Raw genomic sequence first — 576,716 nt, 5'->3', positions numbered from 1 at the left:
AAAAATCTGATCTGGTCCCTGACTCAGGGTCAACTGAACCAAGCACAAAGATTATTACACAAACCGGACAGCGCAAAGAAACATAACAATTTTAGTACATAGACAGCAAATGATCATAGAAACCAGAGGACAAAGTCTTTGCTGGAAATTCTCTACTGTATGGATGTTACTTGATGGGTAAACAGTGTTAATTATTTTTATACTTGATATATAGAGGTAACATACAAAACAAAGATCGACACAATAGCTCTACCTACAACTGCAATCTCTGCATACAAGAAACAAGATAATGTCTGTCGGAGATATCAGGACAAAACTAAACGTCATGTCAGATCAAACAGAAACGTATGAAGAAAAAGAACAAAGAAAAATTGGAAGACAGTTCAGTGTAGGACAAAGAGTGCGAGCAAGGAACTATGCATCCAAGGAAAAGTGGAGATTAGAAGTAATCAGTACAGTGGGCAACGTTATGTACAAAATTAAAATGGACAATGGACCAATATTGACCAGATCCTGCCTAAAAAGGAGGGGAGAGTTGATATACATTTAGTTCAACTTAGTGACAATTAATATAATTATTCTATTTCACTATTTTTAGTATCAGCTGATTGGTTTATGTTATGCTGATGTTTCCTGTTGTTAGTCAAATGTAGAATTTAATGTATACAAAGAAAAATAAATAACATACAACCGGTAAATATATAAAATGCCATTTGGAGTATGCACGAGTTCTCTAACAGAATATGACGAAAGACGCACTCTGCCCGCCTCCGGGAATACAGGTGCGTGCAGTTACAAGATGAAAACGGCGGGAAGAATGATTGCAGAGCATTATGGGATTGATTCCACTTTTCTCCCGCCAGAAGAGTAACATATGATTACCCCGAGACACCTGGGACTTGGACCTGGTTGTGATTATATGGCCCTCAGATTTGGACTGGGTTTGAAAAATCTGATACAAAGTGTGATCCAAAATGTTTTTAATGGTGAGTAATTTTGTGCTACTAAAATATACATTATTAATGGTTTTAGATCGGTTTTAATTTGAAAAAAAAACAACTATATACTTGTATGGATGCATAAACGAACATCAAACAACTATATACTTGTATGGATGCATAAACGAACATCTATCACGGTATGCAAAGTATGAAAAAGTATGCAAGGAATCATAAAACCGTACTAACGCTTGGCCTTTACCCTACTTCAACCAGAGTCCAAATACATGGTGACTGTATCCAGAATCTAAATACAGTATATATAGTTTTAATACAGGTCGTCTGTGATAGCTGGTTTCTGTTTTTACGTCTGTTATTTCTACTACACTATCGTTAAGTAAATAGTTTTACAAATTGTTTGCAATCAAGATTTTGATTTTTCGGCGTCAACCACGTTTCTAGCATACAAATTCATAGCTAGTGTAAAACAAATAGCAATGGATTTGACCTAACAACTTAGCTGTTATGAAAACCCATATTGTGACACGGACCACTATGTGTAAAAATAAAACATTTATTTCGAAGAAGCCCCAAAAAATTGTTGACTGGAAATTTGCTCAAACCCCTTAGAATCTTTGCAGAACCAACAGGAATCCTACGCACTCCAAATATCTGTACAAGTGTTCTAAACGGAGTCCAAATTTACACCTGGAGAGCATTATCGGACAAGAGGGCGTTTCTGAGGGAGTAAAACTGGCATTTTGGGCGTGAGAGCCGCGGGCAGAACTCATCTGTAACCCGCTAAAGAGGCTGAGGGGGCGCCCTGCTGTCTGGGCCTGACGTTTATACTGCAGAGCAGACCACATAGCGAACTGGTCGGCTTGTTTATATACCTACATATGTACAAGGGAAGGGAGTAATACAGTAGATCCTGGATGGCAATGTAGATAAGGAGATGTAGAGTAAAAGTAGGAGAGTCTCTTCTATTTTAAATGCTCCTTCAAGCTGAGATAGTGCTAGCATAGTAGTCATACAGTTGGTGATCTTGAGAAAATTCAGAAGCTGTAAAATGATTTTTAATGATTCAGCTTAATCATTAATCTTGGCAATATAGCCAGCTGATCTTAGTCAGTAAGAAAGCGAAACTAGTTGATTTTAGTTGATTTTGCACTCATCCTCCACTCTTCTTTTCATTGAAATACAGACTCTGACCATGGTAGAATTTGTTCCACCATGAACTCTGACGTGTCGGTGTCAAGGAAATAGAAGCTAATCAAGTAACTGGATGATGAAAAAAGTACGTTTTATCAAATATATCTAATTTATACATTCCAATTTAGAAATTACTTCTTCTAACTGAGCACCTCCATGCAGCCTACGGATGTTGTTGACCTATTTATGCCAATAAACGTTTTCCAACAATTTGCGCAAGTCTTAGGTGTAACTACCTGGTTTCAATTTTTTGGCGATCAGTCTTCTAAGGTGGAAGCAGATAGTTTTAAAAATGGAAGGTCCTGCAAGATGAGTAAGACTAGGTATAATATTTTACGTCTGCAGAAGTGTAAAATTGTACTCAGCACACAGTTGTGTCCATACAAACAATGTATCTGGCTTTTGATAAAATATTAAAACTATTCCAAAATACCTAGCCAATTTTTACAACTGAAGTATTTTTTCCGAAGTGACTACCAAGATCAACCGACTAAGAGAATTTCAATTGGTGGAATAAAGACCCCGAATCAACATTTGCTATATGATATTCGAAATCATCGTCATAAAAGGACAATTCTCGGGGCAGCGTTTGTGGGGTTCTCAGACAATAAACCAAGCTTGCTTCAATGTTATAAAAGCTAATGCAGCTGTAAAAGGTTTACGAGCCATAAACAATAATATAAAAGGTAAGAAGTCAACTCCCGCCGGTGGCATTTGTGGCTAAAGCTCGTATTTCTTTTATCCTCGGAGCTTCGCAAACATCATTAGAGTTGGTTACATAAAAGTGAATTAAAGTTATTGTCAAAGATTGTCTCAGTTTTGAAGTTAAAGTAATATAAATTCTCACTTGATTCAAAACGTGAACATGTTAAGAGGTAATTATAGCACAGTATTTGAAAATACATAGCCTGTTTATACAATAGTATTGGTTAGCCAAGGAAACGATGTTGTACTTGATTGTGGGGTATTTAAAATTTACTCAATTTACTTATGTTAACTTTTATGGCTGCTGGCTGGAAAATAGACGAAAAAGGAATATTATTATGTTTTAGACATGAGAGATTCTTGAGCAAAGTTAATGCACTACTGGAAATGAAAATTTTTCAATCGATGAATTTTAAAGTAAAATTACTAGTATAAGATACAAGTTGTGAATATAACCACACTCAATATAATATCAGCCACCTTCCCTGCAGATAGTTTTCATGACAAATTTACCTGCATGATTTTAAAAAAACCATACTAATGTTTCAATTTGAGTCAATCATTTTAATTCCTAACATCATTAGAAACAAAACAAACTCAAAATTCTGACAAACCTTATTCTTCGGACTAACGGACATTAGTTTAATAAGTAGGGTGGTCCTTATTTATTTTAATTCAGAATTTTCAATTTCCCTTGTTATTTCTATGGAGAAAACAAATCACAAACTATTGTGATTTTGTTGGCCGATTTTAGTCAATTAATTTTTAAAAGGAAGGAATAATGAAATGAAATTAATTTGTTTGTTTACATCTTTAAGCGTTGTGAAAAGTTTGATTTAAAACGTATATTTCGTCTATGATACCAGTTGACATTCGAGCCTTTTTGTCCTCAACTATAAAGTGGAAACTTTAAAGTTCATAAATCAACAATATACCTAATTGAATTTTTTATGGATTTTTATTACTAAGTAAAACTTCAAAAGAAAAGAAGCTGGGTTTCAAATTTCATTTTGTGCTTCATTTTTTTGGGCTTGATTGAACTTTTCATGAATTTTCTATTACTAAGTAAAACTTCAAAAGGAAAGAAGCTGGGTTTCAAATTTCATTTTGTTGTACAATCCACCGGTTATAAGGGATTTTTTTTTACAAAATGCCATTTCGCTTGTGTAGGGCTTATAGTTTAGTTTGGTTATTGATATTGAGTTTCGTATGTAATATTATTGCCGTTATGTTAACTGTGCCTTCATAGAAAATTGTAATCATTATCTAAACACAAGTATTAATTGATTTCGAATGTGAAAGATTTGTTTCAGTTAAATCTCCCCGATCAGTTGCGTTGCTAAGTGTATGAAAGGGAGGTCCCTCGAAGGTGACTAATGTACCAGAAGAATCTGCCTGAGGGCATCGAAACGAACTTCTACTTCCAACAAAGTCACCTGCAAAAATAGCCCGAGGAAGACTTGCTAGCTACAATGCTGTTGAGATTTAGGTCGCTCGCTCAACTCTAAAAAGGTAAAATTGGAAATACAAACCGATACGACTAGGTGCTCACTTGATCATTTACTTGACTTTATCAATTGTATGCCTCTAAAATAAATGTAAAACTATCACAAGTATGACGAAGTTAGAATAAATAATGTAAATACTAAATTTGAAGAAATTGCTACCTCAAACTTCTCACGCTTACCCCTATCGATAGGACACTCCAATCGAAATTTTTCACCAATCACCATAATTTATGTATTTGTCGTTTTGCGAGTCAACAATATAAGTGTAAATACAGGTTTCATGTGTAATTTATTTACGTATTTTATTTACTTTCTTTAGAACCTGAGCAAGATTTCCATCTCGTCTTGTGTTCATTGTGTGCCTAATAGTTTTTAGCGGACTCCAGGAGGGTTCGAAGAATTCCCAAACTAACTTTGACCTGAACGTAAGGGTGGCTTGCTTTTTACAAAATTCACATTTAACTATCGAGACATGTGCATTATACTGTCCCAATCTCACGATTGTCGGTTTATCCGACTCGTTCCAAAATGGTAATCAAGTGGCCATTGTCAAGGTGTATCATTGTTCCTTTGAGCTAGAAAATTCGTGTTTTCTTTGATTTGTTGCTTCGCATGTACATGCATATTAATGTGTAGTTCTGCATGGTGAGCTGCTTGGACTTGAAATGTGATTTGTACTCAATTCATTGACTTGTGTTTGAAAATCAAAGGAGAATTGCATGCTTTTTATAGCTTTAAGTCATTTAAAAAACTGTGAAAACTGAAAGCTACATACAATCTTTAATAACAGTTTATGTTATAACGTGCCAATTTTGCACCATGCGTTGTAAAATATTTGTCAATGTAACATCAAATTTATACACATGTCGATTCATAAATCCGTATTATTGACTTGCATATTATAATCCACTACTCTCTAAAACGGATCACTCCCTTTTCCCGATCCTAGGCCACAGGGTAAATCTCACTATAGCATTGTTGTACAACATGGCAGCACATCAGCAGTGCGTCGATAACGCTTGGCCGGGACGTGCGTACAATTACAGCTACGGCGCAGGCGTAGTGCTTGGTAGGTGGAGGGGGGAGATAATCAGTTTTGAATCACAGAGCAGCGCGGCGCGGCCACGATTATCGAAATTGATTCCGATGTCACTCGCTGCCCTCACGCTTCCCGCCACTTCCCCACGACCACGTTCACACCTGGTCGTAATCATGTGCTGAGAAACAACCAGCTTGTCAACTGTCGTAATGTTGTCGGTGTTTGGTTGATTTAACCGATAGCATTGGATACTTAAGTAGGCATCCCATGTCCCATCTATATGGATCAGCCATATTTGAATTAGGACAGAACATAGTTGCATGAGTCTATCAAATTTGATTTTCCCTTTTAGTTTAGATTTTTATGCCATTTATTGTATCATAAAATACACTAGGGTTTACATGAAGTTGTCCTTAAACTTACCTACATTTAATCAGGAATCAACAATGATTGAATTGACATTACAATCATCGCGCCATGTATGGTAGGTAACTAAATTCAACTACATTCACATTCGTTCAAAAACTGGTTTTAACTTGCGAATGGGATGAACACTTCCAATAGTCAAAGATCATAGCGAAGTAAATTTGAAGGAGGAGCAAAGTTTTCAATCTCTTCGCAATTTGTCGAATCTTGGTCTTCCATTGTGTCTTACATTTCTACCCAATTAAAGTTTTCCGCAAAGCTCGATTATTGCATGAATCCGTAACGTTGGTAATCTCTTTAAGGTCTCTTTTCAACAAATATATATTTCATAAAATATTTGTTTCGTGGTGATTTACTATCACCACGAAACAAATATTTTCTCTTAACTAGAGAAACTACACCAATTTTTAATGTTGTGTTAAAACATGAAAAGATTTTGCAAACACGCGTTCCTCGATCTGCGTGTAAATTTATTATGAAAGGTAAATTTTCCCCAACAATGAAATTTTGAGCAAACAAAGAACAGGGACGGACAATTTCCATACCTCACTTTTTCATAATTTTTATTAGTATAAGAAAAAAAAGAAAGAAATGCTACTCCTGAATACGCATGCACTATACAATTAAGTGATTGAGGTGGCCTGTTTGGCTTTGTTATTGACTAGGATAAGTGGGGTATGAAGAATGTTAGGGTATGAAGAATGTTAATAATGTATGGTATATGTATAATACGTGTTTATATTTAAGTCATAAAATGTCTCAAGCCTCATTTGATTACCGTATCACCATCTTTTGCTGATTGTTTTGTATAATTTGTTTAAACTTTTTTGTTTGTGATAGGTTTACTCATAGATTTTGTTACACTAATTCTATGATTGGTCGTGGTCGAAAGTACACCCACGCTAAAGTGTGTTTCGCCCCTGATTTGTATAATTATAATTGGTATAAATATAAAACACCGCATAATGGTTTCTCGTAGCTACAGAAACTCTTTCTTCGAGTAGTCTATAAACACATTATGATAAACATGAAAAAAGTTCCTCGAGGAAGCTTTCCGGCTTGGACATGAAATCCTCCAGTATATTCAAGTTCATAAACAAGATGTGTTCAATACTTATAATCTTCATTTGCAAATCTGCGAAACAAATCGCTCTCGTTAACCAACTTGTAAACGAAGATGTTCCCTGGTGCTAGGGTGCAGGCTGTCGGTGCATTCCCGGCTACTTTATAGTGCCAGGACACGAGAGTCTTATAAAGCGATCAGCGCTGGTGTATCTGTGGAACCCCCTGTAGAGTGCGGAGGGTCGGACCTTGTAACTGAGGCTTTATGTGACAACCAGCAAACTGGCGAACTGGCGAACTGGTGAACTGGACAGCGGATGGTGAACTGCGCTCTCACGACCTTCACAACGGTCAGGACTGCGGTAACGACGAAGGTGTTGGACGATGGGTGTGAACATTAGACTTGCGAGAACATAGTCCTGAAACAGCCTGAGTCCAGTAGGGTTTTAACTCTGGACTCAAATGTCACGAAGAAGGAGGTGAACATTATGGGTGGGACAGAAAGAGATGGATTTTCTGTGTGAACCGTGACGTCATGAATTTCACCCTTTCTGCGGCTGAGCATCATGAGTGGCTAGGTTTAGACCAAGGATGCCAAATCAAGATTGTCCACACTGTAGAAGAGAAAAAGTCGACGATTCTATAAAACGCGAAAGTCTACGGAAGCGCAATCGAGGATAATTGTTTATAGCAAAAATATATCTAAGAAATTTCATATGGCCTTTACTCCTTCGGTGCTTTAAAACAAAAGGAGATATACCACACAATAAAATTAAACACAATATAACACAATAACATGAAATTTTAACATTGTTGTGGGGTCTGATAAAAGTATAAAAGTTTTAAGTTGTTTTAGAAGCAATTAATTACTTGAAAGTGTGTTAACTTCCCACAGTAAACAATACAAAATGGTAAAAGAGCTGCAGTAGTAAAAACTCTTCTTTCCAAAATCTTGTTAAAATTACTATGACTACCTTAGGATTACGAGGAGTGAGCTGGTCTAGTGGTAGAGCGCGGGTCTTCGGTGTCCAAAGTTCGAGGTTCAAATACCGCTGATCGCCAATGGATTTTAGTTGGTCCATTTTCACATTCAATTATGCGCTATGATATAACATACAGTCGTGTGATAATGCCGCAACCCTCTAGGACTAGCCTTAAGTAATGGGTGAAACAGTTACGGGGTAGAAATAGCGTCCTAGGATGTGGAGGTGGGACATACAAAAACGTATAATAACATATTACCTATGATGATGATTTATTTTGAAATATACTGTATGAATGCTGATTGGTTACCGGTACATGTTTTTCATGTCACCAGTCCCGTTTAAAGAGTTTGATAAGGAAAATGATCACCTGATCTGTATTATACTAGTTATGTCATTTGCTATCGCGGTATAGGTATAAGAATAATCTTTAGGAGTCGATGATTGTTGCACTTTTGACAGATTAAGTGGACATGAAACATATTATATAGATAACAGAAGTGTGAAATACAATGTAATTGGGGAACATTTTTTGACAAACGAGTAAAAAAAAAGAAAACCCCCTAGTGCTCGAGGCCATGTTTTGTTGCTTCTTCAGAAGTGCTCTCAGGGCCGCCGATGTTCCCTGGTGGCGAAAGGGTAATTTAAATTCCTTATCGGGATGATGCCGACATTAGCAGGGCTTATTAAGATCAGATCAGCCGAGACGGTATCGCACGCTGAGTAGAGGTAATTACCTTGTATAGTAATTATCCGCCGCTGCAGCCAGAAATGTCGGCTTTTTAGATTTCTCAATTTCTTGATCAAAATGATCTTGATAGGATTTGGCTGAAACGGCCCCAGTAAAGAGTAGTTCTTTTTTAAATGCCGGTAATTTTGATTTACGTTACGGTGAGTTGTCATGTCATAAACTTAATCGGTAGGTTACTAACTTAATAGTCAGGCAGGCAGGTAAGGGAAAAGGTTATAGAGGTAATTCACACTTAGACACACATGATTGAATAATTGTTCTTAGTTTCATAAAAAGTATAGCTTCATGAGACTTTATGGCTAGTAGTTTTACTTTTTTCTAAACGAAGCAAATAGCCACTGTCAATTAAAACGATGACAAGCATATTGTAAGGTTGAATTATTTTCCAGACACGCTTACATGCAGATTTGTTTCCACGTTTAGTTTTTGACTGAGTGCTTCTAAAATCCACCAGAAAAAATATTCTCACTCAAATTTTTATTAGGCCTACTGAAACTAATTCATCTACAGCCAAATAAACCTGTCCTGTGATGATATCAGATTTCCCTGACGCTATCACCTATCTCCCATCCAAACTTCCGCCCGGGCCGACGGTCGCCATCCATGGGTCAAGGGCCCGACAGGATGACGATTGCTATGCGGCAGAGCCCCTGTCACCGCGCGCTGCATGTCCAAGAAGCTCAGGAAGTCGTGGACGTGAGGTGCCCGTGAGAAATACATCTAGATGCCTGCTGCACCCTCCAAATAACCATATTCATGGTTGATAATGGTCAATGAAACTGTCGTACCATTGTCTCCACACAGCTTCCTGCCAGAGGACATTGTGGAATACGGTAGCCTCGGCCACCAACAGGGTAGAAATACAACCACAGGGAGAAACTACGGTATATTGGTTGTTGGACCTACAAAAAATATGACAGAGTTCGCAACAATAGTTGATACCACAATCTCAACCAGAAGTGGAGTGTAGGATTGTGTCAACATAAGACTTAAATCAAGAGAATACAACATACTTGATAAACCATGAGGCGGAAATACAACTATGGAAGTGACGTATGTGAACGTAGAATGCCAATCAGAAAAAAATAAACTGATTGGAGATTGGTTGCTAGAAGAACAGTCAACTACCTTATGTGACAGCTTGGGGTCGGTACTGCAACCAGAAGTGGAGTGTATGATTGTGTCAACATTGGAGCCATCAATAATCGGGAGACAGCCTTCCTCGATGACCTGGAATTCGACAGTTTTTGTCACCAGCGACAACTGCAACCACGATAAATTAAGCATACACCAGGACTTTGTCACTATGCGAGAAAAAAAATAGGATCCAACTTAATTTCTTAAGCATCTGATGGAATAAGGAGACCTTGAACAGCAACCCCAAAACCACAAGTAAGTGTTTTAAAGGAAGATCAAAACAACAATGTCATGAGAGAAATAAAAACAACTATCACAGTAAGTCTTCTGAGTATTCAGTTGCTTATTATAATTTTATCCGAATATGATGAACAGTAACTGATAGTTTAACTCATTTACTTCAATAAACGGTTCAATGTGTAGGCCTACATTCGCTGGCAATGGTTGAAAGACCCAAACCATTTGTTTTTCATACCATTAGCATTCGATGGATTACGATGTTAGCCAAATTTGACTACGAACTAACAATATACACTCTGTGGAGACAACGTGCTAGATGAGTCTTCAATATCGGATATCTTGTAGACTAAACAATAATTAAATCAACTAGCATTAAAATGTTGGTCTATAATAGCTTTTCCTGACTGTGGTTAAAATTATATAGTAGGAATACGAACTCAGATCATTCAACTATTTTTGAGTACAAAATTGGTTACAGCTAGTTTATGTGGATATGATGTCTGTTTCAGTATTCAAAGTCAATATTATTGTTCATTCGTATTAACGGGGATTGAAATGAATGCAGATAATTTAAGTCATAGTTATCAAAATTATCTGCATTCATTTCGTTTGTTGTTTTCGTTTTGTTACTTATCAAAAATATTTAAGCCAGCCATTCCAGAAACTATTAATTTCTCAAAATTCATGTTTCTGGTCCCTGGACTATATTGTTAAGACAATAATAGGTTTTACATACCTCCGTTAAATAGTCCTGTGCGAGAAGACATTTTCAAATCTTTTAAATCGTCAAAAACACAATTAAAACACCGACGACACGAACACAAAAAAACATTAAAATGGCATGAATGCACAAATATTTAAATAGCGCTATCATAATACTGATTTCAGGGATTATCAAATCGGACGACATAAATTTTCTACGTAAATTTAAACGTTTTATGGGTCATCATGACGGCTTTGCATAATAAGGATGAAAACGTAAATAAACGTAATAACATATGATTGTTAACAAGTAATTTATACAAGTACATTACAAATACAGAACAACAGAAAGAACAATCGGATTAATATCGTTGAGCATAGCATACAACAAAATGTACACCCAATTAGTCTATGCACAATTGACTAAGGATACTTTAAATAGACATCTCATTTATGTGAACCAGATGTTCCATTGACTTTGAATACTGCAAACATTTTATCCTACTAATATTATAAATGTGAAAGTTTGGATGTATGGATGTATGGATGTATGTTTGTGACAAGTGAACGCGAAAAATACTGGTCGGATTGGGCTGAAATTTGGCATGATGATAGCTCACATTCCCGATTAACATATAGGCATATTCTTATTTCAAAAATCCTTTCGGGCTCCGCCCCAGTGGCTCTGGAGTTTCCCATGTTAACCTTATGAGAAATGGAATTATTGAATCTTAACAGCTGTTTCAACTAAACAAGTTGGTTCTGTTCTATGATGTTCAATAGCATATAAGTTACAAGGATTACCAACAGGGTGCAGCACTCTATTATTTCTTTTACATTTATGACAACAGCTAATTTGCAACCAAAAGGTGAGTGAGCGTAGCGAACGAACTTCATCCTGGAGGCGAGTTAGCGTAGCGAACGAGCTAACCTGAAGGCAAGTGAGCGCAGCGAACGAGCTCCAACCTAAAGGTGAGTGAGCGTAGCGAACGAGCTCCAACCTAAGGGTGAGTGAGCGTAGCGAACGAGCTCCAACCTAAAGGTGAGTGAGCGTAGTGAACAAACTTCAACCAGGACGTGATTGAGCCATGCGAACGAGATTATCTTGAAAATTAAGAAGTTAAACGGGGCAAAGCCCGCGGGTTACAGCTAGTTTATAATAATTTGAGCCCATTGGTAACAATCAATTCGTGTTTACATTATTTCTCAAGGTATTGGATTATTATGCTTTCTCCGCTCAGTATTGCAAGCAGAGCGCTGCATTGTACATCTAGTATTGACCTACTAAGCGAATTAAACATCACCAAGTAAAGCTCGATTGATACTGTGTTACTTAAATAGGGAATACAGCTGATATTTTAAAGGAGACATTTTAGTGAAATATACAGTATAATCAGAAGGAAGGGCTTAGTCTGCAGGTTTCTCTGCGGCGGATTTTTTTTGCATTCCGACATACGCTGCAACGGTTTCCACTTTTCACTTTATTTTCTCCACTTTTTTGTACATAATATTTTTTAAAGTTTATTTAAAAATGTACTACAAATTTGTCCTTAAGCTCAAATCTATTGCTCTGTACACCAAAACACTTCACCTTTCTCTTTGTCACTATTCCATAACGTCAATTTTCCAGTATGTCTACTCAGTTCGCTTTCGAAGAACTTAAGTTGCGTCCATGCATGTCTCCATTGCACAAACTGTAATATCCTGGTCTAAATAAACACAATTAACATTCTTTGCGATGTTGCCAGGGATGTGCAGAATAAGAATGAAGAGAAACTCAGTTGCCATGGCACCCTATACCGGACAGTGGTCAGTTAGTGCTATGCATTATTCATTGATTTGTCAAGCTTGAATAAATTACCTATACATTTTATTCAATAATTCCAGTAACAATAGTTTTATTTGCAGCGGCAGTTTGTGCATTGATAAATTGTCTATCGAATGAACTTAACCTCAAATGGTTGCATAAGGTGTTTAAATATATTTCGTCCTATAGATACTTCTCCGATCCGTCTATTCACTTTTGGTACTAAGATATTCTATATTTGGACCAGACTCATTATTTTACTCAGTGAAAACTTAGTTCATTGAGCCCGTCATAGACTGTTCTATGGATGACGTCAGTGTTATCTTTTAGGTTTACGCACTATGATGTTTATTTTAACCATCCTACAATGGTTAATGGGAATGGGAACCTAGAGACACTATGGTTACCAATAAGATAACTTTTTAGCTGGACTTAAGAAGATCATGTAAGCAATTTTAAGCAGCATCCGGTATCTATATATCTAATTCCGTAAGCCCAAAATTTTACAATGAAATTGTGAGTGAACGGCAGGCCGTAGAAAGCTGGGAGAGGTCTCATTTTAAAGGTCTGGGCATGAAATTTTGGGGAAAATTATTCATTTTTCTTAATTATGCACCAAAAGGTTATTACGGAATAAAACAATTCACATTTAAATAGCATGGGAATCTAATTTTATGTCTTTTTATTTAGTGCAAACACAGCTGTGATTATATAAATTGAAAAATATAACCACACCTGAATGTGCATTATTTTGTTATTGTAAAGTTGTTAGTGAAGTAGTAAACAACACAAAGTGAAAATTAGATCAAATCTTTTGAACAAACAATTTGATACTTTTACACTTAATACTTTACAATGGCTTGCACAGTAATAATGTATAATGTCGGAAGACTACCACTCAGAGGTATTGTTCCTCGAAATGAGAACTACAGGCGCCAGATTTGGCACGATATTAATAGAAGAAGAATAAATGAGCATCGGATGAACATGAAGTTATTCCTGTGTATAGATTACCAATTTTAAATGAGATTGCATTACACAGCATAGGGCCAATGAACGATGGATGCATTCATTGTGGTGCATTGCACAATTTGATTTGGTGAAATTGTGGCGCAAGGCCGAACCTTCACAAAAGATGGCATTTATTTGAAAATCCCAGTGTTTACCCATGGTCAACTTTATATTGCTTTTAGATGGGTAAAGAGGGTAGATGATGTTAATAGCATTAGGACCAAATAAAGGCCAAGGAATAGACCAAAATGGATACTAAACAACAAATGTTGTTTCAGAGAGATTTTGTTATAGAATTAATTAGCATTTTACAATTTGGATGATGACATTATCTCTATATGTGTTTTTCTAAGTGAATTTGTCTATATTTAAAGAAATCTATATATATTTAATTAATAGTCATGAAGATTGTTATTGGAAAATGTTCCTTAGTTGTATTATGATTTGAAAGTTTATATTATAAACACACCGCATATCCTTTGGAATTTGTATTTTAAATAGAGCAGACATCAAAACACATTATGCAGGTATGTAATAACTATTATACATATCATAATAAAAAAGTTAAATGATAATTCAAGGTAGGGTAACCCATGAGACCAATAATTTGTACAAAATAATTACTCTGAGCTATAATATAGGGGCTATTGCCCCTACAAGCCACTAGTTTTTATTCAATAGGTTGAAAGGTGTGACAATATCCAAAGTCAATGTGAAATGCACACCCCATCTGAACAATTTTTTGGTGACCAAATTATCTTCATCATAACACGATATTACACCCTTATTCTTACGTTCATCCAACAATGGGGTTATTTCCTGTTCTAGGCTGAATCCATTCCACCTGGGTATAATCAACGATACGTCCTTTACGTCGTTGGGTATGAAGTACTGATAGGATTGAGATTATCTCCACGACATCGTCAGCCAGTCTACCTAGACACCACTAGACACACGGTAGCCACACATAAACCCTGCAGCGGCGTTGTTGGACGTATCATGTTTCGCAGCACGTTCCTCCTGCATATCAATTTGTTGGATGACTTTATTATGCGATGCGAACGTGTCAACGGCGTCGCCATTGTGGAAGAGTCTCCTTCTGTCTCTCACATCTCACACCACTTGTAGAGCTCACTTCTGCTTCCAGACAGTGTTTCAGTGAATGAAGTGGAATATAATTAATTTCGAATAAAGGTTGAATTAAGTTCATAACATTAAACTTAGTCAGTCGTGGATGAAAAGACTAACGATGGACTAGTTTCCTTCTTCTGTGAAGTAGCTACTTGTAGAATGGCATTTCCTTCCCATATGTTTGTCTCACATGTGAATTGTATGTGAGTTTTTAATGTCTAGATCTCCGAGTTTATACAGCACCAACAAATCTTAAGGTTGCTGGTTTGGCATGTGCAGATTAGATCTGTATCCAGAATCCAGATGCCTTTTGTCAAAATTAGAGAACAGTAGAGATTGAGGTTGGATGGTAACCGTTCTCTTCGAAAGTAAACTTAAATACTAAAGGACAGAATAAAATTGTTTGCAGCTCAAGATTTCAACTCATTAATTAAAACCAAACAACTAAAACTTCTTATTTGCTAATAGTATGCAAAAAACTTCGTATCTACAAAATATGAAAGATAGCAAATTTGTATTTGAAACAATCAGGAATAATAGGCCTTATCAGATACTATGCCTATTGTATAGTCTATGCAACTATCCTGGTTAGTTTTAAGTTTGGCCAAACTCTATCCTCATATTTCATTCATCATCGTCTTGAACTAGACATTTGCCTAAGTTATTATTGACGAAGTGCAATAATTAATTAATTTGAAAAACACTCAAGCTGGCATTGCATAATCTCTGTTCTATGACAAGACAGTTTCTCTTTTCGTCTTCTCTCAGTGTTATTGTATTTCAGTTTAAATACATGCAAACATATGTTTCGAAAAACATTGCAAAATGTCAACAAAACCAAAGTAAGTGCGGTTATGTAAGATACTACTTGTAACGCTAGGGTTGACTTATTGAGTGATGCAGGTAAAACTCAATTGACCTAAATAATTGGCTACTAAAATTCAAAATCGCTCAAATGAATCTTTCAATTCCAGAGTCAGAGTTGATGCTCAAACTAGCAGCAGACTCTGAAAATCTAACTTTCAGTGAAAGCTGTGTGAGGAGTGATATTGCCAATATAATCACTAAAATTTACTCACCAAGGACACTAAAAAGCAACAAGCCAATTGATAGTGCTGTTGAACACAGAGACGTCATCGGGGATAACATAACCGTTTCGAGGAAGCAGGAGAGAAGGTTTGGGACCTACTTTGCGCCAATCACTGGAAGCTATGCCAAAACGTTTGTGGATTCCAGCACCACCTCCGGGTCTGTGTCCATGCCAATCGTGAGGTACAAGCCGAAACGTCTGAGGAATGTATGTGAGTGTTGCAAACGGAAAATACCAATCCGTGGACACGACACACGAGCCAAGCAAGCGTGCAGAGACTGTAGAACCTGCAATAGGAACTACTGTTCTGATGTCGAGAACTCATCATCCCTTGTAGGACACGGGAGGGATGGAGTTCACAAAAAAGATAGTTGTAAAATGATTTCTCGTAGTAACATCGTTCAGATACACCCTAGTTGCAGTTTTAAAACTGAAGAAACTTGCCAAAGAAGTTTAGTCACCAAACCTTCATCGATGAAGATATCAGAGAAACATTTTGGAGACATAAAACAAAGTAGCATCCTTCCCAAATTTGACCAAACTTCCGTAAGTGTAATGAATGCTGAACATTTTCATGAGATGAAATTGAATAATCAAGTGGCCTATGAAACAATGGAGTGTTCTAATAAAAATCCCAAAAAGGTAAAATCGTCTTCGCTTCTGCAGCGTGTGCTTACAAAAATATTTAGTAAAAGTGGATTTAATACAGTGGAAGAAGACGAAGAACGACGACTTCAAGTTCCACAAAAAAAGTTTTCCCAAGGGAACATGAATTTAGATGACGATATTAAACTGCAGAGAAATTATGAACAACCAAGGGGCCTGGGTCCAGTAAAATCGACTGCCATTTCTTGCAATTCGAAAAAGAATGTAAGTAGAGATGGTCAATCTGTACAAACTGTAGATAAAGGCATACATCTGGGAAAAACTACCTCAACAAAAACATGTGATGCAGGTGAAGCTAAAATTCACAGAGGAAAGTCAGAAATAGGAAGAGTCTATTCTTGTCCAGAACTAGCGTCATGTAAATATGAATTCGCCGATAGTGAGAGCGTAGCGAGTGAAAGACACATGGACAACGACAATGATGTTGAACGAGGGTTGAAGAGAGATTTAAAATATAAAAATGAATCAATTTCAAGTAGGCCTCGCAAAAAGTTTAAAGTCGCCTACAACAGTTTTAAAATAGAAAATGATACGAATTGGGCTTACGGATTTTGGGCGAAGGTTTTCGGCACGTGTCATGCAGTTGTATCATTCTTCACCGCTTTTCTTTTGCATCTGTTGACATTTATTTTGCAGAGTGTGATTGAACCGCTTCTCTTCGACACTGTGAGAATCAGCTCCGACCATTTCTTCAAACCTTGCCTCGCCACAGCCTACGACAGCGTGGTAGAGCCTGTAGCCATTCTAGTTGAAGGTTTAGCCTCATCCTTGAGAAGAATATGCTTGCCTCTGGCTCAGTGTTTCGGAGAATATTGCAAGGAGATTTCTCATTTGTGCAGGGCTTGTAGGATTGTTGAAATCAACAAACATTATTATTTTAGCGAAAAACCTCTAAATCCATAGCAAAGTAGGTGTAGTAAAGTTAGGTTAAAGCAATTAAACGTCAATATTAACATGAATTGGTGTATCTATTTATTATGCAGCATTTTTTCAGATATCTGACTAAAAAAATAAAAATCACCAACTAAGCATTCCTGTTTTGTGTTACTTTTGGTCCAAGGCTTATCCTACGTCGATTTAAATTACATTTTTTTATATCATACGATTTTTCAAGTTTTAGGCTGTAATAAAAGCAGAATTATTTGCAAAGTATTCTCAGATCGTTTGTGTCTGTAGGTGTACAAAAGTTTACAATACAATCATTGAAAGCTTAAATTTCGACACTGATGTTCTATGATTGTTAATATTATTTTCTTACAGTGTAACCATTAGTATTGTTTAAAGTGCGTTTAAGTAAACATTTTTACTAGCGAATATTATTCACAACTATTCTTCACTTATCGATTCACCGCTGCACCGAGGCATTATTAATTTCATATTTGTCGTGACTTAACAAGAAGACAGTTGACAGTTGGGCCGCGGTCGCAATTTATTGGTTGATATTTAATTTGTCGGCGCGTGAGTCCCGTGACCTCTGACCCCATGCGTCTCTGACGACGTCCGCGAGATGCGCTCTTAAATGCATTAAGTAAATTAAGTTACTTTAAAGTTAGATGAAATATTGCGTGCTATATTTTAAATTGAACAGAGGATTTATGTTACCGTTATTTATGTAAGCGCAAAATAAACGACAAAGTGGCCGCTGATTTCTTAGACCAACTAAATATTTTTGGGGATAGGAATAACAACTAGTGACCGAATATGACCAAAAATATGTAATGTATCAACCAGTATTCGTGTAAAATACAGACTTCTCCATTTACACCCCACGCTATAAATAAAACATGTGATAGGTATTTCTTTTATTCGTTTTGATTTTCTGTTTCTATTTCGTTGTTATTTCGTCACCAGCATGGCAACCCAAATGGTCCATGTTAATTTTTTTATTATTTTAAATTCATTATTTGTGCTTATTTTTGAAACGAAAGTCTCAAATTAGTCCCATTATTAGTCTTTCAAACACCATACAACACGTTTTTAGGTTAAGCTGGCAACACAAATGGTGCCCTAGAGAAAGTAGTACCCGCGGTCCGTATCACTCCACTATTTTTCCTCGGCATATTCTCTGTATACACTAACTTGGCGTCTGGACCCATGCCTACCTGCGACCGGACCGGGACCGTCCCTTGCTCGCTCACTTCTTGAGCAGCTGTTTCCATAATTAGTCACCTAGTCACACCCCCAATGCACTTATAAACTTTTTTGTGCGTGGTGGAATTTTAAATTTTCATCTGTACGAGCAAACAGTCCATGAATAAATACGTAAAATGATACCAAACTTGACCACATTCTTATTACGTTTGTACAACCTACAGGCATATGTACAGTACTCATGATAATCATGATACTCATGATGATACTCATTATACTCATGATGATACTCATGATACTCATGATGATACTCACGATACTCATGATACTCATGATACTCATAATACTCATGATACTAATAATACTTATAATGATACTCATGATACTCATGATACTAATGATACTAATGATACTTATGATGATACTCATGATACTTATGATGATAATCATGATACTCATTATACTCATGATGATACTCATGATACTCATGATGATACTCATGATACTCATGATACTAATGATACTTATGATGATACTCATGATGATACTCATGATACTCAAGATGATACTCATGATACTCAAGATGATACTCATGATACTCAAGATGATACTCATGATACTCAAGATGATACTTATGAAATTAATGATTATCATGATGATACTAATGATAATCATTATGATTCTTATGATACTCATGATGCTACTCATGATACTAATAATACTTATGATACTCATGATGATACTCATGATACTAATGATACTTACGCTGATACGCATGATACTTATGATAATCATGATGATACTCATGATACTCATGATGATACTCATGATACTCATTATACTCATGATACTCATGATGATACTCATGATACTCATGATACTTATGATACTCATGATACTCAAGATGATACTCATGATACTAATAATACTCATCATGATTCTAATGATAATACTCATGATGATACTTATGATAGTTGTGATACTCATCATGATAATCATGATACTAATGATACTCATGATGATACTTATGATACTAATGATACTTATCATGATACTCATGATTATACTCACGATACTAATGATACCCATGATGATACTCATGATACTAATGATACTCATCATGATACTCATGATACTCATTAGTATCATAAGTATCATCATGAGTATCATTAGTATTATGAGTATAATCATGAGTTATCATGAGTATAATCATGATACTAATAATTTCATGATGATACTAATGATACTAATTATGATACTCATGATACTAATGATTCTCATAATGATACTCATTATACTTATGATGATACTAATGATACTCATCATAATACTCATGAAGATACTTATAAAAAAATGATACTAATGATACCCATGATGATACTCATGAAACTCAAGATGATACTCATGATACTAATGATACTCATCGTGATACTCATGATACTCATGATACTAATGATACTCATGATGATACTCATGATACTCATAATACTCATGATACTAATAATACTTATAATGATACTCATGATACTCATGATACTATTGATGATACTCATGATACTTATGATGATACTCATGATATTCATTATACTCATGATGATATTCATTATACTCATGATGATACTCATGATACTCATACTCATGATGATACTCATGATGATACTCATGATACTCATGATGATACTCATGATACTCATGATACTAATGATACTTATGATGATACTCATGATGATACTCATGATACTCAAGATAATACTCATGATACTCAAGATGATACTCATAATACTCAAGATGATACTCATGATACTCAAGATGATACTCATGATACTCAAGATGATACTCATGATACTCAAGATGATACTCATGAAATTAATGATTATCATGATGATACTAATGATACTCATGATGATTCTCATGATACTCATTATGATTCTCATGATACTCATGATACTCATGATAATACTCATGATACTCATGATACTAATGATACTTATGATGATACTCATGATGATACTCATGATACTCAAGATGATACTCATGATACTCAAGATGATACTCATGATACTCAAGATGATACTTATGAAATTAATGATTATCATGATGATACTAATGATACTCATTATGATTCTTATGATACTCATGATGCTACTCATGATACTAATAATACTTATGATACTCATGATACTCATGATGATACTCATGATGATACTCATGATACTAATGATACTTACGCTGATACGCATTATACTTATGATAATCATGATGATACTCATGATACTCATGATGATATTCATGATACTCATGATGATACTCATTATACTCATGATACTTATGATACTTATGATACTCATGATACTCAAGATGATACTCATGATACTAATAATACTCTTCATGATTCTAATGATACTCATAATACTCATGATGATACTTATGATAGTTGTGATACTCATCTTGATACTCATGATACTAATGATACTCATGATGATACTTATGATACTAATGATACTTATCATGATACTCATGATTATACTCACGATACTAATGATACCCATGATGATACTCATGATACTAATGATACTCATGATACTCATTAGTATCATAAGTATCATCATGAGTATCATTAGTATCATAAGTATCATCATGAGTATTATTAGTATTATGAGTATAATCATGAGTTATCATGAGTATAATCATGATACTAATAATTTCATGATGATACTAATGATACTAATTATGATACTCATGATACTAATGATTCTCATAATGATACTCATTATACTTATGATGATACTAATGATACTCATCATAATACTCATGAAGATACTTATAAAAAAATGATACTAATGATACCCATGATGATACTCATGAAACTCAAGATGATACTCATGATACTAATGATACTCATCGTGATACTCATGATACTCATGATACTAATGATACTCATGATGATACTCATGATACTCATAATACTCATGATACTAATAATACTTATAATGATACTCATGATACTCATGATACTATTGATGATACTCATGATACTTATGATGATACTCATGATATTCATTATACTCATGATGATATTCATTATACTCATGATGATACTCATGATACTCATGATGATACTCATGATACTCATGATGATACTCATGATGATACTCATGATGATACTCATGATACTCATGATACTCATGATGATACTCATGATACTCATGATACTAATGATACTTATGATGATACTCATGATGATACTCATGATACTCAAGATAATACTCATGATACTCAAGATGATACTCATAATACTCATGATACTCAAGATGATACTCATAATACTCAAGATGATACTCATGATACTCAAGATGATACTCATGATACTCAAGATGATACTCATGATACTCAAGATGATACTCATGAAATTAATGATTATCATGATGATACTAATGATACTCATGATGATTCTCATGATACTCATTATGATTCTCATGATACTCATGATACTCATGATAATACTCATGATACTCATGATACTAATGATACTTATGATGATACTCATGATGATACTCATGATACTCAAGATGATACTCATGATACTCAAGATGATACTCATGATACTCAAGATGATACTTATGAAATTAATGATTATCATGATGATACTAATGATACTCATTATGATTCTTATGATACTCATGATGCTACTCATGATACTAATAATACTTATGATACTCATGATACTCATGATGATACTCATGATGATACTCATGATACTAATGATACTTACGCTGATACGCATTATACTTATGATAATCATGATGATACTCATGATACTCATGATGATATTCATGATACTCATGATGATACTCATTATACTCATGATACTTATGATACTTATGATACTCATGATACTCAAGATGATACTCATGATACTAATAATACTCTTCATGATTCTAATGATACTCATAATACTCATGATGATACTTATGATAGTTGTGATACTCATCATGATACTCATGATACTAATGATACTCATGATGATACTTATGATACTAATGATACTTATCATGATACTCATGATTATACTCACGATACTAATGATACCCATGATGATACTCATGATACTAATGATACTCATAATACTCATTAGTATCATAAGTATCATCATGAGTATCATTAGTATCATAAGTATCATCATGAGTATTATTAGTATTATGAGTATAATCATGAGTTATCATGAGTATAATCATGATACTAATAATTTCATGATGATACTAATGATACTAATGATGATACTCATGATACTAATGATTCTCATAATGATACTCATGATAATTATGATGATACTAATGATACTCATCATAATACTCATGAAGATACTTATGAAAAAATGATACTAATGATACCCATGATGATACTCATGAAACTCAAGATGATACTCATGATACTAATGATACTCATCGTGATACTCATGATACTCATGATGATACTCATGATACTAATGATACTCATGATGATACTCATGATACTCATTATACTCATGATGATACTCATGATACTCATGATAATACTCATGATACTCATGATACTAATGATACTTATGATGATACTCATGATACTCAAGATAATACTCATGATACTCAAGATGATACTCATGATCTTCAAGATGATACTCATGGTACTCAAGATGATACTTATGAAATTAATGATTATCATGATGATACTTATGATACTCATGATGATTCTCATCATTATGATTCTCATGATACTCATGATACTCATGATGATACTCATGATACTCATGATACTAATGATACTTATGATGATACTCATGATGATTCTCATGATACTCATGATGCTACTCATGATACTAATAATACTTATGATACTCATGATACTCATGATGATACTCATGATACTAATGATACTTATGCTGATACTCATGATACTTATGATAATCATGATGATACTCATGATACTCATGATGATATTCATGATACTCAAAATGATACTCATTATACTCATGATACTCATGATACTCATGATACTAATGATACTTATGATGATACTCATGATACTTATGATACTCATTATACTCAAGATGATACTCATGATACTAATAATATTCATCATGATTCTAATGATACTCATAATACTCATGATGATACTTATGATAGTTGTGATACTCATCATGATACTCATGATACTAATTATACTCATGATGATACTTATGATACTAATGATACTTATCATGATACTCATGATGATACTTATGATACTAATGATACTTATCATGATACTCATGATTATACTCACGATACTAATGATACCCATGATGATACTCATGATACTAATGATACTCATCATGATACTCATGATACTCATTAGTATCATAAGTATCATCATGAGTATCATTAGTATCATAAGTATCATCATGAGTATCATTAGTATCATAAGTATCATCATGAGTATCATTAGTATCATAAGTATCATCATGAGTATCATTAGTATAATCATGATACTAATAATTTCATGATGATACTAATGATACTAATGATGATACTCATGATTCTCATAATGATACTCATGATACTTATGATGATACTAATGATACTCATGATGATACTCATGATACTCATGATACTAATGATACTTATGATGATACTCATGATACTCATGATGATACTCATGATACTCATGATACTAATGATACTTATGATGATACTCATGATGATACTCATGATACTCAAGAGGATACTCATGATACTCAAGATGATACTCATGATACTCAAGATGATACTTATGAAATTAATGATTATCATGATGATACTAATGATACTCATGATGATACTCACGATACTAATGATACCCATGATGATACTCATGATACTCAAGATGATACTCATGATACTCAAGATGATACTTATGAAATTAATGATTATCATGATGATACTAATGATAATCATTATGATTCTTATGATACTCATGATGCTACTCATGATACTAATAATACTTATGATACTCATGATGATACTCATGATACTAATGATACTTACGCTGATACGCATGATACTTATGATAATCATGATGATACTCATGATACTCATGATGATACTCATGATACTCATTATACTCATGATACTCATGATGATACTCATGATACTCATGATACTTATGATACTCATGATACTCAAGATGATACTCATGATACTAATAATACTCATCATGATTCTAATGATAATACTCATGATGATACTTATGATAGTTGTGATACTCATCATGATAATCATGATACTAATGATACTCATGATGATACTTATGATACTAATGATACTTATCATGATACTCATGATTATACTCACGATACTAATGATACCCATGATGATACTCATGATTCTAATGATACTCATCATGATACTCATGATACTCATTAGTATCATAAGTATCATCATGAGTATCATTAGTATTATGAGTATAATCATGAGTTATCATGAGTATAATCATGATACTAATAATTTCATGATGATACTAATGATACTAATTATGATACTCATGATACTAATGATTCTCATAATGATACTCATTATACTTATGATGATACTAATGATACTCATCATAATACTCATGAAGATACTTATAAAAAAATGATACTAATGATACCCATGATGATACTCATGAAACTCAAGATGATACTCACGATACTAATGATACTCATCGTGATACTCATGATACTCATGATACTAATGATACTCATGATGATACTCATGATACTCATAATACTCATGATACTAATAATACTTATAATGATACTCATGATACTCATGATACTATTGATGATACTCATGATACTTATGATGATACTCATGATATTCATTATACTCATGATGATATTCATTATACTCATGATGATACTCATGATGATACTCATGATACTCATGATGATACTCATGATACTCATGATGATACTCATGATACTCATGATGATACTCATGATACTCATGATGATACTCATGATACTCATGATGATACTCATGATACTCATGATACTAATGATACTTATGATGATACTCATGATACTCAAGATAATACTCATGATACTCAAGATGATACTCATAATACTCAAGATGATACTCATGATACTCAAGATGATACTCATGATACTCAAGATGATACTCATGATACTCAAGATGATACTCATGAAATTAATGATTATCATGATGATACTAATGATACTCATGATGATTCTCATGATACTCATTATGATTCTCATGATACTCATGATACTCATGATACTCATGATGATACTCATGATACTCATGATACTAATGATACTTATGATGATACTCATGATGATACTCATGATACTCAAGATGATACTCATGATACTCAAGATGATACTCATGATACTCAAGATGATACTTATGAAATTAATGATTATCATGATGATACTAATGATACTCATTATGATTCTTATGATACTCATGATGCTACTCATGATACTAATAATACTTATGATACTCATGATACTCATGATGATACTCATGATGATACTCATGATGATACTCATGATACTAATGATACTTACGCTGATACGCATTATACTTATGATAATCATGATGATACTCATGATACTCATGATGATATTCATGATACTCATGATGATACTCATTATACTCATGATACTTATGATACTTATGATACTCATGATACTTAAGATGATACTCATGATACTAATAATACTCATCATGATTCTAATGATACTCATAATACTCATGATGATACTTATGATAGTTGTGATACTCATCATGATACTCATGATACTAATGATACTCATGATGATACTTATGATACTAATGATATTTATCATGATACTCATGATTATACTCACGATACTAATGATACCCATGATGATACTCATGATACTAATGATACCCATGATGATACTCATGATACTAATGATACTCATCATGATACTCATGATACTCATTAGTATCATAAGGTTCATCATGAGTATCATTAGTATCATAAGTATCATCATGAGTATTATTAGTATTATGAGTATAATCATGAGTTATCATGAGTATAATCATGATACTAATAATTTCATGATGATACTAATGATACTAATGATGATACTCATGATACTAATGATTCTCATAATGATACTCATGATAATTATGATGATACTAATGATACTCATCATAATACTCATGAAGATACTTATGAAAAAATGATACTAATGATACCCATGATGATACTCATGAAACTCAAGATGATACTCATGAAACTCAAGATGATACTCATGATACTAATGATACTCATCGTGATACTCATGATACTCATGATGATACTCATGATACTAATGATACTCATGATGATACTCATGATACTCATTATACTCATGATGATACTCATGATACTCATGATAATACTCATGATACTCATGATACTAATGATACTTATGATGATACTCATGATACTCAAGATAATACTCATGATACTCAAGATGATACTCATGATACTCAAGATGATACTCATGATACTCAAGATGATACTTATGAAATTAATGATTATCATGATGATACTTATGATACTCATGATGATTCTCATCATTATGATTCTCATGATACTCATGATACTCATGATGATACTCATGATACTCATGATACTAATGATACTTATGATGATACTCATGATGATTCTCATGATACTCATGATGCTACTCATGATACTAATAATACTTATGATACTCATGATACTCATGATGATACTCATGATACTAATGATACTTATGCTGATACTCATGATACTTATGATAATCATGATGATACTCATGATACTCATGATGATATTCATGATACTCAAAATGATACTCATTATACTCATGATACTCATGATACTCATGATACTCATGATACTTATGATACTCATTATACTCAAGATGATACTCATGATACTAATAATATTCATCATGATTCTAATGATACTCATAATACTCATGATGATACTTATGATAGTTGTGATACTCATCATGATACTCATGATACTAATTATACTCATGATGATACTTATGATACTAATGATACTTATCATGATACTCATGATTATACTCACGATACTAATGATACCCATGATGATACTCATGATACTAATGATACTCATCATGATACTCATGATACTCATTAGTATCATAAGTATCATCATGAGTATCATTAGTATCATAAGTATCATCATGAGTATCATTAGTATAATCATGATACTAATAATTTCATGATGATACTAATGATACTAATGATGATACTCATGATTCTCATAATGATACTCATGATACTTATGATGATACTAATGATACTCATCATAATACTCATGAAGATACTTATGAAAAAATGATACTAATGATACCCATGATGATACTCATGAAACTCAAGATGATACTCATGATACTAATGATACTCATCGTGATACTCATGATACTCATAATACTCATGATACTAATAATACTTATAATGATACTCATGATACTAATGATACTTATGATGATACTCATGATACTCATGATACTCATGATGATACTCATGATACTCATGATACTAATGATACTTATGATGATACTCATGATGATACTCATGATACTCAAGATGATACTCATGATACTCAAGATGATACTCATGATACTCAAGATGATACTTATGAAATTAATGATTATCATGATGATACTAATGATACTCATGATGATTCTCATGATACTCATGATACTAATGATACTTACGCTGATACTCATGATACTTATGATAATCATGATGATACTCATGATACTCATGATGATACTCATTATACTCATGATACTCATGATGATACTCATGATACTCATGATACTAATGATACATATGATGATACTCATGATACTTATGATACTCATGATGCTCAAGATGATACTCATGATACTAATAATACTCATCATGATTCTAATGATACTCATAATACTCATGATGATACTTATGATAGTTGTGATACTCATCATGATACTCATGATGATACTTATGATACTAATGATACTTATCATGATAATCATGATGATACTCACGATACTAATGATACCCATGATGATACTCATGATACTCAAGATGATACTCATGATACTCAAGATGATACTTATGAAATTAATGATTATCATGATGATACTAATGATAATCATTATGATTCTTATGATACTCATGATGCTACTCATGATACTAATAATACTTATGATACTCATGATACTAATGATACTTACGCTGATACGCATGATACTTATGATAATCATGATGATACTCATGATACTCATGATACTCATGATACTTATGATACTCATGATACTCAAGATGATACTCATGATACTAATAATACTCATCATGATTCTAATGATAATACTCATGATGATACTTATGATAGTTGTGATACTCATCATGATAATCATGATACTAATGATACTCATGATGATACTTATGATACTAATGATACTTATCATGATACTCATGATTATACTCACGATACTAATGATACCCATGATGATACTCATGATACTAATGATACTCATCATGATACTCATGATACTCATTAGTATCATAAGTATCATCATGAGTATCATTAGTATTATGAGTATAATCATGAGTTATCATGAGTATAATCATGATACTAATAATTTCATGATGATACTAATGATACTAATTATGATACTCATGATACTAATGATTCTCATAATGATACTCATTATACTTATGATGATACTAATGATACTAATAATACTCATGAAGATACTTATAAAAAAATGATACTAATGATACCCATGATGATACTCATGAAACTCAAGATGATACTCATGATACTAATGATACTCATCGTGATACTCATGATACTAATAATACTTATAATGATACTCATGATACTCATGATACTATTGATGATACTCATGATACTTATGATGATACTCATGATATTCATTATACTCATGATGATATTCATTATACTCATGATGATACTCATGATACTCATGATGATACTCATAATGATACTCATGATACTCATGATGATACTCATGATACTGATGATACTAATGATACTTATGATGATACTCATGATGATACTCATGATACTCAAGATAATACTCATGATACTCAAGATGATACTCATAATACTCAAGATGATACTCATGATACTCAAGATGATACTCATGATACTCAAGATGATACTCATGATACTCAAGATGATACTCATGAAATTAATGATTATCATGATGATACTAATGATACTCATGATGATTCTCATGATACTCATTATGATTCTCATGATACTCATGATACTCATGATACTCATGATACTAATGATACTTATGATGATACTCATGATGATACTCATGATACTCAAGATGATACTCATGATACTCAAGATGATACTCATGATACTCAAGATGATACTTATGAAATTAATGATTATCATGATGATACTTATGATACTCATGATGATTCTCATCATTATGATTCTCATGATACTCATGATACTCATGATGATACTCATGATACTCATGATACTAATGATACTTATGATGATACTCATGATGATTCTCATGATACTCATGATGCTACTCATGATACTAATAATACTTATGATACTCATGATACTCATGATGATACTCATGATACTAATGATACTTATGCTGATACTCATGATACTTATGATAATCATGATGATACTCATGATACTAATGATACTTATGCTGATACTCATGATACTTATGATAATCATGATGATACTCATGATACTCATGATGATATTCATGATACTCAAAATGATACTCATTATACTCAAGATGATACTCATGATACTAATAATATTCATCATGATTCTAATGATACTCATAATACTCATGATGATACTTATGATAGTTGTGATACTCATCATGATACTCATGATACTAATGATACTCATGATGATACTTATGATACTAATGATACTTATCATGATACTCATGATTATACTCACGATACTAATGATACCCATGATGATACTCATGATACTAATGATACTCATCATGATACTCATGATACTCATTAGTATCATAAGTATCATCATGAGTATCATTAGTATCATAAGTATCATCATGAGTATCATTAGTATCATAAGTATCATCATGAGTATCATTAGTATAATCATGATACTAATAATTTCATGATGATACTAATGATACTAATGATGATACTCATGATTCTCATAATGATACTCATGATACTTATGATGATACTAATGATACTCATCATAATACTCATGAAGATACTTATGAAAAAATGATACTAATGATACCCATGATGATACTCATGAAACTCAAGATGATACTCATGATACTAATGATACTCATCGTGATACTCATGATACTCATAATACTCATGATACTAATAATACTTATAATGATACTCATGATACTAATGATACTTATGATGATACTCATGATACTCATGATGATAGTCATGATACTCATGATACTAATGATACTTATGATGATACTCATGATGATACTCATGATACTCAAGATGATACTCATGATACTCAAGATGATACTCATGATACTCAAGATGATACTTATGAAATTAATGATTATCATGATGATACTAATGATACTCATGATGATTCTCATGATACTCATGATACTAATGATACTTACGCTGATACTCATGATACTTATGATAATCATGATGATACTCATGATACTCATGATGATACTCATTATACTCATGATACTCATGATGATACTCATGATACTCATGATACTAATGATACATATGATGATACTCATGATACTTATGATACTCATGATGCTCAAGATGATACTCATGATACTAATAATACTCATCATGATTCTAATGATACTCATAATACTCATGATGATACTTATGATAGTTGTGATACTCATCATGATACTCATGATGATACTTATGATACTAATGATACTTATCATGATACTCATGATGATACTCACGATACTAATGATACCCATGATGATACTCATGATACTCAAGATGATACTCATGATACTCAAGATGATACTTATGAAATTAATGATTATCATGATGATACTAATGATAATCATTATGATTCTTATGATACTCATGATGCTACTCATGATACTAATAATACTTATGATACTCATGATACTAATGATACTTACGCTGATACGCATGATACTTATGATAATCATGATGATACTCATGATACTCATGATGATACTCATGATACTCATTATACTCATGATACTCATGATGATACTCATGATACTCATGATACTTATGAAACTCATGATACTCAAGATGATACTCATGATACTAATAATACTCATCATGATTCTAATGATAATACTCATGATGATACTTATGATAGTTGTGATACTCATCATGATAATCATGATACTAATGATACTCATGATGATACTTATGATACTAATGATACTTATCATGATACTCATGATTATACTCACGATACTAATGATACCCATGATGATACTCATGATACTAATGATACTCATCATGATACTCATGATACTCATTAGTATCATAAGTATCATCATGAGTATCATTAGTATTATGAGTATAATCATGAGTTATCATGAGTATAATCATGATACTAATAATTTCATGATGATACTAATGATACTAATTATGATACTCATGATACTAATGATTCTCATAATGATACTCATTATACTTATGATGATACTAATGATACTCATCATAATACTCATGAAGATACTTATAAAAAAATGATACTAATGATACCCATGATGATACTCATGAAACTCAAGATGATACTCATGATACTAATGATACTCATCGTGATACTCATGATACTCATGATACTAATGATACTCATGATGATACTCATGATACTCATAATACCCATGATACTAATAATACTTATAATGATACTCATGATACTCATGATACTATTGATGATACTCATGATACTTATGATGATACTCATGATATTCATTATACTCATGATGATATTCATTATACTCATGATGATACTCATGATACTCATGATGATACTCATAATGATACTCATGATACTCATGATGATACTCATGATACTCATGATACTAATGATACTTATGATGATACTCATGATGATACTCATGATACTCAAGATAATACTCATGATACTCAAGATGATACTCATAATACTCAAGATGATACTCATGATACTCAAGATGATACTCATGATACTCAAGATGATACTCATGATACTCAAGATGATACTCGTGAAATTAATGATTATCATGATGATACTAATGATACTCATGATGATTCTCATGATACTCATTATGATTCTCATGATACTCATGATACTCATGATACTCATGATACTAATGATACTTATGATGATACTCATGATGATACTCATGATACTCAAGATGATACTCATGATACTCAAGATGATACTCATGATACTCAAGATGATACTTATGAAATTAATGATTATCATGATGATACTAATGATACTCATTATGATTCTTATGATACTCATGATGCTACTCATGATACTAATAATACTTATGATACTCATGATACTCATGATGATACTCATGATGATACTCATGATACTAATAATACTTACGCTGATACGCATTATACTTATGATAATCATGATGATACTCATGATACTCATGATGATATTCATGATTCTCATGATGATTCTCATTATACTCATGATACTTATGATACTTATGATACTCATGATACTCAAGATGATACTCATGATACTAATAATACTCATCATGATTCTAATGATACTCATAATACTCATGATGATACTTATGATAGTTGTGATACTCATCATGATACTCATGATACTAATGATACTCATGATGATACTTATGATACTAATGATACTTATCATGATACTCATGATTATACTCACGATACTAATGATACCCATGATGATACTCATGATACTAATGATACTCATCATGATACTCATGATACTCATTAGTATCATAAGTATCATCATGAGTATCATTAGTATCATAAGTATCATCATGAGTATTATTAGTATTATGAGTATAATCATGAGTTATCATGAGTATAATCATGATACTAATAATTTCATGATGATACTAATGATACTAATGATGATACTCATGATACTAATGATTCTCATAATGATACTCATGATAATTATGATGATACTAATGATACTCATCATAATACTCATGAAGATACTTATGAAAAAATGATACTAATGATACCCATGATGATACTCATGAAACTCAAGATGATACGTATGATACTAATGATACTCATCGTGATACTCATGATACTCATGATGATACTCATGATACTAATGATACTCATGATGATACTCATGATACTCATTATACTCATGATGATACTCATGATACTCATGATAATACTCATGATACTCATGATACTAATGATACTTATGATGATACTCATGATACTCAAGATAATACTCATGATACTCAAGATGATACTTATGAAATTAATGATTATCATGATGATACTTATGATACTCATGATGATTCTCATCATTATGATTCTCATGATACTCATGATACTCATGATGATACTCATGATACTCATGATACTAATGATACTTATGATGATACTCATGATGATTCTCATGATACTCATGATGCTACTCATGATACTAATAATACTTATGATACTCATGATACTCATGATGATACTCATGATACTAATGATACTTATGCTGATACTCATGATACTTATGATAATCATGATGATACTCATGATACTCATGATGATATTCATGATACTCAAAATGATACTCATTATACTCAAGATGATACTCATGATACTAATAATATTCATCATGATTCTAATGATACTCATAATACTCATGATGATACTTATGATAGTTGTGATACTCATCATGATACTCATGATACTAATGATACTCATGATGATACTTATGATACTAATGATACTTATCATGATACTCATGATTATACTCACGATACTAATGATACCCATGATGATACTCATGATACTAATGATACTCATCATGATACTCATGATACTCATTAGTATCATAAGTATCATCATGAGTATCATTAGTATCATAAGTATCATCATGAGTATCATTAGTATCATAAGTATCATCATGAGTATCATTAGTATAATCATGATACTAATAATTTCATGATGATACTAATGATACTAATGATGATACTCATGATTCTCATAATGATACTCATGATACTTATGATGATACTAATGATACTCATCATAATACTCATGAAGATACTTATGAAAAAATGATACTAATGATACCCATGATGATACTCATGAAACTCAAGATGATACTCATGATACTAATGATACTCATCGTGATACTCATGATACTCATAATACTCATGATACTAATAATACTTATAATGATACTCATGATACTAATGATACTTATGATGATACTCATGATACTCATGATACTCATGATGATACTCATGATACTCATGATACTAATGATACTTATGATGATACTCATGATGATACTCATGATACTCAAGATGATACTCATGATACTCAAGATGATACTCATGATACTCAAGATGATACTTATGAAATTAATGATTATCATGATGATACTAATGATACTCATGATGATTCTCATGATACGCATGATACTAATGATACTTACGCTGATACTCATGATACTTATGATAATCATGATGATACTCATGATACTCATGATGATACTCATTATACTCATGATACTCATGATGATACTCATTATACTCATGATACTAATGATACATATGATGATACTCATGATACTTATGATACTCATGATGCTCAAGATGATACTCATGATACTAATAATACTCATCATGATTCTAATGATACTCATAATACTCATGATGATACTCACGATACTAATGATACCCATGATGATACTCATGATACTCAAGATGATACTCATGATACTCAAGATGATACTTATGAAATTAATGATTATCATGATGATACTAATGATAATCATTATGATTCTTATGATACTCATGATGCTACTCATGATACTAATAATACTTATGATACTCATGATGATACTCATGATACTAATGATACTTACGCTGATACGCATGATACTTATGATAATCATGATGATACTCATGATACTCATGATGATACTCATGATACTCATTATACTCATGATACTCATGATGATACTCATGATACTCATGATACTTATGATACTCATGATACTCAAGATGATACTCATGATACTAATAATACTCATCATGATTCTAATGATAATACTCATGATGATACTTATGATAGTTGTGATACTCATCATGATAATCATGATACTAATGATACTCATGATGATACTTATGATACTAATGATACTTATCATGATACTCATGATTATACTCACGATACTAATGATACCCATGATGATACTCATGATACTAATGATACTCATCATGATACTCATGATACTCATTAGTATCATAAGTATCATCATGAGTATCATTAGTATTATGAGTATAATCATGAGTTATCATGAGTATAATCATGATACTAATAATTTCATGATGATACTAATTATGATACTCATGATACTAATGATTCTCATAATGATACTCATTATACTTATGATGATACTAATGATACTCATCATAATACTCATGAAGATACTTATAAAAAAATGATACTAATGATACCCATGATGATACTCATGAAACTCAAGATGATACTCACGATACTAATGATACTCATCGTGATACTCATGATACTCATGATACTAATGATACTCATGATGATACTCATGATACTCATAATACTCATGATACTAATAATACTTATAATGATACTCATGATACTCATGATACTATTGATGATACTCATGATACTTATGATGATACTCATGATATTCATTATACTCATGATGATATTCATTATACTCATGATGATACTCATGATACTCATGATGATACTCATGATGATACTCATGATACTCATGATACTCATGATGATACTCATGATACTCATGATGATACTCATGATACTCATGATACTAATGATACTTATGATGATACTCATGATGATACTCATGATACTCAAGATAATACTCATGATACTCAAGATGATACTCATAATACTCAAGATGATACTCATGATACTCAAGATGATACTCATGATACTCAAGATGATACTCATGATACTCAAGATGATACTCATGAAATTAATGATTATCATGATGATACTAATGATACTCATGATGATTCTCATGATACTCATTATGATTCTCATGATACTCATGATACTCATGATGATACTCATGATACTCATGATACTAATGATACTTATGATGATACTCATGATGATACTCATGATACTCAAGATGATACTCATGATACTCAAGATGATACTCATGATACTCAAGATGATACTTATGAAATTAATGATTATCATGATGATACTAATGATACTCATTATGATTCTTATGATACTCATGATGCTACTCATGATACTAATAATACTTATGATACTCATGATACTCATGATGATACTCATGATGATACTCATGATACTAATGATACTTACGCTGATACGCATTATACTTATGATAATCATGATGATACTCATGATACTCATGATGATATTCATGATACTCATGATGATACTCATTATACTCATGATACTTATGATACTTATGATACTCATGATACTCAAGATGATACTCATGATACTAATAATACTCATCATGATTCTAATGATACTCATAATACTCATGATGATACTTATGATAGTTGTGATACTCATCATGATACTCATGATACTAATGATACTCATGATGATACTTATGATACTAATGATACTTATCATGATACTCATGATTATACTCACGATACTAATGATACCCATGATGATACTCATGATACTAATGATACTCATCATGATACTCATGATACTCATTAGTATCATAAGTATCATCATGAGTATCATTAGTATCATAAGTATCATCATGAGTATTATTAGTATTATGAGTATAATCATGAGTTATCATGAGTATAATCATGATACTAATAATTTCATGATGATACTAATGATACTAATGATGATACTCATGATACTAATGATTCTCATAATGATACTCATGATAATTATGATGATACTAATGATACTCATCATAATACTCATGAAGATACTTATGAAAAAATGATACTAATGATACCCATGATGATACTCATGAAACTCAAGATGATACTCATGATACTAATGATACTCATCGTGATACTCATGATACTCATGATGATACTCATGATACTAATGATACTCATGATGATACTCATGATACTCATTATACTCATGATGATACTCATGATACTCATGATAATACTCATGATACTCATGATACTAATGATACTTATGATGATACTCATGATACTCAAGATAATACTCATGATACTCAAGATGATACTCATGATACTCAAGATGATACTCATGATACTCAAGATGATACTTATGAAATTAATGATTATCATGATGATACTTATGATACTCATGATGATTCTCATCATTATGATTCTCATGATACTCATGATACTCATGATGATACTCATGATACTCATGATACTAATGATACTTATGATGATACTCATGATGATTCTCATGATACTCATGATGCTACTCATGATACTAATAATACTTATGATACTCATGATACTAATAATACTTATGATACTCATGATACTCATGATGATACTCATGATACTAATGATACTTATGCTGATACTCATGATACTTATGATAATCATGATGATACTCATGATACTCATGATGATATTCATGATACTCAAAATGATACTCATTATACTCATGATACTCATGATACTCATGATACTAATGATACTTATGATGATACTCATGATACTTATGATACTCATAATACTCATGATGATACTTATGATAGTTGTGATACTCATCATGATACTCATGATACTAATTATACTCATGATGATACTTATGATACTAATGATACTTATCATGATACTCATGATTATACTCACGATACTAATGATACCCATGATGATACTCATGATACTAATGATACTCATCATGATACTCATGATACTCATTAGTATCATAAGTATCATCATGAGTATCATTAGTATCATAAGTATCATCATGAGTATCATTAGTATCATAAGTATCATCATGAGTATCATTAGTATAATCATGATACTAATAATTTCATGATGATACTAATGATACTAATGATGATACTCATGATTCTCATAATGATACTCATGATACTTATGATGATACTAATGATACTCATCATAATACTCATGAAGATACTTATGAAAAAATGATACTAATGATACCCATGATGATACTCATGAAACTCAAGATGATACTCATGATACTAATGATACTCATCGTGATACTCATGATACTCATAATACTCATGATACTAATAATACTTATAATGATACTCATGATACTAATGATACTTATGATGATACTCATGATACTCATGATACTCATGATACTAATGATACTTATGATGATACTCATGATGATACTCATGATACTCAAGATGATACTCATGATACTCAAGATGATACTCATGATACTCAAGATGATACTTATGAAATTAATGATTATCATGATGATACTAATGATACTCATGATGATTCTCATGATACTCATGATACTAATGATACTTACGCTGATACTCATGATACTTATGATAATCATGATGATACTCATGATACTCATGATGATACTCATTATACTCATGATACTCATGATGATACTCATGATACTCATGATACTAATGATACATATGATGATACTCATGATACTTATGATACTCATGATGCTCAAGATGATACTCATGATACTAATAATACTCATCATGATTCTAATGATACTCATAATACTCATGATGATACTTATGATAGTTGTGATACTCATCATGATACTCATGATGATACTCACGATACTAATGATACCCATGATGATACTCATGATACTCAAGATGATACTCATGATACTCAAGATGATACTTATGAAATTAATGATTATCATGATGATACTAATGATAATCATTATGATTCTTATGATACTCATGATGCTACTCATGATACTAATAATACTTATGATACTCATGATACTAATGATACTTACGCTGATACGCATGATACTTATGATAATCATGATGATACTCATCATACTCATGATGATACTCATGATACTCATTATACTCATGATACTCATGATGATAATCATGATACTCATGATACTTATGATACTCATGATACTCAAGATGATACTCATGATACTAATAATACTCATCATGATTTTAATGATAATACTCATGATGATACTTATGATAGTTGTGATACTCATCATGATAATCATGATACTAATGATACTCATGATGATACTTATGATACTAATGATACTTATCATGATACTCATGATTATACTCACGATACTAATGATACCCATGATGATACTCATGATACTAATGATACTCATCATGATACTCATGATACTCATTAGTATCATAAGTATCATCATGAGTATCATTAGTATTATGAGTATAATCATGAGTTATCATGAGTATAATCATGATACTAATAATTTCATGATGATACTAATGATACTAATTATGATACTCATGATACTAATGATTCTCATAATGATACTCATTATACTTATGATGATACTAATGATACTCATCATAATACTCATGAAGATACTTATAAAAAAATGATACTAATGATACCCATGATGATACTCATGAAACTCAAGATGATACTCATGATACTAATGATACCCATCGTGATACTCTTGATACTCATGATACTAATGATACTCATGATGATACTCATGATACTCATAATACTCATGATACTAATAATACTTATAATGATACTCATGATACTCATGATATTATTGATGATACTCATGATACTTATGATGATACTCATGATATTCATTATACTCATGATGATATTCATTATACTCATGATGATACTCATGATACTCATGATGATACTCATAATGATACTCATGATACTCATGATGATACTCATGATACTCATGATACTAATGATACTTATGATGATACTCATGATGATACTCATGATACTCAAGATAATACTCATGATACTCAAGATGATACTCATAATACTCAAGATGATACTCATGATACTCAAGATGATACTCATGATACTCAAGATGATACTCATGATACTCAAGATGATACTCATGAAATTAATGATTATCATGATGATACTAATGATACTCATGATGATTCTCATGATACTCATTATGATTCTCATGATACTCATGATACTCATGATGATACTCATGATACTCATGATACTAATGATACTTATGATGATACTCATGATGATACTCATGATACTCAAGATGATACTCATGATACTCAAGATGATACTCATGATACTCAAGATGATACTTATGAAATTAATGATTATCATGATGATACTAATGATACTCATTATGATTCTTATGATACTCATGATGCTACTCATGATACTAATAATACTTATGATACTCATGATACTCATGATGATACTCATGATGATACTCATGATACTAATGATACTTACGCTGATACGCATTATACTTATGATAATCATGATGATACTCATGATACTCATGATGATATTCATGATACTCATGATGATACTCATTATACTCATGATACTTATGATACTTATGATACTCATGATACTCATGATGATACTCATGATACTCATAATACTCATGATACTAATAATACTTATAATGATACTCATGATACTCATGATACTATTGATGGTACTCATGATACTTATGATGATACTCATGATATTCATTATACTCATGATGATATTCATTATACTCATGATGATACTCATGATACTCATGATGATACTCATGATGATACTCATGATACTCATGATGATACTCATGATACTCATGATGATACTCATGATACTCATGATGATACTCATGATACTCATGATGATACTCATGATACTCATGATACTAATGATACTTATGATGATACTCATGATGATACTCATGATACTCAAGATAATACTCATGATACTCAAGATGATACTCATAATACTCAAGATGATACTCATGATACTCAAGATGATACTCATGATACTCAAGATGATACTCATGATACTCAAGATGATACTCATGAAATTAATGATTATCATGATGATACTAATGATACTCATGATGATTCTCATGATACTCATTTTGATTCTCATGATACTCATGATACTCATGATGATACTCATGATACTCATGATACTAATGATACTTATGATGATACTCATGATGATACTCATGATACTCAAGATGATACTCATGATACTCAAGATGATACTCATGATACTCAAGATGATACTTATGAAATTAACGATTATCATGATGATACTAATGATACTCATTATGATTCTTATGATACTCATGATGCTACTCATGATACTAATAATACTTATGATACTCATGATACTCATGATGATACTCATGATGATACTCATGATGATACTCATGATACTAATGATACTTACGCTGATACGCATTATACTTATGATAATCATGATGATACTCATGATACTCATGATGATATTCATGATACTCATGATGATACTCATTATACTCATGATACTTATGATACTTATGATACTCATGATACTCAAGATGATACTCATGATACTAATAATACTCATCATGATTCTAATGATACTCATAATACTCATGATGATACTTATGATAGTTGTGATACTCATCATGATACTCATGATACTAATGATACTCATGATGATACTTATGATACTAATGATACTTATCATGATACTCATGATTATACTCACGATACTAATGATACCCATGATGATACTCATGATACTAATGATACTTATCATGATACTCATGATACTCATTAGTATCATAAGTATCATCATGAGTATCATTAGTATCATAAGTATCATCATGAGTATTATTAGTATTATGAGTATAATCATGAGTTATCATGAGTATAATCATGATACTAATAATTTCATGATGATACTAATGATACTAATGATGATACTCATGATACTAATGATTCTCATAATGATACTCATGATAATTATGATGATACTAATGATACTCATCATAATACTCATGAAGATACTTATGAAAAAATGATACTAATGATACCCATGATGATACTCATGAAACTCAAGATGATACTCATGATACTAATGATACTCATCGTGATACTCATGATACTCATGATGATACTCATGATACTAATGATACTCATGATGATACTCATGATACTCATTATACTCATGATGATACTCATGATACTCATGATAATACTCATGATACTCATGATACTAATGATACTTATGATGATACTCATGATACTCAAGATAATACTCATGATACTCAAGATGATACTCATGATACTCAAGATGATACTTATGAAATTAATGATTATCATGATGATACTTATGATACTCATGATGATTCTCATCATTATGATTCTCATGATACTCATGATACTCATGATGATACTCATGATACTCATGATACTAATGATACTTATGATGATACTCATGATGATTCTCATGATACTCATGATGCTACTCATGATACTAATAATACTTATGATACTCATGATACTAATAATACTTATGATACTCATGATACTCATGATGATACTCATGGTACTAATGATACTTATGCTGATACTCATGATACTTATGATAATCATGATGATACTCATGATACTCATGATGATATTCATGATACTCAAAATGATACTCATTATACTCATGATACTCATGATACTCATGATACTAATGATACTTATGATGATACTCATGATACTTATGATACTCATTATACTCAAGATGATACTCATGATACTAATAATATTCATCATGATTCTAATGATACTCATAATACTCATGATGATACTTATGATAGTTGTGATACTCATCATGATACTCATGATACTAATTATACTCATGATGATACTTATGATACTAATGATACTTATCATGATACTCATGATTATACTCACGATACTAATGATACCCATGATGATACTCATGATACTAATGATACTCATCATGATACTCATGATACTCATTAGTATCATAAGTATCATCATGAGTATCATTAGTATCATAAGTATCATCATGAGTATCATTAGTATCATAAGTATCATCATGAGTATCATTAGTATAATCATGATACTAATAATTTCATGATGATACTAATGATACTAATGATGATACTCATGATTCTCATAATGATACTCATGATACTTATGATGATACTAATGATACTCATCATAATACTCATGAAGATACTTATGAAAAAATGATACTAATGATACCCATGATGATACTCATGAAACTCAAGATGATACTCATGATACTAATGATACTCATCGTGATACTCATGATACTCATAATACTCATGATACTAATAATACTTATAATGATACTCATGATACTAATGATACTTATGATGATACTCATGATACTCATGATGATACTCATGATACTCATGATACTAATGATACTTATGATGATACTCATGATGATACTCATGATACTCAAGATGATACTTATGAAATTAATGATTATCATGATGATACTAATGATACTCATGATGATTCTCATGATACTCATGATACTAATGATACTTACGCTGATACTCATGATACTTATGATAATCATGATGATACTCATGATACTCATGATGATACTCATTATACTCATGATACTCATGATGATACTCATGATACTCATGATACTAATGATACATATGATGATACTCATGATACTTATGATACTCATGATGCTCAAGATGATACTCATGATACTAATAATACTCATCATGATTCTAATGATACTCATAATACTCATGATGATACTTATGATAGTTGTGATACTCATCATGATACTCATGATAATACTCACGATACTAATGATACCCATGATGATACTCATGATACTCAAGATGATACTCATGATACTCAAGATGATACTTATGAAATTAATGATTATCATGATGATACTAATGATAATCATTATGATTCTTATGATACTCATGATGCTACTCATGATACTAATAATACTTATGATACTCATGATACTAATGATACTTACGCTGATACGCATGATACTTATGATAATCATGATGATACTCATCATACTCATGATGATACTCATGATACTCATTATACTCATGATACTCATGATGATACTCATGATACTCATGATACTTATGATACTCATGATACTCAAGATGATACTCATGATACTAATAATACTCATCATGATTCTAATGATAATACTCATGATGATACTTATGATAGTTGTGATACTCATCATGATAATCATGATACTAATGATACTCATGATGATACTTATGATACTAATGATACTTATCATGATACTCATGATTATACTCACGATACTAATGATACCCATGATGATACTCATGATACTAATGATACTCATCATGATACTCATGATACTCATTAGTATCATAAGTATCATCATGAGTATCATTAGTATTATGAGTATAATCATGAGTTATCATGAGTATAATCATGATACTAATAATTTCATGATGATACTAATGATACTAATTATGATACTCATGATACTAATGATTCTCATAATGATACTCATTATACTTATGATGATACTAATGATACTCATCATAATACTCATGAAGATACTTATAAAAAAATGATACTAATGATACCCATGATGATTCTCATGATACTCATTATGATTCTCATGATACTCATGATACTCATGATGATACTCATGATACTCATGATACTAATGATACTTATGATGATACTCATGATGATACTCATGATACTCAAGATGATACTCATGATACTCAAGATGATACTCATGATACTCAAGATGATACTTATGAAATTAATGAATATCATGATGATACTAATGATACTCATTATGATTCTTATGATACTCATGATGCTACTCATGATACTAATAATACTTATGATACTCATGATACTCATGATGATACTCATGATGATACTCATGATACTAATGATACTTACGCTGATACGCATTATACTTATGATAATCATGATGATACTCATGATACTCATGATGATATTCATGATACTCATGATGATACTCATTATACTCATGATACTTATGATACTTATGATACTCATGATACTCAAGATGATACTCATGATACTAATAATACTCATCATGATTCTAATGATACTCATAATACTCATGATGATACTTATGATAGTTGTGATACTCATCATGATACTCATGATACTAATGATACTCATGATGATACTTATGATACTAATGATACTTATCATGATACTCATGATTATACTCACGATACTAATGATACCCATGATGATACTCATGATACTAATGATACTCATCATGATACTCATGATACTCATTAGTATCATAAGTATCATCATGAGTATCATTAGTATCATAAGTATCATCATGAGTATTATTAGTATTATGAGTATAATCATGAGTTATCATGAGTATAATCATGATACTAATAATTTCATGATGATACTAATGATACTAATGATGATACTCATGATACTAATGATTCTCATAATGATACTCATGATAATTATGATGATACTAATGATACTCATCATAATACTCATGAAGATACTTATGAAAAAATGATACTAATGATACCCATGATGATACTCATGAAACTCAAGATGATACTCATGATACTAATGATACTCATCGTGATACTCATGATACTCATGATGATACTCATGATACTAATGATACTCATGATGATACTCATGATACTCATTATACTCATGATGATACTCATGATACTCATGATAATACTCATGATACTCATGATACTAATGATACTTATGATGATACTCATGATACTCAAGATAATACTCATGATACTCAAGATGATACTCATGATACTCAAGATGATACTCATGATACTCAAGATGATACTTATGAAATTAATGATTATCATGATGATACTTATGATACTCATGATGATTCTCATCATTATGATTCTCATGATACTCATGATACTCATGATGATACTCATGATACTCATGATACTAATGATACTTATGATGATACTCATGATGATTCTCATGATACTCATGATGCTACTCATGATACTAATAATACTTATGATACTCATGATACTAATAATACTTATGATACTCATGATACTCATGATGATACTCATGATACTAATGATACTTATGCTGATACTCATGATACTTATGATAATCATGATGATACTCATGATACTCATGATGATATTCATGATACTCAAAATGATACTCATTATACTCATGATACTCATGATACTCATGATACTAATGATACTTATGATGATACTCATGATACTTATGATACTCATAATACTCATGATGATACTTATGATAGTTGTGATACTCATCATGATACTCATGATACTAATTATACTCATGATGATACTTATGATACTAATGATACTTATCATGATACTCATGATTATACTCACGATACTAATGATACCCATGATGATACTCATGATACTAATGATACTCATCATGATACTCATGATACTCATTAGTATCATAAGTATCATCATGAGTATCATTAGTATCATAAGTATCATCATGAGTATCATTAGTATCATAAGTATCATCATGAGTATCATTAGTATAATCATGATACTAATAATTTCATGATGATACTAATGATACTAATGATGATACTCATGATTCTCATAATGATACTCATGATACTTATGATGATACTAATGATACTCATCATAATACTCATGAAGATACTTATGAAAAAATGATACTAATGATACCCATGATGATACTCATGAAACTCAAGATGATACTCATGATACTAATGATACTCATCGTGATACTCATGATACTCATAATACTCATGATACTAATAATACTTATAATGATACTCATGATACTAATGATACTTATGATGATACTCATGATACTCATGATACTCATGATACTAATGATACTTATGATGATACTCATGATGATACTCATGATACTCAAGATGATACTCATGATACTCAAGATGATACTCATGATACTCAAGATGATACTTATGAAATTAATGATTATCATGATGATACTAATGATACTCATGATGATTCTCATGATACTCATGATACTAATGATACTTACGCTGATACTCATGATACTTATGATAATCATGATGATACTCATGATACTCATGATGATACTCATTATACTCATGATACTCATGATGATACTCATGATACTCATGATACTAATGATACATATGATGATACTCATGATACTTATGATACTCATGATGCTCAAGATGATACTCATGATACTAATAATACTCATCATGATTCTAATGATACTCATAATACTCATGATGATACTTATGATAGTTGTGATACTCATCATGATACTCATGATGATACTCACGATACTAATGATACCCATGATGATACTCATGATACTCAAGATGATACTCATGATACTCAAGATGATACTTATGAAATTAATGATTATCATGATGATACTAATGATAATCATTATGATTCTTATGATACTCATGATGCTACTCATGATACCAATAATACTTATGATACTCATGATACTAATGATACTTACGCTGATACGCATGATACTTATGATAATCATGATGATACTCATCATACTCATGATGATACTCATGATACTCATTATACTCATGATACTCATGATGATACTCATGATACTCATGATACTTATGATACTCATGATACTCAAGATGATACTCATGATACTAATAATACTCATCATGATTTTAATGATAATACTCATGATGATACTTATGATAGTTGTGATACTCATCATGATAATCATGATACTAATGATACTCATGATGATACTTATGATACTAATGATACTTATCATGATACTCATGATTATACTCACGATACTAATGATACCCATGATGATACTCATGATACTAATGATACTCATCATGATACTCATGATACTCATTAGTATCATAAGTATCATCATGAGTATCATTAGTATTATGAGTATAATCATGAGTTATCATGAGTATAATCATGATACTAATAATTTCATGATGATACTAATGATACTAATTATGATACTCATGATACTAATGATTCTCATAATGATACTCATTATACTTATGATGATACTAATGATACTCATCATAATACTCATGAAGATACTTATAAAAAAATGATACTAATGATACCCATGATGATACTCATGAAACTCAAGATGATACTCATGATACTAATGATACCCATCGTGATACTCTTGATACTCATGATACTAATGATACTCATGATGATACTCATGATACTCATAATACTCATGATACTAATAATACTTATAATGATACTCATGATACTCATGATATTATTGATGATACTCATGATACTTATGATGATACTCATGATATTCATTATACTCATGATGATATTCATTATACTCATGATGATACTCATGATACTCATGATGATACTCATAATGATACTCATGATACTCATGATGATACTCATGATACTCATGATACTAATGATACTTATGATGATACTCATGATGATACTCATGATACTCAAGATAATACTCATGATACTCAAGATGATACTCATAATACTCAAGATGATACTCATGATACTCAAGATGATACTCATGATACTCAAGATGATACTCATGATACTCAAGATGATACTCATGAAATTAATGATTATCATGATGATACTAATGATACTCATGATGATTCTCATGATACTCATTATGATTCTCATGATACTCATGATACTCATGATGATACTCATGATACTCATGATACTAATGATACTTATGATGATACTCATGATGATACTCATGATACTCAAGATGATACTCATGATACTCAAGATGATACTCATGATACTCAAGATGATACTTATGAAATTAATGATTATCATGATGATACTAATGATACTCATTATGATTCTTATGATACTCATGATGCTACTCATGATACTAATAATACTTATGATACTCATGATACTCATGATGATACTCATGATGATACTCATGATGATACTCATGATACTAATGATACTTACGCTGATACGCATTATACTTATGATAATCATGATGATACTCATGATACTCATGATGATATTCATGATACTCATGATGATACTCATTATACTCATGATACTTATGATACTTATGATACTCATGATACTCATGATGATACTCATGATACTCATAATACTCATGATACTAATAATACTTATAATGATACTCATGATACTCATGATACTATTGATGGTACTCATGATACTTATGATGATACTCATGATATTCATTATACTCATGATGATATTCATTAAACTCATGATGATACTCATGATACTCATGATGATACTCATGATGATACTCATGATACTCATGATGATACTCATGATACTCATGATGATACTCATGATACTCATGATGATACTCATGATACTCATGATGATACTCATGATACTCATGATACTAATGATACTTATGATGATACTCATGATGATACTCATGATACTCAAGATAATACTCATGATACTCAAGATGATACTCATAATACTCAAGATGATACTCATGATACTCAAGATGATACTCATGATACTCAAGATGATACTCATGATACTCAAGATGATACTCATGAAATTAATGATTATCATGATGATACTAATGATACTCATGATGATTCTCATGATACTCATTTTGATTCTCATGATACTCATGATACTCATGATGATACTCATGATACTCATGATACTAATGATACTTATGATGATACTCATGATGATACTCATGATACTCAAGATGATACTCATGATACTCAAGATGATACTCATGATACTCAAGATGATACTTATGAAATTAACGATTATCATGATGATACTAATGATACTCATTATGATTCTTATGATACTCATGATGCTACTCATGATACTAATAATACTTATGATACTCATGATACTCATGATGATACTCATGATGATACTCATGATGATACTCATGATACTAATGATACTTACGCTGATACGCATTATACTTATGATAATCATGATGATACTCATGATACTCATGATGATATTCATGATACTCATGATGATACTCATTATACTCATGATACTTATGATACTTATGATACTCATGATACTCAAGATGATACTCATGATACTAATAATACTCATCATGATTCTAATGATACTCATAATACTCATGATGATACTTATGATAGTTGTGATACTCATCATGATACTCATGATACTAATGATACTCATGATGATACTTATGATACTAATGATACTTATCATGATACTCATGATTATACTCACGATACTAATGATACCCATGATGATACTCATGATACTAATGATACTCATCATGATACTCATGATACTCATTAGTATCATAAGTATCATCATGAGTATCATTAGTATCATAAGTATCATCATGAGTATTATTAGTATTATGAGTATAATCATGAGTTATCATGAGTATAATCATGATACTAATAATTTCATGATGATACTAATGATACTAATGATGATACTCATGATACTAATGATTCTCATAATGATACTCATGATAATTATGATGATACTAATGATACTCATCATAATACTCATGAAGATACTTATGAAAAAATGATACTAATGATACCCATGATGATACTCATGAAACTCAAGATGATACTCATGATACTAATGATACTCATCGTGATACTCATGATACTCATGATGATACTCATGATACTAATGATACTCATGATGATACTCATGATACTCATTATACTCATGATGATACTCATGATACTCATGATAATACTCATGATACTCATGATACTAATGATACTTATGATGATACTCATGATACTCAAGATAATACTCATGATACTCAAGATGATACTCATGATACTCAAGATGATACTCATGATACTCAAGATGATACTTATGAAATTAATGATTATCATGATGATACTTATGATACTCATGATGATTCTCATCATTATGATTCTCATGATACTCATGATACTCATGATGATACTCATGATACTCATGATACTAATGATACTTATGATGATACTCATGATGATTCTCATGATACTCATGATGCTACTCATGATACTAATAATACTTATGATACTCATGATACTAATAATACTTATGATACTCATGATACTCATGATGATACTCATGGTACTAATGATACTTATGCTGATACTCATGATACTTATGATAATCATGATGATACTCATGATACTCATGATGATATTCATGATACTCAAAATGATACTCATTATACTCATGATACTCATGATACTCATGATACTAATGATACTTATGATGATACTCATGATACTTATGATACTCATTATACTCAAGATGATACTCATGATACTAATAATATTCATCATGATTCTAATGATACTCATAATACTCATGATGATACTTATGATAGTTGTGATACTCATCATGATACTCATGATACTAATTATACTCATGATGATACTTATGATACTAATGATACTTATCATGATACTCATGATTATACTCACGATACTAATGATACCCATGATGATACTCATGATACTAATGATACTCATCATGATACTCATGATACTCATTAGTATCATAAGTATCATCATGAGTATCATTAGTATCATAAGTATCATCATGAGTATCATTAGTATCATAAGTATCATCATGAGTATCATTAGTATAATCATGATACTAATAATTTCATGATGATACTAATGATACTAATGATGATACTCATGATTCTCATAATGATACTCATGATACTTATGATGATACTAATGATACTCATCATAATACTCATGAAGATACTTATGAAAAAATGATACTAATGATACCCATGATGATACTCATGAAACTCAAGATGATACTCATGATACTAATGATACTCATCGTGATACTCATGATACTCATAATACTCATGATACTAATAATACTTATAATGATACTCATGATACTAATGATACTTATGATGATACTCATGATACTCATGATGATACTCATGATACTCATGATACTAATGATACTTATGATGATACTCATGATGATACTCATGATACTCAAGATGATACTTATGAAATTAATGATTATCATGATGATACTAATGATACTCATGATGATTCTCATGATACTCATGATACTAATGATACTTACGCTGATACTCATGATACTTATGATAATCATGATGATACTCATGATACTCATGATGATACTCATTATACTCATGATACTCATGATGATACTCATGATACTCATGATACTAATGATACATATGATGATACTCATGATACTTATGATACTCATGATGCTCAAGATGATACTCATGATACTAATAATACTCATCATGATTCTAATGATACTCATAATACTCATGATGATACTTATGATAGTTGTGATACTCATCATGATACTCATGATAATACTCACGATACTAATGATACCCATGATGATACTCATGATACTCAAGATGATACTCATGATACTCAAGATGATACTTATGAAATTAATGATTATCATGATGATACTAATGATAATCATTATGATTCTTATGATACTCATGATGCTACTCATGATACTAATAATACTTATGATACTCATGATACTAATGATACTTACGCTGATACGCATGATACTTATGATAATCATGATGATACTCATCATACTCATGATGATACTCATGATACTCATTATACTCATGATACTCATGATGATACTCATGATACTCATGATACTTATGATACTCATGATACTCAAGATGATACTCATGATACTAATAATACTCATCATGATTCTAATGATAATACTCATGATGATACTTATGATAGTTGTGATACTCATCATGATAATCATGATACTAATGATACTCATGATGATACTTATGATACTAATGATACTTATCATGATACTCATGATTATACTCACGATACTAATGATACCCATGATGATACTCATGATACTAATGATACTCATCATGATACTCATGATACTCATTAGTATCATAAGTATCATCATGAGTATCATTAGTATTATGAGTATAATCATGAGTTATCATGAGTATAATCATGATACTAATAATTTCATGATGATACTAATGATACTAATTATGATACTCATGATACTAATGATTCTCATAATGATACTCATTATACTTATGATGATACTAATGATACTCATCATAATACTCATGAAGATACTTATAAAAAAATGATACTAATGATACCCATGATGATACTCATGAAACTCAAGATGATACTCATGATACTAATGATACCCATCGTGATACTCATGATACTCATGATACTAATGATACTCATGATGATACTCATGATACTCATAATACTCATGATACTAATAATACTTATAATGATACTCATGATACTCATGATACTATTGATGATACTCATGATACTTATGATGATACTCATGATATTCATTATACTCATGATGATATTCATTATACTCATGATGATACTCATGATACTCATGATGATACTCATAATGATACTCATGATACTCATGATGATACTCATGATACTCATGATACTAATGATACTTATGATGATACTCATGATGATACTCATGATACTCAAGATAATACTCATGATACTCAAGATGATACTCATAATACTCAAGATGATACTCATGATACTCAAGATGATACTCATGATACTCAAGATGATACTCATGATACTCAAGATGATACTCATGAAATTAATGATTATCATGATGATACTAATGATACTCATGATGATTCTCATGATACTCATTATGATTCTCATGATACTCATGATACTCATGATGATACTCATGATACTCATGATACTAATGATACTTATGATGATACTCATGATGATACTCATGATACTCAAGATGATACTCATGATAATCAAGATGATACTCATGATACTCAAGATGATACTTATGAAATTAATGATTATCATGATGATACTAATGATACTCATTATGATTCTTATGATACTCATGATGCTACTCATGATACTAATAATACTTATGATACTCATGATACTCATGATGATACTCATGATGATACTCATGATACTAATAATACTTACGCTGATACGCATTATACTTATGATAATCATGATGATACTCATGATACTCATGATGATATTCATGATACTCATGATAATACTCATTATACTCATGATACTTATGATACTTATGATACTCATGATACTCATGATGATACTCATGATACTAATGATACTCATGATGATACTCATGATACTCATTATACTCATGATGATACTCATGATACTCATGATAATACTCATGATACTCATGATACTAATGATACTTATGATGATACTCATGATACTCAAGATAATACTCATGATACTCAAGATGATACTTATGAAATTAATGATTATCATGATGATACTTATGATACTCATGATGATTCTCATCATTATGATTCTCATGATACTCATTATACTCATGATGATACTCATGATACTCATGATACTAATGATACTTATGATGATACTCATGATGATTCTCATGATACTCATGATGATACTCATGATACTAATGATACTTACGCTGATACGCATGATACTTATGATAATCATGATGATACTCATGATACTCATGATGATACTCATGATACTCATTATACTCATGATACTCATGATGATACTCATGATACTCATGATACTTATGATACTCATGATACTCAAGATGATACTCATGATACTAATAATACTCATCATGATTCTAATGATAATACTCATGATGATACTTATGATAGTTGTGATACTCATCATGATAATCATGATACTAATGATACTCATGATGATACCTATGATACTAATGATACTTATCATGATACTCATGATTATACTCACGATACTAATGATACCCATGATGATACTCATGATACTAATGATACTCATCATGATACTCATGATACTCATTAGTATCATAAGTATCATCATGAGTATCATTAGTATTATGAGTATAATCATGAGTTATCATGAGTATAATCATGATACTAATAATTTCATGATGATACTAATGATACTAATTATGATACTCATGATACTAATGATTCTCATAATGATACTCATTATACTTATGATGATACTAATGATACTCATCATAATACTCATGAAGATACTTATAAAAAAATGATACTAATGATACCCATGATGATACTCATGAAACTCAAGATGATACTCACGATACTAATGATACTCATCGTGATACTCATGATACTCATGATACTAATGATACTCATGATGATACTCATGATACTCATATTACTCATGATACTAATAATACTTATAATGATACTCATGATACTCATGATACTATTGATGATACTCATGATACTTATGATGATACTCATGATATTCATTATACTCATGATGATATTCATTATACTCATGATGATACTCATGATACTCATGATGATACTCATGATGATACTCATGATACTCATGATACTAATGATACTAATGATACTTATGATGATACTCATGATGATACTCATGATACTCAAGATAATACTCATGATACTCAAGATGATACTCATAATACTCAAGATGATACTCATGATACTCAAGATGATACTCATGATACTCAAGATGATACTCATGATACTCAAGATGATACTCATGAAATTAATGATTATCATGATGATACTAATGATACTCATGATGATTCTCATGATACTCATTATGATTCTCATGATACTCATGATACTCATGATGATACTCATGATACTCATGATACTAATGATACTTATGATGATCCTCATGATGATACTCATGATACTCAAGATGATACTCATGATACTCAAGATGATACTCATGATACTCAAGATGATACTTATGAAATTAATGATTATCATGATGATACTAATGATACTCATTATGATTCTTATGATACTCATGATGCTACTCATGATACTAATAATACTTATGATACTCATGATACTCATGATGATACTCATGATGATACTCATGATGATACTCATGATACTAATGATACTTACGCTGATACGCATTATACTTATGATAATCATGATGATACTCATGATACTCATGATGATATTCATGATACTCATGATGATACTCATTATACTCATGATACTTATGATACTTATGATACTCATGATACTCAAGATGATACTCATGATACTAATAATACTCATCATGATTCTAATGATACTCATAATACTCATGATGATACTTATGATAGTTGTGATACTCATCATGATACTCATGATACTAATGATACTCATGATGATACTTATGATACTAATGATACTTATCATGATACTCATGATTATACTCACGATACTAATGATACCCATGATGATACTCATGATACTAATGATACTCATCATGATACTCATGATACTCATTAGTATCATAAGTATCATCATGAGTATCATTAGTATCATAAGTATCATCATGAGTATTATTAGTATTATGAGTATAATCATGAGTTATCATGAGTATAATCATGATACTAATAATTTCATGATGATACTAATGATACTAATGATGATACTCATGATACTAATGATTCTCATAATGATTCTCATAATGATACTCATGATAATTATGATGATACTAATGATACTCATCATAATACTCATGAAGATACTTATGAAAAAATGATACTAATGATACCCATGATGATACTCATGAAACTCAAGATGATACTCATGATACTAATGATACTCATCGTGATACTCATGATACTCATGATGATACTCATGATACTAATGATACTCATGATACTCATTATACTCATGATGATACTCATGATACTCATGATAATACTCATGATACTCATGATACTAATGATACTTATGATGATACTCATGATACTCAAGATAATACTCATGATACTCAAGATGATACTCATGATACTCAAGATGATACTCATGATACTCAAGATGATACTTATGAAATTAATGATTATCATGATGATACTTATGATACTCATGATGATTCTCATCATTATGATTCTCATGATACTCATGATACTCATGATGATACTCATGATACTCATGATACTAATGATACTTATGATGATACTCATGATGATTCTCATGATACTCATGATGCTACTCATGATACTAATAATACTTATGATACTCATGATACTAATAATACTTATGATACTCATGATACTCATGATGATACTCATGATACTAATGATACTTATGCTGATACTCATGATACTTATAATAATCATGATGATACTCATGATACTCATGATGATATTCATGATACTCAAAATGATACTCATTATACTCATGATACTCATGATACTCATGATACTAATGATACTTATGATGATACTCATGATACTTATGATACTCATTATACTCAAGATGATACTCATGATACTAATAATATTCATCATGATTCTAATGATACTCATAATACTCATGATGATACTTATGATAGTTGTGATACTCATCATGATACTCATGATACTAATTATACTCATGATGATACTTATGATACTAATGATACTTATCATGATACTCATGATTATACTCACGATACTAATGATACCCATGATGATACTCATGATACTAATGATACTCATCATGATACTCATGATACTCATTAGTATCATAAGTATCATCATGAGTGAGTATCATTAGTATCATAAGTATCATCATGAGTATCATTAGTATCATAAGTATCATCATGAGTATCATTAGTATAATCATGATACTAATAATTTCATGATGATACTAATGATACTAATGATGATACTCATGATTCTCATAATGATACTCATGATACTTATGATGATACTAATGATACTCATCATAATACTCATGAAGATACTTATGAAAAAATGATACTAATGATACCCATGATGATACTCATGAAACTCAAGATGATACTCATGATACTAATGATACTCATCGTGATACTCATGATACTCATAATACTCATGATACTAATAATACTTATAATGATACTCATGATACTAATGATACTTATGATGATACTCATGATACTCATGATACTCATGATGATACTCATGATACTCATGATGATACTCATGATACTCATGATACTAATGATACTTATGATGATACTCATGATGATACTCATGATACTCAAGATGATACTTATGAAATTAATGATTATCATGATGATACTAATGATAATCATTATGATTCTTATGATACTCATGATGCTACTCATGATACTAATAATACTTATGATACTCATGATACTAATGATACTTACGCTGATACGCATGATACTTATGATAATCATGATGATACTCATGATACTCATGATGATACTCATGATACTCATTATACTCATGATACTCATGATGATACTCATGATACTCATGATACTTATGATACTCATGATACTCAAGATGATACTCATGATACTAATAATACTCATCATGATTCTAATGATAATACTCATGATGATACTTATGATAGTTGTGATACTCATCATGATAATCATGATACTAATGATACTCATGATGATACTTATGATACTAATGATACTTATCATGATACTCATGATTATACTCACGATACTAATGATACCCATGATGATACTCATGATACTAATGATACTCATCATGATACTCATGATACTCATTAGTATCATAAGTATCATCATGAGTATCATTAGTATTATGAGTATAATCATGAGTTATCATGAGTATAATCATGATACTAATAATTTCATGATGATACTAATGATACTAATTATGATACTCATGATACTAATGATTCTCATAATGATACTCATTATACTTATGATGATACTAATGATACTCATCATAATACTCATGAAGATACTTATAAAAAATGATACTAATGATACCCATGATGATACTCATGAAACTCAAGATGATACTCATGATACTAATGATACTCATCGTGATACTCATGATACTCATGATACTAATGATACTCATGATGATACTCATGATGATACTCATGATACTCATAATACTCATGATACTAATAATACTTATAATGATACTCATGATACTCATGATACTATTGATGATACTCATGATACTTATGATGATACTCATGATATTCATTATACTCATGATGATATTCATTATACTCATGATGATACTCATGATACTCATGATGATACTCATAATGATACTCATGATACTCATGATGATACTCATGATACTCATGATACTAATGATACTTATGATGATACTCATGATGATACTCATGATACTCAAGATAATACTCATGATACTCAAGATGATACTCATAATACTCAAGATGATACTCATGATACTCAAGATGATACTCATGATACTCAAGATGATACTCATGATACTCAAGATGATACTCATGAAATTAATGATTATCATGATGATACTAATGATACTCATGATGATTCTTATGATACTCATTATGATTCTCATGATACTCATGATACTCATGATGATACTCATGATACTCATGATACTAATGATACTTATGATGATACTCATGATGATACTCATGATACTCAAGATGATACTCATGATACTCAAGATGATACTCATGATACTCAAGATGATACTCATGATACTCAAGATGATACTTATGAAATTAATGATTATCATGATGATACTAATGATACTCATTATGATTCTTATGATACTCATGATGCTACTCATGATACTAATAATACTTATGATACTCATGATACTCATGATGATACTCATGATGATACTCATGATACTAATAATACTTACGCTGATACGCATTATACTTATGATAATCATGATGATACTCATGATACTCATGATGATATTCATGATACTCATGATGATACTCATTATACTCATGATACTTATGATACTTATGATACTCATGATACTCAAGATGATACTCATGATACTAATAATACTCATCATGATTCTAATGATACTCATAATACTCATGATGATACTTATGATAGTTGTGATACTCATCATGATACTCATGATACTAATGATACTCATGATGATACTTATGATACTAATGATACTTATCATGATACTCATGATTATACTCACGATACTAATGATACCCATGATGATACTCATGATACTAATGATACTCATCATGATACTCATGATACTCATTAGTATCAAAAGTATCATCATGAGTATCATTAGTATCATAAGTATCATCATGAGTATTATTAGTATTATGAGTATAATCATGAGTTATCATGAGTATAATCATGATACTAATAATTTCATGATGATACTAATGATACTAATGATGATACTCATGATACTAATGATTCTCATAATGATACTCATGATAATTATTATGATACTAATGATACTCATCATAATACTCATGAAGATACTTATGAAAAAATGATACTAATGATACCCATGATGATACTCATGAAACTCAAGATGATACTCATGATACTAATGATACTCATCGTGATACTCATGATACTCATGATGATACTCATGATACTAATGATACTCATGATGATACTCATGATACTCATTATACTCATGATGATACTCATGATACTCATGATAATACTCATAATACTCATGATACTAATGATACTTATGATGATACTCATGATACTCAAGATAATACTCATGATACTCAAGATGATACTTATGAAATTAATGATTATCATGATGATACTTATGATACTCATGATGATTCTCATCATTATGATTCTCATGATACTCATGATACTCATGATGATACTCATGATACTCATGATACTAATGATACTTATGATGATACTCATGATGATTCTCATGATACTCATGATGCTACTCATGATACTAATAATACTTATGATACTCATGATACTCATGATGATACTCATGATACTAATGATACTTATGCTGATACTCATGATACTTATGATAATAATGATGATACTCATGATACTCATGATGATATTCATGATACTCAAAATGATACTCATTATACTCATGATACTCATGATACTCATGATACTCATGATACTAATGATACTTATGATGATACTCATGATACTTATGATACTCATTATACTCAAGATGATACTCATGATACTAATAATATTCATCATGATTCTAATGATACTCATAATACTCATGATGATACTTATGATAGTTGTGATACTCATCATGATACTCATGATACTAATGATACTCATGATGATACTTATGATACTAATGATACTTATCATGATACTCATGATTATACTCACGATACTAATGATACCCATGATGATACTCATGATACTAATGATACTCATCATGATACTCATGATACTCATTAGTATCATAAGTATCATCATGAGTATCATTAGTATCATAAGTATCATCATGAGTATCATTAGTATCATAAGTATCATCATGAGTATCATTAGTATAATCATGATACTAATAATTTCATGATGATACTAATGATACTAATGATGATACTCATGATTCTCATAATGATACTCATGATACTTATGATGATACTAATGATACTCATCATAATACTCATGAAGATACTTATGAAAAAATGATACTAATGATACCCATGATGATACTCATGAAACTCAAGATGATACTCATGATACTAATGATACTCATCGTGATACTCATGATACTCATAATACTCATGATACTAATAATACTTATAATGATACTCATGATACTAATGATACTTATGATGATACTCATGATACTCATGATACTCATGATGATACTCATGATACTCATGATACTAATGATACTTATGATGATACTCATGATGATACTCATGATACTCAAGATGATACTCATGATACTCAAGATGATACTCATGATACTCAAGATGATACTTATGAAATTAATGATTATCATGATGATACTAATGATACTCATGATGATTCTCATGATACTCATGATACTAATGATACTTACGCTGATACTCATGATACTTATGATAATCATGATGATACTCATGATACTCATTATACTCATGATACTCATGATGATACTCATGATACTCATGATACTAATGATACATATGATGATACTCATGATACTTATGATACTCATGATGCTCAAGATGATACTCATGATACTAATAATACTCATCATGATTCTAATGATACTCATAATACTCATGATGATACTTATGATAGTTGTGATACTCATCATGATAATCATGATACTAATGATACTCATGATGATACTTATGATACTAATGATACTTATCATGATACTCATGATTATACTCACGATACTAATGATACCCATGATGATACTCATGATACTAATGATACTCATCATGATACTCATGATACTCATTAGTATCATAAGTATCATCATGAGTATCATTAGTATTATGAGTATAATCATGAGTTATCATGAGTATAATCATGATACTAATAATTTCATGATGATACTAATGATACTAATTATGATACTCATGATACTAATGATTCTCATAATGATACTCATTATACTTATGATGATACTAATGATACTCATCATAATACTCATGAAGATACTTATAAAAAAATGATACTAATGATACCCATGATGATACTCATGAAACTCAAGATGATACTCATGATACTAATGATACTCATCGTGATACTCATGATACTCATGATACTAATGATACTCATGATGATACTCATGATACTCATAATACCCATGATACTAATAATACTTATAATAATACTCATGATATTCATTATACTCATGATGATATTCATTATACTCATGATGATACTCATGATACTCATGATGATACTCATAATGATACTCATGATACTCATGATGATACTCATGATACTCATGATACTAATGATACTTATGATTACTCATGATGATACTCATGATACTCAAGATAATACTCATGATACTCAAGATGATACTCATAATACTCAAGATGATACTCATGATACTCAAGATGATACTCATGATACTCAAGATGATACTCATGATACTCAAGATGATACTCGTGAAATTAATGATTATCATGATGATACTAATGATACTCATGATGATTCTCATGATACTCATTATGATTCTCATGATACTCATGATACTAATGATACTTATGATGATACTCATGATGATACTCAAGATACTCAAGATGATACTCATGATACTCAAGATGATACTTATGAAATTAATGATTATCATGATGATACTAATGATACTCATTATGATTCTTATGATACTCATGATGCTACTCATGATACTAATAATACTTATGATACTCATGATACTCATGATGATACTCATGATGATACTCATGATACTAATAATACTTACGCTGATACGCATTATACTTATGATATTCATGATGATACTCATGATACTCATGATGATATTCATGATACTCATGATGATACTCATTATACTCATGATACTTATGATACTTATGATACTCATGATACTCAAGATGATACTCATGATACTAATAATACTCATCATGATTCTAATGATACTCATAATACTCATGATGATACTTATGATAGTTGTGATACTCATCATGATACTCATGATACTAATGATACTCATGATGATACTTATGATACTAATGATACTTATCATGATACTCATGATTATACTCACGATACTAATGATACCCATGATGATACTCATGATACTAATGATACTCATCATGATACTCATGATACTCATTAGTATCATAAGTATCATCATGAGTATCATTAGTATCATAAGTATCATCATGAGTATTATTAGTATTATGAGTATAATCATGAGTTATCATGAGTATAATCATGATACTAATAATTTCATGATGATACTAATGATACTAATGATGATACTCATGATACTAATGATTCTCATAATGATACTCATGATAATTATGATGATACTAATGATACTCATCATAATACTCATGAAGATACTTATGAAAAAATGATACTAATGATACCCATGATGATACTCATGAAACTCAAGATGATACGTATGACACTAATGATACTCATCGTGATACTCATGATACTCATGATGATACTCATGATACTAATGATACTCATGATGATACTCATGATACTCATTATACTCATGATGATACTCATGATACTCATGATAATACTCATGATACTCATGATACTAATGATACTTATGATGATACTCATGATACTCAAGATAATACTCATGATACTCAAGATGATACTTATGAAATTAATGATTATCATGATGATACTTATGATACTCATGATGATTCTCATCATTATGATTCTCATGATACTCATGATACTCATGATGATACTCATGATACTCATGATACTAATGATACTTATGATGATACTCATGATGATTCTCATGATACTCATGATGCTACTCATGATACTAATAATACTTATGATACTCATGATACTCATGATGATACTCATGATACTAATGATACTTATGCTGATACTCATGATACTTATGATAATCATGATGATACTCATGATACTCATGATGATATTCATGATACTCAAAATGATACTCATTATACTCAAGATGATACTCATGATACTAATAATATTCATCATGATTCTAATGATACTCATAATACTCATGATGATACTTATGATAGTTGTGATACTCATCATGATACTCATGATACTAATGATACTCATGATGATACTTATGATACTAATGATACTTATCATGATACTCATGATTATACTCACGATACTAATGATACCCATGATGATACTCATGATACTAATGATACTCATCATGATACTCATGATACTCATTAGTATCATAAGTATCATCATGAGTATCATTAGTATCATAAGTATCATCATGAGTATCATTAGTATCATAAGTATCATCATGAGTATCATTAGTATAATCATGATACTAATAATTTCATGATGATACTAATGATACTAATGATGATACTCATGATTCTCATAATGATACTCATGATACTTATGATGATACTAATGATACTCATCGTGATACTCATGATACTCATAATACTCATGATACTAATAATACTTATAATGATACTCATGATACTAATGATACTTATGATGATACTCATGATACTCATGATGATACTCATGATACTCGTGATACTAATGATACTTATGATGATACTCATGATGATACTCATGATACTCAAGATGATACTCATGATACTCAAGATGATACTCAAGATGATACTTATGAAATTAATGATTATCATGATGATACTAATGATACTCATGATGATTCTCATGATACGCATGATACTAATGATACTTACGCTGATACTCATGATACTTATGATAATCATGATGATACTCATGATACTCATGATGATACTCATTATACTCATGATACTCATGATGATACTCATGATACTCATGATACTAATGATACATATGATGATACTCATGATACTTATGATACTCATGATGCTCAAGATGATACTCATGATACTAATAATACTCATCATGATTCTAATGATACTCATAATACTCATGATGATACTCACGATACTAATGATACCCATGATGATACTCATGATACTCAAGATGATACTCATGATACTCAAGATGATACTTATGAAATTAATGATTATCATGATGATACTAATGATAATCATTATGATTCTTATGATACTCATGATGCTACTCATGATACTAATAATACTTATGATACTCATGATGATACTCATGATACTAATGATACTTACGCTGATACGCATGATACTTATGATAATCATGATGATACTCATGATACTCATGATGATACTCATGATACTCATTATACTCATGATACTCATGATGATACTCATGATACTCATGATACTTATGATACTCATGATACTCAAGATGATACTCATGATACTAATAATACTCATCATGATTCTAATGATAATACTCATGATGATACTTATGATAGTAGTGATACTCATCATGATAATCATGATACTAATGATACTCATGATGATACTTATGATACTAATGATACTTATCATGATACTCATGATTATACTCACGATACTAATGATACCCATGATGATACTCATGATACTAATGATACTCATCATGATACTCATGATACTCATTAGTATCATAAGTATCATCATGAGTATCATTAGTATTATGAGTATAATCATGAGTTATCATGAGTATAATCATGATACTAATAATTTCATGATGATACTAATGATACTAATTATGATACTCATGATACTAATGATTCTCATAATGATACTCATTATACTTATGATGATACTAATGATACTCATCATAATACTCATGAAGATACTTATAAAAAAATGATACTAATGATACCCATGATGATACTCATGAAACTCAAGATGATATACACGATACTAATGATACTCATCGTGATACTCATGATACTCATGATACTAATGATACTCATGATGATACTCATGATACTCATAATACTCATGATACTAATAATACTTATAATGATACTCATGATACTCATGATACTATTGATGATACTCATGATACTTATGATGATACTCATGATATTCATTATACTCATGATGATATTCATTATACTCATGATGATACTCATGATACTCATGATGATACTCATGATGATACTCATGATACTCATTATGATACTCATGATACTCATGATGATACTCATGATACTCATGATACTAATGATACTTATGATGATACTCATGATGATACTCATGATACTCAAGATAATACTCATGATACTCAAGATGATACTCATAATACTCAAGATGATACTCATGATACTCAAGATGATACTCATGATACTCAAGATGATACTCATGATACTCAAGATGATACTCATGAAATTAATGATTATCATGATGATACTAATGATACTCATGATGATTCTCATGATACTCATTATAATTCTCATGATACTCATGATACTCATGATGATACTCATGATACTCATGATACTAATGATACTTATGATCATACTCATGAAGATACTCATGATACTCAAGATGATACTCATGATACTCAAGATGATACTCATGATACTCAAGATGATACTTATGAAATTAATGATTATCATGATGATACTAATGATACTCATTATGATTCTTATGATACTCATGATGCTACTCATGATACTAATAATACTTATGATACTCATGATACTCATGATGATACTCATGATGATACTCATGATACTAATGATACTTACGCTGATACGCATTATACTTATGATAATCATGATGATACTCATGATACTCATGATGATATTCATGATACTCATGATGATACTCATTATACTCATGATACTTATGATACTTATGATACTCATGATACTCAAGATGATACTCATGATACTAATAATACTCATCATGATTCTAATGATACTCATAATACTCATGATGATACTTATGATAGTTGTGATACTCATCATGATACTCATGATACTAATGATACTCATGATGATACTTATGATACTAATGATACTTATCATGATACTCATGATTATACTCACGATACTAATGATACCCATGATGATACTCATGATACTAATGATACTCATCATGATACTCATGATACTCATTAGTATCATAAGTATCATCATGAGTATCATTAGTATCATAAGTATCATCATGAGTATTATTAGTATTATGAGTATAATCATGAGTTATCATGAGTATAATCATGATACTAATAATTTCATGATGATAATAATGATACTAATGATGATACTCATGATACTAATGATTCTCATAATGATACTCATGATAATTATGATGATACTAATGATACTCATCATAATACTCATGAAGATACTTATGAAAAAATGATACTAATGATACCCATGATGATACTCATGAAACTCAAGATGATACTCATGATACTAATGATACTCATCGTGATACTCATGATACTCATGATGATACTCATGATACTAATGATACTCATGATGATACTCATGATACTCATTATACTCATGATGATACTCATGATACTCATGATAATACTCATGATACTCATGATAATACTCATGATACTCATGATACTAATGATACTTATGCTGATACTCATGATACTTATGATAATCATGATGATACTCATGATACTCATGATGATATTCATGATACTCAAAATGATACTCATTATACTCATGATACTCATGATACTCATGATACTAATGATACTTATGATGATACTCATGATACTTATGATACTCATTATACTCAAGATGATACTCATGATACTAATAATATTCATCATGATTCTAATGATACTCATAATACTCATGATGATACTTATGATAGTTGTGATACTCATCATGATACTCATGATACTAATTATACTCATGATGATACTTATGATACTAATGATACTTATCATGATACTCATGATTATACTCACGATACTAATGATACCCATGATGATACTCATGATACTAATGATACTCATCATGATACTCATGATACTCATTAGTATCATAAGTATCATCATGAGTATCATTAGTATCATAAGTATCATCATGAGTATCATTAGTATCATAAGTATCATCATGAGTATCATTAGTATAATCATGATACTAATAATTTCATGATGATACTAATGATACTAATGATGATACTCATGATTCTCATAATGATACTCATGATACTTATGATGATACTAATGATACTCATCATAATACTCATGAAGATACTTATGAAAAAATGATACTAATGATACCCATGATGATACTCATGAAACTCAAGATGATACTCATGATACTAATGATACTCATCGTGATACTCATGATACTCATAATACTCATGATACTAATAATACTTATAATGATACTCATGATACTAATGATACTTATGATGATACTCATGATACTCATGATGATACTCATGATACTCATGATACTAATGATACTTATGATGATACTCATGATGATACTCATGATACTCAAGATGATACTCATGATACTCAAGATGATACTCATGATACTCAAGATGATACTTATGAAATTAATGATTATCATGATGATACTAATGATACTCATGATGATTCTCATGATACTCATGATACTAATGATACTTACGCTGATACTCATGATACTTATGATAATCATGATGATACTCATGATACTCATGATGATACTCATTATACTCATGATACTCATGATGATACTCATGATACTCATGATACTAATGATACATATGATGATACTCATGATACTTATGATACTCATGATGCTCAAGATGATACTCATGATACTAATAATACTCATCATGATTCTAATGATACTCATAATACTCATGATGATACTTATGATAGTTGTGATACTCATCATGATACTCATGATGATACTCACGATACTAATGATACCCATGATGATACTCATGATACTCAAGATGATACTCATGATACTCAAGATGATACTTATGAAATTAATGATTATCATGATGATACTAATGATAATCATTATGATTCTTATGATACTCATGATGCTACTCATGATACTAATAATACTTATGATACTCATGATACTAATGATACTTACGCTGATACGCATGATACTTATGATAATCATGATGATACTCATCATACTCATGATGATACTCATGATACTCATTATACTCATGATACTCATGATGATACTCATGATACTCATGATACTTATGATACTCATGATACTCAAGATGATACTCATGATACTAATAATACTCATCATGATTCTAATGATAATACTCATGATGATACTTATGATAGTTGTGATACTCATCATGATAATCATGATACTAATGATACTCATGATGATACTTATGATACTAATGATACTTATCATGATACTCATGATTATACTCACGATACTAATGATACCCATGATGATACTCATGATACTAATGATACTCATCATGATACTCATGATACTCATTAGTATCATAAGTATCATCATGAGTATCATTAGTATTATGAGTATAATCATGAGTTATCATGAGTATAATCATGATACTAATAATTTCATGATGATACTAATGATACTAATTATGATACTCATGATACTAATGATTCTCATAATGATACTCATTATACTTATGATGATACTAATGATACTCATCATAATACTCATGAAGATACTTATAAAAAAATGATACTAATGATACCCATGATGATACTCATGAAACTCAAGATGATACTCACGATACTAATGATACTCATCGTGATACTCATGATACTCATGATACTAATGATACTCATGATGATACTCATGATACTCATAATACTCATGATACTAATAATACTTATAATGATACTCATGATACTCATGATACTATTGATGATACTCATGATACTTATGATGATACTCATGATATTCATTATACTCATGATGATATTCATTATACTCATGATGATACTCATGATACTCATGATGATACTCATGATGATACTCATGATACTCATGATGATACTCATGATACTCATGATGATACTCATGATACTCATGATACTAATGATACTTATGATGATACTCATGATGATACTCATGATACTCAAGATAATACTCATGATACTCAAGATGATACTCATAATACTCAAGATGATACTCATGATACTCAAGATGATACTCATGATACTCAAGATGATACTCATGATACTCAAGATGATACTCATGAAATTAATGATTATCATGATGATACTAATGATACTCATGATGATTCTCATGATACTCATTATGATTCTCATGATACTCATGATACTCATGATGATACTCATGATACTCATGATACTAATGATACTTATGATGATACTCATGATGATACTCATGATACTCAAGATGATACTCATGATACTCAAGATGATACTCATGATACTCAAGATGATACTTATGAAATTAATGATTATCATGATGATACTAATGATACTCATTATGATTCTTATGATACTCATGATGCTACTCATGATACTAATAATACTTATGATACTCATGATACTCATGATGATACTCATGATGATACTCATGATACTAATAATACTTACGCTGATACGCATTATACTTATGATAATCATGATGATACTCATGATACTCATAATGATATTCATGATACTCATGATAATACTCATTATACTCATGATACTTATGATACTTATGATACTCATGATACTCAAGATGATACTCATGATACTAATAATACTCATCATGATTCTAATGATACTCATAATACTCATGATGATACTTATGATAGTTGTGATACTCATCATGATACTCATGATACTAATGATACTCATGATGATACTTATGATACTAATGATACTTATCATGATACTCATGATTATACTCACGATACTAATGATACCCATGATGATACTCATGATACTAATGATACTCATCATGATACTCATGATACTCATTAGTATCATAAGTATCATCATGAGTATCATTAGTATCATAAGTATCATCATGAGTATTATTAGTATTATGAGTATAATCATGAGTTATCATGAGTATAATCATGATACTAATAATTTCATGATGATACTAATGATACTAATGATGATACTCATGATACTAATGATTCTCATAATGATACTCATGATAATTATGATGATACTAATGATACTCATCCTAATACTCATGAAGATACTTATGAAAAAATTATACTAATGATACCCATGATGATACTCATGAAACTCAAGATGATACTCATGATACTAATGATACTCATCGTGATACTCATGATACTCATGATGATACTCATGATACTAATGATACTCATGATGATACTCATGATACTCATTATACTCATGATGATACTCATGATACTCATGATAATACTCATGATACTCATGATACTAATGATACTTATGATGATACTCATGATACTCAAGATAATACTCATGATACTCAAGATGATACTTATGAAATTAATGATTATCATGATGATACTTATGATACTCATGATGATTCTCATCATTATGATTCTCATGATACTCATGATACTCATGATGATACTCATGATACTCATGATACTAATGATACTTATGATGATACTCATGATGATTCTCATGATACTCATGATGATACTCATGATACTAATGATACTTACGCTGATACGCATGATACTTATGATAATCATGATGATACTCATGATACTCATGATGATACTCATGATACTCATTATACTCATGATACTCATGATGATACTCATGATACTCATGATACTTATGATACTCATGATACTCAAGATGATACTCATGATACTAATAATACTCATCATGATTCTAATGATAATACTCATGATGATACTTATGATAGTTGTGATACTCATCATGATAATCATGATACTAATGATACTCATGATGATACTTATGATACTAATGATACTTATCATGATACTCATGATTATACTCACGATACTAATGATACCCATGATGATACTCATGATACTAATGATACTCATCATGATACTCATGATACTCATTAGTATCATAAGTATCATCATGAGTATCATTAGTATTATGAGTATAATCATGAGTTATCATGAGTATAATCATGATACTAATAATTTCATGATGATACTAATGATACTAATTATGATACTCATGATACTAATGATTCTCATAATGATACTCATTATACTTATGATGATACTAATGATACTCATCATAATACTCATGAAGATACTTATAAAAAAATGATACTAATGATACCCATGATGATACTCATGAAACTCAAGATGATACTCACGATACTAATGATACTCATCGTGATACTCATGATACTCATGATACTAATGATACTCATGATGATACTCATGATACTCATAATACTCATGATACTAATAATACTTATAATGATACTCATGATACTCATGATACTATTGATGATACTCATGATACTTATGATGATACTCATGATATTCATTATACTCATGATGATATTCATTATACTCATGATGATACTCATGATACTCATGATGATACTCATGATGATACTCATGATACTCATGATGATACTCATGATACTCATGATGATACTCATGATACTCATGATACTAATGATACTTATGATGATACTCATGATGATACTCATGATACTCAAGATAATACTCATGATACTCAAGATGATACTCATAATACTCAAGATGATACTCATGATACTCAAGATGATACTCATGATACTCAAGATGATACTCATGATACTCAAGATGATACTCATGAAATTAATGATTATCATGATGATACTAATGATACTCATGATGATTCTCATGATACTCATTATAATTCTCATGATACTCATGATACTCATGATGATACTCATGATACTCATGATACTAATGATACTTATGATGATACTCATGATGATACTCATGATACTCAAGATGATACTCATGATACTCAAGATGATACTCATGATACTCAAGATGATACTTATGAAATTAATGATTATCATGATGATACTAATGATACTCATTATGATTCTTATGATACTCATGATGCTACTCATGATACTAATAATACTTATGATACTCATGATACTCATGATGATACTCATGATGATACTCATGATACTAATGATACTTACGCTGATACGCATTATACTTATGATAATCATGATGATACTCATGATACTCATGATGATATTCATGATACTCATTATACACATGATACTTATGATACTTATGATACTCATGATACTCAAGATGATACTCATGATACTAATAATACTCATCATGATTCTAATGATACTCATAATACTCATGATGATACTTATGATAGTTGTGATACTCATCATGATACTCATGATACTAATGATACTCATGATGATACTTATGATACTAATGATACTTATCATGATACTCATGATTATACTCACGATACTAATGATACCCATGATGATACTCATGATACTAATGATACTCATCATGATACTCATGATACTCATTAGTATCATAAGTATCATCATGAGTATCATTAGTATCATAAGTATCATCATGAGTATTATTAGTATTATGAGTATAATCATGAGTTATCATGAGTATAATCATGATACTAATAATTTCATGATGATACTAATGATACTAATGATGATACTCATGATACTAATGATTCTCATAATGATACTCATGATAATTATGATGATACTAATGATACTCATCATAATACTCATGAAGATACTTATGAAAAAATGATACTAATGATACCCATGATGATACTCATGAAACTCAAGATGATACTCATGATACTAATGATACTCATCGTGATACTCATGATACTCATGATGATACTCATGATACTAATGATACTCATGATGATACTCATGATACTCATGATACTCATGATGATACTCATGATACTCATGATAATACTCATGATACTCATGATAATACTCATGATACTCATGATACTAATGATACTTATGATGATACTCATGATACTCAAGATAATACTCATGATACTCAAGATGATACTCATGATACTCAAGATGATACTCATGATACTCAAGATGATACTTATGAAATTAATTATTATCATGATGATACTTATGATACTCATGATGATTCTCATCATTATGATTCTCATGATACTCATGATACTCATGATGATACTCATGATACTCATGATACTAATGATACTTATGATGATACTCATGATGATTCTCATGATACTCATGATGCTACTCATGATACTAATAATACTTATGATACTCATGATACTAATAATACTTATGATACTCATGATACTCATGATGATACTCATGATACTAATGATACTTATGCTGATACTCATGATACTTATGATAATCATGATGATACTCATGATACTCATGATGATATTCATGATACTCAAAATGATACTCATTATACTCATGATACTCATGATACTCATGATACTCAAGATGATACTTATGAAATTAATGATTATCATGATGATACTAATGATAATCATTATGATTCTTATGATACTCATGATGCTACTCATGATACTAATAATACTTATGATACTCATGATACTAATGATACTTACGCTGATACGCATGATACTTATGATAATCATGATGATACTCATCATACTCATGATGATACTCATGATACTCATTATACTCATGATACTCATGATGATACTCATGATACTCATGATACTTATGATACTCATGATACTCAAGATGATACTCATGATACTAATAATACTCATCATGATTCTAATGATAATACTCATGATGATACTTATGATAGTTGTGATACTCATCATGATAATCATGATACTAATGATACTCATGATGATACTTATGATACTAATGATACTTATGATACTCATGATTATACTCACGATACTAATGATACCCATGATGATACTCATGATACTAATGATACTCATCATGATACTCATGATACTCATTAGTATCATAAGTATCATCATGAGTATCATTAGTATTATGAGTATAATCATGAGTTATCATGAGTATAATCATGATACTAATAATTTCATGATGATACTAATGATACTAATTATGATACTCATGATACTAATGATTCTCATAATGATACTCATTATACTTATGATGATACTAATGATACTCATCATAATACTCACGAAGATACTTATAAAAAAATGATACTAATGATACCCATGATGATACTCATGAAACTCAAGATGATACTCATGATACTAATGATACCCATCGTGATACTCATGATACTCATGATACTAATGATACTCATGATGATACTCATGATACTCATAATACTCATGATACTAATAATACTTATAATGATACTCATGATACTCATGATACTATTGATGATACTCATGATACTTATGATGATACTCATGATATTCATTATACTCATGATGATATTCATTATACTCATGATGATACTCATGGTACTCATGATGATACTCATAATGATACTCATGATACTCATGATGATACTCATGATACTCATGATACTAATGATACTTATGATGATACTCATGATGATACTCATGATACTCAAGATAATACTCATGATACTCAAGATGATACTCATAATACTCAAGATGATACTCATGATACTCAAGATGATACTCATGATACTCAAGATGATACTCATGATACTCAAGATGATACTCATGAAATTAATGATTATCATGATGATACTAATGATACTCATGATGATTCTCATGATACTCATTATGATTCTCATGATACTCATGATACTCATGATGATACTCATGATACTCATGATACTAATGATACTTATGATGATACTCATGATGATACTCATGATACTCAAGATGATACTCATGATACTCAAGATGATACTCATGATACTCAAGATGATACTCATGATACTCAAGATGATACTTATGAAATTAATGATTATCATGATGATACTAATGATACTCATTATGATTCTTATGATACTCATGATGCTACTCATGATACTAATAATACTTATGATACTCATGATACTCATGATGATACTCATGATGATACTCATGATACTAATAATACTTACGCTGATACGCATTATACTTATGATAATCATGATGATACTCATGATACTCATAATGATATTCATGATACTCATGATAATACTCATTATACTCATGATACTTATGATACTTATGATACTCATGATACTCAAGATGATACTCATGATACTAATAATACTCATCATGATTCTAATGATACTCATAATACTCATGATGATACTTATGATAGTTGTGATACTCATCATGATACTCATGATACTAATGATACTCATGATGATACTTATGATACTAATGATACTTATCATGATACTCATGATTATACTCACGATACTAATGATACCCATGATGATACTCATGATACTAATGATACTCATCATGATACTCATGATACTCATTAGTATCATAAGTATCATCATGAGTATCATTAGTATCATAAGTATCATCATGAGTATTATTAGTATTATGAGTATAATCATGAGTTATCATGAGTATAATCATGATACTAATAATTTCATGATGATACTAATGATACTAATGATGATACTCATGATACTAATGATTCTCATAATGATACTCATGATAATTATGATGATACTAATGATACTCATCCTAATACTCATGAAGATACTTATGAAAAAATTATACTAATGATACCCATGATGATACTCATGAAACTCAAGATGATACTCATGATACTAATGATACTCATCGTGATACTCATGATACTCATGATGATACTCATGATACTAATGATACTCATGATGATACTCATGATACTCATTATACTCATGATGATACTCATGATACTCATGATAATACTCATGATACTCATGATACTAATGATACTTATGATGATACTCATGATACTCAAGATAATACTCATGATACTCAAGATGATACTTATGAAATTAATGATTATCATGATGATACTTATGATACTCATGATGATTCTCATCATTATGATTCTCATGATACTCATGATACTCATGATGATACTCATGATACTCATGATACTAATGATACTTATGATGATACTCATGATGATTCTCATGATACTCATGATGATACTCATGATACTAATGATACTTACGCTGATACGCATGATACTTATGATAATCATGATGATACTCATGATACTCATGATGATACTCATGATACTCATTATACTCATGATACTCATGATGATACTCATGATACTCATGATACTTATGATACTCATGATACTCAAGATGATACTCATGATACTAATAATACTCATCATGATTCTAATGATAATACTCATGATGATACTTATGATAGTTGTGATACTCATCATGATAATCATGATACTAATGATACTCATGATGATACTTATGATACTAATGATACTTATCATGATACTCATGATTATACTCACGATACTAATGATACCCATAATGATACTCATGATACTAATGATACTCATCATGATACTCATGATACTCATTAGTATCATAAGTATCATCATGAGTATCATTAGTATTATGAGTATAATCATGAGTTATCATGAGTATAATCATGATACTAATAATTTCATGATGATACTAATGATACTAATTATGATACTCATGATACTAATGATTCTCATAATGATACTCATTATACTTATGATGATACTAATGATACTCATCATAATACTCATGAAGATACTTATAAAAAAATGATACTAATGATACCCATGATGATACTCATGAAACTCAAGATGATACTCACGATACTAATGATACTCATCGTGATACTCATGATACTCATGATACTAATGATACTCATGATGATACTCATGATACTCATAATACTCATGATACTAATAATACTTATAATGATACTCATGATACTCATGATACTATTGATGATACTCATGATACTTATGATGATACTCATGATATTCATTATACTCATGATGATATTCATTATACTCATGATGATACTCATGATACTCATGATGATACTCATGATGATACTCATGATACTCATGATGATACTCATGATACTCATGATGATACTCATGATACTCATGATACTAATGATACTTATGATACTAATGATACTTATGATGATACTCATGATGATACTCATGATACTCAAGATAATACTCATGATACTCAAGATGATACTCATAATACTCAAGATGATACTCATGATACTCAAGATGATACTCATGATACTCAAGATGATACTCATGATACTCAAGATGATACTCATGAAATTAATGATTATCATGATGATACTAATGATACTCATGATGATTCTCATGATACTCATTATGATTCTCATGATACTCATGATACTCATGATGATACTCATGATACTCATGATACTAATGATACTTATGATGATCCTCATGATGATACTCATGATACTCAAGATGATACTCATGATACTCAAGATGATACTCATGATACTCAAGATGATACTTATGAAATTAATGATTATCATGATGATACTAATGATACTCATTATGATTCTTATGATACTCATGATGCTACTCATGATACTAATAATACTTATGATACTCATGATACTCATGATGATACTCATGATGATACTCATGATACTAATAATACTTACGCTGATACGCATTATACTTATGATAATCATGATGATACTCATGATACTCATAATGATATTTATTATACTCATGATACTTATGATACTTATGATACTCATGATACTCAAGATGATACTCATGATACTAATAATACTCATCATGATTCTAATGATACTCATAATACTCATGATGATACTTATGATAGTTGTGATACTCATCATGATACTCATGATACTAATGATACTCATGATGATACTTATGATACTTATGATACTAATGATACTTATCATGATACTCATGATTATACTCACGATACTAATGATACCCATGATGATACTCATGATACTAATGATACTCATTATGATACTCATGATACCCATTAGTATCATAAGTATCATCATGAGTATCATTAGTATCATAAGTATCATCATGAGTATTATTAGTATTATGAGTATAATCATGAGTTATCATGAGTATAATCATGATACTAATAATTTCATGATGATACTAATGATACTAATGATGATACTCATGATACTAATGATTCTCATAATGATACTCATGATAATTATGATGATACTAATGATACTCATCATAATACTCATGAAGATACTTATGAAAAAATGATACTAATGATACCCATGATGATACTCATGAAACTCAAGATGATACTCATGATACTAATGATACTCATCGTGATACTCATGATACTCATGATGATACTCATGATACTAATGATACTCATGATGATACTCATGATACTCATTATACTCATGATGATACTCATGATACTCATGATAATACTCATGATACTCATGATACTAATGATACTTATGATGATACTCATGATACTCAAGATAATACTCATGATACTCAAGATGATACTTATGAAATTAATGATTATCATGATGATACTTATGATACTCATGATGATTCTCATCATTATGATTCTCATGATACTCATGATACTCATGATGATACTCATGATACTCATGATACTAATGATACTTATGATGATACTCATGATGATTCTCATGATACTCATGATGATACTCATGATACTAATGATACTTACGCTGATACGCATGATACTTATGATAATCATGATGATACTCATGATACTCATGATGATACTCATGATACTCATTATACTCATGATACTCATGATGATACTCATGATACTCATGATACTTATGATACTCATGATACTCAAGATGATACTCATGATACTAATAATACTCATCATGATTCTAATGATAATACTCATGATGATACTTATGATAGTTGTGATACTCATCATGATAATCATGATACTAATGATACTCATGATGATACTTATGATACTAATGATACTTATCATGATACTCATGATTATACTCACGATACTAATGATACCCATGATGATACTCATGATACTAATGATACTCATCATGATACTCATGATACTCATTAGTATCATAAGTATCATCATGAGTATCATTAGTATTATGAGTATAATCATGAGTTATCATGAGTATAATCATGATACTAATAATTTCATGATGATACTAATGATACTAATTATGATACTCATGATACTAATGATTCTCATAATGATACTCATTATACTTATGATGATACTAATGATACTCATCATAATACTCATGAAGATACTTATAAAAAAATGATACTAATGATACCCATGATGATACTCATGAAACTCAAGATGATACTCACGATACTAATGATACTCATCGTGATACTCATGATACTCATGATACTAATGATACTCATGATGATACTCATGATACTCATAATACTCATGATACTAATAATACTTATAATGATACTCATGATACTCATGATACTATTGATGATACTCATGATACTTATGATGATACTCATGATATTCATTATACTCATGATGATATTCATTATACTCATGATGATACTCATGATACTCATGATGATACTCATGATGATACTCATGATACTCATGATGATACTCATGATACTCATGATGATACTCATGATACTCATGATACTAATGATACTTATGATACTAATGATACTTATGATGATACTCATGATGATACTCATGATACTCAAGATAATACTCATGATACTCAAGATGATACTCATAATACTCAAGATGATACTCATGATACTCAAGATGATACTCATGATACTCAAGATGATACTCATGATACTCAAGATGATACTCATGAAATTAATGATTATCATGATGATACTAATGATACTCATGATGATTCTCATGATACTCATTATGATTCTCATGATACTCATGATACTCATGATGATACTCATGATACTCATGATACTAATGATACTTATGATGATCCTCATGATGATACTCATGATACTCAAGATGATACTCATGATACTCAAGATGATACTTATGAAATTAATGATTATCATGATGATACTAATGATACTCATTATGATTCTTATGATACTCATGATGCTACTCATGATACTTATGATACTCATGATACTCATGATGATACTCATGATGATACTCATGATGATACTCATGATACTAATGATACTTACGCTGATACGCATTATACTTATGATAATCATGATGATACTCATGATACTCATGATGATATTCATGATACTCATGATGATACTCATTATACTCATGATACTTATGATACTTATGATACTCATGATACTCAAGATGATACTCATGATACTAATAATACTCATCATGATTCTAATGATACTCATAATACTCATGATGATACTTATGATAGTTGTGATACTCATCATGATACTCATGATACTAATGATACTCATGATGATACTTATGATACTAATGATACTTATCATGATACTCATGATTATACTCACGATACTAATGATACCCATGATGATACTCATGATACTAATGATACTCATCATGATACTCATGATACTCATTAGTATCATAAGTATCATCATGAGTATCATTAGTATCATAAGTATCATCATGAGTATTATTAGTATTATGAGTATAATCATGAGTTATCATGAGTATAATCATGATACTAATAATTTCATGATGATACTAATGATACTAATGATGATACTCATGATACTAATGATTCTCATAATGATTCTCATAATGATACTCATGATAATTATGATGATACTAATGATACTCATTATAATACTCATGAAGATACTTATGAAAAAATGATACTAATGATACCCATGATGATACTCATGAAACTCAAGATGATACTCATGATACTAATGATACTCATCGTGATACTCATGATACTCATGATGATACTCATGATACTAATGATACTCATGATGATACTCATGATACTCATTATACTCATGATGATACTCATGATACTCATGATAATACTCATGATACTAATGATACTTATGATGATACTCATGATACTCAAGATAATACTCATGATACTCAAGATGATACTCATGATACTCAAGATGATACTCATGATACTCAAGATGATACTTATGAAATTAATGATTATCATGATGATACTTATGATACTCATGATGATTCTCATCATTATGATTCTCATGATACTCATGATACTCATGATGATACTCATGATACTCATGATACTAATGATACTTATGATGATACTCATGATGATTCTCATGATACTCATGATGCTACTCATGATACTAATAATACTTATGATACTCATGATACTAATAATACTTATGATACTCATGATACTCATGATGATACTCATGATACTAATGATACTTATGCTGATACTCATGATACTTATGATAATCATGATGATACTCATGATACTCATGATGATATTCATGATACTCAAAATGATACTCATTATACTCATGATACTCATGATACTCATGATACTAATGATACTTATGATGATACTCATGATACTTATGATACTCATTATACTCAAGATGATACTCATGATACTAATAATATTCATCATGATTCTAATGATACTCATAATACTCATGATGATACTTATGATAGTTGTGATACTCATCATGATACTCATGATACTAATTATACTCATGATGATACTTATGATACTAATGATACTTATCATGATACTCATGATTATACTCACGATACTAATAATACCCATGATGATACTCATGATACTAATGATACTCATCATGATACTCATGATACTCATTAGTATCATAAGTATCATCATGAGTGAGTATCATTAGTATCATAAGTATCATCATGAGTATCATTAGTATCATAAGTATCATCATGAGTATCATTAGTATAATCATGATACTAATAATTTCATGATGATACTAATGATACTAATGATGATACTCATGATTCTCATAATGATACTCATGATACTTATGATGATACTAATGATACTCATCATAATACTCATGAAGATACTTATGAAAAAATGATACTAATGATACCCATGATGATACTCATGAAACTCAAGATGATACTCATGATACTAATGATACTCATCGTGATACTCATGATACTCATAATACTCATGATACTTATAATACTTATAATGATACTCATGATACTAATGATACTTATGATGATACTCATGATACTCATGATACTCATGATGATACTCATGATACTCATGATACTAATGATACTTATGATGATACTCATGATGATACTCATGATACTCAAGATGATACTCATGATACTCAAGATGATACTCATGATACTCAAGATGATACTTATGAAATTAATGATTATCATGATGATACTAATGATACTCATGATGATTCTCATGATACTCATGATACTAATGATACTTACGCTGATACTCATGATACTTATGATAATCATGATGATACTCATGATACTCATGATGATACTCATTATACTCATGATACTCATGATGATACTCATGATACTAATGATACATATTATGATACTCATGATACTTATGATACTCATGATGCTCAAGATGATACTCATGATACTAATAATACTCATCATGATTCTAATGATACTCATAATACTCATGATGATACTTATGATAGTTGTGATACTCATCATGATACTCATGATGATACTCACGATACTAATGATACCCATGATGATACTTATGATACTCAAGATGATACTCATGATACTCAAGATGATACTTATGAAATTAATGATTATCATGATGATACTAATGATAATCATTATGATTCTTATGATACTCATGATGCTACTCATGATACTAATAATACTTATGATACTCATGATGCTAATGATACTTACGCTGATACGCATGATACTTATGATAATCATGATGATACTCATGATACTCATGATGATACTCATGATACTCATTATACTCATGATACTCATGATGATACTCATGATACTCATGATACTTATGATACTCATGATACTCAAGATGATACTCATGATACTAATAATACTCATCATGATTCTAATGATAATACTCATGATGATACTTATGATACTAATGATACTTATCATGATACTCATGATTATACTCACGATACTAATGATACCCATGATGATACTCATGATACTAATGATACTCATCATGATACTCATGATACTCATTAGTATCATAAGTATCATCATGAGTATCATTAGTATTATGAGTATAATCATGAGTTATCATGAGTATAATCATGATACTAATAATTTCATGATGATACTAATGATACTAATTATGATACTCATGATACTAATGATTCTCATAATGATACTCATTATACTTATGATGATACTAATGATACTCATCATAATACTCATGAAGATACTTATAAAAAAATGATACTAATGATACCCATGATGATACTCATGAAACTCAAGATGATACTCATGATACTAATGATACTCATCGTGATACTCATGATACTAATGATACTCATGATGATACTCATGATACTCATAATACTCATGATACTAATAATACTTATAATGATACTCATGATACTCATTATACTATTGATGATACTCATGATACTTATGATGATACTCATGATATTCATTATACTCATGATGATATTCATTATACTCATGATGATACTCATGATACTCATGATGATACTCATAATGATACTCATGATACTCATGATGATACTCATGATACTCATGATACTAATGATACTTATGATGATACTCATGATGATACTCATGATACTCAAGATAATACTCATGATACTCAAGATGATACTCATAATACTCAAGATGATACTCATGATACTCAAGATGATACTCAAGATGATACTCATGATACTCAAGATGATACTCATGAAATTAATGATTATCATGATGATACTAATGATACTCATGATGATTCTCATGATACTCATTATGATTCTCATGATACTCATGATACTCATGATGATACTCATGATACTCATGATACTAATGATACTTATGATGATACTCATGATGATACTCATGATACTCAAGATGATACTCATGATACTCAAGATGATACTCATGATACTCAAGATGATACTTATGAAATTAATGATTATCATGATGATACTAATGATACTCATTATGATTCTTATGATACTCATGATGCTACTCATGATACTAATAATACTTATGATACTCATGATACTCATGATGATACTCATGATGATACTCATGATACTAATAATACTTACGCTGATACGCATTATACTTATGATAATCATGATGATACTCATGATACTCATGATGATATTCATGATACTCATGATGATACTCATTATACTCATGATACTTATGATACTTATGATACTCATGATACTCAAGATGATACTCATGATACTAATAATACTCATCATGATTCTAATGATACTCATAATACTCATGATGATACTTATGATAGTTGTGATACTCATCATGATACTCATGATACTAATGATACTCATGATGATACTTATGATACTAATGATACTTATCATGATACTCATGATTATACTCACGATACTAATGATACCCATGATGATACTCATGATACTAATGATACTCATCATGATACTCATGATACTCATTAGTATCATAAGTATCATCATGAGTATCATTAGTATCATAAGTATCATCATGAGTATTATTAGTATTATGAGTATAATCATGAGTTATCATGAGTATAATCATGATACTAATAATTTCATGATGATACTAATGATACTAATGATGATACTCATGATACTAATGATTCTCATAATGATACTCATGATAATTATGATGATACTAATGATACCCATGATGATACTCATGAAACTCAAGATGATACTCATGATACTAATGATACTCATCGTGATACTCATGATACTCATGATGATACTCATGATACTAATGATACTCATGATGATACTCATGATACTCATTATACTCATGATGATACTCATGATACTCATGATAATACTCATAATACTCATGATACTAATGATACTTATGATGATACTCATGATACTCAAGATAATACTCATGATACTCAAGATGATACTTATGAAATTAATGATTATCATGATGATACTTATGATACTCATGATGATTCTCATCATTATGATTCTCATGATACTCATGATACTCATGATGATACTCATGATACTCATGATACTAATGATACTTATGATGATACTCATGATGATTCTCATGATACTCATGATGCTACTCATGATACTAATAATACTTATGATACTCATGATACTCATGATGATACTCATGATACTAATGATACTTATGCTGATACTCATGATACTTATGATAATCATGATGATACTCATGATACTCATGATGATATTCATGATACTCAAAATGATACTCATTATACTCATGATACTCATGATACTCATGATACTAATGATACTTATGATGATACTCATGATACTTATGATACTCATTATACTCAAGATGATACTCATGATACTAATAATATTCATCATGATTCTAATGATACTCATAATACTCATGATGATACTTATGATAGTTGTGATACTCATCATGATACTCATGATACTAATGATACTCATGATGATACTTATGATACTAATGATACTTATCATGATACTCATGATTATACTCACGATACTAATGATACCCATGATGATACTCATGATACTAATGATACTCATCATGATACTCATGATACTCATTAGTATCATAAGTATCATCATGAGTATCATTAGTATCATAAGTATCATCATGAGTATCATTAGTATCATAAGTATCATCATGAGTATCATTAGTATAATCATGATACTAATAATTTCATGATGATACTAATGATACTAATGATGATACTCATGATTCTCATAATGATACTCATGATACTTATGATGAAACTAATGATACTTATCATAATACTCATGAAGATACTTATGAAAAAATGATACTAATGATACCCATGATGATACTCATGAAACTCAAGATGATACTCATGATACTAATGATACTCATCGTGATACTCATGATACTCATGATGATACTCATGATACTAATGATACTCATGATGATACTCATGATACTCATTATACTCATGATGATACTCATGATACTCATGATAATACTCATGATACTCATGATACTAATGATACTTATGATGATACTCATGATACTCAAGATAATACTCATGATACTCAAGATGATACTTATGAAATTAATGATTATCATGATGATACTTATGATACTCATGATGATTCTCATCATTATGATTCTCATGATACTCATGATACTCATGATGATACTCATGATACTCATGATACTAATGATACTTATGATGATACTCATGATGATTCTCATGATACTCATGATGCTACTCATGATACTAATAATACTTATGATACTCATGATACTCATGATGATACTCATGATACTAATGATACTTATGCTGATACTCATGATACTTATGATAATCATGATGATACTCATGATACTCATGATGATATTCATGATACTCAAAATGATACTCATTATACTCATGATACTCATGATACTCATGATACTAATGATACTTATGATGATACTCATGATACTTATGATACTCATTATACTCAAGATGATACTCATGATACTAATAATATTCATCATGATTCTAATGATACTCATAATACTCATGATGATACTTATGATAGTTGTGATACTCATCATGATACTCATGATACTAATGATACTCATGATGATACTTATGATACTAATGATACTTATCATGATACTCATGATTAAACTCACGATACTAATGATACCCATGATGATACTCATGATACTAATGATACTCATCATGATACTCATGATACTCATTAGTATCATAAGTATCATCATGAGTATCATTAGTATCATAAGTATCATCATGAGTATCATTAGTATCATAAGTATCATCATGAGTATCATTAGTATAATCATGATACTAATAATTTCATGATGATACTAATGATACTAATGATGATACTCATGATTCTCATAATGATACTCATGATACTTATGATGATACTAATGATACTCATCATAATACTCATGAAGATACTTATGAAAAAATGATACTAATGATACCCATGATGATACTCATGAAACTCAAGATGATAGTCATGATACTAATGATACTCATCGTGATACTCATGATACTCATAATACTCATGATACTAATAATACTTATAATGATACTCATGATACTAATGATACTTATGATGATACTCATGATACTCATGATACTCATGATACTCATGATGATACTCATGATACTCATGATACTAATGATACTTATGATGATACTCATGATGATACTCATGATACTCAAGATGATACTCATGATACTCAAGATGATACTCATGATACTCAAGATGATACTTATGAAATTAATGATTATCATGATGATACTAATGATACTCATGATGATTCTCATGATACTCATGATACTAATGATACTTACGCTGATACTCATGATACTTATGATAATCATGATGATACTCATGATACTCATGATGATACTCATTATACTCATGATACTCATGATGATACTCATGATACTCGTGATACTAATGATACATATGATGATACTCATGATACTTATGATACTCATGATGCTCATGATACTAATAATACTCATCATGATTCTAATGATACTCATAATACTCATGATGATACTTATGATAGTTGTGATACTCATCATGATACTCATGATGATACTTATGATACTAATGATACTTATCATGATACTCATGATGATACTCACGATACTAATGATACCCATGATGATACTCATGATACTAATGATACTCACAATGATACTCATGATACTCATTAGTATCATAAGTATAATCATGAGTATCATTAGTATCATAAGTATCATCATGAGTATCATTAGTATTATGAGTATCATCATGAGTTATCATGAGTATAATCATGATACTAATAATTTCATGATGATACTAATGATGATACTCATGATACTAATGATTCTCATAATGATACTCATGATACTTATGATGATACTAATGATACTCATCATAATACTCATGAAGATACTTATGAAAAAATGATACTAATGATACCCATGATGATACTCATGAAACTCAAGATGATACTCATGATACTAATGATACTCATCGTGATACTCATGATACTCATGATGATACTCATGATACTAATGATACTCATGATAATACTCATGATGATACTTATGATACTCATGATACTAATGATGATACTTATGATTTTAATGATACTCATCATGATACTCATGATACTAATGATACTCATGATGATACTAATGATACTAATGATATTCATGATGATAGTAATGATACTAATGATACTCATGATGATACTCATGATGATACTCATGATACTAATGATACCCATGATGATACTCATGATACTAATGATACTTATGATGATACTAATGATACTGATGATGACACTCGTGATACTAATGATACTCATTATGATACTCATGATGATACTTATGATACTAATGATACTCATCATGATACTCATAAGACTAATGATACCCATAATGATACTCATGATACTCAAGATGATACTCATGATACTCAAGATGATACTCATGATACTCAAGATGATACTCATGATACTCAAGATGATACTCATGATACTCAAGATGATACTCATGATACTCATGATGATACTTATGATACAGTAGAAACTTTATTATGGATAGAAATTAAAACTGTAAAAGCGTTATGAAAGAATTATTTTTAATTGAATTAGTCGTGCACCGCGAATCTGCAAACACAAAAAGGAATAGTGATCAATAATTTTAAATTTCCTAAAATTGTTAGGGGAATAAAGTTTAAGAAGTAAAAACATGTAAAAACATGTTAAAAGGTAAAAAAACTAATCGTAAATGCGAGCAAAAGTAGCATTTGGCATGAAAAGTCAAAATTGCGTCATTTTGTACGGGCCAAATGAAACTTAAAATAATCATTCAATCATCATGTTTCTAAGGATATGACAATTGTCGTTAAAAAAATTGAAGAATTATGTGTATGTGTTGAGTAAATGTTTTTAAGCTAATTAAATTTATGTATAAAGGCCGACGACGGGCCTACCGTAGTTTTTCGGCAGATTATACATATTTCATCAATAGCGGTTCAATACGCGATTAATCTAATGACGATGCCCCCACGTCAGAAGTCTTAGGATGTGAATCACTTATTTCCCGGAAGACTTTGGGGTTGGTTTAAAGATATAAATAACAATATCAACGGTATGCATAATACCGTTGCTATTGTTGCTATTGTAAGTAAACCTGTTGCTGCTAGCATAAAGATTACAAATCAACAATTATATCCAGATTTTGATCAATTGTGTTTTTGAAATTCCATTCAGATTTTTATTTGCTAATTTGTGAAACAATTTCATTTAGTCTTTGATTTGTTTGTTAGCAAATTTCATTTAGGTTTGAATTTGTTAATTGGTGAAACTGCATAGTAAAAGATAACCTGTTTAAACATGCAACTATCCATTATTTCTTATTATTTATTATTTTTTATCATCATATAATATTTTTTTATGTTTCCCTTATATTAGAGTATAATTTACATTGAGTTCCATGCACTGCACATGTACTGAAACAAGAGCTTGAGACATATCCCACTGTTACTTTCTCATTCGGCTACAAATGTTAGACTAGTTCCATTCATACACAGTTTGGTTGGGCTCAAATGCCAATATATTTTTTAATGGACAACTACATTAAACTAGATCCCCTAGGTAGGAAGCAATGGTTTGAAAAATTTGTATTAGTTGGTGTCTGTTGGTATTATGATATTTCCCTTTTTTTTATTTATTTGTTATTTACTGCTTATTTACTCCTATTTATTCATTCCTATATTTTTTATCTATGTGCAACACTTAATAATATCATAAATGGTTCACTGCCAAATATATGCATTCCTTGATTTCAATAGTACTACTTCAACTTTTTGTACTAGTTCTCAAACATTACGGTGTAAGGTGAAGACCCCTTACAAGAATAATTCTTTTGAAAGAAAACTAGTTGTTTTGCCCGGGTGGTGGGGGCATGAGAATGACTGGCTGGGTAGCCGGAGGAATTGAAATGCTCCATAGCAATGATTAAGTCACTGTTGCCAGTCCGATTCTGAGAAAAGTCAATAGCTTTTTGAGGGCTCAAAACCGGACCCAGCTGTTCCTGATCATTGGGCTTAAAATAAATGATCCTGACTGATGATGAACCAGGTTGATCTTAGTCAGTAACAAAGCTACATAGATAATCTCACTCCATTCTACAATCTCCTTCGCTCATATTTGGGTTTAAGGCGTGCCCATCTCAAAAAATTGATAATTGATAGTTGATAACATTTATGATACAGAAGAGAATACTGTAATGTGGGACTACTGTAAAAACGCAGTTTAGTACACTAAACCATGGATTATACAGGCAAAGCTCGATCGTACTTATTGCTTATTTTGACAAAGTTTCTTATTAAGACTTTCCATTCAAGTATCTGGTTGATAGGTGTGCTGCTTACAGTTTTCTCAATATTTTGTGTTTCTTATGAGCTTTATATATAGTTGAAGTACATCCAATAAATCAAATTTTTGTGTTAGGCAAGATAAAATTTGTTCACAATTATGTATTTGAGACATTTAGTTTCTATACAAAATTAACTATACAATGCTTTAATGCTCTCCTGTTTTTCTTTTGTTCACTTCCCTCCAGCAATATTGGGCTATCAACAGCACACTTTACTGTACTCACTTACAAATATCGAATCACAATAATCCAATTGCAAACACAGCTCAGACACGTGCTGCTACCTGCCGGAGTGAAGCGCAATGACTGACATATATAATAACAATAAATACCACAGTAATTGCAGTATATGTGCAATGACCTTTTCACGAGCTCTTTGGAAGCGCTTGTGTGCTTGAGTTCCATGTTTGTCCCCTGATTCTTTGCCACTTGCCAATGATTCAGTATTGCAGTTCTATTAATTGCAACTGATTAACCTTCACACAATGGGTATTGGTATTATGTCATGATTATGACATTTTCATAAAGTACAGTACAATACTGTATAAATTTCTAACATAAAGCTTTGACTTTTAGACTTTTGATACCAATGAAAAGACCAGACATCCCATTCCCATGTTAAAGTTGTTGCCAGTTTTTGATTAAAATCCTTAACAAAGTTGATGTGAGCCATTGACAGATTGTGCTGATCTAAATTACTGATTTCTGTCAAATACACAAACCTTTTTACCAATAATTCAAACTGATGGAAAACTTATTGTGACCTTAGCAACTGTTATGACCCATAAACTATGTTAGCAACAATAATAAGGTATACAATTTATTTTTAGACACTAGCACATTCTGTGAATGGCTTACTCAACTTTTATTTTATAATAAAAAAAATGCAATAGCTGATTCATACAAACGGGATGTCTACTTCGGTATCCAATAATAAAATAAACTTAATTGTGTACACACTATTGGTTTTAGGTTTAGGTTTTAGGCTATGATTTTTTAGGGATGGGGTAGAGTCATATTATTGGAAAGCCCAGATTATCAAGAACCAAGAGGTTCAATTGTATTGAATATTGATTATATTGTCAAAACCAACTGCATAGTTCGATTTACCACCTATAGTCGGGAAAGTTGAATTGAAAGTTTGCAATTGAGGGAGGAGCCTATTTACCACGTGCCTTCGAAGGAGCCAACGAGGACAGTGCGGTCTTGCCAAATCTAATAATACCAGCTGATTTGAAAATATTGTTTATTATTTTAATTAGTGTTGTCAACGGGCGGTATGGCAACGTCGCACTAGCCTTGTCTTGTGATTGGCTGCCGCCAACTGCAAACTTTCGTGGTCCCGACTTTAGATGACGTAGGTGTATTTTTTTGTGATATCAGCTGATTATTATGTATCTATCATTTGTCAAAATACATATTTTGCTTACCTGCCCATCAGTGAAATTAATTGCGCATGCACACTATGATTAATTAACTGTGTGATAAATCCCCCATTAAATTGTTTGGGGTAAATGTTCCCAAGTTGATTGAGATGCAAATATATTGAAACTTGTATCTATAAGGTATAAAGAAGCGTGTGTTTTATGAGAATATATCTGAAAGTTATAATATTTTAAAGCTTCAAATAAGAGCATGCCATTTCAATGGGGTACTTAACAAAAACACATTTGTTATTTACACATTTTTTTATTTTCTTTTTTTATTATGTGGCTACCACAACAATTATTGAGTACAGAAACATTAGCCTCAGATGAAGTAGTTATGCTCATGTACTATTGGTAATTTTGCTGTTGCAGCAGTTGGTTGGCTTAGAAGTAATACCAAAACTTATTATTACGCAAAACGTCATGTAAAAAACTAGAACGTTTTCAATTGTGCTCTTCAAATCCCAATTTCATACAAATGTCTAAAACAGTCTCCTTTAAATTTTGGGAAGACCGAGTGTTGACAATCCTATGACTAAATAATTAAAGGTAAATTTTATAAATATTTTAGGTAAATAACAAAACAACAACGTAAAATAAAATAGGAACAAAAACAATATTACTCATGGAGTTGAATAAAATTAAATCAATATCGTATAAAATACAGTTATCAACAAAACAATAGCGTATTGAATTATTCTATCTAAAGTAAAATTATTTAATGATTTTCATAGAACTTTTAAAGTATTCTTGCTTATTAAAATTATTCTCTAAAAATTTGTATTCTGGTAACTACAGTCATTACATTGCGAAGAACAATATTTTAGTTATCTCTCAAAACTGTAAAAATTATTCTTCGTTTTATATCTTACCGGAAGTTGGCCCCTGCTAACCCCTATTTATTGTGAGGACTTCTCTGTATTGTTTCTAACAAAACAACAAATATTCTTTTCCCAAATACAACTGAGAATGTTATCATGGTTTGGCTTAAAACACGAGGCAATGGAAACACAAACACAGAGTAAAAAAATACAAAGACTCAGATATACAATGTTTGATTGTTATAACCATCCTTCAAGCCGCTAGCCTACATACAGATAAATCTAACCTAATACACAACTACGCCAAGAGTGAAGATAGATTATTTTACAACCAAAAGATTAAATTTCAAAATGGCACAGTTTAATCATTTACAATACGAATCTCACTAATTGATACTGATGTTCCATCAGGCATTCGTTTAAAATAATTTATCTTCCCCTGAGATACTCAGTTCTAGCCCTAACACATCCGACACGATACAAGGCACAAACTTTCCAACAAGGCCTAGACTTGCCAACCCATACACATAAACCATCTCGTTCAAACACATGTTAAAAGAACATTTCATTAATGAAAGTAAGACAAAACAAGTTAGAATGTTACACAACTCTCAAGTTGTTTACATACAAATGAATGCAACTCTCATAAACATGTATATTGACATTATATCGCTGACTGTTACCAGCGATTTATTTCATAACCCCAACTACTTAGGAAAAATTATGACAGTAGCTTTAAAAGAAATACCACAGAGCGAAGTTATAATACTTATAAAGTAATTTCAACAAACATTCAGGATCATAAATCGCAGGGGAGAAGCAAATATAAAAATGTTTTTTAATATAAAATGAAACAAAATATTCATAGAATATCTGTACTTATTTACAACATCAGGACCTCGCGATCAGTTTAAAGTCTATTTTCCTACCTTACTCGTTAACATGTAAAAGACATAATTTATAAAAATGTATAGTTCAAATGCTTATGGTTAGGAGAAAATCACATAGGAACGAAATCAATAACAGAAGTCGAACAATTGCATTCATTTAAATCATTAATTTATCCTTATAGATTAAGATAATTATAAAATCTCTTTTCGGTCTGTTTAAAATACCGAGAGTAAATTTGTGTAACGTTTATTTAAATTGTACCCATCATAACAAATATATTTAAAAAAAGGATTCAATAGTCATTGCCTAGTAAGTTGTTACAAATGTTACACATTATACATTGTTACAAGATAAAAATATTTTTCCCTCCTCTCTACTCTCAGATATTGGCACAAGTAATCATCTCCAATAAGGACAATACAATTCTATAGCGTGATTTTTTGCCAATAGAACTAAATTCTGTATCATCCCTTTTAAAAACTTTAGCACAAATCCCAGGTATTTTAAACAGAATCACACAAGTTCACACATAAATATTAATAAACAATTAAGTAGTAGAGTTCTTCCAGTATTTACATTGCGACTCCGTTTGGATACTTGATGCTGAAGAAAGGTTTGCTGAGCATTCGGTCACAGCACTGGGGCTCTAAAAGGTACCCGACGCAGAGGATCACGAGCAAGGCAATGTGGAAGGGAACACTGGCCCGGAACACCCGCCACAGCCACCCACGGGTGGACGAGCCTCGGTCCGGGTCGCTGTCCGGGTCTGACGGCATGAAGCTCATGGGTCCAGAGTCTACGTCGTCACTTCTACAACACAAGTGAATCCTGTTTACCATGTTATATCAGTTTAAAGGGATGAGAATTGAGCTAATTTGTTTATATACTATATGATAAAATAAACACGGAGAGTGTTAAATCATAAAAACTACCTTAAACCAAATTGTACCAACAGAAAAGCCAAAATGTTGTCTGCAAATAACAATGGTTGAAAACGTACCACACTATTTTTTATAAATAAATTACATTGTCATTTATCTCAATAACTTTTTGTAATAGGGACTCATGATGTAGAACCAAACTAGTTCTCACTACAAACTGTTTTTGCTCCAAACAAAACACTTAAGTTTATCGAAAATACTTTCCCATCTCAATTGATAATGATAATAGTGATGAATTCCAGTTGATTCTATTGCTTTATTTCTAGCCATAGGCTTAAAAAAGTGAGAAAGGCTTAGCCTCTACACTCTGAGGCAAACATTTTTTTGCTATAAATCGCACAATTATTAGTTGTAATGTAATTTGATAATTTAGTCAATAATTTAGTTAATATCGGTAAATCCTTAATAATCAATGCATAAATTGTATCTTCTGGAAGGATTAGGCCAGGAGAAAATCTGACTAAGGCTGATAATGTTTAAAGCTACCAAAATACGACTACCAAGCAGGTTAAAGCTAATTTCATGGCCAACCAAACTTGACTCGTACGAGGAACCACAGCTGATTGCAAGAACCAACCTAACACGACTCATACTAGGAACCACAGCTGATTGCATGGCCAACCAAACACGACTCGCACTACAAACTACAGCTGATTGCAAGGCCCTGTGTGTGGCCAATCATAGCAGAGCCATTCATTACTTGGCCACTCCCCCAACTACAATACCCGGCCACTTCCATCGCTATTTATTTATTAAGTGAACACAATTAAAATTACGCTGTACAGTTACTCAGGCGCCACCCACCCTGTCCTGACCAGCCTCTATATCATTACCGTGCAATTAGAGGGTCTCCTCATTAATACTTGAGATTGTAATTGATTCTTACATTGTATAGATATTTGCTTTATGCTTTTCGATTTAATTTAAATTAGATTTCTATTGGACTTAGGAGTTATGGGCAATTGATAGTAGTAAATCAACATGCCAAATTAAAGTACTTCCAGTAATTAAATTAGTTTTCATCGTTAAGTTTTGATATAAATTAAATGTTCCCAAAAAAAAAGAGTTTTTTGCAGTTCAAAACTGGACCTAGCTGTCCTCGATCAGTCAGTAACAAAACTACACAAGGCATCTCAATCATTTACACTCATTCTTGATTTATATCTGGAATAAAATACACAGAGTGTGTCTCTAATAATATGTTGTTTGGTTGTAGGTATTGGAAAATAGACCATTATTTTTACAAAGTTAATTTAAAATATCCTTAACAATACAAAGTCATAAAATTCAAGAGTTCCACAAAATATAAACAACGGGCATATCTACAGTCAAAAGCCAAGAAGATATTGTGGGTGTTTCTGATCCGTTGATCCGTTAATGCAAAGTGGAAGCTAATCCGGGTAAGTCGTTTCACTCGGGACCGCTTAAGGTTAAGAAACCATTAGAATTAGTGAGTTAGCAGACGCTGGCAAACACAGCTTAGTTAGTCTTTTATTTGGCAAATATTGCCACATAATGTGAGGGTGGTGTACAAATCAGGCCATTCCCATGCGTAGAGCGCGACGAGACACCACTGGCGTCTTCACCCTTGCGACAATTAGTGACAATAATGTCTTACGACATTTGCGCTTATTTGTTTTTAGTTTTATTAGGTAATTAAATTTAAGCTTGGTTTTTCACTTGATCAGTACAGTTTTAGGTCAACTTAGTTTATAATCAACACTCGTAAAAATGTATGTTGTCAGTTTATGTTATAATTCATAGGTAAAGATTCTTTTTCACGTTCTAAGTGATTTTATTAATAGTTCTTATTTTACTCTACATTGGTTCTTGCATTTTTTTCTACTAATAAAATCTACACACAAACAAAGAATTTATGGATGGGAATTTAATTATTTTTTGTGTGTTAAATCAGTTTTTCACTCAATCAAACAGCAAAATATTTAGGTTTTATATTGACTTTTTAGGTATGTTTTCAAGACATGTAACTAGATTTTACAATTTTTTAAATTAGAAAAAGTTTAAAATAGCACATTAACAAAGTAAAGATTTTGTAACAAATATGTTGCATAGATACAAGAACAATTTTTTATAGTTAACTTGACTTTTTGTAAAGGTTTTTAATATTTAATAATCTTGATCAATGTTTCCCAACCTTTTTCCTGATGTACCATCAACAAGATACAAATATATTGCGTAACACCTAGAGGTCCGGTTTATTAAAATTGTTTTTGCCTTCCTAACTAATCCATTTTCCTACAATATTTTACTAAATTGACAAAAATTCATATCGCTACTAATCCACCACATTAAAAAAAATATTAATGCCATTATAATACAAGGTAAAGACAATAAAAATATAATACAACATTTCAATGAGAAGGCTTGATGTATAGAAGCCAACTAGTGAACCTCTGGTCTGTGATATATTGCGGGCTGAAGTTCCCATCATTTCGAAAGAAAGGGCGAGCTTTCCCAAGAAGTTTATATTTTTACAATTGATATATCCAAGTAAAGTTAGCCAACTGTGTACTGGGAACCAGATTTTTAACTTAACTCATATTTTGTAAAGACTACTATTATTTTAAGTCAGAGACACTTAGGGATGGACCTGATAATACTAATAGTTGAAAACGAGATTTTTCTTTTCAAGCAGAAAGGCCAACTTAAGTTTTTTTTTTATCTCTAGTAAAAATTACTTAAAATGGCAATAATGATAAACATAAATCTTCAGTCCTTATTGAACTGTTCTATGTTATCATGGCTGTAATCTGTGATTGTGAAGACTCCTCATCCTTTCCTGCATTCGTGGCAAAGTTGACAACTTATCCCGTGATCGCGTAGATAACATCACCGTCTACCACCACAGCAACATAAACATCTCACAATTGCATCACCTCTTGGGATGGCGGAAAAGCCATGAACATCTCTTGCAAACACAGAGGCACCATCATCGTTCCTCATGATTGTTGCAAAGTCGTGATCATCGCTGAGAGTTAAAACAAACCCTATCTTGAGAAAATCCCAATCAAACGTAATCCAGCTCAAGATCAAGAATATATTAGACCTAATCCAAATATTTCTTGAGTATTAGTAAGATTATATTGAAGAGAAAACATATCGCAACTTGTCAGGTTACAAACTACTGCTATTACAGACTCTCAAAATCCCTCTACATAACCCTATGAAACACAACTTGAGTTTACTGTGTATATAGGGGAGCGTGGATTCTATCAATCTGATAATGCCGCAACCCTCTTGGACTAGCCGGAAGTTATGTTTTAAACAGTTCCGGGCAAGAATCTTCTACCTTCTAGGTTGTAGAGGTGGGGGAAAAGAGTTGTATCTTACTTGTGAGCCAGTGATGACGTAGAGGTGCGCAGAGAGGATGTCTGATGGTCCTCACTCAGAGCTACTTTCACTATCAGCTTCCTACAAGTGTTTTGCAGCAGCCTCAGCTCCGTCTCTGCCTCGTCTATCCTCTGCAGCACAAAGAAACATGTCAAACATGAAGCAAACCCCTGTATTGTGGTGTTTTTCAGTTAAAATCAATAGGATAGAGTATCTTCAGTTAGGTAATTTATAGTGACAAGGAATCTTAAATCCTTAGTTTGGACATGGATGGTGGATATTCACTTTTTTCTCCTAGGAGTTGGCACATTGATCTTTAATCAATGATTAAATTTAACATAAGTGACTAAATTGATTACTGATACCTAACTACTGATGCCACAAGGATCTTGTTTTACTTCAATAACAATAGGATTAGTGATCTCTCATAGTAGATCCAGGTACAACATTACAAGTGTCTGAACTTCAGAACAAAGCATGAAGAATCATACCATTATGAGTAAAATATATCGTATAGATTTTTAAAGATTTTCTTAAGAAATAGAAGTTCAGCTACGAAAAAAAAAGTTTAAGTGATTCCGAGGGGAAAAAGTAACACTTTCTCTGTGTTAGTTCCATTATAATAATCTTGCACCTAACAAATCAATATTTGGTTTCAAAATTGATTCCACAATATCAAAAAGTTGGCATTACAACAGATGAAGGATGAGTCAATAAATTAAACTAAATCTAGTCAAAGTGTAAGTTGATTGCACGTTATCCAATCCACTCACTCTGGTTATGTCCTTGATGGCTTGACTGTTGGGACTCAATACAGTGTCTAGTTGGTGAGCGAGCCGTCGCAGCGCGCTGAGTCTTCTCTCTCTCTCACTCTCCAGCTCCGAACCTGAGTCAGAGATGCCAGAGTCTGACTCTGGACAGCCTTCTGACACTAGGATCACAGGAGTGGTGGCGTTCAGGGCGCAGAGACTCTGCTGAAACAAACAATTGTTGAACATCAGTCAATCACATATTTTGTTGAAACAGACAATCTAGAAACACATCAACAGTGGACATGCTCAACAGAAATCAGTAGGCACACTCCCTCTATGACTCTATGTCGATTTTGAATCTAAAACTGGCGACAACTTTGATATATGAACCGAATGTCTATAGTTCTATTCATAATCAAAGGTATCACTGAGAGACACTCCTAGAGCTGATTTATATTACTTTTTAATTTTCTGCTGAAATATTAGGCTATAATCTCCACTGAAGAAGGAACTAAATATAGCATTTGTCTGAAGATTCCCAGATGATTGCTATTGGTGCTGTCAACACTGATACAATATACAAGTTGATCAAGAGGTGAGTTTTAACCAAATTAAACTCTCAAAATAATTGGGGATTTTAAATAAATTCTTATCCACCCTGTGGTGTGGCTTTTATCAGATCCCTCATTACAAGGAGTGGCTAGGGGGAGGAGCTTTCGCAGGCACTCTGGTGCCCAGAGTTACACGATTTTAAAATCTCAGGTAAATGTAAACATTTACAACTGCTATAGCTGTTCTTGAACTAATTTAATTATTATTATTGTATTCCTTTCTATGATACTTTTTCCAACAATTCCAAATCCTAACAGTAAGCTCAGGAGCAAAATTTGCTTGGAAACCCAGCCAAATTAAACCACCACTGTGCCTTGATAAATAAATACATTTATATTTCATAAATTATTAGCTATTCACAATTAAACTCTTTATTACCAAACTGAATCTCACCTGTGAGCGGAGGTCTTGTTTCTCACTGAGCACCTTGGCAACGTCGATGACTGAGGAGGCCACGTTCTGCACACCGACACCGTCACGCAACGCAGAGTCCAGCATGCGCAGAGTCTGTTGGTCCGAGCGCAGAGCTACTGTCAACTCCGTCAGTTGAGACTCTAGTGTCTGCCACGTAGCTGACAGCTGTGATAGACTGTCTAGCTGCTCTGACACTCTGCAACGATAAACATATGTCAAGAAACTGACGTGAAAATACACTCCCTCAGAAAATTTAAAAATTATCCTTTCAAAATCTAGATTTTGACGTCTGAAGTACTTACAAGAACCATTCTTCACAGTTAATAAAATTGTAATATGCTTCAAGAACAAATAAAAATCTAGATTGTTTTCTGCGATTTAAATAGACAATTCAATGCAATGATGATTAACGATGATATTTAAATACAAGGTGTGTCCAGAAAATAATGGGTAGCCTTATATTTAATGGGTTTGAGAGTCCTGTTGTTAAAAAGTGTTGTAGGTTGGTATAAATAACCCAGAAATATGATATGATATAACGCTCAACTGTGTTCTTTGATCACTTTGACTTTTAAAGTTGCTAAGGTTGGATAGGGTTTTTTTATGGAACAAAGTAAAGTGTGACAATGAGTGTGAAATGTTAGCAATGACCTACTATATTGAATCTACTATAAGAAAATTAGGAACTTCCAAAGATAAGCTTGAAGATTTAATAATGATGACCGCCTCAGCACATCTGCAATCGATTATAACAAAGAAAAAATTAAATAATATTTTTTTATTTAAAAATAGCAATGAGAAAAGTGGTTGATAATGTTAGCACATCTAGTCGTCGTAATAAATAAATATTTTGATAAAAATAAAATTTCCTTGAATTACAAACCCCTTACAGTTTAATTGTTGATAGTGACCAAACAATATGCTTGCTAAGTTCAATCTGTTAAAATAAAATCATTATTTTTAAACAAACCCGTAGAAATAGTCAAGACTTTTTAAATACTGTAGTTGACTGAATGTTTGAGAACAATTGCATATAGCATAATATATTTCGAATTAACAAAGTACTAAAACCTAAAACTAATCAGTATCAGCATATTCAAACATTATCTTAAGCCATGATATAGAGCTCCCAATACTCTAAGTTCTAAAATTATTATTTTCCATTTTGGTTTCAAGTTGTATCTGTTTCTGTCCAGTGTCAATCTTGAAAAGCACATTCTGGCAATAAGGCAGCATCGTATGACCCCAGAGTCCAGCCCCAATAATCTGCTCCCTCAGTAAAAAGAGGGTTCTGGCCATCAAGTTGACGTTAAAAAACAATCTTCCACCCTAAGTAAAGTGTTATTGCTGTGGCCGCAGTCCACTTACTGACCACAACGCCATGTGTCATTGCACACAATGTATTCTACATCATTTGTCAAGCTTGTTGCTTTAATACAACTTTTTCATAAGGATTAAAAGAATATAAATCTCAATAACAGATTATATAATATAATTTAGGTTTTTGTGTGTTTTTAAACAAATCATTTTAAGCAAAAATATCCAGCAAACTAGTTTAATAGCTCAATGGGGTTGACTTATGTGACAATCGTAACTAAATTTTGAATTACTGAATTTAATGATTTTCTAGATCAATTATGTATATTTTAGACATTTTCCTGGGAGTTGAATGAGTAGCAAGAATTAATCAGATATTAAGACATCTTTTTATTTAGATTGGCTAATATACGATATCACAGTAGAAGAGAGTCAAGGCATTCATTTGAAGTCTAGAATAAAATAGATAAATCAAAACAAATAAATCTAATATTTGGAAAAAAGTTACACAATAATTTAGGCTCTTCGTCAAAAAGTATTTATTTTGGTATTAAACATCAAAGCTTTATGCTAAACATTTTATAACCTTTTTACCCATCCAATATGGGCAACTGTTCACCCTGTGAGATATACCACAAAGTCCCAACAATTTAAGATAGTTTATTTTTTTAGTATTCTGGTATTTTCATGTACCAATGAAATGTTTCAAGTTTTTTGTAGGAGGACAGTCCAAACGTCCCAGGTATTTTGACCAAATGTTAATCTTTTGTTCGAAAGCATCATTAAATGGGACCCCAACAACAACCACCATCTGTATCTAGAATCAACCTAATTTGGGTTTGAACCAGCAGCCCTCAGATTTGAAGGTGAGCGCTGTGACCACAATGCTGACTCGCTGACTCACCTCTTGTTGGTCTCGTCCCAGACGTAGTAGAGTTCGTTGATATCCTCCTTGAGCCGCTGAGCAGCTTGAAGTCCGGCCTCACTCTGCGCAGAGTCTGTGAAGAACTTGTGAACAGCTGAGTTGACCTCCACCAGCTGAGCTTTGCGCTCTCTCAGGTTGGCTTGCTCAGTCTGTAACAGGAGGATGGGGACATGAACATCTACTACAGTATCAACTATCAAACTGTCACTGTTACCAGCTTTACATCCTAGGACTCTACGTTCTAGCCGGGAATTGTTTTATACATTACTTCAGGCTTGTCCTAGAGGGTTGTGCTGGTTGCGGCACTATCGTATAGATAAAATCGATTGGTGATTGGCGGGATTTGGACCCGGGACCTCGAGCTCCGAAGCACTTTACCAGTAGACAAAATCGTTCCCTAAACTATCACTAGTAATATACTTGCATTTTGGATTCGGGAGTAGACATTTCATCTGTATGGACCAGCTGTACCATATTTGTTATAGAAAAAGAATGTAGTTGATTTGGTTAAAATGTTACCTTATTTGTCAGACATCTTTAATTTAAATCTGCATGTTCTGTTGGTGGCGCACTTTAACTACCTCAATTTTGATTTTGATTAAAAAGCTTTTGACAACTTTTACATGCTGGTGAAATACTTCTGACTGAGGCCATAGGTATTGGACAAAGCAACTGTCTTTATGTTAAATATACTTCCAAAGGAGTTGTTAATGGTTATGAGCGTGAGATATTTCAGTGATTCTAACGTAACACACATAACTTGTACATAATTAGCTTCTGTGTCAAATGTTGTCTTGTACTAATTGTTTAGGAAGATTTAAAAATCTTTAATTTTTAACATGCATCAACATAGGTCATAGATTAAAATGTCACAACAAAAATTAAAAACCATAGATTTAATAAATAATAATTTGTTTATCATTGAGAGTCTCATAAGAGTTAACGCTGTTACAATTAGAACATTCTGGTAAGATCCAAGACTCAGGGTGGGGGGATAAGTGAGGCTGTAGGGGAGGGTGGACAACGTGACCCGAATACAACCCTCTTGCTGCCTTTAGAAAAATACGTCCCCATCCCACCTCCCTGAAGAATTTGTAATTTACATATTTTAGCCATTGATCACAAAGCCTACAGCCAGTTTTCTTATTTTCCAACAATATTGTAATTCTGAGAAAAATTACACAGTCCATTTTAAGCAATAATTTGTAAATTAAATCAATTTGCCTTATTTGGTAAAGTAAATTTCTGCTTAAATTTAACAGTAATTTCTTGTGAACTTCAATATTGACTTATGTGGATTTTAAGTTATCTGTGAGCACTCCAGTCTTAACAACCCAAGTTGTTTCATGTTTGGGCTCTTGTCAAACTGGACTGAGGTGTTTGACAATGACATTCACCAAAACATGTAACACCTTTTGATTGTTACAATTGGAACTGCTGACAGGTATTGTAAGATCTAGTTCAGCTTGAAGTAAAAAGTTCCATAAGTAAACAAGTAATTTTGTAAATTCTTACAACACTTGCAGAATAGCCATCTTCACAATATGGCCATCTACTTGTCGTGAACTAATTACAAATCAGACCGATTAAACTGGTTCTGTTCTGTTGCTGTACGGTTAGTTGATTGACCTCTAGAATGCAGTTTACAGCCTATTTGACACAGTATTGGTTCAATAGTTTCATAAGTGGAAACCGGCAGTTCTTTAAAATGACTTACTCATAAGATCATAGACCAATAATGGTTGTAGCACAAATCCAGAACCTTGATCTAAGTCTAAACTAGTAAACTGGGGCAAGACTAGTTCTAAGAGTGTCTCATAGCAAAGCTACCATAGTCCATAGTAGTAGAAAGGTTACACAAAGAAGTCTTAATGCAGCCTTGACATCAAACACCTCATATGGGAAGTTGCAACTTAGTGAAAGTGATGCCATATTGAACAGCTGTGCAGCTAGATTTTATATCTTTTGCAACAGTAATTTCAAAAGGATATTTCCCACAAAATGTTTTTGTCGGGCAAGATAAGTTTATGAACTCAATAAATTTATCCTTGTATATTTAGCCGATAAAAATTGTAAGCGTTCAATAAATACATTTTATACTTCTAAATGTAACAGTAAATCTAACAGGGTGTTTTATAGAAGCTACCTCTGGTCACTTACAAAAACTAATCCAATCCAATAATCTAAACCAAATCAAATAGAACCATCTGTGATGCAATTCCTCAAAAGTAGCATAAGGCAACTTCAAGGCCAAACTGCCAAACACAAACCTTATAATTGTATCTTATGGAAACTTTTACAGTGAGGATAAATAGATCATGTAAATTGTAAACAAATAGATCTTGCAGGGCACACATAAACACAAGAACTCTTCCCCCACCACTGACGATTTGTATTTTGAACAGTCATCTCAACAATTACGTGTGGATTAATAATATAACCACACGAGTCTAAGGGCATGACTATCAGTATTTGTGATAATTTTCCCTCATCTCTTCCTACACATAATCCTAATTGGCACAATCATAAACCTCTGCTATGTATTCATTAGGTTTTTGTTTGTACCTTGACTTGTACAATCTTGAGCTCCAGCTGGTCTCGGTCCTCCAGCGTGTCGCTCCTAGTGTCTGCCACTCTAGAGGTAAGGTCTGCCAGTTCTACTCTCAGAGCCACCATCTCTCTCTGCAGCGACCTCATCCTCTCCAGCTCATCCGTCCTCATCCTCAGGTTGTGCCACTGCTCCATCATGCCTGCAACACAACAACACGTTTGAAGAATTCCACAAGCTTCACAGTTGATATAATAGTACAGTTGAATAATTAAACAATATATATTTCAATTAGCATTGATCAATTCAATTAGCAAGACAATCAAAATACTTGTGAGGTATATACAGTAGACTCCCTCTTATCCGGACAATTTTTAACCGGACACTCTGTGGAAATGACATCTCTTTAACCGGACTAGATCGGCAGGAAGTGGGCAGTACTGAAACAACTGTTCTTGTGGGAAAGATTTGAGACCAGTGATCACATGTCTAAATACAATGCTCTCCTGAATTTAAGTTGAATATCACAGTAAAGATCCTTTTTTTGTGAGTTTTTGGGGACGTCGGTTTAACCGGAAAACCCATTATCGGGACTGGCCTCGGTCCCGAGGAGTCTGGATAAGAGGGAGTCTACTGTACTGTACAAAAAACAATCTCATTTCATAATGAGTAAGATCTCATCGATAGTACAAAAACAAGACAATTGTTATCTCTAATATCTTGTGGTTTGCACATTTTGAAGCTGTTAAATCTCCTGCCAAAAAATACTACTACAACCTGTATTAAATAAGGTGTCACCAAAATTTTTAATTATTTAGTTTTTAACACCTGATTATTGTGAAAAGAATATCAATTGAAATAGCAACTCAGGGAAAATTTGAAAGACATAAAGTTTTCATAAAAAAGTGTATGCATTTGTTTTTAAATTTGCTGTTTACTCATTTCGAAGTCACTTGAACAGACCACAATAAAATGGTTCATCAAGTAAAATTTAAAATGTTGCATCATTTCAATGGAATTAAATAGCAGGTACAAAAAAGTGTTAATGTTTCTATATTGGACAATTTTTCGTCTACAATTTCAGTCAGTCCATTTTTGTTAAAGAGTTTTATCTAAAAAAATAATTGAGACTATCCCCTATCAAAGTACTTACAGTTCAAATTATTATATTAGAAGAGAAATTGAATGCCAAATAGGCTGCATCCAATGCATAGTCAAATGTTATTCATGTTAAATTCTTGAAGAAGTTAATTTAAAAATGGGTTGTTTACATTTTCAAGTTTTTATCACAATGCTCCCTCTATTTCACATTATTATTGAACCACAGGATTTTATATCGAAAAGTTTAAGATGTCTTTAAAATTCAAAAGTACATTCTTGATAGGGAGAGAAATCATTTTCGTGTCTTATAAAGAACAAAAAGTGGCATATCCTGTTTGTTGACAATAGAGAAATGTAAATTGTGTTTAATCACACCTGAATATTAAAAGCCCTGATTTACACACAATACACTAAAACATCAGATATTTTAACAGGTTCAATCTAACAAAGTCAACAAGCTGCATTCAAGTTTGACATGATCCAAATTGGTACTTTGGTATTGTAGCGACCACACCAATAAAACAACTTCCAAATAAGATTAAATTAATTTAAATAACAAAATCATCATAACCTAACCACCCTTAGGTTAGGTTATAATTGTTATGAGTGGTCCGTTAGGTGTATAATACCAAAGTACCTAAAAATTAGTTTTGTTTGAGTAACTCATATTTTGAAGTTCAAAAGAAAACTGTGGCTTAAATTAGTTTGTGCTAAATCTCAAATCTAACATGTGTGCAAGCCTAAAACTTTCTCAGCATGATCTATAAACTACAGGGATGTAAATTATCGTGCTAGTAAAATTAGAAAGCGGATTGCAAAACTGGTGATGGTAATTAAAGAGGCATCATCATTATAAAGAAATTAAACCAGTTTTTCTACCATGACGTCTTCCCATGCTAATCATTTTTAGAGTTACTGACGTTCAAGAGGAAAACAACAGAACTGGAAGTAGGCTTACTGTTTTAGCTTTCAGTAAATATTTCATCACATCTTCACTATCATTTGTTTAAATTTTTAGTGGTACCATAAAACAAGAACTTTTCAGTGATAACATACCTAACATGTATTGCAATATTTAGCAGCCTAAAATCAGCATGACTATAAAACCGTAATTGAATAACAATTAGTAGGCTTGTAGCTCATAACGATCGATGAAATATACAACGATGCTCATTACATTTACGGTTCCACGTTAAACGTTTATACTGTAGTTAGAGCTATTAAACTGTTTACCAAAAAAGGGTAAATTTACTACCATAAATAATTATAATAACCTTATCTACATTTTTAAGTTAATCAAACTATTAAATAGTTCTTAATTTTGCTTATCAAATAAAAAACTAATACTGTCACAATACATGTCCAAACACTTGTACCTATTCCTTTACAGCTTATTGAACCACAGATTCTGATTCTCATGGAGTTTTAAGTATTAAAAAATATAATTTTTACAGTACAGTATAGTAAAACACGCTGTTAATATTTTCAACCTTTTTGAATCTTGGAGTATAAAAACTGAGAACTGAAGCATCTCGTTCTAATTTCATATTTCAAATATTTATATATTTTAAAAACCATTTACATGCATGAAAATTATACATAAAATGATATCTATCACAAAAAAAATATCCTTATCAAATGGAGCAGGCCCAATAGGCCTATGTAATTTTCCATTTGGACAAAAACCATTTACCGACAAATTATTCAAGTTTATTACACAATGGTAAGGGAGGAAGTTATGCAGCCAGGTGTTAGCGTCTGTTCAACAATGGGACGAGAGTGACGTAACAGTTACGCAAGAGCGTAACATTGTCGCTACGCTGATCTCACAGTAGCGTAACGCATCGCTTAGCCACACATCATGTTGTAGCCTATTGTTAGGAAAACATACTAGCATGAGGATAATATTGTTTTAGTTGTAAAATGTTTATGTTATGCACCTTTCACGTGGCTTTCACATTTAATTACTATATCCAAGCAAAATACAGTTCAAGCTTTTAAGTGGGTTGCACATTTAAAGTAAAAAAATGGGTATTGTTGATTCAGTAGTAGTGTCTTATAAAGTGCATTTTATGTAGGCCAACCTTGCACGTGAAATGTGTATATTATTGACGAAATCCAAGCAAAGTAGTGTAAGAAGGTTTACAATTTGCAAAACATCAGTCATTAGACGATTCCAAAGTGGAAAAAATGTTTAAAACATTCCTGTTGTGAAAAACGTCTAGAGCCTAATGACTTAATGAGGATGTAAACTTTGCAGCGTGTAATACGAACAGTTTAGAAATTGTCATAAAGATTAATACAGTTTGTGATAGTGACAGCGAATGTGATGGAACCTCAATACTACTTTAACAATTAAAGATCAGTGCAAAATATGGTCGGGACTTTGAGGAAGGGCTCGTCTAACTGAACACGGAACTCACTCAACAAGGGAGAAGTTGTTCAATGAGTTTCCTATCCTACAGAGCTCGACATAAACAGCAATAAATAAGTCAACAGAGCCCTAGAGTACCGGAAACTTACCGGGGACTACCTACATCTGTTTATAGAATACAGTAAACATAAACCTTTCTCAGGACTAGACATAATCCTCACCTAACAACTATGTCACAGTCCCAAAATAGGCTACGTTAACAACAACATTAGATAAGGCTTTTCTATATCATTGTAATAGCTTTTCTGAGTAAGTATTATTTATGATTTAAAGTAATTTTGTAATAAGTTTGATCGTCAAATTATCGAAAGCATAAACGCAATAAATATGTGTGTTAAATAATGTCGTTAAAAATGGCAGGATTATTTGAGTAAAGTAGGCTCTTCAGCTATAAGACAATTATATTGCACATTTCAAAAGGTAAACATACGTAAGGAAAATAGCAAAAACACAAAATGGACTTGGTGCTAAACTGAACAATTGTCTGGCGGAAGCTGTTTTCGAGCATGACTTGATAGGAGAGTAAATTATAAATTCAAATATGATATGTTTTGGCAATTACTTAGCTTAAAATCTGTTAAATCGCTAGAAAGCAAAGATTAAATCAATATTAATTAACTTGGTGGATTCTTAAACTTACCCGGATAAGATTGCTCACGTATGCGTGCTAATCATATCGCTGTGTCTGTTGTTGTCTAATTAGCAAAAATGCTGTATCTGCAAGAGTAAAAACTTTCGGCCGGGTAACGTTTCAAATTACCATGTTTGACTAATTGAAATGTTATTTCCACCTACTAGGAATCCACTAAATTAGAAAAAGGTAGAACCTAAAACATATCTAACATGAACCTATCAAATCTAACATCCTAAGCATTTAAGTACCTACATTAATCGCAAAAAACTATTTAGGCACATTATGTATACACCGAGTGACGAGAATTCAAAAGACTAATATTATGAATTAAATTACAAACTCAAAGGTTTGAGAATGAAATACAATTGTAATTTATGAATAGACGAAAATTGTGAACGAAACAAATATTACATTCTTTTCCCAGACAAGATCGTTGTAGTTGCGGTTTTATCAACAGACATCACGTTTTTATCAACGCAAGCAAATTGTAGGCCTAGAATTCCACAACACCTTGTGCTAATAGCGCAAAACATTGCAATTAGTCAGTTACTTGGGAATTCATTTAGATAAAACCAGTAATTTTAAATAAAAAAAATAAACATCATTATGTGTGGTCAAAAGACCCACAGCCTTCGAGAAGTTATGTTCATATAAAAGTGAGATCTTTACTAAACCAAGTTTCCTTATTAATAACTTGTACAATCAACATCGACTAACCGGAGCCGACGGAGAAAGTTTCCATCCTACATCATAACATGCAAGTTGTAAGTTTCACATCAGTTGCGTGGGAGAGAACAAGTTGCTCTCAAATTCTTCCAACTCAACAAACGGTCCACACTACTCGGGGAAAATATTACTAATTCTTAATCATTCATAGCATTTATATTCAAAATATAATTGATTTTCTGGAATATTTACGTTTTAAAATTGATCTAAATAGGTTATTCGGTTACTGTTTGGAATATAGTTTTGCGAAATCGTGTAACTACTTTAAAAAAGACAAGTCTTGGTACATAGTTTTCCTTGACAAAGAATATTAATTAAGAGCAAACAAGTACCTATACAAGATGTCTCCAAACCATCAGGTGCACACTAAATTTAAATTATACAAAAAAAATAATTCTAAATTTCGTTATCATTGTTGCAAGATATCTCACCAATCAAAACTTGATCTTCCAACAACGACCCCTGGTTACTTGACAACGCAAGTAATTTCGAAGTGATCTAAAGCGGATTTAGTTGGATAAGTTTCAAACAGTTCGACTAATCCTACTGGTCTTGTTTCAACAAAATAAAGCAAAAACTCAATAGCACAACACCAGTAACCCTGCCAAAAATGCATTCTCAACTGTAATAATTATAACTTAACTAATTAGTCTCCCGCGGTGTTCGCCGAAAGCATGACGGCAACCACGCATGAGCGGGAAACGGACAACCTTTCCCAGGGTTAAAATTGACCTACGAATTTCTGGCCTGTTTTGCAGGGATGGACAACCTTTCCCATCATTTATGAGGGGTCTGGGTGGGACAGGTTGGCCGCCCCTGCTGCCAAGATTATCATGGAGTTTGACGATAGGTGACAGGGGATGCAATGGATTATATTTCTATCATTTGCACTGCAAAGCAAGAGAAGATAATATTACTTCCCTCAAGGAATTGTTAGCGTTTGCGGATTTTATTTGTGTTTTATTTATGTGATTTGAAAAAGCAAAAAAAAAAACTAACAAAAAGTCAATTCGATTATTATCTGAATATACTAGTAGAAACGTGAACTATTAATGACTTTAAACAGTGTTTAAAGATATTTCGTTCCACAATAAAATATGATGTATATTTTGTAATTTTGAAAAAGTTTGACTGCACTAATGACGTTTAAAACTTTAAATTAACATAAAAATAATGCAAAGCTTGTATAAAAGGGAAATGAGACAATTTATTTTTCTTTGAATAAATTTTATACTATACGTATTATTCATATCATCCTCTTTTATACGGTAGACCTAATACAAGCTTTTTACGTCTTAAAAGTTTTGAAAGGGTATCATGGAAAGTTAAGTATTCTAACTGTACTTCAACTTTTAAACCTACAAAAATGTAACACCATCTGAACATACAACTAGACATTCCACCCAAAATTTTTCGCCAGACGAAAAATTCCCAAAAACGCCAATCGTTTAACTAAATCAAACTGAGAGGAAGACTGAAGACATATTGTAAGTTATAGCATCTTTTTTTATCACATGAAATATATCACTTCCAATCATAGCACAGTCTGTGAGTGGCTTATTCAATTATGTTCCATATTAAAAAAAGCTACATTTGGTGCATCTATAAGTATACTTATAGAACTCTTTATAAACTCTTTTATAAAAGAGGATGTTTGTATATTTGGCAGTGATAAACTCAGACACCGCTGAACCGATTGCCACGAAACTTGGTACATAAGGTAAACGCACCAGTAGCTGACAGTATAAGAAACTATACGCACTTAATAATCCGTGGTTTTGAATAAATAGGAACTAAAGAGATATTGCGGATTTTATGTGATTCTAAATTTAGTGTAGTTTTCAAATTTGTCATACAAAAAGGGTTTTTTAAATATATTTTATAACATTTTTAAACTTAATTCAACCTTTGTACGTGTTCCAGTGGCTGACAGTGAAAAAAGTGCTTGTACCAGTAGCTGACAGTCAGTTGTCCCAGTAGCTGACACTGGAACTATACATGTACTAGCTGCTAAACCTAAGGGTTTTATAATTTATAAGACGAATAAAATCTAACTTAATAATTAAATTATAAAATCATGTAAAACGTTGTTAAGAAAATTTATTTTACATATTTTAAAATAAAAAATGTTTACATTAAAAAAAAATTTTATTTTTTATTTATATTAAAAACATATATACATTTTTTTAGATAATTTGGCTTATTAATTAAAAAATTAAAATCATTTTATAAAATTGTGAGATCACATAAATTATAAATAGCATGCAAATTTCGATGGGTAAAACCAATTTAATATATTGTGCAAGTAGCAAATATCCCCTGTCAGCTATTGGAACTTGTATGGCTTTTGTGTACCAAAGCCTGACATTGATATAATTTTTAATCCAAAACCCCTAACACCCCAATTTTATCATGAAATTGTCAACAAAGGTATAATTGATAAAAATAATGAGCCTAATCATTAATACTATTTAAGAAATTTAGCGAAATGACTAAAAACCAAACTTACCTTCTTAACAATTTCATTAAGGGAATCGACTAAATGTGATGTGTACAGACAGGGTCGCTTTCAAACCACCACCATTCAGCGAGTATGGGCTAAATTTCACTGATTTTTTTGTAAACAAATCAAGAATAAACATATGTTCTTCTAACAATGCAATCATGTGTAAATATTTTTAAGAGACCACATTATAATGTAAAGAAACTCAAACTGTCAGCTTCTGGAGCACTGTCAGCTACTGGTGCATTTACCTTACGTGTAGAATTTCATGGATACACCATCAATTTCGTGACCCGTCCAATCGGCTCCACCCCAGTGGCTCTGGAGTTTCCAATGTTAACCTTATGAGAAATGGAATTAATGAATCTTAACAGCTGTTTTAATTAAACAAGTTGGTTCTGTTCTATGATGTTCAATAGCATTAAAGTTACAAGGATTACCAACAGGGTGCAGCACTATTATTTCTTTTACATTTATGACAACAGCTAATTTGCAACCAAAAGGTGAGTGAGCATAGCGAACGAACTTCAACCTGGAGGCGAGTTAGCGTAGTGAACGAGCTAACCTGAAGGCAAGTGAGCGTAGCGAACGAGCTAACCTGAAGGCAAGTGAGCGCAGCGAACGAGCTTTAACCTAAAGGTGAGTGAGCGTAGCGAACGAACTTCAACCAGGACGTGATTGAGCCATGCGAACGAAATCATCTTGAAAATACTGTCATTAATAACCATGAATGAAAATAACCATTAATAATTAAGCTAGCATAACCTAGCATTAATATAAGAGCAATAATAAAGAATCGGTTATACTTTGTACTATATGTGTTTCATTAGTTGTCGTACGTATTTTAATTTAGTTATAAGCACTTCATATACAATAAGACAATTAAACGTTACGGTACTTAAATTATAAATAGTCAAAGGCAAGACAACGTCTGCCGGGTTCAGCTAGTATTTGTAATAATTCTATTTCATTACCAACATACTTGTTATTCTGTAAAATATATATTCACGTATCCTCTATACTCTAATTTTTTTCATTTTGGAAACCCTAGTATGAATAGTAAGTTAACATAACATCCTAATCTGTTAAAACACCCATGAAATCGTCATACTTATCAATTTTATCAATGCTAATAGAAATGCTAATGGAATCAACGTCTGTTAGTTGTGTCCGAAGACATTAAAGTGGGAAAGAAATATTAACTATTAGTCAAAATTACTCAAGTTATCGTGTTTACGGGCAGATATAAATAGTTTTGAACGGACGGTGTTTTTGGCCTCTGGGGACATCAAATTAAAAAAAAGTAAATCGGTCCCGGGTAGGTCTTACCATGAGACCTACGGTAATAGCTATAGAGAAATTCGCTAATACTGCGGGTCACTAAAGTTTAACCTACTATTATAATGGCAAAGATGAGTGCGGAGAATTTGTTTCTTTAGGATTTTTTAGAAAATAAACCCTTAAATAATAAACATTAAAATAAAAAAAAAAATATTTTAACACTTTCTCGTATTGACGAGTATTTTCTTTACTTTCACATCATGTGTGTTTGAAAATGCAACCAAAGAGAAAATTAAAAAACCTATATTCACTAATTTAATATACTTTATTAAGTTTTTCACAATGACTTGATTGTTAAGAAGAGCAAAGAGCAGGCTGAAAATTTTCTAGTCCCTGCAACATATTGCGTTCTCCGTGTTTGATCTCGGAAACGTAAAGGTATTCCTTAAAAGTGTTGTTACTTGCATTCGAAGCTTATAATGCAGCTTAGAAATATCAATTTTATGTATGCTTCAGTTAAGTACTGGTATATTATGATTACCTATTTTTCAACCCCCGTCCCAGGTTCTACTAGTCCAGGGTCGGCCATTAAATATTTTGGCTAGGGCGGCCAACCTGTCCCAGCACTAATCCTCATGCACCCTGGGACAGGTTGGCCGCCCCCGCAGAAATATTTTACGACCGAACCTTGGCGAGGAGACCCTGGGAAAGGTTGTCCTACAATCACGCATGAGCATGCCCCACAGACCAAGTAGAATGTTTATTTCACTTAGCACTCCACTACTTTCTTTCTCATCATCATCGGAGCCGTCTCGCTTTTTACGGCGCGAACCTCATACTTTCTCTGGCTGATCATCGTTGTGTGGCGCTCTCGCTAACTAATGGACTTTTATAAATGTTGCACCGTCCGTCCGTTTTTGGTAGTCGCCACCGGTGTTGGGGAATTGAGTCCGTTTTCCGATGAAAGACTCGTTCTTTCCTTTGCAAACAATTTATCCCGATAGTGATAGTTTTGTTGAAATTTGAAAAATGTCATAAAAAACAAATTTGTTTACACGAAATGTGATTTCAAATTGTCCCTAAACGTTTTTGTGAAGTTTTTCTTTTGCAAAACTGAAATATCATTTAAAAGGAAACAATTGTACCAAATTTGAATAAGATAAAGCCGATCACGGCTTAATTCACGTTGAAACTTGTCTATATTAATAACTGTAAGTTTTAAATAAACACACCCGTTAAAAATATTCGTCATCAATAAAACGTCAAATGCTTACAGCAAACGAGAAAACGACATTGTGTGAGATGAGAAAACAACCGGTTTTCAAAAACACTTTCCATTTTGGTATCCCCGAATTCCATAAGCGCCTTAAATCTTAAGTAGGGGTCTAGTAATGTAATTGACCCAGAACTCAACTAACACTCGTCGCACAGCCTTACACGACATGTAACCTTACCCGTCTTTTGTCTGTGCGTGTCTCACGTAACAAAATGACGTATCGATGTCGTCGTAGTTACCCTACTCACTTTGGTGTCTCAGGTCTCACCCATCGATGTATAATATACATCGATGGTCTCACCACACAAACTCATCGTTATGTTTTGGGACTCACTATCTACTTAAACATACACTCATTCACTCACTCACATTTACAGTAGCAAGTTGTTAGTCGCTGGTCTATTCTCCGCTACGCTACAGTTAGTTAAGGCGATAGTCGGGTCAGTTTATTGGATTATCACCCCACACGCGATATAACGTGAGTATAGTGCTAATTGTAAGTCAACGGCCGTCATAAATCGGACAGTACTAACTCGATGGTAATCAAAAGTTTACATTATTGTACATTGTACACAAACCGAGTATATATTGCAATTTCCTCCACCTTTTTTTATCTCAACGGCAGAAACTCACCCCCAGACCCCATATTATCAGATCGACGAGTGAATAAAATTTGAGTTCCAGTTGGCTGAGGCAGAGTGCACTCAACACCGCGTCGCCCAAAGAGTCCCGTCAGGGGTATTCACGCTTGCACAACGAGTTCTCTCGATCACAATCGCGATTTCCGACATCTGCACAAAGGGAATTTGCATTTCACTCGCAATAATTGTGCCAACGAATCAGCGTCACACGTCTAATCGGAAGGTCTTGACAAGTAATACTAATACCATTGCCGACGGATACTTAAGTAGACATGCCATCCATCTAATTGTTTGGGTAGCTGAGTGGTAAAGTTACATATGCTCAACTTTAAAATCTGAAGGTCGCTGGTACGATTCCAAGCGAGATTGTTACTGGTCCCAGATGCCATTCATCATTGGACTATCAATGATGTTATCTGACAAAATGTCGACGTCGCGTCGGGGTTTAAACCGTTCCCCTTAACAATTCCTATGGCGTAGATTGGCATAAAACTTATGGACCAGCTGCTGCCAGTATTTCAAGCAAAGATAACATACTGTAGTTACATGCACTTTTCAAAGAGTGTGTTGCCATTGGATACTTATCTTTCTTTCAGTTCAACATCGTGTGTTATAGTTGTTGGGGGCAAGAGATAAAAGGCATTTATTTTAAGTAGACAGAGAAAACGATGTTTTATCGCATTACACTCTAATGACTCGAAATGATAATGGAAGTTTATACGAAATTATCAAACACAGTCACTATGATATACGGGTGCGACAGTTACGGTTGAGAGACGCCGCTACTCGAGACCCGAAACACGACAGGAAATTGTGAGTACCGTAGTGGGAATCTCCCAACTGAACGTGATTGTCGCCGTTGTACCACACGTTCTGTTAGATAAGACTGGTAACTGCAATATAGATAGCCTACCAGAGCCTCGGCCAGTGCCAAGTACCGAGATGCCGACCATAGCAGTGGGCGACCGTGAGTCAGGCAGCACCCACTACCACTGGCCAACCTTGGCAAACAACAACGGACACTGACATGGTCCTGCCAAACTACAATCCACGACAATCCACCCATTCAATCTGCAGTTCTAAACTTAATTACAAAATGCATATTTTTGAAATGATGAATGATTTTTTAGGTTTAAAAGTTGATAAACATCTATCCTGGCAGGACCACGTCGATCATGTTTGCTCAAAGATAAATTCAGGGATATTTGCTTTGAAAAAGATGTCATATCTATGTAATATCAATACTATGAAAACAATATATCATTCTCTTGTCCATAGCCACATTTCATACGGTATATCTTTATATGGAGCTACAACTAAGAAAAATCTTAATCGAATCTTAAAATTACAGCAAAGGGCATTAAGAACAATGATGGGACTAAAAAATGATGAATGTGTTAAAATTCATTTCAAAAATTTTAAAATATTAACTGTGTTTGCCCAATACATTTTTGAAACTGCTCTCTTAGCGAAAGAAAGTATATCAGATAACGCACAATTATGCTACAATACAAGAGGAAAAGCCCTAAGAGAAAATAGTCGCAACCATCTTTTATTTTCAAATAAAAAGCCCACCTGTGCCGGAAGAAGATTTTTACGGTTTCTTCCAAATCATTTAAAACCCATTGGCAACACAATCAAATTTAAAAACAAATTAAAAAATTATCTCATAGAAATCGCTCCCTACTCCATTAAAGAGGTGTTTCCCCAATTAACCTGATTTTATTTTTAGTTTCTTAGTATTATATAAATTGTAATTTTAGCTTATAACTTTATTTACTAGTTTAGGAATCTGACACTATTCGATGTACAATGTACAATTGTTGAATAAAGATAAAAAAAAAAAAAAAAAAATATTTGTTTTTTTTTCAAGTAAAATCGATGCGTCCAAATCGCAGTCTTATATACGTTTTCCTTTTACGAAAAATTCGTGAACGTTTAAAAATTATACATTCCGAATATGTACAATTAAGTACTATACGGTGTTATTCAACGCCCAATGGTTACCGAAAAATCGGTATTCTTGCTACTAAGAGGGGATTTTAAAAAGTTGCAAGATCTTGGAGTGAAGAAATAGAAAACCATATAAGATGGATAGTCGGTTTTCTAAAATAGAATAGAAAGTAAGTATAAACCAGAATCACTTCAATGTGCATTTTTTACTCTTAAGTTAGCCATAGTTCATTTTTATTTTAAAAAACAAATTTTCAAGGTCAGAACAAAATTTATCCTTTTTGACAGATCTTTCCGTAGCATTTGTGTTGCAATGTCGAGAGATTACTTGCACGAAATCGTTAAATCTCCAACAGAAAGTGAATGTTTTGTAAACACCATCAAGGTTATACAGTATTTCAATCTTGTCTCAACTGTGCTGCTGTACAGCTGTCATTCGGATTAAGAAACTTCCCAAAAAGACTTTTATCGAGTGATGAAAGTTATGATTTAGCATTTGTCTTGACAGATACGAGATAAAATAAAAGACTACCGTTTTCCAGGACCATTTTTTTACATAACGTGTAAATGATTTATTAATAAATGCCATTTATCAAATGATGGGAAATGTCGTGCGATGATCGCGTGGGAGGAAGTCCTAGACCAATCATCCGATGATGCGCTCAACTGAAGTTCCGGCTTCGACCGTCCCTACCTACACAACTACACAGCAACACTACACAATACACAAATACACAACCAACACGACACAGACATTGTGTGTTAATCGATGATGGGTGCATTTCTGAATCGTAATAATGAAGTACTGTGATACGGTCAGTGTCAGAGAGATCCATTGACGATTGATTCTTACTCCAACGGATGTACTAAATTTAACATATCTTCAGGTAGGAGGTTAAAGTAAGCAGCTTTTCGTTATAACCTGAAAAAGCGTCAAATTTTATGCACCACGAAACATCTGCATTAACAATTGAACAATCACTGATCGCTATTGCTGTAGCTTGAACCTTCATTTTACAAGAGAAAGGCTAAAACAACAAAGAATTTTAGTATTTAAGCTAACAACAGCGGTTTAATAGTGTAATGATCTGATGAACTGGTGATAAAATAGGTGATTATGGATACGACTTAATTTGAGAGAAATACCCCCATTACGAAAAGTCCACAATAAATATTTATAAAGAATATGTAAAACCACAAACTATTTCATAATTAAAACTTGTCGATCTTAACAAAATAATAAAATAACGAACAGATTTTATAAATATTATAAGGACAATTGTAACAAATTAAGTTTTTCTAAGAATGAGAAAGAAACGTGCAATACATTTTTTCGACAGTCACAACATTATTACACTACGCAAATATATACCTGTCTGAGTCTGAACGTCCATGGTAGCCGGCACTAACTGCACTACACTACACGATAATACAACAATCGCACTAACAGCTGTTGTCGTGCTCACGGTAGAACAGCTGACTGAAGACTGCCGACACACCAGCTGTGAAGGTGCAGTGGCGTGACGTCACTCAACCTTGGCCTTACGTGACGTTGTGGTCTTTACGTAACGCAACAGTCGTACTAGATATGGCGGTGAATGACATTGTTTTACTGTGTTAACGTCGCGGCTGTTGTAGTTGTATGTCATATAACATTTACCATCGGTGTCTTATCCGCCTTCCTCATAGACAATCGTCAAATTATTGTGTGCATGAGTGTAGAGTTGTGCATTGCTTAACTATTTCATGTTTAAGCTTTTATGTTTGGCAGAAGATTGGACATTATAATCCCTATGTTGTTTGGGGGTTTACTGGTTTTATTTAGCCAATGGTAGCCTAAGTCGAGGTTTTTTATTCCTGATATTGTAGTCGTGAGATTGAATTCTAAGTTGAGGGAGAGTATTGGCACAGAAAAAAATAAAAGTAGCATATTAAAAAATCTTAGTCACAAATGTTTTATCAAGTATTTTATTGTTATAATTGTTTAAAGAGTAAATGAAATGCTGGTCCTCGGATACCAAGACAATCAAGATATCGTGTTCAGGGTTTATTGACACGAAGGGGAAAATAACTCACCACGTGGACGGCAAACAAACGTTGTGACAAGAATCAAAATGTTGTTATACTGTGTTTCAAACTGGATTCATGTTTCGTGCAATTTGAACAAATTTAAACAATGATATTGGTTTGTATTGTTTCAATTATTGAAAACAGTGCATTATTGTTGCGCATTTTAAAGCGGTTAGCAGTCATTTTCACCACTATCAGTAATGCGGATTTTTAAACACAGATACCCAAAATTTTCTAGAAGACGGATGAACAAAGAAGTATACAGTTCTCATTGTTGTTGTGTAACTTATAAATTGGGCTTAGAAAACTAATAGATTTCCTAAATCATCCAGTGATTTTATTTCCTTCCTTAACCCACTTTATTTTTTGTACGCTCTAAATCTGAAAAGCGGGTTTCTATCAAAACAATTTTGTTTATTACAATAGTTTGAATGCAGTGTGTTATCTGTCGTCTGCTTTAATTGTGTAGTTTTTTGTTAGAAATAATATATTTATTGCTGACTGGTAGGCCGCAAAAAGCGCTCTTTATGACAACAAAAAATATCTCTGTTAACGCCTGCAATACCCACAACACACACGCTACACACAGCTGTGCACGGGGACAAGTGACTCAGTGGCAGCGGGCAGCGCAGTCCATAACACAAGTTTGTTGAACATTTATTTGATTTCTACTGAAGCTTACAATGCGAGTGTGTATTTTTATGTGAAATGAGTGAATAATAGATGGTACATTTTTACTGACTATGTAAAAAAGCCGTTTATGTCTAAAAGCCAACTTATCTCTGAATAATACCGATTATTTTATTTCCTTAAACAGAACTCAAACATTTTCAGCCCGGACATATTGAATGGCACATCTTGAGGTAGTGAAGATAACGTACTGTGATACCAGTACCAAATTAATTAACGTTCAAATTATTACAAATAGTACACATATTGCTTACAGAACAAATATATCCATTATTCTACATATTTTAAGAGATAAGCTGTAGAAAGATAGCTGTAAAACATGAAGATAGAATTAACTGAAGAGAAGTAATATCATGGATTTTATGATAAAAATTTTACTAGTTTATTGATATTGATCACATTAAAAACATAATTAAACATAGAACTCTGTAAAGCTTTTTAATGTTACAGACTATAATAATATTAATCAATACTATTGCATACAACCAACTAATTAGAATTATTTAATGTGAATATCTCAGGTCAAATTCTTCTCAAAGGTCAAATAATTATGTGGTGTATAGATATACAGAGTGTTTCAAAACTCTCTACCGAAACTCCATGGTCATGCTCCTTAGGTCAAAATAAACAAAAATATCATATAAAACATATGTTCTGCCTCGCTTCGTTTACCGTCTTTCTTCGTTTACCGTCTTTCGGTGTGAATGTATTTTTTATCTTCTTATAACTTTGGAACCACTTGAGGTACCAACTTCAAACTTGGTACGTGTATGATGATTAATAAGAACTATACTTTGTAAAGCATAAAGTTTCTACTTTGTATAATTTCAAAATGACGGCCATTTTTATTTTTCAAAGCTAAATAACTAAAAAACCATAGGATTTATAAAAATGTTAAAACAGATAAAAAAGATGGAAATTTAATTTACTTTACAAACATGTACAATTGTTACAGGGGCATAACACAAATAACGGAGAAAAATAGAATTTTATGAAGTTAAAACAAAAAGATTGGGCAAATTTAATAAGTTAGCATGTATTACCTTTATAAAAATGAAATTTTCTTTGTTATTTGTGTTATGACCCTATAAAAATTGAATATTTCTGTAAAGTGAATTAAATTTCAATCCTTTTTGCTATTTGTAACTTTTTATAAATCCTATGCCGCCATTTTTTAATTATGCAAAATAGAAACTTGATGCTTTGCAAAAGGATAGGTCCTATTAGTTATCATACACACACCTAGAAGTTGGCACCTCTAGTGGTTCCAAAGTTTTGGGAAGTTATGTAAAAAAAAACATACACACTGACACATGGAAAACAAATCGAGATAGGGCATAGTGTTTATTTGATATTTTTTGTTTGTTTTGACCTAAGGGACATGCCGACAGAGTTTTCAGAGAGTTTCGAAGCCTGTATATTAATAGGCAAGCATGTTTCTTTAAAACCTTTTTTCTCAGCTCGTGTGCATTGCAGAGGAAATCTACGCATACTGTTAGAAATATGTTTTCCTTTAAATGAGCAGAATCCATTTATGTATAAATTAAATAAAATAGGCTAAATAATCATACAAAATAAATTGGAAATTTTTAAAAACATTGGCCTTAGGGGTTGCCATGATGGTGATGAAATAACAACGAAATATAAACAGAAAATCAAAACAAATTGAAGGAATTCCAATCACATATTTAATTTACAGCGTGGGGTGAAATTAGAGAAGTTTGCACAATACAATTTTTGCTTGAGTTTTCGACCACAAGCGACCTCTACAGCAATTTCTATGGTGACTGGACAATACATTTAAGAAACTCTATTCATTGAATGTACTAGAGGGTTTTTTTCTTGACTGAAACTAAAGATTATTTGTGTAGTTTGTAGAATGAAACTTCAAATAAAAATTTTTATGCCAAAACAAAAAAATGTCAGCCTCAAAAGAGAGTGGAGGGTGGAGGATGCAATCTTCATACTTTAATTTACAATAGGTTAAGTAAATTCAGATAGTGATTTATTTAAGCTGTGATATTAAATGCCTGACATCAGTTAACATAGTTTATTACTGAAATGATAACATAATTATTACTTGGGATCATGAGAGTTATATCTTTCTTTTTTATAAATAGTAAAACTATGGTAGCCTATTATAGTGATGTGTCAAAACCGAATCTCAAATCTCAAAACCATCAAAACTTAGGAAAAGTTTCAGTTTCGAGATTCGATCACCAAGTTTCGAGATTCAAAAGTTTCAAAGATTTTGGCAGTTTTATTTTTTAAACTGCTGACATTTTTTTGTGCCATTGTTATTGTTTTCAATGCTGTTTCCAAACAAGCTGGTAGAAACAGAGCAAACATCAACATTAACAGTAATGAAACAAGTAAATTTTATTCTGAACTTCAAAAGGTATCTTAAATACTATAACTGGTACAATTCAGTTTCACGTCAATATTTACTAAACACAAAGAAATATTGACCACTAATTGTTCTAATTAATCTAATATTCATGTTTATGTTGGTGTTAGAAGTTAAATTTTTTTTGTTAGTTGTTTATAAAAAATTATGTTGTATTGGGTTTTATGATTATCAGTCACATTCAAATATTTATGTTATGTCACGTCAGGTGTCTATCTCTTTCAGTTTTGATTGCATGCTTAACATTTTATGATTATTTGTATTTTTTTGTAACCTTAACCTTTGTAACCAGCTAAGTAAAAAAGTTTCGCATTTAGGTTTTGAGATTCGAGATTTGGGATTCGATTTTTTAAAGTTTCGGTTTCGGTTTTGAGATTCGAAATTTCTGGTTTTGACCATCACTAGTAGCCTATTATATATATAATATATATGAAACAGAGCAAGTTTTTCTCTTCCATAAAAAAAAATAAATAACACTTTTGATGTCAAAATAATAACGCCATTGGACAAGTCATAAGAAAATCTATGATTGTATGTTAATTGTATTGTAATTGTTGTAGCAATTTGCGTATCTTGTATTTTGTGGGAAAATAAGCAATTACTGTGAGCATAAAACTAGGGATTTCATAACCTCTTGGGCCCTGATTGCATTTAATCAATACTGTGTGGTTTTTAATATTTATATAGCGTACAGTGAATAGTGTACAGTTATCCAAGTTGGTGGGTGTTATGTAGTCATTGGTAGAAATAGTAAAACTATATGGTTCGAAACTAGACTTCTCTGGCATTCAACATGCTTTCAGTAAAAAAATAAAAGAAGCTTAGTCAATAGTCAAAGCTACACTAGGCAACTCCGCTCCATTCTACACTCATCTTCCAACAATATTTAGTGTGAAATACACCTTTTTTCCCATTTTGAACAGTTATGAATTGACTATATAAAAACTACACCTTTTCTAATTCTATTTCAGAACGTGTCAAGTCTATTTCAGAAAGCATCAATTGTATTTCGGAATTATCATTTTCATTTCAGAAAGTATCATTTGCATTCCAGACTAGTAACTTTTATATCAGAAAACATCAATTGAATTTCAGAAGTAGTCATATGTATTTCAGAAATTGTCACATATACTTCAGGATTAGTCAAATGTATTTCAGACAAAGTCAATTGTATTTAAGAAATGATCGATTAGACAATTTTACACAGTCGTAGCGGATCTGATTCAAATTTAATTTATAAGAAGCCCAGGGTTAAGTTTAGGTTAATTAGGTTAGCCTAGAAAAGTTTATCACATTTTTTTCCCGATTTGACCAGGGCCTAATGATATATTTTTCCGAGTTGAATCTCATCCTATGATATAAAAATTATACTAACTAAAGGTTTTTTTTCTCATAACGAATTCATAGCTAATTCCTAATGCTGATGACAAAGTTGTTAACACAAATTATTTCTGAAATACAATTGATATCTTCTGAAATGCAAATAATCATTTATGGAATATAAATGACCATTTCTGAAATAAAAGTGATGATTTCTTAAATTAAAATTACTATTCTGAAATACAATTGACACTTTCTAAAATTAAAATCTTACATCTGAAATACAAATTGCCATTTCTGAAATACAAATGACTATTCTGAAAAACAATTGACCCTTTCTGGAATAAAAGTGGAAAAGGTAGTCAATGATTAGGCCTGTATAAATTTAAATAGTATTGGCTCTTATGTTAATTCCAGTTGTTTCTTTAGTGTAAAACTTTCTTTTTTGCAATTCTTTAGTTGAGTTTAACGGCTACAAACTATATATGTTTATGTTTTTAATTTTTGGATTAATATATAATAGATACCCAAAACAACATAAATGATAGGGGTGTGTGAGTACTTGAGTGGAAAATTATTTTTAAGAATAAATAGTGAGCTTGACTCTTTACAGATAATAATGTAAATATTTGCTCGGTAATTTTCGATATTCGAAAATATTATAAAAAAATTGATTCAAACCCAAAAACCCCTATTTGCACACCCCTAGTTGCAAGGTCAAGAGACCATCAGTGGCAATAATGGAATCTCAGAATTTTCTCAAACTCCGCCCGTTAATGCGAGGTGATGACAAATTTGTTTTGCATTTGTTTAGGGAAGAGGACAAGAACTAGCCTATCTGTTGACATCCTGTTGAGGCCTTAGACTTTCTGTTGGGTGGGGATTTCAAAATTTAGTTCTTCTACCTTTAAAATATTGCTAGGGTCCAGATATGTTCATTATCAGCCATGACATCTGGTTTAGATATAAGATTGTACTAATCTGCATTTCTTTATTAAAGCTTGTACTAAAGTTTCTTCACAAAATGTAGGTGTTTAGAGGGGAAAGGTTTCCTGGATTCCCCCACCACTTTTTCAGCTTAATTAATATATCAGCTGATTAGCTGTCAGCTGTTATTTCAATGTTAAGAGTGAGGTAGAGGGGATGGAATTGCTTCCCCTCAAACCACCTAAATTTTGTGAACTGAGTATAGTCACAGAAAACATACTACTATAACCCAGAATGCCAACCGCATGGTAAAAAGCATTAAGTGTTTTTAGAGAGCTTTGCCTGTCAATCGTAGGCAGCGCCACCAGCGTTGCTATGCTGAGTGCATGGCAACGCTGGTGGCGCTGCCTACGGTTGACAGGCAAAGCTCTCTCAAAACACTTAATGCTTTTTACCACGCGGTTGGCATTCTGGGTTATAGTAATATGTTTTCTGTGGTATAGTCCTTATTCCCTCAGGTGTCACTATAAACACGTTCAAACGGCAAACAGTGCTCTTCAGCAATGAACTTTGTACCAATACTTTGCTGTAAAGAAACATTGTGCATTTATGTACCGTACAGTTTTCCTGTTAGGTGTAAAGGCATTTCTTAAATGTTCAATGGCTAAATGAAATACAAGAAAGTTTTCTTTTGATGAAGCTGTCTACAGATTCAAGTAATAAACTGGTGTCCTCTAAGATTAGTGGTAGGATGGGCATGGCCGTTTAGTCAAAAAGCTTCGGAAAACCAATACTTTTGCACTTGTAGGGATGGGCATGAGATTCAATTTTCTTAAAAATTTAGTACACTAATTTTCTTTGGAATGGGGTTGAATTTAATTTCAAATTTTCCCAAAATAAAATTTGTTCCAATTGTCATAGATTTTGCTGCATTGCAAGTGAAGATGATGATGTCTTCACAATTGCGGTAAATTTTGCCAGTGTGTTAGGAAATGATGATATATTGCCATCGCAGGAGATTTTTACAATGGTTCTGCAAACCCAGAACAATGATGATGACTCCATGACTGTAGATGGTGTTAACGTTTTTACCATTATCGGGAAAGCTAGATATGTTCAAAATGGCGCTGTGAATGTGGGACAGGTTAATTAATTATGACACCTTGATTAAAAAAAATGTTTATGACAGCGCTGAAAACATGAAAGATGTTCATGTTAGCTTCACAACTGCTGGAAATGTTCACAATGACGCCCCAACAGTGGGACATGTTAATGATGGTGCCATGATCAAAGGAGATCAAAGGTGAAGCTGCAAATGTGGGACAGGTTGACATGGCGCCGTGATTGCAGGACATTCAAAATGACGTCACAATGATAGGACCTGTTAATAATACGCTCCATGATTGTAGGAGTTGTTTAGATTATGTCGCTGCGGAGGGTGATGTACTCGATTGAGATCATGGATTATAGTCATGATGGCATTGTTAGGTACAAAAATTAAAATTTGTTTGTTTGTTAAAATTTGTGGTTGTTAAAGCTAAACCTGCTTTCTACTGGTAACCAAATGCACCAAATATGTCAACGGCTTTTGTTACCTAAGTATTTCTACTGAGTAATGGTTTTTATAGGACAGAGCCATAAAGACTTAAAATTGTTTTTTTTTTGTCATAATTACCATCTGCAAGAATTTTTACTAAAGATTTTTAAAACAAACTCTTTTTGCCCAGGCATAAGAAATAACAATCACAAGCTCATTAAGCTAGGTGATATTGTTGGGAACTCGAGTCCCGTTCTCATCCTGAATATCAGGAAGGAATTAAAAATCCGCTCTCTAACTAAACGTTTAATCTGGTATATATCCCTAGTAGTTAGCTCATGCAGATTATGGCAACATACCATAGAAGTTGTACCTGAGATAGAACAAAATTAGGGTTTACTCTAAAATTTTCATACAGCTCCACTAGAACATCCCCAAACCTTTTCTCACTCCTGTGTTCATGACTAAAATTTAAAGATTTTTCCTGGATTACACCCACTTCCGGATGGTGCTAGACCATAACTACAAAGCTGGGACAGAACACAAGTTAATGCAAGATTTCACATTTGTCAATCCCGATGCAAGCTTAATCCGAATTTCCTCCAGATGAGAACAGAACAGAACAGTTGTTTGTGAATATAAGTACACAAATGTACAGGGTGATCAGTTCAAGGAGGCCACCATTGGGATATCGGATACGGTAAGTATTAGAGAAAATTTTAAATGGAGGACATTCCTTTATTTTTTATGGCAATTAAAAATATAAATTTAGTTTTATGAAAATCAGCAGCAATTTTCAATATTACGTTTTTACGTTTTCAGATAGAACATGCAATTTTAAAACTTTTTAATTCTTGACATTTTTTTCATAACCCAACTCGTTTAGGAGTTACAGCCTATGAAAAAATTACTTCCGGTGAACATTTTGCATCATGTAGCTCCCAAACGAGTAGGTTTATTTATAGCAAAAATGTGAAGAGTAAATAAGTCTTAAAATGGCATCCACATTCCAAAAAGACCATAAAATACACAGTTTTCCACTTTTCAAGTTTGCTGCCATTTTGGAAAATGGCCGCCATTTTTTAAATAATAGAATCAATATTTTTTACATATTTTATGGTCTTTTTGGAATGTGGACGCAATTTTAAGACTTATTTACTCTTCGAAATTTTTTGACACTCTTCGCATTTTCGCTATAAAACCTACTCGTTTAGGAGCTACATGATGCAAATTGCACTGAACGTGTGTGTTGAATCCCACAGTCCAAGACAGTGCTGCTTCACTCCTCCCACCACATTTTCAGCAGTATCGATTGCGCATCTGACTTTTTTGCTTCATTGCAAGTTAACTCTTCTTCAGTCTGGTTAACATAGACCAGAGCTGTGTTGTTGTTAGTCTAGTTGGCGCCTTTTGGCGTTTTAGTGTTGTGTAGTGATATTGTTATAAGTACAACACATTAAACATGTCTACCTGGTCAAGAGACTTTACACTCGAATTCATAGAAAAATACTGAGGTCACGAATGCGTTTGGAAAATAAAAAGCAAAGAACACCGCATCAGGGACATGAGGGAAGCAGCTTATAAATAAAGAGTTATTAGATTTTGTGAACGAAACTGACCCAAAAGCAACAAAGGACACTGTGGTGAAAAAAATAAACAACTAACGGATTGCATTTAGAAAAGAGTATACAAAATTTAAATCTTCACAAAAATCAGTGATGGGAACGGATGATGGTTATGCTCTGAAATTGTGGTACTTCAATGAGCTTAACTCATATTAGACCAAGAGGAGGCAAGACTGGGACGGGTGGCGTCGTCCTGTAATCCAGCTACTAGGAGGTCACGAATTGTAGATATTTATAGGCATGCACTGTGGATGCGATACTCCCTGGTGTGGATTAATGTCCGCACGAGTGAGTACTACGACTAAGTAAGTGAAGTAACCTGATAATTAGACCAATTCGTATATACCAAGGAAAAATGTGGTTCGGATGCCACAATAAACTGTAGGTCCCTTAGTTGCCATTAGCTGTATGGGCTAATAATTAGCAGCTGTGTCTAAGGAATGTCGGCCTTAGTCACTAACAAAACTACAAGATTGCGCCACTCATCCTACGCTCATCTCCATTCATACTTGGCTTAAAATACCTACTATGTATGGTCGCCACTTCATTGAACAGTATTAACAGAACAGTATTAAGACGATCCGGCTAAACTGTGTAGTTCCGGACTGAGCGTGTGTGGGGAGGTCACAACTACGTTATGCACCGTGTTGTGTTAAAATTATCTTGTCATATTGTTGCTCCAAACATGTTTATTCCTAAAAATTCTTAAAATTTTAAAATCAATTTATCATGGCTATGCTATGACTCAAAATAGGCAAAGCCTTTATATTAACTGTGTTTCTTTCTTGACACAAGTTTCTTTTACACTTGTTAGGAATAAAAGGTTTTAATAATGTGCGTGTGGTGTTGTAATTTTTAGAAAACCATAAATGTAGGATAGGCCTACAATTTTTTTTAAAGTAATAATGTCAATGAATTCAAATTTAAAATGATGGTTTAATACAATCCTGAGAAGAAAACGACAAAAATACTGGTAGCACCGTACCAGAGTATACTGATTTTGTATCGAGAATCGAGGTACAAAATATTGTACCGTACCGAACCGTATTGACCTTAACATATAACATTTGATAAAACTGTTGCTAAAGATTAATAAAAATAGTGTGGTTTCCTTTGTATGAAATTCTTACTCCCAGAAGATGGTTGAAATAAAAAATCAGATCTAACATACCATTTACAGAGTGAAGGCGTCTATTACTAATAAGAATACAAAACACCTTTACATAGAATAACATCATCTTTAAATAAATAAATTATAGCTATTTATCAAAACACATCAAAATGTAACAAACAAAAACAAATCTAGATTTTCCTACCTTTCATCTCTCGGCACTCTTCAATATATCCATTTCCTTGTTCACTTTTGTCCAAGAAACACTTCAGCGCAGAAATATTGTCCTTGCATATTGATATGATCTCCGCCTGGAACAAAAGAAATTTTGAGGTATTGCTGTTGGAAAATGTCGGCCACTAAAGAAACTACAACACTGCTAATTTCTAAATTTGGTAGAATTGAACCTTTTTCCCATGGAAATCTACCATTTACTGCGTTAGGTCTCATTGCATATATTTTTTACTCCCATTTTGAGTGTTTTGCTCAAGTGTATTACCCTTTTGACAAATCTGTTTTTTCTCACTTACCAGACCGTAAACAGAACATCGTGGGAAAATACAGTAGGCCTACATTCTGTAGATTTATACATTATAACTTAAAACATTTAATCAATTAAGGGCTTCGTCCCTTAATAATAGTTTCACAAATTTGCCGCTGACTATGTTCATATTTTCAAGATCAGAATCATAAACAACACTGACTTTTTTGGAGATTGCAAAAAAAAAAAAACCGGTGAAAAAGAACAGGAGCATTGTTAGCTTTAGTTATGAATATAATACTTAAGAATTAACTTTAATTCCAAATAAAAGAGTTTTACTTACAAAGTCCTTAGCCATGACCAGGAGAGGGTTGGCTTTTGACAGCTTGCTCCAGGCCATCTCCGAGTGTTTGAGTTGAGACAGAGACGTTGCAATAAGATTTTGTAACTCTGGGCCTCCACTGTCACTATCTACAGCCTGCAACATTACACATTAAGTTAGGAAGAAATAAGGGAAAATTTCACATGCAGATTGTGAGGTGACTGACTGAGGCTACGGCCACACGGGCGTTTTTTCACGCAAGAACGCAGCGTGAAAAAACGCAATAAATATGAGCAGCATTAAATGTAATGAGGTATGCCACACGGAGAGTGTTTTCACGCGATTTCAGATTAGGCGCGTCTTCAAAATCGACCGCCGCAGGCCCGCAGAAGAATGGACTGGGGTGCATTTTTGAAGCTTGTTTTCACGCTCTGTCATTGGCCACACGGGCAGGAGCAACACGCAGCTTTGATCGAGTCGTCCTAGCCAGTTCAAATAAATATAAATGTATCTAATTTTGTCCAGGATAGCGTAAAATATTTTTTGGGTCTAGCCAATTACACAGTAGACCTACGCGTTTTATCTTAAACTTAGGTCTACCTTACTGGACCACTTAATATTTTGTTACTAAAAGGAAAGGCATTTAGTTGGACTAAAAAATGTAAAGAGGCATTTATGTAGTAGAATATACAAAGATCTGATGAAAATCTTGTCATAAAAATATTTATATTATATTTATTTTTTTTACTAAATGTCAAAATAAAATAATTTTAGTGTTGTTTTCGTATCGAAATTAATAGGCTATATTATATTTATTTTTATACTAAATGTAAATAATTAAATGAAAGGTTAACAAAATAAACTAGGGCGGTCTGCCGTTATACTTTAGACGCATAAATGAGCGAAGCATTATTTAAAGATTGTCAATGGCTAAAGCAGCTAACACCCTACAATAAATGTTCCCTTTCATCAGATTCACCGTTTGTTTGCCCGATATTATTTAAGTTCTAAGGAATGACAAATTTATCTGATAGTTCATACTGTACCTTTGTAGTGAAACTGGCCATCCTGACCATTTGCTTGTACTTTGTAAATGGGCATAGCAGGATGTACTCGTGCAATCAACATTTGTTCTACAATCGTCAGGTCAGTTAATTCGTTCGGGACACTTGACACATCCATATTATTTAACGCCGTGAATTTAGTTGCATTTGAACGACAACGCGAACAAATCGGTGATTGGTTTGAAGCTGTTAGTTGTTGGCGATGACAGTTAGTGCAAGTGTAAAATTTTAGTGCATCTAATTCATGTTGGAATTGATTAGCTAACTGCCTATCATTATCAGCTTCTTCCGCCACTGCTTCATCTGGTTGTTCTTGTTAACGACGCCACTCTCTTACAATAATATTTGCATTATTCGTGCGACGACCAATATTACGACGTGGCCTTTGAGGCATGCTCAAAATAAATATAGCAAAACTGTTACTTCCATTGATAAACTGTAATCCAACTTTAACCTAGGATGAAACAAAACAGTTACAAACAATTAACATATGTTTATCTTATTTAAATGAAACAAGATAAACCCATATGTCACAAACCCAATATAATTTTTATTTCAACTTACATTAAAATAACAAGTGAAATTGCGTGTACCGTAAAATAAAATCCAGAAGGAAATTTGCAAATATTTTTTACCAAAACATTGAGCTCAGTATTCTTTAGCTGTTGGCCAAATTTCATATCAATTGGTCAAAAATTACATTCTGATGCTCTTACAAAGAAGTTACAAAGTGAGGGAAAGTGAGCTTCGCTCAAAAAAATGTATTGTTGTTTTCGTATCGAAATTAACATATTATATTAATTTTTTTATACTAAATGTAAATAATGAAATGAATGGTTAACAAAATAAAATAATTTTAGTATTGTTTTCGTATTGAAATCAATATACCATTCATATTTCTTGTTCACTAGTCAGAAACAAGGTTACTATTCCGGTCATGAGGAAGATATACAACATAATTAAGTGAATTCATCAATCAACTGCGGGTTCCCACTGCATTTTGCCGCTCCTGGACTTTAACGAGTGTGAGAATAAGCTACATTTTACTGCGTGAAAAAAACGCACGTGTGGCATACAACAGCGGGAATTTAAGCAGCATGAAAATAAGCTACATTTTACCGCGTGAAAAAACGCCCGTGTGGCCGTAGCCTGAGGGATTAACAAACCAACAGCAGACACCCCTAAAACTACCAAACTACTCCGCAACTCCCCAACTTAAACCGTCTCGATGGAAACTAATGGATGCCTGCTTGTTGGCCTTGTGGAGAAAATTTTTAGAGTATTCTGCAAACTCTCCAAGCAACTTATCCACATTTTATGTGAAAATATATTTTACTATGCACATTGGTCAACTAGTGTCAAATTACATTAGGTCTTGGTCCCCTTTCCACAGAACCACCTCATTGCAAAATGTGATTCAAACTTGGCAGCAGAATTTTGCATAGGTGTGGGATCCAGCTAGAATGGTAGTGTGGGAAGGAAAGAGCATGTTTCAGATTTGAGCTAAATAGCTTGGCCATGACTTGATTTTATTGAGTTTTTATTTTACAGACAACCATCAAAGCAAACTCCCAATGCAAACTCTCAATGTAAAATGGGTAGGTTGGCTGATTGAGGAACACAAACCTTTTTGAACCATGAGTACTCTTTATCGTTAGTCAACATATTCCAAAAAATTCTCAAGAACAATAGAGCTTACAGTTTAGTTTGCATGGTGTTTACATACAAGGTACTTTCTCCGTCTCAGGTAGCCACCACGGCCAAGCCCCAGGCTGGAGGCGCCGCCGTCTGATTGGCTGTCCAGAAAGTTACGATAGTCCTCACCAAACTCCAGCAGTCTGCGAGCAGTCTCCTGGTCTGGGGCATCCTCACTGTACGCTTCACTCATGTACTTCTCCTGTAAACCACAACATACATACACTTGTAGGAGCCAACAGGTTGTCTTTCAAATTCAACTATAGATAACATTCTTTTCTTTACCTTGTCTGTGGTCTATCTTTTGTGGTCCAGGATCTTAAGAAGAGGTACAGTAAAACATAATTGCTTGGTTTCACTATCTCATGATTCACAACTCTCATTATGGTTTATTAGTCATAGGTATTGTATGATAAAAGACAGTTACGAATCGATTAAAAAACTCATGTGTTAAAGCAGGAATCGTCATTAAGCTAAAATAAATAAATAATTAACACTTTTGTATTAGCAAATTTATTTTCTCTTATACAATGTTACCTATACATTGTACAGTAGTAGCTTCATGATGAACAGAATTTGAGATTATCCAAAATATATATTTACCTGGTAGTTGTCCCAAGCCTGCTCGGAGAAAGAGCTATCAGCAGAGAGGGCTTTTTCTGCCGTTGAAAACACAGTGACCAGACCCTCAGGACCTAGCTTGAAGTTGGGAGTTGTGCTGCACTTGCGTCGTGCAATGCGGTTACGCAGCTCTACCTCCGCGTCCTCCTCTGTCTCTGTGCCACTAGACGCAACACGTCGAGCAACTGCGTGCGGGGACTTGAGTGGGGACGGTGGGTCGTGATTGTCTGACCCTGACTCACTCTTCTTGCCCTGCGAGAAATATCAGGTGTGAGTTCACAGGAATTGAATGAAACAGAATATACATAGTAAATAGCAGAAAATACTTCAACAATAAAGAAAAGTCTCTGTTTTAAGAACTTCAAAGAATGTTTAATATTCAAGGTTTCTTAGAAATATATGTTATTAAGAGTAGGTAAGAATTTATTGCCAAGAGAAAAAAAACAGGCCACCAAAGATAGTTTGATCAAAGACCAGCAAAGGGAATGATGATGTTCTCCCAAAGACATAATGGCATGATTAGGCTTGAGGAACAGGTATGAATCTAGCAGGAACTGGGTGACCTGAAGTATCGTGGCGAGTCACCTCTTCTGTCATTTTCCACCAAAACCAAATGAAATTCTGGTAAATAACCTTAAATCTGATGGCGGTAGTACTATGGATAGCAAAGAGATTGTCACTACTTTAGACAGTGCTGTGACTCTATTGGAAATTTGGCACTTAAAAAGCAAATTATAATGATTACAATCATTTCCCACATGTTTGTTTGCAAATTCTACGAAATGCTTAAAAATAATATACTGATATAATATTTGCAAATGTTTAAATTACACAACTTAAACGTACCATTTATTATAATGGCCTAGTTTACTTGTTACGATCAAAATGCACCCTCATCACAGCAAACCAGCAGACTAAGCAAATTTCTTATTGCTTTGTTGGGTTATTCAAACACTTTTTTAATATGGTAATAGCAGAATTTTGTTAATAACACAAGTCCTTAACCCCCCGCAGGGCGCAGACACTTACCAAGTTCCGCTTGCGCATCTTGATCTTCCTGCGCCGCAGAGAGTTGGAACTGTAACCACCGCAACTGCCCTCTTGTGTCTGACCTCCAACAGTCTCCTCCACTGTGGACGATGACAAGGTCGTGTGTACTGACGTATCCATCTTGACACTGAACACACATACAACATTAGAAAATTGAAATTTACATTTCTACTTGCATCATGAAGTGAATACACAGTGTAACTTCGAAAACAAGACCCTTGTTAACTGATAACAAGCAGGATTTTCAAATCACTTTGAATTTATTTTACCATCACGTATTACTACGAACCTTGATGACAATTCTAATTCAATCATACCCTTGAGAGTCTTGTCGTCAAGTTTCTACTGCATTTCATAACTTCCAACTAATGTTCAAATTTTCTGAAGAAACAATACTTTTAGAAAATGTACGATTCATTTCATTCTCCTGATTCATTGAAATTTAGGTTTTGAGGAACTAGGAAACATTGTGGTTTGAAGAATTCTGACTCAGTCTTAGTTTTTTCATTTTACCTCCAGATTCAATTAGGGATGGACGAGATTGGATTTTTAGTTCGAGACGAGACGAGACGAGATTTTTTATTTCTCATAAAATTTCGAGACGGGATTTCCCTTCTCATACACAACGGGAAATGCACGTTCAAAATTTTTACCTGATTTTGTAACATTGTTAGATGACTGTTTAAATACAAAAATAATGATAATAGGCAAGAATATTTACAATCTTTTATTAAAAAACATCAGCATACAATTTTTTATTAATCACGCCTAACTTATTAAAAATGCCTACGATAAGGAAACATAGTGATATCAGTTAGGATAGAGTTCAACTTATCCTAAAATAAAATAAATCATAAAATAAAAGCAATATTAATTTTTATAAAATAGTTACTTGTTTTGACTTTTTGTAGTAATAAAGCATTCCTCACACTGCTTACACTTAACAAAACTTCTCAAATGTTATTAAAGTAATAGGCATATTATTAAAATAATTAAAGTAATATATACATTTAAAGAATTAATTAAATAAGAACGCCTTCGCAAAGGAAACGCAACTACAACACACTCCTGTATTGCGGGTATTGCATTGACTTTCTGCAGGCGTTTTTATTTTTTTTTTTATTTTTTTTTTTTATTCTTGTCTCGATAAAAATCTCGGCCAAAAAGAAATCTCGTCTCGTGTAACGAGATTTAAAATTTCCCGAAATTTCGAGACTTGACCATCCCTAGATTCAATACAATTTGACAATTTGAAATTATGTACCCATCCACATCAACAATTAAGATTTATTTCTATAAAAAGAGGTTGGTGGCCTTTTTTGAACATGGATTTGCTTGTTCATAGGGGCCTTAAAGCCCTGTGTGTGGAATAACAAGCTTAGCAAGTGATGAGCCGGTACAGATAAATGAATAAACTGTACTGATAAATTTAATTGTCAACACTGGGAAGCAAAGCCACAACATAACTGCCTTGGTTTCACAGTCCATCGTGCTATTGACTAAGTCACTGGATCAAGAATAAAATCCTCATGATAAACTTTAAAGTGAAAATGACATTTTAAAATCATTAACGTTTACCAGTGAATCTTAAAAAAGAAAATACTTTAGGGACTACGCCAAAACGGTTAGGTGTTAATTTTGAAGCACCCTAAGCACATTGGTCACAGACTATTATTAAGCAGACAAGTTAATGACTCACCTCTGCGTGGGTGTGTGGTCTATCTGATGAAGCGCAGACTCACTACGACACTGAAGCAGTTTCTCATCTCCGTTCACAATCTGAGGAAGTCCCGACTCACTGAGCGGCCTCTTGGGTGTTCCCTCCTTCCTCTTGGCTCTTAGGACTACTGGGGAGATCTGAAAAAATCATGCCGAGGTCAGTCACATTCTTGAAACTTAAGCATCTCAATTATCCAACCTAAATCTGCCCTGTCTGGACTAACAAAATAAAACACCTAAACAACCAGATGCTTTATGGTAATCATGACATGTGTTAACCATCTCAGACCAGATTTGAACAGATTTTTAGAACTATCATTTTCAACTTTTTCATACCTAAACACTCTTCTTCATCCAAATCTGTCAATCTGCAACAGATTTCCTTAAGGACTGACTCCCTTCCCACAGTAACTTATTCAAAAAAGGAAATCATACTTGGCAGGAGTGTTGCTTTTCCATTATCACCTACTATGCTGAAACTTATCATCACATAGTGCTACATTAGTAGAGACCCACTCTGGTCTACACCCACCTTGAAGTGTTCCGGGACATTGACAGGACTGACTGGGAGATGTTTCTCAGTCAGAGTAGTGTCCAGAGTAGACAGAACCTCCGTGCTGTTGTGTGAAGGCAGGAAGGCAGAGTGGTTGAAGTCTCCCGAGGATTGTCTCTCCTCTTCCTCAGTGGTGTACTCTCCACTGGCATCACAGCTCTCTCCCTAAACAGGCAGCAAGATTGAGGTGAAAACTTGTCATTTGGAATGAAAAATAACAAAACTGAAGATACAATTTTTTTAGCCATTGGCTTAGCTACTGCAGTAGATTCTAAAGTAACATTTTTGTTACTTTAGAATCTACTGCAGTAGCTAAACCAATGGGCTTAAGAACACACAATGGTCTGGGAGATTAGCAACAACATTTAAAGGAAAACCACTATCAAGTGAAAAAATCAGAGTGAGCGTAGCCTGTTCCCAAAAACCTACTTTTTTACCATTTAATGAAATTAATGGTTATTTTGGTTCAAAGATATCTTCAACAGTCGTTTTTACGTTATTTTAATTAATGTCACCCCACTGAAGCCAGCACAGACAATTTCTGTTCTCTAACTTAGTATGTAGTTTTAGAATTAATTTAAATTTTTTACTTAGGATTTCGCTAACTCAAGTTTTAATTGAGCAAAATTTGTAAACACTGTAAAAATTCAGCTTTAAATCTTTTATTAATACTCTTTAGGTATTTATTATAGTTAAAGAGACCCTTTTACAACATTTAGAAACCTATGTTTAAGATATTAAAGTTTACAAGTGTCTATAACATTAGAACTTGAATCACAACAAGAGTTATTTTGAGCAAAATTAAAATCAATAACATGACTTATTTCACAGAGTAGTTCTAGTTTGTTTCTTTTTACTCATTATTGGCAGGATTTCAACCTGGACACAGCTTGCGCTCTTTACACTAACCAGATTACCATCTCAGTACCAATCTCTATGTGAAGATCTCTTATGCTCTATTAATTTTAAATTTGTATGCCCATTTTATCTTTCTCCTAATTGAACACTGTATAGCCTAGAAAAAAACGTCAACATGCATCTAATCTGTACCTTGCAGTCTTCGGGGTCCCAAGCCCTCATCATCCAGTCGCTGACTTTGGACCTGGCCCGAGCAGTCTCAAAGATAAGAGGAGGGAAGGTGCGGGGACGGGAGGGGGAGGAGTGGACAATCTCTACAGCCCCTTCTATGAGCTTCTGCAGCTGAGGCTTGGGCAGTGGCTGAGACTCTGGCTTAGTAGACCTGCGGACAGAAGTGGTTTGTAAAAGGGACAAAAAAATCACATAGAGAAGTTGTCAGAATTTTGGTCTAGGATAGAAACTGTTAATAAGCTTAGTGGAAGTATAGTCTGTTTAGGTATGATGAGACATTGATTGTCAAGGTACAACAAGTAAATGGCTGTACCAGCCTTGCAAGTAAATCCCATGATCACACCTCACTAAATACACCACATAAAATGGGAAAAATAATGAATTATTTAAAAATTGCATTATTTTTAATCTGAGGAATGTACGATACTCCGTATTCCAAATCAAATCAAATCATCTTTATTCACTTTATACATTTGACATACATGAATAGTGTCAAAGCATACACAATTGGTTATACAATTTAATCTAAAAGACTTAACCATACAATTTGACAATTATTTTAGAATGGATAGCTAATTCATTTTTGATTTAGAAACTCATCTTTACTATAGCGAGCCAGATTAAGAATGATTTGAGTTTCTTCAAAAAATTAGGTTTGTTTTGATATTTTTTTAGTAAGGCAGCCACACACACTTCTTATGAATAAATTGCCGATATACGAAGGCTTCATTTATGAAAGTTCCAGCCAATGATGACTTTTTACAGTAAGATTTTTTAACATTTATCATTTATCATCTTTTTTCATTTTTTCCAATTTATCCTTTATCAAACAACCTGAGAAATTAGCTATGACAATTTCGACTCCTTTATGTGTTTGTCCAAAGTAAGTTGGCTAACTTAAAGTGTTGAAACAAACTGCATTTTCCCAAATACAACATCACCATGAAATGAGTTACTATACCCAGTAGCAGATGTTTAGAAACAACCCTGATTGTCCTAAGAAAATGCATGTCAAGACCTGCACTTAACTGTAATTTCTATCTTACAACACTAGAGTACTACCCCTCACGTCAAGTTATGGTTGGAGCCAAGTCCAGTGGCAGAGTGGAGATGTAATGCTTTATCTTTCATATTTTACAGTTACAGTAGGAGTGTGTTGACTTTGTGCTTCGGCAGTACATATACTAAAATTGGAACATTACTAAAATTGTTATTATTAATTTTTTTTTATTTATTTGTGATAATGGATTATAATTGGTAAAATGTAGTACTGTAGCCTAGTTATAATGAAATAGGAACTTAAACTGGGTTAAACTTGTTAAGCTTGATTAAACAAGAATCTACAGGACTACAAATATTTCATTGTCTATGGTGACATACAAAGTGATTACTAGTTAGCAACCAGTGGTATACCTGGGTGCGGAGGCCAGTGTCTCTGTAGAGTGTGTGAAGGCAGAGTCTTCGCCACACTTGTACGTCCACTCCTCCTCCGACGAGTCTTCCTTGTTGTTGTCCGTGTCCATCGCTACTGGCTCCGTCTCCTCTGTCTCCCTCTCTCTGCCCCTGTCCTCCTGCTCCGACTCTGTGTCGCAATGTTTGAAGTAGAAGGTCGCGCAGTTCTGTGCAGGCCGGTCTGACCTGGAGCAGAAATAGGATAGTTATAGGACAGAAACCATGCATTAAATGTTAACAAGCCGTAACACAATGAGAGCAGGTACACTCATTGTACAATAAAACTTGAAGTTTTGAAATGTGTTTCAGTTGATTATGTTTGAGTACGCTCCCAACTAAATTGTGGCTTTCAAGACAAAGGAGCTTAAGTACATAGGTTTATCATATGTACTTACGCTACCTGGTCTTGCAAGCCGTGAAATGTTCCAATCCTATTTCTGTGGCTCTTACATCTTGTGCTTTGCTCTTAGGTCATCCTAGCAGGTAAGCTAAAAGCTAAAACTAGAAGTTAAATTTGTAAATAAAAATTGCCTCTACATGAACCCAGAAAAAAACTGGTTTTAATGCCTTTAGATGATCCAAAAGGATGGCAAATCTATCAGGGAGTATGTTTATACTATGAATTGACGATTTGTCTAAAAAAGTAAATTAAGACGCTTGTATTATACTACGAAGACATAGTAGTACGCTGAGTACACTTTCAAAATTTGTTCACCTAATTTTTCGATTGCTATGTTTGAAAACGCACAGTTTGAAAATTGTTCGGCCTTATACGATTATGAGGAAATAGTTTGGTTCTTCAGCCATGAAGGTAATCTTACAAATAGGTAAACAGCTGTACCCATCTCACTTTCCGGCTTTGCTTTTCACTTGCCGCGCTTACAGAATGTAAATTAAAAAACAAATACTGATTCACTTTACAACTCATCCATATACTACCCCATTAAATCACCCTTAAAGAGTGTGATGCTGCTCATTATAACCACAACCTTAGGAGGTTGACACATCTTTATAACAGTGTTAATTTATTGTTAATATTCTTGTCTCAGTTAAAATAGTGAAATGTGAATTAGCTGGATGTAGAAACAATAGGTTCCTCCCACCACCCACCTCCATATAAATTATGTTATCAGTCTAGATTCTGATCACGTTGCAGAGTGTTAAATCCACAAACAGGATACACAGAAAAAGATTATGTACTACCATACCCAACAGGTTAAAAATTTGAAAAATTCAATTTCATTGCAAGAAAAAAATACTTTGTATACAGTGTGTAAATTAAGTATGGAAACAAATCTGTATTTTTAAAACCGAAATAGATAGAAATATTCTATTTGTGGCAATAATAGTTAACAAAGATTCCGCAATTTTTCACATGAAAAATATTTTTTTACCCCCCTAACAGGGTAGGTGGTAGGGGGTGACTTATTTTTTTCAAATAGCAACCCCTATTGAGTGACCCCTCATTTTGAAGAGTTTGTCAAAAGAAACACAATGACGCAAATCCGAGGTGAATATCTCACTCCTAGCCCAAATGGCGGATATTCCAAAATTTGATTTATTGTACGTGAAAAGCACCAATTTCACAAATAATGGAAAGAAATCTGTATTTTTAAAACCGAAATAGATAGAAATATTCTGTTTGTGGAATTGATTGTTAACATAGGTTCCGCAATTTTTTTAATCAACAATATTTTTTCAACCCCTTTAACAGGGTAGGGGGGTGGGAGTGACTTATTTTTTTCAACAACAACCCCTATTGAGTGACCCCTCATTTTGAAGGGTTTGTTAAAAGAAAAAGAATGACGCAAACCCGAGGTAGATATTTCACCCCTAGCCTAAATGGTGGGTAATGAAAAATTTAATTTTTGTAAAAAAAAGCCCATTTTGGAATATCCGCCATGTTAGCTAGGAGTGAGATATTCACCTCGGATTTGCGTCATTGTGTTTCTTTTGACAAACCCTTCAAAATGAGGGGTCACTCAATAGGGGTTGCTATTTGAAAAAAATAAGTCACCCCCTACCACCTACCCTGTTAGGGTGGTAAAAAAATATTTTTCATGTGAAAAATTGCGGAATCTTTGTTAACTATTATTGCCACAAATAGAATATTTCTATCTATTTCGGTTTTAAAAATACAGATTTGTTTCCATACTTAATTTACACACTGTATACAAAATTAAAAACAGCAAAATAATGAAATTGTTTCAAAAACTGAGATTGGGAGAACCAATCAAAGTTATAACAGTAGAACTAGTTTATCTGTACTCAATATTTCACAATATAGAACCTTTTTTAATACATGCTCTTAATATTTTATAAGCTTTACTAAAAAATATAATGTTACTTTCTTACGTTACAACAAACAAAACAAAGTATTAGTCTTTGTCAAATATCAAAATTTTAGATTAATTGTTTTTATCTAAAACTATTAAGTTACTATTACATTCAATAACTAATACAGAAAATGAGATAATGAAAATAAAAATTCAAATAATAAAACAAAATAAAAGATACATTATTTTGTTATAAAACAAAGCATTTAATGGATTGTATTAGGTGTGCTAGTATCTTTATGCATACAAGATGATGACATACAGTATTGAAACAGGTTAGTTCGATAATTAGTTTGGTCAATGAGTTTGAGGCTTAACTTAAATTAGATAACTAATTAACGACATGATTTAGCTTTAAAATGAAGTTTAAAATGTAGTATCAAAGAATTAGAAACTGTCTATTAAAACCTAAATGTAGGACTTTTGAACAAAATTGAATTATTTACAAAACAAACATCATGCTGGTTAAAACAAAATAAATGCATATGCCTCTAAAACTAAAATGTTTTAAAATTAAGAAGCAGGTTTTGGTTATAAAGGTTAAAAGGTAAAGTTATAATAGCACAAGAAAACTGAGACAATAAAAATAAGTGAACATAATTTAAGACAAATTGTTAAATGAACATCACAGGTAATACGAAACAACATTCAAAACAGATTTTTGAAAACCATTCAATGGGGAAATTAGCTATTGAAACTTACGAATTTTTCCCCAAAGAGGTAGGTTCACTGGAATAAAAGAGTTAAGTCAGTTTCTGGGCAAACTACTCATAAGTGCAACATTACCAACAACATACTAACTTCATATTAATAATATTTTTTTAAAATTATAAAACCTATAGCGACTCAAACAATAAGCTATTTTTAACAAACGAGTTTTAAATTCTATCACCAAATTCAAATGGGCTGTTATGCATAGATGTTTTAATAAGAACCATTAATATGCACTTTTGATCACACTTTTACTATTTGGGATGGGTAATTATCATGAAACATAAAGTAAAAGAACACTTTGGGGATCTCTTATTGACCTGAAAGGGTAAATAATCATATGAGTATAATAAACGATTATTAATCTGGGCCCTGCTTAGTATAGACTTTGCTTAAGGGTGCGCTCTGCCTCAGCTCGGAAATCTCAACTCGGGCTTCAGTAGCTATGTTGCTCCATTGAACAGCGCCGCGAGAAGCGCTTGTAGACGTTCAGGGCAACTGCCTTTTTAAACTACCCGTACATGTAGTAAAAAACAATGAGTGGGGTTTTACAGAACAAAGAATAATCTATGCAACCCTGGTTTTAGGATTTTAAAGTAATAATTCAATAATTAGAATTACAACTAATTATATTATATATTATAATAATTAATATAATATTATTATATTATAGCAGTTTAAAATTGCAGTTTTTCATATATATTCAAAGAAGATTTGTAGGCTTTATGGTACGATATTAAACATATTGAAACCACAACAATCTAGATAATTTAATCCTCTTCAAAATGCCACCCTAACTTTGATTCTACATTAAGTGTAGCCTTCGGTAACACGGTTGCCCCGGACCCTTGCGTTTACAAAAAACGGAAGGGGTAGAGCGCACCCTTAACAAACAGCATTCATAGAATATATATGGATCTCATTCAACTGAATTAAAAAAAAAAAACGATTTGCTCTAAACTACGCAGTTCTAAAGTGTAATTTCTCAATTTGCAATCGTCACTGTATGAGAAGTTATAAGACATTAATGTCGTTAGGATGGTTGCTGTGAACCAAAAATACCAAGAAGTGTTTAGAATTATTACACTAAACAATTATTTTACAGTACAAGAGGTTTCATTATATACAAAAGGTGGCCAAACAGTACTGAAATAGTGCTGCTTTCCCATATACAAAAATTATTTTATTTAATTTTGATTTTCAACCATCCAGAGAACTTGAAATTCAAATCATCCAAGTTATGGGGGAATACTATACTCTAATTACTCCTTTATTCAAGTTACCTTGTGAATATTGAACTTTCATCGGAGAAGAGTTTCCTGGCGGCGTCAAGTGGTACGCTGACGCCTTGCCGTCGATCGTACAAAGTGTAGTTGTCGTTGAGCAAGTCTTCTTCCGTGGTCCCAGAGCGGACGAGGAGTGTAGGGGAGGTTGCGGTAGGGAAGGTGGGGGGTAAGGAGGCGAGTTCGCTCTGGGGGCCAACCATGTCGTTCGTTGAGCACGAGCTCTGTTCCATTAAATAGTCACCATCATCATCCTGCAAAAATATGTAAATTTAAACGGTTTAGACATAAACAAATTATGAGTAAAGGATGCAAAGATTATCTTAATACACATTCTCCGATGGTTATACATCTCCTAACAAATAGCTAGGTTATTTTCTTCTTTTAACACGTTCGCGGCGGCATATGCGGAACCCTAATGCCATCCTGATGGGTGCGATCGCTCCCAAGCTGCAATGCAGTACGAAATAATTTATTTTTAAGCCAGGATTAGAGCTAGAAACTTGAAACCTCGCACAGCACTGCTCAATAGTATACTGTATTGTTGTGGTGTAGGTTGGTAGTAAATTTCCCCGTAAAATCCCCGTCTGGCAATCTCAAAAATCTACTTTTTGTCCCGTCTTTTTCCCTACATTTGGCAATACAATTCCAATGGGACCGGCTACGTTCCAAGCAGTGCTACTATCTGTGGGTGTTTAGCAAACTACGTCGACTCTCGTACAGCAGGACATCCTCGCACGTTATTTGCTATTCGTCAGACCGAAATTGGAAACGCGGCAATCGGGTTTGTTCGACACTGAGGGCACTGGGGATACGCCCGCCATTTGACGTGCCGCCGCGAACGTGTTAATATTGAATAGGCCTGTCCACATGGGCATTAAGACTGTGTGTGTAATTTCACAGTTCTTCATGCCAAGGACAAAGCGGAAGACTGAACTATGTTTTTGATATGTTATCTTACTGATATTTTACTATAGCATCCACAGTCAATAGATAGTAAAGGAAATATTCTAAGAGAGCAAAACACTGTATGCTCTGTTTTTATAAATAAAAACCTTTAGGTGAAATTATGCCATGAGGTTGTGCATCTTTCAACTAGCTTTGCTAAGAAGAAAATTCATTCTTCTATGTTTTTTTAACTACCGTAAGTATTTTGTGCCTACCTGATCGTAGGACGAATGCCAAGGGCTGCTGCCAAGTCTAGGGTGTTTGTGAACAGGCTCTCCTTCGTCACTGTCTAAGGGAGAGGCGACTTCAGGCTCCTGGAACAAGAAAAATACTTGAGTGATAATGTTTCGACTGACAATAGGTACAAAAAGTAAAATTCTGTAAAAAACCAAACAGTGATTTTAACAGTGATTGTAAGAAGGAGGAGTTTAAAATTCATTCATTTTGAGTGGCTCAATATACTTCAAGCACTATAATATCAGACTACCTCCGATTCATAGTCACCATATAATCAAGAAATTTTCAAGAACAATGTTCGGAAATTTTCTACTACTTCAGACCAAGATTTTTGAGCTGCTGTGACATTCATCCCATAGGTGTTCTTGGTCGATCAGGATTTATTATGTCTAGCTCAAAAAAGAAGGCCCACACCAACACATAGGCTAAATCTATTTTTTTCATCCTGGAAAATAAAGACAGCCTAGTTCTAGGTAATTTTTAGAATAACTTATCAACTTATCTTGGAAAGAAATTCCAGTGTAAAGAAAATAATTTGATTGCTATAATCCACCTATACAATTTGCTTTTAGATCAATTTGATTACTGCAGTCCAAGGATTGGATTTTAGGCAATAAAACCTGTTCTCTGCCACCATTGCTCGTTTATAATGACTAAACAATAAAAAAAATTGTTTACCAATGATATTTCGCATACAATATGAATCATCATTTACTTGTTGATTTCTAACCAGCTATGATAGCAAATCAGTGTCCACGCCCAGACCACCAGTAGCTCTCTATCGCGAGGGAGGGGAGGGTGACCTTTGTCCCATAATTCATAGATAACATCTGACAGAGAGCGACAGCAGACGGCGCGGCGGCGCGGTTACAACGCATGCGCACAACACTACAGACGCTGTCGCTTTCACAGATAACCCCGCATAACCTCACATTGACGGTGCCTCAAATGACTGAGCGACTGTCAGCTGAGTCGTTCGCTGATCAACAGCTGTTCACTACTTTCCTCTATGATTAACACGTCGACACGTACGCTACCGATATCCACTTCCGCCAGTTTGCGCGCCAATTTGTTTAGCGTCAATTTTCCCGCGTCCGCCATCTTAGATAACCGTCACTATCGGTCGCGAAAGCGTAACGAGTTTATAGTTTGCGGTAATGAGTCAGTAAACTAGATTTGCAGTTTTTCTCGTTTTATGTCTTCATTAAGTAAGAATGGGCTGACGATAAAGATTGGAGATAGCTGACAGTAATAAGACGAGAAGACGTGTTACAATAAACCTAGTTTTTTTTCGGAAGTATTGGGTTGTTGTGTATTGATTGTGAGGCTCTTCTTATAACCAGTTGACCAATTGAGCTTTCTGATACGAAAAAACTGTAGGCCTAAGGGTATTCTGCGGAAAAAAAGATTTTAGGATTATTACGTTGCTGTCGTATGCAGTATACCAACCACCAACATACGAATTCAACACTAACGTGCATATTCTGAGCCGAGCTTACAAACATATGCTACCAATACTTAACCTAATTTAAGTTTAATGCAAAAAATGCGTTAAAACAGAGTCACATGGCAGTAGTGGTGAACTAGCAAAGATACCCCACTTTAGGCACATTTTTCCCATGTTATTCTTATGGGGATCATTTTTTGGCCACCAATTCCAAAAATCCTGATTTTTGCCTAAATATCCCTATATAATTGTTAAACCTTATTTCTTACTTATTCCCTATATATATTTGATATTAAGCAAAAAAAAAATTATTGACCCATGCATGTGTATATGTATAGTAGTATAGTTTGTCGGTGCCGTTTTTTGGGGCGCGAGGTTTTTGAGCCAACTCCCCGCCCATGCCTAATTGCTAGTACATCTAACATTCCCCTTTCTAGTTGATATGTTGATATGTTGTAGTCTATATTTCTGTCTTATCTATATATATTAGTTGTATGAGTTGTTTAATATTTTCATTTCTTTGTCTTTTGGGATATACCTCTTAAACTTACTCTTGGGCCTATACAAGCCTATATAAATGTACAACTCCATATCTATATTGTATAATTTCAAATCCATCTCCAACACCCATTCACATGTATATTCTCAAAATCATCAACTTGACAGTGCGAGGTTTGTACGCGAACTCGTGCGTGCTCCCAGCTCATGGCGCGCTCCCTTGGACATCCTTAGTGGAAATCCATGAATTCTGGCTACTTGGGAACCCAAGCCATTTGACATATAATAAATCACCTTTTCTCCTAATAACCTTTTCTATCAAATACATGTCTTTATATTTGGTCTTTAACAATTCCTCTGTATAGAAGCCTCCCCTGATTATATTACCATTTTCATCTTTCAAGATATAAGTCACAGGCTTTGTATTCTTTACTTCTGCTATTGTAAATAGCTCCCCTGTCCAATTCGGGGTATATCCTTTACTAAAAACATGTTTATACTTAGAAATTCTCACACTATCACCTACCTTATATCTTGGCTTTTTAACTTGCACTACTTTAGAAGTCAACCTCTCATGCACATATTTACTGTTCTTAATATTCACTTGGTTAGGCTTCATTCCTATAGATCTATGCACCTTATTATTATATTTTCGAATTAACTTTGGAAGTAAATCCAACCATTTATAACTCCCCTGAGCACTAAATTCCCTATATAACCAATTCTTTAAAGTTCTCTGAAACCTCTCCACAATTGCAGCCTTAGTTGTAGAAAATGTGTGATAGTGATTAATATTTAATTTTTTCATTAGTTTGCTAAAATATTGATTAAAAAATTCTTTTCCATTGTCAGATTGAATGTTTTTAACCCCCTTTGGTAGAATGGTTTTAATGGCTTCTGTAACCACCAGCCCTGTCTTATTCTTTAGTGGAGCAGCATAAGCTTTTTTAGAAAATGTATCTATTAAAGTTAAAATATATTTATTGCCAGAATTCTCTCTAGCATAGTTTTGCATATCAATTAAATCTATTTGTACAGTTTCGTTTATACCTAATACTTTAAAAGACCTTCTAATGAAATTCTTTCTTGCAGGCTTATGAAGTTCGTATGCAATTTCATTCATTTTTTATAACATCACTCTTTCCTTGTACTGTAAATATATTACCATTAGCCCCAATCAATAGATTATCTTCCATTCTTTTAAATACATAGTTTTCTGGTATATATGGTCTATTATCTATATACTTAAATCCACTCAAAGATGTAGGGTCGGCAACTAATAAATCAGGATTGTATTCCATCAAATTAAATTTTCTTCCTCCATATACAAATTTTGATCCATCATAATACATAGCTTGTGACATTAAACAAATATCATCTAAATATTCCCCCATTGGCAGATTTCTTATATATTGTTTTTTGGCATCCCAACATTTTTCTTTTTTATCAAAAGTTATAGTCTGTTCTTTTGTAACACAATCAGTGTCATCAACGGCAGGTTTAACACGTACTAACCTTTTATTATTAAAATCCCAATAGCCTGCTTCCATTTTTGGAACTTGTGAAACATTCACAGCATCCTTACTATCTGTACCTTCTATCAAATTGCTAAGTTTCTGTTTCTTAGCATTCCAAACACCATTCTCTGATTCTAAAAATTCATAATTATTATCGTCTTGTACAAATTTACCATTTTCTTTTCGTATTAAAGTCTGTTGTAAAGTGGGCACATCATCTAAACTTTCACCCTTTTCCACATTAGTAATTTTCCGTTTCTTAGCATTCCAAACACCATTTTCTGATTCTAAAAATTCAAAATTATTATTGTCTTGTACAAATTTGCCATCTTTGCGTATTAAAGTCTGTTGTAAAGTGGGCACATCATCTAAACTTTCACCCTTTTCCACATTAGTAATTTTCTGTTTTTTAGCATTCCAATTTTTATTCTTAGATTCTAAAAACTCATATTTAGTTTTACCTTGTAAAAATACATCACCTTTTCTAGTTAATGTCTGACCCAAAGTTGATACATCATCTACAAACTCCCCATCTTTAACATTACCAATTTTACGGTTTAAACAATTCCAACTATCGTCTTGTAAATTTAAAGTAGGTTCATTACTAGCCCTGGGTTCTGCAGGCTTATTATATGGATTATATAAACGATAAAATTTATCTATAAACATATTTTTATTTAATAAATAATTCCACTTTCTCTCAATTCCTCAATAATGGAATCTATTTCATTATCCACTCCTGAGTTACCGGCTTGGCGACTTAGCCAAAGAAGTCTTAACCTATCTATAAGCTCATTAGGATCATCCCAATAAATATAGTCTATTTTATTACCAGTCACTTGTCTCAAACCTTCACCAACAGATTTAAAAAGAGGTTTAATTATATTAAGATATTTAGTATGTCTATTACTTGAAATTGGTGCACCATCTTTGTAACTCTTTAAATGTCCATTTGTAGCTTCCAAAATCTCTTTATAATTTTGCAAATCAGCCTGAGTATAATCCTCAGGTTCTTTTAAAGTTAACAACTGCCACAAACCTTTTGTCCCCTTGTAGGTTTTATTTGCAACTGTAACATCATCATTGGCAATATCAACTTCCTTATTTCCAATAAAAAATTTATTTGCTTCTCGTCTAATACCATATGTAGTGTCTGTCATACTACTTTTACTGAGGTAATTTCCTAAATAGTCTGATGCTAAAAGACCAAAATCTAATTTCTGTGGAGTGGATTGCTGTAATGGTTGTAATCTTGGTATCATTGATATTCTAGATGGAGTCATTGGGAGTATCTCCATTCGAGGACTCTCTGTTTTGCCAATAGATGTGATTTTCTTTAATTCTTGTAATGGCTCTATTAAAGGTTGGAATGTTTGGAACCTCTCTTCAGCCTCTAGAAACTTGCCACGTTTTAAAGCTCTATATTTCTCTCGTATTTGATTTGCAGAGTCAACCAATTCTTGTTGAATGTTTTTCATCTTTTATTTACATTTTATTTATCTCATTTGACAAAGGATTGTACTCAAACACTTTATCATGTATTATCAAACAATATGCAGATGTATTTGCTGGCACATTTTCTGCAGTTTCAATCTCTAATTTAATATCAACAATTCCTTCCTTCACGGTTTCGTTCTGTCTAGAACAGTCTATTACAATTAGTGGATATTTCTTCATAAACTCAGTCCTACTAATCATAGGATCTGGGATAGTATTATAGTAAGTCTCTCTAAACCTCATAAACATCTCATAAGCTTTAGAGACATCTCCATTTTCAAAGTCGAGATTTAAATCACTATAAGGATAATATTCAGAGTTTAAAAATACTTTGAGATTTTTTAATTTACAGTGATCAAATTCATCAGTTCTTTTTCGTGCACTATTATCCCTAGCTGTTTGGAAACCAAATATAATATATCTAGGCTTCTCCAAACTTGAAGATGTCTTTACTGACCATGTATGTCTTGTGGTATTGGGATATGATGGAAGTTCATGCAGCTCTAAGCTTCTAAATGCAATTTGCAAATTTTTATTTTGCAATAACATCTTTTGTAATTGTAACTTCTCTCCATCTGATGGTATCACATGTGGCATCATCCATTGAATTGAGTTAAGTGTAATTTTAGGAATCAAATCAGCAGTGCCACTGGCTGGAGCACTAGCGGTTGTTAATATACAATTCAAATCATTTTTGGATCTTTTCAACACCAATTCTTGTTTGACATTTACTAATACCTTATTAAAATCCTCGAATACACCCATTAACAGCTCTAATGGCAAACATGTACTAAACTTGCCACCTTTATGGAACTCTTTTAAATTCGTGTCAGAATCAAATGCTACATTTGTCAATTTAGTTGTTTTATTGTAAGAGCTCAATATTTTCATAAGACTAGAAATTCCTGGGTTTCTTACAATGTCTATTTCTTTACCTGCAACTTCGTATCTAATTTCATCAAATAAGAATGCAAATGCATTATTTATAAAATGACCTTTATCATGATTTTCAATTTCTCCCTTAATATACAGATAACTCCTACATGGGAGAGTTAGCAAATCTTGATTATTAATACATATTCGAATTTCATCAGAATTATTTATTGCTAAAGTGTTGTGGGGAACATAGGAGTGATTTGTAATTTTAACCACACTATCGTCGAATTGGGATTTCCCTGTAACGTCTAGAAAATCTTCCATTTTTATTAATAGAAAATTTTAACTTTAGTCCTATTGATTTTAGGAACCTAGCATTTTGTACACTTATAGATAAATTTTTATAAATTCTCATATCTTTTTTATATGACAAGTAATTGTAGTTTCTTCTCCGTTAAAGTCAATTGCCTTGTCATGTTGATCGGCAAATGTAATACTGACAACATCTAAACTTCTCTTATTTACAGGAAAATATATAATATTTCTTGGAACTTCAATAATTTTGTAGCCAGGAGGAGCTTCTGGATAAAAGCTATGTATGGTGTGTGATTTGTTTCCATTTAAATAGGACCCGTTTGCAATATTACATTTTACTCTAATCACATTTACATTATTAATGTTTATTTTATTTGTAGATTCAAACTGAACACCAGGAGTAGAAACACCTTTAAATCCTAATAAAATAGACCCTAAACATGGTTTTGTAAAATCAAACACGTGGCTAGAAAGTAGTGTCGCTTTCATAGTTTTATTATTAGCTGTAAGGAAAAAGTCTGGGATTTGCTTTTGAATTTCCTTTGCAAGCTCAACCACCTCATATGTTCCTTCAGAAATTTCTATTGTAACTGGAGCATTGTGGTCATAATAGAAAACATCATCACCTTCTCTAATGGTTAATTTGTTGCCTTTAAGTTGATTTAATTTTGGAATAAGCCCTTTGAATAAAAGTTTGGATTTAGTATTAATTAATGCTTCTCCATTTTTATCTACTATAACTTTAAGTTTTCCATTTAATAACTGGTTTAAATCATCAACTGAGATCTCTCCTTTTGGTAATGTAATTTTCTCTACTTTGTAATATGTTAAAGTATTTAGGGGTTTTTTAACATTAAATATGGAATTATAACTTTGAAAATCTACCAATCCAATTACATAATCATCATTTAATTCTATGGGAGGAAAGAATACTGACTTTAGCTCTGGCTCTGTACCCGAAAATGTTATAGTAAATGAATCCATTTTTATAAAGAAATATTTTTTATGAATGATAAACATAAAATTCCACAAATAGAACTATTTAAATCTTGTATTTGATCGGTTGTATAGTAGATTTTATATCCCTCAAAATATTTAATTACTTCTTTTGGAGGTTGGATTCCAAATGGGTCAAAATAAATTACAATATCTTTATTTTTACGATAAGCTGTCCAATGTGTGCCAGATGAACTGTCTAAATTAACTATTCCGCACTCTTTTACTCTTGGTGTTAGATTTTTTAGCTCGTTTTTTAGGTACACCCCCCTGAAGTAAGGCACGTCTTTTGCGGCCTCTAACAGCTTGTAGTTGTCCGTCTTTTTTATTAAATTTTAATCCCATTCCCATCTTTGCTTTTGCCTTCATCAAATTTGTCACGGCATAAGCAGCAGCTCTTTCGGCAAGACTTGCGTCCTTGGCCGTTACTCTAGTCCAAGCTAAGTCTGCTAATCTCATGTCTGCTTTGTTCCGAGCAGCGGTATCTGGATTATTCATGTAGAATATGTCATGCTCTTTACAATAAGAGTCTAGTTTATTTTTTGGAGGTACATTTTTAGCTATATTCTCACGTATATTCGTTCCAGGTCCACAGTACCGATATGATGGTATGTGAAGTGGGAATGGAAGGTTATTTATAAGAGTATTCAATAACCCTCGACCCCTGTAAGGCTTTAGGAATAAACCTTTGCCCTTTTTACATGTTTTCTTATTAACATTTTTTACCATTTTTATTATATAAAAAATGTCTTTTATTCAACAAAAACACAAATTTAAAATAGTACATACTAAGGAAAATATACCAAAGAAAATGGGTCTATTTCCCACTAATATTCGATGTGTTATTTGCGGTCCAAGTGGAAGTGGGAAGACGGTTGTAATTTATAACTTAATTGTAAGAAAGGAAGGATTAAAATTTACAAACTTATATTTAATATCTAAATCTTTAGAACAAGAAAAATATAAAAAAATAATTGAAATATTTAGTTTGTGTGATGAAGTGAAATTACACACGTTTACTGACTGTGAAATCACACCAAATGATGTAAAATCACAGTCAGTTGTTGTATTTGATGACATAAATAGTCCAAATATTACACAATTTTTCTCAATGGGTCGACATAAAAATATTAACTGTTTTTACTTGTGTCAATCTTACAGCAAAGTACACAAACATTTACGTGATAATGTAAATTTTCTAATATTATTCAAACAAGATGATTTAAATTTAAAACATGTATATCACAATCATGTTGGTAATGACTTTTCATTTGACCAATTTAAAAATCTCTGTCATCAATGTTGGGATAAAACTAAATATGGCTTTTTCGTGATAGACAAGGAAAGGTCAAAGAATAATGGCAAATATAGATTTATGTTTGACCAATTCTATCAAGAGGATGGTAAGGGTAAATAAATGAAAGACTGGAGTTTTTAACATTTGTATTTATTATATATCTACACATACAATTTATGTTTGATCAATTTTATAATGACCAAGCGCAAGGGTATTGATGCCATCTTCCAGAATGAACCTCTTGTCATCGTCAAAGGATAGTACTTTCTTATTCATGGTCAAAGTTTGAAGATGATGATTTGTAGATTTAATTCTTGTCACATTCTCATAGTAATCTTGCCCAGTTGCAAGACAGTTCAAATAATGTTGATGTCTGAGGAGATGTTTAACTGTAGCACCATCAGCTCCTTTAGCTTTCTTCACCTCTAAAACTTGCTTGTCTTCTTCATATAACCATTTTAGAGGAATATAAGAATATAACTTTGGTCTTAAACCACAATATTCATACATAATATGACCATCTAATTCGTCTTTAAACTTGCCTGTGACTTTTTTATTTTTATCAGAGTATAATAAATGGTCTTTACTATATCCAGAGGTATCAAAATAGTGCAAGTCACATTCTATTTCCTTATAAAAGTCCTCTGTAACTATAGAATACATTAAAGAATCTGTATCTGTCATAAGAAATCTTTTGTTCTTAAATTTTGACATATAATTATAATGGAAATCATACATTATTACTTTACTAATATCCAAAATGGTCATTCCCAAATATATTGGTTTATTAAACTTTACAACTAATTTATTTAAATGTATAGCATGTAAATTGTTATCAAACTTTTTGCTACAGTCAAACCTTGGATTAGTGACATATTTTGTTAATAGTGACTCATCCTTGAGATATATATCACGAAACTTTCGTTGATTCATAATTGTTCGACCAAAGAGACTATTATTTAACAATTTGTAAAAGTCTTTTTCGAAATCAGTTTTAGCACATTTGCGTTTTTCAATATTAAAATTAATATAGGGCGCAAGCCATTTAGACTGTCTAAATTTTAAAATTCTATGGTATTTTGTAACAATCAAACCCAATTCCTCATATTTTTGTAATGCTTTATAATGTAAAATATATTTAGTTTTGTCATTTAAATTTGGTATTAATTTGCCATTCATTTTCTCAGGTGCTAATGGATAGTCATTATGTAAATCATGTAAGCTTTTATCATATTTTAAATCAACTTCTAAAATGTATCCAAACTCATCATTTTGATTGTATTTGTAGTCTATCTCATTAGTCCAACGGAATCCATCCACAGGCAGTGGCTCGCACATTGCTGTAGAGTATAGTGAGTTACAGTCTAAATATATTAAATAGACACTCTCTTGATTGGGATCATAGTGTTCACCCATATATCTATTATTTGCTTTAGCGTAACGTGTAGAAATCATACTGACTCCTCCTCTAATCGCACTTTCTATGAACAAATGCATGTCAATATCTTGAAATAATTGTAATTTTATACCAGTCATTCTAAGACAGGCCTCCCATGTAAGTCCAGGAAGTGAATACATATGTACGGGGTCAAGTTTGTAATCTTTTAAGCACAGGTCTCTAAAAGTCTCAAAGACATCAGCCAGTAGCAATACATCTGTTTTAAGATATAAATCATGATATTCTTGTAAATTATTTATATTAAAATGTGTCCATACATTTTTAGCATGTTCATATTCATTGGGAGAGATATGTTCTTTAGTTAGAGTACTATAAAATGTCTCAATTGGGGGTAGAGACTCTGCAAACTTATCTGGTCCCGTCATATATTCATAGGGAAATACACCTTTACGTTGTAGTAGTGGATTTTGTATGAATCTAAATGTGTTTAAATTGGAAGCCAATTTATATAATGGAAGGGACAGAAAGTTGTATGAATCTAAAAATACTAAATCATCTACAGAGAATGATATATATTTTTCCATATCTTTAGCTATGCAATTTAATTTACGATTAAACTTTCCCAAGTGTTGCATTATTAAATGCCCATCGTAATTTTTCAAGTTATGGAAGAATACTGGGATTTTCTTTGTTACTTTATAGTTTAAATTACAATCATTGTGGGCAGCTCCACGGTATTGCCCAGATGAATGACAATGATCTCTCACCCTATCAAAATATAGGGGCTTTTCACAAATATGACAATGTGTTGAGTTTTGGAAAGATACCTCTTGCTCAGGAGTCATTTGAAGAGGAATATATATTGCCATTTGATTTTTAATATAATCATAAGTCTCAAACAACCTTTCGAAAAACACATCCATAACATTTACACCACTATATAACTCTTCAGAAATAATTTTCGAATCTTTTACTATGACAAATGCAAATCCCGATGGAATATGGTTGTTTGAGTTTATAAAACATTCAAAATCTGCATAAATTACATATGGGGCTTTAAGTTGATATTTATAATTTTTAAATTGTAATGTATCTTGTTTAGACATTTCCACTCGTTGGGCATCAAAGTTTTTACAATATATTGTGTGGCGTTCTAATATATCGTTAGTGTAAAAATGTTGCAAACACAACTTGCAAAAATGTTTCTTATGGTCATATTTTGTAGACCGCAGCATTAACTTATCAAAATCACGAATTAAACAGTAATGTGATTTACGACCTTCTTGTAATAACAATAAATCGATGTGGGTATTACTATTCAGTTTGGTTGTTCTTAATGGATATACACATTTCTGGCCTTCAACTCCAAATACATTAACACTTATATTATTTTGTATTTCAAATTTATCTATATCAGATATTTTCACAGGATACTTTATGTTTGTCATATTCAACTGATTTTCATAGGGTGTATAGTTTGAGACCCTTTCAGCATGTTCATTAAAGTTCCTTGGGTATAAAGCTGCTAAAATTGACCAAAGAAAGCATTTATTGTCAGAATTCTTTATATTTAAAACAGCATGTTTTGATTGAATACTTTTTGGTGTGGGGATATATGACTTTGGAGTTAGGGGCTTATACTTGTAAACATGCAACTGCCAATATTTAGTATGGTCATATATCCATCCACTGCCTTGGGCTTGATATTTGTGTATGGAAGCATCAATCTTTAAAAGTGCATTTTCAATTTGAGGCTTTAAATCTCTCTTCTCAATAGTTAAGGTAGTAAGACTTCTAAAATCTGCTATACATTCTTTCTCATTAACTAATTTTCCATTTTGATCCATTGAATATTTTATAAATTTAATTCTCCTTACTAAAGTCCATTTTATTGGCAGAGGACAAGACTTGAGAGTATTTTCAAGTTCAGCTCTAATTAATTCACCAACAAATTTAATCATTGTGTATGGACATTTGTTACAAGAATTGACATGTCTTCTAAAATGTCCAACAACATTTTTCTTACAAAAATTACAACTCTTGTGACTTTGTAATATATGCGATTTTAGAGCCAAGTTATTATCACAGATTAAATCACAAACCTTGCACAGTTTCACATTCATTTGATGCATTACCTTATAGTGACGAATCAGGTTGCTTTTGGTGGAGAGCGACACGGAGCAGTGTTGACATGACGGCTTCATGTTTAGGAATGAGGTCTCGGGCTGATGCCACCTCTATATATAGACTTTTGGGAAATTTCCAAATTTTTATAAAATTATAAATTTTAAAAATTTTAATTTATAAAATTATAAATTTAGAAAATTTTCATTTATAAAATTATAAATTTAGAAAATTTTAATTTATAAAATTTAACTTTAGACATTTTAATTTATAAAATTTAACTTTAGACATTTTAATTTATAAAATTTAACTTTAACATTTTTAATTTACAAAATTTAACTTTAAACATTTTGAAATTTATAATTTTTTTTTTTTAATTAAGAAATTACTTCAACAGGAGGTTTCCCACCCAGGACTCAATCAAGAGCTACCACTAGGGACAAGGAGCAAGAAGCAGGAGCTTGCCCGTGAGCCAGGGACGCGCCATGAGCCGGGAGCACGGCCGAGTTCGCGTACAAACCTCGCACTGTCAAGTTGATGATTTTGAGAATATACATGTGAATGGGTGTTGGAGATGGATTTGAAATTATACAATATAGATATGGAGTTGTACATTTATATAGGCTTGTATAGGCCCAAGAGTAAGTTTAAGAGGTATATCCCAAAAGACAAAGAAATGAAAATATTAAACAACTCATACAACTAATATATATAGATAAGACAGAAATATAGACTACAACATATCAACATATCAACTAGAAAGGGGAATGTTAGATGTACTAGCAATTAGGCATGGGCGGGGAGTTGGCTCAAAAACCTCGCGCCCCAAAAAACGGCACCGACAAACTATACTACTATACTACTATACATATACACATGCATGGGTCAATATTTTTTTTTTTGCTTAATATCAAATATATATAGGGAATAAGTAAGAAATAAGGTTTAACAATTATATAGGGATATTTAGGCAAAGATCAGGATTTTTGGAATTGGTGGCCAAAAAATGATCCCCATAAGAATAACATGGGAAAAATGTGCCTAAAGTGGGGTATCTTTGCTAGTTCACCACTACTCATGGCAGCTTGATTTCGTTACTTCCAACAAAAACACACATCTGGCATTTCCTGTGCATCTGATTTGGGATGGGACTGACGTAACTCTAAACTACGCTGTTTTTTATCACCATGACGAAAACGAGTATAACTACAAATGAATTTATCTACCAATAACATTGCAACTATTATTGTATCCATTTCGATTTGTTAACAACATTGTTATTGACACCAACTTGAGCAATAATAGGAACAATACTTAATGTCTTCTAGAACTTTTCTTGTCAAACTTTCGAGTTTATCTCGCTCTGACTAAGATTTAGTAGTTAAGTTATTTTATTTAATGAAGATGTATGCTTGGACTTATGAAAACGCAACTTTATAATGTGACTAAGTCAAGATGGGAAGATGACCTTATTTATAAAACAATCTCCACAGAATAAACTACACACTTGCATAGCGCAAACAGTATTTTTCTTTCGTTATACTGAAAACCAAATACTGAAAATTATTAACTTAGAGTCTTGTAGAATCGCGTCGACCTTTCAACCAGATGAAGCAATTCAGTCTTATTTTACGATAAATCATCACAGACTGCACAAAGTAATTGTGGATGTTACAGACAAACGGAACGTGCGGGGTTTGACGGGGAAATGATCAATGATCAATAAATTCTCCAGGGCGAGTCGCGAGTCACGAAGATCAGAGACGATCAGAGAATTGATCAAACAATCCACCCTCACGGCCGAGATACGATCAACAATTGTTTTTATTGTTTGGAGTCGCTTGTCCGCCTTGTACAATGAGATTGATTTTGTAGATCCAAGTTGTAACTTCTTTGCTGCGATTGCTTCGTGAACAACAACTAACTGTAGATTGTAGCAAAAGAATTGTTGCTTTATATTTTTTTAGGTCGGAGGCAATAGTGGTTGATACAAGCGTCATAAACTTATTTTTCTGATTTTATGCATACAGAGAAGAGATATATGCTCAATAACGGGGCACACAGATTGTAGCTTCAGCGCCGAACAGGAATTTGACAAGCCAAGCACTATTGTACAATTCCGAAGAATGACAAAAAGAACTAGGGGTAAAGCAATTTTTGGCTACACATGAGTATACAGCTCTCAGTGCTAAATTGAGCGCTTTTTGTTGTTCTCTCTACCTAAATAAAAGGAAAGGCGCGACGATGGTGATTTAAATCGTAATCGGAATGATAACCAAAACGTAAAACCTCAAGGCACAAAAATTTTGAAAAAAATTTAAACATAATTCGTAATCACTGCTACCGATCCCAAATTTCCCAACCTAAAATATGCTCCAACAGCTTTTCCAACTCTACCTATTACCCCCTACAATCAATAACAGACAAACATACTCTCACCAGTAAACAAGTCGATAGCTCGAAACGTAACACATCAAAATTCCTAACCTATCCAAAGCTGAAGAGGACCAAGTGCTAAACTGAGGGACATCGCCACGATCACATCACTACGTGATAAATAATTTGTAATCAGTACTTTGCACCACTTGGTTCGACTACATAGACTATTCACTCCACATCTCACGAAATAAACATTTGACTCGTATCTTGCACATTAATCCTCCAAACAGAGGCGCAAACTCGCGAAACTCGCCCGTTAACAAACCAATTATCGCCCGGGCGGCTCGGAAGATGGGCGATTCATAACAGGTGATCAGCGCATCGCACCTGGTAGTTGAACACCATACAACCAACAGCTGACCATAACTGAGCTTTCCACCCGTAAAGCTAGGCGCCCACCGGGCAACTCAGCGGGTGACGCGGCGCGGCGCGGCACGGCGCGACGCGGAGAAAAACTTCCGTCCGCTTCTCCAGGGTTCGCGCCCACCAAGCAACTCTAGCGGAAGCGCGGGGCCCCGCGGGGCAGCGCTGAGAATTATTCTTTTGGAGGGGATGCACAGTGCACTTCGATTCGGACCCGAACACTCCCGAAGGGCTCACGATACTTTCCGAAAACACCCGAATGAGCGGCAGACGAGGGGCAGACGCCGTTTCCGTGCCTCTACCCCGCGCCCACCAGGCAACTCAACGGAGGCGCCGCAACACGAGAGGAAGAAATTCTCCACCGAATTCTCACTGCCGGATTCGAGAAGAAGTTTTTTTCCGCGCCGCGTTGCGCCACCCGCTGGGTTGCTAGGTGGGCGTCAGTCCATAAGATAACATGGCACGGATACGTGGCAACTTTTTTCCACGGCGTCGCGCCGCGCCGCGTCACCCGCTGAGTTGTCCGGTGGGCGCCTAGCTTAACAGTTTCCTGTTTTCGGATAAGTATATGGGATGGAGAGTCTACAGTCTATGGATCCTGCCAGGGAGGAAATGAGATTTCTATTTGAGAGCGGTTCGAAGTTGCGATTCACAGCTGATCGGAAGTAATAAAGTTTCTATAGTGATTCGATTAGATAAAGAGATATGATTTAGTTTAAACGGGTATAGACTTGCATGCGACAGTCTATGCTCCAGGAAGATTTTACCGGATGTCAGAAAAAGCAATAGTATTTCTACGATGAAATATTATTACGGAAAAGCAACCCAACATTGGTTATAATGGTCACCTGACAATCAAAATCTACCCGGTTCAACACGAAATCAGTAGCTTTAAGTTGGTTCGCAAATTGAGTTATCTGTTAAACATTGGACTTAATTTACAGTTCTCACGAGACAATAAGAGAACTGATTTTAATCAGTAACACAGAGGTCAATAACAACAATATGGTCAAGAAAATCTCTCCTTTCAATCTATAGATTTTGCATTCATTATAAACTTAGAATACGTACGGATCTACGTGGCTGTTACTGTATCGTGCAACATATCAATTCTGAAGGTCAACTAATTTAAGACCCCAAAAATGGTAGAGGATGTGCAGTTGAGTACTTTTTAGGGAAATGGAAAAAATCGTTCACTTTGCAACCGGTAAACCATTTTCCATCCGCAAAACTAAATGTCACGCGACAGGCCGGAAGCTATCGCATGCTCAGTCGAGTGTGACCGGTGGAAATGTTAACGTTAACAGCGCCGTCATGTCACAGCGCAGCTACATGCAGCACGGTAGCGCCTGCGCATGCCTAGTGTTAATGTCGTGTAGGTGCAACTGCACTGCGCAGGTGTAGGCGTAGGTGTTGATCACACTTCAAGTTACTTTCACTACCAATGTCGTGACATGAGGTAACGTTACGTTAATGACGATCTAAACTGTCACGTTGTGTTTGGTAACTGTGCAACAGTGGCACACTAGGGTGACAAGATCTAATATATAAGCAATAATGATAGTTTGTGTCTATCCCAACTAAAAGTCTACAACCCCTCAGTTGTTTCTATATCGTTCCATTGTGGTAAACATTTAGTTTATTTATGCGCACTTTATAGATTATTACGTCAAACTGTATACAGTAGACTCTTGATAATCCGAAATTGGTGGGCCAAGAAATAATCATTTTGAATTATCAAGAGTTCGATGTATATACTATATAGTCGAGTTTTTCTGCCCGTGCCTCGCCACCGGGAGAGAACGCGGGGGACATGGTGAGATTCTTCACCGCATTGTTTAATGCCAACTACTTTATGATTAAGGGCTTGTTCATCATGTAAATTAATTTGATCAATGTCCATGTCACAGAGAAAAATACTCTACATATACGTTTTTTATCCCAGTTGGAACAGTCACATAAGGCTCCGTCCAAACTATCTTCTTGTGTCACTTTAAACGCAACATTTGTCTGTAACATCCATTGTTGTGTTTTTGAAATATATAATAGTAAGCTAATAAATAAACAACTGAATCAGAATTCAAATGTTAGAACACTATTCCGCATTGAAAGAATATCTCAATTTGAGATATTATTGTTGGGCTGATTTTCGTCTGATAAAGTATTTTTAGCTTCAAAGTTACTACACTTCTTCCAATAAAAGCCCCACAAAACCATTTTTCCAAAACATCGTCTAACAATGCTTCTCCAGGACCACGCGGTAGGCCTATATCTGTGCTGTAGCTGTAGCCTACATCTGAGCAGAGCAGGTGAAGGGCACACACACACTCTACAGTCAACGTTATGCATTATTACCGCAGAGAACGGTTTTAGTGGGATATGGTCCAATGGTCCAGCTCGACCTGGATATTCGGTCACCTCTCCGCCTCTACCCACTCATACTGTAGAGCAGCACAAGTTTAACACGTTTAACCAACTGCATAGCAACAGCAGCAGCGAGTATACAACTCCGTACGATCAGCTCACATGAGTGTCAGAGATTAAAATGATCCAAACGTGATACAATGATACGAATAGTAAATCTTGCAGTTCCTTATTTACTATGTTTGTATTACCAAAACCTCCTTTGTTAGAGATTCTACATTATTTACAGACGTGAATTTTTCACATTGAGGGTATCTCTCTTGTTTTCCTGTTATTAACTCCGTTAATTATTTTGACAAATTATAGACAACCTCTTTTACACTTGCATTTGCCAATTCTCAATGTCTCATATGTGCCATGGAAGCATTTACTGTACTATTAATATACGCATGGAAACCTCAAACAAAGGACGAGCTGGTCAAATACAAGAATGACCAGTACTGCTAAATGTATAGTCTGTATAATGGGGACTGTCTACTGATCTTCTGTCCAAAAAACCACATTCTCGTAACAATAGTGGAGACACTCTTATCTATTGTTATCTACCGTCAACATTAAGGACGAGATATGATCAAGTGTCGATCAAGATCATGCCTTACCCTATTTTCCACATGACCTGTTTCAGTTCGCCATCACCTGGCCGTCAATTCACCGTCAACTGTCCGTCAGATCGCAACCCCGCCAACTCCGCACTTGTAGGTTTGCCACGCCGCAGCCAGTCTTGAGTTACCCAAGGGTTCAAGGATCATCAAAGCATAACACTTCGCGAAAACTGATTACATAACTTACGAGCTGAAGGTGGATTCGATATTGGTTGAAGGCAGTTCACATTGTTTCGACAAATGTATGAAGCTATATGGATTGAACCGAAGGTTAGCAAAATCATTTTGTTATTCGTGCTCGTTGATAAATTACTACAATTAAAATCCTAAATTTCTCGTATTCCGCGGCCAAATTCAACCCAAAACCATATCATTATCCAATTTAGAATCTTTCTAATCATACATAGAACCGGTTTCCACATCAATGACAGCGCGAGACGGCAGATGGCGTAACACAGCCCAAATGAAACAATCAGCTGATAATATGACAGCTATCATCACAGCTGTGAACTGCGAATCAGCTGGTGATTACAGGCTATACGTGGTGATTAGTGTCACCGATCACCGGGGGAGTGACTACACTCACACAGACACACGCACACATATGGACGTCAACATGCGATATTGTGATAATTGTTAGGGTTGCAAGGTTTTTAAGTCAAGATGACGGGGGAAGGTCGAAAATATAGGTCACTTGTCTGGTAATGCAATCGCAAATATGACTTGAAGCATCATGAAGGAAAATGTGATAAAGAAGGGAGCTGTGTGATAATATACCAAGTAAGTAATCAACACTACAATAGTACTGAATCTCTTACTGAACCTCTCAAGTTAAGCCCGTAGAATCACGAATCTACGAAATTAGGCATTAAACAACTATTTAGGTAAAACACTTAGGAGTACTTTAGTTCGAAATAAGTAATTATTAATTCACTATTTATTATTAGTAGCCATCAGTATGGTGGTTGAACCCATCAAACAGTTTTAAATATCTGGAAGAAAATCTTTTGTAAATTTACCACCAAGGGTTCAAGGGGCGTTTTTGGAGACTTGAGATAGTAAATTCAGTTACTGACGACTTCGATTGAATACTTTTTAATAACGACAAGAGATAATAATATTACACATCATTGATAATTCTTAAATTGGAGCAAGTTTATTGAAATACTCGTACATGCATATAGTGTTAGCAAAACGGGAGTGCCGATGGAGACCTGTGGGGTTGCGTGCGTTTGAAGGGACTTGACCTGGTCTCAATCGGCACTCCCGTTTTGCTAACACTACACTGTAATAACTAGAAACATTGTATGTGGAATCCTATTAGGATCCTACTTTACATCTCTTCACTTGACGCATTACAATTACGTACTTCAATATTACCATAAGTCGATGGTACTTTTACGTTTAATTATTAAAAACTCAATATATCTACCGTAGTAAAATATAACACTTTTCTACCTCAATGATTCACAAATGCGACTGTATATCAAGGTCAATTATATTTCTCAAAGTGTGATCCAGACAGTCATAACATAAAGATCTCTTTGTCCCTTTGTTTCATCCTGTGATGCAGTCGGACACTCAAGGATATAAATACGCCAGTCACACCAACGAGGTCTCGCCATTAATAAATAAGCTGCTGCATGTGTGTGCGCGTGCGAGAACACTGACTCATAAGTTATATGTGGTCGACTCCCGCCGTGCAACCGCCGACTGCAGGTGGCAAGGATTTGAATTCGAAACGTTTTGGAAATTCAAGAAAGTAAATCAGTCCTTACTATTTTTCCAATTCCAAGCGATTGGAGTTAATCTAAAGGTATCGAACTATGACTATTCATACTGGCAATGGAGTGGAGGTGGAGTGAGTACAGCAGAGAGTATGTTTTTAAATTGGATAAATAAATACTAAGCACTCGTTGACTGCGCTCCCTTCCGTATGAGACGCTGCATCACACCTGATCGTCTGCCTGTCACATGTCAAACTGTCACGAATTGAAATATGAGGTGGTAAGGATCAAACAACTCAATATTAAGAGCATTAACTCCCAAATCATAATTCACATGCTCCCACGATGCACCTGAATAACCATTTCATACTCACATCCAAGGGCCGTCTTTGAACGAAAGGTGTTTTCTTCTAGGGACAGTTGCCACAATTTCCACTTGGCTTTCAAATAAGGCGAAATTTTCATTAAGAATCTCTGCCAGGACAGAAAAGCGAAATGTATGAAATCCAGATCTAGAGTATCATCTTCTAGAGCCACCATTCGACAAAGAGATAAGTTATCAACACATTCAACACCTTGGGACATCTGTTTCGTAACACGAGAACCTCAGCCACAATTCACACAATGGCCTACAGCTACACTGTTTGATGAAAGTCAATCCGTTCATCATGACTTGCAATGACGGATCATCACGTTCCATATCCGGCAAGTTGATGTTGATTTATTGACCTAATCAAGGTTTAATCATGAACCAACCGACAATGAACGGGAGCTAATCCAGCTCTGATTTCATCTTGATGAGCTTCCGGCCTTGGCCTTAATCAAGGCTTTGTTTCGGACTAGGATGTGACTGAAGAACAGGAGTAACTGTATTACTAGGAATGTAGATTAAGGAATTGGGATTGAGTGTTTCCAAGGATTAAATAGAGTTTTTGGTCATTTTAGCTTGAAGCTGATTCATTTGGTTTACAGTAGAGTACCGTAGAGTGTACGTAACATTATAAAGAACTCCAATAGAGTCGGAGTAGATATAATATTGTGTATAGCAAGCCAGCACAGACTTTTAAAATGTATGCGGTATGCTAATTACTTATTTGAGCCTACCGGTACATCAATTTAAAGGGTTGTTTCAATTTCATTCAAGCTTTTCGTGGCTTTCATGAAAGCAGAGATGATTTTGTACAGTATTATACAGATAGAACAGAGTAATTAAATTATTTTATCATGTAGGTAATTAATGAAAAGGGCATTTCCATAGGAGCATTTGAGTCAGCGGATGCAAAGGTATCAACGGTATTTTGGTCCTCAATATTCATTTTGTTTTCGCACGAATGTTTAGTTACGAAAGTTGATATTGTTAGTTCCATTCTGGGATAGGGTGGCCAGAAAACACAACTTCTAAACGCACTAAAACTAGTCTATATGTGGTCTATATGTGAATAATACTGTAAGTTTGTTCCAAATCAAATTCAAATATGAAACTTACTTCTCACTCGCTAGCTAGAGTAAGTGAGTCACAACAGTTGACGTCACCGCGTCTGTTCCAGTTTAATCCAAGGCCAGTTTACTTAACTTGACCAGTTTTATGCACCACTCTGTCATTTCAGTGGCCAAAATATCCACAAACCACGCCTTCCGGCATCATGGCCTTTAAACGTGACTCTGCAGGGCCCTGTTTCATAAAAATACTAGTCTAGTATTTACTAGTCCATGGACTAGTAATACTAGTGTATTTTACAAGTCTACGTTTCAAAAACCTACTAGTGTAAAATACTAGTTACTAGTGTAGGGACTAGTATTACTAGTGGTTTTTACTACTGTAGACAGCAATGTGTTTCATAAAGTTTTACTCTTGTAAATTACACTAGTAAATACTTGCTATTTTCTACCAACCTCTCTTCACCCGTATTATTTGAAGTAGACTAGTATTTTTGGAAAGAGAGCTATTTCATTACTCACATCATTAAAAAAAATGAATTATTAAGTTCTTTTTGCAAGTGCGAATTGGCTCACGAATAGATCTGTGAGTGCTAAAATGATAATTATTAGATATAAATTACAATCAATAAATGTGGCGTGGTACAAAATGAGTGAAATTCAATTTTATAATGTATGTAATATCGCCCTATTAGAATAATTATGATTAAGTTATAAATTTCTGTGAATTTTTAGTCTAATTTTACTTGAGTTAAATTTCATGGTTATATCAACTTTTTAGCTATCACAGAGAAAAAATGTTTAAGCTTTGATAGGAACCAAATTAAAACCGCATATCGTTTTGAATACAAAGATGTACAAAAATGTATTAATCAGATTATTTTACACCCAATTAAGGCTCTCGGTTTTATTTAAAGACATTTTAATAGGAAATAATAGTAAGGCAATTTTAAAAAGGAGTTGCATTGTATTTTTTGAGGTGCTTATTATTTGCTTCCGTAAATAGCTAAAACCCTGTGATGTACTAACAATTTTGTAGACCTATATTTGATTTTTGGGCGTTGAACTTAACTGCTTATCATAAAAACATTACTTTCAATCCATTTTGGTATTCTGAATTTGTTATTCAAAGTAATAAAAAAATAGATGTTGATTAGAGCTGTTATTTTAATGTAAAAACATGTAAAAGTTTAATTAATGCAATAAAAAGTAGAGTGGCGCAGATTTGGACCAGGGACCGACCACATGACAAGCGAGAACTCTGCCTCTGAGCTAAGCCCTGCCGTAGCGCCTATGCCATGTTTTACTATACTTGAAAACCTACTTCTCTATTGCTTGTAACGGCGTTGCAATTATTTGTTACATCAATAAACGTTTAGGCTTATTATTCATGGTTTGTAGACTCAAAATTAGAATATCACCAAATGGTTTTCAACCCAGATTTTCTTATGCATTCGAATATTTGAAAACATAGGTTAGGGTACTTGAAAACGTTCCAAACAAAATGTCCTTAGACGATTTAATTACATTCAAAATTTGAGCCTTCTTTTCTTTAATCATAGCAAGCTAAATTTTATATGTCAGAATAAAACAAAAACCATACAAATTGTGTGAATGCGGCAGCAACAGATCAACTTTTTTACCCAACTCTGTTGAGCGCCGCAACTAGGCCTACAACCGGCTACTACAATCACCGTGTTGATTGCAGCGACGCGACGCCGCGCCGCGCCGTCGGCGGGCTCATTGATGAACATAAATAATAGCGTTTTGATAAATAATATGTGATTGTTTTACTTATGTGTCTATATAGTTATTAATTTAAAGAAAACACTGCGTTTCTACAACTATTTACTTTTTGTATCAAATGAAAACAAAATTAAATCCCTTTATGAATGGTTTGAAAACCCGTGATTGAGGTTAGAAATTTGTTTTGAGAATTTACCTTGTAAAGTTGGTCACGTGACTAGTAGTTTTGGTCACGTGACTAGTAAAATACACTAGTATTTACCAGCGGTATAAAAACGTTTATGAAACACAAATTAGTAGGACAGGTAAATACGGGACTAGTATTTACTAGACTAGTAATTACTAGACTAGTATTTTTATGAAACAGGGCCCAGGTCATTTAGGCGGGTTCAACGAGCTCAAACTGAAAACACACTAGTAGCATTTCAATGGGACAAAGGCTCGTTGTTTCTACAGATCGCGATTTAATATAATGAGACATAAAACTAATTTAGACTTTCGCAAGATGTAATTTACCGTTAGCGTACGTTCTTATCTGTCTGGGACGTTGTGACTTCTTCTTCCTCAAAATTTAGAGTATTTCAGGTTTAGAAAATCGTGAGGGCAAGGAGCAAACTTGGACGGATCTTAGTAGACCTGGCTGATTTTGGGATTCGTTACATTTCCACTGTACTTTAACTTTTTTTCAAAATTGTAAATTAATGGTTGGCGGTAAACCACTGGAAACCCTGGACATTTTCTTATACTTAGGAATACCTTATATTATGATCTCAAAAATCAAGTGCAGCCCTACACTCAAAAGCTTCGAAAGCCAGAAAAAATATGTACTTGTGAAATCGTGGCACCCAGAGACACTTTTTTATGTCCCAATTTCACATCCTGGGACGCTAGTTTCTAGCCTGGAACTGTTTAGCACATTACTTAGAGCTAGTCCTAGAAGGTCACGGCATTATCACATAGATAACATCCATTGGTAATTGACAGGAGTTGAACCCGGGAACTCGGGCTCAATCCCCATGCTATACCACTAAATCAGCTCGCTCCCAAAAACACTATCTCTGTATTAAATAGAGACTTCTCGTACATCAGGCACACGAGATGAATCCACCCAAGAGAACTTATCACATCTTCGCCCACTGGTTTTGAAGTCTTAAGTCAGGGATTTAAAGATCTCGTACGGATAAGATTAAAGATTCATTCATCCATTCACCCTATTTGTGTAAACAAACACTAAGGTGCAAACAGCCTGAGTTGTGACGCTTTATATTTGCATTTCGTCTTCGTTGGACGATGAGGTATTACACCAACCATTATGTTTAAAAAATATATACTGTAATTAAAATACTTAGAGCCTTTGAGGAAGTGCCTATTTATCTTGCGCAATAAACTCATTCACAGTAACTGTGTCTGCGTAGTGTGAAGATGAAAGCGATTGCACATTATGCAACTGCAATGTGCAATGTGCGCGTGCAGTAGCGGCCGATTAGCACGGGGTATTTAATGAGCTCGGACCGTACTGCACTAACTAGACGAGACAACAATGGGGCATAACATAACCTTATCACGAGATAGCCACACTTTCACCCTGTATACACGTGTTATGTAGAATGTAGCGTGTCTGCTACCGGATAATGCCTCACGGTGTATGTGAATGTAGCGATAAACACGACCACGACCAGAAACTGACCTCAACTCACCAGAGTGGACACGTGGTCAAATGTTTGCTAAAGATTACATTAAGTGATATACCAAAGATCGGTAACAACAATTTACTTTCGTTAATTTGTATTCAAACACAATCTTGATGATTAAAATTACAGTTTGGTCTGTTGCTTGTTTAGACACATTTTGGTTTACGTTTCATAGCGAAAGGAAGTCGAAACGAGTCATCTCAATTTCTAACTGTCCGTCTATATTTCTCTCTGTCTGTGTCATCGTGTCATTGTGTATGTCTCGCCAAAAAACCAATTTACGCCACCTAATCCTGGCGATATTAAGAAACCAGGAGATGTTCGATTGGAAATTGAATTTTGGTTTGAATTCTGGAATAGGTTTGAATTATAGAAGAAAAAAATACAATGTTTAGGATATCGATTGTGTTTATAGCTTACTTGCGATTATTCTTTCACTCCGAAAATAATGATAATATTGTTCATATAATCTTAGTAAAATGCTTTTATGCTATAGCTTTTTACGAAATCAAATTACAAATAGAAGGGAGAGTTCCTTAAAAAAAATTATATCAACAAAATAGTTCCCTGTTAAATATTGATCCCAATCAAGTCTGAAAATTCACACCACAGCTACATAAAGAATCGGCGGTTTTATCTCATTTCAAACTCCAATATATCATTCACCCACCTCAGAGCGAAAGCGATACCTACTCTACTCCACCTAATGTAGAGTCAGGTGTCGGGAAGCTGTTTAAAGTAATGGATACTGGGTGATACTGGAAACTGGGAATGCAGTGTACCTAGAGTATCCTTTTTGACCTTGACTGTAACCTTGAGTTAACATTGCTACTCTTATGGGTAGCAAGGATGATGACAGGAGATAGGTAGAATTTCTATAAAGATCATACACCTCTCTATTATGGTCTTAAAACAGACTATTCTAATAGTCCTAAATAAAAGTGAAACCCTTTAATGAATATCTAAAGTATAAATTGGTTCTCCTGTGGATTTTGCATATTATTCTTAAATCTTTAGACGGTGACATTTTTTTAATTAAAGGAACGACCACGATAAACTTGTTGGCACTTTTAACCTCAATAACGATTCATATTTCTGGGATGATCTGCAGATTGATACTCACGCTGTAAACGTTATCCACACAGATGCCAAAGCATATCACAGAAATGTGTATTCTCACTGACTTTTCAGCTTCGCTATTACGTAAAGAGCAAGACCACTGAATTCCAATTTATATCTTATTGCAAGCTATTTTAATTACAAGTCCAGACTCCCCCAAAGTGTTACGCGCACTGCATGTCCAGGAACAGTACGGTACGTTGTGCCGCTGTGCCATCGTCTGTGCCACCATATGGTGTACACGGGCCACTGGCTCTCATTTGATTGGTCTTTTTCCCTACACCTACAAGAATGTCGCCTTACCCATATCTGGACACTCATAACTCCGCCGACCCTGACCGCTCTGTCGCCGCCAAACCTCCACGACTTGCATACTGCATGGCTGGCTGCAGAGATTTGGAAAAACATTCAAAATACCATTAGGTATTTTGGTTCCTTATTGTTTTCAATTGTTTATGGGCAACTTTAGCAAACTAAATTTGTATTCCTTCGTAGTCAATCAGTCAGGCGTGTTTATTGATATTAATTCGACACATAAAGTATAAACCACCTATGACAAATCCAAAGAATCATTCGCAGTTGGAAAACAACTTGTTTTTCTTCCCCATCACCATATCATTTCAACTGTTCTGTCTTGATACCGATGATATACTATTCAGTTACCATTGAAGGTATATGTATTTATTTTTGAAACATGAAAAATGATTTTGTGGTTTACAGCAAAATTAATCATTGGAACTTACCAGACGTCAATACACCACGTCTAATGTTGCTTTTCAAAGAAAAAAAAAGAGAACTGAATTTGAGCTATCAAATTTGTAAAATGTCAACAAAGTACGCAAAATTGCATATTCAGAACGTAAGACAATTTTTATAAATTCTCTAGATATATCACATTTAGCTACACGGGGACTACAACACAAAGGACTGCTAACAGATTCAAGAAATACGGAGTTTCAATATCCTACAGGACTCAGAACACCATGAGTAAAATACTGCATCCAAAAATAGAAGATTGTAACAAATTCGACACTTCAGGCATATATAAAATCAATTGTAACGATTGTGATAGCTTCTACATTGGACAGACTGTGAACTTCGTTAACCGCTTCAAAAACCACATATCTGCATGGAGGAACAACAAACCGGAAAGATCAAATGTCGCACAACACCTGTTACAAAATGGGCACTCACAAGGAAAAATGGAGGATAGTCTAGATATTTTAAAGAATTGTAAGAAAGGATATGTAATGAATGCTTGGGAAGAATTGTATATTTATAAGGAAAAATGTAAAGATAGAAATAAGTTGATTAATGAACAAATACATTTTGATTCCAGTTGTACTTATAAAAATGTATTGGCCGGTGCTTCCGGTAGCCAATAGGGTATAAGTAGGGACGCCATTCAAGATTCTTGTCATTCGCCTATTGGGTCTGATGATGATTGGAGTGTCCAATCGAAATCGATCACCACTTACCACCTTCTTTGTATATTTACCGTCTTGTGAGTAACAGTATAAGCGTAAATATATGTTTTAAGTGTTATAAGACGTTTCTTTTATTTACTTTCCGTAAATTTAATAACACGTACAATGCTGATCAAGAAGTTATAAATTCTAAACACGTAAAAACACATAGATACAAACAAGAGGAAGAGAAAAAATATGAAGGCTGGACGTGGGCAGAAGTGCGAAGCCAAAACATTGTTGTGGAACTGTTTTATTCCGGTGAAGTAGGCCGGAGCAAAAATGCGGGAAAGGTGTTGGCTGGCAGCGCGAAGGTTGCTGGACAGAAGCTATTTTCGACGTCCGGCGTCGGTGTGTACTATTTGTGACGGACCAATGGACCAATAGCGCGGCTCCGAGACATTGAACATTGGACAGACTTCCAGTTAATTAGGTTGTGAAGTGGCTTGACGTCCAGTAATTGCGTACTTGTAATGCCTTCTCGGCCATCCAGACGCTTACTGTCCCTACAGTAACTGACACCATTAGAGGTTGTGAACTATAGGTAAAATCGAGGATAGTGGTTAGAATATTTATTTCAAAGTGGCTTTCTGTTCAAATATACGCGACTATTGTTTCTTCAGCGCAGCATCAATCAAATTTACTCGGAAACTTAAGTAACTAAACGAGTAACGAGTAAGATAAACTGTTCATGCATTTTTCTCCGGAGAGTTTTCAAGGGCGCATACCTTGGAAATGGAGTGATGTACTAAGAACGAAAACAAGATAAACATGGTGAGATGATGGAAATAGGAAACTGCTGAAATAGAAGCGTTTAAGGTAATAATCAAAATGACCGCAGTGTGTTAATTTAAATCTAACCGGAGAAATATTTACTTCCAGCAGTTTCTCTTCTAATTGAAGGGACATACATCTTTCTTTATTTAAATTCATTCTTTGTCTAAAGACTGCGGTACATTTGCCTGTTCAACCGCAATCGTTGGCGGTTTTGATCATTGAACCAGAGAGCGTGCGACCGCGAAAGACCTACTTCTCCGTCCTTAGCGGTTTCTACTTCAATTTGTTGAAATGTTCTTCTGCACTCCTCTTGAATGTCGACGAGTATACTAGGCTTGAAATACTACACTCACGTCCGGTCAAAACACGAAACATGAATGTAACAAACCTTCTTATTCAATCACAATTCATAAACAACAATCAAAAATGTAATCCCCACACAGCTACATGTTAATTTTCCTGTAATATACAAGGCTCTTGAGAATCTTGGAAGTTCAGTCAATTCACGCTGAATTGGAATAACTGCTCCAAAGGATAACCAAATTTAAAAGAAATAATTGCACCGATCTTGGAATATTGGTTTTGTGATTACTGCTAAATGAAGATCCAAACAAGAGTAGCCTACAATTCATTAGCAAAGTAGACAGAAGCTTCTCGTACAAACTACCACAGGCTTCTAAAGCACACCTACGGATTCTACAGACAAAAACTATTGCACAGTTTCGCTCAGCGACTTTTCCACCACAGATCATCTTCACATTCCTCGCCATCTACGTCGGTTCCCAGGCCGTGTAGCCGTGCAGGTCGCCGCTGTTCCCAGAAGCATTACCAGAGTCTCATGCGGATCACGCGTCACGTGTCCCATTGACGCGGAGTTGACGGACTTCGCACTCACCACATCAATGGGACAGCGTCACACTGACGAGTGATCTCTTCATCTCTGGTCTAGTTCCCTGCGTCGCGAAAGGGAATCTATGGCGGCCGTGACAATGAACGTTCAATCAGTGGCACTCCACTTCTCCTTTTAGAGCATTGTTCATTTCTTGTCGGACGATTTATAGCTGCCGGTTAACAATCAGAATTTATCATCGAGTCGATCGGGTAGAAAGTAAGCCAGTTTTTAGTTCAAGCTTGGAATTAGTGCACAACTATGGATATGAGAGAAAACCCTATCATTTCTTTTTAGACGAGTAGGTGGTGTGAAACTGTGTTTAATGTGTACAAGCCTACATGAACTATACTCATGAAAATGGTAAAACCCCGAAAGTGAGAAACTTAAGGGAATAAGTAACTCCATCTGGTACTTTTTTCCCAGGACGCTAGGCACGAGCCTGGGTTTGTTTTTCACATTACTTCAGGCTAGACCTAGAGGTTGCGGCATTATCACTTAAAACCCATTGGTGACTTGGCGGAGATGGAACTCGAGACCTCAGGGACTGAAGTCCCGCGCTCTAACTACTACGCCAGCTCGCTCCCCTACTACTAACTCTATCTCTAAGTTCACTCTATCTGGTTTATGTTGGATACAAGCTTTAGAAAACTGTTGAAGAAACTCTGCTATAATTTACTGGATAGAGTCACGGTACTGAAATTTACTTTAAGGTATGGCTCATGCCGCGTTACTTTAGTAATCACAAAAGTAAATTAAATTATCGCTGTCGAGATTACAAGCACAAATCACATACTAAAATATTCTGTTTTACAACTACCCAGATACATTTAATATTTTTCTAGCACGCTTGTGTTTTGCAAAAGGCAATCAGAAGAACATTTACCACGTCAACCTTGTTCGCACATACTTGAGCAACTAAATGACTTTCAAGATACCCTATCTGCCAAGCCCAAACCGAAGGTGAATACCGATACACAACTACAAAACCAGAGCAGATCACCGATTGCCAGAAGCCCTCCGGAGCAGACAGCAAGTACGACACCCAGGGTGGGTCCACCTCCAGAGCGGTCCGGTGGTCTACCGGTCGTGGAGATACTCCAGATAGTCCTCTGATACTCCCGCATTGTCTGGCTAATTGGCTTTCTCCTGTAGAAGATACAGTTTACCAGGAGGGCGTGGACTAGTCTAGGTCTACCGGGGAAAGCTGGGTATTCCTATGTTTACAATCCGCCGCAGCGATTCCGTGCTAAAGGTCAACGAGATGCAGATACTGTTGCATTTTAATTATAGACTCTGCTCGAGACGTACGTACCCGCCGCACTCGCAGGTGCTTGAAGATGGCGCAGATTACATGGGTGAGGTAACATGTGATATGGGAGAGAGCACAGAAAACATACTAATATGTTTTCTGTGGTGTGAGGTAGATTGGTTTTCGCTGATGGAATTGAATATCGACTTCATATTACGTCACAACATAAAATTAAATGTTTTGACCTCTTTCTGTAATCTATGAAACAACTTATTTGTCCGTTCATCGAGTACACAACGATGTTATTTGTAATTCGATTAAGGGGTTGCCATCTTCAATTAAAATAGTGATTGTGTTACGAATTACAATTAGTCACGTTTACCACAGATTCATGCTCATAAACTTGAGTTTATGAGATAGTCTAGTTAACGATAAACACTCCAAAATTTTTGAAAGACAATCCTTGTAGTTGCGGATCTTCAGGCAAAGACACGAGAAACAAGAAAACAAAAGAATGTTGTGGTACATTACTGTTATTTACGTTACTCTAACGGGCGGCGCAAAACAAAAACCAAATTCTCAACCCGGAACAGCATGAAATGGCGAACATTTTACGACAGACAAAAACAGTTTCGCAGTCGTTCTAGATCGCAGAGGGCCGATGTTAGCGAACGAAACCGGTAGCAATTTGGATTTATTGAGCAGTTAACCCGTGCTCGAACCGTCGATAGATACTGCGGTGAGCACTGAGCAGGTCAGATACGTTATCTGGGTGACGTTTATATCCATTAGAGTTATCGTTATCCATTGTTATGAGCATGCGTAATACATTTGTCACACCCACATTGTTGCGTCATTGATTTCTGACTACTAACGACTCAACGTGCTCCGTTTTAACCTCGTTGACTTGACCTCCTCGTGTATAATATCCAATGATACTTGCCAATTAGGAAAACCGATTTAAACAAATACTAAATATACAGTACTTTTATAACAAGAACATAAACCAATTATGTATGAAGATATTATAAGTAGGCCCAATATGTCATGTCCTTATAAAAAGGACATGACATTTTAGTATTTTAGTAGCCTACTGCGTTGGAAAATTGTGATACAACTATAAGTATTGGTGGAGTTTTAAGAGTTTTTTTCCCGAAATTTTCTAATTTTATTTGTGTTTTGTAATATGTTGAGGTTACTACTAATGTTTTATACCCTTGCGAGGGAGAGGTAATCAGGTGTTTTAAACTCTGATAATAAGTAAAAATGTATTTTACTTAAGTCACTGAGTCCCAGGCAAATGCCTTTTTTGAGTGATTTTTGAAAACATCTAGCAGAATAAAACATACAAAACAACACTGTCAACGTTACAAGATTTAAGCACGAGTTTATGGAGAACTTTCAAATCAAATAAAAGGCGTTACTCCAAGTTACAACCCCTATCAACTGTTTACATTAAATTACTTTCACACCTTGTATTTTACGAGATCCAAATCCTTGTTAGCAACACACCGCAAATGCCCTGTTCGCGAAACCACCTTTGTTCAAATAATATATTTCGCCATTTGTAGATCGCCTGATACTTACAATTGGGTTTCCTACTTTCTACTTTTCGGCAACAGTTTATCTTTATTGCTCGGCAGCTTTCGGCAGCGGTTTCTGCGATCGCAATATCTTACGTTGAACGTTGCGAACCTGAGATACAGTAAATATTGGAGCACCGCCATAGGGATATATTTCACTTTCTGATTTTATCGTCTGTGTATTATATTATTTAGATTATGCTGAAGTCTAATCTGGTTAGCCTACTACGTAACCTCAAACTCATAACCGTAATAATTGACCATTGCTTTCAAAAAATAGATATGGATTTGCCGATGGTTTTATAGGTGAAGTTAGTTTTCGACAAGATAAAATTGGAACTTTGACTCAAATCATAGTCTCAAATCAAATACTTCAGGATTTAGGTTAAAAAATAAACAGTGGTGGCATGATTTGACAACACGTTAACATCTACCACGAGCATCAATCGAAAATCGTACAAATGACTTTGAAGTCATCCAATTAGACAGGTAGTTGGGAAAAGTCCACATCCAACCCCTTTCCAAACAAATACTTTGTCATCCGATTAAGAATTCATATCAATATACCTACGGCCGCTTCACTTTCGATCAACGAACTCTACAATTCCATTTCAATTCAAATCCACTTGAAAACTGGAGAAGCTGATTACCATAACGTCTGGAGGAAAGTAGCTGTTCTGGAAGCACGTACATCTGCAATGCATTACAATATCGTATATTTATAGCAGCCAGAACCAGTTACCAGTTACTAGCAGACTCTACATCTTACATCATACATCATACACCAGATGGTTGGCAAAGTAATCTGCCGACAGATCTTTCCGCATCCTTGTCTCTCTGGTTGAATACTGGAGATGATACCCAGCGTCAAGGTCAATGGTTATTAACTTGAGGACATACAGATTTGTGGTTGTTGAAGCCTATTTTGGTACTACAATACCTGCGATCTAACCACAGTAAGGATTAGTTAATAACAACAAAAATGTATTGTCTGTTGACTTGCCCTAAGCGATACAGTATATTGACAGATTTCTTTTCAATATGTTGACCACGGCCACATACAGATTGGCCAATGGTTTAAGGGTCGTTTCTAATGTACAGATTGACCAAAGGTCCTAATGAGCAGGGGCAAAAAATGGGGGAGGAGCTTACAGCCGTGATGTCCCGTGTGTGGGAGGGGCTAGTCTATTCAAGTAAACTGTTTGTTAACTTTTTCTAAAGTTACCAGTCACAGAGGTGGCCACACTCAAGAGACGAATTTTACTTTTTAAAACACTAAGTTTTATGTAAACTGTCAAGTAAACAAATAAGGTTTTTACATTCAACTGTAAACAAAACAGTGCGGTATTCTAATACAAATAATAGGCTATAAAATCTAACTAATTGCTTATAAACTCACTATTAATTTCTTTTCAAGTACACAAAGTACATTTTTTGGGAGGTCGAGTTGGTTACGAAATTGTTAGTTCGTTTGACCCTGTTATAGCAATAAGGTAATGTTACCATTTAAAAGTCCTGAAGTGTTCTTTCAAGATTCAAAGCATAAGCATTCTCGTTTTTATGTGTATACACATTGTTTGAAAATTACCTTGAATATCTGTCTTAGTATTTGCACACGATGTTCATTTTTAAGTTTACAAAACCAATTTAGCAATAATTCATTATAGGAGTAGTATTTTAACAAAAGTTAAAAAAAGGAAAAAGATATTCCATTGAAAGCGAGATCACCCGAATAAAATGTTCTACCACAAAATACAAAAATCTACTCACTTATTCAACATTTACGTAAACAAAAAATTAAAATTCTAAACTTCAAATAATTCTTAACATTTTGCCTTAAAATCCTGAAATAAATAATAATTTGTTATTAATATTTAGTCAGCTACATTTCCAGTTGCCGCTAAAAGAAAATAATAACTCCAAATTGGAGGTATCATTCCGTTTATCCCGTGAAAGCATATAACCTCGTCATATTAGCTTATTGCATAGTTTGTGCTGAATTCTGTTGTCAATCATCTGAACTTTTTTCAAGTTTACAATGAAATTTTGTTTACATCAAAACATATGTCCATGGTACAATTTTGTTTACATCCATACGAAAATTGGGTTATCTGTAAGTCGGTGATGTTTAAGTTAAATCATAGATAAAACAGTGTTGGTTAGTCTATGGTTAAATCAAGAAAATGTTGTATTATTTTGTATACAATGTAAAGAAGAAAATGGTTTACGTTAGATTTTGTGTTTTCATAGTATGTGTCATTAGTAAAATGTTATTTAATCTTTCTAAGTTGCCTTGAAGAGATCGCACACGCAATGAAAATAATAGAGATATGATGAGACATCATGTTTTCACCCTTAAAAACTACAATATATCGTAGTACTAATATTGTGAAATTTTGTGAGTTTGTTCGTTTGTTTGATATCCAATCACGCATTAACTACTGTTCGGATCGGGTTGAAATTTGGTATGAAGATAGCTCACATTTCCGATTAACATATCTAGACACATTCTTATCCCAAAAATCATTTCGGGCTCTGTCCCAATGGCTCCTTAGTTTCCCATGTTAACCTTATGAGTATTCATATTTAAAATGAATAAAAAAATGTTGTCAACTTTTTCAACTACACAAGTTGGTTCTACGATATTCAATAGCATTAAAGAGACCACCTCTGTATCTGGTAAGATTAGAAAACGTTAACAAACAGTTTACTTGAATAGACTAGCCCCTCCCACACATGGGACATCGCTGCTGTAAGCTCCTCCCCCATTTTTTGCCCCTGCTCATTAGGACCTTTGGTCAATCTGTATGTTAGAAACGACCCTCGAACCATTGGCCAATCTGTACGCACGCGTTGACCACAGGGTTTTCTTGTTGCTGAGCCATAATTACTACTTTGGACAAATTCTTCAATCGAGAGTAGACGAATTTTCATTGACAGTTTCGCAGCTGAAAAGATGCATTGTAATGCTATTAGTAATTTCATACCTATTAAGAGAGCCAACTACTAGACACCTGAATAGACAGCTAAAAAACAAGAATAAGTGAGATGGCAATTTTACCCAGAGTGTTTTATTTTATTCAGGGAGGTACGCCTACAGCTACCATTCACGCTCTACCTTACCCGTGTATTGGACGAAACAAATTCTCAGAGCCTGCATATGCTCCAAAGACATCCTTGCCAACCATACACGCTGCATCATAATTACACTCTTGTTCTAATGCTTGTTATGTAATGTTTACCTTAGGTAGATCGACCGTATACACGATTTGCATTACATAGGCAACTCCCCGACTCGCCAATTTCCCCAAAGCATTCTGAGGAGTTTTTCACGTTTTGTTACATCCTAATCCCTTTCAAATTCGATTATTCTTGTCAAGCCAGATACGTTCACCAAGGCTGCCCCTGAGGTTTTGAGCATATTCCTATAAGTATGTGTAGGCAGCCCCAATACACACGACCGCTGTACTCTGTGCCCTAGCATCGCGTGCCGTGATCGCCCAGGTGGCAAGCTACAGTTTGTACCATGTAGCCGCGCGGTGCGGGATTTATGCATTGCGGGAATCCATTCTGTTCGCCGTCATTACCGTGTTTACAGCCACAGCCGACCATTACAATGGCGAGCCAGGAACAAATCAACTAGTGACAGTCACGGCCGGCCATTAGACCATTAGACCAGCTGTGAACGTACCCGGCGTGGCGCGAGCCGGACACGGACAGTACACACGTGGCGCGTTTGGGTTTTAATTTATGAGATATTACGGAACAAACGATACCACACGTAGCATATTACGATATGATGATGAAATGTTTTAGAAAATGGAAAAAGAAAACAATTCAACACTGATATATGAGGAATATTGTCTGCATAATCAGTGTCATAATGGTAGGGTTTTTAGGACGTGAGGGTCTTTTACAGACGGAGTGTCAGACACACCGAAGCCCTAGCCTATCCACTAAGCCCACTCCCTCATTTCCTAATGCACTAGCCTGGGACTGTTTTGCTACTGTGGAATAGGTGTTATAAATTATGTCATCGGGGCTTTAGCTGTATAAACCGGATCAAGATCGACATTTATCCCCCAAAGGACTGAAAGAAATCCTTGACACAGTTTCAGATGCCCTTTCTCTGCAAGTTCACATATAGGCCAAATAAAGTATAAGTATTCCAGAATTATAAAAAATCAGACAGTCAGTAATAGGGTTATAGTTTTAGAGCATTTAGCGCACTCAAGCGTAGCCAGAAATGACACAACTTCGGATTTTACAGGATGAATACTATACTCGGAGAACATTTTATACCAAGTATAGAAATATAATTTCATAGTGAACAGTAAAACGCGACACTTCCAATCTGGCTATTGAAAGCGCAAGAAACTCCGCGACTAATGACTACTAAACCTCTTATATCCTCGACCACACCCGCTTAATTGCCTGATCCCAGTGAAATGGCGGGAAAGTGAAGTCACATTCCGGGGGACAATCGTGCGAACCTCATCACCTACACACTTGCACCACACAATCACAGCGCAAGGTGGAGGTACAGTAGTTGCCGAACCGGTCGTCGTCGATGCTGATGCTGATGGGTTCTTTCTTTTCTACTTTACTAATTGCTACTTCACCGGTAATCACACAGCCTGTTCATCAGCCTCTGTTCTCTTGATTTCTACAACGCAGTGACGTAACATGTACAGTAGTCGTGATATCGTATCGTAGCTAATTTAGTTTCACTGTTATATCTGCTGACAAAATTGTGTATGAATTTGAACGGACGGCGTTTTTGGCCTCTGGGGGCATCAAAACGAAAAAAAATAAATCGGTCTTGGGTCTGGTTTTTACCAAGAAACTTACGGTAATAGCTTATTTGCACATATAATTTAATTGGTAACTTAACACCGCCGATCACTATACAATTTAAATGATTTTATCGAATTGTCATACTCATAATCCTGTGTTTAGTGAGGTCGCAAATTTAGGAACCCTTTCAAAATTGACTAACTAAACGAGATTCAAATACGAAAAATGTTAAAATTTACTTTAGTTCGTACTAACATTTCTGTTGAATGATTTGAATCTAAATTTGTCATAGACCTTTATTGATAACCAACCAGCTTTACAATTGCTAGTTTAATCAACGCCCAAACTCCGGTGATATGATAGGGCAGTTTGTAGAAGGGTTATAAAGCAACAGGTGCGTAGTTTACTGACATCCTTATCAACATCAACAGCTGGTTGCTTTGTTGTGACAGCTGCGACTCACCTTACTCATAACACGAGCTTCATTAGTTTTATCAGCAACCAAGATAAAAACCAAATATAATACCAACCCATCATAGATACTTCCCTTCGTATTTTGTCATCCAGATAGTAAAGAGGTATAGTTGGGAAGACACTGATGTGTTCTGTGTTATGACCAAATACAACGCTCTACGAATGATCTACTGTTCTTATTTTGATATAGTTATATACGTAAAGTTTAAAGCATAAACAGTAGAAATTGCCTCAAATCGAAATAAAAACGTCTAGTTTACATTAGCGTACTCCCAGACAGGAATAACACAAAGAAACAAGTTTCACAGAACGAGAAGAGATACAAAGTTAAAGTAGGCCACTAATTAATATGATATGTTGATCAAGTAAACATGAGTTATTTATGATGATTCTTAAGTTCGAGTACATAAGCCATGGATTTTAAAAAGCGCCATGACTCAAAACTCCCGAATTATTACAATTTGTACATATAAAGACTATACACCTATTACATCCACGAATTAATTCAATTCATGCGAACACAAGCCGAAAGTAAACGAGACTTTACCATTTCACACATTGTCGTCCTCAACCTGACCCACAGCTCTCACAGGCGGAATGCAAATGAAAGAGGTGCGTGCTTGCGTGGATCCAGCGAGATAAAGGGGTAATCAGGCTAAGTAGTTCTGGAAACCTGACCGCACTACAAGGCACGATACGCGGTACAGCGCTCCTGGGCTAGAAACTGGTCACTGGACACCAAACACCTACTAGGGACCTGCGGCGATGCCATATGGTATGGTAATGGCTGGCAGTGTTCCAAACTGTATCAGGGACATGGGCTTGATGTAGACCAGTCAACCATTACATCTCATTGTGGTGCATACTGTTGATGTGTTGATGTGTTCTATGGGACTTGATGAAGTGATCAATGTAACTGTTCATTCAGTAAGAAATGTATGGTGTATACGCAACTGGGCATAATTTAAACACTATGAATGAAGGATGAGTGTTGAATGGAATTATATCCTAAAGCTTTATTACCGACGAAGACCAACTGTCTCTAACAAGAGGAATTTATTCACAATTGCCAAAGTATGAGTTGAGTTTCGAACTAAGAAATGCTACTGACACCTCTTATGATCAAACCAGCATCTTAAGGATAGCAAGGCAGCATGGTGGAAGTGAAGGCAGTACGATAAGCAAACCATTTTTAAATTATTGGTCTCCCAAAACAGCCTCCAGAGCCAATATTGCTCTCACGAATGGTGGCTTTGGAAAACAAGATGTAAATATAATATCAGTGGAAATAGACGTATTGAGCTTTGTTGCAAAAAACTGATTTGAACACCAATATTTATGAATTTCTTCTTTATCGATTCCACAACCTCGGGGGCATTACAAAATTACGTTGCCAATCCGTAGAGATTCATTTTATAGAGCTACAGAATATTCTGTAGGATGTTTTCTATTCCTTACCTTGTCCTCGGCACGCTTGGTCTGGTTGTCAATGTGACACTGCCACTCTAGACTCCTGATGGTCAGGTGCTGCCAGCGTCTCTGCAGATCCTTGGCTGTCCTCACTGCCTGAGCGGCGTCCAAGCGACCTCGTCGTCGCCCCTGGGTGTCTGGGGGCTCCGCCTCTCTCGACTTCTCGGCCTCCGCCTGCACCAGCAGATCGCACTGCTTCAACACCGAGCTGACAGACCTGCCCAGAAACTCCACCTGACGTTGGATACCCTGCAACAGAAAGAGAAAAATCATAAGAACGTGGATAGAACATTTTTTGAAATTAGGAATTGAATACCGATACCACGATGTGGGCACAGGATCCTTATAAATAACCAAAAACTATGTTAAAAACTGCATAAGGAAAATGTTCAAATAGTCTCTCAAATACAGAAGCAAATTCTGCACCCAAAAATCAAAATTAATCCTAATTAATTAAGATTAAAATAGACTAAAGAGGCGTTAAATATCCACAGCGATTTTGTTTAAGTACGGAGATGCAAATTGCTTATTCTGTCTGACACCGGCAGAAACTAAATTTGCAAAAATCACTCGACTTAGGTAATATATAAGTTTGTTTCGGGGTGAAAGTAGGTAATTAAGTGGTGTCAGCTTATTTTGACGTACACCGCTAGAAATCTACCATCTACAATACAATTTAACACCGCCCTAAACACAATTTCGCGTTGTGTGTCATGGTGTGGCGTATACATCGTGACAATGCACGGTAAACAGCTTTCTCCCAAAGTTAGTAAGCCACTGTCACTGCATGGCTGCATGACAGCATGACTGTATGACAGCATGACAGGCCAAGGCACGTGTCAGTTGACCCCGGGGTCAGATCGCCCCCTACGGTTCTCTACTCATTACCATCATCTGTTAGCTGTTGATTCCCTCCATATCCGTCAGTCAGCCGCACTCCGCGCTCAAGCTCTTCACTCAACATATGGCTAGCTGCACAAACATTGGCCACTAGCCGCGGTCAAATATCAGCTGGGCGTTGATTGATTAATTATAAGGCAAGCGAAGACAGTGCTCGTCATCAAAAGGGTTTGGATAATCTAACTCTTCCCAGTCTCGTTTTGCGGCAACATAACAGTGCTTCCGATCTGCTAAAAGTGTGTAAACTTGTACATGACTACCAACACAGATCGAAAATAAATTTCACAATCAAACTGAGGATCTCAAGAGCTTCTGTACAATCAGCTGATCAACAATGCAGGCTTTCACGAGGTTGTAGCTGAGATCAGCTGACCAGTAACACCTGGACAGTGGGCACGTGACACAGAGGACCTCTGGCACCTCTCCAGCTACAGAGTAGCATTCTGAGTCACCGACACTCAACCACATGTCTGGGAGTTGCCAAATGTTTGACCTTTCACGGTGATCGGGCATTGATCTTACTGAGCGCAGGACATTTTAGGTGATCGCGTTGTAAGAACGAAATCATCGCAATTCGTCACTGGAGTGATTCCAGTTGAGGAAGCCAATAATTCCTAATGTAGTTGTGGAGGACTGGAGGAGTGATATTATAGATTGTATCCCAAAAGGTTGGTATCCCCTTACAACTAAATTTGTGGCCCAAAATAGAGAACAAACATTTTTACAAAAATGCATATGACAATTATATATATAGGGCTGAATCACCACAAGATCAAGAGAAAATCCCACCTGTATTATCTCAATAAACTTGGGCAAAATGGAACAACAAAAGCTGCTACGGTAATAAAAGCCAGTGAACGCAGCAACGTCCTTGAATGATGCAAGGATTGAACCATCGCTGACTTCATACCAACCTTTGCTGGCGTGGTCGAAACTGTATGACTAATACACAATAAAACTCACTCCCCCAACAGACAAATCGTACAGTGTAGCATACTATACAGAGTACAATGCCTATTGTTCTCATATAATTAAGTTTAGTAAATACAGAATCAATTGTTTGATGAATTCGATATTGATAACAGTTTGATATGAATACAGTGATGTCACAGATGTTAATGAAGAATTAAAGCAAATGCACGTTTATTGTTTACTGCAATTGCTAAACCTTGTCAACACTGATCTATGAGCAACGTTGAATAAATCCTACCAGCAATAATTCCCATGACCGTTCTATGTGAAATAAAACTAGTAATTTACTTCTAATGAACTGTTTAGCCACTTCTCATGTCTAAAATCTATGGCAATACAATTTTACAATCTTGACGTATGAACGACTCATACAGGCAAGTTATCCTAGTTCGATTACCAGTTCTATCAGCTCTATACTCCCCGCGGATTGGCAGAATTACAGTGAAATTCACCGTCCAAACCACTATAATCCGTCATAACAGCACCGTATGAAATGTTGTAACTGAGCGTTGCGGAAATCGCGCAATTCCGCAACCTTTCTCTCGGTCAGTTCGGCCACTGGGACACAAAGTGGGTTTGTGCGGTTTCCAGTGCGAAATTACATCTACAAAACACTTTGTCCTGAGTAGGTTAGGGAATGTACCAGTCGATTCCAAATATCCATAGATCTCGAAGACATTCTTCTATTTTAACATAAGGAAACAATTGTAAAGTTGATGAAAAAACACACCTTTTAGTATCATCCGTGAATGTTAAAATTAGTAACCATCCTATCAAGATTTGTTAGTCGAAAAGTCAAAAATTTTCCACTTTTCATTCTATAATTAGCTCCATATAGGCTAGTAATTCTTGGTAGCTGTAGTGGCAAACCTAAGAGAATATTGTTAATTCCCCTACTGGCTATTTCGATGGGCTGGTATCGTAAACCATTTTATATATAGTCAGTTATTCGAAAGCTAAACACCTCTTTGAAAATGTAAATTTGGAATTTGCTGTAAAAAGGAATTTTCATACAAATGATTTGCCAGTCTAGTTTGTAACCTCCGTTTGTAAAACATAATGAAATATTTTTCAATTGATCATACAAATGGTTCTCCTTTAGGCATGTGGAAATGTTGATCTGCAGTTTCCACCAGAGTTGTCCAAGAGGTATTTCACCAGTTACTGAAGACAGTATGCCTAGAACATCAGACTACACCGATCCCTCCATTGTTCGCACAAGATCGCATCTGACTAATAGTCGTGATTGTATGTAATTCCACGTCCGACTTCCAGCCTAGCACAATTCCCGGGTAATCCACCGTGTAACGGTCAACGCCGAAATTGATGGCGTTTTAATCATCAGGGTTATTGACTTGTACGCAGATCGTGAAATTTAAATTGCAGCCTCATCCTCCATTATAGACGGTCGAACAGCAATTTCGGTAACCACCGTTTGGAGAATGAGGTCAAAAGGCGCTTCTGAAGCTTAATTTCCTCGTTGAAAATGGGGTTTCGTTTGTCGATTTTTGAAAGTATAATTTAGTGCCAATAAATCATCAAGTAAGTAGCAAACTAATTTAACGTAAGGTCGGAAGGCGTTGGAGGTGATTATAAAACAAAAGAAGCCAGTTGAAGCCGAGGTCAAGCTTTGGGTTCAAACAGCCCCGGCAAAGCGGATTATGCCTCAACCAAGAGCCAAAGTATTATCGACAATCCCTCTATACCATCTCACTCTATGGCCAACCGTTGATGACAATTGTGTACCGTTGCCCACCTAGTAGTAAAATATCGAAATGTTTTCCACAATCACTGCATCTGAATACAACGCACCTTATCACCGACATCATTAGAGTGGATATGCGCATGAAGGGCCGAGGAAGTAACAGTCACGACCCAGTATAACGTGCATATCCGTCAGATCTACATGTCAGATTGCAGACATCAATCATTACACTGGACATATTACCACTAAGGCTCTTCTTTCTCATGATTTGATGTCAATTTCTACGTGAGATGTCCGTCAACTGGTGTTACTTAACATTGTTCCCATAAAGAAAATGACACATCAAAGCTAAATGTTTATATATGAAACTGGGCAGACAAATGGGTGAATTTACACGACTCATCTCAAATCTGAACAATTAAAAATATCCGCTTCATCTGCGTCCAAGCAAATTTGTGAGTATGAATTGTACAAATAATAGTGACACGTTTTAACTGTGGCATGTGTATTTTTTTCAACGTTGTGGACGAATTCAATTTGTCCAAAAACCATACACGTGTTTTACACGGTTTTATAGTGTCATGGAATCATTCTTAAGTTTTAAGAAGGCAAATGCAAATCATCCAATTTAACTACCATACACATTTTCTACAGTTTCCATTCTACCATTTTATGGAGACAACAAAATGCAAAGTGTTTTCAAATAACGGCCCCACCTCCTAACGATCGCCCTAAAACAATTCCACTCAACACACACAAGTTCCCAAACAGTGTTAACGATCAAGTAGCAGCTGGAACCATAATGACTAGTGGTTTTAATTGTACCAATTACAACAGCTCTCAACATATGTCGGAGGGGGTCGCATAACATAGAGGTTATTCGAGAGTTTGCGTTGGTCGGAGGCGTACAATACGTTGTCAATGAATGGAGCCTTTGTAACGCACACAGAGGTGTCAATCAATTTGGTTTGTAGACAAAAATTGTCACTTGATAAGAGGACCAGCTGTTCAAGCAGAGGTTTTGATTTCCTCGAGACGTCTTTACCGTTACGTGGTCACTTGGAGGAGGAAATTACGTTTCATTCATGCTAGTCAGCTATTATTCAAGTGGGCTTTCAAGTAGCAATAGTACTGAACAACGTGTTTCATTTAAACGTTTTTCTTTCTTCTACTTTGAAGATTTCTATATTAAAAAAATTCAAGTGCGCTGAGAAAATTCAAGTTCATAACAACCATAGAACATTATGTTCTCATCATTCTGTGATAAAAAGGGAGGATAAGATTATTTATTGTTTAACATACATTTTTGTATTATGACTGAGTGTACACTACTGTAGGAATACATTTCTGCAAATTTGATGATCTACTGAAAAAATAAAATAATATGATTCATCTCCACGGTTTTAAAATACCAAACCTGATCAAATAACTCATTTTAGTAAAAAATACATAGTAAATTTGTTTGTAAACCTGTTTGCAACATCCTTGACATAAAATATATTCAATAATGTTACCAATGTTCACTGAGGTGGAGACAACCAGTAGTTTTGCATTAAAAGGCTAAGCTATACTTAAATTATATAAATTTTCTCTCATATTCGAGTGCCTACCATTAAAACGTACACACACACACATTTAAACACAAATTTCTCCATAGACAGATATAACCATTTAACAAATTCCCTTAACCTTAATTCCATCATGACCGCAATATAAATTAATAAAACCACTCACCAGCACCATAACAAGCATTAATCGGTTGGACGACCCAATTAATCAGTCCAATTAGCCGGGATCCTGAGGTAAACTTGATGTCATCGTTCTGTAAATCAGTTGGGAAAGTAGTCCTGGAGGAGTGGATTAATTATGCAGTGAAATCATCGGGAAATGAGACAGAGACAGGGATGATCTCATGGCGAGTGGAGAGTGGGAGGATGAGATAGTGAGAGTGGTCCTGGTCCTGCATCATGAGATTAACAAGACAGACTCCTTCCGACAGCGATACCACTGATAGAGCAGAAGGAGTTATCAATCAGAATGAGAGGATGTTGGGAAGGCGAAATTGGCGGATGTTCTACTAAACCTTGATTATGACAGATGCTGTCATATGATTCCATAGCCATTGGATTCAGGAAATCTTGAAAGAAATACAGCACACATTTACTGAAGCTACGAGTAAAAGAAATGTAGACTTATTGATTATATTTGCACTATTCATTGGTAGTGCACCAGATGTATAACATATAAATCTCTAATAGATCCTTTTCGTCTAAAACAACAGTTAACTGTTACAAAATACCTCTTCAATATAACAATTTACCATGACGCAATCGGTACAGATAGTCGCGGCCAAAACCCGTGACGACCCGCGACCATTATGAAGACAATAGCCACAAATCAATTTTCGGAGATCGTGAACATAAATACTACCCAAGTAGTCGGATCGCAACGCTCCGTTTAACAAACTGTTCTGTGTAATCAATGTCGGAGCAGGAAACAATCATAGAGGAGTCAATAAGCAGGTAACGCTTATGTAAGGATTCGGGATGGATTTACACAGATTGATACACGACATAATGACCACCTACTTAAAAAAATATGTTTTAAAGATAATACTAAAAAAGATGGACAAGGACAGCCTGAAGATAGCGCCGATCCGGTGCGTAAAATTCTCGCAAAACGCAATTTCAATTTCAAAAGCTATTACAGTAAATGAAGGTATTGAGTAAATGTTCTGAAAGAATCTCTAAAGGCAGGCAGTCATACCATCATGCAAATTATCACACCGAATAAACACAACTACAACTGCAGTCGATTTGTTTGTTCCACCTAAAAATAACCGCGATGTAACACTGGAATCACATTTGTGATGAACTATTGTTTACAGTACATCATGAGAATGATTTACCAACCAAACAACCACAAGAATAATATAGCTGTGTCCATCAATGGTTAGAATTTGTACTAAATTATTTTGACATAATACATGGCTCACTCTTACATATTTAGAACGAATAAACAATAAAAATCTTATTTTCTCGAATAAATACTAAATGTGAAACAAATCCTTCTATTACTAATTATAGCCATGATACGGTAGTAACCAAATGTTTCTTGTCAATCAATGTTTTGAGTAAATACTCTTATTGTTTCACACGCATATTGTAAAACTAAATAATATCAATCGACCAAAAATTCAAATATAACATAAATAGCATTCAAGCATTCCCTATGGAGCTTTAAAATTATTTGGTGTGTGTATTTTTAAAAAGATCCTTTGCCCGACTGTTTTGCCTAACGTAGTTAGAGTAGCATTGAATGACAGATTACCTGGGAGTGCAAAGCAGACCACACAACACCCGGTGTTTATGATCAGTTCATTACCAGGTGTTCAATGACATGCAAGCCTCGCATTAGTGTGCGTGTGAACGTGTGAACGTGCACTGCTGCAGTTGAATGATACAGACACGGCTCACCGCGTACATCTGCTCCAACGGTTCACACTGATGAGGTATTTGTTCCGTGCTATTAATTGTCATAATTGTAACACCATTACGAGGCTGAATTGTCTTGTGTGTTTAAATAGTATATAGTTTTGATAACAACAGTATTTCTAGTGTTGTAAACCGATAAGTATACAAAAATGCAGTGCCGAGGAAGGACTTTGAGAACGTTTTCTAAACGAAATTCATATGCCTAGAGTTTTGGAATTGAGAGTTTAAAAATCAAACGTCGTTAATCAAATTCGCCGATGATTTCAATAAGGAAAAATTAACGCAAAATGCCACAATAAAGGCCATGGAAAGTAGATTCGTCACATTATTGTATATATTTTCTTATCAATTTTAGGTATTTCTCAGGAAAAGACCATGTTTGAGAGATCTTACCAAAGGGAAAATATTCACTTTGGATTGTAAAATGGCATCGTACATGACCCATATCTTACATACACACAATTTAATATTTTGAAAAATTTGCTACAACGTTAACTATGATGATTAGATTTTGAAAAATCTTACGACTATAATAATAACCAGAGAGCACAGTGCTCTCTGATAATAACTCAGCCATACATAAAAGAGTTTAACCAAAAAAGTGTCAACGTGATGATATTCTGACGTTATTATTATTTCGTGGGTTTTGTAATTTATTTGATACAGTTAATCAATGCTTGTGGAACAATAATTATCTATTGCCTAATTTTATTTTTTACGTTTTCAGTAAACTTGACCTTAAATTTCAACCTCAAAGTTAATTCACTTAGTTCCAAACAATAAATATAATCTCCACTTGCACGTAATCCTCTTTTACGTAACTAGTTTGATTACAGTAATCCAAACACTACACACAAACTACCAAAACTGAAACAGACTGTAATTAGTGTAATTTGTAATTCTTCCTGTCACAGAACGGCACGCAATTACGACAATTGCAGCGTTGTTAGTTGCGTGCGGGAGTGGGTAAATGCACACACACAATCGTTAGTAGATCCCGTGCGTAGATACGGCAAATGACTTGTGTCAACACAAAGGACAGCGCAATATGACGAATTGTCGATTTACGTGGTTGGAAAATAATTGTTGGAAACATACATTACTTTCAATAATTACTTCAACATTACAGTCGATACATAATTAATGGTTGACAAATTTCACTACCATGTGTCAGTAGACTACACACACATAGGAGTGTGACGCCCAATGCACCTGGTAAGTTAATTTCCCACCACTGAAAGAAACGCCATTTTATTAAAGCGTAAAACACTTAAATTAAATGTGGTCCCGAAAGTTTCAAGAGGTCTCTGGTTGTGTACTAATCTTGTCTTTTTCTTTGTTCCTTCTTACCTGTAGAAACAATATTAAAATCCAAATCAGAACGCGTCATGACCTACTCCCCATTTAACTACAATAACAAATTGTATAAAACTATTTTACAGTTAATTCAATCATTAGTAGTTGTCCATCCACAAAGAAGTAAATGTGGGAACGAATGATATTTTAATGGTTAGAAGTATCACGGCAATTATATCAATTACAAGTCAGCGTTAGTAAATTTCACATGCAATTACTCGAATTTACAGACTCTCACTTTAACAATGGGGGCCTCAAAACTCTATCCCGACCTGGTATTAACCAATTGTCAACAATTACGTTTCAATTGCAGCTCGAATTGTGTATAATTACTTTATTTTACGATCATTGCTTTCAAGATAAATAAGACTCATCAGTGTATAGACGGTGGTCAGCAGAGGTATACCCTGTGAACATTCATGATATGTTAATGATCAAGTGATAGTTATCGTAATTTTAGAAATACTCTTCAGTGCCTTGTAAGTTGTTAAAGTACCTTGTAGGTAAATAAATCGGACATGTAGTAATATGTAGGGCAGTAACTCCATTACCTCTATATTTTTCAATGGCTGAATGCAGTAATGTTGAATCGTGAGATTTTAGCATCCCTTGTCCCAGAAACACCGTGCTACTTAACTTACTACTCAACTTCTAAAAATTAAACCCTCAAAGACGGCAATGTCTACGCTACACTACCAGTTAAAGCAGTAGGAACGAGCGGAAAAAATATAAGGAGGTTAGAGCGAGAAATTTACCTAAGGACACAAACAACCCCCTCCAAAAATATTTCAATGCACAACCGAATGCACCGTTTGTAAGCTGCGCCGCGTCTTCAGCAGATCACCTGATCGCCCACGTGGCCAGACACAAGAGTGTGTGAGGAGACCTTGCCGTCAGACCGTCACCGCCCTTTTTTCGTCTGTCTAGAAACGGGACAGCGGAATTTGAAATCGGAACGACGCTTCCCCCTCTACTGCGCTGTGCCGAACGCTTCCGAATCTTACCGAGCAGTGCCGAACTTAAACGTCAAATTCAATGCTGTCTGTCGCGTGGTCGCGTGGTGTGTACTTCATCGTTTATTGGCTTGTCTTGTCAACAATGAATGTATGCCAGTTTTGTGATAAGAGTTTTGTTAATCGGTGGGTTTTGTCTCGACTCCTTCGTGAAATACACGAATTCATTGAGGGGGGGGAAGTATAAGTATAAGTAAAAAATAAGTACTCATACTGTGAGTACTTATTTAGGCTACCTACTATACAAAACCAATGATAGATTTTAAGGTACAATAAAAGAACGTGTTAAATGGTTTGCACTGTAAACAAAAATACTATCACAACAGTTACAAACCGAAAAATAGAAACAAATAGGAAAATATAAATAAATATGAAGAATAGGGTAATTTTTTAAACATATTTTAGTGAAATTATAATCAGGTAAATGGAAATTCACTAAGTCTATAAATTTGCTGCGGCAGGGGGATTATATTGCTGTTTACACAAAAAAAAATAAAAAAATAAACCTCATAAAACTCAGGATAATGGCTTGGCAATGATTATAGAATCTTAATTATTTCCTATATCCATGAATAATATCTTTTACAACGAATTATTCCCTGTAAAATATTATTACAGCATTTCACAAATATTAGAACAGACTCAGTATAATAGATCATAAACATAAACAAATGGAGTAACTGATGAAATTACATTAACATATGGTTTGACAGCTCCATTTAAGTAATGTTAAATAATGTTTACATTCGGGCTAGTGACATCATTATTTTAAATTTATAATCCTTACCCTCTCTGTTCTAATATTCGTGCAGTATATAATATGTTTGAACCAGCTGTGTGGAATTGTTTTTTTTTTTTTTTTTATCAGAATTTATTTTACAATCTGTTCAAACTTCAAATGTGAGAACAATAAGTAAAACATATATCAAACAATGTCAGGAAGCAAGCACCTGTTCAACAACAAGTCTTGCCAAAAATTTGATCAATCATTTAAACATTTACAGAAATCTGTAGCTTAGGTCCAGCACATGCACAACACTTTTTAACCTGTTAATGCACTGACTATTGTCCAGCAGATTAACAGCAAGACTGTTCGGATGATATTCTAATTTTTCTTGATAATTTTTGCTAAGGTCTGTAATTTCTTCTTTCACTGATTTAATTTTGAAGTCATTCCTAATTGTAGTGTTGGATACGAACCAGGGTGCGCCAATAATTCTTCTCAGTGCCTTAGCCTGAAATCGTTCAAGAATTTCGATGTTGGATTTGCTCGAGGTCCCCCAAAGTTGAATTCCGTATGTCCAAATTGGTTTGATCATAACTTTATACAGTAAAATTTTGTTAGCCAATGATAATTTTGAATTCGTACCTAGTAGCCAATTGAGTTTACGAAGTTTTAATTCCATTTGCTGTCTCTTGCACCAGATATGAGATTTCCAATTTAATTTTTTGTCAAGAGTTAGACCTAAATATTTTACACTGTCTGCCTCCGTTAAGGCTACATTATTAATGATTACAGGAGGATTGTACCCTGTTCTCAGAGTAAAAACAATATGTTTGGACTTGTTTTCGTTGACTTTTATCCTCCACTTTTTAAGCCAATACTGGAGTTCAGTCAAGGCAGCTTGTAGATTTATGTAAGCGACTTGAGGGTCCACATGACTCGACAACAGTGCGGTGTCATCAGCAAACGTAGCAACTGTGACGTTGGGGACCATAGGGATGTCTGCTGTATATATCAAATATAGCAAGGGACCAAGAACACTCCCCTGAGGTACTCCAGACTTTATCGGCTTCAGATCAGATAACGAATTTTCGAATTTTATTTGAAAAGATCGATTAGTCAGATATGATTTTAGAAGGTTGTACAAAGAGTGAGGGAGAGACGTTTTGAGTTTAAACAGAAGTCCGACATGCCACACCTTGTCAAACGCGTGGTGTGGAATTGTGAAATCAAAACTCATTTGACAGTTAGTTCTGCTTGTTTATATTTTTAAACTTTGTAGGTTTGTTCTTTGTTACCATGGATACCATCAATCAATATTTAGGCCTACTTTTAAATCTCTCACCTCAAATTTTTGAAAGCCCACTGGGCAGAGCCCTAGGACAATATCGAAGTGGGAATAGTTCTATATATGTATCCTCGGAACTGTAGCTTCATGTGTGTGCAATTTGAGCCCAGTCGGTTCAGTAGTTTTTGCGTTATTGAGTAGCAGACAGACACACACAAACACACACCATCTCATTTTTATATATTAGTATAGATAGATAATACATTTTAATAATTTTCCCCCCAATTTTTATTTAATTTATATAAATGTCATCATATTTACTTATCGTTTAATTTAAAACAGATTGTAAATAAAACTTTGCAAAAAAAAGTATATTTAATAATTTGTAATCATTAGGTAATAATCAACCATCAATTAATTAAATGAAATAGTAACAGCTGACACATTCTTATTTTCTAAGTTAAAGTTCTTGTACTTCACATTTTTTTACTTGCCTTGAATTTTCATAATTTGAGTATTTACTTGAACAGAAGTGAATAAGCATGAGTATTTACTTGTACTTCTAAAAAGCCTTTCCAAGGAAGTATATACCCTCAGAAACCTATAAATTTGGTGTGAATAACCACCAGCAAATACTTGCCTAAAGAGTAAATACTTGTTTTTCAACTAGTTATCAGTAACCCATGCTTGTTTAAATTTACTTGTTGATAAATGCATGTAACACATTCAGTATAGTGTAATACACTTATTTAAATTACGTATGACTCTACTGATTTCCGCAAAATAATGCTTGGGTTGAAGATGGAACCTTTGTGGTATTCCTTCGTTATGTTCAAGCTATTTGTTAATGAAAATCCATCCACAAGTCTCAATAATGCAAAATCTTCACATTTTACATGTTTAAATGAAGGCCTTAGACCTTCAATAATATATATATTTATCATATATAGCCTATAATATATATACAGTATATACTTGTACTGTATAATGTTTACTTTAAAATGGAGTACAATGGAGTACATACTTGCAAGTATACCCTCATATCCGATAGATCAGTGAGTATACCATCTCATTTAGGAAGTATTTACTTGCAAGTAAAGAGTCGCTTTTATTCACAAGAGATTACTTGAACGATGAATACTTGCAAGTATTTACTCGCAAGTAAATACTTGCTGTACTTGTATTCACTCGGCCCAGTGGTATGCTAGTGAAATCTTTTACTGAAATAAAAGTTTTTGAACTTGAACACACACACTGACATCCCAGATATTTTCACAGAGATACTGGTACCTACAAACATAAACGTAGACCCATGCTGAGTAACTTGTGACACTGACAAACAAACAAAATAAACAAAAGTAGGCCTATAGAAAATTCACAATAAGATATTTCTCATTTAAAATAGCCAAATTTTTATGTTCATTTTGTTGTTACAGTTTCCAAGATGAAGAAAATATGTTGTAAATAAATGTAAATATTATTTGTGTGTGTGAGTGTGTATCAATATATGTGTTAAATTGTTACATTTTAAGAAAAATTTATTTTGAAGACCAGGAATTTTAACACGAGGTATGTTACTAGTTTTAAAATGTTCACAGCTGAAAATAGGCCTACCTGTAAGCTATAATTTAGAACGACATGGAATTAAACTTTTTCTTTCTATACTTTTGTTATTTAAACAGTGTAAACAACAATTAATAATAGTTAGGATTTTTATGTAATTCATCCTTATTTGGACTTATATAGCTATTTGTAATTTTTAATAATTAATTATTCTAGGAATAATTTTTAATTAACATATTTAGACTTATATTTAACATTAAACGGCTACTGTACTTTGTTCCCGCGTAATTTAAAACAGGCTCGGTGATGACAGAAGCCCGCGATCAGATGTTCAGTTCGGATTTCAATTCCGCTGTCCCGTTTCTAGACAGACGAAGGTGGGCGGTGACGGTCTGACGGCAAGGTCTCGTGACAGTGTGAGTGTGGGCCCGTCGTCTGCAGCGCACAGCGGTGTAGGACGACGAAGCATCCGGCAACTCTGAGGCGCTAGCTCGCTCTAATTGGACATCTGGCGGCTGTTTACGGATAAATTAAATGTCGGGCTGTCGTATGACGTCACCATGGGAACACTCGCCCCCACATTTGTCTGGTTTACGTCACTCGGTTTTTAAATGTGACGGTTGAAATTCAAACAACTTTTTTTTATTTGATGATAAGAAACGAGTACAGTGTAATCCATGTAAAATAGTAAATTCAACGCTATCAGCCGTTGCAATATCATTGTAGTTCGTACAGAATGAACTGAAAACATCAGATTAATTATGAGAGCTTCAACTGTGTAAAGCTAACATTCATAGTAAACAGATTTTTACAAGTCTTCACATCTAAACCAGTGAAAAAATACAAAAAAAATATCTGCAACTGTTAAAACAACGATAAATTCTCTATATACCACATTAACACGTGAAATGTTTTAAAAACTGCTATACTAGCTAAGGTGGTGATATTATGGCCAATCAGTGGCTAGATTGACCCCAGCCTGAAAACCTCACTAAAAACTAGCAATCCCACTTCAATTAGACCAAATGAACTTTATCGATACAAGTCAATCAGCAATCACGGCCAGAAGTAATTACACATTACAATTCGCCTCAGATAGCTGGAGACAAGGCCTGTACTTGTTCAGACCAAACTGAGCCCGAGTATGACCGAGTATGTACCGAGTATGGCCAACGAGACGAGCTTTCACTGACGGGACGAGTGCTCATATATTAAACGGTTGTGCAAAAAGCCTCTCTACTCTTCAGTGTCTAGTCACCAGGCAAAAACGCCGAACACGCTCCTCTAGGCTTGAGTGAATGACGAATGCAAAGTTGAAGCGGTTCGATGGTGGAAGGTTCCGTTTTCTCAAAGAAACAGTAGCCATTGTTTGAGTTGAATTTGCTTTTAAAGGTATTTTTGTTTTAAAGGTATCTATAAAAGGTTACTTGATAAAACAGTTGTTTACCTTATTCTATTTCAATGAATATTGTATGTTTTAAAAGGGTTAGACAACTAGAATTACTTTTTTTGTTATCGTTTGATAAATTAGATTTTGTTTTAAAGTCCGTACGGTTTCTTAGAAACAAAATATTTACATTAGATTTTGACATAGTAATGATTAATTACCGAGAGGGTTAAAAAATTGCACGACGAAAATTATAAATCGAATCGACATTCCTCCATTATCCATTAGTATGTAGGATGGAACATGTGTCTTGTTTCTCCGTCTACCAGAGACTTGACTGGGAAACTATTGGCTGTCCCCAGGTAGACGATGGTTCAAGGCAGGTTCCATCTTACAGGCTATGGCAAGGCTTCCACGGTGAAAGGCTGTCAAATCTTACGGGAGATGACTGCATCGTTGGGTTGGCAATCATTGTGGCCGAAGTTTTGGATGCGTTGCAACAATCCATCTTCAGGGCATACTACAATTCAACTCTTCCTCCAATAACATGTTACCGTCCCGACGGGTCAGTTTCTTTACAACTTCTTCAGCCTTTGAACAATTTGGCAAAACTCCGTTAACACTTTCGGAATGTAACATCGCTGACCATTCAGCCCCGACTAGCCTCACTCTCTCCTCAGTGTTGGCGACCGGCGCACATCAATCCATTACTGCGGAACGCGCGGTTTAGCTAATCACACGCGCGTGTAACGTCAGTTAATGGCCTGGAGCTGTTGTTAACATACCTGAGAAAACATTTAGAAATCGGGGACCTCCTCGAGAAACTGCAGATTTTGAATAGTTAGCCAATGAAGAGATATTATCGGCTATTTTCTTCAAATGACACCAAATCCATTCACAGACAATGTCTACATTCCATCTATCTGGATTAGAACCTCAACAGCGGCTGAGCTAATTGCCTTAAAAAGTTTAAAGGCTTCTTAACGCCTGCATTTACAGTACCTTCCAAATGGGCAGGAGAACCTGCCATACCATGTGGTTCCACAGGGTAGAACCTCTGGGATCACAGTCGATCGCTCTGCCTACAAAGCTGGGCACCGACAGGGTGACCCAAACCATCACCATCGCTAGTCACAGACCACTAAACTGAAGTTGCGTGCGGATCTGGTCAGTCGGTTGAGCCACAGTTTTTGTCGGTCTTTGTTTAGTCTTCGTGATGTTGAATGCTGTCCGTGCGTGACCATTTGTCGTTACGCGTTATGAATGAGCGACGCCGTCCAGTAAATGTGTTCTATTTAGAGTTACGATACTTTTCTGGAGCGTAACTCCGGATAGATACGTTTGTAAATTTCAATCATTAAACATAATGTTTATATTAATAAGTACAGGAGTTGATTTTAAGGCATGATCTCAAACAGTACGAAAAGGGAATATTTAATGTGTAAATCATTCAAGAATGAAGTTCTGAAAAAGGATTTTCAAAAATTAAATGTTCCAAAAGGGTGTCGGTTGTCTTAATATCATACATCAAAGTTAAAACTCTCGTTTCGTTTATATTTTGAACGTAAAAAGTGGAACTTTTTACCGCACTATAACATGCGTAAAAGATAAAAATGCCTGAGGAGGAAGTCTTCAGCAAATAACTACAAAAAAAGCTATCATAATCACGAACAACAATTAAAAAGAAACTATTGAATCCCCACAACTAAAGTCACAATCACTGGATACCATCTCCACAGCTGACTCTAGAATCTCCGTAGATTCATCAAAATCTCCACAGGCAGTCTCGGCTACCGGATACTTCTATCAGATGTGCCAATACCTCTAGCTGTCTATCCCAGTATCGATCCTGCTTTCCTTTCCTTTTCCATCAATCCATTAGCCACATCGGAAGTCCAGTGGAGGAACTCTCGTTTGCTCATAGCTCATTTCCACGTTACGATCCGGCGTAACCACACAGCCTGCTTTGTTAGTGTGTAATTTGTGAGAACTTCCAATCGAACCAGAACTTCCTGCGCTCTGGGTCGCCCGACACGCGAGGTTCCTGCTCAGAACTTCCGGAGGGAGCTAAATCGTCCGAGGGAATCATAGACTTTAACAAGATACAGATTATTCGTAATACTCTCAATGGATATTGAAGTTCGTTGAAACGGTAAATAAAAAAGTTTGTTCAGCTTGACACATGACACGTTGCATACCAGCCGCCACATGAGGGGCTTTGTGAGACCATTCCCAAATCGAGGTACCAGTTCAAAAACGTTTGGAAGGCGGATTGAGAGCGAATGTGACTTGAGATCGAAGTCATCCTAGGGAATGAAAATACTTTCAAAGTTTTAAAAGAATCATTAATGAGCTCGGAAGCCAATATTGAAAAAAGAAACGTTCTTCAGCTAGATACTGTAACACCCTAATCCTCATGGTGGATCAATCCTTTTCAAATACAGAAAACATTTATGTTTCTAAACCATAAATACTGTATCAAATCGATCAAATGGCATCCTAAACTGACTTCCTTTATCTAACAGCTGGACACCCGTTGTACAACAGAACCATAAACTCATTAGGTGCCTAAAAGAACGAATCTAATCTAAACGTTACAACCTGTTTAGGAGAAAGAAGAACCGATTTATTACAGACCGTCTTTTCCCGAGAGTTGTCCCAATGGTTGTAGATGTTGAAGATGCAGCCGATTGTGTAAGTAGTGATCAACATGTAAATGAGAGATACTCCCACTTCTACTCGACCTACGCAGACGCACACAGTGGGCGAGTAGCTACTGGTCAGTGGTCAGTGTTACATTTGATGTAATTTTACCATATATCGACCACAACTTAGTCTCTGCCTGCAGAAGAATTATTTTACAACTTTGACTATTTAAAATGTGTATAATGTTTACATTCAAATCTGAAGGTCGGTTTGATTCCAAGACAGACCGGTGTCAGACCCAGATGACTTTGTCATTGACATTGAGCTATTTACTAATGTTGTTGGCTAACAAAAAAGTGGAGAGGGTGACGAGAGACGAGTTGGTCTAGTGGTAGAGCGCGGGAATTCGGTCGCTGAGGCCACGGGTTCAAATCCCGCTAATTCACCAGTGAATTAAATCTAAGTTCCAAGTTCCGCAAACCCTAGGTGGCCCGAAGTAACGTGATAAATTCTCGAGCTATAGCCTAGCTTCCTAGGACAAAAAAGAGATAGCTTTGTTACTTTTATATATTAAAAAAGAGAATCAGATATCTCTGAAGGACAATCGCCAAAGCACCCTTGACACCACAGACAATTATTAAGTAGAGATTACATAACTCTACATGAGGTAGACTACTAAGGTTTTATCGTGGGCGCCTCACCTGGGGGTCTTGTCGTTTGTCAAACGTCAACAAAGGGAAATGAGAAGTTATTGTAACAACACTAAAACACACAAACAGGTAAATCTTAATCAAACGAAAAAATTATGAGGTTTTATACTTTGAATGAATACACAGGCGTTCATAAACTTTACAAATTACAATCACGACAAAACTCTGTAAAATTATTACAGGGTTGCACTCAGAAATGACAGGTTAAGGGGTTGGCATTGTTTTCGTGAGCGAGACCGGGACAAACACATGTCACGGTGAATGGGGAGTAACGAATAGGGGTGTTCATGGGGAACTAGTTCGAAAGAAAAACCCATCTAAAATCACGGCAGGGTTTTATCACTGAAGCAGTATTGCATTTTATTCTTGTAGTCCATCTTTCATGGTTAAACACAACGTGAAAAGGGTAGCCTACAGGTATTGTAGGCTAGTTTTATATAGTCGTTTCGTTTTTGTAGAAACTGAATCATCTAGCCGTACATACAAGAGCCATTTCGAGAAACGGTAACGGTAAAATAGGTGACCGTTATGGAAAACCGAAACTTACAATAACAGTTAACTAAGAAAACTAACTACAAAAATTTTCAAAAATACCACACAAATGTCGTATAACAGTTAACAGTGCACGAAAATGTCCGAGGCTAGTTTTTTCCCACAGTTGGGATGCAGTCTATGCCCGTATATGTAGACATGATTGGCAGACAGCCAGACCTAACCGTGTATTAAACCCTCATTATGACTGTTGATATGGTACAAAGTTCTCACACGGAACCGGCGTCCACCCACAAATACACCCACGGGGGAGAGTCCTCATAGGCATCTCTACTTTACTCTCACCTGGTCATATGTGTATTGTCCACGTGTTTACTGTTGTCTTCAGCGGAAGTATTTTGAAAATCTGTTCCATATGCAAAACTATATGGAACAGCTGTCGCCATTTTGTACTAAAATGGATCATACTTATGTTAGCCAGTCACAGAATGTGCTTTACTTATTTTACATTGCTGACCAAGTTGAGGGGTCATAACAGTTGCTATAGCTCACAATAAGTCAACCATTCGTTAGAATTTGTCTAAAAAGTGTGTGTTCAGCAAAAATTAGTGATTTAGATCAGCGCAATCTGTTGGTGGATAACGTCAACTACGACGATTTTGATTTAAAAACTGGTGATAACTATAACATGGGGATGGGAAGTCTCGTACATTCGTTTGAACTTGGTAAATTTATCCGACCATGAATTAAAAAATTATAATTACATACATTTATGGGAATTGGTGTCCATTTTACAAAAATGGTCAATTTGTTAGCAGAGTAATGTATTCAAAAGTAGTACTGAGTGTGGCAACAAAACATCCCCGTACTTAAACCCCAAAATAATACAGGTCCGAAAATCATGATTTTATTCACATCTATAATTTTGTATTTCCAAAATGCAACAATCGCAATTCAAACCCCCAACATGGTAAATACTGTATTGAAAATATTTCGAATTTGTCTTCACAAGAAGTGTATGTCGCAGTTAGTTATGCGTTTTCGATGGCGTGCTCCGGAGATACACCCAGTGACCGAGAGATCACACTCACACCACGGAAATGACAGATGAACTAACGGTACCAACAATGAAGAGGTGGAGGTGTGAACTAAATGTTGCATTCTCTGATATACAGTTAGATACACCACAACAATCCGCACACTAACACACTAACACCACACACGATCTTAGATAATGGAACATCTGCGACTCGTCTTGGCACACTGAAGTGGGTCAGGATTTGAAATAGCTTCCGTGGGATCCAACCTTATTCGTAATCTTGGATAGGATTAGGCATATTTATAGCAGAGCAAAAGTGATTTTTGAAGTGATATGGTGAATTGATAACAATCTGATTTGGAGACTGCCATATCACGATATTTTCCTTGTCAACGCCAAAAATAGGGCACTGCATGAGCTGAGTTGACGATGCAAATAGTAGCAAGTAGAAGTAGTTACAGCAAAGTTAATTTAACCAAGCGTTTTACTCTAGAAATTTAATTTCTCGTGACACAATAGAACAGAAGGATAAAGTTTCGAATTGAAAAGCCAATTTTTTCGTAATTTAATTGTCTAAAAGTGCCTCGTAAAAATGTTAAACCTAAGATCCTTTAACATAAAGAAGTCTGACAAACACCCTTAAACAGGCCAAATGAAGCCTAAAATCATAGTAGTTGGTCATGTTGTTAGCAATTTTGAAGAACACAATCATTATATTATTTGTTGGCATAAATAAACCACTTCGTTTAGCAACAACGGCCATTGCTTCATAAAAGCCAATAGCGATAATTTTACCTCCATATATTGCAGCCTTATCAATATAGTGTCAAGTTCAACGGCTGATCAGAGGTTACCGAGATAGCGCTGATTTGCCCTACAATCACCTCGCATTGTCTATGATGCCATTACGTAGAATCAGCAACTAGTAGATAGTCACAGTTCGTCGCTATCTCTTCCTGCGGAAACACTGTGCGATTGCGTAAAGAGCTGGAGTCATTTAAAGATTAGAATGCTAATCGAGCAGTTCAGTGGAGTAGGCTAACACCTGGCAGTGCTGGGTTAAAGATGCACTTTCCACTTTAACAATTAGAAATATCCATACAAATAAACGTCTTGGTGTTACAACCGTCATTTGTAAATTTTGTAAGGAATAGTATTGAACTTTGATGTTAGAAACCAACTGACCCAGTAGCCTACGTTAGTTGTGGGCACAGAAGTAATACAAATATCTACGATATGCACTACACTAAACATGATTGAAATCGACGTATCATTTTCAGTGGAAGGTGGAAGAAGTACTCGTATACGAATGTTTTCCTCACCTAATTTGTCTATACTTTTCATTTTCTTTTTGTGAGTAGCTTAACGTCCAAACCGCCAGGTCGTGTTATTGCCAGCTATTCAAAATCCATTGGTGACTGTCTGGATTAGAACCTGAGGTCTCGCGGTTTAATCACACCGATTCGAGAGCAAAGGAAACTTCAACGGAATTAATTTCTTCTTCCAACGTTGGAAAGCAACCGTGACGATCTACCTAACCACCGACCATCAGCCGTCGAGGTAGATTAAGTTTTCGAAGATGAGAACGCGTACGAGCAATCCGGGTAAATGGCGCGAACCGGCGAACCGATGAGCCGGGGAATAGAGTAAGATATTATCAATACTGGCGACGTGTACATAGAGTAACAATTAGCAGTAATGTTGGTGTAGTGTTCACGGTCTGCTGACACCGTCACAGAGCCACTGGGTGATTGGAACGTGGATGATGGATAGTAAAGCTACCGTTGACTGCAGGGTATTCCGTAATTTCACTATAGTGCTTATAATGTACCGAGACTGTGTAGCATAGACTACTGGGTAGTGGAGGATGAAGATTTAAATTGATAACAAGTACACGGTCTCGAATAACAGTGATGCTAGGGCAACATGAACAACAGATAGTGCTGAAATATGAAATCATTCTTGTGCGATGGCTAAATGGAGCGGTCCATTGGAATTGTGGATGTTTGATGTTTTGACGTACAGAATGATTGAAACGAGCTCTGACATTTTCTAAAGATTTTACCAAATTCACACATTAACACATTCACTACTCCTAATTAATCACTCTCAGCAAGTGCTTTTCAAATTTGGCGATGAAAAAACGGCGTATCATTTCATCAGAAATAAATAGATCCATTGAAGATGTCCAACAAAACCACGTCATCACCGAAGCTGGGTGCAGCTTTAGCATGGCAATGGTAGGTAAAAATAATTGACAGGATCATCAGAAGAACTTTATATACAATGTGTTAATATCTTCAGTGAGATAACATTTAACTCTGAAGGTTGTTCAAAGAACCTTCATCTTGTTTACTATATGAGTAACGTTTTTATCATTGACACCGTTATCGTATATGATATCTTAGTCATGTTAAATAACATATTTATAGATCTCAGTGTTTACTAAGTTGTGTTATTGGAAATCATTCATTAATGGTAAAGCTGAACATATTTTTTTAAAGACTTACACCTGCACCGAGTATAACATTTATACATATTGAAATTACTGTTGATAAGTCGATGTTTACTTACAACACCGGCAGAATAAACATGCTAGTTGAGTAACGGTACACACCTGTAAACAAAAGAAACAGTTAGCTAGAGAAACCAATCCAAGCAATCAGCGTAAACACTCAAAACCTATAACATTAACCAGTAAAATTATAAAATTGTAATCATCTGTTATAATTCACCCACATTCACTTACTGAACCAATTTCCTTGGGGAATCTGGAGCGGACTTTCATCTGATTGCGAAATCACTCTAAGTTAGCAATGTAAGTTAAATTGCGAAGGATTAAACAGCCTCACCACGCCCCCGGACAGTGATAATAGCTGGAATTGCGCGGGAGAAACGAGCAAACAGGAGGGAAACAAGCGCGTTGTTTACAACAGTCGTAGAAACACAAACAAACAAGTGTTACAAGATAATCGCTGGGGAAAGCAGCAGCAGCATCAGCAGTAGCAGATGCTACCTGGGGGTGTGATCAGCTGACTGTGATAAGATGATAAGAGGTTCGCAGGTCGTGGTGACGATCAGGCAATCAACAGATCAAACCACACACGAACTGTCGATGAGTGTTTAACTAACTGATGACTCAAGTGTGCAATTAAAGGGACAACAGGGATGGACGATGAGTCATAACGAAGGGACTTCGAGCGAAGTTTCTACAAGAGAGTGTATAGAAAGACACCACACACGTTGTGCTAAACTGGAAAGAAACGAACGAGTAACATGTATTCAGTAAAAAAGCTTACATAAATATACTATGAATTCTATAAGAATGCAACAAGGTTTCAACTTAGACTTTTAATGAAATTGAGGATCAGATTATATAAGCCACGTTGACAAAGCTATGATTAAATGAAAATTTTCAAGGAAACTCGGAATGGAAGGAAATCCACAGGAACTAAGAAAGTCCAACCATGAGAAAGTTGGGAGCCGATGAAAAAGTCGCAGAGGGTCGAAGGAAACAGAACAGGCTGTTATTATGTTGAGACAAAATGCTTTCTCGAGTAAATTAACATGGGAGTAAGTATATTTTCTAAATTATATTTCAGCAATAGAAGCGAGGTCAGATAATTAATACCAAAACTGTGACACCGATGTCAATAAAACTGTAAGATCAAATAAAACATTCCACAATCACAAATGTTTCGGCCTCATTAATAAAATCAGGAAGTCTAATCGAAAGTACACATTACGCAACAGGTATGGTTTAGTAGATTACACTGTTTGCTCTTAATTTGTTTGTATATGCCATATGGGAAATAACAAACACCACTTCGACATCTGGTTTGTGTTATAAAAAGCGTTGGCAAACCAGAAACATAATCAAACTCCTCTTAAAACACGGTAGTTTGTTATTTGAAGAAGTTGAATTTGGCGCCGGCTAATAGCCTGTTGGAAATAACCAAACATTCGCTTTTCGTCAACTCAATCAAGAGTCAAATCTCTCTCCGGAATTACTTGCCAAATCGTTTAGAAAGGGGTTAACTCTTCCAGGTGATTATCTTGATTGCCAACAGTTGATAACGAATGAAATGTGATATGAAAATTAGCAGAGACGCACCAAAAACAACTCTAATTTCGAAAGACTAGCCCCTGTTAGAGATAACCAAAAATCGGGTACCACTAGAAACATTAGCCAAATCAGAGGTGCTTCATCGTTCCAAGCAGTTTGGTTGCCAGTAGATCATAACGAATTAAACCCCGTTACGTATAGAAGCAATAGGCCTAAAGTTTTAACTTCTGAAATCGTAGGTAGTCCTGTCGATGCTATTACAGTGTACAATAATAAATAGTAGTCAGATTTCTTTCCCTTGGATACCATAAAGCTGGTGGTTAATTGATTTGATGGTAAACAGCGTTGGAGATAACATAATAAACATGATAACTTAAAAATAAACTAGCCCATCAGATATCTTAAATAATGTTATTTCGGAAGAAGGTCTAATGCATTCCTTTTTATCTTTCCGAGGACTAAAAATAGAAATAAACGTATTAATGTGGCAGTCTAATGCTAAAAGCCCCGTTCACATTCGAAAGTCGTGAGAGCTCGATAAGTCCCAATTATTCAGCGCGAGACAAAAAATCGCCAACCCGCGAAACAAGGAGAAAACCGAAAACCCGCAAGACGAAATTCGCCGTCGGGAATTGGAATCGCGGGCTACGTTATTTGCGAGATTGAGTGTGATACAATCTTGGATTTGGCGGGAAGTGACTGACCTTCCCGCCAAAACAACGGGCTTTCTTAAGAGGCGGTCGGATAGAGCCCCGTATCCCACATTCTGCAGGCGTTACGAGCAACAACACAGTTCTCCCAAAACAGATGGTTGTAATAGTACCACCTTAGGCCACCAGTTTCGTGGCTGTCGCATGGCGGGATCTGAGATTGTTGACAACCCTGTGTGACCTAGAAACTGGAAAGCATCAACTCGACTACCCTCAGCCAGTGTTCTAGCCCTTGTCTTTTGTTCCACCGCATGTTTCACTTTCACTGCTCGCTACCTTCGCTCACCCACCCTTTTCGTCTCAGCAGGTCTCAGTTCGTCACCCAATATGCACAGCAATATGCACAATATGCTAATTTTCCACACTCAAAAAGACTGTTTTGTTGATACAAATAGCTCTTTCAGTAAGACATTTTGATTTACACACTTAATTTTAATTTAAAATAATTACATGATAACGTATTCAATTATAAATAATATACTAGAGCTACTGAGCTCAATAATATAAATACTAGGCCTATCCCATACTTTTTTTATACAAATAAATTACATTTTTCAATCACAGTTCTTTATGGAAATTTATAAGCATCATAACAGATGATAAGTTTATGGAAAAGTACATCAAAGGGTGGAATAAGTCTACATTATTATCCAATTTTTTTTTATTTACCAACATATTGGTTGTGTTTATAGAAATACAGTTTGTTAGACCGCATAATGAGTCGTACATTACATATTTAGATAAAAAAGTATTTATATGTACACAAACTGCAAACATTAAATCAAGTTAAAATAAATGTGATACATTTTTTAAAACTTACATGAATTAAAAATACCATAAATAAAACCTTGAAAAATATATGCTTACGCCTACAAGAAAAAATTACAAATATCGTCCCTAATTAAACTATAATGAAATACTTATGAAAAATACTGAACATATTAACAAAATACTGAATATATTTACAAACTACTGATCATATTTACAACAGACTGGACATATAGGAAATGGAACTATTTAAATTAGAAACAACAGTAGGTCCTTCGAACCCTAAGTATGTTTACACAAAATAGAAATATTAAATCACGTAAAAATAAATGTTAAGCGTATTAAAAAAAATATAATAAATTAAAATAGCATAAATAAAACCTTAAAAGTGTATGCTCAAACCTACATGAAAAAACTATAAATGTCGTCTCTAATTCAACTATAATGATATACTTATGAAAAATACTAAGTACTGTAAAAATATATTTACAAACGACTGAACATATTTACAAAAGACTGAACATATTTACAAAAGACTGAATATATTTACAAACGACTGATCATATTTACGAAAGACTGAATATATTTACAAAAACTGATCATATTTACAAAAGAATGAATTTATTCACAAACGACTTATCATAATTACAAAAGACTGAATTTATTAACAAACGACTTATCATATATTTACAAAAGACTGAACATATATACAATGGAACGAATTCAATTTGAAAAAAACAGTAGGTCCCAGTAGGTGCCGTACCTATTTTTACATTTCAAAGCCATTTGAAGGTTCAATCTGGCTCTGGCTGTTTTTTTTAGACTTTGCCTTATCCTGTGCCTCTATTATATACATAGGATTTCGAATGGGCATCGACCTTCGATGACGTGGGTCCACGATTTCTGGAACTACACAGTTCATGTAAAATCTTTCAAGTTTAATAATCATACTGTTCCAAAACTCGTCGTCTCTTTTAATTTTTTCTGTCTTCAGTCCTTTCGGCGTCCAGAGAGCAAAAACACAGAACTCACGACCGGTTACACCCAATTGTCCTTGGACTTGGTAGTAATAGTTATGAGTTCTGTTGATGTCACCGATTTTGCCGTCCTGAGACTTCCAGAAGGTCACTTTTCGGGATATGATGGCTTCATCCGGAGTCATATTCTTGGCGGAGGATGGGCATTTGATCTCTACGAGACCATCCGCACCTAACAGACCGTCAGGTGTGGCCCCCAAAAACATCTTTTGTGGATGTATGAAGAGTCCGCAGGGCTGGATAGTCGTCTCTAGCTCCCGCTCGAGGTGTTGCCGGGCGGTGTCCTCGTGACGCAGCGCTGGTCCGGAGGGTGGCTGTGGTTCCTGGAAGACCTTAATCGGATATACCACGTACAGTATATCAGGAAATGCTTTTGTTCCACTGGACCTTGTTTTCTTGTTGGCAAATAGTTTATGTCAAACTGTGTATTGCAGCAGCTATTTTTACACAGATAAGTCCGTAATCAACGTACTAAGTATGACCAAAAGAGACGTTTATTCTAACGGAACTTGTTTTATATTGATGAATAGTTTGTATCAAACCGGGTGTTGAAGAACTACTTTTGTCAAATAGTTAGTTGTTCAAGTTTAAAGTTAGTTAGTTTTATAAGATTAAAAGTTAGATGAAACTGAAATAAGTTGAGAGTTTGGTTCACAGTTTTTGTATTTTCATAGTAACAATTATAAGTTCAAAACAATAACAAATGAATTATAACCAGCTGGCATTTAATATATTAATGTAATCCATGCCTTTGGCACAACTTTTATCTCTGATAACAGTAATATTTTAATACATAAATACACAGTCCGAAAATATTAGATTCTTAGATTCCTGTGAATTAAATATCATCATTTCCTTGGCATTATAATACATCAGGGATGTAACGGCATAACGTTATTTATTTATTTAAACGGATCTGTGGCCAGTTTAAATGAATTGTATTTGGCACGGTTTGAAAACGTGCTCTGTAGGCCACAATCGACTGTGCTGCCATCGGCCGGGACATCGTCGAACTAGTACTCAGTCGGCAAGCAAGGCTTTTTTGCAAGCTTTTACAAAAAAATACAAAACTTAATGTTAACCATCGAAAAATAAATATCTGTCACACTCAATACACTAATGAATATATGCTCTTCAATATGGCGTTTGAACTAGAATTGTTTATAGTGCCAGTCATTTTATATTTTAGCAGAAAGTATTGCAATTCCTTATGGGAAATGTAAGAAATGATTTATTTTATATTCGGCTTATTATTAAACATTATGATTTTTATATTGTACAGTCTTAATCCTACATACATTTACAATGTTTTGAGTGTGGGAAATAATTTTTGGAACACGGATAGACCAGAAAACGAGGAATTATTATATGCGCTCCATGTTAAAGTGACGGCCAGTGTCGGCAGCCGAGAATCTCTGTCCGACCGCCTCTTATGGCCCAAAACTGTAAAACCACTGACTATTAGCCTAATGGTAAAACTCACGGCCTCGTGGAGACGATTACAATTTTAGCTGACCTAATAAAAATTGCATGGTTGCATGTTCTCACGTACGTTGAATAAAATGTTTTACAATACATTATTGCAAGTGACTAATAACATGGGTTCACAGCTAGTTCATTTATATGTTCGACTTGGTACGAGCAATGAAGCATAATAACACCAATCATATTCTATTACTAAAATAATAATACTGTAACCTTAAAAACTGCGAAAAATAACAACATCGCACAAGGGGGTTTTGAAGTCGTAAAAGATAAGTTAATTCTTCGACACTGTAATATTTAAAGAAAATACAGAGCCACAAAGTAAAAATTATTCACCATTAGACGTCCAGCCAGACACAAAAAGGGAATCGAAGGATTTACATAAATAACAAGCCCGTCTCACGCTATGAGGATTAGAGTCAAGTTTTATTGACTTGTCTAATCCTTCCCTGTAAACATGTTGTCGTTGGTTTGAATGATTTACTAGAAGCCTGCTTGACGATATTATTCAAAATTATGTTTCGGGCAAGCAAGACGAATCATTGACTAAATTATCATCAAAAATATGTAACCTCACTTTGTCAGAAGAAAAAGAATACTATACTTGTAATCAGAATTTATAAACCTTAGATCGAAAATAGTAATAATGAATATCAAAACGTATTTCAAATATTTCTAAATAGCTCAACGCAGTTACAAAATTATACACTCACACTTTTCGCCTATTTCATAGAAATAATGCTGATAATAAAGTGTTTAAACTGCAGGAAAACTTTGATTATTCATGCATTTCCATCCAGCTACCAAAAACCACATTGACTTATTTTTCAGTATCCTCACTAAGATTATGTTCAATGTATCACCTACACTCAACGAGTTTTCCACCAATCGGGTCAAAATGTGATACACATTTTTTTTTTAATTTTGAAATAAAATCGACAATATGAAAATAGAACATCCGTTCGCTAGCGGTCACTGGCCTGTAGTATACAAAGTGACAAAGCGCGTGCAAGCGACCAATGACAGATGATGACTGATAGCATTATTATGATGCCATTCTGATAACAGCTGATGGCTTTCTGATATCAGCTGAAGAGCTTTTTTAATATAACTCGCGCGAGCGTTCACCAGCAGAAAGATGGCTGCAAATCACTGAGCAAGTAGTTTCCAATGAGTTTGAAACCAGAAACCAGTAGTCATTCTTTTAGATTAGCGAAATTGCTCGGCTACGTGGCAGAAAATTTAACGACTCGGTAAAACACAACAATAAACTAACACTTTCTTGCAAAGTGTTTATCTCGTAGACTACAGTATGGATACTAAAATATATTTTCTTAATAAAAGACGTAACATTATAAGGAATATTTTGCATGTAGATACACATAAACTGATTAAAATGGAATAAAACTATGAAAATGCGATTCACTGAGTTCCACCAGGTTTTGTTTGAGATGCAAGGAAGAAGAGACTTTTCAATTTCGATGAACACCTGTATACACTAGTAACGTCTATTTCTACTGCTGCTGTGCAATAAAATACTACGATAATCTCAAAGGTTTATTTTTTAACTGAATAAAAAATCTGAGCATTAGAACCTTAGCATCAGATGTATCTGTGCTATTCACAAGTTGCTATCAATCAAGGAAGATGAGCATTTGAGGTTGTATACAATGTGCGTAATAACTCGATATTTTATCAAAACAAAACTTTTTTCTCCACGGTATCACTTTCCAATGTATTTTCTCCCCTTTTAAGAACAACAACCGTTGTTACACACTCATTACCGGCTATATCGCCCCAACTACCATTTACCACTTACCACTCGCCCCGGTGACCCCGGTTACCAACTACCACTTACCATTACCATTACCCAGACTGCTCTACCGAACCATCCCGGGTATTTACGAGCTCGATCTGAGGCATTATTCATTTATCAACAATAATACTAATTAAGATTTTCCTTTCTTTGACCCCGGGGTGAGCTATTGTCGCTTTCGCCCTCGGGCTGATCGCTCTCTGTCGCACGCCTGGTAATCGCCAATCGGTAATCGGTAATCACGATTTAGGTAATCATTCCCGGGAGAAACCGCTCCTCTCTTTGTGTGGCAGATTTATGACTATTCACTGAGGAAACGAGTAGGAGATGAAGTGTACTTTTGCTTGAGGAATTTTGTAGGCTATCACGATGACGTTTTAAGATAAACCTTGACTTTGGAAACTGAAATAGACAGCTAGTTTCTAAGTAAACCAGTGAATGCAGCAGCGTCCTTGAAATGATGCAAGGATTGAACCATCGCTGACTTCATACCAACCTTTGCTGGCGTGGTGACTAATACACAATAACAGTTTGTAAACTCACTCCGCCAACAGACAAATCGTCCAGTATAGTATACCATCCAGAATACAATGCATGTTGTTCTCATATAATTAAGTTTACTAAATGTCAATTGTTTGATGAATTCTATATTGATAACAGTTTGATGCTAAGACAGTTGGTGTTCCTCATAAAGGCTATTTATCATCAAACGGTAAACGTAAGGTGTATTGGGTGTGAATAAGAATAATCTAACGGCCTTGCAAGAGCCAATCCGTTTTATATGATCACATTTTATAATTATTTTTAATTCTGTCAATATAACGCAATGGTTTGACTAAGAAACAATTTCCTCCATTTTTAGTAAAGCTCAATTTCTCTATGTTCTTCATTGTGGTTTCAGGGCAAAATTTGCATTTCAAATTTAGTAGAGGAATTTACTCGAGGGATGGATGAAACTTAAACGTACTAGACTCAGCCAATAAACTCAGTAAACAGCAGTTGACCAAAGTAAACTAGTTATACAAATGTGCACTTTCTACTTGACCTGTTTCCACTTCCCTAAGCTAAGGGTCCGTGAATAAACGTAAATCCCTGTGAGTGAAAGTCAGAGATGAGTAGGAGGAAGAACTCACCACTAACTGTACGGTCCCGGGGATCAAGGTACCAAATTGGGACATGGAGAGTTATGACGGGAACATTACAGCGATGTAATGCTACAGGCGGTGTCATTGTGGCTAGGTACCTTGAATATTTTGTCAAACTAAGCCTTCAAAACCTGACTTGTCAATCCGTAGGTGTGCGGTACCTTATATGATCAGAGAGTATTCGGGGGGAGGTTGTTACCCCGTGTCAACGTTAATTTTCTTCACTATCCACGACTTATGTCTAACCATTAGAACATTATCAGTTGGTTCTAAAAAAAAAAAACACAAAATAACTCACAAAGCTGGGAGTGACTTGTTACATCGAAAATACACAACAGTAAATAACAAAGGACACTTCCCATTCCTTAAGAACATGTTAAAGGATTATTATTCAACTATAATATAGTTAGCCTTGATCCTCCAAGTCCCTGCATCACATTATAGCTAAACTTAATTGGTAATTTTCAGTATTTGAACCATAGTGCCTCCAGGACTTACATACCTTCCTGCGCTCTTAACAATACAGTACTGTATACACCATCTAAGTGGACATTTGTATGGATTCAGGCCGACAAGCACAATGTTCAAATTCCGGAAGAGTTAATGTTGACTTCCTATGCAACAACAATAACAATATAAAAGTTCACAGTCAATTTATCGGCTTGAATCTGCATTGTAAATATCCCATACACGAAGTGTGAATGTCCTTGAATAATCGACAAATATCCTGAGGTCACACAGAGTGTGTGGGAAGTTCCGCAAACCGGAACTCAAAGAGCGCTCTTAATTTTTCATTCTTCACTCTTCGTTCTACACAGTATTCATTGCTCAGTCAAGACCATTCTCTTGCTTATTTCTATCTCACGAATCTCGCGTTCTACATTCGTGCGCAACACACACGAGAGTTTATGTGACTGGAGAACGACATGCAAAAGCACTGTACAAATGGAGATGTATTTGAGGTCACATTCACTTACGAGAGGTTGGTGGGGTATTGTAGTAGAAGCTGCGTGTCGAGAATATCGTCAAGTAAACACTAAAGTCTTCATTTTAGAGGGAAAAGTTTCAAACTACACCAGATTGACTGGCCATGCCAAATGCGATGATTAAACATTAGTTAATCTACATCGTTATCATTTTTTACATCAAACAGTCTTCAGCATTTTTCCAAGTTACAATTCTATCTATGTTCAAGTGGTCGAGTTCTCCAAGTTTTCGACAAAATCGCCACAGTGATTCGCATCAGGAATAGAAATCGAACAAACCTTTTGCGTAACCACAAAAACGCTACCTGCTGAAATGGAGAAACGTTCACCCCAAAATTGCTATGCGAAATTCGCGAGGGTAAATGGCCCATTTAAGATTTCACGGACTTCGGAACTCTCATAACATCTTCATTCTTGGTATATTATTGCATTCTTTAGTAGGTACGCTTGTATACACATTTCCACCTGATAATCAAAATGCGACCTGAGTTCAAAATGGTTATGTTAGTATTATATTTTCCTCCTGACATTGACAAGTTGCCTTTCAACTCACCCTCTAAATATTTATTTTAAAACAATATTTTCTCCTTAAATAGTTTTTAACAAAGAAGTAGTGTTCCCTTCCATTCTCCACGTAATAACCTCTCCTACACCAAATTACAGCACCTTTCCCGGCCATTTCAAACACCGCAAAACTATTATTTTCGTTGACATTGCGGAGGGAAAGTACGGACTGTCTCGTGGTGATTTTACGGTGTTGGTTACCCAAAATGTGGAGAAAGAGTTTAGCAGTTGCTGTGGTCTAGCAAAACTACTAGGAACTACAGTATATTAATGCAAGAACTGTTTCCTGACTTGTACAACTACCGTGTGTAATTATATATAATCGTGCACGCTATTATTTTTAATGTTCACGGAGAGAATCATATTGGACAAATTTCCCAGCATGCTCTCTAAAAGGTGTAAGCATACCCATGAAAGAATAGCATGTCACAAACAGCGCCGAGAAATCATCTTAAAATAAAGGGAAATTTCATAATTATTTGATTGTTTTGGGTTGAGAGGAATTTCAAAGTATTCGGTAAAGAATGCATTACACACCTGCTTATAGTAAAACACGAATACAGTCAATCTTTGGGATTCTAACTTGTAATTTTTGTTTGAATAGATGTACTACCTGAAACGTCAAATCTGTAACGAAATACTGACTGAAACGTGGATATGTACAAAATTTCTGATTCAAACACCAAGTATGCACAGAAGTTCTGCCTGAATGTCTGTTCAAAGCAGAAGTTCTTACTAAACTTGAAAGAACCCCTGAACTGTTGAGGATGTAGAGTAGTTTCAAATGCAAAGCTGAGTTTGAGTTTCTAATTAAACACAATAATGAGTTAGCCCTATGTACACAAGTTCGATATGAAGAATCGATATTGACACACAAGTCATAAACAAAAGATCGAGTAACTACACGAGTTCCTTTTACATACAAATCAAGGCCCTGTTTAACATTACAGCAAATACTTACGACTGTAAATTTAATTTTTAGGGAAATAACAAAACTCACTTCAGAAACTTCACTTGCTATAAAAGGCAATTACCGATCGCGTATACACATGTCGCAAGGTATATTACACAGGTGGATTACCAAGATAAGTTAGTATCGTGACAAGGGTGACAATTAGGCAATCAAGATGGCCGCGTCCCGCGCTTATCTGACGGTGATGTCATCATCATAAACACTATCAATAAGGTTGTGCAATCAGAAATAACAAGAGTCCTCACGCCTGCAGTAAGCCACGAGTTTCAACACGGATTTTCACAAACACTCAGCGAAAAGAGCAGCAATCGAACCAAATAAATCACACTTTTCTCCGTGATGATTAACAATATGTTTTTCAGGATGTCATAATTACCTACGAATCATGCTTAGGGTTACGTTAGTAGTGACAAATAATAAAGCAACTTCACAATATTAAATATAACCCACAGTAATGACAACGATTATAAACAAATGCTTCGTGATTTTCTTACAGCACTGCTTGGAACGTAGCCGGTCCCATTGGAATTGTATTGCCAAATGGAGGGAAAAAGACGGGACAAAAAGTAGATTTTTGAGATTGTCAGATGGGGATTTTACAGGGAAATTTACTACCAACCTACACCACAACAAAATACAGTATACTATTGAGCAGTGCTGTGCGAGGATTCAAGTTTCTAGCTCTAATCCTGGCTTAAAAATAAATCATTTCGTACTGTATTGCAGCTTGGGAACGAACGCACCCACCAGGATGGCATTAGGGTTCCGTATGGGAGCGAACGCTCCCATGCCGCCGCGAACGTGTTAAGGTTTTACTTTTGTAAGAAATTACACACGATACCTAGGGATTCAGTTTTCCTCTACAAAAATCATATTTTATGTCAGGTTACGCTATTTTTTAATGACATACTATAAGACAAAGCATTAAACTGTAGATTCATCAAACATCTACTACACAATGGACTAATACACTTACCTATAAACTTTACCTATGCCTGTAGAAATAAGTAAACGAAATGTTTAAATATCCATCCCTTCTGACTGTTATAATATTTTCTAGTAGTACAAGATCAAACCACGCGGTTATTTAAAAAGAAAACTACCAACACTTTTATCTCCTTGAAAGTCATTTCCAGCGAAAACATATTAACATTGAACTTGTTTACAATCTCAACCAAAGAACAGTTATGACTATAAAAGTTCTCTTTAATTAACTGCAGAAAGGCCGTTTGTGTTATAGTCGCTGTATAAATAACCGTTATGGAGTTAATAACCACTACACACCTCCCGACACTATAAATTCTCATTTCGCACAACATGTGTTTGCAATACTGACCTGGCTGGGATTCCAAAAGGCAATGAAACTATAAAATGTTATTGTATTGTCCTTGCCAAAAGTAGATTTTTTTTAAATATTAAAGTCAATTTTAATTTTTTTTCGCATCCGGTTACGCATATTATTGGGTTGACGTCAACTAAATTTTTAACTGTAAATTTATCGGCAGCTAAAATAGGTGTATATCATCCAAAACATGTCAAGTCTAACTAATTTATATTGCTAATTTCCGAGTTTATGATGAATACCCTATACAGTTTGTCAGTAAAAAGAATCAAAAAAGGAATACTTTAGAGATAAATATACTCTCTGCGTTATAAGATACGATAATTAACTTTAAATTGTATTCTCCTGAGTTATAATGAGGTGGATCAATCATTAAATGAGTACTTCAAATCATCGATTGTGGATACTGCAAGGAAACTTATCATCCTATAAACTATATCATCATATCAATCTTCATGTGTATCACCCAATGCGTTTTGAGACGTTTGTCGAGTAAAATTATTTTTTTTCGGGTAAGGCTAACACCACGAGCTTTGCTCGTGAAATAAAAAATTACTAAAGTGTATTGGGTTTAAATAAAGTAAAGACTATCTAGCAATAGTCAATGGTTAAACGCAGTCTGCGTACACCGAACGGATCAATATATTTTTAAATTGTCTCCACCTTATGCACAATGATTTAAATACCAACTCCATACGAGGCTATTTAAGCTAGTCTAATGATTGACACGTCCCACACACGATGTTTACCCATTGTTTACATGGTTTGTGGTATCACCCAAGCTTCAGACAAACATTGTACGAGGGTTATGGTTGGGAGACAGACGTGGGGGGTAGAGTTACAGATGGGGGTTATGATTAATGCCTAGGGGACATTCAATCATGGCCCACCCCAGCTAGTGGGTCCTCGAGTGCGAGACCACTAGGCTACTTAGATTCTGTGGAACTATTCAAGGCATAGTGTTTGTGATACGGTGATACGTGTAAATATAAAAGCTGTCAGGTAAAAATTCGTTGAAAAATATCTGAATAATGGAAAAATGTATTTGTTATTTTACCTATCCTTTGAAGAACAATCATTTTAAAACAACTTGTATGTCAAATGTACCAAAGAAAATCCCATTTCCCAAAAGATATTGTATGACAAGCTATTGTATGTTGGCTATTCCGCTATTGTATGTTGGGCTAGCAACGTGAAGATTTAATTCACCTCAGATTTAGCTATGATCTACTTTGCCAAATATTAAAAACTCAACCCCAACTAGATTAATGTTAATAGTCTTCATCAATCTCGTTTTAAGGCTAAATCATTCCCATTGCCTAGTCTAGGTTATGGTTATACTTGTAAAAGGAAAATATCACCCACTCATAATCCCTATATCTCGGAATTACAAACCTCAAGAACTTAAGAATTAGCATAGAAATCTCGCTGTACAACTACAATTGCATAAAGAGTCAGACTTAGTCGCCAGAAGCATACTCCAGACATGACACGTATCCACATCCCTTACGACAACAATGGGCAATGGAAAATCTATTTGTAGCATTTTAGTTAATCCTACCAATATTCATAACATTCTAAAATGGAAACAAAATATTCTAAAAAAGATAGAAGTAGACAAACCTAAAAAGCTAGAAGAAGGCCAACCCACCACAGATTCCCATAGATAACATGTACCGTTACAGACGCGCCCGCATGTGATTTATCCAAGAGAGAGTGAGAGGTAACATACATCTCCCTCACACATATTTATACGTCACTGTAGAGCCCTGGGCCAGTAATCACATCAGCTGGGGCGGTGCGTGTGTTGTCCACTTCTTGTAAGTCCCGAGTATCAAGTTACCAGTGCTCCACTCCCTCTATTTTTTCTAACTCAATCTAGTTTTAATTAACTTATTGATGATTTGTTTTTTAATCGTTCCCACACCAATCTACTTGAGATGTTTAATTTATGTGGTCGATGAATTAACTGGGGAGTTTAACTAATTGAATTTGCGCTTTTATCTTGACTAGTGTACATGTTGCTCGAATTCGAGCAATTGCAAAGAAGTACAGGAGTTATTTATAAACAAATGACTTGTTTAAAAACTAATAACAGTCATAATTTCCGATTGATTTTAAAAGAGTCAACTAAAAGATTATTAACAAATGGAAATACTCACAATTTACATAACAGTCCTATTCCAATTTAAAGGGTTAATTTTTAACAATCAAAGTGCCCATGGACGGGAAAAGGTAAGCTTACAATTTAATATAATAAATAGGTTACATACCTTATAAATCCGACAAACAGCTCATTTTAATTGAAGGTCGTTTACATGTTTCGGCTTGTATCGGCCATTGTCAAAACGTTGCAGTTGGATGGTGAAATCCTTGTCATTGTTTTCTACTAAAAGTACATACACAAACACATACACACGGACGGGACGAAAACATTACGAAAAACGAATAAAACTTTAAATAGGCCTATTAAATACACGGGCAGGACGCACGCACACCGTTGTCAAGGTCAGGATGCAGACTGGACTAGTTGTGTCGGTGTTGTCTTATCAGCTGATGTGGACTGCTGACCAATGGGCGTCGAACTCTGCCTTTGTTTTAATATGCTATTGAAAATGTGATGGGATTTGAATTTAAGTTTTTCATTCAGAATTACGCTCTCAAAATTGTTGTTCTCATTAACCTGTGCCTTATAAATTTCAAATTCTTCGAGAGTGTTAAGTCTGCTTCCCTTTTGGCAAATATGTAGGATTTCAAGGCCTTTACTAATATCGTTCATATCATGGTTTTTATCGACCAAATGCTGAGCAAACGATGATTTTTGTTTTGTATTACGAGGATCTGGTCTATGCTCCTTGTATCTAGTATTGAAATCTCTACCTGTCTGCCCAGTATACGTGCTAGGACAACTGGCGCAAGTTAATTTATATACACCACATTTGTCATATTTATCACCACATCTGGTTGAATTGTTTAAAATATTTACGGAACGATTAGTTGTTCTGAAGGATAGATTTATACCATGTTTTTTCAATTGTTTGGATAGGCCGTTATGCAGAATGTTACTGTATTCAACGCAAACATACTTCTCATTGTCCTTTCTTGTGAACTCAGATTTACTGGCTTTTGATTTATGTTTGTGAATGAGCTTATCAATTAAATTAATATGGTAACCATTGGCTATGGCAATGTGTTTTATTATGCCTAGTTCTTTCTCATAATTCGCAATAGACATGGGTATGTTTAAGAGCCTATGTACCATACTGTTGTAAGCGGCATGTTTCTGAGATGGCGGGTGGTAAGATGAGGCGTGGATTGTCATATCTGTTGTGGTTGGTTTCCTATAAACACTGTAATCAAATTTGTTGTTGATTTTCTCAATAGTGAGGTCTAAAAAGTTGATTTTATTGGCGTTTTCAGTTTCCAGGGTGAATTTTAGCTTTGGATCAATGCTGTTTAAATATTTATGTAATATATCAAGTTGTCTAGCACTTCCATCAAACAACAGTATAGTGTCATCAACATAACGATGGTACATTAGTATTTTATTTTTGAGTTTATTTTTATCAGAAAATATATGTTCATTCTCAATGTGGTTAAGGTATATATCAGCCAAAATTCCAGATAATGGAGACCCCATGGCTAGTCCATCACATTGTTTGTAAAAGTTGTTGTTGAAAGTGAAATAGTTTTGATTAAGTATTTCCTTAAGTAGAACTATTATTTCATTTACTGCCTCTGGTAATAAATCGGAATCGGATAATAACTTGTTTTCAATGATGGTTAATGTTTTGTTGACAGGGACGTTGGTGTATAAATTTACAATGTCGAAAGATGCCAACGTTGAATGCATTTTTATGTTTGTATTTTTTGTCTTGTTGATAAAGTCGTAAGAATTAATTAAACTGTAGTTATTTAAAAACTTAAAGTACGTTTTCAAAATCTGTTCTAGCTTTTTAGCAACTTTGAAGGCTGGTGCTGTTGTGTAATTGACTAAAGGTCTGATTGGTACACCGTCCTTATGGACCTTAGGTAAGCCACGTAACGTAGGTGCAGAAGGGTTGATCATTCTCATGTTTTTTATTTCACCCTCAGTAAAAAGCAATTTACAACCATTTAGTATTTTCTTAATTTTCCTTTGAGAGGATTTAGTTGGATCATTATTCAATTTAACTATGCCGTTATCCCTAATAAAGTTGTTTACTTTTGTAATGTAATCAGTCCTTAGCAAGATAACAGTGGTGTTTCCTTTATCAGATTTACATAACACAGCATCGTTGTTTGAGAGCTTACGTTTGATGTTCTTCAATATAACCATTTCTTTCTTATGCATTGGAGAAACTTTACTTGTGTGGGACGGATTGTTGATCTTATTATTTAGACTCCTAGTTATGAGTACCCTAGCTGTGTTTTGGTCATCCTCATTAGGGATGGCTTTTATAGCACATTCGGCATTAATAAACTCGTCAAAAATGGCTTTGTTACCCAGTTTTGGGAGGTTATACTTTAGACCCTTTTCTAGTAATTTAGTTTCTTCGCAATCAAATACAATATTCGTGTTATTGATAACTCTAGGGTAAAAGTCAAAATCAGATAAAATTATTGTCTCTTTATCTTTTTGTTCATTTATAAGGCGTGTTAGTTTATTTTTAATGGTAAGTTTTTTCTTTCGGATGATTCTAGTCACACCTGATTCAAGGTTGTTTAGCAGACCTTCTAATTGAGCTGGATGAGTTTCATTTGAGAGCTCTAAATATTTGTTCAATAACAAAGAGTTTAGCATTGATTTCTTTTGGTATAAGGATTTAATTTCGTTACGAATCCAAATTTTTTCAGCAATTGATTTGGTTCTACGTGCTGCTTGTGACTGGTTGTTAATTCTTATTTGGACATAATTAGGCTTGATGTCATGTTTTAAACATGCTTTGTTAAAACGGATGTTGTGTACTGTGTTGAGCAGTTTAAGTTTAGTATTCTTGTACTGCAAAGCTAGGGATGCCTGTCTGGCTGAAGAATTAAAATTCATTTCCATTCTAGCTCCTGAGCTGTTGTATTCAATATAATAAATAGGTTACATACCTTATAAATCCGACAAACAGCTCATTTTAATTGAAGGTCGTTTACATGTTTCGGCTTGTATCGGCCATTGTCAAAACGTTGCAGTTGGATGGTGAAATCCTTGTCATTGTTTTCTACTAAAAGTACATACTTACTTACTTACTTACTGCAGTGGCCATAGGTACCCCAAGTGGTACTTGGCCTCGCCTACACATTGCCTCCAGCCTTCTCTGTCCTGCGCCTGGTCTTCATTTCTACCCAGCTTCCTCAAGTCCCGTCGCACCTGGTCCTTCCATCTCAGTTTAGGCCTGCCTGGTGGCCTTCTGCCTTCTGGGTCGTTCCTTAATACACTGCTTAAGGTTGTGCCATGTTCTCTTCTGAGGACATGACCCGCCCACCTAATGCGTCTGCTTTTTACCTCAGCTGTTATATCTGGGTCTTTATATAGCTCTCTTATTTCGAAATTATGTCTAATTCTCCAGAATCCATCTTCTTTAGTTGGGCCATATATTTTCCTAAGAATTTTGTTTTCAAAAGTTACTAACCGTTTTTCTGATTTTTTGCTCATTACCCAACACTCAGATCCATACATTAGTGTCGGTCTAATTATAGTTTTATAAACTCTTACTTTAGTATTGCGGGATAACAGCTTTGAGCTCAAAATTTTGTTACATGCATGGAGGCTTCTGTTTGCAGCATTGAGTCTGTTAGTTATTTCCAGTTCTTCATTATTATCATTTGTTAATAAGACTCCCAGGTAGGTGAAATTGTTCACTTTTTGGAAAACATGGTTTTCTATCTGCAGGACTTCATTGTCCTCTTCTTGGTCATCTCGTCTACCACATTGCATATATTTAGTTTTTCTATCATTTATTTCAAGGCCAGCCTTTTTCGTTACGATTTGGATAAATTTGGATTCGTAACGAAATAAAAGTACATACACAAACACATACACACGGACGGGACGAAAACATTACGAAAAACGAATAAAACTTTAAATAGGCCTATTAAATACACGGGCAGGACGCACGCACACCGTTGTCAAGGTCAGGATGCAGACTGGACTAGTTGTGTCGGTGTTGTCTTATCAGCTGATGTGGACTGCTGACCAATGGGCGTCGAACTCTGCCTTTGTTTTAATATGCTATTGAAAATGTGATGGGATTTGAATTTAAGTTTTTCATTCAGAATTACGCTCTCAAAATTGTTGTTCTCATTAACCTGTGCCTTATAAATTTCAAATTCTTCGAGAGTGTTAAGTCTGCTTCCCTTTTGGCAAATATGTAGGATTTCAAGGCCTTTACTAATATCGTTCATATCATGGTTTTTATCGACCAAATGCTGAGCAAACGATGATTTTTGTTTTGTATTACGAGGATCTGGTCTATGCTCCTTGTATCTAGTATTGAAATCTCTACCTGTCTGCCCAGTATACGTGCTAGGACAACTGGCGCATAGGACGGTATGGTACATAGGCTCTTGAACATACCCATGTCTATTGCGAATTATGAGAAAGAACTAGGCATAATAAAACACATTGCCATAGCCAATGGTTACCATATTAATTTAATTGATAAGCTCATTCACAAACATAAATCAAAAGCCAGTAAATCTGAGTTCACAAGAAAGGACAATGAGAAGTATGTTTGCGTTGAATACAGTAACATTCTGCATAACGGCCTATCCAAACAATTGAAAAAACATGGTATAAATCTATCCTTCAGAACAACTAATCGTTCCGTAAATATTTTAAACAATTCAACCAGATGTGGTGATAAATATGACAAATGTGGTGTATATAAATTAACTTGCGCCAGTTGTCCTAGCACGTATACTGGGCAGACAGGTAGAGATTTCAATACTAGATACAAGGAGCATAGACCAGATCCTCGTAATACAAAACAAAAATCATCGTTTGCTCAGCATTTGGTCGATAAAAACCATGATATGAACGATATTAGTAAAGGCCTTGAAATCCTACATATTTGCCAAAAGGGAAGCAGACTTAACACTCTCGAAGAATTTGAAATTTATAAGGCACAGGTTAATGAGAACAACAATTTTGAGAGCGTAATTCTGAATGAAAAACTTAAATTCAAATCCCATCACATTTTCAATAGCATATTAAAACAAAGGCAGAGTTCGACGCCCATTGGTCAGCAGTCCACATCAGCTGATAAGACAACACCGACACAACTAGTCCAGTCTGCATCCTGACCTTGACAACGGTGTGCGTGCGTCCTGCCCGTGTATTTAATAGGCCTATTTAAAGTTTTATTCGTTTTTCGTAATGTTTTCGTCCCGTCCGTGTGTATGTGTTTGTGTATGTACTTTTAGTAGAAAACAATGACAAGCATTTCACCATCCAACTGCAACGTTTTGACAATGGCCGATACAAGCCGAAACATGTAAACGACCTTCAATTAAAATGAGCTGTTTGTCGGATTTATAAGGTATGTAACCTATTTATTATATTGAATACAACAGCTCAGGAGCTAGAATGGAAATGAATTTTAATTACAATTTAAGTCAACGTAAAAAGGCTGTCAGCTTGTATAATGTACCGTACCTAAGTTATTTAGTCAATTTGTAGACAATAAGGTGTAGGCTACTTTAAACTCTATAGAACAGAGTTAGGAAAAAACTGGCAGAACTCTGAAATGGTGTTATTTATCATAGTTGCCAAATCTACTCCTAATTTCCTCATATGCCAAATCCTTAAAATAAAAATTCAATAATTAATAACTTATATCACTAAACACAAACCAACATCGAAAACTATACACATTTTTAATACAACATAGATAATTTACTCATTGACTGTTTACAATTAACACATGTTCTTCTTCCCACTTTTTATTTTTGCTTTGCAACGGGAAAAATCTGTTTCATAATCATTGAAATAGATTTATAATAAATAATCTATCATAAAGTTTAAGATTAAATAAGCCTACCACATAGTTGTTTTATTTTTTTGGATCAGCTGTCTGAAATTGTGAAATAGGCATTTGACAGTTCTGGTTGTTTACATTTAAATGTCAAAGCAAATGTAAACATTGTGAATTTTCTTATGCTTCCATGGAGACCGATTTTTAATATTTAATTTCTAAAACAGCTGAAGTTTCAAAACAATGTTTGTTTCCCATGTTAATCTTATGGAGAAATACAAAACTTTAAAGGGCCCCAGGGCCTCACTCTCTAATTATTTCCCTAAAAAGAAAGTTTCCTGCACAACTTCACGTTACGCTCTTTCTAATGACACCAAAAACATGTCAATCGGTTCAGTAGTTTCGGAGGAGTAATTGTCACAAAAATCCTGCTTGCGTATAAATAAGTACGAGAGGTCGTCCAGTGGTCGAAACTCGACCAAAAATATGTAATGTACTCACTTCTCTATTTTCACCCCACACTGTAAATAAAACATGTGATTGGAGTTTCTTCCATTTGTTTTGATTTCCTGTTTATATTTCGTTGTTATTTCGTCACCAGCATGGCAACGCATAAGATCCATGTTAATTTTTTCAAATCTTTAAACTCATTTTTTGTGCTTATCTTTGAGCCTATTTAAATTTATAAAGGGATTCTGCACGCCTACAGGAAAATAGCTTTCTAACGGTATGCGTAGATTTTCCCTACGATGCACACGAGCTGAGAAAAAAGGTTTTAAAGAAACATGCTTGCCTATTAATATATAGATAGATAGATAGATTAAATAAAGAGAGAATAGTAAAAGTGTTTAAAAATGTTCGTAAAAACACTGGATTTGTATTGAGTTACATGCTTCTGATGGTGGGATAGATATAACATGTAAAGTCCTTTGTCAGAAGTGGGAAGCTGTATTTATTGTAAAATTCATTGTAGACAGTGTTCATTGTATGAAGATCTGTACACTTAAGATTAACCTTAGACTTTTCACAGTAATCTACACGTTATAGTAGGAAAAAGTAATTTAAACGCAAGAATAGAGAAAAAGTAAATATCCATAGGGTTGAGGATGATGCTGACTAAAAAAGCAAAGGTGGTGAACAAGTTCATCACTGTTAGAGTAATATTCGTTAGATATTGTGACCAAAAATGTTTATTCCTTCTCACAAAGAAATCTGTAGGTTGTGCACCCTATAAGGTTAACGTTAATGGCACATTTCTTTACTAAAATTTCTACCAATTTCTCCTACAACCAACTAAAACTACTTTCCCACGCCAGTCTTGTATCCACAACCCCTACAACCCTTATAACCCGATACGTTTAAACACACACAATGCCCCATAAAAGCGTCTTGTGAAAGAACGGGTTTCCAAGGATCAATCATACAATCACTCGTAGGTTGAACGGATCAAAACCAGACAATCGCGCATCCCTGACCTACATCGCTGTCTACACGCACATGTAGGATATCACCGGTGAAACTGCAGGAAACGGTCCAAACCCCGAGGTAGTACTAGCTACTGACCGTCAGACTGTCACTTTCTACAGGGCCTTTGATATGTGAGCTTTACCGAGATAGTGATACATTGATACAGAGTGGGTTTGATTTCACCTGGGCGGGGTGCGGCCGATGTGAATTGTCTTATTGTGATTCTATGTGAATTTTATTGCGATTCACTGTGAATTGGGTTTTATCACAAGTTATACTAATTTTTAGACGGAAAAGATAGCAGTAATGAATGGCCCAGTGATGCAAAATAGAATTTTAGCAATAAAAATTTGGCACGCGATAATACAGATAAAATAACCCGAGATGTTCAAATTAGTGATCTCCCCGGACTCATGGTATTACAGTAGAAGGAATACGATACCGTGTTCTGTGTGTACCACTACAGAAATTTATGTTAGAAAAAACATAACGAACTAGAAAACTCTGTAACACGCATATTATGAACTTTATATACAGTACATGTACAAACGAAAGTGAGTTCGACACTAGACCAAATTACATGTGGCATCAAGTAAGTCTATTTTGCCTATACACACCTCAAATTTCAAATAGCTTGCAAGGGAAAGAAAACGCAAGCTTACAGATACTTCCGACCGTCCATGCAGAGCGGTCAAGCTGTTCCAAACATGAACCTGAACTTGTTTTCATCATTAAAGGTTCGTCATTAAAATCATAACCATCATAATGTAACAAGTGGGACACTAAGGAAGCAGGCTGACTACTCCTTGTCACCAATCACTGGTGAGTCTAGTCTACATTATAGCGGTGTCAACAGGTTTCATGATTATAAACCTCAACGTTGAAAGGTAATTGAGATTGATTCTACTTGTCTCGAACCTCAGCACCAACATTGTTTAGTATAATAGTTGAACAGTTATTTGACGTCGATTTTCAATTAAAATTATATAGATTCATTTTGTAAATCCAAGAAAACTTGCTCAAACATTTCAACCTTTCTCCGTCACCCATAAAAAATCCCTTTAGCATAATGTCTTAAATTATTGCACCGTTTCATTATCACTAAAACCCTTAAAGGAGATGCACAGATATATGACAAAAAATTTCCTAAATTCTGAATAGAATTGAGTAAACTATTCAGTAGTATTGAGTAAACTAAATAAATAATCTGATTCCAACTTCATTGCACGTGTTTAGCGTATAAATACAAGATTTAAAGTTTGTGTTTGCCAATAAACGAGAGTTGTGTAGGTAAACTCTGTAGAAGGTTAGTACTTAATAACTGTATCCATCTTCATCGTACACGTAGTTAGACCGTAAAAACCAACGACGGGCGAAATCCGCGACAGCGAAATTGCTTCAAATTAATCGCTGTGGAATCAGCAACACAGTAGACCGACCACGGAAGCGGATCAATTGGCGAACAGTTACCAGCGATCGCGACGACGTGCTGTTGCTATGCGGCGTTGCTATTCATGTTGCTAATTGTTGCCCAATGGCCATCTCCGTGTGTATGATCGTATCTAGCTACGCTTCCTGTTACCGCTTCATTACGTCACTGGTATTTAATTAACACTAAGGGCCAAACGTTGGTCAGGTATTGTCCATGAGAAATCTTTGCAAGTGATTTGGTCGATTATAGGACCTTGGCCACTTTAAATGGTGTAAGGTTTAATACTCATCAATGAGCATGGGTTTAGGGATTCAGAACTTGTTTGCCAAAACAAGACCTTTTACGGATAATCCTAACTACAATTTGAAATAAGGTAGTTTAGGTAGTTTGCAAATGAAACTTCAGTGTTTGGATTAGTTTTTAAGATGTTTACTACGTCTACGCACTATTGTGTATATCAAGGTGATGATGATAAGTGTTGTATAAATTATATGACAGCTATGTTGCTGACAACTAAAATCAGCTACTTCTTTTTGGCCTGGGCTATCTATTTATTAAAAGCCCAATGATCAAGGAAAGCTGGGTTCAGTTTCGAACCATCAAAAATCTTGCGACTTTGCTCCGGATCGAACAATGCTGAAATTATTCTAATCTCCCTGCATACTGATAAAACCTTCAATGTTTATGGATATGTTGAAGTATATTCATAGAACAGCTGCCCATTGTGTAAGAGCCTATAAAAGGAAGATTAAGATATGAAAAAAAAAAACAATCTATAGGGACTAAACCAGATATAGCACACAACACCGTACAACTTGTGGCAAATGATTTTTTTTCTCATTTGAACCAAAATGTTTAGTGAAACATAATTGTATGCTGTCAAAACTAGAGCACCAAACAATATTTTAGTGTAATTTTAGCAATTAAATAATGTAAAATGTGCAAATTAAAAACACGGAAATAAACGATTGTAAAAATGAAAATGTAAACCACAACAAACGGCGCTTTATATACAACATAAGGGTCAGTCACCCAGTAGCCAACCAATTCAACTAGGTCATTCAGTGAGTCAGCCTTGCGTCATGCCAAGCTCACTCCCCAACAATCATGGTTAATTTGTTTGCAATTTGGCGAGATGTTAGATAAGCCCCGATGTGGGTGGGGTGCAAAGCTCATTGCACCTGGCCATATACAGCGCGACCGCACAATAAAAAGGTGGAGGGGCTCTACAAAGTACGAGTACTACCCGCCTAATAAACATGAAACTTTTGTTCCTATTATTTTTGTACGTTCAAATGTTATATCATAGGACGTAAGACTCTAACCTGGAACATTTTTTCAAATTACTTCAAACCAGGCCCACAGGATCGTGGCATAATCACGATTGGTGATTTACGGGATTTGAACCCATAACCTCGAGGACCAAAGCCACAAACTCAGTGTGGCATGGCCTTAATATCGGACCAGCTCACTCCAAACGTTTGTTTTCTTGATTGGCAAACCGCACTATATGGCGGTTACAGTTATGGGATTGGTTTAGAATTATGCTCGATCACTAATACAGTGATCAAGTTAGTTCGCCTATTTCGTCCATTTTAATCACCTTAGAATATAAAATAGTCCGTACAATATGTAGACGAGGAAGTATACGATGAACTGTAAACAAAGTTACCCAAGATCACAAACGAAAATCACCGATAACAATTTTTAAATGAATATTATAATAAATATGAACTTTGAGGTTTCAATGTGACACGACTAATAATTTTTTATGATAGAATATACTACAACGCACATCACATCAACCACGTGAACATTGTACACCTCAGTGTTCGCTGTTACAAAGTAACCCCACTAGCATTTTCCTGTAACCCCATAAAACCACACATAATACCGACGTAATATGCACGACACACACGAGAAGGGGGTAAGGAGGGTGGACCAAAGGGGTAATAACAAGGGTAAACGAACGTGGAGGGAAGACAAACACGCGATGGGGCGGCCAATTGAAGCAGATGGATTCCGAACCCCTTCCCCACACCCTTGACAGACCATCGTCAAACACTAGGGAGTGATGTGATAACCACATGATCCACAAAACCTAACCCTTCCTGTGTGGCGAGGATCGTCATTTGTACATCAATGAAATTAGATACATCATCTTCGACGTCAGGTGACGGACAAGATACGCAATTCCATAGCTAAGGGCGTACGTCCAAAGGAGTTTTCAAGGGTTGATTAATTTGTACTCTATAAAATGTGTACATTTAAATTTGACTTACTAGCACCTAATTAGTTACACGTTTCTGTGTTCAGCTGTATTCCAAGTAAGAATTACGAATGTTTTGCTAGGTGGAGTGACAAAGTGAGCAGCCTAGATCACAATTTGTAGTGCTTAGGACACAGAAGAATAAGTAAAATGATTTAAGCGATTATTCAAAATCGCTATTTTGAGATAAGATAACGGTTATTATACTGGGCGTTTTTTTTATTTTTTTGGAGCAAACACATTTTAAAATATTATTCTGAAATTACAAATATTAATGACATAATCTACCCTTATATATTTTGTTTACGGTCGAAATAAAATTATGAAGATAAATTAGATCAACGAGTACTTCGAACCTCCTGACCAGGTCACAGCGTGATCACGTATTAGCGTTTGTCAGGATTTTAACCCAAACCGCAAACATACAACTGTACCAGTAAAAGCTTTTGATTCAGAATCGGGTTCGTCCTGTAAATTGTACAGCGTATCGCAGAGTATGAGCGTTATTGTAAATTCAATCAACTTCAGTTTGGTCAAGGTAGTTACAAATATTTGAAGGCAAATCGTCTTCCATTTGAACTTAAACTCATCAATTTAAGTCGTGGTTGTAATCATGCAACAAATGTGAACAAATTAAAATACAAACTTCACCTAAACAGTATCAGAAACAAACGTTTTTTGGTCACATTTCGGCAACTGACCAGACAGGTTTGTGCAAGGAAATGCTATTTATTTGCCAATTGCCACGTCCTGCGGTGCAGCACGACAGTGGGATAAGTGTGGCGCAATTTGGCACAGGAAGTCACTGTTTAGCCTGTCTTGACGGGGACCGTAATGACGGTCCGAAACGTCACAAAAACCTGCATATGCATGGCCTCCGCCAGTATCTGCCGTAAACGGAGGGCGTGGAATGGTGATAGTGTCATTTAGTCCCAAACTGTGCCGTTATATTGATTCTTAGCAACTTAGAACTAATTGATGTACAGCTATATAGTTTTAAATGGTCTTAATATCAAAATAGGTACACGAGTGGCATGGTAAACGCAGGGCGGTTCGTGACATGGCCTACCAACGTTTATGCAGAATATTTGCAATGAATACAATTCATTGATATTGGTTTTGTTTTTACAATCGTATAGCTGTGATAATATTCTAGTAGTTTTATCCCAAATCTACACAAATTGAGTATTATTGTTGACTATATTGTCAAGATGATGCACTCATATTTTATTTAACATACGTTTATTTAACAGTACTATTATGACATATTTTTCAGAGTCGTTTTTGATACAACTCGACTCCAAGTACAATTATGATTTCAAAATGACGATTTCAAATTTTAGAATAAAATAAAATAAAATAAAATTTGCTTAGTTTTACTCTAAATCGGCATTTTAAAACATTATTTAAATAGTCCTATCGTATTGCACTGATTGAGCTAAGTTTACTTAAGATACATATTTTTGGGTAAGATTTTTTCAGAATCTCAATTACTGTAGTAATAATTGCTCAACACGGTCATAAATCAACGTGTATTTTTGCGTTGAAAATCGTCGATATCAAGCGGTAGCAAATGAGTATTTTATGTAAAGAAGTTTCAATTACATTCTATAAGAATGTTTAGTACTTTTCTAATTAATGCAAATAGATTGTTTTACTACTTGTGAAAACAATAAACCAATAAAATAATGAATTTGTCACAGCAATCATGCATGCACCCATATAAGGAACCCTCAAGAATCGCATTACAGATATCCATTAACAGTTCCTGACTCGATTTCACATTCAATTAACCAACAGTTACACCCTATCTACAATCTCACGCACGTCCAGACACCCTGTAGAGTCACGGGTTCTATCCCCAATTAGAGCCAGTTCACCGCCGGTATATAAACACCCGGTAGATGATTAACACCCCGGGCTGTTCCGGCCCCAGACTTCATTACCGAGCCGTATAAACGTGTAAGACTGGAACTGGACCACTTCTGAACACCCAGACTGATGGGGGAGGTCAGGGGAAATTAATAACTTATGAACTCGTATGATACAAGGATGAATAAGTATAGTAAAATATGGTTTCGTTCTTAAATGAAACCGGGATATAACGCTATAAACATATAACAAAACCCATCTAAAGGGTTAATTCATTGTACTGTATACGTAAACGTCTGTAGTATCTGGATAAGGATGGTTTCTTTAGCCAGGCCATTTATTGAGAGCTCAATAAATATGAAAGGGAACCATTGTTGGTCCATTTTTGAAACATGCAAAGCTAGTGGCTTTTCTTACGTGAGTAATCAGAGAATATTTGTTGTGTAATATAAATACAGTATAACTGTTTAGTTTTATCACACAATAACGAGTAGGCACTCCACTCCGTGTCTATTTTTTCTATGGTTTTATTCAATCCGTCACATTTCATCACACTATACCACTGAAATTGGTAAAATATAATTTAAATAAATTAGACTACTCTAAATGATACCACTGGTCAGTGAAATAATTAACTTACGCAATTTTCTTTTATCTTTTGGAAGAAACGTACCTGAAACAACAACAAACTGTAAAAATACTGGTATTGGGAAAACAATGCTATAATAATCCTACAAAATGCATACAAGGATACCGTAATCAAAGCAGCAAGTATAGTGTACTGAAAGTAAAATTAATGATTAAGTGGTTAATACACGTCACACTATTAGGACACTAATCGTAGAGGCATTTCTTGGGCTTGTTTAACAACATCTTTCCCAAAGAATCTTCCTCTGCCAAGAGCAGTACTCATCAAAATCGAACAAATTCAATCCTAAACCGAGAAATAAAATTTAATTCACACTCCGCAATCAAAGTTATCAATGCAATCCCATATAAAACCGGCATCACCATAAAACTCCATAGCCATTCATATCTGCCACACTGTATCATGTACAATGTAGCTCGGCTGTATATTCCCTGGGACACATACGACTAGAATACGTCACAAATCAGCTGACTTGATCACTTTATGTGACTATTGTTGCAATAAACCTGACAAAGACGTAGGTCGAACTATTGAGGACAACAATATAACATCGGTCACAGCTGTTCATACACAAACTACTAGTGATACGTTTACATAGGGTTTCGACATTTGTCAACGGCTAGAAGTGTTGCACTTGTGAAACTAGGAAATGTTTGGAAATGTAGTGTGAGTTAGTTTTATTGCTACGGTTCATAGGAAAGCAGTTGCATAAGTATGAGATAATTCTTAGAACGATTGTGTAACAGCCAAAGTTTCGAACACCATTATTTCTGATTTCCCTGTTTTTTAGTAGAGACAATCATTCACATTTCATTACTTTTAGGACCAATGGTAATCCATTTGGATTAGTAATTTTTTTATCAGGTTTGATCATAACGCAGAATATGCTTAACAACTTTAAAATAGATCGTAAGAAAATTGCCTTGAAGAGAGGTACAAAAAAAAGGACAGCCATCATGGTGCCTACAGGAAAAATGCAATTTCTCAGTCAAGTCACGTCATCACAGCGACATCTGTACTGTATTTTTTTTTTCAAAATTGTCAGGATCGTAAGCAGTTAAACACGGTACCAGAACGAGGATAGGTGCGATTACACTTTTTAAGCTCACAACTTCAATACCTTATTGCGGACCCAAGACATATTTCAATCATTGCACTCCTAGTCTTCATGCCGCACCGCAATTCCATATCGCATTTCGCCGCGCTACTCGGGCCGTCATCACGACACAGGCAGAACCCCATTAAACGCGGACATGGACGTCTCAGCGATCAATCATGCGCAGTAAGCAGCGGCAGACAGCGCAGGAGCGTGATGTGGAAAGCGCATGCGTGACGTGAGATACCGAGGTCGTGTACCTGCAGCACTCCAGTGGCGAATATCACTTTAGATAGCGAGTATGTCTGCGCTAATAAAATAAAATTGAGAACTTCAACGGGTACATATGGAGGGCAAGGAACTCTATTTCTATTAAGGACAAGCTTTGGTCGATTTTAGAGCGTAGTATTGTCGGTAATTACGAAATTCGTTCAGTAACACACGTCAACACTTGTTTGAAGTATTGATGAATTTTAATTTCCAACAGTTAAAACCTACCTGTGAATTTCCCAAACAATTACATTGAAATAAATCAATATATGAAACTTTTTTTTTCTTGTATTATCATTACGTAGCGGGGAAAACAATGTCTATATCTTTCTTTAATGTAGAGAGTAAGCAAATCCATTTCCAAAACAAAATATGACGTAATTAAAGTGATAAATTGCGAGATCAGCAAATCCCACAAATTAATATTACAGGTGGCAATGCTCATTGTAGAAGTTTTTTGAGTTTTTTGAACTTCCTGAAAACTTGTAAGTATTTTTTTTATGAGTTTTGCAAGTGTGGTTTTATTTTATTTTCTATGCATGGAGTGTTGCAGGAACAAACAAATCATGTAATTTTTGCAATTTTTTAGTACTTTTACTTAGTATTAGTTTTTTTTTACTTTTTCCATACATGTGTCATGTTCACAGAAATAAAGCATTTCATTTCATTTCATTTAAGGACTTTTAAGCAAAGCATGTCCAGGAAAAATACTAAGCTTCACAGAACCACAGAAGAACGAAACTTGTATTTTGTCCTTAGTACTTGATTGAAAGTTCTCCCAAAGTAGCAATTCAATTACATGTCGATCCAACAAAGTAATATTGTCACTGACAAAACGACATGCAAAGGAATGTAAAGTTGGAAGACGATTCCGTGTCACGTGTCGCCAACAACCGTCCTTGACACCTGCGTCGCGTGTTGTGGTCGGACCACAGTGCGGAGTGCGGCTACTGTAGGCCTACATACCTCATACCGCAGTGTACTGTGTGTTATACACGTGTCTACTGTAGCTACTGCTTCACAGATGCATCGGTGAAGACGCTATAGTTGAATAGATACAACTTCAGTATCGGAGAGGTGTGGAGGGGTAGCGAGCAGTGGGGAGACTGCCGTTGCGGTGTTGCCGCGTTGTTAAGTCGCAGTGAGCGGGAACTGCAACTTACTTACAGAATATGCGCACCAGCGCCAGCTTACAACAACGCACGCAACGTTACACTGTGTGCTGTGCTGTAATTTCGTGTTATCTGTTAATAGTTAGAGAACATCTGCTGATAGGGAAGTGTTGTAAACAGAACAGCGCAGAAGTACAGAAACATTTGTTCCAAAATAAATGATTCCCTATGTTTGGAACACTCTTTGATATATTTACTGACTTCTGGTGGGAAACGACATTTCTGTTGTAAACCAAAAATATACTGTGAAATACACATGTGATGACTATTCCAACATCAAAAAGTTTTTTTTTCTTGCTTAGGGGACTTATAAACTCTCGCGGACAGTATACTGTACTCGAAGTAGTCACTGTCATAACATAACACTGGAGGAACTGCACATGTGCGTGCGGGCGTGGAGATGCAGTGCGATATGGCAACAGCGCCTGTTGCTATGGAAACCGCGTCAGGCTCTCCTTGCTCTTATTGGTCAGGTAGTCAACCTGGCAGTTCTCCCTCTTACTCGAACGTCAGATCGCCCCACCACGCCGATACGGAAGTTGTATCTATTCAAGTATAATTCAATTAGCCACCTAGCGACTAGCGAGTGACTGTGGGAGATGGCTACCTTGCGTGTGGCACTAAAGTCTCACAGCACGCAGCACGCAGATACTTCTGTGTGGTCGTTGTGATTGTGAGACCACATCAGTCTAGAGAACTCGTCAGCACTGATGGGTGGTAGAGAAAATCTAAACGATATGGTACAAAACCAAAAGTTCGGTTTATATCAATTGTGTAGCATCTGAACACCACACTTTTAAAAACCTCCGAATTTCGCTAAGGAAACTACATCCAAAAAGACTTCAATAACAGTGGTCTACCGGGTTTAAAAGACTTTAAAATCCAAACAAACATTTATATAGTGTTAGGAGAAGCATCACTATTCTCTTCTGCGTCCTCAATCTGTTTTGAAGACATGGTTAAAGTATTACAAAGAAGACGTGAATTTTGATTTGCTAACATACGGTAGGTCTCCATGTAAAGCACAGTGTTGAATTGACCCTAATGGATTTTAAGTTTGAATTTACTTTATTCAACCACAAAATGATCGATTTCGACTAAAGAGAAATAAAAACAAAACCTAAGATGTGCAATTAATACTTAGTTTACATGATTATCTACTGTATCGTCCCCCGGTTGCGAATCACTAGTACTGTACAGCAATTATACGTTCCTTAAACCACAAACAAATCACAAGACTCAAACCTCTAATTCCACATTTACCAAACCTCTTACACAACGGTTACAAAACGAGCAAACATCACCTCCAACACAACTGAATAGAGCGGGACTAAATGGGAAGAATGGAACGATGTTTGTTGACTAGCAAGGGGTGGGGGGACAAAAGTGGTGGATGATTTGACAGTTTATCTTTGATCATGGAATATGAAGAGGGATTTGACAAAGACGTGTTATATAACACAGACGTGTAAATGAGAGAAGGGACCTACGATGAGACTGCTTCTCCCGCCATAATGCGCCACCCCCGCCAAAACGAACGCCGCCTCCAGGCTACCAAGCGGCTGGACACATCTGGTGTTTCGTTTTGTTTTTTAAAGACTCAGGATGTTTATGGACTCCAGTTTTTTGTGAGGGGTTGTGAAAGTGTGGAGTTTGAAAGCAGTGTTCCCACAGACATTTAACTAGCATCAGCCTACTGGTCTTCTGATTAGTTTCATTCGGAGGTAAAGTAAAGTAAGTAGTAAGCAAAGTAGGTAATATACAGTAGCAGCTTACTTATTCTTGTTTACTACTCAGGTGTGAACCAGAAAACACAGAAAAAAAATGATGACTACTGTATATTTACTAGTATGCACCTATGTGGTTCATTCTCAGATGCTGAGCTTAGTTTAATTCATCGCCTGATCAATCAATTTCCGTGATGAATTGTAAATAGGTTCTAATTTGATTTGTATCCAGATAATTTTCTTATTACTTCATTTAACAATAGCAATAAAACAAGGAATGTAGCCTTCAGCATAGCTTGCGTTAGAAAACCCACCGAGTTTAAATCCAAAAAGCATTCATAGCGAAGATTCACATCACGTTCACCACCATATTGTCCAAACCCATGTCCGCAGTTTGGTAAACCAAACTGAACTCCTCTCCAATTACGTCAATAGTTCCAAACTAACTCCAAACTCGCGATGTATTATTCATTGTTGACTCGAAAACAACGACTTCACCCGTTTCCAAATCGTCTTCGACAACAATGCAATAAATCAACGACTTTTTGAAAGCGGCTAAAATTAATTTAGACGCGTTGGCCGTTTACAATTAACTTAGGGAATTTCGCCAACGTGACCTCTTCGACGAAGGCAATTTGCCATTTGCCAATCCGAGGACAAACAATGAATAACAAAGCGACATTTGTATGCAAAGTCATTTCGCAAACACTGTCATTCCCGGATAATTCATACCTGAGACGTCAGTCGTGACCGAGCGAACCGTTACTTCTCAGATTCTCGTCTTTCACGTCGTCCTTTCATTCTTGGACGAAACTTGTTTGCATGAAAATGTCCAGAGTGACGCAAAATATACTCTGCAAGTAATAAATATGAAGTTACATTTACAAAGTCATACAGGATTGGTTTCTGCAGTAGAGTCGTCTTCGGAAGTTATCATGTTAGAGAAACCCGTTAGGACAGTCAATCAGGAAATAGTTCGAAGTTTCAAGTTCCTTGGGAGTACCGAGTATATAAAACTTTCAAACCTACAGTTTTAGTCGATTGAGGTGCAAATAGAATTAAACTTTCGAAACTATTAATTTGTATACAGTATTTTATCTCGATATTTGATACACTAGTACGTAAATACGAGTAAATTTTGTCAATGGAAAATGTACAAACACCTTATTATTGGAAATTAATATACATTTTTGGTGTCAATTCCCGGGAGGTGACTACAATATGTTTAGTAATTACATTGCGGGGCTTGTGCTTGAATTTAATTCTAGTGGATTTAGGCTTGCATTGCGAAATTACAAAACGTTTTCGCTATCCTCACATACACTTTTTCCAATGACCATTACAAACAATTCCATTGCAGACGTGTGTATGATCAGTGACGTGTCGCTGTATTCCTTTGAACACATTCTTATCCATCGATTGTTCGCGGCTGTTAAGAACCTGTCACGTTCAAACCACACTAAAACACCAGCTGATAACAGTACCACAAGTATAACTGGATAAGAGTATTTGTTTAACTCACCATCACGTCCAACTGATAACATCCCAAAGACAGGGCTTCCAGACACATTGAACATGAGGCACAACGCCCAACTAAGATTTAGTAGCAGCTCGTTATACAAGTTTCAGTCAGTTTCAGTCTCACCAAAGTTATTTAAAACTTATCATTGTATGGATTACAAATTCTTGGAGATTTTAAAAATGTCAGTACAATGTTTAATGAAAGGAAGTTCCACTACCATCTCTTCTTCATAATTCCACTAGGTCCTATATATGTGGCTTGCAACAAACATATGCCGAACATGATGCTATTATTTAAACTAGAAAACAGTTTGTTGCACAATCAACACTGAACAACTTTAAAGTTAATGAAAGGAAATTGATTGTCAATTGCTATTCTTTAGCACTACAGCTACCAAAACCACTGTTTAAATCAAACCTTTGTATGACAGCAACCTCCAATTCTTCTTTCTCTGTGGTCAAGGTGTACGCACAACAGCTAGCCGCCATTTTGTGAACACTTGTGTCACGGTTATTGATATGTTTTCAAGGTAAAAACCAATCACGTCCGATCTACGCTCTTTGCCGCTGACCGCGCAGGCTTTGTTCCCGCGGTTTTGTACGACGTAGCAGTTTTGGCGGGTTTTTGTGTTTCCTGATGGATGAGTTTGCCGTTTTCAATATAGGTATGGAAGAAGGTCGTTGAACTGAATATATCTTTGAATTTTTTACTATTCGATGAATAAACAGTTAGTTGGTAAGGTATATTTATCAAAAGTGGACAAATAAAACTGAGAAGAGAAAAAATACTAATTAATTATTTACTAGAGACGAGCTCCTAACACAACCAACAAACTTCATCGTGTGTGATAGCTTACACAAATAGTTAAAATCTAAAACAGGGATAAACATAAACAATGATACGCACACTTTAACGGATTAAAATGGATCACAAATCTTCGCTTTAACTATAGAAAATATCCTGTCTAAGCTCCATTAATTATAAGTTTATTCAAAAAATACCCCCGTCGCAGCAAACCTGCATACTAAGCGAATTTCAATTCACCCGGCTTGATTTCTACTAAAATATTCCCTATAAATTTTCAGATTTATTTCCTATTTAAATAACATTAATTTTAGTGAGTAGTTAGGTTTGCTGCTACGGGGAAGATGTTGAGGTGTGTTTTTTCAATTGAAATATTGATAGCTTAGTATGAAATAAGCCAAATTGCCAAATTTGATAAAAATATATCCATAAACAAGCAAACTAGAACAGTTTATTTATTCTCCATAAGAATAACATGGGAATTTTAAATTTACAATTTTTTTAATTTTCTCCGTAGTTAATGAACATTCAAAAACACTTCAATATACAAAATTATTTGTTTTTTTAAGCTCTTCAAAATGGTCTAGAGAGAAATTTAGAAATTTAAAGTTTTTAGGGTCAAAAATGAGAAAAACCCATTTTTACCCCATAAAACCCCCCATAAACCCCTGATCCCATGGTCCGATTATGCTGGTTCGCGAACTCGTTAGAATAAATGTAGGTTTACACGTTTGTACCAAATTTCATCAAAATCGGATCAATTTTACTCGAGTTATCGCGCTAACGGACACATATATAAATAAATATATATATATATATATATATATATATATATGAATTTGAACGGATGGTGTTTTTGGCCTCTGGGGACCTCAAAACGAAAAAGTAAATCGGTCCCGGGTCTAGGTCTTACCATGAGACCTACGGTAATAGCTTATTCCCTATATGGGAAATTCGCTAAAAGCTACGAATTACGTTTTCTTACTTTAATCCATTTTCTCTTCACTCCTAACACAGTCGTAATAAACTTAGATCAAGCCAATTAAATACTGAGAGCCCTCCGCCCAGTTTGCATAAACAAAATTACCCACAATCAGAACCAAATGTTAGTCTTCAACATCGCAACAGCTGTTATCATTGTATTACCAGGTACGTATGTGCAGCACCTGGCCAACTACTTAATGATAGGATACATCTGGTTTTAAATTAATTTACTCTAAATTAGTTTCCGCTATGTATTTTGCCTCCTGTGATGGTTTATAATCTGTTTATTTTTTTATACACAATTATTCGGATGAACATATACAGTACAGTGTATCTATAACATATGTAAACACTGTCCTTTACTATCCTTTACCTCACGTGAATAAAAATTACGTATTTAGACTACAACTGACAAAAATGAATCCACCCCATCTATATACTGTTTCCTGACAACGAACGAGAAAAATGCCAGTGGCGTGGATATACACAAATTAAGCTGCCTACTGGCATAGAATATATAATACAGCACTATTGAACATATGACACTAGTGTTATATATTCAATGCTACTAGAGTACGAAACAAAACTCAATGCATTGCCAAACCAGCGTTTCTCCACCGAAGGGCGCAACTGCTCAACCTACAGCCAGCAGCAGACGTTTGGTTTTACAACCTCGGTTTCATTTCGGGAACGATCGTCGGACCAGCGGCATATCGGGGCGAAGACCTATAAATCTAAATTAGGGGGAGGGGCGGCCCACATACGAGGCTACACACGGGAAATCGACCGATCAGTTGGCAATTGGAGGTAAATTGTGGGATGGTTCAGAGGGCCTTTACACTGTAGCTGCAGATGAATGTTGGGAGGATGTACACTCGTACACACGCTGAGTATTTGCATCGAATCAAACCTATCCAACTACTCCTCTATATTCCAATTCAACCCTATCCGGTCATCCAGCTGAGGAAATATGCACATAATTAACTTAAGAACATCAAAGCATGAAATTGGAGGGCACTACTAACAAATTTAACTGGACGAATAAACTTTTAGTCCTTCAAAAAACAAAAATGGCCACCTGAGTAAAAAACGTAATCTAAATTATCTGAGCTCAGTAAGTCCATGTATGGAAATTTCAACCATTTGCATTCAAGCATACGATTTAACCGGCCATGAATTTAATATACTGTACTGTAATTTAAACATTTTATGATTCAATAAATATAGATACAAAACTGGAAAGAAATATATATTTTCTGTTAAATTTACATGAATGACTGCATGATGCAGGTTTCTTACTACAAGCAATCACTTCATTCTAATACAATACCTGAGAATAATTCTTTATTCTTTGATAGCACCCCTATTTTATTAAGAGTAATGGATGTATTCGTTAAAAGACTTTAAAAAGGTACGATGGGACCCCCAGTTTATGGCAGTTCACTATGTTTCCTGTAGAATACACAGATTATTTTTATTTTGTATGTGAATAAAAGAACAACTGTTTAGCTTAAAAGTGCTTTATCACGTTGTTATGTTTTAACTTTTTTAAATATAAGCTCAACCGTTGACTCGTACTTTGATATGGGTTTAACAAAGAGTTGAAGTATAACTTATCAAGTGTTTATTTCCAATTCTTCTCGAACTAGTACAGTACAACAAATAGTACACCGACAATTCTCACGCACGTTAAATACTCCCCACTTTCACCCGGCTAGTTCTGTAGGCCTAAAGCGAGAAAGTAAACGCGTACACTGCGTTTAATCGGACCCGTAACTGAAAAAATCAGCCCGAGGCCCCGAGATGGGCAGAGATAGGGGCTATGGCGGTAGGCACTGCAGCCCTGCATCTATATAATTAATTAATATGTAGGGGGTTGGGAGGCTCTGAATATATGTAAATTACCAACCCGTCTGTCTAGCCTATTGAGTCCACTTTCTTTATGCGTTAATATAGAGTCATGAAGAATAACTTTCATCCTTATTGATGCACGTGTTTAGTTATACGTATGTTGGAGCTATTGGTACTGTAAATGGGGGTTTCAGAGTTCAAGTAAACAAAATAAAATACTGTTATTATTTTTTTTATTTAAATTTTTTTCTAGATTAGCGTATTTAGTAGAAAGAAGTTAGCTTAGTTTAGCAATGAAATCAGTTATTAATTAAACCGTTAAAAAGTTCGGTAGTTAGTATGTCGATGAGTTAATTATATACATCATCAGTTTTAGAGTTACCACATACACTTTATTATCCCGATTTGAAGAGCTACTTATGATCAACCTTGGCATTGTGATCCCTTTAATTGACACAATATGGAAAAGAAGAACAAATATTGCGTACACTAGAGTTATTTTTTAATCAAATTACTTAACATTAGACAACAGAATAAAATTTAAATTGTAGATTTCATACCTCCCAACTGAAACTGTGGAGTGAGACCACGTGAAAACAACTGAAATAGTAGTTCTGTCTCCAACAATTCGTGTAAACTACAACCAATTACGTAAATACTATCTGAACGAAAGCCCTCAAATAATAATACAAAATACTATCACATCTTCTTTTAAGAATAACTCATGTAACTTACGTAATCCCCTTAGAGACGACGCCAAAAGATATGACAGCCTGGATTCCAACCTTCAACTGAATCTTCAGTTTTCGAAGTTGAATAAATAAAAACATATAATAATTAAAACCGACGCCAACATATGGCACAAGTTGGCACTCCATGATGTAGACTTGAACTAGAGCCAAGGTTTGACAGATGGAGTTAATAAAATATTTTCTACTCTTATTTATCTTTCAACTTAATTCAAACATGAGATATATATATTCATCAGTTAGGTAAAATATTGTTTAATACGAAATATCCAATACACTTTTTTCTGAATATGTGTTGAATTGCGATTGACATAGTTGCCTACTAGCTATATTTTACAAAACCAGTTAAATTCCTCATCTTCGTGTCATTTACCCGCCAAGTCTCTTTTACTTCACTTGTGTACAGTTTTGAACTAGGGAAGGATTCAGCCTCAGCTAGGACATATTACTTGGGTCCTCGAGGTTGCTGGGTTCAAATCCCGCCAACGACCAATGAAACGATTGCCTAGGTGAAGGTGGAGGTGGACCATGGAAATATACAGCAATGTTAAATCATTTTAATATGCTTATTTGAAACCGTAACTGCGCACAGGTTTAAAGAATGTTTTACATTTGTTACTATAAACAACACAGTTGATGTTGGTTGTCGCAGCGTGGCGCTACCAGAGGCGATAGAGTTAAGAAAGTGTGCAGCGAGAACTAAACTAGGTGACGGGGCTGAGCTTGAGCTGCTTTCCAACCTATTATTTGGACCACGGCCGTAGAGCTGAAATTGAAAAACCGTCATCGACATCCGGCCGCGACGATTGTCCCTGGAGTGGCACAAGACCATAACACCGATACTGGAGTTCCGGGTTCAGCGCGCGGCATAGCTGAGAGAGGCGTTACTCCGAAAGGTCCTACTTCGAAAAGAATACCTTTCTAAGGTGCTTCTTAAAAAGAAGCTGTTACCGGTCAGGAACTGCTCTGTACGGAACTGCTTCAAAAGACATTTTTCCGAAAATGCTTGGCACGGAGTTGTGCCTAGATCTGTCAGCCTAGTCTATGAGGGCTGGGACAATGCAATGCTCAACCTGGGGAGAGTTATAATATTTTAAATTGTAATGTATTTTATTCAAATTATGTATAGTATTTTTTATGTAACTACAACCATAAGGTGGATAACTATTAGATAAAAAGCTGAGAAAGCTAGCCTGAATGATTATTCAAATATACAGAATTATTCCCACCTTCGATTTTAAAAACAATTAAAAAAAATTGTCTAAGGAACTTTGTCTTTGTATATTGTAAGGTTGTATCTGTAATAATTTTGACAACTACCATTTTTTGATATTTTTGTTGGGTTGTTTACTAAAGCGGTACATTACCGAATAAACGCCAACTTATTCAAGATAAATTAAAGAAAAAAGGGCAACACTAAAATACACTGATCGGAATTATATCAGCTTCATAATCGTCGGAATTAAACAATCCAATGCAAGTACATGTTTCATGAGACGTAGATCAGAACCCTTTCATGAACATTATTCGATCAGTTGTTACAGATTGAACACGATGCTCATGGGTTGTCTTCTCCTAAAAAAAAAAAAAACAGTCCGTTATGCAGACGTTGAATCAGCCTAGTCCAATGTAAGCAAAAACCAACTATACACCAACACATTATGTAGACATTACGCGGTTAGTCTGTGTCCCAACGTCATTTTCCCGGTTACGTCTCATCGGCCGCTAACAAAGAACGTTCGCCAGTTTCAACAGTTTTTCCCCGCGCTTTCCACACACTTTCCCGCCAACCGGCAACCCCCTCTACCCTGCTACGTCACGTCGCTGGTCAAATCCATTTCTGATTCGCCACGCATAATTTGGTTTTTCGCTCGCCATCGCGGGTACCTGTTGTCGCTAGCTTTCTCTTTTCAGGACTGTGATAAAAACATTACGAGTTAAAAAGATTTTTATAAGAAATTCCATTGTTTTCTACTTTGATTCAATGTTTCAAGAAAGCGATACACTCTTTGGTGTGTATTTCAAGCTGTTAGAATAAAGGTTGAGTATAGAAAGCATTGAGATGATCTGTACAGCCTTTTAACTGACTAAAACCAACTTATTTCTTAGTCAGGACAGTTAAATTTTGACCATTGATAAACCTTCAAGCCCAATGATCAAGGACAGCTGGGTCCAATTTCAAACAATCTACAAGATACCAACTTTTCTCAGAATCTATTTGACGACCATTAATTACCAAGCGAACACTATAACAACTGTACTTAGCCACCCGCCTATAATTCAATAAAGCTATGAATTCAGGGTTTTAAAATCAAACCATGCCTACAATTTATGAGCACAAATTGTTAGGTAATGTTACTTTATTTTAGATCAAAGAAGAAACTAGATTTGAATATATAGTAAATTTAATAAATATCAAGAGGTCAACATGTATATACTGTAATTGAGTACCGGTAATGAAAAAAGGTATAAAACACTTCTCTACTAAATTATTACACTTTGATGCTGGGCTCAGGTTTGTGGTAGATCGTGCACGGACGACACTGCTATCAGCGCTGTTGATGTTGTTCATGTTGTTATTGTTATTGTTGTTGTAGTGTGTCGGAGGGCAGATGTTCAACAAGTTTATGGGAGGCTCGTCTGCCACGTGACTTAGCCTACATGATGATCAACCGAGACTCGGAGGGACGCCAATCAAAAACATCATAGAGAATCAAAATAGTGATTCAGGAAACTGTAATCTAGATATGTTAACACGTACAATCAAGTATTTTATGAAAGTTTCGCCGGAAGGAAATTTTTATTTTTGTTTTACCTATGTTTTATAGCATTTCAAGTTAAAAACTATTGTTACTTTATCTTTATGGACCTTGATGAAACGTTTAAAATATTCCAAGTTCGGTTTGAACAGAGTTAAAAAGATAATATTAGTTAAATTATTACTTAATCAAATAAAAATCTTAATTCCATATCGTCACACATACCTTAAACTGATTTAAAAATTTTATATTTGTACTGAACTGTATATTCGAAAGTGTGTTTTATTCGTTGAGTAATTAATTTATTATGAAATAGTACCAATCAATAAGCGAGATTGGAGAAGCTGCATGTGAATTCATATATAGCCACTGAGGGGTAGCGGATTTCTACCCCCGGATATTTACCCCCATGAGAAAACGCCTACGTCATTTTGACGTCACGAGGGGCGGGGCCTATACACGGTCGAGAAACAGCCCGCGACTGGAAATTTACCCCCAATATATTATTAAATAATCAACATGTAATTGTTTGATTATAAAGTGATTTGCCATAGCACGGAAATCTACCCCCGGATATCTACCCCCAGACATTTACCCCCGGATATCTACCCCCGGACATCTACCCCCGGATATCTACCCCCGGAAATCTACCCCCAGATATCTACCCCCAGACATCTACCCCCGGACATCTACCCCCGGAAATCAACGGCTCTTCGGTTAAGCATTGTCTTGTAATATCCAGTATTAAGCATGCGATATGTCATTGTCTTGTTTAACATTATCTATCTTCCTAATTCAGTAAGCTGTAACAGTCCTTTTTTCACCCGACCTTCTTGAGGTGTCATTTTAAAGCTTAAGATCTTGCGCAGAGCAAAATGGCAATTAAAAAGGATATTTCGATTAGGGCTTCAAAAGGTTGACCCATAAGCCTTTGATTTATTCCTAGAAGGTGCTTCCAATGGTTGACCAACTTTCACACTATACAGTAACAGTTTTAAATGTGAAATGTGAGCAGATTACTAATCAGTTCCATTTTTAAGTCAGGTTGAAAACCAGAATAGATCGTCTGCATCTGTAAACAAGAGATGGAACACTACCCCAAAACGACTTTTCGTTCTCAATTGGCCCTCTATCAATAACCTGTGTTGCCTGTACAGCGAGGCATTTTGAGAAGGAGAAAACCAGCCGGATGAATGCTTTAGGTTTATCAATAACGAAGATAAACATGGTTTTAGTTACACACCGGTAATCTTTGAGTTGACTCATTTAAACTCATTGTAAATATTCATTGTTATTCATTTTGAAATAACTCCTTTAATACTTTGCAATTGCTCGAATTCGAGCAACATGTACACTAAATACATATTATTGCACTTACGATTTATTTGATCCGTTTATTTACGTGAGTCACAACGTTTTTAATCTTACTTGGTTTTGGATTTTATTACAAAACATGATCGGAAATGGTTGCAGTATTTGTAAACTAAATGTAATAACAAATTTCCAGTGACAGCTAGAAAAAAATCATCTTTATCCAGCTTTTCATCTTTCACAGCTGTTCGGTATTTCATTGATGTCGTATTCTCCAAACAAATTATTAGTATTTCATTAATTACTGGTAAACATTAGGAGTAGACTAAACTTGACAAAAATTCAAAAAATTGGGGGTTTGAACCAAATTTATTTTAATTCAAAAGTAGTGAGGCCATATTTTAATGGCTTAAGTTACTCGTGTCAATCCACCGAATCCAAAAAGGCTATTTAAATCGAATCACGATCGATGCTCTAGTTTTTGAGAAGGCCACGTAAAATGCCTTCTGGGCCTTGACAGACAAGACAGAAATTGAGATAAAGACTTGTTTTGGCTTCTTTAATGTATGAAACGTAAAAATGACAAAAATAAATAATTTTAAGCAATGTTCATACTAAACTCTAATTTCATTAAAATAAATTTGTAAAACCAAAAGAACCATGAGGTAAAAATACCTTCCCTATCCCGAAATATCCAATTTTATGCTTTTACATTATTCTCCGTTATTTCACAACCAGCATTGACAACCAGAACCAATCATAAAATATGTTTATGTTTTATTTTATACGATTAATTATATGTGTAAACAACTAGACTTTTTAGCCAATGTAAAACTCCGGATAGTGTCTACGACATAGGAGGTAATTACTACTTATTACTAGGAGGTAATTGATAGTGAAAAAATTATTAATTCATTAATCTACCTGTGGCAGGCTTTTTATCAACATTTAATTGCATTTTTACCACTAGTAATCAGAAAATAACCTCCTTCAGTGATATGTTTTAAATTTCACGATCTGCGCTCGTGCATGTGCCGTTAGCTATGAATGTATGTGAAAATTGGTTAACAATTTAAATCACTGTCTGAAAATAAATCAAATGCTTATGGGTTACACTTTTGGAGCCCTTTATCAAAATATCCTTTTTAATTACCATTTGCGTTGCACTGAATCTTAAAGCTTAAAAATTACACCTAAATCAGTAACAGCTTAATGAATTGGGAAGATAGATGACATTAAACAAGACAACGACATATCACATGCTTAATACTAGATATTAGAGAGTAATTATTAAACGAAGAGCCATTGATTATTTTTATAAACCAATTACTAAAATCAACTACAACAATGAATATTGACCGATACGTAGTGTAGCACGGGGGGTAGATTTCTGGGGGTCGCAAATAAATAATTTCGGGATCGGAAATTTATGATTTGACCACTGGGGGTACATTTCTGGGGGTAGATTTCCGGGGGTAGATATCCGGGGGTGGATGTCTGGGGGTAAATGTCCGGGGGTAGATGTCCGGGGGTAGATGTCCGGGGGTAGATGTCTGGGGGTAGATTTCCGGGGGTAGATGTCTGGGGGTAAATGTCCGGGGGTAGATGTCCGGGGGTGGATGTCTGGGGGTAGATTTCCGGGGGTAAAGTTCCGGTGTCAGGTTTATTAGCATTTTGATTAATTACAACTGTTAAGTAAACCGTGAAATGCGAGTTGATTGAATATACAATAATTTATCCATCCTAAAAGTTCGCGGCCGGAAATCTACCCCCAAACATGTGACGTCAAAGTGACGTAGGCGTTTTTTCATGGGGGTAAATATCCGGGGGTAGAAATCCGGCGACCCGCCACTGATATATATTTATATATTTTTTTCATATATATTTACTGATTTACTCGATTTATATGAAAGTGTAAACACGCGTTTCGCCAAATCCCACAATTCCACATCAATATCCACAATCTCCGCATCTCTACGATAGTGAAAGCCTCGTAGATTTCTCTATTCACCGACAGATAGAGCCGTAGAGATTCAATAGGTTCTAGGTACAAGCGTTGTAGTGAAACGCTGCTTGTATCCATTACCATTTCTGTTTGATTTCTTAATCGAAGGTGAAGTGGACAATAGGGTAAAGCCCCGTGTACACGTAGCTAGTTTACTAGCAGCTAGTATTCGCTGCTAGCACTAGCTGGGCACACTAGCGCGAAAATTCCCATCTACACGTGGCTAGTTATTAGCGCTTATTATTAGCGCTAGTCATGTAGAAGTGAAGTGTTCATTGGTCGCAATAGTCATTTCAGTTTAGCACAAAATGTCTTCTGTTCCCTTAAATCAAAATGTTTTGGGTACTTGAGTATTAAACGGAGGCCACATTTTGTCAGCGCGCTGCGGCGGTTATGTTAGGTTGGGTTATCGTAAATATTATGTGTGTAGGACTTTCCTCGCTTCGTTATGAATCAAACGATACCAGACGAGTTATACTTTCTATTATTATAACCCAACCTAACATAACCGCCGCAGCGCGCTGACAAAATGTGGCCTCCGTTTAATACTCAAGTACCATGTTTTGAGACAAATTTTAAGAATTGATGTACAAGAGTTGTGTGAACATGAACTTAATAAAAAGAGACGATCTGTTTGGGTTCGAAAGTGGATTAGGAGGCGAGAACACCTTTGTGCGTCCAATACTCTTTTAAGAGACCTGGCATTGGAAGACCCACAGAGTACTTTAAGTTTTTGAGAATGAATGATTTAAAGTTTGAAGAACTGTTGGAACTAATCACTCCACTGATTAAGAAAAATGATACTGTTATGAGAGAGGCTATAACGCAAAAAACTAAACTTCAAATAACTCTGAGGTATTTGGCAACAGGAGATTCATTTCCTTCTTTACAATACTTATTTCGTGTGCCTATGACATTTAAGGTACCTATGACACTTGAAGAGTAGAAAGCTATTCAAACTGGTTATTGTTTACAATGGAACTTCCCAAACTGTTGTGGAGCGCTGGATGGCAAACATATTCGCATAAAAAGGCCTTTGAATTCTACGTCAACATTTTTCAACCACAAAGGTTTCTATAGCATAATACTATTTGCTATGGTTAATGCCGACTACACTTTCAGTTTCATTGATGCATGCTGTGACGGAAGAGCCAATGACAGCACAATTTTCAAAAACTCTGACTTAAATATAGCTTTGGAGCAAAATCTTCTTCAGTGGCCAAAGAATGGTTTATGTGTGGCTGATGATGCTTTCCCGCTACGTCACAATCTGTTAACACCCTATAGTCACAGAAACTTAGAATTAAGTGAGAGAGTATTCAATTACCGACTCTCAAGAGCCGAAGGTATCCGAAAATACATTCGGAATTCTGGCCTCAAGATTTCGAGTCTTCACAACAACACCTATCGCAGTATCAGTCGAAACTGATCACCGGCGTGTGGCGAGTGGCGATTAGCACTAGCAGAAGTGCAAATGCCCCGCTAGTACCAATGAATACAGACCTAGTACCGCGCTAGTTCGCTAGCACTAGTGGTCACGTGACCACCCCCTCCACTTATTAGCGCTAGTAATATCAAACATGTTCAAAACGACTAGCAGCGATTAAAATGCTAGCGCGCTAGTAATTTTTAACGCTAGTAGACCGTTTACACGGAGCGAATTTACTAGCGCTAATCAACTAGCTGCTAGTACTAGCCTCGTGTACACGGGGCTTAAGGCTCGTAACGCGTTGGCTGAGAGAGACATTCTGCCTGACAACAAGGGGATATCGCCAACGGGTCGTTGCTTTTGTAAATTGAGACGTTAAAAGATCGTTCCGGCCTGAAACGGTGACAATAAGCCAAGACAGGATAAATCTGAACGGTAAAACGTAGTATCCTATAGTCCTAGGAATAGTCCTATAGTTCGGCCACTTAGAAAGCGACCTCCTCCAGCATTGGTTTAGCATTAGCGCGCAGGTCGTTTTCTAAGCGGCCGAACTATAGTGTAATTTTGGCATACTATTATATCTTTAACTATATTGACTTGTGTTAATCTTTAATTTTAGGGTATACAATACTAGCCATACATTGACTCAATATTCAATGTCCAAAGGACAAGCAAGAGTTTATGACTATGATGTTATACTTTAAATAGTTTTAAATCTGGATGAATAAAATGTAACAAAAAATGTATAAAACGAATGAGAACGCTCCTTGAAACTTACTCCAGCTGATGTATAGAAATGTTCTTTAGCATGTTCTTTAGGAAATGATAAAGAAGAACTTTTAATGTTGTTATCACAAACATGAGTCATTACGCCTGTATATGAGGTAAAATAAAGTAAATATTCTCAGGTGATTATAGTTAGATTGTATTTTAGACCTGGGTGGATTAACGCATGAAATGTGGTAACATTGAAAGCTGAACAGAAAAATGTACCTGACGAATTATCTGTAGAAAAATTACACCAATAATCAACAGCTTTAGACCACCTCAACTACATAGCATTATTTATATTTTTACTAACACTAAGTATTACTACTCACATTTACTTAGCACCAACAACCAAACATGGAAACCAACCTGAAAAAACAAAAACCATTAAAATGTTGCTATCACAAACCTACTTCACATACTACTACTACATACTTGTACTATAGTACTGAGTTATATAGCATAATATGTTATCACACACAATAACCCTATAAAATTACCCTTCCTGACAAATACGGAAACTATACGTCAAATAACGTAACCACTTTATCGCCATTATTATAAGCAACAATGGGACAATGCGACGCTAATGCCACTTGTTTATAGGCCATTGTACCGAGGGAAACCCAACATTCAATAAGTGTAGAAAGTAATGCACAAGTAGCAGCCTACAGCGATGGTAAATATTACCGGGACTTGCAACATGGTTAATGTGTAAACGTACACGGGCTAACAGTTAAGATTATAAAGACTTGTATGTTGGTTAGATAACTCAAATAGTCCATCACATGCAAGGGTTGAAGCGTTGAGTAGTTCTGTATATAATATATTTACCGTTCTTAATGTTATGAATTTTTATTTCGATTTCTGTTTTACTCGTAATTTTGCGAAAGTTGTCCTGTTTGCACTCAAATTCTACTAACACACTGTCAATACCAGTTCATCTAACAAACACATTGCCATGGACTTTCTAAAGTTTTAACTTTAAGAAGATAAGAATAAGATAAGAATATATTAGACCTAAACAAGCATTTCAGTTGTGACAAGAGCATCAACATTTCTTCAGATTACCTATGAAAACCACGGTATTCTATTGGAACAGTTTTCAAATAATATGCTTGCAGTTGGTATACACAGAGACATCAGGGTGCCGGGTAGGTGAAGGTGTGGATATTAATATAAAGCAATTCCCACATTCCCAGGTCAAAGGTCGCGGAGGCGGCGCGTGCAAGGTCACAGATAACGAGACAACTACCTTGAGATAAACATCTGTAGATTCAGAGATAACCCGACAATTATGGTCTGTTGTGATCAGAATGAAAAGAAAATACGAAAACACGGCGGATTATCATTTAATTACTACTTGTATGTCAAGGATTAACAAGCTTCCTCGTTTTTATTAAACACAGAATATTTCAAACTTTAACTGAAAGACAAAAATTCCATACCTATAAATTTATGGGGGAGTAGGCTAATTTAACTTAAACTCAAATATTAAGAACGATACCATCAGATTGAGATGAAAGATATTTATGGTAACCGAATACTTTACTAACATAAATGGTGACGTTTCAAGGAGTCATGGGGCAAAATCAAAAATAATAAGCAAGATTTCAGAACGATGGTATGAAATCCGAGTTAAAACCCACACCGAAAGAATGTATTCGACAAAATTGGCTTGAATGTAAAAAATACTCATTCCTCACAAATAAATTGTATACACCATCGTTTTTTCTAAATTCTCTTTGTTTCGAAAAACTAATCAAATCTTTCTCATGATAAGGCTGATTTTCCAAATCAATTCCCATCGAACCCAGAGTCCTTGGCTGCTGATTGACCGCGCCAGTGTATATAGTGTATCAAGTGAGTGTATTGTGTGGTGTATACAGTGTATATTGTAGTGAGGGGGATTTCATTAGCTACAAAGCCCCGGCAATAAGACCCGCCCGTTGTCCTCCAGAGTGATTGGTGCTTGGCTTAACAGTTTCCTCTACTTTGAATCATTCTTGTCCAACTTTCCCACGACTACTGGGCTTTTCAGTCAACAAAATTATGTTTGCGTGCATTCTTATAATCTGTAATAAATAGGCTCTTGCTCTTACACCAAGTCAATTCCCAGATACTGTAGCTAGAATATAACCACCAGTTTCATTATTTAGTTTCATTTAATGGCGTTTGGAAACAATCACATTAACTAAACAAAATTATGTGTGTCCGACTGTATAATTATGAACCACTGAAACTTCCATCCGATCTATGAGAAGCATTGGAAAATCGTTCTATATTATTGTCTTATAAGTTTTAATGTCCGCAGGTTAATGTTAAGTCCGTTGGGATTCCATGGGCTCTTAAAGCATTGACTATATTTACCTAAAAAGTTACCATGGTTAGCTTAAGACTTAAACATTTTATTGATAGGTTTCCATAGAAACAGTTATTTAGTTAAAATACTAACATTCACTTTGTTTACATTTTTTTTTTTTTACCTTTCTACTTTGCACTGTGGCACATGTGTTTTATATGAAATATTTTAGTCATCGTATATTGTAGGGTTATTTTTTAAATTAGAAAGCCATATATGGAAAACTAGCTGTAACCCGCGGGCTTTGCCCCGTTTAACTTCTTAATTTTCAAGATTATCTCGTTCGCATGGCTCAATCACGTCCTGGTTGAAGTTTGTTCGCTACGCTCACTCACCTTTCGGTTGGAGCTCGTTCGCTACGCTCACTCACCTTTAGGTTGGAGCTCGTTCGCTGCGCTCACTTGCCTTCAGGTTAGCTCGTTCGCTACGCTAACTCGCCTCCAGGTTGAAGTTCGTTCGCTACGCTCACTCACCTTTTGGTTGCAAATTAGCTGTTGTCATAAATGTAAAAGAAATAATAGTGCTGCACCCTGTTGGTAATCCTTGTAACTTTAATGCTATTGAACATCATAGAACAGAACCAACTTGTTTAATTGAAACAGCTGTTAAGATTCAATAATTCCATTTCTCATAAGGTTAACATGGGAAACTCCAGAGCCACTGGGGCGGAGCCTGAAAGGATTTTTGAAATAAGAATATGCCTATATGTTAATCAGGAATGTGAGCTATCATCATGCCAAATTTCAGCCCAATCCGACCAGTATTTTTCGCGTTCACTTGTCACAAACATACATCCATACATCCATACATCCACACATCTAAACTTTCTCATTTATAATATTAGTAGGATATACGAAATGTAAAACTTTTTCATAAATGTGCCAATCATTTTATATGAGACTTCTAGGTAAAACTAGAGTTAATTCACAACAAAATAGAATCTATTTAATGCAAAAAGAATTGGATAACGCAACAGATGTGAGCGTGTGACCTCAATATCACACTGTGAGTACAATGTGAACACAAATGTCAACACTTTCATTCTTTGTGACAAGACAAGCGGGAAAAGTCAAGGATCTTTGTTATGTATAGAAGGTCGAGATGTCAAAGCGTACTTGCAATGGGAAAATTTACGGATTTCGAAGGGGATGAAAAATATTGGCACACTTGCCACGTCCTTCAGCTGTTGCGATAAATTCCAATTTAATTATAGACTAGTGTACCTGTTGCTCGAATTCGAGCAATTGCGAAGCATTACAGGCGACTCACGAACATTATGGAAATACTCACGATCTACACAACAGTTAGATATAATCAAAATCTTTTGTAAATATCTTATCTTTTCTCAAAAGCTGATCTTGTTTTTTAGTGTTTCTACAAATTTTTCCCTCTCATAGCCGCATTAGGTTGTCTATAATAACAATTAAAAATGAAAAAAAAAACATTATTTCTTTTTTCTACTTGGTTGTGTTCTATGACTTTTTCTATGTTTCCATTGTTTGCAAATCGGTTATTTCAGTGATTGCTCAAGAAATGTAGTATATTGTTAATTCAGTTTTATTTTTAGCCTATATCAAATTGTCCAGGATTTCTCGCTTTTTTCCATTGTAATAATTTCACCAACCCAAGTTTCGTCTACAGATGTAATACGCCAAAGAATATCAAGAGTTACTGTGATATTAGGATTTTCCACTGATTTGGTAATATAAAATTAGGGTATATTGCAAAACATGACACGATGCAGAAGAAAATCCAATTTAAAATCAGAAAAACCCATTGCAAATACTGTAGGCTACTTCATTTTGACAAATTCAAAAAATTACAACTTAAATATTAACAGCTGTTTCATTAAAAAGTAGGGTAGAATTATGCATATGGTCGTAATGTAAACAAATCTGAAGAGGCAACTTTAAAGGCTTCTGGGGCAGAGCCCCATGGGAATTCACCTCGTTCCTCTTTTGATGGCTCATCTACAGACCAAGACCTTTCTTTAGAGACCCCTACCAAGTTTCTACGCCCAGCCGTTCTCTCAAATTAGCTGTGACAAAAACCCCGTTTTCCTCCATAAGAATAACATGGTATGGGACTTTAAAGGCCACTGGGGCAGAGCCCCAAGGGTATTCACCACGTTTTTCTTTTGATGGCTCATCTACAGACCAAGGCCTTTCTTTAGACACCTCTACCGAGTTTCTACACCCAGCCGTTCTCTCAAAATAGCTATGACAAAGAAAAACAGTTTCAAATTAATATATAGATTCGACCAAATTCAACCCGATAAGTAAACTGTATCCTGTAGAAATATTGGTTTCATTTAGAACATTAGAGCAAATTAGGTATTAGAGATTTTATTCCATTTATTATCCATTCCCGTTGGCATTTTTTGGCAAGAAAACGGTCGATGCCCTGGTCTTTTTACTCGTTTACGACAACCCGTTGTTAGGAAGCCCATACAAATGGTAATTGGGTTCAAATCATAGTTAATCTCGTTTAGTATCAAACCGGCGACCTTGATGTTTGAAGGCGAAAAATATGCTACTCTGCCACTCCAGTTATATGTTTTAAGAAAAGATCATAAAGCTATAATGGTCAAAATTAAAAGTTAGGATGAAATAATGAAAATTAATGTAATGTATATTTGTTTTTGTCAAACCAAAATAGAGAACAAAATGTTTTTACGAGGAAATTCCGTAACAGAGAACCTTGTCTCACAAATTAAAGCAAGAAAAAAAAAAGCCAATTATTTGCAGAAAACAAAAACCAATTGATAATGCAAACAAAGAAGAGCATGAACCAAATAAGGAAGAAGAGCGGCACAATGAGGGACCCTGAGTGAGGTCAAGGCAGATACATTAGTTAGATAGCAAAACCGGTTACTGGATCCATCAAACAATCGCACTCGGTACATTGTAGCGCAACAACTGGTTGTGACGTTGCCGAGGCAACCGGGGATTGTTGATGTACTTGTACAGGGAAGACCAGTTTGATAATTATCTGTCGGTAAGGAAACAGTACCTAATAAGAATTACAGCTAAATAAAACAAGGCTATGTAATTAAAATATGTACCACTACTCTCTCTGTAAATGAATTACCATGTTCTGAAGAAAAAATTAAAATAGATTTTTGTCTGGGTGACAAATTGTTTAAATTTTTTGCAAATACAATATCACACAAAAATATGGCTATTCGATCGTCATACCAACACAAGATCGACTGTAAAACCATGGTATAGTATGGTTTATAGCGAATGAAAAAACTAAATGAAGCTCTACCAGTTAGTTACCCAGTAATTCAATAATCAATAGTAGCAACACGAGTGCTAGCGCCTGCAGATCAGGCATAGGCAAAGTGAACGCTGCCCCTAAATTGCCTGTCTGCGCCTTGGCAAATAATAATCTGATCTGGACAAATCAACGTGGTATAGTTTCTTGCCAACCATCCTTATTATTGTAATAGCTTAATTAATTGACTTTATATACTAAATAATGCACGTGAAATCGTATATTTGTAAAAGTAGTTTGATGTGTTTCTATTTCAGGTATTCCAGCTTCTCTCCTCTTAGCACAAGTTTTTAAATTTGGGGTTTACTCTCTGCTTGTATTACAAGAGAATAAACAATAGCTGTTCGTAATAGCTTTCAAGCTACAAAATATTAAAGGTTAGTCTCAAAACTATTGAAATATTGATAAATTTAGACAGGAAATCTCTTATCTATCCAGTAGTATAGCGTCTCACAATCCAGCCGTGAATGTAATAAAATAATTTAACGGTAAATTTTCGCTTGTAAAAAATGCAAGAAAGCAGTGAAATATTTAGACACATTGAAAAGTACTATTGACAATTATCACATATGAAATAATCAAAACTAGAAGTTGAACTACAGTACATTTATTCTCCCAATGATGGAAAGAATTGGTTGTATACAAACAGTTGTAATGCCCTCCCTTGAAACCAAACATTTTTAAGCTTCTCTTCATGCTCTTCCTGCAATTCCGCCACAATATTTGCAGTTATCCTTTTCTAAAAATATTCTCGCAAACAAACACAAATAACGGTTACTTCCAGTAAAATCCGCCGAGTAATAAACGTTTCAATCTGGTTAGCTCACGTACACGTCCATGCAGTCATATACCGGTTACGTCCAGGCCACCTAGGCTGAATGTGGCCCAGTTATATGGTCCAGTTATACAGCGGGTATAAACATAATGGTCCTTAGACCACGCTGATGCCATTTCTGCAGACTAGTTTTTGATCAATTCAAAATCTCAGAACTATCAGTTGGCCTTTATTCTAGGTAAAGTTGTTCGTTAGCGAATTGTTGACACCATTTAGTTCTTTAATATTATCATGATCCTAGTCGGTGTATTCCTTTCCGACAAAATTAAGGACCTACTGGCTCACATATAGGCATGTAGGGATTCAGATAAAATTCGGCGTATTATTGTAAGGAACCTCCAACTACAGTACTAGGAGTATTTTCCACACATCGCCGAGCAGTACAAACAAGTATTGCCGTGATGAGGTCACTGGTATAGTGGTAGAGCCGCAGCCAGTGAAGGTCATATCTGAGGAGGTGCGACCTTCCTGCAAGGTCATCCTAGCTATCTCCCTCTCTCTCCCACTTCACTATCGCACAGTGCAAACTGCTGTGCACAAACAACGTGTGTGTTGGTTTTGTTTGAAAACTAATTAATGAATAATAACATGACGTAGCTAACGTAGTTCCTAATAAAACAACTTGAGCTTACGTAATAGAAAACCAGAATGGAAAATAGTATAAACATGTTTGTTTTAACCGTGCTTTCAACCCTATAAGGCCACATGTAAATACATCAAATTTGAAGATTCTCAGTCAAAAGTTATATTTTACTGTATAAAACATACAATTTCCATAAATTGAACAATTTCCTTGAATAATTACCATAAATTGAACAATTTCCTTGAATAATTACCATAAATTGAAATTGGTTAAAACAAAAATGACCATTAAATTTAACATCAAAACTTCAAGTAACCATAAGGCTAAATTTATAGATTGTAGAACTGTGGAAAACTGAATTTGTACTACATCGAAACTCAACGATAATTTCGAAGTATGTGTATTTCAATCATGTTTGGTTATAATTGTTTGAAACGAATACCCTTACTAAAATTCAGATTAAACTTTGACACATAGGACCTTTAATACGTATTCGGATATGTACCTATCTAAAAAGTAATAACTTTAGAATACACAAGTATGAAGTCTTGAATGCAGTCACGTTAATGTGTCAATGTCCAGTCCATGGCTGTCGTTGATTCGCTCCTACACGTACAGACGGACGAACAATAGCCAATACAACCTCCGTCATCCTGTCGACTACGTCCTTCGGGATACATTCAGGATGCACGTCTTGGAGGATATACGTGATAATGTTGACAGTTGGTAAACAGCTAATTGAAAGGATTATGGCTTGAAATATGGCATACTTCTTCTCATGAGTAAAACGTAAAATCAGGTGAACGAATTATGATCATAACTTTGATAAGCCCAAAAAAATTTGAGCACAAAAGGGGATACAAACCCTTATAAGCATGTCTATGCTGTATACGGACGGTGGTGGACTATATCATCTCATCCAGGCCTTTTTCCAAGAAATGTCTTAAGTTTGAAAACTACTGATCAGAAAACGAGTAAAAAAGCGCACGATGGGCTTAAAAAGCCAGCAGTATAAGATAAAGGTGGCAGAAGTGAGATTATACAATGCAAGTATAATAAGTATAGAACCATTATGTACACAGCATATCTGTATCGGAAGGTTCGATTCACTTACACGACACACTTCTGATATTGTAAGACGTGACTCTTCAGCACAAGCCAAATGAAAAAAAAATCACCTGAACCAACTATACGTATATGGAAATAGCTACGGAGGAAATAGAAAACTTTCAAAAAATTGCCTTTGCAGTCATCATGCGCAAATATTATTATAACACCCCTTGTACAACTAGCTCTGCCAGATGGCTTATCAACCATGAGCTAGAACTAATAATTAATTTTCTCTCGGTCACGACGTGAATTCCAACAAGTCACTCAATTTTAACAAATCCACGACTGGACGCGCCACAATTGCCCTAGAATAACGTGAAATTGCAGAGTTACCCGGCGCGGGGCGGAGGGAAAGTGTGAGGGAATCAAGGGTAATGTAGATCGTGACTGGCGAGGAATGTATATTGCTTCCGACACCACACGGACACAGTAGCTGGGGCCTGGACATTGCTGACATTAGACAGTGAACTGCTAGAGGGTGTAGTCAGCAATGACAAGACAGTATGTATTCCTAATGAAAGTATAAACGAGGAGCATTCACGACTGGAATAACAATAGAGTTAACTTTTCTACATACGATTTTACTTTTATGCTACCCAGTTAACAAAGTGAGTACGAAGTTTCTTGCAGCAGCCAAGTATACCACGTAAGCTAAGTAAGCTTTTTTGGAGGTTTTAAGTAAGTTTTTACAGTTTTTATTGATCGGATTGGAAACACTAAGTACGACCAATTAGTAACACGAAAATTAAGTATGTATAAACTAAAAACCCGGCATTTTACCAATTAAATCCTGTAATTTACGAACTAATTTTGTCGTTAAAAGTCATCTTTTATCAGGGGGATACGCAATTATATTAGTAATTAAGATCTGTGAGCTTTTATCATTCGGTAGGCTCTTCATTAGGATCTTTCGATACTAAAGATGTGTCGAATCTTCGTTTTCGTTAAACTGTCGACGATACAGACACACGATTCGGATCCATCCGCAGCCCATCTTCTGGAGCAAACTAAGATTTAACTTATCCAAATACCGTGATTAATAGTAGCTTTCCCCAAAGATGGATTGCTACGCATCCGAAACTTCAACCAGTAGTTTGCCTGTTCAACGACTCTGTCTTCTTCTAAAGGCCGATATTAGGCACTCTACTTTCACCATGAGACTACTACCCTCTAGCTTAAAAATTCCGAATCGACGAAGAAACCACGGATGTATTTTCATAAACTTGCCTGAAGTACTAAGCCACAAATCTAGGAGCAAAGTGCAACTCATCGTAGATAAAAGTGCGTTGGAGCTGTAATTAGTTAGGAATGTCTGAACACTGGCGTAGATTCATTAGCTGACATAACGTGGCTATCGTGACTAGGCGAGGCGACTCGTGCACACTTCACACGGCGATCTGTGTATATCTGTTGGCATCTATTGAGAACTTTATCTTAGTCCAAAATAAGAAAAATATAGGTCACAAAGAAAACACTATGTACAAATTGAGAGTAAGAGTACAATATAGACATGTCAGCCCATTCCCTTACAGTAACCTATACTTCCCTAACAGGAGTTTATAAGAGGAAAAGTCAAATCTTGATTAGTTTCTATCGAAAAGCCTATTTCGTAGTTTCGAAGGCAATCTATCTGAATGCGATAAAGATTTTCAATACTGGCAAAGTGAGAGACTGACTAAGGCGTTAAAAACCTACTGAAACCAATTCATCAGTATCAAACACCTTGTGACGAATCTTGTCTAAACAACCTGAACCTAAACAGTAACTAATACAGAAACTGACCATCAGAACCTACTTATATGTTGATAAGTACAGTAGTATAGGAAAATTATGAATTTAATAGTTTAACGGTAACCGAACTGATAGGTCTTAAACTAAACGGTTGATACCTAGAGCATTAGAAACACCATTAATGGATTGAAAACATCTTGTGGAACCTAGGTCACTTATCATTTTAAAATTACTGCCAATTAAAAATAAATCCAACCCCAGAAAATATGAAAATGTCCGTTATTACGAAACAGAGAGTAATTTAAAGTTAATTATTACATCCACTAATCACCAACAAATTATCAGCAAAACGTCGTCATTAAATAACAGATTCTTTGTCAATTATGTTCTTTAGCAAACAAACATATTTAAATTTAACCTCTCTAAATACGAAACTAAGAATTAATTTAAACAATCATGCAAACCATCACCTCCATACAATTAATTTAACTCGCCATAATTTACCCTTCAAAATCTGAAAGCCGTCACATGAAATTATTCCCCTGAGACCGGTCCGGGATCCGTATGTGCCCGAAGAGAGCGTGGGGCTACATTAACATATTAATGGGGGATAATTATGTAGAAATTTAATTAACATAAACGGTAGAGAATAAACCCAACGCCTACTCGTGCTTCTCTCTGTAGGAAGATATTGTAATACTTGGTTAAATTACTTAATGCATTATGTATTGACCTAAGCACCAATAGTTCGTGCACGTTTCATTTCTAAACTGTTTACCTAAGCTATTACAGCTAATGAAATATAATATGTCTTCGACATAGCTCGATTTTGAGTGCAATAAATTCGATTAAAAATAATACTAAGTACATATAAGTTATAGAAAGTCAAATTTTCATTAAAACTCATAAAGACTTAGTCATGGGTTTGAAACCACATACATTTTGGTATCTTTTAAATATATTTCTTTCAACAGTGACAGTCATTAATGATAGTTAACATTTTATTATGGACCAAATCATTATCTATGCTCTAACCAATTCCCTAAATATTTTTTTATACTACAATCATTTTATCAGACAATTTTGTCAATTTTTTACTATAACGATACTGTATGTAAATAACGTGCTAGTAAAAATTAAAAGTAATGATGAATAAATCTGTAAAATGATAAGGAAATTTAGTCATAGAATACTATCAAATCAGACTTCACCAACTATTTCCCTGTGCAAGGGACATTTCACCAAGCAAAGGTGGCAACACTGGTTACGCACGAGACGTACAACAGCTGATTGACAACTTGACAGCTGACTTACATCACACCGTGTGTACAAGTACCTTTGACTGTGAGAGTTGACCGACCTTTACGCTACGGTCAAATGGGGGGAAGTACCATAGTGAAACACGGTAATACCACGGAACGAGAATAAAATACTGTAGGAACATTCACAATAACCTGGTCTCCAAACTACAAAGAAAGTAATTTCTTATATTCAACACAACGATGTTAAGAACTGAGTTGTTTATATCGTTGATTCATCGTTTTTTAATTACTCTTCTTGATTTCCTCGAGATGATCACTAAGCTAACTAAAAGTTTAAAGACGCGTGGAAACTAAATACTAACATAATACGCTTTTTGGTTTTACTTGATATTCATTCTTAGTTTAGTGGAGGGAGTTTCCTCAGAAATGTTGAGTTTTCCTCGTCTCAGATATCACTATCCTTATTTTAGGTGGACTTTAAAATATCCTATATGACATAATCACATTGGTGATTTGCGGGGATTGAACTAGAGCTCCTTGGCCCAAAACTCCAACATAAGTCCCACACTCTATCAGAAAAGAGAGTTCCTTCCCGGCACTGAATTAATCAAGCATAAGAAAGCGCTAATCCCAAAATGATATCAATGAAACTTAAATAAAATATGGTAAGTAAACTTGTCCTAAATACGATTATTGTACATTAATAAAATATTTCGACAAAATAGTAATACCTCTAATTACAAGGTCGAATAGTTACATACCTTATGCTTGTAAACGAATCTCACGAGTTTAAACAGCTTAGAGATCATCACAGAGAGGGTAACACAAGTCACTTGCCTAACAGGATTGTACGGCGCTACAAACTGTGGGACTTCTATTGAGTACACTGACACAGTCACTTATTGTTGTATCAATTATTGTAGGCCTGTGCAGTATAAACAAGGGAAGATACGAGGGATTTTATCCCTCAGAAGGGGATTTCTAGAGATTTGCAGGGATACAAAATCTTACAAAGCGTCAAGTATAACTATAAGCTAGACTCTTTTACCACAGTGAGTTTAAAAATGTAACAAGCGTTAATTACTTTTTATTCACGATACACTAACTTGATAGGAATCAAAAGATTTTAACAAATTAATCAACACCAAAACTTGATATATTTCAGCGTATAGTGTTCATTTACCGATCTATTGCTTATATTACTACTGTATCATACTTGACCTTTTCTTAAAATTCTTAGACACAATATAACTATCAAAGGACATAATTTTTTCCCATCGAAATAAAGGGTTAAAAAAGATATTTAGACCTAAAAGTCTTTTACGATTTGTATAATGTTCAAACTAACCATACAAGAGTTCAGGATATCAGCATAGCCTTAACATATGGCAAAACCAAACCTTGAAGTACCTAAAGCCATTTGTAGAGCTTAAAATGGGAAAAGATTATTATCATCGCGGGGATTTATTCCCCTCTCTGGGAATTTCCCAACATAGTACTACATCTTGTTTATACTGGCACGTGGACCATGGTGAACGCCTGCTACGCACATCATCCACATAATTATTCTGATTCTGACAAGGGTCAATCTAAATATTTCCACAGCCTCTCGCAAAGACCACCAGTGATACAACGCTTGTCTGGCACGAAGTGTTATTATAAACGTCTGTCTACAGCTGGCTCTGTTGTACATGATAGTGATCGACTTGTGAGACGTGCTGGTAAAACAATGTGATTCTTTGATTACTGGAACTGAGCAACCATGTTTGGGCAACTGCACGTACATGTCATTATAATGCTTGTTTTGGTTTATATAGTATACTGTAAATAGTGTGTGGCTATGAGAACATTGTGTTTAATATAAATATTTTGTACTAGTTGTAATTGGCTTAGGCTACTGACATCACTGTTTCGGAGAAAGGATTTTAATGCTCAGTATCATAGTGAGTCTGCAAACACGTCATGTTTGCAAAGACTTGGTCCAAGGCGAAGTTCCATTTAATATTATACATTTTGTATAGAAGACCCATACAGGGATGGGTGATTCGTCCCAAAAAGGTTCTTATAAAAACATAGCCTTTAGGTATAAGCGTTCTTTTTTTCAATACTTAACGCTAGAAGAACAATTATTAACATTCCAAGGTGTTGATAAGTTCACCCAGAGGACACAAACTTAATATGAACAAATTTATAACGAATGATGATAAATTGAACGTATCAATACGTGAAACAGTGCACTTTGGACAACCAATCTACATGCACCGCCTTAGCATGATTTTTGTACTTAAAGACAACAGGCTCATTGAAGCGTCTCGTTTCACTACAGCCTTTGACTCGTTTGAAAAACTTTGATACATAATTTAGTAGTGTAACGTCAGTCAAATACGCCACACTAAAATACAACCCTACCAAACAATCACTTTACTCAGCGAAAAAAACCATCGCAATAATCAATCACCATAATCCGTTGTCCATGCGCTCCACCAGGATTGTAGGATCAGGACGAGTATCCTTGGATAGCTGATTGGCCGTGACACTGACTGAGGATTGTAAGGATTGTAGGATACAGCAGGCGAATGGGTAAAACATGCTGAGACATCCGACAGGAGGATTATCCATCGGATTATGATACTCTATACTCAAGGGAGCTAAATGTAGGGTGGAGGTGGCGGGCGAGGGGAGTGGGAGTGTAAGAATAGCGTATAGTACAGGTAAAGTCTGTCAAAGAATACCGCTGGTTTTGTCCCCTAATCAATTTAATCATTTTTCAGATTCAGGCACATATTAAATACGTTTATGATGGAAATTAATTTCTTACAAATTTTGTTGTTATGCATGTTTTAAATATGTAGATTTAAACTTTATAAAAAGTGCTTTTTTTTTAACAGTCTCACAATCAGTAGCACTGTGCAATAATGTCATTCTGTGATGTCAGGACTGCTTTTAAAGACAAATCAATTGAAACTCAGTGGAAAAGAGGTATCTATGCAACTGCATACATGTATCCGTAATAATTGCTCAACAACATGGTGGATGAAAAAAATAGGTTTAATTTCTCAAGCATCGCTTATAGCTTTGACATTACGACCGTTTTAAAAAATTACCTAGAGGTCGTTCCCATGCATGAAACTGAATACCACGGTCCAAAAAGAAAAGATGGACTCTAATGGAAGCACAAACACAATCTTAATGGTCAGAGATGGAACTACTGTACGAATGCCGGGCAAATGCGGACACGGAATATTGGGGACACATCATTAAAGAGGGCATAAGCGGACACTATAGATTACTGCTACCTGACTAGGGGTTGACAGGTCTCTGCAAATATTTCAAGGGCGGAACATTGCGGACACATGTATCTACGATGGGGAAAAAGGTGCGAGGGAGAAAGGCCACGGGTATTTGGCAGTTTAAATCCTTATTTTTCTATTTATAGCTAGACTCTCCCTATACTATTATACGCGTTACGTTTGTGCTTACAATGTTTTAAAAAAATGCTCCAAGGATTTCCAAAACTAGGACTAATAGCCTTCAACAAATGTTGTTATTTATTATGAATATTTTGTAGAGCTTTGATAATTAATTGTTAGCTTTGATTTTAAAGCTGTTGATAATTATATTTTTATTAGAGATCGCTCGCCAGATTGACAATGTTTGTTAATTAAATAAAGAATAAAGACGGGGAATCGCTAAGAGATATTGGTTTTCTAACTTTGTTAGTCCGGCCATGCTGGTTTTCGATCTCCTTTGAAAAAAAACGTAGATTTTTACACGTTTGTTTCTAATGTTGCCAAAATCGTAGTTTTCTTACTTGAGTTATAGTGCTAATGATGTCACTTTTGGTTTCTACTTACATTTCGACAACGATATCGGTACCTTTCCTACTTAGGAAATAAAACGACATACGTCCAAAACCCCAGATTTGTGCGTTTTTTGTCAAATTTCCTCCGAATGTTTGCTAGATATATGTACCGATTATAGTTTAGAGATTACGTAATATTTTAAATAAGAAACCTTTGTTTGGATAAAGGTGGTTTCTTGAAACTGTCATTAATATGTTAACATTAAAAGTTGCTTACAAATAATGATATTATTGGGAAATAACTTTGATTTTCGAAAACTTAAAAACCAAGGGAGATTAATAACTTCGGTACTGCACCACATCAAGTAAAAGTTTTTTTGAGCAAACCATAGTGAGTTTTAAAGCTTTACGTTGTTAACGTTACATTTTACACGTTTTGTGAAATGTGTATTTATTTATTTATTTATTTGCCAACGTATTAACACCTATAATACAGTTTGATTAGAAGGACAGTTTGAATTGGTCGTAAGTACTATATAGTTCTTTTCTTCAATGTAAACTTTGGTTTTTGGCACTGCTACTTTTCCTTAGAGCCGGTGGTAGCAGTAAGAATTATTTTTACGTACAAACACATCACTATTTACAACTACTGTATAGTTATCGTTAGTACTTCACCTTATTTCATATTTGCCAACGGATTTACGCCAATTTTACAGTTTGATTAGGCCTAAAAATGATTATCATAACATTTGATGACACTATCAAAACTTTCAAATAATTATTTTGTTTGTATTTTGCTTTGGTTAAAGCGTAGCAAATCCCCTAATTCAATTCTGTATTTGTGTGTGTATGTATGTTGTTAACGCATTAATGTCCTTATTTCTCAGTGTTTCATGGAGGAAAAGACAAGAGCACCTTTGTTAATGAAAATTTCAACCCGAATAAAGTGTGCAGTCGTGAGGTTGAGGTAGTATTTTAACTACTTTTTACCTGTGTGAAAAGTAACTTTCAATTACAGGCGTACCTTAGGGCTATGCCTCATAGATCTGTAAAGCAATTCCTTTTATCATTAGATATAAAATATGGACTAACACAATCGGGTGACATTTGATTGCGAAGCATTCGTTTTGGCTTTGAAACTGTCAGATATTGTATTTGCGAAGGTTTATTTGTATTCCTATACAGTAATAGTTTTGCCAGCATATCTGGAAAATGCACACTAAATATGCAAACCAACTGCTGATCTGAATATAAGGTTTCAACTTACTACAATATTCCCGTACGTAGAACGGGCAAGCATCTAGTATGTAATAAACATTGGGAGAAAACTTTACAAAACTTTACCCGTGGCCTTTCTCCCTCGCACCTTTTTCCCCATCGTAGATACATGTGTCCGCAATGTTCCGCCCTTGAAATATTTGCAGAGACCTGTCAACCCCTAGTCAGGTAGCAGAAATCTCTAGTGTCCGCTTATGCCCTCTTTAATGATGTGTCCCCAATATTCCATGTCCGCATTTGCCCGGACACCCTACTGTACATACCGAAAGAAAGGTCCGGTAGCTGAGCCACACAAAGATGTTGACGTACCATGTTGGTTTAGGATGATTAAATTTTGGGTAGTTTTGTATACTTTAACAGACTATTATTTCTTCTTACCGTCACTATCTCAAACCCCAATCGTATGACGGTTTAGAAATACCAGAATCCTACAATTTACAGTTGATACATACGCTTGTATTGTTAAGGGTTATATCTATACAATACTGTTCTTAAAAATTAGATTAGAGGCAACTGAGATTATTCTAACCAAAATGTGAGTGAAAAAAGTAAAATGAGAAAAAATATTTGCAGACATTTGTTACTGATTAGTTCATTAGCCATAATCATTTATTCAAAGCCCAATGAATACTGTAAAACTACGGAAAATACATGAAGAACACCACAGCACTTAGCAAATTGAAAAACAATGCTCTTCGATCACTACCCGAAAGGAAATCCCTGACATAACCGACATTTCCCACAAGCAAATCACATAACCTAACTCGCCGCGTTACACTTTCCCGACAAAGTAAACTACTTTCCCCGTTGCGTAAGCTCAATGAGACTGATGAGAGAATTGTAGACTCATCAAAACAACGTTTGATGTGATGTAAATGAATTCGGGGAGAAGGGCAATTTGGCCGTCGGCGCTGGTACCACTGTCTGGGCGCTATACCATGTGTGGTAATTGGTGCTACTGTCTAGGGCAATTAATTGTCAGACAGTTACACAACCGAGAGCTTTCAAGGGTAGACAGTTGCATCGGCCTTGCGTTCTCTTTATCGTTGAATAGAGTTCGTCAGTGGGTTTTGATTAGTCGATTGACTGAGTGAAGCAAATAGCGATTCATAAAAAAAAATGGTAAAAAAACACGTACATTTTGAGGTGAAGGTGCGTGAAAGAGTGTATATTGAATCAATTGCATGATATCATCGACTATACGATACTGAAGTTTGTCACTAACTATGCATTTCATATGTTTTTTAACCAGGATCGTACATTACAAGCCCAATCAAGGACATTCCTGACCAGTTTTGAACCACCAACAATTACTTTTCTCAGGATCGAACAGACTTCAATTGTGTAGGCGGACACAAAGTAAGCAGCTCAGACACAATAACAGTGACAGGTCAACCCCCTTAGCAAAACAAAACAACCTAGTTAATTCCCATAACAATCGTAACCGTAATGAAATTAGTCATATCCAATCTAGCCAATTATTGTGCACATTGTGATGTGGGGGACGGTGGCGGCGGACAGAAGCTAACAATGGAATGGTCCTGACAAGCCAGTGGTCATCACAGAACAACGTGCATTGACCTTGGACAACCACATGGCAATCTGTGACCACTTTAACACAAAATTGGACATATACTTTGACACAGGGATGACATAGAATACAAGCTGATTCTTAGGTACCCATAACTCAATTGACTAATCATAAACCGTCATCGACAATCCAATCACTAAACCATCCATAATATTCATTTTTCCAAAGATTATTCGACGTTTGGATTTATTAGACAGAATCCTACACTGAATTTTGAAGGGAATGAGTTAGCGGCGAGATATAGGATACAGAGGGATTTTACGTTATTGTCTTGGACAACAACACCGCTAAGATGCGAGATTGGCCCTCAGCGGTGCGTTTAAAGTTTGAAGAGGGTAGACGTTTGTGTGAGGTTTTTTTGCTACAAACCAGTTTGAAGAGGAACTTAAGAGAAATTCTTCGAGGTGTGAGCAAAATAATTTGGTGGTTTGAGAACAAAAATGTGTGCAAACCTTCCTTAAAAACTTAACATAAGTGCATATACTATCACCGAAGTCCCCCTCTTTATTCTATCTTTAGACTAACAGTCACCAAGTAACTATGAACCATCTATAGCGCCTCACATCACACAGCTGTAGTCACGGCCACTGCTCCTTCTGATAGTAATCGTTATAGTTATGTCTGCTTCCTGCACCTAACAGCCGAACACACAGCTGTCGAACATGTGTACACACAACCCAGCTGTAACTGCACACCTTGAGATTCAATCGTGGTTGAAAATCAAAGAGTAAAATGGTTAAACATTTTACCATCTCTAGTTGGTGATTACTCATTAAATTGAATAGTAATGATTGTCCATAAACCAAAGATTTTAGGTGGGATTCTAACCACCCGGTCAAACAAATTAGTAATTGGCTGTACTTGAACTCGCGCCCTGAAGACAAAAGCGCAACACGACTGACCCTGAAAAAAATATAGGCAATTTTTCATTGCTCAAATACTGTACCTAAAGACAATACAGTCAACGAATCAACAGTCACAAAATGATATTACAGCATCCAATCTACCAATAGCAACTATTTCGTCACAATCCGAGACTGCAACAGTCATAAATCCCGTGATTCATCCGAGGTCGTTACGTAAATCTGTCGGAAGAGTTACAGAGTTACAGCTGGAGTCGGAGATATTCTAGACTAGGCTGGAGACCGCAAACATAAAACGACCCTTCTCTCACGAAGCTGGGACACTAAAATATAACATTAACGAGCTTTTAACAAGCGAAGCTACACTTTGTGGGGCGGCCTTCGCAAAAATTACATGGTAATAATTGCAAGCTAAAAGATTTATTACTAAACAAGTCAGCACGACCTTCCAGGACTTTTTACAGTTCCAGGAGTTTTGCAGGAAAATGTTAACTATTTTCTAAGAATCCAAGCATACTCCTTTGCCTAGGTCAAAAGGATATATTCATTTGAATACATCTACATTATTCTTTACATAGCTCTTCATGCATTTTAGACGCATAGCAATGTATAAATAATTTATGAACATTTATCGACATTCTAATTTATCAATAAACAAAGCAAAACTATAGCTCAATTTGATACCTTGATATTCTTACTTGATACATCTTCGTAAACTTAGTTATATTTCAGTTTTTAATATTGAAAGCAAACACGGTTGGGGTTTATACAGTATGATCACAAATCATTAGTAAGTCGTTCATAAAGTGTTTAGAGTTTAATGACAAATTCACGACAGAGCTTGAGTCACAGTGAGTCACTTCCGCTAAATATCAACAACTCACTTTATTCATAGAACGATTGTCACTGTTCATCAACTCTCTTTGCAAATCTTCTCGGCAAAAATATACACTTATTTGTAACTCATCTCAAACAAACGAAAACTCTAAAATAAATGTGTTTAATGAAACTGCATACGACAATACGTCTATAGGCTCAAAAGGTCGTGCCACCCTGGCATAAATTGCTGCTACGTACATAAACATCGTTTTGGGTCATTGAACACAATTATGTTCACAAAAGCTACAAATTGCTTGTCTGTTTGACTAATGAGGAAAGGTGCGTGATGTCTGATGACTACAAATGAGTGGACAATGTGTGAGCTAATGTTAGATCAATACTGTTGATGGACAGAGCTCGTAACTAATGTCTGAGTCAATTTAACTGGACGTTAATGGAAAAACATAGGCTATTATTTTTTAAGTAAACTACCTTCACGACATTTGTACCAAATAAAAATAGTGGTTATATTATTAAGGTTACCACAAAAAGTCTGTATACGATAAACTAAATAAATGTCCCTTCTTAAAATTGCACATAAATTAAATTTCTAAAGCATTTGCAATTAGGTGAGCATTATTAACCAAACAGGTTTAGTGTTGACAAGGTTAAATTAATAAGACAAAAGCTTTCCCATACAGGTACTTGGTAAAAAAGTCACAACAAAATTAGGATTTATTAAACAATATGAAACCATAAATCATCAATTCGTTTTGGTCTCTAAATTATACAAAAATATACATAATTCAAAAATAGGGTTCACCCACTACCCAATGAGATGAAAACTATTAGTGTATTGCCCATTTTCACATTTATTACATCGATTCAAAATTTGTCCTATCCTATAACCATTTATCATTTAGTATCGGAAGTAAATACAGTAACCAATTGTTGTGCAGATCACAACGAGTGAAGCGAATCTTTACGATACATAAAGGGGTTCTAGATCAATCTAAAACAGTAAAATGTTAATATTTAAGAGGCAGATTTTCCTTTCGTCCGGCAAAGTCAAAGATTAGAACAGTGGAAAGTAACTTTCTAATCGAACATCCAAACATCCAAATGCCAATAACCATTCTCTAATCCCACAAATGTCCCCCGCATCAGTTGGACATCATTTGCACAGTTTACACTTTCTAACTTACACCAACCAAACGAACCATTCCCATATCTCATCACAGCTTATTGTACAGCTTCATGGACCGCTTTCACTCGATTTACCAGACATGTACTACTGTGAACGGTAAAAGCATGCTGTATTCGAATTTGTATATATCTGCATTGAAATTTAAATGGTAGAATGTAAAGGGCAATTGAAAATGTAGGGCGTCAAAAGTAAAGGTGCAACGAGGTTAGAACTTAGCAAGAAAGCATGCTACATTTACTGTTCAAACAATGAATTAACTTCCCTTACACACGATGACGATTTCCAATATAAATATCTAACCACAAGTAATTACCGACTTCAATCTCAGTCTTTACATCATTCGCCGACAAACGTTTATTGAGTGCTATGTTATCACCTACACTTATCTATTTATACATCAAGGTCACTGAAGAATAGACTGGTAAATGTTTGCACAGAGAATAGTTGTAAACATCAAATTTACACTCAGTAAAATATATTTCGTTGATTAAAAAGTTCGTAAATATTAAATGTGTCTGTGTGAACATCAATTTAAACAGTGTTTAATTTTTAAACAGCTCGGTACAATTATTTCTTTTTTTCATCCGAGGGACGCTCAAGTGATAAGCACGCCTTTCTGATACCGCCGACAAAGTAATGTTGTCACTTGGGAGTTTATCAGGCACAGATAAGTGATAAACAGAGGACTATCTGTTGACTCCCCTGCCTCAACAAGCTCTCGTCGTCTTGGACGTTTACAATAACAAAGAATATTTCAAACTAGTTCATAAGAAAGATTCAACAGGAGAGGGTTTGATCTATGAGCTGTTTTTTTTCTGAGGGGGTTTGATCTATGAGCTGTTTTTTTTTCTGAGGGGGGTTTGATCTATGAGCTATTTTTCTGAGGGGGTTTGATCTATGAGCTGTTTTTTTCTGAGGGGTTTGATCTATGAGCTGTTGTTTTCTGAGGGGGTTTGATCAATAAGCTGTTTTTTCTGAGGGGGTTTGATCTATGAGCTGTTTTTTTTCTGAAAGGGCTTGATCTATGAGCTGTTTTTTCTATCACCACGTTGTTCCCGTATGCATTGAGCATTATTTAAACTTAACTGTCCACTTGTATCATGTGTAATATTTATTAACTTGGGATAGTAAAGGAGGCCTATCCATATGGACCGTGTGAAATCAACTTGTTCACTCAATGAGAAGACACATTATTTCATCAAAAAGAATCCGTAATTCACGAAAGCACATGGTCACAATTCAACAACGTCAAATTCAATACACTGACAACAGCTTTAACATGGGATATGTGTATCTTTAAGGAGGATGCTGAATACATTTTACCATCCAACAGCATCTCAATGAATATCCAAGGGCAAAAATCTACACAGACACAGTATTGCATGTAAATTATTTAGTATGTATAGTCAAGGAGTGAGGTAAGAGCGCAGACCTTCTGTCATGAATTCCTATGTTCAAAATCTAACCAATTACCAATTACAGGGTATGTGTAATATCAGGTGGATTGGAGCCCACCTTAAGCTTTAGGAACTTTTCTATTCTACCTAGCAAGCAACAAGGATCTCAAGCGTGGTTCGCCAGGGCAAATAGGGCGACACGGTAGTCACCGATCTGTTTTATAGAGTGGAAGATACAGGATGTAAACCGTGATCGGTCTACAACTTGTGGGTAATCTCGAACACGTAACATAACTGTCCAGACAGCGACCAGCTGCGTCAATTACCTCGCACATGATACTGGATCGACGATTTCCGCAATTGACATCTCAACAGGTCTGTCGGTAATCGCTAACAGAATTGCCAAGAAAAATCATGAGCACACTCTACAATTAATTCATAGCCTGAGAATTGATTTTGATAGATTCTTCAAGTTTTGAAAATATTAATTTATTACTGAGGAGAGTTTCGCAGACTGTGCTACAAGAGATCGTGAACATGAGAGCAAATAAACCACTGAGCCAACCAACAAATCTGACAGAACATATCGATGGTAGGATTCTGAAGACTGGTTTTACAAAAACAAATGTATATGGTTGAATGTATGTTGAACGTCAAGATATTTAAAATAATCTAGAAAGATAAGGTGTCATGTGAGCAGTAAGGGGGTGGTGGATTACTTTTTTTCAATATGCAGTACAATAGCATCAACAACAATGTTATATTTCACGTTCAAACAAAATGAGTTCGAAATTACAAACATTCGTGAAACCAATACATGATACATTCAAAATTCGTTACAATCGTTCCATCTTTACTCATATTTCTCCGTACCACCAACAACTTACAAATTCAAAATGTTGTTCAACCACCGGAGTCTACGAAACCTACTTCAAAATCCACTTAAAATTTAACACAGACCCGCCAACCTACCACCCACTCTACCCACCTACGTGTATCTGCTCGTCTTGCCGTTGGTCTGCACCGGTTATGAATGTTGTGATCGTGACCGGGTCCGAGGTATTGTCACACTTGCACTCTAGCACTCCAAGGTTACCTGCTCAACACCTTGTGAGGCGAGGCGAGCCCACACAGAACACCTGGTAATGGCAATAGCGACGGTTCTTGGATGAAGCCCAGTTCTAGAAAGTCACTAAAAGCATTCGTTTTGTTGCAGGAATTCGAAAGTTGGCTACATTTATTTTAGCATAAATTTCAGAAAATGTCCAAATGTGTGAATTTGAGGAATATTTACGGCTAAAGGTGGCGTTTCTACCTGCTTGTAGCGACAAGTGCGTGTGAACGATTGTACGATGGTTGTGGAAAGTCATTTCGAAGGCACAAAACTTGCCAAACTTAAAATCCTCCTGTTATTTGTATCAAACAATTTTAAATTATTAGACTAAACATTTTGGAGAAGTTGAAATAGCATTTAAATGTTGAATTACAACGCCTTTTCCCAGTTAACTATAACACTAACACTTAAAGTAACCAATTCCAAATTGAATATCCGAATGAATGTTATCCTTCAATCACGCAAAAATAATGCAAAGGAAAATAAAAATTCTTCAACAACCAGGAATTGAGTAATACTATCTGTAAAATGTCAAGTAACACACCACTTCAAGTTAGGCAGGCCTTTTAAAAGTTAGCAAGTTTTCACTAGCCTATCTCGAAAAACAGATTAAATTTCCTATTCGAAAGAGAGAGCCCACACATTGATAACCAACCTAAAAACACGTTTTCATCCGAAAGAAAGAAAACATTCATGCCACGAGTGTGTATCTACCTCCGAAACAGCAACACAAACACACAAACCACATACCTCCAATGAGGTTCAACAGTCGAGTAAGAAAGACGCGGTGGCATTTTAAACCCAAACAAGCTACAGAATAAACACAGGATAAAATCCTTTGAACCTCACAAACCGACCACGGCGCACAAGACGACGTGAATTTGAGTGCCTGGTAAACAGTTTTAGAGCGGGAGGAAGTAGTAAAGAGCTAAACAGCGGAGACCGCTTCAAAGAGCGATATCAATAACTCCCTCAACACCAGGAGTAGATGTAACTCTAGAATGGGAGGGGAGGTTGTTACGACCAGTGAACACAGGAGCTGTTGTACACGATTAACAGTTCCAGTTAGCAGACGATTAGTGTACAGTTCCACGTCGGTTGCAACAGCAAGGCCGAAGAGATAAATGCCTTCAATTAGGCCTATAGCGTTTAAAAAAAGCCTACAAATAACTACGTAGATTCAAGACAGAGTTAGTTGACAAGTTTAAATCGTGTTGACTAATTTCGAACGTGTTTTCCGTTTACGAAGTTAAGCCTAATCAATAAGTCGAATAAGTCGAAGAGACAATAACAATTTAGTTTTCATATAAATCCACCTGGGAAATGAGTATTAATTCTCTTGCCTTTTAATAAACATCCAAAAGCTATTCTGAAGTGCAACTATCAAAACAATGAATGCATTCATTGCTATGAAGGTTATGTCGTGTCACCGCTGAAGATGGCCTAAATAAACCTTATATTATAGCGAGACCACTCAAACGTATTGTTTTGACAAATCAAGTGTTTGTGCCAATCAATCTGTCAATGTGCAGCAAGTTGAGTCACTCGAGTCAATCAATCTTTCATTCTACATAAACGAGTATACAGCAGTGAGTGTTGGTTGATATGGTTTATGATAATGTCCATAGTGGCCGCACAAATGCAAAACTGACACTGGTGACAAAAACAGAACTGGTTTGTCGGCTTTATGAGACTACGGTATTGGAGACATACGATATGGTTGGATATCAACTTCAAGACAAAAGTCTGGGTACAGAGCACATGTTGGGCAAGTCTCTCTTCGATCAATTATGCCACACAATTTAGTAAAACAATATTAGTAAAATAATTGAATGGGACACTAATATTTGGAAAATTAATTTCAAAGTGAGAGGTCTGAAAAATGTTTGACAGTCTAAAGAAAAGTCTGAGTCCGAAGAAAATCTCAAACATACATATTCATATGAATCATTTACAGGTCGCTACGTCTCGCATGTTTGATCTTTTAAATGACTCCTAGGATCGAGATACATGATACATCTCTTGACGGGGGAGGGAGGGAGGGTACAGACAGACAGACAGACAGAACATCTGTTAGTTAACACGAGGTCAATGTCGCCGGGTCACCCACTGCATCTCAATGGAGCGTTGTATGTGACGAACCATCAATAAATTACATTACAGTACATGAAAAATTTATATTATAATGTATTAAGCTATGTTTTAAACTATCTTGATATAAACCGCGATTAGGACTGTCTACTCCTGAATGCACAAAACTAATCGAAAAACTCAACAGTGAAAATAGACTTCAAGTTAAAAATAGACCTGTCCACGATGTTTATTACTTCGGAAGTATTCGTAATCGAAAACTATTATTGACAATCGATAATTATTATGATAAAAATCTGTTCTAGTAAAAATAGTCTTTTATTAATATGATTTTTAGTAAATGCGTTTTCCAAAATAATTTAACGTAAAACACGTAGTCGAAGATTACATCGGAGTGTTTCTTGGAGTAAGGTTTCTTTTATCCTAAATTGTTACAAATAAATACATTATTTTATGTGCAGTCAACAGTCAATAAGTTTGATTATGAACAATCTTTTTTGGGCAGCGCAAAGAGTACAGAATGCTCTCTGGGCCAGCATTAGACCTGATTGGTACATATACCTGCTACATACTGTAGTAATATATCGATGCATTAGACCTGATTGATATTTTCAACGTGTTTTTATTTAACAAAATAAACTATTGCATAGCCAACAACAGATTAATCGTTGATTACAAAAATCAATACTCGTAATACAGCATACGTTACCTAAAAATACACACCATTTATACAAATACAAGTCACCTTGTCCTACTTAATAAATTATGCACAATCTAATCATGCATCGCTGATGTCTACACGAGTTGTGGGCATACGCATGTTGGAAATTTTGCACTGCATTTTCCTGGAAATCCAGAAAGCCTGTAAACAGCCGTGACAGCGTGTAAAACGATGACACTCAAGGTGTTGCATATCACGATAACATCTAGATAGTGAAACGCGAGCAAGCTAGTACACCATAAAGCACCAAGTAGCTACATTCCCAGTATAGCTGTATACTACAGTAACATACTGTTTACTTGGCACCTTACGCGTTGCTGTCCAACCACCAAGTGATCACTATACAAGTGTAGGCATTGTCGCAGTGTTGATAAGAGTGACACCGTCATGCTATCTAGTTAATGGACCATTACTCTTATCTTGTTCAAACACCACGTAAGAGTCTCCAGGTTTGTATATATATGAGGAATGATCACAATACGCATAGAAAATTAAGTGATAAAACCAAAAGTAGTTTTATATGATTTTTCGAGTGTAGAGCTTTAACAAATTTCACCTTGATGAAATAGGGCTTTTAAACTACCCTGTGTGCGTGTTAAAGGACAAACAAAGAACACAAAAAACACAAAAGAAAGAAGAAAACACAACACAAGGAAAAATAATATAAGCAAGAACGTTGGAAATTATATACTGTAGCCTGTGGGTATAATTTTATAAAAAGTAACGAAAACACTATATCATTTCACTTAAATACACACCTTGAAACAGTAGATAGGTAAAAGCATTAAAGATACTAAAAACAAAATTATAGTTACGAGTATTTTATCATTAGGCGTTTACTTTAGGAAGGCTTTAGGAAGGCAGTCTCATAAATATAAATTGCGGTGTTGGCCAATTCTAATGCCCAGAGACATAAGTAATATTTTAGTCAATGATACATAATTGAATTACAGTTGTAGTTCTTTAGTAGATCTTTACTAGCCTAAAGCATTATCTTATTTCCATCCAGTACCTACTAAACACGAGTTGACATAATATTTTATTATTTAAATTCGTCAAAAGTAAATTATATTTTCATTAATATTGTTTATTTAAATTTTTTGACTAAATTGATTTCACCTTGTTTTACATAAAAATGAGAAGAAAAGAAGTCAGGTGCGATCTACCAGAGTCAAAACACAATAGAGACTGACTGATATTCCCCATCGAACAGAAATATATCACTCACCTATTGTTTACGTATCCAAAAGCGTCGGGAGTCCCACAAGCAGACGGCGGAAGCGGTGTTTGGACACGAGTCAAAAATTCTCAGTCGTTTCTTTTTTTGAAAATACAAATATAAACACTCGCACCTAATGCGTCGACGGAATCGAGAAGCCGGGCGGCTATCCACAAAAGTGTTCACGTTTTGTCAACTCAATTATTTTTGTAAGTTTTTAATTTTTTTTTCATAAAAAGTTAATACTTTTCCAGTCTTAGATAATACTGAAGCACAGAGACACTGGTTGAGCGGCAAGACAAGGCACAGCGGCAAGACAAAGGCACATATGGTCTTGGCGCGAAACACGGCGACCGACTGACGGCAGCGCGGCGCGACAGTCGCCTCCCCTCCCACCGACAACACTGCTCCCCCTTCCACCGCGGTAACGCATTGTTGGACAGCTGATCGCTAATGGCAGGGTTGCCTAATGCCTTGCCAATCTGACGAACTCGCGAATCCCACCTGCACATGCGAACACGCGGCTATTGTAGCTCCGCACGCAGATGTGGAAACCAGGGCAATTTATACAGACTATAGTCGGGTAAATATAGGATATGACCTTAAAAAAATTGCAAGAAAACGTTTTATGGTTTTATTTTGTAGAGTTGGGTTTGCAGAATGACATACTAAAAGTTGCCAAAAATCGGTGCACGAGAAAACCACTAAAACCACAATTTAAAATGGCGGCTTTTTTCAACATTGGACAAATTAAAAAAACATATTTCACATGTATTTGTTATGCACATTTTCCAAGATATTGACTTGGGACCACCGCCTGTATTTATTGAGTGGTTAGTACTTCATTTTGATAGGGAACATGTTTTTGACCGCCATCTTGGATCCGCCATATTGGACATAGATAATTTTTTTCAATGTAATGATAGTGTTGTGACACATCATTACCAACTACATTTTTACACTGATTTCAATGCCGAAATCCGTTTTTAAATATCTTTATTCATTTAGAAGATATATACAAAAGAAAACTCTGCACCATACATTTCTTATGGACGTTTCGTAGTTTGATATTTTTTTTAAATTATTTTTCTTATATCTCCAGTTCTTATTAACGCTTGTAGTTCGTTCTAGGCTTAAAATATTCAGTAATGTAAGGGCTTTCATTTGAGCTCTTGATCATTAAAATCAGACGAGTTAAAGACCTGCTACGAACCTCAGAACAATATTAAATTTAACTTTTTAGAAATATATTTTTATTAAAAGATTTATAACTCGGGTTGTTAATACGTCACCGAGTTCTTTCTGGTCTCAAATTACTCAGTAAATGTTTGGCTTTAATTTTATTGATCATTAAACAAAATCTGACAATTTTAAAATGAGCCATGGACCATAATTTAACATTAGAATGTATTTATATTGAAATTTGTCTTTAGTTAAAGACGTATATTCCTAATTCTAAATAACTCCCAAAACTCTTTATAGTCTTAAATAATTCGCCAAAATATTGACTTTTATTTTAGCTATGGATTACTTTCCAGGAGTTATTAGGGTTTGGGATATATGTCCTTAACTAAAGACAAATTTCAAAATAAATACATTTTAATGTTAAATTATGGTCCATGGCTCATTCTAAAATTGTCAGATTTTGTTTAGTGATTAATAAAATCAAAGCTAAACATTCACTGAGTAATTTGAGACAAGAAAGAACTTGGTGACGTATTAACAACCCGAGTTATAAATATTTTAATAAAAATATATTTCTAAAAAGTTAAATTTAATATTGTTCTGAGGTTTGTAGCAGGTCTTTAACTCGTCTGATTTTAATGATCAAGAGCTTATCAATCAATCAATCAATCAAGAAATTTATTTACACAATAATTGCCAATACATAGGATACAAAAGTGCAAAAACCACAAATGGTTTGTCTGCACTAAAAATATTGTTTCTTATCTACCATACAGTTTTTGTCAGTTTGAATCAGTAGCATGCAGTTTTATGAGTTCTTAATTGTCTCTTGAGTAATTAATAACAAAAAAAAGACAACAAAGACACAAATATCTGTAAAAATTCAACAGTAACAATAACAAATAAACTATTGGAATAAATAACAATAATATATTACTTTAACTTCAACTAAAATGTAAATAAATTAAATGCATAATTGTAATAAATTAAAATTGTAACAAATCATTCCAAACAAGTTCCTTTAAATAATGTTTAAACATGCTATAACTATTTGCAAAAACCATATGATTTGTGAGGTTATTAAAACATTTGGGAACAAAAACTTCAAGTGTTCTACTTCCATACTTATTCCTGTGCTTTGGTACAAAATAATAATTCCTTCTAACATCATATGGGTGATTATTGACTATTTTCAAGCTGTCATCAAATAAATGATCAGTGGATATCAAAAAGATATATAACTTACTAACAGGTAGCAGTATAACAAAATGAAAAATCTTTATAATTGGTAACTGCTTAATGTGCACTGGAACAATACATTTGAGCGCTTGCTCCTGCAGATGCTCAATTTTCCTCAGAGAAGTCTTTGAAGCATTGCCCCATGCTCTCACACCATATCTTAATATTGATTCACACAATGACTGGTAAATCACCAATAGCACATTAAATGGCAGGACACTTTTTAAATAAAAAATTTTGCAAACACATGATCTGATTTTTTTACAAACATAATTAACATGTATATCCCATTTAAAATTGTGGTCAACATGAACCCCTAAATATTTAAAATCATGCACATTCTCTAAACTCTTACATTGACAACTTTTTGGGATAAGTGAGTAAGTATGATTATGTAAACAATCAAAATTATGGTAAGTAATGCTTACATTAGAACATTTAAATGCAGGTGAATGCACATGCATGACCTTGGACTTTTTGTCATTTATTACCAATCCATAATCATGACACCATTCTAAAAGGTTGTTAACAGCATTCTGCATATTTTTTCTGCCTCTATTATATTTTTGTTTGATACGACAATTGCAGTGTCATCAGCGTACATAAAAACCGTGTCTTCTTTTATATATTTTGGGAGTGTATTTGCATATATTATATATAAGATTGGGCCCAAAATACTTCCTTGAGGTACCCCAGAAAAAAGTTCTGCCTCTTCACTAAATGTACTATGCACTTTTACAATAATTTTTCTGTTTTTCAGATAGTCTCTAAACCATTCTAAAAACCTGCCAGAAATTCCTATGTCCTTGAGTGCTGTCAATATTTTATCAAACTGCAGTGTATCAAAAGCTTTAGTAAAGTCTATAAAAGTTACTATTACTTGATTGCCCTGCCCTAATTCTTTGTTAATATTGTTAGAAAAATCTTTCAGCAATAACTCTGTACTTTTGTTTTTCTGGAAACCATACTGACTTTTATTTATAACATCATTTTCTGCTAAGTATTTATTTAAATGGTGTGCAATGTACCTTTCCATTATTTTATCTATTGAAGAAAGAATAGATATTGGGCGATAGTTCTGGTATGAATTGTGGCAACCTGATTTATAAACAGGTCTTATAATAGCAGTTTTTAGCAGAGTCGGCATTCTGCCTTCATCAAGTGATGCATTTATTATATTAACCAGCACTTCAGCGGCTTCTAAATTACACTTTTTTAAATCACATTCTCTTATTCCATCTATACCGGGGCTATTTTTCTTTAATTTTACAATAATATCTTCAATATCTTTTCTATTGGCTTTGGGGATGTACAAACTCTTAATATCTCCTAATTTAACCTCAGCACTGTCGAATCCCATTAGCTCAAATGAAAGCCCTTACATTACTGAATATTTTAAGCCTAGAACGAACTACAAGCGTTAATAAGAACTGGAGATATAAGAAAAATAATTTTAAAAAAAATATCAAACTACGAAACGTCCATAAGAAATGTATGGTGCAGAGTTTTCTTTTGTATATATCTTCTAAATGAATAAAGATATTTAAAAACGGATTTCGGCATTGAAATCAGTGTAAAAATGTAGTTGGTAATGATGTGTCACAACACTATCATTACATTGAAAACAAATTATCTATGTCCAATATGGCGGATCCAAGATGGCGGCCAAAAACATGTTCCCTATCAAAATGAAGTACTAACCACTCAATAAATACAGGCGGTGGTCCCAAGTCAATATCTCGAAAAATGTGCATAGCAAATGCATGTGAAATATGTTTTTTTAATTTGTCCAATGTTGAAAAAAGCCGCCATTTTAAATTGTGATTTTAGTGGTTTTCTCGTGCACCGATTTTTGGCAACTTTTAGTATGTCATTCTGCAAACCCAACTCTACAAAATAAAACCATAAAACGTTTTCTTGCAATTTTTTTAACGGTCCCTATGTAAGTTTGTTTAGTTTGCCTGGACTACTAAGGGAACATGGGTTCACGCCAAACGATGCTTACTAATTTTTGAAAATGCGAAAATTATTCAAACACATTTTTCAAACGTTTACAAATTTACTACAGTTATTCAAACGAAACAACTGAATATATTGAAGTGCTTACATTCTTCAATACTTTGCGATTTCTTGTCAAATAACGAGAAAGATTATACACTAGTGTTGGGGAAAATACTGTTTCCATGATATTTAAGTCCCTCAAATATTTGCACAAAGAAGATTACATCTAGTCCTTAATTGTTAAAGTATTTACTACAATGTATATGGAAAGTAGACAGCTTACCATTACTTATAAAACTGGCATCGAATATTACCTGAAACAACAAAAAAGGATTAGTTAGGTTTATACATTTACTAAGCATTAACCATTTCTGTTGTAATTATTTACTCAATAACTTATACTACAACCTTATACTAGTAAGCATAAGCACGTGCATTATAAACTATTAACTTAATAACTAATAACTATTAAAAGTCACAATATACAATCAACATTAATTCATTCACTCGTGCCAGTATAGGGCTTAATTTAAAAGTTTCGTCTTGACAATGATAAACAAAAATATTCCTTCAACTCAAAGAGAAAAACAACTGCCCTAAACTTCCTACATATTAAGTTCAATACTTTAATACTTTTTTATGAAATGAAGCCAAATATGAATATTTTTTACTAATTAACTACTAATGACGTAAATTAGGTCCATTCCCTCTGTATTGCTCCATTCCCTCAAAATTGTCTAAATTTAGACATTACGCTTCAGCCATACAATAATCACATTTCATTCATAATATTCCACCTAAGATTCCTAATTTTGCCATTCCAATACAAATTAATCCACTGATAGCGACTGAGCCTACGCACAGGCTTCCAGCCCATGTAGGCTTATTTCCCAATGTTTTATATTGAACATTGCTTTCTGTGAACTATTTCCTAGTTTATAAGTACATTTTTACTTTTGTGCATCAGTAAATAAGTTTATTCGTATTTTTTGTTCACTGGAAGTAGATGTTCATGATTTCTATTACTTTTTTGTTTGAAATAAACTTTATTTTGATTTGATTTGATTTGATTTGAATGGAGATAAGTGTAGGATGAGTGGCCGCCTATTTGTAGTCTTGTTTAAGGCCGACATATTCCTTAGAAACAGCTGTTAACTAATAGCCCATACAGCTAATTCGCATCTAAGGGACCTACAGTTTGTAGTGGAATCCGAACCACATTTTTGCCTTGGTATTTACGAATTGGTGTAATTATCAGGATAGTACTGCAGTATTATATTGTCTGTGGTACTACTGCGGATAGTCGTAGTACTCACTAGTAGCAACCATATGGGTAGAATAAAAATAAATATTTGCTGGTCAGTACCAACAAACTGTGACCATAAATATAACTGTTGAGAGGTTGATACGTCTGCTCCGCCTTTAAAAATAACATAAGAATACACAAGACAAGTGAAAAACAAAACTTGGTCAACAAAACTTTGAATAGAAAGCTATGCACTTCTGCTATGGCGTTATTTATTTATTTGTCTCTCAACCAATCATATTACGGCCATAACAGACGACGTTAAATGGAAATTACGTTTCAAAACATCTCCGCCCGTTACTGCCCATTGCGGCCATTAAGCCAATAATATTTAAAACTGTAATTAAAGAAAATCATAGGAGACACTGAAGTATATAATCACAGTTTTACAACCAAGAGGCCACAACACTGCTGTAATTGCTGTAATCCGTGCCTTTCTAACTTAACTCTAGTGACTTTCAGTTGTAAAACTTCGTTTACTGATATAAAGGTGATAAAATTATATACGTATTTATCGCTGTGTGTGTCACCTACAGGTGGTATTTCGTGGTTTAAGTTGCGAAACTTGTGTGGTTATTTTAAATGCATAATACATTTAAGATACAGGTAATCTCTACCATGCACTGTATAACCTAGTATATGTTCTACTATATGTAGTATATAACTATAGTGCATACTATAGTATAACTATAGTAGTATACTATAGTATATGTTAATCATGTTAAATGCTGTTCATTTATATTGGCTAGATCGGTTGAGTGATTTTTATTCTTACTACCAAATTGAACAAATCCACTAGATAGGGCCTACCAATCCATTGTTATGTGTTTAAATGCACATATCGTTTCCCCTCTCAACCTGTAAGATTTACCTACAAAGTTAATATAGTGGACGTCCGTTGACGTTCAGCGGCTCAAGTTGAAGTAAAATACAAGCGAGGAACTCAAACAATGGCTGGCAGGTCAATTAGAGTCAATTAACACTGGACAATTAAAGAATAGCACTAATTAGAATGCATTACCTTTGTCGGTAATGTTTATTGTGGCAGCTAACTTGTGCGTAACTTTCGCGACAAACCGAACACGTTAGTTTAGGTTTTCTCTGGTAAATTAACATTGTTTGAATTATACACATTTACTTTTACCATGCGAGTTTACGGTCGAAAGTTAAATATTTTATTTTAGTCGTTGCTTGTCTTGTAGATTAATAAAAAAAAACATTCCTAAAATCTCAAAAAGGTGATCAATTGTATTATAGTATCAAAATAAAATACAGTATACATAAAAACCTGTGGATAGAAAAATTGTAAAACAAGATGCCAAAAGTAATTTTACAATACACAGTGAACGTCCCAGGTTGTTAGGCTGGAGTACCTCAAAACCTGTCTTTTTTTTTAATTGGCTAAAGAGTTTACATTTAAAAAAATAAAAATCGTTTTTACAGTTTTGTACAAAACAATTCGTGTAGCTAGATGGCATCCCTCCCCCCGACGAATATAGCTCCTCAAAGACTTGTATTACGGTTTTAGGTCAAACCGCAACTATAATGAATTGTTCTCTACTCCCAATAATAAGTTTAAATCCGCATTTCTTCAATCGGAGTTTGGAGTGACCCACCAAGCACAATTATGGTGAAATTCAATTTATTTTCCTACCCGTCGGACACGGATTTTGGCCCGATTTCGTGCCCCCTCGCAGTTAATCCCTTTCTAGCTATGCGCCGTTTTGCTTTTCACGTCTCCCAAATTGAATTTCTGATGGAATTTTATAGGCATGACTTTTTAGGAAAGTCAGTTCGATGTCGAATTAGTGTGAGCAAGTTGTGCGTTATCGTTTTGCCTGCTGGATTTCATTTTAATCTCAGCCAAGCTGTAATGCTTACGGTTATTTTGAAAACAATATTTTTGGAATATTATTACATTTATAATGCCTATTGTGTAGAGTTATGATAAAAATAATATCCTTTAAGTTGGCATTTATAACCCACTGTTAAGCCCTTTTATGCCGAACACCTAGATAGTCTACTAGTTTATGATACTTTTATTGATTACCTGAATGCAGTGTCGAGATGTATTTTAATTTGAATGTTCAATGGGTCCAACTATCACATATGACAAACATGATTAGTTTCATGTTATCGTTGAATAGATTTTAAAATAATAATTTTACGACTGTTCCTCGTCTTTAAGCTTTCCGAAATATTATCAAAAGTCTTTGAGATGAATTAATTAAGTCTTTTTGGTTCGTTTGTAGTAGTATTGTTATACCTAGTGCCATTTTATGGACAGTTTCAAAATGTTGACAAATCAACTACATACAATTTAGTGTTGAATAAAATTTCTTCCAACTTGTTGAAAACCCCTTACATAAAATTACGTCACGTTTAAGTTACCTCTCACTTTCATAGAGTTTAAACTTATTTCCCCTCGCTTTCCCTCTCCATCACTTTCCTACGAGTGAATACGACATAAAGTCCGCGTAGGTTCACGCGCCGCGTCGCACTCGTAAACAAACTCGTACATTTGTAAGTCGTCGCGCTTTCCCGCCAAAGTGCAAACATGTTCACTCTCGCTGAATGACGGGTTTCTCTGTTAATTAGTGTTAAATAGCACACTTCACGGTGCACCGAATGAATGTATTGTAAAGAGTCAAGGGAAGACATGAGCTGGACTATACGAGATCGGTTTATACTTTTCTGAATTTGGCGTTTTAAAATTATCAAACGTTTTTAACGATCACAAATTTGGTCTGAAATTAAAATTGAAATTTTTATAATTGCACACTATACACATGCCAAATGTTTTAAATCCGTGACACAAGTATTTTTTAAGTTACGTGTAATTTAAGTATTTAAACTAAATACTAAAACGAGTTTTTTATACAGGATGTCCCGATTCCCCCTACCAATATTTTAGGGGATTGGTTGAATTGGAAAAATCGTCATAATGTTTTGGTAGCTTTGTCTAGTTGTCATAAATGTTTGTGCAAAGTATCCATTTCGTATGTTAAACCATTCTTTAGAAAAAATTAATAAGTGAAAAACAAAATGGTGGCTGTGTGTTTAAATAATACGTCCGGACAATTTAAATGTGGTATTTAGATATGTTTCTTACGCAGGAACAATGCTCTAAAAATTTTGGTAGAGAGTTCCGGGACATCCTGTATAGCATACGTATTCTCTAAAGATAAAAAAGAATTAACGTGTTTAGACACTCTAGTAAGTAAAGATATTGTATTTTGTTTTATTACTGCCAAAAATATGACATTACAGTCGGGCACATTATAGGATGTTAGCTCAACGAGTAGTCTATATTTAGGCTGATATAGACTACATTAAAAACAAATAATCGGTTTAATGCAAAGAAAGGTTTGAAATTATGATTCCAGTACCTAACAAATCAAATATTGTATTCACAGACTTGTCAAAATTTAAGGATACCGGATCAGTAGAAAACAAATAAATAACCGATGTATATATTCTATTTTTAGCTAGCGACACCATGTTGATTTTCTTCTACAAACAATTCCCAATTGCACTAAACCTCATAGCAACTATGTAGCAATGCAGATCAGCTGCTGATTGGCATTGAAGTTAAGGAAAAATAGATACAAAGATACGAGTGACAGTGTCTCACAATGTAATTTAGGTTGCGTAAAAAAAAAGCATCCTGTCAAGAAACGCAGACAACGCCTCTGACAATGGCAACAGGGCAACAATGCTATCACTAATAGGTCTATCACATCGTTGAAGATTATGAGTATCAATTTCTCATACTTTATTTAATTTTAAATTCCCTCACTTTTCTCTTGAAGACATTTCCATGACTGGTCCCACGATCAGCAGAGATTTTTCACTTCAGTGACCCACTACGCCCTACGTTTATTGTAACAGTTTTGACATATAACACGGATAGTCAAACCCGCTAGTTTTGACCATTAGTTGGGCCACGAACCTTGGTCCATGTTTTGGCGGCGAAAGCAGCTTTCCTTTGTCACATAACATGATTCGTTCCGCCCGGCAGATCCACACGTTCAGTTCCTTCCTTTTCCGCAGATCGGCGTCCGCATGCGGGATGTATTCCAAGCATTCGATGTGTTACGACATGAGAGAACGATGATATACAGTTGTAGTCTTCAAATTCATTGTTCACTCAATACTTCCAGTGTATCTTTGCATAAGATAGCTAAATTTTACACCTGAAGTAATATGTTCAATGTTATCGACGTTTCATGACATGGAAGGATTATCACAATATATTCTTTGTAGTCAATCCTCCAAAACGTTTCATAGTCGAATCATACTGGTTTGCGGATACAATCATAGACTAACCAACACGTTTTATCTGTGATACAATCAAATGTATGTTTCTTTACCAGTATGATCAACATTCCATAATGACCTGTAAAGGTAGAGGGATACTATTAGTTTAATATATTATTTTCTTTGTGAATTCACTCCTTTAGTCTCAAAAAGAATTTCTTAAATATTGCCCTCAGGGTTTTCTCACAAAAGTAAGCTAATTTCTTTGTACGAAACATAATTTGTTCACAGTTTTCGAAGTAGTTTTAATAGTATACTAAGTAGTCTTGTAATAGTAGTCATTGTAATTGTCTACGTTACATCGTATTCTTGACATGTAACATTCATCATCATAGACTATTCTTGGAATGTACGCCTCCAAATACCATTTTCTGTATGGTCGAAGCAGGTTTCGTGAACTTATTTATCGATATTGTAAAAATTAGTTAAACTAGTTTTATTTTACTTGCGGCTTCTTTTGTATATGATTAAAAAAGATGTTACGCTTGAAAACGTATAACACCATGTCTGTAAAACTGTCACAAGTGATTTTTCTCAGCATGGAACCAGCGATTTTCTTCTTTTTAGGCTCACTAAAATTAATGGTTCTACATGCTATATATCCATAATAACAACAAATCCGTGAGCAATAAACATTACCGACAAAGGTAACACATTCTAATTAGTGCTATTAATTGTCCAGTGTTAATTGACTCGAATTGACCTGCCAGCCATTGTTTGAGTTCCTAGGTTATATTTTACTTTAACTTGAGCCGCTGAACGTCAATGGACACATCTTTATTTACTTTGTAGGTAAATCTTACAGGTTGAGAGGGGAAAAGATATTTGTGCATTAAAACACATAAAAATGGATTGTAGGCCGTATCTAGTGGGATTTGCTCAATAGTATAGTATGAATAAAAATCGCTCAACCGATCGTTTAGAAACTACTCTAAAGCAGACAAACGCAAATCGCAACAATGAATGAATGCATGCATGTAGGGCAAGTGGCTATGGTTAATAATAGACTCAACCAATCTTCCGTTATTGATATCACGGTGCATTACACCTTGACTAGAGCAACAAATTGCAACAATGGCTGCCGCAAATGTGTTGCGAACTGCCACAATGTTGGCCCCCTTCCCCACAATTTGTAAGTGTATATAGAACATTATTTTACATATACGGACAGTTTTGTCATCATACAATTGCATGGCATGTCTGCAAAGAGCAACTCTTACTTATCCAACGAATAAAGTTCTATTAGCTAAAAAAATCAAATAAACGAAAGTACACGAGCATAGGGGAAACTCCAGAGGAAGGAAATAAGGATCATTGTGTGCTACATAATACTGGAAATCGCAAAATTTACATAGCGAAGTAACATACGTAATGTACAATTGTACACACACAACTGAACATGCAAACAGGCTATTTGTACATGCATTGGTTGTAATGGAAACTTCAGTCTTGCGCAGCGTTTAAGTCACCGAGTCATTACAGGAAATAAGAACTATAAACATCGTATTGTATAACCTTTTAGGCTGTGCCTTTGTGAAGTGATCACAAAAATACATAGCTTCGTTCAGAACCTGTACATTTAGGGTTTAGATTCAAAATTTAGATTTTACTGTTCATATTTTTTTGTAACTTGGAAAAGTATTAAATACAAGTTTTTCGTTTACTTTGCCTTTCTTTACACCCTACATTCACATCCTACGACACCAGGCTCTAACATTATCTCAGGCTAGGCCTGGGTCACGGCATTATCACATAGCTAAATCCATTGGTGATTTGCGGGACTTGAACCCGAGATCAAGTGCACCGAAGCCCTACCATCGCCAGCAACTATTAGTCAAGCACGCCTCCTTTCGATTGAACTAAAATACCAAATCCCCATTAAAAGCGTAAAATAATATCGCAATTATATTTTTGTCATAAATCAATCCCAGTCTCTGTCCACGTGGACATCGCCGTGATGGTCAATACGGGACGTGGCGTGACGTGGCCGAATGTTACTCATCAGCAGCCAGGACCTCATCATCTGTCTTCCCCAGGACGTACGTGCACAGCCAGATTTATGACTACTGCACGTGGCTTTGGCCCTTTGTTTTGGACGTTTGGCCACAATTTGTGTTTCTACAAATGGAGTTATATTTTTTGTATATTTTTAAAACCTACTTTGTAAATTGTAGTGATTACGTTTACCCATTTAGGTAAGTAATACCGTCATAGTTTTGACAGTCGTCCGTAAGCTACGTTATTGAAATTACTATTTGATTAACTTTAAACTATGTCGTTATTCATAAATACTGATTAGTTCAAGGATTTGGATCTTTGAATGATAACGTGTTTATACTAATGTGGCCATACACAAACTGGATTTTTTGGTAGTCGCCCTCAAGTGACTTAACCAGTTGAACTATCGGTTGATTTTTACGTGTATCAATTTTGTAATTTTACGAAAAAGAACGTTAAGACAAAAATAATGGCTACACCAAAAATGTGTATAACCAGTTTGAATTTTACAATTTTAGAGTAGCGTTTTAGTAGAGAGAAGTATTATTGAAGGGAATAAGCATTTTAGTGGTAAATATTTTGCGGTGTCGGCAATAAATTGTTCTAAAAAGACAATTATTGCCTGTCGACTTAGATTTTCTTGACCTTTGAGCTTGGGTTCTTTTGCAATGTCAATAATTCAACGCAGAACTGAAAACATAATATGGTGAAGGCAATTTATTGTTACACTACACCCACTCCAAAATTAAGGGAAGTGATGTTGTTGATGCGATACTTATACATTTTCAAGTTTGAAACTTTATGAGTCAACACGAAAATAATTTCCAGGACAATATTTCACGATCAAATCATAATATTATTTCTGAAAACTCATTATTGGACAGATTATAGCTAGGAGGAACACAATCATAGAGTAGAAATTAAATTATAAAAAGATATAGTTTCCCAAAAGATTCAGCTTTAACAAATGTGCATAGGCCCTCCCAGCTTCAAAAGCTCATTTACAAATTCATATTACATTGATCTAGGACATCATATCCACATTTTCACTCAACCTTTTCCTCTAACCCCAAGATCACGCACACCCCATCATCCTAGACCTAGACCCGTGGACCAGTCGTGACAGTGAAAGCCGGGGAGGCGCTCCAGATATCCAGATCCTCCAAAAGGACAAGACCAGGACGAAGCGACCTTGAGTAACAAGATCACGATCTGACACGTCTGCTCATTGCTCATGAGAAAGTGTAAAGCCCATCATTAACATTAGTGTAGTAGTTTTTTATCCATAGGAGTTTCCGTGTCAGTAAGTCATCTTTGGAGCGCTGCCTTTTCCGACGGAACGGTCATCCATTCCTTTTCCGAAACGGAATGCTTGGGATGTGAAATCGTAGCTTGGAAGTACTGTTTTTCTTTGTTCGTTCACATCACGATATCTAATGGTTTTTCATTCGCACTACAAGCATGTACTGTTATGTTTTTTCGTTCGATGCCGTACATGTTTGAAATGTTGAACTTATCTTAAAAATAGTTTTAGGTAAATTTTACAAAATAGGCGTCTCAAGCTCCAAAGAGTACATATTCATGCGTAGCGTATCAAGTTTTATTTGGCTATAGTCAAAACATCTATTTTACCAACAGTTTTTTTCGTTGGTCGTTTCGATAAAACACGATTTTCCAAAATTATGACATTACCTTAATTATTCACCTTTTATATAAAGTATCGGTTTTCTCATTTCTGAATATCATTCGATGCAATCAGTTTTAATAATAGAACAAAAATTTTAAACGTTCATAAATCAATTCGCAAATACTGTACGCCGTTGGCAGCGTCATCTACCATTTTATTAAACGTTTAACTTACTCATTAGCATTACGTATTACATTTTTAGGTTTTTGTTAAACAACTATTGTTCTAATGTGAGTAAAACGAACCCCACTGAAACTCGGAATTTCCACTTCCCTCGTGAACCGTCATACAGACTCCGCATGTACGCTATAAAGTGTCAAAGTATTGTATAGAATGTCGACTACAATATTTGCATTGCTTCTATCCCCCCTGAGACTCGACTCCCCGACACCCGATGCTATGATTAGTCAAGTTCGCCAATCAAAGTCCGCCGGATGTACGCCGAGTTTGCCAGTAATTCAGAGTCATTAAAGCGGGCAGCCAGCGTGTCGAGGACGATGACTACAAGTACCTCAAGTACCATATCAGCCACCCCCTTAGCCTACTATCAGGGCTGAATCATCTGGTAATCTATGGTAATATGGAGGAAGTGATTGTGAAACTTGTCATTTGCCATTCACTTGCTTGATTGAAACATCGCTCACTGTCTTTGAATGGTCAAATTCAAGATTGTAATGCTTATTGAGATAAAAGATTATATTCTTATCTCAGAGAATGTTTGCGTGAGGAATACGGTCGTGACAAAAGAATAACATTTGATATGCAAAAAACCAAAGACACCAATCTTACAAACGTATCGGCGATCTTGTGTTGAGCACCTGATGTTTGCTAAACGGGGTTTACAAGTTAGTCAATAATTTGAACTTCTTGAAAGAGAATTGTCCTCAAACACAAAAGGAGTAATCTGGCTGACGTGGCAGCCTAAAAATTTAAGCAATCTAACCTTTAGCTATGCATCTTGGTCAGTGAGGCAGGAAACGGTCGGAAATGATGAGAGAGGGTTATTTCCCTGTCGCAAATCGCTTTATTATAAGGCCTTTTCACACCGGCGTACTGGACGTACTGTACGTTTGGTACGTTTTTTTTCAACAAATCGCTGTCCATGTTATCATATGGGCTCGTTCACACCACCGCGCGTACAGAACGTACTGTACGTACAGTACGTACGCGATGGTTTTGTAAGAATCGCTCGGAGAGCGATTTTTCTAAATCGTACGAGGCGTACGCGAGCTCGCGCATGCGCAGTGGTCACACCAAAACCACGTGCTCAGCCAGTGTTACTTGTCTGACTGCAAACGAACAAGTGTACGTTTTGGAAGTTTCTGTGCGGTGTGAAAGGACCGCGTACTGTACGAACTGGCCGTACCAAACGTACAGTACGTCCAGTACGCCGGTGTGAAAAGGCCTTTTACGTACGGGAACGTACATCCGTAGATACCGAAGACGTTGGAACTAGTTTCCATAAAATTATAATTCTAGCCCCAAAAAAAATTATAAAAAATATAATTTTGCGTAGATATAACACATTGCAACATTTCCCGACATCCTCGGATACCGAAGACATTAGAGTTGCATCTTCTGACGCCCTCAGATACCGAAGACGTTAAAATTACAACATCATCCGACACACGATCAACGCTGTCATTACAGAACAGCGCTGTTATTGTTTGCCGACTCATTGTTGGCGGCCACGCAGTCAATTGTTATTGTTATTGTTGTCTCCTAGCATTGTTTCTGCGCCATTCAGCAAGTAACGGACTACAAACTCGCTTCTTCCGCAAACCGTTACCGCCAGAATATCGGGAGCGTGCACAATGTGACATCTGACGGCTTGAAAGAGCGATTTTCTGCCACGCTGATTTTTTACGTTCATCGGTTCATCTCAAAATCTACATAATTCCTGTATTGTTACGAAGATTAAGTTTTCGTAATTGATAATTTCTGGTACCGTAACGTGAAGTAACATTCGAACACATCCAAAGCCAGATTCTCTTCATCATTAAGTTTTGACTTTTGATTGACGATTCGGATAAGAGAAAAAAACATTTAACCAGTCTGGTTCATCTTTTCTATGGGCCATTGAGTCGGCATCGTAGTAAATATAATCTAATCGCCTATAAAAATCATTATTTTGGGTGTGTTTAAAATATTTGTCAACATGTCCTAGAGTTAATGTATGAAAATACGACACCACCAAGTGCCAACTGTTTTAAATTCCTACAGCTTCAATACCAACAACCATATCCTAGCCCCACCAAAGTAGTCGAAAATGACATTCACTGGTACCCTACCTTACAATAGGCCTCAGGCGTAACAAATGTGTTATATAAATCCACGATAACGCCGCCATGTTAAACGTTCACGGAAACGTGATGGTCGCGCGACGCGATGCGTAAAGTGTAAAGCGCGTGCGGTACATCCATAACTAGCGGACTTTCTTCGGCGATCCGCCGTCAGATGGGACAGGACCCGCGGCGCTACGGGAGGTGGTGCGTACAAACCACACCTTTCACACAACAAAGTGCTAGTGATTGGATAGAACACATAGGAGTAGACAGTATACAGGCGAAAGACTACCACCCTAGAGAATATGCTGCAGTATACATCCCAATCCCATACCCGGATAAAAGGACCTGCTGGAGGCAGTTTCGACCCCATACCGCAACTGGAGTAGATAATGTTCTAGCCGCAATAATCATGGTTTGGATAAACCGACAGAGAGTATGAATTTGGCACTTCCGCTTGAAAACATTTTAAGAGATTACAGAAGATAATTAAATTTAAATTATTTTGCCCACAAAACCATATTACAGGGCCTTTAGAATTATTTTCCACAAAACAGATCAAGTACTTCACTCACATCTTTTTTGAACTCGAGTAACTTCATGAAAAAAATGTTTGATACAAAGCATGCAATGCATAATTTGTCAAAATTAAAAACATAATACCCGACTAAGTAAATGTCTCCGTCTTGCAACAAACGCAGTGACATAACGACAAGTAATCGAGCTGAGAGACCGAGGTTCGGCGAACCATGGGAATGGAGCCATGGCGACGGATTGAGACACGAAATGCGATTGGTCATGTCCGCAGCACGTACATCGGACACAGAGGTTATGTCTCAGACACTTGCCATAGCTATAGAATTGCAGCTTCGGCTGTTAATTTAAAACTCTGCCTCTGGCTTAAGTCCAACCGAAGCTAGGGCTGTGAGAAGCCTACTGAAGCACTAATTGCTTAATTCTCACTAAGCAGTGAGAAGCAGCTAAAGTACTGACTGAAGTTGCAGTCTCAATTGTATTTACGACTGAGACAAACTTGTCAAAACCATAAGCCAAAGAATGATTAGTCATACAGAGACAAATGAAGCATAGTCCCTAATTTATGTGTCATCCTCATGGATCAGCTCAAGAGATCATTCAAATAGTCTATCCTGGTATTTGTAGAGTTCGTAGATGTTTACTTTGTACTCGTATTTATCGTTATTTCGCCAACTGTATTTTTAGATCTTCTCACACAAAACTACTATAAAAATGTTTAAACTTTTGTTTGACTCCGGTATTATAACCAAACAATTAAGCATACGAGAACAATTCTTCCTCATATTGACTGAGAAACATTTAATCGCAATCAACACGTTCTTCGCTCACTGGAAATAACACAGAGACAGGAATATATTTCAGATTATACAATATGGTGAGAAGACTAAAGTGCTTGCAAAGCAGAAGCTTTCCAGTTCGTTCACCGGTGGATTAAATCTTTGAGAGACTATTTATTAGGTTTGTTGAGAAAATCTTGTCAGCATCAGCTGAGACCTCAAGCACATAAATGTATCCAATTCTCCAACTACTTCCACTCAGTATTCACTAACCCACAATGCATGCCTCACTACAGTTTTCAGCCACAACTACGATACAGCGTCTACACTACAGTATAACACGCGATGCAATTGTCGATTGTTGGACGCCATCCAGCAAAACAGCGAGTCCAGCAATCAAACCACCTCTTTACCGCTCTCTGACACTGCACGGCATCACCAGCCTCCGGGGACAAGTCAATGTCAGGGTCGCAATGAAGCTCACGCAAGGAAATTAATTACATTATGTGTTGTTTTTGCAACTATTTCGTCCAGTGATTTCATAACAAAAATAAATGTTGGATTTACATTACTGATCGAAAGAAAGTGTTTACTTCCCCCCTTATTTTTGCCCATTTAGACGCTCGCAAACCAAATTGGTCTAACTGATTGCCTATAGAATTGGATGGTCTCTCATGCGAGGAAGGGTTTCAATGGTTGGAATTTACCTACGTGAAAAGGGGTCCTCTTTTATCTATACACTTGCATTTGACTTATTTTCAATTATTTCAATTTACTTATTGCCAATTAATCTACCCCCTCAAGCTATGGAATACCTAGTCAAAGAATACTTTCTGCTTTTCCGGTAGAATTGGTTCAACTGCAAACTAGTGAGGCATGGCTCCAATGAAGTACATCCTTAGATCCAACATCGAGAAAGGTTTTTGTATCCATACATACTTTTAATTAATTTAAATCCTAAATCTTTTCCCAATTGACACTAGTTCACAGAATAATCAATCCAAATGCCTACACTCAATGTGAAGCAGTACTAAAGAAGCTTTCCTATTTATAACAATTAAACTGTGACGCAAAACTATTGGCTTTGGCAACACGCTGAGAGAAAGGCGGATAAAACAAGTGCGATGACAGATAATAAAGGAGAAAGGTAATTATACTAGACACAAAAAACCAGGCGTGAACTGTGATAGAACATAACACAACCCACATCTGACTGTACGTGCGGTCGCGGAGCCGTTCCGGACAACTGTTCCGCGCGTGGAGCTGATTTCCTGAGTCGCTGTCACGTTTAGGAACTGTTGACCGTGTATATGTTTAAACCGGGGAAGCTGAGTGCGTTTGTGGCTGACGAAAAAGTCTCTTAATTGGAAAGAAAGAACTTTTCTCTAGTAAAAAACTCTAGTGGCTAAATCGTTGTAGAATATCGATTGTCTCATACAGTACTGAATTCACAATAGTAATATTGAGTATACTCGTCTTTTAATAACTTCTATTTAAATCCAATTTTGTATAGATAAATGACAAAAAAATAAAATAGTTTTATTCTATAACGTTTAAAAAATTTTAAGTGTTACAAAATTGTGCATCTATGGCAAAAGCTTTCCATAATTAACTATGGCAATGACTCATCAGTTTCTATAAACATTAAAACACCGTTTATGTATCAACTATACGTTTAATGTGCCTTTATACTTCACACCTTCCTTTCACCAATGAAGCCATTACAGTCTCTTCTACCAAAGTGATACTTGATGGCCACTAAACTCAACAGGTTTATACGCATGTGAAGGGATGGATGTTCTCGTTAACCGCCACGTATCGTACAATAAACAATAACACTCATCCGGTGTCTCAATTAGACCTTTCTGATACCAATCTCACGCCTTTGATGGTTCTTTAACGACTGCCAGACACCCTTGTTAGGGTTTAGATTCTAGCGGTTGTAGAAGCGATTCTAACGTTCACAACAAATTGAAGCATCTTCAATTAACAAGTTGGAATAAAATAAATAAAAGTTTACCATCGCAGCCCAAGTTTGAAAACAATCACCAAGGAAAGAAATTGGTCGGTAGTTTCTTTGTTTGAAATCTATCTCCACAAATATATCGGAATGCTTTATATATTTTAGAAGAAGCTATTATGAATATACTTTTTGATAGTGATTCTAGTGTAATACGCGTGATACGATGAGGTACGATGAAATGATGAAGATCCAGATTTATCTCAAACTTAAGATGTAACTTATCCTGTATTGACTTTGGCCCCTATTGCGTAAGCCTATTACTGTACACTGTTTTTTGTTTGTTTCTACGACAGGAAAATACGTTATGCACCGTCAGGGTCTAAGGTGTATTTTACCCTGGTGTGTAGGACTTTCACGGACTAAAACAGTCCAGGACCCTCTCGGAAACGCTGTCTGCAATACTTCGTATAAGATAGCATTTCAGTCACTATGATCCACCGGGTCTAGCTGCACTATTGGTAACGTCTCTGAATTCGGTGCTACAGGACATGTTGATCCACGACGATTCCCCACAATTCTGAGGCGTCTAGGATACACGTATCCTTTAAAAAGGTTCGCCATTATCCCGTTTAAATGCCACAGGCAAACGTAATATCTACAAGTGTATCATTTCCCTTTTAAAATTCCAGCCGCGAACCTTCACCTCGGAATCTGAGGAGGAAGTGTTTTTAGAAAGGACTCGCACGTAACCCACACAGGTGAGCCTGACCTTTCCGTAGGCTCAGCGCTATCAGTGATAACAGCACACACGACACGCCGCGGCCGCGGTCATGTGGAAACGGTCCAAACTGCAATTAATAGACAAGTGGGAAAGGATCTAGCTCGGACGCAACGGGGAGAAAGTGGCGAGTTGGGCCGTTTTTGTCAGATTCGGCTCGGTACGAAAAGCATAGAAAGCCGTGACTCGACGTGAAGCGTTACGTTGTCACGGCGTGGGGTGACGGTTGGTACAGCAGCATCCGTCACAGTGTCGTGGCTTCCCTTCTCTGTACAGATCGGGATCTAGATGTGAACGTGGAGTTCTGTAAATCTGGATTGTTTACATCGTTACCGGCAGATTCACTTTCGCGACTGTTTAACAACGGCTCGATCGCACGCCCACAACAACCAGAACGTCCAGAACGTGCAGCCTAGGAAAGGGCGACTTTCATATTAATGTCCTGGTGTGAGTGAATAGATTTCGCGAAACCTCCCAGGAAGAGATATGTGTAGGTAGGTCTACAGGTACAAGGAAGGTTTGCAGACGACAGACCGTCATCTTCCAGAGACTCTCAAGTTTTATATGATCTCGAACTGACACAGGAAACCCTTCAACCGGAGTTTCTTCAAGATCTTGTCCTTTACTGCCTATTCTACAGGTTTTGCAATCCAGCCAACCGTTAGACCATAATTTCGAATTCGACACGGATGGACGTTTCCTTATCGAAGTCATTATGATTGAATAGAAAACTGCCCATAAGATATGGTTCGATATTATGAGAGCGTATGGCCTATGCCTATGCTCATTTCCTTTAAATGACCGTTTTTTCTTACTTTGATTTAAAATAATATACTTTCTTTTTCACACGTACATTCAACTATCTACACATACAAAATCTTCATTATCCCACATCTCTACACCACGTTTCTTCCGACAATTCTATCAAATGTACGAGTGACAGGTAAGGCAGGTTTATGGGGTATAAAGTACAAAGCCTAGCCTCATAGAAGGGGCATAAAACTGTAACAGGAGAAAGTGTTCTAATCAAACACGACACCGTAGCATCGCTCTGTCGTCAGTCGTGGCACCATCCCTCAGTCTGCTACACATCACGAAAACGCGGCGATTGTGGAGATAACGAGGACATCTATCCTTCTAGGGTCTGGTTACTTGTTATTAAGATTCTTTAAAAAATACGAATCTTCATGCATTCTCGAAACACATTTAATTTCTTAACCCGTGCAGCGGTGCTTAACAACGGGACGAGAACGCAGATGCGAATAATGTACTACTGCCATCAATCCACTAAACTTTACCTTGGAACTTAGGACCAAGCGACGAAGCCCGAAGTGATTTTAAGGACATGTACATGCCGATGTGTTCGAAGAGTTGTTCTTTTGTAAAATGTAGGTTAATTAGGCATGTTATGTATTCACCCGTAACTAACAAAAGCACGTAGACCATTTCTATTTAATGAAATTTCAGGATGATATAGTATACATGTACAACGACATTGCCTAATTGTCCAGAGACCTAGATGCGATACGGGTGGTTCATTCAAGGATTTTTTGTTCTAGGTGTCATTCATCTGAAAATAACGCTCTATATAGTGCGCTACATCCTTAATCCTAAAACCAAACTAACATTATTTCATTTTACATTTCAGCAAACCCGTTACCCCAGAGGCGCATAACCGCACGCTTCGCAAGTCTTGCACCGCGGAAGTAATTAACCCGGGAATCTGGGCCACTGGCTACCGCAAAGGACCAAATACGGCGGGAACTGGGCGACGGCGACGTCTAGCTTTTGGAGGGCACTTTACGAAAGTCGGCGGAAAGCGCGGGAAGGGGCGTATTAGCCCAAATGGACCGGCCCGGGGGCGAGCACGGAACTGTACTCGACCCATAAATGTCCCATAAGTGCGGCAATCTATTAGTATTGTGTGTAAACTGCTATATTAGATGGAGCCCGTATGGGCAAACTATCATGTCGATACTACGCCTAGGGTTATATGAAAAGGAAATCTCATGACCACTTTTGGTGTCTACTTAGCGTGTATCATAGCACCACTTGCACGAACTTGCTTTGGTTGTAATATTTTCACGTGTCGATGTCTTTCTGTTTTATATCAAGCTGTTGGAAGTTTTGAAGTAACACTCCGCCTGTTCAGCGTAGCTATCCAACATTAGCCAAGGCAGCTGAATATAAAGAGTTCGAAAGAGATTTTTAGCACTTTTGGTATTTTTTGTTTTCTTAAAAGAGGTTGGCGGCCTCTTTTAACCTTGCATTTGCGCGCCCGTGCGTGGAACGTTTACAGCAAAGCAAGGAGTGAGTCGGTACAGTACAAAGGTGAACTGTACTGATAAATTTTAGTGGCAGTGACCAGGATCCGAACCCACGACATCGCTGCCTTGGACCCAAAGTCTGCGACGCTAGCGACTGAGCCACCGACAATGCCATTTTCCTCACCAACAAACTATTTTTAGACAACACTCCGTAATTTAGCCTTGCCAAATAACGAATACCGAATGAGACAAGAGTTTAGTATATTCTTATTAATTGATAAAATATCTCCAGATGTTCTGTATATAGTCTCTATCAATAATATATTTTAAACTCTTAATATGTATTCATCAAACCCGGTGAAATCATGGCAATATTATTCATGTTAACAATGTTATTGGTGAGTAATTTAATACGTAAAACGTATTAAATACTCAATTATTATTTCTAATTTGGCTGAAAACCATATTTTTTTCATCAATGGGTTGCGTAAAGTTTCTACACTGCCTAATAACATTTAGGGAGGTAATGTAGAAAGAAGACATCAAGATTAGCTAGAAATTATAAATAATATCCATCTTGAAATACATTAATTTTTAGTTATAAAAATTTCAACGTGATATAAAGGATTCGTCAGCATTGTTGTAACCTAACTCCAAATCTCCCCGAAAATAAAACAAACCAACGTTATACCCCTCACAGTTATGTGCTCGAGGAATGCTCCAACTAAAGCCAAGGTAGGTATCGAGTTTCATTTTTCAACCAGGTTATCTGGCGCTCGATCTTACTAGTTTTCACCTTATAATTCCAGCTGAAGTAAACAGCTGATTACCATCTGAGCAGTGTGTGATGCCACAGTATGTGAAGGTATGCAGTTCCCGCAACTCGTACTTGGAGTAACGGTTTGGTGATATTTAATCCGCTTGTGTTGATTTTTGTAATGATTTATCTCTTTTTGTATAACAGAGGCTCAATATTTTAAACAATTAAACAATTTTCAAAAGCAATGAATTCAAATAAATTAAATATATTGCGTATTTTATGCTTGATTTGAGAGGAGATTCAGAGCATTTTAGAATACACCAGTTTTAATTAAAGCTCACTGAACAAAACCGCTAAGTATGTAATTGTTGTGACGGTGTTTTTTAATATGGTCCAGTGATTGTACCAGATGTGAGAACAATCCTTAAAAATACTCAATCAATTAGGGGGTGTTTATGAAATTATCCACTTTATTCTCAAAAGAACTATCAATAACTTACTGAATTACTACTCACATGCTGTAAAAGTTCACGGCCTCAGATATAGAGGTAGTTTCAATCAGCCATAATGATCACGATTCCGTATTTATATTTCACAAAATAAATTAATCATCAATTATATAAGTCAATAAATGAATTGGACAAAACAAAGAAAAAAAATCAAATTAATATTAAGGTATAATGGTCGATGAGAACCTTTGGGCGGGGCTGGTACATCAGTAATGACAGTGTATGCTCAAATTACATAATGACTTTTTGCCGAAATTCAGACCCACAGGTGAGATGACGCCCATTGTTCCAAAGTTGTTATTTGACTTTTGATTGCCCCATTTATAATCGCAATACCCAAGCACCGGTTTTCCCAAGTTTACCTAATGATAGACGTAATAAATTATTGTTTTGTTACAAACGTTATTCCATCATGTTACACAACCAACAGTCAAATTATAAACACGAAAACACAATTCGAATTAGAAATATATTAAGACGTATCTAATTTAAAATGGTTTATGTTTGTTTGACATTTAATACACATAGGGTTTTGTTTTATATCATTAGACCACATCACTTAACATTGGCAACCTTTTCTTCTCCCCCCCCCATATATCATATATATATTTAATATAAACAATGTACTCTATCAAACCGCTTTATTTACTACACCGATATATCAAACAGTCGCGACAAACGCACGAACACAATCGCCGCTTTCTAGTGTTATACGTTATACAGTTTAGTGTGAAGGCAGGAGGCACGTCTGGTATAGGCTCCAGGCTATCCTGACAATACACAACATGCGAACCTATAAACTTAAACATACAACTACACTGCTACAACGAACTTTGTGGGTACTATAAAATGTAAATATCCTTTAACTATACTACTCAAAATACTGTATTGAATTATCGATTGAATTTTGATTCCTCGTTGATCTCGTTTCTAGAGATATTTACAAGTGTAGCGATCACTGTAGCGATTGGTGAGTGAAAATAGAAACTAATGATGTGTGGATTTTATCTAACATATGTTTTACATAAATAATATTTTCCAATTAGTTTCATTTAAATAGGCTATTTATGTGTTGCTGTTTGAAAAATGAAACAAACTTCTGAGTTGATTGCCACGATAATTTTTTGTTGAATTGCATAAAATGTCAAATGAATAAAAACTGTAGTATAGAAAAATATTTAGTAGGTTATTTTGTGGGGTTTGCTAACAATCCAATAGTAGCTGAAAATGACGTTTCTTAAAGCCGTTTCAGGTTTTTGTCTAAATTTCGAAAATAAGTACGTCGGCCAAAATCAAGTTATTAAACTGAAAATATCACATAAATAAACATTATTTTTAGTAATACAACCCCTTTCAATTTTAATTTAAAATTTACTTTAAATCATGAAAAATCTATTTTAAAAAATAATTGTAACACTGCGTTGCAATATTCAGATAAATAATTCACTAATACGATAATTTCATCGTGCCGTACGATAATTATCTAAAAATCATACGATAATGTTCCCACCATTTCCCAGCATACGAGAAACACTGCGAACGCGTCCTAGAGGAAGTGAGTCGGTTCCGTGGAGCCGCAGTATCCCAAGCACGTATTTAAAGGGACTCGAGATTTTCGGCACGAGCAGATTCTAGGTTGCGAAACGTGTGATTGCGTGTTGCGCAAGATTGCGGGGGAGGTCCGGGTCCGCGGCGCAATCACGGTCCTTTATTCAGATTGCGCGTCCACTACGATGGGTCGGTGACCGCAGTTGCGGACAATGGTCGACGCTTAGCGATCTTTTTACCCATAAAGTCTCGCTTGTTCGCGAGTGCCGGGTTTGGTATGCTTGACAACTGGACAGCTCAATGGTGACTGAGTGAGTTTTAATTTTCCCTGTGGTTTACTAGTAAAGTTCGGGATCTAGGTGGTCCAGTGATAGAGCATGTGACTTTATTACCTGAGGTCACGGGTTCAAATCTGACTATCACAAATCACTAATAGCTGTGTACTGTAAAGATTGGAAACTTGGGCTACAAAAAATAACTACAATGTTATAGTAAATTGCTATATAAAATAAATTTAACGCTTGCATTAAAATTATTATAGCATAGTTATCTCACAAATTTGTGTCCACTATTTTCAGGTGTTTATGATTTACAGCGACCGGCTCACAGTTATTACACAACTCTTAAAAAATCACAATTGCTTGATTGGTCTAATCAACAAAGAATTAAGTTAAGGAATTATAATTCTTCGATGTATGTGAAATCCATAACTAGCCCATGTGCACAACCAAAAATGTCATACATATTATTTTCAATTAAAGAGCAGAATATGCGAAACTGTAAAATTCCAACAAAATCTTAATGTTTTACTTCACTGTATTTTTCTTCACACTTTAACCTCCATCAATATCCCAACCCTTTCTCCAATCCCAAATTTACAGTTCCAATAATTAAGTGAGAGCCACTGACCACCAGTGTTGGAGGATGATCATCATGTTTTCACTTTCCACTAAATCATTGAACACTTCTCCCACAGTCTCTGATAATTGCTTTCCATGGTGTTGTGAGATTTCCAATTTAATGGTTATTGTTTGGAGATAGTAATCATCAATAAAAAATTACCATTGCGAGTACAACAAATCAACATTTTTAATTGTTGCATATTGTAAAGCAAATCAAACTATTGTGTAGGGCAAAGCAAATGATCTAACCAATGCACAGACGAAAGCAAATCATGTAACTGACTATGAAGGGCAAAACAAATCTTTTGGCCATTCAAGCAGGATATTTTATTAATTTTAAGTCTATCAAAGGTATTATTAAGTTTCAAAAAGGAAAATGTTACACTTTACTTCATAAAAAGAAAGGTAAGCCAATGACCTTGTCAAAGATAAACTGTTAAAAAAATTTTATTAAAACAAACACACTAGACTGCAAGAGAATACAACCTACTAAGATATGTTGAAAGACAGCTAAAAATGATCAATTATTTTTTGCTTTCAGCATTTCCTGGTGTAGTTAATGTACTGAATGCTTAGATATCTTACAATGCAAGGTTGTTGAATTATTTGCTATTTAGAATTTTTGAATTGCTTGTTTTGTACGTAACTACAGCATAAAAGTCTAAATATATTTTTTTAATGCTATTCCAATCTTTTACTGTTTTACTTACTACTCGTAATACCATGGGAAATTGTATTGGATAAATTATGAAACGTCTTGCGAATTACAGCATTTCTATAAATAGTAGTAACTCAATTACATATCTAATTAACTCGCAGGATACAAACTCATTCTCTCATATCCTGCCTAGCAAGGACAACTTCATCATTAAACTGCATTTGTTGGGTTACATAATTTGCAACTGTATCAATTTAAACACATTTTTTCAATTAGTTTGTTTCGCAAATAGAAACTGTGTTGCATTTGATGCCAATTAAATGTGCAAAGGTCATTGGGACATGCATAAGTTATATGTAACTGAGTTTCTATTACCTCTCACTGCAACATACCCAATGATTGCCTTTTAATATGTAAATTTAATGGGATATGCTTTTAAAACTTGTGTGCACATAATATTTGCACAATCTTTTAAAATTAGGATTCTACACAACTTTCTGCTGAACTAATATTAATATTGGTACCTGGTTGTTTTACCTACAACAGCATTGGTAAAATTTTTGAGGGTTATTCTAACCCATTTATACTTTTATCTGAATTTTATTTTTGATAAAACTTTTACTTCATACAATGAAACAAACTAAGTTAATAAATTAAATTTTTGAAGATTTTAACGAGGATGTGAGTTTGTTCATATGACCAGGCTTTAAGTACTTGGCTAAATTGTTGTTCAAAGACAGATAATGAACCAGAGATTAGCATTGATGGCCAACCATTGTCATCTACCATCAATGTACTTTTGTTCAGTACCAATAAAATTGGTGCGTTATTTTAAGTGATAAAAGATTTATGTTATTGCGATTTTCTTATTAATAGTCACTACAATAATTGTTTTTTGTCCGCTACAGCTAATTAACTTAGTCATTATAAACGACGCAAGAATCAAACTACAGGCATAGTTTCTGATAAATTATAGTTAGTGTTGCAATAATATTGTTTTCACTGGTGTTTATTACAAATATAATTGATTTTTCATCAATATTCAGAATTTATTATGACCTTAGCGTAGATAGTTTATAAATATTTCAAACTATAGACTGTAGTCACAATCTCACTCTAGTCAAGATTTTATTGAACTAGATTGTATTGTATTAAGTATTTCAACAGTGTTTCAATAAAAAAAATTCAATCAATTCATTTTGGAAAATTTTCAAATTTATTCTAAAACAAAAAATGCAAGTTCAAATTAAAAAATTGATCATTGTACAAAACATTGAAATTTGTCAAAAACATTGCTCAGTATTTTACAGTCAAAATTGTTTTTACTCCCTAAATTGTTACTGTGATAGTTTATGTGACGTAAAAGATGTGAGAGCTTTAATAATGAGTTGTCAATTCAGTTTGGCTTGGTTTACAAGTCCCGTACTCCAACATGAGTCGGTAATTTACATGACTGCACACGCTGAGGAAATTCCACAATGAATAGGATGCATGGTTCTACCCATAGTCAAAGCATAGAATAAATAAACACCAAACAAAGCCAACCCTGTACTTAGTGACAGGAAATATTGTTGTAAACATCAATTGAAAGTGGACAGAGGAGGAGGATAAAGTTAATTAAGGGACACTACGGGGACAGAGGCAGCTGGAGTTGTTTTCTTGAGTCTGCAGCCGCCACAGCGACTCAACACTGTTATTACAGGCAATACAATATCCTCTATCCTGGTTTCATTTCACGCTACCTTAAGCAAATAAAGGTTCTATTGCAGCTGGCGAAAAATGCATTGGCATAAAACATGTTTGTTTAGCTGTAGGATAATTATTGAGGGCTAGTCTATTACTTAGAACACAGTATTTCTTTCCTGGAGGCTTAGAACATTTATGTTTTATGTTTTTGGTAGAGAACAATGTAAGAGAACTTATTTAATGAAATCTTCTTGGTTATTTTTGGGATCTGGAAAAATTACAGAGCTTAAGACTGTTCTATGTCTCTAAAGAGCTACATGATTTTTTTTATAAATGAAGGGTGTTTTTTAGAAGTGTACAACTTATAAAATACATAACAAGTATTCATGTTAATTACCCTGTCGATGAATTTGTTTAATTGCTATTTTTTATGCAATTTAAGGTTTGAAAATAATTTGGGCATGTTAGCGCCGCGGCTGGATCGAAAAAGCCCATTTTAAAGTCCAGTTTTCTATCCCGATCCAGTAGCTGGCCGTAAACACAGAAAACGTACTACTATAACCCAGAATGCCAACCGCATGGTAAAAAGCATTAAGCGGTTTGAGAGAGCTTTGCCTGTCAATCCGTAGGCAGCGCCACCAGCGTTGCCATGCAATAGCATAGCAACGCTGGTGGCGCTGCCTCCGGATTGACAGGCAAAGCTCTCTCAAAACACTTAATGCTTTTTACCATGCGGTTGGCATTCTGGGTTATAGTAGTACGTTTTCTGTGCCGTAAACCAGCAATCAAACGATAGAGGTTTGCTTCCAAATGGTCCTATGTTTGTGGTTTATCGACATAGATTAGTTGCTTTACTTATCCCTACAAAACTGCCAGAAAAATCTAAGAAAATTTGTTGAAAATCTGTTCACCCATAGTCACTGTTTGGTGTGCATTGTAGGCAGGTGGAATAATTGGCCCAAATTTTCTCATTAGCCCATTTTCCCCCCTCATTGGCCCATTTTTTCAAAGATCATACCAGTTTACTGGTAGTATAAATTTGTTATAGAGCTATGAGTTAATGACTATCCTTCTTCACTGATGATGATGTGGAAAATCCTTAGCTTCAGAATAATGGCTACTTAGCATACAAAACGAGACACAATGGTCTTATTGTAAGAAATATTCAGTGATCGCATCATTTCATGTAAAGGACCTGTGAACTGGCCTCAACAATCATACGATCTAACACCAAAGGAGTATTTTTTGTGGGGATACGTAAAAAAACTTGTCTATGCCGATAAACCACAAACGATGGACGATAAGAAAACATCTGACTTCAAGATTCACTTCAATCAAACCAGCCCATATGCCTGAAATTATTTTTAAACACTAAATGGTATATGAGTACACAAAAAATTATTGTCAAATCTTGGATATCAACTATAGGTCTAGCAATATTAGAATACTCCAGTATACATCGATTGTCATGATAAAAGATCAAAATTTTGACGTTGAATTAGCTGGAGAAGCCAAAGGAATAGGTATATCTAGGATTTTTTCTTTGTTCAGTTGAAGTATATTCTCACTGCATTGCCTGCTAGTCCTGCTAAAGGCTTATTTAGTTTTTAAATAAATTTATACGGGATTAGTGGGGTTTCACTGTACCTAAATATTGAAGGATCAAAATAAATAGCTTTTACAACTGAAAAACACTATTAAAACGTCCAAACATTAAAATACCCCCGCCGCAGCAAACCTGCAGACTAAGCGAATTTCCATTTGACTGATTGGATTTACACTGAAATGTCTACTTAAAAATATAACATTTATTCCCGATTTAAATAGAATTAGTTTAACAAGTACTTAGGTTTGCTGCATTAGGGAGGGTAAAATTGTTTTTTTTTTTGTAAAATGTTAATAGTTAGTAAGAAATAAAAACATTTTCCAAATTTGATCAAAATATGTTCATAAACAAGCAAACTACAACTGTTTACTTATTCTCCATAAGAATAACATGGGAATTTTAAATTTACAATTTTTTTTAATTTTCTCCGTAACCGTTAGGCGCATAATAACGCTTCAATATACTAAATTATTTGTTTTTTTAAGCTCTACAAAATGGTTTGGAAATAAATTGCAAAATTTTAAGTTTTTTGGGTCAAAAATGGGAAAAACCTATTTTTACCCCATAAAACCCCCCGTAAACCCCTGTTCCCATAGTCCGATCATGCTGGTTCGCGAACTCGTTCGAATAAACGTAGGTTTACACGTTTGTACCAAATTTCATCAAAATCGGATCATTTTTGCTTGAGTTATTGTGCTGACGGACACATATATATATAAATATATAAATATATAAATATATATATATATATGAATTTGAACGGATGGTGTTTTTGGCCTCTAGGGACCTCAAAACGAAAAAAAAATCGGTCCCGCGTCCAGGTCTTACCATGAGTACTACGGTAATAGCTTATTCCCTATATGGGAAATTCGCTAAAAGATAAAATGCAAAGTTTTCCTCATTGAATCATTTAAACTTGCCTGTAGTGGAAGCCTCCAGAACACTGCATCCTACAGACTGTAGCTAATCAATCATTCACCCCGACAATTCTCTTTTTACTTACTGAGCAGAAAATTGCAAGAGAAACTAACCATCACTTCCTATTTCCTGGACATTGTTTCTTATAGGGATTTTCTTTAGAATGAGAAACTATTCACAGTGATTTCTGAAAGTGAGTGAAATATGTTGAGTAATTTTCAATCGAAAAGTCATTCAAGCAGTTATTTAAATCATTTATGAATAGATGAAAACATTTGTCCCTGGTTAATAGAAAAATTGTGAATAGTGTCAACATTACTCAAACTCCCTTTAAATCCTAACAATCCTTAACCCAATCTAAAAAGCAAAATATAAGGAACCACAATACTCCCTACTGTGTCTTCTTCCTACCCAAAAACACAAGTATAGCAGTTAGAATAGAACAAATCTCACATGTTTAAGAAATTATTATTTCGGAAGGAATCCATCAAACGGAAATTTACTTAGTCTGCAGGTTTGCTGCGACCGGGATGTAATTCACATATCAGATGTGATTACATTCCAAACTTAATAGAGATGACTTATATTTTATTTAAACTCTCGTCACTTGAACCATGGAAAGTGAAAACCTAACCAGGTGACCAAGGTCCTGATTGGATGTGGTCTATTGTCGGTCCTTCCTCACCAAACTAAGGACTCAAGGTTATATGTGATTACACTGGGGAGTACCAAGGTCAAAGTACAATTGTTGTCTATCATGTCATTATCACAACACTGATCACAAACACCAAACACCCAGTACACACTCACTCTCAACATGTTATTTATTTTGATTATTTGGTTCCCAAATGTAGTTTTGAGATAGACAATACTATGAGGACTATCTTCAAACATCAAGGTCAATATAGATTATGGTAAAATCAAGGGCAATAAGTTCGAGCCTATGCTAAGATGTAAGGAAAACCAACATAACTTTTTAGATTTCCTTTTTTAGTTAGAACTTTTGAAACAAAATTTTGATTAACATTAATTCAATTTGAAACCTATTTTTTATGTAAATATTTGATTTTCACGATAGGTACTTATTATTAAATTTAATAAGTAGGTGTCTAGTCTAATGGTTGACATTTTTTAGAAATTGTTTTGTAATATTTTTTTTTAACGTTAAGTTAAAGAGTTGTATATCTTAAAGGAAGCCAATTGGTGAATAAGGAATCGACAATAACAGGTTTTTACATACCTCCGTCAAATAGTCCAACGATTAATATTGCTCATCAACTTACATTTTTTGTTGCGAAGACAACATTTTCAAAGCTTGCTACTCGTCAAAAATACATTTAAAACACAGACAACACGAACACAAAAAACATTGAAATGGTACGAATACCCAATAAACATTTAGATAGCGCTATCATGGTCCGGCCCGGCACGGGGTTGGTAGGTTCTGGTGTCCACTGCTGGGAGCGATGTCACACCCAGCGGTAAACTCCAGAACCTATGCTAATCACAGCACCGCTGATATTTAATTATTTTTGTCTATGGTAATAACCACAGCCAAGAGCAGGAACTTCCAATGAGCTGATAGTGGATGGGTGTAAGAAAAATGTTTAGTTTCATTCTATCTAATAGAAAAGATACAGTGTAGGATGTACTGGTACAGAGAAGTAAGGTACAGAGGAAACACTTAATGGTACTAAGTGGTGTCTAGCACTAGTCACTGGTGTCAAAGTTCAACACCATTCCCTTCGCCCTCATGTACTACAACACTCACGGTGGAGGAAGACCGGGATAGGAATTTGCGCTCAGAGCTTCTTGCTAAGGCTTTTCCTTGATCGTCAAAAGTATATTTCTGGCACCATATACTGGAGCTGAATGCACTTGGCCATCCCTTAGGCTTGTTTCCTCTGTAAATTACTTCTCTGTGATACTGAGTTCCTGTGTTGTGGATGTAGTTCAGCAAGAAATATACAGGTAGTAGAAGTTGCTAATAGGTTCTTAGTAGGGTCAAATGAAGAGAATAAGCTTATTCTGAAGATCTGAATACGCCAACAAAAATTCGACCAAACATTAAACAGCACATAATGGTTATTATGACCGTTAACTGCAGCTGGCCTACGAACGTCTCTGGTCAAAAATCTTATAAATTAGTTTACTCGCCTGGTAATTAGAAGGTTAACGGTAATTAACGGTTTGATCCTGAAAAAGCCAACAGCGCTTACATTGTTTGAAACTAAAACCAACTGTTCTTGGCTAAAGGAACAGTTGGTTTTTCGTAGTAAAAAACACAATGAAGCTTATGTCATTCTACACTCATACGGCATTCATGGCATTCATATTCATTTTAACAAATGTCCGCCAAATGCATAGCTGTTTTGATCAAGTAATTTAAAGATAAAGTGAGCATCAATCTCTAGTCTCCAGATTTATTTGTTATTTGAATTTTCAATAAATTTCACTTCATGTGCTATATTTCAATTAACAGTAAAACATTTCTGTTTTAAAAACTAATGGTGTACAAAGACAAGGTTTCTTTCAGGATTTGGAGCCATATCTATTGACCGATTTCAACGACACAAGAGTTTTTTACCACTAACATCGGCACGGGACTGTTATAGAAGTTTAGGATGTTGTTAATGATGATACATTACTAGGTGGCTTTCACAGACATGTCCACAAAATAGAGCGCAGTCATCAGGGCATTATAATGCCATTTACCCTCATCTTTAAAAGCTTTAAAATTATTTTTACTTACGATTTCAAATAGACAAAAGATTGTGTAGGGATAACTTTTATTGATTGATCAATTAATTTAAACAAATAAAAGTGAACATTTCAAACTAAACTCAAAAATCTTTATAACAGTGATAGCAATTATTTATCTTTGATTAGTTTCTTTTTCAAACGTTCTTTTGGAAATCCTGTGCCGAAAAGCAGTCCATATATCGTTCGGCTGGATCACTGCAACGTACGTCAACTCAGTACTGAATTCTTTTGGTCAAATATCAACAACTGCTTGGTTCAGGGTCAATAGAAATGGTTTTGGGGAAAATTAATGCCACGTTTTACAAATTTAGTTACAATATTCGGTACCGGTACCACATTATTGTATAATGTGGGTCTTCTATAATTACTTAACTAAACTGTACACATAAAAACTGTATTCTTAAATGTAATATGACTTCTTCACATTTGTGTAAAATATTGTGGACAGTGCCAACAGCACCATAGACTAATCCTGAATCGGTCCAAAGGTCGCAACATGACTCTACATTATTTGGCTAATCTGAGGATGTTTTCAAAAGATTGGCATTCATCGAAATCAATATTGCGGCTATTGAAGGATTGTTTATGACACGAATGAATGATACAGGACCATGCAGCTTAGCCAATTTTAAGGGTGACGTTAGCACCTCTTCTTTTCAAGCCATTATACGAACAGCGTTTGATATTTCTACGATTTTGTTTGTATTATTCTTATGAATCGTAAAGAAAAGAATCCTTCTTCTTGTATTGTTCCATGAGCAATATTAGAAAGAGGAAAACGAAAATGACTGATCCTCCACGGATTGACGCATGACAGTTTTTAGTTGAAAATTGTTTTGAATGTGTTTGTAGGCAAAACATCCATGTGTATACCACTGACTTGAAAGATAAGATGGCATGAATAAAGCTCAATACTGCACCAACCTTCACAGGTAGTAGCTGAGCCATATCACCACACTGATATACAATAAGATCACTAAACACTTAGGCCTGATCTTTGGTTGTCAGGATTCGCTTGACGTAGGGTAAGCGCTTGTCGATCATTGCTAGAGGCCTCTGCTCACTAGCCCAAAACCAAACATGTTTGTATTATTATTTTTAAATTAACTGTCAAAAACATATGTTTCCGTTATTATTGGTTCGAGCTAGTGACATCATTTGTTTATGTTTATGATCCATACAGTTTCTGTTTTACTATCCGTGATATCAGTTACAATCATTCCTTTAAGTCAACATTTGATCTCATGCCTTTGGTTTTGTGTCAAATACTGCTTCCATAAGGATTACAATGAAACTTTGATGGCCCGTGGGGCAGATTCCGTAGAGAATTTGTTAATTCCATTTAGATGGTTTTTTTTTTGTTTTTTGTTTTTTTTTGGGAGAGGAGGGAAAATCATTTTATGCACACAGGTAGTGCAGGAGCCTGTAGTGTGAGACTCACTGAACTTTTCAGACTACTCACTAAAAAACCCCCTCTACTCTGTTGGACACAGACCTGGAATTGTTTGTCACATTACTTCAAGTCAGACCAACATGTGACCTAAGCCCTCAGGGCTCACACTGTTTCTGGCATTTAGATTCTTTATGATCTACACCGCATCCCGGTCAAGGTCGAGCTTCTTGGCGCGGAGAAAACCCTGGATGTAATGTGACACACAGGTCCTCACCCTCCGTCATCATCGGTATGACCGTGTCCACCGACAGCAGTCCTACTAACTGTTGAGCCTCCAGGCAGGGCCTTTCCCAATGCTGGCAGTGGAAAAAGGTATGTTCCACGTCATCGGGAATGCCTGGGCAGTATATGCAATCGGGTGACACGGCTTTGTCCATCCTTAACAGGTACGACCGGCAAAAGCCGTGACCCGTCAGATATTGGGTGAGGTAGAAGTTCACCTCTCCGCACCGCCGATTAATCCAAGGTTGGACTTGCTGTATCAGTCGTCTGGTCCAGCGTCCCCGTGTCTCCTGTTCCCAGTTCTCCTGCCACAGCTGGTAGGTGCGGGTGCGTTCCTCTGTTCGTGCCTGGTCCTCCCCACGGCGCCAATAAATTGCCAAACTGGTGGTTCGCCGAACGGACTCGGGACACTGTTCGGTAGGCAGATGCAGATGTTATGTTGTTAGTGCTGCCTGACGCTGTATGCCTCCTTATTTAGTGCGTCTGCCCACACCTCTGCACCGTATAAGAGTACGGACTGGAACGAAGACATTAATAACCTTCTACGACTGGACCGAGGCCCTCCGACATTAGCCATCAACCGGCTAAGAGAAGAAACCACCCTAGCGGCCTTGTCCGCTGTACGGAAGCTCTGATCCCGCCAGCTAAGCTTGCTGTCCACCATGACCCCAAGGTACTTGGCAGAACGAACGGTTTGAAACTCTACGGCTCCCACCCTCAACGGCACAAAGGTGTCAATCCGTTTTTTTGTCAAAATCACGATCTCGGTTTTGCTCAAAGCAAGCGAGAGACCGTGATCTGCCATCCATGCGTGCCATATAGATGTCAGCACTCACCAATAAGGTTTTTATCGCCATGCAAAATTTGAAAATTATTGCTTCAGCTTTCTAGGAGGAGTTTGTGTATTACGAAATGCATAAGAGTCTATGTATAAGAGCTTCGCTCACTCCGCTCAATTAGATTAGATTTATACCAGACTACGACGCCAATATACCAAGATGCAAATAAGTGTTGAATGAACGAGACAAAAGATTTGTTACTGACCAAGATCAGCTGGTTGTTTATCCAACACCTTTGGAGTTTTGAAACACGAAATAGCTTCTTACTTTTCTTAAGACCATCAGACCATCAGATAAATAGAGTAATCACGCTAGCCATTGGTAGTGTTGTAAGGTCACACTTAACAAACCGTTGTTCTAAAAAAAAATTTGTTTAATCATGTGCCTATTGTCTTAAGCTATCATTAAATGAGTATATGAGTCCCTGTTTTCAGGTGTTAACATAAATATTCACCTTAGTATGTTCAATTTAGAGGTGTTGGGGGGGGGAGAAGTGTGTCATGACAGGGGTGTTAGTGGCTCTTTACGCTACCTACCGCATAGCTCATAGTGTTAGGCAATACCTCACACAATACCGATCGCGTTAAATTGTAGTGCTATCCAAAGTGTTGTTATGTTTTTGTATTTTGTGCTTTTCATAGTTGTCAAGGCCAAAAAGGCAAGTTATAGATACTAGTTATTACCCACGGGTTTCACCCCATTTGACTTCATAAGTATTAATAAAACTATTGATTGGTTAGGTTAAGCTGAAATAAACAAAACAGAATACAGTAATACAAACAAAAAGTACAGCTGAGGTATTTTAACATTAGGTATATGGAAAGTTCCCTTTAGAAAGGAATTACGGCCTTAAAGGGCAATTTATGAAATAATGGATAATTTTGCGCAAGGTTTCTCGTCATGACGAACATTTTAAGTATATGGTTTATGGGGGTGTGACTTGTAGTTTTCTCAAAAGTTCATGGGTACTTTTGGCTTTATATATAGATATTTTGAATAATAGAGGAAGAATATTTAAAGATGAAGCAGTCTTTGATGACAAAATGTTCATAGTTGTAACTACATTTAACATTACAGTATTTGTATGTGGATTGTGTATAAACTATACAGATGATATTACCTGTTACCTTTGTAGATTGTATTGAGTGTTAGTGAAATAATTAAATTTTTTTTACTACTATTTTTGTCTGAAATCTATTCATGCCTAGTTATTTAGACTTATATAAGTTCAAAACCCACATTTATGGCAGTTACGATTGCAAATACCCAGGGCGACATGAGGTAAGACAGCGACTATAAATGCTACCGCTCGTAGAACTTGAGGCAACTTAACTAATGGCAGGTTAAGATTCATATCCACTCAACTATCCAGCCATTACTAGATAATACCACACTGGAAAGCAGATACCTGGTATTTTCGTAACAGAAACAACTAATTAAAAAAGGGTTTTTGTTAATAAATTTTGCATAGCACTTAACTAGACCACATTGAAGTTAGTATCTCTGACTTAAAGAAGAGCTTACACGGTCGTCTTGCCCATCAGAAGTGCCAACAAGTTGGGTTGTTTGAAAGTAGAGTTCTTTTGACCAGATTAATCAGATATTCATATTTTTGAATTCGGATTTTTAAAGATTAGTTTGCACATAAGGTGCGAAAATTCCTCATGTGCAAACTAACAGGATTGCATCCACAGGGAGTAAAACAACTTATTACACTTGCTGAATTGGCATTGGATTGTCAAAATGATCAAATATAGGTTTAACTTTTAACTCATGGTTTATCCTAAGGTTAAGGTTTAACTTTAGTGGTTGCTATTGCAGCTTCCCAGTGATTTTGCTATCTTCACCACAACTGAAGATAGCAAAATGACGTTATCATAAAAGCCAATTCAAAATCTCACAAATTCAAGTTTTTAATTCCTACCTGGTGTTCTTTGGCCTTAGCTTCTAGTTCTGCTAGCGTCCAGGTCACTCTGAAGTTGATTGGCTGCAGTTTTCTCTCTGTTAGCCTTAACCATTTCCTAAGGCAGTTCAGAAGGTGTTCCACATCTGAAAACCAAAAGAATAATCAATACATTTGGTTTAGTACATAACTAAAGTTGAAATAACATATATCATCATAACATACATCATCCTAATAAAATAATAGCAGAAGAAGGACACACATCGTAGAAAAAACTACTTTGATGATACAGCTTGTTAAAATAAGTACTTGGACATATTGTATCTGTGTACACGTTAGAAGACGATAGCCAGGACTCTGGAGAAAGCAATATGGAGAGGGTATATTCAAACAAACAGAGTGTGAGTTTCTAGCCAAATAATGGGTTCTTAAAACTGCAGCTGAATCAATTCTTGAGTTTTTACGATGTACTCACTGTTATTTTATAGTTAAACAAGAAATTGCCAAACAGCAAAACTCAACGTGAAAATTATGCTTAGTTATTTTAGTAGCATTAGGCCTGTAGACCAACGTAACAGAAAAGAACATCACCTGTGTTTCAAAGAACTACAGAAAATTAACGGACATTGACCAAAATAAAAAATACTCTGCTTTGATCTTAGGTCTGTATGGGTTGATAATAGTCTATTCTTGGTACAGTAGTTTAAACACTCGATAAATCAAAACTTTCGATAATTCAAAATAAAAGCACTGAGCTTTCTTTGAGCTTCCATAGAGAATTTCTTCTACAGAAATTATTCTTTAAAGTTTCATCATTCATTTTGTTATACTCAGTACTTCCAAGTCCAAGCAGAGAGTAGGCCGATTTGGAAGACGCAGTAATTCTACTGAAGAGTATTGTCGAAGAACAGTATACAGTGCCTGGGAAACAAACACACCTGCTTCCAGGACAACGTCTAAGGTTTAAGTCAGCATGAGAAAAAGATTATTGAAGATTGTTGACCCAAAGCAAGGAATTTTTTTAGCTAACAATGTTCATTGGTATGTGTAGTGTTGTCTGCTAACTGAGCGTGAGTATTCAGTTTATTTTCAGATTGCATCCATAGTTTTTTTGTTCATAACAGCCATCATGAGGCTGTGTGTTTGCTGCTAATGAAACTTCACTGTCACAGACATCACAAAAAATAAAATCGTACGAGAGCTAAGAATAACTAGACACCTGTGAAGATACCGTTGCACACTTCCAAGAGAGATCTATAGTTTTAGTGTCTTGTTGGACGGGTTTGCACGGGCGCTTATGGAGCACCACACAAAGGATCGGGCGAGTCAGGGCACGGCGAAAAGATGCCCCTGGGCGCCCGCAGGGCAAAATAACACATTCACAAAACTGATAACACTTTACATGTTAAGACTAACATTTTACCACTATACAGTGCTATTACTACAGTGGTTTAATAACTAATTCTTTGTATTGATACTGAGGAAAGAGATGGGTTTCAAAAACCGCTCCTCTGGAGGTATGACTGTTTGAATTTAGTTTTTTTTCTGCTCCTAAGTATAAAGTTGAATTAAAAAATTGGCTAAATCGGCTCAAGGCTCAGAAATAAAAATTCCTATATTACTTTTCAGGTTTATAGGGGCTAATTTTTTTAATTGACGTGCCCTGCCTCGGTCTGTGTGTGGCCGGCCTAAGGGATTAAGGAGCTAATTGCAACAAGTCATTTTTTTAATAATACATAAAAACATGTAAAACAAAGCAATATTGTGCTTTATATATTTGTTTTTCATCAATGGCCAACATTTACACATTTTATTCATGTTCTCATATTTGATTGTTGCAAACAAGAATATGTAAATGTTGACCAATTTGTGTGAAATTTGGTATCAAATTAAGAGCAATTTTTTAGAGAAACATTAATACAAATTTAAAATATCACATTGTTTTAACAATATCAAAGAAAATTACTGGTTGTTATTGGGCTTCCTAGTACCCTTTACTCAGTCAAGCGGCAGTAATAAAGGACCGGCTGAAGCACCGGAGGGCAAAACCTGGATTAGAACACTGACCCAACTCAAGAGTTTTGTCAGTGTTCTAATCCAACTGATCCCAAGGGTCTACATAGGCTGTTCAGATTTATAAAGTCAAAGCATGTCATTGTTACCTGGGAGATGTTCGAGGTGAGAGGTATCGACTCGTGAGTGTTTCCTTGGCGTAACCGTCTGCTCCAGCCGTTCCCACTTGCGGTTCAGATGAGTCATGCGTCGTTTGACCTCATCTTTCATTCCAGGGAACTTGGCTGCCAGCCGGCCACCTTGGTTGTTGAACACTTTCCGCTTGTACGTTTTGTGGTGCATCTCTTCTATGTGACTCTGTGAACAGTATTTGTATCTATTGATTATATGGGTTAGATTGTGTACGTTTTAAAGCTACAGCATGAGTAAAAGTTTAAAAGACCTCTGAGAGTTTAGTTTTGTAACACCTATCTTTTACGCAACTCCTATCTGCGGGAAAAACTCCGAGAAGGTAATACAGTAGAGAGTCAAGAATCCAAACCAATTGGGACCGTAGGCAAGGGCGGTCCTAGACATGTATTTTGGGGGTGGTCACTGGGGGACCTGTGGGGTATGGAAAATTTTGGAAATAACGTGCTAAAATTAGTGGTTTTTAAGCTATTTTGAGGACCTAGTTTAATGTGTTCAAGCTTCCCAGTTTATTTTTTAAAGGTAAAAAAATGCAAAAAAATAAGCTTTTATAATGTCATGTTTTTTTATTATTGAGACTTGTGGTTTTAATATCAAAGGAATACTGCAACATTACAACACATTCAAGCATGTTTGATTGATGAAAACACCCTTTCAACTGGTGCCAATGTGCATGCTAAACAGAAATTGTCCAAAATCAGACCAAGATTTTGAACCAGAGAACTTATTTTATCTAAGAAGTGTTTAAGAACTTGCACCCAACACAACTGCATTATACCTGCCCAGTAAGCAACAGTTAACCTACACAAAGTACACTACCCAACTAACGTTGCCGTCGGCATCCCGACTCTGCTACCGCCTGAAGAGTTAGTTCTCAGTGTTCTAATTTTTTTCTACGCCAGTGGCAGTTTGCAAAGGGTCAACGTGTGAATAAAGTTTTTGTGCAACGTTTCTCTGGTTGTGCCCATTGTTGTGCCGGGAATTAAGTCCGTCCCTTCCGCATCTAAGTCTGAGACACTACCAATTGGGTTGTGTTATTCTTAAATATGATATCAGGTGCTCTACATATAAATGATATTTAATATTGAAAGTTTTAAAATTTTCTACGGTAATCATTGAATTGCATTACTGTAATAACAAATTCCTATCGCTGAACTCAGATAAATTAATATTCAACTACCTTTCAAGCTTTGACTATTGATAAAACTTCTTTTCTTTATCCAATACCCAATTCAAGTTTTCAACCATCTAGGTTAAAATGAATGATAACATTAAATGCCGAAAAATTAAATAAGAAGAAAATGCGGTCGAACGCTAGCATCGGACACTGCCGTTGCCGTATATGGCTGAAAGCGTCCGTCGTCTGCCGATCTTCCCTAATTTTCATAACGTACAAAAATAGTCAGACTCGAACGATCCCGAGGTTTGGGTTAGAGTTTGTATGTTTGTTTGAATGTTGTCCATTTGTTCGCCACAAGTGTAAAGACTACAATGAATTTCAATTTGGTAGAACGATTTGCAATAAAAATTATTAAAGTTCCCCTGGTATAATAAGTTTATCCATATATAAAATATTTTGGGGGGGTCACAACCCCCCTGACCCCCTCCCCCCTGGGACCACCCTTGCCGTAGGTAGTTCAGATTACCGATTTGTACACATTTTCAAACATAGCCTAGAATTGCCTAATAGACACATAATTAGGCCTACAGTATTACAAATACAGTTCCAGGATACAGTGAATGAAATAAATAAAAATGATGATTTTTGTACTTAGGTATTTTTGTTTTATAACTGTAATTCGTATCTTGGAAAAAATATGTAGAGCTTATACATTGGAAACAAAAAATACCCCCGTTGCAGCAAACCTGCATACTAAGCGAATTTCCATTTACCCGGCTTGATTTCTACTAAAATATACCCTATAAATTTTCTGATTTATTTCCTATTTAAATAACATTAATTTTAGTGAGTAGTTAGGTTTGCTGCTACAGGGAAGATGTTGAGATGTGTTTTTTTTTCAAATTGAAATATTGATAGCTTAGTATGAAATAAACCAAATTGCCAAATTTGATTAAAATATATCCATAAACAAGCAAACTAGAACAGTTTATTTATTCTCCATAAGAATAACATGGGAATTTTAAATTTTCTCCGTAGTCAATGAACATTCAAAAATACTTCAATATACCAAATTATTTGTTTTTTTAAGCTCTTCAAATTGGTCTAGAGAGAAATTTAGAAATTTTAAGTTTTTAGGGTCAAAAATGAGAAAAACCCATTTTTACCCCATAAAACCCCCCATAAACCCCTGATCCCATGGTCCGATTATGCTGGTTCGCGAACTCGTTCGAATAAATGTAGGTTTACACGTTTGTACCAAATTTCATCAAAATCGGATCAATTTTGCTCGAGTTATCGCGCTAACGGACACATATATAAATATATATATAATATGAATTTGAACGGATGGTGTTTTTGGCCTCTGGGGACCTCAAAACGAAAAAGAAAATCGGTCCCGGGTCTAGGTCTTACCATGAGACCTACGGTAATAGCTTATTCCCTATATGGGAAATTCGCTAAAACACAGACTGGCTCGGCACAATCAATCATTTCTCTGCGAAATTGTAAGACATCTGTTGTCTCTGTGCTAATTCAATATTTTAAAACCCTCAGGAGCGATTCGGATTTTTGACGTTTCGGGAATTTTGACATTCGGATTTTCGACACTCTACTGTACATCAGATACGCCTGAAACCACTGTGGTCGCATAAAACTAGGTGTGCTGTAAAATCCTCTGAAGCAATTTACTTCTGCCAAAGTTAACTACCTCCGTTCCTTAGCGGGGTCTGGAGCTGGAACAATTATTTACCAGAGGCAAGTGCTGCAGATTGGTGCCAACTGCTTCACTTAAATTAGATTGAGTAGCTCAGTCAAGCCAAAGAGCAAAGGAATCACACATGTAACTATTTCAAAACAAATGTTTATAAAATGTTTAATTAAAACTAATGAAAAGACCCAACACACTTCAGAACTAAAGCTATTCCTTACTAGGGGTTTGCGGGTCCCGATATGTTTGTATTAGGTTGGGTCAACAACTGGCCCAAGGAGTCAGTTCGGGACAGAAATATTTTTAGAGCCAACTCAGCTTGAGAAAATTTTTTATTTTTGCAATACTAGAAAACTAAGATGCACAATCAAAAATTTATGATTACACCACAATTGGGTGTTGTTCACAGTTTTGCCGCGATTGTGAGAATTGATGATGATGATGTTGCTGTAACCGCGGAAGAAGTTCATGATCACAACCCCACCTTGGAAGATGTTCTTTAATTTGCTTCAACCGCGGTATGAGTTAACAATTTCGATGTGACTGGAGAAAAAGTTTACAAATTCTACGCGATCTCAATATCGCCTTAACTGCGGTATAAGTTCATAATTTTGCTGTGACTCCATAAGATGTTCATAATATTGCCGTGACGGCGGAAGATGGTGGGAAGATAGTGTTGATTTTGCCGTGACCAGAGAAGATTTTTCACAATTTCACCTAAACTGGGGAAGACGCTCACAATTTTGCCGAGACCACAAAAATGCTCTTAATTTAACCATATGGGATACGGATGAGATCTTATTTAGTATTTTATAGCCAGATTGCAGTTTGGACCTACAAACCATCCCAATTTTGGCCTAAGACACAAGGGCCAAAATTTTGAACAAAATCCTAAAGTAGAAATAAGTCTGATCCCTATTCCTTACAGGTCCTCCCCAAGAAAATCTGTCTTTGTGACAAACAAAGGCAATCACTTTGAATTTACATAATTAAAATTCTAAGTAATAGAAAGGTAATAGTCATAGTATCAATTTCCAAGATGATTTTGATTACATTATTTACTGCTTATCACAACTTTTGGCATGACCCCAAGACCATACTATGGCTTACTATTGTTTACATGTTTTATCTCTATCAACAGATTAGTAACGAAACCCAGAAAAAGTTGTCACTAAGAGCTCCTTATTTCAATGATTTCATATAGTAAATAGGACTGCAGTAGACTCCCTCTCTTTGAGATCGGAGAAAAATCAAGCACTGATAACAATCTCAAGGTATTTTTATTGCATGCAGAAGATAGAAAATTATTTCAAAATGTTTGCATCCAAGTTGAAGACCTTGAGAAATCGATCCACTACATAAAATAACCAGAAAAATAAATTGATGGACGGCACACTGTGATTTTTGTTTTCCCAGTAACATCCTAGATGAACCATTAATTAGATCTGTCTTAAAAAAATTTAAAAGCTGCATTTTAGACATCAAAATGGTAGACAAATTGAGTGATAAAGGGCTCTCAAGATGAAAATGAGACATTTTACTCAGATCTTTGGAGTCTTTAAAAAAAGACTTTTAGCAAATCTTAAATCAGCTAATGATATTTCAGATAAGTAAAAAAAAATATTGCTAGCAAGAATCATTGTCTAGAGAATAAATAAAAAGACTAAACCTATTTAGAATTTTGATGGCTCTGAAACTTTTGAGCTGTATACACTCAAACATTATATTCCTTAAATCTTAATGAAAGAAGTTTAGCAAAGTACTAGATGTACTTGTACAGATAAAACTACGATGGAGTTAAATTGAAAGATTAGGCCAAGACAAACCAGTAGCTGATAACAATGTGAAGAGAAATCAACAGCTAGAAATCAAGCTATCAGCATTAATCACATTCCGTAGTTACATTTCTGAGGTCTAATGTACAAACAAAACACCTAATTTAATTAATTATCAGTTGACAGATAAGAATGGGGAAAATGTTGGGACATGGGAAATTTGTGTAAGAAGTAAAGAGTTCAAAAAAGATGGTTGTAAACAGTTGCAGGGTATTCAAATGAAGTTTTGCACAATGTAAGCTGGCTGCGGTCTTGCATGAATTTCGTAAAGTCAGATATATACATTTTGGATGAGGAATCGGGCATGGCTAACAAAAGATTGTTTAACTGATAAGGGACGTCTCCAGCTGAAAACAACCATAGTTAAGCCCCCCATACCTCGGCCTCCTTTAACTACAGGCCGCGGCGTTCGAAGTGGCAACACCGCATCGGATGGCTGGATGGCTAAGCTACGCTACACACCACACCAGTGAATGCTCGCGCTCGCGCCGCGGAGGATTGGAACAAGCACGCGAATTATCTATTAATTTAGATGTTTTATATCTGATAACACTAATGTGTAGGAAAAGGAGTAAATAATTATGTTAGGCTTTCGTGTCAATACAAGAATGTAATACAATATTTATTAAAACCTTTAACGGTACATTGAACATGATTGAACGTATAAGTAGGCACACGATTGTAGTTTTCTTCCGTCTCTTTTACGTATTTACTCTATGATTTATTAATTTTTTTTGTTAAACACTTAAAATGTAAATCCTATCTGCAATGTTATTTAGTTACAGCTTCTGTGTAAGCTATTGTTTTATCATTGGAATGATGACATCTACTATACAAAGTAAAAATTAACAAAAGCAATAAATAAAATTATTTTATTCAAGAAAGGATTGACATTTTTCAATGGTTACAGTGGCTATTATTTTGGTCTTTTTTACTTTCGTGTAGATATTTAAAAAATATTGCTCACTCTCAAAATAATGTTTGATACTATTTCCTTCAAATTATTTATTCCACAAATTGCAAACAGTTTCAGCTATTTCTAAAATATCGATATCTGACATAAAAACCACTAGTCACTAAAAACCAGCCAACACAGAAGAACAACTGCACGCTAATTATAGGTACAGGTTGTCGCTAATTTTAGTTATTCGCTAATTCCACCTAATTCAATGAAGATGGTGGTTGCCACGCCACTATTGGTTAATGAGCGCTAAATTAAAAGTTTTCGGTAGCCCCACCTTCCGATTGTCTGTTGCAAGAATATTATCAATGGATTAGTTATTAATGGTTGCGCAACAGAATGAATGAAGTATTGTTTTTACATAATACTCATAATACTACATAATACTACATAATAACGTGTAAATAAAACACATACTTAAAATTCATAATAAACTACAGCAAAATTATTAAAACTAAAAGGAAAAGGCATTTTTGTTTTAGGCTACGGTATTTAATTATGAAGACATTATATCGTGCAGTATTTGATACAAAAGTAATATTCTTGTGGATAACCAAAAGGCATATTAAAATGCTTGAAATAATTCAGTTGGCCTACATTAATTAATTATTAGCTATGCGATACTACAATAAAGTTGCGAGCAAAAACTGAGATTTGGTCACTCTGTTCAACACAAAATTTTAACAAAACTAAGCATGATAGAAAGAAAAGTTAAATACAAAAATTAAAGTATATTTAATTATCTACAACTTTCTCACAGACGAAACTTCTCTGACCAACAAACAAAAATTTTAGTAGGCGACTAACTTTTTCACTTCACTATTCCAAAAATTTTCTAATGTGTTAATTTTAAAAATATATACATGTACTACCAAATACAATTTTAATTCTAAAAACCACACCATTGGCATGAAGGGTTTATTCCCTAGCTCTGTACAAAATTTCAAAATTTTATCTCAATTGTAAAGGTGTAAAAATGCAGTATATTTAAACCGCGACCACTAGTTTCGTACTACCGTAATGGTGAAATGGCCGGGAGTTAATGCTCAGTGCGACGTTGCCAATTCTCGCTGGCCACGGCCTGTAGTTAAAGGGGGCCGTGCCCATACACTATCGAACATGCCACCCGACCTGACAACCTGACCTGACGACGGACCCATCATCCAACCTGACTTATGTCGGGTGTTTCCCACACACTATCGAGCATGTTACCCAACAAGTCAGGTGAAATATTAGTTCTGAGATGGATTTTGAGACGAATTTAGCTGTTTCAGGGGGATTTTTAGCGATGATTTTAGGGATTTTTAGAGCCTATAGAATGGAACTAGGCTCTTAAATTTTCAATTTTATTTTTAACGAACTTTAAATCACACTCTGGATACAGTTCCTTGCACTTTTCCATCAGGATATCGTGCCCCTATGTGCATGTTTGTTGCAATAGAGTTTACTTTTGACATCCCACAACGCCTTCTGGTCTCTGTAGAGTTAAATAAATTCTGACCAGAACTGTTTATTATTATTAAATGACATTATGGAAAAATGGGACGGTTATCACGCACAACTCGCTAGTTAACACACACAGTTAACTGGAAACTGTGGCTAGACGGGCAAGCAGTTCGACGGTTTCCCACACACGGTCCAACATGTCAGGCGGACGGCTCGAGTCGGGTGGTGCTACCGGACCGAGCATCCGACCTGACATATCCGTCGAGCATGTCGGGTCGGAACCCACACACTGTCCAATATGTTCGACAAGACGTCGGATCCCGACATGTCCGTCCAACATGTTGGATAGTGTATGGGGAGCTTTAGCCATGATTGTCTTCAACATTCCAAATCCACAAGCAAAGTTTCCAAATTATTTACTGTCTCTGCATGGAAGCTATTGCAGCCGTACTGCGCTGTGTAAATGTGTATGGCCTCCTCAATATTGTAAATTATTTACGTTATCCATTTCTTCATAGTCTATCAACTGACAACAAATTCCCCAGAAATATATCCTAGAATGTTATTCATATTTGTCAAGAACATAAATTTTCCATCACATTGTTATAGGCTACGACGACAAGATAATTGTTGTATAGGGGTCATAACCAACCATAATAGTAGCATTGACTATTGGATTGGATACTGAAGTAGACCTCCCATCTATATGGACCAGCTGTAGCAATTTTTTTATTAAAAAAGAACATTGTGTGAGCCAGTCACAGAATGTGCTTGTGTCTCAAATCCTATTTTAAGCCTCATCTTTAGTTAATGACCAGGTTGCTATAGCTCACCATAAGTTTGACTTGATAAAAAGGTTTGTGTATTCGACAAAAATTAGTAATTTAGATCAGCCCTTGGGAATCTGTCCGTAGATCACATCAATACGGCGATTTTGTTAATAACCTGGCTACAAACTAAAAACATGTACTGTTTCTGAAAGACATACTTTTAGGCGAGGTGTTATTTTAGGTGAGTCTTGGACATCACTGACAAAAATAAAGGTGAGTGAAGCCCACAATAATATTCGTAAAAACATGTAGATTGAATCTCTAGATGTATTAATAATCAAAGATAGTAGTCAGAGAAGTAAGGAAACAGCTGCGCTTTCAAGTTTAAATTAGCCTGCATGGCTTCAATTTGAACAAGTTTCTTAATTACTACATACAATCTTCACAGTAGTTCTCATACATAGCTAACATTATAATTACCAGTCTTAAGTTTCTATCGGTGACGTTCTCCTCCTTGTTGTATATAGTCTCCTGGATACTTGTGAGCCATTGGTCGAGTTCTGTAAACTGAGCGCAGAACTGGTCAAAGCTCCAGTCGTGAGACGGTGAACAGCTGTAGTGAAGATCGTTCCTCACCTCCTGCAAGAGAAATATGAATATAAATTAAAATCTTTCTTTATAAACAAAGCCCCAATACTGTATTGTTACAAAACAACACATACAGAATTAGACAATCAATTGAAATATGGGTGCAAAATAAAAATAAAAATCTGAAAAGCTATATTTCGCTTTTCAAATGCTCTTGGATATTATTAGTACGTATACTAAGATTTAACAATATGGACAGTCAAGATGGAGATGCAAATCCGCAATTAATAGCCAGAGTCGAATATACATCAAATAGGTTTTTGGCAGTTGCATAGGCTGTAAGAAAGAAGCTTTTAAATTGACTGGTACCAACTGATTGGTTGGTCAGGATTTATTTCAATGGTTGTATTACAACAAATTTAAAGAAATTACAATACAATTTCTTATATTACAATTTGGAATCAAACCAGCAACCTTCAGATTCAAAGGTGAGCCTGAAAATTAACTTGAAATAGGCTACAGAAAAATTGCATCATAAAATATGAGAAAAGTATTTTATGAGTGATAGGCTATTGGTGCCACAATCATGGTGATTCTGTCATCGTCTCTCATTATTTTCTGGAATCATCATCTTTCCTTTTGTCATTATAGGGTGAGAGCAATATTGAGTAAAGAAGACAAAGAATGTACAGTAGAGATGTAAATTGATTAGTTTGTATATTTTTGTCAAGTTTTATACTATTTACATATATTTGTTATTTGTTTCTTTATTTCACATTTTAAATTATTCCTGTGTGTAAATACCCAATATACGTCCCTATAATTTGAAATTTTGATAGTTCAACATCTCCTTATTCCATAAAGTGTCAAAATTTTAAGGTTCTACTGTATATCATAATCTAATTCACAATATACAGGTTAAAGTATATTCTATGCTCATTTTAAGATCAAAATTCGGTACTTCAGTATTAAACGGAGGCCACATTTTGTCAGCGCGCTGCGGCGGTTATGTTAGGTTGGGTTATCATAATAGAAAGTATCGTTCGATTCATAACGAAGCGAGGAAAGTCCTACACACATAATATTTACGATAACCCAACCTAACATAACCGCCGCAGCGCGCTGACAAAATGTGGCCTCCGTTTAATACTGAAGTACCCAAAATTCTAACCAACAATTATTAAAACAGTCGGTCATTTACTGGATCGCAACTTTGGGTCATAACCAGTAAATGACTGTAAACTGATTTTGATCAAATTTCTTTCCACGTTTTTGTAATAATAACAATTGAAAACAAAGAATTATTAGTTGACATGAGTGTTGAAAAGATGCACATTACCTTACAACTATCTATTAAATTACAATCCATTAAGTAGAGGTAGTTTGGTTCTTCAAGAGCGTTCCAGAATTGATCATTCGTTACTTCTCTCCTGTCCCAGGATCTTCTCCAGGAATCTTTCTCAGCATCTCTTTCTCTTCTGCAAACAGAAAGTTTTCTATGAGTGTTAGACACAATAGCTGATTGTCAAACAATTTGAGAGTGAAAACTTCCCTAACGTAAGGCTGTGAAGTGGAGAAGCTTGAATCAAGTAGACCAGTGACAGTTTCAAAATAGTTGTTGACTTTGCCGCTGAAGAAGAATTACCGGTACTTAAAAGTTTAGTTTGAGGGTGAAGTTATGAGGCTGAAGGTGCATCAAAAAGAAAAGATGTAAGAACGTCGTGAACAGTGAGTTTAAAGATGTTGATGAATGTTTTTCAATGTGTTATTACAAATTCCTAACGTTTAGCTCAGATAAATTAATATTCAACTAGCCTACCTTTCAAGCGACTATTGATCAATTTCTTTGATACTATTCTTTATCCAATATCCAATTCGAGTTTTCAATCATGTAGGTTAAAATTAATGATAACATTAAATGTTACAACAATTGAACAAGTAGAATGCGGCCAAACGTCGAACGCCAGCATCAGACACTGCCGTATATGGCTTTAAGCGTCCGTCGTCTGCCTAGCTACCATACTTTTCACAACGTACAAAAAATAGTCTAACTCAAATGATCCCAAGTTTTAGGTTAGAGTTTGTTATTAGTCCTATCATTTGCCACAAGTGTAAAGACTACAATGAATTTGGTTTAACGATTTGCAATAACAATTAATTGTTAAATTTTCCCTGGTATATTTTTAATTAAAAAACATTTTGGGGAGGTCACAACCCACTTGACGCTGCCCCCACCTGGGACCGCCCTTGAGATCAAGAAAATACTTTGTTTAACATTTTACTTCACCTTGGTTACAACAAAACATAACAAAAACAGATAACTTTTAAACAATCATAAATAAGTTACCTAGCAACAAAAATCATATTTGAAATTAACTTTAAACAAGTCACAAGCTCTCTGTATCGTGAGTAATATAATAAGGAATTGAAGAGTAAAACTGTAAATTAGAAACATGTAGACAAGTTTTATCATATCCTTAGCTTTGTATTGTATGAATTAGTTATGAGAACATGTAGATTATTTTGGACATGATTAAAAGTATATTAATAGAATTTAAGTCACCGTAAGTCATAAGTCATTTATTTGGCCAGATTTACATTAATGCATTGGCTAAGTCAATAATGCATTGGCTAAGTCAATTTCTAGCCTAGCTTTGTTAAACTCATCCCACTTCTATGATAGTAGTTTGATTAGCCATAAGTTTGATTTCAAATGTTTTTTTTTCTGATTGAGATAGGAAATTCTAAATTATTTAAGTTGATATGTAATTTTTAAGATGTACAAAACGTCAAATTGATTCATAAGGAAAAATAAATACCTTCAGGTCCATGTTAAGTATTTTTAAACACTATTGGTAGTTTCATGACTTCATTAGTTCCAAGCTCTAAAAATCACTAAACTTGCAAACATGGTCACGTTTCAATTTTACATGAAGGAATGTAGTTAGTATTGCATTTCACCAACACTCCAATCAATAAATCTTTAAAACTAACACACACATAAGTAAGTTCTGAAGATGTCTATTTTTTCTATATTGTATAAAAAATATTGAGTTTGAAATTGTTTATGTCTTAGTTTTATCAAAACCTAAATAATTTTGATTTATTTTGGTAAAACATATGTTTTATTTGTAGTTTGTTTACATAAAATAAAATAAAAATAGTTTAGCCTTGGATGGGCAGCTATTATATAGATTTAACTTTCAGTATCCAATAGTCAATGATTTAACTAAGCTCCAATGAGAAAATGTTTTTCTGATAAAACCCAAATTTTAAACTACTATAGGGTAATACTGTTATATATTTCCAAAATGGGAAAAGATGTTGAAATTGACACAATGTTACAAGTTTTTAATACTAGCCTACTAGTTTTTAAGTAGCTCAGTATCTCAGATGAAAGAAAACCGCTATAAAACCATTGTAAGTCTGTTTAATTATTTATAGCCTAGTCTAATTTTATGATACAAAGATGAACAAAGCAAAACACTTTAATATAATCAATTTTGATATGGAAAATAGTAATAAAACATTTGCTATATAAATTAATAAATAACTGGTACTCCAGCCCCATCTTCAAACTCTCTAAGGGTCCTCCACTTCTTCCTTGTCAAAGATTGTTAGAAGGTACCTAGCCTATTATTACTTCATTGTTTTGTCTACGGTGTAATAGTGTCAGACATTACAGTTCATAGAATCATTTACTAACTGGTTGAAATGTTTTACATTTTATATTCATTTTAAATGAAAACATTTTATAGGGAAGAAATACAATTTCTGACGCTTTATAATTGCTATTATTATTATTTTTCTCTGCTTTTTGTGAATTGTGAGAATGCATGCATGCATGGGCGTTTCACAGTGAGTGAGAGGTTATGTTCGTTCGGTCAAACCAAACGACTAAAGTTTCAGGTTTTTTTGTTCTTTTTTTTCAGTCAGCTCAGCTCGGCCGGCGCTGCCAGTGCCAGTCTGCTGTGCAAACAAACAAACAGTTCAAACATGGTCTACGAACCATGAAAAACAAAGAGGACCAAATATGAGCAATCCAAAAGAATTCCGTAGATTGTAAAGCAATATTTATGTCACTACATTTTAGATTTTTTAGTGTGCTGCCAACTACTTTGTTTTAAGTTAAAGTGCCTGCCACAAACCGCCGTAGAAATATAGTACATTAAGAAATCTTTGTTCAAAAAAAGAAAAAAAAATGTAAATTATTTAATTGTTAGCCTTATATTGTATCAATTGGACCTCACCGACAAGTTTTATAAACTTGGTGAGGCCAAGCTGTTGTAATTTTCATAATAAATATATTTGTATTTGTATTTGTAAATGTTAGTTTTATATTGATTAGGATGGTTCTCATGTTTTGAATATGCTTAAATACTATTTTCACGAGCAAAAACAAAATTAAAAGAGGCAAGGTTTGAAAAATAATTCAGAGATAAACAAAATATTGCCAGTAAATGTTGGTTATGAGGTTTAACCTTTCAAGGTAATGCTAGTCAGAATTTAATTAACTGCAAACACAGGAACGCTAACTTTAAACTATTTGGGCTAAAATATGCATATAGGTGTTGTCCCCATCTCAATGATAGTACAAGATTACACACATCAAGATGTATTCAAATTACACACGAATGTATTTGATGGAGCATGTTGTCAAATTGGAATCTAGGATCTCCTTTTCAACAAAATATTTTTAAATCTTATATTTTATCGAAGATAAAACAAAATAATGAAGTATACAATATTACTGCTTTTGGTCGTTTCAATGGCACAAAATCCTATGAAGGAGCAGTAAAAAAATGGATCATTAAAATAACTATATTTTCTCACACATGTTAGGTTCCAGTATGTCAAACATACAAATCAACCTATTAAAACCCATTTATCAATTTAACACAAGTGTTTATTGAAACTGTATCCTTCTCACATCTTTACCTCAGCTATTTAGCAAATGGCAGAGATTATGATATAAAATTCCCTAATTATAAGGAAAATACTTTAAAATATTTGCAACTCCTTAATCATACTACTTGTTAGGTACGGTACTTTTATTGACTTAATACTTTGTAATAAAATAATTACCTAGTGTTATCTTATTGAAAACAATACATTCATTTTTCTTTTATCTTGTGTTTCAGATTGTTTGAGAGGAGACTCACAAATTGCAAGCCATGTTAGATACCTTTTAGCAACTGTTAAAAAATCTTTAAAGGACTCTCGACACACACACAAAATACACCAGGGTGGTCCAAAGGACATTTTGCTGGTTTCCTCTAAGAGTCTTTTATAGGACTTATTGGAGACTTGTGACTTGTCGGCCCTGTCCCATGCAATCTCCGTGGGTCCGCACTAGTGAGTACTACGACTATCCGCAGTACTATCCTGATAATTAGACCAATTCGTAAATTACAAGGAAAAATGTGGTTCGGATTCCACTATAAACTGTAGGTCCCTTAGTTGCCATTAGCTGTATGGGCTATTAATTAACAGCTGTGTCTAAGGAACATGTCGGCCTTAGTCACTAACAAGACTACAAGATCGCGCCACTCATCCTACACTCATCCTTCACTCATATTTGGGTTAAAATACGCACATAGTGGCGTCCCCATCTTAAATAATTGATAATTGATTGATAATTGATCTCGAAATTAGGCAGCAAGTAAAATCACTTTTAACGTTGCAAGCCCAATTAATGCTTTGTAAACATTTTGAATGAAATTTTAAAATTTGCATTCAATATGTTTTCTGTTTCACTGACTGCAAATAGGCATACTAAATTTATTGCATAATTTTTGATTGATTGAATAGTTTACAGAAGATTTGATGAAGGTACGAAGACTTTTTGTACCTGCAGGTTTTCCTGAGGGAGTTGTAGGGTCGCTCCACCACCCTCGCGTGCTCTGGACTCTCTAGATTGGTGCTAGAGGGCTGCAGCGAGGACAGCGAGAAACTCGACTTCATCGCTGAGTTTTCAAACCCTGAAAAAAGCAAAAAAATGTGAGACTTGACTAGGATTTGGTGTAGGGCCTATAATGAGTTAGCTAAAGAGAGATTGCCTAATCAGGCCATTTTGTCATAGACCCTCAAAATCGCCTTTTGGATGAAAATATGGCATAGCCTAGTAGCTTCACTCAAATCCAAGGCAGCTTTAGGCCTATAGCCTGTTTTTAAGCACACCACTCACAATCCTGATTCTCAATTTTTTTCTCTAAAACTAAGGTACCACACACTACCCATGAATCAGGCTACACAGCCAGTGGTATAGGTCTAGTTGTAAATTTTACAGGTGGGGAATGCTCACCAAGGTCGTCGTGGAAAAATATAGGTTCTTTGGAAAAAGCGGAGTGGCATTTAACACTTGTTTCAGTCCCACTAATCCACTGCTTACAGTACTGTCTTAGTTCACCAGAATATTCTAATGAAGGTTATTTGAATTGGGAGGAGTTTACTGTAGGCGAGAGTTAAGAAGTCCTCTGAGCCCTGGCCTATTCTAAAACTGCAGGCTCTTGCTACTCGACTGCTAGGCGCGCCGGGCAGGTTACTCATGTCCAATGTGGCAGTCAGGGCTCACATCCACTGTGTTAAAACCAAAAGAGCACCTACAAATACCGCGTGGCAACATACAAACATTGCTGAATATCACTCTGGCTCAGAGGACTTCTTAACTCTCGCCTACTACTGTATACAATCATCTAGCAGCTGACAACATAAATTCTATTAGGCTACATATATAAACATAACAACGTGATAAAATATAGGCTAGCATGTTATCTTTTATGTTGGATATTTACCACACGGCATGTTGGTTTCTGTGTCTGAGTGATAGCTGTACGAGGGGTGCGTAGGCTCGTCCTCCGAGCTGGAGGATGAGTCTTGCGACGCTCTCCACCAACAGTGCCTCTCCTTCCGTCTCCGCCACCGCTTTCTGTTTCAAAACAAACCACTATTAATAACCTACACTAGTAGGCCTAGCTAACTCAAGTCACCAAATATAATCGAGGTTTGCTTTAGGTCCCCAAAATAATATTAGGGATCCTTTACATGTTATTAGCTATAGAGTAAAAAGGGGTTAGGGTTAGTCAGCTGGAGCTCTCATGGTTTAAGTAAAAGCACGGTGTGCCCCTTCTTATCCATAGGCCTTTTAAAAATGGTATTAAAATATTTAACCTACTGCAAAACAGAGTATGATGAACCGTGAGAAAGTTAAGTTAACTTTCTATTGTAAACAATCAGCATTACTTTAACTTAGGCCTATATTTTCAATTAGAAAAAGTGGCTGGACAATTAGAGGTAGGATAGCCTGAGATCGAATAAACTTAGCCTAAACTTATGAGGGGATTTAAGTTACCTGCGGTTATACAACAAAAAAGAAAATGATCCCTAATATGATAAGAAAGACCTAATAATAGTTTTTTTTACCAAATGTGTTTGGGTTATATTTAGCCTGGGTGTTAGTTAAGCTAAAATAGCCTAACTTAACAATGTTAAGTTTAGTTGTTTTTAAAAGCTTCGATATGACCATGTAAGTTACGGACTAGAAAGAACATAGTGGAAATGTGCAAATGGACTAGGTACAGACTGTGCATAGAAAGAAAAAATTAAAATGACCAAGTTGTTTTATAAACAAGTGTTAGGACGAACAATTAGTGGTTGTAAACATGCTGTCAGTCAATATTTATCTTTTAGATAGGCTAATTTAGTTACTCTCAACAATGTCCAGCACAACATAGGCCTACTTAAAAGCCACTTGACATGCTTTACTATTTTAAAGAGATCTCAAAGAAAAGAATTGCGAGCTGCCGATTGTAAATTCAATAATTTGAATTATTCATTGAGTAAATTGGGCTAAATTTTAGAATGTGGTCCTCAAAGGCCTACGATCATCAAAATATGATAAGTTATGGATAAAGAAAAAATCGTAGGAACTGAGTCTAATTTCGGTGCTTATTCTCTAAAAGGAATCTCGGTTGGCTTAAGAATTGGCATATTATGTAGGATTGAGTGGTAAATAACAATATATAACTTACCACCACTTTGAACTTGGCCTGACACAAATTCAACCATTCAACATACACTAACCTCAAAATAATCACAACAAACCTGATAATTATTCGTTTTCGTCACATTTTTAAGAAGAAGCGGATGATTAAACAAAATTAACACTTAAATACAAGAACAAATCACGAAGAAAAGAATGAAACTGCCGCAAACAATTTCTTCTGGAAAATAACCGGTGGCGAAGATGATATTTTGTTTGACAAAACACGACACAACGACAAACACAACAACGTCAACAGACAACAACATGGCAGAAAAACAGAGGCGCTATTGCTATTGGTTGGAGCAATACACAGCTGATTCAGAAGTACCAACCCTACACATTAAATGTTCCTTTACGTTGACTGCATAGAGAAGGAATGCCATTGATTAAAGACCACTCCTGTAGTACGAATGCATTCGACGTATTCGTTAGACATAAACCGACAGTTATTATGATATGTTTCGTCTATGAACTTTGTTCCATCAATGTAAAAGAAATATAAATGCGTTGTGCTTATACTTTTTGGTTCTAGAACACAGCTCCCATTCTGTAAACAAGCTCAAAAATACATGGAAAAGTAATAACCAATAACTAAATTATTTACTTTTACTGTATATCACTAAATTATAATTAATTCGTACACTTTTGATTACACAGTAGTACGGTGCTATAATAATTAACTTTACATGTCCAAATCGACCCTTTCGTTGATATAGAAAGTTATTTGGATTATTACTCGAATTTTTTTATTTCAAGTAAGATTTTTATTATTCTTAGTCAATGTCCTTAACTAGTCTAGTTCAAGTTCAATGTAAAGTAAAATGACTGTTAACACGACATGTTTTATTCCAAGTGTTTTGTTTTATTGCATCTCTTTTGAAACGTATATCGGAAATATTGAACTCATCCATACATCTTGCCACAAACCATTTTATACGTTTTATGGACGACTTAGAACTTAAATTAGGATATAAACAACTAAATCAAAGAGGTGGCCCAGAATATGGTTTCGCGTTTTGACTTTTACTACGGACAATCTCAGAGGCATGATCCTAGGATTCTTCCTAGCTGTGCATTACTGAAGCAAGCGGTTGACCATGGTTCAACCAAGACATGAACATGAACTCTTGTGGCGAAAGATGGTCCATGTCATGCTCAGTATCTCCCATCTTTATGGTGCATTTCCTCGGTCGCACTGCATCGGCAAAGTCATTACCTCCACTTACCTCCGTACCTTCAAAGGTCCTGTACCTCGTCAATTATCTCATTTCGGGTCACTCCCCCGCAAACTGTGACCAACTTTTCCCACATTGAAGCGAAGGAAGTATAGTTACTGCCATCATCATAAACGCTATGGTCAGGTATAACCGTGTCTATGTGGGTCACCTCATGCAGTCTCGTGCATTTTTCAACTGGACCAAAGCTTACTTTTGAATATGCAGGCACAATGGGCCTTAAATTAAGGAATAAATCCTTCACATGTAAGTAACGTAAATTGCCGATAGCAAGCTAAGTAAACAGAATAAATTCTTTTCGTATGGCCATACTTTATACATTGTACTAGCATTACTTTTTTTATGGAATCAATGATAAGTTTAATTAGGCTCTAAAAAGTGTACCTAGTAAGAAACCAAGATGTTGAAGCGAGTTTAATTTTACAATTTAACTAACATAGAAAACAATAACTAAAACGTGACAACATTTTGTTTAAAATATTCCTGAACATCATAGCAATGTCTACGTTTAATTCCGCCATTGATGATTTATGCTATTTATGCGAATTGTAGCTACACAGATGTTATATGAACATAAAAAAATTATTCTTTTACAATCAACATAACCGCTCTTATTTCTCAAAATTGAAGGTTGATGGGAAATGCACGTATTTTAATCTACAAAATTCTTTTAATATGTTATGTAACCACAATTATTAAACTGAAAGTACGTTGAAATAAAAAATAAAGTTTGGAACGAGACAGCAATAATCTACGAGGGCATAAACGTCCAAACTACTACACGAAGTATCCAAGTGCGGCCGTTCAATAATTCAGCCCAGCTCTATACACTCCGCCATATAGCCTACGAGTACGTGGCTTCATCTTTATACTGTGTATACATTTTTTAGCGGCTGGGACCAGCATTGAAACATCGCGTGGCAGGACGCCATCTAGGGGCGAAACACGAATGAATTGTTGGGGCGGAGATCGTTGTGCGTAAATGATAGAGGTTTGGATTGGGCTGTCTTGGGTGTTCTTTTTATGGGGTTCCAGGGGTTGACGGGTAAATTAGGTTTTTAAACTCATTATTTACTGATGCAATTTTTTTCATGATTGAGATTTTTTTTTTTCATTGTAATGCAATGATGAAGGGTTTCCATTCATTCATTTTTACACGCAAATGAACTTTGTATACAATCATTTCTTCCGATTAATCGGTGAAATGAAAAGTTATTGAGCAACGAACCCGAAACACTATTATGTATAAAGCGAAGATGAATTAACTTTGTGTGTAGGATGAATTGCCTACTGAAAACCAGAGACTTTATTTTGGATGGGGCCCTGGGGGCTTACTGCAAGAAAGCTCTTCGTCCTGTTGGAAAATACTGTATCAGCGCTGTTTATGTAGTCAGCGTTGTTGTTAATGTCTGGTAAGCATAGAACGTTGATATCATTAAATGAGACTCCCTTATTCAATGGTAAATATTACATCATGTGCTTCAGATTACTGAACCCACAGATTAAGAATGGCTTTTAGAATGATAGTTTTATTTTTATATAACGGGGAATAATAAAGAAACGAAGATTTGCACCTATGTAGCATACCCCGAATTTTGGCAGAACTTAAAACCACATACAAGGATGATGAGCCTAAAAAGGTGTTTAGGATCATGATTACATATTACAAACCAAAGGATAGGACAGAAGCTACGAATGAAGCTGCGCGTTTCGGAAAATTCGTCAGAACTTTACATTTCTTCATCATGCAACAAGATTTTGTTTTGGTCCCTTTTAAAAACTTGTTTAACAAAATTCTCATAGCAAAAAAGGTACATGCCTGTTGTTCATAAGGTTCCAAATGATCCACAGGTCTGGAATGAATGACACAAAAAATCGAGTTCGTCCATAGTGACAAAGTTTAGTCAGAAATCGAACCAAAAAATTGTAGAAATGAGACCTATAGATAGAAAAGTTATAGAACAACTTCCGATTTTTCCTTGTTTCAGTTCATTAGTCTTGCAGTATGTATTGGAATGTCAGACGGCAGCTGGGTAGCGGGGGCGGCCCAGACAGAGGTAGAAAGTGCGAACAGATAGTATCAACTACAGTGAAAGGTAGCAACTGTAATGTATCAAGCTACCGATCATCGCCATCATTTACCTCATCTAGCTCGTATCCGGTGAGCACAGATATGAGAACTTGCGAGCTACTACGGAACAGTACAGCTGAGTTTCAATGGGCGTAAGAGGACATGCCGATAACAATTAAGTTGGGCGATTTAGATTTGTTGTAATTGTAAAGGATTTTAAAATAAGTTAACTTGAGGTTAGGGACCAAGAAACCCGTCTCTAAAATATGTTTCAGCCAAACATCGCTTAAGGTTGTTGCATACTAACTGATCAAATGCAACGCCGATAGACCGCTTTTCCGATCTTCATATGTTTCTTCTCCACCGGTCCATAATAACTACTAGAATTAAATGGAAAAGATACTTTGATGAGGGAAGCAAATAAAAAAAAACTAGAGTTGAAGTTGACAGACATACGCCCAGGTCGTGGATCACAGCCACACGTCGTTCACGTACTGAGGTAAGTCTGATACTTGCCCTAATAGGAGGTCATAAATACAATATTCAATACATACTTCAATTTGATTTACTCGCATATGAGGACCCAGCCATTCTTGATCTAATTTGTAATTAGGAGGTTAGTTCCTTGCATGGGGCGGGAGGAGGTAAGTGCTTAAAATCTCGGTCCTACCCTGGAAAATTCTTCGGCCAAGGAGTTGACTGTTTTTTATGTTGATACGTCACAAACTTCACACCACAGAAAAGGGAATATAGACCCTTGTCTGTGGTCACATACTTTCTAGATCACGCAACTTTCAAGTTTTAAGACTAAACCAAAGTATTGAAACCTTCTTGATTGGCAGAGAATAATACAATTTGTATATGTTCCACGGAGCCGTATCACACATTACTTCAAGCTAGGTATAAAGGGTTTTGGAATTATAACATGGATAACTTCCATTGCTGCTCGGGGACTGAAGCCCCGTGCTCTATCGCTAGACAAGCTCATCGAACTCAATCACTTGGTGTCTTCAACGAACATGCTGCCTAGATCACACGAGCGCAAGAGTGAACTGTCTTTAGTGCTTTCTAGATTGGCCTATAACACTGCAGCTACTACACTACATCCTCCAGGAACATTGTTGCTGATAATGACAGTAGGAACGGTCTGACTTGGATCGTTGGAACTGCGGGAAGGTGGAATTGACCAATCGTGCATCTATACAGGTATAGTCGTGAAGTGCAACGCTATCCAATCTATGGTTCTGAAAGCAACAATGTTATTCTGATGCAATGCAGAAAATGTTGTTTGCAAACAGTATACAAAAATAAACGGTCTTTCATATTTATCGAGTACTATTAGACTACCCTTTCCTACAATTATTTTCTTCTAGCAACTTCATATGACTTTGTCAAGTGAACGTATTTAATGTCATTTTAATGTTATTTTAATGTCAGCTGCGATTTGGTTGTGGCTAATAAAACATCACCTAAATCCAGTCAAAGTGAAAATGGAACTATTGTAGAACTTATAATAGTACCAGTACTAAACAAGAACAAAAAGTACAATTTTGTATTGTCATAAGAGTTTATATTTAGGTCGATCTCATCGGAATTTGGTATTGAGTTGCATGAAGGTCACTGTGCAAAGTGTAGGGACAAATATACAGGTAAATTATACCTTTTTTTTAAAATGTAGGTTACATAAAAAAACATAAAGTTGACATTATTCATTACATCCCATGTTAATAGTTCAGGTTGTGTTATTTGCTTCGCGTATATAGAAAAGTTTAGTATTTGAGTATTTATACATGTTGAGACGACTCCGGTAACATACACCCAGTATTGCAGAGCAAGTAAAGTAAGAAGTTCCAATGTTATTGATCTTGGCTCGGACATGTGTTGTGGTTGTAAACATCCGCTCAGTCTCCGGGGACTCGGTGTACCTTCCATGCATTTATATCACTTTCTGTCCAGTCCGGGCATAGCTGGGCAGTGGGCAGTTCGGGCATGTATCAGGTAACCGACGACGACTGCGAGAGCAAGTAGATGTGTGTTTCATGAAGATGTCTGGAATGTTGAATGTTGACATTTAACTGATTATAAATTTGCTTTTGGGACATTGAGGTGAAAAATCCCCCAAATCCATGGGTGTAGCCAAGTGTTTGTGTATTAAACGGTGCGAGAAGGACGGGTTCAATTCTCAGCACATCAAAGCAAATCCCAGGGGTTTGGGTATCTTTTCGAAAATTTAATATTCCCAATTAATGCCAGCGTAGAAACTAAAAATTATCACAAAACCCCAGTAGACTTAGATCTTTAAAGTACAAACTTTATGTGTGAACTAGCTGTGTGCCATTTCTAAGCACGGGGATCTTACAGTAGTCAGTTGAAACCTTTTTCAGATATGCGGGCAAAACTATTATATATAAACCTTAGCAAAACCAGTATCTGAAAGTTTAAAGCCAAAACAATTGCTTCGCAATTAAATGTCACCCGGATCGTGTTGGTCCATATGTTAAATCCAATGATTAAACTAAAAAAATTCTTTATAGATCTATGAGACATAACTTAGCCCAAATTCCAAAAGAACCAAATGTGTGAACCTACAATAATAAAATATAAATACATAGACTTTTCTCTAGAGACAACATGTGTACAATGTGTTTCTAGTTTATTTTTGTGCCTCCATAGTGATTGCTTTATGCTTCTCAGAATTCACTGTTTAGTCTTGCTAATGCTGTATTACTTAGGCATAAGAATACTTAGAAAACAACCAACTAAAAGTAAAATTGCTTCTATTACGTAGGTATAGTTCTTGTTTTTTTTTCTTGTGTACTTAGATATTTTGGTTTTGTTGTTTTTTAAATGAGAAATATTGTTAAATGCACCTAATTTATCCTTAATATAGGATTTAAACCCCGACAAAAATCATAATTATTGCAATAAATCATTAATTTTGCCGTTATGTATGATTTGTATATGCTACAAATCAAGTGTATAAATACATACACTCATCCATAACCCAATATGGATGCTGTTCATTAGTAATTTGAACAGACCACATTATTTTATGTTCCTTGTTTTTGCGTTCTTGTATTCATCTCCAATTGTGTCTGATTACGATAGAAACACACAGTCAAGAACATTTATCATTCAACAGGATGTAAACTTTTCTGTAGCCTTCTTTATAAGTATAGTGCATATGTAAATATGTACCGGGTGTCCCACGAAGGGGTTTAAACGTTTAATTTTATATTACGTGCCCGTTTATGCACCAAACTTTTTTAAACTTTACACAGTTTACAAAGTAGGTTCTAAAAATATTCTGGAAAAATTTCAGCTCCCTAACATTAGTAGAAACAAAATGGTGGCATATTGAAACACAATACTTTAATAACATTAAAAAAGGTATTTTTGGTTTTATAAAATATTTTTATTGTTATTTTCCAGGGCAATATGACTTTTAAATAAAAAAAAACTAGAACATAGCCTAATGGAAAGCTTTAATGTCCAAAATTATTGAAACCGTAACCCATTCACAGCAACACACTGATATTAATATTTTATAAAACCAAAAATACCTTTTTTTTAAGTTTTTAAAGTATTGTTTTCAATATGCCGCCATTTTGTTTCTACTAAGGTTAGGGAGTTGAAATCTTTCCAGAATATTTTTAGAACCTACTTTGTAAACTGTGTAAAGTTTAAAAAAGTTCGGTGCATGAATGGGCACGTAATATAAAATCAAACATTTAAACCCCTTCGTGGGACACCCTATATATTTTAAAGTGATATTAGACGTATTAAAGCACAACCTATGACCACAGTAACATGTGTTAACGATTCCAATCAAGACATTTTAGAAATTCCACATAATCTTAAGGTAAACCGTAGTTTCTAATGCATTCCGACTGAACTAACGACGTAACTCTATATCTCGGTATCACAACCACACGGGACGTTTCTATTATGTTTATTACGATTCACAGCTCATAAGCCCAGCAGGGACTGAACTCGTATGAAGATGTCGTGTTGTTGTGTAGGCCGACTCTATTCCATAAAATTTAACGTTCAACACACACCAAGACTAGGCTCTATGTAACGCAATGCGAGTTCCAAAGACGGCTCCATTGCTTGTGTTCCCCACCACCTGTGTTCACAAAATTGTCTCCTTCTACACCTGCACCAGTGCACCTCAACTACTTCCTTGCAAGATATATCTTTATTTAGATATATAATATTTTGCGTAGAAATTGACTGTGTGTGAAGTATATTTGACCAATATAATATCTTAGCATTCATGACGGTTTTAAGTTCATTTCCTCCTTAGTTCTTCTTGAGAAATTATCCATTGCAATTCTATGATAGAGTTCTGTCTTCTCTACACTTCTTCAACCAATTAATATTCTATTTTTGTAATGAACTTCTTCCACCAAATCACAATCGATTTGATCTTCCTCGATAACTCCGTACACTCTTCTAAATTTTGTTTTTAAGTATGATATCTATTTCGCACCTATTTGCCCCTAATTTTAGTCAAGAGTTTTCGTAATAAACAGATAAAAAATACCGAGTTACAACATATATTATTTCTCCAACGTACTTTCGTACAACTATGAAGTATTATGTTCGCGTGCCGATAACGAAGCATTACAAATTCAAAGTCGTAGTTTTTGTACACGTTGCTAACATCCGCCAACATATAAGCCACGTTTCCTCATACTAATAAACCAAGATTCGTATTCACCCGGCTTATGCCGTAAACACGAACTATCAACAATGAGCAGTTCCCGCCATAATGTCGATCACATGGCGGCAATAGCCGGAACAGCTGATTGTTTACATACCCACTCGCATGATCCCGTCCCTTCTCCGGTCTTTGAGTCATCAGCTGATCAATATCTACCTTGTCCTCGCCTACTCAGCTGTCTGTATTATCAATGTGTATTGTCTAAAATTGTTTATAGTTATAATTTAATTATGCAGGGAGATTGTAATCTTGCGTTAATAGTTCAGCGTCTGCCAACGCACGTTAGAGAATCATCGATGCGATTTCGAGCGCCTTTACCAAACGCAGCGATTCGATTTTCAGTGAAATTTTTAGTGAGTTGCAATAGAGTTGTACAGAAACATTAACACTCAAATCCAGCATGTTCGAGAGTCTGACAGTGCTAGATTGCCAAGAGTGCTTGGTTACTGAGTACCATAAAAAATAAGCTTTTTGTGGGGATAGCAGGAATAACAATAAACTATATCCAGTAATTAGGCCAAAAGGAGGCATTAATAAGTATCGAAACCTTTTACCGAATATACCCAACCTCAAATGCTTGTACGAAAACCTATCGGAACGCACCTGGGAAACTCATCAGTACTGTTGTGGATTGAATGTGACGGATAGCGGGGTTTAATTGCATCACGTATATCAACGCGTACGATTGAATGTACTTTTTTAGAGGTTAGTCTCTTGAACTATTGATGAGGAAACGAAACGTCCCAATAGCGTGTTGCTGTATCCCTCTAAGACAATTGAGGTCCGTCTTCCACCCCATCGTATACAATATTCACCACTGGACGGTACGATTCGGCACACACTACAATACTTTACCCAACACTACTAGATCCTGCCTTGACTGTATACTGCCTACAGTCTACACCTATTACTGTATCGCTCGTGAGGGAGTTGATATGGTACTTTACACAAGCATGATTGACAGATAAAACCTGTGCTGTGGTGTTTCATATGTTAGGTTGTTTTAACGACTATTCGCAGTATTATCCTGATATTTAGACCAATTCGTTAATACCAAGGAAAAAATGTGGTTCGGATTCCATTACAAACTGTAGGTCCCTTAGTTGCCATGTCGACGGTTGCCATTAGATGTTTGGGCTATTAATTAACAGCCGTGTCCAAGGAATATATCGGCCATACACTAACAAGACTACAAGATTGCGCCACTCATCCTACACTCATCTCCTTTGTATGGTCACCATTTCAACGAAAATTATTCAAAAAAGTATTTACTTTTTTATATTTCAGCACAGAAAAGAGGTACTGGATGAAAATTTGCAGAGATAATTTTTGCTCTAAACCCAGATGGAATAGTTTTAACCCACTCAAATTAATTTTTGCCCAAATATGTCCATTTCATAATATGATTTATTAGTGTATTCACCTTTAAATTAATTATCACCACCCTCTCAAACATACCCTGTATTATTGACCCTTGTAAGCTGTACTCGTATTTCGTATTGTTACTACTATGAGTGTGTGGTACTACAACGGGTGTGTGTGTGTGTGTGTGTGTGTGTAGTATGTGGTATTGTATACTGACCGTGTGTGTGGGGGCGGTGGTCGTGGAGGACTCCTTCTACGGCAGGGCGGCCACGTAGAGTCCGCTGGTCCCAGGACCTGTAACATAAACACCAATATTGATAAACATTCACTAGTACGGTTGACTAAACATGGATACCTCAAGAGTAGGAATATGATTTATTTTTTCTAATCATTTAATATTTGGTTAATTATTCGTCTTCCAATAAGTGACAGTGACTGAATACAGTAATTTAATTTTTGGAGATGCCCGATCATTCTTTTTGATAGGGGGAGAGAGTTCTATTCCATTATGAAAAACAGTAAAATGGGATATATCTCTCTTAGAACAAGATTTTAGTCTTAAATAACCATTAAGATCCAGCACATTGCAGCGTAGGCCTACAGTCTAGCGATCCAAAATGGATGTATGAAATTTCAAAATATTAAACTAAACATTTTCGCACACAACACCTAGGCCTATTAGTCCTACTCGAAGGTCGATGACCAAGGAATGTCAATACCAGAGAACGACAGTTAGCAAAGTCTTGGTAATACAAAGGCGTGTCGAGCGTTAAGTGGTGTCGACTCTTGAAAACACATTCGCTTGTACTTGAGTTGCCCGCTATAGTTATTAGCTAGCATTCCAGCGCGACGACATTTCTGATAACAATGCAAAAGTGGGAACAGGTCTTACGAGTCGTACAACTACAAAAGTCAATCATGAACAGAAAGGTTTCCTTGTTAAAAAAAGTTTTTTGGCTGGTAACATTAGTTTTGGCTTACCCACTTAGTTTAGGAAAGGTATTTGCGTCACACAGATTTGCTGATATTTATAAAATTATTACTGTTGCTACATGATACCAGCCTGCAAATTTTGACAACTTTCCCTAACCTCTCTTTTCCCTGAGTTGTGCTGCCCCGTTCGTGCTAACCCTGTGATTATAAAAAAACAAACCCTTGATATTCTTCCCAAATCTAAATTCATAAATATATTGTTTGGGTTGTAAGAGCCAAGTTTCACCAAAAATTTATTTTGTATGTAATTTTAATATATGTCCCTCACTTCGACTCCTACTAGTAAATTAAATTATTAATGGAAATGATCCTAAGAATTCATTATACCGATGTCTTGACGTATAAAATGCACTACTCAGATGAGTACAAAGACGTAAGTCCTATGAAACGACGCTGTGAGCAATGCAGTTCGCCGGCGCGAAAGAAGCAATGAATAGGTAAAACATTCTTTTTCGGAACTGCTGACTGCACACTGCATTCAAACAAGAGAAACACAATATTTTTTCAGGCAGAGAGAGCTTTTTGGAGTTAAGGCTAGTTTTTGGTTGCTTAAGAAACCCAACTATACGTCGCGCAACGGCCAACGCAGTACTCAGCGACAGTAGATATGCAGTGCACTGCGCCAACGCAGTACTCAGCGACAGTAGATATGCAGTGCACTGCGCCAACGCAGTACTCAGCGACAGTAGATATGCAGTGCACTGCGCCAACGCAGTACTCAGCGACAGTAGATATGCAGTGCACTGCGCCAACGCAGTACTCAGCGACAGTAGATATGCAGTGCACTGCGCCAACGCAGTACTCAGCGACAGTAGATATGCAGTGCACTGCGCCAACGCAGTACTCAGCTACAGTAGATATGCAGTGCACTGCGCCAGCGCAGTACTCAGCGACAGTAGATATGCAGTGCACTGCGCCAACGCAGTACTCAGCGACAGTAGATATGCAGTGCACTGCGCCAACGCAGTACGCAGCGACAGTAGATATGCAGTGCACTGCGCCAACGCAGTACGCAGCGACAGTAGATATGCAGTGCACTGCGCCAACGCAGTACGCAGCGACAGTAGATATGCAGTGCACTGCGCCAACGCAGTACTCAGCGACAGTAGATATGCAGTGCACTGCGCCAACGCAGTACGCAGCGACAGTAGATATGCAGTGCACTGCGCCAACGCAGTACTCAGCGACAGTAGATATGCAGTGCACTGCGCCAACGCAGTACTCAGCGACAGTAGATATGCAGTGCTATGCGCCAACGCAGTACGCAGCGACAGTAGATATGCAGTGCACTGCGCCAACGCAGTACGCAGCGACAGTAGATATGCAGTGCACTGCGCCAACGCAGTACGCAGCGACAGTAGATATGCAGTGCACTGCGCCAACGCAGTACTCAGCGACAGTAGATATGCAGTGCACTGCGCCAACGCAGTACTCAGCGACAGTAGATATGCAGTGCACTGCGCCAACGCAGTACGCAGCGACAGTAGATATGCAGTGCACTGCGCCAACGCAGTACTCAGCGACAGTAGATATGCAGTGCACTGCGCCAACGCAGTACGCAGCGACAGTAGATATGCAGTGCACTGCGCCAACGCAGTACTCGGCGACAGTAGATATGCAGTGCACTGCGCCAACGCAGTACGCGGCGACAGTAGATATGCAGTGCACTGCGCCAACGCAGTACGCAGCGACAGTAGATATGCAGTGCACTGCGCCAACGCAGTACTCAGCGACAGTAGATATGCAGTGCACTGCGCCGACGCAGTACGCAGCGCTGTAACTGAGCTCGTTAGGCTATTTACGCATGAACGGTGATGACTGCACGACTCAGTCTGATCGTGAGAGACGCTCCGCCTCTAGCAGTGGAGCACTGGGAATCAGCTGATTTATTGGGGTTGGAAATCAATAGTAACTGCAATAACCGTACAGGTGCTCCGTTAATAGTACGTTACTACGGTTGTGAAATCTTGAAAACACTCAAGTTACGTATCCACAAGCAGTTTAAATATTTGTATGGAAGTAATTTATAAAATGTTGCCCTCATGAAATGAAACAATAAATTTCTGTCCGTCAAATAGTATGTAGAAGGATCAGGTGTGTTGTGTAAAACCGCTTTTGTTTAATGAGATAACCTATCCTCTAGTTTCCAAATTTACAGATCGAATGCCCCAATCGCATTTTAATAACTTACAGTAATTCTTTCGTGTGATGAGACATTTTCATTTTGTGCGCCTATTGGACTTGTCTTTCTCTGCTGTGATCCAGAAACAGCCTCGCGAAACAAAGAACGCAAAGTGTAGAAGAACACAGTCCCTGACAGCCTCTGTACCTGGACCGACGTCTTCTGTCTCCCTGACCCCCGGTAGTCAGTGGGTGTCCAAGGGGCAACGGTCCAAGGTGGAGGCGGAGGCACGGCTGTGCGTGATCCTCCATCACGCTGGGATGTACCGTTGTCGTCATTACACGCCAAGGCTGCTGCATTCCGGTACATTCACATCCCACTTCGATCACAACTATCTACAATCGTGTCAACTGTGTCTCTGTCTCGCAAATCGCTCACCACTCCGGGAACGCGGAACACGAGGCGAACTAGAATTTTTCTGTCACTTGACACATATGTTGTGTAGCAGGATCGTGTAGAAAAAATTATTTAAATTACCATATTACTTTAGGTATTGTTTTTTTTTTTCAATGGTGTTAAACGGCTATCACAGTTAACTGTGGCCTATTTTGGATTAGACATTCCCACCCTCTTGTTGAGGCTGTATTCCGTAAAGGACTTGGTTCAATAAATCCACCAAAAGATTGTACTGTTTCAAAGACAGTTGCTTTTCATTAAACCAAATTGTTAAAAATATCTTATTGTTAACTGTCGCATCTTTAATGCAGTTATAACGGCTCCAGTCTTTCGCATCCAAAAGTCTTGATCTTAAAAACTTAATTTATACGTTTATTGAATAAAATAGTGCCAAGTAATTCCTTAAGCAGCTTAGTGTATTTCGCACGTGCAAGAAAATCCGAAAATACTCCTGGTAGAACAAACGAGTGTTGTTATCAATGTATAAACATTGTTGGCGGAGGCGCGTGTGGATTGACTGATAACAAACGGACGTGTTGGTGCAAGACGAGGTGTTAACAGCTGACTTCCTTGATAACTGAGTTCTGCAACACTTCCGGTAACAGCTTTCAGCACCACAAGGATGTTCAAAGATTAAACAATATGTTTGAATTTCCAAGTTGGTTAGCGCTGAACTTGAATCACTTTTTATACTGTACACAAAACCAAACCGCACAAAATAGTAAGGTATTCTTTATGGGAGCCTACCAGTAGACCGACAAGATACTTGGTCGTCTGGCCACTAGACCGTCTTTTTTAATTAAATAGATAAATGCTGAAAACCAGTACGTCGACAAGTTATTTCATCGTCAGTCCAGTTGACCGGCCTGTAAAACTAAATTATTATATTCGAGAAACCAACTTGTCGTCAATCCTCCCGACCGACTTACCACTTGCTCGTCTTTTAGGTGGGGATAGGGGGCAGAGTGGGAGGAGCTAACTGGGGATTACCCAGGAGTTTGAGGCGCTTCTCATGGTTGAACCACCTCGCTCTAGGTTAGAAGCCAGTATTGCCAACTGAAAGTACTAGCTCCGTCGAATACTATACACGCGGCGTGTTTACACAGTCTGGCGTTAAGTTGACGTTGGCGCGCAATTCTCGCTGCGTCGTTTCTATAGCAACCGTGCCGTGACATTGTCCTTGGTCTCGCGCATTCCTCTGCCTTTGTATTATTTAATCTGCATCGAAAGATAAGACTCGCTTATATGCATTGACTATTGAGTCAATTAAAAATTTCATTCGGGGTTTTTGATCGTTTGTTTGGATAAAACTACGTACCGTATATTGTAGAATTAAATTTGTAGTGTGGTTATATGGTATTATGGTATATATATATATATATATCCTACTAATCCTACTAATATTATAAATGAGAAAGTTTGGATGTATGGATTTATGTTTGTGACAAGTAAACGCAGAAAATACTGGCCGGATTGGGCTGAAATTTGGTGTGATGATAGCTCACATTCCCGATTAACATAGACGCATTCTTATCTCAAAAGTCCGGTCGGGCTCCGCCCCAGTGGCTCTGGAATTTCCCATGTTAACCTTATGAGTAATATTTAAAACGAATAAAAGAATTTCGTCAGCTGTTTCAAATACACAAGTTGGTTCTGTGTTATTAAATTCACATTAACAAGTTATAAAGTTTACTGACAGGGTACAGTACTATTAATTTAAATGAATATATAGAATAATCCATAGCCTATATCGATATTTTTCATCGTTATGAGTGTAGGACAGATACTAAAGTGCAGCCAAATTTTGTTTCTAAAAGTGGTAGCCTATATGTGTAACTATTTTATACAACAAATGTAAAGATCAAAATGTTTGTATTTTGTGTCCTCTTCCCGTTTCAAAGCACAGGTACAACAGCTAGTATATACATATATATATATGTACCAGGTTTTGCGTTGGATTTTTCGTCAGTTTCGTCATTGAGCTCTCTCGTAGTAAGTTGTATCACTTGCGTCTTGTTCATGTTCTGTGGCATATTTTGTATCACTTGCTTCCAGAGACGTATCAGAGTGGTGGAAACTGGTCCACGACGTAGAGGAAGTGGAGGGAAGTTGCAAAGGCAAAAGGTCTGGAGTGTGGGAAATGCCAAGCGACTATAGAATAATACAAAACCATGCTTAAAAATGCTTAGGGAGTGATGGAAACAGGCCCACGACGTAGAGGAAGTGGAGGGAAGTTGCAAGGACAAAAGGTCTGGAGTGTGGGACATGTCAAGTGACGATGGAATTATACAACGCCATGCTTAAAAAGGCTTAGGGAATGATGGAAACAGGTCCGCGACGTAGAGGAAATGGAGGCAAGTTGCAAGGGCAAAAGGTCTGGAGTGTGGGAAATATCAAGTGACAATGGAATAATACAAAACCATGCTGGCGACCAATTGAAATTTAAAAATATTGCTATTTAAATGGTCCGTATTTGTTTCCTTTAAATGCTATTACAAGCCAGTTACGAAGTACAGTAGTTTATCACGTGGTGAACTGAAAAATGACTGAAAAAAAACATTTAACTAAATTGTTTGTGTTGTTTTACTAATCTTATTTTTAACAGAAATACCAATTAAGCTTTCAATTATTTTCAAAAACTTCAAACAGTCGCCATTTTTGCTAGGGTGGTCCTTTTGAGATAAAACTTGCGGCTCCTTACTCAGAAAAAATTGACCTTTAAAATGATGTACCATTTACCATAGGCTTCCATTAAAACTTTTTACTGCATCCTCCACAGGACGTTCCCTATAAGTGGTAACAAATTTCATAAGGCACCAAAAGATAGGCAAAACCATAGTATATCCGTACACAAAATATTAGTTGTTTTTCTTTAACCACTCACCAGATATAATGTTGGTTCCAGACATTTTCAACACCCTGTATACTAATGCACCTGTTGCTCGAATTAGAGCAATTATTGTAAAGTATTACAGGCGATATTTCAAAACTAATAACATCCATACTTCCCGATGACTTAAAAGAGTCAGCTCAAAGATGATGTAATCAATCACTCCACTCCGGTTATCGAAACTGAAAACGAACTCACTCTGAAAACGAACGCTCTTGTGTGTATAATGTGTTTACTTTGAACAGCTGTGTTAGTATGCAATTTATACAAATCTTACTAATATTATAAATTTGAAAGTTTGTGAGTTTGTGTGTATGTTTGTGTGTTGCTCAATCACGCGTAAACTACTAAAGTCTATTTAAACTCAGGAGTAGGCGGAACCAGTCGACCTTACTAATACCCTCACCCCTTGAGTCTATTGTGCGAGTTCGGGTAGGGGCACGCGTCGTCGGCCTTTGTCGGTGAGTCATTGCTGCTGGTCCCAGTGTCAATATGCAAACTTTTTTAATTGAAAGAAAAACTTAAAACAAAGTATATCACGTGCTGTGTTTTGATCGCCTGATTATTTTGATACCAAATATGAAGGAAATCGGTTAATTTTGGGGAAGGCAAAGTGAATTAAAGTGAGAAAGTGATGGATCTGATGACGAGTTGGCCGTCCATTTGTAAATAAAAGTGTAACTACATCTGTAAGTAGATTTTTTAAATTGTTTTAAATAATGTATATTTGGGTTTTCCGTGTATTATTTTGTTATGCCTTTGCAACGTATATTTTGTGAGTTAGTTATATAATTGATATGGCTCATTTTTAATTATTGAACATAAAATTAGAAGTATTTATTAAATTTTTAACGTTTTTAGAAAATTTAAAATTGATAATTGATAAATTATAATACACAGTGCACCAACCCCGTTAAATTTTCCAATTTTAGGCCCAAATAATCAGTCTTTAACACGTTGGGTGCTGATGACGGGAATTCCCGCAATTGCTTAACATTGAAATAAATGCAACTTTTATGTTCAAACATGTCGATAGCACGAATAGTGTTAAAATTTTTGAAAAGAATACTTTGATGTCTATTTCTTTTTTTTTTTTTTATAATAATATAATATTAAGATGTATTTAATTTTAATAGAGTTTGTTGTCAATATCAAGTTAATGAACCAGTGTAAATAAATGCACACTGATAACAGTATAAATTTTATGTCTATATTTTAATAATGAAATTTAATGAACAAAAAACTGCCTGTCCACTGTACTGTATGGTGATATTTATTGTGTAAAGTAGTAATTAAGAGGTTGTTATAAAACTCATCAATCATTTAATCAAAGTCATTCGATAAAAAATTTATTTTATGACCATTAAACATTATTTGAAAACCATGTATACGATTTAATTATTTACTTTGCCTTCCCCAAAATTAACCGATTTCCTTCATATTTGGTATCAAAATAATCAGGCGATCAAAACACAGCACGTGATATACTTTGTTTTAAGTTTTTCTTTCAATTAAAAAAGTTTGCATATTGACACTGGGACCAGCAGCAATGACTCACCGACAAAGGCCGACGACGCGTGCCCCTACCCGAACTCGCACAATAGACTCAAGGGGTGAGGGTATTAGTACGGTCGACTGGTTCCGCCTACTCCTGAGTTTAAATAGACTTTGGACGGATTGGTCTGAAATTTGGCATGATTATAGCTAACATTTCCTATTAACATTAAGGCATATTCTTATCTCAAAAATCATTTCGGGCTCCGCCCTAGTGGCTCTGTAGTTCCCCATGTTAACCTTATAAGTATTCATATTTAAAGGGAATTAAAGAATTTAGTCAGCTGTTTCAACTTTACAAGTTGGTTCTCTAATATGCAAGAGCATTAAAAAGTTATAAGGTTTCCCAACTGGGTGCAGCACTATTATTATTTCGTTTTGCATATATGACAACAGCTAATTTAAAGCTGTGATACACAATGAGAACTGTCAAGTCAAAATAGGATTGTTTACAGTTAGGTTTGATTTTTTTATTTAATGAATAATTTGAGATATTGTGCGAATGTTTGATAATTTATCTTTTCTATTGCTTAGGTGCAGTGGTAGAACATTATGGCAATGGTAGATGTGTTATATCATACCGTAAATTTTATCAAACTGTGTCCTCCCCCCATTGCAAACTCAAAGCTTAAGTATAGCTGCAATAAGCATTTTATACTTATATACCAACCCCGTACGAAGGACGGGTGCTCTGCTAGTTATTAATATGTTTAAGTAAACAAAATTCTTGCTTCATAAGAAATACATTGGGATTTAGATGGTCTGTGGGGCAAAGCCCGAGGACTTTTATTGCTGGAATTGGTGAAAGGGGGCGTCTACATTATAAATACTTAATTTTGACACATAATTTGTAAAACTCCGTCGATTATTAACGGAGGAGTAGTGTTTCGTATAAATCGCCTTCACGTATTATATATAAGGACTAGCGTTTTGCCCGTTCTACGTACGGGAATCTAGTAGTAAGTTAAAACCTTATATTCAGAACAGAAGTTGGTTTGCATATTTAGTGTGAATTTTTCCAGATATGATGGCAAAACTATAATTGTTTAGGAATACATATAAACCTTCTCAAATACAATATCTGACAGTTTCAAAGCCAAAACGAATGCTTCGCAATTAAATGTCACCCGGCGTGTTAGTTCATATTTTATATCTAACGATGAAAGGAATTGCTTTACAGTATAGATCTATGAGGCATAGCCCTAAGGTAGGCCTGTAATTGAAAGTTACTTTTCACACTGGTTAAAAGTAGTTAAAACACTACCTCAACCTCACTACTGCACATTTATTCGGGTTGAAATTTTTATTAACAGTGGTGCTCTTGTCTTTTCCACGAAAAATAAGGACATTAATGCGTTACCAATAGACATACACACACAAATACAGAATTGAGTCCACACAACATTTTGGAGTCCAGACAGAAAACGCTAAAAATTATACAGTAAGAAATCAATTAAATTAAATAAGCAATAAGGTGCAGTGTTTATAAATAAATAGTGATGTGTTTGTAAGTTATGTAAAAATGATTCTGCTACCACCGGTTCCAAAAAAGGAAAGGAAAAGTAGCATTACCAAAAACCAACGTTTACATTTGAGAAAAGAACTGTAAGTAGTACTTGCGACTAATTCAACCTGTCCTTCTAATAAAACTGTATTATAGGTGTTAATCTGTTGGCAAATATATAAATAAATAAATACACAGGCCACAAAACATGTAACATGTAACGTTAACAACGTAAAGCTTTAAAAACCCACTATGGTTTGCAAAAAAAACTTTCACTTGATGTGGTGCAGTACCGAAGTTATTAATCTCCTTTGGTTTTAATTTTTTTTTAAGTTTTCGAAAATCAAAGTTGTTTCCCATTAATAACATTATTTGTAAGCAGCTTTTATTGTTAACACATCAATGACAGTTTGAAGAAACCACACTTATCCAAACAAAGGTTTCTTATTTAAAGATTACGTAATATCTAAACAATAATCGGTAGGCTAGATATATCTAGCAAACATTGGGAGGAAATGTGACAAAAAACGCACAAATCTGGGGTTTTGTACGTTTTTAGTTTTATTTCCTAAGTAGCAAAAGTACCGATATCGTTGTCGAAATGTAAGTAAGTAGAAACCAAAAGTGACACATTGGAAAAGCGAGTTTAGCTACATCTGTTAAGTTAAACCTCTGTTACGGTACGATCACAGCGAAATTAGAAAGATCTTCCAAGATCGCAGCAACATCCACGATCACCCAATGCAGTTGTGATTTTTTACTTTGCACTTAACACAACTGTCCTTGAAGCGCCGTCAATGTGTGGAAACCTTTGTAAGCTACGGTATTGGTGACGATGATTAAAAAAATGTAAGTTTCCTTGCAATAATACAACACTGATTCACGGTATTTTCCCCGGTTATCAAAACTCAAGAACAATCGTTGCACTTGCGATTAATTAAAGCGGTTAAGTAAGGCACAACGTTTTTAATCTCACTTGGTTTGGATGTGCTGACAAAACTTGATCGGAAATGGTTGCGGTATATGTAAACAACTTTGAATGTAAGCATATCAGTGACAGCTAGAAGTGAGAACTAATCCAAACAGCTGATTAATATTTCATAAAATGTAATAGTAAACATTGGGAGAAAATTTGACAAAAATCGAACAAAATTGGGTTTTTGGTGGTTTGTTATTTTGTTTTCAAAGAAGCGGGGCCATGTTTTTATAGCCAAAGACACTTTCACCAATCCAGTAAATACAGAAAAATGATTAGAACCTTGATCGGTACTCTAGTTTTCTAGGAGTAGGCCGCGTAAAATGACATTTTGGCGTTACAGACCGAGTCACAGAATGGACAGACAGATATACAGACAGAAATTGAGATAAGACTCGTTTCGGCTTTCTTAGGCTATGAAACGTAAAAACAACCAAAAACTGCATGATTCTAAGCAATGTACAGACAAAACTCTAATTTTATTTATATAGATATCTATTTAATTATTATAGAGACAAATTAATTTGCTTTAATCTATAGTATGTTTTTGGTTTGTAATTAATGAATGATAAGTGATTTATTAGAATTGTATATATGCTCTGCTATTTATTTAATATACATAACTTAATATAATATTATAATACTAGGGAACCCGTGCGGCTCAATAAGCCGCCTAGTATGAAACATAACGCCGAGGAAAACCTTATGCTTAAATTCTAGTTACATCTTAGAGTTATTTGAAAACTTGTTAGAAACTAATTTTAAATATCTCTAATTCGATTTTAACTGATAACTTCTAATGAATGCTAAACGATCTGCCTCAATTCGAGTTAATATGTTGCAACAAAGTTTTTCCAGCATTGAGAATTGAAGAACACTGTTACCTTACTGATAACCTTTCTTAAGTAATTAAAGTTGGGCCATTTTATTTCTTTGATTTGAGACATCCCCCGATCAAACGAATTTTCTCCGTAGAGTAACCTGAAAAGTGGGGTGATGTCAACCATTTCATGTGCTCCATTTTTTACCCACAAACTCGGGGCTACCAACTGGACAGCCATAATCTGCTTTGAATAGGCTAAAGCAACAACACCATTGAAAGTTGGTTAACGTAATTTTAACAAAATGTTTTGAAATATCTCGATATGTCAGTGTCTAAAGTAAACATTTCTTGCATGCATTCATTTGATCTGTCATTTAGGCAAGTTTACTTTCCCACCGTGACAACACTATGAGCTTCGTATATTTTTTCGCCTCCAAAGTAAGTTGCATAGCAGAACTGGCAAATATTATTCATCTCACAAAGTGAATGTGTATCTGGATGGGTATCTGTTAGACCCAACGAGCACATAATGTTAGACCAGGTCTCTCTTTTTCTACTCTCCTCATACGCACAAAATCTATATATATAATACGTGAAGCCGTTTTTTGTTAACGCAACTCCTCCCTTATTTGTGGACCAATTTCAACGTTTGAGGTGTCAAAAGATTCGTCTCAATATGTAGTTTTGCAATAAGGTTTTAGAATTCTAAAATTTCTGCTCTTAAGAGCGCGAGGCCCACTCAAAGGTCGGGTTTTCCCCATAAGAAATACATAGAACAAATTTAAAACAAAAAAAAAACAGCTGTTTATAAGAAGCTGTAGCTTTTTGGGAGTAAATATTGATGTTTGTAATATTTAGTAGGTTAAGACCAAGTTAAGCATTTCAAATCAGTTTTGTTGGAAGAACAGAAAATACCTCAAGTTCAAAGAAGAAATATTGAACACGGTAGTAGGACACAATTAATAATAAGATATTTTATCTGTCATTTAGGCAAGTTTACTTTCCCACCGTGACAACACTATGAGCTTCGTATATTTTTTCGCCTCCAAAGTAAGTTGCATAGCAGAACTGGCAAATATTATTCATCTCACAAAGTGAATGTGTATCTGGATGGGTATCTGTTAGACCCAACGAGCACATAATGTTAGACCAGGTCTCTCTTTTTCTACTCTCCTCATACGCACAAAATATCTTATTATTAATTGTGTCCTACTACCGTGTTCAATATTTCTTCTTTGAACTTGAGGTATTTTCTGTTCTTCCAACAAAACTGATTTGAAATGCTTAACTTGGTCTTAACCTACTAAATATTACAAACATCAATATTTACTCCCAAAAAGCTACAGCTTCTTATAAACAGCTGTTTTTTTTTTTGTTTTAAATTTGTTCTATGTATTTCTTATGGGGAAAACCCGACCTTTGAGTGGGCCTCGCGCTCTTAAGAGCAGAAATTTTAGAATTCTAAAACCTTATTGCAAAACTACATATTGAGACGAATCTTTTGACACCTCAAACGTTGAAATTGGTCCACAAATAAGGGAGGAGTTGCGTTAACAAAAAACGGCTTCACGTATTATATATATAGATACATAACTTCTAAACTGGTTTACACATTTCTGATTAACGATCTATTACAGTTGTATACGTCATTTATTTATACAAACAGCGATTTTATTTTATACTAGCAGAGTACCCGTTCTACGTACAGGAATCTTGTAGTAAGTTGAAACCTTCTTATATTCAGAAGAGGAGTTTGTTTGCATATTTAGAGTGCATTTTTCCAGATATGCTGGAAAAACTATTTTTTTATAGGAATACATATAAACCTTCGCAAATACAATATCTGACAGTTTCAAGCCAAAATGAATCCTTCGCAAAAAAAGTCACCCCATCGTGTTAGTCCTTATTTTATATCTAATGATAAAAATAATTGCTTTATAGATCTATGAGGCATAGCCCTAAGGTGGGCCTGTAATTGGAAGTTACTTTTCACACTGGTTAAAAGTAGTTAAAATACTACCTCAACCTCACTACTGTACACTTTATTCGGGGTGAAATTTTCATTAACAAAACTCTTGTCTTTTCCACGAAACACAAAAAAATAAGGACATTAATGCGTTACCAACAGACATACACACACAAATGCAGAATTGAATTAGGTGATTTGCTACGCTTTAGCCAAAGCAAATTACAAACAAAATAATTATTTGAAAGTTTTGATAGTGTCATCAAATTTTATGATAATCGTATTTAGGCCTAATCAAACTGTAAAATTTTTGTAAATGCGTTGGCAAATATATAAATAAGTAAATAAATACACAGTCCACAAAACATTGATACGTTAACAACGTAAAGCTTTAAAAATTCATGATGGTTTGCTGAAAAAATCTTTCACTAATGTGTTATTACTTTCATAGCTGAACTAACATTTTTGAGTCCAGACAGAAATCCCAAAAAATATACAGTAAGACATCAATTAAACTTAAAAAGCAATAAGGTGCAGCACCAAAGATAACAAAGTTGTAAATAGGGAAGTGTTTGTACGTAAAAATGATTCTTACTGCTACCACAGGTTCTAAGAAAAAGTACCAGTACCAAAAACCAACGTTTACAGTTAAGAAAAGAACTATTAGTACTTACGACCAATTCAAACTGCCCTTCTAATCAAACTGTATTATTGGTGTTAATCCGTTGGCAAATAATAAATAAATACACAGGGGACAAAACATTGATACGTTAACAACGTAAAGCTTTAAATTTCATGATGGTTTGCTCAAAAAATCTTTCACTTGATGTGGTATCAGTACCGAAGTTATTAATCTCCCTTGGTTTTTTTTTTAAGTTTTCGAAAATCTAAGTTATTTCCCATTAATAGCATTATTTGTAAGCAACTTTTAATGTTAACATATTAATGACAGTTTGAAGAAACCACCTTTATTCAACCAAAGGTTTCTTATTTAAAAGATTACGTATTCTTTGAACCTAACGTAGATCGGTATATCAAGGAAACATTCGGAGGAGATATGACAAAAAACGCACAAATCTGGGGTTTTGGACGTTTGTAGTTTTACTTCCTAAGTAGGAAGGCTATGCATTCTAAAAGTACCGATATCGTTGTCGAAATTTGGTTGTGAATAATTCGGCCTACGTAGGGCCTGCCCAAGAGATGGGCTATGGGCCAAGATTTGCGGTATGGTCCAGCGATTGCAGCACAAAGAGGTAAGAAGAATTTAAAAGTGACACATTGGAAAAGCGAGTTTAACTACATCTGTAAGTTAAACCTCTGTTACGATCACAGCGAAATCAGAAAGATCACAGCAACATCCACGATCACCCTTGCAGTTGTATTTTTATACTTTGCATCTTACACAACTGTCCTTGAAACGCAGTCAATGAGTGGAAACCTTTTTGTAAGCTATTGGTGACGATTTTTTTAAAATATAAGTTTCCCAGGACTATACAACAATGATTCACGGTCTTTTCCTTGGTTATCAAAACTCAAGTACAATCGTTGCACTTGCGATTAATTAAACCGATTAAGTAAGGCACAACGTTTTTAATCTCACTTAGTTTGGATGTGCTTACAAAACTTGATCGGAAATGGTTGCGGTACTGTATTTGTAAACAGTATTTAATGTAAACATATCAGTGACAGCTAGAAGTGGGAACTAATCCAAACAGCTGATCGTTATTTCATAAAATGTAATAGTAAACATTGAAAGAAAATTTGACAAAAATCGAACAAAATTGTGTTCTTGATAGTTCGTTATTTTGTTTTCAAAGAAGCGAAGCCATGTTTTTATAGCCAAAGACACTCTCACTAATCCAGTAAATACAGAAAATGATTTGAACGGTACTCTAGTTTTTTAGATTTCATGTAATTCTTCAATAATTTAAATGTAGTAGCTAAAAAACGTGTATTTAATTGAAGTAAATTAATATAGGCATATTTATATTCACTGTACTCTATATAAACAAATATCGATTGAGAAACAAACAATTACACGTAATAAAAAACCTCACTAGTCCGCTGCATTGTGATAGCTGGAAATCGTCGGAATAAAAACCGCCGCTACAAGATACAGAAGTTGGTACGCCTACAGCGCCCTCCACAGCTGCGCGCGCCGCTGGCACTGCCGCTCAACACATCCCCACCTAAAAGACGAGCAAGTGGTAAGTCGGTCGGGAGGATTGACGACAAGTTGGTTTCTCGTGTATAATAATTTAGATTTACAGGCCGGTCAACTGGACTGACGATGAAATAACTTGTCGACGTACTGGTTTTCAGTGTTTATCTATTTAATTAAAAAAGACGGTCTAGTGGCAAGACGACCAAGTATCTTGTCGGTCAACTGGTGGCCCCCCATTCTTTATCAGTGACTAAACTTTACGTACCTCGTCTTGCAGTTCAAAAATAGTGTATGTCTGTCAGTGCAGTTGGTCGGGTTATGTATTGTAGGCCTACATGTTTAAATGTTTTATTCGTTTATTTATTTTGTTCTTATAATGTGACTATTTTCGTATTTGAATTAACATGTTGACGAGTCCAAATTGGATAAAATGTTTCTGTTGAACCACTTGAGAATGCCATATATGGCGAAACATATGTAGTGGACCTCATACACTATTTTTGAACTGCAAGACGAGGTACGTAAAGTTTAGTCTATACTACGCAGTTCAGGGGCTACAAAATGGAATTTAATTTATCAGTGAGTCTGAAATTGAAAAGAATCTTTTATACTTGCGGTAATGCACTACTAAACTTAAATATATGTCTTACTTCAGGATTAATAACTGAAAGAGTACTGTCATTATTGCTTTTAATTGAAAGCACAAATTCAAACTGTATCCCAATAAAATTACAGTAATTATGTGTAGCTGGGTAGTAATAGTACTCGCCTTGTAATCGAAAGGTCGCCGGTTCGATCCTGATAAAAGTTTTTAGTTGTTTGGGACACAGGGCCCAGCTATCCATTATCATTGGGTGTTTAATCAACGATCTTGATTCTTTACTAAAAACAGATGCACTTAATCAGTAACAAAGCTTCACAGAATATGTCTCTCCTTTCTACACTCATCTTGCATTCATAATTACGCACCCTCAGCTTAAAGAGTGTCGCTGAGTCCAAGTGATCATAAATGATTACTGCGATGTTAGACTCCTTAACTAATATTTGCATATCAAATGAATAGCTACTAAAAATACCGGGCAGTTTTCAAGAAAACTGTTTAAAAAAATAAAATTTCCCAGTATTATCGTTGTATGCAGTCTAAAGTCCTTATATTTATTATGTTCAATAGCACAGTCTACCTACAACTAAATTATTTTAATTTTTGATGATGAGAACACACGTTTCGTTTAGGTACAAAACACAGGATTTACCTCAAATAAGGTCACGATATCAAGCCGAACCGCTCCATTCTACAAGAAAATAAGGGCGATCCCAAACGTGAAGAAGTTCCCATCAATTTGCATGCATTATCTAATAGAAACATAAACTAATAACGGCCATCCGGCGAGGCTAGTAATACACCAATGCCGCGGATACGTGGTAAATGTAATCACTTAGGCTGGGGCTCCACTTGCCGTAAATCGTCGCGCTGCAAATTGTAGCGCGCTACACGCGACAGTTGGTGGCTCCACTAGCAGCAGAGTACGAACTACAATCTGCAGCGTCCTCACATGCACCGTGGCTCCACTAGCAGTTTAGTGTAGCGCGGAGGTAAATTTGACCCTGGATCATGCCGCAAATTAACATTCGTAGTCTTGTTGTTATCAGTGTACTTTTATCAAGACGACGCCGATCACAGCATCCGAAAATGTTGGATCCATCCAATTTTAAGCAATAGAAAGTCCGAAGGGATGTTCTACACATTGCATACTAAACTACAAAAGTATTCAGACAGTATCAACACGTTTGAAGAAGAAGAATACCAAACTAAGAGAAGCAATTGGAGTAGGGGAACGGCTTTCAGTGACATTAATGCAATTTTAGTGTACTGAATTTTAACTAATTAATTTTATACAGTGAACCCTCGCTTCATCAATCCTGGGTGTGTCGAATTACCTACTCTTACTGTAATGGTCATTTTATCTCTATTTCTATTCTATTTCCATTTTTTATTTTTTATTGCACTCATTTACCCTCAGAAGTAATATGTCTAACCAAAGTAGGCCTACGCTGAATATCAATGAGTTTCTTGAGTTTTTGTTGTACATATTAATAATAATCTAAAACAACCATTAGGAACTTTTCATTATAGGGCTAATCATAACAATTTGACGACTGCTGCATTTAAAAACAAATTGAATGTGTTTACGTATTTGCTTCTCCAATCACTACTGTATTAATTTATAATATGTATAAAGTAGAAACCCCCTACACAACCTCTATAAAACAAGATCCCCACACTCCCGATATAATAAGTTATAAATTTATAATATAATAATTTCACAGTCTATAGTTCAGGCTCCATTGATTACAAATCAATCCACAAAAATCAAAAACTAAGGACACTAAAAAGTCGATACTGATTGTAGCGTGTGTCTCGTGCCTGTATGCTGGTCGGTTGTACGTACACTTTGACGCGGCACTACAATCTACAGCTAGTGGAGCCACCTGTTCGCTGCAAAATGTAGCGTGAAAATGGTCCGAGTTCCATTCCCGCGCGACGCTACATTCTACGGCGCGCCGTAAAATGTAGCGCGCTGCAGACTGTCGCTAGTGGAGCCACCTTCGTTTGATCGCTGCCTTCCCATTTCTTCAACTGACCAGCTACAATTTGCAGCGCTGCAATCTACGGCAAGTGGAGCCGCGGCCTTAGAGGTGATGGTGACCATCCGGTAATGTGTACATCATCCTGTAGTATCCGGACGAGGAAGGTGAATTTGAGAGGTTGGAAAATATGTCGAGCTAAGTAGCGTCTGACAACACCCTACAAGTAAAAACATTTTAGTCTGATAACAAAATATCATTTTGTGTTATCAGACAAACCTCTTTTAGCATTGACTTTATAGTCTGATAACACCCAAGCTGGGAACGAGAAAGTACCAGTACTGTGCAAAAAGTGTTTCGGAGCAGTGCACTTTGGAAGTATGCCTTTCGGAACACCGCTTGGATCTTTCAGTTGGCATTGAGCACTCTCTAGGATTTGGGTCCTCTTCAGCCAGTTGTACAGAAATACTGCATTCAACAAAATTAAAGGAAGTTAAGGAGAAACGTGGTCTTGTTTTTAATAATAAAACAAAGTTGACACTTCAAAATTTTAAATAACGCAGTGATTGAAAAACTAAAATATTATCCACATAACAACTAACAAACCTTGATATCCTAGTGAGATTTTAATTCAAACAAATAAACAGAACATTGTGCAACAGATTTAAAACAAACTAAGGCGATTTTTACAAAGTATATGATTAATAAATGTCCTTTTCAAAAGTACAACAGGTCCATGTACTTTTAATTTCGATAGTTTTTAGTCTCTCAAGCTGTTTCTAAATAGCTAACTGTTATAAATATGTTGAAATTTAAAGTCCCTATTGTCAATTTTAAATCCATTTGAATTACACGTTAACACTGTAATTAAACGACAAGAACTCCATGCTTGTATGAAATCAAAACCACACTCCCACAAATTCGTTGGGATATAATTAAATGTCAAAAATGAGACACCACATTCAGAATTGAATACAATGAACTTTCGTACTGGTCCGGGGTAAATATTATGATTTCCACCGCCACCCAGGAAGCGGGACCTAGAGACCTACTGGCACTGCCTCCTGTCGGGCCGTCACTAGTCAGTCACGACTCTAGGGCTCTGCCCCCCTTGACCCGCCTAGGCTGTTGATTCAGACAGCTGCGCTTGTAGGCCTAGGTGTGTACAGAAGAGAATCTACTCGACTATTCTGTAGTTCTCTAGGGTAAAAGTTGAAAATCATATCATGGTTGGAATTGTGTATCTAAGAGAGAGAGAGCAAAATATTATAAGCTGAGTTCTATTATGGTATAATGGAGTGGAAGACGAAGGAGTTTCGTATGTGCTAGTTGAGATTAAACTATTTGTGAAGCGTAAGTTACTATTAGTGTGTACTTTTTCAGTCATTTATAAACCTAAAGTAAGGAAGTATCGAAAATGCATTGTCAAGTTTACAATGCATTGATGAATAAATTATACCTGAAAAATCACACAATCAGCAGAACAATGCATGTTCTGAAAGACCACATAAAAAATGCTTTACCCTGGGATACACAAGAGTTTGCCATCTTCTCAGCCTCTTTTACACTTCACGGAATCGTGAAGGAAGTACCCTCGACCTCTTTGCACTTCAATCTCAGCGATTTGAGGAATAAAATTAGCATAAATTTGCAAATCGATCGTTTTGAACCGATAACCTAGACAGATACACCACATGTGTAACGTAGGTGAGAGGGAAATACTTATCGTATTTTATCAGTGTATTATTTTACGTTTTGAGACTTCCAATGCGGAATCCGTTTTCAGATTCAGTTTTACGACACAGGTTTACGAGAATTCCTACCCCAAGTCGTATGTTCCTCGAGCTGAAGTATGGGAGGAAGGATCTGATTTATTAAAGGAGGGCATAAAACAAGCGAAGCCGCAACACATTTTTCCAACTTCGAAAATATTTACAAAACATGTCATTGTGTTATGTCTGTGTTTACTTCGAACTGTCATTTCTCATTTGTTCAAGACTTTTTTCAACAAAAGTAAAGCTTTTCTTTTTGTTGTTCTTAACATTTTATCCGTGGACTTTTTACTGAAAACAACTCATCACCCACATTTCAATCTATAATAAATACTTCCTTTATCCGAGTTGCTGTAGCGAATAGTAGTATTGAGTTTAGTAGCCATTGGCTTATGCAGGTTAGCTTTGAAATCACTCTCAGGTGTGTCATTGACATTTCGTCCCGATTTAAAAAGATCGTAGTATCCATTTACTTTGTGTATACTTATCATCATGTAGAAAAATATGGAGGCTGTTGAAGTTGTCTTGGTCAGTTACGTTTCAGTGTCAGTTGGATGGCAATTCACTTATAACATTCCCTCTTCTTAAGAGTGGATTTTACAATGCGAGCTCCCTTCTTCAGTTATGACTTTATAAACATCAAGCAATAGTTTGAAAAGGTTAGTTTATTTGTTTAAATACTAACAACATAATAAACTGGTATTATTAATTTTAATTAGATGACAAATTAGTATCAACATGCTACATGTATCGACCACAAACATGCCTTAAAATTATTTTAATCTGATCTACAACGGAGATAAATCCATAATAAAGTATGTCTAAAACACACATCAAAATTGTTTTGACATTTCCCACAGTCACGGCAACATTTCCCCATGCTGATATTTCTCCCGTTGCGTACGTTAATTCTCGTTATCACTGAGCCCATCAATCCATTGTTGTCGAACAAGTTAGTTATCAAACAGCTGTTAGTTACACCAGTAGTTAGCTACGCAACTCTAGTTATCATTACGTCAGTTCATCCAACGTATTTTACTTTCCCTAGTTAGCCAGACGTGTGCCACGACCGCTGATCAATGTTGCCAAAACTCCCGAATAAAATTACCATAATGAGGTGATTATTCAGCATTAAATTTCCCCGTTGGAGCGTAACGGCCGAGTACTTTTGAAATACGCAAATAAGCATTGAGTACTGACATTAACAATGGTTTGTGTACGTGTGGATACGCATCTGATATACAGGGTGGTCTAATTATCTTTAACTAATTATGTAAAACGTGGTCAGGGACAAAAATATCGTAATATTTTATAGTACTGTTATTATGTGATTTGAAAGCTACAGTACTTAATTTTGGTAAATTAAATACAGGAAGTGCTGTGATTGTATTTGTATAACTGTAGCTATCCGAATTTATGAGGTTTTCACTTTAATTTCACGATGAATGAGAACCAAAATATCGTTTCACTAATCATTGGATAGGTAATCATCTGAAAATATAGTATTGAAATTATTGATGCTATAGAGAGCAAATTGCATTATCTGTGGCATTATCTTAGATTCACGATTACTTTAGTTCCCTCAAAAATCAAAGTAAATTGTCTGCCTAGAAATAAACCGATAAAATTTAATTCATTCGTAATTTAGAAAAACTCACAGAAGAGAAAATTTAATTGGTTCATTATACGAATCAAACCAATACCATACAACCCTCCTGAACTACGCTAGGAACAAAATTACATCCTCAAACTATGGAATAAAATATAACTCTTTCAAAAGATCGACCGAAATTGAAATACAATCTGCCCCCTCATCCTTCATAACAATATCGAAAAGCAAATTAAGACTCGTGAACATTAATATTTTGTTTTGGTTTTAGTTCCAGTTCAGAATTAATCTACAAGCATTGTTTTACTAGCAAAAATCTACTAGGCTTGAGACCATACTGTAAAGTCAATGGTGACACCATCCTGTAGTTCTATTTGAAGCAAGTAAGAGTCATAAGTTGAAGTTCCACTAGACCTATAAATAAAACAGTTAAACAACAACATTTGAACAAAAATGAAAGTACGAATTGAACAAACCGCCTAACAAAACAGTGTGAGCGGAATGAGGCAGGCAGGCGAGATGGCAGATGTTGATGTTTTAATTAATTTACAAAACAGCGGCTTGACTAATTAATAGATAAGCTGAGCCCCCCGCATTAACGGTATTGGACACACGGAGGGTGACGCTGAGGTAACTGTAATCCATTATGTGACGTCACCGGAGTCTACCCCAGCTTCACTCTAGAACGTGGCGTGTATCTACGCTATGTAGTTTGCTTTGTTTATTACACGATTACTAGAAAAATACCGGTATGGATCATAAACATAAATAAATGACGTGTTTGGCCCGAAAATAAACATTATTTAACATTGCTTAAATGGAACTGCCAAAACATGTTCAATGCTATTAGTATAAGATTCAGGCCAACAACGTTCATTTGTTTATGTTTATGATCCATACCGGTATTTTTTCTAGTAATCGTGGTTTATTGTAATTAAACTTACAAACGGCGACAAAAGACGTATTACATTTTCAAGTCAAATAAATACAAAATCCCACCAATTAATGCAAATGTGATGGTTTGAATAGGAACAAAATAAAAAGCTTCTGTAAATAGTTCTTTAATACACTCTGGTTTTGTATAAATATATTTTTGATATCTGCAATGGCGTTTATACGTTTATGGTTTATTATATCCTTGACCACCTAAGTTATATGCACCACCGCTATAGTTATACCCTATAGTTATAGGGCTGCTGAAAGTTCTTCTTTTGCCAAAATAACTATAATTTTACAAGAGTGTGGAATCTAATCATTTTAATCGTTTTGCATAACCATTCCATAGCAACTTAATCGGTTGACCCGAAACAGAACTACTAATAATACTTTTCTCTCAATTATAACTTCAACTGTCTTCAATTACACCATTTTTATAGCTCATATCTTCGGACGGTATTGTGAAAATATATTTGCTGTAACAGGTACATAGTTCACAGGCTGTTTACAACTCGAGTGTTTCACTTACTCAAGACATCGAGTTTATCTTTCCCTTTGTCGTACCGCATTTAAAAGTCAGTTGACATAATTCTACAATTACCATTCTTCGGTTAAAACCACAATCAATTAAAACACTGAACAAAAGGTGTTTACTTCTCGATTATAACGGGACTAGGACAACAATGGCTTGTCGTGTACCAGAGTTTAAAAGATAATGTGATAATGGCAGGCCTGAGCGGAACGTAAGGAATGGTAAGTGTACAGGTAATGTAAGTCAAGTAATCGGTGGCCCCAGCGCTGGAACACCTGAGCACAGAGTAATGCAGCGATAACGTCTCCATAGAGTAAGTAATAGAGTGCTGTTGATATTGTAAGTGTACAGGTAATGTAAGTCAAGTAATCGATGGTCCCAGCGCTGGAACACCTGAGCACAGAGTAATGCAACGATAACGTCTCCATAGAGTAAGTAAAAGAGTGGGAACACCTGAGCACAGAGTAATACAACGATAACGTCTCCATAGAGTAAGTAATAGAGTGCTGTTGATATTGAAAGTGTACAGGTAATGTAAGTCAAGTAATCGGTGGTCCCAGCGCTGTAACACCTGAGCACAGAGTAATGCAGCATTAACGTCTCCATAGAGTAAGTAATAGAGTGCTGTTGATATTGTAAGTGTACAGGTAATGTAAGTCAAGTAATCGGTGGTCCCAGCGCTGGAACACCTGAGCACAGAGTAATGCAACGATAACGTCTAGATAGAGCAAGTAATAGAGTGCTGTTGATATTGTAAGTGTACAGGTAATGTAAGTCAAGTAATCGGTGGGCCCAGCGCTGGAACACCTGAGCACAGAGTAATGCAACGATAACGTCTCCATAGATTAAGTAATAGAGTGCTGTTGACAATGTAAGTGTACAGGTAATGTAAGTCAAGTAATTGGTGGTCCCAGCGCTGTAACACCTGAGCACAGAGTAATGCAACGATAACGACTCCATAGATTAAGTAATAGAGTGCTGTTGACAATGTAAGTGTACAGGTAATGTAAGTCAAGTAATCGGTGGGCCCAGCGCTGGAACACCTGAGCACAGAGTAATGCAACGATAACGTCTCCATAGAGCAAGTAATAGAGTGATGTTGACATTTTAAGTGCACAGGTAATGTAAGCCAAGTAATCGGTGGTCCCAGCGCTGGAACACCTGAACACCGATATATAACGTTTCCATGTAGTAAATAGAGTGCTGTTGACATTGTTACGTGTAACACTCCTACTGTAGTTACATAACTTTATAAGTAAGAGTGTGTTTGAAATATTATATATCATGGTCATGGTGTGTTTTACTTTCTACGTGATAAAATTTTCCATTGTGATAAACATAAAACCATTGATTTTGAATTGAGCTAAGCAGAGAATTAGGTTAGTTCACACTTCTAGTAAGTACAACATTAGACAGGAGAAAACTGAAACCATTGAAAATGTAATTACTATTGTCATATATTTTGGTGGTGTATTTAAAATAATCTAGCTTAGGTTTAGGATTATTTGACAAGATTAATGATCATCATCAACTTTCGCCTCTTATCCAAACATATCTGCTGAGATTTGATGTAAACTTGACAGCAATCGAGAACAATCTGTCTTGAGAGACATGACTAATGCGAATATAATGTGAACTACATGTGTAGGTCTAGTTATATCAATCATCGTGCTGTCTGGTAAATGTGGGTAAACTAATAGCAATATACGACACAGTGTTAGTGTAGATCGGTAGCTGTCATAATATAGAAGACATGCCTATTGACTATTCAATATTGACATGAGTAGCTTATTGTAAATATAAAGCGTATTATTTTTGTTTTATGTTTCTGAAGTCTGAGTGCACCAATATTCTATTCTAGTTTTAGTGTTGATTCTACAGCTTTTACCATTGAGTATGCAGCATTTTATAAATTGTTGGGTTTCAATTAAATGTCCTTGGAAATGCGCGTCTTAAATTAAAATTTTGCCGCCAGTCACGTGTTTTTGTTGTTGTGTCGGTAAATGTGACAGCGGGGCTTCTAAAGTGTCGCATGAAGCCTCACAGCTGCACGCCAAACACCTAAACACTTCTAGTGTATTTACAATAAACACGATAAGGAACTAATTATTACGCATATGACAGATAGGGGACGCACTCCCATTCCGTACATGGCTTTGGTTTAACCTAACCTAAAATCGTGTTGTATAGTGTTTGAAAGACTAATTATTTATATGCTTTATAGTGAATGTAGGAAAAATATAATGTGTAACACGAGTGCAAAAGGCCTTTGCTTCTCTCGTGTGCAGCAAAGTGCCACTTTGCTCACTAGTTACACAAATAACTATTTATCACTAGATATTTTATATATACCAACTTGGAGTTGGTATATATATTAAACATTCAGCGTTTGCGACACAAATTCAGCATTTGGATAAACATGAATTTACGGTAGGTAGGGTTGACTTATTTATACTATGTGTAATGCTATAATCATTGATATGTTCATTTATTCGGTAAGAGGATGACAGATTATTTAAATATACATAGTTTTTACTAGATGTTCTAATTAATTTTTTTAGCAGTCTTTAAAATCTTTAGTTTGTTTTAGTGCAATATAATTTGTCGTAACTAACAGCTGGTTGAATATAAAAATAATACCATATTCTATATATTTACTCTGTGATTTTGTCATCGATTATAGAAAATAAGCAAGATTCTATAACCATTCTGTATACGAATCGAAGCTCGCGAGCTTTCAAAAGAAAGCTTATCAAAATCTATTTTTTCTATTTAACTTTTTGAGGAATGGTTAGGAAATAACAATGATCACATGTTTTAATTCATTTTGGCAGCTTTTTCTTTACTATAAATTTTGAACCGCTTAAACTATGCTTAAATTAGGAATAGAAATATTCATATAACTATATACAGTTTTAATTTACTACTTAATTCCCGTACATAGGAAGGGCAAACAGCTCGTATTGTTAATTATCTGTGGACGCGTGATGGGTTTAAGGTTTATATGATAAGATCATAGGGAAATAGCAGTGTGTTTGTATATACGTTGTAAACCTTTATAAAGCTAAAAACTAATTTGAGTTAACTCGTCAACTCGAGACAGTTTTGTTGTCTCCACTAAATAAAACACGATTACTCTTACAAACTTACGACCGTTTAAAATTTTTACCGATAAAACTATTGACCAGTAATAGCGAGGAACATTTAAATAAACCAACAACTTGTTGAGCATGATCTAGTAGAATTGCTTTCGTTACTGTGGTTGGAGTGTAATAAATATTTATACTTGAAATTTAATCTGGACATTTTTCACCAGAAAATATGGTGTCCTGGTAATCCACTAGATCCTTTAGCTGCGGACCATTTGTCAGACGGAGGATCAAAAATAGAAACAGAATCGACTAAATTATTCGCGCGGCGCCCCCGTGCGACGAACCCCCAATGTGTCTATATACTACCCCCCCCCCCTACAAAATACCCCCCAACCACCCCAAGTCGCTCGCCGCCCCTCGAGTAGTAAATCTCACCTGTACACTAACAGCTCACTTCGTGGCCACATTTTACTTTGCCCTCCCCTAAGAGATCGTGGAATACGTTATGTGTTTATAAACACCTAAGCTAGTCAAAATCAACATTTGTCTACGTGAAATGGCTAATTGTAATACATAAAACATTTTCTTTGGAAATCAAGTTTGCAAAACCTTCTTTTAGTTTTTTTTTTTTTTTTAGATAAGTTCATTAATTATCTTGAACATTATTTTAGTTTTTGCGCATTAGAATTAACCACACTAAATTGTTATGGAAATCGTTATAATTTGAATTTTTATAAGCTACTGTGGTAGAATTTTATATTTAAGCGTGTCAACGATTTTGACCAAAGTGAAATTTATTTAAAATTAATAAAAAAATTAATTCAGAGTTTTCATACAGCTACATTCATTAGCTTTACAAAAAAAAATTCTATTGCTAACTGAATTTCATCCTCAAATTGACGTTGATTTGCTTGAACTGACGAGATTACACTTCATTTAAGTTCGCCAGTTTTAAATTAAACCATTTTTTTTTTATTTTGGTAAAATTCTAAAAAGTCTTTAAATAAAACTTGTGGTATTACACAATAAAACAATATAAAACAAATATTAGTATTATAACATCGTACGTCATTACTCTAGGACAATTAACACAAAATCACAAATTTATAAAATACATTCCTTTGTATATTCTCTACTAGAGACATTTTATTATATAAAAAACGCTTTTAGAAAAACAGCAACTCCCCACAAATAGGCCTATGTGCCTATTAGCAAATAAGCCTATTGAATTCCCCGAATTCACACCTCGAAGATTGTCTAATTTCAAACGTTAATTCATAACCTTGCTTTCTGTTTATACACATCTAATAAGCAATTATTCTTTTTAATATTTTCAATAACTATTACTTGATCCAACTCAAATTAAGTATAAGAATCGCAGCCCAGCCAACTCAACAAAACAATCTTCACAATTACAATGTGTGGTCTAATTAACATCACGACACCAATACTCTTCACACATTTCGTTCCGGAACATGTAAGAAAGAACCGTTCCAATTCCAACTCCAGTTCCAGTTCCAGTTCCAGCTTGAACAACCAGTTAGCGACAAAGGGACGACACGTGCCAGCACCGGACGATAAAACCCGTAAACTATTAATAATAACGTATCAAAGAAGTCACGCCACATTCTCGCGCTATTTCAGTCCGATCCACCTCGTTCATGCTGATATTTCCTGTCTGGGACTCTGGAACGGAACACAGATAATGTCGTGAGTTGACATTTGAATGTTGGCAGCAATGAATTTACGCGAGCTTGGAGAAACTGAACTGACAGATCATTAGTTGATGGGAAACAGAAGCAGAAGGCAGTTTGGGGAAATTTATGATAGTTGTGTGAAGCGAGTGGATGATGACTATTTCTGTTGCACTTTGTATGGAAATATTTATAGATGTCGGATAGTAACGGAGCCAAAACAGTGAAAAAGTAAGAAAATATTAATTCAAATTAGAAATGGAGGTCTAAGTAAACATAAAATTAAAATATAACACACCTTTAAGTAAAATAAATAATTTTGGAAAACATTCAGTAACATAAATTTAAGAAAAAAGTATTAATGACAATTCAAATAATTATTATGATATTTCATCTCAATGTGTCGTTTCACATGGCAAGTGTGGACAAAACGACTTCCTTTTTTCATATTTTACTTCTTTAAGTTGTTTGTCACTTATGAATAGCTAACAATAATTTGAAAACTTACTTTCAATAACAGTTTAATGTAATTTTTTTGTTAAAGTTCGTTGTTGGTGATGGGGAGTTGAGTTAATTCTTTTTAACATTGTGATATAAGTTGTCCGCAATAAACCTTTTTTGAACAACAGTGTAATGCAAGTTTAACACCATTACTGATAAACATTTTAAGATATTATACTCATCTAAAAATCATAATTGATGCATCAATTTAAATCATGACTATAAAAACAAGTACTATACATGGAATTATTACGAAACTGCCTAAAGGATACTTTAATACTACAAGTACCTAACCAGATAAAATCTACACATTATTCGTATTTTCGTATATTTATTTAACATTCTGTGACTCAAACATACAAACTTATATGTACGGTACTTAGCACTTAAAAATCTACGTCCATTCCCAATAAAATAGGGCATTTATAGCCAAGGAACTTGAAATCAAGGAGACTATTTGTTCAAATAAAATGTCAAAAGTATAAAAATGAATGTGACTCGAGGAGGAGGGTAAGATCATATGATTGATAACCAAAGGCAGAGGAAGAGGGGGAAGCAAGGCAAGGCTACATGCTACTGGTATATTTATATTATAAGCACATAATTCATGTTACAAATTGCTAAGGTGACTTTTGAGGTTATGATAAAGTGATTTACGATTGTTATTTGCATTTCTTGTATTTATTCTGAACCTGAACATAGATGGCCCGCTAGTCATAAAATTGAATTACAGTAGGTATATGAATCAAGAATGATTTATTCAGTAAAACTAGGGTCCATTGACATTTCTTTGCATTTTTAGTATGCGCAACATTGTTTAAAATGTCTAGTTGACGTATTGTAATTCAGTTAAAAACTAAGTTTGGAATTACTCATAATCTTTTATGTCAGCATTAAAGTTAAGAACGGAAGATGAGAAAAGTAGACTAAATTAATTCGTAAATGAGCAGATAAGTTACGGTGAAAACACCAATAAAACATATTCTTTTTAAATATTTTATCCCTAAAAACTTGAGTTAAACTGAAATTCGCAATTCTTGAAAAAAATGCAGCCCTATATAAAACAAAAGTTGGGTTATCTTTCAAAACTTAGACGCTTACCTTAAAAAGAGTTTTTACACATCAATCAATAGAAAAATTGTCTTTATCAAGAACTAGAATAGTAATTCCCTCGGTGAACTAGGCTAAGCTCTGACTGATAACGGAAGGTTATCAAGAATGTCAACAGTCTTGACACGGCACCTGTACAAATCTCGAACAAGCTGTAACATGTGTGCGTCACAATAAATCCTACTAATATTATAAATGAGAAAGTTTGGATGTATGGATATATGGATGTATGGATGTATGTTTGTGACAAGTGAACGCGAAAAATACTGGTCGGATTGGGCTGAAATTTGGCATGATGATAGCTGACATTCCCGATTAACATATAGGCATATTCTTATTTCAAAAATCCTTTCGGGCTCCGCCCCAGTGGCTCTGGAGTTTCCCATGTTAACCTAATGAGAAATGGAATTATTGAATATTAACAGCTGTTTCAATTAAACAAGTTGGTCCTGTTCTATGATGTTCAATAGCATTAAAGTTACAAGGATTACCAACAGGGTGCAGCACTATTATTTCTTTTACATTTATGACAACAGCTAATTTGCAACCAAAAGGTGAGTGAGCGTAGCGAACGAACTTCAACCTGGAGGCGAGTTAGCGAAGCGAACGAGCTAAACTGAAGGCAAGTGAGCGCAGCGAACGAGCTAAACTGAAGGCAAGTGAGCGCAGCGAACGAGCTCCAACCTAAAGGTGAGTGAGCGTAGCGAACAAACTTCAACAAGGACGTGATTGAGCCATGCGAACGAGATAATCTTGAAAATTAAGAAGTTAAACGGGGCAAAGCCCGTGGGTTACAGCTAGTATGTTTATAAAACAGAGTATTTGAACGAAAGTCTATAAGTCAAATTACTAATAAGATATGTGTATTTGCAGTATAATAATTTGTTTGTGACCAATCAAAATTTTGTCGTTTTATATATCATTCAGCTATGCTGAAAATTTCACTTAACTATATCCATTAAGTTGACATATTTTGGGTATTTTACATAAGACCCCAGCATTGTGTTTTTATGTTTTCCACAACTTCAAAACTTTTACCATAGTATGTATTGTAAAAAAGCGTTTTGTCAACTATTTAGTATGTTTTATTGAATTTCATCGAGTATCTTGTTTAATTTCATATATTTTCGTATATTATTACGATATACAACATATTTTACTTGAAGATTTTAAGATTAGATATTAAAGTGGGATGTGTAGGCATATTGATTATTTTCACTAACATAGTTTCACAATTTACGTTGTCTATAAGATTAATTATTATTTTCTAGTATATTCTAGTAGAGTTGCTAGTATATTCTGAAAAAAGTTCTCATATTTGATTTATACCCACTATTTTGTAGAGAAACAGATCCGACTTTTGACCAGATTATATTTATATATTTTACTTTATTTGGTCAGTTTACAAAATAATCATAAAAAACAATCTTAAAAAAATCTTAAAAAACAACAATTAACTTATGGGTAAAAACTATTGTTAATTTTTGTCGGGACATTTCTCACAGTTTCCAAACTATAGCTGATATCTCAGCACGGTTATGTCTCACAGGGTAATCTCATAGATCAAATATTCCAACCAAGACTTAACCATAAACCCACAATTACCTACTATAAACCACGGTTCCCACTGATAATCATTCTATGAAGCGGCGTTTTAGTTTTAACTGCCACATAAAAGCGATCTCCAATGTGAAAGGGCGCCCTTCAAGATTTACGTATAATGAAACACTGGACAAGACACTTTATCCGGATTGCCCGGATTACAATGCCTATCAACCCGGACAGGCCCACTAAATCACAGCTCTTCACGTAATGTTATGGGTGAAAGTAGGATAGACAATAAGTACAGGCATATCGCACTACTACCAATTACGTATCACACCTTCACTGGTCGTAACATTAACATTCACTTGGGATTCGGGAATGGATCGGAATTTATTTTCAAGTAATTTTTTCCGGTGAAATGGGAATAGGAACACAAACGTACTACATTGCTGCTATAAGTAGCTTTTTCCTAGGTTGCGTATAAGATTCATCACTTTTTACAAATTATTTGGCCAAGTATATATGATTTTGGTTACTATATTAGCCATCCTACCAATATGAACTTGCTGTAGCTACTGCTTTACTCAAACATAACATAGTTGACTGTTCCTTCCATAGAGTTAGCTGAGTAATATATTAGTTAGGATCCAAATGAACTATTAGTAGTAACCCTCAAGTCATTTTTTTCTTATTTCACTTTTCCCATATACATGACCAGTTTTATCCACAGCTGATGAGAAAGTATGGCATGTACGTTTTTAAATTGCTATCACGTAGTTAAATCTAATTTCCAAAGATTTATTCTTCGTAACCTTTTTAAAAACATTCCAGCTAAGCGATTTAAAACGCGTGAGGTATATTTACTTAGTAATAATGCAAAACAAAGAGTGTTTTAAGATGTAAGCGTGTTTTAAGCCCCTCAGGAAATTAACCAGATGGTCTTACAAGCAGAAGCGATTTATGAGGTACGAGACGCGCCGTTCTGTACTTGGCCAAGAATATTAATCTCTTATTACAAGGTAACTCACCTGGGCAACAGTTTACTTAGCTTAGCTTGTACTTGTGACGATTTTTATTAGTGTTTTAATTGTTGTAAATTGAATTTTAGTAACACTTATTTTCTCCTAGCTTTATTTTTCGTTGTGTGAATCAATTATGTACCATACATTAAGAATATTTTAAGCTATAATCTTACATTATAGACTATGGTTTTACCGTAAATCCGTATGATGTGACATAATAGTTTACCTGAAAAAAAAACAACAATATATACGTCTAATAACACTTGTAATAATATATTTACACTTATACTGTTGACTTACAAGACGGTAAATACGTTTAAAAGTTGGTAAGTGGTGATCGATTTCGATTGGACACTCCAATCATCAGACCCAATAGGCGAACTTTTAAATGTATTTACCATCTTGTAAGTCAACAGTATAAGTGTAAATATATTATTATAAATGTTATTAGACGTATATATTTTTGTGTTTTTTTCAGGTAATTTAATAACACGTACGATGCTGTCAAGAAGTTATTTATAATAGTTTAGAATAAAGTTATCCTCTTTACAATGTAACAACAACAACAACAACAATGTAACAATAACGTGGATAGAAATACTGAACATCGAACAAATCACGTTATAGTACACAGTGGTTACAATAATTGCCACGTAAAAGATTTAAGAAATTACGTTGGTGTTAAAACGCGTTAACAAAAATAAATTATATTTCACAGTTATCAGTTACAACAATTAGATGGGGAGGTAGACTTTATCCATAGTAAAACGCTTATCCAGTGAGTTTATGTTTTTAATATTTGTTAAAATTGGGAAAAATATTCAAACTCATACATAAAATGTAGAGAATATGGATTCACTAAATGGTAACACATCCGGATTAGCGAAACTAACGAACGTCCGCAATCTTTTATTTCATTCATAAATATTTACCAAAGTCTTTGTATCTTTATAGAATAATTAATTATTAAAACTCATTTTAAGTAAACTCAACCAAAACTATTTATTTACAAAAACTAAACAAATAATGTAAACAAACCAAATAGCAGATGATTCATACTTCATAACTCAGCTGGTAACAATAATCCTACATTTCTCCCCACCCAATTTAGGCTGAGTTTCCGAAACTATGTACATCATCATTTTCAGTTTCCATTTGCATTTTCCATTGAGGTGGATCAGTTGCACCTTCTCTTGCTCTCAGCTGGTCAGCGTGTTTTCTCTTTACATCTCCCCCAACTACAACTGTGTACGACAGCTCTCCCGTCCTTTCTTGTACTGTTCCTGGTCTCCAGCCCTTCTTCGTTTCATTTTGAACCCACACTTCTTGTTTGGCAGAAAACTCCTTTGGTTTGGATTTTAAGTCGTGGTAGTACTTCTGTCGCCACACTTGATTTTCTATTCTCTCTCTGCTATTACACCTCCACCTATCCAAAGCTGTTGGTAATCTTCTACCATAGAAAAGGACTGATGGTGGTTGTCCTGTGGTCTTTTGTGGGGTGTTTCGATACGCAAGCAACACTTGTAAAAGTGCAAGTGATGAACTGAGACCTTCTTGTTTGCAAGCACTATATCGACTCTTGAAGGTTCTGATAATCCTCTCCACTAAACCATTGGTTTTTGGATGATACGGCGCTGATGTGACATGACATATGTTATTGTTCTTACAAAAAGTCTTAAACTCATGGGACGTGAATGGGGTGCCATTATCGGATACAATTTTTTTAGGAATACCATACCTCGAAAACCAAGTCCTTAATCTATTTACAAGAGCAGCAGTTGTCGTACGGTCCATAACTTCGATCTCAACCCATTTTGAGTAAGCATCGATTCCTACTAACCAGAATCGGTTGTCAAATGGACCTGCGAAGTCGAGATGAATTCTCTCCCAAGGATCACTTGGCACATTCCAAGGATATAGAGGCACTTCTGTGTCAAATGATCGGTTACTCTGGCAAGGGTGGCATCTACGGACATAAACCTCAACATCCTTATTCAGATTAGGCCACCAAACATAATACCTTGATAGGGATCTCATGGCCTCTATTCCAGGATGTCCTTTGTGGAGTTCTTTCAATACATTTTCTCTCAAAATCTGTGGCACCACAATTCTTCCTAATCGCATGATTATGCCGTTTTCTAATGTCAGCTCTTCTCTCTTATTCCAATATGGTTTCATAGATGATGGCAAGCTTTCTGTATCTTTTGGCCAACCATGCTCCAGGTAGTCTGTAAGTTTCTTCATATTTGGGTCTTTCTTATACTCTCTTACAAGTTCATGATTTTGATAAACTACGTCAATTTTCTCCTGAACCAATGCTCGAATCTCTCTCTCATCTGGATCTAATACTTCTTGTGTCTTGAGTGAAAACCGAGACAAAAAATCAGCCACACAATTATCCTGTCCCTTGATGTACTGGATCTCAAAATCATACTCCATTAAATACAAAGCCCAACGAACCAAGCGGTTGTTTACTACTTTGGTAAGATCTCGATGCATTCCAAATATTCTTTCAAGTGGCTTGTGGTCCGTCCTCACCATGAAATGTCTTCCACTGAGGTATTGTCGAAACTTCTTCACGGCAAAAACTAACGCCAGTGCTTCCTTGTCAACTGTAGCATACCTTTTTTCTGCTTCCGTTAGTGTCCTCGAGGCGTACATGACTGGCCTTTCCGTTCCATCCGGCATCAAATGTAACAGCACTGAACCCACCCCTTGTTCACTAGCATCACATTCAACAATGATCGGCTTTGATATGTCGTATGGGACTAATGTCTTCTCTAATGACAGGATATTCTTCAACTTGTCGAACGTAGTTTGTTCGGTGTCAGTCCATTTCCATTTAGTCTTCGTACCAGTCAGCTTATGCAAGCTCGAAGCGATCGCATGAAGATTAGGTATGTACCTTTCATAAAAATTTAGTGCCCCTAGAAAAGCTCGTAATTCTTTCACGTTTCTTGGCCTTGGTGCGTGTCTTATGGTTTCAACTTTGTCTTCGGAGGGATGAATACCATTCCCATCTATTGTATGACCTAAATACTTTACAGACTTCTGAAAGAACTTACATTTTGACAGTTTTGCTCTTATTCCACTTGATTCTAGCCGCCTCAAAACTTCTCTAAGAGTGGTTATATGGGTGGTCGTATCCTTACTAGAAATGATTATATCATCAAGTAGAACTCCAACATTAAGTCCTTTTATTAAACTTTCCATGTACCTTTGAAATTTTGCTGGACTTGAGGAAAGACCAAAAGGCAACCTTTTGTAGCGAAAGTAGCCTACATGAGTTGCTATTGTAAGATACTTTTGTGACTCAGGGTGTACTTTCATTTGCAAGTACGCGTCTCGAAGATCTATCACTGAAAATATCTTTCCATCAGTTAATTTGGAAGTCAAGTCATCAAAGGTCGGCAAGAGGTGTCTCTCCGGAACTATGTTTGGATTCAAGGTTGTACGAAAATCGCCACAGATTCTGACTCTACCTCCACCCTTGTCTACGTTGGCTGTTGGGGTACTCCATTCTATCGGTGTTTCGGAAGGATCCACTGCTTCCAAAACTCCTTCCTGTACTAATCGCCGTAATTCTCTCTCCACTGCCTCCCTTAAGGGGAATGGAACTCGTCGTGCCCCGTAAGATACAGGTTTTGTTCCACTTTTTAGATGGATAACTTCATTAGAGTCAGATATCGTTCCTAGCTCATCACGAAAGAGTTCAGAAAACTCCTGAGTTAATGTCACAACTTCTTTTTGTAACTCTTTTCCACAACTTTCTTCATTCTTGCCTGTCTCTTTACTATTTGTCTTTCCATTATCAATACGCCTAACCCTTACTTCCCTAGGCAAACTAAGATTGAAAGCTACACTCCACGGCAACCCAAATAATGGAACATCATCTTCTAGTAATACAATAACTGGCAATCGCTTAGTACGATTACGTAAAGTAACGTCCACAAAAGCCTTACCCATGACTTCTAGCTTATTTTTCCCATAGCCAGTGATTACATCAGACGTCTTTTTTAGAGATTCGCCACTTGAATTTATCTTATCCCAAAGAGACAAACTTAAAGCACTTACCCGAGCTCCTGAATCAAACTCCATTCTAACATTATACCCGTTCAATTCTACATCTATCGTAGCTCTGGGAACCTTACTCTTGACAGACCTAATTTGTGTTCCGCTAACATCAATATCAGAACTACACTCATCATCGTAAGTTTGATCACAAGAATCATCTACTTTTCTCAAATTACCATCTGTTCTCTTGAAAAAATTATGTTTACTTTTGCACATTCTTGCGAAGTGGCCTCTCCTTGAACATTTCTTGCACACAGCAGAAATAGCAGGACACCTATCTTCACTAGGGTCATGTGTAAACCCACATCTATAACACCTATTGAAGCCAGTAGATTTCTGTACCTCTGGTTTCCTCTTTTCCTTACTGTCACTTACTTTGAAAATCTCATTTTTACACGAATGTTTGGAAACTTCTTCTCTCGCACGTTCCATAGATTGAGCTAACTCTAGTACTACTGTTGACTTAACACGCTCACCTCGGTTATTAACTCCCTCGGGCCATCTTTGTCTGACTTCGACTTCAAATTCTGGACAGTTGCTTCCTAATGCAAACCTATCTCGTACTCGTTCATCTAAGCTATCTCCATATTTACAACTTCTAGCTAAAGACTTCAATCTGTTATAAAACAAAATAAATGTCTCACCATCTTTTCTTATTGCTCTTTCGAACTCAAACCTTGTTGCAAAAAGGGTCCTTGTAGGCTTGAACAACCGGTTGGCTTCCTCTTTGACTTCGTCGTAGGTGCACTCCTCCCAGGCCCTTGGATACATCTGGTCCGACAGTGCCCTGAGGTGCTCCTCTCCGATATTTGCCAATAGAAGATCTCGCCGAGCCGCTTGTTCTTCTGTGTTAACACCACCCAGTCCCTTAACTCTGCAGGTCAACTCAAAACGAGCTATGTAGTCTTCCCACAATTGTTCACTATTATACTCTTTAAATGAAAATCTGCTCATTCTATCTTGTATGCAAGTCATGTTACTACAGTCAATTACACTCCTATACTGAGACTGGTCTGTTTTCCTCGGCATTTTCTCGTCGCCAATATAGAATAATTAATTATTAAAACTCATTTTAAGCAAACTCAACCAAAACTATTTATTTACAAAAACTAAACAAATAATGTAAACAAACCAAATAGCAGATGATTCATACTTCATAACTCAGCTGGTAACAATAATCCTACAATCTTTATACATAAACTAGCTGTAACCCGCGGGCTTTGCCCCGTTTAACTTCTTAATTTTCAAGATTATCTCGTTCGCATGGCTCAATCACGTCCTGGTTGAAGTTTGTTCGCTACGCTCACTCACCTTTAGGTTGGAGCTCGTTCGCTACGCTCACTCACCTTTAGGTTGGAGCTCGTTCGCTGCGCTCACTTGCCTTCAGGTTAGCTCGTTCGCTACGCTAACTCGCCTCCAGGTTGAAGTTCGTTCGCTACGCTCACTCACCTTTTGGTTGCAAATTAGCTGTTGTCATAAATGTAAATGAAATAATAGTGCTGCACCCTGTTGGTAATTTTTGTAACTTAAATGCTATTGAACATCACAGAACAGAACCAACTTGTTTAATTGAAACAGCTGTTAAGATTCAATAATTTCATTTCTCATAAGGTTAACATGGGAAACTCCAGAGCCACTGGGGCGGAGCCCGAAAGGATTTTTGAAATAAGAATATGCCTATATGTTAATCGGGAATGTGAGCTATCATCATGCCAAATTTCAGCCCAATCCGACCAGTATTTTTCGCGTTCACTTGTCACAAACATACATCCATACATCCATACATCCATCCATCCAAACTTTCTCATTTATAATATTAGTAGGATATTCGTTTTTAAATCATGTTTGAAATGTTACTTTCAAGAAAATAAATACATTATTTTCTAAAACAATGTATAACTTTGTTTTTGTTATGAAATATATCTTCTACTAAAGACGATGAATGCACTTCTTTCTTTCGCATCAAACATCTCCATGTCAACAAGATAATTAATTGCATACTCAAATTCAAGGAGCTAAAAGAAAAGGAGGAATTTAAGAAAAAATCACAATCGTAAAACAACTAGTATGTTGCTAAGACGTTTGAGGTTGCAACATGCAGAATGCTGGCAAGGAAAACCAAACCTTGCAGCATTAATCATCACCTACAGGGAAGGTTATTTGGACTTGAGCCTCCGTACCACCTCAACAGACAGACCGTGGGCTTCCATTGACTGATAACCATCTTGAGAGTGTAGGAAGTTTGGTGATAAACGTGAGGACAGGTGGGGTTTGTATGCGATTCTGTCGTTGTTATCAGGATATAAACGTACAAATAGCCAATAGCCTCATCTTGCTTGATATATTTCTGTGATTTTTGATAACACACAATCTTATCCTAATGCTTTCCGAAGATATCTCCAAAATGCAGAGACAATTGTCTTCGTCTTGATACGAAGAAAGCCGAAAGGGGATTTGAATTAGCTCTCTGCCCACTGTTCATGTTAAAACATGTGGGATCCGACCCACCAGGTCATGATTGCTCTTTATCACATAGCTAACAGGTTTGTGTTTGGAAGGAATTGAACTTGAACCTCCGGACAGAAGTATTGTGCTCTCTCCAATATAGCTGACGAGACTATAAGAACAATTCCATACATACTTGGATCCGTTGTAAACTAAAACTTTGGTTGCTAAGGAGTTCAATGAGTTTAAAAATCATTAACCTTTGTAATTACCAAGGGAAATGTCAAGTGCAAGAACAGACAAATTGACACTCTCAAAACTCAAATTGAATCTACAACACTTTCAATTAGAATTTCAGAAACAAACAGATTCTATAGAAATAATATGTTATTCATCTGTGAAAGCACCGAATATTTATGCTATACTGCAATTGGGTGGGTTTCTTAGATTATTGCTTCATCACATTCCAAGACATGAGGATGACTTGTTCACCAGGGAATCCAGGGTGTGGATCCAAAGCAATCTTCCACCAATGACACATTACATTACGGTAGTAATACTGAGAAGTATCTTACTGTACCAAAGGTTGAAATGCAACGAGGTGTGCACCAACAACTGTTTACAATTATTTAAGAAGGTCGGTGCTGGATATTTATTTTCTTCTACTCCAGTTACTTGATGATCACTAATACTAATGTATTTCGTTAAAAACTACCAGCAACAACTAAATTTAAAATGAAAACGTTGCAATTTAGTGAGAAAAATTATGAAAAATCTACGAAGATAGTTTTAATTCGAGAACAGTATACAAAATGACATGTTGTTTTATTTTAGTAGTTCAATTATGTCCTTAACCAACTCAACCAAGTCTACATAAAACACATGTTATTCATTGTGCTACAAAATTATATTATCAGTTGTTACCAACCAAAAAATATCTCATAACCTGAGTGTATACTATGCGAAATGTATATAATTCTATTTAGGAATGAAAGCGAGCGTTCCAGCTGTAATCGACGTGTTCAATTCAATCAATTACAGTAAGAGGGGAAGTATGGACCTGGGCGTAGCCATTGGGTTAACATCACGAATGTTTCAATGTACTCTAGTTGAGAACTGTAATACTATTCTACAGGATCTGTCCAAAGACTATGGTCAAACAGAACAGTTTTCTTCGTTTTCTTTCCTAGTGTGTAAAATCATTTTCTCGGTTACCAAGTGGCCGTTAAAGAACAAATACATTGATAAGAGTTTAATAAAGAAAGACGTTGAATATTAATCCCTTCGTCGTTTGATTGAAACCCTTGAATCTTGAACAGACCTTTTAGCCGTATCGCTGTTTGAAGGCACGGAAAAGTGCGTACATTAACCTCTCGGTGTTGAAGGCAAGTTCTAAACATTTTTTTTCAGTTCTAGACAAGGCGTACAAACATCGTCAATGATTATTTGCAAGATGTTAAGTATAGGGAGGGTGAATAAAAAGTCAAGACCCCCCCCCCATTTAATAGCAGGAAGTTTCATTTTATGATTATGAAAATTTTGAGTGTCCCCCAAAAATGAGGGATTTTGGTAACTCTACATTTTTAAACGTAAACCCCTTCAAGTGACGACACCTTAGCCTATTGTGAAGTGTTTACAAAAACTTAAAGAATTGTGGAAACCAGAGCTTGTTATCTCTTCTCTATCCAAAATGGTAGCGAATAATACCATTACTTGGTTTTTTCTTGTCTTTTTAATGTGAAGACTATACATTTGATGGTCTACAACATAACCAAAACAATACACATTGTATTGGGCCAAACCATTGTTTTTTTTACTCTATTAATTTCAATTCCACCCACATCTGTAACGGTAACCATATAAAATAAAGAAATGTATAATGTTTAAAATGTAGTTTTTAGGTTAACACATAATATATTGGGCTTTCTCAACAAATCCCTACTCCAAATGCAACCTGTTTCAAGTCTAGTTCAACACATGTAGGCCTGTAGACTAGTATGTGAGTTTTTTCCTCAAGCACAACTGCATGCATACCCAACCTAGCCATTGGTCGCTAATTTATGCAACAAGTGAGCCAACAGTTGGCAAGACTGGTTCCGGCGGAATGTCGCGAGGTTGGCGGCCTTGGAACCACGTGACTAGAGTCATTGAGTCATCATCATGACTGATGAGTGATGGCTGAGTCAGGAAGTCGTATAAGTACAAGTAGACGGTTGACGCTCAAATTTGAACGAGACTTTCTCGGATTCGTTGAACGGTCTGGTGAGCATGCACTTGACAGGGTTCCGGAGATATAGCGATTTTTGACACATCGCCGTAATCAAATATTGGTACAGTAATACATAATTTAACATGTGTTACTTTTCATAACGAACCAAGCAGAATTGCAATAGATGTTGGACGAAATACAAAGCTTTGACAGCCTACATAGATAAACAAACAATTAATTAATTACAATATTATCTTAATTTTAACTTTCATGTGTATGCTATATATGGGGGATATTAAATTAATATAGCTTGTAACAAACAAAACGTTGTAGCTTTTTAAAGTTTGCATTTTGTAGTGAGCAATACATGTAGTGCGAAAGACTGTAGTCTATCTGTAAATTGTGAAACGTTTCCAAACCTCACAAGAAACAGATTAAACAATAAAAATGAATAGGGGGAGAAATCAATAATATATTACAGCACGGAATAAAAAGTTTAATGTCTACTTTTTATTCTGTGATTACAAACAAGCAATGATATTAATTACTTTGTCATTTCTTATTAATGACGCATCTTAGCCCAAATGTATTTATTTATTTTATTTTAAGATGGGCTTATTTTAGCCCAAAGGTATTTATTTGTTTTATTTTTATGATGGGCTTATTTTATCTCAAAGGTAAATGGGTAAGGTATTAAGAAAACTTTTTTTGAAATGCAAAAAAAGTTGCATGACGTTTCATGAAGCGCTCAATATGCTAAGAAAATGGTCAAAAGCAGGTAATTTACCTACTGATAACATTTGTTCTAGAAATATTATCATGCATATGTTAAACATAATTCATTTGAATAAATATTTTAGACTCCCAAATTTTAAAAAATTTAATGAAACTGATAAATAGATTATTTAAAACCTTCAACCAACTTATTGTAAGTCTATCAGCATGCTTAGTACTCTTAATTTAAGGTTTCTCAATACATTTTCATTATTTGTAGTTAAGCTGGATAGTATACTAAAAAGTATTGTTACTAAAAATACGAATACTATACAGTTATAAACTACATCTAAATTTATTTCCATGAACCTATTTTTTATAAGATAATACTGTTATCCTAATTACACAAATGTAAAAAACAAAATACCTTTATTCACACCGGACCAATCCACCGTACAAACGCGCACTCACACACACGCGCGCACTGCTCGGGTACACAGACATACACGTGAACATGCAGCGTTCCGTTCAGCCGCTCAGCGTTCAGCCGATTCAGCGTTTGAATTCAAACCAATTACTCCATCATCCGGCCAATGAGCTGTTCCCGCGCGCGCGCCGCAATGCTACCAACATGACGGCGTTACTTTTCCCTCTTCCCCCATTCAAACCCACAGACAGGTTTGTTGATTGATAAACTACAACAATGCGCCAACAGCTGTTTCAACTTTATGGATCAAGAATGTTTATTAGTAGCATTGCAATAGTGCATTGTGTACAATTGCAAGCTGCGCGATTTACTTTTCATTGATAACACACTGATAACCACAACAATACACATTGTGTTGTGTTCAACTATTGGGTGAGGTGAATAAAAGGTAGTATTTTCTTACGTACGTACTTCTTTTCGAAGTATTTACTCGGTTTTCGGTGAATAAACATGCTAGTTGATACTAGTCCCTAGTACAAACTACCACCTGCAGGTGAATAAAATGCTAGTTCGTACTACCCCTAGTATATACTTCGTCATTTAGGGAACGTAGTAACTAGGCTTTTTCGGTGAATAAAAACCGGCCCGCATAGTAGTTACTTCATTTCTATGTAGTACGCTCATGGGCATACTTCAGTTTGGTAGTTTGCGAAGATGGCGATGTTTATACAAGAGTACATAACAGGAAGTTGTACCTTGAAATAAGAAATGTTGGTAACTGTAAGCAATTACTGTGATTTGAGAATGGTATTGTTGATTTTTTTACCAACAAGTTTTTTCCCCTCTCCAAGCTCAGTCGTAGTATTTACCGTAACAATTCCCTCTTTTTTCCCTCACCGAATTTTTCAATCCATCTAATAACTTTTTGAGTTCAACTAGATTATAATCCTTACCAAGTGTTTTGTTGTATCACCTAACATTTTCAACTTCACACTGTTTTCCCCTTTACCACGCCCGGAATTTTGGATTTCTCAAAGTAATAGAAATGTTTATTTCGCAGCTTCATCCCCTTGCAAAACTTGGTCAACGCCATCAAAATCGTCCTCAAACGCAGTTAACCAAATACTAGGCCTATTTGATCAACACGACTGAGAAAACTGCAGGCGCAGACAGAAATGGCAAACAGATTATCGCCGCGCGCCAGTTGTGACTTGATTATGAGTACGTACTAGGGGGTAGTACGTACTAAGAGGATAGTACATACTACATCATTTAGGGAACCCCTAGTACTTACTACCTAGTTCTAGCTAATTCTTATTCACATAGATTTGAGCAAGTGCTAGAACTACGTAGTACGAACTATGTAGTATGTACTAGTTTTTATTCACTTCACCCAGTCTGTGTCATATCAAGACACAATTTTTTTTATTTAATCCAACCGTTGTCCGTTAAAAGTTCTGAATTTAATAATAAATTCACATTGCACAGTTTAAATCGTTCGCATCTCTTGGAAATACAGTATAAACATGTAATTTTACTTTTTAATTTAAAAAAATTAAGATAGGTTTTTATCATATAGGGCCTACTATTAAATTGTATTCTAATTATTTTTCCAAAATGGTTTAGAGGGCATTTTATAAAAAAACCATATGAAGCCGTGAGAGTAAAACGTAATTTCTAAAACAATCTCTACTATGTTTAACCATGAGAATGTTTTATCTTATGGTTTAACGCTAAACACGTTCGACAAAGTAAACCTAGTATTAAATGTGGTGTTATGAGCCCCAGAAACAGTATATTTATAGCTTAAATATTGTCTTGTATGACCCTAGCAGAATCTAAACAGTTTACCGTTCCTTGGAGTTGGTAAGCTATGCGACTCCCAAACACTATCGTAACATGTATCACTACTACACTATGGTTATAAATTGATAAGATAGGAATACATATATGAATTTTGTAGAAGCAGTTTAGTACCCACTTCACAGAATCATCTTATCACTTTAGCTTCTATCCGACTGGTTTGTAGTTTCCATACGGCTTGGTGTTCCGGGAAATAAGAGAAATAAAAAAAATCCATGACTATTGTAAAAATATTAGCCTAAATGAGGCAAAATTCTATATTTAATTCTTATACTCTTAAGTTTTAATTTTTTTACTAAATCCTTTTTACAATGCTATGTTATTTGTCGCGGGTTCGCTTTGCAAAAATAAGGCAATTCACACATCAATGAAAACCATCAAGGAGTTTTATTACACTGTTATTTGTCGCGGGTTCGCTTTGCAAAAATAAGGCAATTCACACATCAATGAAAACCATCAAGGAGTTTTATTACACAAATGAAAAAAATATATGCGAAATATGCGAACTATAACAAATGCCCAGCCAAACAAAAACCTTTACCGATACCGATAGTGTACTAACAAATACCAATACCGACTCATAAATTAATGTCCTCGCATTCGCACAACTTCGTATGGATTGAAAAGCTTGTTAATCAATAACTACTGATGAACAGACATACATTCAATACAGATACAGATTACGTTCAACCATTCAACAAAATATTTTTTTATCATTGTTAACAATAAAATCAATTTCGATGACCCCTCTGCTATCAGCTTTATATGATCGAGCCGCAGTGATATCAATTAACTGATAAGTCCCCAGCAGACAACGGACCGTTTGTCACAGCCAAGTTACAAGTTACAAGTTACAAGTTTGGAGGCAGTGAAGCAACGGTCGATGCGCACGACACCTGTCGAAGCCATGAGCAACAACACGCAATAAGAAACTTACCGCATGCGGCAAAAGAATCTTTTATAAAATATCTCCCTTAACTTCACCATGTCGTTTTATACCCTTGTTCAGATTTACTTAACCATAACAGGATATGCAATAAAACTACGAGTAATCCTTGATTCAATAATTTAGCCTAATAGAAACATCCATAACGAGTTAATGTGCAAGACAGACGTAATATTACACGTCTTATTTATTTAATTTTTTGAAGCGTGGCCTGTATAGTGACACAAGTGAGATTTTTCTCATGAAGTCTCGGGTTTTAATCTTGCCAGTCTCTAGTGGCTTTTAGCTTCGTGACAATTACGTGTCCAATTGATTCTGCGTCCTGAGTCCAACGTAAGTTTCATGTCCTATCCAAACCAAAATCAGAATGTAACACAGAAGAGCACTCTCTCTGCACTGAAGGACTCTCTCAATTCAGATCTGTACGAAAACTGAAACAGTTATTTTACCGAGCATCATGTTAATTATAACTAATAATTCAGAACAATGAATAAACTGTGAATGTAGAGACGTTGACATAGATGAGAACCAAAATTATTACGTAGTGAACCCGTACGTTGAGTGGTTTGAGGTTTGGACCAGAGGTAAAGTTTTTTAGAAGTTTAAAAGGTCAAAGGGCAGGGAAGATACAAAATATAAAATGTACCCTGAAAGAAAAGTATAGTTACTATTTACGAAGACAATTTATTTCGAACTTAGGGCGCACACAGGCGATTTTGAGTCGCGCAACAGTTGCCCGACTAAAATGTTCAACATTGTTTTAAATTGGAGTGCGCACACGAAGAAAACAGTCTGGGGACAGTCGCGCAACTGTTGCAACCGATGTTCCCGGACCCAATTTGCCAGCGACTGCTCTGCGACTGAATTGTTGCAGGACTATCGCTCCAGGTTTGGTATCCATTGAAACGAGTGTAGATGCGCACACATGCAACTAAATAGTCGCTGTGTCGCTCAGTCTCACCCCAGGAGTTCAACTACTCGTGGCCAGAACTGCCACTAGTGTTTGCTCACTTGTTGTGTGTGTGAAGTTTTTAGAAAATTACAAGTATGAGTGTGCGTGATGAGGATGTCGAACAATTAATTGATGAAGTTGAGAAGAGGTTGATACGAAATTGCTGGTCTCACAAGTGTTAACAGTTCATCAAAACTCCCGACACTCTTTCTTGAATATTTGAAAAACTTCTCTGGGTGTTCTCTTAAGTCATTGTACAAAATGGAACTGTCCTTTCACAAGTCGCTCACTATATATGGGATGAACCCAGTATCTTCTCTTTTTCTTTCGCGCGCGAAACTTCAGCAACAAAGCACATACTACGGCTGTATCATTGAAATCCATTCGGAACGCTGTGACGAATGTATTTCCAACACGTCTCAAGACTAGATTCACGACTAAAAAGTTGCCTGTGTGCGCACTCCAGCTCAACTGTCGCTAGACTTCAGAGTCTCCGAGTGAGTCGCGCAACAGTCCCCCGATTAGTCGGGCAACTGTTGCGCGACTCAAAATCGCCTGTGTGCGCCTGGCCTATAATACTCGAGACTAAATTTAAATAACATAAATTATTGACAAATATTTTATCATCTAAGAATACAGGAAGAGATGCTATACTCTCCGACTCCCTCTATATTCTGTGATGAAACTAAACTACTGTACAGATAAATGGCGATTAAATGTCTAAGATGATCAAATCCAGACTACAAATAATGTGTTCATGCTTTCACAATGCAAAGTAGAAATACTTCCGATCACAGTTAATTTATTAACTAGTAAAGACCGAAATAAAAAAATGTATTCTGGTATAAAACAGTCCTAAACGTGATCAGAGGATGAGAGAATTACATGGGCAGGTCACCTGATGTCGCACACTTCACATGGCTTCGTCTCGAGTTGCAGGGGTGCCAACATGATAATCATATTAGCAACTTGGGGAAGGTGAAGAATTAAGAGCTGTCCACAATTTAAATATTGCTGCTATCCCATCCTATCCTATATTCTAAAACGAGCTAAATCTGTCTGTCTGTCGGTCTGTAATATACATATCGAAATCCAGCGGAAGTATTTTGACTAAATTTTGGAATTATGAACATCTAGCCCTTAAAACGTTATTGGCGACAGGCACCACCTCAGGAAAATTCGTATTCCACTACACAACTTATCTCAAAATGTAAAAATTTTACATTGGCCTTATGGGTTGCCAATAAGTAACGAACTATGTTGGTTGAACCAAATAACAAGACTAAAGTAAACAAAAGACTTGTGTTGTAACATGTCTTTAGTATCCACAGTATACTAGCAAATTAAACATACGGAGCCATGGCTCGGTCCCCTGGTCTGGTACTTTAAGTTAACAAATAATCATAATTTAACTGCATTGTTGAACACATTAGTCTTCAATTAACCTTGCCTTACCTAATAAAAAAATCCTAATATAAAAAAATATAGACGAACTGACACAATGAACTCAATGAAATCGTGAATAAATAAGCACGCGTATGGATAAACATATGACCTTTGACTAAAAGTCAATGATCTGACATAACAAAACAAAAAATATCAGCGGTAGGAACAGGCGTCTATTCGTAGAGATAAGATATCTAGAGATAAGTGTACTTAAGTTCAAAGATACTGTACTTCAAATGTCTTTCAAGTACTTAAACCATAACGTGAAAGTGTTTAACTATAATTTGTGAATGGTAAAAAGTTTGAACATATAAGTAGTGGAGTAACCTAAATGTGAAATTTAAAATTTATGAGTAATCTAACTGTTTACTATAATACTAACTTTCTTGTTTTGTACCGAATCAATAGGGAAAACATTCTTTTTTCGCTTAAATCATAAAAGACATTTACACAACAGTGTAGCTGAAATTGAACATGCTATATATAAAGCTTATTTCTTTATTTGTGTAGCCCTTTCATCGGTGGTTCCCAATTGGTAGAAATTGTATAGAGAAGAAAGAATTACAACCTTCAATTCAATCAATCAATCAAAATCAATTATCAATAATTAAGATGGGGACACCACCTAGGTGCGTATTTTAACCCAAATATGAGTGAAGGATGAGTGTAGAATGGTGTGTGATGACCTGTGTAGCTTTGTTACTGACTAAGATCAGCGGTTTCATTAGTCAGGATCATTTATTTTTAAAGCCCAATGATCAGGAACAGCTGGGTCGAGTTTCGAACCATTCCTCCTAGATGTGCCATTTCAAGGTTAGAAGAACAATATTTCTCTTATGTGTTCCCTAAACCCTTCGATATCTTTTATTAGACCCCGTTTGCTAAACAATAAAATTTTCCAATATCCTATACTATTTCCCCTAGGGCCTAGATTTAACAAAGGGACAACTAAGCATTATGTAAAAAAATAATAAAACGTATTTAAATCTTTATAAAACTAGTAAAACTCTCCATCACTTATGTGCTAACCAGTAGCCGGGACAGGATGTATTTATTCAGTCTTCATCTGATAACAATCATTATAACCATTGACTATTTAACACTACAGTGTTATATAGTCAATGTTATAACCCGCACTGCTTGACGCTTCCTACCTACAATCAGGATACGACTACAATTAACTCCCCCCCACTCCCCCCCGTTCATCCTTCATTAGCTACATTCCCGTCGCTTAGAGACTCATTCACACTTTTTAATGAGTAATATTCTTTTGATTGCTTCTCTAACCCTTACGTGCCACCTTCCTCAATGTTTTGTGGGAGGGCTTCGTAGATTTATACTAGATTACAGGTTATTTTAATATAAAGGGTTAGAGGGGACCAGGGAAGATAATAAACGTTACGATTTTTTGAGATTACCAATCAATAAATATGCTATTTTAAATTATTAATGTCAACAACATCTCATTACTAAGCAAATAACACTATGATTTTTATAATTTTGACTAAGCATTTCTCAGACGAGCTATCCGTACACAAGTACTAGTAAATAGACTGTACATTTTTATAACGTTTTCCCTAGTAATACAAGGATTTTTTGTAAAAACCTTTAATTTCGACTTCAAAGTGTTATTTTGTGCATTTAGACAAACAAGTTTTACATCGTCTTATGATTTAGGTGTCTCGTTATTTTATTATGTGAGAGTAGACAAAACCTCTATGGTTGGAACGCAAGTCTCATATCCTGTGAGAGTTTAAATCCTTTTCAATGTATAATTATTTGTGTTTTTGCAATGACTCGGAGCCCACTAAGCCGTAGGTCAACTTATCAAGTACGAAAAAAGTATAGACTCTTAAGAAAGTGAAGACAGGAGTTTCTATATGAGGGGAGCAATATCCATTTAAAAACCATACAGTGATCAATTACAACATCAATGTTAATAATAGTAGAACAAATTACACTCACTGATAACGATTTTCCTCTTTACAGACAAGCAAATATGAAATTCGACCTCGAGCCTTGCTTGTATCTCGCTCTACATGAATTTGCATGAGGCTCAAGACGCTTCAGTCTAGCAACATCTGCTATTTTGATTATGATCTTCGTATCTGCATAAAGAACCGACCTCGCCCCAAGCCGCCGCGGTATGTTAAACTTGTTTACAAACAGGGGGAATCTCCGAGTACTTTATTTATAGCTTCTGGTTCAATCTTCTTTGGAAGGCTGTTTTATAAGTTATTTATTTATTTTTGAACTGGCAGATTTGAAAAATGTGTATTAAAACATTTAAATATATTGATTGTTTCTGCTATATAGAAATATGGCATACAAATAAATAGGTTTAGTCACATTAGACTGTAATATTGCTAAACAATATTATTGTATACTTCATTGCAATTAATCTTCAAAAATAGGTATTCAAATTAGAGTAATACATTTTTTTTATCCATTACAATTAGTTGTAAAAAATTATCAATAGGTAGAAAGTTGTGTGTGTGTTTTTACTAGTGCAAATGTAGCCTACATGACTAAAAATGTAATTGTAAATTCATAGCTGAACTATACACACCTGAAAATTAGAGAATATGCTGTTAAAAATGATCAATATTAAGAACTATACAATATACCACAGAATCAAGACAGAAAACAGTTTATTCTGTGATTTAAACCCGTTCACTATTTTTCCAATGTACAGTATTTAGATACTAATTGTAAAAATATACATGGTGTCCATCGCTGTGAACTAAAAATGGCATATTATATATATCGTTAGTTAAAAAGAAAGCTACAATGTCGTGACGAAAATCATGAATCGAAAGTAGATTTTTCAAGGCGACCGATTTCTTCCAATGATTTAACTAGTTGTCTACGATAGTTTGATCAAGATTTCGGGGGCTTCCCTCCTAAAATGACTCGATTGTAATTATAGGTTAGATTGTTTAGTTTTAATAACACACACTAATCGTGGTTTTATCTCTAATAGAAAATGAAAGTACAGTAGTTTGGTTCGGTCATAGGAACTATTAGTTATGTTCCGTCTCGGACGTTCCAAAATGATATAGGCTTTGGTCGTGAGGATGTAATAGTTTGTGTAATAGTTGTAATTAAATACTGTAATGTGAAAACAGACCATTTGAATACAGGAACTGTTCTAAATTATGCCTGAGGGCGACAGAAACAAGCTCATTTGATGGTAATTGAGGCGAATTCAGTTAATTAATTTGACAAGTTTTTTATCGTTGGGAAGTTAAGGAAAGTATTAATTTATGTTGTCCAAATAATTGACTTAATAAGGCGACACCAAACAACCAAACGTGTTGTAGATACAATTTCTTATGCATTTAATTCCAATGAGACAAATGCACGTAAGTTAAAATCGTAGTAAGCCTACGAATTTTCTTAATTTGCTTATTGTCGAATCTATAAGGTTATGACCACATAATTATAACAATACATCTTATTTACAATATTTCTGACAGAGTTATTGTAATAAAATTATTGTTACAAGAGAAAATATGTTACCACCAAGAGAAATATTGTCTTATCAATACAACTCGATAAAATGAAACGGTTTACAACCGACAAAAATAAACTAAAATAAATAAACTAAATAAAAACTAAATAAAAACTAAATAAACTAATAGGTACAAGTAAGAATAAATTAAAGAACTGGATTAGCGATTTTGTTGAATATTTGACCATTTTTTATTTTATAGCTTTCATGATGGGTAGCCTCTGGACCATACAGCAACAATAATAATGGTTTAATTTACCTCTGTCAATATGGTCCTAACGCAAGGACCATATTGACAGAGGTAAATTAAACCATTATTATTTTTATAACTTGCTATAGAAACCCCCTAGTTCATGTTCAAAATCAGTGTAACAGAATATTAAATTAGAAACTTGATAAAATACTCACAGAAACCGGAAATAAACGATTGACTAGTAGGGCTTACCTGAAACACAAAATTATGTTTTAAATATATACAAGTAATATACAGGTAACAATCGTACAAATTATAAATTTTAATTTAATCCATCATAATTAAGAAAACTTGTTTATCGTGGATGGACAACTGTAAATGTGGTGATACTGCACATAAAGTGTGAAACCAAACACGAAATATACAAAATTCAACTACAAAGAACCATATCTAACACTATATTTGTGCAATTTACAACGTTATAGGCTGTATGATGGAACCTGTCTCCTGGCCGAGACTACCTGGCCAAGACTACCTGGCCCGGACTTTAACATTGGCCAGTCACAACAAAACGCAATCTTGAAATACATTTATACGTATCACATTGTCAAAACGTAAACAAATTTCAGTCCAAAGGTAAACACAAATGAGGTAAGTTAAAGCTGGAAGTAGATTAGCTTAGACAGCTGCGGTGCAATAATAGCTAAGGGAGAATTGTAGGGTTAAAGATATATTGGGGTAAGTGAGGGGAGGTAAATATAGGTTTACCAAGAGGGAAGAAAATGGGAAGTATTGTTTGAGGGAGGTCTCTTGAAAGATAACAGATAAAGTGACTATTTATGGTTCTGTGACTTGGTATGGTTTTCAGGTTTTACCATAGATTAAACATACTCCCTTATGGAGTATGTTTAATCTTTGATTTTACACTGAAACCATTGGTGAGATATTCATCATCATTTAGATACCTGATGACATTTTATTTTATCCAGTTACCTTGGAAGACGAACGTATTCAGCCTACTTGGTGAAGGATATAGATAAAACCCCTCACCAATTACAGGACTATAACTTATCGGCTAACTCGGGATTTTCAATTTGAAATTGAGGATTATCTTCAACACGTTCTTGTGATCTTTCCTAAGACGTACTTATTTAAACCTCATCCTCACAAATCTGAAGAAAAAAAATCTAAATTCCTGATTATTAGACTCCTACTGATAATTATCTTCAGCAAGTTCTTATGATCTTTTCAACAAGGCATGACTTGCCCAAACGCAGATTTTCATGATCAAACTGATCTTTATCTTCTAAAAGAACTCTTCACCTATTTAATGAACGTACATACAATTAAAAACCTCACCAATACAGTACTAGGAATGTACCAACTCCTAATTTTCAAACTCAATTCAAATTTAACTTCCTTAGACTACTTCAGAGCCTTTTGGTGGTGGAATATCCACCAATAGTAACCCACGATATTCTACTACACTTTTCTGTCAATGAGAAAATCAATCCTTTTATTATTCAGAGACCAACTCCTGAGTTTTAGACCGAACCCGAATTTTACCTCATATTACATTCTTTAGTTTAGTTTCACATCATATGTAAGCTCCGTCAAAACCTGGAATGACTAGGCCTATATGTATAGCTCATCACGAAAATCTACTGATCCTTCCTGACGAAAAGACCCTCTTAGTTTTTCAGTGGCCACCTCTTAGGTTTCTAGCCTCAACTTCCTCATATCCCTAGTCCTAAGACAAACTCCACCAATATTTGGAATGAATATTCTTCATTTCCTACAACAATCAGTCAGTTATCCACGGGTTCGTTACTCTCAGTACCACAGCCGAGGTAGGAAGGTATCCCCAAGGCCGCTGATGTAACCGCTGTTGTCATTACATTACATTACACTCCAGTCCAGGCCATTCACTGCGTAATGAGCGCAAGGAGCTATCATTAGCTGCATTAGACCGATACAACCGCAGCGAGCAGCGAGAGGGATGAAGAGTGCGTGGGGAGATTGGGCATTGTGATCCTTGGACACGAGGTACTAATAGATTTAACAAGACCCGACCAGTGACCAGCTCTTCAGATCTTTGTAATGAGCTTCGTTCACGTAACGATTCAGAAGAATGGTGTCTAGTTATCGAGGATTGACAATGTAATAGGGTGTATCGTTTGTTTAAATCGGTTAAAAGATAATTAAATCGTACGTCGTCAACTGCTATTACTGTATTAGCTCCATAATTCTAATTGTTACAGCTTTCTCCTACATGAAAGACACAACTGTATTAAGTTAATGGCACACAAAAACCATAACTGTGAAAAATGGAGAATTGAAACAAATTTCCACTGTGGCAAATTTAATAAGGTTAAGTTGTTTGAAATAGGTTTATTGAAGCTAATTTTAGGAACTACTTCTAATTTTAGTGATTGGTAGGAATTAGATGAAACTATGAACCACGAATGAAATGTATTAACACACTTTATTCGTTAATCTGATTGTCGTAGCTTTTGCTGTACAACAGACTAACCACCACAAGTAGAAATCATCCCAATGTGAATTTCGATGCTCGTTTTTCGTGTCTAGTTGGCGACACTGATGGCTAGTGTCAACGAAATTTTGCTCCTATTACTTTAGAGTTAACTTCATGATTTGGGCTTGCTTTACTGTTTGGCTATAGCACAGACTATAAACCATTAGTATGCCCTACATACAGTAACTCTCTGTAACATTTTGTGCACAAAGAGACAGCATATAAAATAACTCTTCTTAGGCAAACAAGAGGTTTCTAAACTTAGATGTTTTTTTTAATAAGAATTGAGTAAATTATCTTGAGTGCATCTTAGTTGCCAAATGAGAACAGTTTGGTTCAAAACAGCCTATATTATTTTAAATTCTTTTGTTGTGACTTTAGGATGCATTTTTAAGATTTGCAAATAATATAAAACCATTGAAACAATCCATTAAGTATTCTTCATTTATGATGATGTAGCACAAATTTGATTACAACAGAAAAGTGTGGGTAAAATTGTTCTTAATGTCTATTTTTGTAATAGTGTATTGTACATTTTTACAAGTATCAGAAAACCTCAATGTATAGTAAAGTATTAAGTATGCTATAATTACTACCAATACTAAAGTAGGCCTATGTAAACAATAAACCAACATGGTAAATAGGCAAGTACTGAATCATCCAATGGAGAAGTTAATAGATTTCAAACGATTTTCTTGGTTTTAATTCCTGATACTCCTGCAGTGGTGTGAGCCAAGCTCAGGGATATTCTAAGTTATTTACACATTATTATCCTCTCACTTCCTTTAGAGGAAGTTTGAGGATTTCAGAGATATTTATAGGAGCCCAGGGGCCATCAATTGACAAAAATTAACAAATCTAAAAACAAACATATATAGAGGAGGGTTGATGTTCAATAGCGAGAACTAAGAACTTAACTTTCCAATTTTCTGTAATTCAATACGAATACAGGTCATAGATTTTTGACAAGTGTTTGTTTGTTAATTTGAAAGTATTTTAAACTGATTGACGAAGCTAGTAACATAATAATAATTTGAGAAATCATCTAAAATTCTACTACAAAATACAAACCAACATTGCATTCTTGTAATATATACTGCATTGTACAAAAATCGAATTGTTTTACCAAAAACTCTATAGGGTGCGCTGTTATCAAAAAGCATTTTTAAACATCTGGTAGATCTAGATTAAAATTAGTTACCACGAATTAAATCTGATTTAGCACATAATAAAATCTTGTAGATTTATTAATCTTAGTAGTTAAAGAAACTGTTGATGTTATGATGTTACTTTTTGGTTTATGCAGTTTTAAGGTTAACTTCTTAGTTTTCACCAATTAAAAACTGTAGTAGCCAACCTTCATTCAGTTCTGATTCTTTTTTGAAAATTTATTTAAATTAAAGATCGGTTTATGCGTAATGCAGTATTGAAAAATCATTTTGACGTAATTCTTTTTCTATTTCATGACTAACATCAACAATGGGAGATTGCGAACTAAGCATGTGTCTATAACAAAAGGGAAATTGTGTTTCTGAAAATATATACGCAGAAGAAAATTAAATTTCTGGAGTGTTGAAACTATTGAATCATGGATTTTAGGAATCTTGCGAAGAGAGAAATTAATTGAAAAAAGGTAAACTGTAAATTTGAGAAATTGCGAACAAAGGCTTGAAAACCTCGATAGAACATTTCAAGGAAAATCAAAGATCTTTGTTCAATCCTATTATACTTAAAACCTATGTTTTTGCAATAAACTTTCTCAAACATATGAGTGTTATTGTATCTCAACTAACCTACAAATTACCTGAAGATAAAATGTTCTAATTTTTTAAGTGTCCAAGGCTACAAATTTAATCTTGAACAATACGTGGGGCTTGCAGTTTCGTACCCAAGTCCGCGGTATAGCATGAGCCTATCAATGATTAACCTTCTTGAAAGTCCCTAAATACAAATTTCCAAGACTAATCAAATTTCATCTTGAACAATGCACGGGGGATGCAGTTTCGTGCGGAAGTCCGTCGTCCGTGGGCGTGACTTTCTCTGTTAGTTGTGGTGTAATACACTTTCTTCTCGCAGATATGAGTTTCCTGTGGCCAAATCTAGGCACGTGCCTTATCGTGGGAGCAGCTGATGTATCTTGCCTAGGCTAGGCTAGTTGAGTTTCACCAGATGGACCTAATTGATGTCGCTGACTGGCTCACTGCCGTCTATTGTTCGCATCTTTTGTTTGCCAAGAGTAATTTGTGGTTTTGAAACAAGATTAACAAGGTGCTAACTGTCACGTTATCGTCACTGTGCTGTTATCGTCAGCGAACAACAATAGGATAACCTATGGGACTTCGGCAAGAGGGGTGAGGTTCGTTTCAAGTTCATCCACAAAAATGTGAGAGATTTGGACTACATTCCCTTTAATACTTCGCGATTGCTCGAATTCGAGCAACAGGTACACTAGTGAGTTATTAATTAATTATCAAATTACAACAATTAAGTAACGGGGAGAATAGATAACATGTAAAGTTTATATTTGCATCGTTTTTAAAAAAGGAATTGGACATTAAATCTCACGCATCTAAAATTAATAGGTGACATACAAATTGTGTTAGTCCAATATTGGCTATTGAGTTTGTAGAATATTTTTACAACACAAATCCTCCCGGAAGATTACAGGGTAAAAAAGAAGAATTAAGGCAAAACAAATTAAGCCTTTTACCTTTTATAGTAAACTGTGGATGGCTAAGGACGCTTGTTTCATTATATTTGCTTTCCAATACAGCAGCCTGATAAATGTTCATGATGGCCGCAAAACAAAATGAGTTTAATTTTCCTTACAGTCATCAACGATAATATACAAATGACATAAAACCATTTACAATAAAGTAAAAATAGCATTGTACCTAAATAAATATAAAACTGAATAAACCTTTCTGGAGAACATACACTAATAGCCACTCCTAAACACTTTGAAAAAATCCAGAAAGTTAAAAAAAAATTAGAACAAACTTATAAAATTATGCAACAAAGTGTAAAATGTCTGTGGCATCAGGCCTTGAGTTTCAAAATTAACATTTAACATTTGACAACTCAATCATAATAATAATAACCCAACAGTCACAACATTTCCATCACAACCAACTCTTCTCCGACACTATCAGTGCTATAATCAAAGAGCATTAACGTCAGTATCAAGCCAGTGCAGCAACATACCCCGCGGGCTAAACCAAAACATCACAATTACAGTCCAAAAATAATAGCAGAGCTGTTCCTCACCGGGCTGACCTATGAGATTTCCAAGTGAAAAGACCTACTTGGCATAGAAAGGAGTAGGCGTTGGATATTATGATTATTGCTGGATTGACACGCCCCTTACGAGTGCACGCCTCTAATTTGGCCAAAACTGGCGATTTGTCACGGAATTTCTCACGGGAATCTCTGGTATATTGCACATTCACATTGCACAATACGGTAATTTTTCACAATACTTCCGGCATAGGTGGGTCTACTATTATCTCCTCCTGGCATGAGAAATGTTCATATTTTGAACCGAACAATGGAGAAGAAGTGTAAATAAACTTTTTACCCTGTACACTTGTTCCATTAAAGCTGGGTTTTCCTAGACGCGGAGTCGGCCAGCGGAGAGCGGACAACGGAGAGCGGACTCAGCTTGTCTTAGGTAATTTAATGTTACTGTTTTCCTAGCAGCGGAGCGGAATGCCATGTTAATTTCAATTCCGCTCTCCGTTGTCCGCTCTCCGCTGGCCGACTCCGCGTCTAGGAAAACCCAGCTTAATTTATAATGTAATCTATACTATTATAAAGAAGAGGTGGTGTCTGTGTGTGTGTGTGTTTGTATGAGGTAATCTCAAAAACTACTGAACCGACTGGGCTCAAATTGCACACAAATGAAGCTACAGCTCCGAGGATACATATTGAACTATTCCCGCTTCGATATTGTCCTAGGGCTCTGCCCCGTGGGCTTTCAAAAAATTGAGGTGAGAGATTTAAAAGTAAATATTGATTGATGGTATCCATGGTAACAAAGAACAAACCTACAAAGTTTAAAAATGTAAACAAGCAGAACTAACTGTCAAATGAATTTTGATTTCATAATTCCACACAGCTGGTTCAAACATATTAAATACTGCACGAATATTAGAACAGAGAGGGCAAGGATTAAAATTTTTAAATAATGATGTCACTAGCCCGAATGTAAACATTATTTATCATTACTTAAATGGAGCTGTCAAACCATATGTTAATGTAATTTAAATTTCATTAGTACCTATGATTCTTTCAGTTACTTCATTTGTTTATGTTTATGATCTATTATACTGAGTCTGTTCTAATATTTGTGTAGAAAATTAGGGCTATGGTAGATACTGTAGGACACTATAGGATACCGTATAAATTAAAAGACCAAATTTTCTTAAACCGTGTCCTCTCCCATAACTACAATAAGCATTTATACTTATATGCCAACCCCGTACGAAGGACGGGTACTCTGCTAGTTATATAAAAATAATGGTGTAGCCTAATTGGATAAATAAAATTTTCAATTTTTTAACTATTTGTTGAATCCTTTCTGTTGACCATTTCTTTTGAATCCTATTTGTTGATCCTTTCTGGTATTGACTGTTACGTACACAATCCTAGCATGCATTTATCTCTAGGTAGGCTGGTAAGTCAATTTAATGGTTATTACAACATTATTAAGAACCAGTAATACTGTATAAAGAATTGGCGTGAAAAATATTTGACAAATGAAAAACATGTTCGGCTTCTTCGATAACCTAACTGACTAATTAGCCAGAAGACTAACTCACTTGCCAGTCCAAATTTTAATCCTTAAAAAGTTAATCAATTTAGGCTCACGGATTAGGATACCCTTTTCTTACTATTATTCATGAGCAATGTAGTTCACACAGCCATACAAGATGTCTACTTCACGATTTCAAGAAAACTGGAATGTCACTGTGTTTCTTCACTGACGTTGCGTAATGTTTATTTATACTTAATTTATATATTCAAGAATTAGTTCATGTAATTTGTAAACTCTTAACATGCGTTCAACGTAAAAACTATTTTGATCAGACCAAGGTGGAGTTATCACCCAGCGACGATCAGAACGCTATGCACATCACAAGAGCAGCGAGTGGATGTGCATATTCAGTGCGTGTCTTGTGATGTCCGACGTCTGATAGAATGCATGTGTTGTTGCTACGACTGCGGTTATCACACCTATTTTCACACGCGGCGGCGACAGGCTATAATCTCCACACACGTGCGGTCACACCGCAACACACACACGCGCAGGTGCGGTCACGTGATGCGGCTGGAGTGCAATCCCTACAGTAAACTGTGTTGGGGGAGATATTCACGTGGAAAATGTGGGAATAAACTGTATCACGGTACCTTTTGGAAAACATTGGTTTAATTATTTAAAGTCTTACCTGACCAAATATTTTGGAACGGCTGAAAATGTAACAAATTGTTAACGACTCAATTTAATTCGGACACCTTCTCCCCGGGACTTGGCTTACAGTATGTCTAATAGCTTATGTGACACGGGAAACCAAATATCGATTAACACTAGTTTAATTCTCAGTCCTCCTTGAGGAAACTAATTCAAAGAAACGCTATTCAACCGTTTCATCGTTTAACATCCCTAATCAATAGTTTGTCACAATAAAGCACAACAGTAGTTTTCAACTTTGCTTAACACAAATAATTAACTGATAATACAATAAAAATTACCGTAGAATAAGAATACAACAATACAGGGGCTGAAAGAAGACCACATTTTAATCAGGATCATGATTGTAGGAAGAAACCTAACTAGAAATATAGTTGTTCAGAAAGCTACACTGACTTATCTGTTAGTGTAACTGAAGTTATCATTGATAAGTCGCCAACTAAACGCCGGGCATACCGTTATTATAAAAATTCATAATTATGCAAAAATTGGTATGCAAGGTTGATCGGTTGGTTAAAGGCTTCTTTCGCAGGATATTTAATGCATAATGTACATAATTGAATCAAAAACTTTAAATTAATAATATACACTTTTAGAACAAACATTTCTGTTCAAATATATAAATCCCGGTACGCCCTGATGAGAACAACGTCGGCTTTGCAATTGCGATTTAGTTTACTGAACAATGAACGCCTACTTATCGTGAGTTGAGTTAAGAAACATATCAGCTGATTGATTAATGAAAATAATCAAAACATTATTGGGGAATCGATCAAACTCTGCAAAGTAGAGTTTCAAAAACACTGACGAAGGAAAGGTAAAAGTAAGAGGTCGCCCTAAATACTTGACCCTCACCTGATAAACGCAGATAAATCAATCAGCTGAGAGACTTTTGGAAAGAGAGAGAGGAAGTAAAAGTGAGACCGATGTAGGCAATTTACAGCTACATGCAGAAACCTTAAACTATTATCGAACAGCCGTTTTGGCAAAGACGTGTCTAAATTAGGGAAATTTTGAGAAAAATAAAGAGGTGCTTTAAATGCATGGAATCGACGGCTATAAAGATTACTGGATGAAAAATGGCGCTGAGACACGAAAGTATCAATTGATTTAATCTGTACTTTGCAATTTATTCGCAAATTATGATCCTGATTAAGGTGGTCTTGATTCTGCTCCTGCAGATTTAATTTTTTGTATGTTACTTTTAATTATAATAATAATAATTATCATAACTATCCTAACTATCCTAACCTTATATGAATCGTTTATGATTCATATAAAATGCTAGTACAAGTAAAGTTGATAATTAATTTGTCGTATACATAGCATTATTGCTAAATATTGTCCCTGATAAAATAAGACATGCAACCAAAGAAAAACGTATCAACATCTAATATATAAAATTCTCGTGTCACAGTGTTTGTCTGCAAACTCCTCCGGAACGACTTCACCGATCGTTATGAAATTTGGTGTGTAAATTCTGTAGGTATGCGAATCGGACGTAAACTATTTCCCGTTTCGAAATTCTTAAAAGGGCTCCGCCCCAGTGGCTCTGGAGTTTCCCATGTTAACCTTATGAGAAATGGAATTAATGAATCTTAACAGCTGTTTCAATTAAACAAGTTGGTTCTGTTCTATGGTGTTCAATAGCATTAAAGTTACAAGGATTACCAACAGGGTGCAGCACTATTATTTCTTTTACATTTATGACAACAGCTAATTTGCAACCAAAAGGTGAGTGAGCGTAGCGAACGAACTTCAACCTGGAGGCGAGTGAGCGTAGCGAACGAGCTAACCTGGAGGCGAGTTAGCGTAGCGAACGAGCTCCAACCTAAAGGCAAGTGAGCGCAGCGAACGAGCTCCAACCCAAAGGTGAGTGAGCGTAGCGAACGAACTTCAACCAGGACGTGATTGAGCGATGCGAACGAGATCATCTTGAAAATTAAACGTAACGGATCTTTCTTTCCATCGGTCTGTCTTAGGGGAAACCTATAACTTAGGCGATACGAAGTTCGCCGGGTCAGCTAGTATTGTTATAAAAATAATAGTTTACACTGTACAGTACTAAAAAATATACAAAAATTTAATTAGCTAGAAAACATCAAACCGTAAAAAAGTATAAGTAAAAACAAAATAAAAGTAGACAAAAAAATTATATAGACCATTTTGTGTGTCAACTAGCTAACAACATCATAATCAGAAAGATAATATATAAATTGGAAATAAATAAAACTTAAATGTTTACAGGAAAATGATCTTATTTGATTTCGCCTCAGAGATAAGCTATTATATTCTAGTATTATATCCTTCATATACAATTGTATTGATCAAATAGCATTGGTTCATTGCCCATATACCATTTACTCTCTAATATTTCAGTTTAAATTGGCCAAATTATAAATTTACATTATAAAAACATATCAATCTCTAATTTAAAAAAACATTTGAAATACGGACGACACTGTTTTAGACACTCCTGTTTTACTGAGAAGTAGAAGGTATTTTCCAAACTACAATCGAAGTTATCTTATTTTAAAACTTGTGTACGGGCAACATTTTTCGTCCTAAAAGAATAGTTAATTTTTTATTGTGGCATTTGGCAACGAAAATCTATTAGAGTTGGTCACAAGGCTGTGAAAGTCCAGTTTCCATCCTAACAGCCCATGATATCGCCAATACCTTTTTGTAGCTGTAGTTAACAAAAACAGTTATTACAGGCTAAAATTTGATTTTACGTGGAAACAAAACTAACTGTATTAGTTAGTTTGTACTAAACGTTTTCAAGAATAGTTCAATTAAGTTTGGTTTATTAGGTACGTATAAGTGTTAAACGTTTTCAAGGTTAATTTTCAAGTAATAAATCGCAGAAGACCTCCAAAACGAAAGTTTATACAGAAACTGCAAAACCGACCCAGTTCCAACCATACATCTCACCAAACGTCTCAGAACTTCGGCCAAGTCTTCCATCGAAGAATGAAAGTATGGCCAAGCAATATGCTGAACAGGCCGATCATCTTCAACAGGAGCGTCGCCGAATCGCTGGCTTGACGTTTGACATTGACCAAAGACCGCTCTCAGAGAATATTTATGATTTTCTCCGAGCAAAGCTCAGTCCCCAAGTACTTTTCCATAAACACTTATCAGGTCCCATACACTTCTCTTCTACAGCCTGTATGCATTACCACTTAGTCTTTCCACACACCTTGACACCTAGTCTGTCTATTGTACTCGGTCCGTGAGAAGTGCCGAGCCGGTCAACAAGGACTCACGACATGTAAACAAGGGAAAGTCCACCTCCACGTGGTCGTGACTTCAATCAGCTGTTCTGATGTACGAGACCAGAAAAGAAAACTATAAACGGTTCAGATTCCACAATATTGAGCGATTCCCCGGATTCACTTTTCTCACGACGACTTTACCGGAGTGAGGGATAAATTGGCTTATTTTGAGAATTTGTGGAGGGATAGCGAGAGTGTGGATTACCGCGGGAAAGTGAAGTGAGGGGTTGAAGAAAGCGAAGGTATTGTTGAAGAAATTTGTATTATTCTAAAGGACTTTTTTAGTTTCAGCTAACGATAGAGGCGGCTTATACCTGTTTAGATATTACCTTGAAGTAAATAACAAACTGTCTTCTTAAAATTGAAGCAAATCTTTTGGACTTGACAAATTTTATTTATTTATACGATTCAACATCATATCGTCCATAATTCTAGATTTAAAAATAAAATTAGCACCGCCTAAATGCGTCACAAACATTTACACAGATTACCAACTTAACGATTTCACACTTTCTGTCCAAGACCACCATGATCACAGCCTCATATGGGAACAGCGAACATATTGCTAATTGAGTTTAATTGGTTCTCACAGTGTGGAGTGTACCACTGACTTGCCCATACACAGAACAATACAATGTACCGTGTGCTGTGTATGCTCTACTCTCTCCCGACATGTTAGGACTTGTAATGATGTATTGCTACAAGATGGACGTTATTAAACTTCTTGCGGAGAGAGTAAACAATGCCTTACTGGACTAATAACTTAGTCTTTCTCTTTCAGTATGATTGGAGACAAGATGGAAATTGTTCCGACATTGTTTAGGGTGAAGGGCTACTGCAAAATACTATGAATGTGATATTTATGACGTGTAAATCGTGTGTGGATGGTAATGTCGGTTACTTATCCAGTTCATGACGCGCATTTACCAAATTAATTCAGCATTGCCTCCAGGATTGATTTAAGACAATATAAAATAGGTTACGTACCTTTACGTCGTCAATCCTAGGTTAGTCTTTTTAGCAGCGACTAGTTTCGAAACTGACGTTTCATTTTCAAGCCTTGTCAAACATAAAATTACTTGAACATAATGTCGTCGTCAAAGTACACAAATATAACATTTAACACGCACAAATACATTAAGATACAGAAAGACGCGCGGCCGGCCATTACACGCACGACGGACACGACTCAACTACCTGGGTAGTTGAGTCGTGTCCGTCGTGCGTGTAATGGCCGGCCGCGCGTCTTTCTGTATCTTAATGTATTTGTGCGTGTTAAATGTTATATTTGTGTACTTTGACGACGACATTATGTTCAAGTAATTTTATGTTTGACAAGGCTTGAAAATGAAACGTCAGTTTCGAAACTAGTCGCTGCTAAAAAGACTAACCTAGGATTGACGACGTAAAGGTACGTAACCTATTTTATATTACCAAATTAATCACATTGAGCATTAAATGGTCTGTAGAAACCCCTTAACAATTAATCCATGATCACTCTCAAGGTTGCCAGGACAAAAGGTTTCAACATAATTGAATTGAGAAAACTGCACTGAAAGCTTTTATCAAATTGCCAACATTACAACGATGAATTGAAACTCATTTTGAGTTGGAACTTGATTTTGTGTTTTGAATTGGATTCAAAGTTTGAGAGTGGATAGGACAAAGGAAAAGAAGATGGTCGAATAGTAAAGTGATTGTATTAAGTTTATAATATGTATAAAAATTTCATAAATAATTAATCTGGTTAATTCCAGTAGTCTCTATTGCGATTTTCAAGCTTGCCGAACTGCAACTATATCCTGCAATTATATTAGGCTTACAAAATACTTTTAAGTTTCGTGCCTGGTTTTATTTCAGTATGCTCATGATGTCAATTGTTTCTCTTATTATTGACACTGGTGGATTTATTTGGTTGAAATGAAGTTTTTAAGCCAATCAAATAAACAAGAAATAAGCACAAACATAAAGAAATCACCATACATACACGGGGTGGAAAAGATCTTATAAAATGTCTCCATCTGATCCATAAGGATGATAAAACTATTATTGTGAGTGTTAAATATTGCAAAAACATCACAAGAACATCAGATATAATTTTCTCATCACAAGTGAGTCAAATTTACCAATATATATCTCATCATAATGTCTTGTTTTGCTATAATTATATTGCCTTTGTAGTGTTTGAAATGAAGTTTTTAAGTCAATGAAATAACAAGAACACAAACATAAAGAAATCACCATACATACACCGGGTAGAAAAGATCTTATAAGATGTCTTCATCTGATCCATAAGGATGATAAAACTATTACTGTAAGTGTTAAATATTGCAAACGCATCACAAGAACATCAGATATAATTGTCTCATCACAAGTGAGTCAAATTTACCAATATATATCTAATCATATGTCTTGTTTTGCTATAATTATATTGCCTTTGTAGTGTTTGAAATGAAGTTTTTAAGTCAATGAAATAACAAGAACACAATCATAAAGAAATCACCATACATACAAGAAAAGATCTTATAAAATGTCTTCATCTGATCCATAAGGATGATAAAACTATTTTGTGAGTATTAAATATTGCAAAAGCATCACAAGAACATCAGATATCATTTTCTCATCACAAGTGAGTCAAATTTACCAATATTTATCATTCATCATATGTCTTGTTTTGCCTTTGCAGAGTTGCTAACAAATAGCCTTGCAGGATAATCTAATTGCATACTAAATGGACAATTCCACCACCGAAGTATGTAATTAAGGCACTTTGATATGGTGACAGTGATGGTGTCTACAACACTTAGTCACCCGCTAACCCAATAACACTCCACTGGCCACCCTTCGGAGTTTATTGAATTGTGAATGTAACACGTGTAACCCAATATGACCGCCATTTACATACATAATACTTTCCAACTTGACATATTCTGAATATGTCCGGTGCCGGGTGAATATGGAGAGTAATGTAGAAATATGTAACTTCAATAACTTGTTGGCATCTCAATAAAAACTTTTAATAAATCAATACAAAAAATTAATTTTTATATACGGTAAGAAATGTTGTGTAGAAAATGTATGGATAAAAAGTAGGTTGAATTGGAAATAGCATAGGATTCTTCAAAACGTTTATCGAATGAGCTACTTTTGATTATCAAGCGACAACGTGTGTAATGTACTTACTTGGTGGTAGGAATATTTTTTACGAACACAAAAATAAATCATTTCAGTAATTTATAAAAAAATTAAATCCAAATTCACAAACTAGCATTAAAAGTTATTATCAAAGAAGAATGTTTTGGGACTGTATTTAAAAATGCTGTATACATTAACTTCAAAGAAAGTTTACAAATCACATTCCTAATCAACATCTTAATCGGTTATTTATGGGACATCATTACAGGACCTATACATTTCCCTTTACTTTCAATAACCTATAAAAATGAAGCAGCATGGGTTAAATTACGACCTTTCACTAGCATGAGATCGAGGCATTGCTTCGAAAAGCACAACTGCGAAAGGCACTGCATGAAAATGCAGAGCTCTTAACACATTTTCGTAGCAGTACCTAGCCTCGCAAATTCTTTTTCAGTGCGATGCATTTCGGAGTGATGTGATGCATTTCACATTGACGCATTTCTTCGGAGTGATGATTTTAGTAGTACCGTAATGAATTTCGGAGAAACAATTATCGGTATACAACGCCGCACACCTCACAAGTGATAAATCACGAAACACATTCGAGGCGTTGACAACGGGAGAAAGGAGGAGCTAATTACGTGAATGGTAGATGGGACTCGTTGAGTGAAGACGGAGTGTAAAAAACTGAAAAGTGGCAATGACTGGATAATGTTCATCATGATTAGAAACCGCACGTTCTGCCTCCAGAGACAAAAACATCTTCACGATTCGCAACTGTGAAACTGCGTAGGTAAATTAAATTTGAAACTGTTGGTTTACTTTGTGCACATACCTGCGAATAAGCAGTGTGAGGCAAATACAACAATCCAACGTTTTATCGTAGCTGAGAGTATACCTATCTAGGCGTAGTACCCTAATAGCATTGCCTTGTCTTTGAATATTACAAGTGGAACGCTCATCCTTTTGTAAAATATTTTAAAGGGTGTATGAGGACTAAATGTATTTTTACTAGTGTTAATTTTACCTTGTATGCTAAATAATCTGTTGCGATGACACCATATCAGAATCAGCTGTTTACAAATTAATCATTCTATTAAATCGTTATGCAGGGTAGCAAAAAAAGTACTCATCTACTGCTGATCATAATTTTCAATCAGCCGTTCTATAAATCAGCTGTAAAATAGATAACTATCCATTCATTGTTGTTATTTTCCTCCTATTTCTTGTTTACAAGTCGTTTTTAGCGGTAAGTTTGTTATTTTCCTCTTATTTACATGTAAGATGTACAGTACTCTACTTTAATTTACTTGCTTAAATTAAATTGTAGTTAGATGAGTACCTGTTTTTGGGCCAACCTGTACTGTTGGTCCAGTACTGCTACGGGAAAGATCCCCTCAAATCACTCAATAACAACACCTCAAATAAACAATCAAACCTTGCTGTTTGCAGACTACAGTAATGAATATATATACACACTCCAAACAAGCACACATCTAGTTTTTAGTTGATTCATGGTATTTACCTTGTATGCTAAATAATCTGTTGCGATGACACCATAGCAGAATCAGCTGTTTACTAATTAATCATTCTATTAAATCGTTATGCAGGGTAACAAAAAAAGTACTCATCTAAACTGCTACTCATAATTCTTAATCAGCTGTTCCATAAATCAGCTGTTAAATAGACAACGATGCATTCTTGTTATTTTGCTCCTATTTCTTGTTTATAAGTCATTTTAACAGTAATGTTGTTATTTTTCTCTTATTTACATGTAAGATGTACTCTCCTTTAATTTACTTACTTAAATTAAATTGTATTAGGATGAGTACCTTTTTGGGCCACCCGGTAGTATATTTGACATAGTTCTGCGACGGGAAATAAATACAGTAATTAATATCAAAACACACTCTAAACATGCACACAGATAGTTTTTAATTGATTCACGAGGGTGATAATTCTATTATAAAGTACTGTTATGCTTATTCACATTGTCTACGAGGACTCCGCCGTACATTCTGGAGATGAACCAGACTTCCTCCGCGTGCCGTCCAACGTCCGTGCCCGGGGCGGAGTCCGGAGTCGTTGTTCCGGCTGAATTCATTACCCAAGACATTGAACCAGGCTGCCCCCGGCGCTCCGAGCCGCCGAATTCCAAACATGAAGCCTTTCAAACTCCGACAATCGATAGTGAGCAAATAATAGGCACTGCGGGACATCGTTGTTTCATGCCTTTGTTTTTCGTGTGAAATAAATATAATGGGTGGTTGATGATACTCTATTGATTTTTGCACTGCCTGGAGATATTTAATGATGGTTACAATGTGTGGTGAGCTATAAAAATTACTAATCATTGTATAGTTTGATTAGTTTGGGAGGAACTTTCAGTATTAGTACAATGTGCCAAAATTACGTTGTTACTCGTCTAGTATGATCAAAGAAGACATTAGTTTACATTCAGAAGAAGAAGAACATGATTCTTCATCGTGGGAATACCCTTTCTGGGAAGACTTTATATGAAACCAGAAACGAGCCTCGCATATTTGTACTAGTTACTGAGCGTATACCTGGTTGCAAAAATTAGTTGGCCTCTGATTACTATCTTTATAACTAAAGGAATTTTTCTTGCTTTTTAATTGGAAGACTACTATTCATAAAACCAATGAAAAATGCTTTTGGCTGATATTATTTCTGTTTATAATACTGTAAATACAATAACCTATGGGTAAAGAACCCAAAAAGACCTCCTCGTCGTCTGTCTGTTAATTTACGACGTCTCAAGACCATTTCCATACAGCCTCTATTTCAAACACACAATTACACACTTCAACCATTGTCCCAAACATAGCAAACTTCTCCCATTGTGGTTATATTTGGATTTAAATTAACCGTTAGAAACTAATTTAGCGTCGCGGCGGAAGGCTTTCAACTAAGGATGATGACAAAACAATACAAGTGGTCTAGCACGGCACCTAGCTTCGTGTATAGAGTGAAAGTACATTCAGCTATTCAGGTCTGTAGGCCTAGGACTACGCCTTATACGACGGACAAGGCAGGTGATTGTGAAACAGACTTTGTGTGTACCGCGATCAGCTGATACACAGCTGTTATCTGCTTCATTAATCAGCTGTTTGACAAATCAGCTGACTGTGATATACGCTCACTGTGGCTACACGGATCAAACTGTGAATATAACTGATTGTTGGGATTTTATCTGGTTGAAAAACGCTATCATGTAATTGAATCTTGTTGAACAATGTTATTCGCGGATTCTTTTTACTGATTGAGCGACTAGGTGAACAAATAGGTATGAAGGCGTGCCGTTTTTATCGAAGGAATTTAAATGGCTATTAGTAATTCAACTTGATCAGTCACATGGCGAGTCGGTGGCTCGCGTAGAACGACGCAATGTCGTGGGTTCGTGCACCAACTACTTATATTTCTACTTATACGTCTCTCTACGTCTTTCTACTTACATTTATTTTCTACTGTATTGTACACTCAATATTGTTCAGTATTGTTGTGTACCAAAAACTTTCTTTGCTCAAACCGTCCCGCGCTTATGCCTTTGATGACCATGGTAGATGGACAAATGCAATATGGACATAAGAAAAAAAGTCAAAAGAGGCCGTTAACTTATTTAAAACCCGTTATATCTACAGCAATGTGCAATATATTGTTAAATAATAAATTCAAAAGGGCAGTGGATTGGATAGGCGGTTTTGTTTGAATTGAATCTTGCGACTGTAGTATGATTTATATTTGATACTATATAAATCATTTTTTACTAATATTATTGTTTATGATAGCTGCCATGTTAATTTACATTGTACTTGCATTAGTGATTTGATTTGTTAATTCTAGGCACTCTAATATAATTCTATGCAAGTTTATTATTTCCAAAAACTTTTTATCACAAGCTGATTTGACATTAGTTAATTCAAGCTATTTAGTTCAATGGTATTTTAAGATGACTGCATTTACATAGATTAATAACTTCGCGATTTTTCAGAAACTTTGTAGCCCCATGATATTGCTTTGATGAAATGCCTTCATTTGCAAGTCAATACAAGTATGAATAAAATATAAATATACTTTTGTTGTGTAGAAGGTCACAGAGGGAAAGCAAAGTCATAAATTTAAATTCAGTGCATGTTATTATATTGCAATTTATTACTTGGCCGGACTGCCACTATTGTACAGTACCATGACACACAGCGGGTGCGGCTTGTCATATGATTGTGTTTTATCACCATACTGAATAACAGAGCTAAATAGCAAATAAGCTTCACATGCAAGTATTGAAAAGTCTTAGTTTTTTTATTATAATAAACTACACAATGTGTTGTTAGACTAACAACTGTTACAAAACACGTCTTCACACATGATAAGGTATTCATTATTTTTTCGCAACAATTTAACACATTCTGAAAGCATAATGGCATGGCACAGTTGAATTTGCAAACAAGTAGAAACTCATTCCATCTACATGACATTATCTTTTTGATAAGTCTATCTATACAGTAAATATGTATGCAACAATTATATTTGGCGCAATCTTATACTACTCTTTCAGTTTGGCAAAGAAATAAACGTGTTCAAAGCATCGTTTTTTATGGCCAACTGCACAGCACAGTAGGTACTTTCCATAAATCCGCATTTCTATAGAATAAAATGTCCGTATGCCTATCTAAAATCAAAGATGGCAAATTCCTGGTTGTACTACTAACTACACTATTTTCAGCAGAGGAAATCTAAAATATGTAAAGGGTGTATTTCCTATAAATAACATACCACGTCATTCTCACAAGAAGGGACTAGATTCTTATTAAGTCTTAAAATGTAAATGTATAACCGATGAATACAAACTCTTTCTACCTAGCGGCCACCGCGGAATCTATCCGAAAATCAAATATTCCCACTATAACATAACTGTACAATTACCTCGTCACAGCCCCGTAGTTTCCGTATACACCGTATAGCTGTGAAGAAGTAATTGTACAGTTATATTATAGTCATCAATTCAGCTCAGGGGCTAAATCATGTCTATTGAAATATTCCCAGACTGAATTTTTAACAAAGGCATTGCACCTTATAAGTTTTGTATTCATTGGTATAACTAAGTCATCCCACCAGCCAAGTTGCATTGTCGGTAGCGAGGGTTTAGTTGCAACATGATACGATAACTATCGCTCTCAAGGTGAAATTATCGACTGACACACAGAACAGGTTTATCCAACAAAACAATCGCAACGATGATCGATTGTGCGATGCGATGTCGCAATCGATGTTTGGTAATCGATACGTCTGGCTTGGGTGATCAAACATCAAGTGTTATAAGTGGGTGGAACGCCGCTACTGAGAGGGACTACTTTTTGCATTGTTACGCTTAGGATATTGAACGGTTCTAAGTGTTTTATGTAAAATAGAGAATTGTGTTTCTGCATTAAGTATAAAGCAGAAATGTATTTGTTAAAGCAGAAATTATACTGAAACTTAAGTTTTGTACCATGAACGTAAAAGTAAAAATGTTCCAAGCAACTATTTTTACTTTTGTGGTATATTTCAGAAAAGGGCCACAGGACTAAAATTCACCCAATAGGAAAATTGTATAAAGCCTAGTCTAACTTGACCTAAAAAAAACTTGCATAGCACAAGTTTAACTAGTGGCAGCCATCATCTTAAAAGACCCAAATTTCCGGAAATATCTTTGCCAGCATAAAAAAGTCAAAAGGTCTAGAGGTTTAAAACTAAGGAGAGAAAGGTAGGAGTTTAAATAAGAATGGAAGTTTGTAGTAAATTAACTTCTTACTCTTAAAAACTGCTCCATAAAAATGCTTCAGAGTGTTAATATCGTTTAATTATTTCTTTTTAATTTTACTTAATTTAAAAAGTTACTATAAACAAGGTTAACACAACGGAAAAAATTCACCCTAAACAATATGGAAACATCCACACGAAATTAGTGTGTTCAGAGGGTTAAGAAATACACATTCACAACAGGCCTCAGATATTTTAATAGAATTTAGGTTTTAAGTATTGCATTAACCAAAGCAAATGTTCGCTATTATATTATAACAGCAAAATGGCAAAACTTTGACATGTTAGTAACCTTGACACCACTGTATTTTTTTAAAGTGTTAGATTTATAATTTTTGAGTGGGCTTTTTTAAATTCAGAATTTACCAAATCCGTTCCTAGTAGCATGAAACCCACTAGCACTGTCTGTGATTTTTTGATTTTCTATGAATTTATTGTTTGTAGTGACTTTTTTGAAATTTTTTATATGTCTTAATTTTTGTGTTCACTTTTTTTATTTGTAGATTTAAATGGTTTTAAAGGGAATGCATTATTGAAACTCAACAAGAAATTTGTAAGAAAACGTTAAGAGAGGGGTCAAATTGCCATAATGATAATTGTAAATTGTTCCTGAAATTTTCCATGTTAGGCCTATTACATGAAAAAAATCTTCTGAAAATGGATTTAGACTTAGCTAAATGTTTTGTGTTGATTTCACCCAGGCATAATAATAGAGCTTCGTGGACCGAGTCACCTGCATTTATTACAGTTTTATGAGCCTGGCTGGTTAAAGATCTATGATTTGAGAAAACATTGTCAATACATGATTTAGACAATGGAGTAATTCTTGTGGGATCCACAAAATGATGTTTTAAACCATGCTGTTCACAAATGTACTGTAATTGCTTTCCTCTGTTACCGCCGTTCAAAAAGTCCATATTATGATCCATACAGATAACAATATTTTTTAACTGTAATTCGTGTGAAATCTTATCTAACAAAGAGTCATATTTGTTCAAAAAACATTTATCAATATCATGATTTGGAATCCTGTATATTGAAATAAAAAGGGGTTTCCAATGAGTTATCTCAATAAAACTAGCTTCAAAAGAGTTTTCCTCATTTTCAAACTTTAGATCATCTCTTACTTTAAAATCAAGTTCATTAGATACTAAAATAGCACATCCTCCTCATTTTAGCCTCAATTTCCCATATAGGGAATAAGCTATTACCGTAGTACTCATGGTAAGACCTGGACGCGGGACCGATTTTTTTTTCGTTTTGAGGTCCCTAGAGGCCAAAAACACCATCCGTTCAAATTCATATATATATATATATTTATATATTTATATATTTATATATATATATATATATATATATATATATATATATATGTCCGTTAGCACGATAACTCGAGCAAAAATGATCCGATTTTGATGAAATTTGGTACAAACGTGTAAACCTACGTTTATTCGAACGAGTTCGCAATCCAGCATGATCGGACCATGGGAACGGGGGTTTACGGGGGGTTTTATGGGGTAAAAATAGGTTTTTCCTATTTTTTACCCAAAAAACATAAAATTTAGCAATTTCTTTTCAAACCATTTTGTAGATCTTAAAAAAACAAATAATTTAGTATATTGAAGCGTTATTATGCGCCTAATGGTTACGGAGAAAATTCCAAAAAATTGTAAATTTAAAATTCCAATGTTATTCTTATGGATAATAAGTAAACTGTTGTAGTTTGCTTGTTTATGAACATATTTTGATCAAATTTGAAAAATATTTTTATTTCTTACTAAATATTAACATTTTACAAAAAAAGAACAGTTTTAACCTCCCTGATGCAGCAAACCTAAGTACTTGTTAAACTAATTCTATTTAAATAGGGAATAAATGTTATATTTTTAAGTAGACATTTCAGTGTAAATCCAATCAGTCAAATGGAAATTCGCTTAGTCTGCAAGTTTGCTGCGGCGGGGGTATTTTAATTTTCCTACAAAAATAGTCCATAACCTTGAATTTTCCTAATCTATTGACAGAAGAGAGTATATTGTTATCAGACAGCCAATGCTCATTTAGCGATATTATTTTGACATTTTTATCTAAGTTTTCAAGAAATAAATTTAAATCATTATGGTTGTTCATGTAGCCTTGAATATTCCAATGCAAAATCCAAGGTTGTTTATTAATATTATTTGAACTACTGATTTGTAAAACATATTTTTGTTGAAAGACTTTTATTGGTACAGAGGAATTTTTATTAGAACATTTGATGGAATTATTAAAACAATTATCTTTTCTTAGATCCCTATATGTACATGCAGAAATATTTTCTTTGTCATAAAGATCTAGTTTAAAGCTTGCACTTTGGAGCACAGGTCACTGACACTATATTGCCCATATTTTCCACTTTCACTGGACACTTGGTTCGCTGGCTCCTTGAGGTCATCATTGGTGTTGCCTCCATGTGTTAAAGGTGGGCAGGTCCGAGGTTGGTCAGGGTGGAGGTCATCCGTGGTACTGGTATTGCCTCCATGTGTTAAAGGTGGGCAGGTCCGAGGTTGGTCAGGGTGGAGGTCATCCGTGGTACTGGTGTTGTCTCCATGTGTTAAAGGTGGGCAGGTCCGAAGTTGGTCAGGGTAGAGGTCATCCGTGGTACTGGTATTGTCTCCATGTGTTAAAGGTTTGCAGGTCCGAGGTTGGTCAGGGTGGAGGTCATCCGTGGTACTGGTATTGTCTCCATGTGTTTAAAGGTTTGCAGGTCCGAGGTTGGTCAGGGTAAAGGTCATCCGTGGTACTGGTATTGTCTCCATGTGTTAAAGGTGGGCAGGTCCGAGGTTGGTCAGGGTGGAGGTCATCCGTGGTACTGGTATTGTCTCCATGTGTTAAAGGTGGGCAGGTCCGAGGTTGGTCAGGGTGGAGGTCATCCGTGGTACTGGTATTGCCTCCATGTGTTAAAGGTGGGCAGGTCCGAGGTTGGTCAGGGTGGAGGTCATCCGTGGTACTGGTATTGCCTCCATGTGTTAAAGGTGGGCAGGTCCGAGGTTGGTCAGGGTGGAGGTCATCCGTGGTACTGGTATTGCCTCCATGTGTTAAAGGTGGGCAGGTCCGAGGTTGGTCAGGGTGGAGGTCATCCGTGGTACTGGTATTGTCTCCATGTGTTAAAGGTTTGCAGGTCCGAGGTTGGTCAGGGTGGAGGTCATCCGTGGTACTGGTATTGTCTCCATGTGTTTAAAGGTTTGCAGGTCCGAGGTTGGTCAGGGTAAAGGTCATCCGTGGTACTGGTATTGTCTCCAGTTGTAGATTGCAGTATTGCACAGTTACAGGAGAACAGGTCTCCGGCTGGTTTGCACGAAAGGCGTCAGGGGAAGATTCAGCTTGTAAATATTTAATTAGGATGTTATGTTTCAAACTGGCATTAAACTCCTCGTAAGAAAGTCTATTCCACAGCACTCTGGAGGCCCAGCATTGTTTGTTGGATATTATTTCTACCTGGGCTCCTGTGAGCCTGTGAAATTTCACAATATTGGCCGCAAAATGTTCCACTGGTATTTCATCCCGCACACACCCCATGGCCAAGCAGATTAATTTATAAAATCTCTTTTTTTTTAGTCTTCAGTTAAATCTTCAAAAGCTGAATCATAATCTGGATGTTTAGGTTCAGCATTAAACTCGTCTTTGGTAACAAGACCATAGACTCCAGCTCCGCCTGGGACTTGTTGAAAGGCAAGGTATAGGTTTGTAGACTCATTATTAGCAGAATTTCCTAGGTCTAAACTTGTAGGAGTGTTTACTTTACCACTAGCACTTTAGCCAGCAGGGGCCGGCTGGGGGAGGACTACTACTTCAATCAGCACCGGTGAAGGAGGAGGAGGTAATGAGCAGAATATTTTGTCTAACAGCCAACATGCAGCACACCATACTGCCAAACCACCAAGCATGATAAAAAGACTCATATTACTCAAATCAAATCAATTTGGTGTCAAAGTTGGGTGATTCGTCTCTATGGATACATATTTCATTTTTATAGTTTGTGACGGTTCAAGTCTTTAATTAAACTAGTGCACCCTGTTGCTCAAATTTGAGCAATTGTCAAGTACCGGTATTATACAGAAGTTATTATTATAAAACTACAGTAATAGCAGTCATAATTAATTTTCTATGAGTTTAAAAGACCCGACTTATAGCTTATGTAACTAATTGAAATACGCTATTTAATAGTGCTTTGAAAATAAACGCTTCTTGTCAGAGTATTTTAGCATTTTTTAGACTCGGCCTTATTTTTTTAGTGTTTTTTACAAATGTTTTCCGACTTAAAGCTGTTACCAGAAAACACTTCTTTCATTTATTTATTTGATCTGACATTAAGGTTTACTTTACCACTGTGACAACATGATGTGTATATTCTTCAAGGTTTTTTTTTACTTCCAAAATATAAGTTGCTTCGTACTGGCAAAAATGATTCATCTCTCCAAGTAATTGTGTACCTGGATTCCTTACTGTGAGACCAGGCCTCTCCTCTACTCTTCTCATATGTATAAGATTTCCTATTGTCTCCTCCTCCTGTTTTAAATATTTCTCCTTTAAACTCAAGCAATTTTCTGTTCTTCCAACAAAACTGATTAACTGTTTTTAGATTTGTTGATAACCTCATAAATATTACAAACATCAATATTTACTACCAAAAGCTGGTGAGTTTCATTTTATGTACAGCTGTTTTTGTTTTTAAATTTGTTTAATGTCATCCTTATGGGGAGAGTGCGACCTTTGAGAGAACCCGTGCCCTTAAGGGAAAGAATATTTAAACTCAAAAACCTTAATGCAAAACTACGAATTGAGACGAATTATTTTACACCTCAAACGTCAAAATCGACGGCTACTTTTAAGGCTTACGTTAATTCATCTAACTGCAATACATTGGGTAAAATATGTGTATGTTGAGCATTTAGCATTGAATAAAGGATAATAAGTGTAAAAACAATAACGATTTTAATTGCGTTAGTTGCCAAATTTGGTTGATCATTCAATGATTAAAATATTTCCCATCCCGTACGTCATCGGACTCATCGGAGTTATTATTAGTATGTTATATGATATATCTTTCTTTGGAAGAACCTTTAAATAGTATTAAAATCGTATTGGTGGGTCTTTTGTAGTTAAACACTTTTGTGATTTTATCAGTGTAATATGATTTTATTTGAAAAGAAAATATTTTTTGGGAAGACATATTCTATCTTCAAAGGAAGGTATATCCGTTACAGTGTAAGTTTGATTTTTCCTACGTCGCTTCAGTTCATATCGTACTTCTGTGACAAAGAATGAACCCTCTAGCATAGTTTTAAGAAATTGATTGTGGGGTTACTATTAAAGCTGGAATTCCTTGACATGGGGGATGTCAGTTAGTTGTCTCAGCCTTATCAATAACATAAAGTTGTCAATATAATCTCTCTACGGAATGTTAGGTGTAGTGGAATACATGAAGTGAAGTTGGGTTTTATTCTTGAACTGTTAGGGACCTCCTCATTTATATGGTCTTGGCGGCTTCATTGGCAACAAATAATGCAAATGACATAGCAATGGGACATTTCCAAAAAGCAAAAATACTGTAAATTGGCTGTTACGTATATATTGACGTTTACATATTGGTAATCAACGTATCTTATAAAGGATTATGTGATCTAGTTTAAAAGGAATATGACCTTTCTGTCATGAAAGTAGCTGCTTAAATCGTATTTTCTCTTTGTACCATATTTTACAGCCAAAATGTAGTGTTATTTTCAATAATGTTACCAACCCAGTATGCCAAAGTCCGTAATATAGGCAAGTGCAAATAATATGTCAAGATGAGTACCATTTTAGGCAAGGTTTCTATGTTTGGATTTTATTAGACAAGATAAGAGCAGATTTTTCTACATAAATCCTACTAATATTATAGATGAGAAAGTTTGGATGTATGGATGGATGGATGGATGTTTGTGACAAGTAAACGCGAAAAATACTGGTCGGATTGGGCTGAAATTTGGTATGATGATAGCTCACATTCCCAATTAACATATAGACGCATTCTTATCTTAAAAGTCCTTTTGGGCTCCACCCCAGTGGCTCTGGAGTTTCCCATGTTAACCTTATGAGTAATCGTATTTAAAATAAATAAAATAATTTTGTCAGCTGTTTCAACTACACAAGTTGGTTATATGATATTGAATAGCATTAAAAAGTTACAAGGTTTACCAAAAGGGTGCAGTACCATTATTTTAGCGAATTTCCCTATAGGGAAGTAGCTATTTTGGTAAGACCTAGGCCCGGGACAGATTTACTTTTTCCTTTTGATGTCCCCAGAGGCCAAAAACACCATTCGTTCAAATTTTTATATAAGTATATATATATCCTATTAAACAGCTATCCTATTAAGGCCATAAAGGTAAAATTTCGTTTTTAAAAGGCTTATGTGTAACTATTTTATTAACTAATGTAAAGATCAAAATGTTTCTATTTCGTGTTTTCTTCCCGTTGCAAAGCACGGGTACCAATACACCAATACGGACCACCACCAATACGGTACCAAACCAATACGGGCACCAATGCATGACAATTATTTTTATTTTACAACACGAATTCCAGATTAAATATTTGTTTACTTGTTACTTAAACGAGTTACGTCAAGACGCTTAGTACCTTCATTGTAGCCCAACAAACACATGAATATAGGTGTAAGAGCAACGTAATTGATCCAATTGCGAGAGTCGAGATTGGTTGGGAAGTAGCTTAGGTTGATTTGCAACCCAAACAAAATACAATACTTTCCCACGCTAAACAGCTTCCGTCTTGAGCAAACTGTAGCAGTTAATTGATTAATTAACCACGGTTATGACGCTAATAGATTGATTACATGCCTCCTTAATTCTGCTGTACTACATATAAAGACTAGTCAATTAATAAGCCATGAACTTTACATCATATTTAGTGTTTCTGTGATGGTTGGGAGTGGTTATCCTAGAAACCAGATTATCTAGGACTTATTTGAGTCTACCCAAGCTTTGGGTAGGGTATAATCATAGCTTAGTGTCTTTGATACAGACATTGAACTTAAAGAACCATCTCATTACGCTATCCCATTGAACTTTACATAGGATAGTTGACAATAATAATCCGATTGGAGGAAATTAATACTGTACTGAATATTTTGAAGGTTAAATAAAGGCTGGGCAATGGGCATGAACTGGGTGACGTTAACTAGTATTTAAAGAAGGATTATAAAGGGTTTACCAATTCTCGAGCACGCAACACACAATTTTTCTGTGAGTTAGGGAGGATAACATAAAGGATTACTAACTCAGGCTACCAATCAAATAAGACTCGTAAACAAACCGCTATTGTTGGTTTTGAGGGTTTCAAACAATTCCAGTTTTCTAGTGAGTCTCCTAATCAACCAAATACTAAATTGGGCACTAGGATATAAAGATGGGCCAAAAAAATGTTTAGCACGTTCCTTTAGACCTATGCACGTACTTGACATTTAGTGATGGTACTTAAAAGTAGTCAAATTCGTGTCCACGTATGGAAGACTGAAACTTGCACAAAAATATCAAGATAACCAAGGTTTCATCTAGCTAGACGCACCAAAACAAAACAAAGCACCTTTACAGCTGATCGTGTTGGATGAACAGCTGTTTGAACAATCACATCTCGGTCTATAAAAAGACGTAACCAAACTAATGATCTCCGGTCCATTGAGAAGAGGGAACGCGTCATTAGAACAGGTGGAGTGAGCATCTATTCATTACGGGAATGAAAGTAAATGAAGATTGAAGCGGCGTTTCAAGTGCACTAATGTAAGTGGATAAATGATGCTATGATGATTGAATCAACAGCTTATTAAGTGTCTTCAGTAACAATTATATAGTGTAAAAGCGGTTCGAGTGGTCTATGAAGTTTCTTCGTAGACGCATTTTATGTATATAGTGTAAGCTTGTAATTGACAATTCAATTTTACACCTGTCTGATTTGTGATTTGGCAGGATTCGAACCCAGGACCTCAGAGACTAAGTCGCCAGGTCCCGCGCTCTAACCAATAGACCATCTCAAACGGTAACAGATAATCCAGAAAATTAATCCCTTCAAACTAGATTTAGTTACTGAACAAAATTACTTGAGCTGAAATATTCATCGACACTTCATCTCCATTCAACCATGTGAAAAGATATTCGACTTTCCGTTTTGAAATACGTTTCATTAAAGGTCGATTCACACACATCAGTTACGACACGTCGCAGTCCAGTCACTTCAAGCACGCCACAGTTAACAAAAATATTCTTTAATGGATTTCCTGTTTCGCTGTCTACACTCACCCGGCGCGGTTACGACGCAGGTACGTCAGTCGCTCTGCCGATGTCAGTCAGTCAACTTGAGATTTCTTTCCAACGATACTTTTTGAGTTTTCGGACAGCTGACGGAACTGTTTGAGGTTAGAAAATAGTGTTATCTATATAAATAAAATTAGAGTTTTGTCTGTACATTGCTTAGAATAATGCACTTTTTGGTTATTTTTACATTTCATAGGTCAGAGAAACCGAATCAAACCTTATCTCAATTTCTGTCTGTCTGTCTGTCTGTCTGTCTATCTGTCTATCTGTCATTCTCTTGGTAACGCTAAAATACGCACTTTATTACAACTACTCCTCAATAACTATAGCACTGTCCCGCCTGAAACTTATTTTCCAAATACTATACATATATGAGATGGTTTTAGACGTATTTCATCGAATATGAGACAGTTAGATATTTAACAGTAAACCCTTGAAAATCAAGTTTTTGTCGATTTTTGACGTGGAATTTCTGGAAGCCCATGTTAACCTTATGAGAAATGAAATTATTGAATCTTAACAGCTGTTTCAATTAAACAAGTTGGTTCTGTTCTGTGATGTTCAATAGCATTAAAGTTACAAGGATTACCAACAGGGTGCAGCACTAGCACTATTATTTCTTTTACATTTATGACAACAGCTAATTTGCAACCTGGAGGCGAGTGAGCGTAGCGAACGAGCTAACCTGAAGGCAAGTGAGCGTAGCGAACGAGCTAACCTGAAGGAAAGTGAGCGCAGCGAACGAGCTCCAACATACAGGTGAGTGAGCGTAGCGAACGAACTTCAACCAGGACGTGATTGAGCCATGCAAACGAGATCAGATAGTAAAAATAAAAGTAAGCCTACCGTTATAGGATCGACCGGCAGACACAGAGGTAATTTAACCTTTTATTGATTGTCATACCGATCCGGAACAACAAAAAACAACATAAAATGAAGCTATGTATAATAGTTTGGCCAGCATATCTTAAAATATGCAAACCAACTGCTGTTCTTTATATAAGAAGGTTTCAACTGAATATTATAAGATCCCCGTGCGTAGAACGGGTACACAGCTAGTTGTATTTAAATGGTTGCGTTTGCATTTTGAGTACTCTTTGTAACAATCAACAAGATGGACAATGATAATTTAATAGAATATAGGTTTAAAATTTAAATTTTTTGACTGTAAATTACTGTAAATATTAGAGACGGAAGACTGACTGAAACCAACTGACGGACAATTGACTGAGAAATTGCGGATGCAACTGTGACTGGACTGTAACTGGACTGCAACTGGACTGTAACGGAACTGTGACTGGACTGATGTGTGTGAATCGACCTTAATTCTTCGCCTACCGTCAGGTTTTATCTTTTGAAACATAAATCATAAATTCATAAATCTTGTAAGTTCAAGCTGTTTCATTTGGAAAAGCGTAATAGATTTCAATCATGAAATGATACACCGTCATGGCGAATTGCCTAAGAATACACCACAGATAGCTTTTCATGGTGCACTTTGAATGCAGAAGGATGCACTCTTCCTCTCTACAGCCTACAGGTCTAAGAATATCACTGTACAAGCATTGCATAATGATGATCAGCTGTTGACGTGTAAGGCCGAGTGTTGTACACGAACCATACACGGTGATACACGCTCGCAACACGCTATACACGGACTATGACGTCACCACAACACGGGACATTGACTCTACTGTGGACAAGCTGAGGGTTCCGAACCACCGAGTCTGATTAAGTAATTAGTAGTTTAAACGTCGATGAGACATGGCTGGGTTCAATTACTGCCATTATAAGAAAACACGGGGTTCCTTTAGTTGCAATGAAGAATTATATTAATGTTTTTTACGCTGTTAAATTCTGAATACCACAGTACTGTTGTTAGATTCAAACATCTATGACACCGATGACACCAGACCCCACGGTCAAGGTCAAAGACACTTCACGGTATGGGGTTTATATAGTCCCCTAGAACACAGGCGTTAAGATAGAACCATATACAAACGTTGCATCATCTACACAATACTCTTGTTTGCTAATTTCTGTTAGGGTTTGTTTATTTATAACTTGTAAAGAGCACTTTCATTGATTAAATTATTTGAAGTAAATTACATAAATAAGAGCCGACATAGCCAAATGACTATTTAGATTGAATGTACTGTAAGGTTGTTTAAGATTTTCTTTGGGGAAAACAATTTAACTACTGTTTGTACAAACAAACATGGTTTGATATAGGCCCTAACTTAATTTTTACATTTTAAAACCCCTACAACAAACTTAAACAAAAACGGGAATTAAATATATTTGTGTTTATTTTTCATAGATAGATGGGAATTGAAACACCTAAGTATATTTACCACTCACATTACGAGATTATGTACGAGACCCTTATTTGTAAATGAGTCCCTCTAAATTAAAGCGTTGGTCCTTTCTATTCATTTTAAATGTGGTTTTTGAAAATGCATTATCTTATTGGAACTGTTTGTTAATATTTACTGACCCATTCGAGTTTGTATTATCCGCCTACTTGCCGCGTTGGTTGTCTTACCGCCTACTTTGCTTCAGGTGAACATTATGTCCAAACGTCACATAAAACCAAATGAGTTGCACGTTAAATATTGAGTTTGATCAGATTATACACGTAAGGCCATTATTTATACAAAGCATTGTTATACCAAAAGGTCCTACTGTATTTGCTATCAAACTCAGATCATTCAGTCTTATTTTGTATCGAACCTAGTTGCTGTTTTGATGTATTACCTTACAAAAATATTACTATATATATGTGGTTTCATATCAAATACAGTATCACAAGCTACATTAACCTAATGTTAAAAATCTTATGCATCAATTAATGTATGATACATTCTGTAATGTACAATTACAAGTTCACCATTTATGACTACAAGCATATCCCGTAACTACTTCTAGATTGCCAACCATAGAAAGTCACCGTGTACCATAGTACAATGACGTCCTAGGGGTCTGAAGATGTTACTAGAGCATGAAGCGGTTTAGTGTAATGACTATGCACCGGGCAATATCAATTGCAGTATAGAGTAGCAGCCTGCACTGTGCATAGCGACTGCAGCGCTTTGGTGGCCGCGGGCGGTACTGATTATCCCCACCACTGCTACTACGATCGGCGTCGGCGCACCAGCGCACTAATAAAGACAGGCAACCACTACCATTGACTGTACACCTCTATACACCTTTCTGTAGAGGTGTATAGTCAATGCCACTACGCACCTCCACTGCGAGGTGCGAGCTTTGAGATTGGTGCATATACAAGGGGAGATTATAATTAGTTTGGTTAAGCAGTATGTTAAGCGTACATTACCAGTCATCTGCTATACAAAATCCATTGAAAAAAATCTTAAAAATGTAATTTTAATCAATGGAAATGTATTAGTGGAACAAGAGAAGACTACTATTAAAAAAATTTGAATATGAGAGTTATACATTTTCGTTGCACAAAACTAGCACGAATTTTACATACACCATTTCCTGCTAGACCCTGAAGCCTAACTTGTGTGTGTATAGCATACTTTTATATTGCGTAAATAGACCATAGGTTTTTAAACTGACATTATCGTTCAGAACCATGGTTGACTCGCTAAATGTTCAGATCCATGGATAAAAAGTAGTTTCATCAGCTACAAATACGGCATCAGGAAGTTAACCTTAGATAAAACCCTAGACAAAAGACAGAGTTTGTGACAATAAGCTAATTACAGCTGGTTAGTGGTATGATGCAACACCAATGGAGGCTTTGTTGCTAATGGTTTGCCATTAACAATTCATGAACCATTTGTCTAACGGCAACGGACGACTGACTCGAAGCGTTACCTCCTGTCAATGCTGTGTCTGAACGTATCTGTCTTCGTGTGCCTTTTTGCTATTTTTTTAAATTTTCTCCGTATCCAATAACCGTAAAAAACACTTCAATATACGCTAAATTATTTGTTAAATCGGTCCCTGCTCCAGGTCTTCCCGTGCCACCTACGGTAATAGCTACTTATCTATTGGGAAATTCGCTAAAACTTGATTAAATCTGTTCCAGAGCGTCAAACACAGCAAAATAATATACAGAAGCAATACAGCCATCATACAATATTATTGAAAACAAGCAAGAACACGATGAAAACGAATCTCCTCGAAGTAGGAAGGAAGCTTAGTAGTTCTCTGGTAGCGCGGAAGGATATCGCACATAGGAGATCTAACGAAGCATGCCAGAGAAAGTATAGGATTTGGTTCACGGTCACTGGACTGATGCTATCCATTGATAACCTGTCAATCAGTTATCTGTAGATCTTCTAATTGAGGATCCGCCGGGACAATACCTGCCTCCAACACTCTCTAAACTGGTCTGAGACTGGTCTACCATCTACAGGTCAAGGTGTTGGTCTGAATAATCGTCTAGGATGTACCTTACTTCACATTGTTGTTATGTTGCTTGGTTTGTTACACGACTACACGATTCGCGAGAAATGGTTTAGTATGGATAATAAAATTAATTATGTTCCGTTGAATAATTATAACAAGCAAACTACAACAGTTTACTTATTCTCCATAAAAATAACATAGAAATTTTAAATTTACAATTTTTTGGAATTTTTTCCGTAACCATTAGGCGCATTTTAACACTTCAATATACTAAATTATTTGTTTTTTTAAGCTCTACAAAATAGTTTAGAAAGAAATTGCGAAATTTTATGTTTTTTGGGTCAAAAATGGGAAAACCCCATTTTTACCCCGTAAAAGCCCCCATAAACCCCCGTCCCCATGGTCCGATCATGCTGGTTAGCGAACTAGTTCGAATAAACGTAGGTTTACACGTTTGCACCAAATGTCATCAAAATCGGATCATTCTTGCTCGAGTTATCGCGCTAACGGACACATACATATATATATATGTATATATGTGTGTGTTTTAAAAATAAAAATAATTTCAGGGTACTGAGTTAGAATGATTTCTTTATTATATATATATATATCATTTATATTATATATATGAATTTGAACGGATGGTGTTTTTGGCCTCTAGGGACCTCAAAACGAAAAAAACATCGGTCCCGGGTCCAGGTCTTACCATGAGTACTACGGTAATAGCTTATATGGGAAATTCGCTAAAAATTAACAAAATTAAATACAGGCCACAGTCATGATTTGTTTGCAACCTTAGTGTATTTTCTCGATTTCATTTATTCACCTTTATGATAAATAGTAGAACAAAAAAATGATCGTGACGCAAACGAATTACAAATGAATTAACGCAAGTTGACATGTTAATTGAGACTGTGCACTTAATTGTACGTATTCTTGTGTGTCAAATATTAGCCAACAACTTCTTGTGTGTCTATTTTCAACAATAAAAATTGTCAAAATCCACATTTTAAACAAAGTCTATCAGCTCATATAGTATTTGATCATTCAATTATTGATAAAATAGAGTGCATAATGAACAAAAATTCGTAAAACTAGACTGTTATTTACAAAGAGTTTGAAAGCTTGTTTCGTAAAACTAAGATAAGATAATCTTTGGTGCCATTTTAAAAAGCTGTAACTTATTTTACATTTTCCCCCAAAAATTGGATTTCAAGATTTACTATGGCCAACTTTATTACAAACAAATAATGTTCGGAAATTAAAATGTTGGTTTGCAACAATGCGGTAAAAACAAAGTATCAGAAATTATCATAATAACTGGGGGTTTAATTCTTATGCAAACTAAAATCATTTATAGCTACCAAGGACGGCTGGTATGTTAATTGGTAGACCAGAAACAATTACTAATCACAGACGAGTCCTGAACAAGCCCTAGCCTGACTTTACAGATAACAGTATCGATGCGACAGTTGATCGCTATGCTGATTGCTGATCCGATCAACTAGTATTTGGATCAATAATGGTTTTGCTAATGGTAGAATTGTCTTATAAAGGGTACGTTCTCCGATAAAGAGTAAGTTCTCACAAACTTGAAAAATGCGATTATTTTTAAGAAGTGATTAGTTACAGCTTCAGGTAGAAACCAATTACACCATAATCACATAGCAAGATTTGGCGGATTTGGCAGGATTTGAACCCGAAACTTCGGGAAAGTAGTCGAACACCAACCAGCTGTGTCTCTAAGTGTCATCGATAATATTTAATCATTACACGATAATAATAATACATCCCTGCGTTTGTTTGATTTTAGTTTCTGATAAAATTAAATATATAGGCCTATACACATGATATCTTGTTAAAAAAACTTACAATTAAAAAAAATTTTAGTGTTTTTTTTAGAAAAACGTATTAGGTGTATTTGTTTTAAAGTTTAATATTCGTAATTCCGACTACAATTAATTTTCATGATATTACAGTCATCAACCCTTTATAATGTTCCTACTAAAAGAAAATAAACTAAAAAAAACACGTAATAATCAATACTAAAAGTAAAAAGAATTACACAACCAAACTGTCTAGTGTGTGCAATTAACTTAAAAACCCACTTGAACAAATACATAATCAAAATAGCCTCGGGTATGCACAGGTAAAATAATCAGTACAAGACTTTCCATGAAACTAAATTATTTTTCAATTATATTTCACCTTAAACCAACTGTCTTGGCTAATTTGAAAAGAAAAGAAAATAGAAGCAATCGCTCGGGGCAAGGTGAAAACTCTTAGTGAAAATTAGCCGAAGCCAGTCAGTAGACGGGATGGTTAGCATAATGATTATAACGACCTTGGAACATACTTTACACTGTACTGCAGTTAGCACTTGGCTGCTTGGGGCCAAACTGAAGACAGGCTGTGTTGAAATGGGGAGAGTAAATCAGTTATCTAATTATAAGGAGAGTGAAACTATCAAGTGTTTATGTTCCAGCCTACATTATACACAGCCTACATTATCTAATAAAAATAAGGTACTTGTTTATCTGTTTATCTTGGCCTAAGATTACTATTGGCGTATTCCAGTAAAAAAAAGGTTCTGCACCTACGCCACGGTTCCAAATAAATCTAAAATGTAACTGGAAAACGGGAGGTATTCATGGATTCATTGGATCGTTTTCTATGAAACTCAAAACAAAACTGCAATTTTTACATTTATATTTTGTTTACGTCTTACAAATAATTTCATTCCCGTATAACTAACTGATCCAATAGATTTTATTAATTTGGTAATGTTCTACGATCAATCGTACATTTTTTCTAACGTTACTATGTTAGAGTTAGAGATAGGGTTGTTACTATGTTGTTACGTTACTAAAAACTAATTATAATTCCGTTTAATGTTCTTGCCACCAAATCGGGTAAAGTATAAATCCTACTAGGGCCTAATATTATAAGTTAGAAAGTTTGGATGTATGGATGTATGTATGTTAGTGACAGTGAAGTAAACGCGAAAAATACTGGTCGGATTGGGCTGACATTTGGGGTGATGATTGCTCACATTCCCGATTAACATAAAGGCATATTGTTATCTCAAAACTCCTTTCAGGCTCCGCCCCAGTGGCACTGGAGTTAACCTTATGAGTTGGTTCTGCTATATTAAATAGCATTAAAAAGTTAGACGGTTTAAAAACAGGGTGCAGCACTATATCTAATTTGAACCAACTAGCAACAAAATGCTATAAAAAATTAGAATTTCACTTTTTTATTGTTTAGGTGCAGTGGTTACTGCACATTATGGCTATGGTAGATGTGCTATACTATATAGCATACCGTAAATTAAAAGAACATAATTTTCTTAAACCGTGTCCTCTCTGTCATTGCAAACGCAAAGCATGAGTGTAACTGCAATAAGCATTAATTTTATACTTATACGCCAACCCCGTCCCGTACGAAGGAAGGGTACTCTGCTAGTACATTAATTCCACTATAGAAGACCTAATCCAATTGTTAACAAAACAAATAGATTAACTGTTTACGTGGGAACCTCAACTTTATCAATTGTAATTTTGGTTTAAATTTATTCTGATGCATTTACTCATATTTAAATCATTAACCAATAACTTCTATCTCTCACTAGATCTGTCTTAAGCTCTACTGTACTTTACTATTAAAGTACCTTGTTTTTATTGTATGAAAGTAAAAAACACTTACGTGCATAAGAACCGAAAAACACGAGTGTAAAAATAAATTGAGTATACCTTGAAAATCTGTTGACCTCAGATATGCAAATACAAGGCTGGAACAAGACTTTAATTTACAGCAATATAAACTTGATGAATTGCCTTCGACAATGTTTTAATTGCCTTCCCGTAACGCGATATTTAAGCATTACGTGACTTAAAAAAGATTGTTTCTCAGTTTCTGTTCAATGCTTGACGATGGTTTTCTTAATATTTAACAACTTTAAGGTAAATTCAGTGTTAATTTTCTATTAAATAATTTAATGTGTTCAATTAAATTGGTTTCTTTTTTATTTTTGTGTATTATTGTATTCTGGTATAGTTTATTTACAGAAAAACAAGGGAAACAAAAGACTGATCGAATAAAAAGGCATTGTGAAATATAAATAAATATAATAATTGCTGCAGACAAGCCATAAATGGCTTTTGTAGCAAAACGCGTGGAAATTTGCATTTTTGGAAATAAATCATATAAAATAAAAATATAATGTCTTATAACCTTTCATTAAATAAATGTTCCAATAAAAAATAGGTGGCCTTTTTGTGTACAAATCCTAAATTTTAACTGAAAATGAAGAAATTTCATACATTGTTCAGCTAAAGGCTGTCGAAAACAATGTGTTGAGCACATACTTACATACATTCTCATTTTCGTATTCTCCCGACATTCTATTTTTACAGTAATATTAGGTTTTCATAATTATTTATCGTGATCACCAATTACACCAACAACAGCTGTTCCTGTATCCGTATTTCCAAGGACACGATGTATACCACTTCACTGACCAAGGATGTGCCAGACGGTCAGTTTGTAATTCATTGGTTTGTAGACGGGAAGGTCGGGTATCGAACTCGTGACCTTGTGTCTGTGGTTACAAGGCGTGACGGCGACCTGATCGGTTACCAGGGAAGAAGAAACTTTCTTTACTGTATTACTCGGTGTGTTATTTGATGTTTTCCAACAAAAGTGACATTTAAACGGATTTTTACGCAAACAGTACAAAAACCCTCGCCTTGTTAATATCGCAAGTCGACCTTTAGTTAGAAAGCATCAATAATAATTGGTTGTCCAAAAGAAGGATCCAGAATTGATCCCACTCGAGTTGTCGATGTACATTAAATTTACTAAAATAGAATTGGATGTAACTGAGCAAAAAATGTTGGAATAATATTGTATCAAAAGACAAACGCGAGTTGTATCTATTGGTTTGGTTTAGTAATAGCCTAGTTTACAAAGTATTTCAAGGATGGATTTAGTTTCAAAGTGCTGTAAAATTGACCTTAATAGACATAATCGAAACTGTTGCTTCTTAAAAAAATTAAATAAAGTGTCAAAATCTCGTAACAAGTTTCTTGAAACCCTCTTTTCTCAGCGAGTGTGCATCGTAGGGAAAATCTACGCATACTATTAGAAAGATACTTTCCTGTAGATGTGCAAAGTCCTTTTATAAATTAAAATAGACTAAAAAATGAGCACAACAAATTAATTTTAAACTTTTTTTAGATCAACATGTGCCTTATGGGTTGCCATGCTGGTGACGAAATAACATCGAAATATAAACAGAAATGTAAAACAAATGGAAGAAATTTCAATCACATGTTTAATTTACAGAGTAGGGTAAAAATAGAGAAGTGCACATTGTCATACTTTTTGTCGAATTTTCGACCACTGGATGACCTGTAGTCCGAATTAAATTATTTCAAACACAACCACGTTGAAAATTAGCAAATTTGTACCTATTAGTTTAAACTTTATATGTATTTGTATATCTCTATATTTTAGGTTTATATTAGGTTATGTGTTAGGTGTTTTTACGTGTTAGGTGTTTTGCTTCTTATAAGCAAAACACCGTGTACTCCAAAACGAGAGGACCCCGAATAAAATGTAGAATAATTAGCGATTCGGGTCATCCACATCTGGACACACACGAAGCGTCCTAACATATACAAGCGGTTGGGGAAAGCGGCAAAAATTAAAGAGCGAAACCCCTCAACTTATAGCTCATTGTTAAATAAACCAGACCGAGAGTAAAACTGAACGCTCAATCTGTCGAGCAGTTAGGTTCCTTATAGGGACGCGGGGACCGGTCTAGGAGCTTTGCGGTCGGATAACCGAGGGTGGTCGGATAATCGACGGGAGTGGAGTAGGTCATGGTGCTGAAATCAGTGAATTTGGTTCCATGTATGGATGAGCCAAGATAATTGTGATGAGGAGAAATTGATGTTTCTTGGAATCTGAATTCGGATAAACCTAGGCAGTGTAAAGTCGCGATTACTTCTAAATGCTATTTAAAGTTGTTTAGATGTACAATCGGAACGATTGTTACTTCAAAGAAGTGAATATATGGGTCTAAAAGACGGATTCTAAACGTAAGTACTAAAATATGATGGTTTAATAAGTAGTCATGGTTTACGAGGTAATAGTGGTACTGTTGAGTAAAGAGAGACCCTTTATTTCCTTATATTGTTTATGTTTTTCGAAACATAATTGTCATAAAAAAACTTTCTCTCACCTTTCTGGCAACATTAGACAAACAACGCAAAAAACATCACCTATTCCAAAGAGCTAATATCTCCGTGAACTCAATCAGTTCCAAAACCAACAGTTACCAACAACAGTTGTTATCAGTTACCAAGGAACAGGATTATGTGGCTTTGTTAGCCTTTTACAAAAATGGTTTTACAAAAGAAGGGATATTACTGCAACTTCACACACATATCGAATGACCAACTCATTCAGATTGATAGAAGCGTCTCACGGCGCAAAATAGAAGATTGCACTACCTCGAGGCTTTATGCATTTTTTCTTTAGCTATATATTTCTAGAGCTGGAGGCGATTTGCACACAGCAGTCTCCCCAACAATGCTGGTATTGTTTGTGTGCTTCTGCTCCTTTCATAACAGTTCATCAAAAACAGCACAGGGGCTTTTAATGTAGGGTTTGTGGGGAGGATGATTAAAAGGAACAATTGTTTATGCAACTTGTAATTGTATACACGAAATTTTTATAAGATAAACATATATAAATCCCAAAGTACCCATGAACTTTTGAGAAAACTACAAGTCACACCCCCATAAACCATATACTTAAAGTGTTCGTCATGACGCAAAACTATCCATTATTTCATAAATTGCCCTTTTGGGGTTGTAATTCCTTTCTAAAGGGAACTTTCATATACGTAACGTTAAAAATACATTAGCTGTACTTATGTGTTTGTTTCTTTCAATTTATTACCTTATTTAAAATCAGGTGTGATTATTTGTGTGTATTACTGTATTCTGTTTTGTTTATTTCAGCTTAACTTAACCAATCAATAGTTTTATTAATAGTGAAGTCCGTTACAGCGTAGTACGTTTAACAGCTAGTTAATACTAAAGGAAATTTACACAGTAAAATAATTTGTTGCGATTTATACTTGCGACTCCTATGTGTTTCGACAATAAAGTAAAAATCTGCATTCAAGAGTCAATATTCCAAAGCATTTGATAGCACGCTACACAAAATAGTTACGAGATTGGTCAACCCTTAATGAAGATATTTTAACTATAGCACCTAGTTGATACATTCTAGGTCACTTGAAACACGTGTAAAGTGTGTTTAAAATAATGTAATATAACTCAATATGGATAAAAACCTACTGGAAACATAAGCATTGATTTCATTTGACACTATGATATGCCTACCTAGATAACTAAGCCGAACACAATCAATTAACTCAAAAATAACTCAGTAATGATTCAGTCATGACTTGTTTGCTATACAGTGCTTATTTTTTTACTTCTACCCTCTGTAGTGTAGTCCAACTTAGGTTGGGCGTTTAGTTGTAATGTGTTAGTTAAGTTTTTTCACCTGAGGACGGGATCAGATTCCAGATCCCGAAACGTTGTGTATTGTTTTTTACCATCGTGATGGAAAATGTCCGCAATAAACCTTTGAACAACATTAACTCAAAAAGTTATAAAACATCGTTTTGAAATCCAAACTCAACACAATTGTTAGCAAATGAGCTCATACTTCAAGTTGGCCAACAATAGGTGCGCGACATCCAAAAAGAGAGGAAAACGTTGACGAGGCGCGCGTTTCCATCACGCGGTCACATTACAAACAGTTAACGACCCTGTGTGAATAAATTACACGTGGCAGTTTTTGTTTGAACACTAGACGACCGTGAAAATCCTAAATGAAGGCGCGGCTGTGACTATGCGCAGGCTAAACAGCGCATTACCATACAGAGGCACGGCGCAGCGCGGTGTGGGATATGCGCATGCGTACCGCCATAGCCTTGGCCGCGCCTGCGTCAGCGACACTTTGTGGCTGTCAGACACGAAATAAACTTTTAAAATGTGGGGACAAGATAGTGATGGTTTTACTAACTGTATTGCAAGAAAATGTAACACTTGAAGTGAGAGTTGTTCCTAGGGTAGCATTATAAATTCGTCCCGAGAAAAATGTTGATTTACTGAGCGTCATAATTCACAAAAATAATCATCCACATTATTCCACAGCTAGGTGCCTAGCTTTATAATTATTGCATAAGCGTTTGGCAGACATCAGCCTTTAAAATTGTTTCATCATAATATCAAAAATGTGTCGAAAATCCCTTAGATTTCCTCCTTTACACCAACAATACGCGCTATAGTCCAGTCAATGAAAATATAAATGAGGCAGACTATTTGTTACACAAATACATCTTGGCTATTCTACATCGTACTATGTATCGAGTGACAAAATGAGTAACTGATATAGCTCAAATTGTACGACAAATAGGCAATATCTCAACGTCAAGAAGAAGTATCGAGATGACGTGGGCCACTATATAATGGACGTGTGGTTATGAGTAACTTACCGCAACCGCAAACAAATTGGTCAGTCGAAACGTCCACTTACCTGTAACAGAGAAATGAAAGTTAACAGATGTCGTACAGTTTCTTCACACATGTAGTACATTGATGAAATTATTATTTATCTTAAAACAATATTAGCTTAGAAGTCTTGTAACTCGGTAACTAAGTGGCTCATTTCAACATAAAAACATGGCTACGTCTGGTCCATATAGATGGGGATATAATTTAGAATCCAATAGTAAATAATACGCCATGCACAAAAACCACAGCTGCAGGTAGTCTGAGTAAAATTCCGTTTTATCGTACCATCAGTAAAACAGCCGTTTTCAGTTCTCTTAATCGTCCGCAAAATCAACGTTTTTAACGGAAACAAAAAAACATATGGTACATTTTTCGGTCGCTAACCTAAAATCTTGCTGATGGCACATTATAAATTTTGTTTACCATTTGAAACACATAAATTAGAAAGATAAAAAACATGGAAGAAGGATTTCCTGATTTGGTATTGGAAGAGTCGAGGAAGGTGATGAAAGGATTGCTTCCAAATTAGTCAAGAAGTAAGTATGAAGCATCACTGCGTAATTTGATTAAAATTAATCGTAATTAGCGTAATTATGTTTGTAAACAACAGAAATGTACACATTAATGACGAGTATCTATAGCCTCAAATTATGTAGTCTAATTTTTTAACGTCTAGAAGGTTATTTCCACAGTACAGTATTAAGAAAATAGTTGTTCATCACACGAATAAAACGTGTCTTTTTGGTACTTGATCGTACCAAAAAGAGCCACTTTCACTCCTAATGATGAAATATACTATTTCAAACACTTATAACTCAAACACTTAAAAATCAAAAATTAACATAAATAGACAACCGATTGTAGAAAGAAAAAGGGACAAAGCTGCACTCGTATCCTAGAGTGTTGTTGATGATAATTCATGCAAAACCTAATCAAATGATCAATTCTACATCGCCGAGTTGGTCTGACAAGCGGTGATGCAACATTGTGGAGGCGGATGTACCAGTCTAGACTCTATAGTCCAGCTAGAGCTAGAGCTAATTTGGCCAGTCGCCCTAGGGAGTGACTCTTGCAGTAACAACTGACAGCGCTAACTGCACCAGGAACTGAACTGCACATGCTAGAGGCTGCAGGGGAAGTTGGCCAATAGAGCACAACTCAAGTCTCAACTACAATGTTGCAGAAAGATCACTTGAGCGGACTTGCAAAACATAGCTGGACGTTTTAGTACCAGAAAGAGTCAAAGAAGATACGGAAAGGAGTGTAAATTGCATTTTGGTGTGTTTAACAACAAATCATATAGGTTATATGAAGCTGCAAAAGTTTAGATTTAAACACATAATGCAATACTAGGTGTTTTACTCAATCTTAAAACATGAGAACATTTCATTTCAAAAGTCTCCTAATCGTTGGTAAATTTTTACTATTGCTGGGGTAATTCGCTGACACAAAATATTGAGTGGTTAAGGATGAAGAAGATGAATGATCTTACTTATGAATGAATGACGTAAAAGTTTAGTTACTGACGACGAACTGACTAAGAACATATTTTAATTATTTCCTGTGATCAAATATTGAAAGCACAGATTCTAACTGAAGTTTTAAAACCTTTATCAGAATTAATCGAGCAATTCTCGGATAGCTGGCCAAGCTCTATCCCCTCATTCACCTAGCCAAAAAAGATAAAGCAAACTTCAATTATTTAGTGTACCATTCACTCATCAACAGAAATTCCAAATACACAAAAACCGAAGTCTCTTCTTCCACATTGTAGCAGGACTAGTGTCTGCATTCCCATTCCTCAATCAGCCATTCTCTAATTGCTCTCATCTCTTGATCGTATTCTCTGTCCCAGTTGACCTTGGAAGGTTGCAGCCACTAATTGTTTGATAGTTTTGGTCAACTCGCATTCCACACTCCACACTCCAATGACTCGTAGATTCTCGTTATTCGCGTTAATTGCTCGGATCCTGTTTTCCCGCTCCAGATGCACGATTGCACGGCTGCAGGTGCGACAGACAACCACGGCCTGGTTAACAGAGAGAGTGACAGTTTTGTTGGAAAAGTGACATTTCGTCGTGTATGTCCTTAATTGAGAATCTTGTGACATATTCGCTGGAACGTCAAGTCGGGTTTACTTTGATGCGAGATCTTGCATTAGCAGTACTGATTGCAGTTTCGATATAGGTGATTAAATTACAAATATAATATACATTGAATTAATGTACATTGGATTAATGATATAAATTTATCAAAACATAACCTCAGCTTCTTTGAAAAAAAGGGAACCTTTATGGGATCAAAATTTTTAAACCATCTTCCTACAAAATTAAAAAGTAAAATTAACCAAAATAATTTCAAAAAACTAGTTAAGAATCATCTGTTGCAAACGAGTTATTATTCATTTGAAGAGTTTTTTCAATGTAAAAACGACTAAATAAATAAGGTTGAGGTGCTCTGATGGAAAAAAATAAAAAAATGAAACTGTATGCGGTTCTTACTTTTCTGTAAATCGAAATCAAAATGCATACAAATTAGTTATAGTCTGACACTATTCATGTATGTACATACAATATGAATAAAGAATTTTTTGATTTGATTTGATTTGATTTGATGTACATTGAATGTACCGTAGGTATAGCTTTCAAGGACTTAAAATTGCCTTTGAAAAGTAAAAGGTGTTGTATTTTCATATTAGTAACTTTTGAACACTTAAATTTTTTAGATAATTATTCATCATGCTCTAGACGCCATGACAGAAATGTGAATACAAATCATGTCCATTAGTTGGAATCCTTGCTACGGGACGCTTAGTAATAAAACAAAAAATAACCGGAAACAGTTTTAAATGTATTCTCATTACAACCACATGCACTCATATGGCTTATATCACTTGGACATCATCCGTGGTATCAACACATCACTGATGGTATCCCTTACCGATTGTCCACTACTGCCTTGATATCTAGAACGTCTCGGAACCCACCCACTGTGAAATCACTCCCCTCGTAATTGGGTTTGGGCTCATGACCTCCAAGGAGGATTACAGAGGGTACAATGAAAACCAATCCTAATCAGGGGATCGAACTGTTACGCAATCTTGTGTGCGTGAGAGGGGGGGAATGTGTGTGAGAACTGCATCAGTTGAATGAAACGGTACCTCAGTCAGGCCTTGCCATTTCTGACGTCACAGATGCTATCTCCCACGAACAGCTGATTGTCGACGTCATAAGTCAACTGGAGGCTCCAGGGAGGTCGTTCACACTGACTCCAGTACCTCTGTTGAATAACAACTGCGTGGGTTGGGTTTGGAGGAATGTGAGTTATTCCAGTCGCCACTGGAATAACTTGACAATCAGTGACTAAAGAGAACATCATAATAGTCTACTGTACTGTTAATGAATTCAAGTGTTATAGTTGAACATGTTATAAAAGGTAATTGGAAAATGATGACTTCAAACATATTTACCAGTTTTATACAGTAAAAACCGAATCTGTATAGAACATGAAGGAATGTGCAAGTGTGCATGGAATCAATAAACGTCAATATTTTGGTTGAGTCAATTATCGATTAGTGGAATGAGAATTAAAATACCAAATGATAACCGTGTAGGACCTAAATAAATAGGTCAATTTAGTTCCGCTTGTAAACTAATCTGACAAAAGGTTTCTTACAAGAGTGTTGCCACAATGTATATCAACAAACAAGAGTAGAGTCCTAGCCCATCTGTCTTTTGCTGTCTCTAGTGATGCGTTTTACGAAAATAATCTCCCTTGTTGTTCGATCCAGAAATACTTGTTTTAATTTGTAACGTTTTGTAGTCTCCAGACTCAAGGCACATTCGTTAGGGGAATAATCCAAACAGGAAGTGGGCTTGACACAGAACAGATTGATTTAGACGTCTGTGGACGGAACAGAAATCAAAGACGACCGAGAGACGTGTTCCCGAGTCACGCCACGAAGTTCCTCAAGGACCGTCATGGTGTTTATATGCATGGCATAGCTGATGACTCATTCTACTGGCGACTGTGAAGGCTTTATCAGAAAACATGAGGCCCTAGTGCAACGAGTCACTTGTTAACGTGTCTTATAACAAATCACTTTCCAGTGGTAAAGTTCCTACATACACCTCTGTCTCACAAATTTCCAATGTAAGATAAGGTATCAGGTTTGAGATACGTGTAAAATGACAAATTGTGGCTAAAACACAAAAGCTTACAGGCATATATTTCATAGTTTTACTGTGTTTTAAGAAAAGCTTTCAATTTTTTATACGGTTATTTCATTAGTTTGTGTTGGTATATGTTTTTATGGCGATAAAAGAAATTATTAACATGTGTGTCCAAAAAGTAAACCACCCAGAAAAGTACTTAATATATTTTAACATATCCCTAGCCTCGTTGGGGTTTGTTCTCCTCCGGCTCCCGTATAACGGAGTGTTCTACCATGACGGCCTCGGGTCGCCCCGGGTGTACCATCAGAGTCGGCGGCGGCGAGGGAGTGATACATCCTGGTAGAGGAAGTAACGCCGCTGCCGGGCCCTCTGGCACCGCATAACTTTGTCTGCTAACCTTATCGACCAACAACGTGATCTGCGAGATTCGTATCTCGTTATGTCGTAAAATAGACTCGTTTAGAACTCGGATCATAACCGGTGGAATTCCTGATCTCTAATTTGCAACACTCAAACATAGAGGTGTTTAATAGGGAGAGTGATTGTTTCATTTAAAGTTGTTGTAATTTCTAAAATACCTTTCAGATATCCTCAAAATACTATTTGAGGAAAATCTCAAAAGACACGCGTAGTAAAAAGACATTAACGTATTTGTGTCAATTCGTGTTCTTTTCGGATATCCTTCAACCATTCTAAAGTCCTGGTAGCCTACTTTTCGTGCAACTCAGATCAGACTTATACTTAACAAGAAAACATGATCTATCATTTAAGCTACCTGAATTCTTCTAAGATTTAACCCATGGTTTGAATTTGGAAAAACCCGTAGATTATAGGAAAAATGTGTGTCTGATTCTCTTTCACAGTCCAAAAATCGTAATAGCAGCTTTGCATTTTTCATATAACTGGGCCGTTCATATAACACAGGTGAGCCATACACATTCATATAGTACAATCGGACGTCGACGACGTTATCATGGTGGCCGTGGGTGAGGTCAAGTGCCAGCTGTTTGGCGGGAGTTATGAACCACGTGTGCCATTACACGAAGTGCCATGTGACCCGCACCCACACCAACATGTTCTGTGTTCTAATGGTTCTATCCCGGACAGATAAAACAAATCTCGCTCGTCTGTTGTTCTCCGTAATGATGTCCATGCAACATGTGGAGAACCATGAGATGTTTCTATTGTATGTATAACAAGTCTAAGACTCTAATGAAATCATCATTTAGCAATGGGGAAAAGAAGTTTTTGTATTTATGACAATTTAAAATTATAATTTATATTTTAAATTTTGAGCCTTCAACCTTTGACTTAGACACTCCATCCCCATGATAAATTTGTAGCAAGATTTTTTATCTAAATAGTCGTCGTTGATTAGAGCCTCTGACAGATTGCGCTGATCTAAATTACTAAATTCTGTCTAATAAACAAACTTTTTGCCAAGTCAAACTTAGGGAATGACTTATGGTGAGCTATAGCAACTGTTAAGACCCATCAAACTGGTCACCAACAATAAATAAGGTATAAAATAAAATTTTTGAAACTAGCGAATTCTGTGATTGGCTCACACATAACTTTGTTATTAAAAGAAATTGGTTACAGCTGGTCTATATCATCGATCTCTAATTAGAGATCGGTGGTCTATATAGATGGGATGCAACATTGAAATGTGGTAAGATCTAGCCAGCAACATAATGCACTTATATGTTATTTTCCGTCCAACCCACACACGTAAAGTAATTCCCTATGTCCCCGATACGTTATAGGACCCTAGGGTACGATTCCTTTGTGAAAAATTTGTCTTTTAGATGATGGAGAATTATGTAACTGATTGCTCTCAATGTATCGGTTTGCGGCGAGGCATGCGATCTAGATCAATCTTTGTAAGTTTATTGTTACATGAAGAAAAACTATTTTAGGAAGAATAAACGTGACTTATGGACTTTAATAAAGGTCTCATGGGGACAATGATACCACATTTTTATTTTTAGGGATGAGCCAAACTTACTTAATTTCTTAGAACAACAGACATGTACTCAAAACGAATTCAACGATAGTCCTTAATTAGTCACGACGTTTGAGCAAATTTAAAGCCCATACTTGAATCTACAACTACTGGAACAGAGTACTTTCCTACAGCATAAAATGATAAAAATATTCGTAAAATGTTATTTGATGGTCGAGCAGTACAAAGCAGGATTCGAGTTGAGTTGGAAGTGCTCAATCTATAATATTAAAACGAAACAGTGTTTTTTTATTTCACGATTCTGAATCAACCACTCGACAGATTTTCATGATTTTTGTGTTGAAAGAAAGATCATTTTGAGAACTAGGGAATGTCGAAGCCATAATTTTAGTTTAGGGTCCCAGTTTTTTAGAAATTAAGTTTTAATTTTTTTTAAAGTCTAGCAGCCGACGCTAAGATTCTAAACTAGCTTTTGGCATAAAATAATTTGCTTAACATAACAGCTGTAAACATTCAGCTTTTGTGTAACAAATTCAGCATTTGGATAAAAATGTAAAAACATACTTAGGGTTGACTTTATTTATACTATGTGTAATGCTAATCATTGATATGTTCAATTCTTCTGTAAGAGGATGACAGATTAATTTAATATACATAGTAAAATACTAGGATGTTCAAATTATTTTTCAAAGCAATCTTTGTAATCTTCGATTTGTTTTAGAGCAATATAATTTGTTTTAACTAACAGCTGGTTAAATATAAAAATGCTCTATAGAACTATGAGGTTATTTTATTTACTCAGATTTTGTCATTGATTATAGGAAATAAGTAAGATTAGTAGACCACCGAGATAAGTAACACCATCGAAGTATACAAGTCGAGGCTCTGTACACGAGTCTTAAAAAATGATATGCAAATTATTTTACTGCTCAACTTTTTTAGGAAAGGGTAGAAAAATCACAATTTTTACATGTTTTAATTCATCTTGGTGGCTTTTTGTTTACAATCAATGTTTTTGAATGCTTAAACTTTGTTTGGATTAGGCCCGGGAATATTGATGTCATAAAGATGGAGATCAAGAATCCTCAGGAATACGATTTTAAATTACCACCACAACCTCAGACGGGTGTTATCCAAAGATAAACAGATGAATGACATAGATTGAACACAACGTCATCATTGACCTAAGATTCTGCAATTAGACTAACCATCGTTTTATGAAATCTAAAAAAGTTGTTAGGCGTGTGTTTAGTTGTGGTTACGTTTGGAGGCGCTGAATATTTTATAGTTGAAATAAATGAATATGTGGAATTACGATGTACATTGATTCAATGAGGGTGATTTAATTATCAAGGATATTGGAACTGATAACGGAATGGATAATAAACATAGACAATTAATTACGTCACTAGCTTTACTAGCGTTTTTACTTTTTAAATTCTTTCAACAAGTGACCAGTTCTTTTGTTCAAATGAATATTATTTTTGACTCAGCTGTTTACAAAACAAACTAATATGTTGTTGTGTTTACTTTTCTTTGTTTACACTTATTTATTTAGCAATTGATGCAGTGAAATTGACATAAAGGATGGGTGTGGACGATTCGTTTAATGATGTCAGGACACCAACGTTTACTGTGAATTTTATTGGATGTTTTCGTTTTATTTTAGGGAGTTTCAATTCAGACCTACTGGAAATTGTGTATAGTATGAGTAATTGTATTGTGGTGATATTGATTATGGAAGAGGTGGGTATGCGATGGAAGGTGATATCATTGACTAGGCCTATACATTTCTCAATTGATAATTACTCTTTCTACTGTAGGCTGCAATAACATTTGTCTTTATACGTGTAAACTAGCTGTTCTGAATTATAGGCCTACACCGTTTTAACTGACTACTCCCGTACGTAGGACGGGCTAACACCTCGTTTCAAATAAAATGAAGAATGTTTGTTCGATGCAAAGGATGATAGATTCGGTACCCAGACTGTAATTTACATTGGGCTTTCATTAGAGTATGCTATCTTAGATAACAACAAGACCAGGGTTTGAACCAATGCTTATACAAATTTAGAGTTACGCAAGACTAATTCATCAAGATCATAAAATACGCATGGTTTAATTCATAACATTACATCTTGAATACACGAACCTAAGAATTTGCAGGCACACTTCAAGGAGTTTCAGTTCTTCCTCCAGGTACGTGCCTTCCCTCAGCGTGGAGTCTGCAGACAGTTCGCCAAGGCTAATTAAGCCCGAGTCCGACAATGAGTTGATTTAAGGCAAGTACGGCGCTCGTGAGACGGCTAGATGCTGATCGGTGAAAGTATCGCGGGGTGCGGGTGGTGCTTTCTCCCTATCCAAGTATTGACATCTCTACGACTCTAAGACGACTGTCGTATATAATTACGACACCTTCGGTCGTGGGAGTCGGTCTTCCTCACCTGCTTGCAGCATTGGACACGCCGCATTGTACCACACTTTCTCACAAGTTGCCGGGTCTTCCTGGGTGGGGTGTCAAGTAGGAGTCATAAGATAACCTTTGACGAGTCAGGTAACTTATGATGCAATCTTGATGCAATACAATGATGAATAAACAGTAAGTATACACATCATGTAGAATGAAAATACTTCTTTCTACTGGAATCAATCAATTTCTATTGATACTATGACGTGACAATCATTATCAGATTAACTGAACATTCTGACCTGAAAATGTTTTTTTTTTTTTTGCAGCATGAAGACGCTGATCGATTAACTACAATAATTTTGTTCATTTATTAATTCTAACGATCCAAAGGTCAATCCACAATGATATCGTTACTACAAAAATAGATTGCAAACTCATAAGATCTAGAAACATAAAATCTGACTCAATTCCACCCAAATTTCCTGCATGACTACAAGAACACATTTATCCAAGCAGCAGACAACGGTAGAGATTTATTGAGATGTTATCCTAGAGTAGGCGTTGTTCGCTGGTTTCCTCGGATTCCGCTACTCCCACAAGATTACTGGTTGCATGCTGGATGAGATTGCTGGTGACTTGTGGCGTCCCCCAGGGTAACACGGTAGGTCGCTGACAAGGCCACTGTTTATGTCTGGTACCGTTCTGCGTTCTGACGTTTCTGGATCAATGGAATTCTGATGTTACTAAATCAAACTAGGTTGCAACGATTTATGGTCCTAAAGTTCAAGTTTCACAGCGTTTCGTATTCTAGGGTGTTTTGTGATTTTTAAGCTTTAGTTGGTTTGTGTATGAACTAATATTGTTATTTTTAGGTACTTCCCACTCGAGGATAAGATTCCATATCTCTCATACAACTTGTGTGTTTGCTCAAATTACTTAAGATTTTGCCCCATGACCATCATAACATTGTAGTTATTACTGCTTCTTTCCTAGTCATTTAGGGCCGTCAGGAGTAAGGTTTGGCATAAATGGGCACTGTAATTGTCTTCTTAATAGGTTTCTTTTCTTTTATGAACTTAACTGAAAATTGAATAAGTATATGTTTAAAATTGGAGACCTCCTCAATACCAAGATTCCTTTGCAACCTTTCAGCCAAGAATCTCATTTTCCAACTACAGACGATACTTGTTGCAAGAGTCTCGCTAGTCGCATTCTCAATCAAGTTTCACCATTCACGGTTCGACACAACCTCCCAACACATCCTCTACATTGTCTCTTTCTTTCCCGGGGTTTTTGCTGTCTATAAGCGTGCGCGTGCATTACGGCTGCAATTAACGCGGGAAAGCTTCGCCGTCGGACGCATGGATGCGTGCGTTTCGCGCAACACGAGTTCGTTCGCGTGTTGTATCGTGGAATCAAGGAAACATGCGCGGGAATTAGTGTTTAATGTTTACAAACAGTTTGAGCGTGTTGCAGTTTTATAACTTGATTGTTACGTGACGATTGTTTGTGTGTACCAACTGAAATGTATGTCTCCCTGATGACCATCGACAATTCTGTGTCCGCGAAATTGGGAAAGTTTTGGATCTATTCCTGATTTTGAAAATCCATAGGTAGGTTAGTTCCCACCGTTTCTATTCATAACTTTTAATATATATCTTGTTTATTATTAGTTATCAGGGCAACTAAAATAAAACTTCATCGTTGACATTTTGTTCTATACTTAAGTTGTCAATTTCATTCTGAGCTCCAGATTGTCTGATCAATGTGTGTAAAGGATAAACCCGTAAAGAACTATCGTTCCAATTTTGTGCTCTCACTTTGATGCAAAACAAAGATAGAACTACAGGTTGATGTTATATGCAAAATTTGATTGATTTTAATTCATACAGTTCGATTCTTTGACCAAACATGTTTCTAGCAGACAATAAGTGTTGTGAAATGGCAAAACAAATCATTGATTTAGAAAATATCCACCAATAAACAGATGCAACCGACCTAGTAACCAACTACCAATCATAATCAGTAACGTGAGAAGTAACAAGTCAACAACAACAGAGAATAACAACAGTTCGGAGGAGGTGAACGACCAGCGATCATAATATGAGTGAGGCCAACAGGTCACCAGGAGTCAGGAGTGGCGCGTAGTGTGGAAACCGAGGTCGCCTGGTGCAGCGGCCTCAGCCAGGGAATGTGAGGTTTTGGTGGTAATATTGCAACTCGTCCGACACTTAAATACTTATTGAAAATGAAAAGGTCAATATAATAGTAGGGCTGCGTTGATCCAAAAGGTACTGGTCCGAAAACTAATCATAAACAGGGACACATATATCCGAAAGCTATAGAAACTAGATGTGTTATTCCGAAAGCCGTGCTTCGAAGACATTTCCCCGAAAATAAGTTTCTTAACAGTGTTTTCGAAGCTGTGCGTTTTAAGAAATACCTGATTTTCAGTGTCTGTCCCACCAATACCTGCGCGTAATAATCCAAATTAAAATTAAAGACAATTTGTTCGGTCTTTAAAGCATTTGAAGGTTTTCTATAAATGCAACTTATTGTGTATGTTTTCAAGTTTAAAAATAAATTATTTACAGTTGTCTGATATTTAACTGGAATTCAGGTACAATAGCCCCTGTTGTTCCGTCTTGAACCTAAATGTAACCTCAAGTGCTTTTATGGTCCATCTTCGCAAAGCTTTCGAACCTTTTATAAACCGCTTGAGTTTGAAATTAGATTAAATACGTCACAGTTGTCCCAATCTAAAACATCTGAAAAAGCTATTACCTACAAAAGCAAAGATAGATTTCTCGAACCATATTAAAAAAAAAGTGTAGTAAAGATTCACTAGTAATTGTGTATGACAATGACACCATGGCCAAAAATAAAACCATTTGACACAGTGCTCTAACAACAGAAAGGTTTGTGCATTAACAAACCACTCAAAGCTGTTTATCGCAATTCAAGACCTCTAGTATCAACATCAACAATGGAGGTTTAAGTGGTTTTAAAGTGACCTCAACCTCTGTACAGCCTACAAAAGCCAGCTGAGATGTTTGTAGGTGATAATACAGTAATGACGTAGTTTTAATTTAACTACCTTATTAGGAATCATAAAAAAGTACTGTTCACTGAATATAAGTAATGAAATTCGTATAGAATTGTAAAACTGGTTGCAACGAAACGTTGTGCCAAACACTAATTGCACCACTCAACAATTAAATTGGCGTGAACAGCTGATTAGTTAAAGTTCGAATCATTACAATTTCACTTCTTTTTCTCTCAATCCTTGAACCTCATTGGTCCGTTATAAACAATTCTGTTATGTGAAACTTTTCAATTCAAAAAAACTGAACTGAAACTGCTAGTTTACAAAGCGGTCAAATGTAAAATAATTATTGTGGGTTTTTTATGAAAATACATGGACTTCCTGATGGAATTTTATTTAGCTGTGTAAAGCTCCGTTTTAAATTGGATATAAATAGTGAAGCGTTGTAATTTATAAATAACTATTTTAAATTGTGTTTAACCTGGATGCTACACTACAACATACACTACTGTAGTAAACATTCCGTTTAGTTTATTTTCATTCCTATTATTACCACAGTTACCACAAAATCTAATAACACTAAAATACCGTAAGTGTTCCTATAGGACGTTCGAAAATGCTAATAACGATTGCACAGAAACCGATTAAGATTTGAAACGGTTCAACAGCAGTAAGCAGTAATGCAGATTACGTTTTACAATCCACTTACAGATCGGCGAGAGTCGCAGCTGGCGGGCGTAGCCTGAAAGAGCTTAGCTGCAATAATACTGCCCTATAGCAATCAATTCTGAACTTAGAAACTTCGGTTATTCCCTCTTGAGAGTGCAAAAACTCTGATCAAATTATTTTGAAATCATTAAATGTTTTTACGTCCTCTTTTTACTTTAATTTTACATTTGCAATAATCTTTCAGTAGGCAATATAATTAGCTACATGGTATCATGGACTAACGAACACAAGTACACTTTTCATACCATTGTAGGTACATTTTGAAACTCGTTTGTCGTGTGCAGTTCATGTTGGTAACACTGATCGCTAGTGTCGACGAAATTTTGTTTATATTATTTTCGGGTTAATTTTGAGATTTATGCTTTACTGTTTGGTTATATAACTAGAGAACAAATTGTCGTATATGATTAGATCATTTTATCAGGTTTCAATCGCTGAAATAACAAGAAACAAATTTTAAACAAAAGACTACCTCTACAGTGCACCGGACAGAACTAACGATAAATTTGTCTTCAGCTGTTCCATAGGATGTGAAATCTACTAAGGGAGTATGTTTTATCTATGGTAGTAGGCTAAATTTTCTTCAGGAAATGACATTTTAGATATTTTCAAGAGAGGGAACCATAGCTTAAAGGTTTTGAAACTCCCCCAATGCAAATAAAGATAGTATAAATGTAAATAGTCAATGTACATACATTTAATCAACGATATAAAGCAGTAATGCAGCACTTGTTTACAGTATATCGTTGCTTTTAATAGACTGGAATGAATCTTTTAACTTTCATTTCGTAAGGAAACAACCAAACCTACCCTGATCCCGTTTCCAACAATCATAGCCTACATAATAAACTGTGGGATTATGTCGGGGCCTTATGAATCTACTTAACCAACCCAAACCTTACCTAACCTAACCTCATTTAAAAATTCTTGAAGAGACCCTACACTTTAAGAACCTGTCAGATATCTCACAACTATAGGCTTACAGATCAAAACAATTAAACACAAACAACAAACAAACAATTAAAACAATTGATTGTTAATCATCAAAACAAATCAATTGAACGAATCAATCAAAACGAATCGATTGTTTCTTTTACAAGTGTTGACTTTTGATCTCACATATAAAGGAAGTATCACTTTTCAGCACTGTAATACAATGAGTAAGCTGTGCCTTCAGCCCTGTAATACAATGAGTAAGCTGTGTCTGTAACACCTCACTACGATGACACAACATTGACTAATTAGGTTGGTGAACTATGACTAACACAGAGGTCAACTAGTAACATCCTTGTGTAGCGTAGAGATGATATGGAGGTCCACACACGAGTAGCGATCAAGAAATCATGCTTTTACTGTACACTGTGACGCCCTTTAATAGTGTATTAGTTTAGTTTTGCATCTTTACGATTTCATGTAGAAAAATGTAATATACTAAACGTTGATTACTTGTCGGAGCATTTTCAAGAAGAGGACCGCCAATATTGAAAGTTGTTCTGCGGGAGCTACTAGGTTAGGTTTGGTTAGGTTATAGTTTATATCATGTCCAGTTTCAAAGATAATGCTAAAAAGTTGTTTGATGTGTCTTTGTAAGCTACGAAAAGCCACCTGAGGCTAAAGCCTAGCATAAAAATAAAATAATAGGTCATTCACCACTTCAAACCCATAAGTGTTTTGCGCTACCTTATCGACCGTTTTCCCAGTACTGTTTTAAAGCAGCCACGACGCGCGCCTAGGTACACGGAAGTGTGATGGGACTTTACTGTACATTAATTGTCCATTGTTCTAGCATGTGCCTGACGCGATGCACGCAATTGTCCCGCTTGAATTGTGATAATCCGGATGTCTTAGTAGGTAAGTGGGATCCGGAGGAACACGCCACAGTAGCGAGGCCGGGCTAGGTGAACGTCCCGGCAGCCTGAGGCCGGGGCCACACTTGTAATTTTCAACCAGCGAGACTGTTTTTTCCGTTTTCACGTGCGACGCACGTGAAACAGTTTGCCCGTGGCCACACTCGTCTACGAGATAGGTTTTTCGGGCAAACCAGCGAGACTGATAGAGCATGCCACACTGGCAATAAAAATCGTCCGTGTCCGTGATACGCACTCCCCCCCCCCTCCACGCTCTCTGTACAGGTTAAAACTAGAAACGTCCGTGGAAAAAGTTCAGCAAAATAAGATGAGTGTGTTCACTCCCATAAGCCGCAATGCCCCGCGACTAGTTTTACGTGCAACGCCCGTGGGATGTTAGTAGAGAATACCCGTGCAATTCCGTTTGTCAGTCTCGCTGGTAAAACCAGCGAGACTGACAAACGCGTTCACGGACGTTTTTACTCTAGTGTGGCCTGCCCCATATACCGTAATGTATCTCTCAAACTCACGGGTAACGCCCGTGGAAAAAATTCAGCGAGATAAGACGAGTGTGGCCCCGGCCTGAGGATATTGAACGTTTTCCACACTAAAATGTATGTGGAACACGAGTGTGGACAAGTATGTGGTCACTAGTGTCTTTGACCTTGCAGACCTACTTTGATGGACCGTGTATCAAGTTTTGTTTTACTAAAAGAAAACACAATTAAAATATCTTTCTCGTAGATTGTGACGATCTATCTAGGCAAGAATGTTTCTTTAAAACCTTTTTTTCAGATCGTGTGCATCGCAGCGAAAATCTACACACACTGTTGGAAAGATATTTTCCTATAGATGTGCAGAATTTCTTCATAAATTAAAGGCTAAAAATTAACACAAAAATTAATTTAAATTTAAAAAAATATAACGTGGACCTTATGGGTTGCCATGCTGGTGACGAAATAACAACGCAATATAAACAGAAAATCAAAACAAATGCGAGAAATTCTAATCACGTGATTTTATTTACAGCGTAGGGTGAAAATAGAGAAGTCTGTACATTATATACTGTACATATTTTTGGTAGATTTTTCGACCACCGGACGACCTCTAGTATTCATAGACTTGAGTATGATTTCATTTACAATTTTAGTTTGGCTTGACAAATAAATTGTGTTTAAAGAAGAGCTGTACTTATAAACACTTTCAGTCGTCGGTTCCATCCACAAATTCCTTGTAATTCCAAAACCGCCTACAAGATGAATGCTGTTAAATAGAAATGTTAATCAAATATTTACTTCACGGTAAAGTATCAAGGCAGTAGGCCTATGCAAAATATGTAACTCTTTGGCAGTTGCCTATACGAGTAAATTGGCATCATCGTATACAATTCAGTGATTGGGACGACGAAAGTGAGAAAAATGCTGTATTGAATATATAAGAGCTAAGTTCCTACATAAATCCACTTGCTACACTTCTTCCAGCCTTTCATTGATAATTCTTCGATCGTGTATACACCCCGTGTACTAAAAGAATAATAAATTGAATAAAGTACAATCGCATAACTGATTTGTGGTGTAAATCACTTTGTAATTGTATTGAAAACTCTACTTATCGAATCTGCCAAACTCTTGAATTGAACAAAATCTCTCAAATATGTTTGGTGAACTCGAGGTCGACTGCGGGTTTGTGAAAACTTCATAGGCCCTACATTTAGACTGTGTGCACTAATAGCAACCAGTAAACCATGTAAATCACAGCTAGCAATCCTCCCTCATTTGTTACGCCTATAGTGCTCTAGCTCACCTATTCCCACTTTTTCAACTTACTTTCACACTCCCTCATCCATTGCTGCAAGTTACTCCAATCATTTCTGCCTCGCCATTTCTCCTTTGATTTGCGTCTTTAGCGGAACATTATGTAAACAAATTAAGCCTTTGCCGTTCACTTTCTTCTAACGACCACCTACACCGCCATTAATTCCACCAGGATGCATTCGCGCCATAATTGGTCCATTGTGATAAGATAAACCCTGCTGTCAGTTGTCGCTGTTTGCTGTATAAGGCGATCAGCTGATCTGCCGATGTCTGATAAGTTAGCTAACAGCTGATTTCTTCTGTAGGAGATTACAGCTGAGATTATCTCGGAGTTTAAAGTGTGTGTTTAATCGGCTTTCGGTAAAATTAGGATGTAGAATGTTTACGTGAAGCAGGTTGTTGGTAACGTTTCATTTTGTGTAAATGGTAGTGTTGGGAGAACAAGAGAAGTTTGGAAGAATCCTTGGTATATGGTGCAATGTTCTCTCAAGGCATCTGCAGTGATGTTTTGATTTTACGAACTAACCAAATACAGGCTGCAGTATACAGTATTGACAATTGATACTCATTGACATCTATACAGTAGGCCTACTTGCTTTCTTGCTTGCCAAACTGTTCCCTACTTCTTGGTATGGAATGGGCGACAACTGCTCTAGTTCAAACTAATACCTTCTCAACTATACACTTTCTACTTTCGTGTCAAAAAGTATAGTCGATTATGTCAAAACTTATGTATTAATCTTGACAAAACTTTTTGATAATCTAATATTTAGTAACTTAAGTTGTTTGAACGTGAATTTATTTGTTGTGATTGTTACTGAAAGATGTTATGTAGTAAATTAACTACTGTGGTTTATAATACAGTACCTATCTTTTATTGGTGTTTATAGTTTGTCGAAATCAGAACATCTACTAACCTACTGTATTTGTATACCAGAACCACGCTCATAAGCTAAACACATTATTTATACTAACTAAAATACATAACCACAATTTACAAATAAACGTATATCACGTGTACGCTAAAACCACTCATAGAACATAACCAGAAGTAGTATTTATAAGATGCAGCGAGTTTGTTGATCTTTAGTAGTAAATTCCGTAAATTCAGAGTGTTCAGCAGCGCCTAACAGAAACAGTGGCTGTTGCGTGAAGCAGATGTAATTTACATTCTGTGGTGTAATTATTTAAATCGCCGCTAAGAACTGTTGCGCCCAACGTAACTGTGGTAGGCGGGGAATTATTAAAAACCTACGGATGAACCAAGCTGTACAGTTCGGTTAGGTTGTTACGATCCTACTTTGGGATACTGTACATTTAACAATTGATTCGTCTATCGTTTGACTTCAACTTCAAGTCTCACAAATAAGATTGAACATTTAAAATTCCCTCTTGCACAAAGTGTGCAATTCAAGTTTCAAGTATCTGTGATCCAATTCAAGTACCACCAATCCTGAAGTTACCTGACACTTCTCAAAGACACGATCTACTGCGCCATATAGACCATGTAGTGTTGAACGTGTAGTAACACTACCCAGTCACACTCGGGTAGTTAGTGTGTGGTAGTGTGGTAGAAGTGTGACTCGTATCTGGTAACACAAGTCGGGGAAACGGCCTAAACCCACTACCGTAACACCACGTGTCTTCTAGGACAAAAGACAAACAAAAGGGGATTTTGCATGTGCATTATGGAAGAAGTAGCACTTTCATTCTTGGAGAGATTAAATTTGCTACTGGAACTGCATATTTTTTTAGGTTTGAATGATATCATATCACGTATGGTAAACCCGTACATGTAAAATAGGTACTGTAGTAAGGCATCGGTTTAGTCAATTCTGTGTACACATTCAGAATATAAGTGCGTGTAATCTTCCGTTAAAATTAGGATTCAATTTGAAATGTTTTTAGTTACTTTCATTCGTAGGCTCAATCAGCCCATCATCTATTTAAATTCTAGGCTACTAAATAAATTTTCAACTACTCGATAGCTCTGAAACTGTCTTTTGTCAATCCTATGATTGATTTTTGCAAAAAAACTTACATTTTAATAAATTTGGTAGTGATTCGGCTAAATTATATTAGGCGAACACAAAAAAATAAATATAAAAACGTTATAACAAACACAGCATAACCAATTATATGTGTATAAACTGTATTAAATCGTTGAGTCAATCAAGGATTAATTAAAGTCATGTTGACCGAAAGAAATAATTCAATGCTGTTGTAGCATTGAATTAATAATAAATTGTAAATAAGCAACATACCTATGTAGGCCTAATTGCTATCAGTTGCGAAAATTGGAATATTCGAGGTGAGCTAATGAATTAGAGCTAAGTAGTCAAGAAAATAAAGTTGACGAAAGCCAAACGAAGAATAAATTCTTCAAAGTCAATTATCACACCAAATCTGATAAAAGTCACACCAAACCCACCAAATGCTGATAAAAGTCTGCTTTTTGTCGTTATAAACTAAAAAGCTATTTTAGTCTCATATTGTAAATTTTTATTAATTGATCACGTCCAACAGGAGGACATTAAGATTACTCGTAATATTATCAAACAAAACACTGAAGATAAAACAAATCTTCAAACGTTGTACTGCAGAAAAACTATATGATAACCGGGATAATTACAACTCGTTACAAGGTGATAAAATGCAAAAGTTATTTTTGGCTCACTGAATCATTTTATTGGGCAATAAAAGTAAAGTTTTACCGCCGAATATAGACAGAGGCAGTAAACGCTTTATTGATGATAATAGGTCTTCTTTACTGTGACAATGATAAGTGTCTGTGTCTACTATTATTGCGATTGCGCATGAGTGGAACCTCAACAGCATACAGCAGAATTCATCGTGTGACGTCCCTGTCATAATTATAATTATATGGGGAACTCAAGAAGTTCAAGAAACATGAGTTAGTTATACAGTTAACAAGAGTTTTAAAAAGGTAGAATGAAGCAAAAACATCACAAGAACTACAGTAATAAACCTCCAAAATCATCCTTAAACGCATTTAAATTGAAAATAAAAATACTAAAAAAACATAATTTAACAACTAACTATTACGAGCCAAATAAATCAATTAACGAAAGCCCAAACAAAAACTGTCAATGTCCATGTGATGTGGTTGTCTCAAAATTAAGGAAAATTAAGGTAGGTAGGCCTACTCTTACAGTAATGTGAACATAGGCTAAATAGGTAAAACACCTACGAATAGAAAGAATACACTGCGTAAAAAAAACCAAAGAGAAAAAAGAAAAATTACTTCAAAAACTAACCAAAAATGCAACATCAATGTAAAAATACATACCATCATTGAAAAAGTTGAAGGTTAAAATAATCCAAAACAAAGTACAGCACACGATGTTTCACAGTACGCGGTCGCGGTCACTATCACATGATACGAGGTACGCGGTTTGATGGCACACTCGGTTTGATTGTCGTCGTAGGCAGGCACGAGCCCGACTGACTGTAGTAGAGGCAGGCACGACTCTCCGCCGCGGCGCTACGCCGTCCCCCACCAGAGTTGTGTCACTTCCTCCGGACCCTGGGTGACCATCCCGCATCCGTCCTACAGGTTATGCAAGGAACAAGGAGGCGCGCGGGCGGAGTTGTCATGTTTGGAGGCTTCAGTCATTCAAATTTGTCTATTGTAGTTTTCCTTTTGTACATGAACGGTTTGAGTCCTGGTTTTATTAATACAAAATCTGCATATCGTAGACAAATGGCAAAAGGACAAATTATTAGATCCAAAGTCGAATCCATACCGTTTAGGTTAGTTTTTTCTGCTCAAAATAAATCATAACACGTTTTAAACGATGTTTAAACCCAAACTCATGATCCCAAGATACAAATAGAGCGTAGGAGGATTTTACACGAAAAATAAAAGGGGGAAAAGAAATAAAACAAATTATCCTTATAATTGTGTGAGTTTTAATTAAGTTCATCATTCAGTTTTCATCTGCATATGCTGAAGAAAGCACTGCCGTTTTCCGTTAACGAAGTGCGTAAATTAGTTTTTGATATTTTATTTAGACCTCAGTCATAATTCGTCAAGGTCATGAGCTGTCATTATGTGTTGGGCTTAATGTTGCTAAATAATAAACTAACATAGCAAATAAACATTTCTGTACGTACATTTGTGCTATTTCTGACCAATAAACAGCATAAGCAATGACCACTTTTTAAACAACCATGATACTGTGTATACAAATTAATAAAAAGTTAATGAAAAATAACAATTCCTTTGAAGTTGAAGCCTCTCCCCCTTATTCTCAGGTAGTCAATAGGCCTTTGCAGGTACATTATTCCTTCATTATCTACTAACTCATGATCACATCACAAATTATTCAGTTACGTCAAGCCGTACATAAACCAAACCTGTAAAACATCAAAGACGTCCTCACTGCCGTTACAACGATAACTGTCACCAATTACTCACACGAAACACAACAAGTACAAGGTGGCATGATGTGTGCAGACGACAAGAACAGCTGTTCAGCAACAGCTGATCGACAAGTGTAAAGTGAGCAAGGTAATGGAATGAAAGCCCGGCCTGTCGCGGCAAATGTCGTATTTTACATATTGCTCAACATTGTTTCGAGTCAGCCAGCTATGCAGGGTCGTTTATGTCGGTGTAAATCGAATTCGAAGATTATTCAGCCGATAGTCTTCGTTATATTGTGTGTCGAATTGCGAGTTGCTGAATGGCTTATTGCTTTGGTTGGATTTTATTTAGTCTCGACAGGAATGTGAGTAAACTAATGCTGATTGGGTGGTTCGATGCTGATTTGCCTACTCCATACAGGTAGCAATTTTAAATGCTTTCAATTTAAAATTTCTGGACTAGAATTATATATTCATCCAACTCAATTGATTGTCATGTATTTTAAGAACATACTTCTGTACCAGACTGTATTTTAAACCTTAGGCCTCATGTCAGAGAGCCTATCCCTCACTCGCGTCGCTAATAAGGGCCAACCCCTTGGACTGAAAAAATCTGACCGTGTCAGAGGACCACTGCGGCCGAAACGAATGACTGAGTTGCACTTACTAGTTCCTTAGATGCCTTAGATGAGCATACTTTTTCGGAATAGTGCCTTTTTGAGCAGTGCCGCGCAACGCACAGTGACACTCCCGTATGTCACATGTTCTATATCCTACTGCTACTGCACCAGTACCGGAGATCTACTAGTGTGTAGGCTTAGCTGACCTACACTACTACACTAGGCTATCACTGCCATCGCGGATACGACATCTGGGCTAGCGTGACTGACTGAGGCCACGTCAAAACTGGTCGCGTTTCTGTCACTTATCCGACTGACTTCCTTTCTCAAATTGGCCTCATCTGTGACTTTTGCTGAAATGAGAGGGAAATAGGTGGAATCGTGGGTAATAGTGTAGGTTAAATATAGGCTCCGTCAACGGGTGTAATGAAGAGTTTGATAAAATAATGAAAGGAATGAGCCGTAAAGTTACAAGTTGAGTAGAAAAGTGTTAAGTGTTTCGTAATCCGATGTATATCAGTACCCTACATCAGAAAAAACACATTTTTCAAAATATAAGAAACGTGGATGAGACGTCTAAGTGTTGAACCAGAAATGCACAACAAGCAAAGTTCCATAAAAAACAATAAAATATAACAACAACTATATAGTCTACAGTCTACCATTAAATATCTTTTCAATTATAGCCTTACTAGCTATTACGAAATTACTTTAGGCTATAACAACAGTTTGATAAGGGATGGGTCTAAGACAAAACGATTATACTTTTTATAAGATTCCACCAAGTTTCCTTAACAATAAATTTGACAAAAACATCAAGCACTGATACAGCAATTCCGTATTGCAGACAGCTCAGTCTCAGTCTCATGAGTAACCACTCAATGTTATCTCTGACCCCAATTACTTATTGATAATCCAACACAAGAGGTTACATCACTTATCAGTTATCAGTCATAGAAATGCAAGACCGTTTCCCATAAAGTACTAAATTATCGTTTCATGTCTTATCAAACTGAAATATTAACGGTTGTTTTGAATTTGAATTTACTACGCGGAGATCAACCTCTTTATATGCTTTGTTGTAAAGATATTCATAGTTTCTACGATCACGTTTTATATATTAAACTTCCCGTCGATTCAATTATTTAATCTTCCATCCCTCGTCCCTAATATGAGTAACACATCATCAAAGGTTACATATTCATGCATTACACCAATAACGAGGTGGCCTGGGGCAGTGCCTCAACAGGTAAAAGTAAAAAAAAGTATAAATAGTAAAACTACTTTAATTATTTTATAAATAATATGTAGTTATACGCCAATTTTGTAATGGTTTACTAAGATTATGATCATCAGGTCGATCACAATTTGTAATGCAATAAAAAAAAAGGTTGTAGCAGATAGGTACTACCACTGACTATTGGATCCTGAAGAATTCAGCGCAATCAGTAGGTGGCTCACATCAACTACTACGATTTTGATAAAAAAGCTGGCTACAAATTTAACATGGGAATGGAATGTCTAGTTGTATTGATGGTTAAAGGTACTACTTCAAAAACATATTAATGATAAGTCCTCTACTTCAACATGCACTGTGTATGGCGAACCCAGTTGTGGAGCTGTAGTTTGTGAGGGTGACGGGCAAAAGAAAATGTTCTCTTATCTGTAGTTAACCTTATCAACTCTAGACCCCTCTAGCTAGACCTAACCGTGTTCTACAGCTGCATTGAATTTGTTTATCTCAAGTTATTTCGTAATTGAATGAACAAATGAGTAAATTCATGAATCTTCCGCCTGATCAGCTTTCCCAGAAGAATTAGCATTCGAATTTGGCCACACTCAAACTTGAACCCTTACATCATGACGTATTCTTTACATAACACATGTTTGTTGATGTATCAGACCCAGAGGCTATACTTGTGTATACAGCCTGCAGCGTTGTGTGTGTTTCACATATTGCGTCATCAAACAAGGAACCAATAATTATCAGCACATGGATCACATATCTTTAGAGCCCTTAGAGCATAGCTTTCCGAACTCATAAAACAATTAGAAAACTACTAAGGTCATTTCTAAATTGAAATAAATTGCTAAATTTTATGTTTTTTGTGTCAAAATTGGCAAAAACCTATTTATACCCCATAAACCCCCCCCCCCCCCGTAAACCACCGTTCCCATGGTCCGATCATGCTGGATCACGAACTCGTTCAAATAAACGTAGGTTTACACGCTTGTACCAAATTTCATCAAAATCGGATCATTTTTGCTCGAGTTATCGTGCTAACGGACATATCTACGAATTAAAAGGCTTGCCAACCTTCTAGATTTTTATGATAATAACTTCAAGATATTTATTGCCACCCACTCTCAATAAATTAATACCAGTGTCTTTAGCTGTCTAACATTTGGTCAATCTAATTAATTTAATTATTTCAATGGTCTCTCGGTGGTCCTGCCGTTTAAGCTGAATTATTGAGGTACTGCCACTGCCACACCAAACAGAAAACTTACTACCAAGCAATACAAAAAACTGCAATTTAAACTGCATCAGTCAACTATATAGATACCTTAGCTGATTATGTTTTCCAAATAATCAGACTATGGTCGCTTTTAAGCATAATTTTATCAAACTTCAATGATTTACCAGAGTTATCCCTATGAACGTACAAAATATAAACGTCCTTAACACATCCTTATCAAACTCATAAAAAAATACTAAGAAAAATATTTGTTTTAATCTGCCTTTGTTATTAATAGCTTCTATAAATTAAACATATACTTATTTTTAAATGTGAGGTATACTTGTTTATGTTCAATATAAAAAGCTTTAATATTCCTGTTAGGATGTGTAGAGAATGGTACAGTATTTTCATTACTTAAAAAGAATTAACTAAATATACTAAATTGATCATTTCTGATTGGTAAATAGCACCTGCATTTGTAAAGAAAATAAAAACAAAGAAAATATTACTGTATTTAAATTAAATACAGATCTAACTATAGTACACATTTTAATACATTAATAGATTTTTATTATATCTATAACGAACAAAGGTAGTCGTCATGCCATTCTATAAGATTTTAACAATAAAAGTACATTTTATCAAATCCATAGCAACGATATTTTCAGTGCTATTTCTGTGGTCCTTAAAGTCACATCGTATTGCATTTTGTCCAAACTTTTACATTTTTCTAACGTCTACACTTTCTAGATTTCATCCTTCATGATGATTTTGGACTTCGTCCGGTAAGTAAATACAAGTTTTAATATTTTATTGACTTGACAGTATAAGTTTGACTGCTTGATATCGAGGAATAACTGAATTGTTTGTTACCTGCGCTTGACTTGCATTTATTCATATTTTCCTTGAATATGGGAGTGTATTTTAATGTTTTGCTAAGTGTTTTAGGGTCAAAAGATTTAGTATGGCTAAGGTTTGCTAACTGGGTTGAATATCTGTAGGTACGGCATGTTTGCATACACTTGTAGTGAATAGGTGTTAAGTTGTAGACATATATGATTGGTCTGCTTCACTTTAGTTGTTAGTAAGTTAATAAGTTAAATGAGATTTGGGTTAAGTTTGTGCATTACCTTTTTTTCATTTTCTAGTTAACAATTCAAAATCTATGTAAAAAATAAAAATCCCAGATCAGTTTTTGTGTTGCTCTAAATACACACTAGCCTATCACTTGTTCAATGACCCTTGCTTGCGTTTGATTTTTAACTACTGTGTAATATTCAGAAAGGAGATTCAATCAACCTACCTTTACTATGTGTTTCAAAGCTGCCTTTACCCAAGTCATGTGAACACTCTGGGATGAATTGATTAGTCTAATGATCCAATGATTGATTTGTTCTCTTCGCCGGTGCTCCACCTCGTTGTGAGTGGCTTCGTCTGTCATCTCTAGGTTTGGTTTTGAGAAGAAGTGGACCTTGTGTTGACAGATTCACTTCGGATGTTCATATTTCGTTGAGATTAAGGTGCAGGGTTGTGTTGGTTCCGTGGTAAGAATATTTTGTGAGTGAGCAGAACACAAGTAGTTGACCATTGTCAGAGTTCTTATATCAGTGGCTTGCACTCTCTGGCCCTGGGAGCAGTTGTAGCTGTTACTGTTTGATGTGATGATTCATGGCACTTTGTCTATTTCCTATCCCCCGACTACCTTTGAAAGTCACACCATCCGCAGAACGTTTCTGGTATGAGATCCCTACCTCACTGTTATCTAGGTCCGTCCACAGTAATTAGAGTTCAATATTGTTTGTTGGTTAGTAATTCTTTCTTTTCCAAGATTTAGTATCACCTTTCTTTTGAGTTTACGATTTACATTCATTTCATTCATTTCAAAATAAACAAAAATTCAAATAAAAATCACAGCTGTCGCTGCAGACGAAAAGTAAGATTAAAATCAATTTATCACCGTACTGAAAGATAAATAAAATGCTAAAGGTGTACAACATTTTATAGAAGAAATTAATTTTCAAAAAGAATCCACGTCTGTGTTTGGAAATGTACCGATACAATCCGACTACTTCCACTAAGGCAAGTTAGTACCAATTCCGAAACACACAAATACTGGCTTATCCTGACCGTTTGTTTAGTGTTGTCAGACAATAGTCTTGTTAGCACCAACTTTCCAATTTGTTTTTGTTTCTCATATGAAGGATCTCTATGGTGGCCAGCTTACAACAAGCTCTAAACAAATATCCCAAGGTATGAAAGATTGGTACATCTCTTTTTAAATGCACCTGCAAATGTTTGAATTTATCTGTTAAGATGGACTTATCTCAGGATTTTGTATCCAACACGAATTTAAGTGTAGCAGCCTACAGTATGTGAATAGCTAAAATATCTATGTATTCCCAAATTGAGTTCAACCAAAGGTCCAATATAGGTAACAAAGTTTATTACTTACAACTTTATCAAATCCATGGTAACCATCAGGTCAGAGTATTTTCTACAACCTTTGGAACTACTAGCATATTTTTATAGCCTCTATTTTTACAAGTTTTATCTGCTGCTTATATACTATTTTCTAATTTTCTACGTTCATGATGGTCCTTAACTTTGTTCGGTGAGTAATGTTTTTTTCAATATTATAATGTACATTTTAATTATGCTGTTTCATTAAAGATAATTACACGATTTCTTCATTTGGAAATTTCCTATCCTTGAGTCCACAAAGAGAAGAAAGATAGTTTTATATTTTGGTGTACCATATTGTCTTATAATATTAAAAAACGTGTTTGTAGGATGTTTGTAGTATTGTAAGATGTTAGAATAATAATGTTTGGTGTCTTAGTTGTATTGAGTAAAAATGACTCATAACAAACTGTTAACTAAACATAATGCAGTTTCAATCTCCTCAACTAAACTCATTCTAATGGCATTTACGAATGATTGGATGAGTAATTATGTTTCCATGTATTATAATTAATAATAGTATAATAGTGTATTTTAATGGTGTATTAATAGTGTATGTAATTATAATTAACAAACTAAAAGTCTTGTTGTTTCTTGCACTTGATATTTTTTTAATGTTTTATAGGGTCAATTTTGCACTCATAGTCTAAATACTCATAATTAAAGTCTCATTACTGGAAATAGAACACATGGTATTTGGAGAATCTTATGTGGCGATCTTTTTATTTGTTACCAACGATATGTTACTGGATGAACTATGCACTACTTACATGCACCCTCAGTTAAATCTAGTAGTTGAATCGATAAAAAAGGTTGTATTTATTAAAATAAATACATGTTCAGGGACCACCCGATCCTCTGTTTGCTCGCTGCCGGCTGCACTGCCTCGCTGGGGTACGTCTGGATGACGAGAGAGCGCCCGCCTGCACCTGCACCAACCCCACCACCAACACCAAGCCCCTCCGTCAGCTCCTCGTCCAGCGACAGCCAAATCTTCTATTCTGCGAACGAGGAGCTGGACGTGAGTATTCATATTGATTGAGATTGTTTAATTTCTTAGGAAAGCTTTCGCAAAAGATTGAGTTTAAGAATGGAAGTATCATGTAAAGAGTATCATAAAACCAAAAACCCTGTTCGATGAAACAGTAATAGATTGGATATTATTAATGCTATGTAATTAAAAGCAATGGCATGGGGTCTGCCAACAGAAATATTTCAGATTTAAATACGGAAATTTGGCATAATATGATGTATCATAGCATTATGAGTGAAAATAAGTGGTTACTAATAATCAAAATACAAACTTTTAGACTTATATTTTTGAGTTTTCCAATGATTATTTTCTGATATATTTATATATTTACAAATTGATATATTTACTTGACATTTAATCCTTAGATTGTGCGTCTCATATTAGAGGATAATCTCAAACAAAGATCCCTTCCATGAACGAGTCTAGCTGGTTATTATTTAGTTGGAACTGAGAAGTATTCACTATGAGTTCAAGCCAGAAATACATTTTACTAATGTATGTGCAAATATGTTTACAGGACGTTTTGCCAGAGGTGCAGGTGCAGGGCCCCAGCGGGGACCATTAAGACAAACAAGCTACAGAGACACAATCACCCACGACCATCTAGGGTAACAGTGCAGCCGGACAGTAAGGAGGAACAAACAGGCTAAACAGAAGAAAACAGAAGAAAAGAAAGGGCCATTCCCTAAAGGCGCAGAACACGCGCAAAGAAGCAAAGAAAGGGGCCATGCCCAAAAGGCGCAGAACACGCGCAAAGAAGAAAAGGAAGGGGCCATTCCCAAAAGGCGCAGAACACGCGCAAAGAAGAAAAGAAAGGGGCCATGCCCAAAAGGCGCAGAACACGCGCAAAGAAGAAAAGAAAGGGGCCATGCCCAAAAGGCGCAGAACACGCGCAAAGAAGAAAAGAAAGGGGCAACAACAAGAAACTTAAAGAAACTCAGGTCCAAACACAGACAGGACATAGAAACATAGAAGGATGAGTAAAGAAGTTAAAAACAAAGAACGGGGCAGCAACAAGTAACTAACCTATAAAGCAAACAAGATCAATAATTGACAAACCTCTGCATTTTTTATGTTGAAGAGTTACATTTGAAAAATAAACTCGATTACAATGAAATAAATCTCTTTTGTCTTGCTATGAAATTTGGAGGTTACAAATTTATATATAAAAGTTTTGAATTCTTCCATTAAAAGTGAAAAATTGAAATTAAAAACCGTTGTCACACTAAACTAAATAAATTCACGCATAAACTTTTCATAAAAAAATATTTGGGTCCCACCAACTTGGGCCCATCAACTTTCTTAGTGGTGATGTTGCTTATGAATGTGAATTCGCAATACTTATTCTTATTGAAATCACATTACACTAACACTAAGTTGAGTTTTTAAAAGAATATCACTTGGGCAACTTGATTCAAGTTACAGTTAGTAGTAGTATTAACTTGTTTTAAACACACGTTATATCTTCAAGAAAAACTGTTAACATTTTTTTTCATCACAATTTTATTTACAATCTGTTCATTTTTAGAACATTCAGCAAATACAATAACAACTATTATTGGTTTGAAAATAATTTAAAATAGAACCTGCACCGATATTTAAAAAAAACTTATGAGTGCTTTCGCCAGCTATTCTGTCATCATCAGACGTTGTAGTAATAGAGATCGATGCATCAGACACATCACAAAAACTGAAGGTTATGTTTACAATAATAAATGTTAAAAATAACAAACATATGGGTAGGGTAAGTTAAAAGGAATATTATGTTAAGTACATTAAGGTAAAATTATAAAAATAATTAATAATACAAATAATAAATAATTATACAAAAATAAAATCTGAAGTAAGTTTAGTCTAATGGGTTAGTTGAACTCTTACAGCTTTGTTAATTTTGAAATTAGTAATTTTGAATTTAGTAATGTTACTTTTGAATAGGACCATTATCTTATTTACTACACTGTCTATTTTATTTATGAATAATGATTCCCAAGCGTTAGGTTCGTTGGGTTTGGTTACATTTTTCAGCGAATTAGTATTTTTAATTGAAATTAATTGTATGGTCTTTTTCTAAACAATGTTTCGCTAAAGCTGATCTTTCTGGTCTGTTTGTCTAATTTAATTTTAGGATTTTCAATAGTATTTTTTATTTAGTCTATTGTTAAAATGAAACAATTAATTTAGCATTTTCTCAAATGTTTTCTTGATGTCTTTATAATACGTTGTATAGGTGGTGTTCATCCATTGTTTCTTTCCCTTTCTCGGTTCTAGTTTCGTTATTTTCTTTTTATTATTTCTTTTTAAAGCTTTTATCAACATGTTGTATATCATTTTGGTCTCATACCCATTATATTTATTTATAAATTTTAATTCTTTGTTATAATTATCTTCAGATAGTGGAGTATTTAGGAGGCGATAAATCATTGAATTGAAAACCAATCAGTTTACATTTTAAATTACACGATATATCATAATCTATTGATATTAGCCTACTCCATTTGGCGCTAAACTACAGAACTGATGTATAACTTTTTATTTTCGAATAGACACTAAAACTTGACTCACCATTTGTCAAATATTAACGTATAACATTTACGGTACATAACGTTAATAGCCTGGTGAGTTGTGTTTTGCCGACGCCTCGCGCTAAAGTTATTGGAGATGCGTGGTAGTTAGGTAATTGTTTTGTTTGGTTATATTTCTACTGTAGAATTGACGAATGAATTGGTAGAATTTACAGTACTTACGCTACTACACATTTCACAATTCACAAAAAAATTACGTGTTATATTAAATCAATTCACCGCCGTACCAGCCTGTATGTGTGAGGTCCCAGCATCGTGTGGCCAAGTTATGCGGCTCACTCCACATAATGTATCAGTAACCACATGCCGTGGTCTGTGTTGGTAAATCAGCTGAGTTATGGAGCCAAAACTGAGCCCAGCCTTCACCTTGGATCAGGTTTCTTTTCCTTTCCCTCGCGAGCGCAAAATTGCGAAAACAAGTTCAGCTGTGATATACTGGTACACTTGCCTCGTGGTATTTCACTTGGGATATTTAGATAGGTATAGTTGGTTGGCTGAATTGAAGGAATTTCAGTATGGTTGCATGATTGATTCTTTCCTCTGCAAACTTTTGGAACAAAGAGTTATATAGGAAATTAAAATTAATGCACAAGTTTAGGATCTTACGATCAAATCAATCCTTCGATAAAAGTCCCTAAAAATGTCAAGAACTCTAAATAATAACTTTGAATTCAGCGAACGCTAATAGGAAAGCCTCTAGCGAAAATGTAGTAAAATAAATACTTCCAACGACATTGTAATTTTGGCCCAAACTTTTACTTAACACCACTCAAGACTACCTCACTGTAGAGAGCGCATTACCCTCTCTTTCCCATGTTATATAGATACTGAAGTGACCGTCCCATCATGTAATGGGCTCAGTGATGGCGCGTTAACGTTTATCTGCTCTTTACTGCGTTTTAACAACTTCCACGTTATTTTAAACGGTCCCAGAGCGACTGGCCTTACAGGGAGACGAACTGATGAAGTTCAAACTTCTTTAGTATGGTTAAGTAAATAGCGGCGCGTTTTTGACAAATAAATTTTGTTGCACAGAAGAACCTGGCAATACCGAGTCTATCCAATCATACGTGGATCCTTTAGCTAACGGTACCTACCGATTGTTTAAACTGTAATCTCAACTAATCAAGTTGAAATCGAAGTATAATCTCGTATTTCACCCCAAACAAATGAAATGTCTCTTATCAGTGCTTAAACTTGTATTGTTGCAACTTTCAACAAGGATGTATCAATAACTACATACCACAGCACTTTAACAACGGAAATGAACACTTTTAATTGGGGGACTCGGAACCACTGGGTTACTGAATTACCACAAAATACAAAGGCAATCAATTGGCGATTTACAGGATTTAAACCCTGTCCTCCAAAAAAATAGATACCATTCTCTAAAAAATAGTCTCGACCTCATTGTAAGAAGTTGGGTGTGTGATGTATATAGTAAAAGTCAAGCTAAATATGATGCATTGTATGGTTACATGCGTGAAATAAATATTAACAAACTGCAGACCTATAGTTGAGCCTTTTCTATGTTGGAAATGCCTACAACAGTGGTGGTTTATAACAAGAAACATCAATCTGTCTATAAGAATAGACAATCCATAAACCTATATTTTATATGAATATTTTGGGAATCGTCTCGTAAGATTTCGTCATAAGACCATTAGGCAACACGCCAAATATGACCTATTCATATTTAATTCACTTGTCAATTATGAAAAAACTGTATAGTTGCGCCAATTAACCCGTACAAACCAAAATAATTTATAATTTCATTGTTAAAACATTTTCAATTACATCACTTTCACAACAGTGAAATTAATAAGACAATGACAATGAATAAGAAATATAACATAAGGGACAAATAAATGTCCGAAAATTGTAGCCATCGAAAATAAAAATATCAATTTACTATACTATTATTATTTACTAATATTACTTATTATTTTATTTTAGTTCAAACCGAATGTTATATTAGGCTACTCAAGAGCTAATGCTAAACAAATAAAAAATCAACGGTCTTTCAATTATTAAATGTTACCTCTAAGTTGTCTTAAATTATTTTAAATTTACATACAACACAACGTACCTGTAAGTAGGCCTGGAGCATGTTGATGCGATGCTCGCTGCGTATCGTCTGGTCTGGGTAAATACAATTAGGTGATATAACTGCATAAACTTCACTCGCTTTTAGGCCTGTTTGCGAATCGGTAAGGCTTCGCGTCATGTACCAAATACGTAATAATAGAAGAATTGGATTATCTTGGGTTTCGTGCCAAATACTGCACATTTTGGCACAAAAAGTGTCTGGAGTGTATGATAACTTCACTCATTCGGGAATTAATGTAGAAGTGGCAAGCATGATGCACAACCGGTAAATGAAATTCAATAGCTGTAACAACTAATATCAAAATCAATCGAAACAAAACCAAAAATTAAAAAAAAATGTGACCAACTTGTCCACACAACACCACACAATCACAACACGATAGCTATAATAGCCAATTGGCTATTTTTGGTTCTAAAAATCTCTTTTTTATGAACGTGTAGTTGTGTTCTATTCAAACCCAATTTTATTTTCTACTGAAGATTTCTTTCAAATGTTAAAGGATATTAGGATTTATTTTTTCATTGATACTGCTAACAAAATATGGGTACAGTCAATTTTCGCTACTTGCAGGAAGTTTCAAACAGTCTTCAGGTGGGTAGAACGATCCTGGCGGGAATAAGAACGATACCAACATCTTATTCTTATGACAACGTCAGTCATACAAGAAAATGGTGAAAGCTTAAAACTACTTTCAAACCATTATTAATCTACGCGATTTATTCCAGTTCAGAATTCACAATAAATTAGTTCTCTATAAACTATAAAAATGCAGTAGAGTGGCCAACCTTCCCCAAATTAGACAAAGGAGGTTAGGTAATATAGTATACTATTTCCGAACCTAGATGCAATAGAACAGGAGAAACAGCCCCTTCGTACGACTTTATAAGGTCCTGGAGGTCTTGGAACAATAATTGTGTGTTCAATCTCCACTTCGAGTTGTAAAGCGAAAATGATTGAATCATGAGCTTAGAACATTACAAGCTCTCTAGTTGGTCAGTAGATTTCATAGCGTTCCCATCAACAGAGGCTGTACGAGTGATTCATGATACAGTATTGCACCGTGGGAAGCAAGGGGCGATGGGCTCGTAAACTAGTTGAAACTGCAACTGACGTATAACGGCAATAGACAGAACCGCCTACACTGACTTGTGTGACCTCGCTGCTGCAGAATACAGAACTTACTGGGCTGGGCGACCACAGGCGATGTACGGTACTTCAGCTCTGTCTTACAAATCTATGTTAGAAATGGCAAAAACCACCGCAAAATTAAGAAACAGATTTGCTGAACAGAGGTTAGACACCTATGCAGCTTTCGGCAAATTCGGGTTTGCGAACTGGCTGTGATAGGCGATCTGATCGAATCAAAGTAATTCTCAGAAGAAAATGTTGTGTATGCTACAACTGTTAGTTTAAATAGTAAATATGAGACCTTGGATAGCAGAGTAGTCACTAGTTGGATTACTCGCTTGCATTCTGAAGGACTGATAGACATAACAGTATTTAAAGTCTTCAAAGACTTCCTAACTTTTTTGTCAGTAGTAGAAATGCAGGATTCTTATATTAGGTCATTGTATTACTGTATTTAGATGTTCTAGCATTAACGATTGTTAGTGACAAAAGTATAGTAATCTCAGTTTCTTTCAGAGACTTTCGTAAATTGATGTACTAAGACAGAAAATAGCACGTATTTTCTCCGTTGCCCGGCGGGAAGTAAGGATTTTTTGCTATAGGACTAAAACTGTGTCAAGTCAAGAAATCTTAACGTCTCTTAACGTAATCTTCTCGCCGAAGATGAGTTCAGGATGAATGAAAGAACACTTTGTTACTGAGTAGCTGATTGTTTAGTCTGGGTCGCTTACTTAAGGTCCAAAAACCTAGAAAAGCTTAACCAAGTTTCCAAACTTATCTCAGTAATTTATGGATCACCTGGATTACCAAGCGAGATTTTACACCTCAGCTAAATATACGACCATGGCTCAAATTTAACACCCCTAGTCTCGCCAATCCATCATAAAACCGGCCTAAAACCTTTCTCTGCTCGCATCCTCCCATAACTCCCATACACCTGACTCTGTCATGTCATCTCCATTCACCCGCGCTTTCACGCTGCTGTCACACTCTCGGACAAATCTGAGCGGTTAATCTTCTCCAGCTCTACATGGAAGCATTTAGATAAATCTTGCAGTTTAATCTTCTGGAGAAACCGTCACGGAGCGTAGCGTCGGGTGAATAAATCCACCTGTGACGACGACAGCTGTTGGATACCGATAGTCGCGCGTGGTTTCTACTTTTCTGTAAACACATGCAGAACCTGATAAGGTGTCGCAGACAGTCTTTCAAGACATTCCTTCACGGTGCGCTGCAGAGGTTAGGTTAGGTGAGGCTTAGTTAGATTAGTTTGGTATCCTAATATTTACAGAAATTTGTGATCTTGCTTACTGTACACCTAGCCTACATTTCGAATGGATTTGTTCTCAACGATAGTCCTGTCAAGAAAGTTCAATTCAAATTAAGACAAAATATTCTAGACGAAGGCTACTCAATTAAATTATGGAGTTACTAGTAGGGACGAATGTAGTAAAATATCTAGTGTATTCCTGATTCAATAGGCATTTTAAGTCTGTACATGATCGTCCAACAAATAGCACAAAATCAATTGGTACAGGTTCAAAAGTATACTGTATTATCACTCCAATAGTGTACGCTCCTTTCACATTCTGTCAGCCACAGCACGCGGGTTGAAAAATATTAAACATTGGTATGGTTTGATTCTGAAAAAAATCATGACTACGAAGGTGCAGTTCAATCTCAAGCACTCTATCGAGTTTTTAATTTTCTCTAAACTTTGAGAACTCGTATGAGAAAAGATTATGCAACATGAACTGACATAAAGAACCCGTATATCGAGTGTTTTCTTCAATAGTGCTGAAACGGACTTTAAAATTCAAATCCCCGATGATTTGACTGATTTCTTCAGGTTACAGCGCCTGCAGGAGGACCAGAGTCCAGGGAAAGCTGCCAGAAGCCCTGAAAGGTCGTCCTGCTGGTTATCAAACCTATTGTCTTTTTGGCAATCGCTGCTTTCTTCGATCCTAATCAGCGTTGGCGTCATCAGAGTAAATATGCTGATCCGTAACAATGAACCTCACGATCAGGAAATCCAGACACCCAGATGGTTCGACAGATGCAAACACAAAGAAACGATAAATTAATGCGCTTCCAGAATCGTGGTTCTTTTGGGAGATCGAATATAAAGGCTGAGAATGATTTATGTATCTTTTGAGCTGGCTTGTAAAAAAATATATTTTGTAAAAAAAATGGGAGTTGATTTTCATATAAAGAATTTATGTGGAAGATGAAGAATTGCGAAGTCACTTGAAAAACTCATTCCTTACCTTCACATTGATAAGCTGATAAAACCAGATCAGCTGCGCAGTTGTCACACTGCGCAATTAGTCCGCAATACAAGTCTCAATAGAGCTCATTAATCTTCCGGTCACATCAGCGCCACCAATGGTCCTAATTAACGGCAACTTCACTCTCTAGCGACGCCAAGTCAGTCCGATCCACTCCATTCTCGATTGACGAGCTACGAGCTAGACTGGAGCGAGTTAACTGCAAATTGGTCCGGGTCGAGTCACGATATGACAAATACCAGAGAAAGTCGCGGACTTAGGCGCGGGCGGCACCTTACCGAGCGACAAATAGCGAAAGTGAATGGCTAATGTTGAGCGAAAGATGACAACGCACCACGCCCGCAACGCGTCGCGAACGCAACGCCGTGATCATCAAACGCGTCCGCCCGTGTCGTGATGACTCTGGTTGGAAAGGAATTCGAAAGGAGAGTAAAATTTTGCTCAAGGCGTCACACATGGAGAAGGGCTTCTTCGTTCGTGACGACAGTGGAATAGATTCAGATCGGATCTGATAATGGAAGATATACCTTTTCTTGCTGAGAGCCTTCAATTGATTATGAGTGCTGTGAATGCTTGGGCATTCTGGAATTGTTGAATGGGAATAGATCCAAAGGGAATGATAAATCGATACAAAAATTACCTTTTAAATATGAGAGATCCGCCATAAACGCAGTTGTTCCATTTCATAATCTTTACAACAATTTCTAACTAATTTGGATTATATTTTAACATTAACTTTTAACAATCTACCATAGTTTAGTCAATATTTAAGATAACGAAACGTAGGCCTATTCTAGAACTAATCTGCGTTGCACACCCATCAAACTTTGCAAACCAAAGGCCATACTCGCAAAAGCCATTTAACCAGCCACTACTCACATTCTCTTCCAAGTTAATGTCCATTTAACATCCTCATAGCTGTTTCCCGCCTTTATTGGTGCGATCATGCCATATTGGCGGGAAAGGGCAGGCATGTCTTGCGTGGGCCGTCACGGCTCGCGGTATTCAATTGTTCCATGGTTAGCCTAAACGGTCTCCGTCGCGTCGTGACCACTTTCATCCGCCAGATTGCTCTAGTATCACCAGCTCCAGGGGATGACGTACGCCAACAAGCCCGAACCTCAATATAGATTAACCGCAGAGATAGGCATACTATTTCATTAAATCCTGTTTGTCAGTTTTTGGAGCATAACATTGTTATATGGCCGTGAATAGTCTGATAACCTTTTTCCCATACACTAGTGCCAGTACTATTATACATTACTAAAATATGTTCCCATAATAAACGCATATTGCTTTTTGACTTTCAAAAATTACGGAGTTGCATCATTTGACCTTTGCAGAGCCTTTCTCGAAGATAGTATCTACATTTTCAACTTATAACTAAAACCTTAAGTCTTAAAAAAAGAAAGAAAGAAAAAAAAGCTATAACAGGTTATAGTTTATAAGGTTTCGTGTTTTAGCCAATTCAAAAAGGTTTTATATGTACGAGGTAAGTAATATTACAGTACTTGAGTTGTCCCTAAGCCTATATGACGTTGGAGGTATCCGTGTTTGGAGTTTTGTGATTCGTCAAACGCATGTTTTTGGAGTTAATCGTCGACGAAACGGAGTTTTTTAAGTAATGAATTATCGTTGAGACACGTTTTTAGCCGTTATCGCCTAAGAAACGCATTTTCGAACTATTTAACCGTTGGAGGTACGAATTTTCGGAGTAGTGATGTGAAATGTCGGACCTGCACTAGCATCGTGGGCGCAACAGCCAGCAAGCTGCAGCCAACTAGCCTCTGGAGCTCTGGGGACACCAGATAACCTACTGACCTCCACCTCCAGCGGCGGTTACGGAATAATTGAATGTACAAAGGAACTGCCACCACAACTTTGTGTGTAAATAGTGGTACATGTAAACCGGAAACGACCCGTTCCGGGTACGACGGCGAAAGGGGTCTAGTTCGCTATTTATTTCCACCTTGCTACTATAAACTTGCGGACTTTTTGTTGCATAATTCAAACCGGAACGAGTCGCTTTCTTGGCTTTTCTACGACTCTAGCGACGCGACGTGGCAACAGAGATGTCATCAAAGAATAAATGTATGCATTTAACTTCTAACTTATAACAAAACCTGTGCGCTTTTAAATTTATGGGAGTCAAACCCGTCAGTGAAAGTTCGCTTCCTTTTTCTTTCTTTTTTAAATGTGTAGATTACCTACTAAACAAAACACACACTTAGTCAACAGTTTATGCTTTCCTTAAGATGCAACTCCTACATCAAAGCTGTGTAATCCAAATATTTAAGACTTAAACATCACTGATTGTCAATCAACTTCTGTAGTGCTGTATAGTTCGCGAAAATGTTGTCCTGGTCTAGCTGTCAATGCACCTGTCAATAGTTATTAACTAAAAACAAATTTTCCATCAAAAAAATGTTCTTTCATGAATACAAAAAAAAGTCAATTTAAATGCTAGGCAAAACAAGTGATAGTGGCAGTGATTGTGATAGTGGCGATAGTTTCCACACCCAAACCTATTTTACACAACAGTTTGTCGCGTCCTACTGCCCACAGCTTTCTACCCCAACACGAGGTATTGTAATGATTCCCATATTGGGAACATTGGATCTCCCAGCAAATGCGGAAAGGTCGGCGAGCGATAGAAGTCTAATAAGGATAAGGAGTCCCATGGAACTGCGACTCGCAACTGAGCAGGATCTCGTAAACGATCTGCATAAACTGTTCTTTCAGTGTAACAGTTGCGTTTAAATAATGGTTTCCAAACAAATGCGACTTGCGACTGGGTAAAATCGTGTGATTGTAATCTGAATTGACTGTTCTTTTACTGTAACGGTTACTTCATGTGGCTAATACGGAAGGATCTGCCCCAAGGAACTGTGACTTGATCTTATCACTAAGATCTACATAAACTGTTCTTTTTATTTAATGTACCATTTTATATGACTAATAAAGAGTTCCAAAGAACTGCGACTCCGACTCAGAACTGAACAGGTCTACCATTCACTGTACTGTAATCTGGTTTCTGCTTAAACTGTTCTCGAGGGAAACAGTTCCTTATATGATTAAAATAAATAGTCGCAAGGAACTGGAACTCGCGACTGGGCAGGATTTTGTCATTGTCATGAGCATAAACTGTTATTTCAGCGGTGTTGTTAAATTTATAAGACGAATTTAAAAATGAGCCTCGGAACTGCTAACTGGGAACTATGCTCTATAACCACATGATCTCTAGAGTTCCAAATAAATACGACATTTTGTTGTAATCTATTTAACTATCATTTCAGCCTCTGGATTGCTTATATAATCAAATAAATAGTAAAGTCTTACCTTAACAATCCTTATTATTGTGGTCCTATTTAATTTAATCTATTTAAATTAAACTGTACTCTATAGTTGTATGTCATTTCGTTTAATAAGAAATTAGCTGATGTACCCGTGCTTTGCAATGGGAAGATGTACCATACCACCTAATACAAACACTTGTTAAGTAATTCGAAGCCACAAATGTTATACAAAAATGTATGACATACATTGTAATTGTCCCACTGTTATCATTAAAATATATCAATAACATAACTTTTATAACTTACGGTTACAGAATCTTTCTTTATTTCCATAGTCAATTGCATAGTTTTAGAATAAATAAACCTACCCCATAGCTGTGTAAAATGTTGTATTTAATTTATTTGGATCAGCTGTCTGAGATTGTGAAATTAGTCGGAGAAATATAGGATATGACCTTAAAAAAATTGCAAGAAAACGTTTTATGGTTTTATTTTGTAGAGTTGGGTTTGCAGAATGACATACTAAAAGTTGCCAAAAATCGGTGCACGAGAAAACCACTAAAATCACCATTTAAAATGGCGGCTTTTTCCAACATTGGACAAATTAAAAAAACATATTTCACATGCATTTGTTATGCACATTTTTTGAGATATTGACTTGGGACCACCACCTGTATTTATTGGGTGGTTAGTACTTCATGTTGATAGGGAACATGTTTTTGGCCGCCATCTTGGATCCGCCATATTGGACATAGATAATTTTTTTTCAATGTAATGATAGTGTTGTGACACATCATTACCAACTACATTTTTACACTGATTTCAATGCCGAAATCCGTTTTTAAATATCTTTACTCATTTAGAAGATACATTCAAACGAAAACTCTCCACCATACATTTCTTATGGACGTTTCGTAGTTTGATAATTGTTTTAAAATTATTTTTCTTATATCTCCAGTTCTTATTGACGCTTGTAGTTCGTTCTAGGCTTAAAATATTCAGTAAAGTAAGTGCTTTCATTTGAGCTCTTGATCATTAAAATCAGACGAGTTAAAGACCAGCTACGAACCTCAGAACAATATTAAATTTAACTTTTTAGAAATATATTTTTATTAAAAGATTTATAGCTCGGGTTGTTAATACGACACAAAGTTATTTTTGGTCTCAAATTACTCAGTAAATGTTTGGCTTTAATTTTATTGATCATTAAACAAAATCTGACAATTTTAAAATGAGTCATGGACCATAATTTAACATTAAAATGTATTTATATTGAAATTTGTCTTTAGTTAAAGACGTATATCCCCAATTCTAAATAACTCCCAAAACTCTTTATAGTCTTAAATAATTCGCCAAATTATTGACTTTTATTTAAGCTATGGATTACTTTCCGGGAGTTAGGGTTTGGGATATATGTCCTTAACTAAAGACAAATTTCAAAATAAATACATTTTAATGTTGAATTAAGAACCACGACTCATTTGAAAATTGTCAGATTTTGTTTAGTGATTAATAAAATCAAAGCTAAAGATTCACTGAGTAATTTGAGACCAGAAAGAACTTGGTGACGTATTAACAACCCGAGTTATAAATCTTTTAATAAAAATATATTTCTAAAAAGTTAAATTTAATATTGTTCTGAGGTTCGTAGCTGGTCTTTAACTCGTCTGATTTTAATGATCAAGAGCTCAAATGAAAGCACTTACATTACTGAATATTTTAAGCCTAGAACGAACTACAAGCGTCAATAAGAACTGGAGATATAAGAAAAATAATTTTAAAACAATTATCAAACTACGAAACGTCCATAAGAAATGTATGGTGGCGAGTTTTCGTTTGAATATATCTTCTAAATGAGTAAAGATATTTAAAAACGGATTTCGGCATTGAAATCAGTGTAAAAATGTAATTGGTAATGATGTGTCACAACACTATCATTACATTGAAAAAGAAATATCTATGTCCAATATGGCGGATCCAAGATGGCGGCCAAAAACATGTTCCCTATCAAAATGAAGTACTAACCACCCAATAAATACAGGTGGTGGTCCCAAGTCAATATCTCAAAAATGTGCATAACAAATGCATGTGAGATATGTTTTTTTTAATTTGCCCAATGTTGGAAAAAGCCGCCATTTTAAATTGTGATTTTAGTGGTTTTCTCGTGCACCGATTTATGGCAACTTTTAGTAAGTCATTCTGCAAACCCAACTCTACAAAATAAAACCATAAAACGTTTTCTTGCAAATTTTTTAACGATCCCTATGTAAGTTTGTTTAGTTTGCTTGGACTAAATAGGCATTTGGCAGTTATGATTGTTTACATTGAAATTTCAACGCAAAGGTAAACAAATATTGTGAATTGTCTCATGCTCCCTAATATTTACTTTTGAAAGCCTCACCCCAAAACTTTGGACATCCAAGGGGCCGAGAGGAATTCGGCGAAGTGAATAGACCTACATTCATGGATATGTGGACCATCTTTGTGCTTTGGATGTATCGGTTTAGTATTTAGTCGTGTCAGCCACATAGACAGACACCACCTCAATGTTATAATGGTACAGATCATGGTGGAAGGGTACAGATAGATTGCATTTGTTTACGTTTGGAGTTTACTATTTTTATCCACTTTTTACAACAATAACATTTGCAATAGAATCATTGTCATATGCTCATATAATCAAAATGAGTTAATAAGGCTTACTCTTTCATTGCATCAGTTTAAGAGGCGGTCGGATAGAGCCCCGTATCCCATATTTTGCAGGCGTCACGAGCAACAACACAGTTTTCCCAAAACAGACTTTTGTAATAGTACCACCCTTGGCCACCAGTTTCGTGGCTGTCGCATAACGGGATCTGAGATTGTTGACAACCCTGTGTTACCTAGAAACTTGAAAGCATCAACTCGACTACCCTCAGCCTGTGTCCTAGCCCTTGTCTATTGTCCCACCGCATGTTTCACTTTCACTGGTTTGCTACCTTCGCTCACCCACCCTTTGCGTCTCAGCGATTACGTGCCGGAGCAGGTCTCAGTTCGTCACCGCACAATATGCTCATTTTCCACACAAAAAATGTTTTGGAGATACAAATAGCACTTTCAGTAAGACATTTTGATTTATACACTTATCAAAATACATGATAATGTATTCAATTATAAATAATATACTAGTGCTACTGGGCTAAATAATGTAACTACTTGGCCTATCCCATACATTTTATCGAATTTCCCTGTAATGAGGTAGCTATTACCGTAAGTGGCATGGTAAGACGCCCGGAACCGATTTACTTTTTCATTTTGATGTCCCCAGAGGCCAAAAACACCATTCGTTCAAATTTTTATATATATGTGTGTCCGTGAACACGATAACTTGAGTAATTTTTGTCCGATTTTGATGAAATTTTGTTTGAAGGTGTGAGGCGGGATAAACTTGAATGAGTTCGCGAACCAGCATGATCGGACAATGGGAACGGGGTTTTATCGGGTAAAAATTGGTTTTTCTAATTTTTGACCCTCTAACTAAACACAAAATTTCCCAATTTCTCTCCATTCCTTTTTAAAGAGCTTAAAAAAACAAATAATTCAGTGTATCAAAGTGTTTTTGTACAATTATTGGTTACGGAGAAAATTCACAGTTTAGTAGACTGTAAAAAATAAAATGGTATATGTACATAAACTACAAACAATAAATCACGTAAAAATAAATGTTGAACGTTAAAAAAATTTATAATACATTAAAATAGCATAAATAAAACCTTTAAAGTATATGCTCAAACCTATATAAAAAACTACAAATATTGTCCCTAATTAAACTACATTAAAATACCTATGAAAAATACTGAACATGGTTTACAAAAGACTGAATATACGAATGCTTCGCAATATAATGTCACCTGATCGTCTTAGTCCATATTTTATATCTAATGATAGAAGGAATTTCTTTTAGATCTATGAGGCATAGCCCTAACGTAGGCCTGTAATTGAAATTCACCTTTCACACTGGTTTAAAATAGTTAAAATACTACATCAACCTCACTACTGCACACTTTATTCAGGTTGAAATTTTCATTTACAAAGGTGCTCTTGTCTTTTCCACGAAACACTGAGAATTAAGGACATTAATGCGTTATCAACAGACATACTCACAAAAATAGGCTACAGAATTGAATTAGGGGATTTGCTACGCGTTAACCAAATCAAATTACAAACAAAATTATTTATTTAAAAGTTGTTATAGTGTCATCAAGTTTTATGATAATCGTATTTAGGCCTAATCCTAATCAAACTGTAAAATTGGTGTACATCCGTTGGCAAATATATAAATAAGTAAATAAATACACAGTCCACAAAACATTGATACGTTGACAACGTAACGCTTTAAAAATTCATTATGGTTTGTCCAAAAAATCTTTCACTTGATGTGGTATCTTGGTATCAGTATCGAAGTAAAATTAAAATTCATGATGTAGCCCCTGAACTTTTTAATTAGACTAATATGAGGTACGCACCTTTACGTACGTCAACAGTTCAATTGTAGTAAGTAGAACTCACAACATGTTTCACCTATTCAAACAGTATCGAAGTTATTAATCTCCCTTGGTTTTGGATTTTTTTTTCGAAAATCAAAGTTATTTCCCATTAATAGCATTATTTGTAAGCAGCTTTTAATGTTAACATATTAATGACAGTTTGAAGAAAAACCCTTATCCAAACAAAGGGTTCTCATTTGAAAGATTACGTAATCTCTAAACGATGATCGGTATATTCCCAGCACTGAGCACTATACAACACTGATTCACGGCCTTTTCCCCGGTTATCAAAACCCAAGAACAATCGTTGCACTTGCGATTAATTAAACCGGCTAAGTAAGGCACAACGTTTTTAATCCCACTTGGTTTGGATGTGCTTACAAAACTTGATCGGAAATGGTTGCGGTATTTGTAAACAGTATTTAATGTAAACATATCATATGTGACAGCTAGAAGTGAGAACTAATCCAAATAGCTGATCGTTATTTCATAAAATTTAATAGTAAACATTGGAAGAAAATTTGACAAAAATCGAACAAAATTGGGTTTTTGATGGTTCGTTATTTTGTTTTCAAAGAAGCGGGCCATGTTTTTATAGCCAAAGAAACTCACTAATCCAGTAAATACAGAAAATGATTTGAACCTTGATCGGTATTCTAGTTTTCTAGGAGTAGGCCGCGTAAAATGACATTTTGGCGTCACTGACAGAATAAAAGAATGGACAGACAGACAGAAATTGAGATAAGACTCGTTTCGGTTTTCTTAGGCTATGAAACATAATGTAACCAGAAACTGCATGATTCTAAGCAATGTAGGCCTACAGACAAAACTGTATTTTATTTATATAGATATATGGAACGATTTAAATAAAAAAAATATATAAAAAATAAAAACAGTAGGTCCTATGTGTCGTATTTTTACGTTTCAAAGCCATTTGAAGTTGCAATCTGGCTCTGGCTGTTTTTTTCTAGATTTTGCCTTATCCTGTGCCTCTAATATATAAATACCCCCGCCGCAGCAAACCTGCAGACTAAGCGAATTTCCATACGTCTGATTGGATTTACACTAAAATGTCTACTTAAAAATTTAACATTTATTTCCTATTTAAATAGAATTATTTTAACAGGTACTTAGGTTTGCTGCATCAGGGAGGGTAAAACTTTTTTTTGTAAAATGTTAATAGTTAGTAAGAAATAAAAACATTTTCCAAATTTGATCAAAATATGTTCATAAACAAACAAACTACAACAGTTTACTCATTCTCCATAAGAATAACATGGGAATTTAAAATTTACATTTTTTTGGAATTTTCTCCGTAACCATTAGGCGCATAGTAGCACTTCAATATACTAAATTATTTGTTTTTTTAAGCTCTACAAAATGGTTTGAAAAGATTTTGCAAAATTTTATTTTTTTTTTGGTCAAAAATGGGAAAAACCTATTTTTACCCCATAAAACCCTCCGTAAACCCCCGTTCCCATAGTCCGATCATGCTGGTTCGCGAACTCGTTCAAGTTTATCCCGCCTTACACCTTCAAACCAAATTTTATCAAAATCGGACAAAAATTACTCAAGTTATCGTGCGGATGGACATATATATATATAAAAATTTGAACGAATGGTGTTTTTGGCCTCTGGGGACATCAAAATGAAAAAAAGTAAATCGGTCCCGGGCCTAGGTCTTACCATGAGACCTACGGTAATAGCTACTTCCCTATAGGGAAATTCGCTAAAAGGATTTGGTTCCTGGAAAACCTTAATCGTATATACCACGTATGTCAGAAAATGCTTTTGTTCCACTGGACCTTGTTTTCTTACTGACAAATAGTTGGTATCAAATCGTGTAAATTGCAGCAGCTATCTTTATACAGCTAAGTCCTTAATCAACGTACTAAGTATGACCAAAAGAGACGTTTATTCTAACGGAACTTGTTTTATATTGATGAATGGTTTGTATCAAACCGGGTGTTATAAAACTACTTTTATCTCTGATGACAGTAATATTTTAATACATACGGTAAATACACAGTCCAAAAATATTAGATTCTTAGATTCCTGTGAATTAAATATCATCATTTCCTTGGCATTATAATACATCAGGGATGTAACCACATAACGTTATTTATTTATTTAAACAGATCTGTGGCCAGTTTAAATGCATTTTATTTGGCGCGGTTTGAAAACGTGCTCTGTAGTCCACAATCTACTGTGCTGCCATCGGCCGGGACATCGTCGAACTAGTACTCAGTCGGCAAGCAAGGCTTTTTTGCAAGTGTTTACAAAAAAATACAAAACTTAATGTTAACCATCGAAAAATAAATATCTGTCACACTCAATACACTAATGAATATATGCTCTTCAATATGGCGTTTGAACCAGAATTATTCATAGTGCCAGTCATTTTATATTTTAGCAGAAAGTATTGCAATTCCTACCGCCTCAGTCTAAGTCTAAGTCCACAGTACAAGTGCTGCAGCCTTTCACCAGCTTCCACACTCTGGACCCTTCACATGCATCATAGTCTGTCAAACAAGGCTTTATCCTTTCTTTTACCTCTCTACAATCCCAATCAGAACTCAGAAAGTTGTGTAATTTATATCCTTGTTATTCAACGCACGGTATCAGATATTAACCGTATTATATCTGAAATATGTTTAGCCGAATGGCCGAGTCTACTTTCCAACATTTAATAAGAATCTAGGACGTTTAACAAACACACATAAACTTTATTCTTTCTGATCCAAGTCTAGGTTGATAATCAATAACAGCGGATGAATTTTAGGAATGAGCTCAATACACTTTGTTAGGGATGCAAAGGAAAATGGCTTATTTTCAGACGTGTAACCCCACAGTTTCATGAGTTTTGAGAACCTTCCTCCATTTTCATTTCCTGGGATTGGACCTACATAATTTGGCGCGAAACTGGGCAAATAAAGCTCATTCTATGTGGAACAATTAATTGTATGCCACTTATTTGTGAGTTATTGGGTTGGATGTTAGGAAATGAATTGTTTCTGTTGATCAAAGTATCTATATAATTAATACGCTACATGAAACTTTGTCGGTTGAACTCCTCAAATCACCATTTCTTAACCGATTTTAACAGTTGACGTCTCATTGGAAAGAGCGCGTCGCGTAGATTTGCAAACTGACCTTACATTTTTGAAAGCGTCTCTTGGGCTCTGCCCCAGTGGCTTTGAAAGTTCCCATGTTATCCTTATGGAGAACATAATTGTTTACATTTTGATCAGCTGTATAATTTAATTGCTGTTATTTATTTTTCGATTCAACGAAACGCATTGAGTAAATTTATTTACTACTAGCTGTGTGCCCGTTCTACGCACGGGGATCTTATCATAGTCAGTTAAAACCTTCTTATATAAAGCACAGCAGTTGGTTTGCATACTTTCAGATGTGCTGACAAAACTGTTCCTTCGCAAATACAGTATCTGACAGTTTCAAGCCAAAACTAATGCTTCGCAATTAAATGTCACCCGGATCTTGTTGGTCCATATGTTATATCCAATGATTAAACTAAATAAACGGTATCAGCATTCTGACACATACTTTCTCCCATAAGTTTGTCAACAACCTTTATCATGTGTAAGCGGTGAGAGTAAATATACGGAAATGGGATTTGTAAAATTTTGTTCAGAATTTAAAGGACTATAACATAATGGTTAAAAGTATTTAAGGTACTACCTCAACCTCTTAATTTAACACTTTATTCGGGTTGACATTTTCATTATCAAGGCGCTCTTGTCCTTTCCGTGAAACATTGAGAAACAAGGACATGAATGCGTTACTATCATACATACACACAAAAATACCGAACTTAATTAGGGAATCTGCTACGCTTTAAGCATAAAAAGGTACATATAAAATTAGTACTTGAAATCTTTGTTAATGCCATAAAATTTGATCATAACAATTTATATTTGCTTGGACCGGAGATGACTCGAAATTCTGTCGAAATGCTATCTGAATCAGTTTGCTATATGAAATGAAGTACAGTAGGCCTACTATAGACGATTTAGATTGGTAATTTGTAATAAAAATTACCAAAATAGGCCACGAACTATTGATACATAAACAACGTACAAAGTGTTTGAACAATTCATGATGGTTTGCTGAATAAATGTTTTACTAAAATGCGTTATAGTTTTCTTAGCATAACATTTTGGAATCCAGACAGAAAAAGCAAAAATTATACAGTTAAGACATAAATTAAATTGAATAGGCCTACGCCTGTAATAAATAAGGTGCAACACCAACGATAACTAATTTGTAAATTACTGTGATGTGTTGGTACGTAAAAATGGTTCTTGCTGCTACTAAAGGTTAAAAGGAAAAGAACCAGTACCGTACCAAAAACCAACGTTTACAGTTAAGAACTGTAGTACAGCCGACCAATTATATGCGTTAATCAAGGTTATTGATCTCTTGGTTTTGGATTTTCTCGTAAAAAGTTATCAGCAATCAAAGTTATTTCCCATTAATTGCTTTATTTGTACACAACTCTTAATGTAAACTTATCGGTGTCAGTTTGAAAAAAAAACCTTATACAACATAACTTTCTGTTATTTAATAGATTACGTATTCTCTAAACAATGGTTGCTGGTATATATATTAACATTATAAGGAAATGTGACAAAAATCACACAACGTTGGGTTTTTGGACGTTTATAATTTTATTTCTTAAGTACCTAGGTAGGCCGTGTATTCTATGGAAAAGTACCGGTATCAAGGATCGTTGTCGAAAGGGTTGTTATAAATAATTGGGTAAGCATACGTACCACACGTACCCAAGAGGGGTCGCCGGATTTCTACCCCCGGATATTTACCCCCATGAAAAAACGCCTACGTCACTTTGACGTCACATGTATGGGGGTAGATTTCCGGCCGCGAACTTTTAGGATGGATAAATTATTATATATTCTATCAACTTGGATTTCACGGTTTGCTTAACAGTTGTAATTAATCAAAATGCTAATAAACCTGACACCGGAACTTTACCCCCGGAAATCTACCCCCAGACATCCACCCCCGGACATCTACCCCCGGACATCTACCCCCGGACATTTACCCCCAGACATTTACCCCCGGAAATCTACCCCCAGACATCTACCCCCGGAAATCTACCCCCTGTGCTACACTACGTATCAGCCAATATTCATTGTTGTAGTTGATTTTAGTTATTGGTTTATAAAAATAATCAATGGCTCTTCGTTTAATAATTACCCTCTAATATCTAGTATTAAGCATGTGATATGTCGTTGTCTTGTTTAGTGTCATCTATCTTCCCAATTCATTAAGCTGTAACTGATTTAGGTGTCATTTTTAAACTTAAGATTCAGTGCAACGCAAATGGTAATTAAAAAGGATATTTTGATAAAGGGCTCCAAAAGTTTAACCCATAAGCATTTGATTTATTTTCAGACAGTGATTTAAATGGTTAACCAATTTTCACAAACACTCATAGCTAACGGCACATGTACGAGCGCAGATCGTGAAATTTAAAACATATCACTGAAGGAGGTTATTTTCTGACTACTAGTGGTAAAAATGCAATTAAATGTTGATAAAAAGCCTACCACAGGTTGATAATAAATTAATAATTGTTTCACTATCAATTACCTCCTAGTAATACGAAATAGCATAGCATAATGTCGTAGACACTATCCGGAGTTTTACATTGGCTAAAAAGTCTAGTTGTTTACACAAATAATTAACCGTAAAAAATAAAACATAAACATATTTTATGATTGGTTCTGGTTGTCAATGCTGGTTGTGAAATAACGGAGAATAATGTAAAAGAATAAAATTTGATGTTTCGAAGGTATTTTTACCTCATGGTTCTTTTGGTTTTACGAATTTATTTTAATGAAATTAGAGTTTAGTATGAACATTGCAAAACTATATATTTTTTGGTCATTTTTACCTTTCATACATTAAAGAAGCCAAAACAAGTCTTTATCTCAATTTCTGTCTTGTCTGTCAAGGCCCAGAAGGCATTTTACGTGGCCTTCTTCTCAAAAACTAGAGCATCGATCCCGATCGTGATTCGATTTAAATAGTCTTTTTGGATTCAGTGGATTGACACAAGTAACTTAAGCCATTAAAATATGGCCTCACTACTTTTGAATTAAAATAAATTTTGTTCAAACCCCCAATGTTTTGCATTTTTGTCAAGTTTAGGCTACTCCTAATGTTTACCAGTAATTTATGAAATACTAATAATTTGTCTTGAGAATACGACATCAATGAAATAACGAACAGCTGTGAAAGATGAAAAGCTGGATAAAGATGATTTTTTCTAGTTGTCACTGGAAATTTGTTATTACATTTTGTTTACAAATACTGCAACCATTTCCGATCACGTTTTGTAATAAAATCCAAAACCAAGTAAGTTGTGATTCACGTAAATAAACGGATCAAATAAATCGTATGTGCAATAATATGTAACTAGTGTACATGTTGCTCGAATTCGAGCAATTGCAAAGTATTAATTGAGTTATTTCAAAATGAATAACATATTTACAATGAGTTTAAATGAGTCAACTCAAAGATTACCGGTGTGTAACTAAAACCATGTTTATATTCGTTATTGATAAACCTAAAGCATTCATCCGGCCGGTTTTCTCCTTCTCAAAATGCCTCGCTGTACAGGCAACACAGGTTATTGATAGAGGGCCAATTGAGAACGAAAAGTCGTTTTGGGGTAGTGTTCCATCTCTTGTTTACAGTTGCAGACGATCTATTCTGGTTTTCAACCTGACTTAAAAATTGAACTGATTAGTAATCTGCTCAAATTTCACCTTTCAAACTGTTACTGTATAGTGTGAAAGTTGGTCAACCATTGGAAGCACCTTCTTGGAATAAATCAAAGGCTTAAGGGTCAACCTTTTGAAGCCCTAATCAAAATATCCTTTTTAATTGCCATTTTGCTCTTCGCAAGATCTTAAGCTTTAAAATGACACATCAATCGTAACAATCGGCGAAGTAGGTCGGGTGAAAAAGGACTGTTACAGCTTGCTGAATTAGGAAGATAGATAATGTTAAACAAGACAATGACATATCGCATGCTGTATACTGGATATTACAAGACAATGCTTAACCAAAGAGCCGTTGATTTCCGGGGGTAGATGTCTGGGGGTAGATGTCCGGGGGTAGATGTCTGGGGGTAGATGTCCGGGGGTAGATGTCTGGGGGTAGATGTCCGGGGGTAGATTTCCGGGGGTAGATATCCGGGGGTAGATGTCCGGGGGTAGATATCCGGGGGTAGATTTCCGTGCTATGGCAAATCACTTTATAATCAAACAATTACATGTTGATTATTTAATAATATATCGGGGGTAAATTTCCAGTCGCGGACTGTTTCTCGACCGTGTATAGGCCCCGCCCCTCGTGACGTCAAAATAACGTAGGCGTTTTTTCATGGGGGTAAATATCCGGGGGTAGAAATCCGCTACCCCCCCAAGAGAAGGGCTATGGGCCTATTGGCTGTATGGTCCAGCGATTGCATCACACGGTGAGTAGGAACTATTGACTTTATATAGTCAATGGTAGGAACAGAAAGTGACACATTGGAAAATCGAGTTCAGCATCATCCGTAAACCTCTGTTACAATCACCCACTGCAGTTGTAATTTTTTGCTTTACACTTTACACAACCACCATTGAAGAGCCGTCAATGAGTGGAACATTGTTTCTAAGCTATTGGCGACGGTAATTAGTAAATTTAAGTTTCCCAGCCGTATACAACACTGATTCAATCTTGATTCAATGTCTTCTTTCTGGTTATAAAAACTCCAAAACAATTTTATACACATATTTCTGGTTCCTGACCTGGATGATGCCTAGTTATTTAATTTACGGTTACACTATATTATTCCACTTGCGATTAATTAAATCCTTTATGTAATAAAAACGTTTTTTAATCTCACTTGGATGGGATTTGCCTTCAAAACGTGATCGGAAATGGTTGTGGTGTTTGTAAACAACATTTGTAAACATTTCAGTGACAGCTAGAAAAAATAATCTTGATCCGAACAGCTGTTCGTTGTTTCATAGATGATTATGTGATACAAATTGGAAGAAAACTTGACAAAAATCGCACAAAGCTGCATTTTTGAACGGCCGTAATTTTAATTACAAAGTAGTGAGACCATATTTTAATGGCTAAAGACACTCTCGCCAATCCAGTGAATACATTAAAATGACTTGGGTCTTGATAGGTACTCTCGTTTTCCTGGAGAAGATTGCGTAAAATGCCATCTTGAGTGTGTCATACAGACAGACAGACAGACAGAAATTTAGATGAGACTAGTTTCGGCTTCTTTAATGTATAAAACGTAAAAAATAACCTAAAAATGTATGATTCTGAGCAATGTACAGACAAAACTCTAATTTTATTTATATAGATTTGAGTTTGTGTAAACATAACCCCCAAGACGGATCATGTTAGTATGGTTGTATCTTAAATTTGTGTATTTATCGTTGTTTTGTGTCGCTATGTCGCTATATTATTTGTTGTTTTATTCTTTTAAATCCCTCCGCCGCGACGACAACGACACATATTATAAAATAGACAAGAGGTGTAATCGTGATAACGACCGCAGCTACAGAACAGTGGCGCGTAATAGGCATCCCAGTCAGCACCTGACCCTGGACAATCTCAACTATTAGTTTACGAATGCGCTCTAACACTACCCCAAAACTACTTTTCGTTCTCAATTGTCCCTCTATCAATTACCTGTGTTGCCTGTACAGCGAGACATTTTTAGAAGGAGAAAACCGGCCGGAATGCTTTAGGCTTATCAATAACGAAGATAAACATGGTCTGAGTTACACACCGGTAATCTTTGAGTTGACTCTTTTAAACTCATTGTAAATATGACTGTTATTCGTTTTGAAATAACTCCTGTAATACTTTGCAATTGCTCGAATTCGAGCAACATGTACGCTAGTTCCAATTATTTCGTTCCAACCATTCGTTTTGGTTGGTAAACATACTCCATCACCTATCTTACAGTTTTCAATGGTGGATGGCGGATGACGGTAATTTCAATAATTCTTTATGGGGTTGAGGTCCTGCAACTGCAAGATGAGCATGTCACGAACAGGTAAAAGTTTAAATTGTCTTTCAAATAAAGTCTTTGGACACTAAAAAGATCCAATCAACATATTCCGGTTTAGGTATAACACAGTCTGGCTAAAAGCTAGGCTATACGAAGAAAATTATTTCAAACAATTTAACAAAACAAAAATTATTTACAGATTTGGCGTGTATTAATTTTATGGTATACTTTTTCTTTTTTTTAACTTAATGATATCTGCATTGCTTTATGCATTGTATACATACATAGTGCTACGGGTTTCAACACATGAACATTTAAGATCTACAAATTCTGATCACTAATAATCACCTTATTCAACTCATCATAATAAACAACGTAAGTGAAAACTAACCACATGAAGTAAATACATAAAAGTAAACATTTCCCATAAAAGTAACCGTTAAAGAGAACATGAGGTGAAAGTAGTCGTAAAACTGTAACTGTTACAATCAATAATTAAATACTTCCCAGAAAAAGCGGAAATGGTCGTGAATTGAAAATGTAAATATGGTAAGTTGGACGCACGACGACCTAGGGCGGTCAGAAAGCGCTAGTCTCACAGTAGAGGCAGGAGGCAGTGGTCTACAAGGACAGAAGGGTACTTCCGACAAGGGCAAGGGTCAGATTGGAAGTCAAACATATCTGCGGGGGAGATACTAGAAACAATCTGTTAGATCATTTGTCTCTAAACTGCTTGTAAACAGACCTTAGGCTAATGTCCTAGATAAGGTTACTTTCAAAAATTTGAATGATTGAAAGTAGGACTTAATTGCGCTATAGCTATGACTTTGACGGTATACAGTAGGTACATACCATTTCCATGTTAAAGTTTAAGCCATTTCAAGAATGTATAAAAGTGAACTAAGTTGAACTAGGTTAACGATAGTCAGTTCTACGAAATTGCTGTTTGGGTTAAAATACTCACTTACTGAGTAGTAGCGTCCCCATCTCATGGTAATGGTAATGAATACTACAAGTTTTTAAACATGACAAATTGATTTACGTATTGCAAATTATGTAATAATTTATGTAACATCGATTATCACAGTAACACTAACTACGGGAAATATAAAATGTAAGACATTGGGTTAAGAATTGCATAAATAAATTCTCAGTATGGGAACCTAGGGGCTACTCATACTAAAATAATTATTTCTTACTTAGACTTTTGTTATAACTTATAAAAATGTAATTATGGATGTAACTGTGATGTAACTTACTCTTATACTGAGAACTGTCATAGTTTCTGAATAAACATGACGCTCGAATTTTGTTTTTCACACACGTTTTCCTTGCAAATTGAAACCATCAAACTACAGTTTCCTGGAAACCCTATATTTTAATTACACAAAAACATCCTTAAACCCAACTACTCAACTAATCTACTACTCTACTCATGGGTTTGTCGAGTATTAATAATTGGAAACGTACAAATCTATTCTTAAGTGTCAAACTACCTTAGCGATTATATTTTCTGTGGCGATACCTTCACTGACCTATCCCTAGGATTCTTTAACTGATTCGTCTTTAGCCACGAGGGTGTCTCACATTCCACGTACGTTAATTGCTATTGTAGCTGTATAACGAACAACACGGATAACAGATTTGTTATGGTGGTGGAGGTGACAAAAAGCAATCTTTCACATTAGTCATGGCAACGCAAGTGTAGGGTCCTCTTACGATCAGCTGATTAGGGATAGTGCAGCGACCCTACCGAACGATAACATTGCTTGATGGCCATCAAGTTAACGTAGATTAGACCATTGACTTTTATTTACTGAAATAGACTTAATCACTGAGCTAGAAATACAACACTTACTACATTTGAACGAGGGGATTGTGGGATTGTACATGTATAAAACCATGAGCAGGTGAGGTGATTCACCTTAGTTGGTACCAGAGAGTAAAGAATAAATATTTATTCTGTTCTCTCTGGTTGGTACCAACCTAACAAAATAAAAACGTCTCGAATTTTTAACAGAGTGGCCGAGTTCTACCTCCAGGTTGTATAGCTCAGTCACAAGCACTAAGCACATACAATTTATATGGACCAGATGTCACCAATTCTACGTTGAAATTAAAACTAATCACACAATGTGCTACAGTCCAAAAATCTACTCTCCCTTAGTTTATGTTGCGGAGAAGGCTACTGTAGTTGACGTGACACAAAAGATGGTAGAGCTTGCAGTAAGTGGCCTAAAAGTTTGACTTGTCTAAAAAGGCGCTATGCAATTATAAAAAGTTATTTTGGGGGCACAAACACTAACGGTAGTTAGACAGAAGACTAAAACACTGACGCCGTACATCTCAAACTATGCAAGAAGCGCACGACATGAGAGTATCTACATTGCATCTCCGCTATGCAGGCGTTACAGTAATCATCATTTTTAGCGTTCTTGTGTAATGTCGCAGGTTACATTTAATTTTAGCCAATGTCCAAAGCGGATTTTTAAAATTCTTAGCTCAATTTATCATCGGGTAGCTTAATTTTAAGTGAATGAAATTATTTTCTGATTTCTCTTCCTTAAATTTGTGAAAAAACATTAGTGTTCCTTGTAGATTTATGAACTCATGGAAAATTTTCAAAACGGGTAACATAAATTTTTATTTAATTTGTAGTTATACAGTAAACGTTACATGTTAAAAGTAATTATGAACTCATGTTTCATCAAGCAGGACATACGATAGCTGAGGATGATCAGACTCAAAATAAAGCATTTATTCTGAGCCGTGCTCAACCGTAAACTCTTCGGGAGTATTTCATTTGGTCCAAAATCGTTTGGTCCACAAGTTGTAAAACAGTTCGTTTGGTCCAAAATCGTTTGGTCCACAAGTTTTAAAACAGTCCGTTTGGTCCAAAATCGTTTTATGATCCAGTTGGGGAGTATTTCATTTGGTCCAAAATCGTTTGGTCCACAAGATGTAAAACAGTTCGTTTGGTCCAAAATCGTTTGGTCCACAAGATGTAAAACAGTTCGTTTGGTCCAAAATCGTTTGGTCCACAAGTTTTAAAACAGTTCGTTTGGTCCAAAATCGTTTGGTCCAAAAGTACAGGCAAAACCAGAATTACGATTGTGTATTGTGGAGTAAACTTATGAAATAGACTGTACGTTTCACTGTGGACCATTCGATCGGGTCGTTTTATTCAACACTCTATTACGAGTTCGTTTGGTCCAAAAGTATGAACTATTGCGTCCCTCACATAGAAGGCGTTCAAATAATCGCCGTCACGTCGTCAACCCAACCGCCTGCCTTCCGAGGCCTATTATTTGTTGTTTTGTGATATGTTTCTAAATAATATATACTAGTGGAACCCCGTCGAAATCGACGGTTAATCTTGAGGTTTTATGTAAATTCAGCTTCCTGTGATAGATAGAGTGGTCATTAAAATCTTAGTTAAATGAAGGGAGGATAAGCAATAGTAAGGGTGACGATTGTGTTCCCTAAAAAACGTGATTGATGAATTCGTTTAACACAATATTTCCTACCTTTTTATCGGCTGGTTGCCCAAAAGGTTTTTTAGGAGTCTTATAATTGTTTGTTCATGAGTTTGTTTCATGTCAAAGCCACTTTCACTATATGGGAGAATGAGTTCATATAATTGGTCTATCATGTTACGGAAAGAGTCAATATTTATTACTAACAACTAATTCCATCTGCTTTAGGAAAATCATTCAGATTGTATCCGGATTTATAAGTAAATCTTCATCTTTGGTCATAAAAATACAGAATTTTATCAGCATATTAAATTAGTTTTTTTTATTTGATACAAATATCTGATTCTCCAGAAAGCAGTAACATTCTTACTTCGATCTAATCAATTACCAATAAGCAATTGTGATAGTTGGTTTTATTCCTTCTCTTGCCATATTGACCCATGTATTTAATCATCCTGGTCTTACTTGATAATTCGTTTATTTATGGGGTAGTTTTGCCTTGGCCATATCGATCACATAAAGCTGTGCATGTATTTCGTGGATGGAATGAACCATAATTGTAGGAAGTTTGACCACAAATCTTGAACATTTGCTGAACCAAATCCATAACCTAGTCCAGCCTTGGTAAAAAATTATGCAAATGCGATGAGATGTGATGACACTGTTGTGTTTCCGAATTGTTTGTGTATAGTGAGGTTTAGATCCGTTGTTCGACCATCACATCTTTAGTTGAATAACATTCACTGACTCCATTGTGTATTCTTTCACTAAGCTGAATGAATGCATCAAAGTAAACTCTCTAAAAGTATGTAATAAACTGGAATTTAGGATTAATAACTTTCTATAACTTATCATGCATTTATTCATAAAATTATTAAAAATTTAATCCAGTTTCTGAAAACCACTATTATTTTTAAAAAAATATGGGCAACGTGCCTGAATGTTTGTCTCAGACAATTATGCATATCACAAAGAGTAGACCTATAATTGATGTACCTTAATGATATGTCTATGATAAATAAAAGTAGCCTATTTAACATTCATTTTCATAGACTGTAAAAGCCTTCTGCACTTTTATTATTCTGTATCGTATTACATAATGGGAAATTGTCCAATGATTAAATACACATGTATAACAATAATCTCGTGATGATCTGTCAGTATTGAATAATAAGACAAAATATCGGCAAAAGTAGTCAAAAAGGCAGACACCAACCAGTACAATAGATATAACATAATGCAATAAGAAATGATTGAAAGAGTTACTGTAATATTAAGATTATATAACTGTTCGTAATGGAACGTTATATTGCTAAACATGACATTATTAAGAACATCAATTTTAAAATAAGAAAATAAGATCCTTATATATAATTCTGTAAGACAAAATTTTTACCAGGAAATTGTGGACGTCCAGAAAATATGAGTAGGCTAATTAATGTAATTTTCATGTTCTATTTTAACCTTTTGATTAAGAATTATAGACAACCATGATCAATAGTAAACACTCCATTGTAAATAGGTACCGGTACAACAATACAAATTAAGGTGTATGATAAACATTTAAAACACGTTGGTCCACTGAACACTCTGTATATTAGAAGGTCGCCAAATGTGATAAAAACTGTTAATTTATAAGATTTCCAACCGTATGATACACTATTGAGCTTTAAGTTTGTTTATGTACGCTTTAGTGGTTTGAATACAACAAAACATGGCGTCTTTAACGTTAAAAACATAGAAAGTCAACATGTTTAAAGCAAAAATTGTATTAATATTATTATTGTATACGACGGCGGATATTTGAACGCCTTCAATGTGAGGGACGCAATAGTTTATACTTTGGACCAAACGAACTCGTATTAATGTGTTGGACCAAACGATTTTGGACCAAACGAACTGTTTTACAACTGTTGGACCAAACGATTTTGGACCAAATGAACGGCAATATAAACGTACAGTATATTTCATAAGTTTACTCTACAATGCAACATTTTACTTCTAGTTTGGCCTGTACTTTTGGACCAAACGATTTTGGACCAAACGAACGTGTTTTTAACTGTTGGACCAAACGATTTTGGACCAAACGAACGAGTTTTTAACTGTTGGACCAAACGATTTTGGACCAAACGAACGGCAATATAAACTGTGGACCAAACGACTTTGGACCAAATGAAATTGGATAAAACGATTTTGGACCAAACGAACGAGTTTTTAACTGTTGGACCAAACGATTTTGGACCAAACGAACGGCAATATAAACTGTGGACCAAACGACTTTGGACCATTTGAAGATGATCCAACTCTTCTTTACGGTTAGCATTGATTATTAGAGCAAGCAAGGCATTTGTTTGCGTATTTTTGTTCTCTCGCTACATGACGCAATATTACCATCACCAAATACATTAACAACGAAAGCATACATTTTTTGGTTTCGCTCGTACCTTAGTGTTTGTTATCACATCCCCCTTTTTGTCGGTTATTTTTGGACCTCACACCACTCTATCAACGATTCACAGGTTGTATGATTGGTTGGAGGGACTACGGAATTGAAAATTCCGACGGTCCCATTCTACAACCATTAACATGAGGCCCGGCCGCGGCCGTAATTGTCATGTAGCCGTTACAAATTGCAACCGAAATAGCGTTCTGAGTGCCATGTGTGTAATGCACCTTACAAACTACTGTAGGCCTACAGGTGTACAGGACAGAAGGAAATTCTATAATTGGCGTCATCAAAGTACCCTATAATTGTGTAAACACTAAGTACCTTGAAATTATTGTGAAAGTGTCTACTTTATTTAGAGTGAATGCATTTTAAAACCAAGCATATTGGTTATCTTTGATATACTGTATTTACAAAATTGTGAAAAGGTGATTTCTAGCAATTAAACAATAACAGATGTAATAATTAGATGTATAATACTGTAGTATAAAAGTAAACTATTGCAAAGTAATCTTTGAAGAATTAATTATAAGTGTGCAGTTGACAACACGGGTTGTTAAGAACAGTTACAGTTCAATTAGTTATTAATGGTTGTAGGTTGTTGTTGTGGCGACAACAGTTTTAAAAGTGAAGTCAAGTCAACAATGATGAACAAGTACATTTAGAGATAGGCCTATTTAGTATCAGATTTCAGGATCAGGATACCGTAGTCAGTAGAACCTCTTTAATCCGAACGTCCACTAATCCGAACGCCTCATTGCTGTACTCTATACACAGTAAAGTTGTTCTTTATTGTATACTGTATTTATTGATATACGCACCGTAATTATTTCAATTGTAATGTGAAGTACTGTTTATTCCCTATGTTTATAAATAAAGGCTGTATTTTACTTTATAAAGCATTTTTCACTTTTCCATAGCTATTTTTATGTAAAAACAACAATATGTTCTGTAATTCAAACTATTCAATAATCCGAACTACCCCCGGTCCTAATTAGTTCGGATTAAAGAGGTTCTACTTTATAAAAAAAGCAGACTAATCAATTGTTGTATTTGAATGACGAGAACATACTGCATTTTTAAAATAACTAATTTGGTCTAGGTATACATCAAAGTAATGAAATAACAGAAAATAAATATAAAACAACAAAACATCCTCTGAAATAAGCCTGACAAACTTAAAATTATTTTCAGATAATCCATAAGAATGATTTATAGAATGTCTATGGTACTGGTAAACCACTCTGGCACTGTCATAAATGTTGTCAGACAACGGGGATTCAATAACTGGGAAAACCGCGAGACAGCGTAGATCCTGCGGAACAAAAAGAGACTTTCCTAGAGATGCTTTCCCTCAGGACACGACGTGCGACGTGCAGCCATGTCCTTGGTCCTGGCGAGGTCCTGCGCTGCTATGTGACACGGATATCGCTACGTTGTACAGGCAGACCAAGAACTTGGCAAAATTCTTGAAGAGTCTATAAGAGGAAGGTTCTAACAATCCCTAAGGGTAGCTGAGTGGTTATAGCATTCGCCTACTAATTATCAGGTTGCCGGTTCGATCAAGAGAAAAGTCAAAAGCTTTTTTTATTATTATAAAATGTACCAAGCTACTAGTCTTAGTCAGTAACAAAACTACTAAAGTCTTCTCCAATCCATACCACTAAACCTCAGTTATTTGAGTTAAAACATACCCATTTGCGTTTCTATTTTAACTGGCATTGGGGTAACTTCATACTTCATAACCTTTCCATACATATACACAGAGTGAAATGCAGTAAGGTGTACCAACTCTTGTTAAGCAATTTAGTCACCTAACGCTAAATTAAGAACGTGAGCTGAAAAATAATCCGATACATGCTTGGTTCTATTGAACTGCTTCGATGTTGTCATAGGTTAAAGAATTAGACAGATTAAAGAGTGCTTTAATGCCTATGTCTATGGTTATAGACGATTAGCGAGGGTGGGACATGTGGTCGAATTCATCCTCACCGGTCGTAAAGAGAATATTTTAAAGATAATATACACTAACGAGAAATATAATTGATTTTTACCTCATTCCTAACATCAGAAAGAGTGGTGAGTGCGTGTAAGTAAGCTACCGCGGTGTGGCAGTTGCTGATCTATAATGGTGTCAACTCTCTGTCATTATATAGCCATCTTTACACTGTGTATCTTTCTTGTTAGAGATAGCGGGATCGTCTGAATGTGATTTCTTTGTACAAGTTGTATAAAACAGGCTTATCCTTCCATTGCTTGTTCAAGTGTTGATGCGTCAAAAAAGATAAATATGCATTTCAGTGTTTTCAAAGTGTGAAATAAAAACTCCAACACACGACTTGCTGCTGTAGAGAGAGTTCATGTAGCCCTAGGAATTCCTACTAGATCGAGAACTGTGCTTATGTTTGATGAGGAATAGCGTCGAAACCGTCGTTTAAAAACTGCAGAAAAATAACTAATTCATAATTCAAACTTAATTTACAATATCAATCATTTATTGTACAAACCACTTTCCGTCCTGAATTTCCCTCCGGTTAGACTCTAGCGCACTAAATCTCATGAGGTTTTAGGAGGAGGAAGTTTTTAAATACGTAGAACGCTATCCTAGCCCTAGAGACCTACCAAGACACTGACTGCATTAAACTATCCGGGACTCTACCATCGGGAAACGGAGCGTGTGCCCTGCACTCAACCCCGCACGCGTGCCATCTGTACCACTCTACAAGAAGTGAGATGTTATTCTTTACCCACCACCTAAATTGTCAGCTCCTATCGTTAATTCCCAAAGCTCCGATAACGCTAAACCTATTTCTACAGATGTAAACAAATAGATCACGTCTTTTATTAGGGGTTGTTCTCCCTCACTTGGTTTTATCTTATTTTCTACAGCTTATTCGTAGTCATCGAACCACTCGACCTTAAAAGACAGAAGCTCGCCCTCTGAACACAAGCCCAACAGCACTCCACTACACTATCACTGAAACAGCTGATCATATGGACTCCAAGTAGCCTCTCATTGGCCGAAATTCCACACATGACGTAGTGGGCCACTACGTCGTCAATGGTACGTGTAACTTACGCAATGTTGTCCCCTACTTTCTCTAAATACCACAGCATAACTCCTACATCGCCACTGTATCTGCCTCTGCCCGCGGTCCGCAATACGTGCTTATGGTTGATGGTTGTGCAACAGTGACATTTACACCTGTAACGGCTCCACGGTTGGAACAGTTACCGATGTACCAGCTACCTACGTCCGACATGTCGCAACACTTCCGCCACCGTGACAGCACCAAAAAATCGCCACCAATTATACAAAGGAATGCGAAGATCGTTGGATGAATTTAGTTAATCCACACCAGGGAGCATCGCATCCACAGTGCATGCTTATAAACATCCACAATTCGTGAAATCCTAGTAGCTGGATTACAGGACGACGTCTCCGTCCCAGAATTATTGGATAATCCAGTCAAATGTAGTACCCACGATTACTAGAAAAATACCGGTATGGATCATAAACATAAACAAATGACGTTTTTGGCCCGGAAATAAACATTATTTTACATTGCTTAAATGGAACTGCCAAAACATATGTTCAATGCTATTAGTATAGGATTCGGGCCAACAACGTCATTTGTTTATGTTTAAGATCCATACCGGTAGTACCTATCAAATAAAATAAACGCTTTTTATACACAAAAAATCATGGTTAAGTGATATTTAGTACAAATTGATCATCTTATGGCACAAAGAGTCTCCGTTTGTTCTTAAATACATTACATAGCAAGTTGTTGAAATGTATTCATAATTTCATAAGATAGTAAAAGGTTCAAAAATTGGGTAATCTTCCATCGAAACAGCGCTCATTATGAGCGCAGTTCGCTTTCGGATAGGTTAGCAAGCAGGTGTTAGGTTTTTGTAAAGAAGATTACTAATTAAAAACTCCCAAAATTCTCGTAAAATGTGCGAGAGTTGAGGCCTCCAACCGTTAAACCGCAGAGAATATAAACCAGGCCGAGCGAGGCCTAGGGTGGTATAGGCCTACATTGCGTATGCGATAGCAAACGCATATTACTACCACGAGTTACAATCTATATATATAATTCCGTAAGTCAAATTTTTGTAAAGAAATTGTGAGTGACTGGATCGTAGAAGGATGGGAGGGGTCTTATTTTAAAGGTCTTGACGTGAATTTTGAGGGAAAACTATTCATTTTTCTTATTTTTTTACCATAAATTCGCAACAGAATAAAACTTTTCCCATTAAAACAACATGGGGTTTAATTTGTTTACATCTTTTGAAATTAAAACAGCTGTGCCACAGATTTGAAAACAGTGATCAATACACACATTTGGTTTACTTTTAGCCAGTCAACTATGAAATGTATACTATAATAAAACTGAAATATTGAAGATTAGTCGGAAAAACGTCTGCATTCTTTGTTTATATATCATATACTCAAGTTTCATATTTTCATGCTTTTACGTTATTGTCGTGTTAAAGGAATAAACGACATAGAATAAATATTCTGTATAAATAATCAAAGAGTCGAAATTAAATCTAACTTCTGTTTTGTTTTTATTTTTAAATCATATGTTCAAGTTTATTTTAAATGATGTTGTTTTCTTTATATTTCTACACATTTTAAGGTTAAGGTTGTGTAAATATATACAACTAAAATAACCTATAAATGTTATTGGTTCTAAAATAGTGTATTTGCATTCCTTCGTAAGTAAATTTTTTTAGTGCAGTGAATATACAACGTAGAGTAATCATATTCGATCATTATTTTATAAAATCACCAGGGATTCAAGATGTTTTGGTATGTAGGCTGCTGGATATATATTCTTTTCATTATAAGTACTGTAATTAATATGAACGCCAGGGGAATACCACTATACCCCTACCTTGTAGCCAATTAGGTAGTATACTTTAATTTAGGATAAATCTAATTTAAGCTGGTAGTAGAAGTGAGATAAATTAAAAGACAAAGTAGGCCAAAGATACATTTATTTTATGGATGTCAAATTTCTCAAAATACACTTTCCAAATGAAATTAAATATGCAGTTGTTACTTCCAAAAATTATACTAAATAATAAAATAGTGGAAAGATCTTACTTTAAACAGAGACACTGGTTTAATGGTCAGAACAGGCACTAGCAGATACCATGCAAACTAGAAGTGGTGCAAAAAGCTACTGGACCAATCATAAGAAGGTGAACAAGAAGTGGTAGTACCAAGAAGTGGTTGATTTCTGTCTGAAAACATCACACAAACCCAATAAAAACTATTCTCTATAAATTCTAATAATTAAAAGTGGATTTAAGATCCTTACATCTCCTTGTGAAAATGTGCTTCTCCTAGAACAAAACTCAACAGGTCTAGGTATAAACTTTACTTGTTTTCTTTTCTTGTGAAATGCATTAAAATTGATTTGAAAACTATTCATTCCTTTTCATCTTTTTCCAAAAGTGATTTCTACAAAGCTATATACAATAAATCAGCTAAAATCTTATTACTAAACAATATTAAAACTACTTACAATTTTCTACAGCAACCACAACTTAGATGACCATATTTCCAATGAACTTAAAACTGACAAAGTTGAACCTGGTATCACTAACCACTACCAACCCTACAAAACTAAAACTTCTAAACTGCTGGTCACTCTTTCTTAATCTTTCTAGCCAATGATTAAATAATATTGATTTTGTTTTGTTATTTCAAATAAAAACTAACTACCATCGGTACACCACAAAGGCGGGGAACTGTTCATAGGAATGACAGTGCGCGTAGGAGAGCAAGAGTAGATAATGACGAACTTAATCAAGATATGTTACAACCCCTTTTTAGGAGACCCATGGTAGACGAGAGAAATGTAAAGATCCATGATGCAGGATTATTGGACCAAGAGTGCATTCAATGTAGTGCTCTTCATTTTAGAGAAGAACTAACGAATAATCATTTTATGACATGTTGCCATAACAGACTTATTAACCTTCCTCAGTCAAAAACTAATGTAGAACTTAAAAGTTTGTTTGAAGAGAGCCCACAACTGTATTAATTCATTCGACAATGCAACAGTGCGATGGCTTTTGCTCATTTTTCAGCTAGTAAGAAAGATATTCCAGGAAAAGGACCATACTGTTTCAAAATTCAAGGACAGATTTATCGTTCAATCTCAGATTTGCTGCCTCAACATGATGAAGACCCCGTGTATGGCCAATTGTACATTATTGACACATCAACAGCAACAGAAATTCGTCAAAGGCGTCGAGAAAATAGTGACTTAAAACCTGAATATTGTCAAAACTAGCTGAAATTCTATTAGAAAATCCATTTGCACAAATTTACAAAAGAGCTTCGGAAGAAATGGTTGTACAAGGTGACAATGAATTAGAACTTAGGTTTGTAGACAGGATAAATATGGATCGTCGTAGGTATAATAAGCCTACTGCAGATGAAATTGCAGGCGTCTTCAATTCATCTGAAGGCGAACCTCCAATGAATTTTTAAAATTCCAAACAGGGAAGCTTTTATTTATCCTCATTAACCACAAGACCAAAGCTACCTTAGTAAACCAGTATTTATTCACAAACAATGATATGTTTGCTGCCTTTTCATATTAAACCACTGGAGTGATTCAAATTAATTATTGAAAATGACATCAACAAAAGCAAACAAAGAAGAACAACAAACTGGTTTTTACACAAAAGATATGGTGTAGGGATGCCTATTCTGACACATAGATAATGTTATTCTGAGTTTGTTTAAATACCGGTATTGCAAAAAGTTGTTTTACATTTGAGCTTTTTAGGGACTTATGTCCCTACAAGCCACTAGTGTAAAATATAACTATACTTCAACTATGTAGAATATTTGTCTATCCAAATGAACACTGCATAAGCAGAAACAGCTAGACTAAACTTATAACAATCAACCGTTCGTCGTATGAACCCGTTGATATCGTGGTTTCACCGTTTTTATGCGACCACTGTTTTCAAATCGACAAAAAAGGGAATAAGAAAATCTACATCATGGTGGTTAGAAGAGTCGTCAGAGACAAATACACAATTATGGCTAAACTAGCAGAGTACCCGTCCTTCGAACGGGGTTGGAATATAAGTATAAAATGCTTATTGCAGTTATACTTGAGCTTTGCGATTGCAATGGGTGGAGGACGCAGTTTGATAAAATTTGCTTTTTTAAATTTACAGTATTCTATAGTATTACACATCTACCATAGCCATAATGTTCTACCATTTCACCAAACAATAGAGAAAAATAAATTATCAATTCGCAAAATATCACAAATTATTCATGAAATGAAAAACATAAACATAACTGTAAACAATCCTACTTTGACAGTTCTCATTGCGAATCACAGTTTTTTGTTGCTGCTTAGTTCAAATTAGCTGTTTTCATAAATGCAAAAAAATATAGTGCTGCACTCTGTTGGTAAATCTTATAACTTTTTAATGCTTTTCCATATCATAGAACCAACTTTTTTAGTTGAAACAGCTGACTAAATTCTTTAATTCCCTTTAAATATGAATACTTATAAGGTTAACATGGGGAATTACAGATCCACTGGGGCGGAGCCCGAAAGGATTTTTGAGATAAGAATATGCCTATATGTTAATCGGGAATGTAAGCTATCATCATGCCAAATTTCAGCCCAATCCGTCCAGTGGTTTATGCTTGATTGAACTTCAAACAAACAAACAAACACACAAACTTTCACATTTATAATATTAGTAAGATAATAATATTCATAGCGGCCGGAACAGGATCAGTGGTCAGTACTTAAAGTGTGGTCAGTTCATTGTACTAAAGTAATTTTAATGCTATGTTGGACTCATAAAAAATACAATTATATCTTGTAGAGCACGTTGTCCAACACTAATAAATAATAAGAACAATGTACAGATCAGCTATTACAAAGATAAATTAAATTAAACTAAAACATAATAACTTACATGAAAAGGGGTTCTTCGTCATTATGCAGAGAAGTTGCAGCCACCTGGAAATTATAAAATTGTTTGAACAGAGTAATAGTTATTTGTGTAACTAGTGTGCGAGCAGCAAAGGTACTTTGCACACGCACTACACATTATATTTGTCCTACAGTAACTATAAAGCGTATAAATAATTAGTTTTTCAATCACTATACAACGTTTTTAGGTTAGGTTAAATCCAAGCGTTGAACGAAATGGGAAACGCTGCACCAGTTGATCGTAGTTTTATTATGAAGTGTTGCCAACATATTTTCAAGCGTATACGTATTATGTGCCTAATAAAAGCACGCTGTTTTGTGTTGTTTGGTTGGAATAATGAAGTGCGGCAAAAGTAAGTAAATGCAGCAATTAGCAACTTTCTGTACTATAATCAGTGCAAGGAAGGCAGTACCCACTTTGTCAGGTGACTGTAGGAAAAAATATTGATATTACACTATACTACCTGCCTGCTTCATAGGTAGATGGCTATTTCATAGGCCTACATTTTAAATTTTACTGCAACCGAGAACAATTCTATAAAGGTGTCTGTGTCACCTGAACCATGCCCTCGAGCCTGCCCCCAGACTAACGAAATGGAAGCGTGATCCATGCGCAGGCCCGAGGAGCGGCTCACAAAACTTTACTTAACAAAATGAGAACCATGGATGGAGGCTCAAGAACAACACGCCATTTGAGAGAAACGAGCTGTAATTAACCATTTAAAAGAATAACACAACAATAATTAACAATAATACATGAATTAAATACTCTCAATAAAACTTTAAAAAATTTTGATACCACTCTGACCTACTCACTTACAAACATTAATTTGAAAAAAATTCAAAATAGGCTAATTCCAGTCAAAGTAAATTTAATCAGTTTTAACCTTTAAATTAACAAATTACAACAATGAAATATCTAATGACTCTTTTAATAAATTCATTTCATGGTAACTATAGAAAATTTAGGGGCCCCAAAATTGAAATTTAATAGAATATGTAAAAAATTAATAAAATTTAAAATATCAACAAATAGGCTAATGAATTTAAAATTTAAAAGGAATAACAATGAATAGGCTTTAAATCTTGATATAAACATCTAAAAATTAATCAACAATAAATGACACTAAATAACAACAGTAGTAACTTGCGGTAACTAGGCGGTAACTGTCTAGGGCATCTCAGTCACTAGGTGGAGGGGCGATGAAACTGGGCAGAGAGGGGGCATCCCAAAGTCCAAAAGATTGGCCCCAAGTAGGAAAAGCTTCTCTGCTACCAGTAGAAGGTCCATCTCCTAGGCGAGCAGCACGGGAGGGGAAAACGAGCAGAACGGAGAGGTAGGCCATAATCCCAGAGACAGCAAGGCGAAACAAACTTCCTCTCCACCAAAATAGCTCGGGTCTGCTTCATGTCCTCCTCACAGGCCCCAAAAGGCGCGCGTGGCGCGATAAATTTATTCCATGGTCGACGTTTGTCTCCTCTTGAACCAAATAGGGGCAATTAACATTAAAACCATGCCACAAACTTTAAGATGAAATCGGATAACCAAAAAGAGCCGACCCGGAGTCGAGCAACGCCACACAACCTATGAGTTGCTGGCGGAAAAAGAGTAATAAGAACAAAACTCACAGCCTTTTGGGGTCGTGGGCAATAACAAATCGACACACTAAACTAGCCTACTATAAAAAAAAAACACTTGAACCATTGAATATGAGTCGTGACATTCGCCCGGTGGAATTAGTCACGGCTCAACCTCCCTCCCCAAAAGAGGACACTCCTCTCCAAAAGGGACAAACAAACAAGCCTCTCCCCCACTTCCTGAAAAGATTGACCTGAAAGACAACTCAAGTGTCTGTGGTGGGGAACGCCAAGGGACTTCCAAACTGAGGGGAAAACTCACCCCCAGGGTTTGCTCTGGCCAGAGCTGGAAAATTTTGTGAGGGAAATTCCTTCGCAGAACACAGGGGACAGGAGAAGTGATCAGGTTCTCTGGCCCAGTGCACTTCCCACCCAGACACAAGAGGAAAGAAAATTGCCTACGGAAGAGTTCCGCGGAAGGGCTTGAGATGAGAAATGTGCGCCCTCCGGAACACTTTTCCAGTCCGCGGATCTCCAAGCTCCGCCGTGACAGGCGTCAAAAACCTCAGGATGCGGTGGGGACCTGACCACCGATGACACAACTTTGCAGCTCTCTTGTCCACAGCCGAACTGGCTGGATGAGCTTTACAAAACACCAAATCCCCCACCTGGAAAGGGTTGTCTACTCTACCACGATTGTGCTTCCTCCGGACCAATTCCCTAGCTCTGATCAAGTTTCTCCTGGCCGCTTGCCAAGTTGCCTTGACATCAGCCGCACCAGGAGGTGGCAGAAGGTCGCCAATTCCCCACACATTCGCTAACGGGTTGTTAGGCGGATAGCCTAGAAACAGCTCGAAAGGGACCGCCTTGTGACTCTCATGGTGAGCAGTATTGAAAGCAAACTGAAGCCAAGGGAGTTCCTGATCCCAGGTGGTCTGCTTGTCAGCATGGAAAGCTATGAGAGCGGAGCGAAGATTGCGATTGAACCTTTCAGCATGAGAAGGCTGTGGATAGTAAGGGGAAGTAGTCACATGGCGGATTCCGTGCCCAAAGCACATTCTTTTGAACAGATGGGAAACAAACTGTGTTCCGTTGTCGGAAACAATGGTGGCGGGTATTCCAAAATGTTGGAAGAGGTGTGTTCGAAGTACCTGCACGGTGAGCTGTGCAGTGGCATTCCTTAAGGGGAAAAGCCAACAAAACTTGGAGAAGGCATCCACACAAACAAGTAGGAACTTATTTCCTGACTTGCTACGCGGGAGAGGCCCTACATAGTCAATGAAAACCTTCTCCAAAGGTCTTTCCGCCACCTCAGATGACAACAAACCAAACTTAGAGTTTTGAGCGGGCTTGCTCAGTGAGCACGTTTGACAAGAACGCACCCTAGCAGCAAGATCCCGATCCATACCCTTCCAGATGAACATTTCCCTAACCTTCGCAATGGTCTTGTGGATACCTAGATGCCCACCCACAGGAGAAGAATGAAAATACTCAAAGACCATAGGGATTAGAAGACTAGGCAGCACAACTTTAGGTTTACCTCGCTGCCGAGCGCGACAGCAAAGGGCACCCTGGGACAGAAAATATGGGGGGTGGGCTCCCCCATTTTGAAGCTCACCAATGATCTTTGCCAGCTCAGGATCCTTCAGCTGATGGGGAATGAAATCAGAAAAGGCGAGTGGAAACTCCAAGAGCACGGCACAACCCGGTTGCTCTTGGTCAGAAGGATGATCGTCGGGTGAATGGTACATCCTAGATAGTGTGTCCGCAATCACGTTCTGTGTGCCTCGAACGTGTTGCACTTGGAACTTAAGGGACGATATTTGGACAACCCAACGACCAATTTTCCCAAGCTGGCGTGGATGTGCAAGAAGCCACGAGAGTGCCTGGTTGTCGGTTTCCAATAAAAACTCCTTGTGCTCCAAAAAGCGTCTGAATTTATTGACTCCAAACACGACAGCCAAACACTCGAGTTCATACACAGAAGAGCTTTTCTTTTCGCAGGGACTCAAAGTGCGTGAGGCGTACGCAATTGGCTGCCTAACACCATCCACCTCTTGTGACAACACAGCCGCAATTGTGACGGAGGAAGCATCTGTTTGCAAGACAAAGTTTTGATTGAAATCCGGCATCGCCAAAACAGGCGGCTGCATGATAGCCTCCTTGAGAAGATCAAAAGACGTCTGCTGCGCTTCACCCCAGACAAACTTGGCGCCCTTCTTCCGAAGCTCATTGAGAGGAGCCGCCAATTCAGCAACATTGGGTATGAAGCGTCGGTAAAAACCTACCATGCCGATGAACCTAGCAATACCCTTGACATCTCTGGGAGGAGGAAACTCCCTGATAGCCTGGGTTCTAGCGGGGTCGATGCAGACGCCTCTATGAGAGATAAGATGACCAAGGAACGAAATTTCCGGCTTTGCAAAACTAACCTTGTCAGGATTCACGGTAAGGCCAGCCCTATTCAATCTACTCATGACTTCTTCAAGATGAATCAGGTGATCTTCGAAGCTCTCACTGTACACCAAGAGATCGTCGAGGTAATTGAACACAAACTTGAACTTGACATCATGAAAGATGGAATCAAGGAGTCTGGTGAGAGTCTGGGCCCCCACAGCAAGACCCATCGGAACTCTTGTGAACTGATACAAATTCCACGGAACGCAGAAAGCAGTGAGAGGTCGAGACTCAGGTTTCAAAGGAATCTGATGATAGGCCTGATTCAGATCAAAAACAGAAAAATACTTGGCCTTACCGAACCAATCAAACGCAGAATGCAAATCGGGGAGAGGCACAGAGTCGATTTCAATTTGCGCATTCAATTTGCGATAGTCCAAAACCATTCGGGACTTGCCATTGGGTTTTGGGACGAGAAAAGCTGGACTAGCGTAGCTCGAACGGGAAGGTTCAATGACACCATTTTCCAGAAGTTCGTCAATGATTTTTCTGAGAGTTTCCATTTTGGGTGGAGCTAATTTGTATGGGTGAGAGCGAACGGGACGGGTATCTGTTAGACGAATCTCGTACTCCAACAGGTTAGTGACTCCAAGCTTTGGCGTCAGCACATCTGGGAAACGAGAACACAAGGTTCTGATGGCTTCAGCCTCGCAAGTAGTCAGATGCCCTAACGGATCAATTGTTGGCTTGCTGGGTATCTCAGGCTCGACTACCGCAGCACCACCACCAATTTCATCAGCAAAAGATATTAATACCCGTCTCGCAAATCGGAAAAAACACTGACCTCTGCCTAAATCCAAAATTAGGCCAGTGTGCTTGATAAAATCCGCTCCCAAAATGACAGGGAAACAAAGGTCCTTAGCCACCCAAAAACTCCAAACCCAAGAAAAATGTTCAATTTTGAACTTGAAACGGGCTTCATAGATGATGGGAAGGGGTGAATTTGACGCAGTCCAGCAGATAGGGGTTTTTCGCTCAACTTGCTTGATAAGCCCAGACGATTCAAGTTTTTCAAAAAGGGACAAGGAAATGAGGCAACGGGCTGACCCAGAATCCACTAGGGCCTTCTGCACCGTGGAACCTATGAAGATGTTGAGACGTGGGCAAGTTGAGCGCGCCGCTTTCACGCCCATGGAAGCAAGGCCCGCAATCCCCCGCAGCAGAGGCTCGGTCACAGGCACAACACTCCCAGAAGGGGAGGCAACAGAAACATTAACTGACTTTAACTTAGACTTTGACTTACTTGAAAAAACATTCAAATTATTGCCCTTTACATTATCACCAACAACCTCACAGGAAGGATTGGGCAATTTTTCCTCCTGTGAGCAAACTAGTTTTTTGGACCACGTCCAAAATTTCCACCTTGACGGCAATGCCGCCGAATGTGACCTGGTTGCCCACAACCAAAACAAACAACAGGTTGCCTCTGCCACTGCGGCGGTTCAGGACCCAACCCCACGGGTGCTACGACAGCATGATGACCAGCTAGGGGAAGATGCCCCGCCGCTTGGTCTCTCTGAAAATCAGCGTCCTGGACAGATCTCGAAAGGATGGAAAGTCTGTCCAGATCCGCAAAAGATGAAGGCCGTGGTGCAAAAACCAGACGGGAGCGTTCCTCAGGCTTCAACCCCTGAAGCACAATGTCAATGAGCTCAAGCTCACTGATCCCCAAACGCAAGACCCTTTCCACCGTGCGAATGTCCCCCACGTACTGGCTGAGAGACTCGGCTGGCTGCTGAGGACGAAAAACTCTCTCAACTTTCAGCTTCTCCATGACCCGACGGGGCATGAAAAGCTCCAAAACTTCTTTATGAAAAACATCAAAGGTGACGCCTCTGCGCAAACAATCAAGCAATCTGTCCCCCAACGGTTTCAGACAGTATGGAGCAATGAGTTCCATCAAAGTTGCGTCTGACATGCCAGGGTATTCACGCATGCGCAAAACACTCTCCAGAAAAAAACAAAGACCATTCACATCTAACCCGTCCACCGGCCGGAAACCACTCAGGACAGAGGCAAGGGGATGGGGAAGTTTGCCAAAGGAGTTAGAGATGGAAGGGGAACTATGAACTTGAGAAGGAAAGGGAGATGGGGACTGGACATTCAGCGTAGCCGCAGCCAAGGTGGACGTGTGAGAGGGGGACGGTGTGACATTTGCATTTGACATTTGAACACTTGCAGGCAACTGGAGCAGTGTACTTGGCGTAGGCGGAGCCTGGGGGGTACCCACTGGAGCCACAACTTCAACAACAGACTTTGGCACTTCGTTTGAAATTTCCGAAGAACGGTTGTCTTCAAAAATTTCAACTTTCTCTTTGACAGACTTTCCTGCCTTAATACTCTCCAAAATTCCTTCCAGCTCAAGAATTCTGGCTTCCACCCAGCTCTTGTCTTCATCCTGGATTTCAGGTTGCCCCAAAACCAAGAGTAGACGCTTACGCCAGTGCGTCAGCTGTGTGATAGCCGAACCCTTAGCTGAGCCCATAGGCAAACTACTCCAACTATTAATTTCCCCACTTAGCTCTTCCATCCTCTCTTTACATGCCTCCAGTTCCTCATCCAAACTGAGCGACTCAACCCAAGCTTGAGGCATGCTAGCAATTTGTCGGAACTGTGTACGCAAAGTGCGTACATCAGTTCCAGGAGTCTCCCCCCGGGATCGCACCTCGTACACCAGCTCCGGCTTCCTCAAATATTCTGGCACAATTGACGCCATACCGAGTCTCAACCAGTACTTGACTCAAAACAGACAACAAAATTTTTTTTTTTACAAAACAAACACAGAAATTTAATTCCTAAGGCTTCTGGACGTTGATGCCTACGCACCTGATGGGGCCCAAAAGAAGAACCTGCCCATTCATACCGCAAGTACCGCAAGAAAAAACAACAACAAATGACCCACGAACGTACACACACACAAACATACACCGATACATACACTAGACAACACCTAACACTTGTGTGATGGGGTGTACACAAAAACATATATTTTTTTTTTTTTTTTTTTTTACACATGACCATGCTTTTGACACTCTTGCTCCCGAAGGATGCAAGTCATTACCACCGATTCCACCCGGTGCCTCGGCCAAAGGGCGAGCTCCTAATAAAATGTGTTTACGCCCCACCACAACAACAACAAGACCTTTTTCCAAAACTGCCAGGCCAGAACATTTCCAAGAAACCAATCCATCCACGGCTCTTCAAAACAAAACAAAAAACAGAACGCGGACAGTGATCGCATCTCTAAGTATCCGAGTCGTGAAACCAAGTTTCACGACAAGGCAACCAGGACGCAACCCACTAACCACGGTCTGCTACCAGATGAACCATGCCCTCGAGCCTGCCCCCAGACTAACGAAATGGAAGCGTGATCCATGCGCAGGCCCGAGGAGCGGCTCACAAAACTTTACTTAACAAAATGAGAACCATGGATGGAGGCTCAAGAACAACACGCCATTTGAGAGAAACGAGCTGTAATTAACCATTTAAAAGAATAACACAACAATAATTAACAATAATACATGAATTAAATACTCTCAATAAAACTTTAAAAAATTTTGATACCACTCTGACCTACTCACTTACAAACATTAATTTGAAAAAAATTCAAAATAGGCTAATTCCAGTCAAAGTAAATTTAATCAGTTTTAACCTTTAAATTAACAAATTACAACAATGAAATATCTAATGACTCTTTTAATAAATTCATTTCATGGTAACTATAGAAAATTTAGGGGCCCCAAAATTGAAATTTAATAGAATATGTAAAAAATTAATAAAATTTAAAATATAAACAAATAGGCTAATGAATTTAAAATTTAAAAGGAATAACAATGAATAGGCTTTAAATCTTGATATAAACATCTAAAAATTAATCAACAATAAATGACACTAAATAACAACAGTAGTAACTTGCGGTAACTAGGCGGTAACTGTCTAGGGCATCTCAGTCACTAGGTGGAGGGGCGATGAAACTGGGCAGAGAGGGGGCATCCCAAAGTCCAAAAGATTGGCCCCAAGTAGGAAAAGCTTCTCTGCTACCAGTAGAAGGTCCATCTCCTAGGCGAGCAGCACGGGAGGGGAAAACGAGCAGAACGGAGAGGTAGGCCATAATCCCAGAGACAGCAAGGCGAAACAAACTTCCTCTCCACCAAAATAGCTCGGGTCTGCTTCATGTCCTCCTCACAGGCCCCAAAAGGCGCGCGTGGCGCGATAAATTTATTCCATGGTCGACGTTTGTCTCCTCTTGAACCAAATAGGGGCAATTAACATTAAAACCATGCCACAAACTTTAAGATGAAATCGGATAACCAAAAAGAGCCGACCCGGAGTCGAGCAACGCCACACAACCTATGAGTTGCTGGCGGAAAAAGAGTAATAAGAACAAAACTCACAGCCTTTTGGGGTCGTGGGCAATAACAAATCGACACACTAAACTAGCCTACTATAAAAAAAAACACTTGAACCATTGAATATGAGTCGTGACATTCGCCCGGTGGAATTAGTCACGGCTCACACCCTTCATCTCTGAAATGAACATTGTGACGTGTAAACAGTGCAAAATCTTACTAATATTATAAATGTGAAAGTTTGTGTGTTTGTTTGTTTGAAGTTCAATCACGCATTAACTACTGGACGGATTGGGCTGAAATTTGGCATGATGATAGCTCACATTCCCGATTAACATATAGGCATATTCTTGTCTCAAAAATCCTTTCGGGCTCCGCCCCAGTGGCTCTGTAGTTCCCCATGTTAACCTTATGAGTATTCATATTTAAAGGGAATTAAAGTATTTAGTCAGCTGTTTCAACTGAAAAAGTTGGTTCTATGATAAACAAAAGCATTAAAAGTTATAAGATTTACCAACAGGTTGCAGCACTATTATTTTTTTTGCATTTATGAAAACAGCTAATTTGAACTAAGCAGCAGCAAAAAACTGTGATAAGCAATGAGAACTGTCAAAGTAGGATTGTTTACAGTTATATTTATTTTTTATTTCATGAATAATTTGTGATATTTAGCAATTTTTTTTATAATTTGTTTTTATCTATTGTTTAGGTGAAGTGGTAGAACATTATGACTATTGTAGATGTGCCATACTATAGTATACTGTAAATTTAAAGAAAACAAATGTATCAAACTGTGTCCTCCCCCATTGCAAACGCAAAGCTTGAATATAACTGGAATAATCATTTTATACTTACATGCCAACCCCGTACGAAGGACGGGTATGACTGCTAGTATACTTATAAATAACTAAACCAAAAGTGTAGTTGATATATTTCACAATCGCTATGATTTCCAGTTGAAGATTTTAGTTCTTTCTTATACTAGGGACGTAATGCTTGAATAACAGCTGAGGAGGGTTCGAACAATGAAACGTGATACCTGAACTTCGACAGCTGCCTTCCTACTCTTAGTCTCCCCCTGTGTAACACTGTAGGGCAAACCATTGGATACAAACACAGTCCTTAGTTATCGCTACAACTGGTTCTATATAACCATTGAACACAAATTTTTAAGTCCTCTAGTCAACACTACATCCAGGTCTATAACCTGCGCTAAGTAATGGTCGAGTGGAAAACTATATTGACAACTTCTCCACCAATTTGAGTGAGTTAATTCACGTCTCACTTGAATTAAATTGAATCTGTAGAAAAACTCACGAGTCTACATACAATACGAGTGAAATTAACGGCAAGAGCAAGTCACTGTATACAGATTATATCTTTTGCATTATAAAAAGGATTTTAGACTTCCGTAGTAATCACTTTGTCTAAAAACATACTTAGCATGTACTCGTACTGTATATTGAACGAGGGTGTTTAGACGTTTAAGCCTCTCTCATAATGTCCAAACCAACATGAGGTGTAATAAAGTATAAAACTAATTTAAGAATATCATAATGTCAAACTGTCATAATGTCAAAGAGTTAAAAAAAATCACCGAGATTAGTCTGCTAATGTCTAAAACCATAGTTTTTAAAAATTTAATGTTGGTGTTCTCAGACATCATGTAAAAAGAAGATTATGGAATAAGGTCTTTTTCAATCATATACATTAATATAATTTAATGTATAATAGTGGATACATAGATTTATTTAAAACCTGACAATCTGTTATGACAATGGGAACCATAAAGGTTCCCAATATTATATTCGAATATTATATTAGCTCTCTTTGTTAGAGAGCAATTAGCATGATGTGAAGTTATGCCATACGGCGATAGTGTAATTAATTAATGAGTTCTACGGTTATTATTTTATCTCGTTTTATAGTCAAGAATACCAGGGTTTAGAATACCAGCTGAATTAACTGAACGACAACTTGTAGGACAAATCTAACGAGCTTTCAAAAAGTGAACACAGTTTTACCAGAAGACACAACTACCAAAAAGACCTTCAATCACAAAGTGATTATGAAATGAAATGAAATGAAATGAAAAATGAAATGAAATGAAAAATGTCTTTATTTAAGAGGCGAAGTTAGGACTAGCAAGTCCTCTCTACCACTTAACCTCTAAATTATAAATAAACTAACCACTTTATAAATAAAATTAAATAATCTAAGGTACCATATTATAAACATGTTGAAATTAAATTTAAACCCAAAAAGTCCATTCATACAAGCCGCCAACAACCCGCCACACCAGCGCCAGAGACTCACTCATGCCTGCTACTCAAAATCATAGATTTTATCTCTGCCCCAAACCTTGCACGGTTCTCTATGGATTTTATATGGGTTTATATGGGTTTTCTATGGATTATGAACGTTTCCAACTCCAGTATCTTCCCCGACAACTCTCTGCTACCTCTCTATTCTTGGTTAAACTTCTTTGGAGTCCGATCCTACTTGCTATGTTGTATCAAGTTACCTAAACATCGATGTTTTCCCACATGAAGATGATACATCGCCTTCGTTCATATGTGACGATGTGGTGATCACCGCAATGGGAATGTAGTCTGTCACCTGGTCGTGATGAAGGGTTACGTCACGGGGGAGGGAGAGGGGTGGCAAGGGGAAGGACAGGTGCGTGAGAGCGGAAGATGCGGTCTGGACCGGAACAGATCATAAGTCACTCCGGTCTGAGACAAAGACGCCGACAGACTGGACTGGACTGAGGAGCTGGACTGACGACAGAGATGGATGTCTTGGACCAAGGATCAAGGTTAGCCTTGAGGTTCGTTTGACCATAGATAAAAGGACTCCTTTTATCTATGGTTTGACACTGTATCTGAAGGCGAAGAGATCTAAAGTATATGTATCAACGGGATTGAAATAACCTTTTATTTTTATATCGTGGGATTTTGTTTTTGCAAAAATGCTTTTCAAGAGCTGCCAATACAGAATTCAGAGATTTACTAAGATTTACTGAAATGGCGAGGCGGACGATGTCTTCATTGAATGAAACAAATGTGACGTAGGTGGAGAGGTTGAAGGACTTATTACACTACAATGTATATTATAGTTAGTAAGAAATGTTGATTCATAAATAGTCACATTTATCAACCCAGCCATCAAATGCACCTCAATTAAATAAATCTTTGTGAAACTGTATAAGATTAAATTCAAGGACAAACAACATAAAATAAGCTTTTAGTGTGGAAACCTCTTTACTATTTTGAAAAACTATATTACCAGCAGCTATCGTATAACTAGAAACCTAACTAGACGGTAAACAAGTTATCAGAGTTAAGGATAAAGAAAACGATCACGAACGACCCATTAGTCATCCTCAGTCTTGGAACACCTGAGACAAGGATTACACTTTGAACACTAAATCCAGTCTTCAATCAATCACGGAGAATTTAACAATGTAACCTCGCACCAGAGCGTAAGAGTTGCGATTTATTAATACGTAGTGTGGGCTTGCTAAACAATTTTGAACAACAATGCTGTACAATGAAACTATAGGATCCCCGGCGTTTCACTGAGGTAGTTAGTCGCCACCTAGATGCGTATTTAACCTTTGACTATTCAATGATTTAAACCAAATATGAGTGAAGGAGTGTGGAATGGAGTGAGATGATCTATGTAGCTTTGTTATTTACCAGCTGTTTCAATAGCCAGGATAATTTATTTAAAGCCCAATAATCTCAGCTGGGTCCGAATTCAAACCATCAAAAAGCTACACTTTTTTCTCAGGATCGAACTGGCAGCCATATAATTACTAGTAGAGCACTATAACCACTGAACTACCTAGCATACTGTATTTTCGTGTTGCAGGTGACATAGCTGAGATCATTTAATGGAATAGTGCCGATGATCCAGCTACCAAAAAATAGTAATACTTAGGAGTAGCCGACGCAAACGAACACCTTCCAGTGGTTTTTGTAAACACAAAATAAGAAAGTCTCATCGGTGAATGGATATAGATATGCTAATGATGGATGGATCCAAGAATATCCAGTAGAACGTAGAACTCGGATTAAATTTCACGATCGCACGCTATTCTATTCCAGAAACTCGCAGTTCGGACTTTTTACTCGATTCGTTGCAGAAATGGATTCCAAACGCAGCAGTGTGTTGGTGTGTATCAGTTGACCATATCACATAACACACAGTCAGTGTTGGTGTTGTGTTCTGTTGATCACTCTCACGGTTAGTTACTGTACAGTTACACTATCACTGTCTCTCTCTCTCATAGACATTCTACCTTGCCACTTGCGACATACCGGTTATGTCTACTCAGACCAACAACTATCATACGTCGCATATTGTACATGAAGAGATGTTGGTTGATATATTATATTCAAAAATTGAGATGGGGACACCATCTAGGTGCGTATTTAAGACCAAGACCAAATATGAGTGAAGATTAAGTGTTGTCAGCTTTGTTGCTGGCTAAAACCAGCTGTTTAATTAGCCAGGACTATTTTTCCTAAGGATAGCTGGGTCCAGTTAAGAATTATCTACTGACTCAAATCCAGAAAATTGCTGTCCTTGATCACTGTTGTAAAGAACCAGCGGATTAAGTCAGCAACAAAACTGCCATCTCATTCATTCATCACCAAGCACCTCAACATGCGCACCCTGGATCGTATTTTGAGGTGGTTAGACGTATGAACTTATCGATAAATCATTAACCTACTTTCATAACTTTAATTTAACCTTAGAATGTTTTAAATTTAAAAATTACTAATGAGTATTGGAAAACGAACAACTACTTAGTTTGAGTTATTTATGTAAAAACAAACAATTTTCTTTTATAATGAAGTAAGTAGTATTCATAGGATATTTTAAGTGGCTATAGGCTATATAACTATTTTACAACGTGATCTTCCAATTTAAGAAATCAACGTCCAAGACAAGACAATCCTCGAAGTTAAGTTTTTACGTTTTGATCAAATGATTCGAATGTTTTTCTCTAGAATTAGGCCAAGCAGATGGACACAAAACATATTGGCCATTCAAGTCCTGCGTGGTATTTGTCTAAATAAAAACGTCTTTACATTTTATTTACACAAGTTTAGTTTCACAATTCAACAACTTCGTCATTAACTGAGTAGTTACGTCACACAAAAGTCCAACTTTAAATAATTCAGCAATAACTTTTCGTCATTGGTCGGTTTGGTGTCAAGGAGAGCTGTGGCTTGTTGTGGTCTGCACCAGTCTTATATGGAGTGGCAGCTGGTCTTACCATATACTGATATACCACAACACACCAGCTCATAGACCATAACACTCGGCCATCTTGGTACTACATCACAACAATAGTTTTCATCTTATGAAAATCTGGCAAGACAACAAACAATACCTATGTATACGATCTTCAACCCTTCTGTGTAAGACCACCGATGGAAGATGAATATTAAAGGGAGCCCCCAATTAAAAGCACCCTCGTAGATGCAGGGTCGATGCATGACTCATCGACGACATGATCGATACCGGTGACATTGGCCGTGAATACTGGCCTTGGCCGGGCGTGACTGCGTGAGTGTGACGTCAGCTAGCGTGTCCGCCGTCACATTCATCACACACCCTGTAAATGATCTCGTTAATGCGCTCAGCTTATCACAAACCCACCCCTAGAACGACCGGTGCGTGACGGCAAAGTGAATATATTTCGAACAGGACTGCAGTCTACCTCAGGCAATGAATACAAACTACTATAGTGGTTTGTATTCATTGCCTCAGGTAACGTGCTAAGTGTAGACAGCCGATGCGATTAAAATGCAGAGGAAGAAACTAAAATATTTTTCGAATGTAACTAAATGTCTTTTAAAAATTCGTCCAAACCTTTCAAATCTTTGTGAATTAAGAATGAGAACAAGTGCTAGCAAAATATGTGAAAACACTTAACAAAGACAAATAATACATCAAGTGTCACTTGAAATAGCAAATGAGAAGCTAACTTCGCCAAACCCATCATGCTTGGTAATCAGTGAAACCAATAACTACATGTTCCATTAGTTATTTAGGCCTACACTTCGTCTGTAACAATAATGTGGAACAGTTAATAGTTGATAGTTGGTAATCTATCAGTTAAATGAATCCAACTATTTACGTGTTCAAACTAAGTCAATGATGTAACTTGCTCGTTTATCAAATAATTAGGTAAACTATTCTTCGGCCAAAAGTATTTATTAAAAGCCACCAACCCAATAAATCTATACTATTATATAAAAATCTAATGGTGTCTGTCTGTATGTGTGTTACTAATAGGTGCAAAAACTACTGAACCAACTTGGCTAAAAGTTTACAAAAATATAGTTACCATATCAAGGACCATTATAGGACTATTCAAATTTCGATACTGGCCGTAGGCTTTGCCCCTTTGGCTTTAAAAGTTCTGAGGCGAAGATTTTAAAAGTAAATATTGATTGGTCTCCATGACTGCGATGAGAACACTAACAATGTTTGTTTACATTTGCTTTGACATTTAAATGTAAACAAGAAGAACTGCTAAACTGCATATTTCACAATTTCAGACAGCTGATACAAAGAAATTAAATATAATATCTTCCATAACTATGATGTAGGTTTATTTTAATCTAACCTTTTATCATGGATTATTTATTCTAAAACTATGTCAATGATTATATAAAAAAAATATTCTATAACCGTTGCTGTATCAACTCCTCGTATCAACTCCGGCTCTGCTTTGGATTTTTTTAAAGCGTCTAAGCTATGAAAATAATGCTATTGATATGATTTCATGGAAACAGTATGAACAATAAAATGTATAGATGTTTTATATGAATTTGGAGGCTACTTTAAATAAATTCTAACTGCTTAACATGTGTTAGATTACTTAACATAACTTGCACATCACATTGTTTTTTATATGTATATTTAGGTAAATTAAGTTATTGTGTTTTGCTAAACCTCTTCTTAAGTTAAACTAAAGAATATAATCAATAACTAAATTGTAAGTCGTTGATTTTTTTTTTTATCTGTTGTATATGTGTAAATATAATTAATTATCAAATGGTAATACAAAATACTCTTATTTTATCTTAACATAGCTTTCAGTTCACATTTTCACATTTACTTTATTTGATAAATTTATTATTTGTGTTTTGCTACACCACTGATTAAATTAAACCAAGGAAAATATCATAAAACTAAGCAGTAGCATAGACTAACCAACACAAGTAGACTTCTCATCCCATTGTAAATTTTGAAGCACGTTTTTCGTGTCTAGTTCATGTACGTGACACAAAGGCGCTAGTGTCGATGAAACTTTGTTTCCGTTATTTTAGGGTTAATTTCTTGATTTGTGCTTTACTGTTTGGTTATATAACTAGGGGACAAGTTATTGTTTATGATTAGATCGTATTATTTGGTTAAACGAGGTTTTAAATGGCTGTAATAACGGGAAACAAATTGTAAACAAAACACGACCTCTACATAAACCGTACATGAACTAACAATAAAATTGTCTTCAGCTGTTCCATAAGGATGAGAAATCTACTAAGGGAGTATGTTTTATCTATGGCAGTAGCCTACACAGTGTTCTTTTGTTTCTAAAATCAATGAAATATCTGTTACTATGTTTACTATGGTAAGTGTGAAAATGTAAAGGCAATGGACGATGGAACTGATTAAAAGAACTGGTTTGTATATTATGTTGATATTTTTGTAGAGTAGAATCAGAGATGCAATGAAACATATACTGTATTTGCTATTACATTTTTTAGTCCTTGATGCTCTGATAATCATATTAGTTTTGTCTGCTGTCTTTAATGCTAAATTATTTTATTTTTTTTATTATTTGTTGTACCAATAGATATAGTTTCTTTAATATTTCAAGAGAATGTATTGATAAGGCACAGCAATATTTCTGAAGTTTATAACAGCTTACTTAGTTTTGCTAATGATTTATTGTGAGTGAAGAAACTGGAGATGGAAGGATTTGTGATTTAAGAAGAGTGAAATAAAAAAAATGTTCATTTAAATTGAATAATTAGTAGAAACTTCAAAATTGAAATTTAAAATGTCAATACAGTAATAAATAAAAAGATATGTAATTAAGGGAGATGAAATTGTGGTATCCACTACTTACCAGATTTAAAACTCATAACTTAAACGTTTCTATTAAGGCCAGAAAAGTTGAATTTTGTTTCTAAAAGCGTTGGCGGATGTGTAACTATTATAAGCAAAAGAAGTAAAGATTAAAATGTTTCTATGTTGTGTCCTCTTCCCGTTGCAAAGCACGGGTACAACAGCTAGTATAGCTATAAGTTATTCAATACGTTTGTCGAGTTTGCAAAGGATTTGGTCAATATCAGCTCACTCAACCGTGCGGGCGTGAAACGCACAACGAATCACACATCAGATTGCCTTATACTATTAGAATTCATTTTCCAAAATCAATGGTAGTCCTACCGGTCAGAGGGAAATTTAGTTGTACTGTATTTGTTGGCAACACTGCATTTCCAGACAGTCTGCGGAAGGAAGGCAGGAGACGACCTTGCCAATGTTGCCGCTGTTGCTGTTCGAAGACCATAGCCAGCCCGCGGTAGCCTGTCTCTGACTCAGTGACTCATGCCACCACTTCAGTCCTCTCTCTTCGCCCGCGGACACCGCAGTCTACGGAATTATCCGACACCATTAAAGATAATGACAAACCGACAAACCCCTCAGGACAACGGGAATGGGTGTCAATGGGGTATTGTACAGTCGAGTAATCATTTCAACGCGTTAGCCTCGTGGTGGTGTTTAGTGTTGTAGACGAATTTGTAACCAGTGAGTTTTTAACTGTATTCAAGATATGGTTAGCAGGAAGTGTGTATGAATGGGCCAATGTAGTGAAATCACTCGGGAGCAGAAAATTATCCAAACAGTCACTCCAATGCCATTCCACTCGGTTTCAAATAATTTCTAGAGAAAGTTTAAGATGAAATATGCCCACTAAGTTTAATTATTCACGACAATTGCTTCATATTTCGTTCGGTCAACAAACAGAAAGTAGTTCAAAACCTCACTAACTCGACAATGTTGAGAAGTAAACAAGCTTCAGAGTATCTTATAAACAATCTTGAGCCGTCCTTAAAAAGTTCAAAGTTGAATGCACTAGTGAAAATACACAGATGAATTACTGAATCATTATTCAAATTATAGGTTTGCTTTTGTGACGGATTGAATATTTTATAAGAAGGGAAGATGCAGAAACTTGATTAAACTAATTAGTAAGAAACACCAAGATGAAAGGGAACGCCCGAAGAAGACGTGGAAATATGAGGTAGAAAATACTTATTAATGTTAAACACACGCATAAGGTTGGGAAAGTGGAGGCGTATGTGACGAAAATGTACAACTAATTCCTACTGAGTTTTTCAATCGACACAGTTTGTGTAGTAAATAAATAATGTTTACCTGTGATCTGGATCTACCGAGAATGTATTTAGAACACAAAAGAAGATACTTCTAAACCTTTTGAAAGTCCCGTTGCCGCTGAGAAGGATGTTGTGTGTTGTATTGTGGTTACACGGACGGTAAGTTTGATTAACTAATGCTGCAGGCCCGTCCGGTGATCGGTGTCCCCTACACCACTACGGAAGTCGGGGTGTGGTGGTAGTGACTCACCCTCTCATATGTTTAACCACAAGCCGTGTGTTACTAAATCAAATATATTGAGAATACATTGGGTCTGTTGCAGTCCTATTAGTTATCAATAAGAAAATATTCCTATGACGTCGACACACCAAGGTGCCGGTGCGTATTTTTAAGCCGAAGATGGATGATGAGCGTTCAATGAATGAGAAGGCAGTTTTGTTACTGACTTAGATCAGCTGGTTTTGCCAGGACCATTTATTTCAAGCACAATGGTCAAGGGCAGCAGCTGCATGATGAGACATCCGCAGATTGCCTTTCTCTGTGATACATCCAGAGAGCACAGGTGCTCTCTGGATACAACGATACAACCAAACAGCTGATTACACCATGTATACTCATGCACTCATGCATACTGCGACGTGCAAAATGAATGTTTGGTTGTGAGGACTGATTCAGACTAAACAAAGTATAGGTACTGTATTCTTGCCCTTGGACTACAGTGCGAAGTTTAATTGTGCACTTTGCTATGGATTTACAATCAATTTTAACCAAATAAACTGATTTTATGATAAAAATTGTAATACAAAGAGTGGAGCACAGATCTTAAAATCTATCGAGACAACATCAACAAATAAAAACATGTTTCAGATTTCGCGATCGGAAGAATTCTACTTGTTCCATTTCAAGTCAACGATTTAACATCAGCGTTAGTTTGCCTGAGTCAACTTCCCTTTAATTACACCAACTCATTGCATTTCGAGCCATTACTTTTTGTAGTTAAATTTAAACTTGACTTTTTGTTTTACTACATTTCCAAAGAAAAGTTTGGATTTGTGAAAGAACTAGTTGGGAAATGTTAAAACATAACAAAAAGGGTAGTGAGTCTGCATCCTGACCTTGACAACGGTGTGCGTGCGTCCTGCCCGTGTATTTAATAGGCCTATTTAAAGTTTTATTCGTTTTTCGTAATGTTTTCGTCCCGTCCGTGTGTGTGTGTTTGTGTATGTACTTTTAGTAGGAAACAATGACAAGGATTTCACCATCCAACTGCAACGTTTTGACAATGGCCGATGATACAAGCCGAAACATGTAAACGACCTTCAATTAAAATGAGCTGTTTGTCGGATTTATAAGGTATGTAACCTATTTATTATATTGAATACAACAGCTCAGGAGCTAGAATGGAAATGAATTTTAAAAAGGGTAGTTTTTACAGTTGACTCCCGATTATCCGACACGCACAGTACCGGGAGTGGTCGGATAGCCTAAACATCGGAATACTAAAGAATAATACCGTCAACCGGGGTTAGATTGACCCCTTTTTTGATGTTTTTGTTGATTAATTTTTGTTTATATTGATTAATATTCACAATATATTTTTTTAAATGGTATACAGGTACTGTGTGAATACCTTCCAGTAATTATTTTGTTTTTTATGGTCATATGTTAGTCATAAAAAAAAATAATAAAAGGGGTCAATGTTACCCCGTGTCTTGGGGTGACATTGACCCCCTACATTTATTATATTAAAATTATACATAATAAAGCACTGGGGTCAATGTTACTAGTGTACAATGAAACTTTGACCCCTGTAAAAGGGGTTTTTTTGTTCTTAAGAACAATAGAGTGGTAACAACATCAAGGAGTGAACATAACAATTTTTTTATGAACACACCCAGGCTATAATGACGGAATAGATCCAATTAGCATTTTTTTCTCTCAAAATCACATTATTAGGATGTAACACCAAGGAAAAACATCAAAACTACAAGTTATTAAAGACTAAAATCATTAAATTTCCTTTACTCAAACCCTTCCAAAAAGTTCTAGAAAATTTTGCGCCCATCAGATTCCAGAGTTCCAGGCAACTAATCAGATCTACAGATGGGGCAGAATAGAAAACACATAGTTTTCTTTTAGATGTAAATTTCCCCCATAGTTAGTGTCAACAGAATTAAGTCACATTACTTCAACAAACTGTTAATATTTTTAACTTAACAGGCAAAGACCTGGTTAAAGTGTTGTTTTCCTCGCTTTACATAGATTGCTTTTACCTCAACTTCATAGATAAAAATAAAACAATTATAAATCAATATTTTTAGTAGGTCTATCACATTATATACATATATCAGTTAAATTAAATATACCAGAATCAATAAAAATGATGTGTAATTAGTAACTTGGAATTATAACGAGGGGTCAAAGTTATCTGAAGGCAAAAAAATTCAGGGGTCAATGTTACAAGGCCTTAGAAAATAATAATAAATTTGTTAATTTTTCTTTATTTACTTGTAATAAGTGCTCAGATATTCCTAAAAACATATATATTTTACCATATAAAATCCTGGCAGTGCCAGAACCAACAGTTTTTGCTGGGCTGAAAAAGTTTTTTGTTATGAAATTATACAGCTGTTTTGTAGATGATTGTATTATAATATTTTTTTATTGTTATAAAACTAATTTCTGCTAAATATTAATTGTTTTCAAATTGCTGCCAAACTACTGTAATTTATCATATTTTTTATTTTCAATTTATTTATAACCTACTATTTAAAAAAGCATATAATACAAATAATTGACCCCGGGGTCAATGTTACCCCTGGGGGGTCAGAATTACCCCGCTTGACGGTAGGTACTTTCCTGTTAAAGGGAATATTCATTATTATCGATGATTTATTTTCGATATATCGATATTTTTGTTTTACTTCACGATTGGTATTCCTTCTGTTTATATATCTTCAAACGCATTACAAATTAAGAACTAACCTTTTTTAGGCCTATATATTGGATTAGGACATGAAACTATTCTAAACTAACCGAACATAACTAGCCAAACTTGCTCTATAGGCTAAGTTACCGTTTCAAAATTCCATTTGATAACAGAAAATGCATATGGGGAATAGGCTATCAAACGGAATTTTGAAATGTTACAGCAAGTTTGGTTGGTTAGGTTAGTTTAGAACAGTTTCATTTCAATATATATATATTTTTTTTAATTGTTTGTTGATACAGTGGTTGATATTGAACAATATTTATTTACTCTATCCTATATCGTACTTGTCAGCTGATATGTTCCAATTTGTTACTATCAATATATCGGATGGAAAACAAAAATATCGATATATCGAAAATATATCATCGATAATAATGAATGTTCCCTTTAACAGGAAAGTATCGAAAAGTATAAAATTTAACCTGTAATCTATGAAAGCCAACTTTTTTTATTGTAGAGAGATATTCGCTTAAAATGATTAACAAAATTTCACCAACAACCCTCCAAAACGTCTGTTTCGCCACTTATAAATATTTAACATTATGGAAATGTGCTAAAAGCGCGTTCGTTCAATATGCTTTTCTCCACAATTCGTACACGTTGGTACTGAAATTAGTAGAAAATAAAATTGTAGGTTAATTGCTTTAATGTTATACCTTTGACTATCCAATAGTCAATGGTTATAGGTACTTTAATAAATCTAGAGAACCGTCAAAGATTTGACGTATTTCCTCCCATATTAGCTTTGTTGTCCTGTACATCAGCTCATTTTTAAACGTAACCAAACAAGAACCCCCCATCAAAAAAGATTCTGAATTAATTTATAAACACGAATGGCTAACATATGTATAGGTTTTGTACAAATTAATTACTTTTGGACGAATCCTTTCACATCTTTTAAAAGTTATGGCATAAATTTAAACATACATATACATGCACCATGTGAGTACATTCAATACCATACAGTTATAGCCTCAACGTACCTATATTGAAGACTGTAGGAAAAAAATGCTTTGAAAATCAATGATATTTTAGAAGGTAGTAGACCATAGCTACATACTACTGCGACCAAAGAATAAATACCCCCGCCGCAGCAAACGTGCAGACTAAGCAAATATCCATTAGGTTTTATATTTATTCCAAAAATTGTTCAGTAAGTTGAAACGTCAAGAGTAGTATACATTTTTCTTTTCAAAAGCCAAATGCAGCCGGCGCACAGTACAGAACAATTAATCACACCATCTGTTATATATTTGCACCGCTGTCACATACATGAGTGATGTTCTATAAATCCTAGAACCACAGTCAGGCAAATGTCCATTTGTTGAATACTCTGGATTTGTATATAAATCTCTCTAATTGTTTAAGGGCCTTTGGTGAATGTGAAGCCACAGAATAAAAAGTTGCAACTCTTCATCTGTGCAAAAGTTGCTCATCTGTGGTGAAACTAGGCAAGTATTGATTTTTGACGTTTTTTTTAGACGCATTTTTAAAGTGGCCTTTAAAACTCATGCCCCTGACATTAGAGTATAATATAGGCCTACACCACCTTTAGTAAAACATTTATATCTTAATCATTATTTGAAAAATCTCCAGATTATTACAATTAATATGGATGATGATATTTGGACGCATCCGCATCGGTATATTGCCAGGAGTGCGGCGAACCTTGATCTTTGGTACTAAAAAACAGTTACCCTACAACCGTAGTTAAATAAAATATCTACTATAGTTAAAATCTAAGAAACCACAACAGAATCGTTACATTACGAACGTTCTAGTATATAGCACGAATACTAGAATCAGAACGTCACCGCGGTTCATAAAGTCAGAATCGTTTATGCTTCGAAACTGGACCCATACCTACGTTATTAATCACTGGGATTTCTATAAACGACCCAGACTTTAGTCAGTAACAAATCGAGTCATCTAATTCATTACAACCTCATATTCAACCAAAAATACGCATCCTATTAACTGTGTCAGTATGGTAGAAAGAAATCTAGTCAACGTGATACAAAGAACGAAGTGCGTCGTTCAAAATGTTTGCTCACGACTCGACATTCTCAATTGAATTAGAACGGTGTTTTAATGCGTTTCGTTGTTTTGCGACCATACCAGGGACAAAGTCTCCGCGACGGCACAAGAAAGTTTTCGTTTTGCTCATCGACGTGGACGACTGTTGTGCTTCGTTAACTACGGTAAAGCTGGGTTTTCCTAGACGCGGAGTCGGCCAGCGGAGAGCGGACAACGGAGAGCGGACTCAGCTTGTCTTAGGTAATTTAATGTTACTGTTTTCCTAGCAGCGGAGCGGAATGCCATGTTAATTTCAATTCCGCTCTCCGTTGTCCGCTCTCCGCTGGCCGACTCCGCGTCTAGGAAAACCCAGCTTTACCTGATGAAGTTCATCGAAATGCAACTGACATGGTCGGCATAGTCCGTCTATGGCTAGTTGAGTTATTATACGTTCATGGCTGGTTCTTTTGTATAATTGACTGAATAGTAGACTTTTCGCCCTATTGGAAATTTAAGGGTTGTTATGATGGCCTTAACTGTCACTAAACGCCCCTCTATTATTTTCAAAGAACCCCTTTAGGTACCGGTAGGTACCCTCTGTCTCCATCGTAGTTTTTATTTTACTCTCTTGTAATGAAACTAAAAAAGGACAAAAGTAGCAAAAGCAGTAGTTTACTCCAGATCGTTCTAGAAGGTCTCAATAAACTTAAAAACTACAATAAGAAATTATGACACACTCTGAAATGGTTTATTGATTCAAAATACGAATAAAACCTGCACATATAGGACCGATAACCTTACTTTTGCTACAACCACAGAAAACATACTTAGAATGTTTTCTGTGCTACAACCCACGAGCAATTCGGTCCAGTAGTATGGCCAGGCTAGTTGTTACAAGTTTTACAAAAGCTTATTTTTAAGTATTATTAGATTCATTTTTTAGAAGATCAAATAAAGGAATAATAAACTTTCCAGGCACTTGGGAAAATATAACAGTTAATTAACATTCATTTAACACAACCTGTATGTAAATCGGTCCCAATAGAACTCCAGATCTCACTCTTAATAGACTTAAATTTTACGCCATGTTAAATTGTCAATAGAGATTTTTATTTCCGTTTTATAACATTTGGTCCAGTAGGCTAATATCTGAAGTAGAAGAAAAATGGGTAAATATACAGACAATTGCCTTTCATTTGGTACCAACCGCATGTAAATCGGTGGCGTGTCTGTTGTAAGCTTAAAAATTTACCCCATGTTAAATCTCCATAAGAAAAGTTAATTTTTATTTAGGTTCAGTTCCTAGAGGTCGCCCCGTTGTCGAAAACTTGGCCAAAAATATGTAAATGTACGGACTTCTATTTTCACCCCACACTGTAAAATAACATGTGATTGGAATTTGTTTGGATTTTCTGTTTATATTTTGTTGTTATTTTGTCACCAGCATTCCAAACCATAAGGCCCATACCGGTATTCATTATTTAATTTTCAAATTAATTTTTCGTGCTTATTTTTGAGCCTATTTTAACGTGTAAAGGGATTCTGCACATATACAGGAAAATATCTTTAATTTGGTACCAATCACGTGCAATTTGGTCCAGTAGTATAGTCAGATGATAGGTTTTGCAAAAGTTTTAGCGAATTTCCCTATAGGGAAGTAGCTATTACCGTAGGTGGCACGGTAAGACCTAGACCCGGGACCGATTTACTTTTTCATTTTGATGTCCCCAGAGGCCAAAAACACCATTCGTTCAAATTTTTATATATGTATATATATATATATAGACTTATATATATATATATATATATATATATATATATATATATATATATATACGTCCGTGAACGCGATAACTTGAGTAATTTTTGTCCGATTTTGATGAAATTCGGTTTAAAGGTGTAAAGCGGGATAAACTTGAATGAGTTCGCGAACCAGCACGATCGGACCATGGGAACGGGGCTTTACGGGGGGTTTTATGGGGTAAAAATTGGTTTTTCTCACTTTTGACCCTCAAAACACAGAATTACCCGATTTCTCTTTAGACCTTTTTAAAGAGCTTAAAAAAACAAATAATTTAGTATATAAAAGTATTTTTGTTCGATTATTAGTAACGGAGAAAATTAAAAAAATTGTAAATTTAAAATTCCCATGTTATTCTTATGGAGAATATTGTCAAATGTTGTAGTTTGCTTGTTTATGGATATATTTAGATCAAACTTGGCAAATTTATTTATTTTGAACTAAGCTATCAATATTTTACTCAAAAACACACTTTATTAGTTTCCTTGTTAAAATATATTTAACTGAAAATCAATTCAGACAAATGGAAATTCGCTTAGTCGGCAGGTTTGCTGCGGCGGGGGTATTTTACTATAAGATTGATATCCTTTATTCTATGGATTCCAGGAAAAATTCAACGCTCGAACCTAACTACGAAAATAAACTAAAATTTTACAATGCTAAAAAACTGTCAGAAAGATCTTGACCCCACCAGTTGGAATTTTTCAGTAAATAAATACAGATGAATGAATTCGGTTTACAATGACAACAAAATCTAGGTTCAACCACCGAGATGGCATGCGTCAGGAATTCCCTGACCTATCTAACAAAAGCAATCAGCTGGTAAAACACTTACATTTATTTAGGGCTCCTTAGTGATGTAATACACAATTCACAACACAAAACTTCCCACACAATACACAAACACTACACCAAACACAACGTTATGTTCGCGACGCCAACCGCCAACCAAACTAACTGTCGATGTTTTTCAAACCGCGACAGACGACAGATTATCTCGTCTGCGGCTGGTAGTGTCGTTTGACGGCGGCAGTAGTGCCACCGTAGACGAAGGAAATATCCCTTGTGTATATAATGGGGAAATTCAGCATTCGACTATGATTATACTATACTATTACTCACTGTATCTACAGCGTAGTATGTTTTCTGTGATCACAGAGTCATAGTGAAAAAAGTGGGCCTACAGCATCCAGTACCGACGTTTGTTAAAATGACCACAAATTATATAGTACCGTACTTGCAGTCCAATTATGTACTGTATTTTAAATCGATTTAAAAAGTACTGCAAATTTAGACAAAATGATGTATGTAGCCATCGATTAAACATGCAAGATACTCCCGCTCACAACAAGTCATTCCATTAGGTTAACTTGGTAAAAATGTTAGTGTATTCGACAGAAATTAGTAATTTAGATCAGCACAATCTTAGGTGGCTCACATCAACTACAACAATTTTTATTACAAACTGAAAAAACAAATTTACACTGGATATAATGTCTTGTTGTATCAATAACAGCCAATGATATTGTGTTGTAAAAAATTAAGAAAGAATATTATTACATATTGAAATCAGAACTCTAGAGATTAAAGGTACTGTACCAACCATCAACAACCCCATATGTTGCACAGAACTAATAAAAACTTAAAATTTGCATATGTTTTAGAGTTTTTCGTTTATTTGGGTAACAGACAACTTGTCTTTATAAATTTAAATACTTTTATCATTGACATGTATATATAAATAATTGGCGTTATATTTTCTGTAACACTATGCAGTAGTTTAGGTGGCAAAAATAAAAACATAGACCTAGTATTACACAAAATGTAACCCTATGCTGCAAAGAGCCGAGTAACTAATTTTTGATCAAATTAATCGTGCTTGATTATAAATCAGTTGGAAGCTTAGCCTCCTTCCCATTGTCAGAAAATACTAAAAAAATGGTTTCTTAATCAAAACCAGCCCTTGCTCATAGCTGCATAACTGGAAATAGAATAGTGGAAAGGTAAACTTTTAACACATTTTTTAAGTATAACAAAATATTTATTAAATATGCATAACAAACTAGAGGCTTAGAGCATATTCATTTTATACAATTCTGAGTTACCTACTGTAATATGGTATTGAACTTAAAATACAACAATAAAATATTCCAACTCCGCGATTTTACTACTTGCGAATATTGAACTCAATTTATGATATGTGAATATTGAGAGACGTAAAAGTGGGTATATGTTTGTATGGTTGGTATGGTTTATGCTAGAATTCATTAGAGATTTTTAACTTTTTAATTATGGCACAAATCCCTGTAACCATTCAAATCTATGCAACAGAGCGAGTGCATCATTTTTTACATAGGCAAAATTATATTAAGCCAGCTGTTGTACCCGAGCTTTGCAACGGGAAGAGGACACGAAAAGAAACATTTTGATCAACACATCTGTTGTATAAAATAGTTACACATCCGCCAACCCTTTAAAAACAAAACTCAACCTTTATGGCCTTTATAGAAACGTTTATGGCTTTTAAATCTAGCAAGTAGTTGAAACCGTCATTTTGGTTTTGATTACTTTTAAATTTTGTGTAGGTTGATATTAGAAAAACTTACCAAATTTTCAAATAACATTTTCATTACTCCTTAACGAAAGTAACTATTTTCGATAACAGCTGATATCAATGAAAGTAGTCGTTGCCCAAGCTCTAATTTAGGGCGAGGGAAAATCGATCAGCTGATTTTCCCTCGCTCTAAATTTACTTTCCCTCGCTCTCAATTAGTTCTCCATTTATTCACTACGCGCGCCAGTGTTTTGTTACGGTTTAATTTAGTGATTTTAATCAGCTGTATGTATTTATAAAAGTTGTGTTATTCTTTTATTTTGATGTTTAAACCAAATTTATTGAGAAATATACGTAGGTTTCTTTTTAGAAGATTTTATTTTATTTTGATGTTCAATCAAATTAATTGAGAAATAATATTGTTTTAATATACTAAGGTCTGCTATTCTGTGTTTGTGTATTTTTGCGTCGTGATGAAAAGTATCGTTCATAACTCGTACCGAAAGTTATTATCCGGCACTTGCTCCATTATTCCCGTCCTCGGCTTTGCCTCGTACGGGAAAATAGCTCTCACATACTCGGCTTCGCCTCGCACGTGAAATTGGAGTTCCCTATGTTCGGCTTCGCCTCACACAAAAACTTGGGCGCGCGACGGAAAATGCCACTTTCGGTCCTAGTAATGAAATATACTATTTCACATACATGATTTATCTTCATCTTCCTTAAAAATGTATGTATATATTATATATAGGTACAGGGTTAGTAAAAAGTCTGGAGACCCCCTGTTAATTTTTTAACGGCCCATACTAGAAAAACTAAACTCGGCACAACTTATGGCATGTTATGAAGTACTATTTGGGCATAACCGCCACTTGGTGTATATCCCCAAAATGGGGGATTTTGGGGGAAACTCAAAAATTTCAAATGATGACCCCTCATTTTAAAGGTCCTGGTAAAAGAAAACCTCAACACGGTAAATTCAAAATTAAAATTTAATATACATACATTCGCAAACGCAATAACTTGGGTAATTTTTATCCGATTTATGTGAAATTTGGCTTGAAGGTTAAGGCACAGAAAACATACTACTATTACCCAGAATGCCAACCGCATGGTAAAAAGCATTAACTACGAATTGACAGGCAAAGCTCTCTCAAAACACTTAATGCTTTTTACCATGCGGTTGGCATTCTGGGTCATAGTGTTTCTGTGGTTAAGGCGGGAAAAACTTGAATGATTTTGCGGACCACCATAATCGGACTATGAGAACGGGGTGTTATGGGGATAAAAATTGGTTTTACTCATTTGACCCTCAAAATATAAAATTTCTAAATTTATCTTGACACCATTTCAAAGAGTTGAAAAAAAAAAACAGTTTATTACACATTAGTTATTTATTTATTTATATTGGAGTCTTTTGTGCGGTTATTAGTTACGGAGAAAATTGAATAAATTATAAATTTAAAATTCCCATGGAGAATAAGTAAACTGTTGTAGTTTGATGTTTATGGATAAATTTTGGTAAAACTTGGCAAATTTATTTATTTGATATTTTGATATTTGACTAAGCTATTCCAATTTTACAAAAAAAAAATAGTTATTTGTGCAACTAGTGAGAAAAGTGAGCAATTGACTCACTCGAGAGAAATCCTTACTCACGAGCCGTAGGCGAGTGAGGAATGGTTTCTCGAGTGAGTCAATTGTACTTTGAACTCGAGTTGCACATTATACTTTTCCTACAGTTACCATAAAACAAATAAATTGGTGAAGAAACATAACCTATTTTTACACAGAAGTGAACTTTTAATATAACATTTAACGTGAAGTGACAAATACAACAGTACAACAGCTGACCAGCTGATTTACAGCCAGTGCTGCCAACGTATTTCGCGCGCATACGACGTTGCCTGCATGTTACGCGCTCACTATTTCGTGCATTCACGTTGCAAATCTGGAGTGAGACAAAGTAATTAGAGTGAGACAATGTTAACATTGTCTCACTGATGAGCGAATTGGCCACTTTGCTTTCTCAAATCAGTGAGAGAACATGTACATTGTTAGGTAACTGTAGGAAAACACCCTTTTTACTCTCCCTGTAGCATCAAACCTAGATAATTGTTAAACCTCATGTTATTTAAATAGATTTAAGTGAAAATCTAATACTGGAAAATTGAAATTCGCTTAGTCTGCAGGTTTACTGCGGAGAGGGGGGTATTTCTTAATTTTTACATGAAGTTTCAAAACTACTAATTATAAAATTTAAATGAAAATTTTTTTAGGTCAATCTTCTTCTAACTAGACAGTTCATGACACTAATGAAAATGAGTGAGAAAATTAAGTAAACAATACTTCAAAGCAAACAATTCAAAATGTTTACACAAAAACAAAATGACAAGTAACAAAGCCAGGGTTTGGTACAATCCTATCCAAACAAAAAAGGTGTAGAAACATAAACAAGAAAACAAATTACAAAAATGTCATAATATAACTAAACGTAAAAAAGCAACTATTAAAAATACAACTTGATCAGCATACATTACAACTAAAGTACAACAAAGCTTGAAATGACATGTGTATACCGTAGTCAAATAATAAAAAAATGCAAAGTATCTTCATCAAGTTCTTACATTTCCATTTCAGTCTTTCACATAATTTGATAAATTATAATAGGCCTAACTAATTAATTGGTAAATCACGAAATTAAAAAAAAACCCCGAAATAGAAAATTTTAGCAATAAATAAGTGCAGAAGAGGTGTTCTCACATAAAAAAAAAAAAACACACACACACAAATGGCACAAAAATCACAAGGTTAACCGAGATTGATTATCAATAAAAATACATTGCGGAAATATTGCAGACTATTAAACTTTTGAATTTTAAGTAACTTATCAAGCAATTATTTGGCATTATGCTGAGGGCTCCTGTATATAATTTTATTTGAAACATGTGCACCTGTTGATCGAAATTGAGCAATCTTCAAATACCGGTATCACAGAAGTTATTTAAAAACTAATAACAGTCATCCTCAGGGGGACGTTGAACTCAAACAGACAACAGAGTAAAAAAGCAGCCGTTCAAAGATTTCTTGAATCTGTCATTTTGAATCTTTGAACGGCTGCAATTTTTTACTCAGTTGTTATTTTGAGTTCAAATTTGCGACATTGTATCCTACTAATAAAGAAGCCCTTTGATTTGATGTGCATTTCAACCTATACATACGTTTTTGATTTTCTTCTGACTCCTAAAGGGCCGTCACCCAGAAGAGGTAGCGCATCACTGAATAATGTGTTAAAAGTAACAATGTATTAAGTTTTAAAGCTTTATTTTTAATACTTTTTGAAATATTTACCGTCCCGGGACTTATTTTCCACCCTGTATGACTCATGGTGAGTTGTCTCCACAACGCCATTCTCAATTCTCATGACAGGTCCAGGACCCTGACTCACTTGAGGAAATAATGGGTTAGAATATTGTAGGATTGTAAGAACTATGTTCCTAAAAATGTTTTAATTTAATCAATTAATTGTGGATGCCATATGACCATAGTTTCGACTATTCCGGTCCTAAAAATTGCCAGTGATGTTAAAAAAACAGAAATATCTGCTAATCAAGGCACCAAGCAAATTTGAATTTTTAACAATCGTGAAACAAATTCTTTATCTAACTTTAACAGTTTTGTGTCTGCTTTAACTGTCTACTAATCTAAAGTACTATTACTCTAAAACTTAAGTTGTATGGATTGGATACCAAAGTAGACATTTCATTACCAGATTGTGTTCTTGAGTATGAAAATAGGAGATTTGCTCATACCAGCAAGAATTTGCATTTGTAGCCAAGCCACAGAGAAGTAGTATGGACAGGGGAAAAGAAAAGAAAATACCCCCGCCGCAGCAAAACTGCAGACTAAGCGAATTTCCATTTGCCTGATTGGATTTACACTAAAATGCCTCCTTAAAAATATCACATTTATTCCATAAATAGAATTAGTTTAACGAGTACTTAGGTTTGCTGCAACAGGGAGGGTAAAAAAGTGTTTTTTGTTGTAAAATGTTAATATTTATTAAGAAATGAATGTATTTTCTAAATTTGATCAAAATATGTTCATAAACAAGTAAACTACAACAGATTACTTATTCAAAAAAAAATCTATTATATTATTAAAGTGATACAATCAAATTTTATGTAAACGGGTAAGGTCATTTACCAAATAAAAATATAGGCATATGGCACATCAAAATGAAGCTTAGAGTGTGTAGATTTGCCGAAAAGTATTGATATGGACGAATTTCCTAAGGGCTCTGCCCCACAGGCTGATTTCCAAAGGGCTACGCCTGGCATGCTTCCAATGTTTAAATGACTTAATTTAATTTAATTTAGTTAATGAAACAGCTGGTCAGTACAATGAACTGGTGTTTGTTTATTTACTCGAAAAATATGTTTGTGACGCTTTATGTAGATTGAGGAGGGTTATGTTTGGTTTTAAAGTGTGGTTGTATACGTTTAGTAAAGTATTGATTGATCTAAGTTTCACTTTTTAATTTATATAGTTAGCTACATGTGAAGAGGCTTGACTAAAATTGAAGAATTATGGTAAAACATGTCATTCATGAAGCATAAATATGAAGCAATTGATGCTATTGCTACACTAAGGCATGTTGTCATATTCTTATGACAGGTCAACGACGTCGCAGCAGGTATTCAGGTATTCAGGTATGGATCTATTAACATCAAAAGTAGGGGTTTGAAAGTAAGTAGGTTTACGATTTTAAATTAGTTTAAATTTTCAAACTAAATCATAGAGTTGTACTTTAAAACACACATCAGCACCACTTTCATAGCTCTCTAGGTCACATTTTCTTCCCGTTGCAAAGTACGGGTATAGCATCATGTTACATTATAATTTAAAATTTTAAAGTTTTTTGGAATTTTCTCCGTAACCATTAGGCGCATAATAAAGCTTCAATATACTAAATTATTTGTTTTTCTAAGCTACAAAATGGCTTGGAAAAATATGAGAAATTTTGTGTTTTTAGGGTCAAAAATGGGAAAAACCTATTTTTACCCCATAAGACCCCGTCCTATAGTCCAATCTTGCTAGTTCACGAACTCGTTTGAATAAATGTAGGTTTACACGGTTATACCAAATTTCATTAAAAATCGGATCATTTTTGCTTGAGTTATCGTGCTAACAGACACACACACACACATGATATTATGATATATGAATTTGAACGGATGGTGTTTTTGGCCTCTTGGGACCTCAAAACGGAAATGAAAATCGGTCCTGGGTCCAGGTCTTACCATGAGTACTATGGTAATAGCTTATTCTCTATATAGGAAATTTGCAAAGACAAAAAAAAATAAGAAGAGAAACAAGGTAGGAGTGTTGTAGAATGTTACTATTTCTAAAGTAGTAACGTTTTTAATCTGATTAGCTTCTGTAGGACAATGCTCTATTTTAAATCGCTTAAGCAATATTGTAAAAAAAAACAAAAAAAAAACTTCCTGGCTTCTGAATTAGGAACATCAGCTAAATTGTAAAGGACAGCCAACAGGGAAGGGGCGCATGTTAACTGAGTCATGCTATCTTTGAGCATTCTAAAAGTGAGTCAGCGACTGAGTCAGTAACGTGACGGGCTAGATACGAATCCGTGACAGCAATGTCTTAGGATCTTGGTGCCCGTCACTTAATTTTTCAGTTCAGTTCAACCCTCGCTGGATATGTTCTGTGCACAGGCCCCAGGCCTATAAGGGCGGGCAAAAACAAGGTTAAAGAGGCCACCTACATTTCACGTGAATTTCTTTATAGACACAACTGGGCAGAGCGATATGTCTACTTCAGTATCCACAACCAATTAATACTATCACAGCTCCAAGCTATTGCTATATTAAGAGTGTCTTCTCAGTCCGAAGCTACTGCGTTCTCGTCTGCAGTATCGTATGCTGCATTGGAGGCATGTAGTAGCCCATGGTGGGAATGTAGTTCGGCACTCTGTAAACCTGTCAAACAAATTGAATACTTTAAAACCTCCACCTAGCTAGAAAAGACAGAAATATTAGGCTAAATACTTAAGATTTGTCTTTTTATCATGGTCTGACAATTACCTCCCATCGATCACTATCTGATGTTTTGACTTTAATAGAGAGTGCCATCATCCAATCTTCCAGGTTGACTCCCGGACAGTAAGTTTCAAGTTATGTCAAGAGTAAATTTAAACCTCGGTAAACAATGTTTTCATGTGACGGTGGACACATGTTTAACATACTTAGACAAACAGTTTTTCACAGGGATCTTTTTGTTGTACAATTTTACCAAACCGAGCTACTGACAAGAGTTTAGTAAGAAAGAGATAAATAACTTGGGTGAATGGGCTTTTAAGGCCGGCTTGCCTTCATCAAATACAACAGCGATGAATCTAATATTACAAACGTTGAATCATTCACCTCCTCTTCCTCCACTTTGTACTCTGGTTCAGATGGCGGTGGCAGTGTAGGGGTGGGGGGTGACAGTCCGCCCCCGCTGTGCCGTCGCTTTACATGCTTGTTGTAGTTAGCCCAGTTGGTGAACCCTCTTCTACACTCCGCACAGTTGTAGGGTCGTTCCCCCGTATGCTGTCTCCTGTGTACCTGCACAGGCACACCATCAGACGATCAATGAAAACACAAATCATGGTTTGGTGAAAAAGGCAATTGACTCAAGAATACAGTACATTTAAAGAAATAGGAACATAAACACAAACACAGCTAACTCTTAAGCTGGGTTTACACGATGCCAGTTGGTGAGACAGTAGTCTTCTCCAATTGTCATCACGTGATGCGGGATTGTCGGAGCCCAGTCGTTCCTGGAGACAAATGAATTTCAGGGCAATTGCGAGAACAGTTGGCAAGGCAATTGGAATGAAGTGTTACAAAGCCAATAATTTCATGCTAGTCTGTTGTCTTCTGACAATTGGTCTCACCTACTGCAATCATGTAAACCCGGCTAGCAAAGAGTTCTAGCTAGGCAGTTGATGTCATACAATAAGTTCACAACACGTTAATTTTGGTATATCCTTCTTGGGGCTTCTTTTTTGAAGCAACAAGGAGTTTTGCCACATTCTTCTGTAGAAGCCCCAATTCAAATGAATAACTTTTCTATAAAGGTGAGTTCCAGGGTTGCCACCTTAGGTCAGGAAAAAATCAGGACATTGCCCCCCTCCCTTCCGGATTAACATAGGCTTAAATACGGGCATAAGGAACCAAAATCGGGACTGTCCCGGCAGAATTGGGACGGGTGGCAACCCTGGTGGGTTCTTCAACAAATTATAACCTAAAATAACAACGATAATGACAATTCTGTAATCTCACACAAGTTGACCATTACCGTGAGGATGCCCTTGAAGCGGAACAGCTTGCCGCAGTATTCACAAGAGTAAGGCATTGCCCCTGTGTGTATCCTATTGTGCTCCCTGAGTGCGCCACGCTCACGGAACTGTTTGCCACACACATCACATTGGTGAGGTTTGATGCCCGAGTGTACAGTCTCGTGCTTGGCTAGAAGTCGAGCCGTCTTGAACCTGCACGAGGTAAAACTTATATTTGAAAAGATACATCTATATACAGTACACTAAACGGAATCACAATACTAGTAACATGAATACCTTTCCTTCCAGTAAGCCTAAACTGAGATTAAAACTATTCATCAAATTTACAATTTTTTTAAAACAATTTTTAACTCGTGAAGCGTCTAAATATTAGTTTAGTTTTATACACTAGGATAAATATTCTAAGGTAAAGATGACAAGGATTCATATTGGATGAATAAAATGATATCTTTGTTACTGACTAATTGCAGCTGCTTCTTTATTCAGGATTATTTATCAAAAGCCATGGTACATGGTAGGATGGGTGACTTGTTTTGGGTACCTGTACAACAGACTAGGACTTGTTGTTTCTTTAGACAGACTCATTTGTTAAAAGCCCAATGATATAGGACAGCTGGGTCTGGTTTCGAACCATCAAAGTGGTACTACCACTACCTCAGGAACGAACCAGCCACCTTAGTAGTACGAGAAATAAAAGTAGGCCTACTGCCTACAACTACTTCAGCAATATCCCTATTATTTATTAAACAACAGTTGGCATGCAAGACTATAAAAAGTGCCAATCACCTCTAACAGAGCTGAAAATTATAGCCAAAAAGCAATAATCTCACTAAACTGAACTGTGCAAAATGACACAAGAAAGACAAGTGACTCATGTTTGTACTTGCCCTGCAAAAACAATCTCATATTCTGTGGTGTTATTAATTAACCATATGTTTAATGTTTAAAAGATCAGATGAACTGTTTATTTATTATTATTGTTTACCTTTTGTTTTGAGACGAGTTATTGAAATTACTAGATAAAATACTGTTCCTAAAATGTTGATTTTGATTAAATAAATAGTTTCTTCACATATTCCATGGGGTTGGATGTCCTGAGCTTGGACTCCACTTTATCCTCAGTTTATGACTTGTATGCCAACAAATTACTGTCATATCCCTGAGCATATCTTGACAACATCTTACAGAATATTGCCTACCAGGCCAACAATTCCAATCACAGTACTTACCCTTTCCCGCAGTTAGGAGCTTGGCAGCAATAAGGCTTTGCATCGGTGTGAGTCAGAATGTGATAGTCCAGACTGCCTTTTGCGACGAATCTCTTGCCACAAATGTCACAGACAAAGTTGCGCTCCCCTGTGTGCATCTTGATATGAATCTCAAGTGTGTGCTTGGTGGCAAACCTGGAAACATGAGGTAAAAATGCTTTACACATTCAAGTATCAGTAAAAGAGCAACTTAAAAGGACTTGGTAAAATATAAATTAACTGTTCATTGTGTGTTATACTTGTCCAAGTAGGCTAACTCTTTATTTATGCACGTTACCATTTTGAAAATCACTTTCTTTAGGCTGTGACTTAAAAGATAATATTGTTGCTCAACAGTGGAATGTTATTTCATTGAATCGAGATTTTTTTAGTACCTGTACAGTCCCTAACCCTGATTCCAGCAACTTCGTCAACATTCTTCTACTCCCTCTTGAGGTTTGTTTTGTTTATTTTGCAATGTATTTTCTTGGAGCTAACATACATTTGAATGGAGCTATCCACAACTAACAAACAACTAACGATTTACACTCATTTAGTTCCATTTAGAGAATTTTCCTACAGAGAAGAAACTTTTATAGATAAAACATACTCCTTACTCCCTTAGTAGATTTCTCAGTCTTATAGAACAAAGACTATTTTATTTGTTAGTTCTGTCCGGTGCACTGTAGAGGTCATGCTTTGTTAACAATTTGTTTCTTGTAATTTTAGTCATTTAAAACCACGTTTAACCAAATGATCATAAACAATAACCTGTCCTCTAGTTATGTATACAATTACAGTCCAACCTCAGTATAACGAATCTGAAGGGACCGAACTGAATATTCGTTATATCAAGGATTTTGTTAAAACGAGGTTCGTTATATAGAGGTTAGGTTTGCAGGAATTTCGCTAAGTCGAGGTTCAGAACCAGCGTCGGTCAATATAGTTCGGGATTTGACCTCATTAAAATACAATTAAAGTAGCATAGGCTACAATACTTTACAGTACAGTGTTTACATTGTACAGTAGAACCTAAATTATCCGGCATGGCATAATAAAGGGGAGGGATCTTGAATATTGCGCAATCATGACAATGGCATTGACCTTGGTACAGGTTAAAAACTGTAAGTTTAAAATCACAGCTTGTCCTAACCCTCTTAAAACCTAGCCAAACACTGTATTGCGTAGTCATAAACCATGTAAAGAATAAAACAAAACAGTAGAAAGTTTTGTAAGCTACTGCTCGTGATAGGCCGGTAGGCTACTTACAGTACAGTACCGTACTGATTTATCACAACAGAGGAATGTCAATAATAATCAAATTCAAATAGTTTATTGCCATTAAGTATACATGTCATACAATAGGCCAGGTCAATGGAGATAATATACAATTCAAAGTACAATGTACAGAGTCAAGTGTAAATAGATGAACATGCTATACTAATAAACTAATAATACTGGGTTTTTGTACAAAAGTATTTGAGATGTATTGATAATGATGATAATAATACTGTTTATAGTTAAGCAAACAAGTTGGGTAAGTGCCTATAACAAAATAATTAAGGCTAAAATTGGCAGTGAGATACAGCTTAAAACTAAATAACAATAAATTTTTAAATAAAGTTGACAGAAATAACATTATTATGAAAGACTATTATATCACAGTTCATGAAACCATTATTGCATACTTTAGAAACAATACCCTACTTAACAATTAGAATTTTACAGAAAATCATCATGTTTGAAAGATAAAAATTCCTCGATAGAGTAGATAACCTTTCTGTTCAAAAAATCGGTCAATACATTTTTCAGTGACTTAATAGGCAAGTTGCGTACATTTTCAGGGAGGGCATTGAAAAGTTTAAGTTGTAAATATTTATAGCTGCGCTGTGTTGAGGCCAGTCTTAATGATGGTAACTCTAAATTATTCCTTAGTCTGGTGTAATGATTGTGAGTTAATGAGCGAGATGAGAATTGTTCAATATTTGTTTTTACAAAAATGATATTCTGCAAAATGTACACACTTGGTAAAGTGAGAATTTTGTATTCAGGAAAAAAGGTCTTACAACTAACTCTACTTTTTATGCCAGCTAGGATACGGATTGCTTTTTTCTGTTTTTTAAAAACGTTAACTGCCCCGCTACTACTGCCCCACAAAATTACCCCATAAACTAAGTGACAATGAAAGAATGCATAATAAACATTAATTAACATACTTAAACTAACATGATTTTTCAACCTCCTGAGCAGAAACAAAGAGTTACTTAACCTTGCAACAACCATTTCAGTATGACTACGCCAAGATAACTTACAGTCTAATATGATTCCTAGCAGTTTAGCATTTGATACTTCAGATACAAGATTTGTCTGTGAAAAAATAATTGAAACAGTTTTGTCATTGTTTACTGAAAATTTATTGGCCTTAAACCTTTACTTAAACCTTATTTGCCTTAATCATTAACTATAGCATTGGTGTTGCTAGTTGAAACAAATCGTATTGAAAACAATAAATTATTAGATAAGTCATTATAAAAGTATAAAATCATAGCCAACTTAAGGATAATAAAAACAGTCGTAAAAGGAATGTTAAGATAACGATGTTGCTATTCTCTCTCTTTGGTTTTGTTTTTATATTCTTTCTCAGTTTTCTCTTTATCCAAAAATTGTACAATTCACCATAGTTATCCCATATCGCCCAATCACAGCTTAATAAACATTACGTCGTCATCAGTCCTCAGTAAATGAAATCAGTTCAGTTCTCAGTTGCAACATAGCGCGCGCAGCGATAGCAGACAAAGATGTAAAACGGAGCAGACGAATGTTAGCGCAAGCGATGACGTGACCTTTCCATTTCATTTGATAAAGAAACAGATTTTCCCAAAACAATTATTGGGTGGGGGATTTGTTATATCGAGGGAAAGACGTAGACAATTCGTTATGCAGAGGTTAAATTCGCAATGTAGAGGTTCTGACAATGACAAATTCGTTATATTGAGGTGTCTTATTTTAGTCAAAATCACAAAAAATTCGTTAAATCAAGGTCGTTGTTATGGTTTGTTCGTTATGTAGAGGTAAAATATACATTGTGTCTTATGGAGGGTTCTAGGGGATTAAAAAAAATTCGTTATATCAAGGAATTCGTTATATCGAGGTTCGTTATATCAAGGTTAGACTGTAGTTTTAAAGCACAAATCAAGAAATTAACCCTAAAGTAATAGAAAAAGATTTCGTCAACACTAGCGCCCAGTGGCACCGTACATGAACTAGACACGGAAAAGGTGCTTCAAATTTTACAATGGTATGAAAAGTCTACTTGTGTTCGTTAGTCTATGCTATTACCGTAGGCGGCACAGAAAACCCTAAACACACAATTGATTTAATATTTAATTTTGGTCTCCCCAGAGGCCAACAACACTTAGTATTCATTTTCGTTTTTGTATACCGTATATATATATATATATCTATAAGTATAAAAGAGGATGTTTGTATATATATTTGTTTGTTTGGGGGTGATAAACTCGGACACCGCTGAACCGATTGCCACGAAACTTGGTACATACGTGTAGAATGTCATGGAATAGGTTTATACACCATCAATTTCGTGATCCGTCCAATAGGCTCCGCCCCAGTGGCTCTGGAGTTTCCCATGTTAACCTTATGAGAAATGGAATTAATGAATCTTAACAGCTGTTTCAATTAAACAAGTTGGTTCTGTTCTATGATGTTCAATAGCATTAAAGTTATAAGGATTACCAACAGGGTGCAGCACTATTATTTCTTTTACATTTATGACAACAGCTAATTTGCAACCAAAAAGGTGAGTGAGCGTAGCGAACGAGCTAACCTGAAGGCAAGTGAGCGTAGCGAACGAGCTAACCTGAAGGCAAGTGAGCGCAGCGAACGAGCTCCAACCTAAAGGTGAGTGAGCGTAGCGAACGAACTTCAACCAGGACGTGATTGAGCCATGCGAACGAGATCATCTTGAAAATTAAGAAGTTAAACGGGGCAAAGCCCGCGGGTTTCAGCTAGTATATATCTAAATATAATGATATCTTGAGTTATTTTGGTCCAAACGAGATCAAATTTTTCATGGACATGTAGGGCAGCATAAACTTGAACCAGTGAACCAGCAAGATGGGGTAATGGAAACAAGGTGTTATGGGTGTTTTAAGTTTCCAAAAATTGTTTTTTTTTCTATTTTTTACTCTTAAAACGTGTAAATGTTAAAGTCTCAATATTCAGCCATTTTGCATGTAGAAATAAGCTTATTTATTTGTTTAACTTTGCACTTTTAAACTAATAACTTAAAAATCTAGTAGAAATTATTGTTATATATTATAATGTTCTAAAATTAATACTGATTTATACACAAGATACTCACTCTTTGGGGCAGTACGAGCATTGAAACTTCTCCCTAACCTGCTCCGGCAGATGACACTTGCTGTGTATGTAGAGAGAACTGAACTGCTTGAATGTCTTGTCACAATGTGGACAAGCGTGAGGTCTCTCATCACTGTGTACAGCTGCATGCGCCTGTAGCACTGTCTTCTGTGAGAAGCTCTTGTTACAAACATCACACCTAGAACATAAAATTGCTGTGTATTTTTTTTTATCAATTAGTTGAGATGAGGCTATGTGCATATTTTAACTCAAATATGAGACAAGGATGATTGTATAATGTTGTGAGATGATCTGTACTGTTTGAATGTCTTGTCACAATGAGGACAAACATGAGCTCTCTTATCACTGTGTGTTCTTTGTGTGAATTTAAGGATTCACGGAAAAATATTTGTGTTCACATTTTGCATCAAATTTTAGATCAACCCAACACTTGGAAAAATTTACATGAGATAATTTTAAACCAAACATGAATCCATGCATTAAAACGGTACACTCTCCAATCTCCATGTTGTCCAACTAAGACATCTACCATTTATCCAAACTGCAACTAAGCAAGGTCTACAGATTTGAAGACTGCAGCTACGTGATGTAAGACTACATTTTCACACTGGCTAAAAAGTCAGACACTATGACTGTAATACCAAGTTAGGAGTTTGAAGCTCAAACGGCTTACGAAAAATCTGTCTCTTCGTTTATTACATGTCTGGCCACACATAAGCCGGACAAATTTTAAAGAAAATAAAGTATGCATCAAACTTACGCGAATTTCTTTGGTTCGCTATGCGTCTTGACGTGTCTAGCAAAGCTGCGGTAGCGGGTGTAGCTCTTTGGGCAAGTTACACAGGCAAACACAGGAGCTTGATTGTGAACCTCTGCGTGATGTCTGCGCAACTCTGACAATGTGTTGAGCTCAGCCAAACACGTAATACACTTCCAAATATATCCATCCAGCCCTGTGAAAAAACAACAAAAAGTCACTGGTTGTTCCAATACCATTTTGAAGTTTTATGTAAACACGCTAAAAACCTGCCTATCTTGTTTAGAGAAAACTTTTTTACTTTAAATAACGTCACCTTTTCCACTGGTCCTGGTCTCGTCCTCCGCCTCTGAAAGATAATCTGGATCATCAGCCCCATCATCTTCCTCTCCTAAATGGTCCAAGGTCGAGATCCTTTTACATTTCCTCTCCTTCTTCTCAACAGCTGATTGCCCAGATTGATCGATCTCCTCTATGGTTTGTTCCGATATTAAAGGTTTAGTCTGCTCATCATTTTGCTCTTCCAATTCAGAGTGCTTTATAGGGGTACGAAGTTTTCTTTTGGATGTTGCTGGAAGAAAAGTTTTATATGATTGATAAGCAACTTAATGTTAGCAGTAAATTAGAATTATGTTAATGCAGGGTGAAAATGATAAAAATCATAAAATGTACAATAATTAGGCTGATGAAAATATTTATTAATTGAGACAAACTTCATCATCAGGACCTGTGGTCCATTATTAAATTTTTACCACTAAATTTGATTTATATAATATTCTGTACAAGATATGGTTTTATAATAGTTATTTGTGTAACTATAGTTCGGCCGCTTAGAAAGCGACCTCTTCTAGCATTGGTTAGCATTAGGGCGCAGGTCGTTTTCTAAGCGGCCGAACTATAGTGTGGAAAGTGGCACTTTGCTACATACGAGAGAAATGTTTACACACGAGCTGCGAGTGAGTGTAAAAAGTTGTTTGAGTGCAGCTGAGGCACTTTGCACTCGTGCTACACATTATATTTTTCCTACAGTTACTATAAAGCATAGAAATAATTAGTCTTTCAAACAGTTACAATACGTTTTAGGTTAGGTTAAATCCTTAGCAAACTGGGAAACAACTGCACCAGCTGTATTTTTAAATGTTGCCAACCTATTTCCATGCGTACATGGTTTACGTCCATAATAAAAGCACGCTGTTTTGTGTTGTTTGGTTGGAATAATGGTGTGCAAAAAAAAAGAATACTACGGCAAAAAAAAAGTGCGGCAAAAGTAAGAAAATGGAACTATTAGCAGATTTCTGTATATAATCAATTCAAGGAAGCCCACTTTGTCAGGTGACTGTAGGAAAAATATAGGCTATTGTTAAATTAAACCTTAGATAGAAGTATACGAACAATATACACCAAGACAAAGTTATGCAACTAGGCAGTATAATTAGAATGGAAAAACCTATAATTTATTTATCAAATTATCATCAATTTGAAATCAATATACTTAACTTAATCAAACAAGATACTATCAGCATAACGTTTGTGTGCAAAATTCTTAGTAAATATAAATTATATTATATTATCTATATAAATAAAATTAGAGTTTTGTCTGTACATTGCTCAGAATCATAAATTTTTGGGTTATTTTTACGTTTTATACATTAAAGAAGCCGAAACAAGTCTCATCTAAATTTTTGTCTGTCTGTCTGTTGTTCTGTCTGTCTGTAACACTCAAGATGGCATTTAACGCAATCTTCTCCATGAAAACGAAAGTACCTATCAAGATCCAAGTCATTTTAATGTATTCACTGGATTGGCGAGAGTGTCTTTAGCCATGAAAATATGGCCTTACTACTTTGTAAATAAAATTACGGACGTTCAAAAATGCAGTTTTGTGAGATTTTTGTCAAATTTCGTTAAATTTTTATCACATAATCATCTATGAAATAACGAACAGCTGTTCGGATCAAGATTATTTTTTCTAGCTGTCACTGATATGTTTACAAATGTTGTTTACAAATACTGCAACCATTTCCGATCACGTTTTGAAAGCAAATCCCAACCAAGTGAGGATAAAAAATGTTTTTCTTACATAAGGATTTAATTAATCACAAGTGCAATATTATAGTGTAACCGTAAATGAAATTAAATAGCTAGGCATTAACAAAGGTCAGGAACCAGAGATTCTTTGTGTATAAAATTGTTCTTGAGTTTTGATAACCAGAAAGAAGACCTTGAATCAGTGTTGTATTGGGCTGGAACACTTAATGATCGTCGCCAATAGCTTAGAAACATGGTTTCCACTCATTGACGGCATTTCAATGGCGGTTGTGTAACGTGTAAAGTAAAAAATCACAACTGCAGTGGGTGATTGTAACAGAGGTTTACGGATGATGGTAAACTCGCTTTTCCAATGTGTCACTTTCTGTTTCTACTCACCGTGTGATGCAATCGCTGGACCATACAGCCAATAGGCCCATAGCTCATCTCTTGGGTACGTATGCCTACCTATTTATTCATAACAACCTTTTCGACGACGATCCTTGATACCGGTACTTTTCCATAGAATACATGGCCTACCTACTTATGAAATAAAAAAAAACCCAAAAAAACCCAACATTGTGTGATTTTTGTCACATTCCCTTCTAATGTTAATAGATATACTAATCATTGTTTAGAGAATACGTAATCACACGTAATACGTATTAAATAACAAAAAAGTTTTTTGGATAAGGTTTTTTTTCCTAAACTGACACCGATAAGTTTAAACATACTAAAAAAAGTTAAGTTATAACTTCTTACGAGAAAATCCAAACACAGAGGATACGCGTCCGGTAACCAGACGTGGATTAGGCGTCCGGTAACCAGACGTGGATTAGGCGTCCGGTAGGGGGTCCCGGAACGCCATTACCACAATGATACGATGGTCAGCCATCAGTGTTCGTGGTATAGTGGATAGAGTGCTCGGCTGACATGCGAGAGGTCCCAGGTTCGAAACCCATCGGTATCTTTAATTTTTTGTCACAGATTTTGCTTTGAATGTAATTTCTTCTTAACTGTACATCTTTTGTTAGAATTTTCGGCATTTATAATTTTATGTTATGAAGAGAATTGAACCTTCATTTGATTTTTTTCACTATCAGCAAGTTTGGTTGGTTAGGTTAGGTTATGACAGTAACTGCCGGACGCCTAATCCACGTCCGGTTACCGGTCGCGTATCCTCTGCGAAATCCAAAATCGAGAGATCAATAACCTCGGGACTAGATTAATGCATTTACTTGGTAGGATGTACTATAGTTCTTAAATGTTAACGTTGGTTTTTGGTATTGGTTATTTTCCTTAGAACCGTTGGTAGCTGCAAGAATCATTTTTATATACCAACACATCACTGTAATGTAATTAGTTATCGTTGGTGTTGCACCTTAGAGGCATATTCAATTTAATTGATGTCTTAACTGTATAAGTTTTGCTTTTTCTGTATGGATTCCAAAATCTTAGCCTTTCCGGTATGCTAAGAAAATGATAACCCATTTGAGTAAAACATTTGCTGAGCAAACCATCATGAATTGTTTACGCTTTTACGTTGTTTATGTATCAATAGTTCGTGGCCTATTTTGGTAATTTTTATTCTAAATTACCAATCTAAATTGTCTATGTACTTCATTTCATATAGTAAGCCGTCATTTCGACAGCATTTCCGGTCATCTTTGGTCCAAGCAATTATAAATTGTTATGATAAAATTTGATTAGGCCTACATTAACAAAGATTTCAAATACTAATTTTATATGTTTGCTTAAACCGTGGCAAATTCCTTAGTTCAATTGTGTATTTTTTTTGTGTTTGTTGGTAACGCATTAATGTCCTCATTTCTCAGAGTTTCACGGAACGGACAAGAGCACCTTTGATAATGAACATGTCAACCGGAATAATGTGTTAAATGGTAAGGTTGAGGTAGTACTTTAAATACGTATAACCATTGTGGAATGTAGCTTTCAATTATAGGCCTACCTTAGGGCTACGTGGATCTATAAAGCATTTTTTAGTTTAATCATTGGATTTAACATATGAACCAACACGATCCGGGTGACATTTAATTGCGAAGCATTTATTTTGGCTTGAACTGTCAGATACTGTATTTGCGAAGGTTTATATATAATAGTTTTGCCAGCATTTCTGCAAATATGCAAACTAACTGCTGTTCTTAATATAAGAAGGTTTCTACTTACATGACATAAGAGTAGGAAATTCGCTAAAATCATATTAATGTTATTAATTATTATTATTTTTACTATTGTCTTGAAGTATGAGAACTCCGTCCCAGTACTTATGTACCAGCCGCCACTGAATGTCAAAAAGAACATGCAACAGATTGCATGAAAACTTACCTTTTTCTGGTGAAACCAGATCTGTGTAATCGTTGGTATTTTCTTTGACACAGATTGTACTACCATCGTAGTCATGATCAAAATTCTGGAATGAAAAATACAAAAATACTTATTTACTTGAATACTCAGCCCTTATCGATGAAGTTAGTTTAGTGGAAATATTGGGTGGGTCTTCATGGAATCATCACTACAGTATGGAAACTACTGTATAAGGCTGGTTTTGACACAAATGTGAAGTAAGATTGATGAGTGTAGAATAGGTTGCATGCTTTGTTACTGATCAAGACCAACTACAGTATTTCTTTAGTTACGAGTATAAGTTATGACCAAAAATTTATCATCAAAAGAACAATTTTTAGAATGACTAATATTGGACAATCAACATTTTTAAGTTAGGTATTTATTCAATATAATATACACAACTTGCCATTATACTGTACAGTATTAAAAGAAAATTGAAACACATTTTGTAATCAATCAAAGCTTAGAATCGTTACAAAAAATAATTTTAATGTCCTTTTTACTTACGTTTTCACAACTCATTTCTGTATATTCTATCACTTGCGGATCATTTATCTCCTCTTCTTTCTCTTTATACATTGTCATAAGTGATATTTGAGATTGTGAGCAGGTTTGGGAAAATTCAAAAAATAGATTAATTTTTGAACAGCACTCGGTGCAAACTGTTTTTGGAAGTACATCTTCAGGGTAAAGCTGAAAATAAAAATAAGATGAGAATCTATAGATTAACTTATGGTAATTGCTGTAAACCTACTGTTTTACTTATTTAGAGTCCATTATTATTCTAGTAAATATTATCATTGGATTTTAGTGAGTGTGTGGTTATTACAGTTCATCTTCAGCAGCATTCATACATTGAGAATAAATTACATCGAGCGATGTATGTATGTAGAGTATGCCTAATTACAGACATTTAGGCTTTACAACACACAGAAATATATAGGTACCGAGCGGTTTGGCCTTTATAAAATTGTGTGAATACTGGCGATTTTGAATTGCTCAATATTTATTTCTGTGTGTGTGTATAAGTTAGCAGTGTGTAGAATTCTGTAAGTAAACGTTCTACAATCATCGATCGATGGGATTTATTTAAGCGTCAACATAAATGAAAAATAACTAAGTTACCATACATTTTACACCTACACAAATACGCAAGGTGTAGATTTTTATGTTAAAAATTAACTTTAAAACAATTAACCTATCTTATTTCTGTTGAATGTTAAGTTAATCGTGTTTTAAGTAGCCTATTGCACCTAAGTTATTGGCGTGATATTCAGGAAAAACCGAGTCTCACTTAACTTAGACAGACTACTCAACTTTATTTCTGAATAAGTAGTATATAAAGGACTATACACACACATGACACATCAATTCTGGCATGTCACATCAGTACAGTAGACTCCCTCTTCTCCGGACTTCTCGGGAGCGAGGCCAGTCCGGATAACGGGTTTTCCGGTTAAACCGACGTCCCCAAAAACTTGTTAAAATAAGACTGTTTACTGTGATATTCAACTTAAATTTAGGACAGCATTGTATTTAGACACGTGATCACTGGTCTCAAATCTTTCCCACCAGAACAGTCGTTTCAGTATTGCCCACTTCCTGCCGATCAAGTCCGGTTAAACCAATGTCCGGTTAAAAGGTGTCCGGATAAGAGGGAGTCTACTGTAACTTATGTCACAGTAAAAAAAAATTCTTTAACGGATTTCTTTTTTGCAATCTACACTCATCCAGTGCAGCTCCAACACAGGACTATCAGTCGCTCTGATGGCATCCATCAGTCAATTTCAGATTTCTTCCCAGCGATATATTTTGGGATTGTTCGGACACCTGACAGACGTGTGATGCATGTGTTTGACATAGAAAAAATTTTATTGTTTTTTTTTAATTTTCATAATATTTTTTAACATTTTTTAAGTACCGGTAACATAGCCTAAATACTATTTGTAACAATCATCAAGATGGACGATGAAAAATTGATGGAATATTGTGTTTTACCAAAAGAGTTTTAGACTGTAACATCAATGTACTGTAAGTAAATAAAGTTGACCGAATCCAACTGACGGAAGTTGACTGAATCCAACAGTATCTGTTGTCAAAAACAACCAAATGAAAATAGGCTATCAATTATTTCATTCGATATATCGTTTGGTTGGTTAGGTTAACCAAACCTAACCAACCTAACGATAGCCTATATTGAATGAAATAGGCTAATCGATATATATTTTTATTTGGTTGTTTTTAACAACGGATACGGCAGTTTGCCCGTAAGCCTAGTAAGTTAAGTTAATTCCTTAACTTATAGGTCGGTAAACATCTTTAAGGTAGGCTAGGTATATTTTACCATAAACTAACCAACACAAGTAGACTTCTCATCCCATTGTAAATTTGGAAGCTCGTTTTTCATGTCTAGTTCATGTACGCCACACTGGGCGCTAGTGTCGACGAAATTTTGTTTCTATTATTTTAGGGTTCATTTCTTGATTTGTGCTTGGTCAACACGTAGAGTGCGGCCGTTCCCGATCGGGTACGGTGCTTGGCCCCCGTATGGTGCGTCCGTACCCCATCGGGAACGCTCGGCAATGCCTTTTGTATTTCTTCGTTTTTGCTCTAGCGTCGGCCGAAAGCGGACCTATACCACGTTAGCGTGTAGTATGTGACTTGCATTTTGTTGTGGTGTAGGTTGGTAGTAAATTTCCCCGTAAAATCCCCGTCTGGCAATCTCAAAAATCTACTTTTTGTCCCGTCTTTTTCCCTCCATTTGGCAATACAATTCCAATGAGACCGGCTACGTTCCAAGCAGTGCTGCTATCTGTAGGTGTTTAGTGAACTACGTCGACTCTCGTTGTAAAGCAGGACATCCCTGCACGTTATTTGCTATTTGTCAGACCAAAATTGGAAAGCCAATCACACGCGGCAATCGGGTTTGTTCGGTGCTGAGGGCTGCGCCGCACTGGGGATACGCCACTATTAAACATGCCGCAGCGAACGTGTTAAATAACTAGGGGACAATATATTGTTTACGATTAGATCGTACTATTTGGTTAAACGAGGTATTAAATGACTGTATTAACGGGAAACAAATTGTAAACAAAATACGACCTCTACATAAACCGTACAGAACTAACAATAAAATTGTCTTCAGCTGTTCCATTAGGCTGAGAAATCTACTAAGGGAGTAGCCTATGTTTTAAGTTATCTATGATTTTACTCAATAAATTATTTAGGGTTTGTCATTAACTTTCAGGGGGTTTTTCTTAGCAATTAATGGAATTGAACAAATTAGATTCAGTCAATGGACTAGGCCTAAACTTAGTATCCTTGGAGCCTAGGCCTAGGCTAGCTATGGACGTTATTATAATCTTTCTTCTATCTGAAGGCTGTACTGGCCAAGTAACTATAAACAGAATATAATCTGTACTTCTGGAACCTTCAGCTCAAGCAAATAGTCTAAAGGCACAATGGAAACAGCAACTAACTAAACGAACTGAACGAAACTGAACTAAATGAACTAGGCCTAAAAGTCTAATTTTGACTTTGTTTACAAATTTGAATGAGACAAGAGGTTACTTCGAGATTGGTAAAGACAGTGTCTATTAAAATGGCTCACCCAAATCTGTAAACACTGAATGATCTTGGTAGCTAGATTCAATTTTTCTCCCTCTTCTCCATAAATTTTTATATAATTTTGTATCTTCATCGCACATAACCGGCAGTATACTTCTTCCGACATTTTATAAATGAATTTAGAATAAAATTTTGCACTAGGATTATTTAATTATAAAGTTATTTGCCCCATTACCGCATTCCTTTCTAGTTGGATCTACTTTAATTATAACCGAGGAAGAGGAAGGGAAACTCGAAAATGAAACGAAACACTGAAACTGCAAAAAAGGTGAGCTTTTTTCGCTCTCAATTGATTGGCAAAGACAAGAGAATTAATATTTCCTACAGTCAGTCACCCGACAAAGTTGGCTTCCTTGTACTGTTTATAGTACAGAAAGCTGCTAATTGCTGCATATTTATACTTTTCCGCACGGTTTATACTTTGCCGTACGGTTTATACTTTGCCGTACGGTTTATACTTTGCCGCACATCAGGATTCCAACGAAACAACACAAAACAGCGTGGTTCTATTATGCACGTAATCCGTGTACGCTTGGAAATAGGTTGGCAACACTTAAAGATAATAACACTATGAGCAGCTGATTGACTATTATAACTACGATTTAACCTGTCATTTCGTGTTTATAGTTTCGGTATTTCTGAACTTTCTGGACTTTTCTTTTAAACGGTTTTAAAACATTCCTACGATCTTTAATAAACAAGAAAATACCTTTAAAGCATTTTTTTAGGCGTAGAAACCACTTCAAATTACAAAAACATACGGGACTATATTCTCAAAACGCGGAGCACATTTCTTGCCGAGGAAAATAGCGGAGTGATACGGACCGCGGGTACTACTTTCTCTAGGGCACCATTTGTGTTGTCAGCTGAACCTAAAAACGTGTTGTATAGTGTTTGAAAATCTAATTATTTATATGCTTTATAGTAACTGTAGGAAAAATATAATGTGTAACACGAGTGAAAAAGGCCTTTGCTGCACTCGAGATCATTCCGCACTCGCCTGTGGCTCGTGCGTAAACATTGCTCTCGTGTGCAGCAAAGTGCCACTTTCACCACTAGTTACACAAATAACTATTGAAAACTAGCTCGTTGCTCGAAATTGAGCAAAATTGCAACTTGCACTGCAAAAAATAAAGAAGGAAAACATAAACAGCACAATCAGTATCAAAGTAGACCTCACTCATAACTACTACTACACACCACTGAGTCAATGTCTGAAGCATAAACTAACCAACGCAAGGCAGTATGTTTAATCTATGCTTGAAGCATAGCTCATCTTGAAACTCCTATTTACTGGTATGGTAAAAAAGTCAACTGAAAGGTTGAAATTGTCGCCTAGTGTGACCACCCCAGCAACTTTGTCGTCGCGACAAATTCGCACGAAAAAAGTCGCAGCGACAAAGTCCAAAGCCCCATTAGAAAAACCTAGTGGGTTTTTAGTGGGGCCTTGCAAAGTCGCCAAGTGTGGCCCTAGCCTAGCTAGGCGACCGGCGACATGGCTGGCGTCGTGGCTCATGTTTATTTTTGTAATAACCTTGGTCGTGACTAGCCACCATAGTGTAACAGGGCCCATTGGTGACGTTGAGCGCTATACCGTGGCTATACAGTAGTTTGATAAATTTCCCTGCCGCAGCAAACCTGCCGACTAAGCGAATTTCCATTTGTCTGAATTGATTTTTCAACTAAACCAAATTAAATAACATTAGGTTTAATGAGTACCTAGGTTTCAGCTGATACAAGGAAACTAATAAAGTGTATTTTTTGTAAAATATTAATAGCTTAGTATAAAATAAATAAATTTGCCAAATTTGTTCAAAATATAACCATTTAAGCAAACTACAACATTTTACAATATTCTCCTTAAGAATAGCATGGGAATTTTAAATTTACCATTTTGTATTTTCTCCGTAACTAATAACCGTACAAAAACACTTATTTGATGTATTAAATTATTTGTTTTTTAAGGTCTTTAAAAAGATTTAGAGAGAATTTAGGAAATTTTGTGTTTTCAGTGTCAAAAATGAGAAAAACCATTTTTCACCCCATATCAAAACCCCCGTAAAGCCCCATTCCCATGGTCCGATCATTCTGATTTGCGAACTCATTCAAGTTGATCCCACATTACACCTTTAAACCAAATTTCATCAAAATCGGACAAATATTACTCAAGTTATCGCGTTCACGGACGTATATATACATATATAAAAATTTGATCAAATGGTGTTTTTGGCCTCTGGGGACATTAAAATGAAAAAGTAAATCAGTCCCGGGCCTAGGTCTTACCGTGCATTAATATAGGGGAATTCGCTAAAACCTTCGTTTCTCTCTTACTATTGGGCAGGTTCGTATATTTTTGCTTTACCCTATGGTTATTGAAGGGCGTATGATTAACAATTATTTACAAAGTAGGCCTAATGTACACAACATGATTCCCCCTATAAACCGTACGGAAATAACATAAACATTTTGCCTTTCATTGAACCATGAGGGTGATACCATAGATAAAACATACTACCTCAATATATTTCTCATACTTATGGAGCAGCTGAAGACAATTAATTTAATTGCTAGTTCTGCTCGGTGCACTGCGTAGAGGTCGTATTGTATTTGGTTTACAATATTTTTTGGTTATTTCATCCATTTAAAACTTTGTTTAACCAAATAAAACGATCTAACCATAAACAATAACTCATCCCCTAGTTATATAGGGTAACCAATGTACAAACCATTAAATTAACCCTAAGATAATCGAAATAAAATTTCGTCGAAACTAACGATCAGTGTCACCGGAAATGAACTAGACACGAATCAAGAGTTTCAAAATTTACAATGGGATCAGAAATCTACTTGTGTTTGTTAGTTCAGACCCATACTGTTTCACGATAGATGTAAGTGCCCTTATGTTGGTAAATACTCTTATTAGCGAATTTCCCTATCGGGAGGTATCTTTATTATCATAGGTGGCATGATAAGACCAGGACCGAAGCTTTTTCCTTTTGATGTCCCCAGAGGCCAAAAACACTATTCGTTCAAATGTGTGTGTGTACTGTGTATGTATCCGAACACGATAACTGAGGCGGTCCATTCCTAAACTCACATTATCCTTATTTTTAAAATTTTCAGGAAATTAAAAAACGTTTAATTAATTATCCTGACAGTGAATTATTATGTTTTGTTTCATCCGAAGTGAAAGATATGTGTCTTTGTGTATTATTGCATGCCTTTTTCTTCCTAATATCTGTAGTTTTTGAGAAAATAAGTTTTAAGTGTGGATAAAGTTAGTTTTGCTCTGACGCCTATGGATAAAGTTGGTTTTGGAAGGACAGTATTTACCCTAGGATGGCATAACACTAATCAGTTTTGTTTTTAAAAAATACAACAAAATATTAAGATAATATACCTAATAACATGGCTTGTATTAACCTTTTTTTGGTCCTAGGACGCTAGGCACGAGCCTGGGATTGTTTTTCACATTATTTCAGGCTAGACCTAGGGGTTGCGGCATTATCACTTAGATAAATCCATTGGTGACTTGGCGGGGATCGAACCCGGGACCTCAGGGACTGAAGTCCCGCGCTATAACCACTACGCCAGCTCGCTCCCCAAACCTAATATTGTAACCTAATATTGTATTAACCTTAATATGTTACCATTTTCTAAGTGGTACTTACTGGAAATGTTATAAAATTATAAAAAACCGTTTCAAGAACTGTTTTAATTTCACAGTAAAAGAATTACCATACAGAAGCACAGGCCATTAGACGTTCTCTGGACTAATGTTAAAATTAAAAGTGAGATACTTACTTATGTTAACATCTTTCAAATTAATTGATTTGTATTTTAAGAGCAAGAGTACCCTTCTAAACTACAAATCTGTCATCTTGAGCAGGGTATCCTTCACAATACTCCTCCTCATGTGGTTGTCAGACGACAGAGCCAGAATGATAACAAAGTCACATGACTGAATTCAGGACACCGATTGGGTAAGAGGATATAGATGGTTTTGGAAAAACAAAAACTACAACCCTCCTATTGGCTGGTGGATTATGTGAGTTTTCTAATGATACAACCGAAATAAAGTGAGTTTTGGAAATGACACACACTTTTTAACATTAAATATTAGTAGGATTACTGTAAACAAGTTTTGACACGATATTTTATAGCGAACAAATGCGTCTTTTTCTGCTTAATTCAGTGATAGGCCCTACCAATAAGAGTAATTTTTCATATCAAATAAAAATATGTAGGCCTATCATAACTTAGTTAAAGCCATTTTATTATTTTTCAATGTCATTTAGCTTCATACAATTCAATGTTTGATATAATTTACGTTACATATAATATTTTTCAAGTTCTAATTGCCACGATTAGAGTATGCGTCTGTGTAGCCCTTCTCCCGTGAGGTTTTCTGAAACGTAAGATTTCAAATTAGTCAAAACACAAACACATTTAACATTATTGGTGAATCCAATGTACAACTCTGAATTGAATAGCTCACATATAAACGATAAACAAACTGTTTTATATGCAAAACAGGGGTGGTTATTTCGTTTATAGCACTAGCCGCTATACTCGTGCTTTGCATTGGTAAGATGACGCAGAAGAGAACATCTGTGTGTTTTTTTTGTTATCCTTGTAATTATTGATTTTAGAATAAAAACTTAATGTTACCGCTAAAAAAATGAATACTACATGTCATAAGTAAATATAAATAAAACTAATATAAATACAGTACTTAAGTTTAGACGTATGATAAAATGTTACAAGTATTTTGACCCTCTAAAGTAACCCTTCTATTAATTACCGGTCTTAGAGATGTATTTATGCAGATTGAAAATGGATTTTAAACACTGCATGGATCCAATGTTGTGAATATTTTTGACTGTTTCACACTTTAAATGAAACAGAACTAAATCATCCCTTGATACATCGTCCAACATTTGTATGAAAGTTGAATGACTGGCGGATTTAAGCACCAGTTGAATCGCATATTATGTAATCCTATCTTTTCTAGCATACTGTTTACAATTAATATTGTTCCAAACATCCATAACTCACATTCCTCTTTACCTAGTCTAGGAACAATATTGAGATGGCATATTGCAAGACTTATGCAATATGCCAGTCAGTATGCAAGACTATCACAACTATTAGTTGCAACTATACATAGTTTTACTCGTGTTAGGTATTTTTTATTACGAGTAATTTACCTCATCGTCTGGTAATGCCCTGTAGTAAGGAGCTAACTTCCTGCTCAGCGGCACTCCATCACTTTTTTTGTCAGTTTCGTTTGGATTTTCTGGTTGACCATCAAGTTTCTCTGTTTTAATGATCATCACCGTATCGGAAGATTCATCTTTAGCCTCATAGTGATTGGTATAACCATTTTCATGATCACCTTCAGCATCAGAAATATCTTCCTTTGATTCGCCCACTCCTACAGGGGATTGAAGACTTATATTTTCTGATTCAACGGACCCCTCTTCAGAATGTTTTGTTACAAGCTTTGGTGAGTCAGAAACTGCGTGAGGATGAGATTCGTTTACCACTGTTTCAATCTTTTGAAGTGCATCTTCAGCTTCATCTGACTGTGCGAGGAATACTTCTTCAATCAATGACTGTTCTGAAACATCTCGTTGGATTGGATACTTATTAATTTCGTTGTTAGGCTCGACTTCCACTCTGTTCAAGATTATGCTAGGCTCTTTTGGTTCAGCTTTGATTTCTTCACTACTACTTTTAGAAGGATGATTGGACAGAACTGAGATATTTTCTGAGATATTTTTGGTTACATTTGTTTCTGCTCGAGAAAATTCGGTGGCATTGAAATTGTCATTTGTATCTTGCAACTGCCCGTATCCAAAAACATCTTTTAAGCTGGGCATTTGGAAATAATACCAATCACCCATCACAAGGGGGTATGGTGGGCCTGCAAAATAAAGTCTAGATAAGATTATAGTTCAAACCGATAGCGAAGATAGTGTCATACTGAACATACAAAATATTACATTTTATTATTAACGATGCAAAGTTTTCTTATCAAGTATCAACTCATCATAAGATTACCGGATATTGAAACTCTGTATTTAAAAATTTGCGTTTTGAGTTCAAAACATCCATGACTGTGTGTACCTAATATATGTAGTTTTATTGATCGAAAGGAACAAGAAATTCGATTACGAGATAGCGGAAAGATAGGAATAAGTCCTTTAAAAAAAAATAGGAATATAATTTTTTGCTCAATGTAAAATCTAAATTTGCAGTCCAGATTGAAGACTTGTTAACACGTTCACTAACGACCGTCCTCAACACACACATACACCTAGGAGTGTAACGATTGATGGGGAACGTGTTATACCTTACGCTCAAAAACTTCCTACTAATTACTTATCTTCCTTATATTTTATTAAACGCACCCTTGATTGAACACTGATCCCTCGACGTGGCAGGGGTTGATTGTCGTAAGACCTTCAGGACTGCCCGGTTGCAGATCTTGGTATGCTCAGGGTAACACAAGCTCGCCGCCGCCGTTGCTCCGGTCATCGTGTACCCTATGCTCGGTACAGCTCCTTTCTTGAGGCCGCACAACAAGCCTACAAAACTGCTGATGGAGATCGCCACCAGCCTGGAACTGTGGTTATCCTCTCGGCGCAAAGCCTCGAAGACTTCTGTAACAGTGATTTTGAAGTGCGAGTGATTCTATAGAGTCTCGATGAATTTTTTGGTTATTTGCTAATCGTCACACACACAGGATTTTGTAATACATACTATAATGAGTAGGCATACACTTAAGAGTAATTAAAACTCACTAAAAGCTGCTATTTAATAATATAGTTTAAATTCTCCACAGTGTTTACCTAAGAATTGTTTTGATTCCACTAACAATCTGCTAAAATTATGATCTATGGAACTCTGGAACGGTGTTAATTGTATATTATTGTACGTCTGAATGATTACTTTCGAGTAGTAGAATTACACTTGTGAAAATTCATTCACACTTATAGAACGATTCATTTGATAGCTACCGAAGTGTTTACTGCAACAGGTATAAACCAATATTGAGTTTACAATTGGATGGTTATTGCCTGTTTCTAATATCAAGAACTGTTCTTTTAAGTTCCTTAACTATTAAAACTGCCTGAAGAAATAACATGGAAACTTACGACAAGCAAGCTACTAAAACAACAGTGTCCATGTCTGAAGGCATCAACAGCAGAATGGCTAGAAACGATCAATTATCTTTTAAGCACTCACAATTCTAAATAATCGAAACAAAGGTATACTATACTCCCCTATTGTAGTGTAGGCATAACTGTAAAGCGTTCTAATTATTCTAGCATACCAGCAGCATTTCTCTGGCCAGCTCTCAAGATGGCGCCCAACTCCTGAGGGAAGTTTCGAGCTCGCGCTACAACAACAGAAGATGATTCTTGTGCCTGGGCCACTAATTCTCTGACATATGAAGATGATTTTTCCTTGATAGGACTCTGGAGCGTTTCTGATTTCGGGTCACCAGTGACCACAGGATATCTAAAAAATGAAAGTACATGTCAAGTGGTGGTAAACATGTCGAAATTAGCGTGATATATCCGACCATGAGGTCATTGCATTAACGGACTGGTACGATAGCAAACAAATTGTCAAAACAACTAAAGGACTTGTTGGGCTAGTACCTAAGCCAGAACTAGGCCTAAACTTAGCTGTGGCAGTGGTGTAGTATTGTGGTCGTAAATATTATAACATCTGAGACCTGGAAATAATCATTCATCTGTACTAATAATCAATGGCGAAGTTGAGTGAAGTACGCGTATTTCGTGTTTGTATAGCAAAACTAAATGTTTTTGGCCTCCTTTAAATCACTGGCACAGGTAATCTTTAGGTAGAATATTTTAGGAAAAGGTGGGATTCGCGTGTACGCACACACGTGGCCAGTAGGTAGCCACTATGGCCTGTAGTGTTTAGGACAGGGATAATACCAGTGAACTACTCACTAAAAACCTAATCTACTCTTTCAGTCTTTGGATTAATTTTTATTGGCACATTCATTCAACTTGTCTAAAACTAACAAACAAGTTAGGAAATATTAAGTGCAATACTCTGAATGGTATCAACTCTTTGGATAACCTTGCAGCACAATGAACAGACTGGGCTATAAAATAATAGCCGATTGGACCAGGAATTAATAACAGAACTAACACGCACTTACTCTGTAATAAGTGGGACAGCTGTAAGCTTGTGATTGACATGCAAAGGTTCAGAATCGCTAACATGTCGAGTTTCTAACACTTGTCTGTTGGATGTCTGGTGAGGTTTTAAATCCTCAGGCTGCTTGTGGATCTGCTGCGTACATGTACGTGGAATCAAAAACCTTCGAAGAATCTAGAAAAGGTCAGAAAAAGAAAGGCTACATACATAATTTGAATTTATAAACCATCTAGGGTCGATTTTACAGGTATATCATTTTGAACGAATAGTGTTTTTGGCCTCTAGGGACATCAAAATGAAAAAGTATATCATCGGTCCCAGCTCCAGGTCTTACCGTACCACCTACGGCAATAGCTACACCCCTATAGAGAAATTCACTAAAATGGACTTAATTCGTCATAAATATTGTAATACACACAGGAAACTCTAAACGCACCCCTGTACTGAACGAATGGCATTCTCAGGCTGCTTGTTGACTTTCACGGTGTCACCCAGGACTTCTGTGCCGTGCAGTAGAATGACGTAACGGTGGGCATGCTAATTTTACCTTCTACATCCAACTACATGGCTTTTCCCACGAAACACTTACCCCAATCCACACAACCCCAGCAAACAAGATGGGTCTCTCCCTTATGGTCTTACTGGCTTCGTCGTCAGCAACCGTAGGTTTCTTCGGGACACGCGGGAGACAGGGTTTCTGATTACAAGGAATTTCGTTGGTAGTTTCGTCACCCATTGTGGCAAAACTTCAGACCGAAAAGTTTGAAAATGCTTGATAAATATCTTGACGTGTACGATTAATTTGGTTATGTTGATTTGTGATTGTTGTTATGATTGATAATCATCTGTTGGTTACAAAAGGTCAAATGAGCAAGAACTAAATAGATACATTATTAAAGAATTTTGTATAGAATAAAAGTTGTGTATCAAGACTTTTAAAAATAAAAATAAATAAATAAGTGGAAATATATTAATAGGGTGTCCGGTCATAAGTGTTAAATAAAATTTTGCATTAAACTACATGGTAATGGTGACAGAATGTCGCAAATTTGAGGTTCCCAACCTCGACAGTTAGAGAATAACAAATAAATTAAGATTTTTCAAAAATTATTGTAGTTGTTATGAAAAAGGTTATTTTACTCTGTTTAAAATGCACTTACCGTCAACTTCAATGACATTTTCAGAATCCTCACAAAATTTTAAATAAATATAACACATAATCGTTGGGGTACGTAAAAATATTCTATTTAAAATTCTTCGTTAAACAAATTATTTTTATATCGACGAAAATGTAAATAACATTCAGCAATTTATTTCTCGGTTGTTGAGTTCCGCTGAGTTGATCAAATATGACTAAAAACTTCCTTATTTAAAGGGCTTTACAATGGTGTATAATAGTTTTTACCGAATTTCAAATTTCCTCATGTAATTCGATCATTATTGTGAAAAAAACATGGTAGGGCAAAGAAAATCTATTGTGAAGAATAATACATTTAAGTGCAGGCAACAAATAATTTGTATTTCTTTCTCGCATGCAACGCTTTGTTTATAACTACCCAGCTAAGAAAAGAAACATAGTAGTAAAATGTGTTTGTGATAAAGTTACGGTTATCGTATAACTTTCATGTAAGATTTAAATTATCTCCCGGAATTTCTATTTTGTTGAATGGATTTAGTCAATAGATTCAGGTATTTTACTGATAACAATACTTTATCCAAGCGATAAGAAAACAAAGCGAACCAGTAGTCATATTTTAAAACGATCTATCAGTCACATGTGGACAGTGATCGGTCAACTATGTCTTTTTCGATTCGGGAGTATGTTGAAATGCATTTTATTTATGGTTTGTGTAACGGTAATGCGTCGGCTGCTCAGAGAGAGTACCAGAATCGGTATCCTGATCGCACCACCCCCAGTACTCAGGTGTTTACTAGAGTGCATCAACGTTTGCTGGAAACAGGATCGGTTGAGAAGAAGAAGAAAGAAGTAGGACCTGTGCATGATGTTGCAGCTGAAGAGGGTGTAATTCAGAGAGTTATGGATAATCCTACTACTAGTGTTAGGCAGCTTGCCCTTGAAACTAGTATGTCCCGGTGGAAAGTACATAAAGTGTTGAAGGACAATAACTTCCATCCGTATCATTTTACAAAGGTCCAAGGATTGGAGCCTCGTGACTTCGAATCCAGAAAGGAGTTCTGCCGCTGGCTTCTTCAACGTGATATTGTTGAATATCACTTCCTTAAAAAAATACTATGGACTGACGAATCCCGTTTTACCAGAGAAGGTGTGATAAATATTCACAATATGCATCTTTGGAATAATGAAAATCAAAAAGCCTCCAGAGAAGCTTCTTTTCAAAAAAGGTTTGGGATCAACGTGTGGGCAGGTGTGATTGGAGATCGGTTAATTGGTCCTCATATCTTCGAAGGAAATCTGAACGGTGATTTATATCTAGATTTTCTTCAGCACTCAGTTGTTGGATGAAATTGATCCTCAACAAAGAGCTGAAATCATATTTCAGCAGGATGGTGCTCCACCACATTTTACTGAAAGCGTTCGGTTGTGGCTATCCCAAAACTACCCGACATGGATTGGACGTGGAGGAAGTGTGACATGGCCTCCTCGATCTCCAGACTTGAGCCCGTTAGATTTTTTTGTTTGGGGTTACATGAAAAGTCTAGTTTACTCAACTGTTGTAAACTCTGAAGTTGAGTTACGGGAGAGAATCCTTGAGGCTGCTGGGAAAGTAAGGGAAAAATTGACGTATGAGGTCACAGTTGGCGCAATCCGCAAAAGAGCTAGGGCCTGCTTGCGGGAAAACGGTGGGCACTTTACACCCAAACTGTGATTCGTGCTTCGGACAAAGTGTGTCATTGATTTGTTTAATGGGTTAACTATCATTTCATATTTAAATTGTAGTGTGTATTATGTTTTTTACTAATGTGTTGTGTTTTTTAATTACAAATTTTCCAAAGTCTTAAAAAAAACTCTTTAGTTTGATGGAAGTGTAGTCTGGTCAATCATAAATTATACATACCCTCATCATCAGAGGTCAGCTCATAAAATAGTAAGTAAAATTTTATTATTTTTTACAATACCTGTTTTGGCTTGACCGTGATTTTTCACAATAGTGCGTAAAATTCACCATGGATTTGACAGTAGGTAAATGTTGTTATACATCATTGTAAAGCCCTTTAAATAAGGAAGTTTTTAGTCATATTTGATAACCTCGCCAGAACTCAACAACCGAGAAATACATTGCTGAATGTTATTTACATTTTCGTCGATATAAAAATAATTTGTTTAACGAAGAATTTTAAATAGAATATTTTTACGTACCCCAACGATTATGTGTTATATTTATTTAAAATTTTGTGAGGATTCTGAAAATGACATTGAAACTGACAGTAAGTGCATTTTTAACAGAGTAAAATAACCTTTTTCATAACAACTACAATAATTTTTGAAAAATCTTAATTTATTTGTTATTCTCTAACTGTTGAAGTTGGGAACCTCAAATTTGCGACATTCTGTCACCATTACCATGTAGTTTAATGCAAAATTTTATTTAACACTTATGACCGGACACCCTGTATAATGACCACCCGGCCGGCTTCTATAGCTCCAATATGAAAGCAAACAGAAACCTAAAATTGCATCTGGAACCCCCTATTAAAATGAGGTATAACCCCCCTTTACATTTGAAAATTTCCCAAAAAAGCACCCCAAAGGACAGATTTTAGGGGGTGGGGTGTTTTATGGGAAATTTTCAAATGTAAAGAAGGTTATACCTCATTTTAAAGGTCTTTGAGTCCTGAGTATTTTAGTGGGAAAAGTTTTAATCTATTTTTTATCCCTATTTACAGGGTGTTCAAAACGTACAAAAAAATAGACCTTTGAACTATTTTTCACTGCAGAAAGAAATCTGATTTTCACAATTTATATTTGAACGATTTTGATTATTATTGCTTTTTTATTATTCTATTTGATTTGTTTATCGATTTATTTATTGATTTTTGTCAGTTTGCTGACATTTATTTTTTATTTAAAACCATCACTAATCGATGGATTTGGTTGGACACAATAAGACTCGCGCTTCACTAACCATCTCGCGCAGTGACACGAGTCGATGGACTTATGGATAACATTGAAATTCTAAAAACTGTGATGATGACAGGAAAAGGAAGTTTGCCTGGACGCCTTTCTTTGCTCTGCGGCGCGCGGCGTGGGACTCCACAACACTGTACATGGTCAAAGATCCGGAGCACCACACTGAGTAAACTTAACGCACGAAATGGAGTAAAGTGGAAATTGTTTATACAGTATGATGAATTATATGTAGGAATATTATATATGTAACTACCCAGAATGAAAAATGCTAATCTCAATATAAACAATAACGTAACAAGACATTTTGTTGATTTATTATTGCAAAATAATAATAAGTGACTAAATAGTATCTTGAGTTTTTTTACGGATTATTTCAAGGCTGTGCGACAAAAATCCCAATCATAATGTTGAGGATTAAATATTCTTTACTACATGGAGGAGTGAAATGTTTTGCATACTCTATGAAACAGATGACAGTTGTCAAAAATACAGTGGTTGTAAAAGGCTAAGCCATTTGCAACAGTTTTAAATTCAAACGAAAGTTTTTTAAATTTGATGCAAATTTGAAATTTAAATACAGTACTAAATGAAGTGGGACAAATGAAGTACATGTCCATTGGACCGACTATTAAAACTCACAATGTAATTGACTAGGTGTCATAAACATCCTAAGGACCCTTAGGATGAAAATAAATAGGTGATTGTGGAGATGGAAGTCATTGCGCAGGGATTACTGTCCAGGAATTACTGCCATCCAACCGGATTTTACCAGTCCCTAAAAATATATGAAGGTCGGGATATTACAGACTATTTAATTTTAAAAGACGGCCAAGTGGCATGACGACGAAGTGGTCGATCAACTGGTAACTCCCGACATTTACGAGTATATCTAAAGCTGAATTTTCCTAGGCGCGGAGTCGGCGAGCGGAGAGAGGAACGCGGAGAGCGGAATTGAAATTAACATGGCATTCCGCTCCGCTTCTAGGAAAACAGTAACATTAAATTGCCTAAGACAAGTGGAGTCCGCTCTCCGCGTTCCTCTCTCCGCTCTCCGACTACGCGCCTAGGAAAACCCAGCTTTAGACTGAGAATAGGTGCAAGGGATAGTCCCATATATTTCGATGGATAGGCAACGGGTGTTTTCTAGTTTTTAACTCACTAGGGAGGGCATACTATGGTAGGGAGGCCACTGGTATGTTTAAGTTTGCATTTAACAATCAATCAAGTGAATATCCTTTAATATAGGTCTATCTATACTTATAATACTCCTACCGCAACAAACCTACATACTAAGCGATTTTTCATTCGCTTGATTGGATTATCTCCTTAAAAACACTTTGTTTACTTTAATACTTTCTTATTAAATGGCGACCATACAAAGTAGGTATTTTAAGCCAAGTATGAATGGATATGAGTGAAGGATGAGTGGCGCGATCTTGCAGTCTTGTTAGTGACTAAGGCCGACATATTCCTTAGACACAGCTGTTAATTGATAGCCCATACAGCTAATGGCAACTAACTAAGGGACCTACAGTTTATTGTGGAATCCGAACCACATTTTTGCTTTGGTATATACGAATTGGTCTAATTACCAGGATAGTACTGCGGATAGTCGTAGTACTCACTCGTGCGGACGTTAATCCACACAAGAGAATATCGCATCCACAGTGCATGCATATAAATATCCACAATTTGTGATCTCCTAGTAGCTGGATTGAAATGAAATGAAATGAAATGAAATGAAATGAAATGAAATGAAAATACTTTTTTATTGAAGCGAACATTAGGACCACATGGTCCTTTCTTACAGTTAACCTCTTATGTACTAAATATAAACTAAACAATGTATTTTTATAAAACTTTTAAAACTATAAACAAAAAAATAAGTAAAAACTAAAGTTATAAATCTTTGTCCCTAATATTACAGGATTACAGGACGACGCCACCCGTCCCAGTCTTATCGCGTTACTTATTCCCTACCTATTTAAATATCAATATTTGCGAGTACCTTTGGTTAGCTGGTACAGGGAAGGCAATAATGTATTTGCCAATAGACATGGTTTAGCCCCTGAGCTGACTAGATGACTAATATAATATATATAAATACCTCGTCACAGCTCTGAAGTTGCTGTATATTACAGCTGTTTCGGCATCAAAATGCCATCATCAGATACACATGTATCCACCTAAATTGGCGTCGTTAATCTGTACACACACACGAACACAGAATTATGTTTTTATGTTTTTATCGTGTTCGTGTGTGTGTACAGATTAACGACGCCAATTTAGGTGGAAACATGTGTATCTGATGATGGCATTTTGATGCCGAAACAGCTGTAATATACAGCAACTTCAGAGCTGTGACGAGGTATTTATATATATTATATTAGTAATGTATTTGCAGTGAAATTTTATAGATGGAATGTAAAATTCACTGAAGACTTAATAATAAAAAAAAGCTGTCTTGAGATGAATTAGTAGTAAGAAAGTTGTAAAATTCAATTGACTTTTCGAATCTTCAAACAATGCACTGATCTCTTAGCAGAGTCTCCAGTGACCAGTGTAGGTCTACAGTTTTTGTATCCAGGGGGCGGGTCCGCTCCAGGCTCCAGCTCCAGGCTTGTCCAGTTCCAGTTCTCCAGCTCCAGTAATGGTCCGTCCTTTGGACGATGCGCGAGTCCTTGGTGAGATCTGCTCTTTGTCACAACTGGAAATACGATTTGCTCAGGTAAAAATAAGTTGGTACGATAATGTATTCAATATTAATTCATTTCAAAATTCAATTTGTTAGGAAGTAAAACCTTTCAATATTATAAGAGGTTTCTACAATTGTTTGTACAGTTCTTTTTCAGCTGTTATTGTACTCATACTTGTATTATTTATGTTTGTTATTTATAGATGTATTGTATAGGAACAGCCTTGTTAGTATATAACGTCCATATTTAGGAGGATAATTAGGAGGATAATAGGAGGATAATCATAATTAACCGATATTATAATGACAAAAGTGGCATTTATTCCACAATCCAGCGACCTAAGATTTGAAGAATATCACTTTAACTAATTAGCTACCAAGGGTTATTTTGCTATTTGCTATCTATTTACCGTTAAATTAGTTGTAAGCGGAAAATATGGCCTTTTAAAGAATGGAAATATTGGCTGTTATTAAAGGAGACTTGATTATTACTGTGCTATCAAAACATAACTTCTAATGAAATCTATCAACAGTCAAATAGAACCGGTGTCTTCTACCGCTTTTCAAGTAATAGAAACAATCCCCTCAAAACTGCCAATTTTAGAATTTAGTTCATCGCAATTTACGATTTAATTTGAGATTTTAAAATTCGTAAATAAACACTTTTTTAAGGGTAGCCTATTTAAAGCAGCAAACTGTAAAATTCGTTTGTATCCGTGAAGAATGATTACAGACAATTTCAAGAAACTAATCATCATAAAAATGGTTTGAAAACCGCTAAGCAATAAACACGATGAATAGTTAACTTGATGACGTAATTACGAAACCTGATACATCCAGACAGACTCCAGCAATTAGTTAGATTGATGGCAGCAGCGTGAATAACAATTAACAATCAACAGTTACTAGTTGGGTTATTGATGTATATTAATCATCTTCACTTTACAACAATGCGTTCTATGTTTTCATGGCTTAAAAGCCATATGGATATTGAAGCATTTGTTTTTTTATCGTGAAAAAACTTGTACGGATAAAAGTTTTTTTCTCAGTATATTGCGTACGATCATTAAGTTTTTGCTTATTTTAACACGAAAAAGACAGCAGAAACGAGTCTTTTCTCAATTCTGACTATTTTTAACCACTTAGCTACTTTCCCCTGGCGATTTTCTTTGTTGTATAATGTATATAAAATTTGAGGAACAATATTAGATGTGTTGATGATGTTAATCATTTAGGCAATTAATTCTATCTGTTTTAAATGCAATGTTTCTGATTTGGTATCTATGATCAGTCAATTTTATTTATGATACTAGAGGACTCATGCTGCTCAGCACAGCCGAGAATTAATCAAACGTATGATTTTTGATTGAGTAATACAGTATCTTGAACTTGACTGATTCAAACGATCAATAGCTCAAATTAAAGCATATATTTACTCATTATTTTGAGCCTAAAACATAAAAACATAATTAATATGGGAGCTATTGATTTCAAATCATAAAAAACCCTTATGAAAAATAATGTTGATGTTGTTTGTTCACCTTGCGTCTGCTAAATCGTCCGAATTGAATAACTAAAGCTTAAATAATAGCCGGTATTTTACTGAAGGTTCTTAGACCAAAATATCTAGGAGTATATAATTATAACTGGTGAAATACATCTTTAATTGAAGTAAGAATCTAAAAATAAATTAAATTTATGTTTTTTGGTCATCCAGTAGTTCAAAATGCCTGATGTAAAATCTGCGCGTACATACCTTCAATTTGACACCTCAATAATGAAAATCGGCCGGGTAGAAGGTTGTAGAAGAGCCAAACGAACTCGGTAAATAAAAACTATTTTTTTAAAATACATAAGATTAGAGCGATTTAATAAAAGGCTAAGTAATTTTCCATTGACACGAAATGACTAATATAAAAGTCGTGTAGGACGATACCTTAGGCTCCTACCAGAATTCCGAGCGGAAGAGTATTTGTTACTTTATTATTTTGATTAGCAACGCCTTGCACTGGGCACTTTCAAATCCTGATTGTTGTTATTATGGAACAGACTCGGGATTTACAGACAAATGATAACATCGTAATATCTTTAGGCTGCAATAAATCATTGAAATCAGTATGATGATTGCATAGAGACGAAATGTTAGGAACTCTACAGTACAATTGAAATAAATATTACTTTTGGTACCGGTACTTATCAATTTAAAGGAACAAACCAAATTTTGAGACATAATATAGGAGCTCCAAACAGTCTAAAAGATTGTATAAAGAGGAATTTACAAGGGTACTTCGAGTTATTTTTTAAATTCTAATTTTAATAGTTTAATATTGACATTGATTATATTGTATTGAATACATATGTGTATCAAAGTGAGAGACACCTAAATGTTACTGAGGGATTAATGATAATAAGGAGAATTATTTCTCGTCTATATACAGCTACATATTTCTCGTGGTGTTTTCTGATCTTTGTTTTTGTTGACGCTGGGAGGATAAATTTTCACTTTTACACTATAAAAAAGTTCGTGCTTAAAGAATAATAACGGAATGGTTAGTTAATAGATACATCTAAAACAAGGGAGTTGGTGGTGTATACTGTAGCACCTTTGACTATGAATATAACTAGACATGCCATTCCCCTGTTAAAGTTAAAGTTAGTCAGTTTTATAATGAAATTGAACGTAGTTACATTTGAGTCCCAGAGTGCACTAAAGTTGCTGATTTCTTACAAATACCCCAACATTTGGACCAAGTCAAAGAAAAGGTGCAGCATATTATAAACTGTAGTATATTTCACGTCACATCAACCATCACAGAAAACTAAACTAACAGAGAAAACAGAGATATAGTGACATTAGCATAGTGACTCATTCAACTTTGCACTTTTTGAAGAACGTTGGCTACAGGTAATTCATGTAGATTGGGTGTCTGCTTCAAAATCCAAAATTACATAAAGGGAATAAATATTATTGAGCGAAGCTCACTTTCCCTCACTTTGTAACTTTTTTGTAAGAGCATCAGAATGTAATGGCTTGACCAATTGATATGAAATTTGGCCAACAGCTAAAGAATACTGAGCACAATGTTTTGGTAAAAAAATATTTGCAAATTTCCTTCTGTATTTCATTTTACGGGTCACTCAGTTTCGCTTGTTATTTTAATGTAAGTTGAAAGAAAAATTATACTGGGTTTATTTAGTTTTATTTAAATAAGATAAACATATGTTAATTGTTTGTAACTGTTTTGTTTACATTTCAATGTTTACTTTCATCCTAGGTTGGGATGTAACCATAGATTTGTCTATGATGTAACTTAACAGATTATTAATGGAAGTAACAGTTTTGCTATATTTGTTTTGAGCATGTCTCAAAGGCCACGTCGTAATATTGGTCGTCGCACCAATAATGCAAATATTGTAAGAGAGTGGCGTCGTGAACAAGAAGAACCAGATGAAGCAGTGGCGGAAGAAGCTGATAATGATAGGCAGTTATAGCTAATCAATTCCAACATGAATTAGATGCACTAAAATTTTACACTTGCACTTACTGTCATCGCCAACAACTAACAGCTTCAAACCAATCACCGAATGGTTCTCGTTGTCGTTCAAATGCAACTAAATTCACGGCGTTAAATAATATGGATGTGTCAAGTGTCCCGAAAGAATTAACTGACCTGACGATTGCAGAACAAATGTTGATTGCAAGAGTACATCCCGCTATGCGCATTTACAAAGTACAAGCTAATGGTCAGGATAGGATGGCCAATTTCACTACAAAGGTAACATCATTAATGTTGAGCAAGATATTAATGAAATAGCATCTGTCTTACCTACACTGACCGAAAACTTAAAAGTCATCATTGCCCAACGTCAAGGCGTCTTTGGCCATATCGATTTCAAAGTTCGAAGTGAAAAACTACAGCAAGCACTTGTTAGGCTGAAGGCAAATAACCCATTATATTTTGACATAACCATTAGTGATGAAGCGCTACACCAACTACCAGTCAATGATTTTGTTCACATACTATCAGATAAATCTGTCATTCTTTAAAACTTAAATAATATCAAGCAAACAAACTGTGAATCTGTTGATAGGGAATATATTGTTGGTTGTTAGCTACTTTAGCCATTGACAATCTTTAAATAATGCTTCGCTCATTTATGCGTCTAAAGTGTAACGGCAGACCACCCTAGTTAATCTATTCCCTTGAATGTTTTAAAAGCCAATGATAATACCCATGAGGACGTCCAAGCAACTTAAGTAATGACTTCCAAATTATACTGAGAATATTTCTAAAATGTATTATTTATATGTTTTCTGAATTTTGGATGGAAATCCTCATATTTAATTCAGAAGATACTGTTATTCAATCCGCTGTTTCTGTTCCAGTCATGGGCCCGCGAGGGTGCCATCACAAGGAGGTGGTAGGCTTACTGCTGGCTGCCGTGGTGGTAGTTTTGGTCAGCGAGCACACTCTGGCAATCCGATGGTTGTGAGTACCTATTACAAAGTAATACAATTGGAATAACATATTTAAAACCATCTACATTTCACCCACAAAATACCTTTACCAGTCAGTACTTATCAAACCTATTACTGTATAAAGAAGAGGCGGTTTCTGTGTATGTGTTTGCTCCGAGTCAACAAGAAGACTAACTGGTCTGAAATGTATACAAAGTTTAATCATGAACTCGACAAAAAAAAATAACTGCAATTATTTACTATCATACTTAACCAACTAGGGGAAGAGTTATTGTTTATGATAAGGTAGTTTTATTTGGGTAAACGACGTTTTAAATTACTGACATTAAATTAAATTAAATTCTACGCTTTCTAAAGTCTTTGAAAAAATCATCTTGAAACGAATTGCCTGTTACATGGATGCTGCAAATATAATTCCTGCTCATCAATTTGGATTTCGGCCAAAACATTCGCCCATACATCAAATCCTACGAATATATGAAACGATAGTCAAAGGGTTTGAGAGGAAACAGCACACAGTAACGGCATTTCTTAACATATCTCAGGCATTTGATAAGGTATGGCATGACGGTCTTTAAATTGATTAATTTCGGATTTCCAAAATATTTAACCAGTATTGTAAAATCGTTTCTCTGTCACAGGACCTTCTCTGTTAAAATTAGTTCTTCCAAATCATCTGTACGACGAGTCAATGCAGGAGTTCCACAAGGTTCAATTTTGGGCCCTGTATTGTTCAATCTATACATGGCAGACATCCCTCTTCCAGAAGACGCCTCATTAGCTCTCTACGCCGACTACACTGCTATCCTGTGCCAACATTCCGACATCCACGAGGCCACGTATTCCCTGCAATACTCTGTGGATCTTCTCATTGATTGGTTCTACAAGTGGAAATTTCGCCTAAATTCAACTAAATGTGAGACAAAAATATTTTCCTTGAAAAAAAATACATTGCCACATGAAATTCAAATATATGGTAACTTTCTACCTTGGAACCCTGATGACCAGGCCATAAAATATCTTGGAGTATGGCTGGACAAAAAACTTAATTGGAACTACCACGTTAATCAAAAACTGTCCCAAGGTTATGCACGCCTTGCAAAGCTTTTCCCTTTAATCAATAGGAAATCTACTCTGAAGCCAGCTTGTACAGTTCTAATCTACAAATCAATAATTCGGCCCTTGATTACATATGCATCTCCTATCTGGGGATTAGCTATATCAAAAAACAAACTCTTCAAAATTCAAGTGATTCAAAACAAAATTCTAAGAATAGCGGTGAATGCTCCCTGGTTTGTTAGAAACAGGCATATACATGAAGAACTAGGAGTGGAGTCTATCTCGGCCTTTATTGAAAAAACCACCTCAAAATTTCTAAAATCTTTAAACGATGTTCCTGGTGCATTAACTTTTCATCTTGGTGAAGCAACTGAGAACATGAGGCTACGTCGAAGGCTCCCTCAAGATCTATTGGATGAATGAAGCCTAAAGACGATTAAATTATTCTCTAAATTAATTATGTTACAGGGTGTACCAGGTTTGGGCGAACCCACGATGTTATTATAGTTCATTTCTTTTTAATTTTGTTAACACTTCTGTGTATAATGTCTACATTGAACCAGAAATAAATGCTGTAAAAAAAAAAAAAAAAAAATACTGACATAATAATAAACCAATTGTAACCAAAGCAAGCCTCTACAGTGCACCGGACAGAATTAAGAATTGTCTTCAGCTGATCCGTAAGGATGAGATATCTACTGAGGAAGTATGTTTAATCATTGTTCCTATTTATGTGGAGTAGTAAAATTGATTATCTCTTATATTAATACGTGAGGTCTGTTTTTTGTGAACGAAACTCCTCCGTTATTTCTGGACTGATTTTAACGTTTGAGGTGTCAAATAATTCGTTTCAATTCGTAGTTTTGCATAAAGGTTTTAAAATTGAAATACTCATACCTTTAAGGGCACGAGACGCTCTCAAAGGTCGCATTTCCCCCATAAGAATTACATTAAAAACAAATTTGAAAACAAAAACAGCTGTATATAAATAGAAACTCACCAGGTTTTGGGAGTTAATATTGATATTTGTAATATTTAGGAGGTTATAGACAAATCTAAACAGTCAATCAGTTTTGTTGGAAGAACAGACAATTTCTTGAGTTTAAAGGAGAAATATTGAAAACAGGAAGAGCAGACAATTAATAGGAAATCTTATACTTATGAGAAGAGTAGAAGAGAAACCCGGTCTCACAGTAAGGAATCCAGGTACACAATCACTTGGGGGAGATGGAGATGAATCATTTTTTCCAGTTATGCTAAGAAACTTATTTTGGAAGGTAAAAAAAAAACATGAAGAATATACACTTCATGTTGTCATAGTGGTAAAGTAAACCTACCTAAAGTCAGATCAAATAAATACATGCAAGAAATGTTAGTAAACAACCAGTAGGTAACAGCTTTAAGTCGGGAAACATTTGTAGAAAACACTAAATAATAAGGCCGGGTTCAAAAACTGCTAAAATATTTTTACAAGAAGCATTTATTATTTCAAAATGCTATTAAATAGCGTGAGTACCTATTTCAATTAGTTACATAAGCATTTAGTGGGGTCTTTCTATCTAATCTAATCTAATCTAACTAATCCAAAATTATGAATGTTATTACTGTAGTTTAAAAATAACTTCTGTATACCGGTACGTGACAATTGCTCGATTTCGAGCAACAGATACACTAGTTGACTTTGAATAGTGCAACTAAACTTATCTTTTGTTGTAAACTTATAGATAAACCCCATAGATGACGTCTTAAACGTCCCCCAGCCTCTAAACAACCCTTACAGTAGCAAGGGAGTAGCCTTTGTTGATTTTTTTTGCGTCCTTAAATTGCATGGTTTTCATGGGAATTTATTTCATGTCAAACAACCAAAGTATAAAAAAATACTTCATTCTTATTTCTATCTGTAAAGCATTGTCCGTGGTTAGATTATTTGTTTACGTCGAATGTTTCCCAACAATGAAGGCGGAATCAATCCAGCAGGTTTATCTGTACACGCGCGCTCAAAACCAATTTACAATCGCTCTGGCTCACACTTCACCAGCCTCTAAACAACACTTAGCAAGAGATAATTACAGTCTCTAGCCTCGACCCTGTCTGTAGGACCGTAAGGATCAGGACCTTGCCTCGAGGCTAAGTTACCTAAGTAAAAGCAGTAAAAGCACAATGGTTCAGGCGAAACAGTTTCAATCACGCTTAATGGGTAAATTTATTTTAGGTTTTATTTTTAGTTGGCGTTAAAATACATAATTGGATGTTTGTCCTACATTAGATAGTTGTGTGGTCGTGAGAGTTTTAAAGTTATTACAAAGCAAGTAATAAATAAATTACTATTTGAAGCTTCTGACATAAAAACGCTTTTTATTCCCTAGAGAGTAAAAATGCTACTTTAGACGTAAAAGATGCGCAACGCATGGAATTAAAAACATTTAAATTAAAATATTTAAATGGAACTGTTTAAACCCGCCCCAAACAGATGTTACGTCGCGAGCCACAGTGTGAATCACGTGATCTTGGACCAGAAGACTCACAGAAACGGCATGGATCGTAAACATTAACAAATTATTTCACTGGCACAAAAGTAAACATTATAGGATATGATTCAACTGTCCATTAGTAGGCTATAGAACTCGGGACAGTTACGCCGATTAATATTTTTTGTGTTTGCGAGTCACAGCAGAATCGAATATAGAAACAGATACTGTATACCGTTTCTGTTATGATCATGGTTATTTATAAACGTGAAGGACCAGTTACGTAATTTTGTTAATGTGTTACATAAAAATTCACTAACGAGAGAGTTGATGTGAATTAAATCATATAGGAAGTCTTTATATTTTATATTTA

General features: G+C 35.2%; 5 protein-coding genes across 10 annotated transcripts; 1 reads left to right on the top strand and 4 right to left on the bottom strand.

The window, feature by feature from the left end:
- Window positions 1-94,218: 94,218 nt before the first annotated feature.
- On the bottom strand, window positions 94,219-504,373 carry LOC128992693 (uncharacterized). Of its 5 annotated transcripts, none has more exons than XM_054416401.1 (27): window positions 504,337-504,373; window positions 346,495-346,571; window positions 335,628-335,761; window positions 334,685-334,814; window positions 330,173-330,311; window positions 328,726-328,884; window positions 320,366-320,573; window positions 318,225-318,349; window positions 184,556-184,816; window positions 146,324-146,422; window positions 145,161-145,414; window positions 143,869-143,895; window positions 140,792-141,016; window positions 139,340-139,529; window positions 138,269-138,454; window positions 137,717-137,874; window positions 135,997-136,144; window positions 134,950-135,219; window positions 134,378-134,548; window positions 131,609-131,743; window positions 130,990-131,095; window positions 106,566-106,750; window positions 103,980-104,149; window positions 101,738-101,954; window positions 100,754-100,954; window positions 99,981-100,111; window positions 94,219-96,498 (listed from the first exon to the last, which is right to left on the bottom strand). In XM_054416401.1, exons 3-27 carry the CDS (start codon window positions 335,635-335,637, stop codon window positions 96,261-96,263), a joined length of 4,143 nt encoding a protein of 1,380 aa, XP_054272376.1. In that variant the 5' UTR covers window positions 335,638-335,761; window positions 346,495-346,571; window positions 504,337-504,373; the 3' UTR covers window positions 94,219-96,260. The 5 variants fall into 5 exon arrangements, with proteins under 5 accessions (XP_054272376.1, XP_054272373.1, XP_054272374.1 ...); XM_054416398.1 differs by lacking the exon at window positions 504,337-504,373 and adding an exon at window positions 457,775-457,907; XM_054416399.1 differs by lacking the exon at window positions 504,337-504,373 and adding an exon at window positions 457,775-457,907 and having other exon boundaries at window positions 100,754-100,951.
- Window positions 462,623-466,532, top strand: LOC128992694 (mitogen-activated protein kinase 7-like). Its single transcript, XM_054416404.1, has 3 exons — window positions 462,623-462,717; window positions 465,236-465,413; window positions 465,943-466,532. Exons 1-3 carry the CDS (start codon window positions 462,695-462,697, stop codon window positions 465,988-465,990), a joined length of 249 nt encoding a protein of 82 aa, XP_054272379.1. The 5' UTR covers window positions 462,623-462,694; the 3' UTR covers window positions 465,991-466,532.
- A 32,602-nt stretch (window positions 504,374-536,975) lies between the features above and the next one.
- Window positions 536,976-538,342, bottom strand: LOC128992966 (zinc finger protein 513-like). The gene is made up of 3 exons (XM_054416714.1): window positions 538,301-538,342; window positions 537,979-538,161; window positions 536,976-537,534 (listed from the first exon to the last, which is right to left on the bottom strand). Exons 1-3 carry the CDS (start codon window positions 538,340-538,342, stop codon window positions 537,448-537,450), a joined length of 312 nt encoding a protein of 103 aa, XP_054272689.1. The 3' UTR covers window positions 536,976-537,447.
- A 403-nt stretch (window positions 538,343-538,745) lies between these two features.
- Window positions 538,746-553,431, bottom strand: LOC128992965 (zinc finger protein 62 homolog). The gene is made up of 8 exons (XM_054416712.1): window positions 553,309-553,431; window positions 550,206-550,391; window positions 549,678-549,762; window positions 545,620-545,874; window positions 545,307-545,499; window positions 544,527-544,724; window positions 540,128-540,301; window positions 538,746-539,090 (listed from the first exon to the last, which is right to left on the bottom strand). Exons 1-8 carry the CDS (start codon window positions 553,429-553,431, stop codon window positions 538,844-538,846), a joined length of 1,461 nt encoding a protein of 486 aa, XP_054272687.1. The 3' UTR covers window positions 538,746-538,843.
- A 4,149-nt stretch (window positions 553,432-557,580) lies between these two features.
- Window positions 557,581-562,333, bottom strand: LOC128992684 (uncharacterized). 2 transcript variants are annotated; one of them, XM_054416386.1, is made up of 6 exons: window positions 562,120-562,333; window positions 561,532-561,704; window positions 560,668-560,855; window positions 559,742-559,993; window positions 558,536-559,254; window positions 557,581-557,733 (listed from the first exon to the last, which is right to left on the bottom strand). In XM_054416386.1, the coding sequence occupies exons 1-6, from the start codon at window positions 562,264-562,266 to the stop codon at window positions 557,680-557,682; spliced, it is 1,533 nt and encodes a 510-aa protein (XP_054272361.1). In that variant the 5' UTR covers window positions 562,267-562,333; the 3' UTR covers window positions 557,581-557,679. The 2 variants fall into 2 exon arrangements, with proteins under 2 accessions (XP_054272361.1, XP_054272362.1); XM_054416387.1 differs by having other exon boundaries at window positions 558,536-558,948.
- Between the last annotated feature and the right edge of the window lie 14,383 nt (window positions 562,334-576,716).

Source organism: Macrosteles quadrilineatus, unplaced genomic scaffold (assembly GCF_028750875.1).
Source record: "Macrosteles quadrilineatus isolate MER2022 unplaced genomic scaffold, UCM_ALF_1.0 Scaffold_4__1_contigs__length_99947679, whole genome shotgun sequence".
Taxonomy (NCBI): Eukaryota; Metazoa; Arthropoda; class Insecta; order Hemiptera; family Cicadellidae; genus Macrosteles; species Macrosteles quadrilineatus.
This window is presented reverse-complemented; position numbering and strand designations above follow the sequence as displayed.

Excerpts from the sequence above, each read along its gene's own strand:
- LOC128992693 (XM_054416398.1), bottom strand. Across the intron at positions 137,875-138,268 it reads ATGTCCCGGAACACTTCAAG|ATCTCCCCAGTAGTCCTAAG; the intron begins GTGGGTGTAGAC and ends TGATTTTTTCAG. Across the intron at positions 104,150-106,565 it reads TCAAGATTGTACAAGTCAAG|ACTGAGCAAGCCAACCTGAG; the intron begins GTACAAACAAAA and ends CTCCTGTTACAG.
- LOC128992694 (XM_054416404.1), top strand. The coding sequence starts at position 462,695 with ATGATGATTTTGGACTTCGTCCG. Across the intron at positions 462,718-465,235 it reads ATGATTTTGGACTTCGTCCG|GGACCACCCGATCCTCTGTT; the intron begins GTAAGTAAATAC and ends ATACATGTTCAG. Across the intron at positions 465,414-465,942 it reads CTGCGAACGAGGAGCTGGAC|GACGTTTTGCCAGAGGTGCA; the intron begins GTGAGTATTCAT and ends ATATGTTTACAG.
- LOC128992966 (XM_054416714.1), bottom strand. The coding sequence starts at position 538,342 with ATGACAATTGGAGAAGACTACTGTCTCACCAACTGGCATCGT. Across the intron at positions 538,162-538,300 it reads GTCTCACCAACTGGCATCGT|GTACACAGGAGACAGCATAC; the intron begins GTAAACCCAGCT and ends GTGCCTGTGCAG. Across the intron at positions 537,535-537,978 it reads ACAAAGTGGAGGAAGAGGAG|GTTTACAGAGTGCCGAACTA; the intron begins GTGAATGATTCA and ends TTTGTTTGACAG.
- LOC128992965 (XM_054416712.1), bottom strand. The coding sequence starts at position 553,431 with ATGTCGGAAGAAGTATACTGCCGGTTATGTGCGATGAAGATACAAAAT. Across the intron at positions 545,500-545,619 it reads GACCAGGACCAGTGGAAAAG|GGCTGGATGGATATATTTGG; the intron begins GTGACGTTATTT and ends GTTTTTTCACAG. Across the intron at positions 540,302-544,526 it reads TGCTCGTACTGCCCCAAAGA|GTTTGCCACCAAGCACACAC; the intron begins GTGAGTATCTTG and ends TCATGTTTCCAG.
- LOC128992684 (XM_054416386.1), bottom strand. The coding sequence starts at position 562,266 with ATGGGTGACGAAACTACCAACGAAATTCCTTGTAATCAGAAACCCTGT. Across the intron at positions 561,705-562,119 it reads CTGGGGTTGTGTGGATTGGG|ATTCTTCGAAGGTTTTTGAT; the intron begins GTAAGTGTTTCG and ends GACCTTTTCTAG. Across the intron at positions 559,994-560,667 it reads TGGCCAGAGAAATGCTGCTG|AAGTCTTCGAGGCTTTGCGC; the intron begins GTATGCTAGAAT and ends TCACTGTTACAG.